General features: G+C 39.4%; 1 protein-coding gene and 1 long non-coding RNA gene across 3 annotated transcripts; one reads left to right on the top strand and one right to left on the bottom strand.

The window, feature by feature from the left end:
- Positions 1-119,361: 119,361 nt before the first annotated feature.
- FRAS1 (Fraser extracellular matrix complex subunit 1) lies at positions 119,362-546,319 on the top strand. 2 transcript variants are annotated; one of them, XM_023253019.2, is made up of 74 exons: positions 119,362-119,499; positions 127,624-127,655; positions 274,270-274,377; positions 282,268-282,360; positions 290,515-290,674; positions 293,255-293,388; positions 303,419-303,502; positions 305,617-305,718; positions 305,959-306,150; positions 310,850-310,939; positions 312,793-312,828; positions 314,442-314,589; positions 316,120-316,263; positions 317,576-317,710; positions 332,929-333,072; positions 337,331-337,471; positions 339,065-339,205; positions 340,572-340,748; positions 355,126-355,266; positions 357,821-357,964; positions 377,327-377,479; positions 377,734-377,880; positions 383,686-383,832; positions 388,402-388,542; positions 389,457-389,597; positions 391,120-391,257; positions 394,447-394,717; positions 398,445-398,529; positions 401,656-401,982; positions 411,896-412,049; positions 418,706-418,884; positions 423,762-423,878; positions 432,316-432,430; positions 434,951-435,088; positions 437,431-437,463; positions 445,955-446,086; positions 447,425-447,550; positions 449,542-449,789; positions 455,474-455,622; positions 456,028-456,190; positions 457,763-457,898; positions 461,463-461,653; positions 462,644-462,797; positions 464,002-464,265; positions 466,479-466,667; positions 468,098-468,217; positions 468,491-468,670; positions 477,155-477,279; positions 477,556-477,696; positions 479,552-479,779; positions 481,781-481,894; positions 483,772-483,922; positions 485,334-485,493; positions 487,754-487,922; positions 490,177-490,423; positions 491,662-492,006; positions 493,573-493,733; positions 494,303-494,450; positions 501,430-501,635; positions 505,690-505,846; positions 507,786-507,986; positions 509,551-509,738; positions 510,919-511,194; positions 513,989-514,221; positions 516,802-516,962; positions 518,890-519,104; positions 521,851-522,001; positions 523,608-523,715; positions 524,698-524,857; positions 528,651-528,767; positions 536,637-536,803; positions 539,656-539,861; positions 541,231-541,377; positions 542,734-546,319. In XM_023253019.2, exons 1-74 carry the CDS (start codon positions 119,424-119,426, stop codon positions 543,325-543,327), a joined length of 12,036 nt encoding a protein of 4,011 aa, XP_023108787.2. In that variant the 5' UTR covers positions 119,362-119,423; the 3' UTR covers positions 543,328-546,319. The 2 variants fall into 2 exon arrangements, with proteins under 2 accessions (XP_023108787.2, XP_044912114.1); XM_045056179.1 differs by lacking the exon at positions 340,572-340,748.
- LOC123385031 lies at positions 527,683-534,327 on the bottom strand. Its single transcript, XR_006596995.1, has 2 exons — positions 534,220-534,327; positions 527,683-528,059 (listed from the first exon to the last, which is right to left on the bottom strand). It is a non-coding gene; the product is annotated as an uncharacterized LOC123385031 (long non-coding RNA).
- Positions 546,320-551,008: the final 4,689 nt, after the last annotated feature.

Here is a 551,008-nt window from a genome sequence, read left to right as displayed (position 1 = left end):
TCAGATCAAACCTGAACAAGGAAATATGGTTGGAAAACTTACTCCCGGCAGGAACGTTCCAGGGTTTAATTAACTGGCCTATGGACAAATTATTCCCTACCCTTCCATTATGCATTTTTCCTTTTGGCTAACTAGAACTAATGTTGAGTGTTTATTATGGTATGTTTCTGGAAAAACAGGATTGTACTAGATAACTCTGAACGTAAATATCTTTCTCTTTTATATTATTATATTCTTAGAGAACAATAAATTAAATCTTATATTTGAAGAAATTAAAAACTTAAAAATTTTTATATTAAGTACTAATACTATTCAAACTTTAGCCTCATTCCAAATTACCTGGTGGGCTCACACTCACAAATTTCTGGGCTCTGCCTAGCAGTTTTGGGTGGACCTTGACCTTTTCACATTTCTAACAAATTCCCAGGTGATGATGATGTTGCTGTTCTATGGACAACACTTTGAGAACCTCTGTTATTTACTAATGGCTCTTTTAATCATGGCTAGATAAAAAAAATCTCTGGCTGTAGTAACAGCAACAGTTTATGTAAAAATTCCACAGGTTAATTCTAATGCACTAGGGTTGAGAATCACTGGTATATGCAGTTAGCTAGGTCATAAAAAATGTAAAATTTGCAATAAAGTTGAGATTTAAAAAAATGTTTTTTAAAATTTACATCCAAATTAGCATATAGTGCAACAATGATTTCAGGAGTAGATTCCTTAATGCCCCTTAAAAGTTGAGATTTTAAAAGATGGGGATGATTAAAAGATAATGTGCCAAATTTAAGAGCCAGGACTAATTTATAGGTTTCTGGTCTATCTCTGTGTGTAAATAATTTAAATTCTGGCTCTCACTCTATGAGAAAACATTTCAAATTCTGGGATCTTTCTTCTGTAATATAAGGACATCCTAAGATGGTCACCACTGTACTTTCTGAAAAAATTTTATGATCTTTTTGAAGGTGCCATTTCACGTTGTTAAAAGTTATGTAACCTAACATTATTAATATAAACACACACGTGAACCTAAATTTAATGGTATTAATAGGATTATCTTGTGAAAGACTAGATGCTTGGCGTGGGATAGGGGCACTTAATTCAGTAGTGTTTTTCCTGTAGCAAGCAGTTACGCAGAATGTCCAGTAGGTGGCGATCATAACCTTTCATACAACTTTTAAATCGCCTTGTGCGTATTGGTAAATACTTGTTTTTTCATTTGAGTATACAGATAAAAAAGCAAAATTACTATATAGACCATTTGGAGCTTTGTTTTATAACGGGTTTTTAATAAATTTTATTCTATTTTGAACATACTATGGCGTTTGCTGTAGTTGTCATTGTAATAGTGCATATTTAGAGTTTTTTTGTTTCTGTTTTACTATAAAATTTTTCAAAAATACAGAAAAATTTACTCACCTATTTACTCACCGCCCAGCTTCAGCAATTATCAGCACTACGCAGTTGTGCTATTTACATCTATCCCTTTCATCTATCCACAACTCCCCAGTTTATCCTTATCCCTGCTAGAGTAATTAAAAGCAAATCCCTTGAGGTGCCTGGGTGGTTCCATTAGTTAAGCATCCAACTTTTGGTTTTGGCTCAGGTCATGATCTCATGGTTCTGAGTTCGAGCCCCACATTGGGCTCTGCACTGACAGTGTGGAGCCTACTTGGGATTCTGTTTGTCTGCCTTTTCCTCACTCACACTCACGTACTTGTGATCTCTCTCAAAAATAAATAAATAAACTTAAAAAAAAATAAAATTCTACATATCCAGAGTCCAACACCTTATCCATTAGGCTAGATGGCTCTCTGAAAAATTCCATATATCATATCTCTTAACCTATAGCGTTTTAAGAATAATCAAGATATAATTATAAGAAGATTTTAGGTCCATTTTTCAGAACCCATTGTTTTTGTGTTCTACTTTGGCCATTTAGGGCATTCAGTTTAGGTGGTTTTTTTTTGTAATTCAGGTTTTTAGTATTATATTTTTCATGTAATAATGGGCAAATTTCTATTTCCATTGCTCTGAGAACTTAGTACATGTACATAGTAACATAATTAGCCACCAAAGGTTGTATGTAACTATCAATACTTCAAAAAATAAGGAAGAAGTTGGTATCTTTACTTACATTTTTGTTTTTGAATCAAAAGATCAAATTAGAAATGTATTATAAGGAATAGGTTGAAATAATATTCAGTTTTCATCTGAAGGATGAAATACTCAGTTTTCATCTGAGGAACAAAAAGTTTTACTGTATTGTTTTATTTAAAAAAAATAGAAGAGCAATAAATAAATTTGGCAAAGCAGAGAAAGGAAAAACAATGAAAAGTTTAAAGAAAACAATGACCCATAATTCTTTAAATAACATTTTGCTGTAGTTCCTTTTTTCCCTTCTACCTATGTGGAAGTCGCCTTTGCTCCTGTAAGAGCATGGCTGTGATCATGAATACAGAGTAGACAGGAGACTTCTTGACTCTGGAGGTTTCCCACATTCCCAGCTCTTCAGTCACTTACTCTTGAGAAAAGGCAACCAAAAGCAATCACTAAGTGTTTGCTACATGAAAGGTCTAACACTTTCTGTATCTCATCATATGTTACATAAATTTTATATTATTTACTAAGTTGGCAATTGCTTTAATGAAAATTAATTTATATGTTTTTCTAAATAGAAAAAACCCAGTGGTTCCCAAAGGGCAATAAGTATATACCATTAGTTGCACAAGAAATGAATTTAATGGTAAGTGAACGACATTTTAAATTAATAGTTAAGTAATCTTTAATGTATCATAGAAAAATATAGCTAACATATAAAGATACCCATGATTTCATGGGTATCATTGCCTAGGATGACATTACAATAGGTGATTATTTGTAAATTCAATTTAAAAACACTAAATCATATAAATATGTTAATTATATAAAATGCTTTCCAGAGTGGCTATCCCAGGGGCACCTGGGTGGCTCAGTCAGGTAAGTGTCTGACTCTGGTTCGGGTCATAATCTTGTGGTTCGTGAGTTTGAGCCCTGCATCAGGCTCACTGCTGTCAGTGCAGAGCCCGCTTCTGGTCCTCTGTCTCCCACTCTCTCTGCCCCTCCCCTGCTCATTCTCTCTTTGTCTCAAAAATAAATAAATATTAAAAAAACAAAAACAAAGTAGCTATCCCATTTTATATTCCCTCCAGCAAGGAATGAAGGTTCCAGTTTCTCCACATCCTTATCAACATTTGGAATTGTCTGTCTTTTTTATTATAGCCATTTCTAGTGAGTTAAAGTAGTCACACATATTTTAATTGAGAAAATGAGTTTTTTGCTGCGAAAGTATTTAGGTATAGTTGATAGTAGTTTTTAAATATGTGCCATTGCAAGATGGAGCTTGGATACTATGAAGCTCCAGAAGTAGAGTTAGAACTAATGTAGGTTTTATAAAGAAGGAAATTCTGGCACAAAGTTAATAAACAAAACTTAGATGCTGTGGATTCTTCTTACTGAGTGTATTTACATTCAGCTGTATCAATAGCATTCTTCAGTTGCTGTCAATGGAAATTGACTGACTTAACCAGAGAAGGAATGTGTTCTAAGGAAATGGGATGATTCACAGAATCTAAGGAAAAGCCAAACAACTGGTATTGGGAAAGATTAGGAAGCAGCTAATGGAATCTAAGTAGCAAGAACCAATGGACAGTTTCTTCCGGTACTGAATCAGCTCTGTTTTCTGACTTTATGTCATTCCACTCAAGATTTAAGTTCTCAAGGGAGAGAGTCTGCTTGGCCTAGTTTAGTTTACACACCTACTCTTTGGTCGAAAGAAAACAGAATTGATCATCTTACCTAAGGTGTGTGCAGTAGGATAGAAGAAATTCCACAGGAGAATACTGAAGTGCTTTTACCAAAAGAAATAGCTGTTGAGTGCTGGGGAGGAAAACCAATAGATGCCCACTACATTAGCTCACTATAGCTTGGATGGATATTTAGGAAGAATTAGTAGCACTGATAGGATTATCAAATCTCTAAGGCCCATTCATTCCTTGAATTTTTATTAAATGTCTCCTATGATTTCTGTGAAATCAATAACTATATTTCTTTGAACTCAAAATATTTATTAATCTGAAAGTATATACAATAGGAAATATTCTTTGAATGCAAAAAAAGTTGCTTATTTATTTTTTGGAGGGGAGAATTGTCAGTTTCATTTTGTTAAACAAATATAAACACATGAACAGATTCCCGTGGTAAAAAGGTTCAATCAGAGCCAAACTTCTGATTTCCCCCACCCAACTTCCATGTGAATCTTCTATACTTTTACAAATTCTGTTCCTACATCTGCCTATTGACATGTGGATAAATATGGATTGTATTGTACTGTATTTAATATTTCACAATTAACTTTTCACTCAATAATATCAAGCATTATTCCATGACTATTATATTTTTTAAGAGGTTTTGTATTTCTCGAATAATATGAATGTACCCCGATATATTTTACCAGGTGTATGGTATTTATGTTAGGTAATGTATATATTACCAGATGTATGGTATTTATGTTAGGTAATGTATATATTACCAGGTATATGGTATCATAGAAAAATATTGCCAGGTATATGGTAATATATACATTACCTAACATAAATACCATACATCTGGTAATATATATCGGGGTACATTCATTACCAGGTGTATGGTAATATATATATTACCTATTGGTTGATATTTAGGTTATTTCACATATATCATTTTGATGAACACATATGTGTGTCTTTTTGCAAGTATGAGTGAGTACTTCTGTAAGTTAGATTGGTAAAATAATAGTGATTAAGATCACAAACCTGGAGTTAAACTATAAGGATTCAAGTTTGAACTGTGCTGTAAACCTGTACATTGTTGTTATTGCCCAGTAATTTTAAGGCAAGTTTCATTGACTTACAACCTTAATTCAGAAATATAAACACCCTTCAATATCACTCATCATCTGGGCAATACAAATCAAAACTACAATGAGATACCACCACACACCTGTCAGAATGGCTAACATTAACAACTCAGGCAACAACAAATGTTGGCAAGGATGCGGAGAAAGAGGATCTCTTTTGCATTGTTGGTGGGAATGCAAGCTGGTGCAGCCACTCTGGAAAACAGTAGGGAGGTTCCTCAAAAAACTAAAAATAGAACTACCCTATGACCCAGCAATTGGGCACTACTAGGTATTTATCCAAGGGATACAGGTATGCTGTTTCAAAGGGACACGTGCACCCTAATGTTTATAGCAGCACTCTCAACAATAGCCAAAGTATGGAAAGAGCCCAAATGTCCATCAATGGATGAATAGATGTGAGTGTGTGTGTGTATATATATATATATATATATATATATATATGTATATATGTATATACATACACATTTACATCCAAGTTAGCACATGGTGCAACAATGATTTCAGGAGTAGATTCCTTAATGCCCTGTGTGTGTGTGTGTGTATACATATATATGTATTTATATACATATATATGTATTTATATACATATATATATAGGATATACACACACACAATGGAGTATTACTTGGCAATCAAAAAGAATGAAATCTTGGAACTACGTGGATGGAACTAGAGGGTATTATGCTAAGCCGAATTAGATAAAGACAAATATATGACTTCACTCATGAAGATTTTAAGGTACAAAACAGATGAACATAAGGGAAGGGAAGCAAAAATAATATAAAAAACATGGAGGGAGACAGAACATAAGAGACTCTTAAGTATGGAGAACAAACAGAGGGTTGCTGGAGGGGTTGTGGGAGGGGGGGTGGGCTAAATGGGCACAGGGCATTAAGGAATCTACTCCTGAAATTATTGTTGCACCGTGTGCTAACTTGGATGTAAATTATAAAAAATAAATTGTAGAAAAAAAATCTAAAAATATATATATAAACACCTTGATGAATTTTCCCAAAGTGAGTATGTACGTAGCACATAGATCAAGAAATAGATAATACCAGCACCCCAGAAACCCCTTCATTCCTTTCTTGGAAACTACTCCTATTCAAGGTGACCAATATGACTTCTAAGACCACATACTTGTTTTACCTATTTTTAAACTTTATGTAAATAGAATAATAATTATCATAAGTATTTTAGGGGGAGGTCTGGGTTCATTCAGTCATTATGTTTAGGAAATTCGTATTATTGTGTGTAGTTGTAATTTTGCTCACATGCTAATTGCTGTAGAATATTCCACTGTATGAATGTATCAGTGTATCATTCAGAATGTATCATTCTACTATTGATAACGTGGATTGTTTACAGTTTAAGGGTATTACAAATAATGCTGATATGAACATTCTTGTACATCTGGTGAAGTCTTAGGGTTACAAATAATGCTGCTTATTAACATTCTTGTCTGTTTCTTTTGGTGAACACATACATGCATTTCTGTTGGATAAATACCTAAGACGTGGATTTACTGGATCATAAGTGAGGTATATGCTCATTTATAGTTGATGATGCTCAACAGCTTTTCAACATAGTACCAATATATACTCCCAACATGTAGGAGTTCCACATCCTGCTCCATATCCTTGCCAATAATTGGTTTATGTTTTTCATTTTAACCATTTTGCTGACTGTGACATTCTTTAATAATATATGAAGAATTTTTAAATTCTGTTAGTAGAGGAAATGGAATTTAGAATATCACTTTCCATAGATTAAAGTTGTAACATGGTGATCTAGAGTTTTACATAATTTATAAAATAAATTTTTCTTAAAAATTAAAAGGTGGAAGAAATCATTTTCCAATTCTAACAAGTTACTGGCTTCCTTGGGAGGGATTATTTTTCTTCGAATTATCCTATATAATGAAGGGTTCTCTGTCAGACTCTAGAACCTGGTTTTGAACATTACCCCCTTCTTAAATCTGAATCCGAATATTCAATAAAATTAGACATATAAAGGGGTGTTTGGGTGGCTTAGTTAAGCATCTGACTCTTGATTTCAGCTCAGGTCATGATCTCATGGTCATTAGATTGAGCCCTGTGATAGGCTCTGGGCTGAGCATAGAACCTCCTTGGGATTCTCTTTTTCCCTTTTCCTCTGCCTTTCCCCCACTTGCATGCGCGTGCGCTCGCTCTCTCTCTCTCTCTCTCTCTCTCTCTCAAAATAAATATACATTTTAAAAAATTAGGCCTATAAAGTTTTACAGGTATTGTTTCTGGTACATTATGCAATGTCAATTACTACTCAACCTAGAATGGGGACTGTAAATTCATGGCTTATGTTATATCATCCCCCATCTCCAACCAGGCAAATTGTGACAGATGGTGTGAATCACAGAATTCATTCCCACTGATTTCTACATGGTCTCAGATTCCGTGCCCCCCCCCTCCCCCAATACGGTGCTCTACAGAGTCACACTGTTGATTAGAAGTTTGGTAGAACATTCAAACACTTTTTTCTTCTTGTGCCTCATGATACAAGGTAATTTGCTGACTCTTAATTTTTTCTCAAATATTGCTATGTTTGTCAGCTCTGTTAGATTAACAGAAATGAGACTCATTCTTAGCTGTAATTTAAATCTATTACTTAATCATAGTGACTGAGGAGCTGGCTTACTTTTAGTATTACTTTTAGATTTTCTTTTTCCTTTCTATTTTAATATTTAATCCCCCCAAATTTTCCCGTTTAGACTAGCAAAATTTCTGAGTGTGTTGCTACAGCTGCATAGGTCAAATTAAGTTCTGCCTAAGTCACTTGCCAGATGAGGTGCAGGAGGGGAGAAACCAAGGAAAGCATGGCAGTTTCCTTAGAGAAGACACTGAAATCAGATTGTGGGAGGCCTATGGCAGCTTCAGTTTGTGGGGCACAGCACCAGAGATATAGATGCTCTGTAGAGAAGCTCCAGGAATCTGCAGAGATGTCAAAAGATCTTTTGCTGTTTGCTAAAGAGCACATACCTAGAATAAAATGCCACAAAATCAGACAAAAAGCTGCTTCTGGGAATCTGTAAATTGAACAATTCCCAGAGCTTACATGTGGGTGAGAGACATTTGAATTTTTGCCACCAGAGTGACAAGACCTCATTAAAAATCTTGGGCATTCAGTAGATACCCCAGAGTCATGCCTTACAATAGGGCTAAGGGCTGTGAGAAAGGCTACTCTAGACCACTACTAGCAAAGCTTAAAAACAACTTCAGAAGGATCAAGTTGATTAGCAAGTAACTGCCTGCCAAAGTCAATACTTGAAATGAATAAAATAAAAAATCTAAAATCTCAAGAACATGGATTTATGATATCTGGTACCCCCCAAAAATTATGACATGCAAATAAGGAGGAACATGCAGAGAAGAAAATCAGTCAATAGAAACATAAATGACAGAGATGAATGAAGTAGCAGATAACATGGAGCTTTAAAGTAACTACTATACATATGTTCAAGTATGTAATGGAAAAAAAACATTATGAGGAGAGAAGTGAAAGATATTAAAAAGAAGCAAAGAGAACTTTAGAGCTACGAAATGCAGTGTCTGGGAAATTCACCTATGGATTATCAACTGATTAGGCACTGTAGAAGACATGAATTGTGAACTTGAAGATACCGAAATAGAAACTATTCAAATTGAGCAACAGAAAAAAAAATTGTAATAGAACAGTTTCTCAGTGACTTGAGGAATATTCCAAGTGGTCTAATGTAGGTGTAATTGGAGTTCCTGAAAAGTGCAGGAGAGAGGAGCCAGAGAAAATATTTGAGGGAAAAATAGGTTAATTTTTTCAAACAAGATGGAAAGAAGAATGCCTAAATCTAAGAAACTCGGCCAATTCCATGCAGGATGATAGAAAGGAAAACTCTTCTAAGGCATTATCTTATTTGAATTGTTGAGAACCAGTGATAAAGTGGAGCTCTTGAAAGCAGTCAGAGAAAAAAAGAAATATTAAATATAGGGGTACCAAGATAAGAATTACTACTGATTTCTTGTCAGGAAATAAGCCAAAACAAGGAATAGAATGATAAGTTTAACATGATTAAAAAAAAAAGATTCATCTAGGATTCTATGTCAAGTGAAAATATCCTTTAAAACTGAGAGTGACATAAAGACATTTTTGGGCAGACAAAAGCAAAGAGTTTATTTCCAGCAAACCTGAATTATGAGAAATGTTAAAAGAAGTTCTTCTAGAGGAAGAAAAATGATACCAGATGCAAACCTAATTTCATATAAATGAAGGAAGAAGGCCAAAAATGGTAAATATGTGGGAAAATATGGAAGATGTTTTGTCATTTTTATCATTAAAAAAATTACCTTTTAAAAACAAATGTAGTAACACTGTATGGTGGGGTTTATAACAGTTTGAAGTATCATATATGAAAATAGTAGTATGAAGGTTGGCAGGGTGTATATACATGTCTTACTTTAGTTGGGTACAATTTTCTCTGTTCATCTGGTGTTTTTTAGCAGATGAAATCATACATAAAATTTAAGTTACATTAAAAATTTTTTGTGCTGTGTTACAACAAATTTGCATTGTCAAAATAAGCATGATAGTAGAACTGACTGTACATTTCAGAGTATGACAAAAGTTTATACCCATATGACCATGATGAAAATAAAAACGCAGAACATTTTCATCACCTCAGAGTTTACTTAGTGCAATTTTTACTAATTCCTGCCTCAGCCTCAAGCAACAGTAATTTTGTGTTCTGTTGCTATAGTTTTGTGTTCTGTCACCGTATTTATGCTTGCTCTAGATTTTCATATAAATGGATCATATGATGTGATGCATATATTTTTGGCTTCTTTTGCTTAGAATAATACTGAAATTCATGTTGCTGTGTGTATCAAATACATTGTTCTTTTTTTATTGCTGAAATGTATTCTCTCGTTTAGATATGCCAAATGTACTCAAAAGATGGGTATTTGTATTGTTCCCCATTTGGGGCTATTCTGAATAAAACTTCTATGAATATTCATGTATAAGCTTATTCTGTGGACATTTGCTTTCATTTCCCTTGGATAAATAATGGAACTGCTAGGTCATATGGTAAGTGACAACTTTCTCAAGAAACAACCAAATAGGTCTACAAAGTGGTCATACCATTTACACTCCCATCAACAATGTTTGAAAGTTAAAATTACTTCATATCCTCAGTTGGATTCTTCATCTGTTTAATTTTAGCTATTCTAGTGGGTGTGTAGTGGTATCTCATTGTGATTTTAATTTGCATTTCTCTGGTGACTAATGATGTTGAGCTTCTTTTCATGTGCTAATTAGACGTTCTCATATCTTCTTTTGTAATTAGAACAAGGTGTCTGTTCAAATGTTTTGCTCTTTAAAAATTGTGTTGTCTTCTCATTGAGTTAGAAGAATAATTTATATAATCTGGTTTCAAGTTCTTTGTCAAATATATATGTTGCAAATATTTTCTTCCAGTTGTGGACTGGCTTTTCATTTTGTTAGCTTTTTCAAAGAATGGAATTTTACAATTTTCATATCTATTTTATTAATATCCTTGTATGCTTAATGCTTTCTGTGTCTTAAGATATCTTTTCCCTTCCCAAAGTTGCAAAAATTTTCTTCTATATTTTGGTCTATTACATTTCTCCTATTAGGTTTATAAGTTTTAGCCTTCACTTTTAGGTTTGTGATTTATTTCAAATAAATTTTTTTTGCATGGTATAATGATTGAGGTGCATTTTTCCATTTAGCTATCCAGTTATTCTAGCACCATTTGTTGAAAAGACCATCTATTCTCCTTTCTTTGGCACCTTGGTCAAAATTAATTAATCATATATGCATAGAGATATTTTTGAACTCTCCATTTTGTTCCACTGATCTATTTACCTGTCCATATACTATTACCACACTATTTTGATAACTGTAATTTATGGTAAGTCTTAAAACCAGATAAAATAAGCACTCTAACTTTATTTAAAAAATTGTTCTGGTTATTTTTAAGTTCATATTCCTATATAAATTTTAGATTCAGCCAAGTTTCTAAGTGTCTCAGTTTTGGGGCATCTGGGTGGCTCAGTCTGTTGAGTGACTAACTCTTTGGCTCACATCATGATCTCATGGTTCATGAGTTCAAGCCCCACGCTGACCTCAGTGCTGATGGCACAGAGCCTGCCTGGGATTCTCCCTCCTCTCTCTTTCTGCCCCTACCCCAATTGCGCTGTCTCCGTGTCTCTCAAAATAAATAAATAAACATTAAAAAAAATTTCTCAATTTCTACAAAATGGGCTGTTGTATTTTGATTGGGATTTCACTGACTTAGCATTTTAATTTAGAGAGAACTAGTACATTAATAATATTGGCTTCTAATCCATGATTGGTATCTCTGTTTATTTAAATTTTTTTTAATGGCAAGAGGAAAGTTGAGGAAGTTCTATTTCTAGTTTGCTGAGAATGTTTTGGAATTGTTATTGTTCATATTAAGTGTTAAATTTTATCAAGTGCTTTCCACACCTATTAGGAAAACCACATGGATTTTCTTTTTTAGTTCACATGGTGATTTATATTGGTTGTTTTTCAAATGTTAGACCAACCTTCTGTCCTGAGATAAATCCCTCTTGGTCATGCTGCGTTATCTTTTTTATATGTTGCTAATTTAGATTTGATATTTTATTAGAAACTTATCCAACTAGGTTCAGGAGAGATATTGATCTTTAATTATTTACTTATTTTTTTATTTTTTGGAAATAGCTTTACTTTAGGTATCAGGTTAATGCTGGTTTCAAAATGAGTTGGGTGGGAAGTACTCATATTTTCTGAAATTTTGGTGAGATAACTATTATGTCTTCCTCAAATATTGGATAAATGTTACTAGTGAATCCATCTGGAACTAGGGTATTTTTAATGGGAACATTTTAAATGACTAATTTCCTTTATTCAAATGATATAGGGCTATTCAATTTTTTTAAATATGTTTTTTTGGTGTCAGCTTTACTTTTTGTTTATTTCTTCTAAACTATCAAATTCATTGCAATAAGTGTATTTAGAATATTTCTTTATTATCCTTTTAACATTGATAGTATCTGTGATGATGCCCCTCTGCCCCTCTTTTCTATACTGGTACTTTGTGTCTTCTTTTTTTTTTCTTGATTCTTCTAAGCTAGAAGTTTGTTATTTTATTGATCCTTTTTAAAAAGCATCGTGAGATTGATTTTTCCCTGTTGTTTATGCAATTCATTTTTAATCGAAAATTTGATAGCATTTTTATTAAGATATATGACATACCATACAGTTCACCCATTTAAAGTGTACACTCAGGGGGTTTGTTTGATATTCAGAGTTGTGCAATCATTACCATCATCACCATCAATTTGAGAAAACAATATAACTCCCCAAAAGAAATTTCCTATCCAGTCACACATCGTTTTCCTAACATAATTTCCCCAGTCTTAGGTAACCACTAAACTTTCTATTTCTAGAAATTTGCCTATTCTGGACATTTCATATAAATGGAATCATATAGTATGTGGTCTTTTGTGACTGGCTTTTTCACTTAGCATAATGTTTTATTTATTTATTTTTGAAAGAGAGAGAGAGAGAGAGAGAGAGAGAGAGAGAGAGAGAGAGAGAGAGAGGAGGGACGGAGAGAGAGAAAATCCCAAGCAGGCTCTGTGCTATCAGCACAGAGTCTGTTGAGGGACTTGATCCCACAGACTACAAGATCATGACCTGAGCTGAAGTCAAGAGTTGGACACTTAACAGACTGAGTTGCCTGGGCACCCCTAGCATAATGTTTTTAAGGTTTATCTGTGCTATACTGTGTATCAGTACTTCATTTATTTTTATTGTTGAGTAATATTCCCTTGTATGGCTACCATCAGTTTCTTTTTATCCATTCATTAGTTAATGGACATTAGGATTGTTTCCATTGTTTGGCTATTACGAACAATAGTACTACTAACATTTGTATACAAGTTTTTATATGGGCATATGTTTTAATTTCTCCTGGATATTAACCTAGCAGTGGAATTGCTGGATCAAATGGTTATTCTGTATTTAGTCTTTGGAGGATATACCAGGCTGTTTTCCAAAGTGGCTACATCATATTATAATCCTACTGGCAGTGTGTGAGCATTCTAAGTTCTCTACATCCTCACCAACACTTCTTATTATCTATTTTTTTTTTTTTAAATAATAGCCATCCTAGTAGGTGTGAATTGGTGTCTCATTATGGTTTTGATATGTATTTTTCAGATAAAGATGTGCTTATTAGACATTTGTATTTCTTCTTTGGAGACATATATTCTAAATCTTTGCTCATTTTTAAACTGGATTATTTGTTATTTTATTGGTTTGTAAGAGGTCTTTATGTATTCTAGGTAGAAGTTTCTTATCAGATAAATGTTTTCCAAATTTCTCTCCCATTCTCTGAGTTGGCTTTTCACTTTCTTGATGGTGTCCTTTGAAGTACAATTTTTTTTTATTTTTGATGATGTCTGATTTGTTTATTTTTGTTATTGTTGTTTGTATTTTTGGTATCTTATCTAAGAACCCCCTTTCTCTCCCCAAGTTCATGAAAGTTAACACCTGTGTTTTCTTATATATGCATTAATAGTTATAGCTCTTACATTTAGGTCTTTGATCCACTTTTAGTTAAATATTTATATGGTGTGAGGTAGTGGGTTCAACTTCATTCGTTTGTGTATGGATATTTGTTTTTTCCACCACCATTTATTGCAAAGACTATTCTTTTCCCCTGCTATTGGTCTTGAAACGCTTGTTGCCAATCAAGTGACTATAAATGTGAAGGTTTATTTCTGGACTTATTTTGGGTCTTTTAAATTGCCATACACATTGTAGAATCAGTTTGTCAATTTTTGCAAAGAGCCAGCTGGAGTGTGTGTGTGTGTGTGTGTGTGTGTGTGTGTGTGTGTGTGAGTGACATGGGGCAATTGAGATATAATTGGCATATAACATTATATTAGTTTTAGATGTACAGCATAATGATTTGATTGTGAAATGATTACCACAACAAGTTTAGTTAACATCCATAACCACACATAGTTCAATTTTTTTCTTGTGATGGGAACTTCTAGGATTTCTCTTAGGAACTTCCAAATATGTAATGTAATGTAATGTAATGTAATGTAATGTAATGTAATGTAATCATGTTAACTGTAGTCACCATGCTATATGTTACATTCCCAAAACTTATTCATCTTCTAATTGGAAGTTTGTACTTTTTTAAAAAAATTTTTTAATGTTTATTTTTGAGAGAAAAAGACAGAGTATGAGCAGGGGGAGGGGCAGAGGGAGGGAGACACAGAATCTGAAGCAGATCAGGCTCCGAGCTGTCAGCACAGAGCCCAATGCAGGGCTCAAACCCACAGACTGTGAGACCATGACCTTAGCCAAAGTCAGACACTCAACCGACTGAGCCACCCAGGTGCCCCAGGAAGTTTGTACTTTTGACCATCTTCACCCATTTCAGCCACCCCACTTATGTAACCACTAATCTGTTCTTGTTATGCTTTTCTTTATGGTTGGTAGTAATGTCTACTCTCTCAATCCTGCTTTTGCTGATTTGATTCTTCTCTTTGCTTGAATAATGTAGTTTAAAGTTTGTCAATTTTATTGATTTTTTTCAAAGAACCAAGTCTTGATTTTATTAGTTGTCTTATTGTTTTTTATTCTCTAGTGATTTATTATCACTTTAATCTGTTATGTCCTTCCTTCTGTTTGCTTTAGATTTAATTTACTCCTCTTTTTCTAGTATCTTAAAGTAGAAGCTTGGGTTATTGACTTGATATCTTTTTTTCTTTTTTATTTTTTTTTATTTTTTTTTTAATTTTTTTCAACATTTATTTATTTTTGGGACAGAGAGAGACACAGCATGAACGGGGGAGGGGCAGAGAGAGAGGGAGACACAGATAGGGAAACAGGCTCCAGGCTCTGAGCCATCAGCCCAGAGCCTGACACGGGGCTCGAACTCACGGACCGCGAGATCATGACCTGGCTGAAGTCGGACGCTTAACCGACTGCGCCACCCAGGCGCCCCCTTTTTTTCTTTTTTAATATAGGCACCTAAAACTATAAATTTTCCTTCAATTATTTATTTTTTTAAACAATGTTTATTTGTTTGTTTATTTATTTATTTTGAGAGAGTGAGAGAGAGAGGGAGAGAGGGAATCCCAAGCAGGCTTCATGCTGTCAGTGTAGAGCTCAACACAGGGCTGGATCTCACAAACTATGAGATTATGACCTGAGCTGAGATCATGATCTCAGCTGAAATCAAGAGTCAGTTGCTTAACCAACTGGGCCACCTAGACATCCCTATAAATTTTCCTTTAAGTGCTGCTCAAACTGCATCCCATAAGTTTTGGTTTGTTGTACTTTTATTTTCATTCATCTCAAAGTATTTTCCAATTTCCCTTGTCATTTCTTCTTTGACTCTTTGGTTATTTAGGATGTTCTATGTGTGCTTGAGAAGAATGTGTATTCTGTTGTTGTTGTAGAGTGTTCTATAAGTTTCCCTTAGTTCTAGCTGATTTAAAATTGTTCAAGTGTGCTACATACCTACCTATTTATTTATTTATCATTGTTATTTTTTAATGTTTATTTACTTTTGAGAGAGAGAGTGGGAGTGGGGGAGGGGCAGAGAGAGAAGGACATGCAGAATTGTAAGCAGACTCCAGGCTCTGAACTGTCAGCACAGAGCCCAACGTGGGGCTTGAACTCACAAACCACAAGATCAAGACCTAAGCTGAAGTCAGACGCTTAACTGACTGAGCCACCCAGGTGCCCCAGGTGTGCTACCTTTTTAAAACAATTTATTAGAGAGAGAGAGAAAGAGAGTGCACAAACAGGGGAGAAGGGCAAAGGGAGATTGAGAGAGAGAAAAGAGAGAATCTTAAGTAGGCTTTGTGCTCTCTGCTGAGCACCGGGCGGGACCTGGGGCTTGACCCCATGACCCTGGGATCATGAACTGAGTCAAAATCAAGAGTCAGATGCTCAACTGACTGAGCCACCCAGGCTCCCTCAGTGTTCTTTCTTTTTATTAGGCAGTATCTTTTCCTTCTTCTCCTCCTCTTGCCCCTTTAACCTCCTTTCCCTCCTTTTTCCGTCGTCAGTGGCATAGTCTGACTCTTGTTTTCCTAACCCCATATTCCCTTTGGGCTCTTTTTTTTTTTTTTTTTTTTTATTGTGGGAATTTGCATAGCGCTATGGTTTTTAGGAGTATTTATGCTGCGTTATAGAAGAAATGACTGCTTAAGACAGGTGCATTTTATTTTATGTAAATTATTCCTCAATGTTGATTTAAACAGAAATTAATAATTCTGGGGAAAATTTATTTAAGGTGGTAAATTATAGTTCCTTAGAGTAACAAATCATTTTATTTTAACAGAAAGCTTTTGTAAACTTACTCCTTATTGGAGATTTTAAAAAATCTGTCACATATTTTCTGATTAGTATTTAAACCCATTTTTCTTATTCCACTAGTCTTGTCACATTAATCCATTTTTTTTAACACAAAGCCTTAATTATTCCTTCCTCTTAAATTGTTTAGTAAATTGCTTCTGCCTATATTATAATTGACAATATCTAACCTTAAAGTTTCAACTGTCAACTATGTCAGGCTAAGAGAACATATTTACCAACAATTGCTTTTTAATCCAAAATACAGTGTCACCTTTCTTTATGCTCATTTAAAAATAAAGGGTTGGTTTCCACTCTTGCTCTTCTCCAATATTACCTGCAAGGTAGAAAGCAATTTTGTGTAGATTAAAAGCCTAAATTAACCGTTAAAAGCAAGTCGACTTGTCTAGTCATCTCAATGGATTCATTGATAATTAAAAGGAATAATAAATCAGAGCCATCATTACATCTCTTTAGTGTAAGAGAAATCCTTTCTCAATGAGAAAGTTAATCATTTAACAAATATGTGTTCCCATGGGAAAATAATGTTTGATCATACCGATGATAACCCTCAATACTTTAAAAGAGTAAAATTCAACACAATGAAATCTTTAGAGTTCCTAGTAAAAGTAAGGCGTGATGTCAGTCTGTTTTAAGGATAGTATTTGATTTTGAAGGCCTTTTTTGAGACTTATAGCCAATTTTTGATATTAAAGTGAGCAAATATCATTGAGCACTTAGTTCTGAGAACTAAAATGATGGAGGTGAGTGAATAATGCCATCAGTGTTTTTCCAAATTTTTATTTTAATAGACCTGTCTTGGATGTTTAATTCTAGACGAAGTTTCTCCTGATTTGGTGATAGCTATAAATAGTGATATGTATAAAAATTAATGAACATTCTCTACAAATACACATCTTGTTAAGATGAACTGTTTTTGTTGATAAGTTTTAGTGTAAATATTCAGTCAAGATGTAAATTAGGGAACCCTCACTCTCTCTCATCAGATGGTCTTCTTCCTTTGTAGCTCTTGTTAACATTTATTTGTGTATTCATTTGTTTAATGTCTATGCCCCATTTCTGCTCTCATGTGTATATATATATATCTTTTACCATTATATATCCAGTACCTAGCACCATGCCTGGCATATAGCATGCACTCTAAAATAATTGTTGAATGACCAGGTAAATAAGATGCCTAGACTTCAAAAGCCTTTCTTAACTCCATTCTGACTTAGGAAATAACTTGAGCAAGTTTCTTATCCTCTTTCTGCATTTTGCCTTCTACAGTTTAGTGAATAATAATGGTAACTTACATATAATACATCACATCTCTGTAATATTCAAAACATTTTTATAGCATTCACTGAGTATTTACTATGTGCCAGGAACACTACTAGGTATGAAGGACACAGCATTGAACCTAAATAAATAAATAAATAAATAAATGAAAGCAAAAATTTGTGCCTTCATGGAGCATTTCTAGTAAAATCTGTTGTTTTGTTTTGGTCCTCACAACCACCATATGTATTATGGCTTAATATGTTTAGTATGTGCAGTGGGTTGGACTGATATTATTGTTAATTTACTAATGCAGCAATAGAGACTTGGTAAAGTTTTTACTCAAGATCAATCAGCTTGTGAATTCAAGCACTAGATAATGTCCAGTGTTTTTCTTCTTCCCTTAACTCCGATGTCATCTATTGTGTAGGAAGCTTTTGAGAAAAAGGAAGATCCAATTTATTCAACATCTTCTGTAAAATATACTGCATAAATACAAAGTGATGGCATGATTCAGGTTTTTTTTAATTGAGGTATAATTAACATCCAACATTAGCTCCAGATGGATAATACAATAACTCAATATTTATATATATTGTGAAATGATCACCCCAATAAGTCCAGTTAACCTCCAGTCATGATTCAGTTTTTAAAGTGGTTTTGAAAACGATGGCATTTCAAGATACCTTAAATCCAAAGAAAATTTAGAATTTAAGTTTGAATTTGTTTAGATATGGCTTGTTATTTAATGTAACACCTGACTCTTATATCTAGACCCTTGATTGTAAGAGTTGGAGTTTCCTATTGTTAAATGTTCTAATACTGTCTATTAGCATGTGAATTTAGACAATGCCCATAGTGGATGACATATTAGTTGCTAAGCAAAGGAAATTACCATGCCATCTGCTGCCTCTTATAAGGTATGTTTACTCAACTCATTTTCTGAATCCATACAGCAAAGCCACCATAAGTAATGTGAATTATAATAGCTTGTATATTTTTTGACTAAATAAGCAGTTTATGAGGAAAAAAACACAATTTTTCCCTCTTTTCAATCTCAGTGGATGCCTTGGAAAACTTTTTTTGTCCTTCAAACTTTGTTTTAATGAGATTATCTTTTATTAGATCATTAGATATCACATATTCAAACTTAAGAATTTTTCTTTGTTATGAATTTACAAATTCTTTAACATTGAAACTAAACTGTAGAAAATCTGGTATTTTATTTGGAGCACTTCAAATTCTAGAAAGCACTAAAATGTCCCTAAATTTCCTGAGGCTTGTATAGAGGAACTTAGGTATGGAAAATATATCTGACAGAAATTCCAAAGTAAATTTTTTGTAAACCTGTGCTAAAGGTCAGACATTTGACATGCTTTTATTTGACCTTTTATCCTACTAAAGGATTAGATTACCATAAAAAAAAAACACTTCTCAAAGTGTGTTCCATAAAGACATTAACAAGTATTATTGGGGAGAAGGAAGGTTTCTATAATCAAATATGAAAATGCTAAAGAGGGTTCTTTACTATCTGACTTCTCAGAATCTCTACTATGTTAATATGTTAGTGTGTATTATAATCTTTAGTAGGTGGTATTTTTTGCATTTTGCCACAGAATGTTTTTTTTCTTAGGAGTGTCTTGTGAGACTAATGCTATTCAAAACACAATTTAGGAAACACTGTCATCTGTCTGTACGTCTGCCTACCTAACTTTTCCAACTGGATATTGAGGACTTATCCAAAAGTGATCTCAGTATCTTTCCCTTAAATCTGCCCCTCCTTCTCCTCTCCTATCTTATTGAAGAGCACTAATATCCACTCAGTTGCCCAAGCCTTATACCTGGATCCATCCTTAAGTCTTGCCGTTTATTTCTCTTTTCTCATTCAACCATCAACATGAACTAATTATCCCAATTCTTTATATCTCTCCTTTTAAAAATGTTTATTTATTTAGACAGAGAATGTGCATGTGCAGGAAAGTGGGGGAAGGGCAGAGAGAGGAGGGAGAGAGAGAATCACAAGCAGACTCCCCACTATCAGTACAGAAACTGTCGTGGGGCTGGATCTCATGAACCATGAGATCATGACCTGAGTTGAAATCAAGAGTTGGATGCTTAACCGCCTGAGCTACCCAGGTGCCCCTGTATCTCTTAAATAAATCCACTTTACTCAAATTGCGTCTAAATGAATTTAAGCCTTCATCATCTTATACAGATTGCTAAAGTAACACTTTAACTCAGCATCATTCAATGTGATGCAACATAATGCAAGACACAAACCCAAATCATGTATGTAATTTAAAAATTTCTGATGGCCATATTAAAAAATATAAGGCAAAATAGGTGAAATTAATTTTCATAATATATTTTTGTTTAGCCCAGTGTATCCAAAGTTTTATCATTTCAACACACAATACGTTTGGTATATGTATAAATTATTGATATTTTACATTGTTATTTTTGTACAAAGTCTTTGAAATCCAGTGTGTGTTTTACACTTTCAGCCATCTCAATTTGTACTAGCCATATCTGAAGAGCTCAATAGCCACATGTGGCTGATGGCTATAGTATGGGGCAGCACAGCTTTTAGGTTGTCTTCCTTTCTGTATATTCTCCCCTTCTTACCCATTCTCCCCATGGCAGACAATGCAGTATATCTGATGGCATCTTTCCATTGTTTAAGATCGTTGGTTGGTTATACATTGCCTTACACTTCAAGACCCGTGATAATAAGCTGTACCTACCGCTTCAGCCTCATTTCATTCTATTCACTCTAAATTCTATGCATATTGATTTATTTGAGGTTGCTCCCCAAAGATATCATGCTTTCTTTCCTCTAGCCTTTGTATATGTTGTGACTTCATTTGGAATAATTCTTCCCCACCACTTTGCCAGGTAAATTACTGTTCAGGTCTCAGCCTAGATTTCACTTCATCCAGGAAATCTTCCCTAAAATGCAAAGTCTGAATTAGGTGCTACTGCTGTGAACTCTCAATATACCATTTACGTGCATAATATTGGTACTTAATGAACTATATTATATCATACTATATATATATATATATACATATATATATATGTATATATATATATATATATATATATATATATATATATATAAAATTAGTTGACTCTAAGAGCTAGACTGTGAACTCCATGAAGGTAGGAACAATGTCTGTTCTTAATTTTTTGATTTAACTAACTAGACCAAAAGCTGCTCGAAGACCAAGCACACGGTATATGCTCATGGTATGATTTTTTTTTAAGTTTATTTATTTATTTTGAGAGAGGAACAGTGCAAGTAGGGGAGAAGTAGAGAGAGGGAGACCAAAAGGATCCCAAGCAAGCTCTGTGCTGCCAGCGCAGAGCCTGATGCAGGGCTCGAACTCACAAAACTGTGAGATCATGACCTGAGCTGAAACTAGCTTAACCGAGTGAGCCACTCAGGCACCCCTCACTATATGATTTTTAAATGAAAGAATGTGACAAATAATGTGACAGCCAAGAGATCTCTGGCCTACAGTCTCTGATGTCATCATTAGTTTCTAATTCCCCATAACTAGAAGTATATTCATTCTGTTTAAGTTTTTATTTAAATTCAGTTAGTTAACATATTGTGTATTAGTTTCACATGAACAAGATAGTGATTCAACACTTCCAAACAACACCCAGTGCTCATCACAGCAAGTCAGCTTCTTAATCCCCATCACCTATTTTATCCATACCCCCAGTCACCTCCCCTCTGGTAACCATCAGTTTGTTCCCTATACTTAAGAGTCTGTTTCTTAGTTTGTCTCCCTGTCTTTCCCCCCCCCCCCCCTTTACCCATTTGTTTTGTTTCTTAAGTTCCACATATGAATGGAATCATATGATATTTGTCTTTTTCTGACTGACTTATTTCACTTAGCATAATACTCTCTAGCTCCATCCATGTCTTGGCAAATGGCAAGATTTCACTCTTTTTATTGACTAATTTATCATTATTTATGTATACCACATCTTTTTTACCCATTCACCAGTTAGTAGACACTTGGGCTATTCCCACCATTTGACTATTGTGAGTAATGAATTGTATTCTTTGGGTAAATACCCAGTAGTGTGATTGTTGGATCATAGAGTAGTTCTATTTTTAACTTTTTGAGACAGCTCCATCCTGTTTTCCAGAATGACTGCACCAGTTTGCACCAACAGTGCATGAGAATACCTTTTTCTCCACATCATCATCAACTCTTTTAATTTCTTGTGCTTTTGATTTTAGCCATTCTGACAGGTGTGAGGTGATATCTCATTGTGGTTTTGGTATGCATTTCCCTGACAATGAATGATGTTGAGCATCTTTTCATGTGTCTCTTGGCCATCTGTACGTCTTCTTTGGAGAAATGTCTGTTCATGTCCTCTGCCCATTTTTATACATTTTTTTAATGTTTATTTTTGAGAAAGACAGAGTGTGAGTGGGGGAGGGGCAGAGAGAGAGGGAGACAGAGTCCGAAGCAGGCTCCAGGCTCTGAGTGGTCAGCACAGAGCCTGACTCAGGGCTTGAACCCACGAACTGTAGGATCATGATGAGCCAAAGTTGGATGCTTAACTGAGTAAGCCACCCAGGTGCCCCTGTCTTCTGTCCATTTTTTGTCTTTTATTTATTTATGTATTTATGTATTTTTTTTAATTTGTAGTTAGCATATAGTGCAACAATGATTTCAGGAGTAGATTCCTTAATGCCCCTTACCCATTTAGCCCATCCCCCCTCCCACAACCCCTCCAGTAACCCTCTGTTTGTTCTCTATATTTAAGAGTCTCTTATGTTTTGTCCCCCTCCCTGTTTTTATATTATTTTTGCTTCCTTTCCCTTATGTTCATCTGTTTTGTATCTTAAAATCCTCATATGAGTGAAGTCATGATATTTGTCTTTCTCTGACTGGCTAATTTCACTCTAGTGCCATCCATGTAATTGCAAATAGCAAGATTTCATTCTTTTTGATTGCTGAGTAACACTCCATTGTATATATATCCCATCTACTTTATCCATTCATCCATTGATGGACATTTGGGCTCTTTCCATACTTTGGTGATTGTCGATAGGGCTGCTATAAACATTGGGGTACATGTACCCCTTTGAAAAAGCACACCTGTATCCCTTGGGTAAATACCTAATAATGCAATTGCTGGGTCATAGGGTAGTTCTACTTTTGATTTTTTGAGGAACCTCCATACTGTTTTCCAGAGTGGCTGCACCAGTTTGCATTCCCACTAGCAGTGCAAAAAAGATCCTTTTTCCACATCTTTGCCAACATCTGTTGTTGCCTGAATTGTTAATGTTAGCCATTCTGACAGGTGTGAGGTGATAACTCATTGTGGTTTTGATTTGTATTTCCCTGATGATGAGTGATGTTGAGCATCTTTTCATGTGTCTGTTAGCCATCTGGATGTCTTTGGAGACGTGTCTATTCATGTTTTTTGCTCATTTCTTCACTGGATTATTTGTTTTTTGGGTGTTGAGTTTGATAAGTTCTTTATAGATTTTGGATACTAACCCTTTATCTGATATGCCATTTGCAAATATCTTGTCCCATCCCATCGGTTGCCTTTTAGTTTTGCTGATTGTTTCCTTTGCTGTGCAGAAGGTTTTATCTTGATGAAGTCCCAATAGTTCATTTTTGCTTTTGTTTCTCTTGCTTCTGGCGACGTGTTGAGTAAGAAGTTGTTGCAAGTTGTATAAATTCTTTATGTATTTTGGATTTTAACCCTTTACCAGATAATGTCACTTGTAAATTTCTTCTCCCATTAATTTAACTTTTAGTTTTGTTGATTGTTTCCTTTGCTGTACAGAAGTTTTTTATTTTGATGTAGTACTAATAGTTTCTTATCGCTTTCATTTCCCTTGTATCAGGAAACCTATCTAGAAAAAAGTTGCTACAGCCAATGTCAGAGAAGCTACTGCCTGTATTCTCTTCTTGGATTTTTATGATCTCCTATCTCACACTTAGGTGTTTAATCCATTTTGAATTTATTTTTGTGTACTGTTTAAGAGAGTGGTTCAGTTTCATTCTTTGGCATGTTGCTGTCCAATTTTTTGGACATAATTTGTGAAAGAGATTGTCTTTTCCCCCATTGGATATTCTTTCCTGCTTTGTTAAAGATTAATTGACCATATAGTTGTGGGTTCATTTCTGGGTTTTCTATTCTATTCCATTGACCTATGTGTCTATTTTTGTGCCAGTACCATACTGTGTGTTTTTTTTTAAGTGTATTTATTTATCTTCAAAGAGAGAGTGCACACAAGTGGGTGGGGGGGGGGGGGGTGAGAGAGAGAGAGAGAGAGAGAGAGAGAGAGAGAGAAAGAATCCCAAGCACTCTGTGTTGCCAGCACTGAGCCTGATGTGGGGCTCAAACTCACAAACCATGAGATTGTGACCTGAGCTGAAATCAAGAGTCAGACACCACTGACTGAGACATCCAGGTGCCTCATGCCAGTACCATACTGTTTTGATCACTACAGCCTTGTAATATAGCTTGAAGTCTGGAATTGTGATGCCTCCAGCCTTGTTTTTCTTTTTCAGCATTGCTTTGTCTATTCGGGGTCTTTTGTGGTTCCATACAAATTTTAGGATTGATTGTTCTAGCTCTGTGAAAAATGCTGGTGGTATTTTGATAGGAATTTCATTAAATCTGTAGAAAGCTTTGGGCATATAAACATTTTAACAATGTTTGTTCTTCCAATCCATGAGTGTGGAATGCTTTTCCATTTCTTTGTGTTGTCTTCCAATTTCTTTCATCAGTGTTTTATAGTTTTTAGAGTACAGCCTAACCTTTTTGGGTAGGTTTATTCCTAGGTATCTGGTATCTATCTTATTGTTCTTGGTGAAATTGTAAACGGAATCAATTCCTTAATTAGTCTTTCTGCTGCTCCATTATTGGTATATACATGCAACAGACTTCTGTACATTGCTTTTGTATCCTATGACTTTACTGAATTTGTTTATCAGTACTAGCCACTTTTTTGTGGAATCTTTTGGATTTTCTATATAGAGTATCATATCATCTGCAAGTGGTGAAATTTGACTTCTTCCTAGCTGCTTTGGATGTCTTTTATTTCTTTTTGTTGTCTGATTTCTGTGGCTAGGAATTCCAGTACTATGTTAAATAACAGTGGTGAGGGGCTCCTGGGTGGTTCAATTGGTTAAGCGTCTGACTTCAACTCAGGTCATGATCTCACGGTTCGTGAGTTCGGGCTCCGCACTGGGTTCTGTGCTGACAGCTTGGAGCCTGGAGCCTGCTTCGGATTCTGTCTCCCTCTCTCTCTACCCCTTGCCTTCTCTCTCTCTCTCTCTCAAAAATAAATAAACATAAAATATTAAAAATAAGTAATTAAATTACATACATACATACATACATACACACATAACAGTGGTGAGAGTGGACATTCCTGTCTTGTTCTTGACCACAGAGGAAAAACTTTCAGTTTTTCCCATTGATGATGATATTAGCTGTCGTTTTTTCATAGATGGCCTTTCTTGTGTTGAAGTATGTTCCCTCTAAACCTACTTTGTTGAGGGTTTTTATCATAAGTGGATGTTATACTTTGTCAAATGGTTTTTGTGCATCTATTGAATGGATCATATTAATGTGATATATCATGTTGATTGATTTGCAAATATTGAACCACCTTTGCATCCCAGGAAAAAAATCTTGCTTGATTGTGGTTAATGACTTAAAAAAAATATTTTAAGTGTATTTTTTACAGAGAGAGCATGAGCAGGTGAGGGGCAGAGAGAAAGGAAGGGAGAGAAAATCCCAAGAAGTCTCTGTGCTGTCAGTGTGGAGCCCGATGCAAGGCTTGAACTCATGAACTGTGAGAACATGACCTGAGCTGATACCCAGAGTTGGATGCTTAACCAACTGAGCCACCAGGTGCCCTGGTTAATGATTTTTTTAAAATACATTGTTGGATTTGGTTTGCTAATTAACTAGCAAATTAATTGAGAGTTTTTGCATCCATGTTAATCAGGGATAGTGGCCTGTAGTTCTTTTTTGTAGTATGGTCTTTATCTGGTTTTGGTATAAGGGTAATGGTGGCCTCATAAGAATGAATTTGGAAATTTCCTTCCTTTTCTATTTTTTGGAATAGTTTGAGAAGAATACATATTAACTCTTCTTTAAATGTTTGATAGAATTCTTCTGTGAAGCTGTCTGGCCCTGGACTTTAGTTTGTTGGGAGATTTTTGATTACTGATTCAATTTCTTTGCTGGTTATTGGCTTATTCAAATTTTCTATTTCTTCCTATTTCAGTTTTGGTAGTTAATATGTTTGTAAGAATTTATCCGTTTCCTCTAGGTTGTCCAATTTGTTGGCATATAGTTTTTCATAATATTCTCTTATAATTGTTTGTATTTCTGTGGTGTTGGTTGTTATTTCTCCTCTCTCATTTGTGATTTTATTTATTTGTGTCCTTTCTCTTTTCGTTTTGATAAGTCTGCCTAGAGTTTTATCAATTTTATTAATTTTTTCAAAGAAACAGTTCCTGGTTTCAATGATCTGTTCTATTATGTTTTAGTTTCTATATCATTTATTTCTGCTCTGACATTTATTATTTTCTTCCTTCTGCTGGCTTTAGACTTTGTTGTTCTTTTTCTAGTTCCTATGGGTGTAAGGTTAGGTTGTTTATTTGAGATTTTTCTTGTTTCTTGAGGTAGACCTGTATTGCTATATATTTCCCTTTTAGGACTGCTCTTGCTGCACCCAAAGGTTTTAGACTGTGTGTTTTCATTTTAATTTGTTTCCATGTAATTTTTTATTTCCTCTTTGATTTCCTGGTTGACCCACCCATTGTTTAGTAGCATGTTGTTTAACCTCCATGTATTTGTGGTCTTTCCAATTTTTTTCTTGTGGTTGACTTCTAGTTTCATAGTGTTGTGGTCAGAAAAGGTTCATGGTATGATTTAAATTTTTTTGTATTTGTTGAGGCCTATTTTGTTGCCTAATATGTGATCTCTTCTGCAGAATGTTCCATTTGCATTAAAAAATAATGTGTATTCTGCTGTTTTAAGATGGAATGTTCTGAATATATCTGTTAAGTCCATCTGGTCCAGTGTGTCATTCAAAGCCATTGTTTCCTTGCTTATTTTCTGTTTAGATGATCTGTCCATTGATGTAAGTGGGGGGTGTTAACGTTCCCTATTGTTATTGTGTTATCAATTAGTTCCTTTATGTTTGTTATTGTTTCATGTATAGGGTGCTTCCATGTTGTTTGCCTGAATATTAACAATTGTTATATCTTGTTTTTGGATTCTCCTCTTTATGATTATATAATGCCCTTCTCTGTCTCTTTTTACAATCTTTCTTTTAAAGTTAGTTTGATGTAAGTATTGCTACTGTGATCTTTTTTTTAAATTTTTTAATTTATTTTTTTAAATTCATATCCAAGTTAGTTATCATATAGTGCAACAGTGATTTCAGGAGGAGATTCCTTAATGCCCCTTGACCATTTAGCCCATACCCCTTCTACAAACCCTCCAGCAACCCTCTGTTTGTTCTCCATACTTAAGAGTCTCTTATGTTTCGTCCTCCTCCCTGTTTTTATATATTTTTGCTTCCCTTCCCTTATGTTCATCTGTTTTGTATCTTAAAGTCTTCATATGAGTGAAGTCATATGATATTTGTCTAATTGCGCTTAGCATAATACCCTCCAGGTCCATCCACATAGTTGCAAATGGCTAGATTTCATTCTTTCTGATTGCCAAATAATACGCCATTGTATTTATGTATGTGCCACATCTTCTTTATCCATTCATCCATTGATGGACATTTGGGCTCTTTCCATACTTTGGCTATTGTTGAGAGTGTTGCTATAAACATGGGGGTGCATGTGTCCCTTCAAACAGCACACCTGTATCCCTTGGATAAACACCTAGTAGTGCAATTGCTGGGTCGTAGGGTAGTTCTATTTTTAATTTTTGAGGAAACTTCATTCTGTTTTCCAGAGTGGCTGAACCAGTTGGCATTCCCACTGGCAGTGCACAAGAGATTCTCTTTCTCTGCATCCTTGCCAACATCTGTTGTTGCCTGAGTTATTAATGTTTGCCATTCTGACAGGTATGAGGTGGTATCTCATAGTGGTTTTGATTTGTATTTCCCTGATGATGAGTGATGTTGAGCATTTTTTCATGTGTTGGTTGGCCATCTGGATGTCTTCTTTGGAGAAGAGTCTATTCATGTCTTTTGCTCATTTCTTCACTGGATTATTTGATTTTAGGGTGTTGAGTTTGATAAGTTCTTTATAGATTTTGGATACTAACTAACCCTTTATCTGATATGTCGTTTGCAAATATCTTCTCCCATTCCATGAGTTGCCTTTTAGTTTTGCTGATTGTTTCCTTCTCTGTGCAGAAGCTTTTTATTTTGATGAGGCCCCAATAGTTCATTTTTGCTTCTGTTTCCCTTGCCTCCAGAGACGTGTTGAAAAAGAAGTTGCTGTGGCCAAGGTCAAAGAGGTTTTTGCCTGCTTTCTCCTCGAGGATTTTGATGACTTCTTGTCTTATGTTTAGGTCTTTCATCCATTTTGAGTTTATTTTCGTGTATGGTGTATGAAAGTGGTCCAGTTTCATTTTTCTGTATGTCACTCTCCAGTTTTCCCAGCACCACTTGTTGAAGAGACTGTCTTTATTCCATCGGATATTCTTTACTGCTTTGTCAGTGATTAGTTGGCCGTACGTTTGTGGGTCCATTTCTGGGTTCTTTATTCTCTTCCATTGATCAGAGTGTCAGTTTTTGTGCCAGTACCATACTGTCTTGATGATTACAGCTTTGTAATACAGCTTGAACTGTGACTGGGACTGTGATGCCTCCAGCTTTGGTTTTCTTTTTCAAGATTGCTTTGGCTATTCGGAGTCTTTTCTGATTCCATACAAATTTTAGGATTGTTTGTTCTTGCTCTTTGAAGAATGCCAGTGTTATTTTGATAGGGATTGCATTGAATATGTAGATTGCTTTGGGTAGTATTGACATTTTAACAATATTTGTTCTTTCTATGCAGGAGCATGGAATATTTTTCCATTTTTTTGTGGCTTCTTCAATTTCTTTCATAAGCTTTCTATAGTTTTCAGTGTATAGATTTTTCACCTCTTTGGTTAGGTTTATTCCTACGTATTTTATGGGTTTTGGTGCAATTGTAAATGGGATCGATTCCTTGATTTCTCTTTCTGTTGCTTCATTCTTGATGTATAGGAATGCAACTGATTTCTGTCCATTGATTTTATATCCTGCCACTTTGCTGAATTCATGGATCAGTTCTAGCAGTTTTTTGGTGGAATATTTTGGGTTTTCCATATAGGGTATCATGTCATTGGTGACGAGTGAAAGTTTGACCTCCTCCAGGATGCCTTTTATTTCTTTGTGTTTTCTGATTGCTGATGCTTAGACTTCCAATAGTATGTTGAATAACAGTGGCGAGAGTGGACATGCTTGTCTTATTCCTGACCTTAGAGGGAAAGCCCTCAGTTTTTCCCCATTGAGGATGATATAAGCATTGGGTTTTTCATATATGGTTTCTATGATCTTGAGGTATGCTCCTTCTATCCCTACTTTCTTGAGGGTTTTTATCAAGAAAGGATGCTATATTTTGTCAAATGCTTTCTCTGCATCTATTGAGAGGATCATGTGGTTCTTGTCCTTTCTTTTATTGAGGTGATGAATCACATTGATTGTGGATATTGAACCAGCCCTTCATCCCAGGTATAAATCCCACTTGGTTGTGGTGAATAATTTTTTTAATGTATTGTTGGATCCGGTTGGCTAATATCTTGTTGAGGATTTTTGCATCCATGTTCATCAGGGAAATTGGTCCATAGTTCTCCTTTTTAGTGGGGTCTGTGTCTGGTTTTGGAATCAGGGTAATGCTGGCTTCATAGAAAGAGTTTGGAAGTTTTCCTTCCATTTCTGTTTTTTGGAACAGCTTCAAGAGAATAGGTGTTAACTCTTCCTTAGATGTTTGGTAGAATTCCCCTCAAAAGCCATCTAGCCCTGGACTCTTGTGTTTTGCGATATTTTTGATTACTAATTGGATTTCTTTACTGGTTATGGGTCTGTTCAAATTTTCTATTTCTTCCTGTTACAGTTTTGGTAGTGTATATGTTTCTAGGAATTTGTCCATTTCTTCCAGATTGCCCATTTTATTGGCATATAATTGCTCATAATATTCTCTTATTATTGTTTTTATTTCTGCTATGCTGGTTGTGATCTCTCCTCTTTCATTCTTGATTTTATTTATTTGGGGCCTTTCCATTGTCTTTTTGATCAAACTAGCTAGGGGTTTATCAATTTTGTTCATTCTTTCAAAGAACCAGCTTCTGGTTTCATTGATCTGTTCTACTGTTTTTTTGGTTTCAATAGCATTAATTTCTGCTCTAATCTTTATTATTTCCTGTCTTCTGCTGGTTTTGGGTTTTATTTGCTGTTCTTTTTCCAGCTCCTTAAGGCATAAGGTTAGGTTGTGTATCTGAGATCTTTCTTCCTTCTTTAGGAAGGTCTGGATTGCTATATACTTTCCTCTTACAATGGCCTTTGCTGTGTCCCAGAGGTTTTGGGTTGTGGTGTTTTCATTTTCATTGGCTTCCATATACTTTTTAATTTCTTCTTTAACTTCTTGGATAGCTCATTCATTCTTTAGTAGGATGTTTTTCAGTCTCCAAGTATGTGTTACCTTCCCAAATTTTTCTTGTGGTTGATTTCGAGTTTCATAGTGTTGTGGTCTGAAAATATGCACAGTATGATATCGATCTTTTTGTACTTACTTAGGGCTGATTTGTGTCCCAGTATGTGATCTATTTTGGAGCGTGTTCCATGTGTGCTGGAGAAGAATATGTATTCCGCTGCTTTAGGATGAAATATTCTGAATATATCTGTTAAATCCATCTGGTCCAGTGTGTCATCCAAAGTCATTGTTTCCTTGTTGATTTTCTGTTTAGATGATCTGTCCATTGTTGTATGTGGGGTGTTGAAGTCCCCTATTATTATGGTATTATTATCAATGAGTTTCTTTGTTTGTGATTAATTGATTTATATATTTGGGGTCTGCCACATTTGGTGCATAAATGTTTACAATTGTTAGGTCTTCTGTGTGGATAGACCCATTGATTATGATATAATTCCCTTCTGCATCTCTTGATACAGTCTTTATTTTAAAGTCTAGATTGTCTGATATAAGTATGGCTACTCTGGCTTTCTTTTGTCGACCATTAGCATGATAGATGGTTCTCCATCCCCTTACTTTCAATCGGAAAGTGTCTTTAGGTCTAAAGTGGTTCTCTTGTAAGCAACATTTAGATGGATCTTGTTTTCGTATCCATTCTGTTACCCTATGTCTTTTGATTGGAGCATTTAGTCCATTGACATTTAGAGTGAGTACTGAAAGGTATGAATTTATTGCCACTATGTTGCTTGTAGAGTTGGAGTTTCTGTGGTATTCTCTGGTCCTTTCTAGTCTTTGTTGCTTTTGTTTTCTCTCTCTCTCTCTCTCTCTCTCTCTCTCTCTCTCTCTCTCTTTTGTCTTTACTGCCCTCAGAGAGTACCCCTTAAAATTTCTTGCAGGGCTGGTTTAGTGGTCAGGAACTCCTTTAATTTTTGTTTGTCTCGGAAACTTTTTATCTCTCCTTCTATTTTGAATGATAGCCTTGCTGGATAAAGAATTCTTGGCTGCATATTTTTCTGATTCAGCACATTGAATATGTCCTGCCACTCCTTTCTGGTCTGGCAAGTTTCTGTAGATAAGTCTGCTGCAAACCTGATCTGTCTTCCCTTGTAGGTTAAGGACTTTTTTTTTTCCCTTGCTACTGTCATGATTCTTTCCTTGCCTGTGTATTTTGTGAATTTGACTATGATATGCCTTGTTTATGGTCGGGTTTTGTTGAATTTAATGGGAGTCCTCTGTGCTTCCTGGATTTTGATGTCTGTGTCTTTCCCCAGGTTAGGAAAGTTTCCGTGTATAATTTGCTCACATAACCCTTCTACCCCTTTTTTTCTCTCTTCATCTTCTGTGACCCCTGTGATTCTGATGATCCTTTTTAATGAGTCACTGATTTCTCTAATTCTTAAATCATGATCTTTTGCCTTAGTCTCCCTCTTTTATGTCTGCTTCATTATTCTCCATAAGTTTGTCCTCTATATCACTGATTTGCTGCTCTGTCTCATCCATCCTTGCCACCGTGTCATCTATTAGAGCTTGCAGCTCAGTTATACCATTTTTTATTTCATCCTGGCTATTTTTTACTTCTTTTATCGCCACAGAAAGGGCTTCTAATCTATTTTCAACACCAGCTAGTATTCTTATTATTGTGATTCTAAATTCTGGTTCAGACATCTTGCTTGTATCTGTGTTGATTAAGTCCCTGGCTTTCATTTTTTCCTGCTACTTATTTTGGGGTGAATTCCTTCGTTTCATCATTTTGAAGGAAGAAAAGGAATTAATAAGGTAAAAAAAATTTATAAAATTAAAAACAACACACACACAAAAATCAAATAAATGATGCTATATCCTAAGTGTGTTTTGGTGTGATTGTTGAAAGGAGCTTGATAGGTTAGAGAAAAAAGGGGAAAGGAAAAAAAAAAGCAAAACATTTGAAAATTTGAGAAAGTGAATAGAATGAAATAGAATAAAATGAAATGTTGGAAGTAATATAGAATTTGAAAAATTTACCAAAAAGTAAAAAATGTAGTAGAAGAAAATTAATATTTTCAATAAAAATTGAAAATAAAAATAATTTTTTCTCTTTCTGTATTCAAGAAAAAGAAAAGAAACGAAAAAGAAAACAAAATTGAATAGATGGGCCAGTGAACAGACTGAAATATGATTGAAATTACATCATTTTCCCCTAGAAGTCAAATTCTGAAGTACTTTATAGACTGTAAACTAAGCAGGCAGGGAGACTTGTGGTGTTCCTGAAGAGTGACATTGGCCCAGTTTGGCGGGGCTTAGTGTAACAGCTCCGTTCTCCACTAGATGGCACTTTTTAGCTTACTGGGGTGGATTGTGTGTTGCTTGTAGGTGTGTATGCACATGTGTGGGAGAGGTGAAAATGGCATCACCCAGCTACCCAGTCTCTAGTCTTAGAACTCTGTTCTTCCTGATAAGCAATTGCTCACCTGTCCTTTTTCTCCAGCTTCCATCCACTCCCTGCTTTTACACTGTCCATGACCAAGTTGTCAGGTTGCCAGGCAGCACCTTCCTCCTGAGTTTTATCTCAAATGCACCTGTATTTCCCAACCCCTCACTTCTGAGGGACTGCAGCTTTGACCTGTTCTGCCCCTCTGCAGGAGGGTCTCACCAAGCAATGGCTGGGTGCTGGCTGCACCCAGGAGCGTTCATGGGACTGTGCTGCTGCCGATGCCCAGAGACTGCAGCTGGGTGCCTGCCCACCCCAGAAAAAGTTCATTCAATTGTGTATCAGCAGCGTTTCAGGGACTATGGTAAGTCACAACACACATTTGGCACCAGGCTTCCCCCTTAACATCCTTATTCCAGCAGCAGTGAATGTGGTTGTTCTCTGGGGTCTGCTGGGACCTTTGGCTATGGGGCAGCCACACAACCTTTACCAAATATCCTCTCAGCAGGGGAACCGTCTCTCCCTGTGTGGCCTGAGGACCCACGGACTTCACTCCCTGCTCCTGGGGATTCGCCCTTCTCACCAGAGTACCGCTAGGTATTGAGCTACAGAGTTTCAGACTCTGTGCTCCCTCTAAGTTTATAGAGTCTTAATGGAATTGAAACTCTCTCCTTTCTCCTTTGTCCCTTTTTTGTTCAGTCCCTATGGCTATTTCCACTTTTCCACTTTGTCTCCAGCTGGTTTTGGTGGGGGGAGTGCTTTTACCATAGTCTCCCCCCATCTCTGACCTCTCTCCGCAAGCAAAAAAGCTCCTTGTCCTCTATATGGCTTCTCTCTCCCCCAGTTCACCTCTCTGTGCCATGTACCTGCTGAGTTCTGTGGTTCAGGTTGTGCAGATTGTTGTGTTAATCCTCAAATCAGTTTTCTAGGTGTGAAGGATGGTTTAGTGTTGATCTGGCTGTATTGCATGGATGCAAAATGCAAAAAAACTTCCATGCTGTTCCGCCATCTTTGCCCCTCCTACTCTGACCTTATAATGTCCATTTGTGTGATAAATGTTTCTCTGCCCCCGCACTTTCAATCTGCAAGTGTCTTTAGATCTAAGATGAGTCTTTTATAGGCAGCATATAGATGGGTCTTGTTTTTTTTTTTTTTTTTCTGTATATATTCTGACAATCTGTGTCTTTTGATTGGAGCATTTAGTCCTTTTACATTCAAAGTAATTATTGATAGATATGTATTTATCGCCATTTTATCACTTGTTTTGTCATTGTTTCTGGAGATTTTCTTTGATCCTTTCTGGTCTTTGTCACTTTTGGTCTATCCTTTGCACATAAAGGGTCCCCTTTAATATTTCTTGCAAGTTTATTGGTCTCGAGCTCATTTAGCTTTTGTTTGTCTGGGAAACTCATCATCTCTCCTTCTTTTCTGAATGATAGCCTTGCTGGATAGAGTATTCCTGGCTGCAAATTTTTCCCATTTAGCATTCTGAATATATCATGCCACTGGCTGGCCAGGTTTCTGTTTAGAAATCTCCAGCTAGCCTCATGGGTTTTCCCTTGTAAGTTAAGGACTTCTTTTGTCTTGTTGCTTTTAAGATTTTTTTCCTTATCACTATATTTTGCAAATTTAATTACAATTTGTCTTGGGTTGGCCTGCTTTTGTTGATTTTGATGGGAGCTCTATGTGTCTCCTGGATCTCGGTATTTGTTTCCTTCCCCTGAGTAGGGAAGTTTTCTCCTATTTTTTCTTGAAATAAATTATTTTCCCCCTTTTCTCTCTCTTCTTCTTCTGGGACTCCGATAATACAAATGTTATTACATTTGATGGAGTCACTGAGTTCTCTAAGTCTTTTATCGGCTTCCATAATTGTTCTTTCTCTCTTTTGTTCAGCTTTATTTTCCACTGTTTTGTCTTATAGGTCACTAATTTGCTCCTACTTCTTCCCACCTACTGTTCATTGCATCAAGCCTATTTCCAATCTCATTTGTTGCATTCTTCATTTCTGATTGATTCTTTTTTAACTCTTTTATCTCTGTGGTGAAGGTGTCCCTGATAGCTTCTATTTTTTCTCAAGCCCAATGAGTATCCTTATGATTGTTGCTTTAAATCCTCCATCAGGCATGTTACTTACATCTGTTTTTTAAATCTCTGGCTGTGACCTTATCTTGTTCTTTTATTTGGGATAAATTCCCCCATCTTGGCATTTTGTCCCTCTTCTCTGTGTTAGAAAAGCTATTTATGTCTCCTGCTCCTAAAAGTAATGGCCTTATAAAGAAGAGGTCATATAGTGTCAGGGCCCAGCACAACAGGTGGTGTCTCTGGAGTGTGCTGTGTGCACTCTGCTGCTGTGTTGTGGCTGCTCTTTCCTTCTGGCCAGTCATCAGCAGAGGCTCTCTTTGTGTCAGTGTTTGGTCCCTGGCCTGAATGTGATGAGTTTTAACTAGATATGCTCTGATCTGCTTGTGAAATGAGACCCGACACCAACTACACCAGAACTGAAGCCCTGCAGAACTCTCTGGTCAGGAGATGTGGTGTGGGCAGGGTTTTTTGCTGGTCTTCTGGCAGAGGAGCCTGCCACACTGGGATTGAGGCAATCTTGGCTTAGAAAGGCAGTCCCAGCAGAGCACAGAGGAGTGGGGCTTGGCGTAAGCAAGTTAGGCAGCCAGTGTCCATGCTTGGATGCTTTCCTCAGGTGGTTGTATGTTTAGCTGAGGGGCAGAAGAGGAAAATGGCACTAGACAGCTCCCTTATTCTTGGAGAGGTATCTCCTGGAATGCTGCCTCCGAGGAACATGCTGTAAGAAAAACAAATATTCTTCCCACTTTGGGCCCAAGTGCTTTTCAGATTGCTGTTTCCTTGCTGTCTGCCTGTGGGTTGTTTGCCTGCCTTCTCTCGAGGAGAAGCACAGTGCCCTCTAGGCTCTATCCCAGCCAAGCACACTGACCTTTAAAACTCCAGGCTTTAAGCCCTGCCTGCTGGTTGCAAGAACTCACAGAATTTAGCCTCTCTCATTTTCTAAGCCAATGACTTTGGGTAAATGTTTTCCTTGGGCATTCCCCTGTGTGATCTTCACGGTCTCATCCTTCTCTGTGGCCACAGCTCTCTCCTTTCTGCAGTAAGTCTGTTTCTCCCCTAAACCATGTCTCTGCACTTCCTACCTTCTTCTTCAGTGTGGCCTATTCTACCCCTTTAGTTGTGGAATTGGTTCTGTCAGTCTTCAGATTGATTTCTCGGGTAGTTAAGATGATTTGGTAGTTATCTCATTGTGTTTGTGAAACAAGACAAGCCCAGGATCATCCTACTCTGCCACTATCTTTCTCCCCTCTCTAGAAGTATATTCATTCTGCAGATATTGCTTTCTCTGCTGTATGTCAAGCCCTGGGCTAGGTATTTCCTGGCATTGTGGGAAACAGCCTGCCTTATAAATCAACAACAATACATATTCCTTTCATGTTATGTGATAGTGTAATAGCCATAAATTAACATGCATCAAAGAAGCATGCTGAGTTAAAATTCTGTGATTACAATAAACAGACCCATTTCTGGTTAACATAACAAATAAGGGGAATTTATTAGAAGGAGGTATGCCACAAAATAGAAGGAAGAACTGAACAACCAAACTTTAGGAAGCTTTAGAAAGGACAAGAAACAAGATAGCTCCAGATTTCTCAGCCTCAGGAACTCACAGATATGGTTATCAATTATGTTTCCATCAGATTACTTAGGTAGGTCTTAGGTGTGTTTCCTCAAGAGTCAAACCCTTGGGAGAACACAAACAAACAAACAAACAACAAACAAACAAACCACTGGGCCACAATTTAAGAAAAGAAAAAGAAAACAAAAGCTGGTCCAGAATCATGTATCTACCTCTCTGGTCAAGATTGGTGAGTAGTCAGGGCACCTGAGTGGTGTAGTCGGCTCAGGTCATCATCTCACTATTCGTGAGTTGTAGCCCCACATCAGGTTCTGCACTGATGGTGTGGAGCCTACTTGAGATTCTATCTCTCCTTCTCTCTGCCCCTCCCCTGCTTGTGCTCTCTCTCTCTCTTTCAAAAAAAATAAATAAATTTTAAAAAATTAAATAAAATCAGTGAGTAGTCCTAGAAGAAGGTGAGGTATTAGGAAAGTATTCTAGGAAGACAAAAACAATATCCACTACAGTTATGAAAATATCTCCCAGGGACTAAGTATCATGGAAGGGGGCACCTAAAGGGCTTAGTCAACTTCTTATTGATTATTATTTTATGATTATTGTATTATTATTATTAAATTATTTGTCTATTTGTCATGTAGAAGATCCAATAATCCAGTAAAATTTCAATCTTTGTATCTGATTCTGTCATATATAATTTTTATTCATTCATTCAAACATAGAGGACCTATCATGCCAGTTACTGCTAAGTGACAGGGTTATAAAGATGAATTAAACATAGTCCCTGCCTTCAAAGAATGGGTCTTGTATGAAAATCATCATGGTTGGGTAGAATGGAGCAATTGCAATAAGCTTCATAGAAGAGATTGGGCTAGGATGAACATTACCCATTGGACAAACAGTGGAGAAGAGTTCTAGAAATCCAACAGAGAGAATGGCAGATGAGCAGTAATGGAAACAGAAGAGAGATATGTGTGCTTAAGAACTACATGTAATTCAGAATTTCAAGGAAATAGTGTGTCCTTATATATGTGTGTTGGGAGGGATGGGGCAGAGAAAATGGTTAGTGATGAGATTGGACTGGCAAGGAGGAGCCAGATCCAGAAGAGCTTTGTATAATAGGACTGGGGATTTAATTTTCATCTTGTATACAGTGGGAATGGATGGAGAGTCTGGAGCATTTTAAAATGAGTATTTGGTGACTGTGTAATCAACAGATTAAATGGAAGAGAAATTAAAGTCAAAGAAACTTGTGAAGTAGTATATTGCAAAATCAAGGAGAATAGTGATAAGACTTAAATATGAGCAATGGCAATTGGGAAAGAAGAGACGGAGGCAGATAAAGAGCATATATAGGAGGTAATGTGCAAGACCTTTTGATAGAGAGGTTTTTTTTTAATTGGTATCTAGTAACAGAAGACTGAATTTAAATGATAAGGCTGTTCATTGGCTCACATAGCTGTGAAATTCAGAGGAAAAAAGGTGTTATCTTAATAGTGTCATTTAAAAAGTTTTTTTGTTTTTGTTTTTTTACTTTACAATTCAGCCTTCTTAGTGTCAGATTATTTCAAGCCTAGTTTCCTTCCTGGTGACAAAATGACTGCAGCAATGACTCAGAATACCACAAGATCCAGAAAGAGAAAGTATGTGGGTGGCCATTTAGAAGGTTTCTTATAAGACAGAGAAAACCAAAAGTTATCTCCCCATTTCTGATCTAATCTCTATGGCCAGAACATTTCAAATTTGCTTAAACTTGTTTATCTGAACCTAATCACTTTAGCAAGGAGTATGAACCAACCTTTGGGAATAGGATCAACTTTCCACAAGCATAGGACTCTAAGGAATGGGATGGATCCCAAAGTGAAAGATTAGACAGGAGAAGATGAATGCTAGGTAAGTCCATTCAGGGAGATTGTTTGCTACTGGGTGGGTACTCTTTCCAGAATATTGATGGTGAGAGGAAGAAGAATAGAGAGAGAGATGTAGGATTGAAGGAAATGATTTTTTTCTTTCTACTTTCCTTCCTTCCTTCCTTCCTTCCTTCCTTCCTTCCTTCCTTCCTTCCTTCCAAGATAATTAAGCATGCTTATAAGCTCATACTTTAATTTGCATCTCATTGGCCAACACTGTGTCACATGGCTATACCAGCTTCAAGGGATGCTGAGAAAAGTAAATACTGGCTATGTAGTACAAGGCAGAAGGAAGAAAGGAAATGGGAACAGCTGCTGAGGTAGCTAAACATAAGAATTTGCTATATTACTTCTTTTGAAGTCTTTTTGTCCCCAACTCCCAAGATTTGGGGAGTGTGTTTTCTTTTTTAAAATTTTAAAAAATATTTCATTTATTCTCGAGAGAAAGAGAGACAGAGCATGAGTGAGGGAGGGGCACAGCAAGAATGGGACACAGAATCCGAAGCAGACTCCAGGCTCTGAGCTGTCAGCACAGAGCCTGATGTGGGGCTCGAACTCACAAGCCGTGAAATCATGACCTGAGCCTAAGTTGGATGCTCAACCGACTGAGCCACCCAGGTGCCCCAAGTGTGTTTTCTTTTTGCGTTTGAGATATTGAAATTACATGACAATGCTGTGAGTCTATTATGAAGGCAAAGTTCAACAATGTAGGGGAAAGGAAATGCATTCCCTTACTTTTTACAAAAATTGCAAAGTGAATGACATGGGAATTGGAAGCACACATTCCAGATTTTATTTTACAAGATAATGCTGAGGCAGGAATTTAGTCTTGGATGGACCTCCAGCTAGCAAGAAGTGAATGGCTCCATGGGATACAGATGGACATTTGAGTCATAGAGCATTAAGTCTTAGCAATCAATGCATGACACAGTAACTCTTTGATCCAGCACAATAAGAAGTGTCAGCTTATAGATGATACTCTTATACCTGTATTGTGGTAGCTGATTCAGATGGCTATGTGATCTCAAATTGCTGAGCCATTTCTTCAACCAGAGACAGTATCAGAAATGAAGATGAATAAAAATTGATCAATAATGTAAAATAGATGATCCAGCCAGAACAGATTGCCTTCTCACTGGCAAGAATGCTGCTCTGTCTGTGGTTCTGCTTTATAAGACAGCCTTCTTGACAGCAGCCCTCAAGTAAGGGAATGATGCAAAAACATCTGTGGATCCCGCCAAGATTTATTGACCTATCATGATTCATTCTTCATCACTCGCTTCCTGATAATAGAAACAAAGTCAGAATGATTGAATGCCTTGAAGGGGTCAGTGTTCGTGGCTCTGGAAATACACACTGCTTTGCTTCCTCATTTATTTCTCATCAGTGGATTTGCTTCAGCAGTTATCCAGCAGCAAGGAGACCATTATTGCATGAAAATGTTCCATGACAGTGACATTCATTCAATTTTCTGAAGCTAAGCATGGGCCCTGGACTTCCTGGATCTTTCTAAAAATGTACGATAAGCAGCTCACATTTGAATAGTGATTAGACATCCCCCCAATTTGGAAAACTCAAACTCATTCATACCTAGCAACAGCAATAGCTAATTTTCCATTCTTCAGGTAAAAAGGCCTGAAAGTATCCAAAGCAATGAAAATTCCCTGAAAATTTCCATTCTTTATACTATTTTATACACTTCAGCATTATCTTCTATCAAACCCTTTCATTAGAACTGCTATGGAGTATCAACACTGAGGTTTGACCTCACCTCTCTGACTCTCTAAAAGTCCAGGTGAAAGGAGTATCTAGTAAATGGGGAGGACCCAAGTATCTTGAGGAAGAGAAAAGGGAGGAGGAAAAGGAAGCAGCTAGATAACCCACAAACTCTAGTTTATCCCTGAAGTAGCTAGCATTGATTATTTCCCTAAGGCAGTTGTAATTAGAAACAGCCCTGCCCATTTCAATCTGTCCTTCTTGGACCAGCATCTTGAATGACGTAGTATTATCCTATTATGCGAACAAAGGCACTGATTTTAATTACATGGAGATTGATGTTTACTGTGAGCTTTTATGAAGAGTAATTATTACATTGAAAAAGATCCAAAGAGTAGCTATTCATCTTTACAAGCTTTGATTTGGGTGTAAATGCATCTGATCTCTAGTGTTTGATAGTGAGAATGAATTTGTGCCTTATGCCACATTTTTTTCGGTTATCAGATTCCTGGTGCATGTGCATTTTTGCCTACCCACAAAAGTTGACTTCAAGGCTTTGTTTAGCTTACTTCCTTCTCAATATATTACTGCTTTTATTGTTCCCTAAGTATGCTTGGGCACATTATCAGAATTTTTGCTTCTATGACTAGACATTGTCTTTCTTAGGGTCAGAAATCCTGTCTTAATCAGTTTGCAGATCTCCCAACAAAACCAATGTTTGGCTTGTAGGAGGCATTTAAGAAAAAGTTGAAGGAAATGAATCTAGCCCAAATAGATGATTTGAGACAAATGAAATAATCTGTTTGTCTGCATCACTCTATCTGAAAAAGAGATACTTTGATTTACATCACAAGTGTACCCATTTTGAGTATCAGTATATGGGGACAGGAGATTAATTGCTCAGAAGATGATTGTTGTATAAAATTCAAGAAAAAAAATCACCCTCTAGTTCTCAGCTGTGATGTGTCTGCATAAAAGCCCACTCTCCTTGTTTTGCTGATGTTGCAAGTACCTGAGCGATTTGCTATTCCCACCCTTCCTGGATCTATATGGTATTAATGCTTTAGATTTCTCATTTCCATTGAATCACTGTTCTTCAGATTTAGAATTTAATTAGGAATCAGAGCAAAGGTCAATCGGTGTCTTCCTCTGTGGGCTGAAAGAGAAAGATGGAAGATGATTACATTTTTTGCCTGGTGCCCATTGCTCATTTTATTTTATTTTCTGATTTATTTTTGAGAAAGGGGGGGAGAGAATGAGGGAGGGGTAGAGAGAGAGAGGGGTACAGAGGATCTGAAGTGGACTATGCACTGACAGCAGCAAGCCCAATGTGGGGCTCGAGCTCACAAGAACCATGAGATCATGAGCTGAGCTGAAGTCACATGTTTAACCAACTGACACACCCACGTGCCCCCAGCCCATTGGTCATTTTAGAGGAGAACTTGAAGCTAACAATGGTATGAGGCCAGGTGTGTGTACCCTTCTGCTGTCCCTGATAGCTGAAGCTACTTCATCAACATTGATTAACATGTTCTGACATGACTTATTTAGAAATCAGTTTAAATAATTAAACACTTCACTTATGGTGGGGGGGGGGTGTTCTATTCTAGAACATACCCCTCAGCTTTACTTCTGGCCAATGGTCAGGGGACCCTGAAGGATTGCTTTACACCCCCATTGGGATTTGGAGTCTTCATTTAAGGGGTCTCAGCCTGCCTTAAATATGCTTTTATCCTTTGACTCAGTAATTCCCTTTTTGGGAATTTAATAGAATGAAATTGTCAGTGATCCATTTGGGTATTCATGTGTAGGTCATTTATTTTAATATGTTTATAATATCAAAAACCTGGAAATAATCAAAGTGGTTAAGTAGGAGATTGATTAAATAATGATACAACCACACCATGGAATTCTGTGAAGCCACTAAAAATCATTTATTTAAAAAGATGGAAAAATGCTTATTATACAATATGAAGTGAAAAATGCAGAATTCAGATGTAGATATACCTCGTTGTATTTTGTAAAACTAAGTAACTAACTATATATTTTTTTCCCAGTTAATTCTCTCTGTATTTTCCTGATTTTCAGGTTTAATTTTTCAATAATAATCAAAAGGCAGTGATTCATGTACAGAAAGTGTGGGAACCTTCTAGGAAGCAGAGACTGTAGAGGTAAGAAGCAGGGTCACAGTACTGGTGTGGGAGAGGGTCACTCTTACCTGGGGATCTCTGAGAAAAAGTCAAACACTCCATCCAAGTCAAATATACACAGACCTCAATATTGCTTCCAGATGATAAACTGTTAACACTTGGTTGATGTTAAGGGAGAGAGCCAGGTCTGACTGTGGTGGAGTGGGCAAGATGGGCAAAGCTTGGATCAGGAGGTAGAACAGCCCACTGTCTATGGAGGGACAGATCTTATAAGTGGTGAGGGAGAAGAAATAAGCCCAGCTAGCAGAGCAAGAATAAGATTTCCTGCCAGACTGGCAGAATACAGAAATGGGAAATACAGGGCTGGGTAGTATTTGGAGATCAAGACACAGCAGAGGGAGCCTTGAAACGTTCAGTCCTCTTTATTAGTCCTCTGCTCAAACTCTCTAGGAGCAACTCAGTTCACTCAAAGTAAAAGCCATAGTCATAAAGTCTAAATTTTAAAAGTGTGCCCTTGGAAATTAGCTTGAGGTATCATATTGCCCTCTTCCTGCATGTTTCTCAGATTTCACAAGTATGACACACTCTTCCAAACCCTCAAAGAACCACACTACTAAACCTGGAAACTTGGAGCTTACAGCAAATTTAACCCAGAAGGGGGGTCACAAGGAGAAACCTTGATCAATATATGCAGGTTGGAAACCAGGTCTGGGAAGCTGTGGGGACTGCAGTGAAACTGAGGATTTGGGTCTGGGGCATAAAATGTCATCATGCCTTTGGCATGATGTAATAGCCTTGGTACAGAGATGGAATCCTCTAGTTCAAACAAAGAGTGTCACCAATGTGTTCAGCTACTCTGAACAAGGAGGTTTAAGTAATAAGACTATGTATGTATGCCTGGATTTCATTAATTTGTATCCCCAAGATCTGAAATTATATCACAATTTTCCTTGCTATTGACTGGTTGGCTGAGTGGATATGCAAGTAATCATTGTGGAAAAGTAGGGTGAGGAGAGAAGGAGATGCCAAAGAGAAGAAAAGAGGGAAAGGCAAATCTCTCAGATAGTGATGTCAGAAGGTGGTTCCTGGAAAGCCCAGGGAACTGGTCAAGATAGTATGTGTCTGTAACCTGACTTATTTCATCAAAGCAGAGTCAAAAATGCTGCTATTAGAGTTTAGAGTGAACATCCTCATCTTGCACCCAGGCGCCTTGGTCTAAATCTAACCCAACTCTTCTGAGGTCAAAGACTGAGTCAGTGAGAGAGCTGAGAATAGAAACCCTATGCATCTGATGCCTGCCTGTGACCTATCTGCTAAGCCACACAGAGCAAGGTGTGTGCACACAAAGCATTTTTTATTATTAGTGATGGGAAACAGGGCTTGCCAAGTTTAGAAACTTCTTTCATACCAGAGGTTCAGCCTTTGCAACTTGAACACGGACACCTACACAAAACATATGTTCCTTTTTCTTCTTGGGAAAAAGGAGTTTTTCAAATAATAAAAGGCTCAAAGATGTTTTCATAGATGTGAATGGTTGTTTTAAACAGCACCTTTTTTCTTATTTAAATGTAAATGAATCTGAAAGGACTGGATTTTAAATGTCATATGCATTTCTAAATCATCGTCTCCTCTACCTGTCTAAGCCAATCCAACGCTGAAAGTCTGTATTCAAAGGTCATCAAAAACACAAACCAAGGTAACCAAACAGGGTTCTTGGTTTCACCTATCTGTTTTTGCTAGGTCTTGACTTTGAGTCAAGTAAAATAAATGCCTTATACAATGGTTGGCCTGGGTATCACCCAAGCCATATGGTTTCCCAGCAAGTAATGATTTTGTGTATCCACAAACTGTTACTACATAAATACTTCTCCATATGAGTGTGGCAAGGAATAAGAGGGCTTTTTGGGGTAGTACTTGGCATTTTTGATCTTGTGCTGTTCAACACGGTAGCTATGAGACACATGTGGCTATTTAAATTTAAATGCAAATTAATGAAAATTAAATGTAATTTAAAATTCAGGATTTTACTCAATACTAGCCACTTTTTAAGTGCTCAGTAGCCAGCCACATGTAGGTATTGGTGATTTATAAGACAACACTGATGTAGAACTTTTCCATCATTTCAGAAAATTCTACTGGGCAAACATGTATGCCCCTCACAGCATAGCAAGAACACTGCAGTTTGTCTACTGACAAGGCAGTTTAATGACAATCTATTATACGCCTACATTCACTTATTCAGCAAAAATTTATTGAGCACCTACTATATTTCCTGGTTTTGCTTGCCAGTGGACCAAGTAGGTACCTGTGGCTTCAGATTTCAAAGAAGGCCCTGAGATAGAAAATAGAAAGACTGGTGGTGGTGTATGAGGGGAGGGAGTCAATTGTTCCTGGCAATGAGAAGTGAGCTTAGGGGATATGACCTAAGACATCAAAAGTATCTGGTACAAAACTTTGTAACTAACTATAAATATTCTGTCTTTATTTTAACATTTACTGCTATTATGACCTAAAATGTTTTTAGCATCCAATAGTAATGCCATCTAAGCATTCATTTGAATGTGGTACAAAGGATAGTGCAAAAAAAAGCCATGAAAATCAGTGTCTTTGGAATAGAAGTTTGATGTGTTAAAATAGGGCCAGACACTCTAAAACACCAGGCCATTAATTTTGGGGAAAGCATGTTATGATATATTAGAGACAACCTTGAGAAAATATAAAGTAAAAATAGGCAACAGTGGTGGTAGATACATGTGCTGTGAGAATTCATCTCGCCCTGGTTTCCACGTTTTCTGATGAGGAAGTGAGAATGGAATTATGCAAGGCTAAGGGATACAATGACTTTCACGTAGGACGGACCTGAACAACTTTCTTCATCTAGGTACATTTCCAGTGAAGACGTCCTATGTATAGACTGGTACCCTAAGCAATTGCCCAGCTAACCCCAGCCTAGAAGGCTCTGTTCACTCTGGCGCATGATAAGAATAAAAAAATCATGGTTTCCTCCATAATGAGAATGTCACCCTCTTGCTTTGGGTAGAAACCATGTGGCTAGGTGGGATCAACTTCTTCCCTATCTCTAGAGTTGAGTTCTCATTAGTCTTCTCTGGATATGTTATTGGCTCAAGCACAGGCTCATTTCCCAGATCTGAAATTACTGTGGTGTATAACTTCCCGGGCCACAGTAATTTTTTTCAGAGGTGTGAAAATCCAGGCAGTGTGAAGCATATGAATTTGATTTTATGGTTGGAAAGAAAGGAAACCCTTCTTTCCCCCAGTGTAAGTAAGAAAAATTTTGGTCCTAGGAGCTGCTGATAGCCCTCTTGCTACCATGGGAAAGCTAGCCCGACTAAAAAACACTGCAAGAAGGGGGACACAGCCAAAGGAATTGCAGAAAATGGGAAGCAATGGCCCTGAAGATATTACAAACCTGTGGCTCAAACTGACCCTGAAGTTTGCTCTCTACTCTTTCTGGTTATGTGAGTCAATAGATTCTCTTATTCTCTAACTCAGTTTAAATTGTGATTGTGCTAAAAAAGCTTCCTGACTGATGACTTAACATTTAGAAATAAATATTCCTTTCCCTTCTATTCCATCAGTTGTGTTTTCTGAGCAATCTGGACTTAAAAACAAAAAGTCATATATGAAGTCAATAGAAGAGTGTGTTATTTTTTTCATGACCCAAGTCAAATGTTCTGGTCTTTTTCCACTCAAACTTCCCTTTGGTGTAACCTTATTATTTTATTATGAATCCCTAATCACTGGTGATTCACTTGTAAATTGATTTACATTGCTTATGAAGAAAACATCGTCTACTACTCAGCTTAATTACTGAATTCTGATTGCTTACATAAATAAACAACTCTCTGCATGTGACAGTCTGGGCTTTGCTGACCTCAGATTGGTCAGATTCACTTGTGGTCCCAGTGGTGGTCAGTGATGTGCATGTGTAGGAGTTCTGATTGTAATAACGCTCTGGCGCAACAAAGTAATGTTGCACAGTTTCATATTTTACAAAGTACATAATTGCTTCCATTTGTCCTAGATATATATCAAACAATGTTTATTTCAACACATTCTGCAAATTGTCTCCCAATAGAAATGGCTAAAAATATGAATGCATTTGTATTTTATAGTTTACACAAAGAAATTTGTGTAAATGAAATGTATATCAGTTTGGACTCTCTCTGCTGCCAGTGATGAAAGACCCAACTTAAATTAGTTTAACAGAGAAGGGGAATTTATTGGCCTATATACTGAAACATCCAGTGTTTTCAGCTGGGGCAGGATTTGAGGTTCAAGCAGTGCTGTTGGAATTCAGCTTCTCTCTGTCTCCACCTCTGAGCTCTACTTTCTTTCCAGGCTGGGCTCCACACAGTGTCCTCTTGGCAACTCTAGAGTCCCTCATATCTGTAAGTCCAACAGAAGGGATAGTCTTCTCCCACAAAATCTCAATGGGAAGTTCCAGAATTTATAGTTGTTGGTATTGATTGGTGGGAACCAATTATTGTGACCCAGGGATACATCACACTGATTGGCTTAGAATAAGTCATATTCTCAACCCCTGCATTCAATGGAAGAGGTTGTTCTGTGGAACCACATTCCCCACATAAGGAGAATCCTGTATATTCTTATCTCAGAAAAGGGGGTATGGGTGACAGGAAATGAAACAACTATAAACCATGAGAAAGTCAGGCCTTATACCATTCTTGTGTTTGGTCTCCAGGGAACTTACAGAGGGCTAGCCAAGGCCTTTACCACTTACTGTGTCTTTTCACATTTGGGTGCCTAGAAAGTAACCAAGTTGCCCTTTGGTGGGGCTTCTTTGCTTTTCTTTCTGCCCTATTCCAGTCCCATCTGAGCACTAATTTCTCTGTGAACTCAATTCTTGTCAGCAAAGTTCATTTGTACAAGGAACTGTTAAATGCATTGGCTTTTTATTTTATTTTTTTAAATATTTTTTTTTTCAACGTTTATTTATTTTTGGGACAGAGAGAGACAGAGCATGAACGGGGGAGGGGCAGAGAGAGAGGGAGACGCAGAATCGGAAACAGGTTCCAGGCTCTGAGCCATCAGCCCAGAGCCCGATGCGGGGCTCGAACTCACTCACGGACCGCGAGATCGTGACCTGGCTGAAGTCGGACGCTTAACCGACTGCACCACCCAGGCGCCCCTGCATTGGCTTTTAAAAAAAAAATTTTTTTTTTTAATTTTTTTTTAACGTTTATTTATTTTTGGGACAGAGAGAGACAGAGCATGAACGGGGGAGGGGCAGAGAGAGGGGGAGACACAGAATCGGAAGCAGGCTCCAGGCTCCGAGCCATCAGCCCAGAGCCCGACGCGGGGCTCGAACTCCCGGACCGCGAGATCGTGACCTGGCTGAAGTCGGACGCTTAACCGACTGCGCCACCCAGGCGCCCCCCCAAAAAAATTTTTTTAAAGCCAATTTCATTAGCCTCACAGTGAATGAATACCAACAATAGCTAGGAACAGAAGGAATATTCTGCTTGATAGGTTCTGAGGCAGCTAACTTATTTTAATAAATAGAAAATAACTAGCCTAAAAAAGTCTGGAGAGTACATTGGAACCATCCATATGATACATAGACCTTGGTTTTATTCCTGAATGTGGTTGAATTTGTTTTGGTGTATTTAGAGGTTTTAGGATGCTTTGGGATGATCTTTCTTGGGACCAGTGTCCTGAAGAAGGGTTGGGTTCATTTTTAGAGGGTAGTAGATATACAAGGGCATTTCCAAATCTGGAAAGTTAAAATTGCCCACCCAGAAATTTGCTGAGCTTTAATTTGGCTGTTACTCAATCTAAAAATAAGGGCTGCTTTAAATAAAATACCAAAATAAATCACTCAAGAGTTAGCCCCATATCTGTTCTTGTCCAGTAGGCTAATTATATCACCTAATCACGTATTTATTCCCCTTTAAAGCTACCATGGTTGCATTTGTTTTTTGCACCTAACCAATGTGTACCCATGCCCCCCCCCCTTTAAGTTATGTAAAGAAGTATACATCCTTCTTTTTGCCTGTTAAGAGAGCGTATTTTGTTAATTTATTTTTATTTTTTTTGGCCAAGGGAGATGTTGCTTAGAGTGAATTCAAGGAGTCCCAAAGAAGAAGCTGTAATAATGTGAGGCAACTGGGAAGTGCTGAGAAAAAGTAATGAACTTGGAGCAAAAAACCTGGAGTTTAAATAAGTCCAACCATTACTGTGTTACCTTGACCAATTTGCCTAACTTCTCTGAACTCCAGTTTCTGAAGAAAACATAGAATAAGTTAAAGGGGATCTAAAGCAACATAGTAATTTGACCTTCCTTAGAACTGGAAAGAGTCAGGTGGCCTTATAAACATTCTCTAAATACTTAAACCATTGTGGGTAGATGGACTCTATTTAAAATTATAACAATAACACCTTTGATTTATGTAATTCTGCCCTAAAAGGACTTGTCTAAAAAAGGAATAATTTATTCTAAGATATTTAAATGACTAGAATAAGTGACATTTATATCTGCCAGTGTTTTATCATAATGTTATGATGATAAGCATCCTAAGAACTGAATAAAAGCCAAGAACCACTGGGATCATAGGTTTTCATAGGTATGAATCCACATCTAATTTGGATTACATCCAGAATTAATGAGCCTTCTTGCCCAGGCTTAACCAGGAGACAGAGAAAAGAATGCGATGGGCTTGGGAGGAGAAAGTATTCAAACGCCAAGTTGAGATGTTTTGCATTCCAGGTCCCAAACTCAGTATTTTAAAATTAGCTTCTTTATTTTAAAGAAAGGGAGGGTTTTTCTGACTCCATTGTATGGTTCTTGCCCCATCTGTTTCTTAACATTTTTCTTTCATATACTGTTACTCATATGAAAGAAGACAATATTTGAAAAGTATTAGTTTTCTAAATGATACTTTTTTTTTTTACCTAATCAGATTTATTGAATTTTTTTTTTAAATTTTTTACCTAGCCAGATTTAATCTAAGTCAATCTAAACTTCAAACCCAAATCAAACAAAAAGGAGGAAAAAAAAAACCTGAAAAATCTTTCTTTCTTTTAGGCTAGCTTTCCTTTCATTAAAAAAGTAAGTTTTGATTTTGTTGGAAACCTTTCCATACTACTTTTTTGGCTATAATTGTCTTCTCTTGATGATTGGGTTAGAATAATAGTTTCAAAGCCTTCTGGAGTGATAACAACCAATGGTGGTTAATTTTGTAACTCTTCCTTCCTCCTTATTTCCTTCCTTATTCTATACTTTGTTTTTTTTTTTAAATGACATCACTTGTACATAATATTATGTAACTTATTTTGTTTTTAAAGTTAATATAATTTATAACTGCTTTATTGAGATATAATTCACATATCGTGCAATTCATTGGTTTTACTATATTCACAGAGTTGTGCAATCATCAACCACTATCTAATTCCAGAACATTCTTATCACCTGCCCCCTAAGAAACTCTACCCATTAACTGTCACTCCCCAAACTCCTCTCTCCCCAGGCCCTGGCTACCGGTAATCTACCTTCTATTTCTATGGATTTGCCTATCTTGACAAATTTATTTATGTTCCATACAAATGGAATCATATAATATGTGGCTTTTTGTGTCTGGCTTCTTTCATTCAGGAGAAAGTTTTTAAGGTTCACGCATGTTGTAACATTTATCAGTATTTCATTTCTTTTTATTGCCTAATAATATTGTGTTATATGGGTATACCACATTTTATTTGTTCATTTATCAGTATATGGACACTTGGGTTGTTTCTACTTTTAGGCTATTATGTTGCTGTGAATATTCGTGTGCAAGTTTTTGTGGGGACATATGTTTTCAATTCTCTTGGGTTATACCTAGGAATGGAATTACTGAGTCATATGGGAACTCTATACTTTTTGAGGAACTGCCAACCTGTTTTCCAAAGTGGCTATGCCATTTTACATTCTCATCAGCTGTCTACAAGGGTCCAATTTCTCCACGTCCTTGCCAAAACTTATTATCTGTCTTTTTTATTATAGTCATCCTAGTAGGTATAAAGCAGTATCTGATTGTGGTTTTGAGTAAATGTGTTTTGATTTGCAAGCATTTTTCAGAATTTTATGATATTCTTTATGACTAATGGACACAGTTGGCATTTGTTGAATGCCTTTCTAAACAATATCTTATCTTATCGGTGTGGTTATTCTCATTCTACAAAGAGACCAAAGTAAGGAAAGTGCTGTTAATGGTTTTAACTACAAGTGGAGACAGTATTTGCACCCAGGGCTGTCTGACACCCATGTGGTTATTATTGTGCAAATTCATTATATGCTGTGGAGACACATTCCAAATCAAGACCTCAAACTCACAGGTGTTGAATTTCTAATTTGGGACACCAAAGCCCAATGACTTAGTTGGTTCACCTGAGAGACTTTAAGGTCTTTGGGAACACCATGTTGGGGTCCTGGTCCTAAATCCCAGAGAAGGATCAGAAGAGCATCAGTTGAGGAGCAATTTGTCTCACTTCTTCTCTCATTGCTCACCCCAGTCAGATTCATCTGAGTCTCTCACTGTTCAGCTGGATGATGTAGCCCTTTGTTCATCAGAGAGACTAAAATTTCTTGTATTGGTGTAAATAATTTCCTGCCTCAAGAGGCAATTGTTTATTTTATCTAGTCAACAGTCCTTTAAGGCCAGAAAATCCTGCATTACGGGAGGAGTAAATCCAATACCCTGGAGAAGGAGAGCCAGAGATCTTTGTAGCCAGAGCTGCCCTCAAGAAACTACCCCTGCTTCTATGACTTCCTCTCTTTCCAATTATCTTGACACATTAACCTTACAAATTCTGTTGCATGACTATTCCTTTAAAAGAATGAGTCCAGGCTGTATGTTTGCCTTTCAATCTATTATTCTACCTACCTGTATATAATTTTTGTTCAAGTAATGTGGGTACATGACTAAGAGTAATAGTTCCTTGCTTTATCCATTTCACCTTTACCCCATTCTCAAGAGTCAACCACTTATAACAAATATCTGGTAATGCTTTTATGTCTCTATATATGATTTTTCTATCATTGATTTATCAGTTTTAGACATTATGTAAATTTGCTTCCTTTATAATAAAAGTGATATGAGATATTCATTCAGTGATACTACTCACCACTTTCCTAGTAACTTTAAGAGATATTACTACACCTTAAGTTTTTAATTTCATCAACTATAGGTATTATCCTTCACTGTCCATCTTGTAAGATAAGCATATAAGTGACTCTATCCTTCCATTTTCGTTCTTCTCCACTCCTTCCTCTTCCTAGCTAACTTCTATACTTTCTCATTTGCATTGTCAAAGTTGATAACAAGTATGGTCTATTCTGTCACCGAAATTTAATCTTCTATATATTGCCTATAGGTTGAGTCTAAAAGCTGAAAAACAATAAAATGTTATCATTGTTTTGGCTATATAAAAATTATGAGTTGATACAGTATTATACTATGATTACATTTTCCCTTGTATAGCTTTTTTCTCCCATTAAGTTTCTAAAACTCCCCTTTTTCTTGAACTATTTATCTTTAGAATAGTCTTGATCATTTCTAGCCTTTACATAATATCACTTGTGGTATTGTGTGTGCCTTTTTCCTGGAGCCTCACCCACCACCACAGGCAAGACCTTCTATCTATCTTGTCCAATTTGAACTGCCTCAAGGCCTGATGCACAGCTGTCATCCTGGGACTTCCCTTCACTTTCTTGATTTGTTCTCATGTTTTACAGGAATACATCCTCAAGAAATTTTTAAAGAAATGGTGTGTAGGAGGTAGATTTTCTAAGCTGTTGCATATCTGAAAATGGATTTATTCTATAGCACATTTGATTAATAGTTTGAGGGGCATAGAGAATTCCAGCTTCAAAATTATGTTTTTCATTAGAATTTAAAAAATATTATTCCACTGTTTTCTGGAAACCTATATTGTCATTGAGAAACCCAATGCTATTCTGAGTCAAACTGCTTTGTAGGTAAGCACTTTTGTTTTTAGGTAATATTTTAGGATCTTGTTTTTATCCTTTGTGTTCATAATTAATCTGCATGGGCATAGGTCTTTTGTCATTCATTGTGCTGGGCAGTTTGGGACCTTCTTAATATGGAGACTATGTCCCTCATCTCTACAAAGTTTTCTTATTTATTTGAAAATGTCTTTATTTCTGTTTTTTTTTTTTTTTTCTGTTCTTTCTTTGAACTCCTATTAATTGACATTGGGTCTTTTGGATTGATCTTATGCAATTTCCTTTTAAAAGAACCTCTATATTTTCTTTAAGATAGACTCTAAAAATTATTTTTTAAAAGTTTATTTATTTATTTTGAGAGAGTGTGAGCAGGGTAGGGGCAGAGAGAGGGGGAGAGAGAGAATCCCAAACAGGCTCTGTGCTGAAAGCCCTGATGCAGGGCTCAATCCCTTGAACTATGAGAGCATGACCTGAGCCAAAACCAAGAGTGGGTCCATATGTGGAATCTGAGAAATTTAACATATGACCATAGGGGAAGGGAAGTAAAAATAAGATACAAACAGAGAAGGAGGCAAACCACAAGAGACTCTTAAATACAGAGAACAAACTGAGGGTTGATGGGGGGCGGGGAGTGGGGAAAATGAGTGATGGGCATTGAGGAGGGAACTTCTTAGGGTGAACACTGGATGTTGTATGTAAGTGCTGAATCACAGGCACCTACTTTTGAAGTTAAGACTACACTGTATGTTAGCTAACTTGACAATAAAACAAAACACACAAAAAAATAAGAGTGGGTCACTTAGCTGACTGAGCCACCCAGACACCCCTAAAAATTCTTCAAGAGAGCTAGAGAGGGGGACTTTTCTGAAAACACACTTAAAAATTAATATCTCTGTTTCTTCTCTAGTTTTATTAAGATATAATCTATATACATAACTATAAGTTTAAGGTGTATAGCATAATAGTTTGACTTACATATATTGTGCAATGATTACCACTATAAGTTTAGTCTCTATCATCTCATACAATAAAAAGGGAAAGCAATAAAATTTTTTTTTTTTGACGAGGACTCTTAGGGCTTACTCTCTTAACCACTTTCATATATATCACACAGCAGCGTTAGCTATAGTCATCATGCTGTATATTATATCCTTAGTACTTATTTATCTTAAAACGGGAAGTTTGTACCTTTTGACTACTTTTTCCTGTTCCTCCTCCCCTCACCCTCCACCTCTGGTAACTACAAGCCTTATCTCTCTCTTTCTCTCTCTTTTTTTTTTAGTTCCACATACAAGTGGAACCATACAGTATTTCTCTTTCTCTGACTTATTTCACTTAGTATAATGCCCTCAAGGTCCATCCGTGTTGTCACAAATGGCAGGATTTCCTTGTTTTTCTATGGCAGGATAATATTCCATTGTATGTGTATACCACAACTTCTTTATCCATTTATTCATCAGTGGACAGTTAGGTGGTTTCTATGTCTTAGCTATTATAAATAATGCTGCTATAAACATGGGAATGCTTCTGTTTCTGGCCCCAAAGCTGCATGCCACCATTTGTTGTACCTGGTATGTCTGTGTGTTGTGCTTCTCTTGTATTTTTCAGATTGTTTTTCTTCTTATTTGTATTCCCTGCCCCATCCCCAGTACTTACATGTACACACACACTCCCTCCCTCTCTCTCTGTAGACTGAGGCTTCTTCCTTCTTCCTTCATCAGTAAACACCTCACTGTCAGATCTCAGCCTTCCAGAAATTGGTCTATTCTACTGTTCACCAATGGAGTCCTTCTTCTTTTTTGTATTAAAATTATTTTTATATTCTGTTTCTCTTATTTTAATAGCATCTCAAGAGAAAGAGGAGATAGATATATATGATTGTTTAACCAAACTGATTCCTTAATAAATCAAGCTCTTCATCAGAACCTGCCTGCCTTTGCTTTTCCCAGATCCTTGTTACTCATTATTATTAACTCCGCTTTCTTTGGATTGCCTGGTTTTCCTCTGTATGATCCATTATCTTGACTCAGTTGCTCAGGTTTGCCATTATTCTTCTTGGTAGGGGGAAATTCCTTGTCAGACTATAAAATGGGTCTGAGAATCACTGTTCAGTGTTTGTGATTAGTGATTATTATACTGAGAACTATAACCCAAGTATAGAAAGATTATTGTTTCCTTATATCCTCTCAGAGAAATGAAAGTGGTAGAACAATTAGCTGTGTGTTTGCGGTGGGGTCCAGGAGAATGAGAAAGGAATGGGAGGGAGAAGTCATGATTTTCATAAAATAAAGCGTCTAGAAGGTTGCTAAAGAAGAGCGACCAACTTTTCTCCATCCTCATAAAGATAGCCAAGAAGAAGTAGTCTTCAGTTGCAATATGATCAGTTTTTAGAAAAACTAGAAAACATTTGAGTGAGAAAGAATTCCTATAGGAAATCATATACTTTTATTTCCTTAGTTATCCTAAAAAAATAAGACAGGAACTCATTTTATTTTCTGCAAGTATTTAAATGTGATCAAATTAGAAGCAGAAGTATGGACTAGAAGACCTATCTAGCTCCTTCTCCTAGGATGATGACGGGAAATAACAGTAATGGTAATCAGTATTGTTTATTGAGTACTGGCAGCATGCCAGCTTCTGGGCTAAGCACTTTACATGCCAATCTCACTTAATTCCTGCAACAGGCCTGTGAAGTAAGAAATATTAACATTTCTACTTCACAGATAGAGAAACCCATTGTCCCAAATCCCTAAAGTAATGGATTCAGATCTGAGTCTGTTTGACCACAAGCTGCTTGCTTTCAATTGCCACATGAATTTGCCTCTTCTAGGATGCCATAATTTACATTTTCAAAAACAATGCCTTTACCTGGGACGACTATGCTCTCATAGTTCTAAATAATATTTATAATTGTTGTTTTTAGGTGATTTGTTCTTTGCCCTGCATTTTATCATCAAATCAGAGTGAGATGATGCCTCTCTATTTCTAAAATTTGAACTAGTTTTCTATTGTCATAAAAATGTGCCATCTCCAAGCTGTCTTTCAAAGTCAGATGACTTTTCAATAGTCATACAGAACACTCTTAGAACTCCATATCTAGTGTGAAGCTTAGCTACTATCCTGAATGGAAGGTTTCAGGAAATGGCTTTCTTGCCCAACCCCAATGTCAACTCTTTTTTTTTTTTTCAACGTTTTTATTTATTTTTGGGACAGAGAGAGACAGAGCATGAACGGGGGAGGGGCAGAGAGAGAGGGAGACACAGAATTGGAAGCAGGCTCCAGGCTCCGAGCCATCAGCCCAGAGCCCGACGCGGGGCTCGAACTCGCGGACCGCGAGATCGTGACCTGGCTAAAGTCGGACGCTTAACCGACTGCGCCACCCAGGTGACCCCCCCAATATCAACTCTTAACAGCCTTGTGGGGTGCTGGAAGATCCTAACCAGAGCAGGTGAGCATTTATTCCTCATAAGGACACTCACTCTTCACAATAGTCTTTTAAAAATGTGGCTGCTTCCACTCTGGAAAACAGTATGGAGGTTCCTCAAAAAATTAAAAATAAACTACCCTATGACCCAGCAATTGCACTACTAGGTATTTATCCAAGTGATACAGGTATGCTGTTTTGAAGGGGCACATCACCCCAATGTTTATAGCAGCACTATCAACAATAGCCAAAGTATGGAAAGAGCCCAAATGTCCATCGATGGATGAATGGATAAAGAAGATGTGGTATATATACAATAGAGTATTACTCGGCAATCAAAAAGAGTGAAATCTTGCCACTTTCAACTATGTGGATGGAACTAGAAGGTATTATGCTAAGTGAAATTAGTCATAGAAAGACAAATATCGTATGACTTCACTCATATGAGGACTTTAAGACACAGAACAGATGAACACAAGGGAAGGGAAGCCAACATAATATAAAAACAGGGAGGGGGACAAAACAGAAGAGACTCTTAAATATGGAGAACAAACAGAGGGTTACTGGAGGGGTTGTGGGAGGGGGGATGGGCTAAATGGGTAAGGGGCATTAAGGAATCTCCTCCTGAAATCACTGTTGCACTATATGCTAACTAACTTGGATGGAAATGAAAAAATAAAATAAAATTTAAAAAGTGGCTGCTTCATATAGGGTAAAAAAAAAATGCTGGGTAAAGAACAACCTTCATCCCATGGAATCTTTAGATAGTTTCGATTTTACTTTACAATCCTCAGCTACATGTTTATTTTTCCTCTTGTTGGCTTTATTGTTCATTAAAGAGTTGTTTGTTCTTTTCCTGTTTATGCTTCTGAGTGAACTGAAAGGTGCCTATTTATTTTTAACCTACTTAAAAGGCACAAGAGCAATAGGAAAAGAAAGGCAGTAAGGAAAGAAGGAAGGCAGGAAGGATGAAGGAAAAAAGAAAGGCCTTTTACCACTGAGGTGAAGGGAAATCCAGTTGCGGCACATCCCTATTATGTCGCAAAGGGTTAATTATACCCTAAATTAAATTCTGACAACGAATACATAATTCATACACTTGCAGTTAGCCTACAAGGTGACTGTTGTTACAAAGAAATTCTTACGTTCTTTCAAGCATTTATATCTGTGTTATAGTTGTTGTTGTTGTTGTTGTTGTTGTTTTTCCTTTTTAGTATTTATGCTAGGGTGACCAAGTAAGAATCCTCCAGTGGCTGCTGGCTAACATGTCACTGCAACAAAATCAAGTAACAATTTTTGTCTATGATCATGCCTTTCCATTCACTTTTCTGTCTATAATTATTGACCACCTCCTTCATCCAGCAGAGGTGATGATGTTAGTCACACAGTAGCTCAGGAAACACGTTGCTCTTAACTTTACTTTATTTCACTATAAAGAACACACCACTGATAGGTTCTATGATGTCATTGTCACATTCTGGACCTTAGGCTGTTAGGTTGCTCTGCACTAGAAAATAGGATGAAACTGATAGGTTCCTATACAAAATAAATAAATAAATAAATAAATAAATAAATAAATAAAAGTTACTCTGTCTATATACAGTCTAAAGTGACGTAAGTGCATTTTGGAAAAAGTACAAAAGCCTAGAAAGTTTGTTGATTGAAATTCAACATAGCAGGGGCGCCTGGGTGGCGTAGTTGGTTAAGCGTCCGACTTCAGCCAGGTCACGATCTCGCGGTCCGTGAGTTAGAGCCCCGCGTCAGGCTCTGGGCTGATGGCTCGGAGCCTGGAGCCTGTTTCTGATTCTGTGTCTCCCTCTCTCTCTGCCCCTCCCCCGTTCATGCTCTGTCTCTCTCTGTCCCAAAAATAAATAAAAAACGTTGAAAAAAAAAATTAAAAAAAAAATAAATTCAACATAGCAGATACCAAAACAGATTTTAAAGTATAGAAATTTGCCAAGTGTAACGTATAGAAAAAAGACAAATTTATGTAACAGGAAAAGAACCCAGCATGTATAAAATTTTAATAAATGAAAAATCAATCAAAAAGGACAAGATTAGGGGTGCCTGGCTGGCTCAGTCAGTAGGTCATGCAGCTCTTGATCTCAGGGTTGTGAGTTTGAGCACCACATTAAAGGTAGAGGTTACTTAAAAGAAAGAAAAAAGGGTAAGATTGCTCATTAAACAGTCTAGGGAGACATGTTTTGAAAAACAATCAGTTTAGATTTTCACCTTACATGATAGATGAAAATTTATTCCAAATGGACTAAATATAAACCATTAATAAGTAGGGAGAAATTGTAAGTGACTGGTCTCAGGAAGGGAATATTTTCTCTTGGCATTACAGCAAAGATAAAAATTATAAACTCTCATCATTTGACTATCTAACAATGTTAAAATTCTGTACATCAAAAACTTAGTTATGAAAAAGGGATAATATCTTTTATATATGATATGTATAAAATATAACTTTACATAATAATACAACTTAAACAAACAGACAAAAACAGCACAAAGACCCCAATAGGAAAAGTGGGCAAAGAACATGAATAATCAATTCACAAAGGAGGAAATTTCAGAGCCTAATAAAGATAAATAAATATTCAATTGCATCTGTAATCAAAGAAATGCAACTAAAATAATGAAATGTCTTTTTTTTTCTTCTATCAAATTAGCAAAGTTTCTATATTGGTTGGGCCCTGTGGGAAGCATATGCCGAGGTGGAGTTAGGAATACAAAGGTTTGTTTGGGAGTAGGGCATCTGAAAGATAAAAGTGGGAGTTTGGGAGTAGGGCATCTGAAAGATAAAAGTGGGAGTTTGGGAGTAGGGCATCTGAAAGATAAAAGTGGGAGGAAGCAGGGTCTGACATTCATGTAGTCTGAATATTCCATCACACTACATGACAATCTATCAAGAAAAATAAGCAATTAGTGCTAATAACATTCAAATGTAAATCCATGTATTCCTCACAATAGCAATATAAGGTGTGTGCTTTCTTTGTCCTTATATTAGAGATGAGGAAACTAAGGCACAGAGAGGGTAAGTAAAATGTCCAAGACAAAGTTGGAACTTGAACTCAGACAACACTGGCTCCAGCATCTTTGGTCTTCAGTCTTATATTATGCTGCCTTTTAAGTATATAGAATATGCAATATCGAGCAGTTTTTAAAATGATGTTAAGAAGGAATTTTAATCATGTGAGAAAATGCTTATGATGTAATAAAATTATTTGGAAGGGGCCAAATTCAAAGTTATATAATGAAATTTCAGTTAACTCTAACATGCATAAAGTAGTGAATGACAATAGAGAAAGTTATTAATAGGGACTGTTTAGTGAGAGGTTAGGTGTAGGGTAACCAGCTCATCCTGTCTTGCCCTGAATTTTCCTGTTTTTTTTTCCCCATGTTCTGGGAATTTCATGAATTCTTGGACAAACTGGGATGACTAATCAACACTAATGATTTTAATTATCTATTTATATGATTTAGGTCCTTGCCTCAAATTCACTAAAATGAACATCTATTAACTGGCTATTCAGGAAAACAACAACAATAAGAAGCTCTTGGGAGAAGAAGAGGAACATGTTTGATGTATTTTGGTTGAGGAGAGATCAGGAATAGGGGAGAAGCATCCATTATTATGATCAAAGAGATTGAGCAGGTAGCAGGAAATGTTAGTTTATTTTCTTATTCATTTAACCCAGTGCTAGGCCCTGGGAATACAGAAATGAAGATGAGTGACAAGTTACTTGCTCTCAGGAGTTAACATTCTAGTAGGTTAAGGCATTCAATAAACAAATGACAATACTCATATGTTGTGGTGAATGTTAGGCACGAAAAACTAGGGTGATGCAGTAGAGAGTAATAGGATGGGGATACTCTAAGAGAGGATGCCTAGAGAAACCTCTGTGGATTGGTGACATTTGATTTGGGACTGAAAAAGAAGTGGCATTATAAACATCATTAATGCAAGTATAAAACTGAATCATAGGAAAGAAAAGATTTCTAGCAACTAATTACTTCCTTGACCTGGGATTGAGACTTATCTCTGGAGATAGAATTCCTTGGCACCATGCTCCCAGTTCACATGAATGTTAACTAAAAGAGTATGTGAGAAATTGGGCAGTTTTGCAAAAATGGAGCTTTTTAAGGGGAAAATGCATGAAATACCAGTTATCAGACACTTTTTCCTTAATATATTCTGAAGCAGTAGCAAAACACCTTGAATCTACAATTTCCCACCAAAATAAGGGCTTTTAATAGTTAGACTATTGCCTGTGTTTAAGTGATCTCATTTAAGCACAATACTGCTTAGAAGGAGTACAAATTTTGAATGAAGAAAATCTAGCAGGGAGCAGTCCAGGATGGTAGTGTAGGAAGATTCTGAATTCACTTCCTCCCATAGACACACAAAATCTACAGCTACATATGGAACAATTTCTTCTGAAAAAGAAATGAAAACTAGATAAACTGCTTCTCCACAACAAAGGATAAAAGGAAGGACCACATCAAGATGCTTAGAAGAGGCAGAGACCCAGTCTGGCCAAAAACCCCACCCTGGGTATGGTAATTCACAATAGGGAAGGATCCACAGGACTGGAACTTATCCCAGAGGGACAAGGGTTTTGTGCCCCACATTAGGCACCTTGGGATCTAGGCCAGAAAGATGAGTCCCCAGAATATATCACTTAGTAAAGCAAGGGACTTACTTCTAGGGGACCCAATGGGTTGTAGGGAACTAAGATTCCCCTTTTATTTATTTGTTTGTTTATTTATTTATTTATTTTTATTTTTATTTTTTTTAGTTTTTTAAATTTACATCCAAATTAGTTAGCATATAGTGCAACAATGATTTCAGGAGTAGATTCCTTAGTGCCCCTTACCCATTTAGCCCATCCCCCCTCCCACAACCCCTCCTGCAACCCTCTGTTTGTTCTCCATATTTATGAGTCTCTTCTGTTTTGTCCCCCTCCCTGTTTTTATATTATTTTTGTTTCCCTTCCCTTATGTTCATCTGTTTTGTCTCTTAAAGTCCTCCTATGAGTGAAGTCATATGATTTTTGTCTTTCTCTGACAGACTAATTTCACTTAGCATAATACCCTCTAGTTCCATCCACGTAGTTGCAAATGGCAAGATTTCATTCTTTTTTTTTTTTTTTCAACGTTTATTTATTTTTGGGACAGAGAGAGACAGAGAATGAACGGGTGAGGGGCAGAGAGAGAGAGGGAGACACACAATCGGAAACAGGCTCCAGGCTCTGAGCCATCAGCCCAGAGCCCGACGTGGGGCTCGAACTCACAGACCGCGAGATCGTGACCTGGCTGAAGTCGGATGCTTAACCGACTGCGCCACCCAGGCGCCCCAGGATTTCATTCTTTTTGATTGCAGAGTAATACTCCATTGTATATATACCACATCTTCTTTATCCATTCCTCCATCCATGGACATTTGGGCTCTTTCCATACTTTGGCTATTGTTGATAGTGCTGCTATAAACATGGGGGTGCATGGGTCCCTTCTAAACAGCACACCTGTATCAATGGATACATGCCTATTAGTGCAATTGCTGGGTTGTAGGGTAGTTCCATTTTTAGTTTTTTGAGAAACCTCCATACTGTTTTCCAGAGTGGCTGCACCAGCTTGCACTGCCACCAACAATGCAAAAGAGATCCTCTATCTCTGCATCTTCGCCAACATCGCTTGTTGCCTGAGTTGTTAATGTTAGCCATTCTGACAGGTGTGAGGTGGTATCTCATTGTGGTTTTGATTTGTATTTCCCTGATGAGTGATGTTGAGCATTTTTTCATGTGTCAGTTAGCCATCTGGATGTCTTCTTTGGAGAAGTGTCTATTCATGTCTTTTGCCCATTTCTTCACTGGATTACTTGTTTTTTGGGTGTTGAGTTTGATAAATTCTTTATAGATTTTGGATACTAACTAACCCTTTATCTGATATGTCGTTTGCAAATATCTTCTCCCATTCTGTCAGTTGCCTTTTAGTTTTGCCTATTGTTTCCTCCTCTGTGCAGAAGAGTTTTATTTTGATGAGGTCCCAGTAGTTCATTTTTGCTTTTGTTTCCCTTGCTTCTGGAGACGTGTTGAGGAAGAATTTGCTGTGGCCAAGATCAAAGAGGTTTTTGCCTGCTTTCTCCTCGAGGATTTTGATGGCTTCCTGTCTTACATTTAGGTCTTTCATCCATTTTGAGTTTATTTTTGTGTATGGTATAAGATAGTGGTCCAGGTTCATTCTTCTGCATGTTGCTGTCCAGTGTTCCTAGCACCACTTGCTGAAGAGACTGTCTTTATTCCATTGGATGTTCTTTCCTGCTTTGTCAAAGATTAGCTGGCCGTACGTTTGTGGGTCCATTTCTGGGTTCTCTATTCTGTTCCATTGATCTGAGTGTCTGTTCTTGTACAGACACTTGTACCATACTGTCTTGATGATTACAGCTTTGTAATACAGCTTGAAGTCCGGGATTGTGATGCCTCCTGCTTTGGTTTTCTTTTTTAAGATTTCTTTGGCTATTTGGGGTCTTTCCTGGTTCCATACAAATTTTAGGATTATTTGTTCTAGCTCTGTGAAGAATGCTGGTGTTATTTTGATAGGGATTGCATTGAATATGTAGATTGTTTTGGGTAGTATCGACATTTTAACAATACTTGTTCTTCCTATCCAGGAGCATGGGATCTTTTTCCATTTTTTTGTGTCTTCTTCAATTTCTTTCATACGCTTTCGATAGTTTTCAGTGTATAGATTTTTCACACTTTGGTTATATTTATTCCTAGGTATTTTATGGGTTTTTTTGTGCAACTGTAAATGGGATCAATTCCTTGATTTCTCTTTCTGTCGCTTCATTGTTGGTGTACAGGAATGCAACCGATTTCTGTGCACTGATTTTATATCCTGCAACGTTGCTGAATTTTTTATATCCTGCAACTTTGCTGAATTCATGAATCAATTCTAGAAGTTTTTTGGTGGAATATTTTGTGTTTTCCATTCAGAGTATCATGTCATCTGTGAAGTGTGAAAGTTTGACCTCCTCCTGGCCTATTTGGATGCTTTTTATTTCTTTGTGTTGTCTGATTGCAGAGGCTAAGACTTCCAATACCAGGTTGAATAACAGTGGCAAGGGTGGACATCCCTGTCTTGTTCCTGACCTTAGGGGGAAAGCTCTCTGTTTTTCCCTATTGAGGATGATATTAGCATTGGGTCATTCATATATGGCTTTTATGATCTCAAGGTATGCTCCTTCTATCCCTACTTTCTTGAGGGTTTTTATCAAGAAAGGATGCTGTATTTTGTCAAATGCTTTCTCCGCATCTATTGAGAGAATCATATGGTTCTTGTCCTTTCTTTTATTGATGTGATGAATCACATTAATTGTTTTGCAGATATTGAACCAGCCCTGCATCCCAGGTATAAATCCCACTTTGTCATGGTGAATACTTTTTTTAATGTATTGTTGGAGCCATTTGGCTAATATCTTGTTGAAAATTAAGATTCCCCTTTTAAAGGGCTCTCATGCAGGCTCACTCTGGAGGTTGGAACTTAGCTCAAAAGCAGCAGTTTGAAAGTGACTAGACTACATGTGAAGGACGTTCATTTGCTAATCTCAAAGCATCAGCTGGATGGGATTCTCCAGAGATGGAGGAACCAGTGGATGCCATTTTTTGTACTCTCTCTCTACCCTACTAGCACAGGTGAATGCAGGTGGATATGGCATTCTCCCACTGCCTTGCTAAGGCCACAGGGGCCGACAAGCACAAACAGCTGCAGCATTCTCCAAAGCAGTGAGTATGTGCAGACAAGGCACCCTGCTATAGTATCACTGAAGCCAGTGGGCATATGCAATCAAGGCATTTTCCCATTGCCTTGCTGAAGTCGGTGAGAGTGCCCCACCCTCTGTTTCTAGCTGCCCTGCTAAAGCTGTATGTGTGTGTGACACAGACTGGAAACACCCCTTAATTTCCCAGGCTTTATGGCTAGGGGGCTTGTGTTTCTGGGCTCCACAGGACTAGAAACACAGCTCTTGGCAGGGTATCACCCTAAGGCACTGGACACATAGTAGATTGAAACACACCCTTGGTCTTTCCATGAGAAAGGTCTATTTACTTGTCTTGGAACTTTAGCCTGAGGGAAAACTTTAGATTTGCCACATATCTAGGCTCTGGAGGTGCTTTCAGGGAATGTAAGCAGGGAAACACCATCCTGTCTACTCCTTGGCTTCACTACAGCTCAACAATACTTCCCAGAAAGAAGTTTACATATTCATTTGGAGCCCTGATTTTTGCAACTGTTGCCCAGGGGACACCTCCAGATTTCCTGGGCTGGAGATCAGCAGGGTTTATAATTGCAGACCCAGAGGACAATGTGTATTTGTGTATTTGTGTATTTGAAAAGCTGCTGCCTGAACATCTGGCTTCCAATCAACCTGAAAGTAGGTGCTAAACAAAATCCCTCCCCTTGGAATATTGACATGTCTTGGCACACCCTCAACAATAGGGACTTATCAAGAATCAATTAACTTGCTGAGATAATCACAAAGATTTGACAGACAACCAAGAACTAGGACAAAGTTGAATAAGTTACACCACTTACACAAGGCATTCCTTCAGCACTGGGAGAAGTAACTGTTTTTGCCTAATATGTAGGAACAAACCCAGAGAGTCAGGCAAAATGAAGAAACAGAGGAGATGTTCCAAATGAAGAATAAGATAAAACCACAGGAAAAAATCTCAATGAAATCGAGATAAGTAATCTACTTGATAAGGAATTTAAAATAATGGTCATATAGATACTCACCAAATTCAGGAGAAGAATGATGAACACAGAGAGAAATTCAAGAAAGTCATTAAAAAAATAATGAGAAAGTACTGATAGAAGTCACAGAACTGAAGAATACAATAACTGAGCTTAACTGCAGACTGGATGAAGCAGAGTAGACCAATGATCTAGAAGATGCTCACCCAGAGCAGAAAAAAAAAAAAAAGAAAAGAAAAGAAAAAGCATTTTAAAAAGTGAAGATAGGTTAAAGGATTTGTAAGACAAAATTAAGCAGAATAACATTCGTAGAAGAAAAAGAGAAAGAAGGGGGCAGACAACTTATTTGAAGAAATAATGGCTGAAAAGTTCCATAAACTAGAGAAAGAAAAAGACAGGCAAATCTAGGAAGCTGAAAGCCTTGCAAGCAAGATGAATCCTAAGAGATCCACACCAATATACATTATAATTAAAATATCAAAAGTTAAAGATAAAGAGTCAAAAACAGTGGGAGAAAAGAATAACTTATTACATTCAAAATAAGCTTTACAAAACTATCAGCAGATTTTTCACAGGAAACTTGGAGGCCAGAAGGGAGGGGCATGATATATTCAAAGTGGTAAAAGAAAAACTTCCAACATTACAAGAAATGCTAAACAGACTTATTTAAGCTGAAAAGATGTGAGAAAACATATGAAAGTAAAAATCTTACTGGTATAGGGAATATGTAGTAAAGATTGTGGAGTAATATTTATAAAGCTAACATGAAGGCCAAAAGACAAGAGTAATAAAACGAACTTAAACTACAACCATAAGTTCAGAATACATAAAATAAAAAGATGTAAAATGTGACAGCAAAAACAAAACATGAGGTGTGGGAGTAAAAATGTAGAGTTTTGGAACAAATTCAAATTTAAGTTGCTTTCAACTTAAAATGGACTGTTATATACATAGGATGTTATATGTGAGCCTCATGGTAGTAACAAAATAAAAACCTTTACACAAGAGAAAATAAGAGAGGAATCTAAATAAGACACTAAAGAAAATAATCAAAGTACAAGAGAAGAGAGAAAGAGAAAAAGAAAGGAACAGAGAGGAACTACAATAGCAGCCAGAAAATAATGAACGAAATAGCAATAAAAACATACTTAGCAATAATTACTTCAAATATACATGGGCTAAGTTTTCCAATCAACACACAGAGTGGCTGAATGGATTAATAACAACAACAGCAGCAGCAACAAAAACCAAAACAACAACAAAAAAACCAGGACTCATTTATATGCTGCCTACAAGAGACTCACTTCAGATGTAATACACAGACAGATTGAAAGGGAAGGGATGGAAAAAGAAATTCCACACAAATGAAATGAAAAGAAAGCTATCACATGTGTAGCTATACTCATATCAGACAAAACAGGCTTTAAAACAATGACTAATAAAAGACAATGAAGGGCATTACATAATGATAAGTGGGTCAATCCAACAAAAAGATATAACATTTGTAAATATACGTGCACTCAACATGTGAGCACCAAAATAAAGCAAATATTAATATGCATGGAGGGAGAAATTGATAGTAATACAATAATAATAGGGGACTTTAACACCCCACTTACATCAATGGGTAGATCATCCAGATACAAAATCAATAACAAAATATTGTCCTTAAATGACATGTAGGCCAAATAGACTTAGTAGGTATGTACAGAACATTCCGTCCAAAATCAGCAGAGTACACGTTCTTTCAAATGCATTGGAAACATTCTCCAGGATAGATCACATGTTAGGCCACAAAACAAGTCCCAATAAATTTAAGAAGACTGAAATCATATCAAGCATCTTTTCTGATCATAATGATATGAAACTTGAAATTAGTTACAAGAAAAAAACTGAAAAAAAATGCAAGTATGTGGAGATTAAACAACATGATACTGAACAACCAATGGGTTGTTGACCAATGAATCAATGAGAGAAATAGAAAAATTACCTAGAACAAATGAAAATGGAAATAAATACAAAAGTCCATGGGATGTAGCAAAAGTGGTTATAAGAGAGAAGTTTATCACAATAGAGTTCTACATGAAGAAACAAGAAAAATCTCAAATAAACATTCTAAAGGATTTATACCTAAAGGAACTACAAAAAGAGCAACAAATGAAATGAAAAATTAGTAGAAGGAAGGAAAAATAAAGATCAGAGTGGAAATAAATGAGATAGAGGCTAAAAAGACAATAGAAAAGATTGATGAAATTAAGAACTGGTTCTTTGGAAAGGTAAACAAAATTGACAAACCTTTTGTGAGACTAAGAAAAAAAAGAAGACTCAAATAAATCAGAAATGTAAGAGAAAAAGTTATAACTGATACCACAGAAATACAAAGGATCATAAGAGACTGGTGTGGATAATTATACACCAACAAATTGGACAATGTAGAAGAAATAAATAAATTTTTAGAATCCTACAGTCTTCTAAGACTGAATCAGAAAGAATAGAAAATCAGAATAGACCATTTACTACTATGGAGACAGAGTCAGTAAACAGCCTCCTAACAAACAGAAGTCTAAGACCATGTGGCTTCACTAGTGAACTCTAACACTCAAAGAAGATTTACTACTTATCCTTCCCAAACACTTCCAAACTCATTTTATGAGGCCAGCACTACCTTGATACTAAAGCCAGACAAGGATCCCACAAAAAAAGAAAATTATAGGCCAAGATTCCTGATGAACATAGATGCAAAAATCTTCAACAAAGTACTAGCAAACCAAATTCAACAAGTCATTAAAAGAATAGTATACCATGATCAATTGGGATTTATTTCAGGGATGCAAGGATGGTTCAACATCCACACATCAATCAGTGTGATACGCCACATTAACAAATGAAAGATAAAAATCATATGATCATCTCAATAGCAGTAAAAAAAAAGAATTTGATAAAATGTATCATCCGTTTATTATTAGTCTCAACAAAGTGGGTATAGAGGGAATGTACCTCAACAGAATAAAAACCATAGTGACAACCTCACAGTTAACATCATACTCAATGGTGAAAAAGCTAAAAGCTTTTTCTCTAAGATCAGAAACAAGACAAGAATGCCCACTCTTCACGCTATTATTCAACATAGTATTAGAAATCCTTGCCACAGTAATTAGGCAAGAAAAAGAAATAAAAGGCATCCAAATTGGAAAGGAAGAAGTAACATTGTCATCATTTGCAGCTAACATGATATTATATATAGAAAACCTTAAAGACTCCACCAAAAAAACATTAGAACTAACAAATGAATTCAGTAAAGTGGCAGGGCACACAATCAATATATATAAATTGTTGTGTTTGTATACACTAACAATGAACTGTCAGAGAAATTACAAAAACAGTCCCAGATGGTAGATACACTTGTGGTGAGCCTAGTATAACATATAGATGTTAAATCACTATGTTGTACACCTGAAACTAATGTAATATTGTGTTTCAACTATACTTTAATTTAAAAAAATTATTCACAATGGCATCAAAAAGAATAAAATACCTAAAGATAAATATTTAACCAAGGAGGTGAAAGACCTGTACACTAAAGACTATACATCACTGATGAAAGAAATTGAAGAAGACACAAATAAATGGAAAGATATTCCATGGTCATGGAATGGAAAAATCAATATTGTTAAAATATCCATATTACCCCAAACAGTATACATATTCAATGCAATCCTTATCAATATTCCAATGACATTTTTTTATAGAAATAGAAAAACAGGGGCACCTGGGTGGCTCAGTTAGTTAAGTGTTCAACTCTTGGTTTTGACCCAGCTCATGGTTTGTGGGTTTGAGCCCCAAGTTGGACTCCACACTAACAGTGTGGAGCCTGCTTGGGATTCTCTCTCTCTCTCTCTCTCTCTCTCTGTCTCTCTCCCCTTCCCCTGCTCATATGCTCCTGCTCTCTCTCTCTCTCTCAAAATAAATAAATAAATTTAAAAAAGTATGACTGACAATCTTAAAATTTGTATGGTACCACAAAGATCTTGAATAGCCAAAGGAATGTTGAGAAAGGAGAACAAATCTGAAGGCATTATGCTTTGTGATTTCAAACTATACTACAAAGCTATAGCAGTCAAAATAGTATGGTATTGGCATAAAAACAGACACACAGATCAATGGAACAGAATAGAGAACCCAGAAATAATCTCACATTTGGTCAATTTATGACAAAGGAGATGAGAATATACAGTAAGGAAAGGACAGTCTCTTTTGTAAATGGTGCTGGGAAAACTGGACATTCACATGAAAAAGAATGAAACTAGACTACTATCTTACATCATACACAAAAGTTAACTCAAAATGGATTAAAGACTTGAATGTAAGACCTAAAACCATAAAACCCCTAGAAGAAAGCATAAGCTCTTCGATATCAGTCTTGCAATGAATTTTTGGTTCTGACTCCAAAAGCAAAGGTGATGAGAGAGCATAAGGCAAGCTGAGGGCAAAGTACAAGCTAGCACCATCCCCCCCACCCCCGGGTGGGATATGTGTGATATTCCTTAGGTACTCCTGGCTGCCCAAGAACAAAGGAAAGGAAAGAAAACAAATGGTTAACAGATGGAGATCACAGTCATTCAGGACAGGAGTCCCCATCAGTTTACAAATATCTTAGTAAATTACAAGAAAAAGGCAATCTTATCAATAGCCTAATCTCCAGAAACCTATAGACTCAGTTTCCTGGAACACCAACATCACCCCTCTACAGTGATATGGGGAACAAAGGCAAGAAGGAAATGGTGGGTATAAATTTCGTTATAACCTGCAGCCCATTGACAAATAGTTGGGGAAAATACAGAGTATAACATTTCTCCGTGAACCCCCTACTGTCTTAATGTTAATGCCCTACTAGAGGAAAAACAACCCTAGCTTGACAATAGCAAGGCCTCAGATATCTTAGGAGTCCTCTTTAGCATATCAAAGTCCTTCTGGAGGCCATTCTTTTGCTTTTACCTCCCCCAACTCCTAAGTATATACCAATCACTCTTCACAAACCCAGTGCAGTTCTTTCTGCTCATGGGTCCTCTCCCTGTGCTTTAACAAAATCACCTTTTTGCACCAAAGACACCCTTAAGAATTCTTTCTTGGCCAGCAGCTCCAAACCCCCTCCCCCATAACTCCAAAAGCTCACCAAAGGCGTAAAACTAAAAACAAACAAGTGGGACTATATCAAACTAAAAAGTTTCTGTATAGCTAAGGAAACCATTAACAAAATGAAAAACAACCTACTGAATGGGAGAAAATATTTGCAAATCACATATCCAATAAGGGGTTAATATTTAAAATGTATAAAGAACTCACAAAACTCAATAGCAAAAACTCAAACAATGCAATTAAAAATTGGGCAGAGGATCTGAATAAACATTTTCCAAAGAAGACATACAGATGGGTAACACATGAAAAGATGTTCAGCATTACTAATCATCAGGGAAATGCAAATCAAAACCACAGTGAGATACCACCTCACAACTGTGAGAATGACTATAAGACAAGAAATAATAACTGTTAGTAAAGATGTGGCAAAAAGGGTATCCTTGTGCACTGTTGGTGGGAATGTAAATTCATTCAGCTGCTATGTAAAACTGTATGAAGTTTCTTCAGAAAGTTTAAAATTTATAAATTTATACAGAGCAAAAACACTAATTCTAAACAATATATGCACCCCTGTGTTCATTGCACCACTATTCACGATAGCCAAGATATGGGAACAATGGAAACAACCTAAGTGTCCATCAATGGATGAATACATAAAGAGATGTGATGTATGCACACACACACACACACACACACACACACACACACAGGAATACTAGTCAGCCATAAAAAGAATGAAATGTTGCCATTTGCAACAACATGGATGGACCCTGAGGGCATTATATTAAGTGAAATAAGACAGAGAAAGACCGATATTATATCATTTCACTTATATTTGGAATCTCTAAAAAATGAAACAAAGGAATAAACAAAACTAAACCAAAATCATAGATACAGAGAACAGAATGGTGGTTGCCATTAGCGAAGGGGTTGTAGAGTGGGTGAAACAGGTGAAGGGTGTCAAGAAGTACAAACTTCCAAGTATAAAATAAATAAGTCATGAGGATGTAATGTACAGCATGGTGACTGTAGTCAGTAATATTGTAGGGCATACTTGAATGTTGCCGAGAGAATACATCTAAAAAGTTAACTTTTTATAGTGACAGATGGTGACTAGACTTATTGTGGTGATCATTTTGCAATGTGTATAAACATTGAGTCATTATGTTGTACACCTGAAACCAAAATAATGTTGTATGTCAATTATACTTTAATAAAAAAATATAAAACCAAAGAGATTTAAATAGTAAAATTTTTAAAAAAAGAAAGAATAGCGCAAGGGGAATTGCCATCTCCTTTTCTTCATTTAGCAAATGTGCAACTCCTTAAAATAAAGACTAAGCATACAGTTTAGTGTTTGGTGTTTGGAGAAAAACCCAAATGCTCCAGTCTTGCCAAAGTTAACAGAGTTCTTCCGGAGTCATCAGGCTAGTAGAAGTTGTCTTCACTGAAACTCTTAAACATTGAGAGCTTGTTTTGTAAAAAGTGATAATAGGTTCACAGGGCCTCCTTGCCTTGTCATCAAGGTAGATGACAACTAGCAGGAGTAATTATTCAATACATTCAGAGAAGGGTCACACAGGAACAGCGAAGGAAATGCTAGGATCAGGAAGGTTTTTTTGTTTTATTTTTTTATTTGTTTGTTTTTAAACTAGAAGAGCTTGATATATTCCTAAGGTCTAGCCAGATGATATATTAAGACAAGTATATTTTAGATTATCATGATTATAATAGAACTAGTCTTAAAAAAGAGTATAGTATTTATTCTTCCACATTTCCTTTTCTATTTCCATTGCTCTCCTTTTTGAAAATACTCTTTAGGAAAAAATTGTTAAAATGCTTATTAAACAATTTTTATGCTTTAAGCTGATTATGGGTTTGGATTTTAAGAAAGGAAATAAGCGGTTGAATGGATTTTTTAAATCCTCAGAAAAATTTCTATGGAGGAGATGCTTTTTTTGGGTAACAGTTTAGGTTGGGTATCAGTGTCTGCTGGTAGGCTTATCGTAACTGAGAACACTGAGCTTTTCTTAAAAAAATTCCTTAGCTGGAATGAATAATTGAAAATGCTGAGCCATGAGAACTTCAAAGATTAATTTCTCCATTAATGGCACAAAGTGATAGAAAGAAACAATCAGGCTAAAGAAGAATAATCAAACGAACCCAACTGGGGCATTTCATCTGATATTCAAAGTTGCTGGGCCAAAACTTTGATCTCCTTCAGTTTTGTTTGAGGGAGTTTTAGGTCATTTTAAACTGCAGAAACCTTCTGTCTTTGTAACTTAGAACTGTGTTCTGATATATGGTTTTTTTTTAATTCCTTCAGGTAATAGGATATGAAGTGCTATTTTGGGGCACTGTGAGCTACAGGGTAGTTATTTAATGATAGTCCCAAAAGGCCTTGGGTATATTTTTAATGTGCTTACTTGATAGCCACAAGTCCATTCAGTTATATTAAACTTGGAGGCAGACCATCTTACTTTGCTAAAGAAAGAACAATGATGCAACAGGAAGTCAGATGGCAAAGATAAGACACCTGCATTCCAAAAGAAACCAAATAAGTCTGAACTACTACAACTTGGGTCTAAGTAGCAGTTGGGGATAGGGTAGATCTAATGGAAGATTTTCTTTTTAGTAACCAATTCTATCAGTAACATATATTCTCCAGATTTATAGCTAAGAATATAGAAGATAAGAATAATTTCAGGTAGATTGTATTCTCTTTATCAGTGAAACATTCATACTGTGTAAGTCTAACTTCTCAAACATCTTCATGAATGGCCATTAGGGTTATTCCACGGTCATGGAAACTTTCTGTTTGAGAGGCTATAAATCGGGTATGATAACTATTGTTGTCATCAATGTTATTGGCAAAATAACACCATATTAGAAAGAGTTATATAGAGTTTCTGCCTGTATTTATTTAGTTACTATTATGTTTGAGGCACTGTTTTGGGCCTGTTTAAAACATCATCTCTATTTCTTTTAACAGTCCTGCAAAGTACTCATTATCAGTCCCATTTAATACCTGAGGAAATAGAGTTTAAGTAACTTGCCCAAGGGGTTACAAATGATTAAGTAGTAGATTCATATTCCAGTAGGAGCTTCTTTGACTCTAACAAGCAAATTCCATCACAATCACCATTTCTCCAATTTTTATATTGCTTTCCCTTCAGAATTAATGGATAGAGTGGTTTTCCTTGCCAATGCCCCTTACTCAGAAGCAAATTCCTTCCTTTCTTTGCTGTAGATTGCATTTATTGAATATACACAAGTTCCTCAGTGCCATGGCTGTGTAACTGGAATGGGTAAGAGAGAAATCATGATGGAGACATCCAAAGCATCTTTACTGTTGTGGAAAATAAATGAAGCACACACTGTACTTAGTACTTGTAACTCTAGTGGGATTAGTTACATGCATGAATCTCATTTGATTTTTTCATGTCTTGGGCTGCAGAAGAACTATTAACAGGGACTAGTGATCTGAATATGTCACAATGATAGCCAGCTCTGACTGGATATTACAAATAAGGCCAATATTATTTATATGCTTATTAGTACACTAGGGCTTAGAACCTATGACTTGACAACAAAATACCGTAATTATTTATTTGATATTTGGTAATTCTTCAGATTAGTGTTCTTAAGTGTCTTGACACTGTGAAGTGTTGTAATTCTCAAACATCCTAAGTAATTTGTAATTAAAATATATAAAATACTGAAATTTGCAGATGGTTTACTTTTGTGTGTGTGAATTAGAGACTATTCAAGTCTTTCTCTTAAATATCATCCTCCTCTACTTTTAGCATTCAAATGTATTTTCTTTTGTATGAAAGAAATGTTTATAAATAGCAGCTGATATGCAGGAAGCTGAACACAACACTGTCTGTTAGCCATTGTGCTGATTTATCTATCTCCTCTTTTGGTACTTTAAAAGTGGCCATGTAAAGGACCTGACACAGTAAGTTCTCGGTAAAGGCATGGAGTGAGGAACAGAGTGGTTAAAAGCATAGATTTTAGAGTTGAAGTCAGCCTTCCAGCACTTATCGATTCTGTAATATCAGAGAAACCCAAGCTTTGGTTTCCTCATTAAGGAAATGGGGCAATAATAGTACCCAACTCGTAGGGTTGTTGTGAGGATTAAATAGGATAATGTAAGTAGAAGTGTTTAGCACAGGGCCTGCTTACCACAAGTGTTTAATTATGTTAGTTGATATTACCTGCTATTCTAAAAGAGTTCTCATTTTTCCCCCTGACTCAGAAAGTAGTTAGACTATAACAAAACAAAATAAGTGGCTATATCTTTGCCTTTGGGGTGAGCTAAGGAAGTCTGGGACGTAAATGGCTATATAACATTTGATTTATTTTATTAACAATGCCATGTTGTTATGAGGGAGGAGGGAAAAGATAGTCAATAAGTAACTCTGGGAGACTTAATAAAAGATTTACTCTTTTCTATCTAGCCTCGTAAACTAGTAAGCACCATTTTTAAGTCTTGTTAATGGCAAAATTACATCCAAGATGAATAATTTGTATGAGGGGAGGCTTTTAATTATTCCTTGCTTGTTGTTGATTAAAAAAAAACCTAATCATTCACATCATGGAAATTAGTGCATTTTGAATTCTTGTAGAATTTATTTATTTTTCTTCTTGTAAGTGACTTGAAAATAGCTTAAGCTATCTGCATATAGAGTTAAGAAGAAAATCCACATAGATGTAGACTGACTTTCAAGGAAGCTGAGTAGGTTTCAGGTTGCACAGTAGGAAGCATGAGGACTAGGGCATGGTCCTGATTCAGAGGGAAACTTCCCCAAAGGGATTGTTAGACATTACCTATTATGATGTGGCAGTCAGCACTATTGTTCTCACTCACTTCCTTGATATGTTGTTTGATAGTATGATAAAGCATTGGTAACATATTTAGGTATCCTCTGTCTTCAACAAGTACCGCACAGGTTTCTCATCTTTGATAATACTCTATAGGTATTTTTTGACTCAGGGTCATATACCTTTATATTAAAGGAGAACAGCAAAGATTTTTGGCATCAGAGATGAAAAGGAGAGTTTCATATTGTGCCCTAAATACTTTTTATGTGCAGTTGTGTCTTCACAGTCTCTTTTGTGCCTACTTCTCGGGTACCTGAACAACTAGCACAACCTTCCCTGTCTGATGTGTTGACTGAATACCTTCTTAATGCCTGTAGTTAGTTATTTTTTCCAGCAGGAGGAGTATGATGATTAAACTGGCATCAGTCTTCCTTAATGCCTTACTAAACACAAAAAGAAGTTTAGCAACAATAAAAAGATGTCAGAAATAGGAAATGATGGAAAAAATTGGAGAAAGCAATTTTTCTTTTATTGATATTAATCTTATTAAGCAAATGAAGTGAATGAGAAAGCCTATTATACAAATTCCATTTCTGGCGAGAAAAGTAGTGTGATTAAGTAAAACAAACACACACACACACAAACAAACACAAAACAAAAACTGAATTTAGACAGGGAAATATGAGTACTGGTCCTAATATTGCAAACCACACACTACATAATTTGGGTTAGTTTTTGAAATTTTTAGAACACAATTTCCTTATGAGTAAAATTAGAGGATTGGGACAAATGTTCTGAAAGTCCTCTTATGATTCTACCATTTGGTGTTCTAAGATAAATAAAAGCCAACATCCCCAGTGAACAATTTTCTAGATTATCATGAACCTATCACTGTTAATCAATGCTATCATATTAAAAATGGTCTAATTCTACCCAGAGGATTTTAATATGAATAGACGTGAAATAGATAGAACATTTCAGACCAGAGAAAGACAACAGTGGATTCTAAGTGATTATAAAAATTTAGATAACTAACTGAAGTAACTCATCAAAAATCAAAAAATAAAAAATAAAAACAACAAAAAACCCAACCAACAAATTTCAAACCTCAAAGAATTATTGACAAAACTTCTTTGAATCATCCAGGAGATTTTGTTTCTGTTAATTTTTAACATTTTGAGTTTTCCTTTATAAAAGATAGTATAGAATTCCACTTCTGGACTTGGTGAGTAACTGCTACCAGACTTTCCTTCCCACTGTACATAGCTAAAAAGTGAACAAAATATTGAAACAGCTGTTGTTAGACATTGGGCAATTGACAGTGCAAGAATATGACCTGATCCCTGAGAGGAGGGAAAGAAAGAAAGAAGCTGAGTCCTACAATCACCCTGATTTTCACTTGGAAGCATTTTATAGACTATGATATAGGGAGGGAGAACCCAAGCAGAGCCTGGTGATCTCACTTAATTGACAGAGTTTGGAGGAAGTGGAGGTGGCTGGTACTTGTGGGGATGAATAGTGGAGAAAAGAAAGTCCCCTTGAATTAGTCAGTAAATACTGAAATGTGCATCTGTGAAATCCTTATGAGTCCAAAAAGAAGAAGGGTGCTATAAACAAAACAATTTCCAAACTTAACATTGGCAGGAGACATTTGAATTCTCATTATCCAGAATGGAGAGACCTTGTTGAATTCCTGGGACATTCATGGAGAATCCAGAGGATCATGAATTAATGGTATAGCTAAACTAGCTCTTGAATAAACGTTACTCTAGACCTATATTAATAAAGTATAAAGACAAGTCTCAAAAAGATCCAGCTGATCTGTATGCAATTTAACTTGTAGTAACTTAAGTAACTTAATTAAATGGTACAACAAATTTCAACACTGGACAAAAAAAATCTAGAAATTAACAATGTAATACTCACAATGTCCAAAATCTAATCAAAGTACTACATATACAAAGAAGCAGTGAAATGTGACCTATAATCAGAAGAAAAATTGGGCACATCGGTGGCTCAGTCAGTTAAGTGTCTAACTCTTGCTTTCAGCTCAGGTCATGATCTCACGGCTTGTGAGTTTGAGTCTGGCATTGGGCTGCACACTGACGGTGTGGAGCCTGCTGGGGATGCTCTCTTTTTCCCTCTCTCTCTGCTCCTCATCCATGCATACACTTGTGCCCTTTCTCTCTCTCTCAAAATAAATAAATAAACTTAAAAAAAAGAGAAGAAAAATCAGTCAATAGTAACAGGACAAGAAGTAATAGAGATGGAATTCACAGACAAGAGCTTTAACATATATGTTATTAACACCCAAGAATTGAGAGGAAAACATGAACATAATGAGGAAAGAACTTTATTAAAGATTGAATGGAAATCAGGAGCAGAAAAATGTAAAATCTGAAATAAAAAATTCATTGGATGAGATTAACAGCAGATGAGGAACTGGAAAAAAAGATCAGGAAACTACTCAAAATACAGTACAGAGAATAAAAAGATGCAACCAATTAAGAGATTCGCTGAACTGCAAAACAAAAACAAGGAATATAACATATACCTAATTATAGTCCCAGAAGTAGGAGGGGATATAAAAATTATTTCAAGAAATACTTATGCCCAATTTCCCAAATTTGAAGTAAACTGGAAACCCACATATCCAATAAACACAAGGAGCTCCCAAAAGGCTAAAAAACAGATAACATCAAAAGATACTACAATCCAATTGCTGAATAATCAATGATAAGATGAAATCTTAAAAACAGAGCAACCCCCCCCACACACACACATTACATACAGAAGGATAAAATAAGATCCATATAGAAGTCTCATCAGAGATAATGCAAGCCAAGAATTTTCGAAAACTGCTAAATGACATCATTTCACAATTCAAGAAACTCTGTAAAAGCCAAATAGAAGATTATATAGATGGAGGGTTGTCTGGATGGCTCAGTTGGTTAAGTGTCTGTCTATTTTGGCTCAGGTTATGATCTCATGGTTTGTGAGTTTGAGCCCTGCAGGGGGCTCCACACTGATAACTCAGAGCCTGCTTGGTATTCCTTCTTCCTCTCTCTATCTGCTCCTCCCCCACTTGCTCTCTCTCTCTCTCTCTCTCTCTCTCTCAAAATAAATAAATAAACTTAAAAAAAAGATTATATATGGAAAATCACATCATAGTTAAATTGCTAGAAACCAATGACAAGAGAGAAAATCTTATAAGCAGTCAGAAGGGGAAACATGATATTCAGAGTAAAATCAATAAGAATGATATCAGACTACACCCAAAACTAATGTAAGAGTATGAGTTAACTATACTTAAATAAAAAAAAGAATGACATCAAATGTTCCCCCAAGAACAGTGGAAACTAGAAGACAAGTAGATGATATCTCCAAAGTAATAAAAGAAAAACTGCCAATCTAGAATTCTATACCCAGTGAAAATATTCTTTAGAAAAATAAGGCAAAAGAGACATATCCAAACAAACAGAACTGAGACATTAGCAGCAGAAATAGCACTGCAATAAACCCTAAAGGAGATTCTTTAATCTGAGGACAAATGATCCTAGCTGGAAGCTCAGATATTCAGGAAGAGAACTGGAAAGAATGGGTAAATATATATTTAGAAACTGTTTATAAAGTGTCTTTAAAATACTATTAGCTGTATAAACCAAGTGTAAAAATGATGTCAAGTTTATAATATGAGACATACCTGGAAAAAATGACAATAGCTCAAGTAGAATCTGTTTATAAAGTAAAAAATAACAATGTAAGGAAGACAGAGTTAATAATTCTTGTTGAAATCTATAAAGTAACAACTACAAATGTATACCAAAAAAATGGGGAAAAAATGCAGAGCAAAAAACAAAACAAAAACCTCCAAAAATCAAGAGTTGATAAAATGGTAGAATAAAAATATTTTTAACCCAAGAGTAGGCAGGAGAGGAAGACTGTAGGAACAAAAAAATGGAAATAAATAAAAAATAAATAAGATGGTATAGCTAAAATCAGCAATATCAGTCATCATATTATTATGTCCAAATGAGGCTTTCACTTGGTATAGTTTTGTTATAAAGATGGAAGCTCAGTGTATGTGGAAAGGAAATGATATCCAGAAAAACCATGGACATTTCTGACTTAAAAACACTGGGCGAGTTGGGAATGGAATAGGGAGCTGGATAGTGAATCAAAATTTTCTTATATTCCATTCCATTCTCTCAATGATTTAGCTACTCTCCAATGTACAACACTTACCTTTTTGACTTTTTGATTTTAGTTCTTCTTGCTTTAGAAAGGAAAATGCGGGGCGCCTGGGTGGCTCAGTCGGTTGGGCGTCCAACTTCAGCTCAGGTCATGATCTCGCGGTCCTTGAGTTTGAGCCCCGCGTCGGGCTCTGGGCTGATGGCTCAGAGCCTGGAGCCTGCTTCCGATTCTGTGTCTCCCTCTCTCTCTGCCCCTCCCCCATTCACGCTCTGTCTCTCTCTGTCTCAAAAATAAATAAACGTTAAAAAAAAATTTTAGAAAGGAAAATGCCAGTTAAGAAAGCATTGATAGCCAGATGATCTTACCTGCTGGTTTTCGTGTCACCTCTTAAATTCTGCTTTTTCTCCCCATCTCTATACCTAGAACCTCAGAATCAAATCCCTCAGAATTCATAACCCTTTGGTAGGGTTATGAAAGAGTTGGTGGAGGAAGTTTAAGGTCCTAGGTCAAAAAGAGATTTATAAAATTCAGAGTGCTTTTGTCTCCCCAACTTCATGCTATATTGTAGTGCATACATTTCTAATTCTTATCAAACTTTCAAAGCTTTATTTGACTGTTTTAATTAATTAACCTTTGACTCCTGTAAGGTTTACTTAAATTTTCACTCAAAAAATATTTTTGTATGTATGTAATGGGCATTGCATACATACTATTGCATTACTATGTATAGTTCCATCATTATATTCTTTGAGATATTGTCTAATTTCCTTCTTCCTGCCACCCTTTGTTTCTGTGCACTGTGAATTGCTTCTCACAGAATCTTGTTTTAACTTGTCCACTGACTAGCCTGGTCAGGGTAAGTCATTTATCCCTCATTTTATCAAACTCATCATTTGTGAAATAGGAACAAAACTTGGCATTATGTTTGTAAGGTGATTTTCTGAAGATGAACTACTGCTTCTGTATCCCTTAGTGTTTTTCCAGTAAGCAGCAGGATGCTGACTTGGAACAGCCTGTGAGTGGGGACAGTGATGTGGGAGAGGTTTAGATTGCAAGTGCACTACCACCTTTTTTTTTTTAATTTTTTAATGTTTATTTATTTTTGAGAGAGAGAGAGAGAGCGAGCGTAGGAGAGGTAGAGAGAAAAGGAGACACAGAATCCGAAGCAGACTCCGAGCTCTGAGCTGTCAGCACAGAGCCCCACATGGGGCTCAAACTCATGAGCTGTGAGATCATGACCTGAGCCAAAGTCAGCCGCCCAACTGACTGAGCCACCCAGGTGCCCCACAAGTGCACTACCACCTTGAAAGAGTAAATTGTTGAGGTCTTTGTTAAGGTAGCCTTGATCAGACTGTCACAAAAAAAAAAGTATCGAGGCATAATTCAGTTCATCCTTATTTGGTCTGTGAATTCATAATACTCATGATATTAAGACCACTTGAGATACAAAATTATTTTCATTCCATTTTGATAATGCGTTTCATCATTTTAAAATAACTTCTAGTTATTTCACTATAAGGGGGTTCCATTTTGTCACTGTGAGCCATGTCTTAAGTCCTATAAATGGTATCATTTCTACATGATGCATTTAAATGTATAAGCTCTTGGGGCTCCTAGGTGGCTCAGTCTGTTAAGCGTCCGACTTTGGCTCAGGTCATGATCTCACGGTTGGTGGGTTTGAGCCCCGCGTCGGGCTCTGTGCTGACAGCCCAGAGCCTGGAGCCTGCTTTTGATTCTGTGTTTCCCTCTCTCTCTGCCCCTCCCTTGCTCACACTCTGTCTCTGTCTCTCAAAAATAAATAAATGTAAATGTATAAGCTCTTCTTCATAGTACATATTGTGCAGTGTATAAAGCACATGATGCTGTGAATCCAGAACAATAGGAATGTTGGTGGTATTGATAGTCTCTGTGGTGAGAGCATGATTGTTTTTATGATCAAGAAGTCTGCATTATGTCTACATTTGCTGATTTGTGTGACCCCAAAACTAAGTCCTTTAAGTTTCAAAAGATAAATCTTGGCTTATATTTCCATATTTAAAACAATTTCACGCACAGATTCAAAATTTAAAAATAAAATTTAAGAGATATGTTTTTGGTCAAAATATATTAAAAAATTTTAAATTGGTTTGTACTGGTTCATAAACTGTGAGATAGTATTAGATGGAGTAGATATACAAGGATAAAACAAATATTTGAGGATTGGTTCTCAAAGCTCTATATCTATTTATCTGCATCTATCTATCTACCTACCTATCTATCTACTCAATCACCCATCCCCAGGCTTAAATATGTAAGTACTTATTATAGCATTAGTTAAAATCAGTATCAAAGATCAAGGAAGAAGGATTAAAACCCCATGGATTCCTTTTTATTTATACTACTGTTTCCCAGGGTATTTATATATTTATACAATTTAGAAATAGTTTTGTAGTTTTGTAGTAGTTTGTAGTTTTGAGGCCTTCATTTTTTTAAAAAAAAACTGCATGAGTCTTTATTTTTTAAAGATTTCACATTGAAGATTCTAAAATTGCATACATTTTAGGTGCCCATATGTTTATTAATAAATAGATGTTATATCTTTTTTCTCTCCTTGATATAGTCATATCTAAGAGAGTTATATTGAAGTCATCCATTATGCTGTGGTTTGTGTTAATCATTCTTATTACTCATACTTTTAGCCTCATACATTTTTATGTTACATTGTTTGATCCACCAAGTTGGATGAATATAATATCCTCTTGGTGAATCATAACTTTTTTTCCAACATAAAATGTTCCTTTGTTCAGTTAACACCTTATCTATGAATTCTATGTTGTATATTTTTATTACCACTAAATATTTTTTTCTTGTTAAAATTCTCCTCATACACCTATTTACTTTCAAACTTTTGGCATCATTTTGTACTAGATATGATTCTTATAAATAGAATATAGATAAGTTTCATCCCTTAAAAGGAAATCTTAATAATTCATGTTTATTGTGATTACTAACATGTTTAGAAATTTTTTTAATTTAAATTCCAGTTAGTTAACATACAGTGTAATATTAGTTTCAGGTGTACAGTATGGTGATTCAGCACTTTCATACCACAACCAGTGCTCATCACAATAAATGCCCTCCTTAATTCCCATCATCTATTTAACTCATTCTCCCACAAACCTCCCCTCTGGTAACCATCAGTTTGTTCTCTATACTTTAGAATCTATTTCCTGGTTTGTCTTTCTGTCTTTTTTCTCCCTTAGTTTATTTGTATTGTTTCTTAAATTCTGCAGATGAGTGAAATCAAATGGTATTTGTCTGTCTCTGACTGACTTATTTCACTTAGTGTAATGCCCTCTAACTCCATTAATGTCATGGCAAATGACAAGATTTCATTCTTTTTTATGGGTAATATTCCATTATAAATATAAAATAAAAATTATATATATATATATATATACCTCACATCTTCTCTTCTTTATCCATTCATCAGTCGATGGACACTTGGGCTATTTCCATAATTTGGCTATTGTAGATAAGGCTGCTATAAATATCAGGATGTGTGTATCCCTTTGAATTAGTATTTTTGTATTCTTTGGGTAAATACCTAGTAGTGCAATTCCAGGATCATAGGGTAGTTCTTTTTCTAACTGTTTGAAGAACCTCTCTCTTTTCCAGAGTGGCTGCACCAGTTTGTATTCCCATCAACAGTGCAAAAGGGTTGACTTTCTCCACATGCTTGCCAGTCTATTGCTTCTTGTGTTGTTGATTTTAGCCATTCTGACATGTGTGAGGTGATATCTATTGTAGTTTTGATTTATATTTCCCTGATGATCATAAAAATCCTAGAGAAGAACCCAGGCAGTAACCCCTTTGACATTGACCATAGCAACTTCTTTCTAGATATGTCACCTGAAGCAAAGGAAACAAAAGCAAGAATAAACTATTGGGACCTCATCAGAATATATCTTCTGCGCAGTGAAGGAAATAATGAACAAAACTAAAAGGCAACCTAAGGAATGGGAGAAAGTATTTGCAAATGGCATATCTGATAATGGTTAGTATCCAAAATACACAAAAACTTCTAAAACTCGACATCCAAAAAAAAAAATTCAATTAAAAAATGGGCAGAAGAGATGAATAGACATTTTTCCAAAGAAGACATACTGATTACTAATATTCTAATTTTATTTTTACCATCTTCCTTTATGCCTTTGATTTATCATGCTCATTGGTTTCTTTTTATTTTTTTTAAGTTTATGTATGTATGTATGTATGTATTTTGAAAAAGAGAGAGAGAGAAAAGGGAAGGGGCAGAGAGAGAGGATCCCAAGCCGACTCTGTTGCCAGCACAGAGCCTGACTTGGGGCTCGAACTCATAAGCCTTCAGATCACGACCTGAGCTGAAACCAGGAGTCAGATGTTCAACTGACTGAGCCATCCAGGTGCTCCTCATTGGTTTCTTTTCATCACATTTCCTAGTATTTACAGATTTGATTGTTTTGTTGTTGTTTATTTATTTTGCCTTTAGTGACTTGGGAAAATGTCATTTGTTGTGGTCTGGGATACTTATAAATTTTGGCTTCCTGGTTCCCCTTCTTTTTGGTTCTCAGGAAACTTTCTCCCTCACTCCATGTGGGACCCTCACTCACTATACCAGCACCTTCACCATCACAGAAATGGGAAGGTCACTCACAGTGGCTAATCAGAGAAACTCCTGTCTGGTCATAAATATTGGGTCAATAATGAGCCCATCCCTGATCAGAATCTTCCCTGGAGTCAAAATTACTACACTGTCTTCTACAAGAAGATACAACTTTAGTATGTTTCTACTCTCATCCTCCTCCACTAAAATCCCTATTTTGCTGAAATCATTTTGAGTTTTAATTATATTTTTGAGGCTTTTCTATTATAGTTATTTTATTTAAATGGTATTTAAACAATACTTTATTAAGCTTTATGTCCAAATCAACATTTTTATATGTATTTATAAGTTTACTAGTTTCTTTGCTTAATACTATTTCTTGTATCTTGTGTCTTCCTTTTTTAAGATAATTTATTTGTAGGAATATGTCTTGGAGTTTTTCAAAAAGATTGTGTGAGCAGTAAAGTTTCTGAATACTTAGTTGAATAAAATTTTTCATTTGTTTTCACATTTCAGTGATGATTGATCTCCTTTGTATGAAATTTTGCATGGAATTTAGTTCAAAATCCCTTTCCTTTAGAACTCTGTAGAAATTATTCCATTGACTTTTTGTATCCCATGACAAAGATGAAAAGTATAAACTCATCTGAGTCTTGATCATTTGGGATTATTTTTATAAATAAATTTATTTCTGGAATTTAGAAATCTTACCTGAATGGTCATAAGTGCTTCCTTTTTCATTATTCCTGTTTCAGATTAAATCTAAAGATTCTGTTGTTCCTTGGCTTAAAGGAACTTCTTTCCTTTCATTATTTCTTTCATTATTTTTCTTTTATTAGTATTTTTTGTTTGTTTAAACTTTTATTAGTATTTTAAAAACTTTTTTTCTCTTTTCAAATTTTTATTTAAATTCTAGTTAGTTAACATACAGTGCAATATTGGTTTCAGGAGTGGATAGAGTTCAGTGATTCATCACTTACACACAACGTCCACTGCTCATCACAAGTGCCCTCCTTAGTACCCATCACCCATCTAGCCCATCTCCCACCCACCTTCCTCAATCAACCCTCAGTTTGTTCTATATCATTGAGAGTCTCTTATGGTTTGTTTCCTCCTCTTTCTTTCTTTTTTCCTCCCTCCCATATGTTATTCTGTTTTGTTTCTTAAAAGTATTTTTTAAAACTTTAAAAATAATTTTTATTTAAAAAAAATTTTTTTAAGGAATCTGTATACTCAACATGAGGCTCAAACTCACAACCCCAAGATCAGGAGTCACACACTCCACTGACTGAACCAGCCAGGTGCCCCTACATAATTTTTAGATAAAAACAATAATTTTTAAATAACATACTTATTGTGTTCAACTACAATAGAACACAGCTTATAATCACTTCGCAGTCATTTTCATCTCCCCATGGTCATGTGGAGATATGTCACCTGTATATCCCTTCAAGGAAGAACTTGTTGCCCAAGTAGCCAACAAACAGTCTTCAGCTTCAGGGTTTGCCTCAATAGCAGAGACAACCTCACTCAAAGTCATGCCTTCCTAAGATGACTTACATTTAATGACTTTTTGAGTTGGGGTATAAGACCCCAGCAGTGTCTTCCCAATGTGATTTATTACCTTCATAAATCAGTATGCTACAAAAGCTCTCATGGCATTGGCCAATGTGTTATCAAGCCCTCATCACAGTTCAACTTCTCCTTCTGTCCTGTTCTGTTTTCTTTCCCTGAGATGATTCCTAAAATATACCCTGACTTCTAAACTTGTCCTAACACTGCTTAAAGAGAACTCAGCTTAGAAGAGTTGGTGGCAGAAATAGCATGAGAAAGCAGGTGATATGGTGGGGATTTAGATATGGATTGTTCTCTGACCAGCTAGCAATAAAGACCTCATCATTGGTGGTGGGTGGAGTACAGATAGTCCCTGGCATAAGGTACAATTATTAAAACTCTTATTGATGATGAATTGCAATGGTATATCCAGTGGAAGGAAATATAATAGATTGCGTGATTTATCAAGCATTTGAAAAGTATAAGGGAAATAGTAACTCTAAAGGCAATGGGATTAGATGGCTCTTGGTGAAAGCCATTGATACCTTAAGTTAATGTTTCTTAAAGCACAATATCTACTGGGAGCTTATGAAAAATACAAATTCTGGGACTCCATTACAGACTTATACAATAAGAAGTTCTGGAGCTAGAGTTCAGTAATGTGAGTTTTGACGAATCTTCCATGTTATTCTGATGCTAAAGCTTTGTAATCATCCTTGTAGAAAAAAAAAAACAGGAAAAGCTGTAAGCTTTAAAAGGCAATTGGAAGCTAAATGTAAAAGCCAGAGGGCCTGCCTTTAAGCTTAGAAAGAAGCTCCTATGTCCTGTAGAGAAAGCTGTGGACCAGGCCTAGGAATAGATAGTGTCTGAGCTCCAGAGAATGTTTAATTCCCAACCATGTTAGGTTTGATGCCAAGGTCAGGGCCTTGTGATGAGAACATCTCTTCAGCAATCTCCCCAAATTTTGAAATCCCAGAACTCTCTTATTTTGCATCAGTAGGTCGTCCCACCATATTAAAAGTTAGCATTTCTCCCTTGCCTGAAGACAATTTAGAGGTGTCTCTCAGGCAAGACAATAGGTAGTTCCTTCAGGATCTATTTCCACATCGTTTCCTGGTCATTAGGTCTATATGTTGAGTGAAGTCATGCATAGCCAGTGATATGCCGGGCCTGAGAAGGGAGGAATTCCCAGGACTATACACCAGGGGAGCTATAGATCTAGACAGGATGTACCTGCAGGAGCTGCTACATTGAGACCAGATCTGAGAGTGCTTGATCAGGCAATGACATAATATTGACTAGTGGAGAGTTTATTGATTTGAGATACAAGATTTATCTGGCAAAGTCCCCTGGAGATGGTATGGACTTGCTACTAGGATGACTTCTAGAAGCATAATAAGTGATGATTTGCAAACTTGAAATGACAGAATTGCATTGGATACAGTGGAGGAAGGAATTAAAAGACCCTAGGAAGTGGTCATGCTGAAGTGGGTATACTATGTGAGGCAACTAGAAGTTCTTTTTCCATAGGTCCACTGAGAAGACACACCACCCACCCAGGCCATAGAGAACATTCTGGTGAGGGGGTACCAGCATCACTAAAAATATTCAGTGGGGCCTCTCTGTAAGCCAGGACTGATGGGAGGAAAGACTATTATAGAACTGGGCTGATGGGAACCCAAAACAATAGAGGCCAGGTGGCAGCACTTAACTGAGAGAAGCCAGGTGGATGTAATTATTATAATGAGCCACAGAGTTGGAATCACAGCCAAGGGGAGCTAACTGACCTGAAGAGGGTTATACACATGGTTAATTGAACAGGTGACACTGGGGGCATAACAAATTAGAGCCAACATAGGTACTACTTGGTTTGTATCATCATAAGAAATCAAGGATGAATGACCAGTTGAGAGCAATAGCAATTATCATAATTAAAACCCATGATATTTTGTTTGAATCCAGATTTGAACCAATTTTCAGAGCTGGACCACATTGACTGAAATGGAGGCTGGATCAACAAGAAGAAGGCCCCTGCAACACCATGAGAGTTATCACGGTAATAATTCTTCCAAGTCCTTCTCCAAAAGGATTTGGCCACTTACTCAACAAAGTACATTCTTGGGAAAGAGGAATTGTTGTGTGCATAGTAATAGTCCCCCACCACCCTCCCCGCCCACCCCCCCACCTCCGCAGGATGTCTAGGTCATAATCCCTGGAACTGTGTCTATGTTATGTTACATGGCAAGGGAGAATTAAGGTTGCAGATGGAATTAAAGTTGCTAATCAGCTCACCTTAAATATGGAAAAGGAAGAGGAGTCAGGGTGTCACAGTGATGCACCATGAGAATGACTTAACCAGCCATTGCTGGGGACCAAAAGCCAGGGGAATATTGACAGCCTTTAGAAGCTGGGAAAGGAAAGGAAAAAATTTCAGAAATTCCTTGATTTTAGCCCAGTGAGACCCATTTTAGATTTCAACCTTGAGAACTGTAAGATAATACATTGCTGTTGTTTAAGCCACCAGGTTTGTGGTAATTTGTTACAGAGCAATAGAAAACAAATATATGCACTAATGCTTGTCCATTTAATTTACACATCTGGCCACTAAAGGAGTCAGATGAATTCTAGAGGATCCCAGGAGACTATTGCAAACTCAACCAAGTAGTAGTCTTGTTTGCAGCTGCTGTGTCAAATGTAAATTTACTAGCAGATTAACATGGCCTCAGGTATATGGAATGAGGGCCCTGAGCTGGCAAATGCATTCTTTTTTATTCCAATCAGAAAAAAAAAAAAAAAAAAAAAACCAAAGAAACAAACAACAAAAACATTCACATGGAAAACAATATATATTTACAGTTTTCCCAGGGCTATGTTAAATCTGCTACCTTCTATCATAATATAGTCTATCATAACATAGTCTGAAGAGATTTGGACCATGTGGATATCCCCCAGAATAACAGACTGATCCACTGCATTGAGGAACTTATGATAATAGAGTCAGAGAAGCAAAAAGTGGCTGGTTTGCTGGAGGCCTTGGCAAGACACCTATGTGTCTGTTGGTGGAAGATAAGCCCTGCAAAAATTCAAGGGTCTATCACATTGGAAAAAATGTCACCACCTAGTAGTCATGAGTATACCAGGACTCAAAATGAAAGACAAATTATTGCATCTTGGACCTTCCACCATGAAGAAGAAACTACAATGCCTGCTAAGCCCCTTGTGGGGCTTTATTCTGCACTGCTCCAACCCATTTACTGGGTAACACAGAAAGCTGCCATCATTGATGGGGTGCAGAGTAAGAAAGGGTTCTGCAGCAGGTCCCTGCTGCTTGGCCCAAATGACCTGGCAGACTCTATTACATTACAGGTATGAGTGATGGGAAATGATGCTGTGTGGCTTTTATGGCAAATCAGACAGAATAAAAATGCAGGCCCTTAGGATTCTGTAGTTAGACTATGATCTCGTGGTAGACAAATGTGTGCCTTATAACTCCTGTTGTGCTACAGGGTTCTGGTAGAGATGGAGTGTATGACACCAAGTGACTATGTATTTGGAACTGGGTTCTGTCAAGATCCACTAAAATGTAAACTAGGGCAATTTCAGTAGGAATCCATTGTGAAAGGAAAGTGGTACATCTGAAATCAAGCATGAACAGAACTAAGGACATAAGCAAGCTGCATGAGCAGGTAGATCCCCATGTCACCTGCTATTGCATCAGTGCCCCTCCCTTAGCCCATCCCTATGGACATCTGGGCTGCTTACAACACAGCAGGGAACTACTGCAGAACATTATTTTGCTCTGCACCCTTCAATGATGGCAACCTTCTATATTACCCAGTAAATGGATTAGAGAAGTATTCCCAGGTGCAGAATATAATGCTTCTACAACCTTACAACTAGACAACAGAAATTTACAGATGTAGCAGGTCATCTTTCAGCTTGGGTACAAGTTGAAAATGGGCAGCAGCTACATTGCAACTTCACTCAGGAGAGGCATTGAAAGATAGTGAGGACAGAATTTCTGGCACTGTACCTGTTATCCACTTTGTGTGAGAGGAGTAGCTTGAGGTTGGAATATATATAAACTCATGGGCAATGGCAACAAAAGGATGTGGATGGGTACATGGGAAGCACGGAGATCTTCGTGTTATATGTAAACAGCCATCAGAGAGCATGTGTCGTGGAAGAGGCATGGAACAACCAAGTAGACAAAATTACTTCGCCATTTGACATCATCTAGTCTTGGTCATTGGCCAACCCAGTGCTTGCACATGGGCACATTCATGGAATGGTCATGGTGGGAGAATTGAAGGTTATGCACGGCTCTAATAAATAGCATGGATTCCCACTTACCAAGGCTGAGTAGGATCCTGCTGCCACTGAATGTCCAAACTGCCAGCCAGAAATATTAATACAAAGCCTCTAATATGGCACTATTTTCAAGGAAACCAGCCAGCCATTGGTGGCAAGTTGACTACATTGAGATATTTCTATCCTGGAAGGGCCAAAGATCTGTTCTAACAGAAAAAACAAACAAACAAACAAGTGTTCTGAGCATGGGTTTGCCTTTCCTGTCTACGAGTTCCAATCAGAATGACTGTCTCTGAGAGCTCATGAAGTATTTGATCCATCAGAGTGGGATCCCTATAGGATAACATTACACTAGACTGGGGGACTCACTTGTCAGAAAAGAAGGGGCAAGAGTATGTCCCTGACTGAGATTTATTCGTCACATCAGAGGCAGCACCATGAAGAAACTTCTAGCCTAATAGTGTTGGTATGGTATACTGCAGGTGCAGTTTAAGCATGGGTAGTACTCTAGGAGGATCAGAACCATCTTCTATGACCCTGTAAAAGGAAGAAATGGATCTAGAAATAAAGGAATGAAAGCAGGAGTAGTCTCATAGTTATTCTCACTGATCCACTGAGGGACTAAAAATCTTGGCCATTTCAACTCAGCATGGAACACCTTTAAAAATCCATACATGAGGTTAGGGGAGACTAGGTTGACACTACCTTGCAGCTCAACTTCTTTTCTATGCAGTCCTGCTTATTCCCTCTCTCTTATACACGTACAGATCCTTAATCAATACCTTACTTGCCAAATTCTGTGTCTGGATCTGTTTCCAGAGAACCCAACTTTTGATAGCACCTAATCTTAGTGTATATCTTTCTAGGTATTTCTCTATATGTACATTTATATATATAAATATACATTTAAAATTTTCTTCACATAAATGGGATCATAGTGTATATGTGATTTTCTATAGTTGGACTTATCTTTTAAAGGCTGGACTTATCTTTTATTGAGGTAAAATTCACACTTTTAAATTACATAAGTTTTGACAAATAATTAAGATATAAGATATTCATATCACTTAAGAAAATTCTTTCATGTTCCTTTGCAATCAATCCTTTATCTCGTTTCTAGTTCCAGATCTGACATCTCTCCCTTCTCTCCTATAGATTTGCTTTTTCAGAATATCATATAAATGGAATCATATAGCATGCAGCCTTTCACATCTGAACTCTTTCAGCATAATGCTTTTGAGATTTATTCACATTGTTGTACCAATAGTTCACTCTTTTTTATTGTTGAATAGTATTCCATTTGTGGATGCACCACAATTATGTTTATCCATCTGTCAGTTGAAGGATATTTGGGTTGTTTCCAAATTGGTGCTATCATTTACAGGGGTCCTATAAACACTTATGTATAGGACTTTGTGTAGAAATACATTTTTAATTCTCTTGACAAACTAGGGGGGTGGGATTCATGGGTCATTCATTAAGAGTATATTTTACTTAAAAAAAAAAAACTGTGAAATATTTCCAAAGTGACAGAAACATTTTACATTCCCACAAGCAATATATGTGAGGGTTCCAGTGACTCTACATTCTTCTCTTAAGCATTTGGTATTTTCAGACTTTAATTTTAGTTATTCTAGTAAGTGTGTAGTGCTATTTCTTTATGGTTAATTTGGATTTCTCTAGTGATGATCTTAAGCATATTTTCATGTACTTATTGACAACCTTATATCATTTTTGGTGAAGTGTTTATTCAAATATTTTCCCACTTTTTATTAGGATGTCTATTTCTTATTACAGAGTTGTAAGATTTCTTTATATATTCCAGATATAATTTCTTGTTCAATTATGTGTTTCGTAAGCATTTTCTTCCAGTCTTTTTTTTTAATAAAATCTTTTTAATGTTTATTTATTTTTGAGAGAGAGAGAGAGAGAGAGAGAGAGAGAGAGAGAGAGAGAGCATGAGTGGGGGAGGGGCAGAGAGAGAGAGACACACACAGAATCTGAAGCAGGCTCCAGACTCCGAGCTGTCAGAACAGCACCTGATGTGGGGTTTGAACCCACAAACTTGTGTGAGATCATGACCTGAGCCAAAGTTGTACACTTAACAGACTGAGCCATTCAGGCACACCTTCCAGTCTGTCTTTTTTAAAAAAGTTTATTTATTTATTTTGAGAGAGAGAGAGAGAGAGAGAGAGAATCCCACGGGCTCCACACTGTCAGCACAGAGCCTGACGTAAGGCTTGAACTCACAAACCATGAGATCGTGACTTGAGACAAAACTAAGAGTTGGATACTTAACCAACTGAGCCACCCAGGCACCCCCAGTCTGTCTTTTTGTTTTCTTTAAAAAAAATTTTTTTTAAATGTTTATTTATTCTTGACACATAACATGAGCGGGGGAGGGTCAGAGATAGAGGGAGACACAGAATCCAAAGCAGGCTCCAGGCTCTGAGCTGTCAGCACAGAGCCCTATGCAGCGCTCAAACTCATCAACCTTGAGATCATGACCTGAGCTGAAGTCGGACACTGAACCGACTGAGCCACCCAGGTGCCCCAGTCTTTTTGTTTTCTTAAACATGGTCTTTCAAAAAGCAGAAGTTTAAATTTGATTATGTCCAATTTATAAATTTAAAAAATGTTTGTGTTTTTTGTGACCTATCTAAAAACACTTTACCTAACTCAGTGACACAAAACGTTTCTCCTGTGGCTTCTCCTAGAAGATTTATAACATTAACTTTTAAGTTTATGTCTATCAGTCATTTCAAAGTTAATTTTTGCAGATGGTCTGAGGTAGGGCTCATTATTCATTATTTTTGCCTATGGATGTCTAATTATTCTAGCATCATTTTTTAGAAAAACGATTCCTTCCCTTTCTTTGTAAACAAAACAAAACAATAAAAAACAACAATAACAAAACAATTGATCATATATGTATAAAGTCTTTCTGAACTTGTTATACTATTTCAATGATTAATATATTTATCCTTATATAAATACTGAATTAGTATTCTCCAAAGAAACAGAAATAATAGGATACATATATAGATACAGATTTATTATAGGAATTAGCTCATATGGTTATGGAAACCAAGAAGTCCTACAACCTGTCCTCTGTAAGCTGGAGAAACAAGAAAGCTGATGGTGTAATTCAGTCTAATGGCCTGAGAACCAACACTAGTGTCTGAGGGCAGGAGAAGATAAATATCTCACCTCAAACAAAGAGAGCAAATTTGTGTTTCCTCTGCCTTTTTGTTCTATTTGAGCCCTCAGAGGATTTGATGATGCCAACCCACATTGGTAAGGATTGACTCAATCTACCAATTCAAATACTAATCTCTTCTGGAAACACTCTTACAGACATATCTGGAAATAATGTTTTACCAGCTATCTGAGCATGCCTTAGCCCAGTCACAGTGACACATAAAATGAACTATCATGAATACCATATCATTACTGTAGCTTTATTGTATTAAGATTTATCCACATTGTTGGATCTATCAATAGTTCATTTTTTTTTGTTAGAACCAAGTGGTAGTGTGATTCTTTAAAATACATTCTTTCTCAAAATTACTTTGCTTGTCAAGATTCTTTGTATTTTCACATAAATTTTAAGGACTTCTGCTTTTGACAAAGATGGAATGACAGGGGTCTGATTTATTCTCATATCTGCAATAACTAGAAAACTAGATAAAATATATGAAACAACACTTTTCAGACATTGGACATCAGGCAATGCAAGACACTGATCGCTGAGATGAGAAACAGATTAGACGAGTCCTATGACTACCTATTTTACAGCCTGGAGAATGTTTGCAGGCCACGGCACTAGGAGGAGGGGACCCAAGCAGAGCCTGTCAGTCTTCTTGAGTTAAGAGAAAAAGTTGAGAGTTTTGGGAGGACCAGCAGCTAGGGTTCCTAGGGAAGATCCAAAAGAGGAGAGAGCTGACAAAGGAGATACAGGGATTTGCAGTGTCCTGTTTTATCCTTCCTCAGCTGGATACTGATAATCTCATGTGTGGGAGGAAAGTGCCTGAGGCTGGAGATAGAATTCCATACCAAAGGAGCAGAGGGGCCTGCTGCCCACACAGGGCCAGAAAGACTTCATGTTCTCTCCAACAAGACTGAACAACTTCATCATTCACAAGACATCAGGCAGAGAATTCAGAAAGCCTTTAGAGACAAATCAAGCATTGACTAAAGGCTGTTTTGATCTCACATAACAAGGTTTAAAAACAAGCCTTGAAAGAATCAAACTGTTTCCAAGTATCTAAATTGTATATAAGAACAAAGGTCAAAAATATTTTTCCAAAACCTCAAGAATCTCCAGCACCCAACAAGGAAAAGATTCACAATGTCTATCATTAAATAATTTAAAAAAGTACCAGATGTGGTAGGCTGAATAATGTCCCCCAAAGATATCTATGTCCTTATCCTGGGGACCTGTGATTGTTACCTCATATTGCAAAAGTGCCTTTGCAAATGTGATTCAGATAAGGATTTTGAAATATAGAGATTATCCTAGATTATCCAGGTGGGCTCTAAATGTAATCACAAGTTTCCTTGAAAGAGAAGTACATAGGGAGATTTTATTGTAGAGACATTAGGCAATGTGATGACTGAAGCAAGATACTACACAACTAGCTTGGAAGATGGCTGAAAAGAGCCATGAGTCAATGAATGCAGCTCTAGAAGCCAGAAAAGACATGGAAACAGGTTCACCCCTTGAGACTTCAGAGTGAACGTGGCCTGGCAGACTCTGCTATTTGGCCCCGTGAAATTTCAGACTTCTGGCCTCTAAAGTATAAGATGATAATTATGTGTTGTTGTAAGCAACCAAGTAGTGGTAATTTGTTATAGTAGCCATAGGAAACTAATACAGATTTTGGTACCAGGGGTAGGGTATTTTTGTAAGAAAAAATACCTGAAAGTGTGGAAGTTTCTTTGGAACTGGGTAATGTGTAGAGGCTGGAAGAATTTTGGTAAGCCTGATGGAAAAAGCATAACTTACTTTGAACAAACTATTAGTAGAAATATGGATGTTAAAGACTGCCATTGAAGGCTAAAAGGAAGTGAGGAGCATGGTAGAGAAGGCCTATATTGTCTTTAGAATATCTAAATTGTCATAACCAACTATTGGTATAAATATGAACATTAAAGGTTGTGTTGAAGGTTTAGAAGGGAGTGAGACACATGGTTTTGGAACCTGAAGGAAAGACGATCTTTGTTCTATGGTGGCAGACAGCTTAGCTGAATTGTGGCCCACAGTTTTGTGGGAACAATACGTGTAAGTTATGAACTTGGATATTAACTGAGGAGATTTCCAAGTAAAATATTGAAGGCGCAGTCTGGTTTATTCTTATTGATTACAGTAAAATGAGAGGGGAAAGAGATAAATTAAGGGAAGAACTATTAAGCAAAAAGAAACCAGGACTTGATGATTTGGGAAGTTCTCAGTCTATCCTGTTTGAAAAAAAAAAATGAAGAAGAAAGTTAATTTGGAGATTCACTGCCAGAAAAGTATGCTCTAAAGAGAAAGCCATGAGTGTGGTTTTTCAATGTTTTGTCTTGCGTTGGAAGAATCGAAAGATCAGTATATTCATTCATGCAGATTGGATTTGAAGTGATTAAGCATGTGACTTGTAGGTCTTCTCAGCCAGCTCAGCAGAAGTCAGGAAAACAGATGTGATTATCCAGGAAATATTAGTGGAGGAGGCTTTTGTTTAATGGCATAAGTTCCTGTGACATACAGAGGAGAAACTCACAAGGTTTTTGAGAATGTTCCATTGGTAGAAATAGCACTAGCTTGGATTGAAAGGGACAGAGACAGGATGAAATGAAAGCAGGTTGTTGGTCTCCAAAATTCTGGAGGTAGGAAACAGGCTGAACAGTTTTGTTTTCAAGAAAAAAGGAAGGATGACTTCAAAGGCAGAGCCATGAGCCACAGAGAACTACTCCCAAGCTTTTATTTGATTGATTGATTGATTGATTGATGACATTTATTGTCAAATTGGTTTCCACACAACACCCAGTGCTCATTCCAACAGGTGATGCCCATCACCCACTTTCTCCTCCCTCCAACCCCCCATCAACCCTCAGTTTATTCTCAGTTTTTAAGAGTCTCTTATGATTTGGCTCCCTCCCTCTCTAACTTTTTTTTTTCCTTCCCCTGCCCCATGGTCTTCTGTTAAGTTTCTCAGGATCCACATAAGAGTGAAAAGTGGCTAAAATGAACAAATCAGGAGACTATAGACGCTGGAGAGGATGTGGAGAAACGGGAACCCTCTTGCACTATTGGTGGGAATGCAAACTGGTGCAGCCACTCTGGAAAACAGTGTGGAGTTTCCTCAAAAAGTTAAAAATAGATCTACACTATGACCAAGCAATAGGAATTTACCCAAGGGACACAGGAGTGCTGATGCACAGGGGCACTTGTACCCCAATGTTTATAGAAGCACTTTCAACAATAGCCAAATTGTGGAAAGAGCCTAAATGTCCATCAACTGATGAATGGATAAAGAAACTGTGGTTTATATACACAATGGAATACTCCGTGGCAAGGAGAAAGAATGAAATGTGGCCTTTTGTACCAACGTCGATGGAACTGGAAAGTGTTATGCTAAGTGAAATAAGTCATACAGAGAAAGACAGATACGATATGTTTACACTATGTATTCCCAAGCTTTTAAACCTAATGAGTTTGCCCAGTTTGATTTTGAAATTGCTTGGGACCAGTGACTCTTCTTTTCTGTCCTTTTCCTCCTCCCCCCTACCTTTTTATAAAGCTTATTTATTTATTTTGAGAGAAAGAGAAAGCATGAGTTGGGGAGTGGCAAAGAGAGAGGGAGAGAGAATCCCAAGCAGGCTTCGCACGATTCAGTGATCGAACTCACAAACCATGAGATCATGACCTGAGCCCAAGTCTAATGCTTAACTGAGTGAGACACTCAGGTGCTCCTTTTTCTCCCCTCTGGAATGGCATACCTATAACTGTTACCCTAACCCTGTACCACCATCATATTTTGTGAACATATGTCTTAGTCTTTTCAGGCTGCCATAATAATATTCCATAGACTTGGTGACTTATAAACAACAGAGATTTATTTCTCACAGTCTGGAAGCTGGGAAGTCTAAGATCAAAGTGCTGGCAAGTTTGGTTTCTGGTGAAAGCCCATTGCCTTGTTCATAGACAGTTACCTTCTTGCTGTGCTCTCACATGGTGAAGGGCAGGGAGGTAAAGAAGCTTTCTTGGGCCTCTTTTATAAGGTCACTAATCTTGTCCATGAGGGATTCACCCTCATTATCTAATGACCTCTGCAAAGCCCCGTCTCCTATGACCATCATCTTGAGGGTTAGGATTCAACATATAAATCTTGGGGGGATACAAACTGTATTCAGACCTAGCAGCATGTAACTAGTTTTCTAGTTTCATAGGTCCACAAATGGAGGGACATTTTGCCCCAGGATGCAACATAGCCAGAATCTCCTCCATTTTGACTTAGATGAAATTTGGGACTTTGGAGCTGATGGTACTTAGATAAGATTTTAGGCCTGTAATGGTTTGAGACTCTTGGAGATGTTGAGATGTGATAGACAAACATCTGATCATCTGTTCTGACTGAAGTAATTAATCTTCCATTTCCTAAGAACCTGAAATGGCCTCCTCTGAGTTAGTTTGCAGGGGAATGCTGATCTTTTTTTAGGACCTACCCTTACTACCTCTCATTGCTGTTGGACCTGTAATCAGACTCAAGACCCATTACATTCCAGTGGGTGAGATACAATGACCTATGAGGAGACACCATATATGCCAAAATAATTACAATATAAACCAGATAAATATTTATGGAAATGGATCCTCTGAGTGCTAGAACAAGATGCCCAGAAATCCCCAAATTCCGATTATTTTCCCTTCCCTGTGCACGGTCTGTCTGCTAAATTACACTAAATTTCTTTGGAAGTCTAGGAGGAGGATTTACCATATACAATTTTGGTAGGCCAGGGGGTCCTTCCTCAAGAGAACACCAATGTCTCTTTATTCAAGGGGCTTTGGGTCTGGAAATTGGTTGAGGGTTCACAATTGTCTGTTGTATGTAGTGATTAAAGTTTTTCATTTAATCTAGAGCTCTTACAAATCAAGAAAGATTTTAGTACACTGCCTAGCTATGTCAATCCTAATGGCACTATGTTTGCGAACACAAAAGATCTAAGCAGGTCTAAGCATTCTGATTACTAATTTGGCGCTGCATCTATTATAGTAACCATAGCTGTCTTATCTTTGATGATTAAGTGCTGTCACTTGCTCCTGACATCCTAGTATCTCATAATCCTCATTGAATTCATAGAGCCCAGCTAGATGACAACTTTCTCCATACTTCCAAAGAAGAGTCACCCCAAAGGTCTTCAAGTATGTGAGGGCTCACTCATCAATGATCTTTAATGTCTTGAAAAGGTAGTTATATTAATCTTCTCTCTTTCTCTAATTTGCAAGATTTAGCCATTTTGTTAATTTTTTTCTACAAAATATATATGCCTTTGATTTATGGTTAGTTTTTGTTTTGTATTCAATTGATTAATGTTTTTATATTTGCTAGTACATTTCTTTGAATTTCTCTGACATAATTTGTCATTTTTTCTTCATTTTAAAGTTAAAATGCTAGCTTTTCTGTTTTCAATCCTTCTTAGGGTTATTTTTTTAATTAAAAATTTTTTAAAAATGTTTATTTATCTTTGAGAGAGAGAAAGAGAGATACAGAGCGTGAGTGAGGGAGGGGCAGAGACAGAGAACGAGACACAGAATTCAAAGTAGTTTCCAGGCTCTGAGCTGTCAGCACACAGCCCGATACGGGGCTTGAACTCACAGACTGTGAGATCATGATCTGAGCCAAAGTCTGACACTTAACTGACTGAGCCACCCAGGTGCCCTTCTTTCTTAGTTTTAATACATTTTTTAAGCTATAACTATTGTTATCTCTTGCTTCAGATACCGTATTGAACTGTATCACATTGGTTTTGATAAGCAATTTTCTTATTAATTTTTTCTTAGTTTGTATCTTTGGTTTTTATAGCCTCTTAAACAAAGAATTATATAAAGAAGTGATTTGATATTATTTAAAAATGTTTTTAAAAACATTTATTTATTTTTGAGAGACAGAGAGAGACAGAACATGAGCTGGGGAGGGACAGAGAGAGAGGGAGACATAGAATCCAAAGCAGGCTCTAGGCTCTGAGCTGTCAGCAGAGACTGACTTGGGGCTCGAACCCATGAACCAGGAGATCATGATCTGAGCTGAAGTTGGATGCTAAACCAACTGAGCCACCCAGGCACCCCTGAAAATTTAAGTACACACATTTATGAATGAAAAAAAAACTATTTTCTTCTTGTTAATTCCTACTTTAATTGTTGTTACAGAATATGTTGTGTATGATTTTTTTTCTTTCTTGAATTTATTGAGATGTTATTTATGGTCCAATACACAGACCATGCTTATAACTATTTCCTGGGTGTCTGAAAAGCAAATGTACCCTCTACTTTTTTGAGCAAAGAATAAGAATCTATTTCTGTCTTGCTCTTCCTACATACATTCTCTTCTCCCTTCCACTTTCAACACCAACTTCAAAATTTTGCTCTGGACTTTTTTATCTTAACCCTCCAAAATTAAAATAGTTCAATGATTTTTCACCATTTTATTTCCCTACTTCCTCTTCCCTTCTCCATTCCAACCTACCCTATCTTCCAATAAATTTTTATTTCAAAACTTCTCATTCTTTAACCCTAACTTCTAGGTATTATTGGAATTTAAATTCTAAACTATTGTTTCCTTTTCCTTGAGTTATGCCTTTTCACTTTTTATAACCCTTATTCAACATTTATGTTTCACAAATTGCATCAAGTTTTAATTTTAACTGCCTTTTTTTTTTTAGTTTTTAAAACCTAGGATTTTCCTCCTCACCATTATTTCTTGTACACTCAATCTTTTACTAACTTGAGACATTTTTCCTGAATTTTTTCTTTGCTTCTTTGTTTCCTAAGAAAAGATTCATAGGTAGTATATTTTGTGATCATATAAAATTTATTCTCTTACTCTTCCATGGGGATGATATCTAGGGTGATAAAAAATTCTTGGATCTTACTTCTTTCCCTGGAAAGCCTGTAAATATTTTTTCTCTGCTTTCTAAAGTTGCAGGTGAGAAATCCATTATGATTTCTTTCTTATCTAAGCTAATTTCTCTCTCTCTCTCTCTCTGTGTTAATGTTTGGAAGTGCTAGACTTTCTTTTTATCTTTGGCATTCACAGTTTTTATCAAATTTTGCCAAAATGTGTGTCACTTAAAATATTAATTATGTCTGGCACATTTTAATCTGAAAAGCATAACCTTTCTTCTGTTGTCTTTCTAAGCTTCTTTTATGCCCTCTTTTTCCCTCATGGATTGCTCTTTTTTGCGCGTGTTTAATCTCTTCTGGATCTTCCATGTCTTTTCACTAACCAACTCCAAATTTTGTATTTTGGGGCTTTGTTTTGATATAGTTCCTTTACTTGACTTTTTATATTTTTAATTTTGTTTCCAGAAATATCTACTCTATTTTGGTATTTCTCTAATAAATTTTAAAATTCAAATATTATGGTTTTGAGGATTTAAAAAATATTTTTGGTTTTCTGTTCCTTCATTTACTTCCATATCGTTTTGTGGGCCACTGGTTTCCATAATAATTTTTTCTTGAATTGTCTTCTCTGTATATATTTATGTGCTTCAATGGGAGATATCCATCCTGTTTTTATTTTTGTGTTTTTTTGGTCCTGGTATCCCTCTTTTACACTATTGAGTCTTATATCTCAGGTTCCTTTGTTGAGCTCAGAATAATCTGAGATCCTTCGTTGCTTTCGCATAACTGTGCCTATGTAAATCAACCTGTTGAAGTCTTCTCAGTAGGTGGCAGACAGGTAGGAGATGAGAGTTAAAAGGACTTTTTTCTAGTGATTCAGCAGTCAGTGGCAACTTGACATACTGTCAACATTCTTTAGTTTGAGTGTATGTGCAGGAATGGAATTGGTTCTTACTCAGCCCCCAAAAGGGGGACAATTTAGCTCAATGGTATAATTCCTTCAGACAGTGGCCTAAAATGGTATACTAGAGGGTTTCCTTGTGTTGGGGGCATCCGTTTATCTCAAACTGAACTATTTAATTCTAGTAGATGATGCAAAGTCAATAAACTTCACTCCAGCTTCCACTAGGGTGATAAGACTCCTTGGTTGCCTGGTCTTTGATCCTTCTAGCTTTATAAATGATGCTTTACAGAAGATGCCCCAACTGGGCAAAACAAAACTATCTCTGTAGGACATTAAATCCTAAGTAGGCCACACTTTCTTCATTTCCTTCCCCACTCCAAAAAGCCCCCTCCACATTAGCTGTTTATCTTATCAGTTGGGAGAGAGAGGGATGTGTGTTCCGTTTCCCATCTTCCCAGCATGAATAACTACAAGAAGTATGAAGAAGCATTAAACTTCTTTCCATGTTTTCTTTATTTCTTATGTCGAGAACTCTTACTTGATAGATATTGGGTCTCCTGGAGACCTATATTATATTTTAGTGGTCAAAGTTTTATAAATGCCCTCAGATTTTATCTTCCAGGCTACTGATTAAAGTCTTCAGCTGTGTGTATTTTATTATTCATAACTTCTGTTAAGTTTTTCTGATTTTGGAAATTACCCTTATTTTCCAAAAACTCTTTTATGTTTTTAACTGATCTTTTTTCATAGCAGCCAGTGCTTATTTTATAGCACTACTGCCCCTTGAAATACTTCTGAGGGTGTGAATTTAATATTTTCAAAAGTTTTTTTGTGTTTCTTGCATGATGCCTTTTTACTCTGGGACCAGTTATTTGCTTGTTCATCTTTACATTTCTATTTCAAGCTGTGGTTCTCTTCTCAAATGTGTTTTGATTTTGCTTGTCTGTTCTTATTTAGGAGTAGGTTGACTAGTATAGGTATTTCATGTATATTTCCTTAGCAACAGTAAACTTCAGTTGCTTCTTCTCTGAATGGGTATATATGTTTGGGGATGCCAGAAGGTGGGTTTGCTAAAGAACTCTATGGATAAATGCACATAGGTAAGATTCTTTCCAATTACATGGGCATTGGGTGGGTAGGCTAGCTGGGGACTAACTGCTGAAGTTAGAAAGGCATTACTCTGGATATAAGTGCTTTATGCCATGAATGATACTATTCATCAGTATTATTTTTCACTGATGTAGGTAGCCACTCATGGAAGCTCCACATTTATATTGAAAATGAAAACCAAAAAGAAAGAAAGAAAGAAAGAAAGAAAGAAAGAAAGAAAGAAAGAAAGAAAGAAAGAAAATGAAAACAACTGAGGTTATTTTGGTGGTGTCTGTAGAGTAGGATCATATAAATAACTCCCCAGTTCAATTCAAAGCTTGTTATAAGTCTTTTAATATACTCAGGTTATAAGAGGATTTATAAATATAGTTGTGGATGAAAACAGTTGCCTTCCTTCTTTTCAAATGAATTTTAGGAAATCAGAGTAAAAAACTTTCCTTTGTATTTTTTTCTGTGGGTGGAGAGCACAAAAATATCATGAGGGTTTTTAGCCATGCTAGATTATATCGGTACATCTATGCATTGACTCTCTATGAAATTAATTGCATTTTTACAGCAATTCTTTCCCTCTACTTATTTAAGTGAGCTCTCTCTCTCTTTTTTAGCAAGCCTTTCTCTGATAATAACACTGTATGTAAATTAACACAGTACATATCTTTACATTTTATAAAAAGCTTTGGGCTTTGTTTCAAGTTAAATTTTCTTTTTTTCCCTTTTTTTAAATTAAATTTTAGTTACTTAACATACAGTGCAATATTGATTTCAGGAGTAGAATTTAGTGATTTATCACTTACATACAACACCTAATGCTCATCACAAGTGCCCTCCTTAGTATCCATCACCCATCTAGCCCATCTCCCACCTACATCCTTCCATCAACCTGAGGGTTGTTCAAACTGAGGTTTGTTCTCTATCATTAAGAATCTCTTGTGGTTTGTTCCCCTTTCTTCTCTTCCCTCCGTCCTATATGTTCATCTCTTTTACTTCTTAAATACTACATATGAGTGAAATCATATGATATTTGTTGTTCTCTGATTGACTTATTTCACTTAACATAATACACTCTAGCTCCATCCACGTCATTGCAAATGGCAAGATTTCATTATTTTTGATGACTGAATAATAGTCCTTTGTGTGTGTGTGTGTGTGTGTGTGTGTATGTGTGTGTGTGTGTGTGTATCCATTCATCAGTTGATGGACATTTGGGCTCTCTCCATAATTTGGCTATTGTTGATAGCACTGCTATAAACAATGGGGTGCAAGTACCCCTTCAAATCTGTATTTCTGTATCCTTTGGGTAAACATCTAATAGTGCAATTGCTGGATCTTAGGGTAGTTCTGTTTTTAGTTTCTTGAGGAACCTCCATACTGTGCTCCAGAGTGACTGCACCAGTTTGCATTCCCACCAACAGTGCGCGAGAGTTCCCCTTTCTCAGCATCCTCAAAACACTTTTGTGTTGTTAATTTTAGCCATTCTGACCTGTGTGCGGTGGTATCCCAGTGTGGTTTTGATTTGTATTTCCCTGATGATCAGTGGTGTTGATCATCTTTTCATGTGTTTGTTAGCCATCTGGATGTCTTCTTTAGAAAAGTGTCTATTCATGTCTTCTATGTTTTTTGGGTGTTGAGTTTGATAAGTTCTTTATAGATTTTTGATACTAATCATTTATCTGATATGTCATTTGCAAATACCTTCTCCCATTATGTAAGCTGTCTTTTAGCTTTGTTGATTGTTTCCTTCACTGTGCAGAAGATTTTTATCTTGATGAAGTCCCAATAGTTAATGTTTGTTTTTGTTTCCCTTGCCTTCAGCAATGTGTCTAGTAAGAAGTTGCTCTGACCAAGGTCAAAGAGGTTTCTACCTGTGTTCTCCTCTAGGATTTTGGTGGTTTTCTTTCTCACATTTAGGTCCTTCATCCATTTTGAATTTATTTTTGTGTATGGTTTAAGAAAGTGGTCCAGTTTCATTCTTCTGCATGTTGCCATCCAGTTTTCCCAACACTGTTGAAGAGACTGTCTTTTTTCCATTGGATATTTTTTCCTGCTTTGTTGAAGATGAGTTGACCATATAGTTGTAATTTGAGGTTTGTTTCATTTATCTCTACTTTGTTGAGGGTTTTTTATCAAGAATGAATGCTGTATTTTGTCAAATGCTTTTTCTGCACCTACTGACAGGATCATATGGTTCTTATCCTTTCTTTTCTTAATGTGATGTATCATGTTGATTGATTTGAGAATATTGTACCAGCCCTGCAGACCAGGAATAAATCCCACTTGATCATGGTGCATAATTCTTTTAATGACTATTGAGTTTTATTTGCTAATATCTTGTTGAGAATTTTTGCATCCATGTTTATCAGGGATATTGACATATAATTCTCCTTTTTAGTGGGGTCTTTGGTTTTGGAATCCTGGTAATGCTGGCTTCATAGAATGAGTTTGGAAGTTTTCCTTCTATTTCTATTTTTTGGGACAGTTTGAGAAAAATAGGTATTAACTCTGCTTTAAATGGCTGGTTGAATTCCCTTGGGAAGCCATCTGGCCCAGGATTCTTGTTTGTTAGAAGATTTTTTATTACTGATTTAATGTCTTTGCTGGTTATGGGTCTGTTCAAATTTTCTATTTCTTCCTGTTTCAGTTTTGATAGTTTGTGAATTTCTAGGAATTTGTTCATTTCTTCTAGATTGCCCAGTTTGTTGGCATATAATTTTGCATGCTATTCTCTTATAATAATTTGTATATCTGTGGTGTTGGTTGTGATCTCTCCTCTTTCATTCATGATTTTATCTATTTGGGTCCTTTCTCTTTTCTTCTTGATAAGTTTGGCTAAAGGTTTATTAATTTGTTAATTCTTTCAAAGAACTAGCTCTTAATTTCGTTGATCTGTTCTACTGGTTATTTTGTTTGTCTCTATATCATTCATTTCTGCCCTAATCTTTATTATTTCCCTTCTGCTAGCTTTAGGTTTATTTGCTCTTCCTTTTCTAGCTCCTTTAGTTTTAAGTTTATGTTGTACATTTGGGACCATTCTTACTTCTTGAGATAGGCCTTAATTGCAATATATGTCCCTCTTAGAGCTTCCTTTGTTGCATCCCAGTGATGTTAGACTATTGTGTTTTCATTTTCATTGCTTCTGTTTATTTTTAAATTTTGTCTTCAATTTCCTGGTTAACCTATTAATTCTTTGGTAGGATATTCTTTAACCTCCGTGTATTTGAGGGATTTCCAAATTTTTTCTTGTGGTTGACTTCAAGTTTCATTGCTCTATGATCTGAAAATAAGCATGGTTATGATCTCTACCTTTTTGTATTTGTTGCAGGCTTATTGTGACCCAGTATGTGATCTATTCTGGAGAATGTTCCATTTGCACTCAAAAAGAACGTGTATTCTGTTGCTTTAAGATGAAATGTTCTGAATATATCTGCTAAGTCCATCTGGTCCAGTGTGTCATTCCCAAAGCCATTGTTTCCTTTTGATTTTCTGCTTAGGTGATCTGTTCATTGTTGTAAGTGGGGTGTTACAGTCCCCTACTATTATTGTATTATTGTCAATGAGTCTATTTATGTTTATGATTAATTGATTTATGTATCTGGGTTCTCTCAAATTGGGGGCATAAATATTTATAATTGTTATGTCTTCTTGATGGATAGACCTCTTAATTATGATATAATGCCCTTCTTCATCTCTTGTTACAGCCTTTGCTGTAAAATCTAGTTTGTCTGAAATAGGTATGGTGATTCTGGCTTTCTTTTGACATCCATTAGCATGATAGATAGTTCTCCAACTCCTCACTTCAATCTGCAGGTGTCTTTAGGTCTAAAATGAAACTCTTGCAGGCAGCATATAGATGGATCTTGTTTTGTTTTGTTTTTATCCACTCTGATACGCCATGTCTTTTGATTAGAGCTTTTAGTCCATTTACATTCAGAGTGATTATTGAAAGGTATGAATTTAGTGCCATTGTCTAACTTGTAGAGTTGGTGTTTCTGGTGATGCTCTCTGGTTCTTTCTTGTCTTTGTTGCTTTTGGTTGCTTTGTTGCTTTTTGTCTCTCTCACTCTCTCTTTTTTCTTCTTCACTCAAAGATTTCCATTTAAAACTTCTTGTAGGGCTGGTTTAGCGCTCACAAACTCCTTTAGTTTTTGTTTGTCTGGGAAATTCTTGATCTCTCCTTCTATTTTTGAATGACAGCCTTGCTGGATAGAATATTCTTGGCTGCATGTATTTCCATTCAGCATGTTGAATATCTCTTGCCACTCCTTTCTGGCCTGCCAAGTTTGTGTGGACAGATCTGCTGTGAATCTGATCTGTCTTCCCTTGTAGGTTTAGGACTTCTTTTCCCTTGCTGCTTTCAGTATTTTTCCTTATCTGTGTATTTTGTGAATTTGACTATGATATGTCCTGGTGATGGCCAGCTTTTGTTGAATTTAATGGGAGTTCTCTGTGTTTCTTGGATTTTGATGTCTGTGACCTTCCCCAGATTAGGGAAGTTTTCAGCTATAATTTGCTCACATAAACTTCCTGCCTCTTTTCTCTCTTCATCTTCTGGGATGCCTATGATATGAATGTTATTATGTTTTAATAAATTGCTGAGTTCCTTGAGTTTTCCTTTAAGATCCTTGACTTTTGTTTCCCTCTTCTTTTCGGCTTCATTATTTTCCATTATTTTATCTTCTATATTGCTATTTTGCTCTCCTGCCTCCATTCTCATTTTTATGGACTTTTGGGTTTGCATCCCAGTTATAGCATTTTTAATTTTGGCTTGACTAGATTTTAGTTCTTTTACCTCTGCAGAAAGGGATTTTCTGATGTCTTCTATGCTTTTTTTAAACCCAGCTAGTGTCCTCATAATCATTGTTTAAAATTCTAGTTCAGACATCTTACTAATATCTGCATTGACTAAATCTCTGGGCATTGTTTCTTCTGATCTTTCTTGTGAGGTAAATTCTTCCATCTTGTCCTTTTGGAGGAAGAAAAAACAATAATAACAGAATGAAATAAAAATTAAAAGATTTAAAAAATACCAAATAAAGGAAGCTAGATCCTAGGTGTGTTAGCTTGTTAAGAGAAGTTTTTTTTTTAACTTGTTTTATTTTTTATTTTTTAAAATTTACATCCAAATTAGTTAGCATATAGTGCAACAATGATTTTAGGAGTAGATTACTTAGTGCCCCTTGCCCATTTAGCCCATTCCTCCTCCCGCAACCCCTCCAGTAACCCTTAGTTTGTTCTCCATATTTATGAGTCTCTTCTGTTTTGTCCCCCTCCCTGTTTTTATATTATTTTTGTTTCCCTTCCCTTATGTTCATCTGTTTTGTCTCTTAAAGTCCTCCTATGAGTGAAGTCATATGATTTTTGTCTTTCTCTGACTAATTTCACTTAGCATAATACCCTCCAGTTCCATCCATGTAGTTGCAAATGGCAAGATTTCATTCTTTTTGATTGTCGAGTAATACTCCATGTATATACACATATATCCCACATCTTCTTTATCCATTCATCCATCGATAGACATTTAGGCTTTTTCTATACTTTGGCTGTTGTTGATAGTGCTGCTATAAACACGAGGGTGCACGTGTCCCTTCAAAACAGCACACTTGTATCCCTTGGATAAATGCGTAGTAGTGCAATTGCTGGGTCGTAGGGTAGTTCTATTTTTAATTTTTCGAGGAACCTCCATACTGTTTTCCAGAGTGGCTGCACCAGCTTGCATTCCCAAAGATAAGTTTGATAGAAAAAAGAGAAAAGAGAAAAGAAGAGAGAAAAAAATTAAAATTAAAAAATTAATAAAATAAAATAAAAAATAAAAAAAATTGTTCTTTCTGTATCCAAGAAAGAAAAGAAAAGAACAACAACAAAAACAAAAGCAACAACAACAAAAATGAGCAACAAACAAGCAAAAAAAAACCCAAATGAAGCCAGATCCAGTTTCCCCTAGATCTGAAACTTTGCAGCAGTCTATGGCCAGTAGACTAAGCTCCTGGAAGGGATTTGGGCTTGGCTTCTAGGGGAGGGGTCTGCTGCCTGATTCTCAGGCCAACTTGCCCTAGTGGAGATGTGACTAAGAGGGCACAGGGGGTGGGGCTTGGTGTAATGGCTCCCTTCTCCACTTGTTGGCGGCTGTTTAGCTCACAAGGGCTGATCTGTGTTGGTGGGTGAATGGTGAAAATGGCTTCACCTGGCTCTCTAGTCTCCAGAGCAGGAACTTCACACCCTCACAGGTGGGAGATCAGTCACTCCTCTTTGATCCCTGCTTCCATCAGCTCCCTGCTGTCCCTTGTCTGTGTCTGAGCTGTCTGCCTACCAGGTAGTGCCTCTCTCCAGAGTTTTATCTCAGGTGCAGCTGTGTTTCAAAACCCCACACTGCAGAGACTCCTGTGGTTTAGACCTGAAGTGTTCTTCTGAAAGGACAGTCTCACTGCGCTTTGGCCAGGGATGGCTTGTCCCAGGAAACAGTTGTGCTATTGCATAGTGGCAGCAGCTCAGAGCTTATGGTAAAGTGCAACACACAGCCAGCGCCAGGGTTTGCTGCCCTCAGCTGGCGTCTTTGTTCCTATATGGGTGAATGTGGTGGTTTGATGGTGCCTTCTGGGTCTTTTGCCCCTGGAGAGGCTGTATCATCTTTACCAAATGCACTCCAAGCAGAGCAATCACTTTTCCCCATATGACACAGGGGATCCTCAGATCACGTTGTCTGCTCCTGGAGTACCACCAGGGGCTGACCTCTGAACTTTCAGACTCTGTGGTATACTGTTTATAAGAAGCTGACAGTATTGAAAACCTCTCCTTTCCTCCCTGTCAATGGCTTTGGGGAACAGTTTTCTTGTGCAGTCCCCTATGTGTGTTTTCACTCTTTCTAGATGCTTTCAAAGGGAGTACTTTCTTGCCTAAACCCAATGTGCTGCTATCTCTCCTCCTCTGTCTTTCTCCTCTCTGTAAAAATAGCTCCCTCCCCTCTGCAGCACCACAGCTCTTCTCTCCCCCAATTCACCTTTCCACACCATGAACCTGCTGTGTTTTCTCCCTCAAATTATGCAGATTGTTCTGCTAATCCTCAGATCGATTTCCTAGGTATTCAAAATGGTTAGATGTTGACCTACCTGTGTTCAAGGGATGAGATAAGCCCAGGGTCCCCTTACTCTTTGCCATTTTAACTCCTCCTGCAAGTTGAATTTTTCTATACTGATGCTATGTTTGATGCATCATTGATCCAGATTCATGCTGATATGCTTTGGTGAGAAGAAGTGTAAGGGTGGAAACTGAAGTTGAGAAGAGAGTACTAATTCAAAGAGATATGAAAATTCTCCCATCTCTGAGGCACTTTCAAATTCCATATACTCTTTGGTTCTAAACAAGATATTAGGAGACACGGGGTCATGGGTCTTCACTGTCTGCTTTCTCACCTTCTTTTTGTCTTCCGCACAGGGGAAATATTTCTCCACTCTATACCTTCCTAAAAATGACAGCAGGTTCAGGACTGCCTGTCTGCCAGGGGACTCCCATGAGAATCTATGGCCAGTTTTCCCCTGTCTTTTCCAAGTTCACAATCATTTTAAGATTGAATCGCTCCAGAGGCACCAAAGCCAGACTTATTGCAGCTCAGTTGTTACTAGATGATTGTAGGATAAGAGAGAAAAACAGCAAAATTAAATGCTAATGGATTAGAATGAGCAAACATAGCAGATTCACATTGATAGTAAAAGTCACAGCTCTTATTATATCATCACTAGAAGTCTTTTCAAAATAACGACACCAAAAAGGTACTTAGTCTTCTTCCATGGATCAAGGAATGAGATCATTACCTTTGCTTCTTGCTTTTCATTCACTATTAGAGAAATATTATTATCATCATCAACATCATCATCATCAGTTTTGATTTATCTGAATAGCCTGCTGAAGTAGACCTCTGGGAGCATTTACATATCCAATTACTACAGGATGATTACTCATAGTCTTAAAACTGCTTTGTACATAAAAATGCCTGACTTAGCCAAAGTTTTTAATAATAATACTCTACATTTGTATAGTGTTCTTAATGTTTCCAAAGATTTTCATATCCATTTTCTTAATTTGAGACCCAAAACAACCAAGGTTGATAAATTAATCCCAAGTATTATTATCTTCTTTCTACAGGTGAGGATTTAGAAGATCTATTAATGACTTATTTGAAGTCAGTCAACCAGTTAGTCTTAGAGGTTAGACTGCATACTAGGTGTTAATTCCTGGGCTCGGTGAGATAATGGTCTCTTTTTCCATGCTTTGTGAAGGCCAGTATCTTTGGATTGCAGTGAAAATCTCAAAGTCTTGAATTTGCTTATGAGAAGGTAGAATATGTTGTTCTTTGTCATTTCTGCCCTGAGGTCTTTAAAAAAACATTGGTAGTGGGGCATAAGGAGCCAGGATACATCAAGAGGCTTGAATTCAGTAATGTTGATTCCTAGTTGTATTGCCTTGGAAAGAATATGCTGAAAACGAGCTGGCTTCAGGAGAATTCTTTGCATTCTGTTGAATTTTCCCTCATAGAGAATATATTTAGTAATTACTACCTCATGGAGTCTTTGTTTTCTTTGTAGGTTCTAGTAGACTGAATGTTTGTATTTCCCAAAAATCCATGGGCATGAGAGTGAATGTGGACCAGTGAAACACAAGAAAAACATTTGCTAGGGGTTCATGAGAAAGTAGATTCTTGCTTTTCTTACATAGCTTTGGTTTAACTCTTTGTAGAATCGGGGGGGGGGGGAGGGGAGCATGTAGCTCTGAGAATTGCTGGAAGGTATTTTGTATTGAAAAGCTGGATCCAAGTGGAAGCAAAACTGACACAGTGGAAGGCAGCATTGGTCAGGAAAGCCTAGGTGATGCTGAAGTAACAACCTCCAAATCTTTGTTGTTAACAAGATAAAGTATATTTCTGACACAACGTGTCCAGTGAGTGTTGGCAGGGGCCTTTGTTCCAAACATTTCTGTTGGGATTTGGGCTTATTGAGAGATTCCATCATCTTATGATGCTACCATCATAGGTTTCAGACGTCAGTGAGGCCAGGGAAGGGAGCATGGCTATATTCACTTTGGGTCAAAAGCAACACAGCCCAATGTCTAAAACAGTGCTATCCATGGGGCGCCTGGGTGGCTCAGTTGGTTGAACGTCCGACTTCGGCTCAGGTCATGATCTCACAGTTCATGAGTTTGAGCCCCATGTCGGGCTCTGTGCTGACAGCTTAGAGCCTGGAGTCTGCTTTGGATTCTGTGTCTCCTTCTCTCTCTGCCCCTAACTCACTCGCATTCTGTCTCTGTCTCTCTCAAAAATAAACATTAAAGAAAAAAAACAATTTTAAAAAAATTAAAAAAAATAAAACTGCTATCCAATAGAAATATAATGGGAACCACATGTGACTCACATGACTAACTTTATTATTATTGTTGCTATTACAAAATTTGGAGGTAATGCTTGTTTGCTATGATTTGTTTGTTTGTTATGTGTTTTTTATCTTGTAAGTTAGGGTATAATTTACACAGTAAATTATAGTAAAATTTACTTTTTTTAGTGTACAGTTCTGTGAGTTTTGTTGTTTTTTTTTTTTTTCAACTTTTATTTATTTTTGGGACAGAGAGAGACAGAGCATGAACGGGCGAGGGGCAGAGAGAGAGGGAGACACAGAATCGGAAACAGGCTCCAGGCTCTGAGCCATCAGCCCAGAGCCCGACGCGGGGCTCGAACTCGCGGACCGCGAGATCGTGACCTGGCTGAAGTCGGACGCTTAACCGACTGCGCCACCCAGGCACCCCAGTTCTGTGAGTTTCAACAAACACATATAGTCACATAATTACTATTACAAGCAAATTTTAGAACACTTCTGTCTCTCCCAAGAATTACCCTGTGCCTTTTGAGTCAATCCCTCCTCCTACCCTTGGCCCCTGGCAACCAGTGATCTATTTTCTGACCCTATGGTTTTGCCTTTCAACAATGCCACATAAATGGAATGATAGAGTATGTAGCTTTTGGATTTGGCTCTTTTCATTTAGCATAATGCATTTGACATTCAAACATGCTGTTGTTTGGAACAAACTGTTCCTTTTTGTTGCTGAATACTATTCCATTGTATGGATTTACTATGGTTTGTTTATTTCCCAGTGGAGGGACATTTAAGTTGTTCCCCAAATGTTTTTGGTGACGAACAAAGCCAATAGAAAACATTATTGTGTGAACATAGGTTTTCATTTCTCTTGGGTAAACATTCACCAGTGGGATGACTCAATAATGTAGTAAGTTCATGTTTAATTTTATAAGAAACTGTCAAACTATTTTCCAAAATGCACAATTTCATGTTAACACCAGCAATACATATGAGAGTTCCAGTTGTTCCACATCATGGCCAGTGCTTGATTTTATCAGTTTTTCAAGTTTACTTTAAAACATTTATTTATTTATTTATTTATTTATTTACACCATTCTAATAGATGCATAGTGGACATAAGAAAACCTAATTTTCTAGTAGCCATATTTTTGAAAGTAAAAAGGAACAGGTAAAGTTAGTTTTAATAATATGTTTAACAGAATATATTCAAAATATTATCATTTCAACATGTAATTAATATAAAAGTTAATGGGATATTTTATATTCTTTAATAATTTTTTTAATGTTTATTTTTGAGAGAGAGAGAGAGCATGAGCAGGAGGCAGAGAGAGAGGGAGACATAGAAACCTAAACAGGCTCCAGGCTCTGAACTGTCAGCATAGAGCCCGACATGGGGCTCGAGCTCACAAACTGTGAGATCATGACCTGAGCTGAAGTTGGACACTTAACCGACTGAGTCACCCAGGTGCCCATACTTTATTTTTTCTAATGTTTATTTATTTATTTTGAGAGAGAGAGAGAGAGAGAGAGCATGAGCAGGGGAGGGACAGAGAGAGAAGGAGAGAGAGAATCCCAACCAGGCTCGATGCTGTCAGTGCAGAGCCCAACAGGGGGCTGGAACTCACAAACCATGAGAACATAACCTGAGCTGAAATCAAGAGTTGGACACCTAACTTACTGAGTCACCCAGGCACCCCAAGATATTTTATATTCTTTATTTGTGTGTTCTAAGTCTTTGCCATCTGATGTATAGAGCTCAGTAGGCACATGTGCATAGTAGCCACTGTATTGGACAGTGTAGGTCTAGATCTAATTACCTGCCTTGCCTAACTGTGAATGGGCTGAGAAAAAATGTGAAATCCCATGTAGCCAGGAAATGTGGGTGAGCACTAGTAATGTCTATCACAAAGGCAGAGTGGAGAGAAAGAAAGAATTCAGCTCCTTTATAACATCATTAAAGTGCTAAGTTGAACCCAATCTAAAGATCTTCTAAGGAAAGCCTTAGTTTCTAATTATGACAGACAGTAAATGCCATGTATAGTTTAAGATAGTTTGAATTAGCTGATTCTGTTATTTGAAAATTCCTCCAACAGTTATATATGAATTTAGTATAGAAGAATGTGAAAATACAGGCAAGCTAAAAAAAGAAATTAAGTCACCTGCAACCTCAGATAATATTTCGGTGTACAACTGACCTTTGAACAACTTAGGGGTAGGGGCACTGACCTCCTGCATAGTCAAAAGTCCACCTATAACTTTTGATTCACCCAAAACTAATAGTCCACATTTGACTGGAAGTCAATTAACACATATTTTGTATGTTGCATGTATTCTATACTGTATTCTGACCATAAAGGAAGCCAGAGAAAAGAAAATATTATTAAGAAAATCATAAGGAAGAGAAAATACATTTATAGCACATACTGTATTTATATTAAAAATTCATGTATATGTGGGCTCACAGAGTTCAAACCTGTATTGTTCGAAGGTCAACTGTATATCTTTTGAGATGTGTGTGTATGGATGTGTATGTATAAATGTATTAAAGTGGACGTGTGTGTATAAATGTATTAAAGTACATGTCTATAAGCAAAAGCATGGGAACATTGTATTATTATCACATAACCTATGTTTTCACCCAATAATATTTTGAAAACATATTTCCATGTCAATAAATATATGTTTAAACTATCATTTTAAATCTCTATATAATATTTTATTTTATGGAAAAGTTACAATCTATTCAGCACATTCTGTATCATATAAGCTGTTCAGAATATTTCATTATTTAAGGGGGGGGCAAGGGTAGAGGTGGTGTGTGTTTTGAAATAGCTTCTAATCTGAAGCAAAAGCAAAGAGCATCTGCAAATCCTGTTTCCTTTCTTTGCATCTCTTCTTTTTATACCTGACCTCCTCTCACTTCTTTCAGTAGAAATAAATGCAAGAGGGAATATACAGCTCAGCAAGGTGACTAGATGATTAGTAAAAAAAAAAAAAAAGTTTCCTACAAAGTTTTCAGTAATGTTTTCTCATTGCCCTGACTACATTGTACTTATTACCAGTACTGATTAGATAGACAAGTATTCTCGGTGTAAACAGAAGATAATTAGTGATACAGAGAACAACAAATGAAGTTTAAAAAATCTAGATGTAAGTATGCAGTAGTAAAGTGCAGGATGAATCAGGTCCAGTCATATAGGACTTTTATGTGTAAAACAAAAGCCAGTGTAGTCTGAGTGGGAAAGAACTTGATTAAATGTGCTGACATGACCGGGTTTCCTCTTTTGGTTGCTGTTGCCATTTGACATTTTCAGTGACCTCTGATGCTTGGCTTTCTGCTGTGTCGTTACTAGAGGCACAGGGGTGATATTAAAACTATTTGACAACGGTGATGCAGGGGTATCAACCAAAAAGAAGAGAACCCAGCCTACCACAATTGCTACAACTGAACCAGTGTACAAGGTTGGGTGGCTGTTTCAAAAGGGGAAGCTAAAACAAGGAAACAAACAAACAAAAAACAAAAACGAAAAAACAAAAAACTTGGGGTTTTAGTTTATTTTATTCCAGGAAAAAATTCTAGATACTAAGCCCTTTTTTGGGGGGCGGGGTTGGTCTTATATGTCCTTCCATTGACATTGCTGGGGAAGCTCTTCTTTCCCACAAAAATAAATGGTAAATAGTGACTCTCTTTCTGTACAGGAATACTTACATTCATAGAAAAGGATTAATATACTGAATACATAAAGAACTCTTACAATTCTACATAGAATCAAAAACCCCACTAACAGAAATATAAGAAGATCATTCAGACACACACAAAGAAATACATAAAAATAAGAAAAGTTGTTTTACTTTACTAATGAGCAAAGAAATGCAGATTTAAAAAAGTACATGTATTTCACTTGGCTAACATCTGTTAAGTGGCTAACATGTCACATGTGGTGCTAGGCATTTTTATTTTATTCGGTGCAAACAGAGGTCCTGTAAGGACTTTTCATGTAATGACTTTTATTGCAATGCCCATTTTTTAGGCAGGGAATCTGAAGTTCAAGGAGGGTAATCTGCTTGAGTTGACATAGTTAATAAGTTGTATTAAGCAAAATATCATTTCTCCTTTTGAGATTTATAAAGATTAAATGACAGGTATCAAAATGAAAACATGCATCCCTTTGACCCAGCACTTTCGCCTCCAAAATTTACCCCAGGGAAATAATTGGGTAAGTGCACAAAGGACTTTTATAAGGACGTTTACTGCTGCATTATTTATAACAGCAAAAAACTGGGAACAATGTAAATGTTCTTAACAGAGGATTGGGTAAATATATAAAGATCTATCCATACAATACAAACCCAAGAAGCTCTTAAAAAGAATGAGATAGATCAATATGATTTGGCTTAGAATGTTGTGGTCTAGCTATACTGTTCAGTGGGAGAAAAAAAGGCAGGTTACAAAATAGCATGTAAATTATGACTCTGTTTTTGTAAAAAGAATTAAGTTCAGTTAAGCAGAGAAAAATGTTTGAATGTGTTTGCTGCAGTTATTCTTGTGCAGGAGTTAGATTATGGCAGAGCCCATCAGTATTTACTTCTATTATTCGCTTATTCTTTTTGGTGTAACTATTTGAAGCAGGAAAAAAAAGCAACAAATATTGTCACATGCTGAAACTGACAAACCAGAACAAAAGCAGTAACACTGCAGGATCACTCCCAGAGCAGGTACGAGAAGAAAGATGTGATAGAAGACTCAATGCATAGGGTGGGGTTGTGCAGAAAGAAGACAGTGAGAAGCAGAGGAAAGGGGGCAGAAGGGAGAAAGGAAAAGGAGAGTAAAGTGGACCAATAGGAGAGTAAAGATAAGTTGGAGAAACAGTAGAGCAGTTGCAACAAAGGTCACGAAAGCCCTAGTGTTAGCAGGGGAGGTTCAACCGGGGCTTTGCTAAGAGGCAAAAGAGTGGAGCTAAGGATAGTTAAGACAGTTAAGAGCAGGGGCTCTGGAGTGGATCAATACAGTTAGTACTCACTAAATATCCATGTTTCCTCCTATGGGTCCGACCTTTTTTGCAGTTAGGTTGGGGTCATGTGACTCATTCTTGCCACTGGGCTCTAAGAGGAAGGGCTAACGCCCTTAGGGATTGCAGTACCTCCTTTATCGCTTTTTTACCCATATGTGGAAGCTACATGCCATGTGTTCCATCATGCGCTAGCAATAAGAAGAAGTCACCTACACCCAGGGCCAGGATGTGATTGAGAAATAAACTTTTGTTGTCTTAAGACACTACAATTCGGGGGTTTGCCTCCTTTTGCAGCTGGCATTGCTTGGTCTAATATGCTTTGCCATTTTTTAGTCATCTGACTCTGGACAGATTACTTAACTCTCTGAACATCAGTATTTCTCCTGTAAATGGAAATAATAATGGTACCTGTCTCATAGGGTTCTTGGAGGATTAAATGTAAAAGTGTACAGTGTTAGGCTATTGTTGTTATTTTTATGTGTGTTAGCTATTATTGTTGTTTTTGCTATCATTTACAGGAGGAATTGATAAATCAGTTCCCTAGATTGGGCAGCACCAAGGCCAGGGAAATGTCAGTAGGTGACAGTAGGGCCAATCCAAGGAGATACTATAGGACATATTGAAGATATAGAACCAGCTGTCTCTGGCTAGTGAATGATCAACTCCTTGCCAGGGGAAGCATTGGTTGTTGGAGTGAAGCACTCATTTGTAGAGGTTAATTTATACAGATAAGCTAGTTACTATTAGTTCCATATCCATAAAAATGCCTACTAAATTTCTATCATAATGAAATAGATTATGCTAATATAATTCTTTTCCTGACGTCTCAATTTAGGTGCCCACAGAAGGTGCTAAATGTGCCTAATATTACTGATTGGTTGACCCTTTCAACCATTTGATCATCTTGGGGTGGGGCTCTAGGGATACCTGCTCTCTCCCTAATCAGGGCTGAGGGGAGGGGGGATAATGTATGTGGGCCAGTGTGGACACCTGTGCACCGCCGGTGGTGGAGAGGGGCAGAGAGGGGGATGTTATATAGGAATACTGCATATGGTGAATTGGGTGTAACTTGGAAATGATATTCTCCCTCCACCTCCTCTCCTTTTTAAAAAGTAGCACAAGTATAATATGTCTTACTGAAACTTCTTTGAGGGCCATGATTGTATGGTCTTTTTTTTTTTTTTTAATCAAATTGATTCTTTTTTTTTTAATTTTTTTTTCAACGTTTTTATTTATTTTTGGGACAGAGAGAGACAGAGCATGAACGGGGGAGGGGCAGAGAGAGAGGGAGACACAGAACCGGAAGCAGGCTCTAGGCTCTGAGCCATCAGCCCAGAGCCCGATGCGGGGCTTGAACTCAAGGACCGCGAGATCGTGACCTGGCTGAAGTCGGACGCTTAACCGACTGCGCCACCCAGGTGCCCCTAATCAAATTGATTCTTGAGAGAACAAACTGTCTAAGTTACTTCCAGTCAGTGGTGGCTATAAAATTTCTATAAGGAGTGTGTTAGGAGTGGTAAGCTGGTTGCCAGAGTGTGTTGGAAGCTGAGTTTTCATAGCACGTTACATGGGATGGAGAGAATGTGAACTTTCTAAATGAAAAAAGAGGAAGGGGTCTTTTTTGGGGGAGGGCAGGTTTTTCTAAATGAAAAAAGAGGAGGGGTCTTTTTTGGGGCCCCACTGCACTTGATGCGGCCACTGCTTTTAGGGACTATTTTACTCAGTCCGTTCTTTCAACAAACGTTTAATAAGCATCTACTACTCTGTGCTTCAGGTACAAAGGTGATAAACATACTCTGTTCCTGAGACCCCGCAACCCAGGAGAGACTGAGGGTGAGATGCAAACCCCCTGGCTCCTCTAAAAACTCAAAAGTCAGTGCCCGGTTTTTAGAGGTTCCCATTTTGCTCTGGCTAAATAGGAATACATACAGGGATGGCAGATATCTGTCAGTTACAACTTACAACTAACTAAGTTATACTTGTTCCAAGTTGTGGCTGAGAGCATTAGCACGTTGGCCCACCTTTAGGATGGTTGTAAAGACTGAAAACAAGTGGGCCCCCCACTGTTTCACAGCCTAGCGTGTGCAACTTGGACAAACTCCCCTTCCACACGTTCACCCAAGTCAGGTCAACTAAAGGAACCAGGACGTGTTTCCTCCGGGTCAGTCAGATCCCAGCCAGCATCTCTCTTGAGGCAACCATTCTCATCTCGTAAAGCGATTAACCCAAGACCAGCTCTTTTTATTTGGTCATATAAAAATTGCTGTCGTCACTCAGTCCTGACTCCACTCTTCAAGTGTGCGCCCCAGTCTGCGTAGCCCAGAGGTTTACTTCCCACTCACTGGCATTTGGGGGCGCAGCTGGAGCCACCTCGCCTAGACCGCCCGGTGTTCCACTGACAGTCTCTCTGCCAGAGGTAAAGGTGCATTCCCGGCCCGGTGGGAGGCCCTGCCTAGGACACACAAGCCAAGACCCTCTCAGGTTGCTGGTAAAACCCACGGTGGGACAACAGGAGGGTCTCAGAACCACCAAGGTGGATCAGGTCCGCCTCACGCACTTAGTCCAGTAGGAGTGGCGGGGTGTGGGGGTGGAGGATAGCGACAGGGCCTTTGAATGCGGGTAAAACCCCCTCCCGGATGGGTCCCTCCTGAATCGAGAGGTGAGGACCCGGTTCGCAGGTTCTCAGTGAGCAAGGACCACCCATCACCGCCTCCCCCTCCCCCTCCCCCTCCCCGCCCTGGTGTGACCACTTTTGATCCCGCCCCAGACAAAGGCAATATGTACTCCAGCAGAACGAATAAGGGGATCAGGTTGCTCTCTCGGCCTCCCCTCACTGCCCCCCTCCTAGATTCTCCCCTTCCCCACGTGACTCTCTGGAATCTCTGCCAAAGCTCCGAGTCCCTGGGTCCATTTTCACACCGAGCAAAGGAGAGAGGAAGGAGGGGAGGGAGACGGAGGGAGGCGGAGCGTGTGTCCTTTAAACGCTGGGATCCAGAGGGGGCCTTATTTTGTGCGTATGCAGGCTCTCTAGTCCGAGTGGCAGCATTGACTTCGGGATCCCTTCCAGCCTCCCTAGCTCTTTCCTCCGTGCATTTAAAATTATGGCGCCTCCTGCACTCCCGTAATCACACCTCAACCCTGCAAACCAGCGCCGGGTGTACAGCGCCGAGGTGGCAGTCCGCGTGGAGCAAGCCGCGCCCCCACAGCCCTCCTCACCCTGGAGAGCGGCGGAGGCGAGAAAGTAGCAGCAGCGCCCCCCGAGGCGCCGCCCCCGTTCTTTTCGAGGAAGCTTTCGAACCGGCTGCTGCAGGGAGCGCGGCCAGAGGCGGCGCCGTGCGGCTGCAGCGCCGCCGAGTCCGGGAGCTGCCCGCAGCGCGGCACAAAGTTTCCAGAGAGCGGCCACCGGGGGCTGAGGTCCGCGGAGCCGGGTGGCCCGGCCTAGGGGTGGGTGGGTCTTTCTGGGCTCCCGGCGACCCCCTCTGCCTACGCAGCGCCGACGTAGAGTGTCAAGCGAACTTTAAAAAGCTGCTCCGGACCAACCTGCGCCGGGATCTCCACGGCCGGGGACCCAGGAGCGGACGCATCGGGTCTGAGAGAAATGCTGGGAGGTCCGATGAGCCTGTGACGGGAACTTTCCGGCGAGTCTACAGCGGAGAACTGCGCTCTGCCTCCTCTTTTATTCTCCAAGCTCAGCCCACGTTGGCGTGCTGCTCCGCGGGAGACCTGAGCGCGCTCTCCGTCCGGGCAGTGGGTGAATTGAATCCCCCGCGCGGCCCGGCGCCTCCGGGCTGCTGAAGAGTGTCACTCGGGGCCAGGGCAGCGCCGCATTTCCCCGGAGGTAGCCGCCCGCCAACCCCCGCTCTCGGTGCGCGCCAGCCCGGGCGCCAGAGCCGGTGTTTGGGGCGAGAGCTGGTTCTTGGATGCTGAAGGCTGGGCTCTTCCAGTGTGGGTGTCGAAGCGGCAATGGGTGCCTTCAAAGTGTGGCTCGGGGTGGCCCTAGCATTGGCGGAATTTGCGGCATTGCCTCATCATTCCGAAGGTGAGAGAGCGGAGCCTTCCCCCCCCTTCCCCCCGTGTGTGTGTGTGTGGGGGGGGGGGAGGTCGTGCCGTTTAAAAAGTCAAGCGTGTTTATGGTATTGGGGGTCGGGTGGAAGTTTCTTTGGGGGTGGTGGGTGGGTGGGAGTGGAACTGGAGTGGGCTTTTTCTGAGAAGATTCCTACTCCTTGATTGTTTTGCATTCAGATCACAAGCCCGTCTCCCGCCTCCCTCTCTGCCCTTAGTGCATTTGGGTGGGTGGGTGGCCAACTGAGGTGGCATCTCCGAGACTGGATTCTCTTTTTTCCCACTTCCCCGCTGCCCCCAACGGAAAGCGACTGCATGAAGCGTAGGCGAGGAGCGAACAATTGCTCTTACCTGGGTAAAAATACCTCCGCTCCCACGAAACAAAAATCCGGCACCTTAAAGCCCTCGCCACTCTCCCTGCCCCCTCGCCCCAGGAAGTGTCCCTGTAAAGTCCAGTAAAGATTTTATAACTAGATAGAGCGCGTTCTGTACGTAGACAATTCAAATGCACTAAGAGAAATCTCCCTAGTACAGAGAGGCACGAGCCTACGAGCCTGCCTGCTTCCCTAGGGGGGAAAAAGTGATTAATAAGAGTTTAGCTTCATTCTCTTACTTCGCCCTCACTCCTGGTTTTCTTCCGGGGCTCCAACCTGTGTGTAGAACTCCGACCTGGGGGAGAGAAAGGAGACGGTGGGAATTGTCGCCATGATAGCAAAGGGAGTCGGGGCTCAGGCAAATAAATGCATCCATAAGTAATTTAAGAGTTCGGGGGTCATGGGATGGCGGGCCCGGGGATGCGAGGCGCTGTGAGTTCGTACCTGCTCCGGGGAGACGGGAAAGTCGTCTAGATAGTGCTTGGAGAGGGGGAAGGGTGCCGGCGGACTGGGAGGAAGACGACTTAATCCACCGCCGCGGGCTCTTGGCTTCCCCTCCCGTCTCCATTCATTATTCATCCAGCTGCGGGAAGGAGAGTTCACCTGCTCCGCCGCAAATCAGACCCGCAGCCGCGGCGGCGGCGGGCGCCGGGCGGGGCGGGGCGCGTTCGCCTGCTGCCGGGTTGGGGCAGTTGAGGGTGCGGAGCCTGGGTGCAGGGCCGGGGGCGGCAGGAGGCCAGGCAGAGGACAAAGCCCTGCCTTGGATCGACCTCTGGCCATCAGAGCAGCTGCCTTTTCCTTGCTAGTTTCTCCGGAGAAAGTGGCGTGGCCTTGGGAGTCCACGCACAGTGATGGGGACTTTATCATGGGTATAGGTACCGCCTGTCCGCACCCTCCCGGAAAGCATGTCAATTACTTTACCCCGGAAAAGCACGTCTGGGGCCTGTGCAAGACTTCAAATAGGGCATACCCTGTAGAAATGTCTTCACTGTACGTGTGCATACTTAAAAAAAATAAAAATTCTAGGGCTTACTTGCAATAATAAATCAGGTGGGAGAGTTAACCCAGGCCACCCAAATCAGAATTTGAGACTTAGAGAAAAATTATGTTTTCACTTGGTGGTGGCAGTTTCTTATTTAGAATCATACCCTAGCAACGCGGAAAACGTGTTCTCTCTCCCTGATAGCTCACCAGGGGGCAGTTGGAATGACGCCGTTTTTTCAGAACCAAATCTCTTGAAATTACAAAAGCCATTATTATTAAGAGCCTGCAGGGTTCGCTCTTTGGAAGACTGGTTGGTACAATGGGCGAAGTTTAAGAATGTCCAAAGTCTTCTGATCCCGGAGGAGGAGGGCAGGGCGCCAGGGGCGCTATTCCTCCAAAGATTCTTTGGAAACTTTGCTTCTTCCTGGTTCACCCCACCTTCAGGGCATTCTAGAATCAGTTCACAAATTGGACTGGTAGATGTCTGAGAGTTTCCATCCGAGTCGTAATGGTACTTATCTAATGATGAATGGATGAAGGTGGACATTTTTTGAGCACGTTACTTGGCTTCCACTGTGCCAAACACTTTGCATACATTATCTTATTTAAGTAATTTAATTAAGTGATATCAGACCCACAGCCAAAAAATCAGCTGTCATCTAATGAGACTTCTGATTTGCTTCTGTCAGGGTTTTCTTTTTCTCTTAAAAATAAGAGCACTGAAGTCAAGGATGGAAAACTTAAGGATCTTACAGATTTCTTCAAGTTTTTATTATTAGCCTTGGCAATGATTAAAAAAACATTTTTTTTAACGTTTACTTTTGAGAGAGAGAGAGAGAGAGAGAGAGAGAGAGAGGCGGAAAGACAAGGAGACACAGAATCCGAAGCAGGCTCCAGGCTCTGAGCTGTCAGCATAAACCCAGAGATAATGATCTGAGCCAAAGTTGGAAGCTTAACCGACTGAGCCACCCAGGCGCCCCCCCCCCCAAATGATTTTTAAAGATGGAAAAGAAGTATTCACATGTGTGCCTCTCGTGGTGTGATGAATGGTTCGATACTTTTGCTGACCAGGCTATGGCAGAATTTATGTTTTCTTCTTAGTGCTCAGAGGGCATCTCAAATATGCTTCTAGTACCCCATTGACTAATTCTACAATTACAGTTGATGAAGGTGAGGTTTGGGTCTTCACATAGCTGTATGCTCACTGAGGGCCTAGGATGGTTCCTAATTAGCCTTACATCTCCACCTCAGCTCCTAGTACACACTAGGTGCTAAAAAAAATATTGGTCAGATGAATGAGTATTGTGTAATCACACTCTTTTGAATTAAGTTTAGACTGGCCTCTATGATAAGTGGCTGTATGACCTTGAGTGAACCACCTAAGTTTTTTGGGCTGTGGCTCTGTCATTTACCAAATGCAGAAGTCAGCTGGCTAGGTGATAGCTGTCAAATGCTTTTGCTAATCATCAAACATAGGAAAAAATATCAACATTTGCTGCCTTCTTTGTGGTCACTTGCAACTTTCTGGTTCTGAATTTTATTTTAGTTATTAAAAGAAAAATGAATTTTATAAGCAAATTATTGGCAGTGTTATTTTATGCTGTCTTATATTGCCAAGCTGACAAATCACTATGATTTGAGAACTTAATTAAATCAAGAAGTCACAGAGAAACTAGCGAACATGGCTGCTTAATGAATCAGACAAGCTTTGCCATGACATGTTTTGGAGAAGTACATTTTGAGTTGTGTTGACCTGTGCAAGTCCTGTGAAGTAATGCTAGATAGAACATGGTGGCTTGGAGATAGGAGAAGATTATTGAATTGGAGGTTGTCAGAATTGACTTCTACTTGTCTGTGTCCCATTCTCCCCATGGGGCTTTAGCCAATCCCACAATCTTCCAGATTCTTCTTGTAAATGCCATTAATAGAATACATTGGAAAAGATAATTTGATAGACAGCATGTTTTATTTATGGATCAGCATATTTGGTTCCACTCTTGGCTAGAGAGTTCCTTTTGTGTAAGATTTAATGCTTAAAACTCAGTGTGAAGACAGAGAAGATATTCACTGGGATAGATAGCCTGTCTCTTCATTCTTTCATTCCACAAATCTTTATTGAGAGCTTATGTGTGCAGTTACTTCTGATAGGGGGAGTCATATTACCTGTCCTGAAGAAGTTTGCATACCCAGAAATTATTAATATTAGTCAAGCAGAAATAGGAGATAGGTGAACATTGGTGTTTGGTGGGTTTCCCACTATTGAATAATTGCACTTTTGCAACTATCTGCTAGTGAAAATAAAGAAGTGTATTGTCATAGGCTCATATTTCCATCGTACTACATTTCTCCTCTAGGGATTGGATTCTGCATATACATTGTTTAGTGAAGCCACAGTCATCTGTATTCACTGTTATGGACTTGAGTGGCAATACCACTCAATTTTATTCAGACACAAGTAGTCATAAATACCCTCCACCACATGGCTCAGGAGAAGGGAGGAGAATACCACATGGCAGAGTTGGAGTTGTGTGCCAAATCTTACAATAGTTCAAAAACAGTTGGCCCATTTTCATTTTAACTACTCTATTAATTGATCTGAATCCTGGTTTACAATAATCAGGACATGAGCTGTCCTGTCGGTCCAGAAAACGATTCTATTTTAACTATTCCACAGTGTACAAGCCATATGCTGAATTACAACACAACATAAAGCTTGAACATTTAAATGCTAACTTGTGGCTGCTTGTTCCTAATGAGTCATATTTTTGTGATACCATACTTTTCAAATCTTTTCATATCTTATGGCCATATATACGACTCTGTCTTTGAACTAATCTATCTGACATTTTGTGACTCTTGGATTTAACTTCTCTAGTTTATTCAGTTTACCAGCTACAGTTTCTGGAGTGAGTGGTTTCTGGATGAGAGTCCTGGTACAACTTATATCTCATATTTTCTCTGAAAACTTTAGATTTTATACATGTATCTCAAAAAGGAGCACATTATAATGTGCAAAAGGGCTTAAACGTAGATATTTACTTGTTTAAATGACTAGGAAGTAACATTTTGCCTGTGTGACCTACAAGACCGGAGTCAGCCACATGGAGGAATGTCTTGGGACCTGGGCTTCCTTCTTGGCACTGTATGTGATCACCCCACAAAACTCTGTGTACTTCCTCATAAGGATTTGGAATTTAAATTACCCAGCATCTCAGTTGTATTCTATGCCGTAAAACCAATGAAGTTCTTGGTCAGAGAATTCCAGCTTCTGTGGTCTCTTATGTTTCTTGTTTTCTCTTGAAGGAGGCTATTTCTTCTACTAGATCCTCACCATCTGTCAGAATTCACCTTGATCTGGAGTTTCCTTTAAAGCTCCAGTAAAGCCATAAATCTAAATCTCAGACAGAGCTGTACTCCTTCAGAAAAAAAAAAAAGTGATGAGTGGAGAGAGTCCCTTTGTTTTCTGTGTTATATGAGTTGATCAGTTAGTGGAAAGGTCTCTGCTCTAGTGCAAAACCAGCAGCTGTATCCAGCACCTCCTGCCAGCAAACCTCCCAACTCTATCTGTTGGTGGGTGTGAGTAGCGTGCTAGTATGGGAGAAATATGCTTGCTTTGGAGGACTGCATCTGGCATTGGGTGGTGATAAATGTTTGATAGGACTGGGCATCACACTGGAATGCTTTATTTTCTCAAGAGAGTAGAAATGAGGTTTTGGAAGCCGCGTTAATGGAGACTCATTTGTACATCTGCCTTCTGGGTAGAGCTGTTCCGTTTTAGGAAAGTCCTCTGAGGGCAAAGCTTATTTCTTTTGGCATTGTACATCATGGAGCAACCCAAATTGAGTTATTTCCTTTTCCTAATGATGGAATTTATCAGCAGTTACACACCGTTTTGACTGGAGTCTCTAGCAGATGTTTGGCTTAGCCAAGTGTGTATGTGATGCCACACTCAATGCTGCTTTATTTTTTTTTTTTTAATTTTTTTGAACGTTTATTTATTTTTGAGACAGAGAGAGACAGAGCATGAACGGGGGAGGGTCAGAGAGAGAGGGAGACACAGAATCAGAAGCAGGCTCCAGGCTCTGAGCCATCAGCCCAGAGCCCGACGCGGGGCTCGAACTCAGGGACCGCGAGATCCTGACCTGAGCCGAAGTCAGACGCTTAACCGACTGAGCCACCCAGGCGCCCCGCTGCTTTATTTTTTAATGTTACAGGGGGTATGTAACATCTATCTGACCTTACAGAAAGGGGTTTTGATATGGGTAGCTGGATATTTCTTCAGATACTTGATTCCTTTTGGAGCTTTGAAAAGATGATTGGCTTTTGGAAGGTAATGCTATGTAGGAGGGCAGTAAAATTATTTGATAGTTTTATTCTAAAGGTTAACTTTTGTTTGTTTATTCTAAAGGTTAAATTTTGTTAAATTGTACTGAAGGGATGATCTTTGTGTTAATAAAATTTTTTAAATGTTTTATTTTAGAGAGAGCGAGAGAGAGAGAGAGGCAGAGTGAGAGCGGGACAGAGGATCCAACGCAGGCTCTGCGCTGACAGCAGAGAGCCCAATGTGGGGTTTGAACTCACGGACCATGAGATCATGACCTGAACTTGTCAGACTCCTAACCAACTAAGCCACCCACTCACCCCTGATCTTTGTGTTTATTTTTTAAACATAAGAAGTAATTAAATATGTCAACTTAAGTAATTTAGAAATTGAATTGTGTTGATATATATTTATTTGAGCTTTATAGGATTATTTTATTTATATACATGTATATGTGATTATTATATACATTTACATATACATATATATCTCTCATGACATACCACGGACTAAAATACTAAGTCTCTCTTTCTTTCTTTCTTTCTTTCTTTCTTTCTTTCTTTCTTTCTTTCTTTCTTTCTTTCTTTCTTTTACTAAGTCTTTATTTATTAAAGAAAAATAAGTGAGTTAAGAACTTTCTCCCAAGGTTTCCTCTCAAGTTATTCTTGTTTGAATGTCAAGGGCACAAAAGTCATTCCAATAAATTTGCCAGTAAAGATCTTTGATTCAGACCTCAAGTGTAAGTAGCCATTTCATTTCTTTAAAGATTGTTCTTAATTCCAGTATTAGTGCATAAGGCAGACTGGTCCTTTCCTGAGTAGTTAGTGTTTCTGAGATTTCATGAATGATCTGTTGGAGGCCAAGCACTGTAGTAAAATACGTCCTTCCCTTTTTGGGCACCAAGTGCAGCCCATTGTCAAACTGTGCTTCTGCCTTGGTGTGTGCATGTTATTCCAATCTGTTTTGTAGCTTCTGTTTCTGAGAGAGTACCTGTTAGCACACTACCCACATGTTTCTAGGTTAAAAGAACACCTGTTGTGCTGTTCAAAGATTGGTTGAAAATGTGTTTGTTTTTTAAAATTAGGATTCCAATTTTATACTGTTTTCAAATATAATACTTGGAAAGATTTATTTTGTGATAGGCTAGTTATTCAGAAAATATAGGCTGTCCCATTCACATTTAGCCTTCTTTTCCATTTAGAAGCAAATCATTCGTTGTTTTTTATTTGGTGCTTAATGAATGGAAAATAGAAAGATGTATCAGTTCATAACCAGCTTATTAGAAAGAAAAATTGAGTGAAAAGAGGGTGAAAAGAGTATTGGAGTTCAAGAGCTCAATGGAAGAGTTCTTTCCAAATAACTACAATCTCCACCACTCTCTTATAAATGTGATAATATCCCTATAGAGGAACCTACTGTATGAAAGGCAAGAAGGAGATAATCAGCCAGATACCTAAGTAGATGCCTACTATGTGAAGAGTTAGGGAAGACAGAGAAGTAGAAGCCATCCCTGTCCCAAGAGGACCTAAACACTATAGCGTGGTAGATGCAACAGTTCTACATCCTTAGCATCCTTGGCAAGGGTACTATAAGGAAGCACACAAGAATGAATTCACAAATGGATGATGCAGACACTGAGTACTGTGAGCGCCAAAGGGAAATAAGCATAACAATCCTGTGGGCTGGAAAACCTCATGAAGGAAATGGGATCAAATTTAAGGAACCTGAATAGACTCAGCGCGTCTCCTACAGAAAACAAAAGTGTCGGGGCGCCTGAGTGTCTGACTTTGTCTCAGGTCATGATCTCACGGTCTGTGGGTTCAAGCCCCACATCAGGCTCTGTGCTGACAGCTCAGAGCCTGGAGCCTGCTTCGGATTCTGTGTCTCCCTCTCTCTGCTCCTCCCCTGCTTGTGCTCTCTTTCTGTCTCTCAAAAATAAATAAATGTTAAAAAAAAATTAAAAAAAAAAACACAAAAGTGAACAAAGGCATTGAGATATGGAAGTGTTATCGCCAGATCCTAAGTTGGCCTCTTGGGTCAGACTGGAGAATTTGTGTAAACAAAGAGTGGCAGAGAAGCCTGGATAAGTAAATTGGGACTAGATTATGGAGACTTTGCTTATTTATTACATAGGAAAAAATATACATTGTATATACATGGCATGCCATTGTAAACACATTTATTTTAAAATTCAAATAATAAGTTTTAATGATGCTTTCCCTCATGCGTGTCCAAGAAGTGTTGTTGTGTTGTATGGGTTTATTTCCCCAGGGGCAGAATGCTCAAGCTTTTAAGATTTTGGAAAAAGCACAATTTGCTGACTATGATGCATGTACATGCAGTTTTAGCCTAAGTCTGCTGGGGCAGTGCCTGTTGGTCTATTTTGCATTCCTTTTAATTCTTGTTTTGTTTTTCCCTACAGGTGCTTGTGTCTATCAGGGTTCCTTGTTGGCGGTAGGTCATTCTTCATATATTTGGTTTATTTCTTTCAAATGTAAAATGCTTGATTGAGGTTGCTGAGTGAGTGAGGTGACCCTATCGTTGTGAAATATGTTTATTTTCCTTCACAGTTTGAGGATTATCCCTCAGCTTGGCACAATCATGCTCAATTACTTAATACCTTTTCCAGAGTGAATTAGTTCCTTTTGAATACTCAGGTATTGGGAAAGGAGTTCAAACACCCAACACAATTTGCATTCCATAGCTGTCCTTTGTGTTCTTTCAATCAGAAAGAAAATTAGATCCCATTCTCTTGTCAGATATGAACTAGGGCACAATTTGTTTATCTTCCCATTGCATTTGCTTCTTCCTTTGAATGCCCCTCCAAATAAAAAAAAAAGTAAAATTATTAAATTGAGTACAATATGGAAGATTCCTGACTGTTGCTGTGAATTGTAACTTTAAGTTTTGGTAAATAGCAAGCAAATTAACATTTTATCTCTGAACTTTTGCCATGTATGGTAGAGTTGATTTTGAATTTAATGTCATGATGACTTGGGGGAAAAGCTGATGTAAGTCTCATGCATTTCTTTTCATTAATAATGTACTATGGTGCATAACAGTGTGTAAAAGCCTTATTGAAAAGACTGTCTACACTCCATCAACTCTAATAAATGGTGTGACAAGTCATTCTTCACCACTTTTTTTATTTTGGTTTAATAAATGCTATAATAAAAACAGAACTGAAATGGTTGGAGAGGGTTTGCTCATTTACATCACAACCTGCTACTGACATGTGTGATATTGGTAAATCATCTTGGATTATCCTTGCGGTGTTGAGATAGATGAGGAATATCTGAAATATCCAACAGTCTAGATAATTGTAGATGTTCACAGTAATATTCTTGGTTCTAAACTTTATATAATATAGTTATTACTCTGGAGATTTATGTTTCTCCCCTTGTATTTTTCTATTAAAGAATCAGGAGAAAGCCATTTTCCCTCTCTTTCTCATCCCTTCCCAGCCTACTTTTCTTTGTGTTTCTTCTTGAATACATTTTGAGAATCATTTTAAAATCAAAGTGCTATGACGTACATCACTGGTTTTGGGGAATTGAGTAGATATTATAGACAAGTCGGTTTTCCACGTTAATACCCAGAAAATTGTTTTGTCGTATGCACTGCTTTATAATTTAAAAAATGTATTTTCATAACTATTGATCTATCCAGTACAATAGATACTGAAATAAGCAGGCCATGTATTATTTTATATTCTCCTCCTCTTTAATGAAGAACCAAGGATGAGAAGAGATTAAGAGATTTGCTAAAAGTAAATTGACCATTAAGGGATTCACTAGAACAAGACAACATGTCTTCTTGCTGTTGTTCCCCTGTATCCAAAGAATAGTGGCTAGCCTATCTTCTATATTTGATATTGCTCTGTGTTAGTATGCATTCAAATATGAAAGCATCATGTACTTGGAGAGGGCAGTGCCATTCAAGTTAAAGGAGAGACTGTCTAGTTAATTTGCACTTAATGGGTGATCTTGCTCTTCTCCGTTCCATGTCCTGGCTCCTTCCAGGGTTTATGGCTGCTTAGGGCTACTATGCTGCACTGTAGTGCACCAGCACACTCCTGATCCCTGCCAGTTGGCTTCTTTACTTACCAAGACTCTGCTACATGTGTTCCTAAACCTCCTCAAGCCTGATGTCCTTATTATTGTAATTATGTGGCTCAGCTAGAAAGACAGTATACTTACTACAATACTAAAGGTTATTATTATTTCTGAAAAAATTTAATGCTTATTTATTTTTGAGAGGGGAGGGTAAGGGCAGAGAGAGAGGAAGACAGAACCTGACACAGGCTCCAGGATCTGAGCTGTCAGCACAGAGCTCGAGTTGGGGCTCGAACTCAAAAACCATGAGATCATGACCTGAGCTGAAGTCACATGCTTAACTGACTCAGCCACCCAGGCACCCCAATAATAAAGATTATTATTAAACAAATATTTATTGAGTGACAGCTGTGAACCTGCTATTCTAGGAGCTGGGAATGCATCAGTGAACAAACAGACAAAATCCTTGCCCTCAGGAAGCTTGAATTCTAATGAGTAAAATATATAGAATGTCAGATAAGTGCTATGGAGAAAAACAAGAGGGGAGTGGGGAGATAGAAAACACTGATGAGGGTGGCTACTGGAAACAGGGTGGCAGGGATGGCTTCACTGAGAAGGTGCCATTTGAACAAAGACCTGAAAGTGGCCATTATAAGAGCTAGTCTCCCTGAAGAATTCCAGAGAAGGGTAATAGCGAGGGTACAATCTGAAGCAGAAGCTGGCTTAGCCATTTGAAGAAGTGCGTGGAGGTCAGAATGGCTGGACTGCATGATCCATGGGCAGGATGGCAGGAGACAAGGTCAGAGAGGTGGGCAGGGGCCTTGTATGGACTTTAGCTTGTCTTCTTGGTAAGGTGTATTGGCGGAGCTATAGCAGAGGAATGACAAAATCTGACTTATAGTTTAATTAAGCTGCTGAATGTGAATGTGAAAAGAAATAACGTTCTTGTTTCTAGGGAAACTATGGTGAATACTTTAAAAAGACTCCATAGAGGTGAGTCACTAAAAATTTGCTGTCAAATTAAGTGTAAGAGAAACAACTATAAAAGATTGGGGAAAAACACAAAAATCCAGAGAAATTCTACATTTGGATTTATTTGCTACCATTTTAAGTTCTATTTCCATTTTAAGGAACTTTAAACTGGAAATGGCGGATGATACATTATGGATGTAGTTAATTGTGTGCATGATTCATTGCTACTCTCTCTCCACCTGATGTGGTCTCGGAGAAAGGCATTGCTCCCACATCAATGAAATTGAATGAATGTACATTTTTGTATTTTGAATTAAAATAAAGAGTTTAAGAGCATTTATATACTATTCTAGGATTTTCTGATTAAACAACTCTTTGGGTGACAGTGTCTTTAGTAAGAGGCCTCACAGTTGGGAGCTGCCTCTGGGGATGGTGGTGTAATGTCCCTGTTCTAAACCCTGTAAATTCTACCCGCACACAGTTTAGAGCTAGGAGTGACTTCAGAGATTGTGTATTCTGAACTCTCCATTTTATAGGTGAGAAAACTGGGGCAAAGGATGTGAAGTTCCTGAACTTAATCCATTTCTCCAGAGAGTAACCAGAAGTGGAGAGTGGGTCTGGTTGAAAGCAACAAAGCATCAGCTTCACCCAGAAGAATTCCAGAAAACCTACCAAGCAAATGAGAACGTGGGTCTAGTACTGGTTGCTAGTTGCTAACTCTCCCACTGATTCCTCTCTAATCTCATCCCCTGTTGCCTGGGAAGCTCTCAGAGATAGTGGAGCATTCATGATGCTTGTCTCCCGACAGACCTCATTCTGATTCTTCCTTCTCCACTACAAACCAGCTTGGTGACCTAGAGAAAATGACAAGATCTTCCTGAATCTCTATCACCTCCTGTGTGAAATGGGGATAGATAAGGCCTCTCCTGAGGGGGTTTTGTAGAGTAAAGAAGACAATGTGGGGAGGACACTCAGATGAAGTGCATTGTATTTTCTTTTCCGCCATAACAAAACTCCTCTTTACCAACCAAGAAGAATAACAAGAAGAAGGGGCAGTTGTTAAGCACCTACTATGTATTTCATACTGTCAACAATCCCAGGAAATAGGTGTTGTCTTTACTTTACAGATAAACTGAGGCTCAGAAGGTCTCAGTCGTTTGTCCAAAAATTATATAGCTAGTCAGTACCAGAAGGAGAGAGCAATCAAACCCGGTTCTGACTCGAGAGCCATTTCACTGAGCAGCCTGCTTTTCTCTGCCAAGCCAGTCTGCCTGTTGTCTCTGCACACAACTAGCTTATTTCACCTTCAGTTCTATACGCCCACCCCCTTGTTGCTGCACCTGCCATGCATTTGTCTCTGCCAGTCACTCTCCTGACCTCCTGCAAAAGCCAGTTGTCCCTGGCTAACCCCTTCCCATCTAACTGAGGCTCTCCTGAACTAACTAGATCCACCACATGATGCGAGAAATGTTTGGAGGGGGTCATTCCAATTTAAAAAATATATATGCTATACTTTACACACACACACTCCCAACAATGTGTTCTGTTTGTCAGTTTTGCTAGCTGTATGGACTTGTGGTGACAATCTGGGGTAATTTGGCTCTAAGCTGCATGTACTGCCCTCAGTTGTGTCTCTTCTCCTTTCTTTAACACTGTCTTCCTTACTCTTCTCTTCTTTCCATCCCTCAGGTCAAAAATTAACATTAAGGGAGTCAAAATACCCAGGAAAGTCCTATACTTTGAGAAGCACTGAGTCATCTATTTTGGGGTGTGTTTCATGTCCCACAACACCCCTGCCCCTGGGCTCTCAGGACTTTCTGTAACATCAGAAAGAGAGAAAGGGAGAGCATGACCTTTTTAAATCAGGAATCTATCAGGAGGAGACTACCTAGTTCCTATGTTTAACTGTGATTGGGGCATTGAGTGTGAGGAGAAAAATAAATTTTTTATTTCAGTGTTTTCACTTATCTTCTGTTGTTTTTAAACTATATTGAGCAAAAAGAAGTTAACTTTCTTTTGGTATCACAACAAGTAAACAATTCTCTTTATTAGATTTTCCCTAGGGGTGGGTAGTTGGACTCTTAACCTCAATTTTTACATCTGTAAAATGGAAATAAACTATTTACTTCACAGGATTGTTGCAAAAGTTAAAGGAGATCAACGTGAAGCACCCAGTTCTGTGCTTGTGACCTAGACCTACAACACTTAGTGAAGGTCAGCTGCTGCTATTGTTGCTGTAAGCGCTTGTGATTGGGAGAGTTGCACAAAACTATCCTTCTCTAGGTCAAAAGTGTTAAAAGTGTTGAAATTTTCCTACTTGGGATACTTTTGCTCACAAATGCTGACAAAGTAGATTATGAGACACTAAATTTTAACACATTTGAAAGAAAGAAAAAAAATTCAGGGACAATTAAAAATGTGGAGGGTTTACTTCACTACTGTATAGTATGACATAGTGGAAAGATCCAGGCTTTGGAGTTTGAATCCTAGTACTGCTATATACCTGCTGTGTGACCTCAGGTCCCATGTTTTATACAGCTGAGTCTCAATTTCATCTTCTATATAATGAGGACTGTATTCCTCATAGGGATGATGTGAGGATTAACTGAGAACATGCTTGTGAAAGAACCCAGAACTGTGCTTGGCAAGAAACTGGCTGCTTACATCATCTAGGTGACCAAAAATGTCAGAGTGGAAATGATGGAGTGGTAGAGGCCAGGGTGTCTTGGTTTGGGCCCTGGCTGTGTAATCACTAGCTATGAAGCACTGAGTAAGTCACTTGAATGAAATAAGCTCTAAGTTTCTAAATTTATAACATGAGAGCATTAGATCCTCTCCAAGATTCCTTAGCTCAGTGCTATCCAATAGAGCTCTCTGTGCTGGTGGAAATGATCCATAGCTACATGGTCTCGTATGGTAGGCATGAACCACATGTAGTTATGGTGTACTCGAGATGTGGCTGGTGACACTAGGGGACTGAATTGAAAATTTTTATTAATGCTAATTAATTAAAAAATTAAAATATAAATAGCCTCACAGAGCTCATGGTCACTGTAATCTACCATGCAGCTGTAGAGCTTTAAAATTCTTAACATACAGCACTTAAGCTTGAATTATAGTCTCATGCGTGGTTCTCACCCCAGGTGAAGCCTCGGGGTACTCTTGTTAGCAGTTGTGAAGAAGGTCACAAGAAATCTGTTGTAGTGCCTGAATTTGCTCTTTGTTTATGTAGTTTAAACAGTTTGAAGGTCATCTTACTTACAACACTACTCTCCCCATTTTGCTTCGTATGTTTTCCTGAATGAAAGGGAGGGGGGTAGTTATAGCTGGGTCTTTGCCTGTGATCAGTTTGCATATCCCATTAAAATTTTTTTTCAGCTTTGTTGAAGAATAATTGACAAATAAAAATTGTATGTATTTCAGATGTACTTCTTGATGATATATGTATATATTGTGAAAAAATCACCGCAAGCTAATTAACTTAGACATCACCTCACTTAGTTACCATTTTCTTTCTTTTTTTGGTGTAAGAACATTTAATATCTACCCTCCTAGCATGAACACTAGGTATTATATATGTGATGAATCACTAAATTCTACTCCTAAAATTAGTATTACACTATATGTAAACTAACTGGAATTTAAATAAAAACTTGAAACAAGCAAAAATATACCCTCCTAGCAAATTTCAAGTGTACAATACAGTATTAACTATAGTCACATTGTTGTGTGTTAGATCTCCAGAATTTGTTCATTTTCTTAACTTGCATAATTGCCCCAGGCCTTGGGAACCACCATTTTCCTGTCCACTCTAAGAGTATGACTATTTTAGATTCTATATACGAATGAGATTGTGCAGTAGTTGACTTTCTGCATGTGACTTATTTCACTCAGCATAATGTTCTCCAGGTCCACCCAGGGTGTTGCAAATGGCAGGATTTCCTACTTTTTAAAGGCTAAATAACATTTCATTGGGTATATACACCACTTTTTCTTTAGCCATTAATCAGTTGATGGATTTTAGGTTGTTTCTATATCTTGGCTATTGTGAATAGTGCTGAAATGAACATGGGACTCTTCAAGATCCTGGTTTTGTGAAATCAGGATTTCACGAAACCACGATGAAATACCACTTCACACCTGTCAGAATGGGTAAAATTAACAGCACAGGAAAACAATAGATGTTGACGAGGATGTGGAGAAAAGGGAACACTTTTGCACTGTTGGTGGGAATGCAAACTGGTGCAGCCATTCTGGAAAACAGTATGGAGATGCCTCAAAAAGTTAAAAATAGAACTATCCTGGGCCACCTGGGTGGCTCAGTCAGTTGCATGTCTGACTTTGGCTCAGGTTATGACCTTGCAGTCCATGAGTTCGAGCCCTGCATCGGGCTCTGTACTGACAACTGAGCCTGGAGCCTGCTTCATACTCTGTGTCTCCCTCTCTCTCTGCCACCCCCTCTCCCCCTCCCCCCTGCTCGCACTTCGTCTCTCTCTGTCAAAAATAAAAATAAACATAAATAAAAAAATTAAAAAGAAATAGAAGTATCCTATGACCCAACAATTGCACTACTAGGTATTTACCCAAAAAATACAAAAATGCTGATTTGAAGGGGCACCTGCACCTGAATGTATATTATAGGAGCATTATCAATAATAGACAAATTATGGATATTATATATAATGGAATTAAAATTATAACATATATTTATAAATATATAAATTATATATAAAATGGAATATTACTCAGCCATAAAGAGAGTGAAATCTTGTCATTTGCAACAATGTGGATGGAGCTAAAGAGTATTATGCTAAGCGACATAAGTCAGTCAGAGAAAGACAAATACCATATGATTACACTCTTATGTGGAATTTAAGAAACAAAATGGATGAACATAGAGGAAGGGGAAAGAAAAGAGAGAGAAGCAAACCATAAGAGACTCTTATCTGTAGAGAACAAACTGAAGGTTGCTGGAGAGGAGGTAGGTGGGGGATGTGTTAAATGGGTAATGGATATAAAGGAGGGCACTTGGGTTGAGCACTGGGTTACCACCCAGTAATCATCATGTAAGTGATGAATCACTAAACTCTACTCTTGAAACCAATACTACATTATATGTTAACTAACTAGAATTTAAATAAAAATTTAGAAAAAAACCAAACCAAACCAAAAAAACCAAACCAAACAAACAAAAAAAAATCCTGATTTCATTTCCTTGGATATATACCCAGAAGTTGGATGGCTGGATCATAAGTTAGTTCTATTTTTAATTTTTTTGAAGGAAGCTCCATATTGTTACATTCTCACCAGCAGTGTGCAAGGGTTCCCTTTTTTCCTCATCCTTGTCAACCCTTGTCTTCTGTCTTTTTGATGATAGCTATCTTAAAAGGTATGAAATAATATCTCATTGAGGTTTCTGATTTGTATCTTTTAAGATTTTTACAAAATATTTTTGGTGTTTTGTCAAAGTCTCATATACTTGGAGTGTTGTCCACTGTGTATACTATGGCAGAGGAACATTGAGAACTTCTGGTCTAATCTGTAGGCCTTGTTTATTAGGGCTAAGAAGGATAAAGGAAGACAATTTGAGCTCTTCGGTGCTAGTCTCCTTTTTAAAAAATCAGTGTGCTATATAGCATTACTTTCTTTTATTTGAAACTCTAACACAAGAGAGACCCCTAGAAATGAAAAGTCTCAAATTTGCATTTGTGCTGGTATTTATCAACATGCTCAAGAGATTTTATGGAGAAGAGAAATAAAATTTGGAAGCATCCCCTATTAAATGCCCAAAGTCCCCCTAAACTTTTAGTGAATCTTGGCCAGGGGCTACTATTAAACATTCTGAACTTTGTAGCAGTCAGGGGGAATACTTGGCATCCTGTGGATACACTCAGAGGGGAAGCAATAAAAGCAGCCATTCCTTAATTTCCCTTAAGAGTACTATTGGGCATTGTAGGATATTGTTGTTTTTTGTTATAGCTTAACAAGAATTCAACATTTTTAAATGCCTCGGGTCCATCTTCATTTATTTTTAAATACTGAGTAATATGCTCTTAAGTGGGAATGCTAGTCTTATTAAAATGTACTTATTCTGGGATAAAAACTTAATTTTCTTTTGCAGAAAACCAGTAGCACATCATCACTGTGCTAGGTGCCACAATAAATTTCCTTTAACTAGAGGTATTCAAGTCAAGACTGGACAGTCACTATCAGAAAGAGAGTGTTGGCTACATCTTGATGACTGCCAATTTGGGGTCTTAGTTGTGTGGACTGAAGGTGTGAGCTGTGTATTTCTGCTTCAGGAAACCCTTCGAGAAGTGAGAGAACTTCCTGGCTCCAGTGTCCAGTGAAGGGTCTCTCCCTGTGTTTTTCTTTAAAGGGAGGGATTTTGTACCCACAGTGCCAGGTGGTACATTGGGGTCTAGGTACCTTGGATGACTCTTCTGCCTTTCTGGGTTTTTATCAACTGTCCTTTGTAATCACATGTGCCAGTTTCCTATTTAGGAACTTATATCTTCTTAAAATATTGTGTGAGAGGAATAATATAAGAGATTTTGTACTTTTATTGATGAATAACCCATATGCATTTTCAGTCTTATTCATATTCTTGTGGTAGGAACAGATGTTTTAAGTTAACGAACACATTTCTTATGCTTTGTTTTGAATTTAGATGATGCAGCTGTATTCATTTGTTCAAACTATGCTATCTGTGATCATGTATCTCAACTTTCTGGTCAGAGCATACACTTTCCCTACCTTTTTTTTTTTTTAAAGTTTGTATCATTTTTGCTCCAAATTGACTTGTAACCTGATATTCATTTTGTTTTCTCTTCTCCATTTGTCTATTTATAACTACAAAATATATACATATACATGTTTGCTTTATACACAATACATTCATATATACAGATGTACATATCCCCTGGGAAAGAGTTGTCACTCATTTATGACACCTTATGGTATATTCTTGTCATAGTTTACTTACTTTTTAAAGCCCTCTGCTTACTAAGGGAAAAGAATATATGTAAATACCAAATGACAATTATGAGTTAAGCCAGCTTATGTTTTTTGGCATTTGAATGGCAAATGTCTAAAGAAAAGTTGGCTCTAAAAATTTCATATGGATGGCATTTGCTTCTGTGAAAGGAAGGGACACTTAAATATAAAAATGGCACAAGATAATTTTGTGAAAATCTGAGCAGTTTTATGTAAAATAAGTGTATTGCTTCTGGTATGCCAGCTAAATTCTTTTTTAGCAATGATGTCTTAGGCTCCTAGAGTTTATAAACTAAATGAAGGGAAGAAGGAAAGGGAAAAGCTTTCACAGTAAAAATGTTTATTGTTATACCCAGGAGGCCCTTGAGTTTGGGCCATGACCTGTGAGTTCTTTCCTGACAGCTCCCAAGATTGGTTATTTATTAAATTTATGTCATTCCTTTCTTCCAAAGGGAAATTGAATGGTGGGGGAGGGGGAGGGAGAGGAGAGCGTCTACTCTGGAGAGTAGATTTTGTAGTTCCTTGAACCTTACATTCCTGAAATGGTTTTGCAATAGTAAGCAAGAGAAAATTATTAACAGAAATAGATACTTATTCTTTGGTGCTCTTACTTTTCTGAGTTTCCCTGTAATCTGGAGGGAAGTTGGTCTAAGGGGGAGACAACAGAAATTAGTGGCGAGGAAGAAAGTTCTCCCTCTCGTATTTGCTGTCGGTATTTGTAATAGTGATCCAGCTGGGTTCCAGATATTTATTTATCAACTTCCATGTGCTAGAAGATATGAGTTATGTCTCTTGGTCATGTAGTACCAGACCTTAGGTTGCCTACTTTCTCCTTTTCTCTATTGGCAAAATCCTAGTTTTTTCCCAGTCCCCACTCCTTCCCCACAAGACTTGTGTAAATCCTAGTTGTAAGCAAATCAGGAAGTATATATTCCCCTGCCAGGATTGGTTTAGGAGTGAGTTTATGACTTACTTGTGGCCAAAAAGATATGCATGGAAGTCTGCTAAGTTTTTGGTGCTTGAAAGAACCCCATAGATAGCATCTCTCTCTCTCTCTCTCTCTCTCTCTCTCTCTCTCTCTGTCTCTCTCTCTCTCTCTCTGCAAGTTCTGAATGAATTGAGAAGTAAAGAAAGAATAAATATAGATGTAAAAAAAAGTCACCTTTTTATTTTTAATCAGTGAGGCTAAGGTGGTTGATATAACTTTGATTTTCTTAGTCAAATGGGCTCACTGATTCTGAACCCCCATATTCCAGCAGACTTATGTATTCACAGGAAGACCTTGACTGAAGCAACTTTCCCATGTAGGAAAGCTGCTCAGGTAAGAATTACTGTTGGGAGAAGCAGAGAACAACCTATGCTCTTGGATGAAAGGTTTGCTCCCTAGAAGAGAAAGAAAGACAAAAGTGAGTTAAATCATGCACAGTTACTCTTTTAAATTTATCAGTCACATAAATCATGCCAACTTCCCAGGGATAAGAAGGCACTAGAATGATATGTTGATGTCCCTTCATGAGAAGGAAACCTCAGGAGAAAGAATTCTCCATCAATGGGAGATTTTGAAAACTTTGTCGTTGAATGTTGGCAGGTGACAATGCGATCTCTGGAGCTGCTGCAACCATCAGGCTACCCAGCTGACACACAGAGGGTGATGGAGAAGAGAGATGGAAAGAGTTTGGTTCCTCAAGGAGTTTGGTTATTGGTCTGCTGATGTAACCAGTACAGGAACTGACCTTCCTGGGGAACTGTTATATGAGCCTAGAAATTCTCTAGGCTTGTTTAAGCCAGTATGAATAGGATTTTATGTTACTGTAGCCAAAGTCATTTTCTCCAATCTCCTCCAATCAAATAGTGAACTCAGTTCTCAGCACTTTGGGATAAGTGTCAGTAAAGGAGCACAGCAGCATGGTTAAAGGTACGAGCTCTAGATTCCAAGTTGAGAGTTTCAGTCTGTGACCTCTCACTGCTCTTTGACTTTGGACAAGCTACTCACCTCATCTGCAAACAGAGATAATAGTTTTGTGTACGTAAATAGAACTGCTGCAAAGATAAATGAGATAATACATGAAAGTACCTGGGATATAGTAATGGTAAGTACATGCTAGCTGTTGAGAATGTTGTTATTCTTGGGAGGAAACCGCTGTTGATCTTGGCCTTAGAATGTGGGTCAGTTTGGAGCAGAAGGAGATGAAGGGAAAGCTCTTAAGATAGAGGATCAGTATGAGTAAAAGCTTGAGTGACAAAGGTTCAGTCTGACTGAAGTGTGAGAAGCAATGGGATGAAACAGAGGAAGGATTTTTAAACTCCAGATCACATAGGGCCTGGAAGAAGGCATTTGAATTACATTCTGTAGGCATTTGGGGACGCTTTGAGATGGAAATCATTTGCTCTTAAATTCTAACTCCGTCACTAGTAACTGATGATTGTATTGCCGGAAGTGAGATATCAGGGCACCATCTTCTGCTGTTTTCCTCCCTCTTCTCATTTTCAGCAGGGTTCTCATGTTGTTGCTCTCCAGAGCTTTGGGGCTTTGGAGAGAACATGAGGGGCTCCATGTAATGGATCATCAGTGCTGAACAAGAAAGATAAGTCTGTAGACACATTCCAACAGTTAGTACTGTTAACGTTCATCATTAGCTCAGCAAAAATGGCTTAATCTGGCGTTATGTCAAGTGACACTCCCTATTAATAGGCATTAATCCACTCCCGTAATATTGCTGCTCATAATGATGCCCCCCGAGGTGGTGGTATAATTGTTTTACTTCCTCTTTAATCTAATTGGCATTTCTCATTTCTTCTTCATAATTTGCAAAGATTAAATTATGTTCCAGATAGTATTGGAATAAAGTACATTTTATTGCATTAATTTTTTATTGGAAACCTGGTTATTTTATATATTGTACCCCAGGTTTTGAAGAGTTATCTTTTTGTTTGCTTTTAGAGTTTTATCAGATTTATCAATTTCTACATTTAAAATCTGTTTTTAATATAACATTGTATATCAACTATACTTCAATAATAAACATTTAAAAAACTTAAATCTGTTTTTTAGGGTTGCCTGGGTGGCCCAGTTAGTTAAGCATCCAACTCTTGATTTTGGCTCAGGTCACGATCTCATGGTTTTGGAACTGAGCCCTGCTTTGGGCTCTTTGCTGAGCATGGAGCCTGCTTAGGATTCTTTCTCTCCCTCTCTCTCTGCTGCTCCCCCACTTGTGCTCTCTCTGTCTCTCTCAAAATAAATAAATAAACTTAAAAAAATAAAAAAATAAAATGTTTTTAGAAGAAAGATCAAGTATGGTATGATATTGTAAGGAATAGTGGGGCCTCTTTGAAAAACATGAACTGCCAGAAAAGATTCTTAATAGTTTGAGGATTTAGGAGGAGAAGAGAGGAAGATTTTATAGGAATGAGATAACACAAGCACATACAAAAAGGAGAAAAACTCATGTTAATGGCTGCTTTGGTTACTGCTTTAGTAGAATGCATTAAGGTGTTGAAGAAAAAAGTCTTTTTTATATTTCTTACTCTGTTTCACTGCTGACTTAGAGGAAAAAACCTCAGTAATAACAGTTAGGAGATAAATGTAAAGCATAATAAAAGAAATACTGTGAGTGTCAAGGTGTATGTATTCCTGTGAGGTGTTTTTATGCAAACCGATTATGGTCAAGGATATTTATTCAGCAAGGGAGATTGTACGTTTAAATTTTTTAAAAAATGTTTAATTTATTTTTGAGACAGAGAGAGACAGAGCATGAGCAGGGAAGGGGCAGAGAGAGAGCAAGACACAGAATTCAAGGGAAGCTCCAGGCTCTGAGCAGTCAGCAGAGAGCCCGACGCGGGGCTTGAACTCACCAACGGCGAGATCATGACCTGAGCTGAAGTCAGATGCTCAACCGACTGAGCCACCCAGGCACCCCTGTATGTTTAAAACTAAGAATTCCATTGTTTCTTGGTACTAGAAATAAATTATTGAATTAAGAAGAAAACTGTTAAAAGGGCCAATAATGGTTTTTTAAATAGTGTTTTTTAAATACCAAACTACAAAACCCAGAATGTCATTCCAACTCTTGACAGTGATAGCTTTCCTTTTTGATTTTTCTAAATGAAAATGGCCAAATCACCTATTTATTATATTAAAAATATTATAAATTTGTTCTAAAAGAGAAGAAATTAGATAAACATAAAATTAAAAAGCAGGAAAAAGCCACTGATGGAGGCTTTTTGCACACCTTAACCACTGTACTTGATATTTGTACCTCCACTGCCTTATGTCAATGGACTGTACTCGATTTTTTGTACATTTGTCTCTCACTGAGGACATTGATTATAGTGTACTCATTTTTATAGCTGTGTAGAGGACACTGCCAGGGGATGAATGAATGAATGAATGAATGAATGAATGAATATCCTTAGTTATATATCCCCTTCCTGAACTGAATAGTTCTGCCCTGTGGTAAGTTTCTTCATGGAATCGTACAAATGTTTTACCTAAATGAAGGCTAAATTGGTTCTCCTTGTACATGTAGTTCCTTTAAAGTTAATGAAACATTTTAGACACTGGTGCTTTAGCATTACAGAGGAGAAAATAATTGCACTTATGATCTATTAAAATAAATACATATAAAGAGATATTTTAATGCTTTCTACTTTGCGCTGAAGTGCCTCAGAAATCACTTTAGCAGGTGTATCTTAAAAACAGGTCTCAAATCACAAGAGGCCAAGGAAATATTTTATGATAATTTCAGATTTACTTATATAAGATTTAAAGTTAACTGAGCCCATAACTATCATAGAAAACCCCAAACTTTCAGTGCCTTCTACCAACCTATTATACCCAAAACATGCAGAAAAGAGCTATTGCAATATTAGACCTTTAAAAAAAAAAAAAACAAAATGCTGAAACATTAAAAAAAGAGGGAAAGTCTCCATTAATCCAAGTAGTCCCACAAACAAGGATAATTACTACTAAATATTAGATGAACTTATTGCAGAACTTCTGTGTGTGTATGTGTGTGTGTGTGTGTGGCAAAAACAGACATCACAATATGTATATTGTTTGGTCACTGTTTTTTAAATATAATACTATATAGTGAATACCTTTCTATGTCAATACACATTGGTCTACATCATGAGGCTATCATGGATAAAGTGTAAGTTGTTTTAGCCATCCCTATTGATTGGTATTCATAGTCCAATATTTTGGTATTGTAAGCAGTGCTGTGATGAACATTCTTGCCCAGTTTTCAACTATTTCCTGAGGATAAGTTATTTCCTTGGGATAAATTTCGATTATTTTCTCAGGTAAATTCTTTAGAAATAAAATTATTGAGCCACATGATACCCATTTTTAAAAAGCATATTTATGTACACATTTAATGCACATTACCAAATTGTCCTTTGGAGAAGTCTTAACCAATTTCCATCCTATTAGCTGGCATTAGTAGGGAATTCTGTTGTAAGGTTAAAACTAACACTTGAATTTTGAATTATTTTTAAAGGGTGATGAAACAGAAGACTGTATTGACAAATTTGATAAAGTTTTAAAAATATCTAATAAGGTAAAACAAAAAAGCCCAATAGAACAGATTTTTCAAAGAATTAGTGTTATAAAGAATTAGTGTACTTAAAAAGAATTCATGCATATATTTAAGAATACTACCAAACTTCAGGAATTAAACTAAGAACAGAGAGTTCACATAAGAGAAAATACAAGTAGCAAACAAATATATTAAGAAGATCATTGTTCATAACCAGATGAGGGTCACTGGGGTGGCTCAGTCAGTTAAGCATCTTGCTTTTGATTTCAGTCCAGGTCGTGATCTCACAGGGATCAAGCCGCGCTTCAGGCTCTATGCTAACAGCGAATCCTTCTCCTCCTTGGGATCCTTGAGAATCTCCCTCCTTGGGATTCTCTGTCTCTTTCTCTCTCTCTCTCTCTGTCTGCCCTTCTCCCAATCACATGCATGTGCTCTCCTTCTATCTCTCAAAATAAATAAATAAACTTAAAAAAAAAATAACCAGATGAAAACTAAACCAATAATGAGATATCACCTTACGCCTATTAGAAAAACAATTTTAAATGATTAAACCCAGTTTTGATGCGATTTCTGGGAATTTGCCCTAAGGAATTAATTTAGAAGAAAGAAAAATTATACATAAAGAAGTGTTCTTTCCAGCCTTATTTATACTATAAATTAAGAAGTTATCTAAATGTCTGTATTAGAGGAGTAGTTAAGTAAATCATCATAGAGGAAGTTGACACAGGACATTATATAGCCATTAAAATAATAGATGTGGAGAGCATCTAGCCATGCAGACACATTTATGAGGCAGTGTTAAGTTAAAGGCAGAGTGTTCAGTTCAAAGTCTGTGATTAATACCCTTTGTTTAAAATGTGCCTTTTTGTGATTAGAGTCTGATAAGGGGGGAAAACCCATTTTATATCAAAAGGAGAGAGAGAGCTTGTAAGTAGAGGATATGGAACCAGAAGTAAGAGAGGGTAGAAGTTATCAGAATGAAGAGACAGTGGATGCAGATAATCAAGAAGGGACAAGATGGCTGGAGTGGGATCAAACCGTAAGTGGCAAGGATAACGTAGACAAGGTTCTTATTCAAAGATAGAAGCAAAGTAGGTGAAGGTATATGAAAAGTATACTATTTGGGACCCTTAGCGTAAGTGGTGGAAGCTCAGCTCAAACTGGCATAAGCAAAGCCTGTAATTTATGGCTCCCTTGACCTGGAAGTCCAAGGGTTTAGCTTCTGATGTAGTTGCATCCAAGTGTTTATATGACATCTCTCTTGGCTGTGCAATACTCTGGGCTGGCATTGTTCTCAGACAGCCTTGTTGTGGTGGCAACATTGGTTTACCTAGCTCAAATAGTGTGTATTCACAAAGAACCTGTTTCTGGGATAAGTCTCCAGTCAAAATTCTAGGAAAAATTCTGATTGATCTGGCTTATGTCGGGGATCTTACCCCCAGGTGTAATCATACCCTCATGAGGAAGAAGAAACCTTATGATTTACCACACCACCAATTAGAGAGGCCATTTCTAACAATGAAAGTATGCTGGCCAAAGAGATAGAACAGATGTTCTCTACAAGGATAAGTAGACATTTGGAGGCAGTGTGGCTTGTTTACTAAGCCTTAAGTGAGTGCCACCGTCTGCTTGGTTGGCCTAATCAACTAGGCTGGAAAAAGCATCATTGGAACCAAGTCTCCTATCTCTTGACTACCCAAATTGTGGTCAACTCTAGACTAAAATCCATATTTACTTGCTTTTATCTTAAGTTGAGGAAAAAAGTTAGTTGGGCCCAATTCACTCTATAATAAACCTTTACTTGTTTGAAAAACATGAACATATTTGATGAACTAGGGCTATGTTGATGTCCTTTTTGGTAATTTGGGGGTGGGTGGTGAAGTAAATGAGGGGTAGGTTAGATGTTAATGCATTTCAAAGTGGGATGTTTTATTGTTTTCTTGAAATGCTTGTTTGGAACATTTCTTGGTACTTAGTTTTTTCATTTATTTTCCTTTGATAAATAACTAGTAAAAAGAGAAAACAGTCTGTAATGGAGACTGAAAATTTATTGACTAGAAAGATGGGGCTCAGAGTGTAGGGGCCAAAATGTTTTCCAGCCCTCTGAAATGAGTCAGTAATTTGATGTACAGTGTCCATTGCAAAGTCATTTTTCTACCATGAGGAAGCTGTGGCATGTTCAGGTGTTTAGGATCTTTAAACTATTACCTGAAAGACTTACCATTTCTAGCCTTTTTGGCATTGGAGTTGCAATGTCTCCTTTTTCTCCTGTTGACTTCTAAAAGTATAGGAAGATAGGGGTTTTGGAATACTGGAAGTAAGTTAAGAAGTTTGATATTTTTCTGTCCTTAATTTAATGCCCTATAGTGGCTGTAAGTTAAGCTTTCCTTTCGCAGTGTAAGGAAGGTTTCTCTGGGATATTTAGCTTACTTGCTTCTATTCATTGAGATCCTCAAAGACTGCTTTCAAGGAGAGAGGATATCAATACTCAGCTTCGTTGTCTTTAATCAAAGATAGGAAGTTAGTGACTCCATGTTTAGATGTGAGGTAAGTTGCATTTCATGCTGGTACTGATATTTGTTAACATGGGTTAAGGAGAGTCCTGATGATTCCAGGCATATAGCTGCTTCTAATTCAGGGCGAGGGGAAACTGGATGAGTTTTGGTAGTTTAGACAAAGAAGCAGAACTGAGGGATGGGTGGGAAAGAGCAGGGTGGAAGGACCCATGTAATTTTTTGTCAGTGTAAGTCCAAAATATTTGAGTATTTATCTAAGAGAATTGTATGGAAACTTTGAGGCTATGTCAGAGAGAAAGAAAAAAGAAACAGAAATGTGAGTTAAAAAGGTTCTTTTTGAAAAGAACTTTGGGGAGATCTTTGGGGCCATGCCATAGCATGAATTTTAATAGCTTACAACTCTTTTTAGAAAACAACTTAATGTTTTGTTTCGTTTCTTACTGTTGATGTTATTTTATCTTATTGTAAGGATTTTTTGTATAGATGTCAGAAGTAGCTTGAGTGTTAGTGTAGAGGTTGTTCTATGTCTCTGCTTTTTGGTACATTCTCTAAATTCTGTATTCCTCCTCTTCCTCCTCTTTCTCCTCCTCCCCCTACTTCTTTTTTCCTTTTTGTTTATGCCCCAGCCTTTCTTCTCGGTATCCCTCTGTACTAACATCTCAGTTTTTACCCCAAGCTGATGATGTAATACAACGTGGAAATAAATTAGGAGCCAGAACTAAGAGCTTTTATTTTCAGTATTTACAATCATCTTAGTGTATTTGATGATTTCTTTTTGTGTGTGTATAGCCATGAAAACTATTCTGCCATTAGTTCTATTTTGAAAACTGCTGTCTTCTGGATCCCTGAGTGGCCCCAAGCATGAATATATGCAACCTATACCACACAAATGGAATGACATCTCACCTTTGGTAACCCAGCTCTTTGGCAAACTCACCTGTTTGGAACACAGCTAAGAAACAGGAACTAACAACAAAGGTCTGTAAAGAGCCAAAATAGATACCGCAGTGTGTATGCCTTGAAGGGCCTGATTGATTTATTCCCTTGGGGCTACAGAAAGCAATCCTGTCGGTACTACTACTGTGGGTTAGAGGAGGAGGTATAATTGCAGTTCAGCAGTGTTGCTTAGAGAAGAGTCTGGCATGCTCAGGCATTTAGGAGAAAGAGTAGGTTTGCAGAGTAAAGATTTGAGTCTTGTTTCCTTTTAATTATATATATATTTAAAATCATTTTTTTCTATCAAGACAGGGTGTCAGTAAAAAGTCAGATCTTTTCTCGGTGGACTGGGTTTTATCTTAATGAGATACATGGTATTGTCCAGAGTTTCAACAAGTAAAGAGGTAGTGATTTATCCGATTTGAGAAATACCGTGTGAAATATGTCCTATGCTCACTTCTGCTTTCTGCTTTTGCCATGAACACATAGTTTAAACTGCACAAATCTGTTGTACAAGCAGATACATGTAAGCATTCCATGAGAAGCATATTGGGATGCATTCATTTTGAGCTCACAAACACTTTACTACCTGAAATTCTTTTATAGTTATGGAATATTTATTTTCAGTTCACTTTTAATCTTCCATTCATGTGGCAAGGCTATGCTTTTGTTTTCCTTTTAAATTTTTCATAGTTACAGTACCTTGTAAATCTGTCCTAGGATGTCTTACTGGGTTAGATCTGAGGCTGGGATATGCAGGCAGGTGGAGTGGGGATATGCCTCCTTAGAATTTGTCCTCCTTCCCTCTGCTGGAAAAACAAAACCTCCCTAACTGACACTGCAAACTTGGGTATGTTAAATTGGTGTGTAACTACATTTTCTGATTTAAATGGGGCCTGGATCCCCATGGGAAAGAGCTTTGACCCTGAAAACAATTGGAATTCAGACATCTGATGTCATGTCTTAAAGACTATGAGGATGGGATGGTATGGGACCACAGATAAGAAAACGAGGCTGTAAAGAGACAATAGGTTTCCGGAGAGGAGTATCTCCACAAATGAGGACAGTGTTTGGCATGGTGGAATGTTCTGGTAGAACTTTCTGCAACAATGAAAATGTTCTATAACTGTGCTGGTACCTGCCACCTACCAATGTTGAACATGAATATTTGAAATGTGCCTAGTGGTGGAAGAGGAAGAACTGGATGATAAATTTTATTTCTTTTTAATTAAATTTAAATAGCTGTATGTGACTAGTAGCTACCATATTGGACAGCACTGGTATAGACTTTATAGCAAAACTAATGACCGAAGAAGGCAGTGATTGAAGGTATAGTTTTGGGCAACACATAAACTCACCCACCCAGCCCTTTTTTCAGAGCAGTTTTGCACCTTGAAAGGAGATGGCTTGGGGGTAAAACTGGAAGAATCATATTACTTGGGATTCAGACTCTCTTAGAAACCTGGGAGATGAATTGGCAAGAGCCTTAGGATTAGGTTTCCCAACCCTCGTGTGGCGGGATCCCTGACTCAGGTGCTCGTGCCAGCTACAGATAGGTGGGTGCCCCAGAATCAGGAGGTAAGCAGCAAGGGAGGTGTTGGCAGCTGCCTCAGGACACTGTAGGCAGGTGGGGCTGGGACAGGTGGATAGAAACTCTAGAAGTCTATGAAGGCTTCATTTTTCATTCCCCTTCCCTTCTTCTTCAAGGAACGCTTATTATTTTCAGGCATTTTCCTTTCTCTGGGTCATACCCTTTAGAAGAGGTAGACCCCCTCCTCAGACCAGTAATGAATTTTCTTTTGCCTACATCAGTGCTCTTCTACTTCTGTTTTTTCCTCAGTTTTCCATGTATCACCCCCAACTAGTTTTGAAGACCAGGTACCTCCTTCCACATTTACAATTTTATATCTAATTGTTTTTATCACAGATGCATGAAGTGCAATGTATGCCTTTTTTACACATAGAGAACAGTGACATTTTAGAATAGAGTTGTTATAGCTCTATTCTGAGAAGTCCGTGTATCCAGCAGAATCTAGGCATTGTAACAATTCCATTCCCACCACCATCCATAAGAAATAAACAAAGTCATCTTTATAGGAAATGCACATTGTTTCCTTTTCTTTTTAAGCTTTCCTTTCTGATCCAATTTACCCACAGAATTTATCCTCGTGTAAATTATTTTTATGCCTGAAAGTCTTTTATTGATCACCCCATTATATTTCTAAGTGACAAAATATGTATATAAATTTAAATGTAAAACATGTGTAATGTTTCCTGTGAACATAAGGCTCTTAAGTGTTAAATAATTTCTTTTGGATTGAGTTATCACAGCTGAGCAAAACAACATAAACAGATTACAATTTTGATGAATATTTGTTAAACATTAGAAAGTACAGTTTCATTGGAAATGCATCACTTGATGAGATGGATGGGACTTTTTTTTTCTTCAGTTGGTTCATTCAGGATGCATATTATTTATTGCTTGATGAGACATGGTTCAACATCAATTCTATTCCTATTTTCACTTGTCTAGATGTAAACTGCGAGATCTTGTTCAAATAAATAGCTGGGAAAGGAAGGAATTTGTTATAGTCTCTTTGAACTTATTCTGAGTTAAAGGCCAAAATCAATTGTGATCTATCATTAAAAATTATTTTTAATGATCAACTGACAATTTGATTATGTCCCTTTTCAATTTTGTTAAAAACAAAGGTTTGGTAACTGCCTGGTTTGGAGAAGGATTAATCGTGAGTCATTAGGGTAATTTATTTCCTCAACACTTGCATTGATATTTTGAAATGCCCCTGTGTTTGGTGATCTGAGATTTTAACACACCGGAGCATTGAACTGTCTAAAAACTCAGGATGGGTGAGGAGTATGTCTTTCTTTTACAGTGTGAGAAGGAGAATAGTGAAAGGCTTAGCTTATTCTTAGGGAAGAAAACATGGATATGGTGATCTGGAAATTATTTTAAATTATCTCTTCTCACTGTGTCCTTGAGAAGACTTTGTTTAGCCCCAGGGGTCCTGTACCCCCAGTTGGAAAGCTCATGATCTAGGCATTTCCATGGTTCTCTTCTGGCCTGGCCTGTGATTGGTTAAGGTGTGGCATAGGGTGCAGTTCTGGGACAGTGACATGGGAGGGCAAGTCTGTTTCAAGATTTTGGGAAGTGGTCCCTTGGGATTCAGAACCAACAGACCCTAGAGCTATGCTTCTTCACTACCCAAGGAATTGTGAGTGTGCACAGACTGGACCGAGTTAATGTTGTGAAAGAGCAATACCATACTTGAACCAAAACACAAGCATAGTACATCTGTGACCATGCAGAGGGCACGAGCCTTAAATCCCAAAGTTAGAAGGAAGCTAATTCACTTGGTGTAGAGAAAATTTTAAATGTACTAGGTAGTTTCTAATACCAAACTATACGCTAGTGTAGACACTTTTGAACACCTCTGGAATTTGAGAGCCGATCGATTATTTAAGACTATGAGGAAGGTATTAGGTGTGGTCTCAAAATTATACCAAGTTCGGAGCTATTTTTTCTATTGAGAAAATTTCCCCCTGATTTTCAGAACTTGACTTACAAATTGCCCTGGTAGATAGTCAGATCTGGTTAAGTGCAAAATTGGGCTTTGAGAGCCAGAGGCCTTTCTAAACTCTTGTCACTTTCTTACTTTATCTTGGAGTTTGACTACTGCTGTTCCCTTGCCCCTCAAACCATTAACTCATCTACGCTGAGGATCATTGAGGCTATAAATCCATACTATTCCTGAAATGCAGCTATGTGTTACGAAAAATGATTTTCTCGTTGTCATTAAGAGAACAAATGCCATGGGAAATTTTTTCTAGAAGTCGACAACTGAAGAAAGGCATTTTTCCTCTAGTTGATATAAAGGCTGTCATTGCATAGAATGGCCTCTCTTATCCTTTTGTGCATTAACTGAACATAATTTTCAAATGTAAAACTTCCAAGAGGAGCATAATTCTGGAAATGGCAAGATTATAATTATGTGCCGCATAAAGGATAAATTTGTAGTTTATAAATCATGGATATTAATATTCAGCAGGAGCCCAATTCACAGTAAAACTTGAAATAACTACATTGTTAAAAATAATTGAATTTGGGTTTTAGAAGAAATTTTAGCAGTTAAAGATTATTTTTGTGGGGAGGGCTTTTGACCATCTGGGGCTTAAATTTGCATTTAGGTGGTGCTATTTTCGATGCTCTTGGCAACAGTGGCATACATTTGAGTTAGCTTAGACTTATTTTTCTCATTCCTACTACCTGCCCCTCTTTCCTCTAATGTGTCACAAATGCTTGCTTATTCAGTTTTTCACACACTTCCGAATCTCTCTTTCTTGCCACTGTCTGGGTTCATGCCACCATTACCTGGCAGCTCTATTCCTGTAGTGGCTTCTAACATGCCCCCTTCTCCCCCCGTCTTGTGCAAACCCATCGCGTGCAGCATCAAGAGAAATCTAGTTGGTAGGCAAGTGCTTATGTGGTTCCTCTGCTTTCAACTTTGTGCTGCCACCTCACTATCTACAGGGATGGAGTTTCTTTTGCTCTGAAGGCCGCGGTTGCTCGGGGTAGGGGGGTGGGGGGGTGGTAGTGAATGGGCCAGAATCTATTTTACTACTGAGCAATGCTGAACTTTTTTCAGTGGGCTTTGATCGGTGCTGATTTTCAAAAGGCCATTCCTTTTTCAAACAGGTATGTTTTTGAAAATTGTAAATGCTTCAATTTTAGGATCCCGAAGCTCGGATGGCTCAAAGGTAAGAACTTCTCTGGTTGGTGCTTATGGAGCTTTAGGTTTTTCTCATTCCTTCACTGGTTTTGTGGTGAGAAGAGTGTAGAATGGTAGAAAAAAAGGGGCTCTGGCGTAGACCTGTGTTCTAATCTCACTTTTCTACTTTCTTTTCTTTTTTTAAAAAAAAATATTTTAATATTTATTTATTTTTGAGAGAGAGAGAGATAGAGCGCAAGCCAGGGAGGGGCAGAGAGAGAGGGAGACACAGAATCCGAAGCAGGCTCCTGGCTCTGATCTATCAGCACAGAGCCCGACATGGGGCTCAAAATCACCAACCATGAGATCATGACCTGAGCCAAAGTCAGACGCTTAAACAACAGAGCCACCCAGGTGCCCCATTTTTAAAAATTTTAAAAATGTTTATTCATTTTTTGAGAGAGAGAGAGAGAGAGAGAGAGAGAGAGAGGAGGGGCAGAGTGGGAGACACAGAAATTGAAGTAGGCTTCAGGCTCTGAGCTGTCAGAACAGAGCCTGACACAGGGCTTGAACTCACAAACTGTGAGATCACGACCTGAGTCGAAGTCGGACGCTTAACTGACTAAGCCACCCAGGCACCCCTCTCCTGCTTTCTTATGAAATAATTTTACGTATGTTATTTAACCTGCACAAACCTCAGGTCCCTCCCTGTTCTGTAGGATGGATTATTGTGAGGACTGGCATGAAGTAGGTACTTCTGTCAATGGCAGTCATTCTGCTCTTTGAGATGTTCAGTGGACCTGAAGGAGATAGATTTCGAGGACCTCACATCGGATGCTTCATAAGGAGTGTGTTATTCCTTGAAGTAAAGCTTGGCACTTCTGTCACTTGTAGATACGTGCATAGATCATGGGTTAAAAGGTATCAGAAGACTTCAGAGTGACTCCTGCAGATTCATAAAAAATCTCTTTCTTTTGTGTACAACCCGGGTGGTCTGTCCTGCCTGCACAGAGTAGAAGCTGCAAATCACAAAAGGGTACTTTATTACGAGTGGTTTTATTTTGAGGAAGAGAAAAGCTCAGCCAGCTTTAACTTTTGCTTTTACTGGAGCTGGGTGTCCACAAAAGATCACAGTGAGGTATGTGTGATTTTGCAGTCAAAGTCACCTTTTGTTTGACAGCATTAGTTTCCCCAGGAAAATTCTGAACCCAAGCCCGTGGTCACATTTCCATCTGGATTCAGGAGCAGTCCAAAGGAGGGAGCCACTCTCAAGCCAGAATAATTAGATATGTATTGAGAAGCATTCAAGATATGGTAAAGTTATTCTAAAATGGAAAAATACCACAGGTACCAGCCTAAAACTCAAATATCTGTGCAGGAGCCATGAAAAAATAAACATTGCAGAAATGGAAGGGAGTTAACTGGGGTTTCTAGAAGTAAGATACAAAATGCTAGGTATAAATCAAAGTGAATCTCTATTTTTGCAGCTGTTAGAACTAAAACATGCTGCTTATATTGAAAAAGAAAAACAGTATTCATACCGCTATGACAACTGATTATATTTAATATCTACTCCTATAAAAAACCTTAAGATTTCGGAAGTGCAGAAGATTAGGTTACCAGGATTAGAATTATTTTTATCTGAATAAGAATAACAGGTATTTAAAGTGTGCACTACCACATCTGATATATCTGGCCAGATGCTCTCCAACTTTTTATTTTTATTTTTATTTTAATAAGGAACCATCTGCTGTAAGTGGAGGTGCCTATTAACTTTTCTAGTAGAAAAAGAAATTAGCATCTGAAGACACAAAGCCAGTGAATTGTGAAAGAACACAGTTATGAAGACAAAATTAAAAAATCCTCTGACACCCCAAGGACCAATTTAAAAGTGTTCTATTTAGGGAAATTCTGTTTGCAAAGCATATATTTTCAGTTATTTCTGTTAAGGTTACTACTAGCAGCAATTTCAGAAGCATGTTTTAATAGATAGTGTATTATGTTGCGTTTAATGAGAATGAGCTCTGAATCACAACTCATCTGTTTATGGAGCTCCCTCCCCTGCTTTATCCCCCACCCTAAGTGGCCATGACCAGTCTGGGATGTCACAACAGGCTACCTGGAAATGACTCTGCAGTTAGAAATTTAACAGTGGTATGAAAGGAATATAGAGCATTACTTATGGGCAGCCAAATAGTTTTTGGCAACTATAAAGGTGAAATTAGGAAAGGATGTGGGGCCCCATCTTTATGTTATCTATATATTTCCAAAGAACTTTGGGTCACACAACAGCTAAAATGAAAGAGGATGTTGGTGGATTTTGGATACTTTTGTAAAAGTGAAAATGATGGCAAATGCTCTAGTTTAAATATTTTGGTGGTTTGAGGTTTGAGATAGCATAGCTTTTCCCTGAGGCAAACTGAATTAAAGTCACGTGTGACATTTTTTTCTCCCCCTATGTTGTCTTAAATATATTTTGAATCTTTAGCTTAAAAAGTTCTAAAATTGGAGTTTTTCTGACTTTTATCTATAATGGCATCTTTAATAACATGGAGTGTTCTAATATGTGCTATGCGATAGGCTCTTCTTTTTTGGTGGAAGTTTTGCTGCGTTAACTTTACATGAAGAAAAAAATGTGTAGTTAATTATTACATAGTCATTGCTTAGCCTACTAATACAAATTGCTTCCAAGTGCTTTAACAGAACGTATTTATATAGTATCAATTGATTACTTGATTCAGTATAAAGTACTAGTTGGGAATATAAACTCTGGAGCCAGATAATCTAAGTTCACATTGGTTTTGTTTGTTTGTTTGTTTGTTTGTTTGTTTAATATTCAATAGCTGTTGGACCTTGGGCAAGTTACATCATTCCTATACCTTGATTTCCTCATCTATATAATGAGGATAATACTACTACTTAATACATAGGGCACTTGTGGGGAAACCAGTGAGTTAATATATTTAGTTTAGTGGATGGTACAGAATAAGCATTCAATAAATTATTTCATAGCCTCCTTGGAGTTAATATATGGACTCAAGAAAAACAGAATTGAATTGAAATATTCTGTAATTTAGTATATTCACTAATTCTTTTTGAAGATATCATTTATTAGTTACATGTTTATTTTTGAGAGACAGAGCATAAGTGGGGGAGGGGCAGAGAGAGAGAGAGAGAGAGAGAGAGAGAGAGAGAGAGAGAGAGAGACATAGAATCCTAAGCAGGCTCCAGGCTCTGAGCTGTCAGCACAGAGCCCAACGTGGGGCTTGAACTCACGAGCCATGAGATCATGACCTGAGCCGAAGGTGAACGCTTAACGAATTGAGGCACCCAGGTGGCCCTTACTTAAATGTTAATATAAGTTTCTTATTCACTAATTGATGTGAAATAAAGTTGCTATTCTTAATTTTCTTTATATTTTCAAAAGAAAAACTTTGCTACCAAATACTGTTCTTTAAAATTTTTTTTTAATGTTTATTTTTAGAGAGAGAGAGAGAGAGCATGGGAGAGCATATGCACGAGTGGGGAAGGGGCAGAGGGAGAGGGAGATACAGAATCAGAAGCAGGCTCCAGGCTCTGAGCTGTCAGCACAGAGCCTGGCAAGAGGCTTGAACCCACAAGTTGCGAGATCATGACCTGAGCCAAAGTCAGACATTTAACCAACTGAGCCACCCAAGTGTACCCCCACTTGCCCCAAATATTGTTCTTAACCTCTTTCTGACATATTTTTGGAAGAACACGTTAACAACACTTTTAGGTAATGCTTCTTTTTATTTGATAGTTTGTTTTCCATCGGCAATGAATAATTTTCACAGTAAAAACATAGTTGCTAGTTTATTTAATGCGTTCACATATCAAAGAGGTCCCTGTATTGATTATTAAGTATATCCTGCTTATAGTCTGTAGTTGATACAAGCCATGAATAATTTATTTACAGGTGCATGTCAGCTGTTGGAAGCAACCATAGATGTGAACAGTTAGTGAAAATGGGAGGCGGGGAGGTACAAGGATGGTAAATACTAATTTATCTAAAAATATTTTATCGATGCTTCTTACTCAACTTGGTTTAATATAGATTCCAGAATCTGGAGTTAGAGGATGTTCTTTAGGGTTTGACTTTAGGCAAGTGACAGCTTCTCTACATCTCAGTTTCCTCATTTTGAAAACGGGCATGATAGTAGCACCTACTTCACAGGGTTGTTATGGGGCCTGTGTAATACTAATATAAAAATAATTGTAACTGAAAATTTACTGTGTACTGCTGTGCTGGGCATTGTGTTAAGTGCTTTACCTGTGTCATCATGTTTAATCTTTTCCAAAGCCCTATTAAGTGGTTACAGTCACCACTTCCATTTTATGGGAGAATAGGGTTGGGGAAGGTAAGGAACTTTTTAAAGACTTCACTGAAAGTAGCAGAGCCAAGACTCAGTCTTGAATCTGCCTGACAGCAAGGTCAGGGTGCTGTGCCTCTATAATCTTCATAAACCTTCAAATGCCTGGGAAAGTTTAGTGGCTCCAATTTAGCGTTTAAAGCATTAGTTGCAGGTACTAGAAAGAATGCATGAATTTCCATAGAGGGGCTTAGCAACCTACTTCTAATCAAGAGCACCATTTAAAAAAAATAACAATTATAACGGGACTGCAGGGCGATTTCTGGATAACAAACTTGAACTTGCCCTGTTTGATCGAGGATCAGTGCTTTTCCACTGATGCCATTGTCCACGTGTGTCCATCTGTGAAGACTTGCAAGAATTTTCCAGTTGTCATATGAAACAATTTTTATTAAAGGTATGTTTTAGATTTAGGAATTTAGCTTTTGTTTTGTTTTTAAATGTGTGCCAACTTCACTTGTGAAGCCAGAAGGAATGAAGTTAATGCCCAGCAATCACAATGCTCTTGCTGTGACCAGCCCCGTCACCAGGAAGCATTTTAAAACTCATGGTCATGAAGCAATGTACTATCTGTAAATAAAGAAATTTTAAAAATCTGTCTAATTGGCCAGAAAGATCTTCATATTGAACGTGAAATTCTGAAAACTTTTCTAAGATAAGAAATTCTGTCCTCAAGTAGTTAGATCCTGCGTGGTTAAGTTATATTCAAACAGTAAAAACCTCATTGTAGGAGGGGAAAAAAGACTATTTCCAGATGGTCTACTAAATTGATAGCTGTAAAAGTTTATTTTTAAATTGTTTATTTGAAAATTGGAGCATATTTTCCCCACAAATAGTTTATAAAAGCTGGTTGGATATATTTAATGCTTGGTGAAGGCTCATTATTATATTATTTTGGTTTAATCTTGAGAGCAGAGGACTGTTATGTGCTGAATTGTGTCCTCCCTAAATTCATATCTTGAAGTTTTAACTCCTGGTCTTTGGAGATGGGGCCTTTAAAGGGTAAGTAAGGTACAATGAGGTTGTGTGAATGGGCCCTAATCCAAAATGACTGGTGTCCTTAGGGGAGGTGAGGACGTAGACACATGGTGGGAAGACCATGCAAGAAGACAGCTATCTGCAAGGCAAGGAGAGAAGCCTCAGAAGAAATCCATCCTGCCAGCACCTCGGTCTCCAGCTTCTTGACTCTAGAATTGAGAGAAAATGAATTTCTGTTGTTTGGACCATGCAGACTGCAAGCTAATACAAGGGCTATGTGGTGTGGGAGGGACAGACCTGGTTTTAGGCTAAAAATGCAAAAAGAGAACTAAAGTTTGCCTTTCATCCTCTTTTACCTTTCGTTCCATCTCTCTCCCTTTCCTGTTGTCTTCTTGCCACTCTAAGTTCCCAGCATAACCCTCTTCTTTAATGAGTTGGGTCGGGATGGTTCTAGATTGTTTCCAGTGTGTTCCTGGCTCCTTATGTCCCAGATAAAGTTAGGAATAAGGAAATATGTAATGGAAATGGCTTTAACACACATAATAAGATGTGAGTGCCTGATGACCCCTTAATTCCCTAAATATGGGTTGTATGGGGACATGGACTTTGCTTAGTGGTCAGCAAATTCCCAGAGCCAACGATAGAGTCTGACATGCGGTAATTACTTTGCTTACTATTATCCTGTTTCAAAAGCTAGAACTGAACCTAAGTGAATCTCTTACTGTGGGAATTGTAGGCAGCATAAGCAAGAAGAGTAAAACATTCCCAGTACAAGGGTATGTGTTCCCTTTTAGCGGTGGTGGTTGTCTGGGGGAGATAGTAATAATACAGCCTTAATTGAGAGCTGCTCATGGGATTGGCCTGTTCTCCTTTTAAAAATGCCCTCTGTCTTTCCAATTCTGTACCCACAAATTAAAAAAAAAATCTCATTGCTTTAGTTCATAAGGGCTTCCCTGGCATTATAAATCAGGTCTCAGCTTTTGGGAAGGGGGAGAGGCATGGGGCAATAGGGGAGGAGACAGGTCGCCTTTGTGCCATTTGTAAGTTGAGGGTGGCCTCAGTATCTTATTTTTACCTCATCACATGTGTATGCAGTACTTGACGGGAATGGCGTGAAATGTGGGAGTAAGAACAAGTAAATTTGGAATGCTTCTATAACTAGCCCTTCCAGACAGAAATAGTGGCTGTGATGGAGGTGTGTTATTAGAGAATGACAGCAGGCTCTGAGCACTCCCCTTGTCCTTGTCCCTGATTCCAGCCCTCTCCTCCACTTGTGGGATCCTTTCGGTCAACCTTTTAAAAGATGGAGGGGAGGGGGCACACGAGGTAGGAGGTAAATAAAAATGTGTTTATTTAATTTATTTACTCAATAAGCACTTATACAGCACTCACTATGTTCCAGGCACTGTTCCAAGTGTTTTATACATATTCATTCATTTAATCTTTACAATAACCCTATGAGTAAACTGGCCTGAGAGGTTTTTGCTTCCGGTCACAGAGTGAGAATGTGGCGCAGTGGAGATTCAGACGTGGGTTGTGTGGTTCCAGAGTATGAGCTCTCATGTGAAAGAACTGGTAACAGTTGGAGGGTGATTGAGGAAAGGGAATTCCAGGTTTGGGAGAGAGATGTTAGATATACATTTGGGTAGAAAAAAGTACATATTTTGTGTGTTTATGTTTATGGATATGTGATATAAGCTTTTAACTGTATTGAATTGACCCCTGATTCATCCAGTTTGTAACACTGTTCCACTGCACTCAAATCAACACTGTGGTCACCTCAGGGGGAGGGAGCTGGGTTTCTTGAAGAACCAGAAAAGAAATATCCTTAGAAGTTAATATTTTCTGGAGGGTGGAGTGGAAAGAGGCAGCCCAGGAAAGAAATTGGTGTTAGAATGGGGAGGGCTGTTTGGTCAGTGACACATCCCTTGATAAGATGTTGATCCTCTCTGTATGTTCTTTGGCAAATGGAGGAGATTTTATCTATCCTGCTTTCAAGGTTGTTGTGAAGATATAACAATAAATAGAGCATAGAACTTAAAATTGGCAAGACTGCAAGATCAATGGATACAGTAGTTTTCATGTAACTCATTTTTTCAAATGAAGGTACAAAAGTCAAACGTAGTCACTCTCTTTCAAGCAAAAGGGACTTACTTGGCTTGCACCCCCTTTGCCTGCCTTTTCTATCCTTGAGGGCATTCCAAGGATTTTTTTAGAACGTAGTTTCAAAGCATAGTTTCAAAACCACTTCTTTGAGTCAACCTCTGTTCTGAATATGAGCAAATTTAGTCCAAGAGACATTTAGTGACTTTCCTGCAGTTGTTTGATATTTCCACTCTCTAAGGGTTTTTTTTTTTTTTAAGTTTATTTATTAATTTTGAGAGAGGGAGAGGGAGAGAGAGAATCCCAAGTAGGCTCCTCACTGTTAGTGCAGAGCCTGACCTGGGACTCAGACTCACAAACTGTGAGATTATGACCTTAGCTGAAATCAAGAGTCAGTTGCTCAACCAACTGAGCCACCCAGGCACACCTCTAAAGGTTTTGTTCCCACGGGAAAACCATCTCCCTGTGAAAACACTCTGAAAAGTTGAAAGATCATATCAAAGTAAGCACTTTTGCCATAATAATACCCACCATTTATTGAGTATTCCCAAAGTTCCTGAACAGGAACAACTTTGCAAGTATGTGACTCATATAGTTTGCACAGGCCCTGCACTCAGAAAGGCCCATGCTCTTGGTTTTGTGCTCTGCTTTGCTAGCTTGAAATTCTTAGTAGTTTTTGAAACAAGCTGCCTGGTGTTTGCATTTTGCATTGGACCCCACAAGCTATGTAGCCCATCCTGGTGCCCGGTGTTTATATGTCTTGTCTCATTTAATACTTAACAACCATCTTCAAGATGTGGATACTGTTATTCCCATTGTACAATTAAGGACATTGATGTGAAGAGAATTTCCTAAAGATCACATGTGTTGTGAAGGGCAGACCGGGAATGTAGTCAAGAAATGTTCGTCTCAAAGCCCACTGTCTTTCCAATTTAGGCTACTGCTGGTCTAAAGACTGGGGAGAATGGAAAAGAAACTAACAGTAAATCCTTGTTTAGGGGTGGGTGGGGGAGGGGTGGGGAATGTAAGAGCTGCTGAAGTGCTTAGCTTGGCCCCTGGGGGCCATTTCTTGTGGATAAATGTCCCTTAGTTTTTACCCTACAGATCTGGTGGCCAACCCAACAAGTGTGATTTTATTTCTTTACAAAAGGAGAAGCTGTGAAACATTTTTGGGAGAACTTGTTTCAGTTCAGGCTATGAATTGGACACAAGTTTTGTTTTGTTTTTTTTTTCCCAACGTTTTTATTTATTTTTGGGACAGAGACAGACAGAGCATGAACGGGGGAGGGGCAGAGAGAGAGGGAGACACAGAATCCGGAAACAGGCTCCAGGCTCTGAGCCATCAGCCCAGAGCCTGACGCGGGGCACGAACTCACGGACCGCGAGATCGTGACCTGGCTGAAGTCGGACGCTTAACCGACTGCGCCACCCAGGCGCCCCTGGACACAAGTTTAGGATTAGAACTCCTTTGTGCTTGCTTTTGCTTCAGCATTCAGTTAATGTTTTTATCTATTTTTTTTTTTTTAACACATAGGTATAAGACAAATTTTGGAATTGTTTTGATGATAGAAGCTGTAGGAGTAGAAAATACAGTTACTTGGCATTCCTGCGTTCATGTCTATAAGAACCTAAAACTATGTTCAGTCTCCTTCTCTCTCTGTAATTTTCAAGCGAGAATATAATTTTTTAAACATGTTTTTCATCCAAAGTGTTAGTGAAATTTTTTTATGGTGACTTTGGGTGGAAAATGACAATTTTCTTTCTAGAGGAAATTCTTGAACAACTGAGAATTCTGGGTCCAATATTCTTGGATGGTATTATGACCTAAATTGTAATAATGTCCTTATATTTGTATAGTGCTTTTAGCCTGTCATGTCTTTTCATGTTTGTTATAGAAAAAAGGATAAAACAGCAGATGCAGGAAAGAAAGAAGGCTGTACTGATATTCTGACAGAACATGAGGAATTCTAAACGAGGGTTCTACAACAAGAGAAAAGCAAGTGTACCCAGAGGTAGGGCGCCACACAGAATTCAGGAGTGCAATTTTTCATTCAGCTCAAGTCCTTGCTCTGCTCTATCTGTTCAGCAATTATTTATTGAATCTCCCAAAATATCAAATAAAACCCTTATAATACTCCAAATTGGACTGCAGTGGTCCTATCAAGACCTAAAATTGCAGATTTATATCAATACCATTTTTTAATGGTACACTTCCAAATGTTTTAACCAATTGAACTTCTTGGATCAAGGTCAGAGATGATGATTTTCAAAAGAAAGAAAAAGGACAAAAACTGGAACAATTTTCTTCCCTCTTCAAACTGTTGAACATGCTTTCTTAAAGACTTCTTGGAAAAGAAGTCATTTCCAAAGGACTCCCAGAAGCACTTATATGGAAGAAACGGAGAACAGAATGTATCCCCATCACTAATCCTCACCTAAGTCCTTGAAAACTCAATTAGTGAAGTTCATGCCCAGAATCTGTCAGACAGGTTGTAACCAGAGAGTGCTAATGGCTCAATTCTTTAGTTATCAAAATGTCACTTCATATTAAATGAATGAACTCTAAGTACCCATATGCTAATTGGATTTATTCCGTACATGTTGGCTGTGATCATTATCACATTGAGTATGAACTTTACAGAACGACTTTACAAATTCCCCCTAATTCTCCAAGTTAGGATGGCATTGGGTACTACCTTCACAAAGGTATTTTAACTTCTAGCTAAAATAGTGTAGTTGAAGTAAAAGTTGAAAGTTGGAGAAAAGGCTGAAAGAAATGGGAAAAAGTTAAAAAAAAAACCCAACAACTCTTTAAAAAAGGTTGTGTAAACCAAATATATAAAGCAGTGAAGGCTGCTATAAAGATTTTATTACCTTGAGATTGAAGTTGCCACATTATTGTAGATTTCTCTCAGTTAGAGACATCTAAATTTATTGCTGTATAAAGAGTGCACTCACCCCCGTGTAGACTTTGAAGAAAGGGGGACAACAGTGTAAAATAGAAAATAGTTTCATCTAGAGTAGAAACAGAAGTTGAACATTGAATAACTCTCCTATTCCTTAAACCAAGTGAAAACATAATATAGATTTGTATCCTGTTTGTACAATAACAAAACACTTGGAAATGGTTCCTTGTGTGTGTGGCTTCATCTTCTACATTTGGAATATACCGGACCCACCCCTACTCATTCTGGAGCACAAGGGGAGGCAGGGGAAACACCTCTCTGCTTCCTAGTGAGCAGCCTTCTCTGCCTTTCCTTTTATGACTCAGAAAGGCAAATTAAAGTACACTGGGCTCAGGGCATACACAAGTGGCCTTAAGGGAGCTCTGAGAAAACCCACTGAAGCCTCAAAACCATGAGGCAACCAGTATTTAGATTTTTAAAGTTATCTCCAGTAGCCATTGACTCTTGGATACAGGGATGGTATTGAAAGAAGACATACAAGAAACAATTTCAATTGTTAAGTGAAACATTTGACATTTTTCCCCTCATATTTTAATATACTGCAAGTTTTTCAGTTTTCTCTTGCTTTCTGAAGGCCATGTTTGGGAGATGACCTTCTACATCTTCATATGTAGATTGCAACTGTTTATCATATATTTTCACCCCTGGGATATGAGAGTATAGTGGAGGAGAGGGTTGGGGGACAGAATAGAGAGATGGGCTCAGTGAGGGATGTACATTTATGAAGAGTAGAATGTTATAGTTCTTTACCTTAGCTTCATACATCAGTAATACTGGGGAGGAGCTAAGCTTTGTGCCCAAAGGGCCAGAGAGCAGCACTTTCCTGTACCTAGCATGTAACAAGATCAGCTAGAATGTAGAAAGTGGCCACCTGTAGAAAGTAGCCTCCCCCCATGCTTGAGGCTCATTTAGCTCAGTGCTCTCGGGTAGAACCTCCTGTTTTGCTATGGAACTGTCTCCGTGTTTGTATTCAGTATTTTACTACAGTTTCTTCCAGAAGTGGTTGCAGCTTAAACACAAGGCAAAACCAAGATGTTTTGGAATAAACCTGAACAGAAGGTTCAGGTTTACCCTTGAGAGGTTGCTGCTAACTGCACATGAGCTAAGCTAGCACCATACTTGCCAGTTGTTTTTGTTTTTTTTTTTTTTTGCCAGTATAATTTCAACTTTTGCTCATAATATGCAAAATTATTTTAAGAATATTTAGTGTAAATTTATTAAGGGCCAGAAATAGTGAAATTGGGAAATATAATCTTGGCAGACATGTGGGAAGAAGGGGATGTGGTGCTGCCCACCAGATTTTTCTTCCCTTGAACTCTTGAGTATGTATACAGTTGATCTTACCTGTATATAATGCCAACCATTAGTTTTTTTAATTTTTAAAATTTTTTGACAGGGAGAACCTGAGTGGGAGAGGGGCAGAGAGAGAGGGGACAGAGGGTCTGAAGCAGGCTCTTCTCTGACAGCAGCGAGCGAGATGCAGGGCTCAAACTCATAAACCACAAGATGACGATCTGAGCTGAAGTTGGATGCTCAACCAACTGAGCCACTCAGATACCCCTTTCTTTATTCATTTAATAAATAGGTCTGTTCTTGCTGCATGATTAAATGATTTACCATATGCATATTTTCTTGCTTTTTTGTTTGTTAATTCATTCTACCATATAAATTTTTAGAAAAAGAGAAGATGAGATATGTTTGTTTATCCATCCAGTTGATTCAGCAGAAATTCACTGCACAGCTGGTATGTTTACCATGCTAGTTACTAGTGGTATAGAGATGAAAGGCCAAATGCTTATCTTCCAGGAACTTCCAGCCATATTAGAGGATCTTTTAACTATGAGGGGAAGAATACTTAATATGTACTTAATAGTATGTTAAAAAAAAACAATTTTTGTTTTGGAGTCATACCTTTATTTTATATTTCATGTCCTGTGACATTTTTCTACTAAGATTAGAGACTGTTTTATATTGTCATATTTTTTTTTTTAATTTTTTTTCAATGTTTATTTATTTTTGGGACAGAGAGAGACAGAGCATGAACGGGGGAGGGGCAGAGAGAGAGGGAGACACAGAATCGGAAACAGGCTCCAGGCTCTGAGCCATCAGCCCAGAGCCTGACGTGGGGCTCGAACTCACGGACCGTGAGATCGTGACCTGGCTGAAGTCGGATGCTTAACCGACTGCGCCACCCAGGCACCCCTTGTCATATTTTGTAATAAAACAGCTATCCCAACTCTCAGATAAGGTGTTCAGCCTAACCTTGCTTTGTATTGCCTTCTTCCATTGGTTCTTGTGATTTAGATTGATAGGATTTATTTGTTTTCTCAGCAGTGGGTTTATTTCCTTCCTAGTTTTCCTTTACTTTAAATCCATTTTGTTTTTTAGAAAACCTGCTGTTCCCCAACTTCTCCTCCTGGCATCAGGTGGCTCCATGTGGATAGCTCCCCCCAGTCTGAAAAAGTCTTTATCTTGCTCTGAAGCCAGAATTCAGCCTTGGTTTGGTTGGCATAATCCTCAGAAGAGTAAATGTTTAATGAGAATAGCTGTCTTCCACGTCTGCTCTGGACTGTTGGTTTTACCTGACGCAGTATGTTTGCGTATGATTACATAACATCCACTCATAACTGTTATTTTGGAAAAGGGGAGAGAGTTGGGCTAGTTGACAGGCATCATGAAATTCTGGAGGTTTCATTCAAAGCTTCTAGTTGTGCTTTTCTGTTCACTCTCTCAACATAACAAAAGGCTCAGTGATGGGAGAGACACTGATGTCCTAAACTAGCTCCTTAGCTGTTCCTCTCAGAGGGCACAGGAAGGAAATGTGGAAAGGTTATGGGGAGGGAGACTCCTTGGTACTCATAAAGATCCATTTGAATTCATTTTTTCTTTCATCTGACTAGAGACAATGAGGGAGAGAATGTATGCCACTCGCCATCGTTTTCAAATAGATTGGTGTTAACATCACAGAGGGAAAAATGCTATTGTTGGAAACAAGATAAAATATGAATCATGATAATGCATAAAATCAGTACATAAATTGTGAAGTGCGAGATGAAGTTCTGTTTTGCGATAATGTAAAATTAATTGAGATCGAGACTTGACACACTGGAAAAAGTAAGAGAGTAATGTGGGATGGGGGGGCAGAGACAGACCTACTGACACATTTACATTCCTAGATGGCCTTGCTCTCAAGTGATAGGAAAGGATTCTCAAGCAGAAAAAATTTCAAGAATGTATGCATTTTAAAAACAAATTAATTAATTAAAAAACAATAAACATTAAACATTAATAAACATTAATGTTAATAAACATTAAAAATGTTGCATTTTAAAAACACAATAAAAACAATTTTTGAAATCTTTAACATTGTGATTTTTCACTATAATGAGAATTTCTTTATAATCTACTTTAGTATGTTGTCTTGCTTTCTGTGTTTTTCACATAATAAAATTAAACTTTTAGTTGAATTAAGCATTCTTCAAAGTAGGAAGGGAAAATGCCTAATTGCATGTGGCTATCATATTTTCAATTCTTGATTTTGATAATATCATATAATAATGTGCAGAAAAGTTATATAGAAAACCGAATAAACACAACTAATTGCTAATCAAAAATACATACTAAAAAGCTGGCTTTTCCTATTGCTTTTTAAAGGAATCTCACAGTTACTTCATGTATGTATTTGTAAATTTAATAGCCTCTGGGATTCATAAATCTGGAGATCATGATCTACAAGTTTGTTTTATTATATATTATACCTCAGCCACATCTGAACTTTTCCATTAGGTGACTCTGTTTCCTGACAGCTATTTTTGGAGGCCTCTGGCTTGTGAATGGGCTTTGAAACATTAACAAGCTGTACAGATAATTAAGATTCAAATCATTAATATTTTGTTCTCCAGAAATGGCTTGTGGAAGTACTATAAAAGTAGTATTAATGTAATTGTCCTTACCAAGTAGATTCTGTGCATGGCTACTTGTTCCTTAGTTAAAAAGCAGTTATGAAATGGCCAAAACAAAACCATCAACTGGCTATACTCAATCAATATTTCCTTCTTTTAATACTTCTATTGTATTTCTAATAGTTTCTCAAAAGCTGTGTCAGTAAGTTCAGGTCAAACTTTTTTTTTTTAAGTTTATTTGTTTATTTTGAGAGAGAGAGAGAGCAAGTGCATGCACACGCACATGCACAAGAGGGGAGGGAGGGAGGGAGGGAGGGAGAGAGAGAGAGAGAGAGAGAGAGAGAATCGCAAGCAGGCTCTGCACTGTCAGTGCAAAGCTCAATGTAGCGGTTGAACTCAGAAACCACGACCTGAGCCGAAACCAAGAGTGGATACTTAACCGACTGAGCCACCCAGGCACCCTGGATCAAACTTTTTAGAATGGTAGTTCCTAAACCTGATGTTGTGTTATAGTCAGTTGTGGTATTCATTAAAAACGCAGGTACCTAACTCCGTTCTGAGGATGCTGATTCAGTGAGACAAGGGTGGAGTCCCGGGTCTTTACTTTAAGCAGGTTTTCCAGGTGATTTGATTCTATGGACCAATATATGGGAAACTCTGATTTTAAGAACATCAGGTAATGGAAGCAAGCAAAACCTCTTGACTGATAGCTGGTGTTGTAACTGGTGGTTCAGATTATGTTCTTCAGAAGCAGCTGATACTACTACATTGAGGAGAGAAGAAGAGGGTCTCCGTTTTCCCTGCTTTGTCTACTGAAGCAAAACAGAATTACAAAATGTGTTTTTTTTTCTGTTCGCTCCTTTTCCTTTTGCCTTAATCAGACCAAAAGGGAAAAAAAAAATTTTTTTGAGTTATAAATGGATATATCTCAAACTCTTAACTATTTACTGCCTGGAACATATTTGAACAAAGTATATTGATGAATTTCTTATATTCTGGTTGTTTGGAGTTGACAGCATGTTTGGTTTCTTTAAAATGTACACTGGGGGCGCCTGCGTGGCTCAGTGGGTTAAGCGTCGGACTTCGGCCCAGGCTACGATCTCACGGTTCGTGGGTTCGAGCCCCATGTTGGGCTATGCGCTGACAGCTCAGAGCCTGGAGCCTGCTTCTGATTCTGTGTCTCCCTCTCTCTCTCCCCCTCCCCCTCCCTCCCTCTCTTTCTCTCTCTCTCTCTCTCTGTCTCAAAAAATGAATAAAAATTTAAAATAAAATGTACACTGATTTCTTTTTCAAAAAATTTTTAATGTTTATTTGTTTTTGAGAGAGAAAGAGACAGAGAGAGAGAGACAGAATCTGAAGCAGGCTCCAGGCTCTGAGCTGTCAGCACAGAGCCCGACACGAGGCTCGAGCTCATGAATGGTGAGATCGTGACCTGAGCCAAAGTCAGACACTTAACTGACTGAGCCAGCCAGGTGCCCCATAAATGTACACTGATTTCTTATGACCAATATATGTGCCAGATATCTTAAATCTGAACCCATTGTTTTCCTTATATATAATAATAAAAAATAGAACAATAAGAAACCTTGTTTATGTGATTTCAAACAACATTACTCTTTCTTCTGGAGTGAGTCATCTTTGCCTGCATCAGTACATGAGACTGTTCCATACATGTATTTATCTCTAAGATGTAATTGAAAATTGTGCAGGAAGTACTGCATATTCTCAATAAGGTGTATTTCTGAGATTATCAAAATATCTTTCTTGCTTCTTTCATTTTCATCAGTTCTCTGGGTAGGAATATTGGTCCTATGGCAAGATGGTATAAGGGGGAGAAGACCCCCATTAGCTATAATTTGTTCTCTGTAGGGGTTCACGCCAGCCAGGTTCTAAGGGAAAAGGGTCATATGTGCAGAGCTTTAGTCTTGGCCAGTCTTGTTCAAGAGGAGGCCATTGGGTACCATGTATGATCACAAGGTTAAAGTCAGGATTACTGGGGTACTGAATTGAGCATACCCTTATGGGTTGCTGACTTTCAGGGTCTGCTCCAGAATAATTCATGACCTATAAGTCTTTGAATCTTAGAATACTTAGGCCCAGTTCCCAGGCTTCTCTGACGTAGTCTCAACTGAATAACAATCTTATATACAAGTCTGGGGTCCGAACCTAGGTTTGGACCAAATCTGCAGCTATGATACAGGTGAGATGGATGGAATGATGGTGATTATGATGTTGGGTTGATGGCCTTTCCTACTTTGTGGGGAATTGAAATGTAGCTTCTTAATCCCAACACAAACCAAGGAAGACAACCAGGAAGACAGCCAGGGACCCTTAGAAAGTATCACCCTTGGATGCTTTGATGTTTTACTTTTCTGGGCCACCAGATTTCTTTGGGAATGCAGTGAAAGTTCAGAAACCTCTCAGCTGGTTTGGCACCAAATTTACCTTCTCTGAAACCTCAGCGATCCAGTGGTACAGCCTGGTGTGACCTTTCTCCTTGGAGCAATAGAGACATATAGACATTTTCATATAATTTCAAGGGTAGATGAAGCCTGGTTAAGATTCCTGCTCAATAGGGTGGAGTAAAGTGAAACAAATTCCTTTGAATAATTTGGGCCAATGCCTCACTGACTGTAGATGCTTAATCTTTGCTGAGGTTTGAATTTCCTAAAGCAAGTCCCTCACATCTTGGGAGCATTTTGGGAGCCTCTGTAAGACTGGGAACACTGGATAGGGTGAGGGCTTTGGCACAGTGCTGGCCTGCATCCCTTCCTTTGATGAGTCTGCAGGGCCCTAGTCAACAAGTAATGTAATCAAGCATGCTCTGCCTTATGTGCCTTTTGGCACACCGTGTGAATGCACTTAATATAGTGCAGGAATTAGCTAGCCTGGCCTGGGAGATTTATCCCCTTGCTGGATAGTAGGCAGGGGGTATTTTATCAGACACTCTGCCACTCTTCAGATTTATTGTATAAACAAAGATTCTTTGGTTATGCTTGAGCTCTGTTTCAGATTGGGCTGTGTATGTTTTACAGTGAAATAGCTATGTTGTGCCTGTTAAAAGCAGTGCAGTAGACTTGGTTCTTTCTTTTTGTATCATAGTGCGTATGGCAGATTTCATTCAGAAACGTCACCTATGGCAGCTGGAATATCAGTAGCTCTTGGATGATGAGCCTTGGGATGTCAAAAATTAAAGATGTCGATGTGGCCTGGACATGCGGTGTCTATCTTAGACTCTAGACTCTAGAATCTAGATCTCTAAAGGACAAGAACTGTATCTGTTTATAACACCTGACTCAGCTGCACAACGAGTATATGATATAGGAAATCCTTGATACTCTTTGAATTGAAAATTCTTGTTTTTATCTATCTGCACTGTGCCAGACCAGCCCACCTTAGCTTCCTCAAATCACATTCTATCTTTTCCTTTATTTTGAATGTAACACATTGTACAGTTTCAGTATCAACACACATTATTAATCATATCACATGTCTAATCATAGGTCATTGAAAAATGGATAAATAAGAGGATAAAAGGGGAAAATATTATTGACATAGTGTACCATTCGCCAACTTGCCTGTGCACATGTGGGGACCTCTAGAATTTATTTTGTATTAGTAAAAGCATTTGTTCCCATTACAAGAAAATCAATGGAACCTTGAAATTATAGCTTGAGGATAATTAAAAGTCACTCAGAATGAACCTCAATTATTCACTCATTCATTAGTTCAGAAAATATTTATTGAGCTCCTAGTCCGTGGCCAGCATTGTCCTAGGTACTATGATATAGTGAAACAGACGCATGCAATGTTGTATTCATGGAACCAAGAGTCTTGATGGAGATATGATTACACAATTGTTAAAGAGAATGGGTAAGGGATGGGCTAGTGTTTCAGGCAGGGGGAACAAGGTACTTGAAGGATTTGAGAGGGAGAGAGAGAGACAGAGAGAGAAAGAAAGAACTAAAAAGGATTTCAGAATGGCCTGAATGTGGAGTCGGGAGGAGGGAAGTGAGGAGACATGAGGTTAGAGATAATCCTGGGCTCACTATTGAAGGGTTGGAAACTCTTTTAAAGGTTTGGAATTTATCTTAAAGCAGTAGGAATTATTGTAGGTTTTTGAGCTATGGAGAGATGTGATGAGATTTGCAGTTTCATAAAGATAACACTGTTATGGCTGTGGCTGGAGAATGGATTGGATGGGGCAAGAGTGAAGGACAGTGGCTTTGACCCAGATAGTAGCCCTGGGGTAGAGAGGAGTAGGGATTTAAGAGCTATTTAGGAAGCAGGGGCACCTGGGTGGCTCAGTTGGTTAAGCGTCTGACTTCGGCTCAGGTCATGATCTCACAGTTTGTGAGTTTGAGCCCCGTGTCAGGCTCTGTGCTGACTGACTGCTCAGAGCCTGTAGCCTGCTTCTAATTCTGTGTCTCCCTCTCTTACTGCCCCTCCCCCACTCATGCTCTGTCTCTCTCTGTCTCTCAAAATTGAATAAAAGTTTAAAAAAGAAAGATATTTAGGAAGCAAAGTCAGTAAGACTGGGTAATTGAAGAGGAATCAATGATGACTTCCAGGTTTCTGGGCTCCGGCTAACTGGGTAAACAGAGCCATGGAAATAGTGAGCACAGGAGGAGTAGCAGGTTTAGAGGAATGATGATGAAGTAAGTTTGTTTGTTTATTTGTATATTTACTTATTTATTTATTTTTAATATATGAAATTTATTGTCAAGTTGGTTTCCATACAACACCCAGTGCTCATCCCAAAAGATGCCCTCTTCAATACCCATCACCTACCCTCCCCTCCCTCCCACCCCCCATCAACCCTCAGTTTGTTCTCAGTTTTTAAGAGTCTCTTATGCTTTGGCTCTCTCCCACTCTAACCTCTTTTTTTTTTTTTCTTCCCCTCCCCCATGGGTTTCTGTTAAATTTCTCAGGATCCACATAAGAGGGAAAACATATGGTATCTGTCTTTCTCTGTATGGCTTATTTCACTTAGCATCACACTCTCCAGTTCCATCCACGTTGCTACAAAGGGCCATATTTCATTCTTTCTCATTGCCACGTAGTACTCCATTGTGTATATAAACCACAATTTCTTTATCCATTCATCAGTTGATGGACATTAGGCTCTTTCCACAATTTGGCAATTGTTGAGAGTGCTGCTATAAACATTGGGGTACAAGTGCCCCTATGCATCAGTACTCCTGTATCCCTTGGGTAAATTCCTAGCAGTGCTACTGCTGGGTCATAGGGTAGGTCTATTTTTAATTTTCTGAGGAACCTCCACACTGCTTTCCAGAGCGGCTGCACCAGTTTGCATTCCCACCAACAGTGCAAGAGGGTTCCCGTTTCTCCACATCCTCTCCAGCATCTATAGTCTCCTGATTTGTTCATTTTGCCACTCTGACTGGCGTGAGGTGATATCTGAGTGTGGTTTTGATTTGTATTTCCCTGATGAGGAGCGATGTTGAGCATCTTTTCATGTGCCTATTGGCCATCCGGATGTCTTCTTTAGAGAAGTGTCTATTCATGTTTTCTGCCCATTTCTTCACTGGATTATTTGTTTTTCGGGTGTGGAGTTTGGTGAGCTCTTTATAGATTTTGTATACTAGCCCTTTGTCCGATATGTCATTTGCAAATATCTTTTCCCATTCCATTGGTTGCCTTTTAGTTTTGTTGATTGTTTCCTTTGCTGTGCAGAAGCTTTTTATCTTCATAAGGTCCCAATAGTTCATTTTTGCTTTTAATTCCCTTGCCTTTGGGGATGTGTCAAGTAAGAAATTGCTGCGGCTGAGGTCAGGGAGGTCTTTTCGTGCTTTCTCCTATAGGGTTTTGATGGTTTCCTGGATGATGAAGTAAGTTTTGAACAAACTCACTCTGAGATATCTGTGAAAAGCCAAGGGAAGATTGTTGATTAGGCAATTTCATTTTAGGGTCTGGAGGGGAGGAGAGATGTCTTGGATGCAGATACTGAATTGAGAGTGTTGTGGTAAATCCAAGGGAAATAAAGAAATAATCTGAGAAATGGTCCATGGCTTCCTGGTATGTCCAAATAAGAGTAACAGTGCAAAGATGTCTCTGGCAACGTGAGTGATGTAATAAATACTCCCAGAATCTAGAGAAGGTCAGTAACATGGATAATTGTAGATGTTTTCAAGCCAGTGTCATCTTTCTAAAATTGACCCCCTCACTTCCACCCATCTGAAACCCTCAGTGGTCCCTCATTGATCTTAGGATGCAGTCCAAATTCCTTAGCTTGATCTCAAAGGCCCTGTCCTAATTTAGTTTCTTCCCAACTCTCAGCTCTTCCCATACCACTCTTTTTTTATCTCTCACTTTCGAGTTTGGGACCTACTTATTGATCCCCCCACCCCGCCAAATGAAGCTGCTTCTTAGTCTGGTGTGCCTGCCCATGGTGGTCCTTTACTGGATTTCTGGCTTGTTCTTCCATACCTTGTGTGACTGGCAACTCCAATGGATGTCTCAAGCAAAGCTCTGGCCAGGTTGTTCTCTTTAGGATGCTTTCCCTGACCCCTGAAGACAGCATTACTCACTCCTTGCTTTACTTCCCTCCCTTGTACACACTCTGTTGCTGCATATACTGCCATATTTTTGTTTTGTTGTTTGTTTTGTTTGTATTTCTGTCACCCCTTCAGACTTTTAGGTTTCGTATTGACAGTGACCATTTCCCCCCCCATTATGTACCCAGTAGTTAGCATAGTGTTTGGCACATACAAGATGCTTAATAAATTATGAACTGGAATCATTACATTAAGGTTCAGGTATACATATAGGGCAGATTGTAGGAATATAGGAACTATCCTGAAAAACAGGATTTTTGAGTGTCTAGTAGCTTCAGTAGCACTGATTACAAACTCAGTGCCATATGCTTATCAGTAGCAACAATGGTATTAATCTGGTCCAGCTAGAGCAGTACTTCTATGCTTTTGGGCTTCATTGTCTCCAGGATCATTTTCATTCAGACCTTCGCTTTATTTCTCATCCTTCTGTCTCCAAAAGTTGAAACTGTCAAAGTTGCAAACAACCCCAAAAGCCTCTTCAACTTAATATTCAGTTATTCATAGACAATTATTGAGTGTCTACCATGGGTCCAGGCACTACTGAGGATATGGGGAAAGACACGGCCCCATCCTCAGGTGGCTTATAGCTTTGGGAGAGTGTTTGATAGAGGTTTTAGTGTTAATAGCCATTATTTCCACTAGCCATTTAAGCTGTAGTACCAAACTGTTGGATCTGCTATTTTCTGATTTCTTTCAGGTATTAACACATGAACTAAAGATGATTTTTTTTCCCCTTAAGATATGCACATTTTTGAAGATTTGCTGCATTCTCATGTGCTTTCATTGTGCCTTGGGTGAAAATGTTTTTTCGGAGGATTAATTTTTTCCAGCATTAAAATTCTGATATTGATATATAATCACATAGGATTTGATACGAAGGTTTACATTTATAGAAAACTTCTCAACTAGATCTCTTTGATCAAACCCGGCCCAGCTATTTTCGACTTTTTGTCTCAGCTCAGCTTTCCTTGAGGATTCCCCACCCCATCCAGACTATTTTTCTCTGTTCCTTTTCCCCTCACCATTCCCGCCCATACCATAGCGTTATTGTACTATTTCTTTTGATACAAAGTGAGGAACACATTTGTGTCTTTATGATGCTAGAGGAAGTATGTAACCTGGTGAGAGGAATGAATATTGCGTTAAAAATGTGTGTGCTAAGTCTTCGTAATAAAAGCAACATCAGCAGAAGCACAGACTGCTCAACATTCCTGAAACTGCAGTTTATACCACTCTGAGAAGATGGTATGTTAGCATTAGAAAGGCGTGTTCACTGCTTCCCAGGCCTGAAATCTGCGGTGCAAGGAACTTTGGAGCATTTGAGCATCATGCCAGGTAGGGACTAGTAGCACAGATTTGATTGAGAAGAAATAAGTTAACTATTGATTACTTATTCAGGCATGTATCCTACAAGAATGGGAGATCTCCAATTATTTTGCCATCCTTAACTAAAGTTTTAAATCAAGAACGATGTAATAATTTCAGTGTGGATTTAAGTAGTTGCTAATAAATAGGTACCTGGGACCGTCTCCATGGGGATAGTTTGTTTTATTACATGAACTCACTAACCAGGCTATTAAAGCTCTGTGTTATTTCACTGTGGCCCCAAACCTAGCCTGTGAAATCCTCTGTTTTCTCTTACTGTGTATGGGTTTGGGTCTGGAAGGCTGGTGCCCTGTCAGTGCTGGCTTGTATTTCTTGGTGGTTTTTCACCAGTTCGGTTACCATTAGGCATCCTTGCACAGATCAGGGCTCCCCTGAAGAGGAGATAGGGAATCAGAAGAGGCAGCCAGTGGCTAATGGACTTTTACTTCAGGTTTGGCTGGGAAAACGACCCCATTGCTATTTCATTTGATATGCGTTTAGTGTTTATACAAGAAATCAGGTCTTCCTTAAAACAAAACAAAACAAAAAGTATCTCTGGCAATATAAGCAATGCACAGCCACTGTTCTGAATTTGGTATTCAGAGCTTTTAGTGCAGCCATGCAGAGCTCTGAGTAGGCACATGGCTAAAGTTTGTGGATTGAATGCACGAATGACCATCTCAGTTTAAATATTGAAGAACTGTAAGCTCCTTTTTGGACTAAGGTAAGGAGACAATGAGAGGAATAGGAGTGTCTGGAGGTGCAGGAGAGAACAATTTTAGATTAATTTCAGTAATTCAGGAGACAGAAAGGGATAGGTAGAGAAGAGATGAAGAGAGAGTTGCCTGGGACAGAGGAAGGAATGTTTCTTCCACTAAAAAACTGAAAAGAAGAACAAATGGCCGTAGGGTCAGGCACTAAGTTTGTCTGGGGAAGATGGGAGAGTGGTTTTACGGGATTAGGATGGTTTGCACATGATGACCAAGGGTTTGTGGAGAGAGTAGTTGAAGTTGGGCAGAGCCACTGAGTGGGTTGGGAGAGTTTCTGGTTTGGCTCACCCAAGGCAGATGCTGGGGAACTGCGAAGAAGGAATAGTTCTGCCAGATACTTATGTGTTTACAAATCCAGATTTGGAACTGTCTGCTGGCCTGATACCTCACTTTGTTCTCTCTGCCTCCTCCATTTCTGACTTCTCAGCCCTTCCTCCATTCGCAAATCAACCTACACCTCTCCAGCTGGACATGTAATCAGTTGCTCTGTGTCTTTAACTTCAGCTCTACCTCCTAACTATGGCTCTTGTCTTTCCATAGCTCAGCAATTTTGCAAATGGATTTCTGGGTAAGAAATCCATGGCAGGACCCAGCCCTCAAAACCATCTCTTCTTCTTTCCTACCTTTGAACAGGCAGCCCTCACTGTTCCAGCATGTGGGTTGGACTTAGACAGAAGGAGCAAACCAAGAACAAATAAAAGGATAAGGGATCTGGTCAAAGGTCCACCTGTGAGGTGAAATCACAAACATGAAGCGGAGGCCCTTGTAAGAGTATTCAATGTTTGCCTAATTGTGTACAGCAGTCCTGAGACCTCAGATTCTGGGTCTGACCCAGGGTTAGTGGCCTGTGGGGAGCTATGTGACAAGATACATGGTTGAAGATGACAAGAATATTGGCAGAAATATCACTGAAGTAACATTCCATGGGATCCACAGTGGGGTTGGAAAGATGGTAGGCTGATAGACTGAGAGCAGAGAGGGTGTCAGATGACCAAGTTTCTGGTAAGTCCCAAGATAGGGGGAGGATGTGGAACTGGGAATTCTCACACCAATTTTTATGTGTTGTAGACTACCCTTCTATCCATCTCAACCCTCTCACCTTTACTGAAGCCATAGGTATAGACTGAGGATTCACAGTCATGTTAGAAGTTTGGATTACATGACCCAAAAGATCTTTTCAAAGCCCATGGTTCTATTGTGTTCTAAATGGAGAAAGAAAGAGAAGAATTAAATGACTTACTTGATCAATGATGACAACAGAAACACAGTATGTCTTTAGCTTTATGTTGGCTTCCTTTCTTATTTTAGTCTTGTTCATCCTGCACATGCATTTTCAATATCTGACCTGGAGAATTCCTGAACTGTGCCTCTGGGAGGGCATGGTGTTCTCTGACATGCTGATGCCACTCTTTAGATTTCTTTCTTTCTTTTTTAATGGTGTATTTTATGATTCCTTTCCTCAGAAGTAGTTATTTCAGTCAAGTTTCCATTATAGGTATTCATGCAATGAGAGCCATTTGACAAGTTCCTTTAGAACATAACTAACAGTACTATTTTTACTTTATGGTAGGCATGTATTGTGGTAGAGTACTTAAGAGCTGCTGGATGCATTAGGAGTATCGCCCTTTCTTTGAGTCTCAGGTTTCTTTATTTCTCTTCTTCTTAGCTACTAATGGTAGAAACTTTGGCCCTAGAGACTTTTTCCTTCATCTGTTTCCTTCATCAACAGATGAAGTTTATTTTCCCATCATTTGTCCCTTCTCATGTCGACAGGATATCACTGTGGCTTCCAAGTGCTGGGCCTGTAATCACATCATTTTTACTTGTAGGATTAGTTTTGGTCTCTCAGAAGTCATTGATCCATTACTTGGCAATGAGAAAAGAAAAGTGGAAAGCCTGAGAAACTCAAAGAAAGTTGCTGCTCTCTTGTTTTTCCCCTGCCAGAATTCCTCCTTCATGACAGAAAACTCTAAAGGTGTTTCTGTGAGCTTCATTCAATGCTCTGCTCCTACCTACCGATTCAGAGCCCCCTGTGACCTAGATCTGTTTGTGACTTATCAATTGTAATATCATATTAAATAAATCAGTTTTCATATTCTCAATATGGTAGTAGGTGTCTTACATGCATTATTTTATTTAATTTTCAAAACCATTGTCTGTGGTAGGTGCTGTTATTATCCCTACTTTATAAATAAAGAATCTGAAGTTGAAAAGTTAAGCCACTTACTGAAAGCCATTTACATAAGTGGTATGGGGTGGAATTTGAGCACTCATGTCTGAAGTCAGAGTTTAAGGAAAATGCTTCTTTTTATTTAATTTTGATAGCCTCAAAGGACACTTGCATGCTGGCAGTATTTAAATGCATAAAATTGTTATACCATAAGTGATGTGAGTGAGCTGACTATATGTTTGAGACATACAGTAACAAACCATATTACAAAAGAAAAACAAAAATGAAAAGTTCCTCCCTTCACTTGCAAATGGAAACAAATTTTGATCCTCTTTGCTTTTGCCTTTCTCAAGTGGCATTTATTTCTAAAACTCTTGCTATTATACTCAATTTTTCTCTTTTATTTTTGCCTCTTTCCATTTCTTTCTGTTTTTCTCTCTTTTCATTTTCCCTTTTTCCTGCTCTTGTATTCCTTCTTTTAAAAAATCTCTCAGTATATCTTCTTAGTAGGAGTCTCAGGTACATGCATGAATTATTTATTGCTACTGCCCTGTGTTTCTACAGTGGATTTGTGGAGAACTTTCTCATGAGGGCACCTTCTGTAATTATTAATGACGGTTACAACCTGTTCTGAGGAGGAAGCTTAGAAACATTTGGGCTGTTTCTTGCAAAATTCTGCATCAGAGGAATGGGGAAAGGCACTCCACGAGATACCAGGGTCCCAGATGGATATACTCATGTCAGGAACCCAAGTCATGTGCAGTAATTTCATCACAAACACAGACTAAAGGTTCTAGAAGAGTTTTTTTTATTTTGGGTATGTTAAGGATAGAAGTTTCTATTTCTGTTTTCTCAGTTGTGTCTAGATCGTATCTCAAGGGCCTGTCCATAGGGTTGGGCAGGCTGTGTACTGCGCAACTCTAGAGGATGCCATTTATATTTCTACACAAATTCATATGGAACCTGGGCTAAGGATATATGGTCAATTCTCATTATTTGCAATAGTTATATTCTATAAAGCCATCATGAACACTGAATTAGCAAATATTGAACAATGGCTCCTAGAGGAAATATAAGTTAGTGCTCCTGTGAGCCTCTGATCACATTTTTATTAACTGATCAATATATGACCTTGGTTTATGTGTATTTCTATTTAAAGACATTTTAGTTAGTATATATTGTTGATTCATTAGCATTGAACTCATGGCCAACAGCACTATAACTCATGCCTTAACAAGGCTCGTGGAACATATGTATTTTCCTGGTAAAGTGTATCACGACCTTCTTGAGATTAGGAATACTAGACAGCACTTCAGCACTACTCTTGGGGTCTACCTTAAATAGCAAAATCACCACCATCAGAAAAACACAAAAATATGAAAAAGAAAACACCCAACACTAAAGAGACTGCAAAAAAGGGAACTTGTTTACAGTATGGGAGCTAGAACAGGATGGTAGAGAGTCACCTTTGACTTTAGCTGGGAATGTGCATTTCAGGTGGCTCAAATTTTTTGCCAATCTCTGCATGTCTTTGAATGACCACAAAGGTGCTGTAACTATTGATTTGGAGGTTACCAATAAATTCTAGCCTGTTGGTAAATTAACAAATGTGGAATCCATAAGTAATGAGGATCAACGACTGTATGTTTTTTAAACTAAGAACTGGAGGAACCCAAGAGAGACTTACGGGAGGTAGGATTATAGCATTTAGAGTTGGAAGCAACTTTAGTTGGCACCCAGCCTAATTTCTCCATTCTTGGATGAGGAAGTGGCTCAAAGACACTATGTGACTTGTTGAAGGCCACACAGCTAATGAATGGCAAACGTTTGAGCTGGAGTGGTAGTTTAGGGGGACCCAAGTCTTGATGTACCACATTGAAGTCTTTCCCCTGTCTGTGTACCATGGTGAGAATCCCACAGGACTTCCTGCTATGTTGAAGGGGAGGGGGCAAGGCGGATGATGTCACAAAACAGGTCTTCCAAATGTGGGCTTCTGTCTCAATCCATCGGAGCAGCTATAACAGAATACCGTAGGCTGCATGGCTTATCAACAACAGATATGTATATCTCATAGTTCTAGAGGCTGGGAAGTCCAAGATCAAGGGCCCGGTAGATTCTGTGTCTGGTGAGACTTGCTTTCCAGTTCCCAGATGAACATCTTCTCATTATAACCTCACCATGGTAGAAGGAGCCTGGCTGCTCTCTGGGGCCTCTTGCATGAGGGCACTAACCCCACTCTTGAGTGATCCACCCTCATGACCTAGTCACCCCCAAATACCCCTACTTCCAAATGCCATCACACTGGGGATTAGGTTTCAACATATGAATTTTGGGAGGATACAACATTCACCCCATTTGTTTAATTCTTCATTTGGGAACTGTTTTTTTTTTTTTTTTTTTTTTTTTTTTTTTTTTTTTTAATATTTACTGTGTGTCAGAGCCATGGTAGGTGCTGGGATACTGGGAGTGAATGATACCTCGCGAGAAGCTTATAACCAGTAGAATGCCTTCACAGGAGGAGTGGACACCAGCACGCACAGGCCTGAGGTCGCTGGCACTGCACCATCTGGAAGAAAAATTCCTTTCCCAGCAAGAAAAGCTAAGGATCTAGACTTAATGTCATTTCTCAATCCTGAGAAGCCTCTCATGTCATCCGCTTGGCAATGGGTTTTCTGGGCCAGACTATTACTTAAATGGCTTTTATAGTCCTTTGGTTCAATTTTTGTTCTCAGCTAAAGAATATATGTGAAGCCTATGACAGAGTCTAGTGCTACCCCCTTTAAGGGGCCACAGTAAAATGCCCAAAGGCCCTTTATAGGCTCTGTTGGTTCTAGAGAATTATTTGGACTAGTAATTCTTATTAAATACTAAGTAAAATAACTTATTTAATTATATGTGTGTATCTGTGTATTTCTGTATGCATATATGTGTGTGTGTGTGTGTGTGTGTGTGTGTGTGTGTGTTCTCAAACATAAAGAATGGAAGAGGAAATGTTTGATTGTATAGCTTTTCTTGTTGAAGATTATAGATATATCTATAATATAAAAATGGGTGCCTGGGTGGCTCAGTCGATTAAGAGTCAGACTTCAGCTCAGGTCATGATCTCATGGCTTGTGGATTCGAGCCTCGTGTCGGGCTCTGTGCTGACAGCTCGGAGCCTGGATCCTGTTTCAGATTCTGTGTCTCCTTCTCCCTCTGCCCCTCCCCTTCTCATGCTGTCTCTTTCTCTCAAAAATAAAAAAAAAATCTGTATCTATATATATTATTGCAATTAACATGTCAGTTATGTTAATTCTGCTTTTATTCCAAGGAGATGACATTCTCATCTACTTAGGATTATTCATTTATGAGTGACTGCCTTAACCTTTCTTAGAAATGGGGATGACTAACAAGGGAAACTACAAGCCCTCTCTGGGGAAGCTGGATTAAGCCCAAGGGAAAATGCCTCACATCTGGTGTGTATCATTTTGGCATGAGCAGGTGTCTCTTCACTCACTCTCTGAAGGAAGGAAGAACTCTAGCATCTGGATGTGAGGTGTGTGTGTGTGGCAGTGTGAGTGGTGCTTGACAGCATGTGCTATGAAGTTAGATTGAACTGGGTTCTAATCTGGTTTCCATGTTATCTTGGGCACATTACTAAGGTTCTCTGCTTCCAAAGTCTTATCAGTGAAATGGTGACAATAACATGAAGCTCTCACCAGATTGTTTTAAGAATTAATATAGGTAATTTTATAAATGCTTAGTGTTGTAGTGCCACATAGGGAAAGCTGGGTAAATAGTATTTTTTGGTAGTAGTAAATGGACAAGTTTGGTTATTATTCGTGGCTGTGTGCACTTACTGTGCACTGGTTTAATCTAAGGTGGGAGATTCCAATTCTGGACTCCCTGATCAGGCACTTACCTTCCTTCTGTAGCTGGTTTTTAGGGTAAGGGGCAATTCTGCTTCCAGTCTTTTTTGCCTGTCGAGAGCCTCATTTCCAGTTTCACTGGAGGCTCTGGTGTCAAACAGCTTGTCACTTATCTCTGCAGCTGCTCTCATTTTGAGTAGCAATAGTGATCATTGCATCTAATAATTCAGATTAGTGATTATTATTTTATTATCACAATAGTGATAATAAAAACCTGATTTTTATTTTGTGCAAATGTGGAGCTTAGCTGTGAAAAGTAAGGATGTCCATAGGGAGCAGTTTTGCTCCAAGGCCAAGAACTGAGTTGTTTTGTTTCTGGAGGGACCTTTGCCAATATCTGGTGAGGAAATGGTCAGAAGATTAGGGAGAAGTAACCCAGGGATCAGCAGTATTACAGATAAGCCCACACACTCATCCAGGATGTGTGTAGAGGAATATACCCAAAAGGTTATGCAATTTCTTTTAGTTGTGTGCTCTTGTTGCCCGTTTTCATAATCGGATTGGTTTTTCAGCCTTGATAAAAAGATCACAACTATTATGCAACAACTTCTTGTCATGTACCACTTTGTGTTTCTGAACAAGTGACTTAATTTCTCTGAGCCTCAGTTTCTCTTGTTATACGATGGGGGGAATATTTTTAGTGCCTATTTCTTGTGGTTGTCCTGAGAATTAAATGAGATAAATGTGTGCACAAGCAAATGAATGTGCAAAAGATATATGGGATCATGGACTTAGCACAGTGCTTGCTTCTTATCAGAGTTAACACTTGATAAATGTTAGTTGACAATGTTTAAGTTGCCATTGAACTGTATTAATAATTAAAAAAAATAAAGCCTGATCTTCCTTAATCTTAAACAACCGAACACTGACTGAGAATCTCTCTTTTCCTGGGATTTATAAACAACTACCTTGTGTGTGTTCACACTTGTGCATGTGCTCACAGGCAGGTCTGCCTATCTCTATAGTTACGTTAGACTGGTCTAGCTCACTGAGAGTTCACAACTTGGGTGAATTTGCCTACATTGGGAAAGTGATAAAGTGTTCTTTGGAGGTAAGTCATTCCTTCCACCTCAGCTGCCAAAATAATATGCTGCCTTCTGCAAACAGTCACTGAAGACGGGGGGGGGGGGGTTCCCTGAGATAGGAAGGGAGCTAGGCAGGTATTGGACCCAAAAGCTGAAAAACAGGGCCTTGGGGTGGATAGCAAGTGTACAGAGGAATAAAGAAAGGACTTAGGGCATAACCAGAAATGAACTCTTAGCAGACTATTGATTAGACAGAGAAAATTTAATGGGGTATATGATAAAATTATTTTCTGAAGTTTTTCTCCTATTTTATATTTGGGATCCCCCTCCCCACAAGTTACAACTTTTTGTATATATTTAGGTATAAAAAAAGAAAGTTTCAGGAGACCTGAAATTAATTGATTTTGTCTTTGTACTTCTTTTTACCCTTCCAACTCCTACTTCCACAAATTTATATGTTTCTCTCTTATAAGTCTTACTTGGATTTTGAGAAACTACCAATATAGCCAACATTCCATAGTGTGATGCTCTATTAGTGGGGAAGAGTCTGGGTTATAGAATATTAAGAATATACTAAGCATTGAATGGTTCATTAGCATAAATAATCTTTTAGCTTTTAAAAAAGATTATGGTTGATAACACTGTATTGAGTAATTGAAATTTACTTAGATTAAAACTGAAATACCCTCACCAAAATATATATATATATATATATATATATACATATATATATATATATATAAATATATGAGGTGATGCATGTACTAATTAACTAGAGAGGAGGAGTCCTTTCATAATGCATACCAAGTCACCATGATGTACACTTAAAATACCTTACAATTTTTGTATGCTAATTACATCTCAATAAGGCTAAAATTAAATAAAAAGATTCTGGGAACATTATTATTAGTATCTGTGTGATGAAATATTAAAAAGGAGGCTGAATTACTCTAAGTGATGCATTCTCTTGCTTCTTGCTTAGCTTACCTAGTTGACAGAAGTTATTATTTAAAGCATTTGTACCTTTGGCTGAGATTCTTATATAGAGATGTTTGTTCAATTGTATTGTTATAAATGGATTTGACCCCCCTTTAATTCATTCATTTTGCATCTAATTTTTTGATTAGAAAAAAAAAATAACTGAGATGAACTTTTCACTTCCTTTTTCATTTTATTTGTACTTTTTATTATGGAAAAGTTCAAACAAATATGAAAGAATACCTTAATGAACATCTGTGTATAATCACCATCTAGCAGTTCATGGCCAATTTATTTAATCTGTACATTCACCTACTTTCTCACATCTTGTAGTGATTTGAAGTAAATCCTGATCATATCACTTCATCAATAAGTATTTAATGTGTATGTGTAAGTGGTAGTGACTCTTTAAAAAATATAACTTAAATAACACACTTCTACCACATTGTTTCTTAATAACCGTAGCTATTTAATCATGTTGAAATTTTTAATTGTTTCTGTTTTCCCTTGGTTTGTTTGTAAAGATCTGTATTAGGGCCAGAGATTGTGATTGGCTGTTTTCCATTTTATTTATTATTTAATACAATATTTTTTCTTTTTTTTATTTTAAGTATAATTTATTGTCAAATTGGTTTCCATTCAACACCCAGCAAGTGCCCTTTTTTTCTTGAAGTTGTGTTTTCATTTTATATATACCATGCAGATGCCCGCAGTGTAAGCTGGATTAGCTTCCTAGCTCTTCTAGGAACTTGTGTGGCCATGAGAAAATTATTTAAGTTCTCTGAGCCTCAGTTTCCGAATTTGCAAAACTATAGTGATGACCTTTAAAGTCATCTACAGTTCTCAGATTTTGCAATGACCTAAACTATTAGTATGGGGGAAAAAAAGGATATTTAAACTTTCTTTTTTCTTTTAAGAGAGAAAATGACTTTTGGAAAGATCACATGTCAGAGTGATAAATAGAATGTTGGGTAATGGGCTAGTATATTCTTTTTGTTTTTCTGGAAGAAATCCTACTTTCATGGAAGTTGATATTTGACTTATTACCTCTAGAGTACAGAAACTATTTTTTTTTACCTTTATTTTAACTGAGCATGGTCCAGACCTAAATTGAAGTGGGTTGTGGGGGGGGGGGGCAAAAACATTTATTTGGGATTTCATTTAAAACACTTCTTAGAAGGGTGCCTGGGTGGCTCAGTCAGTTAAGCATCTGACTCTTGATTTTAGTTGAGGTCCTGATCTCACAGTTTGTGAGACTGAGCCCTGTGTCAAGCTCCACATTAATAGAGTGGAGCCTGCTTGGGATTCTCTCTCTCCCTCTCTCTCTGGCTCTCCCCCGCTTGCACATGCATGCGCTCTCTCTCTCTCTCAAAATAAATAAATATTAAAAGAAAAAGACATGACAAAACATTAAAAAAAACTTGTTAGGGGAATTTCCTTTTTGCAATTGTAGATTCTCTTATCTCAAACCAACCTCCTACTAAAAACATACAGAGAAAGACAGATACCATATGTTTTCACTCTTATGTGGATCCTGACAAACTTAACAGAAACCCATGGGGGAGGGGAAGGGAAAAAAAAAAAAGAGGTTAGAGTGGGAGAGAGCCAAGCATAAGAGACTCTTAAAAACTGAGAACAAACTGAGGGTTGATGGGGGGTGGGAGGGAGGGGAGGGTGGGTGAAGGGTATTGAGGAGGGCACCTTTTGGGATGAGCACTGGGTGTTGTATGGAAACCAATTTGACAATAAATTTCATATATTGAGAAAAATTATTTAGGGGAAAAACTAAAAACAACTAGAAAATATGGACAAATATGAAAAACCTTCTATTTAAAGGCATACAAGGGCTATTAAGATAGTAAGAAATTATAGGACCAAGATCTAGGAGGGGAGGTGTCCAAAAGTGGTGCTTAAGAAGCTAAGAAACCTGGCACAGATTTTAATACAATCATGGGGCTGCTGGAGGATCAAACTGGGAATGATGATGGTAAATATCCCAGACTTTAATTTGAGAACTTGAAAGGCTGCACCCTTGGAGTAAGAGTGAGTAGGAAATAATAGAAATCTTTAGTTGGATTATAATGGTTTGGAATTACTGATGCCTTTACACTATCTGCCTACCAGAAGTAAAATTATTCTTCTCTAGAAGATAGCATCATCCAGAGCTTTCAGTGATCTCTACCACTTTTTAATATAAAATGTTCTGTACTCAAGGAGAAACAGCCAGTCATATACCAAGACAAAATGAAGCTGAAAAATAATTTAAAAGAAGATGATAGAAGAAGACCCACTAGGGTCTCAGATAATAAAATCATCAGACTATCAGACAGTCTTCATAACAACTATGATTAATATGTTCAAGGAATTAAAAGGTAAGGCTGAGGGGTGCCTGACTAGCTCAGTTGGGAGAGCGTGTGATTCTTGATCTTGGGGTCATGAGTTTGAGCCCCACATTGGTGTAGAGATTACTTAAACAATAAATAAATAATTTTCAAAAATAAATAAAAGGTAAGGCTGAAAATTACAGCAGATAACTGCAGCAGATAACAAGAAAACAACAAATAAAATTATATAATTAAGAAAATACAACATCTGAAGTTAAGAACTTAGTGAATGGCTTTAACAGTAGATTTGATACAGTTGAAGTGAAATCGTGAACTGAAAGATATAGCAGGAGAAAATATTCACTCTCAAGCACAGAAAGGCATAAAGAAAGGAAACTACAGAATACAGTGTAAGAGACAATGAGATCTAGTGAAAATATTCAGTATTAATATAATTGGTGTACCAGAAAGAGAAGAGAGATGGAATGGGAAAGCAACATTTGAAGACTAACTAATGAGAGATATCAAATAATCACCTGGAAACCCTAAACTGAATAAAGGACAAGAAGAAATGTTAGTATAAATATTGAGAACCAAGAAAAGAGAAGATCATAAAACAAGCCAGAGAATAAAGACATCTAACTTTGAAAGGAGAAACAAGTTACTAAGATGATTTTTCAATAGAAACAATGAAAGCCAGGAAGCAATGGAAAGATATTGTCAAAGCTGTGAAAGAAAACAATTGTCAATATAGAATTCTATACCTAGCAAAAATGTCCTTCAAACTTAAAAAAAGACACTTACAGACAAACAAAAACTGAGACAATTTATTGTCAGCAGGTTTACATTAAATGAAATTCTAAAAGGTGTTCTTAGGCTGTAAGAAAGTTATCTCACAGAGAAGCTCAGAGATAAAGGAAGGAATGAAGAGCAACACAAAGGGTAGATATGTGAGTAAATCTAAATGATTATTGACTATTCAAAAATAATAAAATAATAATTTAAAAAATATATAATTAAAATATGCAGCAAACATTGTACTTGCTTTAGGAGGGGACTAAATAGAGAAAAATTGTTCTAAAGTTCTTGTATGATCTAGAAAGTAGTAAAAAAACTAATTTAGGGTAGACTTTAATACATCAAGAATACATGTTGTAATCCCTAGAGTATTAGCTAGAAGAATAGTTAAGGAATACGTAACTAACAAGGAAATAAAAGGAGAAATAGAATAATAAAAATTCTTGATAAATCTAAAATAAGAGATAAAGGAACAAATATGAAGCAAATAATGGAAGATTTAAACATAAATATATCTGTAATTCCTTTGAATATAAAATATTAAAGCCTTCCCTCAAAACATAAAGATTATCAGACTGGGAAAACAAACAAAACCTAACTATATGATGTTTACAAGAAACATATCTTAAACATAAAGATTCAGAAACACTGAAAATATAAGTTTAGAAAAGAAAATACCATTCAAACACCAAACAAAAGGAAGCCAGTATAGCTGTGATATCTTAAGGCAAGAAGAATAAGAATGGCATTTGCTAATGATAAAAGGATCAATCCATCAGGAATATATACTTCTTTTAAATGTGTATTTACCTAGTAACATGGCTTCAAAATACATAAAACAAAAATTGACAGAAGTGCAAGAAGAAATAAATAAACCTACAAGAGATTTTAACAAATCGTTTCCAGATATTGATAGATAAGTGGACAGAAAAAATCAGAAATGTAGACTGTTTGAACAAATTAACCAAACTATCCTAATTGACACATAGAATGTTAGAACAATGTACACAATTTCAAAATATATGTTTGTTTCCAGTGAACATTTTACATTTGCCAAAAATGAATATATGCCAGGTATAAAGCAGTCTTAATTAATAAAAAATCTAGAGTACACCTTAGAGCACTGAGAAATCAACTAGAAGTTAATGACAAATCTACTTAGAAAATTCCCAAATATTTTGGAAAAAATCAATATTTTTCTAATAGGTCAAAGAAGAAATCATAAGAGAATTTTGAAACCATTTTGACCAGAATGATAAAAATACTGTATATTACAGCTAAAGCATTAGAAACTTATAACTGTAAAGATATACATAAAAATAAGGGATGCCTGTTGGGAATGCAAACTGGTGCAGCTGCTCTGGAAAACAGTTTGGAGTTTCCTCAAAAAATTAAAAATTGAACTACCCTATGACCCAGTAATTGCACTACTAGGTATTTATCCAAGGGATACAGGTATGCTGCTTCAAAGGGTCACATGCACCCCCCATGTTTATAGCAGCACTATCAACAATAGCCAAAGTATGGAAAGAGCCCAATGTCCATTGATGGATGAATGGATAAAGAAGATGTGGTATACATATACAATGGAGTATTACTTTTCATTCAAAAAGAATGAAATCTTGCCATTTGCAACTATGTGGATGGAACTAGAGGGTATTATGCTAAGTGAAATTAGTCAGAGAAAGACAAATATATGATTTCATTCACATGAGGACTTTAAGATACAAAACAGGTGAACATAAGGGAAAGGAAACAAAAATAATATAAAAACAGGGAGGGGGACAAAAACATAAGAGACTCTTAAATATGGAGAACAAACTGAGAGTTACGGGAGGGGTTGTGAGAGGTGGGATGGGCTAAATGGGTAAAGGGCATTACGGAATCTACTCCTGAAATCGTTGTTGTACTATATGCTAACTAACTTGGATGTAAATTAAAAAATAAATAAATAAAAATTGAAAAAAAAAAAAAGAGATTCCTGGGTGGCTCAGTTGGTAGAGTGTGTGACTCTTGAGATTGTTTAAAAAGATATACATAAAAATAAAATTTTGAAAGAAAGGCTGAAAAATCTCAAGAAGTTGGAGAAAAGAATAATAAATGAAATCTAAAGAAAGTAGAAGAAAATGATTATAGGAAAAGATACTAATGAAATAGAAACAAGCATACAATAAAGAGAACCAACAGAGTCATAACTTAGTGTTTTTGGAAAGACCAGAAAAATTGATAAACTTCTGGTGAAACGGTATTCTATTACTTTGGAGAATTATTACTTCAGCCAAAATATGTATTCCAAAATCAACATTGGTGCTTAACCCCTATCTTTTTTTTTCCCCCTCCTTTCTCCTTCTTCATTTAAAATAATTAGCATATATATAATTTTTTAAAATACTGGTATTTTTGCAGCCTTTGTATATCTTTGCTTAATCAGCTTTAAAAGGAAATTACTTTTTTCATTATAAAATGATATATGTTCATTGAACAAAGTATAAATATTCAAAAATAAGATTTATTGGAAAATGTTAAATCCCAGATAATAGTTTTTTATACATATTCTTTGAAGCTCATTTCTTTGCTCACAGATTCTCATATATTTACAAAAATGGGATCAGTGTGTTCTGTTCTATAATGTTTTCACTTAATATATGTATGATGACTATTTTTCCATATCATTAAATATTTTTTACCGAATAACTTTAATGATCACATGACCTAATTAACTGAAGTGTACCAGTTACCTGTATTTAGATATTTAGGTTGTTGCAATGTTTCTTCTATTTTAAATAGTGCTGTGATAAACATTCTTGTAAATAAATCTTTGTGCAAGTCCCTGATTATTTCCTTTGGGTAAGTACCTGAAAGTGAAATTCCTGAAATGAAAAAAAAAATCGTTTTTAAAGCTTCCAGTTTTTATTGTTCAATTGTCTACCAGAAAAAATTGTGCCAAGTTATAATCTCACCAACACCAACACTGTGTGAGAGTATCCATGTCCAACACTGTCTCCAACATTAGGCATAATCTTTTAATATTAACTTCACCTAATTATATTAACATATCCTGAAAGTGCTGAGTCAGGGTTCCCCAAAGGGTGACTGTAGAGGGCATTGAAGCGAGAGAGCTCAGAAAAATGCCTTACTCTGGGTTGAGAGCTCATGGAAGGGGCAGTGATTGGAATAAGGGTGTTCTTCTTGTTCAGTGATTTGCACAGTTAATTTCTAAGAGGGCTTCAGGGGACACGAGCCATATATAAGCGAGGAGAGGTGTTTTTTATTCTCTACTTTTACTCTAGTTGTTAATATTATTAGATTTATTTTTGTATTATGTTTACATAGATATCACAAAGTCTATGCAGTGGGGTGAAGGGAGGCTTATAGAACCTCAGTGAATTATTAAAAGCCCTGAAGTCATATCATGGGTGCACTCAGGCCTATTTTAGGAGTCAGCAAGGCTTCATGAGCTCAACAATTATAAAGTGCTTTTTTTTGTTTCTTTTTTTTTTTATTTTTTAAAAGTTTTTATTTAAATGCCAGCTAGTTAACATACAATTATAAAGTACTTTGAAGTTTACAAGGCTTTTTATATATTTCTTATTGAAAAAGCTATATAAGAACTACATTAAAAGAGATTTTAAAAAATGCACCTAGAACCCAAACTTCTATAGCACTATTTTTCATTTCTGTGTTTTTTTTTTATCAAAGTAATAATGGGCATAGCATTAAAATTCAAATAGTAAAACAAGACTTGTAGTGAAAAACAGCAGTCTGCTAGACAATTTCTCCTACTTTCCAGAAGCAGCTTTTAAAATTTTTAACTGTCGGGGCGCCTGGGTGGCGCAGTCGGTTAAGCGTCCGACTTCAGCCAGGTCACGATCTCACGGTCCGTGAGTTCGAGCCCCGCGTCGGGCTCTGGGCTGATGGCCCGGAGCCTGGAGCCTGTTTCCGATTCTGTGTCTCCCTCTCTCTCTGCCCCTCCCCCGTTCATGCTCTGTCTCTCTCTGTCCCAAAAATAAATAAACGTTGGAAAAAAAAATTTTTTTTTAACTGTTTCTTTAGACATTTTCTTCCATGTTGCAAAATAGATGCTTATATTGCTATTTCTTGAATTTTAAAGTTATAGACAATATCTATTGATTCCCATAGAAGGTTATAATGTCGTTATCTTTTATATACACATTCTCCATGCATCTGTCTCCTCTTCCTCCACATTGCATAACACCTTCCCCTTTCCCTTTGCATCCTCCCAATATTATCTTGGATGATATTTTCACTATGGAAAATTGCACACAGAAAGTAGTGAGAATGGTAAAGTGAATGCCAGCATGCCCATCGCCTACCTTCAACAATTACTAATTTGCGGTCAAACTTAATTTATCTATATCTACTACTTTCCTGCTCCTTCACAATCCCCGGTAGTGAATAATTTGAAGTAATTCCCAGACATTATATTATTTCACCTATAAATATTTTGGGATTTATACCCGAAGTATAGATGTATTACAGGTTTTTTTTTGTCAAATTAATTTATGATGCTGACTTTATTATGACCATGTAAATATTGATCATGGATTTTGGTTTACACCCTAATTATAGTGAAGCCAAATTTTCCAGCTGCCTTCTTTGAAAAGGTGCAATGGAGATCAGTTTGTTTAGACTGTATATCTGAAACATTTTTTTAGTTTATTATTTTGAGAGAGAGAGAGAGACAGAGAGACAGAGAGAGGGGGAGAGAGAGAGAATCCCCAGTAGGTTCCACTCTGTCACCACAGAACCAGATGTAGGGCTCCATCTCACAAATGTGAGATCGTGACCTGAGCCAGAATCAAGAGTAAAAGCTTAACTGACTGAGCCATTCAGGTGCCCCTGAAACATCTTGATTCTACCTTTAGTCTCACTTAGTAAGTTCGATTATAGAGTTCTAGGTTGTAAATGATTTCCCTCAGAATTTCTAAGGTATTGTTTCATTATCTTGCGTCTTCCAGTGTCACTGAGAAGACATCAGCCATTGTGAGTCCCAACCATTAGTTTGTTTTTACCCCCTTTTGGAATATTTTAGGATCTTCATCTCTGGTGTTCTGAAATTCATGATGTTGTACTATACTTGTACTGTATATACATTTATCCATTGTGCTAAGCATATAGTACATGCTTCCAATAGAGGATCACATGTCCTTCAGTTCTGGAATATATTCTTAAATTATGACTTTGATGAATTCCTTCTCCCCTACATTTTTTGGTCCTTCCTTCAGAATACACAACCATTCTCTCCTCTCCCCTCTTTCCCCTCTCTTTTCCCTTCCCCTCTCTTCTCTCTTTCTCCATCATTTGGTTTTGGATCTTTCTTCAAAGGGAGTCTGGAAGCCAGCATTTCTGGGCAACAAGTGGGGATGGAAGATGGTGGTCTCCCCACTGAATGTACAGACTGTCACTTATCTCTCCCTGTTCAGTAAGATGTTTCACTCAGCTGTGCTTGTTAGTCCCTGGCTCAGAGCATTTCTGGTTCAGCCTCTTCAAATGGTAAATCTTCAGTCTTCCAGCAGGTTGGTGTGTGTGTGTGGGGGGGGTGTCAGCGGTGTCTATCTGATTGTTCTCATTTTCAGCCTTTCCAGGGTTCCGCAACACTGACCATCCCCTAAAGACACTTAAAGCTGAGAAACCCAAACTGTTTGCCTATCTGCTTTCTATCCTTAAAAATTGTGATCTCTATCATCCACGGTTACTGCTTCCTCTTCTCTTTGATAAGCATTTGTGTACTTTTATCTTTTATTTTACTGGGGCTTTAGGAAAAAGTAGAGATAAACACTTATTTCATCCACCATGCTTCACTGGAAGACTTAGCACAATGATTTTTATTTCTGCAGGTACCTTTTTAAAGTAGTTGAGACTCAAAGGGGCAAAATAACAAAAGAAGGAAGGAAGAGGAGGGAGAAAGGAGAGGGTGTGGTTATGTTGAGGGTGTGGCTACTGATATTCGTGCCACAGATTTCTCATAGAGAATAAAACCAGAACTGAGTCAGGGCTTGAGTTTTGTTCCTAGGGTCTCTGGTGGTGTGTGATCATAGGTGGGTCTTCATCTGGAGAATAAGGTACGTTTGCCAAAAAGACATTGGTGAACTTTGGTGCAGTGCAACAAATATTTATTACAAAATGAATTTCCAAAGTCATTTCTCACCTTTTAACAAGAATTAACTTCATCATCTGCTTTATCAAATGGAGGACTAGATTTCTTCTGAAATAAATGGAGAGGAAGATGGAAGTATTTCCAGTTCCATTATGGCTTATTCTGTCCTTCAAATAAGTTTCTGTTCAAACACCAACTAAAATTTGGGTCTCACAAAATATTTCATTTATTAAGTCATTCTCTTACTCATTATTTCTTTCTTTTGATTCCCAGAGCAGAGTAACTTTATTTTTGTAGAACATTGTGACTTAGGGCTTAAGGCAGTGCATGCTTGTTTTCATCATGAATTAAGCTATCTCTGCACAGATTGACTACTACTATGTGGCATTGTTTTGGATCCTTTGTATAAAAAGGTGAACAAGGTAGGATTTTTGTCAGCTTGAAGAGTTTATAGCTTTGTAAAAATCTGGTCTCCATTTTATTTTATTTATTTATTAAAATTTTTTTTTCAACGTTTTTTATTTATTTTTGGGACAGAGAGAGACAGAGCATGAACGGGGGAGGGGCAGAGAGAGAGGGAGACACAGAATCGGAAACAGGCTCCAGGCTCCGAGCCATCAGCCCAGAGCCCGACGCGGGGCTTGAACTCACGGACCGCGAGATCGTGACCTGGCTGAAGTTGGACGCTTAACCGACTGCGCCACCCAGGCGCCCCTGGTCTCCATTTTAAAGAAAGAAATGTATTGTGAGTTGACAAAGTAATTTTGCACGTATAGTGAATGAATAGTTATGTAGCCGAGTTCCTGGCAGGGAGGTTCTATTCTATGATGGTAAATCACATAGATTGCAAATTAGTTAGACTTGGCTCTCATTCCAGCTTTGCCATTATTTCAGGGGTGGGGAATGGGGGTAGACTTGTATCCTCTCTGAGTGTCAGTTTTCCCATCTATAAAGTGGAGAGAATAATACCATTCCCTGTATGTTAGTTTAAATGTGGTAATTTTTGTGAGAAGCCTTAGACCTGGCTTTGAGGAAGAAGTCAATTAATGGTGAGTAAAAGCTTGAAAGATGAGCAGAGAATCTTAGACAAAAATCTTGAGCTTGTGTTCTAGCTCTGCCACTTTCTAGCTCTGCAATGTTTGATAACATAGTCTCAGCTTCAGTTTCCTTATGTTTAAAATCGGGATATGATGTCTATCTTATACAGTTGCTATGGGGATTGTGTTAAACAGGATAAACTCTTGGCCCTATGTAAGTGTTTTGTGTGAGTTTTGTTGTTGTGATGTTTGGGATCCTGGGGTATAGGATTGCATGATGTGACTGTGCCCAAAAAATACTGAGCATCTGTTTGAGCATTTGCCTGCCACACTATTTGGTTAACCTGCCCTTTGTGGTGCTCTCCTGAAAACTTAAAATTGTTCATCATAAGGATTTTCGGGACATATTCTGTGGAGCTAGTCCAATCTGGAGGCAACCTTGGAAATAATTAAAAACTAAAGGCAACTACTTTGTGTAGCATAAAACGTGAAGACAATGTCATTACTTCACTCTAAATCCCAGACCTTTTCTTCTACAAAACATGTGAACAGCTTGTAGAAATTAAATTATTTGGGATTTTTTATTCTCTTCAGAGGAGTGAAGAAATGACTTCTTTTTTCACTGGTGAGTAATCTGCTAATAGAGACTCATAGAGTCATAGACTTTTAGAGCTAAAAAAATAGCTTAGCTACCACCTGGTTAAAATTTTTAATTTTACTGATGAAGAAAGTAAGCTCGAGAAAGGCTTTGTCACTTGTCCAAGACGACAGAGCTATTAACTAGTGAAACCTAAGAAAACAGTAAAATCTCTGCTTAAATTTCAGCGAAAACAATACTGTGTAATAAAATAACTCGATGTAGTATTATAATGAAACTCTTTAAATGGTTTCTAGTCAGTCTCAGCTTAGAATAGAAAAGATGGGATCCTAAAGGGTTTTCTAAACAAGTTTGTTGAAATTATGTAAGAAAATTTTTAAAAAAATTAAATTCATCAATGAATGAGATTTTGTAAGCATTCTTGGGTTTCTAAACTAACACTCCAATTTTCATACGCTACATAGCTATTAATTATGTATTTGTGTTCTTATTCTTCTCCTTGTGTTAAGTTCTCCTTGTGTTAAGAATTCTGGTGACCATCATGGGGTGCCTGGGTGGCTCAGTTGGTTGAGCGCCCGACTTCAGCTCAGGTCATGATTTCCTGGTTTGTGGGTTCGAGCCCCACTTAAAGCTCTGTGCTGAATGCTTGCTCGGAGCCTGGAGCCTGTTTTGGATGCTGTGTCTCCCTCTCTCTCTCTGCCCCTCCCCTGCTCATGCTTTGTTTCTTTCTGTCTCTCAAAGATGAATAAACGTTAAAAAAAAAACAGAATTCTGGTGATCATCACTGCTTATTTGTGAACCCCAGTCACTGATGCCGAATAACTTGACCTGATACTCAGCCTCTCTTGGTTTCATCTTTAATGAAATGCAGCCTTCTTTTCTCACTAATGTTTACTGTGCAAACTGTAGTGATCCTGAACACACAATTTTTCTGGAAGTACCTATAGGAACACGTGCACCAGCAAAATCCATGCGACTTGTGTTCCATCAAATGAAACTAGGCATTTTCATGATTGGCAGCAGAAGGAGCCTGATTCTTCCATGAATAATATCTTATTAGCTTTAAATATCGGCTGGAGAAATCATCTTCTTTTAAAAAAATCTCAGACAAAGAATGTAATTCACACTCTTTGGGGAGAACCATTTTAATATCGCCTTTTTTTTTTTTTTTTTTTTGCATGCCGAAAACAGCTCCAGATTTGAAATTCTATTGCCCTTTTGTCTCTTGGCTTCTCTGTCAGTCTGCTGAGGAGGCACTGACTGGGAACAGCTTGGTCCTGGAAATGGTGGAGTTGGGGCGGTGCCAGTGGAGGGAAAGCCCACAAAAAGTGCCATGTTTTGGTTAATTGACCTAAGGGCCTGAGCATCCTTGGCAGCAGATATGCAGTTGGCTTTAGCATCTGGTTTTGGGTTTGTGTAACTGCTTCCTTCTCCTTAAATTTTGTTCCCAAGGAGCTAGCGTTTCTCAATTTGCTATATCCTCTGGGTATATTAAAAACATACTCATAGTAAAAAATTCAAACAGAACAAAAAGGTTATACAATGCATTGTAGACCCCCTCCAGGCTCAGTCTTCACAGGAAACACCATCTGTTCATTCTTGGGTCTCCTTTTAGACATTTTCCATGTGAACATGGAGTGGGTGTATAGTATACATATAGTTCTCTTCCTTACCTTTTCACTTCATAACAGTATATTTTGGAAATCTTTTTGTATCACCACATATGGTGAAGTCATTCTTGTATATGGTGAGGTAGTTCTCTCTGTTAAGCAGGTTCCATTATTTATTGAGTTTTCTCCTACCTTTTCCTTTCTTTCTCAGAAAACATACCTCAAGGCAAGCATTCAGTGAATCTCTCACTTAAGGCTTGAGGAGGCTCAGTTTTCTAGCCCCAAGAAAGCCAGCTGGTGGCAGCTTGGGAACATTATTAACAGTCAGCATCTGCTCTTCCCTTTGCACCTCTTGTTGTATGAGGGGTGGTGTGTGTTTTGCTTTGCCAAAGTCAAAGCTGCAGTGGTGGCTCCAAGGGCAGCGGAGTGTGGAAAAGTGAGTGGGAAGTTGGGCACATCAGTGGCAAATACTTAGATTGGACATAATGAAGCAGAAAATCAAGGTAGTGTGCTGTCAGAATTTTCAAGGTCAGTAATGCTGCTCACTTTCTTTTCAAGTCAAGTTAGCGCAGGGGCTTATTCCAGGAGTTTTGCGTATTTTCCCAGATAGGAGGCAAGTCTTGGAGCTTATAAAGCCCATCTTGGGAAGAGCATGCAGACTTTCACAGGAAATTGAAATGTCAGTTTTTGCCTGCCTTCAAGAAAGAGTACTACACTTTGGACAAGATAACTAGTTTTCAAACTCCTTTTAGAAGGGGAACCTGTTTTTTTCAAATGAAATCTCATTTACAATTTCCAGTATAGAAAAGAAACAAAGTGGAGCTGCGGGGTGTGGGTTGGGTCTGGTTGGTCTTTCCTCCCTTAATTCCCACAGCCTAGCATCCTACACAACACAGACAGACAGACAGACAGACAAAGTAGATGAGATAAGCATTTAATTTCATCCAAGATGTTATGATTTTATCTTTGTCTTTTTAACAGTATTTAGACACTGTGAAGGTGTCTAATTGTGTATAATTTTGAAGAAGAAACATCTTCTCTTTTTAAAATGGCCTGTTTTGACTTTGCTGGATCCAAGGACATCCTGTTGGTTGAAGATCAGATATATCACTTCAGTTAACTGTTAGTTACTAAAGGAACATTTAGAAGTATCTAGACTGGAGAAACTAGTTTGTAGGGGAGGCCAGTCTTTATAGAAATTCCAAAGCCTGTGAGATTGATTGCTTTCAGTGTTTACTGCAGCCAAATGATTAACTAGGACCTGAAACAGCCCACTGTGATTTATGCTGTGAATGCAGAAAGGATGTTTGCATATGACCATTGGGTTTCTTGCTGAAGCCCTTTAAAAATTGTTTATCTTGGGGACATGCACTGCTTAGAGTTTTTTTATTTCCTTTGGTATTTTACATTGTCTTATGCCAGAGGCCAAGGCTAGCTTTGTAGTATTTACTGAGTTTGGTTTTTCAGGGCTTTCTAGGGGATGCCACTGAGTCTGTAGGAGAAAGTCATGCTTCAAACCATCTACAGTATGTAGTGCCCTGAAATTTTTCACCACTGCAAATGAGGTAGTTTTATGATTGATCAATTTTTTCTAACTAAGGGAACACAATGCTCGCAAACATTAAACACAACAGTGAACAGAATAGATAAAATTCTTACTCTTAGAGGACCTTCATTTTTGTTCGCTTAGTCATTTAAAAATTTGGTGAAAAGCCATTTGTCCCACCTTTTGTAATAGATGTTATTTAAAGAAAGATAATGTGCTTGAGGGTAGTGAAACTTGTTATTTTGGTAGGGAATTTAATTTTCTCTGTACTCAAGGTAGGGCTAATGGAAGATAAAGATCACGGGCTTGTCCCGAGTACAAAAGATAAATAACACAGTTTTTCAAAATGTGCTATTATCTACCTACATGTAGAAGAAGACATTTTCTTAAAAATATACATTCCTCTAGGTGTAATGCAGACTTAAAAGAAAAAGCATTCAGTTGCAACTCTGTTCAATAGGGAACATCAAGAGACCTGAAGAGTTGCTGATAGAGAGATACTTTCCCTGGCTCCCTAGAGCAAGGGATTTCTGAAGTGTTCACATTTCTTACCTTTCTGTTATAACCAGCAGAGTGCTAATAGGGCTTAATAGCTGACCAGAACTTTCAAGAATTCTTACACTTTGTTGGGAAGATATATTAATTTTTAAGTTAGTGTCTTTGCTGTCTTTTCCAAAAATATCTTGGTCTGTAGATGGATGGAATCATATTTGGTCAATTGCTGTTTCAAAAAGGACTGATTATAAGTGATAGCTCAGAAGCTAAATCAATATTTGCATTGTTCTATTTATCCTGTGTCATGTCACACTATAATTTATTGTACTATTGTGTTATATTTTAGAAAAATGAATGTTGGTATTGCCATTAAGAAAGCTTGAAAATTGTTCATAAATTTGAATTGATATCTTTCCTTGTGAATTCATGTGTGCTTGGAATGTTATCCTTTTCATGGTTTCTGGAGAGGCAGCGTGCTGCTCAAGGCACTTTCCCCCTGCCCCTGTTCATGGGAAAGTTTGAGGTGCAGGAATGAGACCAAGTGGGGGTTGGGTTGAGTTTCTTACCTGCTTGCCTTTGTTTAGGGCTCTGGGTTGCTTATTGCAGGCTCCTAGGGAGCGTAAAGGACTTACAGATTTGAAATTGAGTACCTGCTTTAATTCAAGCCTAATTGTCGTTTACAGTTCTATACTCCTATTTTCTCTCCAAGGAGGGACAAGCATTTTGAATTCAAGAAAAGACCTTTCCCTTGCACTTTTTGTGTGTGTGTCCCTCATCACATATAGTTCTTTTCATATAAGCCTAAGTATTTGCTGATTGACTGAGAGTGGCTCAGAGCTAATAACTCACAGATAATAACTGATTCTGTTTTGGAGAATTCATTTATTTGTTTTGCAGATATTTGCTGAAGTCTTACTGTGTGCTAAAGAACTAGTGAGAATAAATAATTACTCCTTTGGTTGGATCTAAATCTGATTCTCAATGGTCCTGAATTGTAGATGACATGACCAGAAAATTGGTCTCATTACTTGTAGACACGTTTCTTTTTTTTTTTTTTTAATGTTTTATTTATTTTTGAGACAGAGAGAGACAGAGCATGAACGGGGGAGGGGCAGAGAGAGAGAGGGAGACACAGAATCGGAAGCAGGCTCCAGGCTCTGAGCCATCAGCCCAGAGCCCGACGCGGGGCTCGAACTCACGGACCGCGAGATCGTGACCTGAGCCGAAGTCGGACGCTCAACCGACTGAGCCACCCAGGCGCCCCACTTGTAGACACGTTTCATTGGCCTATTCACTTTGTTGCCTAAGTATAGCACGGAGCTCTTCTTCCTTTCTATCCTCAATGACCGGGCATGAGCTTGAACCATCATTATTGTTCACCTGGATTGCTACTATAGGTTCACAGCTCTCTTTATTTCATTGGTGTGCTTGCCTCACTCATACCCATCTTCTAGATTCTTCCGCACTGATGCTATAACAATCTTGGTGACCTGAACACTGTTCATATCTCTAAAAGGTTTTGTCCCTGACACACAGACCTTTTGCTAGTGTACCAGCCTTAATTTTAACTATGCCTTCCGCTCCACATTTTGTGTTCTAGAAATGTCCCATCATCATCAGTATCTACTAGACTGAGAGTTCTGTGACGGTAGGGTACATGTCTGTATGCACCTCTTTGAATCTCTGAGATCCAGAATGGTGCCCAGAATGTAGTGGGAGTCCATAAGTTTTTGTGGAATTGAATTCACACACTCTTTAAAACTAATAAGATTTCAGTTTGTTAGCAAGCCAAATTACATTGCCTTCTGTCTAATCCCTTAAATTCTTATTTGATGGATTCTGCATTGTTTGTCAAAGCACTTTGTGAAATGGAAAATAGATGGCTCTTTCCTCCTACTGCTCAACAAAACTCAGAAATATATTTAGAATGTTTAGAATTTGATGAGTGCTAAAGACTGTCTGTGTGTTTCATCAGGTTGTCCTCCTCCTCATCTGATATGAGGAGGTAGTATTAATTTCTAACGTAATACAAAGGAGGAGTAAAGTAATGCAGGAGACCGTTTCACACTGTGTTCCTCAAAGAATCTTTTGCTTTTTGGTTATCTTGGGAACATGAAATAATTTAACAGATTTCTCAATATTCCTTGAATCTGATTTACGTTTCATAATTTTTCCCTTTTCAAGTTGTAAACCAATTTTCCTTGTAATATTGATTCTAGCATTTATTCAGCGATGTTCAACCAAAGTTTGTGGGGTTCAGTGTTATTTTAAGATCTCTGCTCAACTAAATCAAATCCTTTGCTTAAGAAATCTCTGCAAATTCTTCAGAGTCTTTTTTTTTTTTAGTGTAAATTTATCTATTCTAACAAATTTGGATTGCATATTATTTCCTATGATCTTTCTTCATAATCACTTTTTATTTATGGGATTTTTTTTCTTATCCTTATTTCATTAGACCAAGAGGCTGCATAACTATATGTACAGCTAATATATGGCCTGCCCTTTATATTCAGAGATGAGCCCACTCACCACTGGGATTGGTATCTTGAGTTGTGCTTCATGGAAACACAGGGACACAATTTCTCTTGATCTCCTCATCCTCTTAGAACTAATGGTGTACACTTTAGAGGATTGGTTTTGTCTGTGTGTAAAGATTGATATACTTTGAACAAAAATTCAGGCTTAGCAGAATTAAATAAATTGCTCAATAACTCTGATCTATTTCCCAAAATCTACTTAAAATGTTTTTTGTTTTTTGTTTGTCATGGGATTTTTATATATGTTCTTAAAAGGGAAAAGAACATTATAAAGAACTCACATGTACTGGTCACTCAGCCTTAAAAGTTAGCAACATTCACCTATTTTAGGGCCTAGCCTTTAGCACCACTGCACTTGCTCCACACCTAACACAGGTTCTAAAGAAATTCAGTTGATTTTGGGAAGATCAGAAAGTATCACATTTCTTTGTAGGCCCATTTTAATTGTATTTATGTAATTATTCCCATAACCATTTTAAATCATGCTCATTATTATTTAAAAAAAAACACAAAAAAACTAAGAAAATCCATTTTTAATCCCTGGAGGGGGAAAATTGCAAAAACAAGCAAATTGTAAATCTTAGCAGATGGGTAATTAAAAACAAACAAAGCAGAATTATCCTGAGAGTTTTATCACGGTTCCAAGTGTTAAGAATGTGTACTTTATTTGGGAGATTAACTCTACCCCGTCCTTGAATATCTAGCAGCAGATAATTGATTTTGTCTGGAGTTTTCTCCACTCTGTGGTCTGATGTGCTTCCTTCTACTATCTTCCTGTCCCAGGGAGGCACAGAGGTAATGGAGTAGCATGAGTGACCCTGTGTAACAGAGTGTCCTTTAATGATCTCGGTTAATTTAGGACAAGGCACCATTTTTCTGTTGTCTTCATACAGACCATAAAAAAATGATTCAGGTAGCTTCGTTAAACTATAAAATCCTTGAGGTCGTAGATTGTTCATCTTGTATCCCCAGAACCTGGGACAGGGCCTGACTTCCAGTATGTTTTTGGTACGCATTGGTTGACTCGAGCAGAACCAAACTAAGATTAGATATGCAATTGGTTAAGAACCTACATGTGAGATGCTTTATTTTTAAAACTGGATTGATACACTCTGAACGAAAAATTTTTTGGCATGTATTTAATGTATGAAAAAGATTATGGGTTTTTTTTTGAGAACAAATTGAAAAATGAAAAAAAATTAAACTAATCAAATATTGCTCTGAGCACAAGAATAAAGTAAATGGAATAAATTGTGCTGAAATGGGAAGGAAAGAAAACAAAATCTAACGGAGGGAGAAATCATAGTTAGAAAGCAAAGTTATTTTGCAAAACTATTATTTCTGTCATGACCTTTTCTTCAAGTTAACTGATGATACAGTCACTTGCTTTCTCTAATATAGAAACACATGGCATTCTAGGAGTTTATTTATAACCCACTGTGAAGAGCAAGTAGAGAAGAAGAATGCTCAATTATGCATTCTAAACACCATGCTTCGTGTGGTCAGGACGAATTGTTATTCTGCTTGTACCATGGTATCTTTTACATCTCAGCAAACATACCTGGCTTACTTTCCCCTACTTCCTCCTCTCTTTTTTCTCTGTTCAGGAAATCAATTTGGTTGGGTTTCTTGTGTAGGGCAAAACCCATGGATTTGTACAGAGCTGGTGAGCAGGCCATCAATGGGATCTCTGTTAGCTCATTTTTCATCAGGGAGATACATTTCTTTCTCAAAGCTGTGATCTAGGAGAGTTGCCAAGCAGCTAGAGTTTAAAAAAAAAATCCACAAAAAAACAGCAAACAACGTAATTCTTTCATGTGATGGCTTCTCCCTTTGTGCTCATTATGCTGTTGCTGGCTGACCAGTTCTAAAATAGAGTCCACGGTTCCTTTGCCTTCAGCTCTTTCTGGGTTTTTGGAATCTTAGTCAAAGCTTAATTCCAAATCGTTGTCCACTGACAGCATTCAAAGGGTGGAAGTGGAGGACTGTCTTAAATTGAAAAATGATGGAAATTCATGAACAATTTCTCAAGTTCACTCTTGTGAGCTTAGCACGTGTAAAATATTTACAATGCTTTTATGTCCATAACTGAACTTTTGTATTCTTTGAACCCAAATCCCTCATCTTTTTTGATATCACTGTCTATCTCTTTGGCAGGATCTATAGTGGTGGCTTAAAACTCCAATATATTTTTCTTTTCTTTCTGGATCCTCAGATGAACCAGTAATGGAACAAACCAACTGACATAATTTGCTTCCATCTGCTTAGTTTCATGAATGCCTCTTTAGTAACCAGAGCCAGCTCTCCTGACCAGAAGAAACAACGATGCCCACCCACTGAGTGTGGGCCATTTTTTTTTTATTGTGAGTACTTGAATTTGCCTTATGTGTAAGATTCTCTAAAGAAGCAGTTGTTTTTCCATTACCTAAACAAGACACTGTCCCTAGGTGGCTTCGGAAGTCTGAAAAATGACCTCCGTTTCGAGGAGACCTTTCTGATGATTGAATTGAATGGACTGATTCTAAATGTTACACCATTAGTGACAAATATCTAACAATTGCTTTTGGGGCCTGGGACAAATTCGCATTTAGCTCAGCTGTTTTCCCATCAGGTTACCACTGTGATTCCTCTTTCCCACTGCTCCCACACAAGAAGGATGGTGTGGAAAGCCCACCACCGGTTTCCAGCCGGGCTGTGTTCATCTCTTTCTAGTGTCATCTCTCCTCTGCTGCAACTGTAGGGTCAGGACAGCCATTCTCTCCCTTTTCCAAACTCTGAGTCACAGAAGCACTTTCTTTATTGGACTTTCCAACTACTCTCTGCACTTTGGTTGCTCTCTGGAAGTTTCTTCTTTAAGCTCTGCTGAGAGAGCTTTACGCTTTAAGCTCTTAAAAGAGTGAGCACCAACTATGGTGCTCAAGCAGCATTCGAAGACTTAAATTCCCATATGTACATTGTAATGAACAAGCAAAACATTTCTATTTCACCTTGAAGATATATTGCATGTTACATTTTTAGGCTTGCTGAAATTAATAATATTGTTCAAGACAAGTGGCATTTGGATTCCTTTGCTTGCAGTTCTTTGTGGCAAAACTAAGTTTTTGTTTACTATCCTGTACCTCACATGACCTCTTTTCCCAAGGTAGGCTGGTTGTTGGATTCTCTTGTCCATTTAGCTATGCCATTACTGTTTCATTTTTAGAAATCTCTTAGTGGAGAATGGCTGTTATGTTGATGTGGTGTTAAAGTTATGATCACTGTGTTTTGGCCTTGCACATTCAGTAATGATGAAGAGTAGAGACAGTGATTGGGATTAGTAGACATTGTCTGGGATAGTTTGTGTATAGTTTTGTTTTGTTTTTTTTAGTCTTTATTTTTGAGAGGGAGAGAGAACATGAGCAGGAGAGGAGCAGAGAGAGAAGGAGACACAGAATTCGAAGCAGGCTCCAGGCTCTGAGCTGTCAGCACAGAGCCGGACGCAGGGCTTGAACTCACAGAGTGTGAGATCACGACCTGAGCCGAAGCCTGATGCCCAACTGACTGAGCCACCCAGGTGCTCCAGTTTATCTGCAGTTCTTTTTTTTTTTTTTTTAATTTTTTTTTCAACGTTTTTTATTTATTTTTGGGACAGAGAGAGACAGAGCATGAACGGGGGAGGGGCAGAGAGAGAGGGAGACACAGAATCGGAAACAGGCTCCAGGCTCCCAGCCATCAGCCCAGAGCCTGACGCGGGGCTCGAACTCACAGACCGCGAGATCGTGACCTGGCTGAAGTCGGACGCTTAACCGACTGCGCCACCCAGGCGCCCCTATCTGCAGTTCTTAAGCCAGACAGTAGCAGGAGCTCTTTGACATCTAGGACAGTGCTTCTTAATCACATATGGTAGAAGTTGGTCAGCAGTGAAGCGTGTCACACACAGTTGATGTATTGTGATGGGGTGAAACTTACCAGTATGAGATATTTACAAGCTCTCTGGGTCTGTACTTTCAATGAAAGAAAGCACAAAACTCAGTGGATAAATTTTTTGAGAGAAAAACAATCAAGTTGGAATATAAACTAACTCCTTTGGGCTTCATTGAGGGGAACTTGATGTCACAAGAATATGAAAGGTGGACCTTAAAAGTTCAGAGAGAGATGACCTAGAAAGGCAGATAGGAAAGGTGCGATGGTGTGGATAATCGAGAGTTTTTTTGGAGTGGGATAGTGAGTGGTTCCTGTGAGTTGCATGTTGTTTGAGGATGATGTAAGACAGGGCTTTTGTGTTGCTATGGACTCTACTCTGGAACTCCTTTAAATGATCATAGGCAATTTAAGAGAAAATGAAAATTCTTGTTTGGGCTGTACGTTTTAATTGTGACATTGCTCTGGACCGTGTGGATCATGGCTTTATAAGTTTGCGGGAGTAATGATTAATTTTCTAAATTTTTGGTATGATTTACTTTTAAAAATAATTTAGAACCAATTCACAACTATTCCTATATTATTACTCTCATTCATAATGGTTTAAAGTGCTCCCCCCAATGGGAAAGAAAGGATGCACTAGGGATTGCGCATAATCTCCAACATATCTTAGCTTTTCTGCAACTCAAAGTAGGCATCTATTACTATTAATCAGTGTGGCGATTATCATTTATTTATAGTGCTTGTGATTTGTGATATTATAGGTTTTAATTTACCCATGGGTAAATTTTTAATAAGGAAGATGGCAAGGATAGATGAAGAAAGCCTGAATAATGTGTCTGTATCTCCACTGAACACAAAAAAGAAATATGTTTTAAATGTTTTCCTTAGTAAGAATACCACGGTCATAAACTGAAGGACTGTAGGTCAACTATGTCAAATGTAGCCCACAAACATGTTTTATTTGTCTCTCATGGTGTTTAAAAATTTGGGGGCCCATTGCCAAAATATCAGATATGGAGATTTCATAGGAAAATTTGACTTTCTAACTTCTTGTAAACATTTGGAAGGTTTGAGATCATTGGGCACATATTCCCATGGTGACCATCATCTGGATATGTTTAGAAGCCTTGCTCATAAGGTGGGACATAGACTTTTTTTGCTGTTGTCCCCACAATGCTGTTTTCTTAGGCCCTGGCTGCCCCTTTGGTTTCTAACTGAAAGTGATCATTACATCAAAGGTAGACAAAGTGATGAAGTTTTTAAAAGTTTGTAATAATCCTATTAATATTAATAATGCTAAGTGATTGTAAATTTTGTGTAATTATAATGTAAAACAAAAAAATGTAGGATTTATTTCTTTTAATTGGAATATTTTATTTTCTGTTTTTATATAGCATCATTTCTGATATCTTTCAGTGGCTCATTTTGTTACCCAGATGTAAGCACCAACCACTTAAAGGTTTAAAGATGTCTTATAAAAGAAAGGAAAGAAATATGATTATTCTAGTGAAAAGAAATAATTACATTTTTTCTTTTTCGTGAGAATCTTTTCTGGATCTCTAATCCATAAATTATATTAGTAAGTGAGCTGGTATATGTAAATAAACTGTGCTTTGTTGTTTTACATTACTACCCAGCGTGGGCTTTAGATTAAGACGATCTGGGTTTGAATTCTGACCGTGTCACGTACAAGTTGTGTGACCTGGAAGAGTCAGAACTTCTCCATGCCTTGGTTTCCTCACCTGTCATATTGAAATCATTGTAGCACCTACCTTAGAGGATTGTTTTGATGTTTAACTGAATAATCTAGACAGGGCAGGTGGCACAGAATAAGAACTCAATAAATATTACCTATTATCATTACTTCTAGATAGAGCCGTCAGTGTTATCTTATTTATTATATTACAACTTTTTTTTTTGGCTGAAAAAGGTCTTGTGCAATATTGGGGGCATGTTGGGCATGTCTACCTCATCTGTCAAGAGTAAGGTGGCAATACTCTGCCTTGGAAAATGCTTTTGTACTAAATCTCAATTTTTAAAATTTTATCTAGTGCCATAGACCTTCACCTGTAAAATGAGGAGGATTTTCTTTGCTGTCTACTTTGTATGGTGAAACAGGGTAAACTTCTATAAAGATAACTGAGGCTACTGGTAGAAAGATGCAGAAAAGACTTTGTCTTCTATAAATGAATTTGATGATGATGGATTTAGTCATCCATTCTCCAATTCCCAATTCCATTCATTTTCTCAGCTTTGGTAATTGAATACAGAAAAGCATAAGTATCAGGTTGTGGCCAAAAGATAATATGCAAAAAACTAATTCATTGACATGTAGATGTACTTTGTCCTTAAAGTGTCTCTTGTCTTGTAAATTTAACATTATTTTTCTAGACTTTGACTTCTCTTTAGAAGGAGGAGAACTAGGTTTTACTCCCATGCCTAAAAGGGGAATAAAAGGAATTCCTAAAAGGATTCCTAAAAGGAATCCACAAGAAAAATGTTTTTGAATCAGCATACATGGGATATAACAGTAACTTGGGAGATGCTGTGCATCGACAGAAATTTATGATCATGTCCTCCCATCTTGTTCATTCTCCCAGAAAAATTTTGTTTTAAGTGGGAAGAGATAAAAATGGTACCAAAGAACTATTTCTTGGATTCACAATTGCTGTTTTCTTGAAGCACAGGAATCCTACATTACTGTGCACCCACTGTCCTTTTGGAGAAAACAGAAAGTAGTATTTCACTGTTGTAAATGAAGATTGAGTGTGATGGGTTACATTTGGGGAAAATGTCCTCCTAAATGATTGCAAAAACACAAATCTATCTCAGCTGTAGGGTTTTCAGTGTAGAAGATCTTGTAAATTCTGTCTGGCTGCTATTGTCATTGTTGTTACATTTATTCCATTTCTGTCACTGCCTTTTAGGTGAATGCTTTGCTTTTATCTGATAACTTTGGAAAACCCAAGTTATTTCTCCCAAGGCTATCAGGCAGAAGAGTCTTTCAGGAGCTGGTTGATTCTGAAGTATAAAGCGGCTTTTCCTGAAGGCAAGGTGTATTGTTAGACATGGTTTGAGTTTCTTGCTGTGTAAGTGTAAGCTGTCATGTATCAGGGAAAACAATTAAACGGAATTATCTAAGAAAAGAAAGTTCCGAGATGTATTCTAGTTGTTTTTATAGCTAACTGCTAGAAAAAACAAATTGTAGGATGAGCTCTTCTTCTTCTCTCTAACCTTTCCGAGGGCTGAGCATGTGGGAGAAGAGTTCCCAGTACTTGAAGTGGTATTAAGCAAGAAGCAACAGGCAGATAACACACAAATGTCACCATTTCACTTCCTGCTTGTCTCTAGAAAAATGCATCCAAATCTCAGGTGATAGAAAAGATAGTAAAGACACCAGTCTAATAATGGAGACTCTTGGAACATTGCTCAACTCTTACAAAAAGTATTTTATTCACATTTTCCCTTTCTGTTTTTGTTCGTCTTTTTATGAGTACATTTTTGTGCATAGACTCTTACTTATATAGATGTACATTTTCACACAATTTCTCATTCTTTGAGAATTTTGTCTTTTTCTCCCTATAGTTACAAAAAATCTATATAGTATTCCTCACTATTTACAAAAAAAAACTATTTTAATTAAATTTTAGGATAAAAGATTTCATGTATTTCAGGGACCAGTTAATTGAGTTACCTAATTATTCCAAGAGCAGGTAATATTTACAATTGTTTTGTTAGCAGAGATCTTAACATAGGTAATGGTTTTTAAGCTGTGGGCACTTTCTGAAGGTTGTTTGGCACTCAGAATATGTGAAAACTACTCTTTTGCTTCCTGCCCCTGCCAAGGGAATGGTATTTTGAATTATGATAAATGAAAGTGAGGTTTCTGTTCTCACCCACAAATCTTTGTAATTCCTACTGGGGCTGCTCTATAGTGCCGTGGTTTCTTATTGCTTCTTTGGGAAAATTGGTCCCAAGTCACAATGCGACATATGACTTCCTCCTTAGCTCTGATACTGACAAAAATAATACTTCCCTTTTCCCTTTGTACTTGGACTGTTGGAAGAGGATTTTTGCCCCACCTCGCTCCTTCCACCCCAACCTGGATGGTGTGAAGAGTTCTAATTTGGGGAGCCTGGGTGGCTCAGTCGGTTGAGCGTCCGACTTCGGCTCAGGTCATGATCTCGCGGTCTGTGAGTTCGAGCCCCGCGTCGGGCTCTGTGCTGACAGCTCAGAGCCAGAAGCCTGTTTCGGATTCTGTGTCTCCCTCTCTCTGACCCTGCCCCGTTCATGCTCTGTCTCTCTCTGTCTCAAAAATAAATAGACGTTAAAAAAATTTTTAAAAAGAGTTCTAATTCGTTTTCCTCCTTTTAGTGCAGGAACATGAAAGGAGTTACGTGTGGTCACATCTGACAAAGATGGCAGCAGGAGGGTGGGGATTGCACTGGCCACTTGACTGGAATAAGAATTGAGTTCCAAGAAGCTGGAAATAGATAAGAAAGCAAGAGGGCCTAGAGGGCCAATTCAAGTCAGAGTTCCTAAGGACCAATGTTAAATCAATGCCCTGTGGTAGGATGATACAGAGCATAGCTTGGTTTTAGGCAAAAATGAGGTCCAAGGTTGGGGGGCAGAAACACTTTTGTATGGCACAATCAGAGAGGGTGGAGCAGTACGTGATGCTTGAAACACTATAAAAGGAATATTTTTAGAGGGATGTGTTTGTAATTCTAGAGTCATAATGCTTCAGAGCAATACAACGTTTGCATCAGTACAGATTAAAGAAGATAGCATAAGGAATGGAAACTGCAGCTATGATCAATTCATAAAATTAATTCTTTTTTAAATCTCATGAAATGTTAAGAAAGATGTAAGAAGAGATTTAGAAGGGTTTTGATTTTATTGAAATACTAGTGTAAATTTAGTACTTATGTAAAACACTAAAATTGTCCTAAAGGGAAAGAAATCTTACCTGAGATAATGCCTTATATAAATGTAAGTTATTTCCGTATAACAGCTTTTCTACAGAAGGAATCCAAAAGCTATTTAAAATGTCAATTTTTATTATGAGCAAGTCATGTATTTTAATGAAGTTGTGTTTAAATATGGGTACAACATAGTTAATATCTTTTCCTTTTAAAAAGGTTTACAATATTTTTCTTATTTTTTTAATTCTTTATTTTCCACATGGGTCTTTTAAAAAGTAACATCTTATTTTCCTGCTTTGTCAGCCTAAAGCCACTCTAAAATTTTTTTCTCAAAACTCCTGTCTTTTTTAAATCTATTCCCAAAGTTCTGCTCAGGATTCGTTTAGTTATTCATTCATTCAAGTCCAATGGTAGGCCATGGGAATCTACCAATAAAAAAAGTCAAGGTTACTATCCTTCTAGAATTCAGTCCTTTAAGTCAGAATACATATTAAAAAGACAAATTCTAGGGTAATTCTCTTGATACTCTAGAAATTGATGAGCATTGGGGTGTCTGGGTGGCTCAGTGGGCTAAGCGTCCGACTTCGGCTCAGGTCATAATCTCACATTTTGGGAGTTTGAGCCCCGCGTTGGACTCTGTGCTGACAGCTCAGAGCCTGGGGCCTGCTTCGGATTCTGTGCCTCCTTCTCTCTGCCGCTCCCCCACTCGTGTATCTCTCTCTGTCTTAAAAATAAATAAACATTTAAAAAATTAAAAAAAAATCGATGAGCATTAATCATGCTGGAATCCTGATCTTTCTGCCTCCTGCTTTCTTTGAAGAATGGCTAATGTCCAGGTAAACCTCAGAGCTTTCTGGGCTAATGGTATGATAAAGCTGACCTGGTAGCCTTTCTTTAGACAAAACAAAAATTTATAAAATACTTTCATCGATGTCCCTGGCATATGGTAGAACATCTTGCCTTTGTATAGTATTTTACTGTTAACAGTATGTTTTAAAGTATCTCATCTTATGAAAAGGTCCAGCAGTCCTACATGTGGCATTGTTTAGTGTCTGGCTCTTCTACCCTGATGTTTATGTTGACTTGAGAGACTTCAAAGATCTTGGAGGTGAAGTAAAATGATTTCGTGGAAAGTTCATCAAACTACTAAATTAGAAGACCTGAGTTGTAAACCTAGCTTTATTAGTGTCTGCTTTTATTACTTTCTTCTTTGAGGCTTCTGTTTACTCATCTGCAAAATGAAGGGCTGTGGTAGATAACAGTTAAGGGTCTGTATTAGGTAGCTATTGTTGTGTAACAGACCACCCCAAAATATTAGTGTCATAAGACAATAAGCATTTATTATTGCCCAGGAGGCATCCATGGGTCATCTGGGCAGTCCTGCTGTTATGGGCCAAGCTTGCTTGATTTGATTGGGCTTGCTCGAGCTGCGGCAGTTGGCTAGTCAGTAGGATAGGGTCTGGCTCCTCTGGAATGGCCCTCGCCCATGGCTGGCTGTTGCCTGAGCAACAAAATGAGTATCATGTATTTCTTATTATCCAGCAGGCTAACCTGGGCTTATTCTCTCTGCCAAAGCATGTGTCCCAAGAGTGTGAGCAGATACACACAAGGCCTCTTGAAGCCTGTTAATTCCACCACATTCTGTTGTGGTGGAAATCTCAAGTCCAGCTCAAATTCAAGAGATGGGGAAATAGACTCGAAAGTCTCATTCAAGGGGCACAGTAACAGCGAGGAGTGAAGAATTATAGCCTGTCTTGCAATTAATTGACTTACAGGCCCCTTTGAGCTCTAACTTTTTGTTAAACCTGTGAGGGAGCTAATTGGTTATTTAAATACCTACTACTGTGTGTAGGCACTGAAGGAAATGCAGAAGAAAAAAATAACACTTGACTGTGTCGAAGGCACTTTGTATTTTATAAAACCATTTTCACTTTTCCAGAGAAACATAATGTAAAAGATACCCTTGAGGATCTGGCAATGTGGTTAAGCAAATAAGGCTCATATATTAAAACAGAAAACATTCCAAGACTATTTTTCTTTTGGATGGAGACTTGTAAGAGTTCCAGGACACAGAAAGGAAATGTGGGCTAGAATTGTCTACTAAGCCTCAGAAGATGAGGTATCGGTGGTTAGATCAAGACTAATCAGACTTCCTTCCTTTTGATCACCCTTTATATTTATACACACAAAGAGAGGAAAAGGTGTTTTAATGAAGCAAGGGAAACCAACAGTTGGCTGATGAATAATTAATCACAAAACTTATTTCCTACTAGTTGAAGGAAAAAAGTGATATCTTGACCATAGATTTTTAGTAAATAAAAACTATTCTCACAAGAAGTTTAATTTTCTGGAATGCCAGGGTGGCTTAGTCAGTTAAGCGTCCAACTTCAGCTCAGGTCATGATCTCAAGGTTTGTGTGTTTGAGCCCCACACTGGGCTCTCTGCTGTCAGCGCAGAACTCCCTTCAGATCCTTAGTCTCCATCTCTCTCTGCCCTTTCCCCACTCTCTGTCTCAAAAAGAAATAAACATCAAAAAATATTTTAAAAAAGAATGTTTAATTTTCTCCATACTCAGAGTATGTTTAGATAGTGGTTCCTTTGAATAAAGCAAATGGCATTAATTTCAATCACTGTAGAGGTCACTAGGTGTTCACTAAAACACATTTCTTCTTCCTACATCTCCCAGCCTGTTGTGCAGGTAGGTGTATCATTTGATTAAGTTCTGTCTCATGGGATGTGGATAGAAAAACATGTGCCACTTCTTGGCTTGTTGATAAAGTCTCCACCAGGTGACTCTTCATACTTTTCTGCCTCTCCGGGTTGGCCACATCTAGGGTGACTTTGGAAGCCATAGGTCGATGTCGTTAAGAACTTTTGCCAGCCTGTGTTCCTAAATGATTGCCTGGAGCAGAATCCCTCTTTCAAATGGGAATAACTACCCTGGGCTATTAACTGAGCAAGACATGAAATTCTTTTCTGTTTCGTGCAATGCATAGTGGGTCTATTTGTTTAATCAGTACAGTCTGCTCCAAGTAAATAATATACTAACTTGTAAAATCAAGGTAGCTAGAGAATAAGGGGTTTTCTAGATTTACTTTTCTGTCCATAGACATTAATCTTCATACAAAATTGAGTTCAGTAACACTTACTGACATTCTTCCATCTACAAAGGGCTGAGTTCATTGTGGAAGCCAGAGCTGAATAAGACTATTATTATGCTTCAGGGAGTGCACTCCTGGGGTAGATACAGGTAAACAGATGATTATGAGACAATGTAATAAACCTATTTTGTGGTATAGGCTAAATTAATGTATCATAGAGACTCCCCTATTTAATGACTCAAATAGGATAGAAAATTCTTTTTTTTTTTTTTTTTTTTTTTTTTCTGTAATAGTTCAGAATAAGGTAGGCAATACAGGGTGGGTGGGCAGCTCTGCTCTAGAGAGTTATAACAGCAATACTGATAAGAACAATTACTATTTACCATTGATCATAATAGTCATTATTATTATAGACAACATTAACTGGCATTTACTATGTGTCAAGCTCTTTTCCAAGTCTTTAGGTGTAATAACTCCTTTAATTATTGCAAATGCATTACATTCTGTGTATTTCCCCATTTTACAGATAAAGAAACCAAGGCACACATTGCTTAAGCAATTTACCCAAGTTCATTGAAGTAGGAAGTGACTTAACCTGGCTTTGAACCAGGCATTCTGAGCCTATGTGGTTAATCACTGTGCTATAGTTGGATAAGCAAGTTGATTGATGCAGTGGACAGTCATTGTAATATGGGAACATCCACCAATCTTGGGGGACGTTTGATTAATACTTTAAAAATATTCTTTCAGCACTGATAAACTTAGGTTGTAGTGGTGTACTTGATGCCTGTGATTACACTGCATTATGTTTCTTATGCGTTTTATGTTTTGGATGTATCATGATTCTTTGAGGCACTCTTAGAAGAGTTTTTGTGGGTTTCTGTTTTCTTATATAGTCAATAAAGGTTATACGAGTTAAAGAAACTTAGTGATGACTGTTTGCGTGTATTATCTTCCCAAGCTGACTTTTTATGGATCTCCAACTTATTCAGAATGTATTATCTTGCCCTTTGCCCACACTAACTGCTTGATAAGTGGCTTTTTGATGAGCAAATATAGAATAACACATGATATAGAGTTTCTCTCTCCAACTCGCATCCGGCGTGTACTGTACATGCCTTCTCTTTGCCCTCTGCATTTTCCCTGCAGTGCTCACTCAGACAGATGGCAATGTCTGAATGTTCCTTTCCCTCAGCTACTCCTTAAAGAAGGCTAGATTTACCAGGGAAGGCGAAAATTGTTTTTGCGTAGCATCTTTGCTTTTTGTCCGTGTAATATTCACACAAGATGGTGTGGCAAATATAAACCTAATCTGAAACCTCAAATTGTCTTTTCCTTGAGTAGACATGGTCAAAATGCTCAACGGGACATTTTTATTACTGTCCACTACAGGTTTTCATTTTGTCAGAGTGCTGGACTTTTTTGTGTGTAAGACTCACACTATATGAGCTTTCTTGTAGGAGTAATTTTAATTTTTTTAATGTTTATTTATTTTTGAGAGAGAGAGAGAGAGTATGAGTAGGGGAGGGGCAGAGAGAGAGAGGGAGACACAGAATACAAAGCAGGCTCCAGGATCTGAGCTGTCAGCAAAGAGCCCGACGCAGAGCTCGAACTCACGAACCGTGAGATCATGATCTGAGCCAAAGCTGGACGCTTAACCAACTGAGTGTGGGAGTAATTTTAGCTTCCCTTAAAATATTGCCACTGCTGTCCTACTTTTTTCATTTACTGGTGATCATTTTCTCTTGTCCGGGGTGGTAGATAAGAGAATTTCCTGAACGTCCCATCTGTCACATGCTGAATTTCTCTGGTGACCAAGGCAGCTCTTGATAAAGAGGCTGGGCAAGTGCTAAAGGATTCTTGGAGATGCTTCCTCTCTGGGGTCAGTGAGTCTGGTTAATTCTGAGCCTTGTTAGATTTTGTGAGGGTGCTTTGTGTGTAAGATGTCTGGCAAGACAGAATAAAAGAAGGAACCGGGCAGTGTCAATTTACTAAAGTTGGCATCTCTTCATTGGAAAATTTAGATGTAAATTATGATCCAGGTTGGAACTGTTGCACGTGCTGCAAGAAGGGTTTTGAAAGTCCGACAGGTCTAGCAAGGGAGTTGTGAACCGCAGGCTGCCCTTTTATTCCTTGAGTACAATTGACTTGAGCCATTCAGGAATGAATTAAGTAATTTTTTTCAATCATCGTGCATTCATCTTCTTTGCCCAAACAATGTTACTGAGGTCAGGAAGCCAGTGGGGAGCTGGGAATTTCAATTTCCCTGACTGGGTCTATTTTTCACTAGCCGCATTATCTTTGGCAAATTGTTTTACCTCTGCTCTTTCTCCCCACAACAAAGCTAATTATAGCTCATGGAATTCATAGGCTGGTGCGGGGGATGTTAATGTACCATATTGGAGTTTGAATCTCTACTCTGCCACTTATCTAGTGTCACCTTGGTCCCATTGCTTAGTCTCTCAACTTCAGATGCCACCTCTCCAATACAGACAGTAATGTTTGCTTCACAGGATTGTTAAAAGAATTAAAAAAAGGCTATGCCTGGACATCACCTAGCACAATGTCTAGCATATGGTAGGTACCAATTTAATTCTGGTCATTACATTTAATTATTATTATTATTAGCTGTTGTCAATTTCTCAACTTGGATGAGATGCTGGCAAAATATCAACAGAGGTGCAAGGGATGTTCTTTTATGAAAAGATCATGCCTATTGCTATGTAAAGGCACTATTTTTCAGTGCAGTAGCAATTACTGTATTAATATTAAAAAGTTTTTCTTCAGAGACTTATTTTCACAAATGAAAGAGAGTAGCTTCAGACACCATCTGAGCTGGGAGTCAGCATGGCATTGTGGAAACAGCACGAGATGAAGGAGTTGCACAGATCTCGCCATGATTCTGGCACTACCATTTACTAGCTGTGACCTTGGAAAAGTTAATTAACTTCTCTAAGCTCTAGTTTACTTGTTCCTAAAATGGTAATGAAATGATAATGTTAATTTAAACAAGACTCCTTTTGAGGATTACAGCTAACATATATATAGAGTTCGTAAAGTCTCGTGTATACCATGTGATTGGTAAATAGGATACAGCAAAATGTGGCCATGTGCTTTCTTAAGGAGCTTCCAAGATCCCCCAATTGTGTTGTCTGTTACTCTGTTTTTATTTTTTTATTTTATTTTATTTTTCAACATTTATTTATATTTGGGACAGAGAGAGACAGAGCATCAACGGGGGAGGGTCAGAGAGAGGGAGACACAGAATCGGAAACAGGCTCCAGGCTCTGAGCCATCAGCCCAGAGCCCGACGCGGGGCTCGAACCCACGGACCGCGAGATCGTGACCTGGCTGAAGTCGGACGCTTAACCGACTGCGCCACCCAGGCGCCCCTGTTACTCGGTTTTTAAAGCATCCCATTCTCTTACTTCATAGTGCTTGGTCACAATGTGTATTTTTCCATTTATTTTTTTATTTGCTTCCTGTCTTTCTGTTCCTCCACAGCTGAGGGCTGGGTCTGTCTGTTTGTTCACCATTAGATAGCTGGCACAATGGAGTTCCTGCTCAATAAATCTCTGTTAAATGGCTAGGTGAAAGGATAGTCAGCAGCCAACAGCGATATTTCTCCTCGGTAAGCACACATCATTTATTTGTCACTTCATTTCATATTGCCTTGTAACATCACCTGTTGTCTTGTTAATTAGCTCTTGTAAAATTGCTAATTATTTCATATATTTTCTGATAGGTTGTAAACCACTTAAGTGCTGGAGCCGTAGATTTGATCTGCATTCCCCACAGATAGTACAGTCCTTTGCACAGTAATTATTTGTTGAATAAATGAACCAGAAAAGGAAAGAAAAATTCACTCTGGGGATTTCACCAGAGATTAAACTTTTGGGAAATGTTACAAGGTCAGTTTGCATTCAGCTCTCTTTCTCTATTGTTCCTGTCTATTGTAATAGTGATGACTGATGTTCAGAGAGTTAAGAACAGTCATAGTGATCAATTCTGACACTGTCCTAACCATTTTTATATACTCAGGTCTGTGACTTTTCACCCCACAGTGTCCCTCCCCTGGGGTCACAGTGCATCATCAGTTGAGATCACTTTGCTTTTGAGTTTTTCTTTCAGGTCACCTCTTTCCCTCTGTCATGTTGAACTGCTTTTGTCCTCCTTTCGTCTTCCATACCCCAGTCCACTCTCCTTTCAGTTCTCCTTTTCATTTTTAACATTTGCCTTTACTTTCCTGTCTACCAGCCTTAGTACCATTCAAGTTCACAGTGAACCTGCTACCACTTTAGCAATTGAGAATCTTGCTGTGGGCCTTTACTTGCTTACTGTCAGCTTGAACCTGCGTGGCCCTCTCTCTGCTTTGATGTAGCACCTTGAAAACCATGAAATTGAATTCCAGTTGGACCCTCACTGTTGGTAAACTACATTTTATTAATTTAAAAACATTTCTACGCAACTACAATTCCACATCTTTTGTGCTTTCTATTTAACTCTCCTGTCTCACCTCTCCCCGGGAAATTAAGTAATTTGCCCAAGGCCACAGAGCTGGTAATTGTTAAAAGTGGGGTTTGAATCCAAGCATTCTGGTACCATTTAATCACTATTCTCTACTGCCTTTTAATGTGTTGTATACATGCCTGTGTAACCCATGCAAAATATATATGATGTTTTAATGATTTTCTTTTATGTAAATGTAAATACCATGCTTAGAATTCTGCACCTGGCTCTTTTTCAGTCAACAAAATATTTTGGAGTTGAAGTTATTTTTGCCCTCCCCTACCCTTTTGCCACATTCAATGCTTTGCCAGATTCCACAGGGTCTCCCTTTGTAGTTTTTCTTACCACCATTTACATGCTCAGGGCTACCGCCTTGTTCAACATGGCTAGCTAGGCCTTTTTGCCTAGAATATTGATATCACCTTCTGACTAGAAAAAAAAAAAAAAGCATACAGCTGTGAAACTACTGCCTCCTGTCTGCCCCTGGCTGCTCTCCCCAGCACATCACCACAGCCTTTTGAGCTTCCCCAACTTCTATCCTGCTCCTTCTCTTCTATGCATTCCTATGACTCTTTCCTACCAAATCAAATATAGGATCTTCAGACTGACCCTTAGAGACCTCTCTGATGCAGTCCACCCCATCTTTCCAGTTTTGTGTCTACTTAACCCTGCAAAGTTATGCATGCTTTCCCATGGCCATTCCTTCTCTCGTACTATTTCTTGAGTCAAGAGTAGCCTCCTTTTTTCTTTCCTATTAAATACCTACCCTTCAAGGCACATCTATGAATGCTGCCTCCTCCAGCACTGAAGGTGGGCCTTGACTGAAGGTATGGCCTCCTCATTTAGGTGCTGTAGTGTTCCTTCTCTCCTCCTCTCCCCTCTAACTCACCTTCCCACCGCATTTCACACCTCATTGTTTTCCCCTGTTGTATCTCCGTCTGCTTGCTTGCATGAGGCCATTCCAGACTGCATACTCCTTGCCCTTCTGTTTACAGTTTTTATCTCTTGGCTAAGTGCATTGATAGCAAGAGTCCTACTTGTAGTTATTGGTTTTAATTGAATAGAGTCATTAAAGAAAAGTTGTTATATTTAATATCACTCCTTCTAAAATGCCTGTTTCCACTAATTTATTAGTCTGAGAACATTAGTCTATTGAGATTCTCTTGTGAAATTCTTGACTGCAAAGCTCTTTGGTATTATAATAACTTTGTATGGTGACAGATAGTAATTAGACTTATTGTAGGGAATCATTTCATAATGTATAAAAATATTGAGTCACTACGATGTAAACTTAAAAGTAATGGGATATTGTATGTTGATTATACTTCAATTAAAAAATAAAAAGAAAAGCTCTTTGGGGTCCTTTTGTATTTTTAAGTTGTGCCTTTTCCTCAGAGAGTAGTCATTTGGGATTCAATTTAGAGATGCCCATTTGACAAAAATAATGTCTTTGTGGTCTCTGTTGGTTCCGGTGTTTTTATCCACGGGACTCAACAAAGAGAAGCGTATTGTAAAATGTTAACTTAGAAGATGGGTGCAAATCTCAGTCTGCAGTTTAGGAGTGCCAGGCACTGACTTCATGTTCTATAATTCTGACCAACTTCTGATGAGTCTCCATGCTGTCAGGTGGGTAGAATAACAATACCCGAAGTCCTTCTGTTGTGTCCCTTTGCTGTCCCGGGCTTTGTCACAATCTGAGGTCTGATGCATTGCTATTCTCTCTAGGTCTGCAAGGAGATCATCTATCTCTGTCTTGAGTCCAAACCAGTTGCCAGAAGATGTCTCCTCCCCCCTTCTTACTGACTCTCAAGCTTGTTGGGTTTAGGAATCTTCTGCTGTTTCTGCTCCACCCTTGAAGCATGGGCATCTGTCCTGGGACTGTCTGTGGTCCCCTCTGCCTACGGAACCATGAACTTGAAGCCATTTCACTCTAGAGGAGTCCTGGCACCTCACAGAAGGGCTGCAAGGAAGTGAGGTCCAGACTCTCTTTGGTCTCAGGACTTCTTCCTCTCTTTTAGTCTCTTTGCTTTGACATCGGCCATCCTTTAAAATCACTGGAGAGCCCCCACATTTCTATCCTGAAGAGCTATCACGTCTTTTGAACACAGGAAGCATCTTAGAATTGAAACTGAAAAGTAATATAGCTCTTGCAATTATACCTTTAGTAGGCTATTTTTGCTATAGTTGCATACCTCATTACTATTCATTCTTACTCAAGCCATATCTTTATATAAAGGGCAGAGAGCTGTGATTGTGCTTACTCATTAGTGATGAGAAGCAACAAATTCTAGTGGGGGCTACTATTAGATTTTTAAAGACCATTCTCACTTCTTACTGGGAGGCTATGGAAAAAGTGCTCCTTACTCAAAACATTGCTATGGAGAGCCACCATGGATAAAAATGACAGGCTGGTGGAAGTAATAAAAACATTTCTATTTTCATAGAAATAATACACTGCTATTATCAATGTGCTTAATAATTCTTACTACTGTTTATCATTGGTTACTGTGTACATTCAGCTTCATTGTACGGATGGTGTAACTGGGTGCTACGTGACTAACTCTTGATTACCATGTCCCTCAGCATCTGCTGTGTCTACCATGTTTCAGCAGAGCACACAACTACATCTGTGAGATCAGAATAGCAGCCTCTTTTATTTTTAGGACCAATCTCTGATGCTTAGCTTCTCTGAATGAGCTTCTTGTGTCCCAGGAGCTCTCTGTAAATTGAATTTTACTGCGTTCACTGCTTCTACTTGGAAATATGTTGGCTCATGTTCTCAACTACAAGAAATCATGGTCCACTTAGGTCACATAAAATACCTTATTGTTAATTTAGGGCTTGGCAAACATACTTATCTCAATGCATCTCTTCCATATATGGTATGATTGTGAGACCTGCTTACGAAGGTTTGACTACCATTTGAATGTACAAGAGATTATGTGTCTGAAGAGAAGATAATGAGAAGACAGCTTGATGGATAGTAATGCTCTGTGCCAATGAGGGCAGTAAGCATAGGCCTGATGCCCTCCTTACCCCGCCCCACAAGGCCCTTTGTTTTCCTGTAACCAGGAGTGGTTATCTGTCTTGAATGTAACTAATACAGAAGGGAGGGAAAAGATAGAGGGGGTGTAGTCACTCAGCTGTCTCAAAAACGCTGAGCATACCAGTTGTCTAACAATTAAGATAAGCCAAGTATTTGGCTGACTAGTACTGGTCGTCTTCAGGCATTAAAGTAGCTTGGAGTATAATTTGTCTTGGGGATAAAATGACAGGATTATAAATCTTTAACCAGGCTCTCTTAAATCCGGTAAGTTGGAAAGCTGAATTAGGTCAGAAGTCTCAGGCAAGAGAACACAGTCTTGAGCCATTTGCTCGAAGTGGGAATATCTGTGTAGGAATTGTTGTCCGGATGGATATTTTCATTCAGAGAACAAAACATTAACCCTAAGTGTAAATCACTGAATTTTCTCCTAGCTGCATACGAATCATGCATTACATTTATGCACAGGCTGCAGTATTATTGAAGCAGAAAGACATTACTGTATTCAGTAATATGCTCTGAAGATTTTCATTATTGGATCTCAGCAGGCTTGGTTCTATGCAGAAAGATGAAGTAGGTGAAATCAGCCTTTGCTACTTCCTGCCAGTGCAGGCGGCTTTTCTCCACTGGTCCTGACCTGACATGTCAGCAGGCTCCTGGCCCCTTATCCCACTGCCTGGGAACTACTTTTGTGGGAAGAGGCAGGATCTCGCATTGGACACTTCTAGGACTAATACTCTTGGCTCCCATTAACTAAGCTCTTACTGTGTGCCTGCCACTGGATGAAGTGCTCTATATGCATTCTGTGTCTAGTGTTTGTACCATTGGTGGTGAGCACTTCCCCGTACATTGTTCAACCCTTGGATTCTTGCTTTCCCACGTTCTGCCTTCCTTGTATTACACCATTTTGTCCTTTCTCCTCTGACATCCCTCACATGAATCAGGTAACACATTTTCACAAATTCAAGCTCTTAGAACCTTCAAGGGGAAAACTAAGCCTCTATGATTATGCTAATATTTAACCTTCATTAAACACTAACTGTATGTCAGGTCCTCTGCTGAGTATCCTATCTCATTTAATCTTCATAATAACCTCTCAAAGTAGGAATAATCATCTCTGTTTTATAAACAAACAAACAGAAAACTGAGGCTGAAGTGGTTAAGTAGTGTCTCTAAGGTCATTGGTTGGCTAGTAAGTGCTAGAACTGGGATTTGAGCTTGAGGCTGTCTGCCCTTTTACCTGCTCTGCTCTTTTAGTAGTGAGCTAATGAGGGGGAAGAAGGGAGACAGAGAGAGAGAGAGAGAGAGAGAGGATTTGGTCCCCATTGCATCCTCTCTCCAAATACACACTGCTTTCTTTCTTTGGTTTCTTTTAGTATTACAATACTGTAATATTTGCTTCACAAAGGAATTTTTTGGACAAATAGGAACTAAGAAGAAATGGCAGATTGGAAATTGGACATATCAAACTAGGAAGGCAGGTCCCTGTAGCCTAAGCCTTAAGTCGTCCGAACTTGATGCTTGAAAAGATGGAGGCATTTTTGATATCAATCAAAAAATAATGCCATCTTACTTTTCAAGCCACATGGCTTCTTGCTTGAATCTGATCAGAGGGAATGAAGATTATTTTCCTCTGAATTAACAAAAAAACCTTTTTTCCTCTCAGTTCATTTTTAAAAAAGAAAGCCGTATTTTCTCATAGATTGACTATGATCTGCTGCTGGGTGCCACTGCTGTCGCTCCCATGGTTAGACCAGAGAGACTCAGGCCGACTCGTGGGTAGTGCAGGGGTGTTGGCACCTTCCCTCATGCTCCCTGGGAAGGAGGGACATACTTGTTCTGTCACAGGACCCTTCCTTCAGTGTGTGAGTCTTGACTGGTGTCCGGCTGTGTCAGTCAGGGTTTCAGCAGGAAACAGACTACACATCTAAATTAATATGTGGAGAGATTAAGGGACCTTTTGTCAAAAGTGAAAGCAGAACATTTCATAAGGAAATCATGAGGATGGTGCAGTCCCTCAGGGCTAGTTATAGCAGAAAGCCCACATTAATCCTTTGTCTGAAAGGGCCAGGGAGGGAGCTGTGTTTGGAACCTGAGACAGAGCTAGTGTGTGGAGAGTGTTGCCTTTGAGAGCAGAGAGCTGTGGTCTTCAGATGAGGGATATGGCCAGACATTGGTGCACAGCAGGGAGGAAGGCAAGGGAATAAATTACCTCACTCTCTACCCTTCTAATCTTCTAATCTTCTGCTGGGCCTCACTTTTAGCCAAATTCTACTGGAAGCCAGGGGACACAGGAGTCTACCTGTGTGGTTTGTCTAGGCCACCTGCTTTAGCTGAGAATAGGGTTACATGGAAGACATCTTGTGCACAAGCTCTTAATCATGTAACAGAATTATACCCCTGAGAGATGCTAGGTTACTCTCTCTTGGTGGGTGTCATCTCACAAGTCAGTAAGATTAAGACATCAGTCACTTAGATATTAGTGGATTATGTGTCAAATGCTACACTGGTCATCAGAGAAACTTTTAGGTTGATTCCAACCAATTTAAGTGTAACAACTATAGTTTGGCTGTACCCTGGTTCAGAAACAAGTAATTTTTTTCTTTTGAAGGTATCTTCCTCTTATATGTGAGATACCAAATGTTTATGTATCAACGTTTATGAAAATTGGTAATTTAAGAAAAAGGATTATAACTAGGAAGGCCTAGAGAATTATAAAATCTTGGTCTTGGAGAAGAATATCCTTTTTTTTTCCTTCCAGTTAGATCAGGAGTCTTTTATTCATTAAAAAAGTTGTTTTTAAATGTTTATTTTTTGAGAGAGAGAGAGAGAGAGAGAGAGAGAGAGAATGAATGAATGAATGGGGGAGGGGCAGAGAGAGACAGAGGCACAGGATCCGAAGCAGGTTCAGGTTCCAGTTGTCAGCACAGAGCCCAACATGGGGCTTGAAGCCATGAACTGAGATTATGACCTGAGCCAAAATCAGAGGCTTAACCAATTGAGCCACCCAGGTGCCCGAGGAGTCCTTTCTAAAGTGCCCTCTATGACCATCAGTAGGAGGAGCTAAAACTCAGCCCATTCCCTTTGCTATCAGACATAATTATTAGAAAGAGCTTCCTTACACTGGGCAGAAATGAACTAACTGTTCCTTTCACTAGCTGTTTTAATTTTTCCTTCCAGAACTACATAGCTTAAATCTCATCATCCTTGAAATACGTGAAGACAGCCGTCATTTCTCCCTGACACCTCATTTCTAGGCTATGCATTCCCAGTTTCTGCAGCCTGTCCTCATATGATACAATTTAATTCAACAGGCATTTATTGAGCCTCCAGCAATATGTAAAGCACTTGGTTCAGGTTCTGGGAGGGTGCACCTACTAAGCTTACAGTGTAGTGGGAAGAAGAATATAAATACTTACCAAATACAAGACAGAATGAAATGTATTGAATAAAAATTTAACTCACATACTTTTAAGCTTTCACCCAAGTTATTCGTAAAATGTTAACTAGGATAGGAAAATGAGAAGGGCCCTTCAGCAGGTCAGTAAAGTGCCCTCTCCAGAATGAGACCAATCAGTTAACTCACATTGATGGTATTATCATTCAGCTTGCTATTATATCTGGTCATCTTCTTCTTTACCCCATTAAGTCACAAGGGACCTTTATCAAGCTTTGCTGAAACCAAAATTTATTATGTCTGTTCTAACAATTGTCAAATGGGGGGGGGGGCTGCACACCTCCATAGTGGGAGTAGGTCAGAACCTCAAAGGAAGGGGGAGGCAAAGAGTGATATGACATTTTTTATACTCATCAATAGAGGAGACCTGGTTTAAAATAAAAATTAAGGAAAAAGAAATTTATGTGCCTAAATGTTAAAAATTGTTGAAACTAAGTGGTGGTACATGGGTATTTATATTATTCTACGTACTTTTCAGTGTATTTGAGGTATTTTAAAATTTAAAAAAAGAAGACATAAGCATTGCCAATAGTGAAACCTTAAAAGTTGACTATGGCCATAGCAGATCATGAGCCACCAGAGACAAGAGTCACCAGGTGACTGAGGATACTGGTTTATGCTTAGTATTCTCTTGCTGTACTTGTTTAGTTTCATTGTTAAAAGAGTTCTTTGAGTGAAAGCAAAAACAAGCAGCCATTCAAAGGCAAGCTCAATTGGGAGCGTCTGGGTCTTGAATCCCCACTGTGGGTTGTGTGCCTCAGGAGCGGCTCTCCCGGAATGACTGTACTTAAGATCCAGCCTTCTCCCTATCCTTTCTATCTCCTTCCTTTGGAGTGTCTCCCCAAATTTTTAACCTTTGCCCCCATGTAGATGGGTATTAGATCAAGCATGGCTTATTACTTCCTATGTAAAAGATACCCATTGTCCTTGCGCCTCAATTTCTTCATCAGTAAAACGGCAATAATGATACCTAGGATTTGCATTAGTTTCTAAGGCTGTCATAACAAATTTTCGCAACTGGGTGGCTTACGACTATAAAAATGTATTCTCTTACATTTCTGGAGACCAGAAGTCTGAAATCAAGGTATTGGCATGGCCACACTCCCTCTGAAGGTTCTCCTGGAGTCTTCCTTGCCTCTTCCAGCTTCTAGGCACCAGGTATTTTTGGTTTGTGGCAGCATTACTTTAATCTCTGCCTCCATCTTCCTGTGGCCGACTTCTCTCTGTGTGTCTGTGTGTCCTCACCTATTCTTACAAGGACAGCAGTCGTTGAATTTAGGTTCCACCCTAATTCAGTATGACCTCATCTTAATGAAACTGATTATATCTGCCAACACCCTATTTCCAAGAACCTCACACTCTGAGGCTCCAGGTTCATATGAGTTTTGGGGGAATTATTTGGGGGCTTAAATAAGATACTCTATGTGGAGTACCTACATAGGCTGTGGTACACAGTAGGTACTCACTAAAAGATAGTTCCCATCCCTTAATAACTGCTGATACACGAATGTGTGAGAGGTGTAAAGGTTGCGGTGTTGACTATACATTTCCTTGGGAATTTCCCGGAATTTGATCTTCAAGCCACTTTTCTTCTACCTCACTTTTCCCATCTACTAAATGAGGCCAACCATTTATCTGCAGAGTGCGTGGAAGTATAGAGAATGGCAGAGTGTTCTTTTTTTTTAAATTCTTGCTCTGCTCTTCTAGTTGTGAACATAGCAAGGGAAAACTTCTTGAGAATGTAACTTAGAATCAGGACACAGAGCAGAGGTGGGAAAATACAGTTGTTCGCACTGTCTGAAATTGTATCATCAGTTCAGGCTGCCTTGGGTTATTTACGTTCTTCTCATTCTTTCAGCCTTGGGGGCCTTTTCTTGACATCTGGCTCTCCCTAGAAAAAGCACCTGTGGTGGCCTCTTCTTTTTAATATCAAGTGCCAGCAGGTAGTGAGGCGTGTTATGCTGAAACATTGCTCACAGTCTCCTCAGGCTTCGGATGAAAGAAAGTGGAATTTCCCTGAATGAGTGGGAAGTGTTTCATTAAAAATCTTAGTTGCCTAAAACTGTCTATAATGTGGAGCTTTGAAAAGCTCTTCTTGCCCTGCTCCTGAAAATATATTTCAAATGACATCTCTATACACTTTGAATGTGTTGTGTGTACAGAAATCCAAAGAAGATAAATAAAGGAGAGATTCCAGATATTTGTTTAATCCAAATAACCTATTTCAAGGAATTTGCTGATGCTATTAAGAGACACCTTTCATATGTCTCTAGGCATTTAAGGTGCCTGACTGGCAGCCTCTTGTGAGACAAACGGATATAACTGTCATCACTGGCGGTCCTGTAAACAGTAGCTGCTCCAGGGAGACATGGGGACTTAGGTGGCCAGTGCCAGGATGCAGTGCAATTGGCAGGTCCATGGATAGAAGTGGCTGAAAAGATTTCATTAACAAACACTCTCACAAATATAAAGCTCGCTCTTTGACTACTGTTGATACCATTACATTTATATTAACTTGTTCAACCAACTGATATTTGTCAAGGGCTTACTATGTGCTATGCACTTAGGAATATAGAAATAAAAGTCAAGTCCTACTCTTAAGAGGTTCTCAGTCTAGTGGAGGAAATACATAGGCAAACATTCATTCATTCAGCAACTAATTGAATGTAGATAGTGTCTCAGGCACTGAGTGTCTTGGGTGTGTTGAACAAGATAGATATTTCTTAATATTATGAAATGTTCCATATAGTGGGGGAGACACACATTTAATAACAATACAAATGACCATAGAGTCATGTTCACACCAATGGCTATAAAGTAAAAGGTCAGGGTGCTGTGAAAATGTATGAATGACGAGACCACCAGGTCGTTGTTTTCCAATTAAGTGCTGCGTGAAGGTGTGTATAGGGAGCATACAGGAGTGGGACTTGACCCAGATGGAGGCAGGTTAAGGAAGAGTTCCTAAGGGAGGCAGCATTGGATCTGGGAAGATGAATAAGAGGTAACCTGGCAAATCAGAAGGGTAGACCCTCTCCCAGGTCTCTGCCTTTTTCCTCCGGGTAGATGACGATACTTTTCAGCAAAACAGAATTCAGGAAGAGAGGAGGTTTAGGAGAGTGACAAAAATTTGATTTGGGTCACCTTGAATCTGAGATACTTGCAGACATCTAAATTAAAATGCCTAGCAAGCAGAGAACCATATGGGTCTGATGCTTAGTGTGGAGATGACTTGGGACTCACCAGCAGTAATTAAAAGCTTGGAAATGGATGAGAAGGGAGAAACACAGGGACTCAGACTGGGAGAGGTGCACAGAAGAGAAGGAGCTGGAAAAGGACACTTAGGAAGAGCAGCTGTAGACAGGAGGGAAACCAGGAGAGAGTAGTGCCACAGAAGTCATGGAGGTAGAGGCAGAGGCCAGTAGTGTCAAGAGTTGTGGAGGAGTCAAGCCAGATGTGGACTTTTTTAGTCACTTGTTTGGCACAGGGAGGCCATTCACATCTTCCATAGGTGCCATTTCATGGGCTGATGAGAGCAGTAGATTGAATGATGTTGTGTGGACATGGGTACAGACCTCACAGTTTCTGAGCCTTTCTAGTGTTTCCCCAAGGGTGTTTCTTTTTTCTGCCTTGGGAGCAAAGCCTGAAACTTCAAGAACAAAGCTGTTATCATAGAAGATGAACAGTCACCAGGGTGAGGGAGAGTAGGCCCTATTGGTCTCCATGCAGGAGTGGTTTTGGCTCCCCCAAAGTGTTCCACATTCAGATGAGTTGTCCATCTTCCAGCAAGATGGGTCAGGAGTGTGGTCACCATGCCCAGAGAACACATTGCATTGTTTCCCTGTTGGTATTTGACTGGCTTTGCCTATGTTCTGTTTTGAACCCTGTAAACAGTGACCTACCTCATCTTAGTCTACTGGCAAATTGTCTCTTTAGTCTTTCTGCAAAAGTGTGTTTTCTACCAATTGGGTTGAAATAGTTCAGGCTTCTGTGTGTAGTCTTTAGTTCTGGGCATGGGGTTATGGGAGAGCATTATTACTTACTATCTTTCTTTCTGCCTTTTTTTTTATTTTTCTTTTTTTCTGTTTTCACTCTCCTGTGGTGTTTTACATTATACCCATGCAGAGGTCTAGAAAGTGGTCAGTGCATTACATTTTTCAAATGCATCAATTAATTAAAAAGTAAAAACAAACCAACAGAATCTGGAGATTGTGAGACCAAAGAGGTAGTGTGGGGAAAGCAAACTAGTGTTTGTTTAGTGTGTAGTAGGATGTAGGATGTCTCTTGTCAGTCAGATTGGATTGTGCCCCTTGACTAGTGATGGTAGCACCAGCTGGGAGCTTGTTAGAAATTCAGGTTCTCGGCCTTACTGCAAGCCGGCTAACTCAGAATCTGCATCTCAGTTGATGTGTGCTCACAGTAGAGTTTGAGAAGAACTGCCCTAGGCACTTTATAAACTATCACATTTAATTCTCATAGCAAACCTGTGAAGTACAGATAGTTATCCCATGTGTCAGTTGGGGGTGATTGGAGAAACAGAACCAGTGAGAGATAATATTAAGAGATTTTTTCCAATGGATTGCCTTCATGATTGTGAGGCTGGCTAAACAAGTCTGTATTCATAGAACAGGCAGTCAGGAAGGGAAGATCATAGGCAGCCTAGAACCCTCGGGCTTAGGCTGAAGCTGTTGTCCATAGGCAGTCAGGAAGGGAAGATTCAGAGAAGGGAGAGCACTTGTATACCTCACTGTTATTTGGAGTCTCATTGGCCAGGAAGAGCACAGACCTTTTAAGGGCCCACCTGATTAGGTCAGGCCCACTGAGCATGATGTCCCTAGCTTAGTGTCAGCTGATTAGGGACTGGAAATACATCTGCACAATCCCCTGACAGCAGCACCTAGAATAATGTTTGATTATGTAACTGGAAAAAGTCTGTGTAGGCTACAAATGGCTTTGCCTTCCCTTCCGTCCTTGTAGTTCAGCCTCACTAAATTGACATCAAAAGCCATCGCATCTTCATTTTCAGCAAACAGAGTTCAAGTGATTTATCTTGGATCATACGGCTGGGAAATGGTGACCTGGCATTCAATCCCAGGACTGTCTTATCATGTTGCTTCAAAAAGAATTATCACTTTTGAAAATATGTTGACCAGATCAGTACTTGTAGTGTTAACCCTGCATATCAATTCAGTAACAATTATTTACAGAGCTCTTGGTGCATCTTGTGTAGGTCTTTGGTAGGTTCTGTGTCAGGAAGTGTGGCATTTAGCAGAGTGCAAGTAAAGGGAAACACAGTAACTGATTGCAGTAGTTTGTAGTATGTAACTGTTTTACCAGTTGGAGCTTTGTTAAAGTACACTTGGTTTATCCAGATTATTGCCTTGCAGAATCTTATGGAATGTCTATGGGCCAGGGTTTATAAGTTGCAACTTGGTTGTTAGCTTTTTCAAATAAATTTGCAGACGTTGTTAGTGTCCCTGTGTTCCTGTTTTGGTTTGTTTGTTTTTCCACCTCAGAGGTCTGTTTTTTGTTTTGTTTTGTTTTTTACCTTAGGGTATTAGTTTTGGAGGAGACTTGTATGTGAGGTATAGTGTTTTTTGTTTGTTCGGTTTTGGTGTTTTGTTTTGTTTTGTTTTGTTTTCCTTCAAGTAAAGTTATTTGCTTTTCTTGATTGTTAGAAAATGTGCTCCAACAAGTTACGACCAGGTGCTGTGCATTGCTGACTGGTTGATTGTCATACAGTTCTAATTTTAGAACATGTGCTATTTTGCGTAGCATTTAAAAATATCTACACTCGAAGCAGATCAGGGCTAACAAAATCTCTGAACCATAGGCTGTTAAAGAAGTGCAATCCTTCCACTTCTTGAAAATCATCAACCCTTGATTTGGACTCTTCTCTCTTTTGTGATTTCCATGTCTTCATTCTCGGATTCCCTTGTTCTATCCTGATGAGACCCACATTTCAAGTCAAGGCTTAACTGGGCATTTTCTAATCAAAATATTTTTGTCGTTCCCTTTGAGGCTGTCCTCTTTGCTGACCCCGTCCTGTAAACCTGCTGATCCTAGTTGCTCTAAAAGGGTCTTAACCCCAAAAGTGAACTTTCTATAGCTGCCTATAGGAAAAGGTAGTATGTATAAGACATGTAGATCTTCAGTAACTTTGGAAACTTGGGGTTTTCAAAGTAATTAGGTGACGAAATTAGTAACCTATGCTGCAACTTGCAGAAGATTCAAATATATATTTAATTTAACCTTTCCTAAAAAACAGCTTTGATGAATGTCTGATTTTATGGAGTGGTGAGAAACAACTGTTTGACAGACTGCTTGGGAAATTAAGATTTCGCTTGTACTTTTTTCCCCCTCTTCTAGAAACCTTGATATAAGCCTGGGCCAGAGAATACTAAATGGTGATCAGTTATCAGGGATATCTATTATAAATGCCATCTGTTCAAGGCTTCACATATATTTAATGGCATTTTGCTAAAGTGCTCTATTTATCATAAAACCTGTCACTTGTGAACTATGTGGCAGTCTATATTAATTTGAAGCCGGTGTACTAAGTTTGAATCACATGAAGCTTATTAGCATTTGCCAGGTCAGGACCCACTTGGGTTCTTGCCATGTCTCTTTATACATATGTAGGTTTAAAAGATAAACTTCCTTTTTTTCGATCCAAGCTTAGCTTCCAGACCACAGCAGCAATATGCAAAGTGACACAAATTACTATACAAACCGTGTTGCCATCCTATTCTTTGGTGATTTTCCTATACAACATATCAAAATTGTGTTCTGATTAATTACTTTTCTTGTGACAACTAAATATATAAATAACAAGAAGATCTTAGTTTGGTGGCAGTCTCTCAGGGGTATAGAATTTTTATCTGTGTATTTTATGCCAACTTGTATTACAATAATGTATGTAACTTAGCTTCTCTCCAAGTCCTTGAACCTAAAATCTGGTCTATTTATTTCAGTTTTTGCCAGAGCACTTAATAAACATTTTTTTTTATTTTTAAAATTTAAATGTAATTTCGTGGGGCTCGAACCCATGAACCGTGAGATCATGACCTGAGCTGAAGTCGGACGCCCAACTGACTGAGCCACGCAGACGCCCCTTAGTAAATATTTTTGAATGAATGAATGCACAAATGAAGATATTGGTGCATTTGAAAGAGAAACTGTGGTCAACTCTATAAACAGATTTGGAGTGGAAAGCTGGAAGGATACATTCTTTTTTTTTTTCAACGTTTATTTATTTTGAGAGAGAGAGAGAGAGAGAGAGAGAGAGAGAGAGAGAGAGAGAGAGAGCATGAGCAGGGGAAGGGAAGGGAGATAAAGAGAATCCCAAGCAGGCTCCACACTGTCAGCACAGAACCTGATGTGGGGCTCTGTCTTGCAAACTGTGAGATCATGACCTGAGCTGATACCAAGAGTCGGATGCTTAACTGACTGAGCCACCCAGGCGTCTCCCCTAGTAGGACACATTCTTGAATTCAGCTTCCTTCCTTTCTTCCTTCCTTCCTTTGCAAACAGAGCTACAAAACTACTTGTATGTTTTTCACTGTGTTCCTCTACTGGAGATATGAATCTGCTAACCGAGTGTGATGTTTTAGAAGAGACATATATGAAGTGGTGAGAGGGGAGGGAGCCCCTAGTCTTGTTATCCTCATCATCTGGTCAGCAAGGGGTGACATCACACACATACTTGCCTTTGCTTTGCCACTGGGAAGGATGATGGTTCTTAAACCTCATTTATAAAGGTGAGGGGCAGTTATAGGCAGAAAACTGAGCTGACATTTGCTCTTTGGAGAAGGAATTAATCAAATTTTGTCTCTAGAGTTTGCAGGTGTCCCATCTTCTGTCCAAGCATTTCTTAAGGAGAGCTCAAGGGACTAACCTTGTGGAACTAAAACTAGGGTTTAAAGGCAGTGCCTAGGGGCGCCTGGGTGGCGCAGTCGGTTAAGCGTCCGACTTCAGCCAGGTCACGATCTCGCGGTCCGTGAGTTCGAGCCCCGCGTCAGGCTCTGGGCTGATGGCTCGGAGCCTGGAGCCTGTTTCCGATTCTGTGTCTCCCTCTCTCTCTGCCCCTCCCCCGTTCATGCTCTGTCTCTCTCTGTCCCAAAAATAAATAAAAACGTTGATAAAGGCAGTGCCTATGTTCAGTTTTACACCACTGTTTCTGTATGTTGGATTTAATGGGAAGGTGCCATTGTCTATATAATTAAGTAGGACCTTAAGAACCTGGTACTAAATTTTGAATTTGCCAAATGCATGGAACATGTGATTAATGAGAGGTAGAAATTTTCAGATTGGGGTCTTACCTATGCTGTCCTTTGCCTCCCAGATGAGAGGGAAGGAACTTTTTTTCACTTCCCTTCTATGGAAACAAATACTCTTTAGCCATAGTAATGTGCATTTATATAAGCTTGATTTCTTCCTCTATGGAGAAAAGGAACGTGTATAAGCCAGAGTTCCACCACAGAAACAGAGCAAATAGGGGTATGTCTATGTGTGTGTGTGTGTGTGTGTGTGTGTGTGTGTGTGTGTGTATGTATACACATATGTGCACATATAAAAATAAAAATACATACATACATTTATTTATTTTTGTAAGGAACTGGCTTAAATGAGTGTGAGTTCTGACTAGGCCATTGGACTCTATAGTTTGCCATGGAATTTATTTTTCTTTAAGAAAATCTCAGCTCTACTTTTAAGGACTTTCAACTATTTAGATCAGATCCATCAAGATTATCAAGCATGATCTTCTTTACTTAAATTCAGCTGATTATAGATGTTCACCACTTTTCCGAAATACCTTCACAGTGACATCTAAGTTTGTATTTGAATGAATGAATGACTGGGGGCTACATCCTAGGCAAGTTGACATGTAAAACTGACCATCACAGAAGGATTTTGCGTATTGGATTTCTAGGCTACATATCGATTCTGTACCATGGGATTTTATGCATTGCTCCAGTGAAGGGTCATTGACATTATGGTCATGAGTTCAGTCCCTGTAGGAACAGTTGGCATTTCTGCCCCCTGCCTTCATGCTACAAGTAGCCATAAAAAGGCAGCAATGTGAATGGACAGTCATAAAAGCACCATCACAATTGGAAAATAGCTCAAAGCATGTGCCCTACAGATGTGGTTTTATTTCCAGCTTTTAACTAATTAGTTCTGTCCAGGTGAAGAGGCATTGTGGCATTACTGCTGAGTTGCAGGTGAGTCACAGAGAGGGATCCAGGACTTACCCATGCTGAAGGGCACAGTAAGTCACTGGGGCTTGCCTTGGGATATCCATCATCTGCTTTCAGTTCTGTTGTATTTAGATATAAGCTTTTCTTCTCTTGATCTATCTGACCCAGATGCATTATATCCTGTCTTATTAAAATGCATAATTGTGGACAATATTTTCATTTTCACTGAACTTAGATTTGACCTTTCAAAACTAAAGGATGAAATGTAAGCTCTTCATTTATGTTGGGAATCAGTGGACAAGGCAGTGCATCCCTCTTGGTTTTCTTTAGTCCATACTGGATGGCCTTAATCATTTCCTTTCATATTCCCATGACAGGCTTTCATTCTCTTGATCACTTTGCTTACACTTCTCTGAATCTTCTTGCATTGTTCTTGGCATACAGAGGTTGGAAATATGCTCTCAGTTCTCCAGGTTCAGAACACGGTGTGACGAGAAGGTAAGGATGTGGTTTTTTTGCTTTCTCCTTCTGCTCTAAAGTTGGTGTGCCTCAGGTGCTTTCCCAGACCTACCTCTCCAGCTCTGGGCTCATCCCAGGTTCTCATTCAGCTCTGTGGCTTCAGGTACGCCATATCTTCATGCACTTGCAAAGGCTTCACTCCAGCCCCAATCTCCTGTGGCAGATGTGGCAGAGGGAGATGGCAGATCTCTCTTTGACTTTTCCATTTGCATGACTAATGGATTGTCCTATTTCACAAATTCAAAAGAGAATCATTGACTCCACACCTCCTTCCCAACCTATTTCTTCTACTTTCCCCCATCTGATACAACTTTTAGCTTAAGCCAAAAGTCTCCCTGAAATAGGCTTCCTAAAGACTCCCTAAAGTAGACCTTAAGTTAGCTTCATTACCTCAATCCTATTCTAAAGGTCCACCATGTTTTCCTAAGTGGATGCACTAGCCTTCTAACCTGTTTTTACTGTTTCTACTGTTGCCCACCTACCTCCTTTCTTGGCCACAGGAAACCTCAGATGACTGTGGTGTAGTCAGATCAGACCTCTTCCTTGTTTAACATGCTTGAAGCCCTTGTGCTGCAGTTCATCTAAATGAAAAGTCTGCCATGGTCACATCTTCCAGACTTCTTCTCAGACCTCACCTTGTACTGTTGGCCTATGGCTTATTATAGCCCAGCCACTCTGATGTCCTTTCTTCACATGGTCTCTGATTACTCCTACTAGTCCAAGCGTTTGCCTTGTCTATTCTTTGTCCTTGAACATTCTATAGAAACCTCATGTGACTGGCTCCTTCCCCTTCAGGTCTGAATGTAAAATCATTTCTTTAGTGGGGCGCCTGGGTGGCTCAGTCGTTTAGGCGTCCGACTTCAGCTCAGGTCGTGATCTCATGGTCCGTGGGTTCGAGCCCCACGTCGGGCTCTGTGCTGACAGCTCAGAGCCTGGAGCCTGTTTCGGATTCTGTGTCTCCCTCTCTCTCTGCCCCTCCACCATTCATGCTCTGTCTCTCTGTCTCTCTCTCTCTCTCTCAAAAATAAACATTAAAAAAAATTAAAAAAAAATCATTTCTTTAGAGAGCCATTTCTTGTCCATATTCTCCAAGTTGGTCACCCCTCTCAACTCCCTTCATCACTTGCTGGTTATTTTTTACTTAGTTGTTGTTTATTTATTGTTTATCATAATCTACTAGAATGTGCTGTTGTGACAGGAGGGTTCTTAACCCTTCCCTACCAACCTCCTTTTCTTCCTTTTGTCCGTCCTTCCATCCTTTCTTCCTTCCCAGAGCACAAGGTGGTGCCTGGAAAAGAGTATTTGTCTACAGATATTATTTTTTTAAGTTTATTTATTTATTTTGAGAGAGAGAGCACAAGTAGGGGAGAAGAAGAGAGGGAGACAGAGAGAATCCCAAGCAGGCTCTGTGCTGTCAGCGCAGAGCCCAACGCAGGGCTCGAACCCATGAACTGCAAGATCATAACCTGAGCCAAAGTTGAACACGGAACTGACTGAGTCACATAGGTGCCCCTCTAACAGATATTATTTTAATGATTGAATCAATATTTTTTATTCTTGTGTTTTGGTTTGTAGCAATGTACTAGGTCGACAGCTTCAGGAGGTGTTATGGACTATGCAGTAAGCCCCAAGCTGACTGTTTTTGGAGAAAGGGCCTTTACAGAAATAATTCAGGTTGAATGAGGTTGTAAGAGTAGCTCAGATCTGATGGGATTAGGACCCTTATAAGAAGAAAAAGGAGAAAGACCAGAGAGCTTTCTCTCTGCACGTGCACACATGCACCAAGGAGAGGAAGTGGAAGCACACAGCCCTCTGTAAGCCAAGAAGAAAGCTTTTGCCAGAAGCCAAGTCAGCCGTCAACTTGATCTTGGACTTCCCAGACTCCAGAACTGTGAGAAATAAATTTCTGTTATTTAAGCTGCTCAGTTTGTGGTATTTTGTTATGGCAGCCTGAGCAGACTAACACAAAGGGCAATCCACAGCAACTGTCATGTTGCTTTTGTAGGTCTTAACACATGTCATCTTTCACATATAATTTGGGTTGAATTTTCCTAAATGTACTAAATTACAGTCTCCCTCATTATTTCTTATCTACTCATTGTCTGCCTCATCACTTAGCTTCTGAGATCTGTTAGTCAGGCATTTTATTACTCAGGGGAATTATTGTTATCTGATGAATTATAAAATTGATAAAAATGTTAAAATATGTTAAAGTAACATTTAAAAATGTTACAAGAAAATAGTTCCCACTACTGGATCTTGGGGAATCTGTGCATTATTTTCATCTAGGAAAAGACTCATTTATTCTTACTTTTTTTTTTTTTTTTTTTTTTTTTTACATCTCCAGGCCAACTCCTTACAATAAACAATCATGTCTTATTGATCATAGTATCTCTAGTATCCAGGGCAGTAAAACATCTATTTTAAAACTGTATCATCTCAAAAAGTTTATTGAATGAATAATGAAAGTTTTCTGAACCCATGATTTGTTCTTAGTCTTCAGTGTAAAACCTTGTTGGAAGTCTTTAGAAAGATTAAATAATTATATACTTTAGAATAATCAGTATGTACTCTTATTATACCTTTAATTTTCATCCTTCATCTTGGTGTTCAAAGGTAAAACTCTGAGCTAAATTTAGAGGATTTTCTTTTCTTCCCAAATTGGTTTCTTCAACTGTAACTTAACGGTGTCTGTGAGCATATATTCTGTAGTATTACTGGCAGTGATTGCATATTGCTTTCACTCCAACATTTTATATATTCTCTGTTCCTCAGAAGTGGTAGAGAAGAACAAGATATATATAGATTTTGGAATAATGATCTCTTTATTATATAAGGGACTTGGGAGACTCTAATTCTTAGGGCTTGAATGAGATTTTTTTCCCCCCTGTAGAACTTAAATGAAAATCATGGTAATCTGTAAGTGTTGTTCTTTATAGACCTTTTGAACTAAAGTAAAAACTGAGCAAAAATTTGCAATGAAGGAGGGTATGAGGAACAATGAGTGGGGTGGGATGTGGCTGGGACACAGTGAGGCAGAAATGGGGTTGAGATTCCAGGGGTATCTCAGGGGATATTTCAGGTGAAGGTCAGCAGTAGTTTGCAAAAATTCCCCTTGTCCTTTTGCTTCTACAGGCAACTTATTGTTTTTACCTCAATAACCATTGAGGTTATTGGCGAACTATCCCTCCTTCTTTGCCACTCTTCCTGCAAAGTTGGTCTGGGCTCTTGAAATCATATCCTGGCTCCCTTCTTAATATTTGTGTGATCTTGAGCAAGTTATTGAATTTCTCTATGTCTCAGTGAAATGAAGAAACATCTGTGAAATGGGACAAATAGTTCAAAGAACTATCATGGGGATTAAAAGACTTGCATATAATGAGACCATAATAATTAGTAGTTGTTTCTATCATCGTAGTCCTCCTTCTTGTCATCATTATTGTCATTGCCGCCATCTTTATTTCTCCCGTGGAGCCTAGTGCATCAATATTTTACTAATTGAATACATATTTAAAATGATATATGGCATTGTGAAAGAATTTTAAAGTGGAAAAGCTCAGAAGTCAGGCAACTTGTTGAAATAGAAAATGTAGCTTATAGAGACATATAGAGAAGGTTGGACAAGGAAGGACTGAAACAAGGGAAGGGTTGAGATTGAAGAGTGGATGATGAGCAGGACTGTGTAGCAGGCACATCTTTCAGCTACTTCCACTGAGGGTTGATTGGGTGGTAGTTACATGAGAGCTCAGACTCACACTAATGGTGCCCCACCTTAACCTCCAGACAACTTCTTTTTCCTTTCTATCTCATGATCTTCTGATCTTTTTGGACCACTGAGGTCAGCTTGGCCCCAGGCATATGCAGCCCACAAGTTGGGGGGGGGGCAGTTAATATATCCTAACAGCCTTCACACAATAAATGAAGCCTCCAGCCTTTCAGATGAACCTTCTGGGAGGCATTCTCTTTGCCTCTAGAGGTCCCACTGGCATACAGCCCCAGCTGACAGTGATTTTTAAAACACACCTTCACAGTGGCTTTTCCTCTGTTCTGTCTCACTCTCTCCTCCTACTCACTCATGGTTTTGGGGTCCTCTTCCAAATGAATACCTTTTCCCTGAGTCCTTGACCTTGTCTCTGACTCTGCTTTGGGAAGAGTCCAAATAAAGAAGCTTTTTTTTTTTTTTTTTTTTTTTTTTTTAATTTTAGAAAGAGACAGAGAAAGACAGGCAGAGAGAGAAACAGAGAATCTTAAGCTGTCTCCACGTTCAGCACAGAACCTCATGTGGGGCTTAATTCCACAACCCTGGGATCATGACATGAGCTGAAATCAAGAGTTGGACACTCAACTGCCTGAGTCACCCAGGTGCCCCTAAACAAAGAAGAAAATTAAAGAAAGTGTGGGAAATTGATAGGCCGGCATTCATTTGGGATGTTTTGCCATTCTCTGTGGTACATAGCTCGCTGCTAAAGTATCTTAGTAATAGTGCATTATCTTAATTTCTTTCAGCTATATTGAAACTTTCTTGAGGACAAGGACAGTTTTTTAAAATGTATTTTATGTACCCCACCTTCTGTCATTTGGTGGTAGGCATTATTTGTTGATGGATTGGTTTTCTAGTTGAATCTTGAAATTCCTCTTGAGACTGTCACTCAGAATAATCTAGTTTACCATTGGGGAATCAGTGGCAAATGACAAACGAGTTTTATTAGTTTAGGGATTTTAGTTTTTAAGAGCAGTGGCTCATGAGATTTTCCTAGCTGAAAAACAACCTTGGCTGTTGTGAGTAATTATCTCTCCAGAGATGGTTACCTCTGTAGACTGCCCCTTAGCTTGATGCAGGGTAATGGTGCAGTTACTTGACTCTCTGTTTTTGATCTGCTTGTATGAGAAAGAAATGAATTCTTTGGGGAGGATACTACTGTAGTACATTTGTCTACAGAGCATGAAAGCAATTTTTCCAAATTAATGGTAATTAATAAATCAGTAAAATGTTCAAAATAAAATAAAACCAATCAGTATTTTGAAACATTTAGTACTTGTAAAATGCTGGGTTATGTTCTTTGGCTTTGACTCATACTCCCTTACAAAGATCCATGAGAAGAACTCGTGCACTGGCATGGTATCCAGACTTCCACATCCGAGAGAATTATGATAACATTGATTTGATTAGGAAAAGAAAGAGTGGTACACCTGAACCTGATGTAACATTGTGTGCCAACTATACTTCAATTAAAAGAAAGAAAGAGGAGAGGAGAGGTTTGGAGAGGAGAGGAGAGGAGGAAAGGAAGGGAAGGGAAGGGAAGGGAAGGGAAGGGAAGGGAAGGGAAGGGAAGGGAAGAGTTCATTGGGATCAGTGATATGCCATGTGTACCTAGGCCTGTGAAGTTCCAACAGAAACTATTTTGATGATTTAATACATGTAGAGTGCTTAGAAATGTGCTTGACACGTGATGAGTACTCAGTTTACATTATCCCTGATGATGGTGTATGAATAAAACCACAAAAATCATAGGGGAAGAGCGCCAGCATCTTCAATGTGTACTTTCCCTTGTCGTTTGGGATTTTAGGGTAGAGGGTAAATTTTAGGGTAGAGTTCACCCAAAGAGAACTCCTGTAGGGCTAAGTCGATTTGGGTGCTGTAAGAGAATACTATAGACTGGATGGTTTATAAAGAACAGAAATGTATTTCTCACTGTTCTGAGGAACCAAGCAGTCCCAAGATTGAGGTGCCAGCAGATTCAGTGTCTGGTGAGGGCCTGCTTCCTGGTTCACAAATAGCCATCTTTTCTCTTGTGTCCTCTCATGGCAGAAGTGGTGAAGTAGCTCTCTGGGGTCTCTTTTAAAAGCACTAATCCTATTCATGAGGGCTTCAACCTTGGGACCTAATTACCTCCCAGAGGTGCCATCCCATACTGAGGGGTTAGTTTCAACATATGAATTTGGGGGAGACACAAACATTAAGTCTGTAGCACTGCATTTGTTAAATGTACCTCCTTTACAGGAATGTAGGTAGTAAGAACCCCTTCACCTCCCACACCCCCAGTTGCCTGTGAAGAAGTTGAAAGCAGGTCTTATGGCTGATGTAATGGAAATTTGACTTGGGATAAGACAAAACTGTCATCAGTAGGTTCCTAGCCCTTGTCAGAACCTTATGTTTGCTGTGTCTGTTACTATTCTAAATAGATGTCAAGTTAACCAAAAGGAGCAGAACTCTTTTCTTGGACACAGCATGTGTTCCATCACAAATAATTCACTATAAGCTTCTGGGAGACATGAGTCTGTGCCTCATATTTTCACACACACAAGATATGGAGCTACTGACAGATAAGGCCACACCCCTGTCATGTTATTGCTGACATATTTCTCCTCAAATGGCACTGCTGATTATTATAAAAGCAGGTTTGAATGGAGAAAGAATATGCTGGCAGTTGAAAGAAATTAGAGAATAACTTTTAACACATACTTGGAGGCCCTCTTTCAACTTTTTCCCTGTGTTATTGTGAAGCAGATAAAGGCATTGCTGCAATACTGATGTGATCCATCTATTCAAGAAAGTAATATATCCAAGTTTGTTATGGCCCTTGAATTACATTTTTTTTCAGACAAGGAGCTGCCAAAGAAGTCAGTGAGGCATCAGTTTGATGAAACCTCTTCTAGCAAATTGCCATTTCTAATTATTCAGGGTATCATATCTTTCATCACTCACAGTGGCTACTTCGAAGGGAGATGTCTCCTCTTATGGAGGCAGTGATGGGAATGTTGTAACTTGCCATTTCCAGCATGCCTTGAATTTATCTTTGTCTTGTTTGTCCCTGAGTCTGGAAGGCCAGTGAAAATCTTCTCTCTTCTTCCCTTACTGCTTTGTTTTCAACCATTCCTTTCTTTCAAACATAATGCATGTTAGTAACTATTTGAACTTCTGTTCATCTTTTTCCCATCTCAGATTTATTCTTACTGTATTTGCACAGAGCACATATTTCATCCTGGTTTTTATTTAGTTGTTTGTCTATATGTCTGCCTCTTCTCCTTCGAGTCAGAAACCATGTCTTATCTTTTTCTTCTTTTTGGTGTTGGTGGGAAGACTGGAGCTTTTCACAAAGTAGACACTCAAGAACTGTTACTTTACTAAAATGTTTATTGAGTAAATGTTAAAGTATTATAGGTATCTTATTAAGTATCAGTGTTAAAAGTATGAAATTAATGACAAATTAGGGGCTAGGTAGAGCAACAAAATAGTAGTTAATTGGAATCAGAGAATTTTTAAAAGTATATGTAATTTTAGAAGAATTTGAGACTTTAGTCCAACCTCTTTGTTTCACGGGTACAGAATCTTGACTTGTTTTCGATGAGAAGTCCATGAGCCATGAGCTCCAATCTTGTAGTGCTTTGCCTAGAGAGCTACAGAATTGGCCTATGAAAGATCTGTTGTCAAATTAATTCTGAGAGTGTTATAAGGGCTCTGAGCTCTAACCCCTATGCACCCCTCTCCATGTGTGTGCAAGAATTCTAAAGTTAAGGCTCAGCCAATTGCTTCTGAAAATCTGTAATATGAAGAACAAAATCAAGTTAACTTTGTAGTCTAATCGCCTGCTTATTTTAGCTGACTACAAAACCAGGATTTAAACTGTCACTAATGAGAAACAAAGGAGGTATCAAAAATACAAAGAGCATTGAGGGCCTTCTGGAAAACTGTCAGAACCTCTCTTCTCAGAAGTTTCACTGTGAGTGTAGGGAGAAGAAATAAAAATAAACATTATCAATAGTCTTTCATATGTCGGGCCCTATCACATTTATTAGGTCCAACAATATTTTAAACCAGTGGGTTTCAACCAGCAGTGACTTTGCTCTTCCCACCCCAGGGGACATTTGTCAATGTCTGGAAGTAATTTTGATTGTCGCTACTGGGGTGTTGCAGTTGGCATCTGGTGGGTAGAGGCCATGGATGCTGCCAGACATCTTACTATGCACAGGACAACTCTCACTAAAAACAGTTTTACAGCTCCAAATGTCAACAGTGTCATGGTAGAACAACTCTGTAAACTAAGTGTTGTATTATCCTCATATTTCCAGATGAGAAAATAGAGACTCGAGTGGATTGGGCCTATAGACTGAGATTTCTCAACAAGCAAGACTTGGCACCTTCACACCCACTCTGGATGGAGCAGTGACTCCTAAACATAGGTTTACATAAGCATCAACAGGAAACTTGCTAAGAATTCAGCTTTATGGATCTGACCTTAGAGATTTTGTTTTGTTAGATTTGGTGTAGAACATGAAATTTGCATATGCTAACAGGTGGGCCCTCAGATGCACATTTGGAGAAATACTGCCCCAGACAAAGGTGCATCACTATTTGGGCAATGCTGCTTTTACTGTCCCTGTGGCTGGGAACTAGTGATTAGACTGCTTTTGCTTTGTTCTGGCTTCTCATCTCTTTAACATCACACTTTCTTCTTCTTTGACTGTGCCTTGGGTAGTGATGGGGGCTTTCTGAGTTGTGCCTGTGACTATTCCAGGGTAAGACTGTACCCAGGGAAGATCCTGAGCCAATTGAGGAGTTGCAGGCAGATTCATTTTCTTTCATCAGGGGCATATTATTTCTTCATTCTAGGCTACTATTCTTTTAGATTAATGATGGTGTTTGATACTTTGGGTATTGGAAATAACATAGAGCTGTTTTATAACACTGATTTCAGGGAGGAATGACTAAAGATTCCTTTAGGGTCCGTCAGACTGGTTTGACTTATTTAACAAACATTAATTGAGTGCTTCCTCTATGGCAGCTCAGAATTTTACCAGTTGATTGATAGGCAATAGTATGTGGTAAAACAGGGTCAGTGTTGCTGGCCATTTGGAATGGGGAAAGCTTATAGTGGATCAGTGAGTGACTTAGAGGTGACTAAGGAATAAAGAAGTTGGAGGTGTTTTTCTTAAGATATAGTACAGTGTATTCTCATCATTCATGGATTCCATATTTGCGAATTCACCTCCTTGCTGAAATTTATTTGTAACTCCCAAATCAAGACTCAAGGTACTTTCATGGTTATTCATGGACATGAGCAGAGAGGTGAAGAATTTGAGTCACTTGACAAGCATGTTCGTAGCTGAGGGCAGAGAAGGAGACACTCTGCTTTCCTGTTTCACTTTTTGTACTGTAAACAAGTACAATTTTTGTGGTCTATTTAGTGTCATGTTTTCTGGAATCTTGTGCTTTTTGGTGGTGATTTTGCTGTTTGAAATGGCCTTCAAGCATAGCATTGAAGTGCTATCTCATTCTCCTAAGGAGGAAGGATATGCCTTAGGGAGAAAATACAGGTGTTATAGATACGCTCCCTTCAGGTATGAGTTACAGTGCTGTTGGTTGTGTGTTCAGTGTTAGTGAGTCAGCAATATGTATTAAATAAGGTGTCTTTAAATAGAAACACATAAAAGAAAGTTATATATTGACTGTATTGATGAAAAGTTTCACCAAAGGCTTGCAGGAGCCCTACCTTGTATTTTCCCTAGGAGCAATGATTTAATGGGCTATTCAGTGTTTGTGGAGGCTCTATAGAACATAACTACCACGAATAATGGGAATCCATGAGTCTGGATTACCTGAACAGACATGCAGTGGAGTACTATGCAGCCATGTTTCAGAGCTGTTGGGGAGAGGCTTTCATTTTGCCTGAGACAAAATAAGTGATTTTTTTTTTAAGTCAGCATGGCTCATCTCCATTCATACAGAAATTGCGATTGTCTATTAAGAAACTGCTCACTAAAGGAATGAAGTACATTAAAATAAAGCTATTGCCTTTAAGGGCCTAATCATCAGTAAAGTTGAAGGATCATTCAGCTTATTTTCAAGAACCGTTCTGAGTGTCTGGACTGATTTCTGGGATTATTATCATGCAGTTTTATAAATATTGCCCTGGCTTTTAGCACTGATTTTTAAAAAGTTATTTTCATACACAGTCCATAGAGTGCTCTGTGTAAAGAAGGCCCTTTGAATTGACTACTTACTTGGATTGTGTTTTCTTTAAAAGTTATAAAAAAAAAGTTCTGCCTGATTTAGAGTTTCGGAGTGAATACAGATTGATGTGTGTTGAGCTCTGTATTTTTCATCAAATTTCTGTATTTTCACCCTTTTCTGTATTTGAGGATCAGTGACAGGTACCAGTTTTCTGTAGAGCATATGTGTTGGGGAGACCCTGCCAATGAGGCTCCCCCCATTCACAATGGAACTTCAGTTGAACTTGAAGACTTCTTTTTCTCTGAGTCACTCCCTGCCCCTCCTCTGCCTAAGATGGATCCCAGGGAAGGAAAAGAAAAAGGGAAGTTTGGGCCCTTGGGCCTTCAGTCCACTGTATACAAACTTCCAAATGTAATCCATCAGGGGAAGGCTTCATGTTGTAAAAATGATGATCACAAATGTACTACCTGCGAGAGGGTGAGTTATAGATCCCAAGTTGTTCACATCCTAAGCTCCTGCTATGCCATAAAACCCTTATATGGCAAAGGGGACTTTGCAAATGTGATTAAGTTAGGGATTTTGAGATGGGAGATAGATTATCTTGGAATCTCCAGGTGGGCCCAATCATGTAATCAGTAGGGTCCTTGCAGGAGGGAGGCACAGGGAGGTACAACTATAGAGGAGGCAAGGTGGTGATGGGTGGCGGTACTGAAACAATGGCTGGAACAGTGTGCTTTGGAGGTGGAGGAAGGGGCCATAAGCCAAGGAACACAGGTGGCTCCCAGAAAATGAAAAAGGCTAGGACACAGATTCCCCCATCGGAGCCTGAAGATAGAATCAGCCCTGCCAACAGCTAGACTTCAGCTCACGAAAGTGATTCCAGATTTCTGATCTCCAGAACTGTGAAAGATCAATTTGTGGCATTGTGAGCGACTACATTGTGGTAATTTTTTCCAGCAGCTGTAGGAAGCTAATATACTACTTCAAGAGCATCTTTATGATGCTATTTTTATAACATTTCCTTTTAGAAAGGTAAGTTCACATAATACTTATGGGAGCACACCTCTTGTATAAATGTTCCCTCACATTTAATCTTTTGTTTATCAAAATAACTAAACAAGTGTATTTCAGCATGTTAAGGGGAGTGTCTGGGAGGAATCGTAAAATCATGGGGGTCCAGGGAAAGTTTAGTCCAATTGTTTTACAAATGAGTGAACTAGGGCTGGAGTCCAGGTCTCTTGACATCCAGTCTGAGGGGAGTAGAGGATGAAGCAAGGGACCTGCTGCCCCTCTTTCTGGCCCCTGGGAATGTCCTGCCTCCTATTGAAAATGGTGCAACCGTGTCATTTGCTGCCATGTGTGGCTGTGACATCGCTGAGAACTTTGAGCCTAGGGTCAGCTCAGACTTTGTTAAGGATCAGAAGAAGCGTGAAGAAACAGGCACCAGTTGGAATAAAGTTATTAAAAATTTTTGTTTATTTTAATGTTTAATGATTATTGTTTATTTTTGAGAGAGAGAGAGAGAGAGAGAGAGAGAGAGAGAGAGAGAGGGAGAGGCTCAGAGCATGAGCGGGGGAACGTCAGAGAGAGAGGGAGACACAGAATCTGAAACAGGATCCAGGCTCTGAGCTGTCAGCATAGAGCCCGATGTGGGGCTCGAACCCACGAATGTGAGATTATGACCTGAGCCGAAGTCGGATGCTTAACTGACTGAGCCACCCAGGCGCCATTGGAATAAAGTTATTTTAAAAAATTAACTCAAATGTATAGTTACCACTAAGACTGCAATATACACTCTGATGTTTTAAGCCTTTCATTAAGAAATGAAAGGAATTTTCTCAAAACCCATCCATTAAGCCTTGAAATCCAATCCTTGTTCTCAAGTGCAAAGTCTGGAAATGGAATGGAATGCCAGAAATTACCTCGATTCAAACTTTTCCTTCTCTTTTGTTGTGTTCTTTTGGAAACTAACCCAGGGACAACAAGAATGCAGCCGAAATGAAATTGTCAAAATGACTATAATACTCCCCAATCTATACCTAATTAAAGCCTTTGTTCACCTTTTGGACTGTCTCAGATAGGTAAAGGTTCATAGGAAATGTTTAGGGCTATAGAGTTAGGGAAGCTTTTAAAGTTGGTTTTTTTTTTTTTCTTGTAAATGGGAGAAATATAATCTTGATACCTCTGCATATTTCAAAAACATGTAGAAAAACTAGCCTGAAGTTTGTTAGGTTTTTAAAGGGGAAGAGGAAGATACAGTAATGTTAGACACTTGCTTCTGGTTACTTCTATAATCCTGGCAATAGTCTATGAAGTAAGTGTTATTTTATCTTACTTCTCAAGAAACTAGTTCAGTGAACTAAACTAATTAGCAAATCTATAGTGAGAAGTTTGAAAAGGATTCAGGTCTCATGACTCCTGATTGAGAGACCAGGCTGTTACAATTTTCCCTAGCTGGTGGTATTTCCTCTACATTCAAGGGCATATGAAGGGTACATGAATGTGTGGGGCAAATGCAGTGTCAAGCCTTCCCAATTTAGGTTTCTTTAGATATGTTTTAAGTGATGAAAATTTTTATTTGTAGAACTATTTTTTTAAAAACATAATTATTTATTCATTAATTTTTTAAAAATGTTTATTTATCTTTGAGAGAGAGAGAGAAAGAGAGAGAGGGAGATAGCACAAGTGGGGGAGGGGCAGAGAAAGAGGGAGACACAGAATCTGAAACAGGCTCCAGGCTCTGAGCTGTCAGCACAGAGCCCCATGCAGGGCTCGAACTCTGAACCAGAGATCAAGACCTGAGCCGAAGTTAGACACTTAACTGACTCCACCCAAGCGTCCCATTGCTTATTTATTTATATTAAACTTTTCTGCATTTATAATTTATTACAAAAGTAATACATGCTTATGGTAACAAGTCTTCAAGGTGAACAAGGTGTAGAAGTATGGATATTCTTTCATGACTTTCTCAGCTTCATACAATGTATAAGTGTCCTTTTAAGGAAAAGCATTGCCTGGTTTAGGTCCTACTAAACAAAGAAAAATGAAGTATAATTTGAATACCTGTTATTCACATGTATATCATTGCCTGCAAAGTACTTCTTGGACTTTGTTCTGTTCAGTTGTTAAAACATTTACCTGCAGTTTTTTAAAAATCCTTAACCTACTCTGAGATACCTCAAATTCAAATGCAGTCACTAATGAATGAATGAGATTTTGCTGTATTAGGAGTTTTCTCCTGCACACAGTGTATGTGTAACTCTACTCGCCTGAGTACATATACCCTCGGAGCAGCTAAATGTCAGAGTCCCTGAGTAAAAAGCTCCATGCACTCTTGGGAAGCCATCTCATGGTGACATCGTGGGCCTGTGGGCCCACAAACACCTGTTGAAATAAGCAGTAAACGGCTTACTAGTAATCATCTTATGTAATACCCAACTTCCTAGGTGGTTCATGGCTTGTGTCTCTGGATTTTGGTTTTCAGGAAGCCTCTTGGAATTACCCTTAGCTTTCTAAGAGTTCCCAGTTCTTTCTTACCCTCTCTTCCCTATTTATTCTTTCTCTGAAACTATAGGGAACAAGTCTACCCTTGCTCCAACATTCCTGATTCTGATCCAGCTTGTTCCTTACCTTATCACGCACTGATCACTCCTGCAGAAGGCTGTCAGGGGTCTACTGATGACCACAAAACACCTGCCTATTTAGGGCCACAGAGATCTAACTGTGTAGTAGACACAGTATGTTGATTGGATAGTTTCCATGTGCCCCTCCAGAACTACTGCTCCCTCTGTTCTACAGTGTTGGAGGTGGCTTGCGTTAATAGACTCTTTCCCCTTTGGCTTCCAGTTAGGTGTAGGCAATGGGAGGCACTGGCAGGAAATGCAGGGCTGCAGGAGAGTGGGGTGGGGTACGTACTCCCCCAGCTCCTACCCTGTGAGTTGTCTGTGGTTGGTTGAGTTCCTCTGCTTCTGAAGGCTACAGCTCTTCTGGGTTCTCTGCCATGTCCCTTCAGGCCTAGTGGTGGTAATGGCTTCCTGGCTCTCTGCTGTTGCCTGGGGTTCCCTATACTCTGTCTACACTGTTGTCAATAGTACTCTATCTTATCTTTTCCTCAGTGCCCTTGTTCGAGTGAGCCATCTGTTTTCAGCTAGGACCAGAGTCTCTGGCCTTTTTTCCCTGTCTCTCTCCCCTCTCTCGCCCATGAGTGGCTTCTCTTTTCCCTTTACATGTTAACGCCTTTATCACCACACCGCCTTCTCCAGTCCCTAGGGTTTGGGTAACTATCTGTGATCAGTAATTTCTACCTTAGTAGGAAATTATCTCAGAAAGCAGTGTCAGAACCAGAAAGCATTTGAGAATCATGTGGTCTAGTGACTTTTTATTCAAAATTTAAAAAAAAATAGGGCCAGAGAAGATAGATGTCTTGCCTGAGGTCCACTGCATACTACCTAGAGGTTAGTCCCTCATTCTTTCCTCTGTACCATATGGAGACTGGGGATAAATGTCCTAAATCGGAGGTGTCTTCAGAAATGCAGGCCAAAAGATGCCACCTTCTGAAATTGAAACCAGTAAGACCCAACATTAAATAGGTAGAATCATCCCTTTGCAGAAATAAAACACATTCTAAGAGGAGATACTGGTTTTGAAAATGTATTGCAGACAAGTCAAGAATGTTTCAAGTCTTCAGCTAGAAGACTTAGGGAGTTTCCCAAGAAATTAACATAAGCTTTAATCCAGTAGATTTTACATACACAAAGGGATGCATCATCACAGAAGGGTTGTTTGACTAGAGGGGTTGGAGAAGACTCGATAAAGGTTCAAAGTTGTGGCCACCCTCTGATTACTTTTTCCTCAGGTTTGTGCATTTCTGTGGGTCTGAGGACAGAACCTTAACCTGTCAGGATCCCTCTGGATACTTGTTTGTTATTGTGAGGGTCATAGCAGGACTCATTGAAACTGACCTTTGAAAATAACTGCTCTTAATTAAGAAGAGTATTTGATTCTGAGTAAATTCAAGGAGGCTAATTTCATTTGTGTTCTTTATTGCTGGCCTACCTTCCAACCGAGCTGACCAAAAGCCTGTGTTTTCCAGAACAGCTCATTAACTCCGCACCCTTTCTTTCCCTATGCCCTAGTTCCCAGTACTTCTCTGGCTCCTGTTTGAGGTTCACATAGCAGAGTTACCCAAGTTCTTTACATCCTTTCCCTGGCCTCTGCTGAGCTCACCCACCTCATCTCTTGCTATTCCTGGCCTTGACCTTTTATGTAGTAGGTAGTAGACCCCACACCCATGTCGCTTCCTGTCTCTCTCTGTGTTCCCACACTTTCCTCTTCCTAGAACTGCCTATTCTGCCTCCTTTGCACCCCCAGCCTTCACATTTAACTGCTTCTAAGACTCAATCCAGGTATCACCACTTCCCAGAAGCCTCTGCTCCTCTAGGCTGGCTGAGGACCCTGGTGTCTGGTTCCCATTCTAAGTCGTGCATATCTCTGTCATAGCACTCATCATCTTGCATGTAAGTTACCCATTCTGATCAGTTTTGTGTTTAAACTTACTGTTTATTCTCCCACTGAGCTCCTTCAGACCTCCATCTAGGAGGCTTTGGAGCCTCAGCAACTAGTACAGGGCCTGGCTCATAGTAAGTAGGCACTCATCCTGGAAAAAGGCATTCTGATTTGTAAGATACAAGTTATATTTTGCGGCTTGCCTGACTTCTGTAGAGTCTCTCAGCTTTGCCTTCTTCCACCCAAAGATCTTCATATGTCAGGAACACTTGCCTGCCCTGGGAAATCAGGGCCATAGGGATGGTTCATGTGCCATTGTCTGTCCTTGCCAATGAAAAGGATGATACACTTATAGGAAATAGTTTTGTCTTATGTGAATTATTACATTCACAGTCATGGCAGAGCAAGGGGATTATAAGTGTTGGAACTCTTGGCAGAAGCCAATGGTTGTTTATAAAATCATTGTGTCTGTTAGGTGGCAGTGTCTTAGGAAAAGCAATAAGCTGCTTTCCTCCTGGGAAAGCAGAGAGTCTGTGGGCATCCCATGTTCACATCCTCTGAGGACCACAGCTTCAGATGCACACAGCAATTTCCTCTTACCATGATGGAAGTGTCCTCTTCCCAAAGTATGTATGGTGGTGGGCAATATGACCTCTCTGTAGGGTATGATGGAACTTGTTGGCAAAGAAGAGGGCAGCTGTGGATGTTTAGGTGCTTGCATTATAGTGAGAAGTTTCATCTAGAAAGTAATTGCCTGGTACAGCAAATTGATGTGTATAGGAGTCAGAATAGATTTCAGGAAGGGATGGGTTATACATTGGGAAGGGGCATGAAGGAAACTCTTCCCTGAGACCTGGGGCTGTGCCTCTGATCTGGAGCTATGGGCTATGCATGTGGGCTGTCTCCCAAGATCAAGAGACAGCTTGAGTCAGAGGAGCTTGAGGAAGGGCAAGGATGGCAAATAAAGGAAGAATGTCCAAACAGATCATCTGAAGGAAGGAATTGCCCTGTCCTAAGGGAACCAGGCAATGAGCATGCAAGGATGTTGAAATTTGGGAAGAAGACTTGACTTTTTCTTCCTTCAAAGTGATGTGGGGCAAGCCTGGTAGTATTTATAAGACCAGGGATGGTCAAATCCCTATAACCATACTTATTTATTCCTTATTTGCATGCCTTTCACTACATGCCATTTTCCATGATCATGAGGTCAAAAATGTGGTGTCTTAATTTAGAATTCCAGTCCTGGGATCAACATGTAATAGATACTTGGATTAGTTAGAATATAGATACTACTTGTTTTGACACAGCAAATAACAGTAGCTCTTTGGCTAAGGTTAGTTTCTCTGAGAAATAGACTGCAATGGAAATCAGTGTGTAGGTGTTTTATTGGAGAGTACCCTTGGACAAAACATATATGAGAATGAGGAAAGCAATACTGAGCAGAGAGAAGTTGCACTGTGATGCAGTTATCAATAGAGACCAGCTGATCTTAAGGGGAGCTCTGGCGTTGGGATGGCTCTTCTGAATTGGTCATGCATCTAGGCAAGGAGACCTGGGGTTGCAACTCCTTACAGACCAGTAACTGCATGCAGGCTACCTTCAGTGGGGGAATATTATGGAGGGAGGCTCCCTGTAGCTAAGACCAATTTCCAGCCAATACTTCTGGCAGCTGGAGAAATAATTGCTTCCAACCTGAAGGTTGAGGTCTGAGTGGCCTACCAGGGCTAGAGTTTGGTATAGTTTGGGGGACCCATCCTGTTGATCTTTGTTACAAAGGCTTACCCCTACATTTGTGTTCCAAGGGAAATGGGCATAATAGGACATGTTTCTCTTTCTTTTGTTCATTTGGATATGACTTCTAAGTTATATACCTCATTCCATTGACTTGCCACTGGCTAAAACATTGTTGGATGAACACACCTAGCTATAAAAGATGTGGGGATGTTATTTCTTTTTTCCCCTGAGGCTTTATACCCCAGGGTATAATTGACAAGATTGTATGTATTTAAAGTGTACAGTGTGGTAATTTGATATGCACATACACTGTGAAATGATTATCACAGTCAAGTTAATAAACACATCCATTACTTTACACAGTTACCAATTTTGTGTGTTTATATAGTGGGAATGCTAAAATCTACTCTCTTAGCAAATATCAAGTATACAATACAACTATAGCCTCCATGCTGTGCATTAGATCCCCAGAACATATTCATCTTATAACTGAAGTTTGTAATTTTTTTTTACCAGCATCTCCCTTTAGGACAGTTATATATATTTTTGTTTGTTTGTTTGTTTTCTGTAAGGTATGAATGAAAGAAACCAAAATGATGAAAAGTGATTATTTTGGGTCTTTTATTCATGTCTTATTTCCCAAGTTTTCCAGACTAAGCATGTACAGCTTGCATAATCAGCATAAATATTATTAAAATGTGTAACAGATATAGTTGATTACTGGAAGAATATGAACTTTTAAAGGGTGAAACTTTAACTGATTTCTGTATCAAATATGAAAACCACAGAGAGGAAGAAGGCAGTAGACAGTTGCCCCAGATGGCTTTAAATAATTATTTATTGAATTCATTAACTCAGCAAACACTTCTTGAGCATTCTTCTTAACCGGGAAAAATTTCCTTCTATTGCTTTTGCTCAGTTTTTATTGATTGTCACCTTGGTGACCTCCCAAGATTGGAAGTTAATCAACCACAAAGTGGATGCTTTTTCAAGTTAGAAACACTCATGTGCATAATTCTTGGGAATCAAATGTGCATGGACAACTTTAATAGATGTTGGATTCATTATTTATGGTTACCACTGGATTTAGAACAAAGCTGGAGTGCAAGTGGGGCATGGACTCTTGGGTTCAGCTCAGGTCATGATTTCACGGTTCATGAGTTCAAGCCCTGCATCAGTCTGTGTGCTGACAGTGCAGCGCCTGCTTGGGATTCTGTCTCTCTCCCTCTGTTTGCCCCTACTTCCCCCCTCCCTTCCTCTCTAAATAAATAAATAAATAAATAAATAAATAAATAAATAAATATCTTTTTTTTTTTTTTTTTTTTAGTTGGAGCATGAGACAATAAGGTTTCTGCATCTTCAGGAAAGTAGTTGGCTATGGGGATTTGGTGGGGGGAGCTGAATTCCCTGCCATGGCTCCCCTAGTATATTTGGTTGTTATAGCTGAAAAAGGCAGAGGCTAGAAGTCTCCTTTCTTATTTCTTGGTCCTTTTCCCAGCCTGTGCACTTGTGTTCTGTAACTCATTGGGGAAAAGGCACCATAACATTCTACCAGCAATAAATTTTCCTGCTTAATTTTATAGTATCTTGATGGGTTAGGAATAATCTAAATTCTGTGTCTGTCTTAAAGTCATCCACAGTCTATCATAAATTGTTCTGCCACATGCACATTTAAAAAATAAATTTTATGACAGAAATTTTCAAGTAAACACAGAATTAGAGGGAATAATATAATGAACCCCATGCAACCTTTATCTAGTTTCAAGAATTATTAATATTTTGGCAATCTTGTTTCACCTGCCTTCCCCATTTTTTTTTTTTTTTTTTTTGCTGGAGAATTTGAAAGCAAGTCCTTTATTGTGTCTGAACATCCACAGACATCTTGATAAAAGTAGCACCCTTCACGGATACCTCCCAGACTCCTTGAGGGCTGCCTGTGAAGAGTGTTTTTGATTTTACAGCAGAAATTTTCCTCAAGCCAGTAAGTCGCTTGTGCCAAGACCAATTAATTTACTCATTTGTAACTGAGAGAAATAGCATTTGCTGTATGCAAGTGAGTTGTGGAACCCTTACCTGGCTTTTGCTTGCTGTTTATTTTAATTTGTTTGTCCTCACACAGCATTACTAGCTAGTCATGTTTTAACAGCCTTGGATGAACTGAGGGGCCTTTGTCACAGAATTAGGGGACAGAAAGACAGCTTTCTTTGCACAAAGGCTGTCCTATTAGACCTTATGATCCAGGTATAATGTCTGTGTTCCTTGAGATGCCATCTTCCTCTAAAGCAGTTAGTCACTAGCCGATGTGGAAGCCTGCCTTTCTGGTGCAGAAAGAACTGAGGTTTGGAGCCCATCTGATGGCTGTCTCAGCTCTTCTGTTTAACTTCACTATGGTCTATAAAATTTTTTAATAGCAGTAAAATATGCATGGCATAAAATTTACCATCTTAACCATTTAAGTGTACAAGTTCAGTAGTGTTAAGCATATTCACATTGTTGTGCAACCAATCCACAAAACTCTTTTCATCTTGGAAAACTGAAACTCTGTACCCATTAAACAATAACTCCCCATTTCCTATTACCTCCATGCCCTGGCAGCCACCATTCTACTTTCGGTCTCTATGAATTTGACTACCCTAGGTACCTCATATAAATGGAATTACACAGTCTTTGTCTTTTGTGACTGGCCTATTTCACTTAGCATAGCGTCCTCAAGGTTCATCCATGTTGTAGCATGTGTCAGAATTGCTTCCTTTTTTAAGGCTCAGTGATATTTCACTGTATGTATAGAGGTGTATACATAAACATTTACCATATGTTTATGGTGTATCCATAAACATTTTGTTTATCCATCATCCATTGATGGACACTTGGGTTGCTTCCACCTTTTAGCTATTGTGAATAATGCTGCTATGAACATGTGTGTGTATAAAACGTTCTTTGGTGAAAAGTTCTTTTCTTCTGGAATATGTTGCTTCCTTGTATTTTTGGTGTCCACCATTGGTTGAGCACTATCCTTCCCCAAGGTTATTGTAGGACCTATAATACCATATCTTACTTCTTTCAAATCCAAGGCCCTTTTTCTCCTTGACTTGCTGTTTGCCATTGGTATGCCCACCTGTTGGTACAATACTTGGGACACAGTATAGATTATTTTTTTAAACAAGTGAATGAATGAATGAAACAAAATTAAATAGAAGAGAAACAAGCTATTTTATCCCATAAAATGGTTGGGACCCCAAGCCTGTCTAGATATGTCTTCCAAATGTCTCTCTTTCAAACATCTGGCCCTTGTTCCTTTTTAAATTAACTTAGTATAGGGGCACCTGGGTGGCTCAATAGGTTAAGCACCCAACTCTTGGTTTTGGCTCATGTCATGATCTCATAGTTCATGAGTTCAGGTCTCACATTGGACTCCGTGCTAACAGTGTGGAGCCTGGTTGGGATTTTCTCTCTCCCTCTCTCTCTCTGCCCTTCCCCTGTTCATGCTCACGTGTGCTCTCTCTCTGTTAAAATAAATAAATAACATTAAAATAAATAAATAAATAAATAAATAAATACTTAAAAAACTTAAAAATTTTTTTTTTCAACGTTTATTTATTTTTGGGACAGAGAGAGACAGAGCATGAACGGGGGTGGGGCAGAGAGAGAGGAAGACACAGAATCGGAAACAGGCTCCAGGCTCTGAGCCATCAGCCCAGAGCCTGACGCGGGGCTCGAACTCACGGACCGCGAGATCATGACCTGGCTGAAGTCGGACGCTTAACCGACTGCGCCACCCAGGCGCCCCTAAAAAACTTTTAACTCAGTTTAATTGAGCTATCATTCTACATTTTTAGACAAAACACACTAACATAATCAATACCTCTTTTCCTGCTTTTCTTCCCATGATTTGAACACGAGGCTTGTATATATTTATTATAAATGAGTAAATCTGAGAGTGAATGCATGCATGAAGGAATTATTTAATGAATGCACTAACTAAGAATTTATTTTTTGGTGAGTGGTGTATTTCTTAGAGACCTTTATTATGATGGGAGAGAGAAAGGAAAGGAAGGAGGAATGGGAGGGACATCAGTTATTTTCTCATTCCACAAATAACCACAGTTCTGGGTACTGGGAGTTCAGTAGTAAACAAAACAGGCATGGTTCAGGTTCTCAGGGCCTTACCTTTCAGGGAGTGAAACAGACAAACAGAATGATTTCCAGTTGTTATCAAGCCATGAAAGGAAACAGGAAGCCATGCTAGAGAAGAATTGGAGCCTACTGGGAAGGGCAATCAGGAGGACATGGATGAAGAGGTGAAACGGAGTGAGAAGGAGGCTGGTCAGGAGAAGAAGGCGGCGGGTGGGCAGAAGGGGGGGGTGTACTGAGGCAAGCAATCACCTGGCCGGAGGAAAGCATTTTCAAAGAGTCCATCTGACTAATGTGGAGAGGGGAGCAGAGAGGAGTGAGGCTAGAACAGGGGCCTGGCAGGCCATGGTAAAGAATTTAGACTTTTGTTAAGATCATTGAAAATCCATTGACATATTTGAGTTTGAGAAATATATGCTCTAATTTGTGTTTTAAGAAGCATACTCTGGGTGCTGTGGGGAAAATTGTTGGAGGGTGTGTCTGGAAGAGGAGTACCCTGTCAGGTCTATGAGAGCCACAGCCCAGATGAGAGATGAGGGTGGCCTGGAGTGGAGGTGACCCTGGAGGCAGGGAGATGGGGAAAGACTGAAGATTCAGTTTGGGGAGGAGAGATTGCCTTCCTCATCTCCTGTGTTTCCTCAGCTTGTCCCTATGTTTATTTTGTTACCTTTAAGGGCAGTTCCTCAAGGTCAGCTGAATCTGTTGCTTCTATTATCACTGCCATTTTGATGAGTGATTTCACCTGGTACTGTATCAGATTCTCAGCACTAGTTCACTGGACAATAGTTATTGCAAGCTCCTATCCTCTCTCACTTATGAACTTAATTAAAAGATCTCTCTGTCTTACACACACACATCAAAAACATAAATTTTTGTAAGCATCACTGAATGAAATATGATTATTCCGTCCATGATGGTCACTTCCCTTTGACTCCTAAGCTTTGTTTTCAGGAATACACACAGAGACAAGGAAAGGAACAGTCTTCGAAGGATCTGTATTATTTATTTATTTATTTATTTATTTATTTATTTATTTATAATGTTTATTTATTTTTGAGAGGGAGAGTGAGACAGAGCGTGAGTAGGGGAGGGCCATAGAGAGCAAGACACAGAATCGAAGGCAGACTCCAGGCTCCAAGCTGTCAGCACAGAGCCTGAGCCTGATGCGGGCTCAAACCATGAACTGTGTGAGAACATGACCTGAGCTGAAGTCGGATGCCCAACCGACTGAGCCACCCAGGTGCCCCAAGGATCTGTGTTTAAATTGTAGCACACTATGCTTCCCCAAAACTCACTTTTTGTTCATAGCGTGTGGTGAATTTTGGTATATCTGGAAATATGTTACATTTGCTATGATTTGTTCAAGCTATTCTGGAGAAGAGTAGACTACAATTTTTCCTAGTATAGCATAGTTCATTATCTGAATATTGCAGCACACTAAGCCAGGAGTGGACAGTTGCAAGAGTGAAGGGGATTATGTGGGGACTGATAGCCAAGTGCATATTGTTTGCCTTATGATACCTGGTTGAAACTTGGGTTCTTATTTAACTCTTAGATCTTGTCTAAGAATCTTTGGACCCCATCATTTTGACCCTGCTCTTAAAATTCTGGAGGGTTAGCCCCAGAATCAATCAAACCACTCTTCCTAGAGATTTTGAAATATATGATGGTCCTGAACCCCTCTGAGCCCAGAGCAACCCACTTGCTACCCATGTCTTGTAGGAAGGAAGGGGAAACCATTTGGCTGTTGGGATTGAAGAAAAGGTGATACCTATGGTTTGCTTGCCTCAAAATATTCTGAACTGTGCCTACTCTGTGATTTTTCAAACATAAAACATGAAATTTCTTAGGATATGGTCATTAAAATGATTTCTTTTTTCTTTCAATTCACAAAGTAGGATTCGTAAATTACAAAAGACATATTCCTTTCTGTCCTTACGGAAGAAACATTGTCTATTTCAGGATTCATTTTCTCTAATATGGGATTTCAGCTCCAGCTATAGTTCAGGGGGTGCTTGTCTGGTAATTGCATTCTTTTGCTGATTTTTCTCTTTCTCATCTTGAAGATGATTTTATTTTTTCATGCTATAAAGCAAATGTTATTTAATGTCCTTATTAGGGAAGGACAATTAACATATCCATGAATTGTTGTCCTATTTATACATCTGTTATCAGTGAATTACTTGTTTGTTTAAGAATGAAGTTCTACCTCATTTAAGACCATTTTTGCCTATTAGCAAATGAATTCTATTTGAATTTTCATGAGTGTGTTTTAGTTCATACCAAAGAGCAATTGTTTTAGGAAATCAGAACACTGAAAATTTTTTAAACAAGTAAAAGATGTACTATCTGCTTATAAATAGTGGAAGTTGAAACACAAATAATATATTTCCTAATTGGTTTTTTTTTAGACCTAACAACAATTGATCATGGGTAGGGTTGATATTAGCCAATTTGGACAATAATATATACTACTAAACGAAAATGTATTTTAAAAAGCTTTTAAATTTTTTTTTTCAACGTTTATTTATTTTTGGGACAGAGAGAGACAGAGCATGAACGGGGGAGGGGCAGAGAGAGAGGGAGACACAGAATCGGAAACAGGCTCCAGGCTCTGAGCCATCAGCCCAGAGCCCGACGCGGGGCTCGAACTCACGGACCGCGAGATCGTGACCTGGCTGATGTCGGACGCTTAACTGACTGCGCCACCCAGGCGCCCCTTAAACAGCTTTCAAAAGAGCCACCTGCCAGGTCAAATTGATTAAGCATCTAAGTATCATGTTGGATTTAAAACATATTTGTGTGAGATATCTGTTTAATCCTTGAGGTCTAATAATAAACTTTGTAGAGAAGGTTGCGCTTTCTCCAGAGTTTACTTGAGGTGTCAGGATAAGTAATTGCCTTGCTGCTACAAATTTGGAATTTAACATTTTGTTGGGCCTATTTTTTCTGCCACTCCATAGATAATAAATTTCATGAAGGGATCTTTCCATTGGCAGAAGTTAGTTCCTTTTGTTTTCTCTGCAGAAAATGAGTTGCTTTGCTTTGTGATAGGCAGGTATCCAAGCATTAATACTTTTCTTTTCAGTCTAGAATCAGGTAATGACGGCCCATCATTCTTACTGACAGCAGGGATGACAATCTTGCTCGTCCCATATCTTCTAGTACAGCTCAAGGACAGGAACAGTGGCTAGAATTTTATCAGCAGGCTCAAGAGTCAAGGGACAGAAGTGATGTGGGTTGGAGTAGGTGATTAACTCTTTTGAGATTCCTCTCATTTTATCAACTCCAAATTGACCAGAGGTGCTATTGTACTATAGAAGCTTGAATGCCATCCCTCACTTATCCCTCTGGAATGATACAAACACAATCTGTTTTGTTGATCAATTCTTTTCCTCTCTCTGTCTCTCTCTGTTTCTCTCTCTTTTGATGCAGTAGATCAGGTGTTGGGCAGCTATAGCTTGCAGGACAAATCCAGCCTGTGGCTGGCAAGCTAAAAGTGGGTTTTATATTTTTAAGTGGTTGAAAAACCAGAAGAAAAATATTTCATGAAAACGATGTGTCAGTGCTCGCAAATAAAATTTTACTTAAATATGACCTGCTGATTCACTTACATATTGTCTGTGGATATTTTTCTACCACATTGAAAAATTGAATTGAGTAGTTAGGACAGATACTGATTGGACCACAAAATTTAAGTTGAGACAAGTCTAGGCACTTCTCAAAAAATATAACTGTTAGGGGTGCCTGGCTGGCTCAGTCATTTAGGCATCTGACTTCAGCTCAGGTCATGACCTCACGGCTAGTAGGTTTGAGCCCCATATCCAACTCTGTGCTGACAGCTCAGAGCCTGGAGCCTACTTTGAATTCTATATGTATGTCTTTCTCTCTGTTCCTCCCCCACTCATGCTCTCTGTCTCTCAAAATAAATAAATAAACATTTTTAAAAAAGAAGAAAGAAATACATTTTTTACTATGTATATAGCTACGATCCTGTTGTTAACTGTAGTGGTGATTTTCCTGTATTGTGGACAAGATATTTTTTTCAGGAGCCAAATGGAGAAAATTTTTAGCATATTTCTCATGTTCAGTGTGGTCTAATTGAATTAAGGGAAGAGTCAGAGCCATAAGACCTCAGAGACCGGTCAGACAGGAAATCATCTAATCCAGAGGTCATCTAATCCAGAGGTATGGGATTAATCCATTCATTGATTTGTTAAAAATTTTTTTAAATTAATTTTTTAAATTTACATCCAAGTTAGTTAGCATATAGTGCAACAATGATTTCAGGAGTAGATTCCTTAATGCACCTTACCCATTTAGCCCATCCCCCCCTCCCACAATCCTTCCAGTAACCCTCTGTTTGTTCTCCATATTTAAGAGTCTCTTATGTTTTGTTCCCTTCCCTGTTTTTATATTACTTTTGCTTCTCTTCCCTTATGTTCATCAGTTTTGCATCTTAAAGTCCTCATATGAGTGAAGTCATATGATTTTTGTCTTTCTCTGACTAATTTCGCTTAGCATAATACCCTCTAGTTCCATCCATGTAGTTGCAAATGGCAAGATTTCATTCTTTTTGATTGCTGAGTAATAGTCCATTGTATATATATACCACATCTTCTTTATCCATTCATCCATTGATGGGCATTTGGGCTCTTTCCATACTTTGGCTATTGTTGATAGTGCTGCTATAAACATGGGGGTGCATGTGCCCCTTCCAAACGGCATACCTGTATCCCTTGGATAAATACTTAGTAGTGCAATTGCTGGGTTGTAGGGTAGATCTATTTTTAATTTTTTGAGGAACCTGCATACTGTTTTCCAGAGTGGCTGCACCAGTTTGCATTCCTACCAGCAATGCAAAAGAGATCCTCTCTCTCCGCATCCTCGCCAACATCTGTTGTTGCCTGAGTTGTTAATGTTCGCCTTTCTGACAGGTGTGAGGTGGTATCTCATTGTGGTTTTGATTTGTATTTCCCTGATGATGAGTGATGTTGAGCATTTTTTCATGTGTCAGTTGGCCATCTGGATGTCTTCTTTGGAGAAGTGTCTATTCATGTCTTTGGCCTATTTCTTCACTGGATTATTTGTTTTTTGGGTGTTGAGTTAGTACCCAAAATCTATAAAGAACTTATCAAACTCAGCATCGAAAATGCATCCATTAATTTTACTTGCTTCCTCTTTTACCAGTCATTTTATTTGGGAGCTTATCTCAACTTGGCAGGTATGCAAACTTTCAGAAGTTTCAAGAATACTAGTAACACTTTTTTCTTTTTCTTTTTTTTTAAAAGGAATTAGCACATGTTTATTATAAAAAATAATATGTGACCAGCTATCTACTTTTTAAACCAAAAAAAGGTGGGAATATAAAATTTATCATAAAGATTAAAAATGCCATTTTTTTTTAGTGGTCTCTAGTGGTGTTTTAAGACTTTTTTTTGCCTTCTTTGCAACAAATCCTTGTATGTACACAAAGTTAATGTGATAGTAAACAACTTCTGGGCTGTTTAATTGATATTTGAAGTAAAATTACCTGAGGGTATTTTTGTATATGTATTAGAAACCTTAAAAATTTGCATATGTTCTGTCTTTACTTAGGTGGATCAGCTAAATAACATGCTATTTAATGACTTTGTAACAGTTGTTCTTACTCATTCTCATTCTTTACATTTGCCTGGCTTAGGTCTTCTCACCTTTAGAATAGTGTCTGGGTTGAACCACTCAGCCTACATTGAACATGGGCTTCAAGGACGTGTCGTTCTACCGAGTTGCGAGACCCTAAGCTACCAAGAAGAGGGTGGCAAACCCTGATTTGCAAGTGAATGCTTCCTCTTTCCCACAGTTGACATTCAGCTTTGGGACAAGATCACAAAACCCCTTCAGTCCATATTAAATGTCAATCACAGGGCCCCAAATGGATAAAGGCTGAAATAGTGTATTTTGGATGAAGCCCAAGAAACAAATTATAATGTTCTGTCTTTTAAAGAACCATTTCCCCAAGGGCACTGGGAATTTTAGGTTTGTCCACAATGTGACCAGACAGAACTCTCCCAGGCTGTTTACAAGGGCTGTGATTAGGCTCCTCTAAGCTCTGGAAGAATATAGGAGAACGGGGCAGCATGTGGAAACTTGCCGGGTTCAGTGTGGACTATTACTGGGCGTGAGGCCCTGGTTGATTCTGTTCAGCTCTGGAAGAGTTACTGCAGTTTTCCAGCCAGAACTTCAGAGAACTCCAGTGGAATCTATTAGAACCCCTCTGTGGGATCCACCTAGGATCCTGGCACTGGTCAGCACATTCTAATGGTTCAGTTACTCAAAGTCACTGCTGCACCCTCCCATTGTCCCTGCTGTCCACTGTATGGTTCCTTGTTTCCTGTGTGCATTTCATCGGTGAGACTGTGAACCCTTACCACCCACCCTGAAACTCATTGTCTTCTATTCCTTTCACAGCCCCTGAGCACTAGCGGGACTTTGCATTCATTTCAGTAATTTCTCTTAAATGTGGACTGTGTGGTAGGACGGGAGAGGCTAGTTCTCAGGAGTATGTGTGCTTTTGTTGTATGTATATATACTGTGCAATGTTATTAAGTCCCAACCAGACCTTACAGGGGCAGTGATTGAATTCTCTTGCCATTAGTAGAACAGACAGTAGGTGGGATGAGTGTTAAGCTTAAATATCTCCGGTGCACCACTTGAACCATGCGTCCCACCTGTGGGTTGTTTGCAGCTGGCCCTTTTGTTGCGGTGGGTCCCCTAATTCTCTTTTCAGTCCCTTTCATCTCTTCATTGTTCTCTAAGGCACAGCTCTGTAAACCACACAGAGGTCTTTCAACTTCTCTTGCTTTTTGTTTGATGCAGCCAATTGACTGGTACTGTCAGCTAATTGGAGTGGAAATGTAAAATGAAAGCTGTATTATTCAGCTGCCAAGTCTCCTCAGTTGGCAGGGAGTGGGTGATGCTGGTAATTGTACCAGAAGTGTAATTGCTCTGGGTTCTGCCTCTGGATTTCACAGTGAACCCTGGGAGGGTCTTCCTTGGAGACACCTGATCCCTGCTTCTCTTCAGTGGCTTCCTGGCAAACAGTGAGGTTTGAGGCAAATCTAATCAAGCATTCTTATGTTGTTAGAGAATACAACCACTGTGTATTTTGCTGACTGCAGGAGTGGATTGCTTGGTCTAAGTACTTAGTCAATATGTCATTCCCATCAGAACTGGCAGTTAATTTCCTCTTGGTTTGGGATGGGGGTGGAATCCATGTTCCCAGAGGTGAAGATGCTAACCCCATATGCCAGTCGTGGCCTGTGCCAGAGTGTTCTTGGGAACAGTAGCTGATGCAGAACAGAAGCCCATTTGTAAACTGGTTATGAATGAGGAAAGGTTTACATGTCTGGAAAGAGTTGAATAGCTTAATGGAAAAATAAGAAAAGTAGAATGTGGTTGATTAGTTTGGCATTAAAGTTAATCATATCAGTGGTTTTGGCCAAACCGAGCTTGCTTGCTTTTTTTTTTTCCTTTTTTTTTTCTTTTCCCATTTTAATTCCTGAATCGAGTGACAATGGTGAACAATATTTTAGGGTAGACTGTGTGGGCTGTAGCATGTGGGATCATATGGCATGGGTAACTTCTGCTCCTCCCCACTATTTAACCCTGAGCCTGTGGCATGCAATAGTAGTTTTTCCACTTACCCTACTTGGACAGAGCTTCAGAATCCTCCTCAACACAGCATTTTAAGTGTTTTTTTTGTAGAGCTGGCATCTGTGAGAAAACCTGTCTACCATCTCTGACTTAGAACTTTGGAAGACTTTCCACTACTCACCCAGGACATGGAAATAGCAGCAGCTATGTAATTATTGTACTCTTCTCGTTTGCCAAGATTAAGAAGGTTGATTTGAGCAGTGTTGTCTGGTACAGTTTTGTTACCATATCATTATTACTTTATTATGCCATGTGGCGTTATAGAAAGCTTCCTCAAACATTTCTAGAGGAGAAGCTGTTTTTGTTTCCTTCGAAGTTTAAGATCTTGAGTAAGATATTGAGAGTAAGGTTGCTGAGGCAGAGCTGGTTACCCTTGTTGGTCCCAGATTCCTTCCTGTGCAGAAATCCTTGCCAGTTGCACTGTGGTGGGGTGGAGGTGGTGACAGCAGCCAAAGTCAATTAGGTCAGTTGATCAGTTATACAGAAACCTGTTGAGAGCTGTCCTCTCCAGAACTATCATCTTTTAGTTGAAAGAGCATAGTTCTTGATACTAAGCAGCCCTGCCTTCAAATTCTGGCTTTCCCAGTTATATGATAAGTCACCAATTTTTTTTTTTTTAAGCTTTGGTTTCTTTTCTTTTCTTTTTTTTTTTTTTTTTTTTTTTGGAAAACAGAAGCAATAATTAAGTAATTCACAAGGTTTTTGCAAGGATTAAATGTCACATGTAAATACATATTTGTGTGTGATATGAATATTATAGGTGTACATATGCATGTATATACACCTGTAATATACACATATATGCATATATAAGACACATACATATGTAATTTATGTATATAATAGTTGCTTAGTAAAAAGTAGCCATGAGTATTGCATGGACATATAACTTGTGTAAAGACATTTTAAAATGGACATTATAAAATGGGGTTGGAAAGTTGAGTGTTTGATTAAAAAAAATGCATTATCTATATGGTATCTTATTTTGAAAAGTAAGCTTTGTAACTTGCATATCAGGAGTGGTTGTATATTGATGAACATGGTCATGAAATGCACACATGAGAAAAAAATCAAGCAGATGATGAACTGCTTTATGACTTCTGTACAAAGATGTACAGTGATGATCCCTCTGACAAACAGAGGTCATACAGAGATTTATTTGGAGTACAGGAAGGGTCTAAGGATAGAGAACTGGAAGCCTCTGCTCTACCCAGAGCACTGTGCTGAGGAATCTAAAATGTGTTATGTAATTTAGCCTCCTAATATTCCTCTTGAGTAGGTTTTATTATCTTTATATTTTTTTTATATAAAAGGAAACTGAAGCTTAGTCAGGAAATTATCTTGTTTAAGGTTCTGTAACTATTAAGTCAAGGAGCTAGATTCTACCCCCCAGATGTATGACTCCAGAATTCATTTCTAGATTATGGACACTGAGCTCTAGCCTCTGAATTTATGGAGGAAGAATCTTGTCTAGTGTGCCCAGCTTGCTGAAGGCAGGTTCTAACTCCTAGTCCAGTGCTCTTTTTCCATACTAGGTTCTCTCTTCAATTATTCTTTTCCTTTGTTCCCTAATTATTTTCAAAATCTTGCTTCTTCTACTGTATTTCAAGTTCAAGTGCATATGTAAGGAACAGGGTTGTATTCTTCAGTATCCAGTTTATATTTTTTTGTAATTCCCAGTTGCTTAGCACAGTGACAGATCCTCAAATTCTTGGTGACTTGAATGGTTGAAGAATTTAGTCTCTGAAATTCCATCTTGGATGGGGCAGAGGTATAAATGTATACAAATATGAATATACTTATATACATATACAAATTATGTGTACAAATATGTATATACTTATATACATATACAAATTGGGTTTTTTATCTTTGAGATGTTCAACTGGTACTTTGCAAGAATGGCTCTCAATGTTATTGGATCCATTTCACTGTTTTTATCCAGTCTGACAATCTTTTAATTTTCATTTTCATAATTACTGATATTTGAAGGTTTATATTTACTATCTTACTATTTGTTTTCTGTTTGTTCTCCTGTTTTGTGTTTCTTTTTTCTCTTTTCTTCTTTTGGATCAATACAAAAAATTCATTTCCCCATATGTTAGCTTCTTTAGTTATACATGCTTTTACTATTTCTTTTAGTGGTAATCCTAGAGATTACATGTATTAATTATTTATCTCTTCCCAACTAGTACTAGGACCTTGAAACACTTTAAACTTATTTACTTTTCTGCAGTCTTAGATGTTATTGTCATCCATTTTATATTACCTGCATTTTAAATTCCACAAAATATTATTTTTGTTTAACGCAGTTATTTTTAATATTTACCCACACATTTGCCCTTTCCATTACTCTCAGTTTCTTCCTACAATACTGTGTTTCCATCTATAATAATGTTCTGTTTTCCTGAAGAACTTCCTTTACTTTTTTATGTTTGGGTCTGCAGGTGACAAATTCTCATAAGTTTTATTAATTTAAAATGTTTTTATTTCACTTTTATTTTTTGAAGGCTATTTTTGCTGGGTATAGAATCCTAAATTGATTATTGTTTTTATTTATCACTTCAAAGATTTTTTTTCTGACTTCCATCATTTTTTTTGTGGAGAAGTTGACTATCAGGTTTAGTGTTCATCTTTGAAGATAATTCTCCACCCCTCTATAGACTTTAAGATTTTTCTCTGTGGAAACAACGTAAGTGACAGTCAGTGGATGAATGGATAAAAAAAATGTGAAACACACACATACACAGGAATATTATTCAGCCTTAAAAACAGGGAAATCCTATCATTTGTGACAACACAGATGAACTTGGAGGGCATCATGCTAAGTGAAATAAGCCAGACTGAGAAAGACAAATACAATATGATATCACTTATAGATGGAATGTCAAAAAAAAAAAAAAAAAAGTCAAGAGCCACTTGGCTGGCTCAATCAAAAGAACATGTAACTCGATCTTGGAATTGTGAATTCAAGTCTCATGCTGGGTGTGGAGATTACTTAAATAAATAAAACTTTGAAAAATGATGAAAATAAAAAGTAAAAAAAAAATAGACTCCTATAACAGAAAATAGAAATTGGTTGCTAGGGGCTGGGGATGTGGGGAGGAATAGAGAGGAAAAACAGATTTTATTCTTTACTGTTAGTTTTCAGTAGTCTTACTCCAATGTGCTTAAGGTATTATTTTCTTTATATTTATTCTGCTTGATAGTCTTATCACTTCTTGAATCTTAATGTTTTTCTTTGTTTTGGAAATTTTTTGGCTGTTATTTTTTCAAAAATTTATTTTTGCCCATTTTCTGTCATCTCTTCCTCACATGCCTATATATTAAACCTTACAGTATGTTCCATGTGTCTCCCATGCTCTTTTCTAATACTTTTTGTTTTTTGTCCCTCAGTTTGGATATTTTCTAATGAGCTATCTCCTCACTTAACTAATATTCTTTTAAGTTATGTTCAGCATGCAGTTAAAAAAATTAATCTCATTTGTTTGTATTTTCCTGTCCTTGAATTTCCAATTAATTATGGTTGGGGATACTGGTTATCTGATAAAACATTCATAGTTTCTAAAAAATTTCCAATACAATTTTTTTTGTCTTCTGTTATTTTCATAAAGTTCTAAACAAAATACAGTACAGTCTTCCCTTGAGTTACATGATAGTTAAGTTTTTGGATAATTCGGTACATATTATTACCACTCAATAAGTTTTTTTGTGTTTATATGTGAAACAGAGTTAGGATAATAACCAGGTAATTATAAACAGATTTTTCACTGACATGAATGTTTGGAAGGATATTCAAATGTCATCTGGAAATGGGACAGTTTTTCTTTGTGCAAGAGTGTCTTGCATGACATGAAATCTAGAATTTATGATCCGTATCCATTAAATGCCAGTAGCACCCCAACCTTCAGTCTTCAAAACAAATTTTCAAATGCCTCTTAGGGCAGCGTAGACCCTGTTTAATAGCTTGCTTTACATTAAATAGTGAGGTTGCCGGTAATGAAGTCTTTGAGTCAGGGCCTTGTTCAGGGCTGAAAACAGGCATATTAGGATGTGGCTTTTCCTGGTTGAATGTGAGTGTCAGTACAGCTCCCAGCCATTTATTGGATGGCCAATTTAACTAGGTCAACTGCTAAGAGCCTGGCTACAGGAAAAAAGAGGGGTTGAGGACATGCAGCAGAACTTCAAATGATACGTGCAGTGTTGGCATGCTGGAACATGGCAGTATCAGGCAGGTGAGCCTGGCATTCAGTCAGAAATAGAGGGGCCATTTCAGAGTAAAGGTCTGGACTGAGACCTAAGTCTAGAAGGCAGGATTTCAGATAGTGCATATTGAAAATGGCCATTGCAGGAACAAGACTTTTATTGGGCAGCATGGGGAGTGAAGTGCTATTGTCTATATATTTGGCTTTTCAGCAATTACATCACAAAATGGCTAGTGATTATCCAAATATGAGAATGTCCATCCATCCATCCATTCATCCATCCATCCATTAACTCAGTCAAAAACATTGTAAGTGCCTATTATGTTTTAGTCACTATGGGAACACAAAGCTATATATATATAAAGAAATTGTCTCTACTCTTGGGAAGGGAGGGAGACAAATGAACAACAAATGATAAAACAAATGATAATGATCTAGTGGGAGAGGAAGACAAAATAAATAATATTAATACGAGATATAATGGAATAGCAGTAATTTAATTTCATGTGCAAATATTTTGAATGCTTATTTGTTTCTTTCATTTTCCTTAGGAGTGTGAAATGAAATGTGTAAGAGCTGAATTGTTAGAGGGAAAAATGTGATTATAAGCTTAAGCTATACCAGGGTCTCCCTAGTATCTGACTTACTTAAAGTGGAAATATGAGGCAGACTTTTTATTCATTATAGAACTTTTTCTGCAGGTAACATCTCTAGAAATTTATGAGGGTTATTTTGTCATTGGATGTTCTTGGGTTGTCCTTTCACTGTAACAGAATTGTGTTAGAATAAATAGAAAGCTGTGTGCAAAAAATAGAAGAGTTACAGAGCTAAGCCTGTGTTTCCATTGCTTCAGAATTTGGAATATGAAGTACATTTACTGGGCATTTAATTTTATTCTACATTTTGAAGAGATTCTTTTTTTTTTTTTTTTTGGTGTACTCTTCTAGGAGTGTAGTTTCCACAGCACTCTCTAGTGGAATATTTTGTAAACATTTAAGCTATGGGAAAGTTAACTCCTCCTTATCTTGGAAACTGGAGATTCCAGGAGGATTTTCTCAAGCTCTAAATGTTACAACTACTCTCTGTAGCAGAAAATACCATCATCAACTGGTTAAGGTTGTGACAGGTGACCAAACTCATATCTAACATTTACTAAGTGCTTCCTATGTATCAGTCACTGTGCTAACATGTATATTAATTTAGGGGCACCTTGGTGGCTCAGTCAGTTAAGTGTCTGACTCTTGATTTCGGCTCAGGTCATTATCTCATGGTTCATGGGATCAATCCCCATGTCAGGCTCTGAGCTGACAACACAAAGTCTGCTTTGGGATTCTCTCTTTTCTTCTCTCTCTGCCCCACCCCCAACTCTCTCTCTCTCTCTCTCTCTCTCTCTCTCTCTCTCTCTCTCTCTCAAAATAAATAAATAAACTTTAAAAAAAGTATATTAATTTATTTTATCTTTACTATCACTCTTTTGGTTCTGTCTTATCTGTATTATATGTTAGGAAACGGACACTCAGAAAAGCTAAGAGATTTGTCCCAAGATCCCACAGCTAGGGAGCAACTGAGTTGGTATTTGAACCCACGTTTACCCACTCTACTATCCTGATATTGCTGCTTGAGTTAACGTGGTGTATGACCTTGTGTTCACAGACCAAGGCTGTGGGTACAGAAGTGGGTATGGTTGGAAAAATAAAAGCTTCAGAATCTAATAGACACTGGTTCAAATATAGGTACCATCACTTATAAGCTTTGGTAATATTACCTAACTCCTATGAACCTTGGTTTCCTCATCTGTAAAGTGGGGATGATGATATCTATCTCACAATATTTTAGGGAGAAATATAAAAGATCTGAATGTGTCTCAGAGTCTGGAATCCAGAAAGTGCCACTTTTCTCCTTCTTTTCTGGGCAAAACAGACCTGGGAGGAATAAGTCTTGCATTGTGAAAGTAGGGGAAGTTTTGGGAACATGGGGCAGGGAAATATTACCTTAGTCAAGGAGGCAGGGAGGTCCTCCCTGAGGAAGTAATATTTCAACTGAGACCTGGAGGACATGATGATGGAAGTTAGATTAAAAGGGGGTAGGAGTATGCTTTGCAGGCATGGGGAATATTTTAGGCAGATAAGTCACTTAACCCCACAGTCCTTTCCTCTGAAGATTTGCAGCACTGCCCTGTTGTGCCTCATTTTGGCTTGTAGAGTGAGAGATGGAAGTAAGTGTGATTTGAACTGGTAAGACTGCTATACAATAGAAGGCATTCTATTGTTATTGATATTATATGACAATAGTAGAGCATGGAAGAAAAGGGTGGGTTTGAATCCAGATCTATTCATGACTTATGTGCTGTGGACAATTCCTTCAGTCTTTTGACACCCTATTCCCTCCTTTATAAAATATATGGTAGTGATACTTTGTTCACAAGTTGCTGGGAGGACCAATAGGCTAGCGTGTGTATGGGGGACTCACGGAAATACTGGCACATGGCAGGAACTTGTTCCCTTTCCTTCCCCTGCCCCTGCCTGTGCTACCACACTACCCTAAGGAAACATATGTACAGGAACTTGATGTTAACTTGGCATGCTGTTCAGTGACTCTTGTCAGCCAGTTGAACAAAGACATTTTCAGTTATGTGTAGCAGCTGTCTTTTCATCTGTGATTCATGCTGTTGTTTCTGTATCCAAACTGATTTTCTTATAGCTGGTGCCTTTGAGTTTATCATTTTAAGACAGCTGGAGGAAGACATCAGGTACAAGCTAGTCTCTCCAGGATGCAGTAATGGGAAACTACTTAGGTCCTTGGTGTGGAAAACAACAAACTCCATACGGGGGCCTTATATGAAGCAAGCTTTTGAAATAGGTCTCAGACAGGAAGTGGTCTGCCATTTTCTCTCTCATTTGGCATTTGCTCCTCCTGAAAGAAGAGAATTTAATGTAAAGATAAGGACTCCTATCTTTCCTTAACAATATGTGTCTTCTGCTTCTTTTTATTTGAGGCTGGATAAGGAGCTTTACATGAACTTTAAAATGAGACTGAATGAAAAAGGTATTGTTTATCTAAGCTGTCTGAGGAAGGGCACTTGGGGAGAAGAATTGAACTCTAAAATAACCTTATGAAAGTTATTGATTCGTTTCTTTATGGTTCCTTGACAAACAAGAACATTATTTCCGTGCCTGAACTGGAGCTGGGTCAACGAAACTTTTTTTATGGATTATCTTTTCTGAAAACTAGACTTGTCAGAAAATAAACCTCCAGAAATGAAGATATGAGACCCAGTTGAATATTGTGGCCTTCTCTTGAGTTGAAGGACAAGTAGGAAACACAATTAATTTTTAAAAATCTTACTGAGTGCAAGAAGGTTTGGGAATAACTCAAGAAGTTTAGATAAATGGCTCCCTGTTAAATATGTGATAGGTAGTTTGATTTAACTCCACCTCCCACATGCCAGTTCAATGCCCAGATCCTATTTACCTATGGTTGGCAGAAAAAGGAATACAACATATTTGTTGTTGTTGTTCTTCTACCTTATATTTTAAAGGTGATTTTAAAAGATCATGTAAGTTTCATCTACTATGTGCAGATACTGTTCTAGACATTAGGGACACAGAAGTGAACAAAAAAAACAAAATTCCTGATCTTTTAGGGTTATGTTCTAGTGGGAAAAGGAAAGACCATTAGTAAACAACTGTATAATATGATGTTAAGTGGTGACTACGAGGAAGAAAACCAAGTAAAGGAATGGATAGGTGCAATATACTATCTGAGGAGGTGGTATTTGAGCAGCCACTTGAATGAAATGAAAGAATAAGTCATGGTGATGTTTGGGGGGAAAGAGCACCCCAAACAGAGAGAGTGGCACATTCTAAGGCCCTGAGCTGGGAACATACTTGGTAGTTTCAGGAATAGCAAAGAAAACCAGTATAGCTAGAGCCAGGTAAAAAAGGTTTCAGAGAGAGGGTAGAAAATGAAATCAGGGAGAGAAATAAGTTACCACTTGAACTTTTTAAGGAGGAGAAAAGCATGATCTGGTGCCATCAAGTTATGACAATCCTATCCTGAACCATCTTCATTCAAGATCCCCACTTTGGAGCCTGGTTTGCTCCAAGTTACAAGCTATCTTGTTCCCCAAAAGGTTCTTGGAGAGACTGTTAGCACCCACTTCCTCCAATGTGATTCCAACAGCTTTCATTTGTCAGTCCCAAACTTGTACCCTCACCATGCAATCTCCAGCTAGGTCTTCCCATTTGACTCAAGGAAGCTTTGGGTCTCCCAAGGGCTAAACATAAGGACAGAAGAATCAGTAATTCTTGATGCCAAGAAGATTTATCAAAATAGGAAAAGAAACTCATAATAGCGAGAGTGTTGTACCTTCTTCCAGAATATGAGTGTATAGGGACCTGATGCCCAAGCCGCCTATAGCTATCCTACCACCCAGAGAAGCCAGGGGTCCTGGTCCATGTCTCCCCACCTGAGAGTTTCTCATCAGCTCTGTATCCCAGCATTGAGTCACCTAAAGATGGCTTTGAGAAGCTGAGGTTTTTGTGAAACTATTTTATTTAAAGAAATATTTTATTGAATAAATGGGAAATATACATGCCTATTATACTGGTCAAGCTTTTCTAGAAAATTTTAATATGCTAAAAAAATCACATAAATTATATATTTTTGTTACTGAAAAGAATAGAAACTGTAGATAGGATAAAGGGGAAAAAACCCAAAAAGTTACCTACAGTCCATACTGGAGAATGACCATCCTTCACTTACTACCTTATATAATTCCATATTTTGTTTCCATGCACATAAGTATATTTTTATTATAAAAATGACATTATATTCTACATATTATTTTGTAACTTGAAAGCACAGCTTTGGGTGAGCTTTATTTCTTTTTTCTCATTTTTGGTCTAAGAAACCAAGGGAATTTAAAATGAGACAAATTAATAATTAAAATAGGGTTATTATACTATTCAAATTGAAGAAAATTTATGTTGACAGTTGATATAACTTCTCTTACAGAATACTGTAAATAATTTCCCCCCAGAAATTTTAGTACTGATGAGGGATATATTCACTGTATATGTTTAGCATGAATCAAATGTTCAATAAATACTTAACCAAGTGAAATAATTTATTTTTCTTGAATTACCTGGCTATCACTTTAAGATATTTGTAGATGGAGACACCGTATTATCTATAAGAGAATTTGAATCATATATTATTAAAATATTATAAACTGATTAACAGATTATATTTCGATTGCTTTTTAGGTTTGTCATAAATAATACCTTAATCTATATTCTAGGGAAAAACTATTTTAAGACTTCTTTTGCAGAGTGTGTTAGATTGCAAGAAAGGATTATAAAGCAACAGAATTGCAACAGTAACATGGAAAATCTGTAAAACTTACTTTACAATGTTATTTCTTTGGACTTTATAGCTTTATCCAAAGTTTTAGCTATTGAGGAACTCTCCTATCCCTACCTTCATAAAGCAATTTTATGGAACCGTAGAAATTGATTCGTAAAGTTTTAGACCTGAAAAATATATGGCTATCTATCCAGGCATTGGTAAAGTGCTCATTTTATTTTAAATTAGCCATAAATTACTTACTCTATTAGGACATCAATATAAGGAAGTTTTTGATAAGTCCGATGGCCAGATAAAGAAAAATTTTTTCAAACATGGTTTGATTCCAGTGAAGTAATAGCCATCAACATTATGGGGATTTTGTAGTGCTGTCACTTAAACATTGTTTTATCAAGATCTTGCATTCTAACTGGGATATCTCAATTTTCAGGGAGAGATGCTTTCTTGAGGGTTAGCAAGTACTCAGGATTGTTCATTAACTAATTCATCCAGCACTCGGGAACCATGCTTGGTGAAGGGGATATATAGAGGAATAAAATAAGATCTCCTTTTTTTTTTTTTTTAATTTTTTTTTCAACGTTTTATTTATTTTTGGGACAGAGAGAGACAGAGCATGAACGGGCGAGGGGCAGAGAGAGAGAGGGAGACACAGAATCGGAAACAGGCTCCAGGCTCTGAGCCATCAGCCCAGAGCCCGACGCGGGGCTCGAACTCCCGGACCGCGAGATCGTGACCTGGCTGAAGTCGGACGCTTAACCGACTGCGCCACCCAGGCGCCCCAAGATCTCCTTCTTTAAAGAGTGATAGTCTGATAGGAAGACAGATTCATAAACACATTCAGGAAGGCCTCTTGGGCCCAGATAAATTTAACTTTGAATTAACATAAGGAACAAATTATGCTTCTATGAGTGAAAGTAAAATATGATTCCATGTTTTTAGAGGATCCTACTTAAAGTTCAGTAAGCCAACTGCAGTGACTGAGAGCTGCTAACAAGTATAATGGACTGTTTCGGAGTCTGGGGCCTCTGAGACAATAATTGACATGCAGAGAAGAAGTTGACCCCTGGCGTAAGAATGCCAGGCCTAGAGAGAGTGAAGGTGACTGTGCCTTAGAGCCGTACTGAGCTGAAGGGAGTCCATGGAGGTGGTAATGCCATCCCATATCTGCATGAAAGGAAGACATGGATTCCTGGTTATGTCAGCTCAGCGACACAGGGACTTTTCCAATTTCCTAAGTAGTCTTGAAAATCAATGTGTGGATTCATTTTTCCCTTCTCCTGCAATGTCCTGAATCCTTTTAGTCCTAGGGTCCTAATTAAATAATAATTTCACTCTGCTTTACCTGTGTGGCCTGATGTGGGAAGATGGGGAAGTCAGGTACTTATGGGACTGTTTTCACTCTGAGAAAAGAAAATGTTTAGGAGATGTTTGCTAAATGATCATGACATCTTAGGAAGCATTTGGATTAAAAATATATTACATTTAATAGGCCCTCAGTAAATTCTAGGCACTGTTCAGATCTCTTTAAATACATCATCCCATTTGATCCTTTCAACAACCTATGAGTTAAGTACTTTATCATTACTACTTTACAGATAAGAAATTCTAGGCACAGACACCTTAACTTGATAACAGACTCACTGTTCTTTTTGGTTTTTTAATGTTTATTTATTTATTTTGAGAGAGAGAGAGAGAGAGATTGAGAGAGAGAGAGAGAGAGAGAGAGAGAGAACCCCAAGCAAGCTCCATGCCATCAGCACAGAGCCTGATATGGGGCTCGAATTCACAAACTTTGAGACCTTGACCTGAGCCAAAATCAAGAGTCAGTGGGTGAACCAACTGAGCCACCCAGGCGGCCCAATGACAGACTCACTGTTGTGAATGGTGACACCAGGATTCAAATCCAGGCAGCTTGGCTCCTGACCCTGAGTATTTAGATCTCTTAGAGTTTTGTGAATTTGAGCAAATTACTCAACCTCTCATGTCTTGTTTCCTCATTCGTAAAGTGGGAATAGTCCTAATAATAGTGCCAGCACTACAGAGTTGTCACACATGTCAGTGCTTTTCAGAGAAGTGTGCACTTACTTCCCTCTCTGCTGGGCCCAGCCCTCTAGAATGATGGCAGAGGTCAGAAAAGCAAACTAGGCCACCCACCTCCAGTACCACAAATGCCTCCTCTATCAGTGCTTCTTGCTCCCAAAGTCATGCATAAGTCAGCATAAGATAATAGCCAATAAATGGTGGCCATTGGCTTTGTGAAGTTGTCATTTTTATTTAATCTATACCTTGAAACTGATATTGCATTCTCGAAATCAGCAAGGGACATATATTGCATCGTTTACATTACAGGGAATGAAACCGGTTTTTCCTTGCCTACTTGTCATTGCTCTTTCGCTTAAGAGGAGACTGTGGTTGGCACAGTATTGTCAATTTCAGAGGCATGTGCTATAACAATAAAAAAAAAAAAACAAAGAAAGAAATTCAGAGGTATTCCAAATCAGGTTCTAGTACTCATTTGCTTTGGCTCACAGTTTTTGTGAATTAGCCACTGGGAATGTTACCTTACCTCAGATATATTTTGTGTTTCTTAAATGACTTTGGGTTTGAAGCACATTTTCTAAGACCATTTCTCGGTGTGAAAGAATGACCTCATTTGTGCTTGGGAATGTTGTGCACCTCCATGTAAATCTGTACTAGCACTGGTATGGCAGACATGGTCTTCCAGAGAAACAGAGCCAAAAGGAGACATATGTGTATCTTTAAATATATATATATGGGTTTGGGTTTTTTTTTCCATGGAATTGGCTCATGCAGTTGTGAGGACTGACAAGTCCAAAATCTGTAGGGCAGGCCAGAAGGCTGGAAATTAAGGCAAGATTTGAAGTTGCAGTCACGAGTCTGAAATTTTGAAATTTGTAGGGCAGACTGGTAGCCTGGAAACTCAGGCAGAATTCCATGTTTTACTGTTGAGGTTGAATTCCTTCCTCTCCAAGAAACGTCAATTTTTGCTCTAAAGACCTTCAACTGATTGGATGAGGCTTATCATGTTATTGAAGGTAATCTCCTTTACTGAATCAACTGAGTATAAATGTTAATTACATCTACAGAATATCTTAGCAACATGTAGGCGGTGTCTGACCAAACAAGACACCACAGCCTAACCAAGTTGACGTGTAACATTAACTATCCTACTTGGTCTCCGCTTTTTTGTGGGGAAGTCCCAGCTCATCCCGGTTCAAGTCAAAGGCCCTCATGTTCATAATCCATAATAATTTGTGAGAATCTTATGGATTGTGCTCATATGCATGCTTCTTTTGTACCCCAGTATGTTTAGTGTACATCTGGGCATACAATAGTTACTCAATATGTTGGTTGATCTGCTTCAAAAATACTGAACTACTTACCCAGGTCCTTGTGCTGTGAGCATTAGAATATGCAGTATGCAAGAGACAGAAAGTGAAGTCTAAGGTGCTGATATTATCTACTGGCAAATCCTGCTTTTAGGATGCTGGTTACTCCCAGTCCAAGTGTCATTTTCCTTTAAACATGCTCCGATGGTTTCTGTTAGTTAACAACAAAGAGAAACTTCAAGTCAGGGAGCAGCGTGTCCTCCTGAGGTTTCAGGCCAATCGATGTTTTTTACTCTGGGTATCGACAGCTCTCTGCCGCATGCCCTTGTTTTTGGCTACGTGGGCTGACTGTGGTGAAATGGATTATACTGCTTTTATTGCCTCTCGGGGTTTAATCAGTGCCCAGCAAGCACTGTGTGTGCCTGTGACTTTCTGTTGCTTTTTAATTGTTTAGGCTGTGGGGCTGTTGATGGTGCTGCTTCGCTGTGCTCATACCTTGACTGATCAGTTTTTAACTGAAAGCTTATGCTTCCTTGCAGGATGCCACAACTTGGAAGCCTGATTCATGCCAGAACTGCCGTTGCCATGGCAACATCGTTATCTGCAAACCTGCTGTTTGCAGAAACCCTCAGTGTGCCTTTGAAAAGGTATGTCATCCTAATTGTATCCTAAATGAACAGGTGAAGTCAGAGAAGGTTAGGGTTTCTGCATCTTTTCAGTCGTTTGTTTCTGACATCTATCCCAATCTCTAACTGGAAGCCTTACGAAATTCAGAAGAGAATTTTAACATCACATCTAAGAATATCTTAATTTCTGTTTATTGAGAATTTACTCTGGACCAGGCACTCAGTGAAAGGTTTACAAACGTTATCCCATTTAATATCATGTGAGGCAAGTATCTTTATCCCCACTTTACAGATGAGGATATGAAGCCTGGAGATTTCAAGCAACCTAACCATGATTATGCAGTTAATCATCTGCTGCCCAGAGAATTCCCTGGGGCTGACTAGTGCCAAAGCTGTTGATAATCACCACAACATTTATAAACCATTGAATGGACTGAAAGTCATCATTGACTTCTTGAAGATGATTTTCCAAAAATACTATTTGTTCTCCCACCAACATTATTGTGCTGCCATTGAGCTCACTAAGACCTTTGACTTGAGAAATCTCCTGGTTGACCAAGTATATGAGAGATATTTCCTCCTTTCCCCTTTGTTAAAAATTTTCAGTTTTTTTCTGACACGTCTATTCTGTTAGAATATTTTTTCCAGGTGCTGACTCTTTTCTTTTTAAAGCGAATCTATTAAAAAAAAGCTTAAGCTTCAAATTTGAACATTTGAAACTTTGTGGAGAAGACTAAATTTTTTTCTTTAAAAAGCATTCTGTCAATTTCACAGGTACAGTTTATTTTTCTCTTTCTCTCCCCCCCTCCCATAATAATGAATCTTGAGACTTTATGCCATCTAGCGCTAATATGTTTCTGTTTGTTTCTAACGTTGGAGGGAAGGTTCTTTCTACCTTTCAGCGTAGCCCTCAATTCCTTCATGGGTTTATTTCTGAGAAGCTGGGTGTACATCCAGTGTTGGTAAATTTAATAATCTTTTGTTGTAAATATGGGGCTTTCTATTTTATGGAGCCAATACTCCTAAAAGATCTCTACTTTGCTGCTTAGCATGTTAATGTCAGAATCTGAGCTGGTCATATAAAGGCCATGAAGATACACCCTCTTCCGCTGCACGTGAACAGCTGTGGTATCCTGTAAGAAGCCTGGAATGAAATGTTGGAAGATATTGATCATATTGCTGAAAATTAAATGTGTTCTGTACCAGGGCTCAGCAGATGAAATCTGGCCTGCCATTTGTTTTTGTATGACCTATAACAAAAGAACACTTTTTACATTTTTAAAAGGTTGGTAAAAGATAAACAACAATATTTCATGGTATAAAAATTATATGGACTTAAATTTTAATGTCCATAAACAAAATTTTGTTGAAACACAGGCATACTCATTTGTTTATGTGTTATCTATGGCTGCTTTTATAGCACAAGGACAAAGTTGTGTAGTTGTGACATAGACCAAATGTGGCCCTCAAAGGCTAAAATATTTATTATCTGGCCCTTTACAGAAAATAAGTTTCTGACTTCTGTTCTATACCAAACATGATGTTGTCCCTTCCCAATTTGCTTTTCTAATTTTTCTCATCTCAGTAAATGTCAACTCCTTTCTCCCAGTTGCTCAGGCCAGAACACTTAGCATCATCCTTGACCTCCCCACCACCTCCTACATCTCACATCCAGTGCATTAGCAACTCCCCAGCTTTCTTCATAAAACCGTAGATCCCAAATGTAATTTCCCTGCTCTTAGCTCTGGTTCTACCTATTATCATTTTTTTGTCTGTATTCTCACTCTAGCCTCATGTTTCACTGTTTCTGGATCTGCCTCTTCACTGTAATCTTGATTTAGCAACCAGCGTTATCCTATTAAAAATTAAGCCGTATCGTGTTGGTTCTCTCCTTAAACTCCTCCAATGGCTTGCAATGGCTTCTTTTCTCACTTAGAGTAACTGCTCACAGTGTCCTGTAAAGTACTACTGTACCGCTTTAATTAATCTACTGTTTTCTTCCTTGCTTACCCTGCTTCAGGCACCAAGCCTGCTTGGTGTCCCTGGATATGTCAGGCACACTTTCGCCATTTGGGCCTTTGTACTGCTTTTCCTGATGAAATTGTTCATTCTCTGGATATATATATATATGTCAATCACTTGATTCTTTACCTCCTTTACCTCCTTTAAGTCTTGCACTAATGTCATTCTATTTAAAATTGCAAATCTCGGGGCACCTGAGTGGCTCAGTTGGTTAAGCATCCAAATCTTGATTTTGGCTCAGGTCATAATCTCTTGGTTTGTGAGTTTGGCCCCATGCTGGGCTCTGTGCTGACAGCATGGAGCCTGCTTGGGATTTTCTGTCCTTCTTTCCCTTCCCCACTCCCTCTCTCTCTTAAATTAATAAATAAATAAAACTTGAAAAACATTGCAAATCTCTACCCCACCACACATTTCCTATTCCTCCTCCGTGCTTTATTTTTCTTCTTGGCACAAATATCTGACATACTATATATTTTACTGATACTTCTTGTTTACTGTCTCTTTTATTCACTGTATATCCTCAGCACCTACAATAACACCTGACACATGGTAGGCACTCAATAAATATTTTTTGACCAATTGGATGAATGAATGAGAGATAAGGCTAGAGAGTTGGTAAGTTCGAGGTTATGGAAAGCCTTGTACTATGCTGTACTATGGAGCTTGGGGTTCTATTTTTAAGATAATAGATTACTAATGAAGATTTCAGACATGTGGGTATAATTTCCAACTTTTAAGAAAGATCTCTTTGGTTTTTCTAAGATAATGCATATTAGAAATGAGGAGATCAATTCAGAGGCCATGAGAATAATCTAGATGAAGGGATGAGCACCTGAATCAGAGCACCAGTAGTGTAGGGCTCAAGAGGAAAGGGCAGGTTCAAGAACATTTAGGGGATAACTAGGCAGAACTAAATGAAGTTAGAAGAGTGAGGGAAAGGAAAAGGAGATATGACTCCCATATTTATGGTTTGATGATTTGTTAGCTTGAGCCACTGACTGATATTGAAAATATGTGATAATGAGGACAAGCATTCTGTCTGGGAGGAAATGATGATTTCACTGTAGGGAACGTTGAGTTTGAAATGTCCATGGAGAAGCCAGGTGGGCATGTCAAAAAGGGAGCCCATATATGAGTCTAAAGCTTAGAGGAGAAGGCAAGGTTGGAAATATTGTGTGGGTATTATTAGCACATAGTCAGTAGTGTAAACCTTTAGATTTAATGAGCTCATATAAAGAGATTTTGTGAAGAAAGAGTGTAAGATCAAGGATGCAATTTGGGGAGCACAGTCATTTACAAGGAGGTGAACATAAGAGAGGGATCTTAGGAAGATTAAAGAGACGTGGTCTAAGAGGTAAGAAGTGGCCAGAGAAGGGAGCAGTATGATGATAGCCAGGAGAGTAGAGAGTTTCCAGAAGGAGTTTGTATCAACAGTGTTGATCACAGGCCACCTTGAAGATGGTGTCAATGGAGTGGTGGGAGAGGAAGCTATATCACAGAAGTTTGAGTGAATAGAAAGTAGGGAAAGGAAGCCAAGTAAAGGCTGCTCTTGCAGGGAGCTTTGCTGAGACTAGAAGGAGAGAAATGGGGCATTAGGCAGACACCAGTCATTTGTGAAGCTTCTTTGAACCTCTCATCCCTAACCATTGAGCCTTCCTGTGTTGCTGCTTTTCTTATAGCTCTTAAGTAGACTGCAAATGCCTATTTACTTGTTTGCTTCCTCCTCCAGACTCTTAGCTTCTTGAGAGCAAAAACCACGTCTTCTTCACGATTGCAGCCCATCGAACAGCACAGTGTACGACGCTTCGTCAATACTTGCAGAATGACCAAACAAGAGAAGGGAGAGGGTTTTGTTTTTGTTTTCATTTTTGATATTAGCATGATACAGACATGATCATGCTAAGGAGGAAAAAGGGTGGTGACCTAGAAGAGAGAGAGAAGCTGATGATATGAGAGATGGGGTAGGGAAGACAGACAGAATGAATGAATTAGAAGGAGTGGTTTTTGGGAAGCAGAGTGTGTGGGATCCAGAGGTTGGGGTAGGGAGGCCAACCTCATTCTCTAAAACTGGAAAGAAAGAGACATGGACAGATACAGATATAGTTAGATTTGTAAGTAAAAAAAGGAACAGGAAACTGAAGTAGTTCATATCTAATCTGACTTTGTGAAGATTTTGAGATTTGGTTGGGAACAGAAAGAGAGTGGATGTTAGGAGCTGTCACTGAGAAGAGAAAGGGACTGACCAAGGTTGAGGTAAAGTATGTGTGTGTGATATTAAAGGCCCATGGAGCAGGACATCAGGAACCTGTGCGGGTACCAAGCTGCATAATGGGATAATTTTCTCATCAATGTTTACTAGCCAGAAATGACAAATTGTGGAATAGATCCTGGATTAAGCTTTTCCATATCAATGGAGAGAAAGAATAAATATACAGTAAGGATTGGGCATTGAGGCTAACATGAATAGGAAAATGAGGCCATTTGGGAGCTGAATGACTTCGAGGGAAAAAAGTGTCATTCTGCTGAAAGACGTGAGATGGTGGGAGTGAGGGTGAGAGAGAGATAAAGTCCCGAAGGTTCAGATTCAGAGAGTTGAAGGTTTCTGTTATAGAATAATTTGGAGTGTAGATAGGTCCCAAGTCAACCATGACCATGTGGGGACTCAAGTGAAGCGGAGAGGAGGATTGTTTGAATTGAAGTAGTTAAGAATGTACAAGGATAGAATGCCAGTTTCATGGACATTGAAGTTGTCCAGAATTATATCTAGACATAGTGTAGAAAAGAAATTGCGACCTCGGAGCCAAGTCTTTAGTGAGTGAGTATGAAAGAGTGATCAGAAAATTGGTGAATGATAGTAATAAAAAGAATGACATAATTGAAGACTGCGAAACTCTAAGGAGTTTCCTTCTGTGTAAAATGAGAAGGTTGGACCAAATGATCCAACCATAAGAAATTTCCTACTCCAGGATCATGTGAGTATATCATAGAGCACTTGGGTTCTTTATTTTAAGTAATGAAATAGATTATGGAGTGATAGAACTACAAGAGTCCTTTGGAATTCATTTAGTCAGACTTTCTCATTTTATAGACAAAGAAACAGACCTGTAGGGGTTTAGTCACTTGCTCAAAGACACAGAGCTAGCAAGTGGTGCAGCCATGACAATACTTTAGGCCCTGACTCATGACCGAATATAATTTCTACTCTACCATGTTGTTTTTAAGTTTTCCTTTGTGTTTCTCAGCAATATGTGTTGTTATTCAAATCTGCTGTGGTATACTTACATTAGTTCACGGCACAGGTTAATGAATCACCATTGTACCCTAAGTTATTATTATTAATAAATAACTTTTGTTACTCTCATCTTTTAAAAATGTTTAAAAGTCCTTTTACAATTTGTTTTACTCATGGATTGACTGGAAATAATCTATTGTCAATGGAAATTCTGATACATGTTTCTTCTTTTTCTGTCGATTTATCTATCTATCTATCCATCCATCCTATCTATACTTAACAGATTCTATATCCAGTTCCTATATCTATCTAGAATAGCTAGCTGGAGAGCTAGCTACCTAGGAATAAGGAGAAAGACAGAGACAGAAAAATATTGAGAAAAAGAGAACAGAAGTATTTAGAACCTTAATTATTTAACCCAGTCCTGTGGGGACCAATCCTCTCCTCAGGATTTCTGGAGAATATATATGTATAGAGGAGGGCAATACCATGCAAAGGAACACCATATTACATGTGGGGTTTCGGCTGCAAACCTCAATGCACCTAATAATACTATTTACCTAATTAAGTTGTGAGAATTCTATATTGTGTATATACAAACATAATACATATGTACACATACATACACACATATATGTATATGTATATGCACATACATGTATATGCTTACAAGAGTACCTGGCTATTCTAAGTACTCAGTTAAGTGTTAGCTATCTTTACCAAATGATCATCATAATTATTGTTGGTTGATTTTTGTAGATCCTATGCAAGTAATCTTGCCCAGAAACCCTAGCAATTTTCACTGATGTCTCTTGAGCATACAGTTACTTCCCACTGTTCCTCAATGCAAACCCTAGGTTTATATGTTCCATGCAGCTCACAGCTCACAGGGCTATGCAAGGTTACATGGTCACGAAGCAAGAACTCTGTCTCTCCTTCTCTAAGCGCCCACATGCAAAATCTTTTGCTCTTCCTTTAGACCCAATCACCTCTTTTATGTTCTACCACAAGTTCAATAGTTAGACTCAAGCTGGGGCCCCCCACTGATGTTCACAAATAAATAATATTATATTATGAAATGAGTTTTGAGGGCCAGTCTGAAAAATAAGTTTTTATAGAAAACAAAACTAATTTGGGTGCATAAAATGGTCCTTGATTTTATCTGCCTTTCTTCCTTGCTCCCTGCTTCCATGTTAGAATATAAACAACACTTGGATTACCTTATTTTCTATCTGTGTGAAATTCTTAATGCAAATTAGGCTAATATGTTTTCTAGTTTACTGTGAAAATCAGACAAGTGTAGTTTCCTTTTGGGTTCAGAGAGCACTGTTTTGAAAAGTCACTAATGTTGCATAGTATGAACAATTTTATAAAACTCCATATTGTATATTTTATCTCTTGTCAAGCAAATAGGAGGCATTTGGTGATCACTGTTGCTAGATAAAATTGTATTTATCTGTCTTGTGGATTAACAGTGGTAAAATCTTAGTCCCATTTCTCACCCACTCTTGTGGATGTAGTTACATAAAATTAGAATTCTCTTGTAGGTACATTTTTTTAAATGGAAGAAACCTCAAATATCAAAGAAACATTAATACACACACATGCATGCATACACACACATACACACACACACACACACACACACACATATTCTACTGGATGAATTCTTTGTAGACTTTTATTCTGTGGACAAGCTGTGATTTCCTGGCTAATGCAGGCTTTCTTACCATTTTTGGTCAAAATCACTCATTGCCCAGTCTGTCACTTCTTTAAGACTTGTTGAAATGCTAAGATTTCTAAGTGGAAAAGCAAGATGAGTCAGAGGATCACTGGGCCCCAAAGACAAACATATGCTCTTTGCTCCACAGTTTTAATAACGCTTGGATAGATGGAGTCTTCACAGTGGCAAATGGATGGTTAGTTAACATGACAACTTCCCAGGAGATCCCGGGATATCACGTGGTAGCCCGTTCCTTTGATAGTATCGCATCTCGATAGGAAACACTATTCGAATTACAGTAGCCCTGAAAAACAATGTAGATCTTTATTGGAGTCCAGGAACTCTAGCTGGCTCTCTGCAGTACACGTGATACCTTCACAACAATGCTGTTTCCTCTCTCAGCTTTGTCAGTCCCCTGCCCCATGTGCCTCGCTACTCTGTTCAGTAAAAGTGAACATCAGAACTTCATCCTCCTCCCCACCCCCCACCGGCTGCAGCAGGCCTCCACAGGTAGCTAGAAGACCTGCCAGTTCTGTGGCCACCCCACCCCCACCCGCATCCCAAGTCTTCTCTCCTCAGCAGAGGGAAACAAACTTTTCAGGGAGATACAGCTCTTCTCTTACCCCAACTTCTTTTCTTGTGTGACACTCAGATGGAACATTTCTAGCGAATAAAATTCTCCACTTCATTACATGTGAAGAGGTGTAGACAATTTTCAAGGAAATTGCTTTCACAGGGGGGTTCGTTTTAACTTTGAGAAAAGATCATCTTGACAGAGAGAATCCTTTTTGTCAGTTTATTTGGTTTATCCCGTCTGTTGTCACCCGTGGAAACTCATGAAATTTAGTGTATCTGAGATGACTTGGGGTCCCATGAGCCACTGTGAGTGTGTTTCCTGCTGCTGTTTTACACTGAGCTGTTTTTAAATGCTCAGGGAGAAGTGCTTCAAATAGCTGCCAACCAGTGCTGCCCTGAGTGTGTGTTGAGGACTTCCGGATCTTGCCATCATGAAAAGAAAATCTATGCGGTAAGTGTTTTCTGACCTATGGTTGATTCTATGCCTGTAGATCATTGACAAGGGAAAGCTGAATGCTGAACTTGTGTTGACAAGAGAGGTTTTTTTCTTTGCCTGGGCTGTGGAGGACCTGAGGCCCATCTGACTTTCCATAGGCATTTGGGTTTCTTGAATAAAATTAAAATGGTTCGACTTATTTCATAGGTCCTACGTAAATATTTGTAGATTGAGTTTGTGTCTATAAAGCGTAGTTCGACAATGTTGATTGAAGAAGTTGTGATGCTGAATAATGAAGTTACCACCTTGTCTCTGTATCACATATATTGTTTCCCTTTGATAATTACAAACAACCCTGAGTGAGTGAATAGGGCAGATCTTATTACTCCTGTATTGTAGATGAAAAAGTTGAATTGTGAAGAGCTTAAGGTACTTGCCCAATGTCTTGTTACTAATAAGTGGTATAACCTGACCTAGAACCTGGGTTTTCTTACTCCTAATTCAAGGCTCTTTCAATTATGGTAAGGTTTCTACACTTCAGCACTATTGACATTTTAGGCTTTGTGGTGGGGCCGAACTATGCCTTGTAGGATATTTAGCAGCATTCCTGATTTTTACCCTCTATATAGACGCTGGAAGCACCCCTAAGTCCTGACAACCAGACGTGTCTGCAGGCATGGACAAATTTCCCCTAAGGGACAAAATGCTCACCTACCCCCATTTAGAACCACAATACTAGAAATCAATCCTAAAGTTCTTTTATTATATTTTGTCATTCCAGATCCTTTAGGATTAATTTATAGACATTAAGTACTGATTAAAAAGTACAATTGCAAGGTTTCTTATAGGACTTATGAAAATGGAATGGGTACAGTTCATCTTTACTTACACCTAAACGTTACCCTGAGGCAGTAGGTGATGTTGAATGTGGTAGAAAGAGGCTCTTTGCTTTTAATCCTCATCTTCCACCTGATACAAACCCCTCCCCAAGTTAATGCCTCTGCCCATTCAGGTTAGTGGGATTTGATATACCCACTCTAGGCTGCTATTCAGAGTGTGTACCTAAAACTCGGTGAGCATAGTGTACTTTCCCCGTGGGACAGGATCATCTCCCTTGAGCCACTGTCTCCTAATTACCTGAGGAAGCCACTCTTTCAGTTCTGCACAATGTGTTGCTGAAAGACACCCAAGCAGGATCTATGCTGGGAATGTCTTCATACCACATATCACCCTTTGCTGCTCAATTCAGTCTGCATTATGTGGAGTGGTGTAAACCTTGCTGCCGAAGGGGACCCCTGTGAAATGGAAAGTGCTGCAGAGCATAATGGTGGTGGAAGTAATGCCAGGTCATAATGATTTGAATAGGTGTGTGGTTCAAGGTCAAAAGCACCGAGCTGAATCTCGCAAATGAAGGAGCACCTAGTATCCAAAATAAGGTCAGGGGACAATCAGACGTCTCGAGTGAGTGAGGATACTAGGGACATGGAAAATCAGAATTCAATAAATCTTTGTAGTTTAATGACATTTATCACTTGTTCTCTTGTGTTATATTTTTGCACATGCACAATCTTCTTATCTTGGTTTAAGATGCTTGGGAACATTGACAGTATTTTCTGCATCTTTGTAGTGATCTTCCTTGCTTCCCACCTAACCAGGCACTTAATGCTAAACTTTTCCCAGAGTGGGTGCTCAGTAAACATCAATGGAGGATTCAAACAATGAACAAATTCCTTCTCCAACTTATCAATCTCCTTGTCCCAATGGCATGCTGGTCATTGACCCACGACCTATGTGGCTGGGTGGTTCTAGGACCACCGATCTGCTGATGGATTCGTTAAGAAATGAAATCCTCTTGTCCTCCAGCTTTCTCTGGAAGAGTTCAGAAAGCCCTCCTTCTTCCCCCCATTCCCCTACCCCATTCTGCTGTATTACATCACATGGAAAGCTCTAAACTGGGTAAGAACATATCCATGTGTCGTTTTCCCATATGCAACTTTCAAAACGTACTCCTCAGAAAATGTTATATTTCTGGTACTTGATGTAAGTGAGAAAAAGCTGAATTTCAGGAACTCTATTTTGAAGGAAAAAAATCTCTAGTGGTCTACTTCTTCAAATAGAGATAGAATAATGATTTTTTTAAGCGGAGACAAAAAAAAATTCCTAATTTTAGTCTTAATAAGGTTGAAATGATCATGTTTCTTGCCTTTCTGCCCTTCCTTCCTCTCACTTTTTTCACTTCCCCTAGATTCTTGCCAAAGCCTTTTTAATATTATTTGTTTTCTTCTGTGGGTTAAATACTTGTCTGGGTTTGCTCCAACTCTCACCTTGTTGCTTGTATCACTAGGTGTTTTCCTGAATCTTAGAGGGTTTGGGGGGTTTTTTGTTTGTTTGTTTGTTTTTGACCCTTTCTGCTTGCTTAGGAAGCAGTCCAGAGCACTCCTTTCTCATGGAACAGCAATAATCTTCTCTTTAGCCTCTGGCTTGCATCCCATAGGGCAGGTCATGGAGATGCTCTCCCTGTAACTACAAAATAGCCCGATATTTTAAGAACTTTAGAATGGTGATCCACGGTGAAAGCTTTCTCCTAAGAGAGGGCTTTACAAGAGTCTGTAGGAAGTGTGGCAGGAGGGGAATTAGTTGAAGTGATACTGTCTCAAGAGAATAGGGTTGAAGCAAAGGAAAGTCAAGGATGGGTCCAGCCCAGGGCAGCACTAGGAGGCCACCCTTTAATGAAACAGCCTCGCCTCACTAGAAGACCACCTTTGTTTGCACGGTAAACAGCTTATTACACAACCAGCCTTCTAACAAGTCAGGACAAGTCCCGACATCTTCCCTGGAGTGAGGAAAACACATGAGCCATTTGGCTGACTCCAGGTTATTTGAGAGTCTTACACGGGCTTATTACAGCCAGCATTTGGGGGACTATTTCATCCATGACCTCCCGAAAGCTATCCCTTCAAATTAGTGTTTGGATCTCTGCCCAGCCTTGCCAACCATTCAGGGAGACAAGCCTGAAATATGTTTTCCTAAAGAGCGTTGGAATGCTTTTCCCTGTTCTTTGCCCCACAAATTAGCTTGTGAAAGGGAGGGAAGAGGACCATTAATCCTCTCTCTTTCCCTTTTTTACTAATTGAATCCCATCATTAGATAATGTCAGGTCTGAGAAGATAGTGTGTGGAGATTCACCGAAAAAGAAAAGTGGTGATGCCCTAGTGCCCACATTCGATTGAATAGAGGAGAGAGGTCTGCTCGCCTTGCCGTCTGTGACGCTAACAGTACTAATTTATGTGTGTGAAGGAAGAAATGAATATTGAATTCCGCAGCCTTGTTCTCTTCAAAGTAGAGGATGTAATTATAATATGCACTGAACATTCCCAGATAGTTAGTATTCTGGATCTATAACTTCATAACAGGAACAAATTATACAAAGAAAAATTATTTTATTGTTCCGTCAGTAAGCCAGGCAAGTACTTTATGACCTTATCTTTCCTTTGGACTTATGTCAACAGCCAGGCCGACTTATTAGTTGGCTATGTAAAAGAATATATTTAAGATGTTGTCTGCAGAATGCACTTTTGTCCCATGTCAAAATCTCATATTTTCAAAAGGTATTAATGAGGTTAAGATGACACAGCTAAAACCAGATCTGGGGGCATTGCTTTGTGTATCTATTATTCCTTGAATTTACAAAGCTCTCTTTGCTGCCACAGTGTTTATAAAAAGTGAGGCTTTTGTAAATGGGTATAGAGAACACTAGGAAATTATATATAAATATATATATATAATTCTATAAGTATAATTATATTATAATTATATTGTATTATATTATAATTATAATGTATATATGTATATATCAGCATGTGCCAAGCCCCTTGATCTCTAATCTGCCTCTGCTCAGGGCGGCATCACTGTTTTAGCTATAGGTGTAGGAGAGGAAAATGGAGTGGACTTATGTGACTTTTTCCCAAGAGAGATGTGGGAGCAGTTTGTCTTCATCACTCTGTGCACTTTGTTATTTTTTTAAATGCTTATTTATTTTAAGAGAGAGCACAAGCAGGGGAGGGGCAGAGAGAGAGGGAGAGAGAATCCCAAGCAGGTTCCACACTGTCAGCCCAGAATCTGACGCAGGGCTCCAACTCAAGAACCATAAGATCATGACCTGAGCTGAAACCAAGAGTTGGTCGCTTAACGGACTGAGCCACTCAGGCGCCCCTCCCCGCCCTCCCTTTTTTAAAAAAAATGTTTATTTATTTTGAGAGAGAGCGAGAGAGAGAGAGAGAGAGAGAGAGAGAGCGCGAGCACACAAGCAGGGGAGGGGCAGAGAGAGGAGAGAGAGAAACTGTGCCCTTTGGATCACCCTAAGGATCTTCTTCTGTGGCTTTGACACCAAGCATTGGAGATTCCCTACCAAGTGTTTGCTGTTATTCCCATAATTTTCAAGCTTATTGTGAAGGGAGAATCCCCTGCCTTGTTTTATGTCTCTTGAGTTAGATAATAGATGCACATCATCAGAGAGCTTGAAGGTACTGAAGAGATTAGCTAACACAACCCTCTCATTTTACAGATGAAAAAATGTGATTGACAGGTTGTTATCGTAATTAATTTTTGTGGTCTCTGTGTGAAAGGTCGTGTGATTGCAAATGTTTAAGAAACAACTGTTAGTGTTTCTTAGTAGCAACAGAACAAGCTCTTATTTTAATGAAGTGAAATGTCAAGATGTTTAGAAGCAATCTTCTGACTTTTAATAGATAAAGAAGTTCACTTCAAGCTGTTTTATATGCAGCCTTCACATTTTAGTTTATTTAAGACATATAAATGATTCATTCGATATTTTAAACAGTAATTTGCCTTCTGACGACAAAAGTAAAAATATGTTTATGGTGAAAATTGGAAAATAAAAAAGTGTATAAGCAGAAAAAACATCATTGGTAATTCTCAAGCTATGAAAATCACTGTCGGTGTTCTCTCAGTTTTTTGGAGAGGAGGTAGCAGGGGAGATGGATAGATAGAGATATATGTTCTTACGTAATTATAATTATACTGTGTGTACAGTTTATGTCTTTTTAAATATAACGTGTTGTGTATAGTTCCCTGGCACACCTTGGAGAACATGATTTCCTATTGTTAGGGATTTGTATAGCTTCTAATTTTCATGATCATATTTCCAACTTTGGTACATAAAGAACAACGAAATGGAATTCCTTATATTTAAACATTTTGTGTATTGTTGATCACTTTCTTCAGATAACTTCTTTTAAGTGAAATTAGTCGGTCAAAGCAGCTAAAGATTTTTTTAATTTGTTTTAATGTTTATTTATTTTTGAGAGAGAGAGATAGAGTGCGAGCAGGGGAGGGGCAGAGAGAGAGGGAGACAGGATCCAAAGCACGCTCCAGGCTCTGAGCTCTAGAAGCTGTCAGCACAGATCCTGATGCGGGGTTCAAACTCACGGAGTGTGAGATCATGTCCTGAGCCGAAGTCGGACGTTTAACCGACCGAGCCACCCAGGCAAAGCATCTAAAGGTTTTGATTATTGAAGCTGTGACATCTGTGATCATTAAAATTCAATTTTAAGTTGTCTGTGTCTAATGAGAAATCCAGTGGGAATATCACGGCTCGTGCCGCCTTTCTTCAGGTGTGATTACCCTGGGTAAGCCCCACCTGGCTGAGTATTCCAGGTGCTGTGGTGAGGGAAGGCTCTGTGAAGGAGAAAATGCCATTCCACTGCTGTTTCACCAACACTACTATGAATTTTAAACTCTTCCCATATCTGATATTAAGAAGTATTATCCAATTTTATTTTAATTAGTATTTCTTTGCAATTTATAGCATTAAATATTCTATAAGCTTGTTTTCTGTTGTTTTTTTTCTTACTGCTTGGAAATGACTTTATATAATAGAGTTTAGTTCTAATTAATATAATTTGCAATTTTTATCAGCTTGTCATTTGCCTTTTGACTTTGTTTATAATGTATTTTTGACAGACTTTTAAAATTTTAATTCATTAGAGGGGCGACTGGGTGGCTCAGTTGGTTAAGCGTCTGACTTCGGCTCACGTCATGATCTCATGGTTCGTGGGTTCGAGCCCTGCATCGGGCTCTGTGCTGATAGCTCAGAGCCTGGATCTTGCTTTGGGTTCTGTGTCTCCCTCTCTCTCTGACCCTCCACTGCTTGTGCACACACACACCCTCTCTTTCTCAAAAATAAATAAACTTAAAAAAATAAAATTTTAACTCATTAGAACCTATCAGTTTTTCTCTTATAGTTTCTGTCTTTGCTTTTATGCTTAGGCTTTTCAAAGTATAAAGGTGACTTGCCCCCTATCTTTTATTAGTTAATAGTTTATTAGCAAGTTGTGGGCTTGCCCACTTATATGCTGTACTAAATTTGAAATTTTATATTTAATTATAGCAGAAATAAAAATTGGTGGTAGAGGACTTGGCCTTGATATTTATGTCCATTTCTATGGTCACAGATGGCACACGGGTGTGAAAAGGAGGAGGAGGGCTGTGAACTCAACACAGTGGAAAGAGGGGAGAGGATTGAGTACCCTCTACCTGCCACCCTTCCTCTCCCTTGCCTGCTCTTTAAAAAACTACCTCATATAATCCTTATAGTAACCCAGTGAAGGGGATGTTGTCATACCATTTCAGTTTTTCAGACCAGAAAGCTGAGATTTAGAAAGATTAAGTCACTCACCCACAGTTCCTAAGGCAGGGAGGGCTGAGCTGGGAGCTTCCAAGGAAACACTTGATGCATCTGACTCAGTGCATACTTGCATTATTGTTCTCTTGTGCTCCAGTAAGTCCATCTAGAAGAAAGTAATCTTCATGACAGTAAGGTGAGGACTCGGTTCCCAAATAATTGAATGACTGTGAGTGCCTATTACTATCATTATAATAATAGCACAGGTTATTAGTAACGTCAGACGTGGCTTGCTTGCAACCTGGCTGTAATTTGCAGAATAAAGGGGTACTGACTTGTTTAGGTAAGACAGAGTTCTTTTGTGTTTGGGAATGCTGAATAACTATTCTGGATGCTAGCTTGAGAAGCAAGGGGACATTTATTTTTTATGCTTCTCAGTCGCACAGTTGTAATCCCCAGATTATATTTAGGTGATTGAGCACCTGGAATGTGTGATGTTTTTAGTAGAAATCTATACATGATTTGTGCTGGATCAGTTATCATCATATGTTGCATTTAATAGAGGCAAAGGAAATCAGTCTCCAAATATTTAAGAAAATGTTATAGGAGGAAAATTTCATTCATTAAACTTATCCCCCCCCTCCCCACACACACACATCTTGTAAAAGGCCACCATTATTCCATTCTGCCATATTTTGACAGCGACTTCCCCAGGCAATCAACATATTTGTAGCTTTTTATATTCAGTGTTCACCACCCCCAATCTGCATCATATCTGAGGGGGGCTCATTTAAATATTTTTGGTACTCAGTAAGTCATAGAACTCGAAACAGGGATCTGTTAGATCGCTGATACAGTGCTAGCTTTGGGAACATCATATCCCAACCTGAAGTGGATTAGCAGCATTCTGTGTATGTAGATGGGCTCAGAGTTGGCTCTGTAGTTTGTGGAAGAGCTGGCTGAAGCAGATGCCTCTTGCTGGCTGTCGTATTTCCCCAGGACCTAAAGATTATTGGAGCAGGAGAGAGGCAGAGGGGGACAGGGAGGAGGAAGGATAGGAAAAGAGGAATATGGGAACTAATCAGGGTTTTAAAAAATAAAGGCAAAAAAAGAGAAAGAAGAAAGAGAGAGAGAAAGAGGAACAGAGTGAGAGCTATTGAAAATAATAGGACCATTATAAAGAATTCAGTAAATATATGTATGTATATGTGTGTATATTTTACTTTAGACTTTATAGAATTTTTTAAATGATTGGGGTTAGGGTACCTTTTATTTTCTTTTTGTGCATTTCTGAAATTTTCAAATATAAATCTTAGGGATACTAAAAAGAAAAGAAAATTCAGGTTTTTAATTGGTCTCTGGCTTGGAACATTATAAATCCTGGTCTTAACCTTGTAAGCCTAGAGCCTTCTTCCATCTCTCCTGAGCACTGTCCTTCATTTGTGTAAGAGGTTTGCTTCTGTCTGGTCAGATGAAAGCTATATTCTGACAATAACCTTGTTATTCTTTTTTCCCCTCACCCCCAGCATGGGACAGAGTGGGCCTCCTCCCCGTGCAGTGTGTGCTCGTGTACGCATGGGGAAGTCCGATGCATGCCCCAGCCATGTCCACCGCTGTTGTGCACACAGCAGGAGCTGGAATTCATCCCCGAAGGGAGCTGCTGCCCAGTCTGTGTGGGCCCTGGGAGTGAGTATGAACTTCTGGAAAGAAACCCTCTTTGCCTTTGAGGTTTACGTGGTGACATCCCAACTTTTTCTTGCTCAGTGTGGCTCAAAGACCCCTAACCCGGTTCTTTACTGGAACCAAGTTGGATCCTTGCACTTGGCAGAAGCAATGTTGCAGAGAGTGAGGCTGGAACTGATCTCCAAGCTCCATTCCAGATTTGGGATTCTGCAAGTTTCTGATTTATTTATTTTGTGCTGGCCAGATGCATCCCTCTGCATACGCAGCTCCCAAGAAGGAAAAAGAGGAGGGACGAGATTCTCTGATATGGTTCCATAAGGGCCAACGTAGCTCCTTCTGCCTCTTGGCAGAGAGAAGAATGAACAAATCACTTCTCCATGTAGCATCACTAGCACTAATTCTGCTGGCTGGTCTTTGAAATGACATAACATCTTTCTCCAAGGCACACAGAGCAAGAAGCCGGTAACTCATTTGTCTCTATGGCACCTTCACTGTGGAGAATATGCCTGCCTACAGACCGAGGCCCCGTTCAGCAAGCCAGGGGCACATTTCCAGGTCCTTTCCTTGGAGTCCGTGCTTGGTTCAAGTCCTCCTTTTATTACAGTTTAGGACTATATGTCGCTCCCATTTTTATAACTAAATAGTGTATACTTCACGACAAATACAAATTATTGTCATTACTGCATTACATCCTCTCCTGGCATATGATTACAAAAAATATTCTTTTATTTAATAATACCTGGAAGCTACACTCTTATTTTTGCCTTTTCCCTTTGAAAAGACCCTGGTTTCTTTCTCATCCCCTGTTACTCCATTCCTGGCAATCCGTTACTCTGGAGAACCATTACAGGGATTAAAAAATATGCTTAGGAAATGATGAAAGTACAATGCTTGCCTCACACATTTCAGATGTCATCCACCAGAAGAGGACTGACAGCTAGCTGCTTTGGGCCAAATAACCCTGCAAGTAAAAATACTTGAACAACAGAGTTTGTGGGTGGTGAGTAGGCTGGCTGAATTTGTGGGATCCTTTCTTATGCTTTAAGAGGCTTTCTTCTTGGCCTCCATGAGAAAGACATATTGGAAGCATTTTGCCTGGAGAGACTGGAGGATCAGCCAGGGCCAACTTCATAATTTGCTAGGTGCAAAATGAAAATACAGGGCCCCTTGTTCAAAAGGCAGTGGGTCTTTCTTCTGTGGTCTTTCTCAACTGTCAAGTTTTTAATTTGCGATTTAATCACCTACTCCTTCAGGCGTGGGGATACTTCCCGGGCGGGTAGAGACCTTACAGGCACCCCAGGGCCACATCCTGCTACTTAGTGCGTAGGGCACATGTACTTCCCTAGCACCCGCATCCAGGTCCCTGCTGTGGGTGCAAGATGGCAGTGTTCACAGTGATGTCGGGGTCCAGGAATGAACAGTCAAGAAAGAATTCTTGAGACATATTTGGTGCAAAAAATGTGGTTTTATTAAAACACAGATTTCTGAATCTGTGGGCAGAAAGAACTGCGCTGGGGTTGTGAGGAGTGACTGATTATATACTTTCATTGGAAGGGGGTTAGGGATAGCATAAGTCTCTAAGGAATTTGGAAGCAAGGTTTCCAGGACTTTGAGGAGCTAGCTGCTGTTAGGATCATTTACTACTGTCTAGTAAAACCTTAGACATGAGGTCCTTCAGATGGATATCAGTGGGCCATATGCTTGGAGGATGATTACTAACATATATCTTGGTTGGGGTGGTAGAGGTAAAGGAAGTTTCTAAAGGGATTTTTATAAGTTTAAGAAGACTTATAGGATCCTGGAGGTCGGGCTAATGTCAGACTAAGGTTGCCTTTTGCCCTTAACAAAGCATTAATATCAAGGCAGCTGAGTTCCTAGAGGAAGGTCACCCTGTCTTAAGTATTTGTCAATGGGCTGCGGAGGAAATTTAATCTTTTCTTACATTTCTTTTGCCTTTGTTCTCCGCATCAACTGAGTGTGATTTTGGAAGCAAGTGGCTGAGAACCCATCTCAGGAAGGCAAGGGGGTAGTGGAATGCAGGACCATGCATGTTGAGGCTCCCCAGCACATGTTACGTTGTCTCACCAGACTTCACTTACAAAACTTAGGAAGTTATTAAGAACTCCATACTGTGACTGCAGAGTTTTTTTTCTTTAAAGTTTGTTTATTTATTTTGAAAGAGAGACACAGAGAGAGAAAGGGAGGGGCAGAAAGAGAGGGACATATATCTATCTCTATCTCTATCTCTATCTCTATCTCTATATATCTAATCTATATCTATCTATATCTATATCATCTATATCATCATCTATATATAATATCAAGCAGGCTCCCCAGGGTGAATCCCAACATGGGGCTCCAACTCACAAACCTTGAGATCCTGACCTGAGCCAAAATCAAGAGTAAGGCACATAACTGACTGAGCCACCCAGGTGCCCCTGACTGCAGAGTTTTAATCCCCAAGTCTGAGCGCCCCCAACCACAGGGCCCTGTGTGACTATACTGGCTACACACCCATGCAGTCAGCCCTGGGATCAGCAAGTACAATCCCCCCAGTAATCCTTATTTTTTCTGACCTTCCAGAACCTTGTTCCTATGAAGGCCGTGTATTCCAGGATGGGGAAGACTGGCCACTGAGTCGGTGTGCTAAATGTGTGTGTAGAAATGGGGTCGCCCAGTGCTTCACAGCTCAGTGTCAACCTCTGTTTTGTAACCAGGTAAGGAAGACAGCCTCTAAATGGATCCTTCATAGACTATTAACTTCACTGTTCAGGAATTTGAGCCTCTTCTGAGTTTGTCAGGCAGGCCTCAAAAGTACTAGGAAAAAGAAGCAAAGGCAGTTTTGTTTTCCTTATACTTTTGGAGATCACCCTTGAGATGTTTCTTTTACTGTTAGAAGCTATAGATAGGTCTAATTATCAGCCATTTAGGCTAATCTTTACGTAATGAAAGTGAGCCTTGAGGGTACCTACAAAGAAGGCGGTTGCAGATGTTGCAAAAATGTCAAGCTAAACATCTGGAAAAGCCAGTAATACGATCAGGTATTGTGTCTCAGTGCATAGGTATAGTCTTGCTTTTAAAGACATATGCATGTCTTTGAACATGACTATCCAGATGTGTACTTTTTAATTCTTATAAGATAATGATTCAAGTTATTCAAATCTTCTCTGGGAAGCTTTAAAAAATGGTGGGATTTTGTTCTTCATTTAAAGTTCATCTGATTTTCAAAACATTAGACTCTTCACACAAATTTAGAAGAGAAAATCAATGGCAAATAAATGTGGTATACATGGTATTTTATAGTTTTTACTCTTCCAGAGGCTCCTATGGATGTTCCTTGGCAGTTGACAGATAACCATGAAAGGAGTTTGCCTCCAGTTGAAAAACAGCTCATTTTTGATCTAAGGAAAAGCTGGAAGCCAACATTCAGTTGATACAGAGCAGTACTTTGTGTCAAATAAAACAAAATCAATAACATGGCATATTGTGACAATTGGGCAATATTTTTAAAGGCAGACAAAAGGCAATTAGACAAGAAATGCTAAATGCCAAATAAAGGGAAAATGTATCTAATTGAAAGACTAGATTGTATTACCCACCCTACCACAACCACCATGCTCATGTCACATCTCCCAATTCATCACAAAGTCTTCTCCCAGTGCTGAGATTACAAATGAGCTTCTCTGTAGAGTTGCACAATATCTCACATTCAGAGGACGCTGTAGTGTTGGGGCATTTTGATTTAGCACTTTCCAGGATTCAGTTCCCTTGTGTATGAAGGGTAATTAAGCGGTTTGCCACCATTGCAATAAGGAAAGTGGGAGGAGGCATGGAGGAAACACCACATTGTGAGCCTTCTGCTTTACATCTTTGAAACCTTAATGGACTGCATGTTAGGGGGATAGATATTGGAATAACTGAAAGTGCTAGTTCCCATTTTTAAAAACATTAAACACAAACTCTAGCTTCAAACACTGCACTCACATATAGTTTGCACTGGTATACATAATTAATTTAAAAAGATGAAATTTGGTACCATACTTTAGAGCTAGCTGATATACAAGCATTCTGGAGGCTTAAAAATAGGTTGATTTTAATCACTCTTGTATCATTAAGTTTGTATTTTTGCCATCACATACTTTAGAAAAACAACTCTCAGATTATTTAGAAATATTTTTCTTGATTTAATATTATTGTTAAATATGAGATTTTCTGATGATATAAAGGGGCATTATAAAATTTAGGCTTTTGATGGTAACATCATCCCCACTGTCTACCTTCTACCATCATCATCGTCATCACCATCACCACAGTTTTGGCATTTATTATGTGCCAGTCATTAATTTTAAGGGCTTTGTAGTTCTCATAAAAACCTGATTAAGTAAGAACCATTATTATCATCCCCTCTTGCTGGTAGATAAAACTGAGATATGGAGAGCTTAAGTGACTTGCTTAAGGTACCACAGTTAGGAAGTAGCAGTGCTTCTAACCTAGTCAATTCTGCATCACAAATTCAACAGGCCACACCCGACTCATATTTTTTTTTAATGTTTATTTATTTTTGAGAGAGAGAGAAAGGGTGAGTGGTAGAGAGGCAGTGAGAGAGGGGGGCAGAGGATCTGAAGTAGGCTCCGTGCTGACAGCAGTGAGCCCAATGCAAGTCTCAAACTCACAAACTGTGAGATCATGGGGCCTGAGCCGAAGATGGATGCTCAACTGACTAAGCCTCCCAGGTGCCCCACCTGACTCATATTTTTAACCATTATACTATATAGCCTTCCAAAATGTTGAGTTATATAACATTTATGTATAGTAATAATCACAATAACAATAGTCACTAACAGACTTGAACATGATTGCAACTATTTTATATGCATTAACTCATTAAGTGTTAAAAACACACAAGTCCATCAGAAAAAGTGTATTTCCAGGTCTTGAGCTCCAGAAAAAACTTGATTTTTAATGTAACAGTTTTTTTTTTCTTTTAAATTGTAAAAGGAATCTGTACTTACTAAGCAAAGTTTGGAAAAGGCAGAAAAGCAGAAAATGATCATCTATATTTCTACCATTCAAAAACACCACATATATTTTGGGGGTAATTCATTCCAATTTTTTTGTAGGCAAATGTGGATATATTTTTTTGTTTCATGGTTGTAATCACATTTTAGAGGCTGGGATAATCCAGAGAACTCCCATTTGATTCAACAAAAAATGACCATCAACAAGGCACATCATAGTCAAATTCACAAAATACAGAGATAAGGAAAGAATTATGAAAGCAGCAAGGGAAAAAAGTCCTTAACCTATAAGGGAAGATAGATCAGATATGCAGCAGACCTATCCACAGAAACTTGGCAGGCCAGAAAGGCGTGGCAGGATATATTCAACATGCTGAATCGGAAAAATATGTGGCCAAGAATTCTTTATCCAGCAAAGTTGTCATTCAAAATAGAAGGAGAGATAAAGAGTTTCCCAGACAAATAAAAGCTAGAGGAGTTCGTGACCACTAAACCAGCCCTGCAAGAAATTTTAAAGGGGACTCTTTGGAGAAAAGAAAAAACAAAACAAAACACCAAAGTAACAAAGACTAGAAAGGACCAGAGAACATCACCAGAAACATCAACTCTACAGGCAACACAATGGCACTAAATTCATATCTTTCTGTACTCACTCTAAATCTAAATGGACTAAATGCTCCAATCAAAAGACATAGGGTATAAGAATGGATGAGAAAACAAGACCATCTATATGCTGCTTACAAGAACTACTTCAAAATTTTTTTAATGTTTGTTTATTTTTGAGAGGAAGAGACACAGAGTATGAGTGGGGGAAGGGCAGAGAGAGAGAGGGAAACACAGAATCCGAAGCAGGCTTCAGGCTCTGAGCTGTCAGCATAGAGCCTGATGAGGGGCTCAAACCACAAATCGTGAGATGATGACCAGGGCCAAAGTCAGACATTTAACTGACTAAGCCACCCAGGTGCCCCACAAGAGACTCATTTTCGACCTAAAGACACCTGAAGATTGAAAGCAAGGAGTTGGAGAACCATCTATCATGCTAATGGTCATCAAAAGAAAGTTGGAGTGGCCATACTTATATCAGAAAAACTAGATTTTAAAATAAAGACTGTAACAAGAGGTGAAGAAGGGCATTATATCATAATTAAGGGGTCTATTCACCAAGAAAATCTAACAATTGTAAACATTTATGAGCCCAATGTGATAGCACCCAAATATATAAATCAATTAATCACAAAGAAACTCATTGATAATAGTACCATAATAGTAGGGGACTTCAACACCCCACTTACAACAATGGACAGATCATCTAAGCAGAAAATCAACAAGGGGACAATGGCTTTGAATGACACACTAGACGAGATGGACTTAACAGATGATATTCAGAACATTTCATTCTAAACCAGCAGAATACACATTCTTCTCAAGTTCACATGGAATATTCTCCATAATAGATCACATACTGGGTCACAAATCAGCCCTCAATGAAAAGATTGAGAAATAAAACCAAAGCTAGAAGCATCACAAGTCCAGACTTCAAGCTATATTACAAAGCTGTAATCATCAAGACAGTATGGCACTGGCACAAAACCAGACACATAGATCAATGGAACAGAACAGAGAACCCAGAAATAGACCCACAAAGGTATGGCCAACTAATCTTTGACAAAGCAGGAAAGAATATCCAATGGAATAAAAACAATCTCTTCAGCAAATGGTGTTGGGAAAACTGGACAGCAACACACAAGAGGAATGAACCTGGACCACTTTCTTACACCATACACAAAAATAAACTCAAAATGGATGAAAGACCTAAATGTAAGACAGGAAGCCATCAAAATCCTTGAGGAGAAAGCAGGCCAAAACCTCTTTGACCTTGGCTGCAGCCACTTCTCACTCAACGTCTCCAGAGGCAAGGGAAACAAAAGCAAAAATGAGCTATTGGGACGTCATCAAGATAAAAAACTTCTGCAAAGCGAAGGAAACAATCAGCAAAACTGAAAGGCAACTGAAGGAATGGGAGAAGACATGTGCAAATGACATATGAGATAAAGAACTTATCAAACTCAACACCCAAAAAACAATCCAGTGAAGAAATGGACAAAAGACATGAATAAACATTTTTCCAAAGAAGACATCCAGATGGCTAACAGACACATGAAAAGATGATCAACATTGCTCATTATCAGGGAAATACAAATCAAAACCACAATGAGCTACTACCTAACACTTGTCAGAATAGCTAACATTAACAACTTAGGCAACAACAGATGTTGGCAAGGATTCAGAGAGAGAGGATCTTTGTTGCACTGCTGGTGGGAATGCAAAGTGCTGCAGCCACTCTTGAAAATAGAATGGAGGTTCCTCAAAAAATTAAAAATAGAACTGCCCTATAACCTAGCAATTGCACTACTAGGTATTTATCCAAAGGATATAGGAGTGATTTGAAGGGGCACATGCACCCCGATGTTTACAGCAGCACTATTGACAATAGCCAAAGTATGGAGAAAGCCCAAATGTCCATTGCCTGATGAATGGATAAAGAAGATGTGGTATGTGTGTGTGTATGTATATATATATATATATATATATATATATATATATATATATGAATATTACTCAGCAAATGGATAAAGAAGATGTGGTATATATAATGGAATATACTCAGCAATATATATAATGCTGATTATATATATAATATATAATGGAATATTACTCAACAATCAAAATGAATGAAATCTTTCCATTTGCAGCAACGTGGATGGAACTATAGTGTATTATACTAAGCAAAATAAGTCAGAGAAAGACAAATATATAATTTCACTCATATGTGGAATTAATAAAACAGATGAACATAGAGGGATGGAAGCAAATATAAGATAAAAACAAGGAGACAAACCATAAGAGATTCTTTAATACAGAGAATAAACTGAGGGTTGCTGCCAGGGTGTTGAGTGGGGAGATGGGCTAACTGGGCGATGGGCATTAAGGAGGGCACTTGTTGGGATGAGCACTGGGTGTCATATGTAAGTGATGAATCACTAAATTCTATTTTTGAAATCATTATTACACTCTATGTTAACTAACTTGGATTTAAATTAAAAAATAAATTAATAACAATAAAAGAGAAGTTGGTGATAATCTCTGACAAAAAGAAATATCATATGTTCAAACAGGGTGTTGTTCCCTTAGGGAGGGATGTAAATTTATACTGAAATTGCTTGCTTTCAACTTTTGTCCAGATGCCTTGTGAACAGAGCTCTGACCCATCCACATTTTTGTAGGTACATTAAAATGGTCTGTTCGATCTGATGAGAGTTGTTTCTGATGATATTACCACCAATTTTTTAAAATACTATAATTTTTCCATTCCCCATGTTGATTAATCTGAGTAGGTTGAACCTCATCTTTGAATCTTCTTTCAAGAAAGGTAGAAGATTGTATGTCTTCTCAGCCACTAAGTGTTTGAAAATTATTATTTAAAAAAAATTTTAATGTTTATTTATTTTTGAGAAAGAGAGAGAGAGACAGAGCACAAACAGGGGAGGGGCAGAGGGGGGGAGGACACAAAATCTGAAGCGGGCTCCAGGCTCTGAGCTATTAGCAGAGCTCAACATGAGGCTCGACCTCATGAACTGCAAGATCATGACCTGAGCCGAAGTCAGATGCTTAACTGACTGAGCCACCCAGGCGCCCCTGAAAATCATTTTCTTATTGCCCACATACATTAGGTATAATTGGAGGGGTCAAAAATTGGGAGCCATTATTAATTTCTTCACATCCCAACTCTGTGGACTCTTTTCCACTGAATCCTGAAATCTAGTGCCCTGGTGGGAAAGTCTGATGTCTGTCTGCTTTCTATTCCATTGTGTTCAGCTAATTTTAGTCTGTTGGATTCTTGCAGGTTGTATCTTTATCTTTATAATCAAAAAAGTTTTTCAGGATATTTCTAGGTGAGGTGTCTTTTCACCTTGTTGCCTAGAATATGGTGAAGCCCTTTCAGTCTGTATTCTAGTTTTTTAAATGCTTTCTCCAGTTATGGTTTTGATTTAATCATATTAATTCCAATTATTCTCATTTCTCCAGAAAGTTATAATGATTCTTGGATTGCTCCCCTCCCCCTTATTATCAATCATGTTCTTTCTTACCATTTTTCACTTTGTGTCTTTCCTCTTCATATGGAGAGAGCTTCTTGAGTTTGTATTTACCACTTCTAGTATTGATTTTAATTTGACTATTTCACTTTAATTTTCTTTTAATTCTTCCTTATTTTTCCTCTCACTGGTTCATCTAGTTTTTTATACTAATGCTTATTCTTTCTTTATTGCTGCTTGCTTCCATTTAATAAAGACTGCATTTTCTTGCATCTTACTGAAGTTGCAAAATTGCCTTTAAGTCCTTTTTTTTTTTTTTTAAGATCTTATAGGTGTAGTTTTCAGAAGTCTACTCTTTCTCTGAATCTTCAGAACATTATTAGTTTTGTTTGCTCTTCAGGGTTTTTCCCAAGTTCCTTGCCTTCTATTTACTTATCCTTGATCAAGAGAAATCTGTCCATACCCACTGCTCGAAAGCTGCAAGGGTAAGTGGCCTGCCCCTGGCTAACTCCCCTTCTTGGATCCATAGCCAGATGCTAAGAAATATGTCTCCTTGTCTGAGGGTTTCCATTTAGTATGTCCCTATTGTACTAAGATTGGATCTTTTTCTACCTCCACTGCTCAGCCCTCTTACATTTTTAAGATGTGAAACAAAAAAACTGTAATCCCCAGTATGCACCGCTGCAAAGGCTCTCTTCCTCCCTCAGTGACCATGTGCTTTTCAGTTGAGGCATTGTCCTATCCTGCTACTTTTTATCACTCTCTCTGCCTCCTCCAACACACATACTTCCCAGTCTCCCCCCCCCTTTTTTTTTACATTATGGGCTCTGATTAGATGTAGCAAGAAAGATGTTGAGGGAGGTGAGGACTGGTATTCTGACTGCTTCCAACAGTTGTGGCCACACACCGGAGGGATGAATCTGGGTTGTGTTTGGTATAAAAGGCAGAGTTAGGCAGACGTGATGGTTCTTATATCTATTTAGGTTTACACAGCAAAGAAAGGCCATAAAATGTCTTATGCTCAATGGGACTTCCTCATAGCAGTGGCAGGGGGTTGGATGTTTTACTTTTTGGTGGTGAAATTTTTATCTCTTTCTCTATCTACAGAGGTATCATAGTGGGAAAATATTTCACCAAGAGCTGTTAGCCATAATACACCATAAAATTTTTATCATAAATATTTTTATTTAAGGAATATGAAAAACCACAATTAAATATATCCTTAATGGTAGTCCTACCCCAAATTGTAATGACAGTAATCATAGTTTTTTTGTATCAATTTCTGTGTTTACTGAAGGTACTATATAAGACCTGGGGTTGGTGAACTTTTTCTGTAAAGAGCCAGATAGTGAATATTTTCAGCTTTGTGTGCCATTCGGTTGAAACAACTACTCAACTCTGCCATTGTAACACAAAGACAGCTATAGATAATATGTAAATGAGTGGACGTGGCTGCATTCCAATAAAAGTTTATGGAAACAGGTGGTAGGCTGGACTTGGTCCATGATCCATAGTTGGCTGGCCCCTGTATAGCCTATGCTTTTGGAAGGACAAATCTACATAGCCCAGGATGAAATGATACAGATAGAAGATAGCAACAAAATGCACTGTTAAAAATCTTTTCCATTTTTCTGACCTATTTTACTGTGCATCTTCTTACTTGCATGTCCAGTCTTGCTTATGAAGCACCAGCCCGGGTGAATTACCACTTCTCGGTCAGATAGTTCTCTTGTAACCTGGGATATCTTCTCTTTAAATGCTTTTCTTTCCTGCCCTTGTTGGTCTGGATTTGTGAATAAAGATTCTGTTTCTGTCAATAAAATATATAATTAAGTATTGCCAGTAAGAATTAGAAAGTTTGATTTTCCTTGTATCAACCTTACTACAGCTAATTCCTTCCCCCATGCTCTTGAGTTGACTCTGCTACTATACTTGGGTCTAGTCCATGTTGGTTAAGATAGACTGATACTAACTCCGTGCTGATTCAAGATTTGTGATCCTGACATTCGTTCCCTATTTACCAAGCATTGTATAAATTCATTTGTTTACTACAATAAAATTACTGAATAGTGTGACATCAAATATACCGTTATTTTACTTTCTCACTAAAATTTCATTAAGCTGAAGAGTTCTGAGGTTCAGAAATGCTTGATGATTTCAGCATCTGTCCCAATTTTCACTACTCTATTAAACATCAATGGTCATAATATTTTTCATGTAGAAGAATAAGGAAATGAAATAACCTAAAGCATCAAAAACAGTTGTCATTTTAATTCCAGTGACTCAGTTGCTTGAAATAAATCCCTATTAGATAGTAATGCATTAATTTAACTGATCATATACAGTTGAGTTAAAGAACTACTGAGGTATGACTGGAACTGTTCAAGAAAAGTTAAAGCTCTTTTGTGCTTCTTGTAAGACAAAGTGAAAGTAACTGTAAGATAAACCAGTTCTTGGTCCTTAAAGTTTAGTATATTGTAACCTTGCCTTTAATTTGTCTACCTTCCTGTCATTCAAAAGGTTGTGGTGATAAATCAAAGTGAGAAGCTGACTCTTTGGGATCAATGACGGAACTGTTCTTGTGAAAATTCTTTGCAGGGCAATGGAGACAAATGGTCTAATATTTGGGGGGTGAGAGTGGTAGAGGTGAGAAGTAGGGAGAGGGCAGGGAGCAGTTCCTTGGGCGTTTAGTCTCTGTCACGCACTTTTTTCTGCCCTTATTCCCAAGTAGCTCACCTACTTTTTTTCTGCCTTTATTCCCAAATATCTAGAGATACGATTGATTTTTTTTTGCATGTAGTGCATATATGTAAATGTGTGGATTCACATAAAGATGCAAAAGAATAGTGAAGTAGCTTATCAATAGAGGGATAACTTCGTTTTGGATTTAGCAATAACTCAGCTGGAGTGTAAATATCCTTAAGTATTGGTATGGTTCTGTGCTGTGAAGTCTTGCTCCAACTGTTATCATTACCAGGTTGGCTGTGTGACCTTGAGCGAGTCACATAATCTCTCTGGTCTTTACTCTTCTTGTTTGTAAAGCAAGGAAAAGAACATTTACTTCTTAGGAAAGAAGACTTAAAATAATGTAAAGCCGGGGCGCCTGGGTGGCTCAGTTGGTTGAGCGTCCGACTTCGGCTCAGGTCATGATCTCGCGATCCATGAGTTCGAGCCCCACGTCAGGCTCTGTGCTGACCGCTCAGAGCCTGGAGCCTGTTTCAGATTCTGTGTCTCCCTGTCTCTCTGACCCTCCCCCGTTCATGCTCTGTCTCTCTCTGTCTCAAAAATAAATAAACGTTAAAAAAAATTAAAAAAAATAATGTAAAGCCTTAAAATAATGCCTGATAAACACTGAGTACAATTATTATTGTTATTATTATTATTTGTGCTTTTGTTTGCTTTTAGAAAAGAGGGTAGGACTTGAGGAATGTGCAAATGTCTTAAGAATCACGCTGACTTTGGAAGTGCAAATTCTTATCAAAGCACCAGGTGACTAATAAATACTAAACGAGAGGAAATTGCTATTTATGGATGCTTGAGGCACATGATTGAGTGGGCTATGAATGAAATTTTCCTACTGTTGTGGGTTTTATTAATGTCTCCTTTTGATGGATTGTTCCTTTTTTGGGTCTAAGGATGAAACTATCATCCGAGTTCCTGGAAAATGTTGCCCACAGTGCTCTTCCCGATCCTGCTCTGCATCTGGCCAAGCATACGAGGTAACCTTTGATGTCCCCACTGTAGGTGTTTTGACATACGTTCTCACACATATGCCCTCCGCCCTTCCAACCACCACACCTCCCCACCCTCTTGTCTGAGTCTTTGCCAAGATTAGTAATTCAGTACATAAACAGCTTTTTTCTTCTCTTTGTGGAAAGCCTTTATGAAAAAATTAAGTTGAAGGGGATTAGAAATATAAAGGAATGTGCTGGCAGGCAGCACCTGGTTCACGAACCTTGGTGAACTTACTGTTCACACGTCTCAAAGGGAAAAAAGAACTATCATTGGTTACTATCAGTTTACACTTAGGTTGCAGGCCCTGGAATGTCTTACCTGCTTTGGTTGGATTGCATGTATTGATATCCAGAGAGAGCTTCTGCCTGCCTTACACTGTGGGGAAGCATGGGGGTGGTAGGGGAGAGTGGCAAGAGAGGTGAGAAGCTAGGGGTGGTGGAAACTGCACACTTGAAAGTACTATTGGAATAATCTAGATAATTGTGCCTAACACATAATAGGTGCCAAATAAAAATGAGTTCAGCAAATTAAATGAGTGAATGGATGTTCTATCTTAGGAGTGCCCTACTGAGCCAAAAGAAGGTTACATTATTCAAAAGCAAAGAACCTATAAAAAATAAAACCGACTACTTCTTTGTTTGCCAGCCACTCTATGGAAGACTAAGTATAAATTGGAATTATGACTCTCAGTACAGAATCTGGAACTGAATATTGGGAATGAGTATCACAAATTCTTGATGGGTCACTTGAAGTCTGAATGAACATAACTAATTGGGAAAGGATTTTTGTATGTACTAGATCTGTGTTGTCCAATACAATAGCCACATATGTGCCAGATTAATGTCTCCTGGAAGAGATGGCCTTTATATCTATTGTGATGTTTTTGGTTGCAAGTAACAGAAATACTCCTCTAAAAGTGGCTAAAATGAAAACATGAAATATCTCATATAACAAGAAATACAGAGATAGGGCAGTAGGGTTGATCAATTCAGGTCTCAGTGATATCTTCAAGGATCTAAGCTCTTAAAAAAATGTTTATTTATTTTTGAGAAAGAGAGAGAGGGAGTGTGAGCAGAGGAGGCACAGAGAGAGAGGGTGAGAGAGGATCCCAAGCAGGCTCCATGCTGAAAGCAGAGAGCCTGATGCGGGGCTCAAACTCACAAACTGCGAGATCGTGACCTGAGTTGAAGTCAGACGCCTAACTGACTGAGCCATCCAGTTACCCCTAAGCTCTTTTCTGATCTGTCCACCCTACCATCCATTGCATGTTGTCATTTGCTTTCTGTCTTGTCCCTTCATGTCCCCAAGATGGCTTCCTCAAATCTAGGCAGCTCATGCGTACACAATCATTACTAAAGGCTGGTGAGGAAAAGGGATGGCTTTTCCTCTTTTATGGGAGAGGAGTCTTTGGCTTCCAATGCTATAGCAAACTTCTTCAGAGGTCTCCTCAGTTAGGATTGGGAAATGCCCTTGCTCTAACTGCAAGGGAAGCTGGGAAAGTGAGTACGTGGCAGTAGGCACTGGGTCTCCTGGCAAAGAAGAGGAGCTAAAGAATGACCACTGATTAGGTAGCAAACAGGGTCTTCTTATGAATCTTGATGCTCCAGAGACTCTTTGGGCCTGGGCCTGGCATAGAGTAGGCCCTCAACACATCTGTGGAATGCATGTAGGTGAATAAAAATGAATGTAAAGTTCCCTTTGGACATTTGTTGACTTTTTTCTTAGAGGCTGTTGCTGCCTAAATGACATCATTCTCAGGAGTACATTCAATGTGACTCAATTAAAAATGGTAATAAAAATTGTGTGTCTTGGGGCGCCTGGGTGGCTCAGTCGGTTAAGCGGCCGGCTTCGGCTCAGGTCATGATCTCGCAGTCCGTGAGTTCGAGCCCCGCGTTGGGCTCTTTGCTGACAGCTCAGAGCCTGAAGTCTGTTTCAGATTCTGTGTCTCCCTCTCTCCGACCCTCCCCTGTTCATGCTCTGTCTATCCCTGTCTTAAAAATAAATAAATGTTAAAAAAAAAATTGTGTGTCTTATGTTCCTTTGTTTCTATTTGATATATGTGACATTTGATTTTCCACTTTGTCCTTTCTTTCCTCAGCATGGTGACCAGTGGAACGAAAATGCCTGTACCACATGTATATGTGACCAGGGTGAGGTCCGGTGCCACAAACAGGCCTGCCCCCCACTAAGATGTGACAAGGTATTTGATGGAGTGTAGCTTGATTTATAAAAATTTATTCTGGGGCATTTAAGAAATGCATTTCTTAGTCCAGTGTGTCTTTTGAGGGAATCGAAAGTTTTATTATGCCTAGAAATATTAGATAAAGATATAAAAGATCTGCTTCCTAGAAAGGAGGGCTGAGGCAGAGAGGAACTTGCCTCAGCTGGGTTAGGTCGGGTGGAGAACATTGCCCTTTATCTGCCATCTTTGTTTCTTCAGGGTCAGAGAAGGGCTCAGCGCCACGGGGAATGCTGTGAGGAATGTGTGTCTCCTGCGGGAAGCTGCTCACACAATGGGATTGTGCGGTACCAGGATGAAATGTGGAAGGGCTCTGCCTGCGAGTTCTGCATGTGTGACCACGGCCAAGTGACCTGCCAGACTGGAGAGTGTGCCAAAGTGGAGTGTGCCCGGGTAAGAAGCAAAGGCATTTCCACTTGGACTGTAACAATTCTCTACAAAGGGATAGCTGGTCCCTCACCTGTTCCTTACTTTTTGGCAGCAAAGGCGACAGCCAGGTTGACCACTCACATTTCACAGAGTCTTCTAGCACAAAGATTCTGTGGTGTAAAATAAATGTCACTATTTGTTCAGACTGGCTTGGAACAGCCCCCTGGAGTTTTTAGTTCTCAATGCATCTGGTCAGATTGGAAGCCCTGAGCCGGAGACGTGAAAGGGAAGGACATGATATGGGACATTAGCCTATCAGTCAGCGCAGCTGGACCTCATGGCTGGGGGCCTGCCCAGCTTGCTATGTTTGTAAAACAGAGGTCTGCAGGTGCTCCCATGGCCCAGCTTCTGTTGCAGGCCCCACTGGCAGCATTTAGCAGAAAGGAGAGCCAGCCCCTACGGGCTGCTTCTGTGGATCAGGAAAGAAAATGAAATGTTTTTGTTTTTGTTTTAAAGAGAGGGAGGGGAACCTCATAAATAATTAACTCAGTTGACCTCTGTTGACTTTTGCTGTCTGCAGAATTTCTAGAAGCTTCTAACAAAGCAGGCTCTGTTTGGACTATAGATGTATATTGTAGGGAAATTGCTTTTTTTTTTTTTTTTTCTTCTTTGAACTCAATTTTGACCCATTGCAAAACAAATTGCTTTTAAAGTTGTGTCCTTCTCCCTCACCGCTCCCATCCGCCCCACCAATTTCCCGCAGGGTTGTGAACTTGAGCAGATGAGGGAAACTCAGAAGATCTGAAGCACTGGACGTCTGTGAAGGCATTTTTCTTTCTAGTTCTTCTCCCCCACATCTCAGCTCCTCTTAGCACTGAGCCTGAGGAGGAACAACCTTTCAAACAGGGCTGTCAATGACAGGGTGATTTTTCATTTTGCCTCTTACTTCTAAGTCTTGGCAGAGCTGAAACATATTTAGGTAAAGAGGGTCTTGCTTTTGCAGATTTATTTCCCCCCACACGCCTTTTCATTTCCTTTCCTTCTTGATGTCAGGGGAGTCAGAATGGTTGGATGAAGATGAGAAAAATCCTACTCAGGGCCCTTTTCTTTCTCCCTCTGACTCAGGCTGAGGCTGGGCTTCCTGGCCTTGGCAGTCTCCCTGAGGATGCAGGGTTATTTTCTAAGGTTTCAATTTGCCTAATAACACCCCAGGGTTTATGGAAAATGTGGGAGAGGTGATTCTGGTGGGGTGGGTTCTGTAGCCACCTATTTCCAGTGAAGTCTGAACAGAGTCTCAATCACAGAAAATAATTTGACCCACTGTCTCTAATGCTAATGCATTTCCAAGTGCCTGCTATCCTCCACGACACCTATCTGTGGCCCCCGTATGCCAGGTCATCTTTGCTGTTTTTAGAAAAAATGGGGAGCGACCACCGAGGTAAGTGCAGAGGGCCTCGACTGCCCTCCAGTCACTCCACAGCACAATCTCATGTCCTCCCAGTTCTCTCACCCCCAGCTCCTCATTTATGAACTGAGGAGTTCCAGTGCCTTTATCCCATTTCTCCAGGTCTTTAGTTAACTAAACTAGTGTCTTCCAGGTGACCTCTGTGTTTCCAAATGTGGTTTAAGGCACTGGGTTCTAAACTGGAACCAGAATGAAATTTTAACCAAAATTGAACCTTACCAGAAATATCCCTTAGCCTTCATTCTGTGCCATGCTTCTGCAAATAGCACTGGTTAATGACCTTGTGAACGCCTGGAGTACAAACTTCCTAACTTCTGCTTAGCTTGGAGATAAAAAGAGGAATAAGACACATTCTAATCTCAAGAGTTCCCAGGCTTTGGGGGAAGTCAGATACATAAACAGAAATCATAATATGCAGTAGCACCAATGATTATGGAAGTATGAATTAAATGCATTAGGAGCATCTGAAGAAAATGACTATCTGCCCGGGGAGTGTGAAAGTAGGCTATTGGTATTTTTATTCAGTTCTACCCCACTTTTAGCCTTATCTAGAATACCAAGGTCATTTGGTTTCTAATCCTAGATACCAAGGATAGATTAAATCTAAGTGTATGTACATCCACAAAGATGCAAAAAAATAAACTTCTAGAAGAAGAGACAGAATTGTGCACCTTCACCACTGTAAGAATTATCACATTGGTTATCAACAGCAGTGTTCTGAGTAGCATGGAAATCAGCACACAGTTTTTCTTTTTTAAAAAAGGAAAGAATCATATGACGTTTGTTTCTGATGTATCCAACCAAATCCCTAGACACTGAAACACAAATAAATCAATAGTAAAATAGCATAGTATGATGATTCTCATTTTTTATACATTTTGGGGTATTTTTGAGCATGAATCCAAGAAGTCAAATTACTTTGTTTTTTAAAGGACTTAGCATTCACATATGAGGCATAAAATGATGGTAGTGTGGGGGAGGTGGGATTGAAGCTTCTAGCAAAATGCACAGAAGAGGGTAGGCATACCATAAGTATGAGGTACCTTTCCGTTCTCCAGTGGAGGAAAATTCCCTTAAAAGAGTGTTTCCTTTTCCAATGGGCAACTGAGTGGAATCACACAGTCTTGCGTCTGGTGGATGGATGTTGGTGTGATTCGGTGGGGAGGGGTTAGCAGATTCCATCCGACCTATGCAGCAGAATCCTCTTAAAAAGAAAAGAATTAGTTTTGTTCCACAAAGCAATTTTTCTCAAAGCAAAAGTCAAATGCTAATTGGAGCCAGCTCCTCACCGCAGTGAACTGACGCAGTTTGGGGCATCCAGGCTTCTTCTATAAATAGCACATCTATTTAGAACTCCCTACCTCACCAAAACTGAATCCTTGTTCCCCAGCAGCAAGGCTTGCTGTTATTTACAGTAGTGTTTGAAGACTCAAAACTGCTACCTTCCTTGCCCTACTGGGATGATGCCGGCTCCATTTTCAGTTTTCTCTGTATGTATGGAGTGGGCACTCAAGAATTGCTCACGTGTTTTGTCTTCAATAGAAGTACACATATTCTGTCTTGTTTTAAAATGTTGTTTTAAGCATCTTAGATTACATGCATATAAACCCTTTTATATGCTTTGACAGCAAATTTCACTGTTTCTGGGTTAGTCTTGCGCTACCAGCTGATTTGTCACGTTTCTGCAAAACCATTTATATGTAAATACGCCTGCTCGCTATAGCATCCACTGCTCTCCCTTGGCCTCTGATGGGCATTACATTTTGATGGACAGTGATCTGTCTATACAACTCCTTTCTTTTTGAAATCAGTTTTGAGGCACTATAAAAAGTTACAATCATTCATGTATTTTTGTATTTCTTTTAAAAATGTGTATTTTCCTTCATTAAAATAATACATATTCATTTCACAAATTGACAACTCAAGAAAAGTAGAAAAGAGACTTTAAAATCCATCAATAATGCTGCATTTCAAAGACAACCACTGCTTTTATTTTATGTATTTTGTAGCACAAAGTGTTTTTAAACATGAAATATCATTGTGATTATTCTGTTTGCTCAATTCTACGTTATTCAATTTTTACATAACATGGTTTCTGCACTTTAAATGTAATGTAGATCCCAAATTAAATAATGTCTTGATTTAAAGAAACATCACCATTCTTTAGACAGTATATATATCTTTAGAAAGTGGAAAGCGCTTTAAAGAATACTCGTTAGCCTATAGATATTAGATGTTAGTATATGCATATGAAAAATTATAAACAAAAATCATGTCTTTAACAGCAGATTCCCTGGAAGGTAGATTGCAGTGGAATTGTACTTTGTAGGTTATAGAATTTATAATTGTTTAATTTTTTAGTAAGCATTTATTATTTTATAATAAAAATAAAAATTATGAAATTATTAATATTGGGAAATTAAAATAGTAAGACTTTGAAAGTTAAACATCTACCTTCTTTGTGTGACCTTTTTTCCTTCCTCTTATAATTAATTTAAAAAATAGTGATTATGTGGATAACAGTTTCAGAACACTGAATAAAAATTAGTTTTCTACTGTTTAATTTATGCCTGAGACTGCATCTGTGCATACAGGGATGTATCTGATTTCGTATTCAAGAAAAAGTGTTGGTTTGATTTGAGCACTCTTAATGAAGCCAAATCACAAGTTCAAACCTTGTATGTTTAAGATAGCCTGATCCTTTTCTGAAATTCATAACTTTCCAATACTACCACAATTAATCTTGGCCATTCTTTTTTTTTTAATGTTTATTTATTTTGAGATTGAGATAGAGATAGAGAGAGAGAGAGAGCATTAGTGCATGAGTGGGGGAGGGGTGGAGAGAAAGGGAGAGAGAGAGAATCCCAAGCACAGAGCCTGATCCAGAGCTCCATCTCACCAATTGTGAGATCATGACTTGAGCTGAAATTAAGAGTTGGATGCCTAACCAACTAAACCACTCAGACGTCGCAATCTTGGCCATTCTTATTCATGGGAGCTCCTGGTCATGGGTGGGAAATGATGGAAGGATCTGTACACATGCATTCCAGAACTGGAATAAAAAAGCACTTGGAGGGGTGAGCTGCATTGCCTAGATTTTCCATAGGAAGACAACAGGGGGAGATGGAGTAAGCAATGGGCCAAAACAAAGGATCTGCTAAGGTTTTTCATTCCAGTCAGGGAATCCAGCTGTTGTGCAATTTAGCACTGCTACCTAGAGATGGTAATTTGATATGTGCCTCTGCAATCCTTCTACAGGGTGAAGAATTAATTCACTTAGATGGAAAATGCTGCCCTGAATGCATTTCAAGGAATGGTTATTGTGTTTATGAAGAAAATGTAGAATTTGTGAGTATCAGACTAATAACTGAAGACTATTAAAAATTAATAATTCAAAATTAGTTTGATGAGGGGCATTACCTTCTCATATCTTTTACCCATTCATTGTTCATCAAATGTGTACACCTACTGTGTGCCAGGTCCTAGAGACACAGAATCAAACAGCTCGAAGAGTCACTGCTCTTGCTGCGGGGAGCTCATGCTCTAGTGTAGGCACATAAGGGACAGACAAAAACCTGCCAGTAGCTGAGAGGAGGGAGGTGCATAAGGTTAGTGTATGATCGGGGAAGTCTCTCATGCAGAAAAATTTGAGCAAAACCTAAGGGGAGTGAGGCAGCAAGCCATGTGGATACCTGGGGAGAGAAAATGTGCTAGGAAGAGTCAGCAAATGAAGACGACTGAAGCAGAAGTGTGCTTGGTGTGTTCAAGAAACAGCAAGAAAGTGACTATGGCTAGAACCAAGAGAATGGGGGAGAAAGGATTTGGTGCCGGAGTCCACGAGGTAGCCTGGATGCCATGGTAAACGTGTGTTTTACTGTGACACAGACAAGAGCTGTAGCAGCTTTGAGCAGCTATGCTGTGATCTGGCTTACTTGTGAAAGGGTTACTTTGGCTGCTTTGTGAGGAAGTGACGGGAGGGGGTGAGGCTGGCAGTAGGTGATCTGGTTGGAAGGTTTTTGCAATAGTCCAGGAGTGGTGATGGTGTTTTGGTCTCAGAAGGAAGGTTCTAGATTTATTTTGCAGGTAGAATGGAAAGGATTTTGATGGATTGGTTGGGGGACGAAATTCCATTTGCTAAGGTTTTATTTCTAAGTCTGTACTTTTAAGAATTATATACCCAAAGAAAAAAAATATTTGTCTTAATCTCTTCAAGTTTGCTCTATTTGTATAGCCTAGATCTTCCACGTGGGATTTTGTAGTGTTGATAAATTGTGTTCTAAAAAATAGGCCAGTTGATCATAAAGACAACTGCTTTATTGACCAATCAGAATAAAATGATAAGAATTGGGATTAAGTACTTTGATTCCTACCTACTTTTTCTTCATGATTTGGGAAAATTGCATCTGTCAACCTATGTATGCTGGAGAGAATACTGTGTGAGGTTAACAGTTTGGGTTCTAAATTCAAATATCTACTTTGCCACATACTAGCTGACTATAACTTTAGACAAGTTACTTAATCCTCATTTGTGAAGAAGGGATAACAATAGTACTTACCTCATGGGGCTATTGAGATAATACCTATGAAACACTTGGAACAGATGCTGGCACGTTAAAAAAAAAAACAAAAACAAAAACAAAAAGCTAAAGAAATGGCATCATTGTTATGCTCTTGGCATTGTTTGTTTCATAGTGGTATTCAATAATTTAGTTCTTGTTTCTTAAGAAGTTAGGAGATTAAAGGCTGCCTATCAATGAAGAATTTCTATTTTCTCAACCATAGTATCAATTTTCCTACCCATTTTTGGAGGTAAATTAAGCCCGGCAGAGTTAAAGAAAAGCAAGTTGCTTTAAATGAGTCGAAATCCCCAGAGTACTGTGGTACCATACAAGATTCAAGAGTTTGCCCCCACAGGCTTAGATTTCTTGACTGTGAAGTCCTTCATGTTGAAGGGAATGGAAGCCATGTGCTCAAGCACAAAAGGAGAATCAGAATTCACAAATATTTCTGAAGCATGTTGTCTTCACCTCATATTGTATGCTTTTCTTGTTTTTGATATATATAGATTTTTTCTATTCATAATAAATGAATGATGTTGCATGATACTTGGGCAAAATGGATAACTCTTAAATGAGAAAATAAATAGATCAGTTTAATGGTGTTTTTAGTGGTATAATAAATACATTTCTCTTTGTTCCTAGATGTCCTCAAATGCAAGTGAAGTTAAACGTATTCCAGTAAGTATAGATTTTTAACTTGTACATGGATATTGGTAGAATTGTTTTAAGCAATGATCTGCATAAACTGTCCTGGGAAACCTTACTGCCATAGTATTTTTTAATAGTCATGTTTGTTGGCACCATGGTCCCAGATTAAGAATCTTAATGATAACTAACACTTTGATTCATTGAACTTTGCTTCTTTATTTACCTTATTTTTTCCCCAATTGATAATACTTCTCTAACTACAAGCTCCTACACATATTTTTCCCTTTCTTGTGATGATTTCCTCTTTCTGATTTTTTCTGGCCTAGAAAATTCAGTTTAACCATCCATGCAATTTCATGTTCTTCAAAGCATGGAGAGCTTTTGGGGTTTGGGAGTGTTAGTTCCCCAAAACAAAACTGATTGTTCATTCTTTTAAGGTTGTTTACAGGAAAACATTGTATGATTCCTTTTTAAGGTAAAGTGCAAGCACATTTGTTCACACAAGCAAGCTTAAAATTTTGAAGGCTACAGAATAAGGGGGCCAGGAATCCAGTCTGCCTTGAAATGGAAGAAAAACACTTCTGCCTTCTCAAGATAATATTCCTGATTTTTCTAACATTGTCATTCATTTTTGCTAACTATAGCCACATTAATTGTTTGGAGTGTTCAACATCAATTGGTTTAATAAATATTTTATCAAATATTTATATTATAATATGCTCTTCTATTCTCTCCTGTTTTACCTCCTTCATCACCCCAAAACATTCTGGTAGGAACCCTTGTCTCTTTCCTATCTTCAGGGTGAGTAGGATAGTGAGCAAAAAAGGAATTGTTCTTTATAATTCACTTTGAATTCTCCATCAAAATATTAATGTTAATTACCATAATTTGCTTGACCAAAAAGAATATTTTAGCGTGAGAAAGACCATAGCACATCTATGGCCCACTAAAAATGGTCATACAAGAGCTGTAATTTTAAGAATATAATGACTCTACTGTTACTCTTACTGGAGTAACTGTAAGGAAACTCAGGGCTTTAACCAGCTTCCCACTGTTATTATAAAGATTGCATGTAATGTACCCACTAATCATAGGCACATAGTAATCCCCTCTCGTGTTTTTTGGTGAGATAGGCTAAGAAACAAGTGTTGTATCCTTCTTACTAACGAGCCCCAGAATGTGTTCTCAGTTTATTTTTCTGCCTGGGTTCTACATTTAAATAAATCAATTATAAACAAAGAAGGAGTAATATTATCCTTTTTAATTTAAAACTCTTTGGGGCACCTGGGTTGCTCAGTTGGTTGAGCGTCGGACTTCAGCTCAGGTCATGATCTCTCAGTTTGTGGGTTCATGCCGTGTCGGGCTCTGTGTTGACAGCGCAGAGCCTGGAGCCTGCTTCAGATTCTGTCTCCCTCTCTCTCTGCCCCTCCCCCACTCATGCTCTTTCTCTCTGTCAAAAATAAATAAAAATTAAAAAAAAAAAAAACAACTCTTCAATGACTGTCCTATTTCAGAGTTAGATTTGCATGGTACTGAACAGGACTTTCATTTTGTCCCTTATGGGAACTGTAAGTTCTCCACCAGCAAACTGTCTTCTGAATCTTTGCAATTCTGATAACATCATTCTTTACTGTTTCATGTAGGAAGGGGAGAAGTGGGAGGATGGCCCTTGCAAAGTGTGTGAGTGCTGGGGCTCTCAGGTAACTTGCTATGAGCCCTCTTGTCCACCATGTCCAGTGGCCACACTAGCCCAAGTGGTGAAGGGACGGTGCTGTCCAGATTGCACATCAGGTGGGTCCATGTCTGATTTATGTCTACTGAGATATTTTCACTGTCAAAAAATTCAGAGATCTTCTTTCTCCCCACTTCGTGGTTTTTTTTTGTTTTGTTTTGTTTTTTGTTTTTTGTTTTTTGTTTTAAGTCACCTACTGGGTTGGTTTGTTGGTTGATTGGTTTCTTGCTAATTTTTCTAACAAATGATATTGCTTTATCTTTGCCCATGTATTTACCAAACTCAACAGATTATGGGTAGGTGATCTTGGGCGAGTCATTGACCCTCTTTAGATCTTAATTTCTTGTTAATAAAATGTGCCTCATCTACCTTGCAAAATTATTATGGATATCAAATAACCTAAAGTTTAGAAACTTTTAAAAGCAAATATATATGTTAGGACTGTTCCATTGTTAAAGATATAAGGGCAATTGCTGAAAGTTTGTTACAGGTGTCCTTTTTTTTTCTTTTTCTGGTGAGCTGTTAAACAGATGGTTCCTTAGGAGTTCTCAAATGGGTTTTTGAAGTTTAAAGACTCATTAATTTCTTCCAAAAGAAAATTTTATCTACTTGTTCTGCAACTCTGCTTTCAAATCACCTGGGGTTGAATTAGTTCCAGTTAATAATTGTTGGCAAGCATTGGAGTTGCTCTGGCTGTGCAGTAATTTGCCTATAAGCTTAGTCTCTCTTGGAGAAGTGGCATTTTCTTCCATTCATATTTCATAATTAATTGTTTTCTTCTGTGGGTTGCAATTTTTCATATTGGCAGTTGCTTTTGTTGCACTCAACTTATTTTGGCTAATCACAGTGTTTCTGTGAAGAGTTTATCATGGGAAAAGCAAAGCAACTTTATGGTTTAATTACGTTACCTTCACCAAAGTGGCTCCCTGGGCTTTCCTAAACAAATATTTAGCATATTATAATGTACTATACTTTGAATATCAGGTCCCTGACAACTTTAAAACCTGAAAGAAGCCCTTTGCTGACAATTGCCATTGAATTCGATGATAATCCCAGTTGTTTTGAATGAGATTTGAATTTTAGAGAAAAAGAATAAAGCTGGCTGTATTTTTTAAACAACTTTTTAAAAATTGTGTTTAGTTTTAACTTTCTATACATGCCAAAGCTTAAGAACATCTAAGAAAACATAAACTATTGAATTCATATATATATTCATATAATATATATATGAATATATATATTATATGAATATAATAATTCATTCATATATTATGGAGCTGATAATTCCTGTTTGTAGAGGCATTCCAGCAGGTAGAAGCATTAATAGGGCTGTCCTGTAACATTTTTAGTGTCTCCAATGTGGAGCTACCAGAGATAGTAATAGTGTTTCAGACAAGGAGAGATTCTTTGAAATCTTGCATTGAAATCATTTTTGCTATTTTGGGGTCTTTTTCATACCTAAGTTCTAGAGTTTTCTGTTCTTCTTCTTCGATATAGCCCCATATACTCTGTAGATTCTTTTTTGGAAAAATGTAAGAGAAATGATATGGTCTTTGTCAAATTCTCCTCTTCTTTGTCCTTGATTGTAGTTCATTGCCACCCAGACTGCTTGACCTGCTCTCAGTCTCCAGACCACTGTGACCTCTGCCAGGACCCCACAAAGTTGCTGCGGAATGGACAGTGTGTGCACAGCTGTGGTCTGGGATTTTACCAGGCTGGTGCTCTCTGCTTAGGTATGGCTCTGGGCAGATAGCCGAGATGTGGACTGAGGCTCACTGTTGTCAAGGAGGGGTGATGCACTCAAGAAATGCATAACTTCGAAAAACCCTTCGAAGGTAGTAATGTCATCCATAGGTTACTTGGCATCTCTACCTGCCAGTGTCTTTCTTCTGACATTTCACAGGTGTTTTCACGCTTACTGGGGGGATAGATGATGTGGAGGTCTGATGTTACTAGGTGGTTGTTATTGGATTTTTCATTTTTTGAAGACTTTCAAAGATAGTAATATCGCCAGAATCTTTCGTGTCATTTATTACAATACTCAGTTAATCCAAGATTGAAGTTTGGAATTGACATAGACATTCGAGATCACTTACTAGAACTTTCTCATTTTGCAAATGGGGAACTTGTGGGCCAGAGAAATTAACTGGCTTGTTCAACATCAAACAGATAATCGGTAATAGAGTTTATCTCCTGTGGGTTATCAAGGAGATCCAAAATGGGTTCATGTGAATTTTCAGAGTTCTTATGCAACTGAGAAGGAGATCTTACCTGGCAGAATTTTGGCTTGTTTGAGGCCACATCATAGTTACTTTTTTCCCTATCTCTAACTCATAGAGCTAATTATCCATTTAAGAGTATATAGGTTTATACCCTGGGTGGGAGATTCAACCTCTCTGTGCCTCAGTATTCTTACCTATAAAGTGGGGTAGTACTAGCTAGTACCTTCCTCAGAAGTTTTTTGCGAGAATTAAGTGTTAAGTGTTAATATACATGAAGTGCCTAGAATAGTTTCTAGGATATTTTCAAGCCTCAAGAAAGGTAATTATTTACTTCCCCCTACTTTCTTTCCTGACTCCTAATCTTTAGACTTTTTGAAAGTCATTTATACCTCTCCCATGGGTTGTGGAAGGAGAAACAAGGGATATTCTTGTGAAATGGTTAAGTGAGAAATGTATCGAGGGTTATTGGATAAGAAGAGCACAGACTCAGGAGCCAAACTTCCTGACTTCAAATGCCAGCTTCATGTCACCCTGGGCAAGTTACTTAACCTCTAGTAGCTTGTTCCTCACGTGAAAAATTGGGGTTAACCACCCTATAGGGTTGTTGTAAAGATTAAATGCACCCATACATATAAAGCACTTCGTGCATTGCCTGGCGTGAAGTGTGTGTTATATAACTGAAGACTGTAGAGTAATTTTCCTTCCTTTCTTGTTCTCAGTACAGAGCCTCAGGATTGGGCTATGTAAGAACTGGCACAGGGGTGGTGTCTTTGAGCTAATCAGGGCTTCCCTTTTTCTTTCTCCCACCCCTGTCTGGAGCCAGCCTGCCAGCCTCAGTGCTCCACGTGTACCAGTGGGCTGGAATGTTCGTCCTGCCAGCCTCCTCTGCTGATGCAGCATGGCCAGTGTGTGCCCACCTGCGGGGACGGCTTCTACCAAGATCGCCACTCCTGCTCAGGTAATCACTGGCTGGGCCACCAAGAAAGCCACCCCCACCCCCAAGTGATCCGGGGCCACGGGGAGCTGTGAGCAGCTTTTCAAGTATGAGAAGAAACTGAGAGAGAATCCTGATGGGCCCAGAACAGTTGATGAGAGATGACACATGTTGTTTTTATAACCTTATTAGTGCTTTGGTGATGTGTGCATGTGGTGAGATTTCTCTAAGTCCTTCTGCACACACCTTGGGGCACTGGAACAGTTCTTTATTCAGTTCAGGGTTGTCATTATATTGTAAGTGTGATTCCTTCATAGTGTAAATACACAGGGCTTAAATGAAAATGAAGAGAGAAATATATCTATATATTTTCAAAACTTTATTTCTACCTGAAGAGAGAGGGAGAAACAGAAATAAGAAAGTGACGTCATAAGTAACAAACATGGACATGCAAAATAGATGATGGCATTTCCATTTACTCTTACTTTAGTGTCTGCATGCTTTGGTAGCTTTATGTGTCTAAATTAAGAGCTAGTTGATATTCTTAATATTATAATAGTCTCTGGAGGTTGGAGTGGTCTTAGTGTAATTTAATTTGTTGCTTATACTGGACCATGTTTTTAACAGTGATTATAATCATGAGTATAAGTAAAGAAGTAAATGTATAAAGAATTTTGTTAAATGTAGGAATAAGAAACAAATAAATAAATGCAGGAATGGGAAAAGGGGTAATGGTGGAAGCAAAGACAAAGGGCAGGGTCCTAGCTGGTCTGCAGGAGGAGACAGAATCAGATGTGCTCAGAACCTAAGGCAGGGTGTGCAGTGGTGGGCAAACCTGAACAGGCAGACAGGCCAGAGGGAGAAGCTTGGGCGTCCTACCAAGGAGCTCTGGGAGCCAGGCTCTGCAGCTGAGCAGGAGAGGGGCAGAGATGTGATGAGACTGAAAGGTGGGCTGGTCTTAGGGTCGGCTGATATTCTTCCCTCATTTATGCCCTCGGTTAGATTTTCAGGAAGATCATTTGGAGAGAATATAGTGAAAGAGAGTAAGTGCATGGTATTCACCAGCTGTGTGGGCTGAATGAGCTCTATGGCATGGGAAGATGCTCTGTGGAAAGTCTGATGGCCTCCTTCATTCCAGGTTGAGGGCAGAAGCAGCATCCACGGGATAATAGAAACCATCTTGAAGGGAAACACTGGTACTATTAATGTCATACTGATGTGAGGATGGTGGGGCTGATCCTGGAGCCAGTCCCATTACAAAACAGAAGGCACACTAGCTTCTGAGTCTGGCTTGGAGGCTTTTTGCAACCTGTAAAAATATCTTCTGTATCCCCAACATCAAGGGCTGGACAAAGTGTTCAACGTTTGTTGAACAAGTGTTTGATGAATGAAGACACATATTATCCTTTGGTGATCCTTGAAAGACCAGTGTTTCAATAGGAGCCTCAGCCATAAGAGATAAAAGACCTCTTAATGTTTCTTACTTATCATGTGCTATTTACCTGTTATTTTAGAACAGGCTCAAAGTGGGCACATCCAAATGCCTTTGTAGGTGTGTAATGGTTGGGCAATTTAGGAAAACTGCTGAAATTTCAATTTGATGAAGTTAATGAATGTATTCTCTACTCCTTTCTTCTATCCCATCAAAGAGACCTCCTACTAGCACTCCTGTGACAGATTTGCCTTTAAAAGGGAATTAATTCCCCTTAGATTTTATTCTTCCCTCCATAACACCTCAACCCCCTGCCACACATCCCACATACATATTTACTTTTTTCTTTCTCTTTTTTTGAGGGGCCGTTTTCCTTTCTCCCATGCTCACTGTTTTAATTGGTGATGTTCATGCTGTTATAGGGCACTTTGAAATGAGTAATGTTTCATTTGATTACTGGTTTACGTAGCTGACTGCTTCCACATTCCATCCACATACCCATACGCAAATGCCTCTGGTAGAAAGTTGCTGGGAAAATTTGTTCATGCTCCCTCCAGGGAATTAAACCAATTTGCTTTAGTTCAGCCTGGTTGCATTTTTATGCATAAAATGAGAAGAAAGAGGAGAGCAAGAAGAGAGAGAGAGTGTGTACGTGAGAGTGATCTTAAAAATTAAAGCAAAACTAGTGATCAATTTCCATATACTGTTTCAATGCTGAGATGGCCCAAATAAGCTTTCTCATTATTGGAATTTTTTGCAACATTTGTGCTTGTGCTATTTTTGGTGGCTTCTCATCATTGACCTTGGAAGTTGGTCAGTCAACCAGTCCTCTTCTAGCATGTGCTAAACTTTTCAAAAAGAAGCCTGCTATTTTATGGTAACAACAGGTTCTTCTGGATTGATTCCTCTTGGCAGGGTCATTTATATTATGACCAGCATAATTTGCCACTTTATTGACCCATCAAAACCAAAAGAGAGTGAACACTGTGCTGAGGAAACTAATTACCAGAAATTACCCGATTAATATTCATGCTCACTCTGTTGAATATAAGGCAGAGAGAAAAATATGGGGCAGAGCCAAGTGGCACAGAAGCACATAGCTCTCCAACAGAAGAGTAGGAGCAGGTAAACCAGGAGAAAGAGTAGGAGCAGGTAAACTAGGAGAGGGGTGAGAGAAGACACTGAGTCCTGCCAGAGAGTCGCATCCTCAGGGCCCTTGTCATTTCCCCTTTTCCCTTCGGTTTTGTGGTATACGCACACACATACACAGGTGCAGATGAATGTGTTCCTATGCGTGCATATATTCATATCATTATTACATTCTCGTGCTTGATTAAACTGAATGCTACTGTAGTTATAGACTACATTAGGTACTCCTATACCAGTCACTGCTTCATTTCTAAATGAAACTCCAAACTGTTGGAGTTTGATCACTTCCCCTTCAGGCTCAGCACCACCCAGTTTTTATGCCAGTCTAAGTTGGAGACAGGCAGTATATACGTTGCCTCTTCTCTGTAGCAGGCAGGGCAAAAGAGTAATCACCCTCTTAGGGACCAGAACACACTTTTAAGACCTGGCTTTCGGGCTTAGACTTTCTTTGCCACCAGTTGGATCTGGTCCAACAGGCCTGTTGTCCACTCTGTCCCTGTCCTCTCGACCCTGTGGGCATCAAGTCCTAGGACTGGGCTTCTAATTTGCTTCTTTCTACCTTGTCTTGTTATGACCCATTTCCAGGAATCAATAGCCTGTGTCTTAGTCATCCCAGCCTGATGGTCAGTTTTGACTCAGATGTGGATGGTCCTTGCTCCTCCCACCCACTGCATGACCTTGCACCTTTCCTGCATGACCCTTTGGGTACCACTTATGGATTTATTGTATTCTCTCTACCAGAGTTGTGGTTCCATTGCTTCGTCTTAGAAACCCTGTTATGAAATCTAAATGTGGATCTAGACTCACCTCACTATGCCCTGAAAACATTCTTCCTTACCTGTCTTACCCCTCTTTTCAGTCAACCTCTGTTCTGCCCTGGTGGAACCATTGAACTGTTGCACACACAAATCCTAGGTAAGGGAACCCATAAGAAAAAAAAGTTAAAAACAATCAAACTAACACACATCATGCAAGATTAGTTAAAAATAAGCAGCTCATAAGACTATAACTTTGAGTAAAGAGAGTAGAATTCAACCCATTTTTATTCTTCAATGTTTATTTTGAGAAAGAGAGAGCGAGAGAGAGCACGTGAGCAAGAGCATGAGTAGGGGAGGGACAGAGAGAGAGGGAGACAGAGAATCCTAAGCAGGCTCGTGCTGTCAGTGCAGAGCCCAATATGGGGCTTGAACTCACCAACTGTGAGATCACAAACTGAGCCAAAATCAAGAGTCAGACGCTTAACTGCTGAGCCACCCAGGTGCCCATTTTTATATGTATGTCAGCGTTTGATATGTCCAGTGCAAACCTCCAGTATTCACAAAGACCTGAGGATGGAGTTGTGTGTACCCTGTGGCAAGTGTTCCCTTCATTGGCAGACCCAGACATGGGAGGGACTGTGACACAGTGCTTAAGACTGTAGGCTTGGAAGCCAAACTATCTGGACTCCAGTCTTGGCTCTGTCACTACAAACAGTGCATTTTTTAACCCCATGCTTCAGCTGCCTATGGGTAAAGTAGGGACAATAATGTCAGCCATATAGCATGAGTATAAGGATTAAATGAATGAATTCACATATGTCATTTAGGATGGTGCCTGGCACTTAGTAAGCCCTCCATATGAGTTAGAAGACTTATATTTCTGCTTTTCATTGTCCTTCCCTGTTCCATTTCTCTCGCTCCTCCATTCATTCTCCTTTGACCACCATTGGAAGTCCTGAGGATATGAAGTGAAATAAGATGCTATCATATTTTCCTATTGAGAGCTTGCAATCAAGGCTGGGTTGGCTGCTGCTAACAGAGATGTGAAAGAAAAAATAATCATATAAACATACAAATCTATGCAGTTTATTCTACATCTGATTGCTGTGTAGTCTCAGGTTTTTAAACTTAAAGAACCAAGCCATTGACCATTTTACAGGTTTGTATGAGGGAGGATCATTTTGATTCTTAACTCTGCCACTTACTGCTATATGGCTTTGTACGGGTCATTTAACTGCTTGAGCCTCAATTTCCCCGACTGTAAAATGGGGATAATATCATCTACTTTACACTGTTATGATGAACATTAGAAAAGATGTTTGAAAATAGAAGTATATTATGCTTGGCACATTGTATGTGGGCAACAAAAGGCAGCTATTGTCATTGAATCTCTTTGTTTATTTTTCAATTTATGAGAATGAAAACCAAATAGCTTGCATTAAGAAACAGAGTTTTGTGCCGTTTGTGTCTGATTTAAAATAAAATCCACTTTTCTATGTTATGGAGAAATAACTGTATTCTCACAAGTTAAAATCCTTTTATTTTTTTAAAATGCTCAGATTAAATGTTGAGAGTCTGGAATTTTTTTTTCTTAGCCAAAATTATGGTATAATTAGAGGGAAAACTTAGGATAACTAAGCTTGTAAAATTTACATATAGGATGCTGGCCTAGCTGAGTTTTAAAAGCTGTAGTTTGAACAGAGGAACTTCTCAAGTTAATTATTTGTTGGAATTTTGTTTGACCAGAGCAGCCCAACCATTTGTGGAAATGAAGCATTGACCCTTGGAGCCAGGGCCAAAGCAGTGAAGACTTAATGGGTCTTGGCATTATGTTCCAGCATGTGGCTTAGCTCAGCCTAGTTGTACCTGGGGCAGAGCTCTTGGCAAAGGCATTTATGAAACTGCTGTTCTGAAATCCTCAAGAAGACAAGGATTCCTTTACCCCCTTGTTCTGTAGGGATGGTCACTGTGCAGCTATCATCCTCTGTGGCCCCTCCAACACCCCCCTAGAATTGGAGGGTCATCAGTCGCTCTTTCATTGCCAGATCACACATTCAGTTTGGGGGCCCAGCACATCCTACCACACTCTGCCTCCGCTCATTCTGTTCTGCTCTTTAAATTGTATGCGTTGCTCAAGACTCTTCTGATATTCTATAGCAATTACGGTCTCTCACTTAATTGCTGAGTGTCTTGTAAGGGGGACTTATTGCTTCAAGTGATATTCTTGTCTCTTCCATTCTGTTCGTGCAAGGAATATTTGTTGAGTCTCTTTCATGTACCTGGGAACTGGGATATAGAGTGAATGGGCAGAAATCTGCCCTGGGGTTAAGGAACTTACTTTCTTGCAATGGGAGAAGAGTCAGTAAATAAGTATACAGATAATTTCAGATAGTTACTAGTCAATGAATTCATTACTATCAGTGCTATAAAGGCAGTTTTAAAAGGCATATTATAGAAAGTGACTGTTGAGGCAGGGAATGGTTTTATGCTTCTGAATTCCCCACAGTGCCAAGTGCATATAAGGCCCTCTGGAATAATCCTGTCAGCGATTCTTGGCTAGGTGTAGCCTGGGGAAAATTCCAGAATCTGTATTTTTCCCACCTCTGTTTGTCTTATCTTTATCTCCCTCCACTTCAACTTAGTGGAGCGCTTTATCGGTGTGGGAAGGGTTACTCTTTAAAAAACAAAAAACAAACAAAAAACCCACCTATCATTGGAAATTAAGTAGTATCCACAGAGTGTTTTAAGCCTTTCAGAACAGAGCACAACAGGATTGCCCTCCTAGAATGTATACTTCTTGAGTAAACTAGACCCAGTGAAACAGGTGACAATGGTAGTCCAAGGCCTCTCCCTCTTTGGACATTCATGTAAAGGTTAAGTAGAGAGAAGGAAAAAGCAGCTGGCGGTGTTGTGCCTGCGACCTTTGCTGTAGCAGGAGACTAGCTATATTTGGCATTTGCCTGTGCTGCTTACAGACCCTTGCTGCGTATGCCAAAAGACAAATGACAGACAGAAGTATCACATACCAGCAGAGAAAGCCCGCCACAAATGCAAGGGAGTTTATCTTCCAGACAGAGTCCATTCTTCCTGACAAATCTGAACCCCCAAATATTTTAGCTATGGATTGCAAACTAGTGACAAGACTTCTGGCTTTCTGCCCAGGTCCAAGGGTTCTCAGTTATTTTAACTAGGCTATATGGCATACATGGCATACATTCTTTCTCTCTTTTTCCTATTCCCCACCCCAACTCTCTCCCTGCACAACCTTCCCCTCCCTTTTTAGGCTGCCCACAGAGCAAACAGCACCTCCATGTTATCACTGTTGAGATCTGAGCAGGCTATGCTAGTGCAGCCAGGAAGTCTGAGAATTCTCCCCATCAAAAGCTTGGTTTTGGTTGGTGGTCCCTCTGGCTTTTCAATTTCTGTAGATAAATAGAATCAAGGTATCAGTGGAGAAATCAATAGCCATTTAATTAATGGGGGCTGAAAAAAAAAACAACCCAGGGAGTCCTAGCAGCTGTGGGTTGCCAATGGTCACAGTGGATAAGTGGAATCTGAGAGCTCCATTTGGCTCAAGCTGGGCCAAGGTGGTCACTGCATTTGAAAGCTCTTGTGGTGTTCTTGTGTTGTAGATTTAGAAGTACAGGTAGGGGGGCAGGAGATAGAAAAGATAACTTTAAGAACATTTCTTATGAGCTGAATGTCTGCCATTATCCTTGACTTATGTACCAATGCAAAGCTGGCCTGCATGTAAAATCTCTCTTCGTGTGTACCTGACAAAGCCTCTGCCCACTGGGAAGTCAACCCTTTGGTCCAAGTTCTACGGAAGACCTTGCTGAAAATTGAAATATGTTACCCAAGATGAGTAAATCATTCAGCTATATCACAAATGTGGTTAATAGATTAATTAGCTATTTACCCAGCATGTGCCTTAAGGAAAAGGACTACAGGCTTATTTTTTTCCTCCCCTTTCAGTAAATTTTTCCCCTAAATACGAAATGAATTCATGTTTATTACAAAAAATAATTTGATGAAGTCAGTAAAATTCAAGGCACAATAAAAAATCAGCGAAAATCCCTGACTCAAACTGTCCCAAATTACTACTGTCAGTATTTTGGTGAATGTCTTCCCAATTTATGAGAGTGAGTGTGTGTGTGTGTGTGTGTGTGTGTGTGTGTGTGTGTGTGTGTTATGTACACAGATATACACACATTTATTTATTTTTCAAAGGTAAAATCACACTCTACATATAGTTTTATTGCCTGTTTTCCCCCATGTTATTTATTATCCTTCTACAAAATCTTTTTAAAGCTGTTTTATAACTTTCCATCTGGGGCTATGCAAGAATTCATTTAGCCAGTCCTCTGTGGTGTGATGTTTGTTCCTAATTTTTCCATTATCATAAATAACCATGATGTAAACATTAAAATAATTTTTTTAATGTTTACTTATTTTTGAGAGAGAGACAGAGCATGAGTGGGGAAGGGGCAGAGAGAGAAGGGGACACACAATCTGAAGCAGGCTCCAGGCTCTGAGCTGTCAGCATAGAGCCCGGCGTGGGGCTCAGACTCAGGAACCATGAGATCATGACCTGAGCTGAAGTTGGACGCTTAACCAACCAGGCACCCCACGATGTAAACAGTTGTTTTTTTTTAATATGAAATTTATTGTCACATTCGTTTCCATGCAACACCCAGTGCTCATCCCAACAGGTGCCCTCCTCAATGCCCATCACCCACTTTCCCCTCCCTCCCACCCCCCATCAACCTTCAGTTTATTCTCAGTTTTTAAGAGTCTCGTATGGTTTGGCTTCCTCCCGATGTAAACAGTTTTAATAGAAAATTGTGGAAAATATATTGGATTAGGCTAAGTTCTTCAATTTCTGGGTCCAAGTTATATATGTACTGTTGCAACCTTTGACACTTTAATATGTGACTGTCTTTTGAAAAAGTTATAACTTGTACTCCTGCTAGACACAAATGAGTGCCTACTTCCTACCACCCTTGTGAGCGTTAGGTGTTACAATTCTTCTTGTTTGTCAGGTTGATTGGCACAAAATGGAAGCTTGTTTAATTTCTTTCTTTTACTTATTCTTGGGATTCACATGAAGATGGTTGACTTAATCATACTTATGTGTTCATTTCCATCATTAGCCTGGGCCAGCTATTTCTCTTGCTTATCTATCTATGCCCATCTGTCTGCCCATCCTTTTTGCTCCTGTAACCTATTTCCATTTCTCCTCCCCCCAACCCCCCACTTAAGGAACTATTCTAATGCAATTTCATATGTATTGTGTGTGTGTGTGTGCTCTTTTTGTTTTGTATGCACCTATTTTAAATATTCATAAATAGGGGTGCCTGGGTGACTCAGTCAGTTAAGCATCTGACTTCAGCTTAGGTCATGATTTCACAGTTCATGGGTTCGAGCCCCACGTTGGGCTCTGTGCTGACAGCTCAGAGTCTGGAGCCTGCTTCAGATTCTGTGTATCCCTCTCTCTCTGCCCCTCCCCAACTAGTGCTCTGTCTCTGTCTCTCAAAAAATAAAATAAAAACGTTAAAAAAAATAATAAAGAGAACTCTTTTAAATATTCATAAATATTGGTAAGTAGATATTTCATTCTTTTCCTTTTTTTTAATTTTAAAGACTATTTATTTTTTAGAGCAGTTTTAAGTTCACAGCAAAATAAAAGGGGAGGCACAGAGATTTCCCAGTTACTCCCTGCTCTCACACACACATAGCCTCCCCTGTTATCACCATCCTCCAGCAGACTGGTATATTTGTTACCTTGATGAATCATTCTCCCCATTCCCCCCCCCCCCTTTTTTTTCTTTCTAAGCACTGTTTCTAAGATGTATACAGATCACTGTGTGTACATTTAATTGATTGCATATAGTTGCTGCTCTCTTGTTTACTTTGCATATCTCTGGCTATTTCTGAGGCAAAAGATTTTTTTCATGTATTTGTATTTTTTCTGTTATGAGCTCCCTCAAGTACATAGGACTTTTTGGAATGTACGGAGACCAAATATTCCCATTTCAGGGTATAAGGTTTTTTGTTGGCACAAGGAGGAAGGTTGGGGACAGAGACCCAGACTGGAGGGGAGAGGAGATTGTAGTAAAAGGATCAAAAATGATGATTACGCCTATGAACTTCCTTTCCTCTTAAATTTGTCTGGCATTTACGCTTCTTAGACAAGTAGCCTTGGCCTCCTGTGGGGCTGTACCAGGGGGTAGGGAGAGTAGTCTGCCCAGCACTTGGACTTCCCCTCAAGCACTCACCAAGCTATTCCAAAGGGCTTTTGTTAATGTGTTGTAGAGATTGCAAAGGAATAACTTTGGAGTATGAGTCCTCTGGAAAAGGCTGGAACCCCTTCTTGTAACTGCTGGAATGATCTCTGACAGTTCTGTTCACTTCCTTTCTAAGTGAACCTGCCTTTCCTGTAGTCTTTTCTGTCCTTTCCTCTCCTGTCTCCTGCTGCACTTTCATTTGTTCCCTTTATAATTACTTTGCTTTTGACACCCGTTAAAGCCACAGGTACTGGGGCGCCTGGGTGGCGCAGTCGGTTAAGCGTCCGACTTCAGCCAGGTCACGATCTCGCGGTCCGTGAGTTCGAGCCCCGCGTCGGGCTCTGGGCTGATGGCTCGGAGCCTGGAGCCTGTTTCCGATTCTGTGTCTCCCTCTCTCTCTGCCCCCTCCCCGTTCACGCTCTGTCTCTCTCTGTCCCCCAAAAAATAAATAAACGTTGAAAAAAAATAAAAAAAAAAAAGCCACAGGTGCTAGGTCTCCCAGGGTATGTTACTCACTGCATCACCTGCCATGTTCTCTGTGTTCTCAAATGTGTCATCTCGCCAGCTCCCTGTGAGTTAGGTGCAACGAAGCTTATTCCCACTTTGCAGATTAGGAAAGCAAGGAATGGGGAAATTGATTGTAAGATACAACAAGAGCTTCCTATTGGAAATTTACCCACTATCTCCTGATAATACTTTAGCACTTGGCAAGTACTTCCCAGTCATTTGTGTGATAAGAATGAAAGCTAGCAGTTGCTACAAAATGGATCGGGGACGAAATGAAGGAATTTGACTTGTGGGTGGCATAGCTGCTTGTGCCTGCCGTTTGAGCTGCTTCTGTGTAGTTGTGAGTGAGAACCCCTTTGGTGGTTTGGAGATCTGAACTCAGCCTCAGTGGTAAACCTCAAAGGGTCTGCTGATCAAGTGTGCCAGTTCCCTGGGAATGGCAGAGGAACTTATTCCAAAAGGCCATGGGGAAGGTGAGGGACCAAAGCTCCTTTTCATTCCTGAGGGGCATTTTGAACTGAAGGCTGAGTCCACTCGTGTCTGGATCCACTGCCTGAGGTCTGGGAGAGCTTTCCGGAAGATGAGAAGTGGCCCACAGGAAGTGCTTTTTATGCTTTCCTGGAAAAGGGCTGCATTGTCTGCTTAGAGAAGCACACGTTAAAATTTCTTTACAGCAATCTTCTATTTCAAAATTACCAAGTCACAAAAAGAAGTTTCTTATTTTTAGAGTAGGATTTCAATATAGAATTGCCAAAAGAAAAGTAATTCGTTCCTTTTCATTTCGAAATGGATTGCTCAGCAAGCCAGCACATGTCTTGCTATGCTCCAGAAAAGTCCGGGGCTTTCCTAAATAAATTATCTACTGCATTTGAGATAAGTAGATGGTTTTCTCTCATTAGCCGCCTTTTTAAATTTATTGCCACATTTTCACAATATCAATTCAAAAACCCTGGGTGATCGGACATGTATCACTAAGAGAAATTATGGTAAAAAGTCAGGGAGTGACCTTCTATTTTTCATAATAACCGAAGTGTAATAAAAGCCACATGTAAAATAAGCCTGGAAGAAGAGATTATCTGCAGTAACATATGTTCAGTGTTAGAAATTAGAAATCAATTGCAAAACACAGTAGGAGTATGTCATTTTAAGGAATGATAGCTCAAAAAAAAAAAAAAAGAAAAGAAAGAAAAGAAAAAGAAAAAGAAAGAAAGAAAAAGAAAAAGGAAATGACAGTTCATTTTAGTCCTGTATTGAAGAAATAAAAATCCCTTCTGCTGTCTTGACTAACCATGGAACATGCCTTTTGTTTGCTATGGAAAAAGAGATGGCCTGGCCTCATATTTGGTACTCTGTATAGATGTGGCATAAATAGTTGTCATCATAAGTAGATCTGTAACCCAATATTTATTAGGTAGATTTACAGCCTCAAGACTATCTACCTTCAGTTATCATATGTTCAGACTATGACCTCATGGTTAGTTGTTTCCATGTAGAAGGTAACTAACTGATAGGATGAATCCCTCATAACCAGTAAAAAAAAAAAAAAAAAAAAAAAAAAGACTGCTGGGTATCCATTTAACATACATTTAATGAATACTCACTTTGTACAAGTTATCAATCTGGACACTGGAGGTTTAAGATGATTCAAACCTGGCCCCTGTTTTGGAGGCTACTACATTTCATTGAAAGGCATTGCTTTGTAAACAAATGATCAGGACAATAGGATAAATACCATAGAGAATGTACAACATTCTGCAGGAACACAGAGGAAGGAAGTGACTGTTTGGACAAGTTCAATAAAGCTTCACAGAAGTAATGACAGCTTAGGCCTCTCAAGTGTAAGCTGTGTTATAAGGACTATGGAAGGAGATGGAGGCATTGCCAACTGGGTGAATCCTGTGTAGGGCATCCAGAAACCACAGACAGGCGTACGGCATGCTTAGGGTACCCTGCTCCATAGATCTAGCTTGCTCAAGGGACATAGCAGAAGACAGGGCTGAAATGCTAAGTACAGCTCAGTTTGTGACAGGTTTAAGTGCCATCCCTAAGCCTGTAGCCTCTATCCTGCTCATCCTTTGTCCCTATTCTGATTTTCAACACTAGGGATAATGTTAAAAATGTGTAACAAGTAGTATGGCACAGATCAGATTGGTCAGAAGTCAGGGTGGGGGGGGGTACCTGAGACCCTCTCCTATGTCAGAACCTTTCAGGTCCTGAAGCACGTGTCTTTCAGGATTCCCAGGAATGGAACCAGACTATCAGGGAGGGACCAGGATGATAGCCATTTACCAACCAGGTTGGAAGTATTTTTTACGATTTTAAAAGCCCGTGCAGCTAAGGGTCTACACTGCGATCAGCCGATTCCTGAAGAGAACTAGGGGGTTGTACTTTAATTTCTCATCTCCTCTGCACCCCCTGGACAAAAATGATTTCATGCCTCAAGAATGTCTTGAGTTAATTACTCTCTCCTCTCCCCACTGCAGAGCAAACTCTCTAAGAAGAAAAATTGATTAAAACTTTTACAGATGAAGTCCAAGGTCTTTACCCGGCGTGCCTGACATTTGTGATCTGGTCCCTGTTGTCTTTTTAGTCTTTAGTTCTCATCATCCTCTCAGGCACTTTCTCCCTGGTGCAGTTTGCATAATGCTACCAATGAGCTCAAGTGATGGGGTGGTTTAAATGTTTCCTCTAGCAGACTTCTGACCGATGGCTAGCTGGGAAGGCCCCCCAGGCTAGCACAACCTTGCATGTGGTAGATGCTTCTGTTGAATATCGATAGATTAGCCTGACATACCTTCTTAGGAGTGAAATTGGGTTTTTTATTTGCTTTTTTGTGTTTTTGTTTTTGTTGTTGTTGTTGTTGTTTATTTTTAAGTAGTGTCTTTGAATCAACAATAAGGCAGAGGCACAAACAGTGATTGGCACTTCAGATGATGAGTAGAGTCATTAATTGAAGGGTAGCTGAATAAATGAATGACAGATTTCATGTATGTTCAGGGTAGAACTTGTTACTGGGAGCTTTGTATCCACATCTTTAGTTATAATGTAGTTTTAGTAGCTTATCCTAATATTGGCAGTGTTCCCATGTAACATTTATAAAATATAAATGAGATGTTAACTATAAGTGAAGTACCAAATGTAGAGTACCAAGCAGTGTGCTCAGCACAGAGTTAAATTAAATGGAAATGGATTTTGCCCTCATGAAGCTTACAGTCTAGCAAGGGAACCAGGTAATAAAGTAAACTTTCTTCCATCTCTGCTTTTCATCTGCTGTTGTCATCTCTTGCCTGGACCAGAGCAATGGCTTCCACACTGGTCTCTCTGCCTGTAGGCAAGTCCTTACACCCTCTCTACGTGGCACCCAGAGAGAGCTTTAAAAATCGGGGTTTGTGTCTATCTTGTTTAATCCCATTCATGACTTCACATTACAATTAGGGTAAAATCCTGATTTCTTTCCATGATCTCCAAGGTCAAGTTTGATTGGGCCTCTTCCTATCCTTCCAGCCATGAATCAGTCCACTGTGCCCCACCATTCCTCACTGTGATCCTCTGTGCCCTGCTGGTCTCACTGTGTCCACTAGCTTCAGCCACAGGGGCAGCCTTCTATTCCTTGCACCCCTAAACTCCTTCCTTTCTCAAAGGCTTTGTTGGTGCAAACCTAGAGCTGTCCACTTCCCATCTTTCAGATCCACCTAAAGTTGGTCCCTTCTACCCTTACCACTGTTATTCTTTATTGAAGAGTCCTTCTTGGAATTTAACAGAATTTGTAATTATCTCTAAATTTGTTGGGGGGGGTGGGGGAAAGTTGTCTGAAATTAAGACTTTCCTGTGCAGTTGAAAGCTGAGAGGAGAGGATTGGATCTTGAGATTCTCAATGCAGGCACCCTTTTCGGATTCTAAAGGGATACCTAATTAAATTACTTAGGTGTATAGTTCCCAAGTCTCTTTCAATCAGCAAAAGAATTCTCTCTACCAATTTTGGTCAGAATGAATACCTCTGCAAATAGATTGTGCTCCACTGTGAAGCAAACATTTTGAAAACCAGGGTGCATTAACAGAAGCATGTGTTGGGCTTAACCATACAGACAGTGAACCAAATTTGAATATATCCAGTCATTTAGAATAGGCCTCTCTTTGCAGACATGCTAAGGTGAGAAGTAAGCCTAATAGTAATAAAAAAAAAAAATCAAATTCTAAAAGAGGAGGACATTTAAAAAAAATATTTATTTATTTATTTATTTCGAGAGAGAAAGAGAGAGAGAGAGCAGGGGAGGGGCAGAGATAGAGGGAGAGAGAGGATCCCAAACATGGGGCTTGATCCCACAAACCATGACATCATGACCTGAGCTGAAATCAAGAGTCAGATGCTGATGTTTAAACAACTGAGCCACCCAGGCACCCTGAGAAGGACATTTTTGAGTGTTAAAGGAAAAACTCTGGTTTAGGAACAATGTATGGTTAGAAAGTTAACTTGTAAGAGAAAGACTCTCAAGATATATGCCGAGAGCAGAAGCTGGTGGGGCAAACCAGAGACTAAGGGGACTAGAAGAGTAATGAGGAAGGACAGAAGGAAAGGGTTGAGGTAGGACAGAGAGAGAGAGAAGAGAGGGATGGAAAGAGGGAGAGAGCAGTAAAAATCCAGAAGTACCAGGTCTTTCAAGGTTTAATCAAGGACAAAAGTACATGGCATTCGTCCTTGCTGATTCTTGATGGTGTTGAACGTAGGAGTAGTGATCCTGTCAACGGTTCATCGTATGGTTACAAAAGGCAAGGTGGCAAGGTGATAGAGGGCCATCTGATTTCATTAGACAGACCATCTTTGTCTTGAAAATTATGATTTCCTTCCCTGTGATTCTCATTACTCAAAAGCCTCTGATTTCCTGTTCCAAGTATCTTAGCAGTCATTTATGGAAGTTGCACTTCTGGCCAACAGAAATAGGTATTGTGGGGGGTGTTTTTTTTTTTTCTCCTGGGATATACATATGTGCATTGCGATTTAGGAATGAAGGCACCAACATCCTCCTTATAAATTCTAAAATCTTTGAAAGAAAAATTGCAACCAGCCCTTTCCGCTATAGACTGTTCACTGATTTTGCTGTTTGCCTGCAGTCTGCCATGAGTCCTGTTCTGCCTGCTGGGGTCCGACAGAGAAGCACTGCTTGGGCTGCAGAGACCCCCTCCAAGTGCTGAGGGAGGGCAGCTGTGACAGCAGCTGTGGCCTTGGGTTCTACAACAAGCAGGGGATCTGCAGTGGTAAGTGCCTGGCTTTGCATGCCAGAGCATCTTTTTTTTTGCTTGTTTTTCTTCCAGCATCCCTCATTTTATTCTAATTAGAATGTTTCTTTTACTCAACCAATATGAAAATGGCTGGTAACATTGGCAGTGTTTTAGTAGTTTACAAAACACTTTTTTTCTGAACTGATAGGATCACCTTTAACACCCCCACTCCTCAACAGCTTGTTAGGTTAGGGTGTTCATTCTAGCCTCATCCTCTGAGACTCAGGCTGCTTGCTCCAGACTCTCAGCTGTAGGGAGAGGAGCAAGGCTTCCTTCCTCCAATTTTGAAACTCCTCCATAGCGCCAGACAGCCTTCCACATATGCATGTAAATAAAGACACTCTTAGACCAGCCAAAGGCAGACCCACCTCTGTGTTGGTGCCCCTGACTTAGCTGAAGCAGTTACTGTGTATTCTACCTTTAATGCCCATGGCATGACAGTAAGAGTTAACGTTTAATGCCCACGGCATGACAGTAAGAGTTAACCTAGTGTTTCCTTCCAAGTGCTTTACAAACATTACCCACTGGGGCGCCTGGGTGGCTCAATTGGTTGGTTGAGCATCCAACTTTGGCTCGGGTCATGATCTCACCACTCGTAGGTTCCAGCCCTGCATCCAGCTCTGGGATGACAGCTCAGAGCCTGGAGTCTGCTTCGAATTCTGTGTCCCTTTCTTGCTCTGCCCCTCCCTTGCTTGTGCTCTGTCTCTCTCTCTCTCAAGAATAAATAAAACATTAAAAAATTAAAAAAAATAAAACATTACCCACTGAGAGGCAGAAAGTATGGGGGGAAGAGCATGACCTTGGGCAGGTTACATAATCTCTCCATGTGTCAGTTTCCCTTTTGTAGAATGGAGGTAATAGTGGCAGCTGTGGTAGACAGAGTAATGGCCCTCAAAGATGTCTATATCCTAATAGCCAGAACTTGTCAATATGGCTGCCTTAAATGGCAGAAGGGATTCTGTAGGTGTGATTAAGTTAAGGATCTTGAGATGGGAGAGCTGATCCTGGATTATCTGGGTGAGCCAGTTAACCGTAAGGGTCTTTCTAGGAGGGAGGCAGAAGGGTGGAAGTCTGAAAAGGAGATCTGAGACAGAAGCAGGAGTCGGGGCGATGCCAAGACGGGGCAGTGGGTATGCAGGCAGCCTCTAGACTTGGGGAGGAGACAAGGCAATGGATCTGCCCCTAGGGCTTCCAGCAGGAATGCAGTCCTGCTGATGCCTTGGCTTTAGGACTTCTGACCTCTAAAGCTGTAAGATAATAAATTTGTGTTGACTTAAGCCACTGAGTTTGTGGTAATTTGTCACAGCAGCAGCAGGAAACTAACACACACCCGGCTCAGAAGGCTATTGGAAGGACTGAGTTGATATAGACAGGCATTTAGCACAGTGCCTGGCACAGATTATTGCTGTGTTTGGTGTCTGTTCCTCACAACAGTTTCAGGAGATGGTTATTATTACCATCCTCATGGTCCAGAGGAGACAGAGAGGTTAAGAAACTCCCTTAAGGTCACATATCACTAATAAGGGGCAGAGTTGGGATTCAAGCCTAGGTCTTCTAGCTTTAGATTTTACTTGCCTCCCAACTGCTCTACTGGCTATAATGAGATACCTCCCTCTGCACCTCCCCTATTTTTCCCTACCTTCTCCTTCTCATTATTGTCTCTGGCTATCCTCTTCTTCCCCTTTCTCCCTGTCTTCCTGTCAGTCTTTAGATCAGCCGCTGCCCTGTGGACATTGCCAAGTCCACAGGTAGGCACCTGATAGTGAATGAAAGGTTTGAATTGAGTTTACTGTGATGGTCATACCTACAGGAAGGCTGTGATGCGTTTTTTTTTTTTTTTTTAACAAAGTCCCACTAAATCAATAAAAATGTACAGCCCATAAAACTTTCTTGAGTTATTGTCCTCGTTTTGTTTACTGAGCAGGGCAACAGCAAAAATGAGATGATCTTTGGGATTTGACAAATCCACTTGTCTTAGGAAAGAGAGATAGCCCCTGGCAGCTGCTTGCTTAAAGCTGTGCAGAGATCCATCAGCATCACTGGTGTGAAAAATCTCACTTGATGTGAACGAGTCACAGGTGGCTTTTGTGTAGCTTCAGGAGAGAACAAGGAAAGAAGGGCCAGGCTGCCGTTAGCCTGAGCATTTTAATCTTTTTCTGCCAGCATCACTTTCCTGCTCAATTAATCCAGATGCATTCTCTAAAGGTCAGCACATGTCAAATTTGCACAAATCCAAAGGCATTTAGCTTGTAAGTCCCCAAGGAAGCTGGCTACTGTCACTGATGAGGGGTGGTGACACTGACCTGCTACTGAGACGATATTATCTGGATTGAGAAAGCAACTTTTGCTGGGGAAACAGGTATTTAGAAGGAAGGCTTGAAAAAAAAGGAGGGATTAGTGTGAGCCTTGAGGTGGTGAGAAGTGGAAATCTACTTTGGCTAAGAAGTTGGATGAAGAAAGCCAGACCTCCTTACTGAGAGAACAAATTAAAAAAGAAGACTACTGAACAGGTGGCTTAGGGAGGGAATACACATCTGGAATGCTATCTGTATACATTTTGAAACAAAGCATCAGAAAAAAAAAAAAAGCCTTCCAGATAGGAGGATGGACCATTGCTGACATTAGTCAGCCAACCAGTCAATTAATCAACAGGTAATTACTGAATGCCTGCCATTTGCTTAGCATGATGCAAGACTTTGTGATACCATTGACATTGACCAACAGGCCTTTTGATAAAGACTGGAGTTTATACTTTTCATAAAATTCTTAGAGTTCTCTAAGTTTGTGTCAAATGCCTTCAGAAGTGTTTGTATAAATATTTTCCCAAACATCAGTGAACCAAGTCACTGATTGGTATCGGAATGTTAATTAAAACGTCTGATGCTGATAATGCTGACTTGTTTCCAGTTCAGTTCAGTGCTATTCAAGATAAAGGCCAGCCAGTGTTGGTTTAATAATTTATAACCAAGCAGCACATATCTGTAGAAATCTCAAAGTCAAGTGCTGAGAAAAATCCAGCACAACCTGTCATAAACGGTGGTATGCCCTGGCTGAAAGAATTTATAGCAACCAAGTTCATTGGTGGTTCATGCTTTGAGTTTTACAAATGTTAGATATAAAGGGTGGGGAAATTCAAAGGACAAAAACCTCCTCATTCTTTAGTCTTTTAAGTACTTATGCTATTACGAAGGGCTTTTCTGACTCTAGCTAACATAATAAATCAAAGTAAGTTCAGAGGTTTCTGTTAGCCATTCTGTCTCTCTTCCTTCCTCTTCTCCTTTGTCTCTCTTTCCTTCCTTTTATATTCATTTCCCTTCCTCATCAAGGCAACTATTTTAATTTTTTTTATCTCTTTGTTTTTATGGTGTCATGTAAAATGGATATTCTCTTGAGTATATATACCTTTTTTTTCCTCCTTAAATGATCTTGTGTCATGAAGTTCAGGTTATCTTTTTTTTCCACTCAGTATTATGGTTTATGAGTCAGCCGTGTTGCTATCTCATCTAGCCCTTTGCTTCTCACTGCTTGGTCTGCGTCCCCCATAGCTCACCCATCCACTGTCCATGAGGGACTCCCCACCTCCCTCCATCCCCATGCTGTCACTAGAGAGCACCAGTGAAAAGCCTCAAACCTTCCCTTTTATGAACCTGTGTGGAAGGTTCCTGGGGATGGGTAATCTGGGAGCAGAATTGTTTGTTTCTTATCTCTGCATATTCTTTATTAGACTAAGTAGTACCAGGTAGCTTACCAGCTTCTATACTCTTAAGTGTGAAGGTTGTCTCATCTCCACATCCTTGCTACTGTTTGGCATTATTATCAAGCTTCAGATTTGTTTTTTCTTCTGGTTAATAGATATACTGGGACATCCCATTTTAATTTGCATTTTTCTGATTATTAATGAGTTTGAGAGTATCTTCAACTCCAATTGGACTGGGATCCCCACCCCCAAGGCCATTTTGACTTTAAGTCCTATATTAAATTGGATATCCTGGTAGGTGTACCTGCCAGCTATGTTATGGTTAGTTCAATGAATAATTATCTGGTTCTACTTCAACTATGAAAACAGAAAGTACAGAGTACTTTGAAATGTTGGAGTCAAGGAAACAGAACTCAGATGAGCAGCCAGAGAATGTGATTTCCATGTTAATACCAATTATGGACATTGTAAAGAATAGACTTCTCTGCTCCCTTTGCTCACTGTTGACTTTCTCTGGTGGGTTTTCCTCCCCCTTAGCTTGTGACCAATCCTGTAAGAGTTGTGGTCCCAATAGTCCCAGATGTCTTACCTGTCCCGAGAAGACAGTGTTGCATGATGGGAAATGCATTGCTGAATGCCCTGGTGGGTACTATGCTGAGGCCACTGGCAGCTGCAAAGGTAAGACATGGGTAATCATTATCATCATCAAAAAATATTTAATGCATTTGACAATAATTGCTGCTCATTTGGGAATTTGTGTGTATGATGGGAAAATGTTGAATTAAAAGGAATGCTTTTTCATTATGGAACCTGTGTGTATTTGGTGTGGGAGTGGGTGATGCGGGTGGTACTGGAGGACTTGAGTGATTAAGTAAAGTACTTATGCATACCAATCACCTATTAGAGATCATTTGGTCCTTTTCAATGACGAGAACATCTTTAAGATATTCATATAGTCTTTGTGTACTTATAAACCTTCACTAACTTAGGTTGTAGGTATGACAGAATCCTATCTTAGATGGCATTTACAAATACATGTATTGGCAACTATGACACGCCACAGAAAATAAAATAAAAAACGAAGTTTGATGTCTTGTAAAGCTGACATCTGTATCTATTGAAAATTTGATTTTATATGCTATATGTATTATTTCTTTCAGATTCGCACAAATTTAACTACGAAACATTTCTATTTTAGACTTTATAAGTTTCTACTTATATATGCTTGACTTGTGTCTTTCCTTGCAGGCAACTCTGGGAACTTATTGCTGCCTGGGACACCTTGATTGCCCCTCTCCTCCCAAACAAACATAAATATTTTCACTTCTACCTATAGTGTGGGTTAGTGGCAGAATATTGAGATCTGTCCCACAACCTTGACTTATCAACCTCCCTCCTGTCTGACAACCTCTTTACTCACCCAGTGTTTATTCCTTTTCCACAACATCCTGCTCCCAAGGGTCTCATCCACTTCCACACTCCCCTTTCCCGGCTCCTGCCCATTGTTCTCTGGAGTCTTTTAGTATCTCAATCCTGTCCCTTAGGACAGGCCATGGTAATATCTGTAAATTAGAGTTAGAGATGTCCCACTGTTACCACCCAGGACCACAGTAGCAAAGATGCATGCCTGACATTGTCACATGTAATGGTCAGATTGTTTAATATAATTCTTACTTAAAACCTTGTAATGTCAGAAGTGTCTTAAATGACCAGTTAGTCCCACCTCACTGTGCATGTGCCAAGAAACCTAGGCCTGGAGAGACTCTGACTTGGCTAAGGACATAGATGAGTTAGTGGACAAGTCAGCCAAAATTCCAGTGCTTCTAGCACTCAGACGTGTAAACTTTCCACCCTTCCCTATTCGGGTTCAGGGTTTTAGGTTCAGATAGACCTAGGGCTAAATCCCAGCTCTTCTGCTAATTAGCTCTGTGATCTTCGGTAAATTTTTTAACTTCCCAAGACTTCAGTTTTCTTGTCTGCAAACCCTCAAAATTGCTATGAAGTTAAATGCAGCAATGTGCATAAAACATTTAACACAAACACTAAATAAAAGGTAGCTAATAAATAATAGAACATGGATGGATAAAGGGGCATTGTGGGCAGTTCTTGTAATGTAACCCTCTCTTCATACATCTCTCCCCTTGATTTGGTGTGACAGCTGAAAGGGATTAAGAGTGACCCAGGAGGGGCTTCCTCCCACATAAGGAGCCCAGGCAAGAAGGAGGCTCTTTAGTCCTGGGTCCCATGGTTCTCTCTCGCTCTCTTCCTCAGTTTGTCATCATTCATGTGCCAACTGCTCCGGACCCACGGCCTCTCACTGCACAGCCTGCATCCAGCCCCAGGCTCTGCGCCAAGGCCGCTGCCTGTCCAGCTGTGGAGAAGGCTTCTACCCTGACCACGGGGTCTGCAGAGGTACTGTTGGTGTCATTTTCACTCTTAGGAGACTTTCCCATCATAAGGACAAAGATTTAAGTTACTTTTCAGTGCACTTTTCCCTATAATGTATCTTACATGGCTATGCATACGTTATATGCTTTTCTTTTTCATTGCCAAGGGATACTCTGAAAAACTCCCATGGGAATATTTGTGATGACACCCAAAAGTTCATGATTTTTCAGGCCATCCTTGAGAGGACTGTCATTTCCCTTACTGTACGTTAAGATGAAACCAAACTCTTCCTCCTTTTTCCTGTTCTCTTAGAATTGCTAATGTTTTGGGGTGGTTTTTTTTTTGTTGTTGTTGTTGTTTTAATTTTTTTTGCCTTCAGTTTGTTTTTCCCTGAAGAATTTTTTTTGTTAATGATATAGCCGAGCAAACTGAGTTAGTAGCAATGCCTCTGGCTGAGTGAAATGGAAACTCTTTAATAGCTGTTTGCCAAAAAGGCTTTGGGCTCATTGGGAGGGTGGGGTCATTGCCTTTTGAAACTATAACACTGGGAGCAAACACTTTAATTAAGTGAAATTAATGTATGTTTGCTTATATGGTAGGGCAGCTTGGAAAAGAGTTTGAGAATAGTTACCCAAAAAATGTATTTAAAATAGGGTAACTATAATAAATATTCTGCAAAAGAAAATTTAGAAAATCTTTTAAAGAACTCTTCTAGAATTAATTGTATCAAAGTTTAGTATATTAAAGAGCACTTGTAAAGAGTTGATTATATCAAAATGTGGGCATGAAATAGTTCCAGTACTCTATCTGGCTCTGATTTCAACCTGTAGCCGAAGAAAATAAGAAACTATGATGGATTGTCAAATTCTTGTTACTCCTCCAAAGGGGACTGACTCTTCCTGGTCTAGAAAAGCAGCCTTTCCTCACATAAGTTCCAAGAAAAATCTGTTGCCTGGACACCTGTACGATGGGTGATGGATGACACGGTAGACAATAACGTAACAACCATTTTTGCAAAAAATACAGTAATGGCCTTTGTGTGGGTGCCTGTTAAAATCTTCAATAAAAACTGAGGCCATGATATTAAAACATCATTCAGTGAATGTGTATCTGGAGAACCAAGCCAATATTGTCCAGTTTGCTGTTTTTTTCATACTCTAACTTGACAGCCTTTGCAAACCCGAGAGATGTGACCAGTTAACATTACCCTCACTGTGCCTCTCATGAATATTATCACTCTGTGCTGTGTATAGAACACTAGAAGGTAATTTTCTGATAAGATGTATCAGGTGAACTCTTCTAAGTAGTTTAGATTTAATTAGGGACTCCCCTTGGTTGCAGCATATATGTGACCCTTGGATTGTTTTCTGCATTTTATTCTTAATGGCAGCCTGTCATTCCTCTTGCCTCACTTGTGTGGGTCCAGAGCCCTCTCACTGTGCCCAGTGTAAGAAGCCTGATGAAGGACTGCAAGTTGAGCAGCTGTCTGGGGCGAACATCACCTCTGGCGTGTGCCTGTCCCAATGTAGAGCCCAGTTTTACTTGGAGAACACTGGACTTTGTGAAGGTGAGGAAGCATGATTTGAGGAAATGTTAGGTAGCTTCTGGGCTTTGCTCTGGAGAGATCCTAGGAGGTGGGACCAAAGCCAGAAGCCCTTCGTGAAAACAAAGAACTGTTCCAGGATACTTGTGGATGGAGAAGACCGACATGCAAAGGAGACCCCACTCGTTCTCCTTCCCTTGGTGAATAATAGATGATCTTAAAGAGCTGGTTCCATTTACCCCACTGTCCCTAAAGTTACATTCTAAAAAGTTCCAGACAGGAATTATTTCAGAGACAGTATGAGTAGCTAAGAAAGGCCCAGTGCTCATGGTAGAATTCCATTTATTATTTCTTCTAATTTGCTACTCTGAATATGAATTGGCCCCTTCAGGGTAAAATCTGGACTTCTGTCAAAATTTAGAAGTGACTCCCACCATTGCCTTAGCATAGCATCTACAGAGAATTGATGCCATCTTGAATAATTTGACTCAATAGCTGGATCATCTATGAGTGGTTGAGCAGATGAAGGGGAGAGATGTGTAATTTTGGGGGGAGGTAGGGGAGGCCCCTCTCTGCTCTTACACAAAGTTGCCTTGCTGTTGGATATATTTGACTCTCGAGCTACTTGAAAAAATCAATACTCATATTTTTCATTGTGAGCATAATGTATGTTCATTAAAAGAAACTTTGAATGTAGAAAGATAACCTGCCCACCATCTACCACTTGGGTAATTACTTTCACCATTTTGCTGTAATATAGCCAAATCTTTTCCTGTGCATAAGTTTGAGTTTTTATTTTTACCACATAACTGTTAAGCATGCTGCAGATCCAATTTTGTATCCTACAATATCCAATTTTACATTGGAAGGTACTCTCACATGGAAATGATGGATTTCAAGGTTAAGTTAAAAGATTTTAACACAGTGAGTCCTATGGAATGGTAGGAAGTATGTAGATTTGGAACACAGAGACCCCAGGCCAGACATTTAAGCTCTCTGAGCCTTTGCATTCACAGCATTAGAATAGGGATAACTATCTTTCACAGACCTTTTGCCAAGATCAAAGGAGGTTAGGAGTGTGAAAGTTCTTGGCAAATTGTAAAGCCCCATGCTCAACTGTAATAAATCTCAGTCCAAATACTCAGGTACTCAAGAACATTATAGAGGTAATACCCTGCTCCCTGGGATGCACCAGGCTTCAGGGAAGTTACACAGTGCCCAGAAATTAGGGAAAGGGTCTTTACTCTCTAAATACACTGATTCCTACCCACGTATGCATTGCCTAAACTCTCTGTGGTCGTTTAAACTCTCATGGTTCTGTTTCCACAACCACTTCTGAAATACAGGAATCTTTATCACTAAGAGTCCCGGTGCCTTCCCAAGGCACACACCATACAGCCTTCCCCTCTGATCCTGGGAGAAATAAAGAAGAAATCTTCCCAGGCTACTCAGCATAGTTAGCCTCTTCCTATAATTTTGGACACTATATTAAAAGTGAAAAATAGGGAATTTGAAGAGGGATCAGAAAAGAGAAACAAAAATTAACATTTGTAAAGTTAAGTCGTAAATAAATATTGGAGTGACCAAGGTTATTCAGCCAGAATATAATGCTACTGTTGATTTGGTACACACCATGAACCACATGCTAAGTGAAGTGCCTTACTTGTTGTTCACATAGCTTTGGTACCTTATAGGGTAGGGGGACAACTGTATTAGAGGAGAAGAAATGGAGGCTTCCAGAAGTTAAGGCTATAGCTTGTTCAAAGTCATGTAGCCAGCATAGAGGAGAGTCCAGTGGATTCTAAGTCAGCCTGACTCCAGTATCTATGCCCTAAACCTGGGGGCTACTGTGTTATGGTTGCTGAAGAGGCAAAAGCACAGCATAGTAAAATGCTGCAGGATTTAAGGAAGCATCCTTGACAAAGGAGCGTTTTCTGGGAATCCCTTTATACAGACACCTTTTTAAAAGGATTACAGTCTAATCCTTGTAGAGTGGTTTAATTGTGGCCCCATGTGAAAGGTCTAGATTAACCTCTATAGTCCCTTGTACCCCGTGATTTTATGCCAGTTAACGTAATATTATTAGGTATCACACATATAGCTATCTACTCACATTTATTACCAAATCCTTGCGCAATCTCTGCTAGGTAGATTGTTGTACTCAATTTATAAGTGATGGGAATGTGGCAGAAAAAGGTTAATTGAGTTGCCCAAGATCCCATTGGGAAACTTGAGTGCAACCACCAATTGTTTCCAACCCTATCTGAGTATTAAGTGTGTTGACTGATGTGTTTCCTGTCACTCATCTCATATCTTTGGAAACCTTTTTGCCTCCTCCCAGTCTGTTCCATTGTCGATTCTGCCAAAGTGTTGTCTATGAAGTCAGGCTTGAGAGCCCTATGAGATTGCACTGGGCTCTCCTTCTCACACATACCCAGAAATGCCCTTGCTTCTGTGCAGAACATTTCAAAGGGTTGGAGTTTTTTTGTGGCTGTACCATTGAGAGTTTATTTTGCAGCACTTTTGATCTCAAGTGCCTTTCTATAAAGAAGAGAAAAACAACTATTTTCTGGAACTCTCCCTCTTCCTCTCTCTGAGACTGCAGTACAGAGTGATTAGAATATTACTGCAGCTAATGAAAGCGAGAAGCAGATGCATTGTAGGAAGAAGCAATTTACTTAGAGTCTGAAGTGGTGTCAGAAGTTATCGTGAAAGTTTCTACTCAGAGCTACATGACAAACCCAGGAATTATCTTGTGGAAGATGAAACAAAACTACTCGAGATATTTGACTAACATCCAAGACTATGATTGAAGGACGAAAAAATACAAAATTAACAAACAGTGACCAAAGAGAACCTTGTTGATGAGTAGCTCAAGGGCAGTCTGTTTTTATTCATTCCTTTTACGGATTTCTATTGAGTGGGCCCTGGGTGGCAGGCATTGTCTGGGCACTGGAGGTACACTCAAGAATGAGTCCGACAAAATCCCTACTGTTGTGGAATTTATATTCTAGTGAGAGAAACAGATAATAATGAAATGAATAACAACAGTAGCAACAAAACCCATGTCAGGTACTTGAGTAGTGGTCTGTGCTGTGAAGCCCACAGTGGGATAAGAGAGGGGGAGAAAGAGGTGGGCTGATGTGCGCTCCAAAACAGAAATACTTTGGTGAGCTGGGGACGGCCACCTGCATGTGTTTGTCCTGTGATTTTGGCTTATGCTCAAAAATGAACTTGGGTACTTTAGAAGATGGAGCTTTGACGTTAATGCTTTTTTTTTTCCATATAGCCTCTGTGTTTGCAAAATGTGGCTACAATTGCTGGTACAAAAGACCGTCTGTTACTAATTGTGAAAGACAATGTGGAGGCATTTTCAGTAGTCAGCCCAAACTGTGCATGTTTGTTGAATATTAACATTTAGTATTAACATTTAGTACTTAGTATTAACTCAAAGAAGGATTTCAGTAATGTTATCCAGAGTTCATTTCACCTATTTAACTGATTCTGTCAGCATTGACAGATTCTAGTTCATTAAACAAACAAACAAACAAACAAACAAAACAGGAAATACCCATCAGCTCCTTTGCACAAATAAAATAATAAAAACTCAATTCCTCCAAAACTTTCAAAGATCAAAAAACTATACTTTTTTTTTTCTTTTCAAATTTTTATTTAAATTCTAGCTACTTAACATACAGTGCAGTGTTGGTTTCAGGAGTAGAATTCAGTGATTCATCACTTACATATAATACCCAGTGCTCATCACAATCTAGTGCCTCCTTAGTTTCCATCACCCATCCTAGCCCATCTCCCACCCACCTCCCTCTGTCAACCCTCAGTTTGTTCTCTATCTTTCAGAGTCTCTTATGGTTTATTTCCCTCTCTCTTCCCCCCACACCCCCCATAGGTTCATCTGTTTTGTTTCTTAAATTCCACATAAAAGTGAAATAATATTATCCCTTAATTTTTTATTCATCTATCCCAATTGGTTTTCCAGGCCTCCGTGAGTTCATGAATCCATATGAAGTCCCCTGGGTAGAGGTGGGTAGAAGGTTGCTACGTTGTACAATTCCAGGAGTGCCATTCTTATGGTAATTCCCAAGACGGATACCTCCTGGGGGCATTTAGTGACTGTGCAGCCCATGGTGGATGGACAGGACAAAGGACCTGGAGCTCTTGTCACTGGGAGGCTTTTCCTCTTTCCTACGAATGTTCCTAGGATCAGGCAGATCTCTAAATTCCGTTTCAGATTTTCCTTCCATTTTTGTTGAGGTGTTTTGTTTTTGTTTTTTCTTTCTTTTAAAGGGTTCAGCTATTTTGAAACCTTAGCTTTTAGTTGCAGTCTGTCTAGATCAGAGCTTTTCATAAGAATCTGTTGGGAATCTTGTGAAAATGTGGATTCAGATTTAGTAGATCTGGGATAAGGCTAATGCTCCTGGTCCAGGGACTATAGTTGAGTAAGCAAGCCTCTTAAGAAGGGCAAGTATATCATTTTATCATTGGTATCCTTCTTTCTAACTAAAGCAGTTTAATTTTTTTTTTAATTTTTATTTATTTGTGAGAGAGAGAGAGAGAGACAGAGTGTGAGCGGGGGAGGGGCAGAGAGAAGGAGACACAGAATCTGAAGCAGGCTCCAGGCTGTCAGCACAGAGCCTGACAAGGGCTCAAGCTCACAAACCGTGAGATCATGACCTGAGCCAAAGTCAGCCGCTTAACCAACTGAGCCACCCATGCGCCCCTTGCCTGGGATATTTTAAAATGCTATTTGCTGTTTATCTTAAGTTGAGATTTAACTAGGTATCTTTTATTTTATCTGTAAATCCTACTTATAACCCTTCAATCTTGAGATAACCTCTTTTAATCTTTTGGCATATTTTCTTACAGTTATTTATACGCATACTTGTGTGTATATATACACACACACACACACACACACCACTTCATGGCTTATAAGTTCCTTACAACCAATTATTTTATTAGAAATTTTGTGAGTTTACATTTACTCCCATTTTATAGACGAAGAAAGGAAGACTTAGAAGGAATTAACTAACGAATGATTTAGCAATGGAGGATCCTAGGCTTTAATACAGGCCATGGTTGCTCAGGAAGTATTCCCTTCCGAGCCTGTATCCTTTGTTCTTCATTTCACACTAGAGCCTTACAATTTAATTTCAGGCCAGGCCATCTCAATTAATGATGCAGCTCTATCACCATGTCAACAGCTTGGCAATGGTGACCAGGACCGGAGCCGAACATAGTCAGGGTGATTAGATTAGCCATGTAATTGCCCCAATTCTGTGGCAAATGAATGATGGATTCTTTCAGTTCCCACACAATTCAGCAAGAGGGTCCAAGATGATCTGATTTTGAGAGAATTGCAAGTTTTTAAAAGTGAACTCTGTACTGCAATAATGAATTTTACTTACATGTCTTCTGATGTAGTATGTCGGTGGGCACACTGCTTTAACAAGGAATGGAGAGGTAGTAACCATCCCAGTGGCCCCCATTCCTGCATTGGCATCCTTCTCATTCTACTTAGAATAATCATGGAGCTCTAGTCAGGTTAAACATAAGAGAAATTTTATTTTATTTTATTTTATTTTATTTTATTTTATTTAAAAAATTTTTTAACATTTATTCATTTTTGAGAGACAGAGAAAGACAGAGTGTGAGTGGGGGAGGGACAGAGAGAGAGGGAGACACAGAATCCGAAGAGGCTCCAGGCTCTGAGATGTCAGCACAGAGCCCGACATGGTGCTCGAATTCATGGACCGCGAGATCATGACATGAACTGAAGTCAGACACTTAACTGACTGAGCCACCCAGGTGCCCCAGGGAAGTTTTAGCAACCAAATCTTTCCAGGTCTTCTTTTTCAGTCTTGAAGATAGTATTGTCTCCTTAGGCTGGGTCTTACTGCAGGAAGCACATGTCAATACAGTTTTGGTATCAATTTAAAAATTTTTTTTTCCTCTAGTTTTATTGAGATGTAATTGACATAGAACATTTTGTTAGTTTAAGATGTAAAGCATCATGATTCAATATATGTATATACTGGGAAAGGATCACCACTTAGCAACTTTCAAATATACAATATTGTTAACTGTAGCCACCATCCTGCACATTATATCTCCAGAACTTATTTATCTTATATCTGGAAGTTTACACCCATTTCCTTCCTGGCAACGACCAGTTTGTTCTCTGTACCTTTATTGTTCAGCCAGCCCTAGCCGTTGAGTGTTTTTCAAACCCTTTGTGGTTGTCTATGCCATTTTCTTTGTTCTTAGTGGCCTCTAGGAGTTGAGGGTGTGCTACGTAAGATTTGTTAGTGTCCCAAAGGGGAGGATCTCAGTTAGCAGCCAAGATGATGGCTGATCAACACTAGAGCCTCAAGTAGCAGCTTTTAAATCATGCAAATATACCTCTTCGAAGGGAACACTGGGGGATGGGTATTTCAGTCTGCTTCCTCTGCATTGAGCCATGGGGTGATAGCCAGCCAGTTAAGAACTGTTTCTTTGTTTGCTATAGTCCCATTGAACCAGTGAACTCTAATGTCACTTACCACCAGAGCCAGGTTGTCAAGGGGGTGCCAAGCATGTGCATAAGGGCCTTCTAGGAAGACACAAATGACCTGGAAGGAGGCAGAGGTAAAGCACAAATATGGTGTCCACCTCCCAGGTCTACTAGGAGTCTCGCAGTCAGTAGGCCTCTATGCATGTGTTAAATTAGAAGCCTGACCCTTAGCCAACAATTTTTAAGGTATGCAAATAGGTCTCTTTCTGGGAAAGACAGGGAGAATGGGCTTTTCTGACTTCCAGTCTCTGTACTGAGCCCTGGGGGGATAACTGCCACCAATTTTTGTGGGCGCATTAAGAAATACTTCTTTACTTGCTATATAGTCTTATGGGTTTTGTGGATTCAAGCCTGTTTGGCTTTCAGAGCTAGGGTTTTGGGGACCCATCCCATAAGCGGACTCTTAAAAGCTGGGGCATCACATGTTGACTCTAAACCCTTCATTCCTCAGGGAGAAACTGGGAGTTCCTTCCTGATTGTATGGTGCTGTGCAGGGGGGTGGGGTTTATGGCAAGAGTGTCCCAGCCTTTCCTGCCTGTTTCCATACAGGTTTTTCTCATTTGCCTGATATTTAGGAGTCCCTCAACTAGTTTCTGAATTTCTTTCAGAGGGAGTTGTTCCAGGTGTCACTGTAGATTTGGTGTGAGTTGGAAGTGAGTTCAGGAGCCTCCCATGTCACCATCTTGGACTGGAACACCATTTTTTTTTCTTTTTAAATAGGAAATTCACCAATTATTTTGGTCAGTTAATTAACATGCTTTAGGTGAATCGGAAGAAAAAGTACATTATTTGTATTTTGATCTATTTAGTTGTTGCTAAGTTTCACCAAAGCCCTTAAGGCAAAGAGCTTTAATTAAAGAAATAAATGGGCAGGAGTCTGCCTGCTCCGCTTAAGAGTATGTTATTATTTATGAAGTTGGGATTCCCTTGTACTAATTGAATAAAATACATGGCATCTATATTAAGCAACACTCTTTAATGTAGTCCCCAGAGTGCTGACATAAGCTGTATAAATGCATGTCTTCTGGTAATGTTCAATCTTTTTCACTTTCCCCTTCTAGTTTTTATAGCATGGGTGTGCTCGACTTTGGGGATAGAAAGATGAAAAAGATATAGACCATGCCTTAAGGACCACATGATCAAGTAAGGGAGAACGACATCTGAACAAGGAATTAAAAGAACGTGATACACATTCTGTTGTAGGGCTAAGGGCAGGCTGCCCTAAGATGGGCCACTTTAGCATAAAGACTGTTTTCAGTTAAAAAGCAATCAAAACCCAGCAGATTCAGGAAAATCTCTTTACCTTCCCCACGCCTGCCTAAAAAGAATTTAGATAGAGGACCTGCTCCAGGAAGAGAGCTATGACCATAGATAACTACATTATGATATAAATTGGGTATGATACACAGGGAAGAACCTAGCAAGATCTATTTGATCAAAGTCCTTGTATGTCCCATTGTTTCTGAGTGGCCCAGCAAACATTGGTTTACCTAACATTTACTGTCTGTAATCTTCCTGAGGATTGTATGTCTTCTCTTTGAGCTCTCAGACCCCTAACCCCTCTCCTTAGTTGAAGATAACATATATACTTCATTTTGCATGTCTTTGGAATTCCAGTGTCTGTATGGATTTTCCGTACATAAATTTGATTTTCTCTTGTTATTCTGTCTTATGTCAGTTTGATTCTTAGGCCAGCTAGAAGGACCTTGAGGGGACAGGAAATTTCTTGCTCCCCAACTGTAATGGCAGTAGGCACAAGTTCACAAGTAGCCCGCCCTTGGCCCCTACAACAGCGTGTACCATGTTCTTTTAATTGCTTGTTCAGATGTCAGTCTCCCTTACTTGATCATGCTTTTCTTAAGGCATGATCTATATCTTTTTCATCTTTCTATCCCCAAAAGAGCATAGAGGAGACTGACTCTGTCTGGGAGAGAGAAAGTATGAGAAAAGATTTGCAGAGAGAAAACTACATCATCAGCCTGTTGAAGAATTAATAGTTCACCAGGGAAGAAGGTGGGAAAGGGCATTCCAGGTCAAGGAAACAGCAGGTGCAAAGGCATGACATATTTGGAGAAGTACGATGCATTTGGTATTCCCGCAGTATAAAGCCGAAAGTGGAGACATAGGGATGAGTCACATCATGAAGTGCTTTATGTGCTACGCTAAGGAGTTTAGAATTGACACTCTGGGTACTGGAGAACTTTTAAAATATCTTAAATAGGGGAATAATCTGGTCAGTTTGCATTTTATAAAAATCAATCCCTTACTTGTGCAACAAGTAAATGCGGAGAAACAATGGGACTGGTTAGGAAGCTGCTGCACTAATCCACATCATGAATGATATTGAAGGTCTGCACCAAAGGGTCATGGGGATGGTTAAGCTGAGATAGATTTGACATATTTATGATGTTTGACAGAGTCTTGGATGGGTTGTAGTGATGGAAAAGTAAAAGTCTAAGGTTTTCAGCATGGGTGTTTTGGTGTATGGTGGGACTGCCAAGTGAGGCAGGGAATAAAAAAGAAAGACAATGTGGTGGGTTGGTTGTAGAATTGGGGGTGGATAATAGCTGCAATTTTGGGCAGAAGGAATGTGATGCCATAATTTGCATTAAGTCTATATGGGCTGAGCTTGGAAGTGGATGATGAGTAGTATTTTGGAAATAAGGAATATGAGACACCAGTGAAGCACCAAGTTAGAGATATCCCTTAGGCAGATTTATATAATTGGAGTTCAAAGTAAAGGCCAGAGATGTGCACATAAATTTGGGACTCACCAGCATGGAGGTCATCATTAAAGCCATGAATAAGTTTTCTTAGAGTGAGAAGAAGGGCAGAGGTTGCCGTTTTGGGAAGCTCCAGTATCCTGACGTAAACAGAGAAAGGCTGAGGGCAAATGATCAGAGAGATGGGAGAATTAGAAGAATGTGTTGCCAGTGTTTCCATCTACCTATCCACCCACTGGCTCACCTACCTACCCACCCATTCAATCAGCAGGAATTCATTGATTGGGAACTTACGACACGCCAGGGACAGGGACTATGATCAGTACTACAGTACTACTATGATCAGAGATGGAAAAAATATGATGTTTACTCTTAAGTGGTTCTTAATCTAGTGGAAGAGTGGGGAGGAATGGAGGGATAAGTTAAATCAGCTCATTTTAAAAAAGGGAAGAAGAAAGAAAGAGAAGAAAGAAGAGGATGGTGAGGGAAAGGAGGAGATTGATTTTATTTGACTTAATTCATTTCAGTTTTCATCCCTTGTCACAGGACTCCTACTGTATTTCCTAGAGGATTTTTGATATTTACATCATAATTCAAGAGAAGTCTACCTCAAAAATTGTTTTTGACATGAAAAGCCAGGAAATTTTATATGATATAAAATTAGGGATGCTGAACCACTTTTTATATCACTGAAAAGAAAAAAAGTAGTATGTTTGTTGTTTGAAATTTAAATAGGGGATAGGGTAGAATAGAATAAGAGAGTAGAATATAACAGAACAAAAATTGATATGTTTTAATTGTTTTAGGTAATATTTTTCTGGAGTCCGGTTCAGTGGACTTTACAATCATCTAAGGACAGTTTTAATGCCAACACTTTTAGTGCTTAAGCTGCTCAGTTATGCTTTTTCAGAAATATACTTAGCCATCAACTGGAAAGTCACTCTCTAAAAATGTAGTAGTACGTGGGGAAATTATTCATAGAACTTCTTTCAAATCTTTTCCATATATGCCCTATAATGGAGTTAGTCTTCCTTGAAGGATCTTAGACTTCAAACCAAAACTCCTGCTATGAAAGCAGATTCCATAGAATGATAGAGCCTCATTAAAGTCACTGAAAGAGTATAGACATTTCCGAAACTGGTGCAGAATTGAAATTTTGTGAGATTGTTTTAAAGGTACAAATGCCTGTACTTACAGAAACAGAGCATTGTAAAGGAAAAAAAAAATCCTTTGACAGGGTGGCCACCCAGTATGTCCTTTTCCCTCTGTGTCCCTTGGCAACTAACAGGCTCATTATCCATTTGGTTATTAAACATGTCCAATGACCCCAGCTCTAACGTTTGATGTGGTGATATTTAAATTTCTAAAATCTAGTGGGTGACAAAGGGACTTTCTTGTGGAATTCTTGGCCCATCAATCTTTCAACTTATTTGTCCTCTTTGCTTTCCTGTTTTATGAATTCAAAAATAACCTTTACTTACATTGAGCCAGGTTATCACATTGACTTTGTGACCAAATGGAATGAAATAAAATATGTTGTGTGCTCACAGGCATTAATTCATATTCCCTAGTTTTCAGTTCCACAATGATATGCTTTGATTTCCTATTTATTAGGGAGGTATAAGAAGAAGAGCTAGGGATCTTAGCAATCTTGTAAAGTCTAATATAAACATATTGGTATTGTCGTAGGTATATTTAAATATGTGGAAGTATGTTGCTTCCCCAAATCATCCTGGAAAGCTTTATGTTGACAGTATAATCTAGCTGATTTTTGAAATATTGCCACCTGACTTTTGATTGCATGCCGCTTCGTTCATTTGTGTTAAACGTGTCTTGCATAATGGGCTAATGTGTACCCTTCCTTTTAATATTTGCTTACCTATTCTTTTTTTTGTTTTTTGAAAAGGAAATATTTTCTCAGTGATTTTGAAAATATTGGGGGAAAAATTCTTACTGTGATTTGTGCTAATAGAGTTGTTTACAAGGCAATATAAGAAAGGAAATTATTTTAAAAATTGGAGCTCTAGCTCTGTTTTTCATATTGTAATAAATACTGTTGAATAGGTATAAAGTTCTGCAGTATACCCAGAGATGAGAGTCAAATATTTATTAACCAGTAAGTCAAGGTACTGCCGAATCCAAATAGATATTGGTCTTAGTTCAGGAGCAGGGTCCTGGAAGCCTCCTGGTGGAGGTGTTAAACCTTTTAGGTGTTGGTTTATAGATAGGGCAGGATATTAGCATGGGGTCAAGGCTGCAGGGAGTACTAGAAGACTTAGAACAGCAGTGTATGTCAGCCATGTATCGGCAGTTTAATATTTAACAACCAGTACTGCTGGACCAGGACATCCTAGCTTATATTAGCCTTGCATACATTACAAAACGTATGTTGCATTTTTATAGCGGGTTGGTAGAAATGGAGACTTCATTGGTGTAAAATCACATTTGGTTCTTCCAAGCTGCTGGTCTCTGTCTGGGTATTTGATAGAAGGAGCAGAGAGGCCAAAGAGGAGACTCAGAGTGGTGTCCCTGCAATTGTGGATCTTGTCCACCGGATGGACAGCGGCAGGTGGCCTGAAATCATCCACATGGCTAAGAATCAGGTCTTTGTCTTACTCACCATTATATCCCCAGCACCTAGACCTATTTGAGACTCAATAACAAATGAATGATTAGAGGTGAATGACTAGCTGTTTCATAATAGAGGTTTTATTATTATTCAGGTGTGATGAGGCCAACAGATCAGGAGATAATTGCCATTGAAAAGAATGTGTTACTCACAGTTTCTAAGAGGAGGGAGCCCACAGGGGCCACACCCAGAAGCACCAGAGTTGGTCAAGAGGCAGAAGAGTGAGGGGAAAATGTAAGCAAGAACCTTTATTGTGGTTTCTGTGGGAAAGTACAAGTGAGACAGAGTAAGCAGTTTAGGATTGGCTAATTTGAATAACTTCAGTGGGCTTTGGGGTGTAGGGAATGTCTCCAACGGGCAAGAGGATAGTGGCCCCAGTGTGAGTGATAGGGGAGGTGATGGTGTGTGGATTTGGGACTGGCTAGTTAGCATATGAAAGGCATTCTACCATGATAGTCATTTACTATCTCTAGGAATTGACTAGCCCTGGGAAGGTAGTCTCTCCAGGATTTGCAGGACCCCAGATGTCAAAGTATCAGAAAGTAAAAAAGCATGATTAATACACTGGCCACCCTTGGAACTTCATGCAAATATCGCCTTTATAATTTTTCTTTTCACGGAACATGTCCACTGTTGTTTTGGTTTTTGGTGTTTTTAAAATTTCTATTTAAATTCTAGTTAGTTAGCATATACTGTAATATTGTTGTCAGGAGTAGAATTTAGTGATTCATCACTTCCATACAACACCCAGTGCTCAACACAAGTGCCCTCCTTAATACCCATCACCCATTTAGCCCATCCCCCAACCCACCTCCCTCTATCAACCCTCAGTTTGTTCTCGGTCGTTAAGAGTCTCAAATGGTTTGTTTCCCTCTTTCTTTTCCCCCCTTCCCATATGTTCATCTGTTTTGTTTCTTAAATTCCACATATGAGTGAAATCATATACTCTAGCTCCATCCGCATCATTGTAAATGATAAGACTTCATTCCTTTTGATAGCTGAGTAATATTCCATTGTGTATGTGTGTGCGTACATACCACATCTTCTTTATCCATTCATCAGTTGATGGATATTTGGGCTCTTTCCATAGTTTGGCTATTGTTGATAATGCTGTTATAAACATTGGGGTGCATGTACTCCTTCGAATCAGTATTTTTATCTTTTGAGTCAATACCTAGTAGTACAGTTTCTGGATTGTGAGGTAGTTCTGTTTTTAACTTTTTGAGAAATCTCTATACTGTTTTCCAGAGTGGCTGCACCAGTTTGTATTCCCACCAACAGTGTAGGAGGGTTCCCCTTTCTCCACATTCTTGCCAACACCTGTTGTTTCCTGTGTTGTTAATTTTAGGCTAACAGGTGTGAGGTGGTATCTCATTGTGGTTTAGATTTGTATTTCCCTGAGGATGAGTGATGTTGAGCATCTTTTCATGTGTCTGTCAGCCAGAACATATGGATGTCTTCTCTGGAAAAGTGTCTATTCATGTCTTCTGCCCATTTCCTCACTGGATTATTTGTTTTTTTGGGTGTTGAGTTTGATAAGTTCCTTATAGAACCCTTTTGTTCTTAAAGGTCTGATGTAGGCAAGCAGAGATGTCTTCTTTCTTCTTTGCTTCTACATTTCTTTTTATACCTATGTATAAAATAAAAAGTAGGTATACCTATGTATACCTACTTGCAACATAGCACTCAATGATAATAATTACAGCTAAGATGTATTAAGTCCTTACTATATACTAAGCACTATCCTAAGAACTTTACATGCATCAAACCCAATTAGTGTCCACAACACCCCCTGCAGTATGTGCAGTTTATATTCTCATTTTATACATGAGGAAGTAGGAGCCTTGAGAAGTTATATAAATTAGTCAAGGTCACATAGAATTGTGATGTGATGCTCTTACTCTCTCTACTATACTTTGCCTCCCATTAATTGCATTCTAGTTCCTTGCTTGTGTGTCTGTTGATGCAGCTAGTTTGAGCAGCTCAAAATGTTGGACAGTTCTCACCTGTGTATGTTCAGTCTCCATCAAAGTAAGCACCATATAAATTTTTGTGAATGAGTAAGTAAAGCTTCCATCACTGTTTGCTATAATTTGAGCAGCCTGATAAGCAGCCCATTGTTTAATGATGGAGGAGGAACTGTCCTGAGGGAAGGAGACCTGTTTTATGGCTTTCTGGTCTTTCTTTGACATTCTCTGAGAATGGAACTTGGGAAGAAAAGAAATGTATGCCTCTGCAAATGGTTATTTCTGTTCCGTGGCATTTGTGCCTTACTTAATCTGGGTCCCACAGATGCTTGCTTTGCAGGATATGGCCTTTAGAAAGAAGTATGTGAGATGTGTACTCTGTCCTTGGGAAAAACTAAGTGAATGTGCAGAACTTATTCCAACCCAGGAACGTTAACAGGAGAAACAGAGCTCCCGAATTTGTCATACGGCAGCTTTCTTGATTGTCTCCTCTGCTTTATCTCTCTTCCAGCTTGTCACCAATCCTGTTTCAGGTGTGCAGGGAAAAACCCACTTAACTGCACAGCCTGCTGGCCTTCTCAAGTGCTGTTGGATGGGCAGTGTCTCTCCCAGTGCCCAGATGGATATTTTAACCAGGAAGGCGGTTGCACAGGTGAGTATGTAACATGCTGGGGCATGTTCCCTATGCCATGGTTATGTCTCTGTATTGCAGCCAGACTCTGCCATTGAAACTTTTGTCATACCAGGACACTAGGTTTGAGCTGTACATCCTTATCTTGGACTTGTTAGGAGTAAAGGTATAGAGTGAGGGGAACAAATGAAGTTCTATTCTTCCAATAAGGGAAATACAGATGAAGTAAAAAATTGGAGTCAGCTTTGCCCTATGCACACAGGGAGGGGTAGATTTGATGGTGTTGATCATGAAGCTACTACATCCAGGTTCTAATGCGGCTCTTTAGGACCAGGCATTTGGGTCTAACTCTAGAGTTCTCAGCTCCACTTCCCCTGGCTACAGCCTAAGAGAGTAGAGATGAAAGCAAGATATTTATTTTCTTCTTTGGTGTGTCGGTCCAATAAGTTTTTAACAACACCTTTATATTTCAGTGACAGAGATTCTAGAAATTACTGGTTGAGATTAGTTCAGGGTTTTATTGGAATTGACAAAATACTAAAATTTAAGCACCTTATTGTAGCACTGTGTTTTCTTGTATCTATGGAAGAAAAGACAAAACACATCCTATCATGATTACCATTTTGTTTCTAAAATTAGACTGTTGAGACCTGCTTATATGCTTGTTATAAAATTGTATCACATGTATTTCTAGAGTCAGAAAGCATATAATAAGTGCACAAAATATTTTTAAATGTTTATTTATTTATTTTGAGAGACAGAGAGTGAGAACATGTGCTCATGAGCAGGGGAGGGGCAGAGAGAGAGGGAAATAAAGAGAATCACAAGCAGGCTCTACACTGTCAGCACAGAGCCTTACACAGGGCTCAATCTCACAACTGTGAGATTATGACCTGAGCTGAAATCAAGAATCAGACACTTAACTGACTGAGCCAGGCGCCCCAGTGCACAAAATATTTTTAAAATAAGTTAATGCTTGCCAGGTTCATCTAGCCTCAAACTCCAAAGAGGAAATCCAATGTAAATGCAAATCTAGACTGAGGATCAGTATTATATTTCTTCTGGAATTTTCTTTTTTCAAATACCTTTCTAATCTCTCTAGGCCCTAGATGGGTTTGCTCTACTTTAAACACTCTATCGGGCTCAGTGGGAATGTTCCTGGTTTCTCGTCATGGGGGTTGTCCTTGAAAACTGTTGTCTGTCTTCTTGTGCCCTCACCCTGGTCCCACTGGCTGTCCTGTGTGTGAAATTGTTGGGGGGTCAAGTCTGAGTAGCTCTAACTCTCCTCCGTCTATGCCTCTGCCCGCTTGCAGCCAGCAGATGGACGGTGCCCCGAGTTGGCAGGGCACCCGGGTGGCGGGAAATCTGGCGGGGAGGAAGAACTGGGAGGTAGAAATCATTCTGAGAATGCGAGTATCTTTAGGACAAGCATTTTCCAAGTTAAGAGCCTCAGGAATGTAGGAGGGATGACGAGTGATGATAGCTCACGCTAGCCTTCTAATCAGCAGCTCACTTTCTTACTTGCTTGCCTTATTTATTTATCTGTTTGTTTTATATATAACTCCTTATCTTCCCTTGGCCTCTCACCATGAGAAGTGAGAGGTGGTTGACTATACACGAAATCTGTGCCTGCGCTTTCCACCAGCTCTGTGCCAGAAGGGAAATCTTTGTCATCGGTTCCCGCAAGCGCTGCCCAGCTCTGGTCCCTCACCTCTGCTCCTCTTGGAATCAGACACGCTTAGACCTCCTCGTCCTTGGCAGAGAAATCCTTAAATCCCCTGCTGCCTGCCTTGGCAGCATCAATGCGACTGCAGCTGCAGCCTTCTTTGACTCCTCCTCGCCCTTATCTTTACCGCCTACACCTCCTGCGACTTACTTGTTTCCAGGGCAGTCCCCCTGAGTAATTTGAGCTTTCCCTGGGAGAAAACATAGCTTTGACATGGTTTTGTCTAAGGAATTGAACTTCAAACCTGGCTCACGATAACCTCCAGGAAGAGGGCTTTCTGTTTTTTTGTATTTTAATTAAGCGTTGCTGCTAACAGGAGGCATCCAAATTGTGGCCTGAAGGGAGAGCGTGGCTGGCATCTGACTCTAGTTAGAAATATTGCTGTCCCTTGCTGTGTATGGCTCCCCTTTGCCTGCCAGGAATTTCTGAGAAGCAAAATGTCACCCTCCTTTCCCTGTCTAGCTCTTTGAATCACGCAAGGTATTTTAACGAGAAGGAGGGCGTCTTGCCACTCGCTCACCTGTCTGCTTTGTGACCTTGATCTGAATGAGCTTCCTTACTTCTATAGATTGGGGCTATTCCTGCTGGGGCTTCTGGAATGTGCAGCCAATTACTCCAGTTTTGATGGTTCTAGATTCCACCTTCTGTCCTTGGACAGCATTTTCATTGGCAGCAGAAACGTCATCTTTTGGTCGGGTCTAACGGTATGCCAGGCTTGCTTAGGAATCTTCGAAAGATGATTAGTGTCTAAAGTCTGCTCTTGCTGTAATTTGTGGAAGTGCATTAATGTTTCATGTGTTTACATGGTGAGTGGCTCATTCCAATCCTGGCTCTCATTTCTCTCCCCAGAATGCCACCCCACCTGCAGGCAGTGCCACGGCCCATTGGACTCTGACTGTATCTCCTGTCACCCTCATGTCACTCTTGCTGGTGGGAGCTGCAGGACCAGCTGTAAAGAAGAACAATTCCTCAACCTGGTGGGGTACTGCACTGGTGAGTGAGAGCTCTTTCAGAGTCCTGGAAATCACAAGCCAAAGACTGAGGTTCTCCATACCAGGCTGAAGAAGCCTGTCTTGTATCTGGGGGAGCCTGGGTGGCTCAGTAGGTTAAGCAGCCCACATTGATCTCAGCTCAGGTCTTGATCTCAGGGTCGTGAGTTCAAGCCCTGTGTTGGGCTCCATCCTGGGCGTGGAGGCTACTTAAAAAAAAAAAAAAAAAAGGTCTCTTCATATTTGTCCTTTGTCATCAGATGAAGAGCTATTTTTTGGGAGGCGTTTGTCTCATGTCTGGGAACTTACTTCACTGCTTCCTATCAGACATTTAGTAAATATTTGTAGATTTAAATGGAATCTTCTAATAACACTCTTGAAACTGCTGAAAAAACTTGGAACCTTATATTCATGAAGATCGAAGTGATGATAATAGCACCTTATGTGGTGCACTTCAGCTTAAGATAGCAACACATTTCTTCAGTCACTCTGAAGATTCTCCCTCTTGTCTACATTATCTTCTGCCTCTTGCTGTGGAGAACTTTTGCCATCAACCCTAGGCACAAAAATTTAGGGAGATTAACCTAAAAGTAAATCAGTTGTCTCAGGAGATAGGATTTTTTTTTCCTCCTCATTTTAGAACTCAGGTTTCAAAAAAGGTCTATATTAGGAAAGTAGCCTGGAATTTGGGTAATGATGAAGAAGCCATACTGTGTTTAGGGTTCATGCATTCATTCATACGACAGATATCTTTGAGTGTCTACTCATGGCCAGATGCTCAGAATACAGAAAAGAAAAGAAAAAAAAAAAAAAAAGGAAAGGTGAATGAGACAATGCCCTCAAAGAGCTTATGGTCTAGAGAGAAGAATGTATAGACTAGTGGGTTATTACATATTTCTTGACCCATTTCTCCAAATTGTAGGAGAAACTTAAAGAGATTTGCCTGCAACAGCTTTTGTCACATCTCTGACTGGCTTGATTGGGAGGCATTCTGAGATGCTGCTGGGAAAGGTGAAAAGGCTAAGATCTGGTTGGATATATGCTGCTGAGGTTGATCTGTCTGTAGGACTTGTCTTTGGGCAGTGATATGAGGTGTGGCCAATTATCTAGATCATAGTATGGAGCAAACACATTCAGTCTGGTACAGCATTAATGCCTCAGTTGTCCATTTTGGGGGGGGGCACAGCAAATTAATGACAACCCTCCAAGTGTGGCTGGTAGTGCCATGGTCCTGGGTGATCCATCCCTTTTTGCAGATGACCTTAGTTGATAGCTAGACATTGGGGTCCAGAATTTATATACTAGGAAGACTAAACTGTCAACAGCAGGGCTACAGCCAAAAGATGCTGGTATTCAGGGAAAAACATAATTGTAAAGACTGCAAACATTTTAGGGGCAATGAAAAGTGGAAGCTCGGAGAGTCCAGGCTTGAGACTCATGAGATACCCCACAGCTGCAGAGTGTGAGCCTCTTACCAGTACTGCCAGCTATAGGCACGGCTGACTTGGGAAGTCGGCAGGTAGGAAACATTAGTGCCTACCCTTGAAGAAGAATCTAGGGATGGCAGGGGCTGACTGTTTGTTATAGTTTGTGAGCTTGAGTTCAGCAACCGCTTCTTACTTTAGGATACAAAGGAGCAGTTACTATGAGAACTAAGGGGTTCTCCTGGTTTCAGTACATTAGTAAGTATTTACATAGAACCCACAAAGTGCTGAGTTGCCATTTGAGGGGACACGGATATCTTGCACGCTACTTAAGGAGATGAACCAAAAACACAACTGGCAGTTAACAATCGTACAAAGAATCTTATGGATAATAGCACCAACAGGCAATATGGGTTATAGGAGTTCAGAGGCATAAAAGATGCGAAAAGCATTGTAGAGAAGGGAGAACCTAAATTCTTCCTGAGTCATAGCTAGGATTTGGTTAGACAGAGGGAAGGTAGGCAGGATTTCTGGGTATGGTTCCATAGGAGACGGGCCAGAAGGTAGAACATGTGGGCCGTTTGTGGCCAGTGAGTGGTCCCACCTGGCTGAAGAGCAAGGTTTGTATTAAGGCACATTAGATGAAATGATTGGAAAATTTAAGTTGGAACCAGAGTCTAGAGAATGCAGAGTTCTAGGCCAGAAAGTTTGAACTGAATCTTGTGGGTAATAGAGTCGTGAGAGTTTGGGAGAAGACTGTGCCTTGGCTAAGGTTGTGCTCTGGGCAGGACACCTATAAGCTGTGGAAGGTGAACTAGAGCAAGGAGAGATTATAGTCAGAGAGAGGAGTTAGAAGGGTGGACCTTCATGATGACTTTTCTATTTCCAACCTATTCTGTATGTGGACCCTAAAAATTTTATGCTGGGACATATTTTATAAGTAAATGTTTATGTAAGGAAATTGGAAAAATTTAATTTTTAATGAGTTCTGTTCTCTCCAATGTCCAGAGCCCTCTTTGATAATAAATTAGGTGATTAGGAGTCACATTAATTTTTTAAGGCTAATAGGGGACCATTAGAATAAAGAATCATGGGACTAGGTTAAATGACTCTGGAAATCCTCAGCCCTAGAAGAACAGTCCCCACTAAAATAGGTTGCACGGGACAAACCTTGTCTGTCCTAGGAATTGGGTATAGTAAGTGAAAGTTTTTCAGTAAGGTAACCATTGTGTGGTGCTTAGAAATCCTTTGTTGAATAGATACTGGTGTGTCAGTGCTTGTTACAGAATAATTTGACCAGTAATTTCAATTGTTGATCTTTTCAAGGAGTGCACTGACCCCAAAGTTTGCTTTTTCAAGAAATATATATCCTTTCCATAAGTCTTCACACTTCTCTCTGTAGCACCGTAATGAATTCCTTCATTTACAGCTTAATCAAACATTTTTTAGACATACACTCCATGCCAGGCACCGTGCTGGGCCCTGGGGATGCCCACATGAATAAGATACGGTGCTTGTATTCAGGAAGAGTACAGCAGAGTGAACGAAGGACATATGTTTGAATATGATGTTGCTATGGAGAGGAGGCAAATCTGTGGGGCAGGACCCTAACCCACACTGGGTGTGGGGGAAGGTGGGTAGTAAAGGCTTTCCAGAGCACACCATAACTGAGATGATTTTGAAAGATGAGTGAGAATTAGAGGGGTTTGGAGATTTGGAGGGGAGAACATTCCAGAAAATGGGCCAAAGACTATGATCTGTTCGGGCACCAACAAAGAATTAAGCAGAATGTCAGCCCTGAGTGTGGGAGTCATGGTACCTGAAGCAGAAGGAAACAGGGCCAGTCACGAAGGCCTCGTATGTTATGTTTAAGGAGAATATACTTTGTCATCAAGGCTGTGGGGGTCTCTTGGAGGTTTCTAGGGAGGGGAAGGTCGTGGTTGCATTTCTGTGAAGAGAAAGATCCACCAAAGATTGTGTAGAAGACAAGACTGGGGCAAAAGGATCTTAAGAGGTAGTTGTAAGAAGTCAGATCAGAGAGGAAGCCCTTTAATGAGAAAATTGCTGAGGGGATGAAGAGAAGGGGGTTTGGCTTCACTAAGAATTAATTATATATTAGGTCGACCTGTGTGAGATTGCTGGTTTTTGTGCACAAATGATCAAATAGTGGCAAGTTTATATGGTTCAGCCTAATAGAAGCAATCGAGAAGTCAGCAATGTCTCAGCCCTGGAGACTAAGGGAGAGGGAATTTGGGGGATGATTTTCAAGGTTTCTGGGCAAATAAATTTGAGGAGAGGGAGTACCATTTACTAATGGCAGGAAATGGAAGGCAAGGGGTTTGAACTGGACAAATTGAATTTGGGGTGATCATTGGATATCTAGGAGTAGCTGTCCATGAGGAGGTGGAAGGTTTAAATGAACACCCATTTCTTTCTGAAGCCACTAGGAGCTCAACTGCTGTTTTTATTTTACCCTGAACCTAAATTCCTAGAACAGTTTTTTTTAACTCAAGTGTGGCTTTAGTCAGGTCATAGTTTACCTCTGGAACATTTCAAGGACTTTTATCTAAACTCAGGAAGGTGTTAGGGAGAGCCCTGTGATGATAGACAAAGCAGAAGATAATCCTCCCCATGCAGTGCCATCAGTGAAATGCATGTTACCATCATTGGGAAATTCTAGCCCCTGGAGAAGAACCCTCTCTGTTCCCTTTATCATGTATGAGCTTGGCAGGGTGGTAGGATTTACTCACAGGATTTATTCTCTATCTGAGCTGTACCTAAGATCATCATCAGAGACCTCTTAATTGCACTTAGCTGTTTAAGAAAGAAAATTACATCTAATCTATCACACAGACAAGAATAAACACATCCTGGGAACAGGTCCAAAACCTCAATGTGTTATCACATATGGAGATGTCATATGTGTGGGTTTTTTTGTTTTTTTTTTCCTCCTCCAAGCTTATCAAAGCAAATATACAGTTTGTGAGATTTAGGCCAGGGCTGAAGGTTTTCAACAAAGATAAATGAACTGAGGTGAGAGGCAAGAGTGGACAAATTGCAGCAGGCATGGTTCAGTGCTATGGAAACAGGCTTTTTCATCATAGATTTTTGTTGTTGTTTACATTTTGCCCACATGTAAACAACATTCTCCCAAATTTCAAAGCTTGAGGTGCCTTCTCCACTTGTCTTTCTCAGCTAAAACCTTTTCCCCTGTTCATAGAAGATGGTGAAAATTAAAAAGAAAACATGAGGGGAAAATATCCAGATACAGAAGCATTAAAAAAAATGCTGTGGGTTTTGTGGAATGCCCGATGGGATGGCTGTACTTTTGAGTTCTTACCTGGAAGAGGAGATAATACTGAGAATAATATGTAGAGGGGGAGACCTGGAAAATTATAAACAGCTGATTTGTTAGGGTTGTACAATTCTGGGGGATTGAATTTTGTTTGTTTAGGCAGTAATGACAGAATGTAAGCAAAAGAAGACAATTGTCAGTAAAGAAATATTATTCTGAGCATTTTCATATTGTACCCCATGGGACTCAAGTTTTAAACAATGGTTAATAGGTATTGCATGCAAAAAAAGACTTCTGGCTAAGTGAATTTGGGAAACTCTCAGTTAAATAAAGTGAAGCACTATTCTTTATTGCAGAATTTCTTAGAACCTTAAAAAAGCAGATGTGCATTGTGAATTTCTAAAATGAAGGAGACTGGGCACCATTTCTCACACATTTCATTGCAGACCCCTCCCCTTTATTTGTTATAGCCTCTCAGAGCTGATGAGTGTTTTGCAGAACAGTCTTTGGGAAGTCCTGCAATGATTTTAACACATTTGACAATTTATTGGCACTCCCTAAAGGTAAAGTGAAATAATGAACCAATACTCAGATTATGGATTTCCTTTCCCTCCTTTCTTCCCTCCCTCCCTCCTTCCTTCCTTCCTTCCTTCCTCCCTTCCTTCCTTCCTTCTTCCTTCCTTCCTTTCTTCCTTCCTTCCTTCCTTCCTTCCTTCCTTCCTTCCTTCCTCCCTCCCTCCCTCCCTCCCTCCCTCCCTTCCATCCTTCCTTCCTTCCTTCCTTCCTTCCTTCCTTCCTTCCTTCCTTCCTTCGTTCCTCCTTCTGTCCTCTGGGCAAGCAGAAGGTCACCAAGAGGGCTCAGGTTTGCCACTCTCTTGCTTGTTGAAGAGCACCAAAGAGCAATCAATAATCATCTTCCAGTGTTAGGTCTGAGAAGTATTTGCTCTCTGAACCTGACTGAAGCCATTTGTGGACTGATTAGAAGCCCTGTTAACATCTTTCTTCCAAATCATAAAAAGAAAAACTTTTTGAGTCCCTCCATGATTTCCCCCATTTATTGTCATCATTTCTGAAAGATGGGAGCCCTAAAAAATGGTGAAAATGTTAAAATGCACAAATTAAAGGAGCAACAAATGCCTGTTTTAGAATAAGCTGATACAACTCCAACATTGAGCAATGAAAACCCAAGTTCAAGTGGAACATAATTAAGGAGCTGGGAAGAAGCCCTGTGTGAGCCAGTGTGCCGGCTCTCTGCCCCCGTGCACCATGGCTTGAAGCCAGAGGTGAGAGCCAGTTCTTGTTTGACACCAGCTTCTGCATGTGGGGCAGGTGCATTAGCACTGCCCTACATCTTGCTGTAACTGCTCCTGCAACTACAAACTGAAAGGAAGGTGAGAGAAACACACTATAAACATGAAGCAGTTACTACCTTATTTTGATCATCAAAATCCTGCCCATCTATTCCCCATGATTCCATCCTTTCTAGGACCAGCTTCCTCTTGGCATGACCCACGTTAATTCCTGGTGGGCTGATTGTTTCTACCAGTTACCTAGTACTTGGCATTGACTAGCTCACATTTCCTGTGAGTGATCTTTTCGTGGTATCTAATAATAGGTGACTGTTCTGAGGGCTTCTTATGTGACATGCATTGTGCTAATTGCTTTGAATGCATTTTGCCATTTAATGTTAACAATGATCCTCCAAAGTAATACTAATGTTACATTTGAAGAAACCGAAACACAGAAAGGTAAGTAATTTGTTCAAAATGACAAAAGTAGGAAGACAGGGCCAAGATTTGAACTTAGTGTGATTCCAAAATCTACATGTTTAACCATTTTGTTGTACTCTACGGTGCTAAATATAGTTTTACAACAATAGGGACTCAAGAACAATTTTTTGATTAGTGGATTAAAAGGTGGATTAACAGGGACTGGCGTAACAGGATGCGATGGAGAGCATTGTTGGGGAATGTTCCAAGAACTTCCTTGTCTGTTTCAAATGCTAAGGAAGCTGTTTTAGACTGCCACGTACTCTTATTGTATATATTCTTATAAATACATACACTTTAAAGAAAAACATTGATGCACATTGAAATTTAATAATTTATATCATTCTGCATTTACGTTATTTTTTTTAATATTTATTTACTCATTTTTGGAAAGCACAAGTTGGGGAGGGTCAGAGAGAGGGGGACAGAGGATCTGAAGTGGGCTCTGAGCTGACAAGCTCACAGTAGCAACCCCAGTGTGAGGCATGAACTGTGAAATCATGACCTGAGATGAATTTGGACACTCAACCGAATGAGCTACTCAGGTGCCCCGCATTCTGCATTTGCTTTAAATGTTTATTTATTTTTGAGAGATTGCAATAGTGCAAGAGAAAGAGAGAGATGGGGGACAGAGGGTCTAAAGCTGGCTCTGTGCTGACAGCAGAGAGCCCAGTGCGGGGCTCAAACTCACGAACCAAGATATCATGACCTGAGCTGACTGAGCCACCCAGGCGCCCCTCACTTTAATCTTTTTCAGTGGATATGTTGCATGTATTTATAGTTGTAGTCAGCACCTATGTATTTCTTTGTTCATTTCTCTTAAATATCACTTTAATTTATGTATTTCCTTGTGTTGGCAAATATTGGAAGAATCCACATTATCATCATTTGTAATGGCTAACTGGTGTTCCATTATGTTTGTTTTCCTTAATTTGAGTGGCCATTTCCTATCGTGGAGCTGGGCAGTAACCAGCAGGAGGTGGATTTACCACCTGGCCCATCAGGGGTTAAGTATGAGATGCAGGGATTCAGCTGGGACTAGGTCTGTTTCTCAAGTTATTGTTAATAGTAACATTGGTGTGTTTCTGGAGTTTTATACTTTTCAAAACATCTTCTCATTTATCTTTTCATTTGATCGTCCAGGAAACCTTGCTGTAGAGGTGGGAATTCTTATTCTGTGGGAATTCTCAGTGCAGTGATGGACTGGCACATAGATGGTGATCAAGAAATGCTGTGTAAATACATGACTCGAATCTGGTGCCCTAATGATTACGATAATCCCTTCTAATGCTTCACATGGTAATTATGTCAAGGGTCTTTCTTCTTAGTGTGACCCATTTTTTGCTTCTTATCTCTTTCTTGTTCGCCTTCCACTTCATTCCATCTGGTCCAATTCTTCTATCTCTATATTTTTTCAATTTTCTAGTATCTTTTTTTTTTTCTTTAAACACTTGCTGCTTTATTTTCCTTATCTTCTTCTTTGGCAATTCACTTTCTTTTCTTATTCCTCATCTTGTCAGCCTATCTCCTATTGCTTGAACTATGAATTGCATATCCAGTCTCTCTCCAGAACTTTCAGTGATTGTCTCTCCCTTGTTCTCCCAATTTGTGTTTTATTTAAGAGACCACCCTGTCTGTTGAAGGATGATTGAATATTTCAAGGTGTTTCTCCTCTTTACTTTTCCTTCCAGAAAAAAAAAAAAAAAAAAAAAGAACATGACCTATGCTTAAATTGGGGCCTTCCTAAATTAAAAAAAAAAAAAAAAAAAAAAAAAGGAAGAACTTGTATATTCTCCTTCATGTGACTTCTACTAAATAATATCTTACCTGGCTTTAGTAATAACAGAAAGACCTTACTTAAAAACCTTCTACTTGGCAGGGCTCCCGATGAAATCAGGACTGCTGTTGTCTTCATAAGAACTGCAGGCCACAGTCTTGCTCAAAGAACACAACTGAATTTAGACCCACAGGTCATCCTGTCAGTACTAAAGATAGCACGATTGCTAAGGCTGCACTTAGCCATGTTTCTTATACACGTGTAAATCTCTGTGGTTTACATGCTATAGGCAAAAACAGTGATTTAGATGTAGGCGTGACCATCAGTACCAGTGTCAGTTCTGACTGGGCCTACAGCAGATAAAGAATAGTGGCCAATGGGGGCGCCTGGGTGCCTCAGTCGGTTGAGTGCCAACTTCAGCCCAGGTCACAATCTCACAGTCCGTGAGTTCGAACCCTGCGTTGGGCTCTGTGTGGACAGCTCAGAGCCTGGAGCCTGCTTCAGATCCTGTGTCTCCCTCTCTCTCTGCCCTTCCCCCGCTCACACTCTGTCTCTGTCTCTCTCTCTCAAAATAAATAAATAGAATAGAATAAAATAAAATAAAATAAAATAAAATAAAATAAAATAAACATTAAAAAAATTTAAGTGGGGTGCCTGGGTGGCTCAGGCGTCTGACTTAAGCTCATGAGTTCGAGCCCCATGTCAGGCTCTGTGCTGACAGCTCAGAGCTTGGAGCCTGCTTTGGATTCTGTGTCTACCTCTCTCTCTATCCTTCCCCCACCCCCTCTCTCTCTTTCTCTCTCTTTTAAAAACTAGATAAACTTAAAAAAATTTTTTTTTAATTTAAAAATAGTGGCCAACATTTTTCAGCATTTACTACGTGCCAGCTCCTCACGTGTATTATCTCATTTAATCCTGACTGCAAACCTTCGAGGTCAGTCCTATGATTGGTAGCATCTCCATTTTATAGCCCAGGAGACTAAGACTAGGGACATTAGCCAATTTAGTCAGTGTTTCACAGCCAGGAAGTAGTAGAGCTGGGCATTGAAGTGGGGCCACATCAGAGGGCGCACAGCTGAGCACATGTCACCAGCCTCTGTCCAGTAAGACCTTCTCTGCTTCTCAGCAACTGTACTATTTGGAGCTCCCTTTGGTGTTTTGTCATCCTGCCCACCCTGGCCTTTTCTTGCGCACTGTCCCCACTTTCCCTCAACTCCAATCTCACTCAGATCAGTTTACATCTCTGCTTTCTTTCTCATTCAAAAGAATAACATGATCTGATAAAAACAACAACAAAAACTCTCCCTCACGTTTCTCCTCAAGTGTCTCTGCATCTTCTTTTAGATACTTCTTTTTCCTTACTTTCTCCGAGAAAGGAGTCCCCCTCACCCTGGCTCCTTCATCTGTGGCCTGGAGCCTGTCTGTGCATCACCCTTGTGAAGTGGTCTTTCGAGGCAGTTATTTCCTCTTCTTGTTACTCATTTCCCCCCCTCCTTCTCTCCCTCCCCTCGTCCCCCAGCCCCTTTCCTCTGGGACCGCAGCATCCCTCCCAGCCTCAATCCAGTCCTCATTTTTGTTTTCTCCTCGGAGCCCATGTTTAGTGCACACGTGATAGCCATTTCCAGGCCCTCAGTTTTACATGTCTACCTCCTGGACAGCTACTGCACAGGAGCACCATACTCAAAAGCTCCAAAGGAAACTACCCGTCTTCATCTCCCTTAATCTACCAGGTCCATTTCTTCCATCTGCTGAATTTCCTGTCCACCCACTACTGATTTTTCAATCAGGGTAATTCGAAAGCAGTTGAGTTACCCTGCTTCCCCCCTGCCCTATTGCACATTCCAATCACTGCCGCATCTCACCAAGTTCAAGTCCTTCCTATTCTCTTTGGATAAAATATTCTCTGGTCCCCCTTAAATATATGTTGCATTTCAGGTGTGGCTTTCCTAAAGTAGACCCTGTCGTGAGCATCTCAAGGGAAGATGCAGCATCTGACTCAATGCTCTGTCTCCTGAGGTAACTTCCACAGTGCCTCACACCCAACTCACATTCCATAAATGTTCATTGAAGTGAACGTTTTCTTGTTGGGGAGGTAAACCAAGAGCAAAGCATGAGCTTTTGGAAGGCTAGGTAGGAGGCATCATCATACACGGAGGAGTGGTTCTCATGACCCCTTGTTGGCAGCAAGAACTGGCACCAGAACTGAGCAGAGAGCTGTGCTCCGTCCATCTGGCACTGCCTCTCGCTGCTACAAAAAGAACACAGGGTTTGTAAGAGCTCACTCACGGGTGGGCTAGGACAAAGCAATCTGTGGGGAAAGAGAGGGTGCTTTTTTCCCTTCCGCCATCTGTATGTTATTTTGTGGATTTCTTCTGTACTATCTCACAAGTAGTACCTCGTCAATTTTAAAGGTGGCATCTGAATTCCAATTCTATACGCACTTTAAGGGCCCCGAGTTCTGGCAAGAAATCATTTCTGTTTCGCCTGATGAGGAACAGCCACAAGTGCTGATTATTTTAACCGCTTCCAAACGCATTTAATGTGGTTGCATTAAGAACCTAATCGACTGACAGGACATTATTAAAAACTCACTGTGTGTCTAAATTTGTCTTTATAGGTCATTATTTATCAGCTAAGGAGTCACTGCCCCATAAAACCAACATCCAAAGCCATTGCTTTGACAGTATGCATTTACTTTAATATCTTCAAGCTTTTTTGACTTCGCTCCAAAGACGTGAAATAAGTCATTTCACTGCCGTGTGCTTCCATCCATCATGATTGTGGGTAATCCTCACTGATCCTCGAAGCAGAGCCTTTGTGATTTGAAGAAAGCATCACACAGTGATGACCACATGTAATTTCCCTACAGCTGCAGGGTGACATATTAGAGGATATTGCAGCTGCTGAGTCAAAGTTTTTTTTTGTATATTTAAATTTTTAGCATGTCTGCCTGCTGTGCATATTTAGGGAACAAATGGAATCCTCCACTTGCTTAAAAACAAGAAATGTATGTATTTCAGCCCGAGCTAATACTCCCTTTCCAGTCTCCCTTGTAATGTGTTCATTAATTTGTTTGTTTAAAGTGCTAATTCATTGGGTTCGTTAGCAAGCAGGCACACATACAAACAGCTGGAATTTCATCTGCCCTGCCCTGTACCACATGCTTATTCTACACCAGTAATCTGAAACAGGCTACGCATAAATGTATCCCGCGTCTCTCTTCTTTCTTTGTCACCCTTAATGAGTCATATTTAAAGACTCTTCACTGTAATTGAAATCGTGACAAATAAAGATTTACTTACTGAGTAGCATTGCTAGGACCTGGAGAGACGGCCTCCGGAATAGGAGCTGCTTTTAAGCAATTAATGGATACACACTCACCATTTAGACATATTTGAGGTTAGCCTCCTTTTTTGATTACAGACAGCAAGGTCAGATGCAAATGCCTTACTTCACAGATGGGGCTTTAAGGATGGGACGTTAATCCTTGCAGAGGTTGCTAGATTGGTGGGTTGGAAACTCCATTCCCCTATTATAGTAACTGCAGCCCTGGTTCAAATTAAGCTGTGACAGTATAAACTTCCTCTAGTGAATCCTGTGAAATTGTTCCAAATGTCACCTGCAGGGAGAGAAATGGGCAGGAAAGGTGGGGTGAGGAGGATTATAGGGGAACTCACTCTGGTTTGTTGGCCTGAGAATACGGCTGCCATTTTGAGGACACAATTTCTGACACTAGTTGTGTTCCTACAGTGTGGGTCCAGCAAGGATCTGAGTTAGGATTTGTCAGATGGTCACCACCTACCAGGAAGAAAGCAAGAGTTGCCTCTAGCTTAATTCTTAGAAAATATGCCTATAGATTTTCCTACGCGTGAAGTGACGGGTGTCAGAGTGGTTTCCCGGGACACATGGTCATCTGCTGCAGTGCCTGGATATGGGGCTCACACCACCTCTTAATTATGTTTACAGTGTATAATTAATACATTTGGCTGGCTGTGGGGACATTTATCTTTTCATTATCTCAAATTCAACCAACAAGGCAGTTGTAAATTGTCACACACATAGAGCCAAGTGGCGCCCTTTTCCTCTTGGCCTGAAGTGGATTTTGAAAACCAGGATGAGCCTTTTTCATGAGCCTCCAAATCCCCTACAACCTATTAGTATTTTAACTCCAATAATCTTTTTTTTTTCTTTCATTCAACAAATAGGTAGGGACTACCCGCTAGGTACTACTGATTTGGCCAAATTCTACTTTGTTTTAATTTTTGAAGGTATTTTAGAAGCTGACATTTTGCAGAAAGGTCTTCCCGGGGCATGCCTGAGAGACAAACCACTAGTATGTTGGTCTTCCTTCTCAAAAGGAATCCAAGATCTTCATTCCTGGTCAAGATAGCTTTCATGTACTTATGTTATAGTATTTTTTATATTCTTATTATGCCTAGTCCAGCACAAGCCTCATGAGAACAGTTCAACAGTGGAATGTTATTAACAGAGAAAGTCTTCTAGATGTAATGGAGGGGAGGAGGTGAAAGAACAGCAGGGACCCTGGTCCCTCCCCCCAGAAAGGTTCATATTGAGAGTTGCTGTATGCCTGAGTTTTCTTAGATTGTTGGTTCTTTGCTATGGTTCTCATGTCTTCTCTCAACACTAGTTACCTTCTATATAACAATTTCTCATTTAAATCTGTAATAAAAAACACAGAGACCTCTGTAAATAGACTGGTAATGAATACACACACACACGCACACGCACATGCACATGCACGTGGTATTCTAAAACTGGTACAGCCAGGTCCTAAGTGGTTCTTTTGTATGTTCTTCAAGATCCAGCCATATTGAACTTTTCTCAGTTCCTTGAAGGCATCCTGTTCTGTCGGGCTGCTGGGTTTTGGCCTAAGTTTTTCCTCTTCTTGGGACTGTTTCTCATCCTGTCCAGCTTACCCTCACTAGGGGTTCATGGCTCCACCTTCTCCAGGAGGCCTTCCCATCTCCTGGACTGGATCAGGACCCCTATTATAGATTTATATGGCACCCTGGTACTTAGCCTGTTAGCATTTTACAAAATGTTTGTAACAGTCTTCTGGCAGTCCTGCCTCTCAGTGTTTGCCATACACTCTATCATTGCTCATCCCACGGTGCCATCATCTCTACTGCCCTCCGACGCAGGTCTCAATTTGGAGAAAAACCCTCCTTAAGGCAAGAAGCACAGTCCAAGTCCACTTTACTGTTGGATTCTTGAATATTCCACTTGGCTGCCTCCAACCTATTCTGTGGGAGTGGAAGGCAAGGGTAAAGTGAATGGTCTTTCTGCCTCTGCCCCTTCTTCCTCTCCAGATTGAAGCATTTTTCTGGGCTTGGGTACAGAAGTGAAGAATGCAGGGGTTGTATTGGTGGTGGAGGGCCTGGGTCTGTTAGCTCCAATGCACTTCAAAGTTTTGTTTTTTTCTTCCATCTTTCATCTGTTCCCTGGACTCTGGGAATTTGGTATCTTTGTAGATTTGATTCTGATAACTTTCTCTGGGAGTACATGATGGTCCATGCTTCCTGGTTCAATGGGGATAGTTACTTGCAGTGAATGAGAAAAGAACTCATTGGTTGATGTATCAAATTATTGTTTGATTACACATATTTCACACTCAACTATAATTATATATCCAGGGTTGTTTTTTTCCCCACCATAATGAAAGCTCCATGCCTACAGTAGGCATTTAAACATTTTTATTGTTTGAAAGATTTTTTAATGCTCAGACTCACTTATAATAAAAGAAATATAAATGAAACCAATGATGTAATAGCAGTTTTCACCAACCAGATTAAACAAGATTGCCTTACTATTTTTCAGTTCCTTAGTGCAGGCAGAGTTATGATGGAACAGTCTTATGAGTGGCTCTTGGAAATGTAATATGATACAAACTCCTGGAATGGAATTTGTAATACCTATTAAGAATTTTACATGTTTTTCATGCCTGTAGTGGTTAAAAGTACATGCTCTAGAGTGAGTGTGAAGATGACATGTGTGAGCAAATCAACCTCTGAGTCTCCATTTCCTCATCTTTAAAATGGGGATAATAATACCACCTACTTTATTTTTGCAAATGAGATTATGCATTTATAATAATTAATATAGTACTCGATATATATTCAGAGCTCCATAAATATAAGCTGCAATAATAATATGAATTGCATCCTTGACAACGTCTTTGGGGAACTAATCTAAAATGCACAAAGGTCTTATCTGGGCCTTCATTATGAAAGTGGACAAATGGGAAGTAAATGTTCAAGTACAGTTGACGCTTGAACAACAGAGGTTTGAACTCTGCGGGTCCACTTATATGTGGATTTTTTGTTGTTGTATAAATACAGTACAGAATTGTGAATATGTTTTTTCTTATGATTTTCTTTCTTTTCTTTTCTTTTTGAGAGAGAGCGAGTGGAGGAGAAGCAGAGAGAGGGGAACAGAGGGTCAGAAGCAGGCTCTGTGCTGACAATAGAGAGCCTGATGCGGGGCTTGAACCCACAAACCATGAGATCGTGACCGGAGCTGCAGGCAGATGCTTAACCTACTGAGCCACCCAGGCTCTCCATTTCTTATGATTTCTTAACATTTTCTTTTCTCTAGGTTACTTTATTGTAAAAATACAGTATGTAATGCATATAACATGCAGAATATTTGTTAATTGATTAACTTATTACAGTCACGTATTTAAGGCTTCCAGTCAATAGTAGGCTATTAGTAGTTAAGTTTTTGGGGAGTTGAAAGTTGTACACAGGTTTTTGACTGTGCAGAGGTCAGCACCCCTAACCCTTGGTTTTTCAAGGATCAACTATATAAGAAAAATGGTAAATTTCCTGTTTATTTGTTTAAAACTGGGATATTATGCAGTCCCTAAAATGATGTTTATAAAGAGTTCCTAATGATATGTAGAAATGCTGATGGTATTGAGTTAAAAAAAGATATTAAATGACAACATTTAATATAATCTCATCTATGTAAAGAGATATGTATGTAAAATTAATACAGAAAAAGAACTAAGATAAAAATGTCAATGTTAGTAGTTATTTACTCTGAGAGTGCTACTTAGGGTGGTTTTTGTTTACTTATACTTAGTAAAAGTGTTTTTCATATTTTCTGCCATGGCTCACTTAGTATTCAAAAAATAAAACCTCAAGCTTCTTGTTTGAACCACATTCAGCCCCTCTTCTGGGCAGAAGATCTCAGTGGCTCCCAGGCCTGAGCCTGAAGCTTGCTTACAGGTGGTACCCAGTGGGACTGGCCACTTGTAGCCTATCATGCCCGAGCTCTGTGGTCTGTTCTCAGGAACTATACTTATTGGATTGTAAATCAAAACACAGGTATTAATTCTCACGCCCTTTTTGCCCTGGTTTCTGGCTTCTTTCTCTGCACATCATTACTCATTTTGAGCTCTCCCAAAGAAGTCTCTCCTATAAAGAGATTTTGACTTCAAGCCTTTCAAGACAGAAGTATTTCCCAGGTTTTAGGAGTTTATTTTTCTTTTCTGGTTGGTTTAATAAAAGCCAGATTGGACTGACTTTAGAGCAGGATTTCAGGGCATATTTAAGTGGCCTTCTGATAGGGCTTGTAAGTGAGAGAGTTGGGATGGGAGGTTTGCATGAATATATTAACATGGGATCACTTAGTTTGTTGTTTTGGAATGAATCTATTTATAGGAGTGGGTGTTCAGTATGACTTTTTAAACCATGGATGAATGAATAAGGGATGCATACAGGTTGTAAACAAAAAGAGGGAGTCCAACTTCCAGATTGGGATACTTTCTCATGTGTAAGGAAAACTTTAAACTTCCTTGCATTAATGCAATGCTTTGGGCAACCTGCATTTGATTGTTTTATATTTTCAGGTGCCATTTATTGATTTCTCTTTGCCTCTGGGTACTCACACCAGAATGCAATGTGATATGTCTGGCAATTGATCTGATGCTTTCTTGAGGCTTAACATGGAGCTATGAACAGAGGCAGAGGCCTTGAGTGATTTTGGAGTCTCAGACTCTTGAGCCCTTTCCACTGGCTTCTAGTAGCTGTATACCAAATATGATGCAAACAGCCATGTGTAGTTTAGGACCTTCAGAGAGTGAGACTTGATTAGGGGATGGCAGATGTTGAGTGTGGTGAGGAATCCCTACATTTATCAGGCAGTCAGAGGCAGAGAACAAGGACCTGGCCATGAGGAGCACCAGGATAAAGCATATGAAAGCAGAACAGGGGTCAAAGAGAAGGGTGGCCGGGAGTGTCCTGTGTTACAGAGATCTCCGGTGGGTTAGAAATTAAAGGAAGCTGTTAGATTTGGTTATAAGAGGGGGTGAGAGACATTTTCAAGGCAATACCACAGCACTTTCGCGGAGGCTAAAGCAGATCCTGGGGAGCTGAGGAGTTAGGGAGGCAGGGAATTTGGGTGGGGAAGGGAAGGCAAGAAACGGCAGCATGGTTGTGGAGAAAAACTTTGGAGGGGTAGGTAATGCAGAGGCTGTTCAGAGGTTGAGGTCAAGGAGAGTGAAGAGAGGTGGGATAAAAGATGGAATAATGCTGAAATAATGTTCTAATGTTGAAAATTGGATCAAGGATGTGGGTGGAGGAATTAGCCATTTTATCCTCTGAGAAGACAAGAAATGAAATAAAAATGGGTAAAGAAAGATGTTTGGAGGCTGACAGGAAGGACTCGAAGGTGCTCCTGCTTGATGGGCTGAATGAAGTAGAAGATAAGAGAATCTGGGAGGAGGTGGGAGGAGGTGGGCAGGGTTGGGGTGGTGCCTGGAGCCGGGAGCAAGGGTTTACAAGCAGCTGCTGTGAGAGTGGGAAGGAGCATCCACAGTCTAGTTGTAGCTTCCTTGAGAAGTAATTAATGCACATTACACTCATTTCAAGAGCTTCTAGAGATCCCCACGATCAGACAAATTCATAAATATTTATTTATTGTACCCACAAAGTACTCCAGAGATCTTCTTACTTTCTCTTCAAAGCGTCCTTGGTGATTATTCTTTTTCATTCCTTTAATTGCACACCAGAGAAAGCCTCAGTTAGATGCAACTAGTTTTTAGACCACTGAACACCTGCAGATCTTGTTGATGCATGCCTGAGCCCAGAACTCTCGGTAAGTGCTGGCTTGAAAGAGGAAGAGGCCGTGACTTTTCAAATAATGGAGCCTTGAATTAGTAATGTTGCTCGGGTTTCTCCGGTTTCCAACCCTAGCAAGGGCACCTGCTCATTCAGGTCATTGTCAAACACGGTCACCTCCATTTGTTCCAGTAACTTTTGAAGCTTTTTGAATCCCCCCTTTTGCTCCTGGCACTGTGAGGAGGGCACAAGAGAAAGAGAACATTGTATGGAAACCATACACTGAATCAGGGGGAAGTAGCCTCGTATTTCTCTCAGTACAGTCATTGCTTCCTTTACAATTTACCAAAGGTCTATAATGAGGATTAATTTGGCTTTTAGGGATTGAAAATTGTTCCTAATAAGGGGAAAAGGCTGCCTGTAATTTGAAACTCCCAAAGTTCAGAGAAGGGTCAGGGGCTGTTAGTCTACATGCCCAGAAAAGTCAGCATTTTGGGGAGGACGCTTTGGGCTCAACTTCTGGAGTGGCTGTGCAGGTCCCCAAATGGCTTCTTGTGGCAATGAGTGGGTGCAGGTGTGGGGCTGAGATCTATTTCTCCTGCGGGGAACCCATCTCACCTGGTCAGCAATTAAGTCTCACTGAAGGTATTGAGAAAAAGACCTGTTTAAACAGATTTCAGGGGGCAGGTTATCTGCAGTGATTGACAGTGATTTTTTTATGTTTGTTTATTTATTTAGAGAGAGAGAGAGAGTTGTGTGCTCATGTGTGGGGGAGGGGCAGAGACAGAGAGAGAGAGAGAGAGAGAGAGAGAGAGAGAGAGAGAGAATCCCAAGGAGGCTTCATGCTGTCAGGGCAGAGACCGACATGGGGCTCGATCTCACAAACCAGGAGATTATGACCTGAGTAGAAATCAAGAGTTGGACGCTCAACTGACTGAGCACTCAGGCGACCCATCATTGACAAGGATTTTTTAATCTAAACATTGCTTGAGATCACAATCTCTATCGACAAGACCCTGAGCTGAACAAGACATCAGGTCCCTGAGTAGTGCCTTAGCAAGTGCAGACAGTGCTTTGAATCCTTCAGGGATAGATGGAGAAGCCTGTGGTTAGAAGTCTAACCTTCCATTTCCTAGGCCTTTACTCTTCTTTCACTTTGGTGGGTAATTCAGGATTTGTGGATTTTCTTCCACCTTTGGGATGGAGGATGGCAAACAGGACTTGAAGGGTGATTCCACCTAAAATGAGGCAGAGGACGTGTTCACCAATAACGGGAGCTGAACGCAACCAGATTCTTTAATTAAAGGATGACTATTTTATAGGCGAGAAGAGAGACCGTGCTGGCCATGCCAGGTGCTTTGTCTTAGAACCTTAATCACAACTCGTACAGCAGGGCTTCTGTGAATTATGTATCGGGTCATGAAAACAACTTTTCAACTCGCAGCTCTTCCTTGTAACTTTTCCTCTATTTGAAGACTCAAGTTTTCCACCAACCCAACCCAGTTTTCTACTAACCCCAGCCCCTCCATATCAACACCTGAGACAGGTATACAGACTCTGGGAGGCCAATCCCTGAGAAGGCAGCTTGTGGAGGGAGCTGTGCCCAGCTCAGGAGCACTGTAAAGGGGCGGGGGCGGAGCACGCTGGGCCAGAGTTCTCAGCACCCTTGGGGGAAATGTTGATGATATTGATGGTACTATTCCTGTTAGTCTGACAGTTCTCTCTGTACTCCTAGCAAGGATCTATCATATGCCGCCCCAGTACTTGAAGGTCGTTGAGTTGAAAAGGGATGACAAGTGAATAGCTGTGCTGGGCCTGGCCATTTGCTAAAAACCTCAAACACACAATTTGTACAGGTCCCAAGCGTCTACTTTCCTGATGTATGCTGCCTTCGAGCTCTTTTCCTGCTTTCCGTGCTGCGGCGGGGGTAATTGCGATCCCTTCTGCCCTTGGGTGTGGTGATGAGACCTCGTGCTCATGCTGTCCATGCCTTCTGTGTGCTCCCCTGCCCTCTCCAGACTGCCATCCTCTGTGCCAGCACTGTGCAGCCGACCTCCACAACACCGGGAGCATCTGCCTGAGCTGCCAGAATGCCCGGTACCTGCTGCTGGGGGACCACTGTGTTCCTGATTGCCCTTTTGGATTCTACTCAGAGAGAGGAGCTTGTAAAAGTGAGTAAGTGCTGGATACAGGAGCTGGTGGTGCCTCACGAGTTTCTCTTTGGGGCAGTAGTGGAGAAGATTTGAACCGAGAGAGAGAGAGAGAGAGAGAGAGAAAGGCGGGAAGCATGCTGTGAGACAGTAAACCAGACCAGCTAACATGCTAACATTCTCAGTTGGGGCTTTTACTAACGCCTCTCAGGCTGCTGCTTTGGAAAGGAGTTTGACTTCATAGATTCTCTTTGTGTCTCTTTTATTCTCTGCAGAATGTCACTCCTCCTGCAGGACCTGCCAGGGCGCAGGACCCTTCTCCTGCACCTCCTGTGACGCCAACCTCGTGCTGTCCCACCTTGGGACCTGCAGCACCGCCTGCTTCCCCGGGCACTATCTCGATGATGGCCGTGCTTGTCAGCGTAGGTTTTTTTTTTTTTTTAGCATTTAACATTTATTTATTTTTGGGACAGAGAGAGACAGAGCATGAACGGGGGAGGGGCAGAGAGAGAGGGAGACACAGAATGGGAAACAGGCTCCAGGCTCTGAGCCATCAGCCCAGAGCCCGACGCGGGGCTCGAACTCACGGACTGCGAGATCGTGACCTGGCTGAAGTCGGACGCTTAACCGACTGCGCCACCCAGGCGCCCCATCAGCGTAGGTTTTTAAAAATGAAATTTCTCTCCTTTCCTGCTCTTCTGGAGTCACTGCAGGAAATATTAAGTTCTTGCGTCCATATTCCCACTTGATAGCCTTTACTTTTTTAAAAAGACAGTTAATCTACAAAGGTGTATGGATGCCATTAGCAGGCTATAATTCAGACATTGGCCTAACCAGGAGGTGCTGGGCTAGGGATCTCCTCTGCGAGGACCAGCTGTGTGATCTGAGGCCACTCATTTAGCTTCTCTGTTCTCTAGTTACCTCATTTTTTTTTTTTATTTTTTTTTTCAACGTTTATTTATTTTTTGCGACAGAGAGAGACAGAGCATGAACGGGGGAGGGGCAGAGAGAGAGGGAGACACAGAATCGGAAACAGGCTCCAGGCTCCAAGCCATCAGCCCAGAGCCTGACGCGGGGCTCGAACTCACGGACCGCGAGATCGTGACCTGGCTGAAGTCGGACGCTTAACCGACTGCGCCACCCAGGCGCCCCCCTCATTTTTAAAATAGTATTGGTCTATTTTATCCTTGTGGTTTCTCTCGGCAATTCAATTCCAAGATCCTGAGCAGAGAGTGGAACTCACTCTGGTACACAATCAGTGACCAGTGACCTAAGCACTTGTCTGGATTTAATTTGTTTTCTGTATATATTTGTTGAATATTGACAATGCACAAGGCTTGACATGCCACAAAGCATTTGGTTTCTGCTCAAACAGTAGTTATTTTGTCTCGCATGAGAGTTACTTGTATAGATGTCTTATTTCTCAAGTAAGTCAAAATATGATTAATTACTTGTGTCAGGCACAAACAAAGAGTTAGGATAAATGAGGGAAAGGGCAAATTGGAGTAGAAAAGAAATCAGGAAATCCTTCACAGAAGAAGGAACATTTTTTGTGATATGCTGAGGCGGCTTACTTTATTTCAATCACTAAAGTGTCATTTGCAAAAAAATTTTGTTATACTTTTTCCTTTTGAAAATGACAGCCAACAAATACAGAGTTGGTATTTCAATTTTATGTCCTAGAAGTACCATACTGAGGGAATTATAGACTGGTGGTTAGGAAGGTGGGCTCTGGAGTCATGTGACTAAAGTTCAAGGCCTACCTACCACTTACTAGCTTTGTGCCCTTGAGCAGGTGAATTAACTTCTAGGCCTCAGTTTCTTTTTCTGTCAAAGGGGGATTATAATGGTACCGACATCTAATGGTACCTTGCACTTGGCATGGATCTTAGCAGGGAACAAGCTTTCTGTATAGATTAGCTATTGTTGTCATTGTCTTCGTCATCCTCCTCCTCCTCCTCCTCCTCCAGAATGAGAGGCAAAATCAAGCAGTTTAAGATATTTATATTTTATAGACAGAAAGATAGTTACTACTATTAGTTTACTGAGATGGTTGCAAGGATTTGCATTTGAAATGAATTTATGTGGGACTCACCATTTTGCATCATCTGTTGAGGGACCAGAGATAAACACCCTTTTCAGACTCATGAAAAATTTCTTTGCTTTTATAACAAAAACTTTGCTCAGTATATATCAACTGTCTACCAGTATCTACAGATTCTCTAACACAAGAGACACGAATGAAATACTTGCATGTTCTGTTCAAGAGCAAGAGACTGTTGGTGGAGAAATGGTGACTGAGATTGATGAGGCTCTTCACAGCAGTGGAATCACAGAAATAAAAGTTCAAAAGAAAAAAATAGAATCTTTGGATGACAAAAAAAAAAAAAAAAAAAAAAGACCATTGCATCAAAATGTTTCTGAGAAGCTTTTTCCTTGGTGCAAGGTGATTTCTGCACAAATACATTTTCTGTGCTACCATGTAAATAGGATTTCATAGACTATTTCAGTTAAATCAAGAACCTCCCAGCTTTAGTCCTTTGCTAAAGCTTAAAGTTCATTCTTTCAAAGATTGAATGAAGCATGCCCTTAAGTTGGGATATTTGAGTTTCTAGCATGTAAAAAAAAATCAACAGTGTTCCCGTCTAATGCTCATCATTGTAGACAATTATAGGCCTGACAATTTTAGAAATTGTGCAGTGAAGGGCTTTTAAGGAAATATAACCGGTATTAAGGGGAGGCATTAATAGAAGAAAGTAAGAGCTGGAGAACTGTCTGGATTTTGGTTATAGAAATGTTTAGAAATTATATACTGAGTTCTATATTCAAGGATAACCAGTTGAGGCAGGACCTTTAAAAAAAAGATGATAAATGAGGCTCTCAGTACTTGAAACTGTAGCACTTTAGAGGTGAGGAGGAGAACTCCAGGGTGGCCAGAGGCAACCTTGCACCCACTGCAGAGATTCTGTGTCACTCCCCCTCACAGACTTCTACCGATGAGGAAGGACACCAGGTCCATTGCAGGGGGTGATAGTTGTTTCATTGTCCGACTGTTCTTTCTCATCGGCCCTCCAATGCTCCCCTCTGGAGCGGTATAGAATAAGTCCCCTTCCCCATTCACCTTATTGCCTTCCAAAGTTTGAAATTAACTGTCATTTCCCACTTGCACTTTGCTGCTCTGGCAAAACTGGAGCCAACAGAGTATTGGAGCAGCAGTGGATGACCCTCTCTCAGAGCTGAGGTAGAAAGCAAGCCTGTTTAACAAGTAGGGTGGACTTCCTGAGCTGTGAGGTCCCTTCCTCCTTGATGAGTGATGGTTAAAGTACATTTCTGCTTCCCTCACTGGTCCACCTACCACCATCTTCACTGTCCTCTTGGCACTTTCTGGGGTCCCGGACCTCAGAGAGCAGCACCAGGGACTCCAGATGTGACCACACCAACATGACTAATACCATGTGTGGTCTGAATATCCGAAGATGGAGAAAATGCTCCTTACCCACATTCTTTTGGAGACGGAAGCTGAAAACCCAAGGGGCTTTCGTATTGCAGAACTGCTCTGAGTAGGACAAGGTCATTTGTGCATTGCCTTGGTAAGAGATGAGGGGTTCAGTGAAAGAGGAAGAAAGGTTCAGATAGACATGGTGGAAGCTCCCTGATCCTCGGTGTGATATTGCTGCATCCCTCCAAATCTCCATATAGTCTTCTAGCATTTCAAAACGCACAAATCCATTTCTTTTGGAAGCCAGTATGAAGGCCTGCATAGAAGGATTCAAGAATAAGAAGATATATCCGCGCTTGAGGAAGTAAATCACAAGACGCTCTCAGCTATCAGGACAGGGCATTGTCCTGTAACTCTAAGCTGGGGAAGTGGCATTTGGGCTTCATTTTGCAGCTCTATGCCAAGCAGGGGGGTCCAGCTAACCTTTAGGTCATATCAAGGCTCTGCAGTTTAAGATTGAGTTGGTTTCTTTAGTCACCATATCATACCTTTAATAAGCTTTTAATCAACTAAAATTCTTAGATAATTTTTTATAGGAACTACTGTCTAAACAGGCCTCCTGTTTCCTTTATTTGTGCAATTGGTTAAAGGCAATAAATGTAGGACCTACAGTTTTGCTTATTTCATCTGATTCCTTTTAGTTTATTGCTTTAACTAGCTAAAACTGAGTTTGAGTTGTTCTGGCAAAATGTGACTATTAGGCGTATGTGGCATATTTAAATATCATTAGCATTTCTTTGTTTTTATTAAAGTTATTAATAAAAATATTGATCGAGTAAAAAATTAAGACTTCATCATAATATTCTACTAAAGACATTTTACTAATTGCAAAGATTTACTGATAACTTTTTGAGTATGTATTTCAACTGTCTTCAAATCCACCTAAAACTACTAGTCCTCCCTTAATTTTTGTATTCACAGGCTTATCATTGAGATTTTTGTCAAACCGTTTGCCAAAATTAAGATACATCATGTGTAAAAATTCTACCCAAATTAAAAAAAAAAGAAATGGCAGTTTAATTTCATATAAGTTTCCAAAAATTAAAATATTTGTTTCTAATTATTCTCAAACCATCTGTTTGAAAATCCAGTCTAGAATTTTTCTAGGACCTTTAATTACCAATATACATATTCTAATGAGTATTTTATATCAATGACATTTCTCATATGTGAAACAAGAGGACTTCTTTTTTATTTTTACCAGGAGGTAATCTTCCTGCACTGTGCCACACACTTTGATATTCTCTAGATCTAAAACTCACATGATCATTCTCTAGATTTTTCCTCTGACAGGTACTTAGACAAAATTTCAGAATGAGGCTGAGATACTAATGCTTGCATATATATAATTAACAATATCTGGCTTCTTTCATTTATGTGCATATGTTTATCGAACACCCACAATATGAGGGATGACTAGGTACTGGGCACTATTGGAAGGAACAAAACAAACCTGGTCTTTGCTTTCATGAAGCTTATAGCTTAAAGGATGCAGAAGATAAATAATCACTTAAATGAAAATTATTATGTATGGCATGAATGAAATGTCTGGGGTGCTATAAGAGCAGTGACAGGGAGACTTGCTTTAGATCAGAGAGTCAAGGAAGGCCTTCTTGAAGATGTCACTGAAGAATGCATAAGGGTTAAAGACAAGAGACTTAGAGATTATATTGAGAGGATTCAAGTGTGTGTATTAAGATATCTAGGTAGAAAGAATGGAGGCAATAATGGAGAAGCAATATTTGCAGAAATGATGGCTGGAAACTTTCCAGGTTTGAAGAAAGATATGAGTTTATAGATGAAAGTGCCCTCTGAAACCTGAGCAGTATAGATTTAAAAAAAAAAAATCGCTCTTATGGGGACATGGACAATAGAATGCAAGGGGGTCAAACTTAGTAAGGGGAAACTGCAAGGGGAAAATGCAAGGGGGTCAAACTTAGTAAGGGGAAACTGCTATGACAGTTGTCTGGTAGGAGATAGTGATGGCTTAGATGTATTGGTACATGGGGATATGGAGAAAAACAAAAAGTTCTGAGAATCACATAGAAAACTTTGAATAAATAGGATTCAATGAGTGAGTGGATTAGGAATGAGAGAAAGGGGGGTGTCAGGATAGCCTCCAAGGTTTATAGCATGGACAACTGAGGAGATGGAGAAATGCCAGTTGTTAAGTTAGGGAAGATGGAAGCATGACCACATTTGGGGATCATCCCTGAATGCTTGAATTCAGTAGCTGCTGAGAATTACAAATGGGTGAATCAGTAAGCCAGGCCTCCTTGAAGTCCTTTGTGACTTAAAATATGGGATTTCCTGAGCTTCCCAATAAAGTTGATACCTAATTTTTATCTTGGCATCGTTCAAAAATCTGAGTCCACATCATGAACTACAGGGGGCTTGATTCCTTAAGAAGTAAGGTTTAAACACCTCTCGACTATTATTCCAGAGATCCTGGAGTAAATATAAGTTCTGTGGCTACATCACAGTGCAAGTTGGATGTGGGATTTCAATTCTTGGGTTTATAATTTATCTTCTCTGGGTTTATAATTTATCTTCTCTGGAAAATAAGAACATTTTCTTTTCTGTTGATCACAGGGGAGGGTTATGAGCCATAATTAAAGAACAGGTTGGAGCAGTGCTTTGCTCCTTTGTAACATCTGTCTAGGTTTGATCAGTGCTTCAGTATTTGCAATTGTAATGATCTGGTCATTTTCTTTCCCTATCTGCTCAGCATGCAGCACACATTGTAGAAGCTGTGATTCACAGGCTGGCTGTACCTCCTGCCAAGATCCAAACAAGGTCCTGCTCTTTGGGGAATGTCAGTATGAGAGCTGTGCCCCACAGTACTATCTTGACTTCTCCACCAAGATATGCAGAGGTAAAGCTCTTCCTGAACTATGCATTGATTCTTTTACTCAGTGAGCTCCCTTTACTGTAAATGTCTGCTCCCCCACACTGGGAAAATACTGTCATATGTTTAGACTTTCTCTGGTGATAGCAAGAAGTCACCATGTATTATGAATGTATGTAATTTTTTCTTTGTATGTAATTTATTTTTTGTTTTTTAAAGCTTATTTATTTTGAGAGAGAGAGCATGATCAGGGAAGGGGCAGAGAGCAAGGGGGAGAGAGACAATCCTAAGCAGGTTCTGCACCATCAGTGCAGAGCCAGATGTGGGGCTCGAACTCACAAACCATGAGATCATGACCTGAGATTAAGACTTGGCCGCTTAACTGACTACACCACCTAGTCACCCCTGTATGTAATTTATTAATCAAGAAAATATTTTTTAATGTTTGTTTATTTTTTTAATTTTTTTTAACATTTATTTATTTTTGAGAGACAGAGAGAGACAGAGCATGAGCGGGGGAGGGGCAGAGAGTGAGGAAGACACAGAACCCGAAGCAGGCTCCAGGCTTCAAGCTGTCAGCACAGAGCCTGACATGGGGCTCGAACTCACAAACCATGAGATTATGTCGGACGCTTAACTGGCTGAGCAACCCAGGCGCCCCTGTTTATTTTTTAATGTTTATTTGTTTTTGAAAGAGAGAGAGAGAGACAGAGCCTGAGCAGGGGAGGGGCAGAGAGAGAGAGACACACACAGAATCTGTAGTAGGATGTTCGTTAGTCTCCAAGTATTTGTTGTTTTTCCAATTTTTTCTTGTAGTTGATTTCGAGTTTCATAGCATTGTGATCTAAAAATATGCATGGTATGATCTCAACCTTTTTTGTACTTATTGAGGGCTGTTTTGTGTCCCAGTATGTGATCTAGGAGAATATTCCATGTGCACTCAAGAAGAATGTGTATTCTGCTGCTTAAGGATCAAATGTTCTGAATATATCTGTTAAGTCCATCTGGTCCAGCGTGTCATTCAAAGCCATTGGTTTCCTTGTTGATTTTCTGTTTAGATGATCTGCCAATTGCTGTAAGTAGGGTGTTGAAGTCCCCTACTATTATGGTATTATTATCAATGAGTTTCTGTATGTGATTAATTCATTTATATATTTGGGCGCTATCATGTTGGGGGCATAGATGTTTACAATTGTTAGGTCTTCTTGGTGGATAGACCCCTTAATTATGATATAATGTCCTTCTTCATCTCTTGTTACAGTCTTTATTTTAAAATCTAGGTTGTCTGATATAAGTATGGCCACTCCAGTTTTCTTTTGGTGGCCATTAGCATGATAGATGGTTCTCCATCCAGGAGACACAGAATCTGAAGCAGACTCTAGGCTCTGAACTGTCAGCATAGAGCCTGATGTGGGGCTCAAACTCATGAACTGCAAGATCCTGACCTGAGCTGAAGTCAGACGCTTAACGGACTGAGCCACCCAGGTGGCCCTAATGTTTATTTATTTTTGAGAGAGAGAGAGAGAGAGCGGGGGGAGGCAGAGAGTGAGGAAGACACAGAATCCGAAGCTGGCTCTAGTCTCTGAGCTATCCACACAGAGCCTGACACAGGGCTCAAACTCATGAACAGTGAGATCATGACCTGAGCCATAGTTGGAACCTTAACCGACTGAGCATCTAGGTGCAAGAAAATATTTTTGAGCACCTACTGTGTGCCAACTATTGTGCAGAGTTTTGGTAATTAGACCAAAGGTGGCACACTGGAAACCCTCAGGTTGTAGTTGGTCTAAGACAGGGTTATTTTTGGTCCACCTAATGTTCTAGTGTTTTAAATTTTTTAACTAATGCATTTTATATTTTATGTAATTTTTAAATTTTTATTTTAGAGAGCACGAGTGGGGGAGGGGCAAAGAGAGACTGAGAATCCCAAGCAGGTTCCACACCCAGTGCAGAGCCCAACATGAGGCTCAGTCCCACAACCTGTGAGATCATGACCTGAACCGAAATCAAGAGTCGGTTGCTGAACTGACTGAGCCACCCAGGCGCCCCTCATTAATGCGTTTTAACATGTAGAAGAATCGCATACAAAGATTGAGATTTCCTGTCTCTTTTGAAAAAGCCAGATGATCTGGCCACCCTGGGTGTGTGTTTCCATAATGCAACAGTTGGTCACAGATGAGTAGGTCTTGTCCTGTTGCATCTTCAGATCACCACAGTCTCCAACCCTCCCTATCCTGTCACACCAGGCCTGGTTCATAGATTTACATGACCTTCCTGGGACCTGGAGCCACTTGCATTTACAACTCTAGATTGCTAGACTCTATGCTTAATGAAGACAAGGGTTGTATCTTATTTGTTCATCTCTGTCTAACAGACTGAAATGAGTAAAGGCATAGTCCTGTGCTCGAGGAGTTTATAAGGGGGCAGTTTCAAAAACCGAGTACCCTTTTCCTTGTTCTGTCAGTAGTTAGAATTCTTGGGGCTTTTGCTCTTTGAATGGCAGTGGTCAGCAAGGAGAAGAACAGAGGTAAAGGCTGGATTTTCCTTCTATTCTGTTTCCCTTCCCCATTCGTCCATTCTACATGTCTCCCATCTCTTAGCTGGGGCTCAGGTAGAGAGGCCAAACATCTATCACATATGCTGGTGTGTTTTAAAGCTTTGCAAAATTGCACACTCTCTATTCCAAGGAATTCTCTTTGTAGTCAACTTAGGTGGTCTCTGGTGCTCAAGACCACAGTAGCTTTTCTGGTTTTTCCCTTCTAAACAGTGGTTGTCAGTAAGTGGTGAAAAACAAGATTATCACGAATCCTCCATGTGGTAAATGATTTCATAACTTTGCTGGCAATTTTCAAGGCTCTGCTTTAGTCATTTTCCCTCAGGACTGATTCAGCCAAATAAATGAGCGGGATTAACTTTAGAAATCTTGGAAGCACGTGCACTGTCTTACACATTTATCTGCTTCTTTGGGCCTTAGAAATGTTGCATCAAGAAAGAGAGAAAGGTGACTAATGAGAAGTTTCCTCAGTTCTCAGCTGGGAGGGGTGGTGGAGTGAGGATGTCCTGAGTGGAGAATGCTCTCCAAGAAAAACAGTTCAGCAGCAAACATTTATTAAGCTGTTACTCTGTGCCAGGCACTGTGCTAACTCCTTTGCATTCATTCTTTCATTTACTCTGTGCAATAGCCTTATGAAATAGGTACTATTCTTGCCTCTGTCTTACAGATAGGGAAACTGAGGCTCAAATAACTTAAGGAAGATGTGTAAGACATGTGGATGAACAGTATCTAAGCCATGGCTTAAATGGAGACTTGTGTGTCTTCAAAACCCAAGTACTTAACCTATCTTGTCCCATCTTCCATGCATGAAGGACTTAGTTTGCCAGCTAGAACTCTGGCTCTCAGGCATGAGTTTTCTAGCTGCATCAGAGTTGCCTGGGCCTTTAAAAACCACAACAACTATGGGGCACTTGGGTGGTTCAGTCAGTTAAGCATCCAACTTTGGCTCAAGTCATGACCTCACAGTTCGTGAGTTCACGCCCCTCATTGGGCTCTGTGCTGACAGCGCTGAGCCTGGAGCCTGCTTCAGATTCTGTGTCTCCCTCTGTCTCTGCCCCTCCCCTGCTCATTCTCTCTCTCTCTCTCTCTCTCTCTCTCTCTCTCTCTCTCTCTCTCTCAAAAATAATAAATAAACATTTAAAAAACCCACAGCAACTATAACAACAACTATAATAATCATAAGAACAAAAACAATAGTGGCCCCAACATGTTTTCTTTTGCCTCAGTTCTTGAGACTAACTGAATAGTTCTGATGTTGGGCCTGATAATCTGTATTTCTAACAATCATTCTGGATCCCATGGGTGCAATTCCAAGGTTGGAACCCATGAGCACATTAACTCCTTGAAGTCAGAGTCTACCCACTTTTTCTACCCATCTTTTAGTGCTCTGCATTCCACAGGTGCTTACTGAACAAAGAACATGTTAATGAGTCAGCTCTACTGCTAGGGAGATCTTCTGTGATTTCTGTAAGCCTCTTCTTTCTGGACTGTTCCTTTGTGCCCCATTTAATTCTAACATCAGTGGTTCTCTCTGTTGGGTGGGTCAACACCTGATTTTTGAGAGGCAGGAAGCCAGGCAGCCAGCGTCAGTGGAGGCAGCAGATGCATTCTTAGCTGAGTCTCTGACATCACTTCACCTATTGAGCATTTGGAGGAGGTCTGGATTAGGTTTGCAGAGACAGATTGCCCACTCCCTGTAGCTGGCTTTGCATGAAGACACTATGGCACAGGAATAAAGAACTCTGGGGCTATGGAATAAGATTAAGTTGATCTGGCTCCTTGGCAGCCCTACTGACAAGCAGCCTGTGCACAAGCATGGAGTGATCCTTGTACATGCCCGTGTCCAACATAATTAGGAAATACTAAACCTCAGAGAGGCGTTCCGGCTACTACAAGCAGAAACCTCGTTAGGGCTCACTTATCTGACATCTTTCATGTTGTCCTCACTTTACCCTTGCGGCTGCCAGCAGCGTCCTCATAAATTAGTCGCTGGGACTGAGGGTGGACAGACGAAGGTGATCTAACGTGGGCTTCCTTCCTAGAGTGTGATTGGAGTTGCAACGCGTGCTCTGGGCCTCTGAGGACCGACTGCCTACAGTGCATGGATGGCTACGTTCTCCAGGACGGGGCCTGCGTGGAGCAGTGCTCACCATCCTTCTACAGGGACATGGGCCTCTGCAAGAGTAAGTGTCTGGAGCCCCTGCTCTGTGCTGAAGCCAGGGTTCAGCCTCCTCTGGTTTTTACTGTTCTGACAAGCAGTCTGTGGCTAGTTTCCTTTCTGGCTTTGTATTTAATTTCTGGTTTCTTTCCTAAGAGTTTTTCTCTGTTATAGTCAAAATGCCCCCTCTCTCCTTCCCCCATGTCCAGACACGATATTTGCTAAAATTTGAGGTCAGTATGGGAATCTTGGGGGTATATGGCCACGCAAACAGGTATAAGGTGTGGATTTCCTGAAACATTGAACAGTCCTGTCCTCTAGATGCAGAGGTGTGTGTACTCTGGTCATTTGAGCACATGGAAGGCCTGTGCTCACACGTCAGCCCCCTGAAGCCCTGAATGTACCAGATGTCTCACCACCACCTTCCTCTGAACCCCACCCCCTTGGGTCTTGATTTAACACCACAAAACCTTCTGACTCTGAACAACTCTGCAAAGTGCACAGACAGTACTACTGGGATCATTCTTGGGAGACTCTGATAATTGACTGGGTGAGTCAGGAAAGATGGACACTTCAGGCAAGAAAGCCATGGACTAGTTAATAATGATAATGGCTAATATGTGTAGTTTCTAAGTTTGCCCAGTGTTTTCTGTTATTTACTTCGGTCTTTGCCCAGCGAGCTGGGTAGGACGATATGTCCACTCCCATTTAATGGGAGAGAGCATCGAGGCTCAGAGAATGTAATCTCTGATCCTAAATCATCCCCCTGGTAAGTAGAGCAGTAACAACCAGAAGCCTGGTTCCTGACTCCTCATCTTCTGCTTCGTCCAACACATTGGGTCATCTAACTGTTTGGCATCTAATGCTGCCTCCCCACAAGAGCCAGGAGCCCCTTGGAAAGCCATTCACAATTCTGTTGATTTGACTTTTGTCCTTCAGGGTGTAGCAATCACTGTCTCCAATGCCAAGGTCCCCACGAGTGCACTCGCTGTGAAGAGCCATTTTTCCTGTTAGAAGCCCAGTGTGTCCAGGAATGTGAGAAGGGGTACTTTGCAGATCACGCCAATCGCCAATGCGCAGGTAACTTGGAGACTGTGCTGAGTTCTCTGGAGAAAAGCGAGGGCCGCAAGTAAATCAGGTGCGCTGATTCTCAGGTAACCAAGGACAATTTGAATTAAAAGCAGAATGAAAACCCAGGGAGCTCGGCCTAAGTAATTGATGGCTTCCCCTGCACATCTGCCAATTGCTGGTTAAATCGAATATAGAAGTGCAGGCCAATAATTCTCTTGCACAAATCAATATTGTCCCTAAAGGTCTTTATGGAAATGAAGTCAATATTTTATGGAATATAAGGCTTATATTGAACTAAGGTGAGGTATCCACTAACAGTGGATTACCCCTGTTGATATGGGCACAGAATCTTCAGTGTATAGACTGAATTACCGCTGACCTTGGTATTGGCACAATACCCTTGAAGAAGAGGGTTTGTGAGGACGATTTAGTGAGACACACTGAACCTTTTGATCACACTAACGTTAAACCCAAAGAGAGTTTCCTCAGTTTGTTTTCATCATTTCCTTTAAAACTTGGTACCATATACCCCACTTTGAAGAATATCTGGCCTGTAAGAATGATGCCATTCCCCTGGCATGGCATTTTACCTTTCACCAGATTCCTCTGTCTGCATGAGCTTGTTTAATACCCACAATGACTTGGTGGTGAAATATGGCAGACACTATGAATCCTGTTTTATAAGCAAAAAAAAAAAAAAAAAAAAAAGAACAGAGAGAGAGAGAGAGAGAGAGAATGGCTTAAGCAAGAGAGAGAATGGCCAAGCAACATAAAATCAGTTATTAAACCCAAGTTTTCTGATGCCAGTCCAGGGCCCTTTACACTATACTATACCACCTCTCTATAATAAAATCTCCACTAAGGAAGCAGAAAAACTTGGGAGTAAACACTCGATTTGTAGTTTATTGACTTGACCCAAGGAAATAATCCTATGGTCCTTTAAAGAGCTTATTTTCCCCATGCATTTAAAATAGTAATAACAATAACAATAACAACAGCAACAACAACAATAATAATAATAGAATAGTAGTGGTATTAGTAGTATAGCTGAGTCCTAGGCACACAAAAGTCTAGTCTCTTCACATAATAAAACATGTAATCCTCCCAACAGTTATTTGCATTAGGTGTTATTTCTATCCCATTTTTAAGACAAGAAAATCACACCACAGATAGTTAAAGGAACTTGCCCGAAGTGGACAGCCGGTAAGTGGTAGAGGAGGAATGGAACCCAGCGAGGGCCTATGCTCTTAGGCACCATAAACCACCTCCCTTACAAGTCAATATGGTCAATTTTGTAAACAATCCACTTATGTGCAACATTTTCACATCACAGTGCATAAAGTGAAAGTGATGATCTGTGTTCACTTTCCTTCAGAGGGTAGATGGGTTCCTTGTGAGATTCTAGAGGAGATTCCTTTTTGCTGTAGTTGGGAGTCATGTGCTATCACTCTTTATTTCTCTGTCACTGGTGGCCCTAGCTGAGTGTCTGTGCCTTTCACGTGCCTCACTTAGTGTGTCCTTTCCTTGACAGCCTGCCCTCGAGCATGCTTACAGTGCAGCGGCAGGGACCGGTGTCACCTCTGTGACCATGGGTTCTTTTTGAAGAGTGGCCTTTGTGTTTCCAACTGCATTCCTGGCTTCTCTGCCCACTCTAATGAAACGTGCACTGGTAAGTGCTTCCCATCTGATGGTCTGGTGTATTAACCTGTCATTTCTCTATGCAAAGGCTGAGTCTGCAGATACAGTTGGCTCATGTGATACAAAATACAGGATTCTCATTCTGGGAATGCTAAGAAATAAGGGACTATCTATAGGACATAGGCATTGTGGAAACGCAATTTCTAAGATCTTTGGGAAAAAGAAATAGTGTGTGCCATGAAAGTACCAACTATCAGATCAGAAATTTGGCAGAAAACTGTGACACAGTGGGGTTCCTGGGTGGCTCAGTCAGTTAAGTGTCCGACTCTCGGTTTTGGCTCAGGTCATGATCTCAGAGTTTTGTGTGTTCCAGCTCCACGTTGGGCTCTGTGCTGGCAGTGCAGAGCCTGCTTGGGATTCCCTCTCTCCCTCTGTCTCTGCCCCTCCCCTGCTCACACTGTCTCTGTCTCTCTCAAATAAATAAACTTAAAAAAACAAAGAAGAAGGTGATATTAAAGGAGTGGAGCTAGTTTTATCCAACACATCAATGGATACTTCACCTTACAACAAAAGAGAAGCAAATTTACATTTAGTCTTAAATTGGAGCCCCAAAGTTTTATAGATAAATGAAGTTTAAGGATTATATAATAGTTGAACATTCCTCAGCTTTTGAGTGTCCTTTATCAATAACATGAGGCATATTTTAATACCCGTAGTCAATCATATTTTCCGTCTCTAAATTTCTGACCTCTGAAGATACTAAGACTTCCCATGGGAAAAAGATATATTTGGCTTATTTTATTGGGACCTTTCTGGAAACCCCAAGTACTTGAGAGTCAGCCTACTCCTCTTGGGATATGGTACAAGTCAGCTTGTGAAAACAAATTCCACTTTCATTAGAGTAATCTTACAGTAGAAGTAGTTCCCTTGAAACTTGCCATTCCCAAACTGTCCTGTCTGACCTACTTGCAGAAGGAAACACTAATAATTAAAGTCCAGGCAAAACAGCTTGCAGGAGACAGGATGCAATTATCATCATGATTGGATATTCATCCATCAGATGTTTCCTATGGACAAAGATGGGAAAATTTTATTTTATTTTATATTATTTTATTTTACTTATTTTTTAAATATAATTTATTGTCCATCAATGGAAGAATGGATAAAGATGGGACATTTTTAAAACAAAGTGTATATACTTTACATGAATTCTGAATATAAGCCACTTATAATCATACTTCATTATAGATTAACTGGTACTGTTCTAGCAAATGGTATCAGACACTTACTTCTTTTCTTACCCTTAATGGGTCTGAAGGCCAGATGGGATGGATGAATTAGGTTAAACTTTGGCTCTCAAACCTAGAAGTCCATTAGGATTGCCTGGGGAGCTTGTAAAATCACTAAGGTTCCCACCCCAGAACATTTAAGTCAGAATCTCTGATGGTGGAGCTCAAGTATTGGTACTGTTTTAAAAGATCCCTGTATGATTCTTTATTGTTATTATTGACATATAATTCACATACCATAGAATTCACCTTTTAAAGTACACAGTTCAGAGGTGTACTGAAATGGTGTTCATTACACCATTATGTAATGCCAGGACATTTTATTCATCCTAAAAAGAAATCCAGTAACTGTTAGCAGTCTCTGTCTAGCGCTCCCTTGCCCCAGTTCTTGGCAGCCTTTGATCTACTTTCTGTCTCTGTGGGTTTAACTATTCTAGACATTTCACATAAATGGAATTGTACAATATGTGGCTTTTTACGTGTGGCTTTTTTCACTTGGCAATAATATTTTCAAGGTTCCTCTATATTGGAAGATGTGTCAGTACATCATCCCTTTTTGTTGTTTAATAATATTCCATTGTATGGATATACCACATTTATTTATTCAGTCACCAATTGATGGACATTTGGGTTCTTTGCACTTTTGGGCTATTATGTATAACACTGCTATGAACATTCAGGTACAAGTTTTTATGTGACATATGTGTTCAGTTCTCTTGGGTATATGCCTACGAGTAGAATTACTGGTGAGGAACTACCAAACTGAACCATTTTACATTCCTACCAGCAACATATGAGATTTTCAATTCATCCACATCCTCAGGAACACTTTTTATTGTCCTTTATAGTGGGTATGAAGTGGTATCACATTGTGGCTTTGATTTGCATTTTCCTGACGACTAATGAATGACATTGAGCACCTTTTCATGTGCTTATTGGCCTTTTGTATATCTGCTTTTGAAAAATGGCGATTCAAATTCTTTGCCTATTTTTAAGCTGGGTTACTTGTCTTTTATTGAGTTGTAAGATGTATATATTTCAGATACATGTCTGTTTTCAGATATATAATTTGCAAACATTTTCTCCCATTCTAGCAATTGACTTGTTTACTTCCTTACTGGTGTCCTTTGAAGCACTTTGGTCCAATTTATCTTTTTTTTTCTTTTGTCACTTGTACTTTTTGTGTCATATCTAAGAAAGCATTGCCTAATTTAAGCTCACAAAGATTTTCTCCTATATTTTTTAGAAGTTTATGTTTAACATTGAGATTTTATGTTATTTTCATATGTATCCTGGGGTGAGAACCACTGGATTAGAAGGAGGCTTATGGTCTACGATAGCCTAGAGTCTCATTTCTGAATGAACATTACAAATCTATTTATTAAAAAATAAAAAAAACCGGGGCGCCTGGGTGGCGCAGTCGGTTAAGCGTCCGACTTCAGCCAGGTCACGATCTCGCGGTCTGTGAGTTTGAGCCCCGCGTCGGGCTCTGGGCTGATGGCTCAGAGCCTGGAGCCTGTTTCCTATTCTGTGTTTCCCTCTCTCTCTGCCCCTCGCCTGTTCATGCTCTGTCTCTCTCTGTCCCAAAAATAAATAAACATTGAAAAAAAAATTAAAAAAAAAAATAAAAAAACCTTGGGGTACCTGGGTGACTCAGTCGGTTGGACGTCCAGCTTCAGCTCAGGTCATGATCTCATGGTTCATGAGTTTGAGCCCCACATTGGGCTGTGTGCTAACAGCTCAGAGTCCAGAGCCTGCTTCAGATTCTGTGTCTCCCTCTCTCTCTCTCTGCCCCTCCCCTGCTCAAACTCTCTCTCTCTCTCTCTCTCTCTCTCTTAAAAATAAACAGTAGAGGAAAAATTTTAAAAATAAATAAATAACTTTATCAGTGAATGTACCAAGTCTGACCTTTGGGTTCATATGTTTTCCAGGCAAAATACACACACCTAGTCTTCATGTGAATGGCTCTCTCACCCTTGCAATTGGTTCCATGAAGCCACTGGATTTTCCCCTTCTGAATGTCCAAGATCAGGATGGCAGGGTGGAAGACCTCCAGTTCCATGTTGTGAGCACTCCCACCAATGGTCAGCTAGTGCTCTCAAGGAACGGAAAAGAGGTTCAGCTCGACAAGGCTGGCCATTTTAGCTGGAAAGATGTGAATGAGAAAAAAGTGCGTTTTGTGCACAGCAAAGAAAAACCCAGGTGACTCAGTGTTCTGTTGTTTTCCTCCTGCATCCTTTCCATCGGTGCTCTGCGCCCCGCCCCCGCTTCTCAATAGCTATCCCCTCTCTTCTGGGGAAGATCGATACTCCACAAATGCCATCGCTTTCAGCTGCCTGTCATCATTTCACTGTAATTGCTCAGAGAGTGTGCTTCTGTTAGAGGCGTTTTCATTTTATCACATAATTATGGGTAATTCTCTGATGTGACAGGAAAGTTCCTAGTACAATTACCCAGTTTTTTGGCCCAGCAGAAACAAAACTGGTTATCTACCCAGATTGCTACAGCTGCTTCTTCAACATTAAGGTAATATACTGGGAGTGAGGAGTGACTAGAAGATGGAGCACATACTTTTAAAAGTGTTATATGGTTCCTAGAATTTCAGAGTTGGAAGGAAGCTAAGAGTCACAACTTTTTATTATCCACTTTATGGGATTAATTGTGGTTAATTTTTAAGCCTGATCTAGTTTTCCTCTGATTCCTAGCACACTTCTGGCTGTCTTCCTCACCCCAGCTGACATATGCTTCAGGAATGCAATTGAATGTTAACATTAACCCAAGAAAATAGAGTCATATAATTAGCAGAGTAAATCTGCTAAACAGAAATCAGAGAATGCACCCCAAAGATTAGCCTCGTGGATTATCCTTCATCCTGCTCTGCTTCATTAGTGCAGATAATTCAGAGTAGACTGTATATGTTAAAAATGGACCGAAATATTCACAGTGAATATTTTCTACTGTCAACACTAGAGATTTTTTTTTATTATTATTATTTTAAGGTTTTGGTTAGGAGATAGGTGGGGAGAAAAGCAAATGGCCCTTTATTCCATTTCAAAGCCAGAACCTCAGAAGACCATCTCAAAGGAATAAGAATAACTAATATTTACTGAGTGCTGACTTTGACGCAGGCATTGTGTTAAACACTTCGTGTGAACTATGTATATTTATGTTCCCAGTCTACAGATAGGGAAACAGTCCTTGAGAGTATAATCAAAGCCAAGTCTCCAATCAACAGCTGGTTCCCCGACTCCACAACCCATGCCTTTAGCCACTGATTTCTGTCTCCCTAATAATACTAGGAATAATGGGCACACTTCCATCTGCAAGGGGCAAATGATCATTGTATAGAGAAGTACTGCTACAAGGGTGGGGCTTCAGACTCAGGTATCTGATGCCATAGACTCACTCTTTAGATTTATACACCATGTCCTGCATTCATTTTGCTTTAAGTGTAGTTCTTAATTGTTTGCATCACACACACACAGAGGCACACACGTGTGCACACGCGCACACACACAACGTCCATACCTGTAGTGTTTTGCCTTTGAATGTCTTGTGAAAAGTGAGTAAAGTTCATAAAGCTCCCCAGACAACCAAAGTCAACCCTTATGTCTATTCCACCTCTTCAATCTATCATCACGTGTTTTCTTCCAGAGTCAGCTCTGCAGCCCTAAGTGGGACAAAGAATGGCAACAATTTTTCAGGGAATTGTTGCAGCACTGTTTTTATTCTTGGTGTACCCATTTTAGCATTGGATTTTCTTCATCTAAAAATTTAAACGAGGGGCGCCTGGGTGGCGCAGTCGGTTAGGCGTCCGACTTCAGCCGGGTCACGATCTCGCGGTCCGTGAGTTCGAGCCCCGCGTCAGGCTCTGGGCTGATGGCTCGGAGCCTGGAGCCTGTTTCCGATTCTGTGTCTCCCTCTCTCTCTGCCCCTCCCCCGTTCATGCTCTGTCTCTCTCTGTCCCAAAAATAAATAAACGTTGGAAAAAAAAAAAAAAGAAAAGCAAAAAGAAAAAAAAATTTAAACGAAAGAATGAGAGAATAGCAAAACAAGATTGGTAGTAATTCATGAAAAAAAGGATATTCTATAAGTTGTGGAGTGATACAAAAACAAAAGGGGCAACTTGCCACATAGGTTTATGATTTTGTTTTTTTCCTCATGAAAATCTGACCATGATTCTTTAGGACTGGATTCCTTTGGGGTCAGAATGCTCCTGTGGAGTACAAGACAACCTGCAAATATGGCCATAGTGGCCATGGCAAGTTGGCATTCTGGGATCCTAAGCAGTTATTGGGACCTCAGTGCTACCAAAAAGTCATTTTTCCCCAGTACATTGGGAGTAACCACACCTGCCTCCTTCTTTCTGTTGCTTCCATCATTTGCTTTCTCTGGAAGTTTGGAGCTGGGAGTGAAGAGAGACAGGATTTAAATGGGATGGAACTTCAAGGGGAGGATGAAACAGGAGGGAAGGCAAGATTTACTTCTTTAAAAACAAATCAGGTTTATTGAGATATAATTTGGGTTCAACAAAATTCCCCATCTTAAAGTGTACTGTTCTAGGAGTATCAACTAATGCATATATTCTTACAGTCTCAGGACTACAACTGCAATCAAGATATAAACAGTTTCGTCACCCCCTCCCCCTGAAAATCTCCATTTTGCTGCTACTCCCTTCCTGCCAGTCCCTTGCGACCACTAGTCTGTTTGTTACTCTTACAGTTTTGCCTTTTCTGAAATGTCATGTGAATGGAGTCATACAGTATGTTTCTGGTTTTTGCCATAATGCTTTTGAGATCCATCCACATTATTTCATGTTTCAGTAGTTAATTTCAAAAATACCTCTTGAAGAACCTTTAAAATAATGGTCCCTATAGTCAACCAGAATTCAAAACCGCCCATAGTGCATTAATCACATATCTTACCAGCCTCCCATGAGTTCTGTGCTTGGTTTGGCTTTGAAAGTGGGTAACTCCTACCTTCCCTACCAGTTGTCTCTGAAACTGCTGGAACAACACTCTTACAGGAAGTAAAAACCACAGCAAAGAATCAACCTTATTTTGTTTCATTAATTAGTACTGTTTCGTTGCAGGTAATGAAAGTTAGCTTGAACTAGATTCAGCAAAAATGTAAGGCTTGTTATAACACTGCAGGCATGGCTCAGCTCTTTAACACAACAAGGGCAACTGGGCTTCCAGGGTGAGCCTAGAAGCTAGAACCGGGAATGGAAAGCAGGACTCAATTCTTCCTCTTGTCTCTGTGGCTCTTTGCTCCAAGACTTAATGTATCTCCTTCCTACAGGCAGGCTTGGTAGACAATGGCTTCTGCATAGTCAAATGGGAGCTCTCAGGCCAGTTGCAAATTTCCAGAGAATAATCAGCCATCTTTACCTAGTCCAGTCCACATTGAATGTGTATGTGTGTGGCTGGAGTGGGGGAGGCAGGTAGATAGAGTCATGTAATACAAAACATTGCAAAATCCTTCACTCACATGATTTGAGAACAGGTTGGAGAAAGGGTCTGCAGGGAAGAGGGAATCATTGAGAGCTAATCAGGGACTATGATAAGTTCCTTTGCATTCTCCAATTTAACCATTAGCCATCACTATATTACTAGCCTGTCTTGGGCTAACAACCGATTTTTCAACTATGTATATATTTATTTTAGAGAAATCTAAAATAAAAAGTTTATGTAATTGTTATATTGAGATCAAGGAATACCCAGTATTTATACCCACCCACCCAGTTTTACCTGTATGGCCCTGTATTCATCTTCATCTGGTTATTTTTATTTACAGGATGAATATTATATCACTGTAGTGGTTTGATCCTAATTCTTACATGCACATAACCTGAAAATATTTTTATTCTTTGTTTTGCTAGAGACTAATGACTGCATTTTCTCATTCCTTTCTTGGGCACTTCTTTTAGGAAAGGTTACTTTTCCCTGAAAATTAGTGACCAGCAGTTCTTCTCTGAGCCACAGCTGATCAACATACAAGCATTTTCAACACAGGTAATAACAATGCCACACAATTAATAATTGCATGTGCCTACTAATTCTGATGCACGAATCAAGGCTAAATCAAGTTTTAGCAAATATGAGCTAAATCAGTCTTGTTTCACTTTTCCCATGAAAAAACACTGGAGTAACTCTTAGTACTTGTGGGTAAGAACAACAGCAACAACAACTAACTGCTAATACATTCGATAGAACCCTTTGTAGTGTTTTTCATTTAATCATAACAGCCCTGTGAGGTGTTGTTATCCCCAGTTTACCGATAGGAATCTAAAGTCACAGGGAGGTTAAGTAACTTGTCTATGGGAATATAGCTAACAAAGAGCCAAGATTTGTACCCAGAAAATCTGGCTCCAGACCACTACTTTATAGTGCCTTACGTTACTATACTGAATCTGATCTCAGCCCCTCAAAATAATTTGAAACCGTTCCAGTTGTTAAGACTTTCTTAATCTTAGGTAAATGAGTTTGTTTTGCCTAAATATTTCTGTCTCAGAGATATAAAATTATGTTCAGCCACTTTTGCCTTTCATATAGCTGGATTGCGTTTTAGTCAGTTTGCAGTAGGTACAGCATCTTATTAAGGATCTACTTAAATGAGGTGCCAGTGTGGTCATCAGCCAAACAGAAGTCTTGAAGAAATCATGGTAGATGCTATAAAACTCAGTGTGATGGCTCTTCTGTTCTCCTCACTCATCTTTGTCAACTTGCAGTTATGTGTCCAGAATACACGTAGTGGTAGATGCTCTGAGTAACTGAGCTTGAGGGATTGAACAGCTGAAATGGGCAGAGAGTAGGTAGATAGATACAGTCTTAAGCTGTGAACTGCAAGCTAGTATGATATCAGCATGGGGAACCAAGACTACTGCAATATCCAGATCTCAGTAGAGTGTTAGTCGTGATTCAAGGAAGGACATGAGATCATTGTTTTCAAACTGACATATATATATATATATACATATATATATATATATATATATATATATATATATATATATAATTTCAGTGTGTGTGTGTGTATGTGTGTATTTTTAATTTTGGGTGCAAAAATGAAAAGACCATGGATTGTGGATGATAATAGACATAACCCACAAGTGGCTCCCAAATGGTGTTCATAGGCCAGCTCAGCATTTCTTGATAGCATTCTTACTTCATAGGTGACAGTTGAGGAATGATTAGAAATTGATCCAAAGTTAAATTGACCTCACTGCTGGGCTAAGAGTATGAATTTTGTTTTAATTAAAACCAAAACATGTGATCTCTAAATATGGACCAGAGGGCCACATTAGGACTGTCTGACTTAGATGTTTCTCAGTACTTAAGCTCAGAAGTTTTGTTCTTTTTATTTGTGTTAATATAGTTGCTTCTAATTAGGTGAATTAGAGACGTAGGGTAGGTATTGGCAAGTGACTTTCCCATCTGAGATGGTGGGTCCCACAGTTCCGATTTTTGTCTTCTCCAAATCAGGTGAGTAGATAGTAAACAGCATTTTTAAATTTTATTTATTATATGAGAAACTTTTTTCATTTTAACTTTTTTAGATGGAATTTTAGAAATGAGGTTTAGCTTATTTTTGTTCCTTTACATTCCTGTGATATTTCAATATGGTCTTGAGCCTCCCTGAGATTTTCTCATGTAAGTTAATTTGATCTTTTCCATTTATGGATGTTGACATCACCTTTTGACCTCGCCTTTTTCAGAACCCAAGGGGCCATTCATTCCCATGTATGTAAAATCACAACTTCTGCATTCTCACTGGGGATATCTGAGGAGTAGCTGTCATCTAGCTTCCTACTATGTGATTATTATAATGACATCTTAGTTAGACATTACTTTAATAGATATTAAAGTTTCCAGGAGGCCAGGAGGGGTAGTTTTAAAAGGAAGCCATTTGGATTAAAGAAGGCAATGTGCTGAGAATAGTCCTAGATGGTTCAACTTCAAACAATATAAAAAACTAAGATCATGTTTTCTTTGGCTTCTGGCCTCCATTTTTGTTTTGTTTTGTTTTGTTATTTCTTTCTGTTGTGGTTCATTAACTTTTATCTTTATGAAAGGATATTTTATTTGCTTACTCAAGTTGGTGAGGGGAAACCTGATAATCCTAAGAAAAACATATTAAAATTTGCCATGTGAATTAACCAGGTGGTTGCTTTACTGAGACTGTGATCTTATCAGGCTTTATAAGCTGAGTTGGGGTGGGCCCTTCAAGATATGGATGAGATAGCATTAAAAAGTACTGTATGTGGATGGAACTAGAGTGTATTATGCTAAGTGAAATTAGTCAGAGAAAGACAAATATCATATGACTTCACTCATATGAAGACTTTAAGACATAGAACAGATGAACACAAGGGAAGGGAAGCAACAATAATATAAAAACAGGGAGGGGGACAAAACATAAGAGACCCTTAAATAAGGAGAACAAACAGGGTTACTTGGAGGGGTTGTGGGAGCAGGGATGGGCTAAATGGGTAAGGGGCATTAAGGAATCTACTCCTGAAATCATTGTTGCACTATATGCTGACTAATTTGGATGTAAATTAAAAAAATAAAAATGAAAAAATGAAAACCAAAAAACAAAACAACTACTGGCCAGGGCCAGAAATTGCATGAACTCAGAATCAGAAGTACCGTACCCAAAGTCAGCATACTGCGGTGTGGCCCAGAGTAAAGTGCTCAACTCCCAACACAGGTGCAAAAATTCCATATCTCTTACTATTCTCTTTTGGAAGCAGACAACTGGTTGGGTTCCCTGACTCTGGGCTGATCTCAGCTATAATGCAGGGGATATAGTGTGAATCAAGATAGCAGAGACTTCAAAGATTTGTAAGCAAGCAGCTCACCTTGATTGCCTCTGGTGAATACTATGGCCTTGAAATGGCTTTGAGAAGCCTCTAGAACCAGAAGTGTGAAGTGATCTCACTTGCTCTGATTACTATGACTGACCACACCTCTGACAAATACTTTGACTATGCAACAGTGTGGCACTTTGCTGGAGCATCAAGAGTTCCTTTAAAAGCATAGAATTATCAATTCGGTTGTGCAAAGCTGCGTCTAATCCACAGGATTGTCCTCTCTTTTCCCGCTAAATGACTTCTCCTCCTTCCCTTCAACTCCTAGGCCCCCTACGTGCTGAGAAATGAGGCCCTCCATATTAACAGAGGAGAGAGAGGAACCATCACTACCCAGCTGCTTGACATCCGAGATGACGACAACCCACAGGATGTGGTGGTCGAAGTGCTTGATCCTCCACTTCATGGCCAATTGCTCCAAACACTTCAGTCCCCTGCAACCCCAGTCTATCAATTCCGGCTGGATGAACTCTCCAGGGGCCTTCTCCACTATGCTCATGATGGCTCTGACAGCATATCTGATGTTGCAGTCTTGCAGGCCAATGATGGACATTCCTTCCAAAATATACTCTTCCACGTGAAGACTGTGCCCAAGGTAGGTGCCATTCCTAGAGCAGCAATTTTCTTGCACCTAGATGCGAAGTTTTGTTGATATTATTTTGCAGTATTCATGTTTTGCAGTTAAGATATGGATAGTTATCTATTCAAACATTTATTAACCATCTATTATGGAAATACTCAGGACATTCTAAGATTAATAGAACACGTTACCCAATCTCGAAGAGCACTATCTATTTTGTTGGGAGCACCCTTCTCTACACAAGGGCGACTTTTGTACCTTTATGTTGACTTGCTGCCATAAAAAATGCCTTGTTGTCCACTGATCCTTTCGTCTCCTGCCTAATCATAAGAATCAAGTACACCCCTGTTTTTGTCTGCCCTTCTATAGCAGCTCATGCTATGTGAAGCTCATAGTCAGGTTATCATAATGAATCCAAAAGGACGAGTGCAGCCATTCTATTAAGCCAACTGAAGTAGGATGAGGGAACTCTTTCTTTTAGTAATCATAGGAATCCTTGTCGGTCTGAGTCATTCCCATGACACCTCCATATGTTTTTGCCATATCCGCAAACATCTTTTCTTTCAGTTTATTTATTTTGAGAGAGAGAGCATGAGTAGGGGAGGGCGAGATAGAGAGAGAAAGAGAGAGAGAGAATCCCAAGCAGGCCCCATGCTGTCCAGTGTAGAATCTGAGGCAGGGCTCAAACCCATGAACTGTGAAATTGTGACCTGAGCCAAAGTCCTGAGTTGGACACTTAACCAACTGAACCACCCAGGTGCCCCCCACTAACACCTTTTCTGTTATTTACTTAATATTTTTCTTTGTATCCACTTTTTTTGTGTGTGGCTTCTTTGTAACAAATAATGAATATGAGATTATGGGCTTAATGTATAATTATACTTTTTTCTAAAATATGAAAATTAATACCTAAAAATTTTTAAAAATATTCATCCATGTAGTGCATAGAATGTTCCAGGATACTATTAATGGGATGACTACCATGTTTTGGGAAATACTGAGCTAATCCATGCTAGATCCAAAAGACTTATTGCAAAACATTTTCAAAACCATTTATTACTTGATGATATTTCACTAGGAGCTATTTTTTGCATTATAGCAAAATTGGCTCTTTCTCATGGTGGTAGATAGAAAGACTTATCATTTTTATTGAACTTTTCATTCCAAATATCAGTTGCCACTGAAGTGTCATTAATGATTAGCTGGAGAAATTGATTTGCTGAAGACAGCTTAGAAATGACTTGTCACTTTCTTACCAACGATCACTCAAAATTTGCGATGGATCCTTGTGAAGGTGAACAGCTGAATGTAACCTAGTCTCTGGCTAGTTTCTTAGGCTGTTGTCTCATGATTTGCAGCTGCTGAAAACAGCGATGGTGGCATGAGATAGATGGGAGCAAGTGAAGGCTGATTATGAGATAGAGTTGGCAGGTAGCCACCTTGTAGCTAATCCTAATTATCACCCTCTTGCAATCGCCTTGGGAGATGAGGTTTAGTTCTGAAGAGATGAAGTCTAGACAGAATCAGAAAGTTTCTTTTCTTCTTCCTTGGTTTTCTTCCAAAGATTGTTATGGGATTTCAGCGCAACATTAGCAGCCGCCTTTCCTAGAGTGCTTTCAGTCTCCACGTTTGGAGCTCGGTTCAGTGTATGGCACTGTCATTTTGTATGCTATAGCCCAAGGTTGAAGGGTATTTCTAGGATTTTAGCTGCTTTGACTACAAAAACAAAACAAAGAAAATAAAATTTTAATTTATAAATAAGGCATAAGCACAGATCTCGAGTATCCTTGTAGTGCTTATAACTTGGGATCCGTGTTGGTATTTACAGGGTCTGTCCCTCCTCCTTCCTCCTGCCATCACTCTATCTCCTACAGTGTTGTGCTTGCCTGTCCATCAGATGAAGTAATGGCTTCTGAGCCAATGAACTGGGATAATGAAACCAGTGACCAGAACGTCAGCATCTATCAAGATGTACTAATAAGTTTGACACTGTAATACTGATATTTTACAAATACATCCTATATTTCCTCTCAGGAGTTCAAATTATTTCTTCATATCTATTCTACTGATCTTTACAATATCTTAGTGAAGGAGGTTAGAATAGAGGCCATGTGACCTTATTCCTTCTAAAGGAAATTCTATGGGTGGGAGGTATTTTTGTTTGTTTTGCTTTTAACCTTTATTGGGCACTAATGCTTGATATAAATTATTTCATTTGATGTTCACAGTCACTCTGGGGTACTTGTACAATTATTATCTCTAATTTTCCAGAAAAGGAAACTGGAAAAAAAAAGTTTAAAAACATTTTTCAAAGTTTAAAAATGTTTATTTTTCATTAAAGTGTTTAGTGCCAGGGCGCCTGGGTGGTTCAGTTACTTAAGTGGCCGACTTTGGCTCAGGTCATGATCTTCCATGAGTTCGAAACCTGCCTCAGGCTCTGTGATGACAACTCGGAGCCTGGAGCCTGCTTCAGATTCTGTGTCACCCTCTCTCTCTGACCCTCCCCTGCTCCCACTCTTTCTATCAACAATAAATAAACATTAAAATATATATATATATATGTGTGTGTGTGTGTGTGTGTGTGTGTGTGTGTGTGTGTGTATATATATATATATATATATATATATATATATATATATATATATATACATATTTAATGCCAGAGCCGCGATTTCAACTCAAGTGTGTTCTGGCTCATCACATTTAACCCACGTGGCTTTTTTCATTCTAGTCCATATTTTTCAACGTTTTAGACATATATATTCTGATCCCCCTAATGGACAGAATGGAGACAGCAATTTTTTTCATTTTCACAATGTCCTATCCAAGCAGTCTGGGCACTAAGCCTTCTGGAATCTTCCCTCTGCACTCACTACATCTTGTTACAAGTGAAGCTATTTATAATCATAAGTCTACTGGAGCCCAAGAAGAAAAAAATTGCCTCAGCTATTAATGGCTTCCAATAGATATATAGTCAGACATGATTGATTTCATTCTGATAGCCATTTCTGAAGATGGGCATCCAAGTCCTTACCCTGTGGCAGCCTGCATATTAAATTTGGAGATAGGCCAATTACTGGCTGATGTCTAGCCGGTGGCTTAAGTGGAGTGGCTAAGTGGTTTAGGTGTAATTCCTGGTGAATGGATGTACAAATTAATCCCAGTGTTGTTCAGTAGAAAACTTAACCTGGTAATACGGATGGAAAGAGAGGGAGGGATAGAAAAAGCGAACTTTGTGGGAGCAGGAACTATTTCCGTTTTCCTCTCTTGAGCCAGGCACCTTGTAAGAGTTTAGTACATTTTTAAAAATTTTTCTTAATGTTTTTTATTTCTGAGAGAGAGATACAGAGTGTAAGCGGAGGAGGGACAGAGAGAGAGGGAGACACAGAATCCGAAGCAGGCTCCAGGCTCTGAGCTGTCAGCACAAAGCCTAATGCGGGGCTTGAACTTGCAGACCGCAAGGTCATGACCTGAGCTGAAGTTGGATGCCCAACCGACTGAGCCACCCAGGTGCCCCGAGTTTAGTACATTTTTGTTGGATGGATAGATAGGTGGGGGGATGCAACAGCTTGAGTGAGGCTGGTTCTCATGTTCCTACCTTTGAATCCATCTCTTGTGTCAGATGTGAAGCCTTCAGGGCACCTCTGCTGATGTCAGGTGGCCTATCTGGGACTAAGGGTAGGAGCTATCAGTTCCACTCCTGGTTCTCCAGTTCTACATCACTTCTTCCAAACTTTTATCCTTGGCCTGGCAGTGAGGAAATTTGACTGCTACCCTCCAGGCTTGTGGTGAGTCACTGAGGAGAAAATAGACTCAGGACTGATGTTGAAACATGCTCTCTTGGGGGTAGGAGGCAAAATAAATCAAAGAGATTAGAAGGTAATAAAGAATGCTCTGCTGAACAGGCTCTCATTAATTGGGCGGATTACCAAACCTGAGCCTGCTAGAGATATGATTTTAAAGCAATTTGGTGTCTAATAAGGGCTAAAATGTGAGCAGGGAAAAGTCATGCTTTTTGGTGGTTTTCTCTCCACTGTTGGGCTTTAAAGAAATTACCCTCTTTTTCGTTAATGAAGACATCTCTGGAAAATCATGCCTCTTTTTCCACTTTGGCAATAAGTCTGATGATCTTTGTGACCTCGTTTGTTGACTTTGAGCAATTTATTTTCTGCAACTGGGTAGTGCTTTGATGTTAAAAGCCCCAAGTATCATGCTAGGAACTAGATGGAAAATTTTGTTGCTAAGAGTCCTCTTGGGCTGTTTGAACTTGGTAAGGCCAGTGTGCAGCGAAAAGCCCTGTTGTGCTTTCCCTCAGTTTTCTTAAAACTTGTCCCCCCAGTTGTTGTTTTGCAGAGATACCATTTGATAATAAGGGTGCTTGTGACAATTATAAATATGGCAGGAAAATGTTAATTTTTTTTTTCCAACGTTTATTTATTTTTTGGGGACAGAGAGAGACAGAGCATGAACGGGGGAGGGGCAGAGAGAGAGGGAGACACAGAATCGGAAACAGGCTCCAGGCTCTGAGCCATCAGCCCAGAGCCCGACGCGGGGCTTGAACTCACGGACCGCGAGATCATTACCTGGTTGAAGTCGGACGCTTAACCGACTGCGCCACCCAGGCGCCCCAATGTTAATTTTTTTAATAAGAGTCTGTCTAATGCATCAACAACTAAATCTCTACCATGTGTCAGGGTTTCACCTTTAATGGACTTGTTTAACTTGTTGATTTTGGCATCTTGGAAGATGCATCGCTCAGAGTATATGCTCAAAAAATGGTTGTTGATTACAAAATTTTGTTTATAAAGTAGTTGAAATCTACATGGAGAAGAGGTTCTATATTCTTGACCTGAAGGAACAGAGCTTCTGAGGAGCATGCATACACTGGCAAACACAAAAACAGTCCAATTATCTTTCCATCCCTTACCTGGTAAATAGCATTTAAGATTCACCTTCTATGCACCATCCTATGTGATCCTTCCCTAAAATCCGCAATGTCCTATAAGACTGCATTCTAAAAGCTATGACATAAATGAGTCGTTGCAAATTAAGGCATATTTTTACAGATAAATTGATGTTAGGATTGCTGTTATATCCAATTGTTGTCATTTTCTATTTGATTAAGTTTAAAAATCTTTTAGTTTGAATAGTTTGGCCTGGGGTTGGGGTACACTATCATTTGAGATCATCATTTATGTCCCAACATTTATTTTAGGGAGGTAAGTTTTCATTTTATTTGTGAGATTTTCCTCCTAATGATAGAAGCTTAGGCCCTTACTTCTGGTTTACAACATTAATATTTTTATTTGTGATACAATATATAATGGCTAAACTTTATTGCCAGCATTTCTGTATGCCCATTGTTCTATGAAATGAATCAGAAGAACTATTTAATTTAAAGTACTCTTTTGATCATGCCCCCATAATCCCTGTTTGGGATTTCATTGCTTTCTAATATGGTACCCTGAAGGGCATATAAAACTTCACTAGGCAGGAGATTATTCAACTCATGTTATGGCTAATTTCTTCAGTTCACAGGGATATATGCATCATTGTTCAGAAAAAAAAACAACAACAACTACAAGTAGATAAAGAAATTGCAAAATGTCAGAATCATTTGGGAAATGAGGTTAAAATTTGGCTTTTCTGGACACTTTAACTGTAGAAAAGATGGTGTATAGCCTTCTATTCATCTCTTCTTGAATCGTCCCTGGACTCTCTCCCAGAAGAAAGAAAATGATAAAACCATCTTCATCAAAATATGAGTGGGAAGAATTACACTTCTTTCCCTTAGACAGTTGTCTGTTTCTTCTTAAGTATTGTAAACAAATAATTCAGAAACAGAGGCATTTATATTATCTGGTGATAAATATAAATATTGTAAAAGGCCTGTCTGTGGGGTTTCAGGAGAACCACTCTGGCTCCATCACTGTATCTATCCTGGGCTGTGCTTCTCCTGATTTAGCATGACTCCACATCCCCTGGGGATTGTGTTTAAATACAAGTGGAAATTCATCAAACTAAAAAGCTACACAGCAAAGCAAACAATCAAAAGAATGAAAAGGCAGCCTGCTGAAGGGGAGAGTGTTTGAAACCATATATCTGATAGGGATTAATATCTAAAATATTTAAGGAACTCTAACAACTCAATAGCATCATAATCCTCCTCCTCCTCCTCCTCCTCCAATTAAAAAGTGGGCTAAGGGGGCGCTTGGGTGGCTCAGTACATTGAGCATCTGACTTCGGCTCATGTCATGATCTCACAGTTTGTGAGTTCAGGCCCCATATAGAGCTCTCTGTTGTCAGTACACAGCCTGCATCAGATCCTCTGACCCTTTCTCTCTCTGCCCCTCCCCCACTCATGCACACTATCTCTCTCTCTCTCTCTCTCTCAAAAATAAATAAACATTTTTTTAAAAGTGGGCTAAGGATCTGCATAGACCTTTCTCAAAGGAAGACATACAATGGCCAAAGGTACATGAAAAGGTGCTCAACATCACTCATCATCAGGGAAATGCAAATCAAAACCACAATGATGGGTGCCTGGGTGGCTCAGTCAGTTAAGCGTCCAACTCCTGATTTCGGCTCAGGTCATGATCTCACAGTTCGTGAGACTGATCCCTGTGTGGGGCTCTGCACTGACAGCATGGAACCTGCTTGGGCTTCTCTCTTTCTCTCTCTCTCTGCCCCTCCCTTGCTTGCATGCATTTTCTCCCTCTCTCTTAATAAATAAACATTGAAAAAAATAACAATGAGATATCACCTCACACCTGTTAGAATGGCTAAAATAAAAAAGACAAAAGATAACAAGAGTTGGTGAGAGTATGGGGAAAAGGGAACCCATATAATCTCTTGGTGGGAATGTAAGTTGGTACGGCCATTTTGGAAAGCAGTATGGAAGTTCCTCAGAAATTAAAAACAGAACTATCATATGGATCCAGCAATCTCACTTCTGGGTATATATCCAAAGGAAATGAAATCTTTATCTCAAAGAGATATATGTACTCACATATTTATTGCAACATTATTCACAAAAGCCAAGATGTGGAAACAACCTAAGTGTCTGTTGATAAATGGATAAAGAAAATGTGGTCTATATACACAATGGAATATTATAAACCCTTATGGAAGAAGGAAGTCCTGCCATTTGTGACAGCATGGTTGAGCTTGAAGAACACTATGTTAAGTAAAATAAGCCAGACACAAAGATAAATTCTGCATGATCTTACTTATATTTGGAATCTAAAAAAGTCCAACTCATAAAAGCAGAGTAGAATGGTGATGGCCAGGGGTAGAAGAAATGGGGAGGTATTAGTCAAGGGGTATAGAGGTTCAGTTACAAGGGATGCATAAGTTCTGGAGATCTAATGTATAGCATGATGGCTATACTTAATATTGTATCGTATACTTAAAATGTGCTTGAAATTTGTTTTTACCACACACACACACACACACACACACACACACACACACACGGGTTTAGTTATGTGAGGTGATAGATTTCTTAATTAGTTTGATTGTTATAATCATTTCACAATGTATATGTATATCAAAACATCATGTTGTGTACCTTAACTATATCAACTTTTATTTATCAAGTAATACACTTCAATGAAGCTGAAGAAAAAAAGTAAAATGAAGTTCTAATTCAGAATGAGGTGAGGCTTGAGATTCTAAACTTGTAGTAAGTTTCCAGATGTTGCTGGTGTCTGAATACTGACTTACAAGGAATACTGTCTCCTAATAATTTATACTCACACGGGAATTACAGGGAATTGTATCGGTGAAGTTTAGCCAAGATAGAAATGTAGTGGGAGAGACACCTGGGGACAAGTCACAGTACTTACTTGCTTGGAATATGAAAAACCCCATTGCCTCATCAGTCCAAGAATGTGGTTGCTGGTGTATGACTGATCTCTGTAACCATGATCAAACTTGACGAGGCTGCTGCTATTAGAAAGATTGCTAGCAATTAAGACACCTGAGTCTAAGTATATTATATTATATTATATGAAACACTGCTGGAGTTAATAGGGACTTTTCTCCTAGAATTCCAGGGGAAGGGAATTCTTGGCACATTTTGGTGTTTTTGTAAATAATATGCTATATCAATTGTGAAGGGAGAAAGTTTTTGGGAGTTTGCTCCTGAGCACCAATCACAATAGAAAGTACCTTTGCTGCTGTTTTCCTGGGCACTGTTTGACTCAGTTCCCTGGTGAGTGTGGTGAAAATAGCTATGACCGCCTCCTGTGGGGGGCAAATACTGTTGTGTCAGGTGACTGCAAAAAAAATAGATGTTGTCTTCTGCTTTTAGTATTCCCCTTCTGGGAGTGGTGTTTGCTCTGTTTATTGGCATATTTGAAAGCTATAGCAATAATTTATAAAAATATCCCCTTTAAGTGCTTGATTTTAGAATATCAGATTTACTGATTTTTAAAGTATGAAAACAAACTGCAAACTGAACACAGGCAGCCTCACTAATCTCATTCTGTGCTAAAATGTCAATTATGAGGCTTTGGAAGAGGTGCACACCTTGCAAATCAGGAATGGCAGCACTTTTTAATGACATTAGCTTTAGCAATTAAAATGGTTGCCTTCTCAGGAGTGCTAAATAGGTGATTTCTTCCAGTCAGCGATTCCCAACTGTTGTTTCTAAGGCTTCACTTTCAATCAGTCATCAAGGCCTGTCAATTCGGCCTCTAGTGTTTCTGGAAACTGTTTCTAACTCCCCATTCCCACTGCAATGACTTTTTCATCTTCTCTCACCTGAGCCATTACAAGAATTTGTTAAATGGTTTCTACAGCCCCAGACGCATCCCAGTTCTAGCCCTTTCCATCTCTTGCTGATGAAAGCTTTCTAAACCCCAGACGTGCTCATCCCCTTTCCTTCCCTGAAGACACATGTTGACTTTACAGGGCCTACCAGATAAATGGAGACTTTTAGCACAGCATCTACCTTCTACCTACACAACCTTAAGAGAGTGTCCCTTTTTATTCACCTGCTCCCCTGGTTCCAAAAACTCTTCTTTCCCAGACACCTGGATATTTTGTGAAGCATGCAGTGCATTGTCTCATGTCTTTGCCTCAGCTGGGCCCTCTGCATAGAATTCATTTTACCTCTTCTCTCTTAGAAGACCTGTCTTTTGGTCATTTGAGAATTAAATGATATATCCATAGGAAAGCCTTCCTGAGCATTCTTTTCTCAAACAGGAAACCTCCTTTTTCCCTTATTCTCCCACAGCACCCTGTGCATCATTTGTGATGCATCCTGATTATTTATCTGTGGGGAGATCACTAGATTGTAAGTTCTGAAACTGAAGTCTTGTTTCAGCCATTCTTACCTATCTCAGGCCTCTGGCAAAAGAGCCAGCATATAATAGGTGCTTAGTGAGTACTCCTTGAATGTGGGTGGATGGGGAGGATAGAAGGACAGTTACTTGGACAAAAGAGCCCCTGGGGGGCTCAGTCACTTAAGCGTTCTGCTCTTGGTTTTGGTTCAGGTCATGATCTACAGTTCATGAGTTTAGGCCTCACATCGGGCTCCATGCTGGTGGTGCGGCATCTGCTTGGGATTCTCTGTCTCCTTCTCTCTTTGCCCCTCCCCCACTCATGCTGTCTCTGTCTCTCCCAAATAGATAAACTTAAAAATAAAAAAGAAAGAAAGGAATGGAGATACTTAGTCTTCCTGAATAAAATAAGTTCTTTGCTTATAAGTTAAAAGAAAAAGCAAGATATGTACACACGTACATACACATGCATGTATCTACACGTAATACACATACATAGTTCGTAATGTGACTTCAAAGCTATGAATCTCTCTTATTAAATGATCACTAGCAGCAATGGTACATTTCGACTTATGTTTTTAAGGGCTGATGTTTTCTTTTATTTTGCTTGGACCTAATTCTGTACTCTTTCCTTATTCTAGAATGATGGAGGTCTTCGGCTCGTGGCTAATTCAATGGTGTGGGTTCCAGAAGGTGGGATGCTGCAGATTACCAATAGAATCTTACAGGCGGAAGCTCCAGGTGCCAGTGCCTCAGAAATCATCTACAAAATTACACAGGACCACCCCCAATTTGGTAACTTTTTTCCTTTGCCATGATTTCATCATTGTATCCAGTAGTCTTGGACTTGCTTTTGTACAATGCCACACAGCAAGGTTGTGAGTCCAATGAAATTGACTTTCTAATACCTCACACATCTCATTTAAACAGAATAGTCAATGGGGCACCTGGGTAGCTCAGTCGGTTGAGCATCCAACTTCAGCTCAGGTCATTATCTCACGGTCTGTGAGCTCAAGCCCTGCGTCAGGCTCTGTGCTGACAGCTCAAAGCCTGGAGCCTGCTTCGGATTCTGTATCTTCCTTGCTCTCTGCCCCTCCCCCACTCATGCTCTGTCTCTGTCCCTCTCTCTCTTAAAAAGAAGTAAACATTAAAAAAAAATTTAAACAGAACAGTCAAAATAACTCATACACACATTATCAGGTAGTACACTAATATAAACATATTAGTGTATATGAAATCCAAAATTTAAGTCTTAAAACAACTTAAAATACAGAGAAAGTAGCTTGCTAAAATATAGTTTATATAAGCATGTATAGCTAATTATGTCAGTTTAATTTTGAAGCTCAGGCTCTTAAACTCCACCTTATGTCCCTTCTAGAACATCACCAGATTTCTTGTTGAGACTTAAAAAAAAAAAAAAGCTTTACATAAAAACATTTCTAAAGATCTCCATTGTTACTTCCACTTCCAGAAAGATAGTGCAATATGACAACCTGAAAATTTTCTCGTCCTCCTCCTCCTCATCATCTAGAAATGCTGGAAACAAGATAAGAATTATAGGGCAGTGGTACCTGGATGCCTCAGGTCAGTTGAGTGTTCCTACTCTTGATTTCAGCTCAGATCATGATCTCACACGTTCATGAGATTGAGCCCAGCGTTGGACTCTGTGCTGTCCGGGATTCTCTCTCTCTCTCTCTCTCTCTCTCTCTCTCTCTCTCTGCCCCTCCCCACTCATGTTCCCCACATACATACTCTTTCTCTCTCTCTCAAAATAAATAAACATTAAAAAAAAAAGAATTATAGGGCACTGCCTGATCTTCCAAGAATAGAAAGAAGTCTCCAAGTCACAAACAGAGAAGGAGCTTAAACCAGTCTAGGCATGAGCTCATGGAATAGCTTCCCTCAGAGTGGTTGTTTGTGTTCCAGGAACCCAGGGGCTTGAGATATAATGCTCGTGCAAAGACAGAAAGTTAAGATCCTGCATAAAACTTGGACTCTGCAAAGACTTTGACTTAGAGAGACAGAAGAGAAAACAAGCACACCAGCACAGAGAGATGTTAAAGAAACCTATCTGTGTTTCCCAGGGCTCAGAGTGAAGTAAAAAAGTCTGCAGAGAAAGAACTCCAGGCCTGTTTCTCCTGATGATCCTGAGTTAAGTTACACTGCACGTTGTCTGAGAAACCCAAAACTGAGATGTTATATGAATATTAATCTCAGGCCAATGATACTTCTTGGGTTCCTTACAGAAACTGGTAGAAACTGCTATGGAATGTCCACCCTCAACTCCAGGTCACAAGATTCTCACAGCCTAAACCACTGAAGATTAGCTCAGAACTCAAAATTACAGAACAGATGAGGAAATAATCCATAATATCATAAGAAAAATGAACAAAATGATCAAAACTCCAAGGATTTCATAAAGGAGCAATCATAAAAATTGTGAAACAAGGGGTACCTGGGTGCCTAAGTTCGTTAAACATGCGGCTTTTGGTTTCAGCTCAAGTCATAATCCCATGCTTCGTGGGTTTGAGCCCCTCATCTGACTCTGTGCTGACAGTGCCGAGCCTGCTTGGGATTCTTTCTCTTCCTTTCTCTCTGCCCCACCCCTTGCATTCTCTCTTCCTTTCCCTCAAAAAAAATAAATACACTTAAAAAAACAAACTATGAAACAAGCATATTTAAAATGATTTAAAGATACTAAAGAGGAATCAAAACTTTAATAATCACATACCATAAAAATAAAAGGCAGGTAGATATTTTTTAAATGTTTGTTTGTTTGTTTGTTTGTTTATTTTTGAGAGAGAGAAAGTGAGTGCTAGAGGGGAAGAGGGGGACAGAGGATCTGAAGCTGATAGCAGTGAGCCCAGTGCAGGGCTTGAACCCAAGAGCCATGAGGTCATGACCTGAGCAGAAGTCGGATGCTTAACTGACTGAGCCACCTAGGCACCTCATAGGCAGGTAGATTTTTTAAAAGAACTAAATAGATAACCTGAAAATGAAGATGAAAATGATATTCATTAAAAGTAAACACGTTCTTGGCATGTTAAATAGCAGAGGAATAATAATCTCTTTTTCCTCTGGGTCCCTGGATTTTAAAAATTATATATTTTCTGTAGTGGGGAGAAAAATTAACTTTTGTGCATTTCAAAAGTAATTCCAAAGTCAACAAAGACATTGAAAAACACGATTCAACCAAGAATTGATATGATTATGAAATAGTTGTTCTAGCTGGAGTACCTTTTATTATATATAGTTGTATAACCTTGAGGAAGGCAAGTGAATGCCTTTGAGCCTTAGGTTTCTTTAAAAGGTTAGGCTAGATAATTTTTTATCTTTTTATTTTAAAATAATTTTAGACTTACTGAAAATTTGCAAAAATAGTACAAAGAGCCCTTGAATACCCTTAATCTAGCTTTCTTCAATGTTAACATCTTATGGAACAATAGAACAATTAACAAAACCAGAAAGCCAACATGGATACAATGCTATTAATTAATCCACAGACCTTATTCAACCTTGTGTTCTTTTACCCACTGATTTTAAGCTTGATAATGTTTAAGTCCTTTTCATCTCTAAAAATCTTTGACTCGTTTGATGTATTAAATTCTTTACCTTTATCTTGATCATTAAAAGCCAAAAAATTTAATTTCCTAGAGACAGTCCAATATTCCAATAGTCTCTTTAAGTATTAAACAGAACAATGCTGAATTAAATTTCAGCTTGATAAATGCCATGTAGGCTTGACTGTGACCCTTTCCTACTATAACTCTCTTAATTAACTTCTTCCTATGAACATAATCCTCTTTCTGCGTGTCCAGAGCCCCCTATTAGTAATAATCAAATCACATTAACGTTAGCAACCACTCAAGAGTGAAAAAGGTGGTGGGAACTGGAAACCCACTCAACACCAATCTGCTTACATCCGTCTGTCGCAGTGGTATGAATTTGTGGAGCCCCTACCCTCTTGCCACCCCAGCTCTTATATACTCCCTCATCACTTTAGAATGTTCCAGATGAGCTTTAGACTTTTTGTGGAGACCTGACCATGCAACTGAACCAAATGTAAATTGCTTGTGTAGTAAATGCATACAGAACCCAAGTTCCACCACTTGCAGCAGACTCATCACTGTTCTCAAATGTTAGTTTAGACAAGTTGATTAATACTTGTACCTTTAGCTACTTCACAAGCTTGAAAGTGAATTTAATGAGATGGCTTTTCTAATGTTTATTTATTTATTTTGAGAGAGAGACAGAGAGTGCATGCAAGCATGAATGTGAATGGGGGCGGGGCAGAGAGTGGAGACAGAGAATCCCAAGCAGGCTCCACACTGTCAGTGCAGAGCCCAACTTCGACCTCAAAATCACAAACCACATGAGATCATGACCTGAGTTGAAATCAAGAGTTGGATGCTTAACTGACTGAGCCACCCAGGTGCCCCATAATGAGATGGTTTTAATGAAGTAACTTGAGGATCATTTGAGGGAAAATCCGACTTAATCCAACACATTGCCAACTCTAAATTATTTATCATCAGGTAAGAAAGCTTTAATACAAATTGTCTCAATCCCAAAATAATTCATGGGATTTTCAATAATTCAATGAGATTCTAATTCTTAATACCTATCAAAATTTCCCTTCAAAATTCTTGATTAAACTATAGGCTTCAGTATTAAGGAAATCCCAAGTACAGAATATCTTGTTTTTTAAACCACACTGTTTTATAAACCTGGATTTTCATATATTTAAGGTCATCTCCTTGTTTTTGTCATAATAAATGTGGAGATGACGTGCTACACAACAGCTCTCACCTCACTGGGGTGAACCTCACAAAATACTGATATTTGTTCCTCACTGCTCTTGGGCTTGTCACAAAGACACCTTGTATTCAACAGACCCAGTGTTAAACTTCCCTCCAACCTGCTCATCCATCGGTGGCATTGCTGCCCTTCCTGTCACATCTCTCCCCATCTCTCATCTTCACAATACAATGTCAAGTTCTGTTGCTTCCACTTACTTAGTGACTCTTGTATCTGTTTATTTCTTTCCAATCTTACTTCTGTTGCCTTAGTTCAGGACCATATCAGTCATCTGGATTTTTCAGTCCTCTCATAATTGATCAAGCTGTCTGTGTAAATGTTAATTACTATTTTACCATTTTTATAAAATAAAATCCGGCCTCTTTAATAGGACTTTCACAGGCTCCCTGTATTCTGATCGTATATGTTCTGTGTTCTAAATCAGTTTGTGCCATTCACCTACAGAAACCTCACAGTGGCTCCCAGTTGCTTAAGGAGGCTGGTCTCAGGGGCAGGAATGGCATCTTGCTCATCTTTGAATCCCCATCCCTGAAGGGTCTAGTGTGATAGCTAGCACCTAACAGGTACTCGATGACTATTAACTGAATTGAAATTAATAGAACAGGTGATTCCTGTTAATCTGCACAACATGGCAGTTTTTTTTTTTAATCTGAAAAATAGGCTTATTTCATTAGGACTTGTTAGAAAAATTCTGCTTAGTTTTTCTATTATAAAGAAAAATTGCTAGGATATTCGCATTTGAATATTTTATGTTTCTCTACTCTCTACATTTTCATTGTAGAAATTTACTTTCAGAATATTTTGCAACTGTCTTACATTCATAAACAGTATACATTCTGGAAAAGCATGTTTATTGATATCATCTTATGAACAGAGGTTGAACCGGGGAGAGATGGCTAATGGAATTTGTGACTTAGGTACAAATGAGAAACAGTACCAAAAAGAAACTAGAATGAGTTGATTCTACACATGATTTTATAAAGAAGACTATTGATGTTTTTCTCTTACTTTAGAATTTCAATCACCATCCAGGATATTATGCTCACTTTAAACTTCAATTTAGTGCATATAAATATTAGAAGGAATATTTCCTTCACGTAAGAAAATTCCTCTCCTGTAACCAAAGTGTGATTTCAGTTGTTCCATATGTCTAGCATACTTAGTGTACTAAGATCTGGGTATCTTGCTAGAGAAGCTTCTGGTCTCCTTCTGCCTCCCTCTCCCCGCTCCTCTTCTACTTCTCTTACCAACTGAGTGGTAGAGAGTCTTCTTTCAGATTTTTTATTAGATGCATTTTCATGAAAACATGGCTTCTGTTTTCAGCATTTCATCTATTCTTCTGTTTGGTCTTCACTCGAGGGCATATCATCCTTGTGAAACTTTAATTGTTTCTATAGCACCTCTGTATTTGCAATCTCCCTCTAAGGAGATAGTAGCTCCAGGTGAAAAACAAGCAATAGAAACAGATTGGTGGTGGTGGTGTCTAGATTTAGGTTTCCTTCAATTTTAATGAAGTCTAAAGAATTATGGAGGAGGAAATGAGATAGTTATTTAGGAGGATAGATATTGGACTGTGAACACAACATGATCATGACTGGTAAGAGTTTCACAGCCAAGAATATGAGCTTCAGATTCAAATCTCAGCTCCAACATGTACAATTTGTGAATTTGAACAAGTTACTGAACTTCTCTAAGCCAAAAGAACTTCCTTTAAATGGAGATAATAATAGCATCTTCCAAAGGATCAAATAACATAAGGATGATTAACATTCTTTTTAAGTATCTATGAAGTATGTACTATTATTTTCATTTTACCAATAGGAACAGAGAGGCTTATAAAGGCCTAATAAAGCTCATGCAGCGGGACATGGGGCTGGATTTGAACCATCACATAATGTGCTTCCTGCAGTGCATGCCATATGCATCCCAGTGTCAGTTATTCTTATTTTCATTGTACAGAATTCTCAAGTATAATTTTTTCTGGGGGGTGCTTGGGTGGCTCAGTTGGTTGAGCATCCAACTCTTGATTTTGGCTCAGATCAGGATCTCAGGATTTATGGGATCAAGCCATCCATCAAGCTCCTCAATGAGCGTGGAGATTCTCTCTCTCTCTCTCTCTCTCCCTCTGCCCCTTTCCCCACCCATGCTCTCCTTTCTCTCTTAAATAAATAATAATAATTAATAATAATAATAATAATAATTCTGAATTTTTTCAAATTTCCCATTGTGTTTACATCAAAAACCTCCTGGTTAAAAAGCATTTCCTGCTACATAGAAAGTTGTAGGTAGGAATGAATCCATCCAATGCCCTGTATTTGAATATTTGTTTGCTGTATTCATGATTTCATGTTAATTCATCATAATTTAATTGATATAAGTCAGTAACTTGATGCGTGAATTGCCCTTGAATGACTTCTAGCTTTTTTTTAGCTGAGAGAGTGGGAATTCTGTGTGTGAAGGTGAATTCAAAGATGTCTATTGAATTCTGTGTTAACCTCCTTTCCTTCACCTTAGATAAAAATACAGAAGTACATAATTTCTGTTGAAAAAAAATTGTAGTAGAAAAGGAGATGAGAACTCTGACTGACTTTTACTTTTACGGGAGATCCTCACTAACGATGTGGCTTTCCTAGGAGAGATGGTCCTTCTGGTTGATATGCCTGCAGACAGCCCCGCAGAGGAAGGGCAGCACCTGCCTGATGGGAGAACAGCGACCCCCACCAGCACCTTCACCCAACAGGACATCAATGAAGGCATTGTGTGGTACAGGCACTCGGGAGTCCCAGCCCAGAGTGACTCCTTCCGCTTTCAGGTACCCTCTACTGCTGACTTTTCTGATGTCAGGATGGTCTGAGGAAAATCATCACCATTATTTTTATTTTATTTTATTTTATTTTATTTTATTTTATTATTTTATTTTATTTATTTAATTTATTTTTCATCACCATTATTTTAAATAATCAGGTCATTTACTATGTTGCCTGGAAATCACATTTGGGGGAAGAACAAATGTAATTCGTAGCACTGAGAGATTTTTTTAATCTGCTGATTCAGTCTTAGACTATCTCTACAGACTCATTCCACAGCAAAGAGTTTATAATAGATAATGGCTGAAGTGTTTAGAAAAAAAAATGTTTTCAAAATATTAAAATGCCATATGGAGGAAAAAATATTTCTTTTTTCAAATGTTTTTGGAACATTTACCATCTTATGATAAGAGCATAGACTTAGCAGCCAAACCCAGTGGGTTCATATTTCAGTTTTACCTTGCACTAGCTAAACAACTTTGGGAAGATTACTTTGGCAAAATCCTTGTGTTTCATTTTTATCATCTGTAAAATAGAACTATATGAGGATTTAATGAGTTAGTACATACACGTACAATACTGCCTATCACTATGTGTGGGTTCGTGGCTATCATTGGTAAAGATTGGTCACATACCAGTGCTGTAGACTAAATGTTTGTGTCCCCCTGAGATTCATATGTTGAAATCCTACCCCCTCCCCATTCAATGGTATATGGGTATGAGACCTTTGGTAGGTGATTAGGATTAGATGAAGTCATGAGAGCTGTGCTCTCATGAATGGGATTAGTACTCTTATGGGAGTCACAAGATAGCCTGCTCCCCTTCCGTGCTCTCCACCATGGGTATGCAATAAGTTGGTGGTCTGCAACCCAGAACCCCACCATGCTGGCCCCCTGATCCAGACTTCTAGTCTCCAGAACTGCAAGAAATAAATTCCTTTTGTTTATAAGCCACTCAGTTTATGGTGTTTTTGTTATAGTAGCCTGAGCAAACTAAGACAAACAGACCGTAAAGAGGCTGTCAATAAATTAAAGAACAAGAAATTATCCTGGGCACGTTGTCTGGCAATTATCAAATATAATTAGAAATTAATAATAAAGAGGTAAACAAAATTCAAACCATTTAGAATTTTTTTTTTTTTAACGTTTATTTATTTTTGGGACAGAGAGAGACAGAGCATGAACGGGGGAGGGGCAGAGAGAGAGGGAGACACAGAATCGGAAACAGGCTCCAGGCTCCGAGCCATCAGCCCAGAGCCTGACGCGGGGCTCGAACTCCCGGACCGCGAGATCGTGACCTGGCTGAAAGAATTTTTAAAAGTCTCCTAAATAATTACAAGTTCTAAAAAGATGAGGAGGAAATAACTTATCCAAACTTAAATGATGTGGACAAAATAATACTCAGAAGAAAATTGATGGCCTTAAGCTCTTATTATTGAGCAAAAAGCATGAAAATAAATAGGCTAAATGAAGGTAGTGAACCACAAGGGAAACCTAAGGAAGGAATTCATAGAGATAAGCAGAGGAATTGATTCAGTATAAAATGTAAGAATTGATAATGAATACAAAACCTGAATCTTTGGAAAGACCAATAGAATTAGACAAACCTATGTCAAGGGCAATTTGGAAATAAAGAATTGAATAAAACTGCAAAGGAATGAGAAACTTTGAGAAAGAGTGTTTAAACATAGGTACAGAAAGGAATTTGGGAAAGTGTCAGAGAAAATATAAAGAAGCACTCGTGGTAGTGATCAGCCAAAGCAGAGTCACAGTCCCTCTGAGTTTAAGACTTTTCCTTTGTCTAGGAATCCAGTTGGGGATAAACTGCCACAATAGCTTACCTTGTTAAAGTTACCATCCATTCTCCTCCTGATGCCTGGTGCACACATCTTTATTGCCTAATTTATATTGTGTAAAAGATGTGCTTTTCCAGGGAGCAGATTGAAAGAAACTTGGAAACCATTAGAATGAGATTATAGCGAGCACACTGAAGGTCCAATGGGTGAGCAAGCCTCATGTGCCCTTTGCCCAAGTTAACGTTTTCATTTTTAGCACCAGGGAACTCTGCAGTCCTCAAAAAATGATATTCGATTGCTTTTCCAACTTGGTTACTAAATGGGTATAAAAAAGCAAGAGTTACTCTTTTTTTTTTTTTTTTAAACAAACTCACTGGACTTTAAGACATCCAGTTGAACATTATTACTCAGAAAGTGGTTCCCTTTGGAAAGTCTTCACACATTTTACTCATGATGTGTTTAGAACTCCTACTTGAGATCTTCTTCAAAATCTATGGGATTTTCTTTAGAATATCCCCAGTAGTGACAGTATATCATCCTTTGGAAGTTGATTTTAAAAAATAACCAAAGAGCCAAAAGTCAGTCAGAGTCATGTCTGGTAAGAAGAGTAGTAATTATTTTTTGTTAAAACAGGGAGCAATTATGAAGTAACAAGCTCAGTTTTCTTACATGATTTGTGAACTCCCTCTGAAGGCATTCCAAAAAGTGCATTTTCAACACTGACAGCATCTTTATTGCAAGCGTGAAACAACTCTCTGAGATTATGTTCTCCTGGATATAAAAAAGTTGGGTGTGCTTTTAAAGTCTCATTGTTTTATAGGCTTACCTCATATTTTGATTTGAAATGACACAGACACTGTAGCTATGTACTGAAACAAAAGGCTGAAACTTCTCTCATTCATCATTTTAGTGTCCCTAAAAGAATTAAACTAAAAAAGATGCTGTTCTAATGATTCTTCTCTTTCTTCCCTTCTTTTTTCTTTCTTTAAAGCAGAAAATGCAATACAATGAGTTGCATGGATTTAATTCCATTTTAATGTTGATGTGCTGTCATGAGCCATCAAGGCATGCCATCTGTTACTTTGCACGTAAAACTTGGGATTTATGTAATGCAAGTGGCATTTAAAAATAGAGCATGGCATAGTGAAAAGAAAGCACGCACATTTGCGTCATTTGGGGCATGGGAAGGGACTCTGGTTTTGGTGTATTCAGAGCACGTTGAAACAGCCTTAGGGGATGTGGTATGAAAAGACCAACATATTTCATACCAATATCTTTACTAAGGAAGCTAGAATTGATTCCCTTGCCTGGTAATGTGTCCACATTTCACTACCTGCACAGTGTTCCATTCTTTTTCTTCAAGAGATAAAGTATTTTCCCCTCTTCTAAGTTTTGAAAGCTTCCAAATTGAGTCATCTTGGTCAGTAGGAAGATCATGAACCTTCCAACCTGTTTGAATACTGACCCTTATTGACTTTATGACTGTGATATCTTGCTTAACTTATTTGACCTTCCATTTCCTCATCTTAAAATAGGAGATAATATCAACTTTGTAAGTGGTAAGAGAACTTTTGAAAAGTAGGTAGTATAGTGCTGAGCCCATGGGAGATGCTCAGCAAATTATAGCTGTTTCATTAATATTACTTGTAATGACACACTATAAGGTATATTCTTGAAAACATGTAGATATTCTGAAACTTGTTCTCCAGGCATCTGATGTGATCAAGATACCGAGAAGACGGTTTTTCTGTTGGGCACAACTTCAGAAGACATAAAGAAAGGACTGCCATTCCTGCCTTTTTCCTTAGAATTGACAGAACCCTGCCCCCTCTCATCTGGAATTAATGCAACTACACGTGGCCATACAGGCCTTAGCAACTCTGTGACAAGCCTAAAGTGGAACAGAAAACAGAGAGAGGGAGTTTAAGGGGGCAGCTTAGAAGCACTGGGGGAGGGGAGGAGCTAGCTGAGTAAGCAAAGCATAATTTTTTTAGCATTTTTGAAACAAGAAAACGTTGATTTTGTGACCACTATTCTAAATTTTTTTTAATGTTTATTTATTTTTGAGAGAGACAGAGACAGAATGTGAGTGAGTTAGGGGCAGAGAAAGAAGGAGACACAGAATCCGAAGCAGGCTCCAGGCTCTGAGCTGTCAGCACACAGCTCGACGCAGGGCTCCAACTCACGAGCCGTGAAATCGTGACCTGAGCCGAAGTCGCATGCTCAACCAACTGAGCCACCCAGGCGCCCCATTTTGTGACTACTATTCTAATTGTATTGTTACTAATTACACCTTATGATGATGAAGCTGAGATTTATCATTTCTAATCCAGGTGTACATATCTGTGCTGGGAAAAAATTGAAGAAGTAGAATAAAAAGTCCCATATAGAACATGTGTTAAATATGCTCGTAATGAGACATGTAGCTATCAAAAATTATGTTTTCAAGAATGAGTAATGATGTAACAAAACATCATAGTATTATGTTAGATTAAAAGTTGGAGGGGCGCCTGGGTGGCTCAGTCAGTTAAGCATCCGACTTCAGCTCAGGTCATGATCTCACAGTGCATGAACTCGAGCCCTGCATCGGGCTCTGTGCTGACAGCTCAGATTCTGTGTCTCCCTCTCTCTTTGCCCCTCCCCTGCTCATGCTCTGCCTCTCTCTGTCTCAAAAATAAATAAAAACATTTAAAAAATCTTTTTTAATTTTAATAAAATATAAAAATAAAATAAAATAAAATTTAGAGAGCACATAATCGCATATAAAGTTTCACATACACATAGAAAATATATTAACCTGAAATGCATCAATAGGTTAAGAACTACTCTTTCTACTTAGTGACGTTCTAGATTTTTTTTTTATTTCTCATTTGGATTTCCCTGCATTTTTAGAACTGCCTAAAATGATTACATTTTTTGTAATCAGGAAAACATTAATATTAAAATATGAAGAGCAAAATGTAAATGAAAATGCAAGAGCACATAGAATTTAAAGACAGATGGTTTAAAGGAGGAAAAACAAACATGCACAAACATACTCTGCCCAACAGAGGACAAGAGGCTCACCAGCATGACATTTCTTTTCAGGTGTCCAGTGCCACAGAAGCCCACACGCATCTGGAGAGCCGCATATTCAACATCGCGATCTTACCACAGACACCTGACGCACCTAAACTCTCTCTGGGAGCATCTCTCCATATGACCGTGAGTTGGGTGGGACGGCCTGTGGTTTCCATTTGGAGGAGGCATGCTGATGGGTTTGAAGGAGTGTCCTGCTTTTGTATCTGGCAAATGCCTGGCTCAGAACGCAGACACTGGGGCCAACAATAACCAGCCCTGATGTCACATTTCTCATTGACTTGAAAAAGAAACTTAAAATTCCAGAGCGAAAGAAAGGTTACATGGAATCCACCTCAACCCCCCATCCATTGCTTCTGTCCTTTTTACAGCATCCAGATGGTCACAGTAGTTGGAAGGAGTTTCAGGGTAGTATAGATTTAATCAATACCGTTTGGGTGTAATTGTTCAGTCAGTTATGTCTCCATCTAGTTGGAGAAACTGCCACTCTATATTTTAGAAGCCCTATTAGAAGTCTTTTTGTTTTTGTTTTTGTTTTTTTATCATAAAAGTTTCCTGGAGAAGGTGATGTCTTTGCTGAATCCAAACAAATAAGTAGCAGTTATCTAAGTGAAAGTTTGGGGGGCAGGTTGGGAGGAATGGAGAGGTGATGGTAAAGAACACTTCCAGATTTAAGAATAGCACATGCAAAGACATAGCGGTGAAAGACAGTATGATGGTTGGGTAAACTGCAAATAGTTCAGTAAGACCCGAGAAATTAGGGAGGCAGAGGAGGAGTAGTGAGGATGTGGAGGTTCGTGAGCTAGATCGCAGGAGATCTCGTGTGCCGTGTAGGAAGGAGTGTGGGCATGTGGAAAAGTTTGAAGCAAGGTGACAGCTAAATTAGTACATGAAGCTTAGTTCAGACAATTAGTAACTCCACTGTAACCCTATATCCAGTGGATATGTAATGCCAGAACCCCTGTTCTAGACAGAGCCACAAGCATATAAGACCTTATAAATTAATCATTAAGGATTCACATTTTAGTTAGCACCCACATAATTACACCCCAAAGCAGTGTATCAGCCCTGAGCCACAACAAAGAGAGCAGCTATAGTTTTAGAAATTATGGGTCTGGGGCATGACAGAGACATAAAGGGGGAAACAGAATGTTTTTAATGAATAGCTGGTATCGGCATTTCCACCATAAACCATAATTTAAAGAAATCATAATTCAGCAGCACTATAAAGTCTATAATTCATCATTCTGACTGAAGGAACTTGGATCGGAATTTTCTCTAAAGTGTAAAGAAAAATGTGCATATGCATTGCTTGCCAAATGCTAATGCACTGTTGTTTGGAGTTTAGAGGGAAAAAATGGGCCAGGAGCCAATGGAGATGGCGCCATTCCCACTATGTTGTTGTGGACTCTAGAGACTTCTCAAGTTACTTAACCTTTAGGGTCTCAGGTTGCATGTTTGTAAATTAGATCTGCCCTGTGTAATTTAGGATATCACAAAGGTGAGTTTACTGTAAAATGTGATTAGCTCACTCTTTATCCCTGAAAACATACAGTTTGAAATTCTTATGATATTAATGAGAGCCATTACTATAGGATATACTTATAATCTGTGATAAAAAGACATTTTCTATTCAGTGACTTAGACTCATCTAAGCACACAAGTTTTGTACATATTTGTAAATACACTATGAATATATATATATATATATATATATATGCTAAATAAATATATGGTATATTCATATATGTGTTTAAGGGTAGGAGTCCACCTCTCCAATCAATCAATCATTCAAATAAGCACTTTTGGGCCCCTAAGTTATCCCAAGTGCTGTGGAACATATTGGAGGTTCAGTGTGGAAATTAGAGTCTAAAACACGCAAGTAAGTAAGCAATGAGAATATAGCGATAAATGCCATGATGTGATATGCAAGCAGAGTCACAATATGGAAGCAAATAAGGAGACACCTAGTTCGGTAAGGCATGGGGGAGGTCATCGAAGCTTCCTCTTGGAGGTGAACTGAGTTGGTTGAAGTGTAAATTATGTCTAGAGCATGGTCTCAACTTCAGCCTGCATTGGGATCACCTATACAGTTTGTTAAATCACAGATTGCTGGAGCCCACCCCAGAGTTTTCTGGTTCAGTAGGTCTAGTACAGGGCTGAGACTTTGTATTTACAACAAGTTTCCGGGTGATACTGTTGCTTCTGCTCTGCTCACCCTACTTGAAACCCCATTTATCTAGACTGCAAATATGGGGAAATTCATTTGAGGCAGATGAGCAGCAGGTGAAAAAAGTTGGAGAAACAGGAGAACATGACATGTTTGAGGAATTACAGAGAGTTCAGTTGGCCAGAGCATAAATCTCTAGGTGAAAAAGAAACAAGAAATGAGAGTCAGATCATAGAGGATCTTACAGATAAGATGAAGAGTTTCCATTTTGTTCTGAGAGGCTGTTGGGGCAAGTAGGATGTTGAAGAATTCATAGCAGAGAGGGGGCATGATCAGATTTTCAATTTAGGAAGATCATTCTGGCTATAGGGTAAAGAACACCCACCTGGGGTCCAAACAGAGAACAAATCGGTCAAGAAATAAGCTGTTGCAGTCATCTAGAACATGAAGGGTTAGTGGCATGTACCACGTGCAGTGGCGATGAACATTCACAGTTAGTGAGATCTCAAAGAGACACTGGCACACCCATGTACACTGCAGCATTATTCCTAATGGCTCAGAGGCAGAAGCATCCTAAATGCCCTCCAGCAGATAAATGCATAGAGAAAATGTGGTATACACAACAATGGAATATTATTCAATCTTAAAGAAGGAAATGCTGCAATATGTATGAACCTTAAGGACATTATCCAAAGTGAAATAAGCCAGTCACAAAAGGACAAATACTATACGATTCTACTTATATGAGCTATCTAAAGTAGTAAAACTTCTTGAGACAGAAAGTGGAATGGTAGTTGCCCCTGCAGAGGTGGGAGGGGGTAGAGGTAGGGAGAGGGAAAAGAGGAGTTGTTTTTGTTCAGTGGATATAGAGTTTCAGTTTTGTAAGATGAAAAAGTTCTAGAAATCTGTTCCACAATGATACATATGTAGTTAACACTACTATACTGTGCACCTAAAGTGGTTAAGATGGTAAAAAAAAATAGAGATTAAAAGATATTTAGAGACATAGTGGTTAATTAGATATAGGAAGAGAGCAAAACAGCCCAGTTGCTGAATATGTAAAGATGCCATTCATAAAGATTAGGAATGTATGGGGACTTCAGGGCAAGGGGGAGAGGTGGAAGATATGATGAGTTCAGTTTGGGATGTGCTTATAAAATGTGTGCCTATTAAGGGCTGGCAGAAGATATTCTCGGTGGGAGATAAACCTCTGAGAATCATTAATGGTGAGTAGTGGTTTAATCCTTGGGCCTGAGATTCCCCAGGGAGATTATATAGAGTAAAAAGCAACATTAACAAATACCTGCCTAAATGGAAATTTGTTCTGTGGCCTTTCTATAATGCTCTGCTTCATCAAATATAAGATCCTTAGAATTTTGTTTGTGATGTTCCACCAGATGTATGTGCATACATACATATATAAGATGTATACATATATGTATAATATTATAAGATATATATGTGTATGTGTATGTATGTATGTTTATATATGTATATACATACATACATACACATACACACATGCATATATATATATATATATACATGTGAGATATGTATATTTGGGATATATATCATATTTGGGCAGGGAGATCTGTAAACACGCATATTTACCAATAATAGCATAGCACAGTGTGAGATTCAGCAAATAAGTTAATAGATTTATAGCAGTTCAGTCTTCCAACTAATCATCCACTACTTGACTTAGAAGATCTTTAAGGGCAAAATCTTTGACTAATTAATCTTGGTATCTTCCCCAGCATCTAGCACAATGGCTTATAGAAAGTAGCTGCTTAGTAAATATTTGTTGACTAAATGAATCATTTTCAGACCTATTTTCACATAGCTAATAACTCCCTAAACTATATCACTTTCAAATTCAAATAATTTAATCATATGTGTATGCCCATGCATACACACACTTTGAACATCCTATTTCCAATTCCTCTCTTAAGGGGGAAGAAAATTCTTTTATCTCTTAATGTGAAAGACAGAATATTTTTTACTTCCTTTTTTCAAATGGTTGTGGTACTCAGAGTTGGGTTTCCCAAGGTCACAACCTAAGAAAAAGGCCTCGAACAAGTCTTTCTAGTTCCATTTGTTTCCAGTGATTGCTGTCACAAGAGGTCTCTTAAAACCACTCTTATTGGGGTTAGCAAGGATTCAGTTGGAACAGCTGATCCCTTGTCGTGTAGACTCAAGTCTAGGCATGCTGTATTTGTTTTCTGGCTGCGGGCTTATGTGTCCGTGCTTTTTCTTGAGACCCTTCAAACACTAATAAAATCATTATCTGCAATTTCTAGAAATGTTTCTTTATCCTTGGAATTCCTACTGTGCTTTATCTGAGCCTTTCAACCTACTTAGCAGTTGTACAGTGGAGCTATTTATGAACTTCCCTCCCTAAAAACCAGAAATCCTTAAGGAAAGAATCTATATCTGATTCATCTTACATCTCCCACAGTTCTTTGCTCGGTACCTTCCCATATTAGGTTCTTACTAAATATTTGCCACATGAATATGTGAATGAATTAATTTTGTCCAAACTAAACTATGTGAGAAGATGGCTTCTTGCAAAACCTCCATTTTACTCATCTCATCCTCTTAATTTCTCAGGCCAGCCATGGGCATTGCTGCTTTGGTTTTATGACAGTCAACATGGGAAAGTGGTCTTGCTTTTAATGGAGGCTGAAATGGTAATGTTGTTTATAAATCCTGACTAGGGATTTTTAAAGATTTAAGTCACATATACTTTGCTAAGACTTACATGTTAAAATGTTTTGCCCCTCTAATTATTTAGATGACATTACAAGACCATGGAAAATATTTTTTTAATTAAGTTGTTATAAAAATATTTTCATTATTTTATTTCTTAGCTTAATCTTTTCCTAATGATATTTTTCATCCACTCAACAAATTGTTATCAAGCACTTCCATGTGCCATGTGCTAGGTGCTTGGGATCTGTCCATGAACGAACAAAAATCCACGTTCTCATGGAGTTTCCATTCTCTTGGCAGGTCAGGAGAGAATAGACAATAAGTAATAAACAAAATAATAAGTAACTCATATGTTGTATGTTAGTGAAAGTATTATGGTAAAACAAAAAATAGATCTAGGTCGAGGGATCAGAAATGTGGTGGGAACAGGAGAAACCCAGGTTGCAGTTCTAAATGAGGTGAGCTTTATTAGGACAATGATGTTTAAAGAAAGACTTGCAGGAGGTGAGGGAGATAGCCCAGCAGACACCTGAGGGAAAGGCATTCCAGGCCCAGGGAACCATGTGTTTAGAGACATCCAGTTGGGAATGTGCTTAGATGTTCAAGGAACAGCAAGGTAGCCAGCATGGCTGGAGCAGAGTGAGTGAAAATGACAGTCATCTGGTCAAACTCACAGATGTGTCAAGTGTGTGTGTTGGGGGCAGCAGAGAGAGGGGCAGAGGGAGGAGTTGGGGCAGACCTTACAAGGTCCTCACAGGCCATTGTAGGGACTTTGCTTTTTTTTAGAGCAAAATGGAGAGCCATTACTGGGTGTTGGGCAGCAAGGGTCTAATCTTCCCTGGCTGACTGTTGTGTTGAAATACACTGTAGGTGGGGCAAGAGAGCAGTTGGGAGGCTGTCCTGGTGATGATCCAGGTGAGAAATTGTGGCTCCCAACAGGGTGCTGGCAGTGGCAGTGGGGAGAAGCAATTGGATTCTAGATATATTCAGATGCAATATGGGTATTATGAAAACCATTATTCTGTAATCTTCTTTTGTTGACAGATATCTTAATAAAAATGTGCCTTCTGTAATGATTTCCATAAAATTTAATCTTTCATTTCTTACTATGTTTAATTGATAAATATTGAACATTCCAAATAGCCAATATTAAAATTGATTATACTTTGATATATCTCAGACTCAATATTGCTTTCTTCAGAAAATCAAATTCTTGGGGCGCCTGGGTGGCGCAGTCGGTTAAGCGTCCGACTTCAGCCAGGTCACAATCTCGCGGTCCGTGAGTTCGAGCCCCGCGTCAGGCTCTGGGCTGATGGCTCGGAGCCTGGAGCCTGTTTCCGATTCTGTGTCTCCCTCTCTCTCTGCCCCTCCCCCGTTCATGCTCTGTCTCTCTCTGTCCCAAAAATAAATAAACGTTGAAAAAAAAAATTAAAAAAAAAAAAGAAAATCAAATTCTTCCTTTTTCTACCTAGTTCCTATTTCTATTAGTAGGGAAATAGTAACAATAAATTCCATAATAAGTTATCTGTCATCTTGGCTGGAATATATTTCCCTTTAGCCATGCTCCTATTCCGTTCCCTCTTCTTACTGTTTTATTTTAGGGACATCTAGATTTTCAAAAATATCTCCTACTACTCTGAGAACATTCAGTTATCCTGATGGTTTTGAGATTAAAAGGTGGCAAATAGTACTGAACAATGTGCTGAGTCTACACTTCTGTGCCCATGTTGCTGCGCCCACACATGTATACATTTATGGGTGTGTGCACACAGGCATGGGCTGTAAACACCTTACATGGGGCATATATTTTTAATTTGTTGTCCTTACTTGTTTTATTTTAGGGTGAGAGACCAGCTGCTATTTGTAATTCTTATTTTCCTTGCTCATTACATTCCAGACCTGAGCAGTGGCCTGAAATATGACTCTTTACTCTAGGAGGGTTGTCTTAACCTGCAAAGCTGCCTCTCCCCAGGACATGCGTGCCTTCAGGACACTTACAAAGCAACTGCAACCTTCAATCTTTTCACGGTTAAAAGGAAGACTACCACGCCCTCCTCCATGAGAATTACTGAGCCCTACTTAATCCTTTCCTAAATGGGGAAATTCCTTCTTTAAGAAGCAGAGCTTCAAAGAGCAGGAGAGCATGTCAAACTCTAACCCTTCAGGGGTCAGTTAGGAAGAGCCTGCAATGAGCCGGATATTTTTGTTCTGTTTTGTTAACAGCATATGTGACCCAGGCAAGGGGCCCATGCTCACACACTTTTCCCTTTTCTCATCTCCACTCTTGTGTTTTTGCTGCTGTCCCCCACTCACTGTTATACCTGGCCATGAGATTCAAAATCTCTTTCTTTTCCCTTTTTTCTTTTTTTGAGCATTGTCACTATTGATGGGTTATGGCTGTACACAGGTGAATGGACAGTAAAAAATATGTACACATTGGCCTTTTGATTAATTTTGCTCGACCCCTTTATTGGGTATTGAGAAATACCCCAAAAGCAATAGCTAGTTCTTTTGAATAGTACAATGGAGACAAAGAAAACATTGACTATTTTTATGTGCTTTAATAGATAATTGTTAAATCTCTGAATTCAAATAATGAGACTCCTTTGGTGTCTGAGGTGAGTTCATCTTTGGGCCTTTGAAGCTACCACTGTTGGAAGGAAGGAAGGAAGGAAGGAAGGAAGGAAGGAAGGAAGGAAGGAAAGGGAAGGGAAAGGAAAGGAAAGGAAAGGAAAGGAAAGGAAAGGAAAGGAAAGGAAAGGAAAGGAAAGGAAAGGAGAGGGAGGGAGAGTGGGAGGGAGAAAAGGGAAGAAGAAGGAAGGAAGGAAGGAAGGAAGGAAGGAAGGAAGGAAGGAAGGAAGGAAGGATGTTTGGGTCACAGTTCCCATTAGCAAAGCTGGGGGGGATTAGGGAGGGCTTCTTACCAGATACAACCTTAGCTCATTAAATTAGAGGAGCAAAGATGTAGTGACCCAGCTGTGAAGAGCAGAATAGCAGAGTAGCCAGTTGTGATGGCTCATTTTCTTTTTTTTTTTCTTTTGTTTATTTTGAGAGAGAGAGAGAGAGAGAGAGAGAGAGAGAGAGAGAGAGAATGAGAATGTGTGTGTGCATGCACACACAGAGGAGAGGCATAGAGAAAGGGAGAGAGAATCCCAAGTAGACTCTGTGCTGTCAGTGCAAAGCCCAAACGTGGGGTTGATCTCACGAACCATGAGATCATGACTTGAACCAAAATCAAGAGTCAAATGCTTAATGGACTGAGCCACCCAGGTGTCCCCATTTTCAAATATGTACCACTATGAGTTCCAAAACTAGGGAAAAGTGATCATATTGAGACTCCTACAGCATGCACCGACACAAACCTGGCAGAGTGCAGGGGAGAGGACAGTTGGGGTACAAGAGAACCAGAAGAAGGTTCTATAACCCTGGGAGGTTCTTAACGCCAAGACAGATCTGCAGTGTAAGATACCACATCCTTCTTCTGAACTTTCAGAGAAAATTTTGCTGTGTGTGATTAATTTAAAAGCCCAAAATGAGGTCCTTTGTTTTGTTTTGTTTGTTTGTTTGTTTGTTTGTTTTGCTTTTTCCTTTTGCTTTTTTAATAAGGTTTTTTTTTCCCCCTCTGGCTTTTGTTTTCATCACACCATCTGTTCTTCTTCCTCCTTAAACTTTGTTTAGGCTCGGGAAGATGGCCTGACTGTGATTCAGCCTCATTCCCTCTCTTTTGTAAACTCTGAGAGACCAAGCGGAAAGATTATATATAATATCACTTTACCTCTGCATCCAAATCAAGGTAAGATGTACAGTAAATGATCTTTTGAGTGATGCTGTTGTTATCTAATTGTTGACTTATCTTCCAAGCTCTGAAGTTTTGTCTGCATATACTTGTTGAGGATTTAAGGAGTGACAGTTATTCATACCTTTGCTCCCCTGTTCTGAATTTAAGACCAATTGAGAGAGAGACACTGTGGTCAGACAGATGGGGATGAATGTGTCAGCATTGGTATGACAGAGTTGTGCTGGAGAACATGGTGTGCATATAATCTCAGTCACTGGGTTGAGTGTGCCCTCTCATGTACAGGCAGAACTGGACAGACAAGCACTGTCTGTAGGGACAGATCCTGCCCCAGTGAAGTTATGATAGGTGAACAGACCAGAATGAGCATGTGCTCAGGACAAGGAGCTCTGCCAGAAAGCACAGAAGGGGCTGAACCATACATAGTCCATTCCTTTCCCATTTGGGTAAGCTACTCTTCACCCATGGGGAAAAATGAAAATGTGGAACTATAGTCAGAGGAAAGGTAGGCCCCTGCCATCTGTCTTCATCCTTTAGATTTCTTACTTTTGGGCTTAACTAATGAGCCTGTCCCTAACAGAAGTGTGGCTGTCCCTCATGGAGAGGAGATTAGCTTCTGTTAAGGCAAATTCTGCCTTCCCAAGACCAACCACTGCCCTAGATGAAAGTCTTTTCACATCATCAAATCCCCCAGGAGAAATAAAAAATTAAATTTTATTACCCTTTTGACAAAATCCAGAGAAATTAAACTCTTAAAAGTCATCCTTCACTGTTTTTAAAACCTGCTAAGTCACAGCAAGAGCTGTTCTCCCTACATTGCCAGGGTAGAAGGCACAGTTCTCTCCATCCAGCAGCCGGGGCTGTCTTCTGGAGAATGGCATGGGTCTCTCAGACCCTCATAACTTGAGTTAGTTCAACACCAACTCTCACATGTGTCCTTCTTTGAAAGTGTTGATAGGACATGAAAGGTGATCATAGCAGCATTATTTTTATACCTGCGAAATTTAGAAATGATAGGAAAATTTTTTAGCCCCTAAAGCATTATCACAAGCAGAATAATAATTGCAAATCCAATTCTTAGAATAGTCATGATCCATGTTACTGTTGCCAAAGATTATCACAGAAACTGAGGTATTTCTGAAGAAAAGGCATAAATTGAGAAAGTTCTCATTATAGCCTAACCAGGAGACCAGTCTATGTCATTTTCTCAGCAACCTTGACCTTTGAACTTAAACTCAATTAAGAGAATCTTGTAATTATGGTACAATGTCTATGACTTGTGGAGAATTACCTAGTCTGAGTTATATTAGGGGCAGTAATTTACATCTTACTATTGTTTATAGTCAATGAATCCTAGTCAAGAATCTATTTGGGTTTCACCCATGAGAAGATGTTCAGCATCACTAAGCATCAGGGAAATGCAAACCAAAACCACAATGAGATATCACCTCACACAAGTCAGGATAGCTAGTATCAAAAAGGTAAGACATTACAAGTATTGGCGAGGATATGGAGAAAAGAGAAGCCTTGGGCACTGTTGGTGGGAATGTAAATTGGTGCAGTCACCAATTTACACTGGTGGTTTCTCAAAAAAATTAAATATGTCCTGATCATATAGAACTACTATATGCAATAATTGCATTTCTGGGTGTTTACCCAAGGAAAACAAAAACTCTAATTCAAAAAGATATATGCACCCTTATAATTATTGCACCATTATTTATAATAGCTAAGATAGAGACACAACCTTGGTGTCCATCAATAGGTGAATAAAGAAGATGTGAGATATACACACACACACACACACACACACACACACACACACACTGGGATGTTATGTTACTCAACCATAGAAGAATGAAATCTTACCATTCATCACAACATGGATGGACCTAGAGGGTATCATACTAAGTGAAATAAGTCAGACAGAGAAAGACAAATACCATATGCTCTTTATTTATGTGTGAATCTAAAAAATAAAACAAATGAACAAACAAACACAAACAGACTCATAAATACAAAGAATAAACTGGTAGTTTCCAGAGGGCAGGTAGGTAGGGTGATGGGAAAAATAGGTAAAGGGGATTAAGAGGCACAAACTTCCAGTTACAAAATAAATAAGTCACAGGATGAAAACAACAGCATAGGGAATATAGTCAATAATATTGTAATAACTTTGTATAGTGATAGATGGTAACTATACTTAATTGTGGGGAGCATTTCATAATGTCTATAATTGCCAAATCACTAAGTTGTACACTGAAACTAATATCATATTGTATGTCAATTATACTTCAGTTAAACATTTTTTAAAAGATGCTATTAAAGTCTATTTGGGTTTTAGATTCACTCTTTCCCTGAATGCTTGGAGAATGGTATGATAAGAGAAACTAGAGAGCAATTGTTCTTGAAGTATAAAAGACTCCCATCAGTGGGAAAGGCAGCTTTATGGCTCTGGTCATTCAGTCAAGCATCAGAATTACTGTTCATGCTCACTCTGAGTCTCTTCCTCCTCAGGGATCATCGAACACAGGGACCAGCCTCACTCTCCAATCCGGTATTTCACACAAGAAGATATTAACCAGGGAAAAATCATGTACCGTCCTCCCCCTGCAGCTCCTCATCTCCAGGAAATCATGGCCTTCTCCTTCGCTGGTAATGCCTTCCTCTCTATTTTGAGGCACCCAAACTGCTCTTTGTGGATCTTCATGGCAGGTTCTCCCTAACTCTTCCTGTTGTCCTTCTGGACAGTTTAGTGACACTGCTTTATAGCTGTTCAAAATAGCTTGAGACTTGTAGACCAATATGTAGTTGGGGCTCAGTTTGTCATTATTTTTCTTATTCATGCATGCAGGGATGCTTTCAGTGAATCTTTATTTGTACCTCCTATGTGTCAATCACATACAGTGAAGTCTTGGAGATATAGTGGTGAGCAAAAAGAGACATGAATCCTGTTCTTGCTGAGTTTTGGGACCTATGTTTGGAGACAGAATTTGAGAAATAATCCCAGTAATGAATGTTTAATTGTAGACTAAGAGAAGAGCTCTGGATAGAAAGAAAAAATGTTCAGTGGTGGAATTAGAAGTGACAAGACTGACCTATACTGAGGGTTCAATGGAGGCTGACTCAGGGAGGCATTGACAGTAGAGGGACGTGTGGATGCTAATTAGCCTAAATGTGCATGTTGGGATATTGGGAGAACACTTCCAAAGGAAGGCCATACACTCCATGTGAAGAGGCCCTAGGGAGGGAGAGAATGTGGCATTCTGGGGCTTAAAAAAAAAAAAAGGTCAATGTGTTTGGAACAGCAGAACAGGGATGAGTCTGGAGGAAGAGATAGAGGCCAGACCTTAGAGGCCCTATAAGCCTTGGGATCTTTATCCCAAGAACAATAGGAACACAATGGAGGTTTGTTTTTTTTTTTAATTTTTTTTTTAACGTTTATTTATTTTTGAGACAGAGAGAGACAGAGCATGAACGGGGGAGGGTCACAGAGAGAGGGAGACACAGAATCTGAAACAGGCTCCAGGCTCTGAGCTGTCAGCACAGAGCCCGATGCGGGGCTCGAACCCACCAACCGCGAGATCGTGACCTGAGCCGAAGTCGGACGCTTAACCGACCAAGCCACCCAGGCGCCCCCACAATGGAGGTTTTAAGATCTGGGGAGATAGCTTTTTATAAGGAACTCTTTGACTACAGTGATGTGAGTGGATTGGAGGAGGCCACAGGTGGATGGGCTGTGGGTAAGAGGAATCTAGGGAGAAGCATCCCCTACTACCTCAGAGAAAGTCCCATGCAGGAATGGAGAATGCAGTCAACATTTGGGGCTGGGATTTGATAGAAGCCACCTTTTTTAAAGGAAGAGAAAACTGAATGAAAGAATAGCTGAATTTCTAATTTGAGCCATTTTGTGCCCTACCACCTAGTCATGATAGTTAATCTTTGCTATCCCTCATCTGTCCCCTTGACCCAGTAATCAAAGCTGCTGAGTAGAATGCAGGAGTTTTGTAAATACTTCTGTATTGTATAGAATCTGGAATGATTCTAAAAATCTTGAATGCTGTTTCCTTATGATCTTTAAGATGTATGTGCCACATAACATGATTAATATGGAATATTATTTTTATATAGTAGCTTTATTCATACAGAACAGCTGGTGATTTCCTATGGTAAGTTGAACATGGGTTAAATAATTTTAGAGTTACATTTTAAATCATGGCAAACATTTAAAATAATATTTTCCATTATTTATGTTAAATGCAATTGTCCAGAAAATGACTAACTCTTCAATTATATTGAAAATATTTAAGCGTGAGCATAGACCTCTTCTCTAGGGAATATCCCCAGTGTTTAGTAACTGGATAACTAATAGCCCATTAAAATGTTCATGGTTCTCTAACTTGACAAGACCTACTTTACAAAGAAACTCAAAATATCCTGGGAGTAGGGGGAAAGAAAACATGTCAACCATGGTTGAAGTTATTTCCATACCTATTATACTTGCCTAAGTTCCTAAAGCCTTTTTAGTGAGAACAGAGTCCTGTCCTATATAATCTATGGGATAAATGCCATGAGATAAATCTCTCACATCATTACAATGTGTAAATCAATGTCCCTGGCGTCACTCAATTCTACGATGGAATTGACCCACCAAAGAGCCTTGTCAGTGATATACGACATCACCCACATTCACTGATTTGTAGGATTTTATGTACTGATAAAATGGGATCTGAATGAATGGATTATAAATCACTCTAACTACTGGGATATAAAATTATTCTACTCTACAATTCTTTTTGTTACTTAAAATTAGTGATGGCACCATTAAATTCAACATAATATTAACAAAAGACCTGGTGATCTTTCCTTAAACCATAATAATTTAGATTAAAACATCCTTTCCTTTTCTAACCTCTGCCCCATATTTTGTACCTTCTCCATCTATTTCTGATCCCAAAATACTTAGTACACTGATTTTCTCTTTTCTGTTCTTTCAGGTCTCCCTGAATCGGTGAAATTTCACTTCACAGGTGAAGATTTTAATAGCAATTTTATTAGAAAATGGAATTTTCCTTTCCTTATTAGTCCTTTCTTTTTGTTCCCTTCATTATTACTTGCATTATTTTCTAAGAACTCCTTAAAAGTTATATAAGACAAGTTTTTCTGAAATGATCACATGACTAAATAGTAATAGTGTAACTTTGTATTCATAGAAAAAATAATTCATCAAATATCCGAAAGATTAGTGTTGTTCAAGCCCCATTTCAACCAATCCCAATATCTATTAAAGAGAGGTAATAGTGGTTAAGAGGTTAGCCTCTGGATTCAGAGGCTGCCCTGAGGGTCAGCCCACTCTGGGAAAGTTTCTTAACCTCTCTATGCCTGAATGCCTCACTCATCAGTGGGGATAATAACTAATAATTGCATATATGTAAAGCTCCCAGAACAATGGTTGGCACAGTCATTCCTCTGTGACACTCAGCTAATGGGCAGTAGTTGTCTACAGTCTTGAATTGAGCCTTTCATTGAATGCCTTGCTACTGGAGGGAAATGAAAGCTGTGTGTAGAAGACCCCAGCATTCCAGCTTTAGTTCACAATGCAGTAGAAGCTGAGTGCCAATAAGCAGAAGCACAGTCAGACCTGGCATCTGTGAGGAGCAACACAGGGACAAGCTTTCTTGTTTAGGTCTGGTGTGAGGATGGTTGGCTGTAATCCTGAAATTGCTGTTTAGGTGGGTTTGACTATTCCATTGGAATCAACCATCCATATGTCTGTCCTATTATATTTCATGTAGGATAAATTTTGGTTAGAGAGAAAGTCATCTCCCTCAAACTCCCAGACTTTCTTTCCTTTTTTGGGGGTTAAAAATCACACGTGTTGTGATTTTTACTTGTTGTAAATTTCATTGTTGTATCATTTTTTTTTTTATTTGAGATTGAATTGACATAAGACACATAACAAATTGATATATAATATATTAGTTTCAGGTGTACAGCAGAATGATTCAGTATTTGTATATATTGCAAAGTGATCACAACAGTACATCTGGTTAACATCAGTCACCATAAATAGTTACAAATTATTTTTTCTTGTTAGTATAACTTTTACATTTACTGTCTTTGAAACTTTCAAATATGCTATACTGAATTATTAACTATAGTTGCCATGCTGTACATTACATGCCCATGACTTTTTTTTATAACTAGAAGTTGGTCCCTTTTGGCTCCCTTCACTCATTTCATACCCTGCCCCCACCCCACCTCTGACAACCAGCAATTCGTCCTCTAGCTATGAGCTTGGGTTTTTTTGTTTTTTGTTTATTTGCTGGTTTGTTTATTTTAGATCCCACAAATCAGTGAGATCATATGGTGGTTGTCTTTCTCTGTCTGACCTATTTCATTTAGCATAATGCCCTTAAGGTCTGTCCATGTCATTGCAAATGGCAAGAGTTTCTCCTTTTTTATGACTGAATAATATTTCATTGCATATATATACTACCTTTTCTTTATCCATTTGTTAAATGGACACTTAGGCTGCTTCCATGTCATGGCTATTGTTAATAGTGCTGCAATAATCATGGGGTGCATATCTCTTTTCAAGTTAGTGTTTTCATTTTCTTTGGATAAATACTCAGAAATGGATTGCTGGATAATGAGGTATTTCTCTTTTAATTTTTTGTGGAAACTTCAAACTATTTTCCATAGAGCGTGTACTAGTTTATATTCCCATCCACAGTGCACAAGGGTTCTCTTTTCTCCACATCCTAGCCCACACTGTTATTTCTTGCCCTTTGGATAATAGTCATTCTAACATATGTGAGGTGCTATCTCATTGTGGTTGTGGTTTGCATTTCCCTGATGATTAGTGATGATGAGCATTTTTTCATGTACCTGTTGGCCATCTCTATGTCTTTAGAAAAATGACTATTCAGGTATTCTGCCTATTTTTTAATTGGATTGTTTGGGTTTGGGGCTATTGAGTTTTATGAGTTCTTTATATATTTTGGATGTTAACCCCTTATCAGATACATAATTTGCAAGTATCTTCTCCCATTTGGTACTTTACCTTTTCATTTTGTTGATGGTTTTCTTTGCTGTGCAGAAACTTTTTAGTGTGATGTAGTCCCACTTGTTTATGTTTGCTTTTGGTGCCTTTGCTTTTGGTTTCAAATCCCAAAAAATCATCACCAAGGCCAACATCAAAGAGCTTCCACCTTTGTTTTCTTCCAAGAGTTTTATAGTTTCAGGTCTTACATGCAAGTATTTAATCCATATTGAGTTATTTTGTGTGTGGGGTATAAGATAATGGTAGAGTTTCCTCCATTTGCATGTGGCTGTCCAATTTTCCCAACACAATTTATTGAAGAGACTGTCCTTTTCATTGTATATTTGTGGCTCCTTTGTCATAAATTAATTGACTGTATATATGTAGGTTTATTTCTGGGCTCTCTATTCTATACTGTTGATCTCTGTTGATTCTGTTGATCTATTTTTGTGCCAATGTTATGCTGTTTTAATTACTGTGGCATTGTAATACAATTCGGAATGAGAGAGCATGATGCCTTCAGCTTTGTTTTTCTTTCTCAAGATTGCTTTGTCTTTTTGGGGTCTTTTATAGTTTCATACAAAATTAGAATAATTGGTCCTATTTCTGTGGAAAATGCCTTTGGAAATTTGATGGGATTGCTTAGAATCTGTAGATTGCTTTGAGTATTATGGACCTTTGACAATATTAGTTCTTCTAATCCATGAGCATGAAATATCCTTACATTTATTATGTCTTCTCCAGTTTCTTTCATCAGTATCTTATAGTTCAGAGCACAGATACTTCACCTACTTGGTTAAATTTATTCCTAGGTATTGCATTCTTTTTGATGTAGTTATAAATGGGATTATTTTCTGAACATCTCTGATAACTTATTATTAGGATATAGAAATGCAACAGATTTTAGCATATTGATTTTGTATCATATAACTTTACTAAATTTGTTTATTAGTTCTAATAGTTTTTTGGTGGCATCTAGGTTTTTCTATATATAATGTGCCATCTGCAAATAGTGACAGTTTTTCTTCTTCCTTTCCAATTTAGATGCCTTTTATTTCTTTTTCAACTATTTTGTCATTTGTTGATGTGAATCCAGTATCAGCTCATTTCCAGTGATAAGCTTCTAGATAGTTCATACAGTCATTAATAATATACAACAGATTATATAGTATTTTACATTTTACAAAACAATTTTCAGTACAAGTTGTCTAATTTAATCCTTATAACAATACTATTTTTAGCATTTTAAAGTATTATGTTTAGCATTTTAAAGCTGGGAAAACTACAGGTCAATAGAGTAAGTAATCGCCCAGATTTCCAGTCCTGGTAAACAGTAGAGCAAAGATTTTAATACATGTTTCTGACACTGAGCATGAGATATTTAATTTAGTCTGGGCTGCATGTGTGTTGGTCATGAAAAACAAGTATTGTAATAGTGTGCCTATTTGGTTTCCAAACCTCAACTTTTACCTGAAAGCTTAATTAGGTGAAGGGGTAAACTATTAACTTCTCTGGGACTTGAAGTTAAATGATCCTTGAACTTATCATACAGAGTAGAGGAAATAGATGTTGGGGTGACCTTAAATTAATTTATCTTGTTTCTGCCTGAGGCTTTTTCTTCTATATGTATATATGTATCTTTTATATACATATATATGTATATATAACATATATATATACATATATATATGGTTGAGTAATTTTTTTTAAATGATTTTAAAATTTTAATTTTTTTTAGAGCAGTTTCAGGTTTACAAAAAAATGAGAGTAAGGTACAGAGATTTCCCTTACTCACCCTGCCCCGACACATGCATAGCATAGCTTCTCCCATTGTCAATATCACTCATCAGAACAGTAGATTTTTTACTAAGGATGAACCTACACTAATGTATTATAATCAACCAAAATCTATAGTTTGGGTTCATTCTTGGCGTTGTACATTCTTTGGGTTTTGGCCAGTGAATAATGACATTTATCCATTATTATAATGGATTATTATAATGTCATATAGAGTATTTTCACTACCCTAAGAATCCTCTATGCTCTTCCTATTCATCTCCCTTCCCTACTTTCCTCCTTTAGCAACCACTGTTCTTTTCATTGTCTTCCATAGTTTTGTCTTTTCCAGAATGTCATATAGTGAGAATCCTATATAATGTGGTATTTTCTCTGTATGACTTATTTCACTTAGCATAACACTCTCCAGTTCCATCCACATTGCTACAAAAGGCCATATTTCATTCTTTCTCATTGCCAAGTAGTATTCCATTGTGTATATAAACCAAAATTTCTTTATCCTTTCATCAGTTGATGGACATTTAGGCTCTTTCCATAATTTGGCTATTGTTGAAAGTGCTGCTATAAACATTGGGGTACAAGTGCCCCTATGCATCAACACTCCAGATACCATATGTTTTCACTCTTATGTGGATCCTGAAAAACTTAACAGAAGACCATGGGGGAGGGGCAGGAAAAAAAAAGTTAGAGAGGGAGGGAGCCAAAACATAAGACACTCTTAAAAACTGAGAACAAACTGAGGTTTGATGGGGGGTGGGAGGGTGGGGAGGGTGGATGATGAGTATTGAGAAGGGCACCTGTTGGGATGAACACTGGGTGTTGTATGGAAACCAATTTGACAACAAATTTCATATAAAAAAAAATAATAAAACCATGTGGAGAGTTAGGACAAAAAAATGTGGTATTTTCAGATTGGCTAATGTCACTTAGCAATATACATTTAAGGTTCCTCCATGTCTTTGCGTGGCTTAGTAGCTCATTTCTTTTTGGTGCTGAATAACATTCCATTGTTTAGAAGTACCACAATTTATTTATCCATTCATCCACTAAAGGACATTTTGGTTGCTTCCAAGTTTTAGCAATTATAAATACATCTGCATCTGGGTGCAGGCTTTGGACCTAAGTTTTCAACTGCTTTGGGTAAATACCAAAGAGTGCAGGTGCTGTGTCATATGATAAGAATATATTTAGTTTTGTTTAAAAAAAAAAAAAAAGCCAAACTGTCTTCCAAAATGGCTGTACCATTTTGCATTCCCACCAGCAATGTATAAGAGTTCTTTTTGACCCACATCTTTGTCAGCATTTGGTATTGGTATTTTGGCCATTTTAATTGGTATGTAATGGCATCTTATTATTGTTTTAATTTGCATGTCTCTGCTGACATATGATGAGGAGCATCTTTTCATGTGATTTGCCATCTATGTATCTTCTTTGGTGAGGTGTCTGTTAAGGTCTTTGGCCCATTTTTTAATCGGGCTGTTTGTTTTCTTGTTGGGTTTTATGAGTTCTTTGTACATTTTGAATAACAATCCTTTATCAGATGGGTCTTTTGCACATTTTTTATTCAATTTGTGACTTGTCCTTTCATACACTTGACATTGTTCACAGAGCAGAAGTTTTTAATTTTAATGAAGTCCAGCTTATCCATGATTTCTTTCAAGGATCATATGTTTTGTGTTGTATCTAAAGAGGCATCACCCAAGGTCATTTCTAAGTTATCTCCTATATTGTCTTCTAGGAGCCTTATAGTATTACTGCAGTCTACATTTAGCTCCATGATCCATTTGAGTTAATTGTTGTGAAGGGTGTAAGAGGTTCCCTTTTTTTTTTAAGGAGAAAAACTTTTGGAAACTGGTAGGAAGGAAGCTATCTCCTTTAGGAGAGTTTTGTGAGAGAAAATTTTAAATTAGGCACATAATGAACTAAGGTGGCAACAAGCCCAAGCCCTGTTATTAACCCGTAGAATGAAGGAGAATAGCTCATTTGGTTAATCAACTAAGATGAGAAGGAGGGGTGCCTGGGTGGCGCAGTCAGTTAAGCGTCCGACTTCAGCCAGGTCACGATCTCGCGGTCCGTGAGTTCGAGCCCCGCGTCAGGCTCTGGGCTGATGGCTCAGAGCCTGGAGCCTGTTTCCGATTCTGTGTCTCCCTCTCTCTCTGCCCCTCCCCCGCTCATGCTCTGTCTCTCTCTGTCCCAAAAATAAATAAACGTTGAAAAAAAAAAAATTTTTTTTTTAAATTAAAAAAAAAAAGATGAGAAAGAAAGTTGATATTCCTGACCTGGCTGCTTCAAAATAAGCATACGTGCTCTGTAGAGCCGCCCTAAGCAAGGAAAATACACAAGGCAAATGGTTCCTGCAGGAGGCATCTGACCTTAAGAGGCAATTTGACTGTTTCTCAGAGAAATCAGAAATGTTGCTCAAAGGGACACCTAGACTTGTAATTACTAACATTTTTATTATAAGTTCTTATATTTGCTTACAACATTCTGAATCCTCTTGATATATTTTCTAGTTGTAAAATATGTGCCAGAAAATAGCTTTCTTCCATTTACTTACAGAGAAAAGGATATACCTTGGTCACACTGACAGCTGTGTGATATTACCAAGGCTCTTAAGTTTCAGGGCCCCTTCCCTCTTCTGTAAAAGTGAGGATGTGGAAGGCTCCCTGAGGTTCCCTCCCAACTTAAAAATGGAGTCAGTGTATGGGACACCTGGATGGCTCTGTCAATTGTGTCTGACTCTTGATTTCAACTCAGGTCATGACCCCAGAGTCATGGAATCAAGCCCCATGTCAGACTCTTCACTGGGCATGGAGCCTGGTTAAGATTCTCTGTCTCTCCCTCTGCCCTTCCTTCCCACTTGAACGCTCTCTCTCTAAAAAAAAAAAAATGATATCAACATAAAACAATTTTAAAAAGTAAAATTATATCTTATAACTATGATTTTTATTTAACATAGGTTTTTTTTTAATTTTTTTTTTCAACGTTTATTTATTTTTGGGACAGAGAGAGACAGAGCATGAACGGGGGAGGGGCAGAGAGAGAGGGAGACACAGAATCTGAAACAGGCTCCAGGCTCTGAGCCATCAGCCCAGAGCCTGACGCGGGGCTCGAACTCACGGACCGCGAGATCGTGACCCGGCTGAAATCGGACGCTCATCCGACTGCGCCACCCAGGCGCCCCTAACATAGGTGTTCTTAACTTAGATTCCAGGGACCTCAGAGAATCAGAACCCACTGAGATTTATGGAATAGTTCATTATGTTTGTCCCCAAACTCTCCAAAGTTAAGAATTATTTGTCCCTATCTTTGATGATCCAGAGAGGAGATTGAGCATAAACAAAGAAGCAGGGGCAATAATTGTGACACTTAACTGAATGACCAGGACCATAAAACCTTCATGTCACAAGGGTAATGTCTCCTGGCCTTCAGTAGGGCTATTTCTGGACTGCTCTGTACCTTATAAAATCCAGCCATATCTTTTAGATCTGTTCTCAAGGAAAAGACAAATCTAAAACCCAAATGTCATTAGTAGGAGGTCCTGAGCAATGCTTTACTTTGCTTAAGTAGACGTCAGATTCCTACAGACTTGTTACTAAGTCTAGAAGAAAGGGAAGAAGGAAACCAACCCATATGAAAGCATATTACACATTTAAAATAGTCAACAGTACAGTTTCCTTACTAGCCACTACAGATAAACACATTGGTGAACTGAGCACACATATTCTTCCAAACCTGGCTTTTAGAGAAGAGAAGGTATTTTTTATTTTTTATTTTTTAATGTTTATTTATTTTTGTGGGGAGGGGAGGAGCAGAGAGAGAAAGGGAGACAGAGAATCCAAAGCAGGCTCCTCAATAACAGCAGAGAGCTCCATGCAGGGCTCCAACTCACAAATTGTGAGATCTTGACCTGAGCTGAACTCGAACTCTTAACCACATGAGCCACCCAGGCACCCCACAAGGGTGTCGTAAGGTAAGAAAGGGGAAAGAAGAGTCAAGGGCCAGGCACCTCTGCCTTTGTGTACTTCAGGTGATCAGTGTTTACTTGGATGTCAGATAATCCAAGGAAATAAAATATTGAAGTCATTGTTCTGTTTGCAAAAGTATCTTCCATTTACTGCATTGTGTATAACGTTCAGATAAAAAAAACCGGGTCTGCTTGCTTCCAAACAAATGCCATTAGAGAAACTTGTATGGGTATTTTCTATCTTTTTCAAAAAGTTCTTTTCTAAGGAGACATAGGCATGTCTTTTCTAAATGAGATCACTCGAAAGAAAATATTTTTCTGAAATAGGAGAAGGAGTCAAAAAATAATTCCATAAATAAAAGAAATAAGTCTTTACCAGCATCATCTAAGAGTGCAGATTTTGTGTTACTTTCCTTTCCCCTAGTGTTTACCAATATCACCTTGTTGTGAAATTTGCTTCTTAGAATGACTTGTTATTATGGTCCTTTAGCCTTTTCATTATCCAGTAGAAAAAGCTTTGTTAGAATAGCCCACAGTATCTTACTTGCTTGCTTACTTTTTCCATTTGTAAGCATCTCTGTAAGGTGTTAAGGTAATCTAAAAAATCTTCTGGCTACCTGTTTGTGGAAGCAGCCTGATGGTGACCAGACTACAAGTTGATGTGTGTGTGTGTGTGTGTGTGTGTGTGTGTGTGTGTGTGTGTCCTTTCCAGTTTCAGATGGCGATCACACAAGTCCGGAGATGGTCCTCACCATTCACTTGCTTCCCACTGATCAGCACCCGCCTGTGTTCCAGGTCAGAGCTCCACTGCTTGAGGTCAGCCCAGGAGGCAGCTCTTCTATAGGTAAGAACTGAACCTGAAAGAAACATGCCTTTGGAAATGGAACCATAATTCAGCCACAGTCCCTGTTTAAACCTCTTGATGCTTGCCAAAAAGTAGTGACCTCCTCTTCCAAAAGGTGCATGCATTCTCACCTGTTTCCTTCCCTCCGCCCATTTCCATGCAAATAGAAGCAGCACAGAGAAAAGGAAATAAACCCTTCAGAGGTCAATGTTCAGTGATGGAATACAACACAGAATTCATTTTCTGGACTCCAGGAGTTCGATTTGTTGCCATCACTAAAGTACAAAGTTAACAAAGGAGAGTAAAGAGCAGAAAAGAGGGGGGCAGTTTCAGTGACTGCTCCTGTTTTGTTTGGAAAGTAAAGAGAAACAGAGACGACAGATCATAATAACCTTCAGAAGTTGTGAGGACTTGGCCCTGTTATTTTGGATGTGATTTTATTTACCTATTAGTGTACCTACTTTTTAGGATTTTCTTTATTCTTTCACTAAGTACATTTTAAAAGCAAACAGTGGATGTTGTGGTTTTGTTAGCTGTTCTCTACAGATCCTCATCCAGTTTCTACCCATGAGTATTGGCCTGAAATTAATTATCATCCAATTTCTAAACAAGCCGACTGTCACTTCTACCCTACTCTTTCTCACTTCTGTCATGGCCATAGCAGCTGATGTTAAAACAATTTTGTTCTTGTGTAGGTTCAGAAAAAGAAGGGAATAAATAGTGAGAAGCAAAAACAGTTTCTAGGAACATTTTCTGTAAGAAAACCTACCCCCGCAGGTCAGGACTGAACTAATGTTGGTTTCCATGCCCTCATTTGTATAGATGATGAAAAGTGTTCTTAATTGAGAACTACCTACTTATAAATTAACTTTTAAAAGTAAGTTAACTATTTGCAATTTGAGAATTGACTGTATTATCAATTTTCGCTCTTTTGTGGTTGATTGGAGTTAAACACTGCCTTCTGATGACCATCAGATTGTCTACAACATGGCTTCCAGCCTGCCCTGTGGCTGTAATGTATGCAGGGCATACAGTTAAAAAATTTTTTTTGAATGTGTATTATTTTTGAGAGAGAGAAAGAGAAAGAGAAAGAGAAAGGAAGAAAGAGAGAGAGAACGGGGGAGCGGCAGAGAGGGGAGACACAGAATCCAAAGCAGGCTCCAGGCTCCAAGCTGTCAGCACATAGCCCAACACAGGGCTTGAACCCACGAGCTGTGAGATCATGACCTGAGCTGAAGTTGGACACATAAGTAGCTGAGCCACCCAGGCACCCCAGGGCATAGAGTTTTTTTTTAACGTACCCACAACCTGTCGCTATGATTTGTCTCCTGACTGCAGGACTTCAGCTGGTAGTAAGAGATACCAAGATAGCACCTGAAGAATTCTTCTTTGAGCTCCGGAAACCTCCAGAGCATGGCGTGCTCCTTAAGTACACAGCCAAGTTCAAAGGGCCCATGGCCACAGGTAGCTGCTTACTCTGTCATTGACTGCTTGGAGAATTTCTTGCTCTATAGTCAGTTTTATGTGTCTCAGACAAGAAGGAAAGCCACTCTGTGGGACAAACTATGAGGAGACACTGGAAAAGGAAAAACTTTTAGCTTTTAGCCCATTGGCTGAAATATTTGGGACTTCTTTCTCTGTGCCATCACCCACACCCCAAACTATGAAGCTGTTTCCTCAAGTTGTTGGTGAAATTAGTTGAATTGGTCGATTTACCTGGAGTAAATACATTTAGAACAACCTCATAGGAAGTGTCAGCTGCCACTTTCCTATGGTTTGTTCATGAAGATGAATTTGTCTTCCTTAGTTTGGTATGTTAATCTTCACAATATTTTTAGCACTGAAACTCTGATAATGTAAACTACACGTATCCTCATCCATAGAAAAGGAAACACATTTTTTGAGTATTGTCTTTGTGATGTAACACTATGGTAGGTGATGTGACCAGCTTTCCAAAATAATATTTCTTACACTCTCCAATTATAAAAAATAAGACATGTTGATTGTTTAGAAAACAGAGAGAAGCACAAGGAACACAACTAATCTAATTTTTAATAGTCAGCCCATATATTCAAAGTGAGTATTATCCCTTTCAAAGTAATCACTTTGGAATGCTATATGCTTATTTTAACAATCTGTACTTTCTCAAAACCTTTATATAATTCCTAATAGGTATGTAATCATGCATTCTTTTGAATATCCCTGCAGAGAGAGGGGGGCAAGTCTCTGACCTTGAAGATAGATAGCATTTGAAGAACAACCAATCAGCATTTGGGAGTCACAAAAGCGGATTTTTAAAAAATTTACTGAACACAAGAAATGTCATCAGAATAAATTTCTAGCATCCTAAGGGAACTACTTTAAGAGCATTAACAGTCAGAGCCCAGCTTCTTTAACAGTATATTTAGCTTATATTTGTATAATTAATATATAAGATACAAAGATACATATAAAATATTAGTTTTATTACTTTTTTTTAAGGCTCAATACCACTAGCACCAGTAAATCACAATAACACAATGTTAAAAGAGAAGGCTTGGAAGACAAATACAGAAAATGAATAAATTCTTTAGTCTCATTCATAATACCAATTATTACAGCCAATAATCTATCAGGAAATAGAATTGCAAATAACATCCAAGAATACCAATTCCTCATTTGTACTCTCTAGAATCCTTGGGGTCCATGGCACTAAGGGGCATTTCTCATAAAGGATTCCATGACCAAACAATTTTGAAATGCTTTAATACTTATATATCGAAGATTCTAAAATTCTAGTAAATCCTGCAGTTCAAAAATTTTTAGTTTTAAATTTTGTTTAAACCTATTTTCCCCAAAGTTATATGACCTTGAAACTTATTTCACACAATGCCTATAAAATCTATCACAAATTAGTACTCTAGACTTAGAAAGTTTGGATTTCTTACTTTAAGTAGGTTTTTCAATTTTCAGATATTTTTTATTTTAGAAAAACTTTATACTCCCAACTAAAATAAAGACCTCTACAGATTCATCGAACATAATTTATTTTCATACCTTTCTCAAAAGAATTTTAGTGTCAAGATTAGATTCTAGAAATGTTATCATAAAGAATGGAGGCTTGACCTTTAATTCGCTAGAACTAAGAATGATGCCTGAATCTTACAGAAACAGATTTGGGCTCAATATGGTTAAGAACTTACAAAAATTAGAGCCCTCTCCAGTAGAATTAGCTACCTTGTAAAACAGTGAGCCTCCCACCTTGAGAAGTGTTGAAGGGCAGGCTAAATAACCCCTTTTCAAGAGTGGTATAAAAGGAATCCTATATTGGGTGGGTGGTTGGACTAATTAACTTACAACTCCCAGAGTTTATGATCCTATATGTACTTTGAAATCCTGAGAACAAAGGTGTTATATACATGAAAAGTGTTATTCCCAGAAGTAATTGGTTTTGCACTTTGTTTTATTCTCAAAAGGTGACACTTTCACATATGAGGACATTGAGAAAAATGCTCTGCAGTATCTACACGATGGCTCCTCCGCCCGGGAAGACAGCATGGAGATCTCAGTCACAGATGGCACCTCGGTGACAACCGTGGAAGTAAGAGTGGAGGTGTCACTGTCAGAGGACCCAGGGCCTCAGCTGGCTGCCGGCGCCTCTCTGAGCATTACAGTTGCTAGTAAAAGCACGGCCGTAATCACCAGGTCACATCTTGCTTATGTTGTAAGTTCTTGCCCTGCTCTTGTTCACTGCACCCCATCCCTGGGCCTGACTAGAAAATAAGGCTATGGCTGAATATTTGGGACATCAGGAATATGGCCAGATAAGGAAGTTTTTTCTCAACTTTCCCAATAGTTCTGCTCTTAGAAGGAGTTACAGTGTTTACTCTGGCTGCTCCTAGTGTCTCATGAACACACAAAGGAACGAGCAAAACTTTGATGAAAACACAATGAGATTGTGTAGGGATGGGTGATTGCCAACAAGGAACATTGCTGGTGTCAGAAAAACCCAAGTTCCCATTTTTTTTGAAGCCCCATCCATAATATTTTGAGTGGGAATTTTCAGGAAGGAGCGTTTTAGAAGAACTTGTCTGATTAATGACTAATAACTTATGATATTTCATGGCCCACTGAGAAGAAGCCCACTTTTCACCAGCTTTTGTCTCAGAGCCAGCTCTAGACAGAATGCTGGCACACCCCTTTGGCAGTGCGTCTCTGCCAGATTCCCTAGGCAAGATTACTGACTCACCCCCATCCCATGCCCCAGAGGAAGCAGTGTGTTTCGGGGACCAAGGTTTAGGTTTAGGGACTCTGCATTTTTTCCCCATCTGGCATTAATTTGCTAAGTGATCCTGGTTAATTAAACTCTTCTTCTTTCTTTGATTCCACCTCTGGAGCTAAGGATAATAAGGATAATTAATTTTATTTTTCAGTTGTGTGCATTGTAAACATACATGAATTATCCATGTAAACATAATGAATAGTTTTGGCAAATACCTTGAAAATAAGGATGATTATCTGAATGGTAATCATTCTCAGTATTGAATTTTTCCTTACCAATGTTAAAATTCCAACCAATGACCTGTCCCCCGCCTTTTTAAATACTATATAGTTTTAAGTAATCCTTTTCTGGGCTAAATAGTCTAGCTCTAAAATCTAGTCCTGAATAGTAGCATGTAAGATAAAGCCTTAGCCTGGGAACAATTGCTTCAATTGCTTTAGCACAGATTTAGCCCTGAAATTGTCTTTTCTTAAATTATGGGAAACTGCATTCCACCCTGATTCTTCTCATGGGTCCAGTAGAGCTTCAGAACAGCTTTGATTTTGTTTTTTTCTTAATTGACAGGTGATTTTTACCATAGGTTATGGTCTTTTGAATCTTATGAAACTCATGAATTCATAAAAATGTATGAATATAGATTTAATCAATAGATCACCAAGGCTTGAAAAATGTTTGACAGGCCAAAATAGCTCTCCAGGAGCAGTTCCTGCCCATTAACTGTGTCTTATAAGCTGCATATCAAAACGCAAGCCCATTGGCAACTGAACATGTATTTTTCAGAAATTGATTGAATGTGAATTTACCCACTAGAGCAGAAAGACTCCAAAAGGACTATTCTAGCTTGCTGAAAGTATAGCATATTTTAAGGACTTAGCTAAGTTATATACTAACTTTTTCTCTGAGGGTTGTAGAAGAATTTTGTGCTTGGTGTCATGGGGGGAAATTTTTGCAGATATGCATAGTTAGTGAGTTTGCAGTGAACATGCAAAAAGGTTAGAAAAGACATCTGAAATGCTGGTCATAAATGGAGTAGAATATAAAAGGATAGGAGCAGACAAGCCTCTTAATTAGAGTATCATTAATGGCAAGAGATGTCAAGAGAGACAAAAGGCAGAAATGGGATTCTGTGTGATTTGCTTCTTAATGGCGGTTTCCTGTACAGTTTGCTACACACTGCAGGTAAGCAAGTAGTGAAAGGGTGTTTTGTAGTTACAACAGATGAGTTTTAATCCAGGCTTACCACTTACTAGCATAGTAACCCTTGGCAAGTTACTTAGCTTTCTAGGGCTAGTTTTCTCATCTGTAATGTGGGCAGGATGATATGAGATTAATCTTAAAAAGCTAATAGCATTTCTAGGCACCAGCCAAAAATATAATAATTAAAAATAGGATACCATCTATAATAACATTGCATAACACATATCTAAGAATAAATGTAAAAAAAGATGTATAATTTCTAGGGAAAATTGATACTATGTACAACTAAAAGAAAATCCAAAAGAATCTCTTAGCAAAGTTTTAGAAATAAAAGGAGAATTTACCAAGGGGTCGAAGAGAAGCTCAACAAAGCAATAGCATTGCTATACATAAGCAAAAAATAGCCACTAAATGTAACTTAAAAAATGATTACCACTTATAATAGCATTATAAAATCATGTCTTTTGGACTAAATCTAACAAAAATTAGATAGTACTTCTACAGAAAAAAAATTGTAACAACTTAATCGACAAACATTTTTTTTTTAAACACTCAATAGGGGCGCCTGGGTGGCTCAGTCGGTTGAGCGTCTGACTTCGGCTCAGGTCATGATCTCACAGCTCGTGAGTTCGAGCCCCGCTTTGGGCTCTGTGCTGACAGCTCAGAGCCTGGAGCCTGCTTCGGATTCTGTGTCTCCCTCTCTCTCTGCCCCTAATCCACTTGCATTCTGTCTTTGTCTCTCTCAAAAATAAAATAAAACATTAAAAGCACTCAATAAATGATGGGGCATGCCATACTCCTGAATCACAGGATTTAATATCTAAAAGATAGCAATTTTCCTGCAAAGTGATCCTGCCTTTCAACTGAGTTTCAATCAAAAGCCCAGTGGACTTTTTATGGATCTTGATAAGCTGATTCTACAATAAAGAACGAAGGACCAAAATTCTGAAACAGAATGCTAGGAGGGCAGGGGCTTGCCCTATCAAATATCAGAATTTATGATAAACCTGCACTATTTAAAGCAGTGTAGTAGCACAAGAATGTACGAGAGAGTCCAGAAACAGACCTACAAATGAGACTGTAATATAAAACGGGTATAGTAAGCCAGATCAGTGGAAACAGGAGGAACTACTTAAAATATAGATCTGCACAAAATGGTTGTTCCTGTGGGTAAAAAAAGAACTTGTAGTGCTCCCTCACACTGTACACAGCGATTAGTAACTTCAAGCAAATCAAGCAATTCTTTGTAGGATATAGGTAAATATTTTTAGATATTGGGAAAGGGAAGAATTTTTAAACTAGAAACAAAAAGTCCTAACTATGAAGAAAAGATTAATAAATTTGACTATGTTAAAATTAAATTTATGTTTCCCTAAACATACCAGAAATACACAAAACAGACAAGTTACAAATTGGAAGAAAGTACTGGCAATATATATAACCAAAAAGAGCAAAGAAAATATATCAAATGTCTACAGATTGAGAAGAAAAAGATAACCCAGATAAGATGAACAAGAGACATTAATAGGAATTTCAGAAGAGGAACCCATAGGGCCAATAAATATAAAAAGATATCATCACTTTTTTATGCATCAAGAAAAGCCAAAAAGACTATATACCATATCATACCAATTCAACTGGAAGAAATCTAAAATTTTAAATGTTGTAGAGGAAATGAACCTATAGAAGTTTCTTTGCTGATGGAAAAGTAAACTTGGAGAAGCCACTTTGGGAAAGAATTTGGCATAGTCTTGTGAGGATGAGTGGTCATATACACTAACCATTCCACTCCTAGATTCCTATCCAAGAGAAACTTTCATATGTACACCAAAAGATATGCCCAAGAATACTCAAAGTGATACTATTTGTAATAGCAAAAATATTGAAACAAGACAAATGCCCATCAACAGGATAATAGAACCTGTGGTATACTTACTCCTTAGAATATTACACAACACTCGAAACAGATGAACTATTGCTACATACAACAATATCGATGGGTCTCAGCAGTCCACTACTGAGTAAGAAGTCCCACAAGGGGAAAGTCTTTTCATAAGTTTTTTAAAAACAACTAAAAATACTTTGTAGTAATATATCAAATCATATCAAGAAATTCAAGGAAATGAGAAGCAAAATCCAGGGTGATGGTAGCCCAATGACAAGATAAAGGAGGAACACATACATGAATGTTAATTAGCAGTGTTCTAGTCCTTGTGTTGACTGGTGGGTCAATAGATGTAAAAATAATAAAAAGAAAATGAAAAATGAACTAATACAAAAGGGTTAGGAAGGTAGGAAAATTATGTGAGAATAAAGTCTACATTCTTATCAATTTTTTTTTGCATCCATGATACCTTAGATAGGCCAAAGTAGTCATTTTCCTTAATTATTAAAAATAATTAATATTTTCTTAAATTATGATAGCATTTTCAGAAGAAAAAAAATATCTAGCCAATTTCACACTTTTTCAAACCCACCGGTCACTTGAGATGTGAAACATTAAAATAAATGTGCCTGACATGAAATAAGCATTTCTTTGCCAAATTTACCAGTGTGGAATTTCAAAGCTATTCATTTTAATCAAGAGCCAGGAGTTCTGTCCTTGTAGTTTATCACCATCTCCGAAGACAGTACTTTGGAACTCTTAGCTGTCTTTTAAAAATTCTCTCTCAGAGGGTACCCATAATAATATTAGGAGGCAGTCTTTTGGAAGTCTGCATGTTGTATTTAATAACCCATGTGGAATAGTAGAGAAAGTTTTGAAGTATAAATTTAGGGGAAATTTTCTGAAGGTTTGCAGCTTCAATGAATTTGAGTTTCCTTCCTTACTGGTGTCAGGTGATGTGAGGAAATATGGAAAGTTCTGTGACCTTGCATTGAGGCTCTGACCTGTCAACTTAAAAAGGCCTTCAGGGGCATAAACAAGAACTGACTAAAACCCCCTGCCCCAGATCACCAGATATCCTGAGCACATTCCTGATCCATACTTCAAATAACTATAACACAGCAATGGAAATTTGCATTTAAAAGTACACTTTGCCATGCAATATATATATTTTTTGTTGCTGTGGTAAAGTGCAAAGAGCCCCCATGTTCACAGCCAACTACTCTAAAAGATGAATGACTCAGAGAAACTCTCCAAGAAGATGTTGCCTGCCTCTTAGATATTTCCACAATATTCTTGAAGAAAGAAGAAATTGTTCATTGAGATGTACAACTATTGTCCACTTGGAAACACAGAAAGCCAATTTTATTTCTCAATAAACAATGCAGAAGGAAAGGGAAATCGTGTTTGTTAAGATTGGTCATCTTGGGGGTTGAGTATCTGTAGGTTCCATCCTGGTAGAATGAAATCTGTAAGATTTCCTAAATTCTTCTGTTAAACTGAACTTTTTACATGTTAAATATTACTTAAAGTGAGTCATTGACTAAGCAAAATAACTTCCCTTCTTTCTGTTTCACAGAATTATATTTATCATTGTATTATATGTTATAATAGAATTTTAACTCTGACTAAAAAGCAAACTGTCCTTTGAAACTCTTAAAAGAAGCCTACAACCATGTTTATAGAGAGATGACTTTCTATCTCTGACCATGTTTTGTTTTTCACTAGATGCTTGTAATAGCAATGAAACCCCATGTGGCCCTTATAATAACAATAGGGCATCTCTTTGTTTTATGCCACATACCTAAAGTGCATTTCCCCATTATTATCATAAGCTAGTCTTGAAAGAAGACATTATCAAAGAGGCATTTTATGAGGAATAGATACTAGGATTTTCAAGCACTTCAAAGTGGTGTTGCTTTATCACAAAGGGAAAGAGACTTTTCCAATTGGCAGAGAAGGAAGCACATGTGATTTTTAACTACTGGAAGTATTTATTCCTATAAATGTGTGTTCACGTCTTGCCTCATATTTGCCTGATTAGGATGATTCTTCCCCTGACCCAGAGATCTGGATTCAGTTAAGTTCTCTGCCCATGTATGGTGCCCTCTTAAGAATGTCAGGACCTGAAGTGGAAGAGCTCTCGGAGGTTTCCAATTTCACGATGGAAGACATCAACAACAAGAAAATTAGGTATATAACCACTTTGTATTACTTGACAGAATTTTTAAAAATTGTATTAAAACATTTAAGCAACTAACCCATAGCTCCCTTGAAAGATTATATTGCTTCATTTTTTTTAATGTTTATTTATTTTTGAGAGAAAGAGAGAGAGAGAGAGAGAGGGAGGGGGAGGGACAGAGAGAGAGGGAGACACAGAATCTGAAGCAAGGTCCGGGCTCTGAGCTGTCAGCACAGAGCCTGACGAGGGGCTCGAACTCATGGACTAAGAGGTAATGACCTGAGCTGAAGTTGGGCGCTTAACCAACTGAGTCACCCAGGCACCCCTATATTGTTCCAGTTTTAAACAAAGATGCAATCATCTTACCTGGCTTGTCATGTAGCTCATTCATTTGATTCTTGTCCTTACCTCTGTAGGTATTCAGCTGTGTATGAGACTGATGGTAATCTGGTTACTGATAGCTTCCATTTCTCTGTCTCTGATATGGACCACAACCATCTAGACAATCAGATGTTTACCATCACTATCACTCCTGTTGAGAATCCACCTCCAGTCATTGCTTTCGCTGACCTTATCACGGTAAACAATTCTCAGATCAATGAACAATGAGTGTTATAGAGAACTGGAATCTGTGCTGATGTAAATACAGGATTTCTACCTGAACTGGCTGCCAAGTTCTTCCCCCAAAGTATCTAGCCAATGCTGTCAAGATATGCAGTTTTTAATCATGAGTTTTTTCAAAAAGTATGAAAAAATTATATGCAGAAGGTCAAATAATTATGTTTGTATTATTTAGTCAAAATATTTATGTGCTAGGCATAAATGCTAGACATGTGTAATATTTTGTATATTATGCTAGATGTGTGAAGTAGTGGGAGTGAAATTATAAATGTAATATATCTTTTAGGAGTTAAGCATCTAATGTCTGTAAGAACTAAAATATGGGGATATGGACAATGTCCCCAAGTCACTTCTTAAGTCAATATTAATCACTGTAAATATTATTTACAGTTCCTTGGGTGTGGGGGGGGGGGGCGGGGATGGAGGCCATATGACATATCCCAATCATGAGGTCGCCCAGACCCGAGTTCAAGTGCTGGTTCTGTTACTTACTAGCTGAGTGACCCCGGTCTAATTAATTACATATTTCTTAGCTTCCATTTCCTCATCTTTAAAATATAACTACTCCTGTTATATAGAGGATTGCTCTGATGGTTAACAGAATAACATATAAAAGCCCCCAGTACATAACAACACATGGTAGGGATTCCATAAGAGTTAATTCAGTTTCCTTGGCCTGCTCTGTGTACATACCATAATGCCAAAAATGCAGGAATTTTTCTGGTTTTGTCAAGTAAATGATACTCATAAAACTGAGTTGTTTTTAAATGGCTTTGATATTCCATACCTTGGGGAACCCATGTGGACCTTCTCCATTCCCAGCGTCAGGGTGACCTTCTACTTTGTATCTTGTAGATCTCCCTACATGAGGCCAAGAATTATTCAAAGTGAAATGGCTCAGTCATGTCCAGGAGGCTAGCAAAAAACACCAGGGACAGGTTGCAGAGTTAGCATACAAAACAGGGCCCTAAAAGAAAAAGTTAGTTCAAGCAGCTGCTTTTACTTATACTGATTTATTTGCCTCTTTAACATTAAGATCAGCCCTTGCTTTCAGGTATGGTGAGGCCTTTCTTCCTGCACACCTACCAACATATCCTGTAAGGGGAGAAGTGGGACTTTTATCCTGGGTGGGAGCACCTGTGGGACAGTCGCCCTCACAGTATCTGAGGGAGAACAGGATGGATCATTCTCTAGCTGCGGGCTTTTGAATGTTGATAGGGAAGAAAGGCAGCCATCCTGCTGTGCCGAGGTGGGTGATTGGAATGGGCTAGAGCTGCTTTATAACCAGATCCATCACTGAAGGAAGCACAACTTTGAAGGGAGACACAGAAGTCATAGTGTCTGAGTGTAGCTTTGAGAGGCCTGGCTCCAGCATCATGCACATTCTTCATCTCGTCTGTAGAGATTCTGCCTCCTCAAAGAAGTGGAATTGATGCTGGAAGGTCACCCCAGGCAGCACTTTTCAATTCAGTTCTTTTTACTGCAGTTCTGTGCAACCGCCCAAGGACTGTACAATATTTTCTTTCTTAGGTGGACGAGGGAGGGAGAGCCCCACTCTCATTTCACCATTTCTTTGCTGCCGACGATCAGGATAACCTCCAGGGAGACGCCATCATTAAACTAAGTGCTCTGCCCAAATATGGCTGCATTGAGAACACGGGAACAGGTACCAGCAGTAGTTTTGCTGTAGAATTGTTCTGGACCTAGAAAGAAGGGACGGTGGAAGGAGGTAACTGACTTTAGCTAAACCTGGAGGTGAAGGACTAACAGAGGAATGGATCCATTTCAAGGAAATGGGAAGAAGGAAGCTTTCATTCACTCAGAAATTTACTGAGCATTTTCTGTGTGCCAGGCACTTTTTAAGTACTAGGGGTATATCAGTAAACAAAACAGTTAGAAACCCCTCCCTTCATGTTGCCTTAGATCCTGGTAGGGGGAGACAGATACGAAGCCTCACCAATGAGAAGATTGTGTAAGATGCTAGGAGGTAAGTCAGGCTATGACAAAAAAATAGACCAGGGTGGAAGATCTGTAGTGTGTGCAACGGGGATGGAGAGACACTCAGAACTGAGTGTCAAGGAAATTCCTGTCTTTTCATTGTGAGGTGGCTGCCGTTTAGCTGAACCATAGTTTATGTCCCAGCTCCTTTTAAAGATATGACATGAATTGAAATGCATGCTTGTCTATCTGTGACCCTCTCCTCAACATCCCTCCCCCTCCACCATCTGCCCTGGACCCACCGCCCTTGATGGTTATCACAAGGAAGGAGAGGCAAGCAGGCGTGTGCTGTCCACAGGCCCTCTGAGACCCAGGTGACTGGCAGTTGAGACAGCTCCTGGCAGGTTACTGTGTTTCTGCCTCTGCAATGAGATTCCTGAATGCCAGCGCTTGGCTCTAATTGGTGTGCAGCTAGCAGCTCCCACGGAGAGGCCTTTCACTGAAGGTGTCTGTGGCCAGCATGTTGCCTGGGATCTGAGCCTGGTTACCAGAAATCCCTTTAGCAGTGGCCGTGTTTTCCTGTAGAAAATCTCAGGTCCTTTCCCCATCTTGCCTTTCATTGTATGTACATAGTTTGTTTATCCCTCAATTTGATTTATCTCAACAAATGTATGTGCTAGATACAAAGGATGTAAAGATGAGTCATAGCCCCTGCCTTGAGAGGAAGACAGATATGAAGACTGATGAATCACAATAAATAAAATGCTGGGACAGGGAGAGGGGCAAACTCTGAGAAGGTACATAGGGCAAAACGATTAATTTTGCCTGAGATGGCAGAAAAGGCTGAGGAAGTGACATGTGCACTAGAACTTGAAGGGTTCGTGGGAGTCTCACTGTGGGCAGAGGGAAGAGCATGGGCAAAGGTGGGAAATCATGAAACGGTAGTTGCCCCTTTGCACTTCTCTTCTCTCCGGGTGGTTTCTTATTAAGCCTTCCTAACAGTTTTACGTTAACCTGGAATGCATGCAGAGGAGTATGTCACTGATCTAGAAGTTAAATTTCTGGCAAGCCTCAGCTCTCTAAAAAGTGATTCTCAAACCTTACTGTGTATAAGACTCACCTGGAGGGCTCGTGAAAACAGTTTCCCGAGCAGTAAGCTCAGAGTTCCTTTTTGCAGAGGCTGGTGAGGCCCTTGCATTTGCATTTCTCCCCAGCTCATAGGTGATGCCACTGCTGTTGACCCAGGAAGATGCCTGGAGAATCACTGCTCTACATTAGTATGAGCCTGGAAGTAAGGAAAAGATGGTGGGGGGTGGGGAGTGAGAGGTACAAATAATTATCCCAAGACAATTTAAGGACTCCAGCCTTTGCTCCATGGGTGTTCAGAACTGAGCCTGTTTTGTATATATGAAACTAGCTCCCTAGATTCAGAATCCAACAGATCAGCCTAATGCCTTTTTAAAAATATTAGAAGCAATTTTAACTTCTTACCGACAAGACAGGAAGAAACAATAATTATATTGTTAGGTATAAAATCCTACAGCATGGGCTCTACATTCATTTAGTACCAACACAAACAGAACAGTACCCACCTTCGTTGCCTCTAGGGCACACAAGACTGTGTTCCAGCACAAGGCAGTAATAGATGCTGATAATGATAGCCTGCATGCATTGAGAACTGTTTAATTTGTGCATAGTATATTCTGCTTAAGAAGGCAAGGAAGCAAAATGAGAATGATTTTACGTGAAAAAACAGAAGATGCAATTAAAAAAATTTTTTTTTAAAGTAAGCTCCATGCCCAACATGGGACTCAAACCCACGCTGATATCAAGAGTGAGATGTTGTACCAACTGAGCCAGCCAAGTGCCCCTAGAAGGTGCAGTTCTAAAACTTGGAAGGATTGGTGCTTAAAGCTTCACTGACAGATTCACTTGTTGAACAGCATGTTTTCCAATGACAGAAAAGAAGTCATTACTCTATTTGAGTATATATTTAGGCATCATTTAGTTTGCTTAGGCTCTTTGACCCAAATAAAGAAGCCTTTATTTTATTTGTAATGATCAATGTAAATGGAAAATAAAAATTTGAAGGAATTACATACAGCACTTCCTTCTGGAAACACTGAACTGTATGTCCTAGGGATTATCAGGTCACTGGTCACTTAGACTCTCCTATGTTATGCTTCTGATGTCAAGAAGAATTAAACTGATGGGTAAAATCTAAGAAAATTCATGTCATTGAAGAAGAAACAAATGTCCTGAGCTCTTCAAACAAATTACAAATAAAACATTTTCATTCCTAGTCTTTCTGTTGGGAGGTTAACAAAAAAAAAAAAAAAATGATACTATCTATAATTCAGGAAGTCAGTGGCCTTTTGATTTATGACCTGATCTTTGCAAAGGGCCATGGAAGAGAGAAAAAGAAAGCCTTGTTGTTTTGAGATCTTCTATATACACTTTTCTTTGTTGATATGTATCCAGGGAATGTTTGAAGACACAGGGATTTCTTTTCTTTTTCTCCTCTCTTTAGAAGAAAATGTGGTAACAGTTTAAAATCAACCAATTAGAGAGACTCACACCAAAAAAGAGACAAGTCATCTGTCATGTAGACAGTGCTTACTCTCCCTCTTGCCCTTTTCCAGTGTTTGGTTGGGGTTGGTATGAAAAGAAGAGTTAACCAGAACTTGCTCTATCTCTGGAGCTCTGAATGATACTTGAGAATCTCAGTCGCTGAATGGCACCTAAGCTCTGAATGGTCCCCGAGCATCACAGTAGCCCTGGTGTACCATCCCAGGGTCTAAGCTCTGGCCCAAGGGGAGGTTTCTTAGATAAAAAGGTATACAGTTAGCCTTTTTTTATATAGAGAAGGAGGCTTCCTCTTGCAGGATGTTCTAGGCATAGTGGTTTTGAAATTGACTAAGGCTTAAGGTAGAACCTTTGCTATTGTATCGTTACTTGCCCCAGGATTTACTTTATCACAGATTTCTAACAAAACAACCTGATTCTTGCTATATAAAATAACAACATTCTGAGTGCTTTCATGCATATTATCTCATTTGATTCCCTGTGGAAACAGCAGGGCAAATATAACCATGTATAGATGAGGAATAGGAGGGAAACAGGGATCAAACCCCAAGTCTTATATTGCTAGTCTTGTGCCCTTTCCATTCTCCATTTTTATCCTCTAATGAACTTTCATCTTTTGTTGATAATAGTGTCATGTTTTCTAGTTCAGCCTAGTAATCAGGAATTGAGGGATCAAGGTAAAAGTTCTCTCTTGATGTTGATGCAGGTGATCGTTTTGGCCCTGGAACCACCAGTGACCTGGAGGCATCATTCCCTATTCAAGATGTCCTGGAAAACTACATTTACTACTTTCAAAGTGTTCATGAAAGCATTGAGCCAACCCATGACATTTTTAGTTTTTATGTAAGTGATGGAAACAGTCGTTCAGAGGTCCACAGCATCAATATCACCATTGAGGTAAAGACTTTGAAGTTGGAAAAGTTGGACCTTTGATGACAATATCCCATGATTAGATAGCTCTATATGAACTGAAAAGCAAAAAAGATTCCATTTGACCTTCAGTTTTAGAGGTCAATTTAAAAATATAACCCTGACCTTTAGGAAACTTGTAGAAATAAGGCTGGCATTTGGGGATGGTCTGACTTGGAAATCTGAATTTTCACTTCAGGGTAAAATGTATTCATTCTGTGTAAGAGCAGTTTATGAGGGTCATACAAGAGAAACCCTGGCAATCTCATATTTAGACAAAAACTAACATATGCCTATTTTTCCCTGAAATTATTATATGTAGTTCTAGATACATATTTGCCTTTTCTTATATTTTAATGCATTTATTCGTTAAATTGTAACATCAAAGAAATGTGTCCTTTGATGCTGTATTTATTCTCGTTTGAGCAATTACATAGCTTGCTCTACCAGCCCGGGGAGAGAGAAAGATAAAAGATAAAACTCAGCATGGAATACCCTCTGCCTTGGGAAAATATCCTCAATACCCTACCCTTCAGGAATCGTAAAGCGGGGCTGGCACAGGGTCAGGGAGACTCTGAGAGACTCACACTTTTAAATATGATGGCCTCCTACAGTACTGTGGTATTTTGGGGCTTTCCAAGACAGTTCTGATTTCAAAGAATGTGTTATTTTGTCCCCCAAATATGCTTGCACTTCTCCAACCACATGTCCATGAAAACCATGATCATTGTACCTGTGGAAAACATCCAAGGCGATTTCTGTAGAACGTCAGTTTCTTTTCAAGGAGACATTTTGCTTGTGTGGTTTGCTGTCTTTCCCAACTAACCATTTTGATGGGGAATTAAAGATTGTGACACATGACATGCTATTTCAATAGTGAAAGTTGGTGTGAACATGTTACTTTCTCTGAATAAGATACATTTTCTTTCTTCTTAAACCAATTTCTGTGTGAGACCTGATATTTTATACTTTAATCAGAGGAAGAATGATGAGCCTCCCAGGATGACCTTGCGGCCCCTTGGTGTGCAGCTCAGCTCGGGAGTGGTGATAAGCAATTCTTCTTTGAGCCTGCAAGATCTGGACACTCCGGATAATGAGCTGGTTTTCGTATTGACAAAAAAGCCTGACCACGGTAGGACACAACTGCTATGGCGAGCTTCTTAATTGAGATGCCCAACAGGTTGTTAGAATAAACATGTAGATTTCTGTTGGTTATTCCTCCACCTCACCTGTACGTAGTCCATTCTTTGCATCAAAGTATAATCAGATTCACAGCTAGCCAATATTCTTGGGGTCACAGTTGACACCAGTTGCTCTAAAAGCCTGAATCCTAGGTAATTGGTGTATCTGAAATTCAATTTCAGCTCTTTTCCTGCTTGCCTGTATAACCTCAGGCAAAATAGGTTTAGAGTCCTCTTGTCAGAGTAGGGCTTCATTGCTTGTTAATCCTGGGCCATCTCATGCAAGGAACAGCATGGCCACCTTGATATTAATTGCACAAGGTATGCACTTCAGGTTAGAGGTGTGCTAGGTGTCTTTTTGAGCTTGGTCCTTTTGCAAAGAAAGCACTTTTCCTGATTAAACCAGAGGTAAAAACCACCATGGGAATCTTTTACCTACTTGTTTTCTAAGTGCCATCCCTCTGGTACTAGCTAAAGCTCTGGAACTTTCATCTCCCACGTGGTATCCTAGTGTATCATAACACTCTTGGTCTTTTAAAGATGCAGTTGTTGCTGTTGATGGAAGGTTAATAGAAGAGTCTGTTGGTCATTGCATTTTATCGTCCCTTCCTTCACTTTCACTTTCTTTAATGAAGCACTTTAACTGTCCCATTGTGATACACATGACCCTTGAAGACAGAAAAAGATGCCTCCACCCAAAGATGCTTGTGTCTTTCTGAATTTAAATGGAATTGAAAACACAGTCCCTTCTCCCATCCCAGATGCCCCAGAAGGAAAGCAGCAAGTGACGAGTGCTATTTTCACTTTGTAGAAGGGAAAAATAAGGTTTAAATAGTGGCGTGAGTTTGAATTCATGGAGGGAGACTTGACTTCTAAGCCACTGTATTACCACATCCATTGTGTCTCCTTAAGAGATTTTTAAACAGGAAAAGGAGGATTTTATCGTATTTATTTGTAGATGAGGCCACAGGGCAGCAGCCTGTGCTTAAATAGAAAATTCTGAGTTGTTGGTCATTTATGTGCATGTGACACCAAGAGCCTCTGAGGTGCTTTACATCTTACCCAGGCTCATACTAGTTGACAAAGCCAAGCCAAGTTTTGGCGCCATATGTATTCTACCACTTTTTCTTTGTTTTTCTTTACTTTTTTCCTCAGGTCGTCTGCTCTGGAGGCAAACTGCTTCTGAGCCTCTGAAGAACGGGAGAGTTTTAGCTCAGGGCTCCTCCTTCACCTACCAGGACATCCTGGCTGGACTGGTCGGGTACATGCCTGGTGGTCCCGGTGTGGCAGTGGATGAGTTCCGGTTCTCCCTCACGGATGGCCTCCACACGGACACAGGGAGGATGGAGATATACATAGAGCTGCCTACAAGCAGCGCCCCCCACTTGGCTGTAAACCGAGTCCTTCAACTCTCAGCAGGTACCACAGGAATGGAAGAGAGTGGCTGTGGTCCCTCTGTCCTTATTTCTTCCTTGTCAGTGTGCACGTTTGTTCTGTGGGAGGATAGTGAAGTAGGCATTCAGAACTCAGGGAGACTGGAGGTGGGGAGAACTATTCTTTTAAGGACACTAAGAGTTATGATTGACTAATGTAGATCTCTTAAATTCTTTGGACCAGATACCTTTGTCTTTGAATTCAAGAAAAGATTAAGAAGAACTTATAGTACTTCCAAGACCCTCAGAAACCTTAATTTATCCAGCTACTCATAGGACCAGGTTTCTTAGAACAGGGCCACTGCCCAACCAATCCCACAGAAAAAAAACAAAACAGCAATAACAACAAAAAAACTCAAGCAGAATTCTCAAGATACTCATTTAAAAAAAAAAAATAAGTGGGTGGGGAGGCATGGGGGGCAATTGGGGAAATTATCATACACCAAAAGAGATTATGAAAATAATTGAGAATCATTAGATATAGTATCCTAGGGTCTAACTTCACAATTTTGCCTGCACATAAGCTGCACTGAAGGACCTGGGACATGTGTCAGTCTCAAAGTCAGTTGCAGTAGGGGGTTGCTGAATTAGAGAGTGGGCCTTTTGCCCACAAAACATCTGCATCACCCTGGGGTCCTGGTTTTTTTTTTTCCTACTCCTCATATATGTATATAATGTCTATTTAATTTTGAGAGAATGCAAGATGGGGAGGGGCAGAGAGACAGGGCAGAGCATCCGAAGCGGGCTCTGCACTGACAGCAGAGAGCCCAGTGTGGGTCTTGAACTCATGAACCGCCAGATTATGACCTGAGCCTCAGTTGGGCTCTCAACCAAATGAGCCACCCAGGTGCCCCACATGTATTTTGTAGTGAAAACTATATGGCATAATGGTATTTGAAACTCTGGAGATTCCCAAAAGTCCCAATTATTAGGTCTGAGATTTAACTTTACCCTACTTATAAGCTAGTGAGTTAGCCTGTTACCGTTTCGTGACTGCTGATAGAACACTTGAGGCTCCTCGGTCAGAGACAAAGTGCTTTGTTACTCACAGCATAACCGGAAGCATTGCCATCGGTAAGTCTGCACTCTGCACTTGTCTCCCTCTGCACTCCAAGTCTGGTGGAGGTGACGCAGAAGGCCCAGATGGGTGCCTTCACATGCAATGGATGCATTATAGAAGAGGAGCATGGAGCCTGGCATCCCCCCACCCCCACCTTGTAGTGACAGTAAGAAAGCCTGATCTTTGTCCCAGAGGAGGATGCCACTTCATCCCTCAGGGCCACTTGCTGAGAATGGCCTGAGGAAAGAATGGTTAGGCCTTGCACTGTTGGCATTACCCAGCGAGAACACACAGGATGCTCAGGGCCCAGCCAGACACCAGGATGTGTTACGCAAGAATGACTAAGATCTGCATACCAGAATTTACTGTTTTTAATGTGAGAAAATGGCTGGACAGGAAAGCAAGGGGCAAGTGCCTTGCCTCCATCCCCAACACCTGCACGGCCTTACAAGGCCCAGCACTCGGGTCTCCCTATTTGTAATCCTTGTAAACATGGATTTTAACTATTTGGTCTGAGATGGCAACAAGATATATTTGTAAGCTTATGTGAAGCTGTCTCTCATGATTTGGTGATCCTGAAGACAATAAATACGTTAGGACACCTGGGTGGCTAGTTGGCTAAGCATCAGACTCTTGATTTTGGCTCAGATCATGATCTCACAGTTCATGAGTTTGAGCCCTGCATCGGGCTCCATACTGATAGTGCAGCGCCTGCTTGGGATTCTCTCTCTTTCTCTCTCTGTGTGCCCCTCCACTGCTCACTCTCTGTCTCTCTCTCTCTCAAAATAAATACATAAGCACTAAAAAGAAAAAAAAAAAAGACAGCAAATAAGTTAGGTCCAAACAGGTTTCATCATAGATCTGGGAGTTACGACATAGATTGAAGGAGGGGTAACTGATAGGTCACAGGAGTAGAGAGAGCATAGGGAGAGTGATGATTAACAAACTGGAGGTGGGGACTGTTTCACTTAGGGAAATTAAAATGTATGCATCTGTAGACGAAGAAGGGCAAGCAAGCACCTGGTACATAAACCAAGGCAATATGTGATAATTTAGTCTCTAGCCTCCCCAAATCACTTGACATACTATATTCTAAGGCAATGATGGGCAGTGACCTAACCTCTCCCATTCTCTCCCAGGGTCTGTGGCACGCATCACAGAACAGCACTTGAGAGTGACAGATACTGACTCGGATGACCGTCAGGTGATGTACATCATGAAGGAAGATCCTGGGGCAGGGCGCCTGCAGATGGTAAAGCATGACAACCGAGAGCAAATCTCTGTTAAAGGCCCCATCCGGAGTTTCACCCAGGCTGACATTACCCAAGGTCAGCTACCTCACTTCTGCCTGTACAGACTTCTACAGAGCCACCCACAGTAGTAAAATGGGAGTTCAATGCCTGGTAGCTTATGGCAGCAAACTGCACTCTTTGTTTTGAATAAGAGCTGAGTTATAGTTCCATTTATGCTTTCTTGTCTCCTCAATTTTTTGTTTAAAAAAAAAACTATCCTTCTTGGCTAAAATGTATTCATGCTTTGACATAGCATTGATGAAATTTGGGGCGATTATGGAGGGAAAAAAAAATCACTTTGACTTGCTATGATGCTCAAAAGTGTGCGTGAGAGGGAGAAAGGAAAAAGAAGTGAATTGGGATGGATTAAGGTGAAAATTATGCCTGCCTTAGGTGAACAATTTATATCTCTTTTTTAGCTCCCCAAAGAGCACAAGTTAATGAACTAAGCAAAATGGAAGGGCATAAATCGGAGCTGCCTGGGGGAGATTACATAGCTCATCCCTCCTCCAGGAAATGCTGATGTAATGTAAAAGCATAAGTGTTAAATGCTACGTAGTTACTGTACAATTCTTCCAGGGGTAAAAGAAAAAAAAAAAGTTATGTAATGGGGGAGAAAAGTAACCCAAATCCAAAGTCATGTGATGATGTGCAATTCCATTTAGAGGTGGAAATATGTCCTCAGGAGAGGAACTAACGGTCTTGTCCATGCATTAACACTCAAAATGGGTAGCAGCTAAATTCTCACTGGACCTGTCTGTACTTTGCCAAAGGGAGTGGAATAGACGAAGGGATAGTAATATCTTAGTTATCCTTGCCTCAGTGTCTCCTTTTTAAAAATGAGACCAGGCACCTCTCCCCAGATGTTTGGTTCTATTTACATTGCTAGGTACTTAGCAGTGAGACTGTCCCTGAACAAAAATGTAAGATGTTGAGCTTGTCCCTTTTGATCCTTTTGACTTCGATGTAGAGTTTATCTGTTAACTCTTTGGTTGGTTATATCCAGTGTTGTTTCAAAAATGACTTAAAGCTGCACTGGGAAATGGGATTGATGAGCTCTGGGAGGAATACGGGCTGGGGCTCCGTGTCCCTTGCCCTGTGACATGGGTGTATAACCAATGATGAGGGTGCTGTTGCTGCACATATTCCATGTGGGCAATTTTGTTAATCTGGTTACTCATGAGACTTCCTTAGAATCTTTCACAAAAGCTGAGCCTCAACCATAAAGCAGTCCTACTTGGGATGATTTTATTATGAGAGTGTTTTTTATTACGAGGAAGTCAATAGTGGGAGGGGAAAGGGAGGAACTGAAAACTTTAGATTAAAATGTCTACAGCAATATCAAAGTGAGGAAGGTGTTAATTGATTCGCTGGTGTGAATACCAATCAGATTCCCACCTCATGCTTCAGAAATAAGGGCAGAAAGCACTAATAGCGAATCTTTATTTTCTTGTCCTTTTTTACAGGCCAGGTAGAATACAGTCATGGGAAAGGAGAATCTGGTGGGAGCTTTGCTTTTAAATTTGATGTGGTCGATGGAGAAGGCAACACATTGATCGGCCAGTCATTTTCCATCAGTGTTTTGGGTAAGGGGGCATTGGGTTTCAAAAAATATTCCAGCAGTTCTGGGGTTATATAGTCTACACTGTGCTTACCTTGAGGCCGGAGCCTTTCCTTTACCCAGCCCACATGGGAATCTGGAATACTGTCCCCTCTATTGTGTGAAGCTGATCCTTGGTGCACTCCCTGAGGGACAGGCCTAAGGATTATTCTGATTTTACTCCTGGGCACTAGGCCCAGAATTGAAGAAAGGAAGCTGAAAGGATCCTCTTTCAAATTACTACTTCTGATATTTTCAGAAGACAACTCCCCACCAGTCGTCACCACCAACAAAGGGCTGGTCTTGGATGAGAACTCGGTGAAGAAGATCACCACTCTGCAGCTCTCTGCCACGGACCAGGAGAGTAAGCCTGCAGAATTGATCTATAGAATCACTAGAAAACCTGAACTGGGCCATCTAGAGCATGCAGCGTCACCCGGTAAGCCTATCGCCTCTTGCTTCATCAAACCAAAAGTTGGGATTTAGTAAGCGTTGGGGGTAAGCCATGTATGCCTAGAATCTGCCGTTGTTAGTATTTACTTTTTGCATTACGAATTTTGACCATTATATACTGCCTTGCATTACATTTGGCATGCAATAGATACTCAATAATTTCTTGCTGAAACCTGAATGAATGATTGCAATTTTATGTAAGCAATCTTGTCTCCATAACTAGATTGTCAACTCCTTGAGGGCAAACACTGCACCCTGTTCTTCTAAAGTCTGAGCACCAGGCACAGTGTGATGCACTGTGCTTAATCCAGGAAATGTAATTCAGGAAAGGAACGCCTGGATGGCTCAGTCAGTTAAGCGTCTGACTCTGGCTGAGGTCGCGAACTCGCGGTTCATGACTTTGAGCCCCATCTCAGGGTCTGTGCTGACAGCTTGGAGTCTGGAGCCTGCTTCGAATTCTGTGTCTCCCTCTCTTTCTTCCCCTCCCCTGCTCATGCTCTGTCCTTCTCTCTCTCTCTCTCTCTCACTCAAATATAAATAAACATTAAAAAAAATGTTAAGGTAATTCAGGAAATAGCAAGTGAGCATGTGTATAGAGCAAGATTCTAGTTTAGCTGCTGCTGAGGAGAGAAAAATAGATATAGGAGATCCCAGCCTCACTCTCTGAGAAAACGGTATAGGACATTGCATCCTCACCCTCCAGTGTGCTCTATTGGATGAGATAAGAAACCTCTGCACATAACCATATATAAGAGAAGAATATGGCAGGTATTTTAAGAGTTGTATAAACCTGGTGTCATAGAAGCTCAAAAATGGGAGAGGCTAAGGGCACCTGGGTGGCTCAGTCAGTTAAGCATCTGACTCTTGCTTTTGGCTCAGGTTATGGTCTCAGGATTCATGGATTCAAGCCCCACATCAGGCTCTGCACTGACAGTGTGGAGCCTGCTTGGGATTCTCTCTCTTTCCCTCTCTCTTTGCCATTCCCCTGTTCAGTCTGTCTCAAAAGTGAGTAAATAAATGTTTAAAAAAATGGGAGAGGCTACATTGGGTAGGAAGGTGCACAGAGATGGCATTTAAAAGAGTCCTTAGAAGGTAGACTTTGGGCAAACAGAAATTGTGTTATTTTCAGAGATGGGAATGGCATGGGGGTACATTCCAAAAATGATGAGTGGCCCAGTTTAGCTAAAGCATATACTCTGAAAACAGGAGTAGGTGCAGCTCTTGGGCAGAGTGAGATTTTATGCAGGGTCCTCAAAGCTGGGATAAGTAATCCCTATTAAATTCAATAGGCGATGGAGAGTTACTACAGAATTCTGAGCAGGTTAGGAAAGCGAAATTCATCTAATGTCTAACAGATGAGTGAAAGAAAGAAAAAGAAGGCAGTGATAGTGGGTTGGAAGTTTCACATTTGGGCTCAATAGTCGGTAGTGAGGTTTCATCCAGACGGGCAGCAGTGGGTATAGGAAGGTGGGAATGATGTAAGCGATAATACCTGGCACCCAGTAAATATTCAATAGACAGTAGTTGGTGGAAGGAAGGGAGGGAGGTAGAGAGGGAAGGAAGAAGGAATTTCAGAGTGGAAACCTATAGAAATTGGCTGAATGGATGTGAGGCACTGAAGATGCTTGCTGAACAATGTAAAGGCAGAGGTGTCTTTCTTTCGTACATCATAGAGGCAGTGATCATTTGCAGGAGATTTAGAGCTTCACTGGTTTCCTTTGGATTTTAAGTTACAGAGCCTTCATTCTTTCAACCAGGGGAATGACAAAACAGAGGATGTACTCACTGTGATTCTACTCACTCTCTAATACAGGAAGTCAGAGCATAAGCAAACAAGCAAGCAAATGCATCCTATAACAATGGTTATGACTATTAGAAGGAGAAATAAGAATGTTCCAGGGTGCAGGGAGAAAGGGGGTAAGGGAAGAAGGACTCCCTAACATAAGATGACACTTGAGAAGAGGTCTGAGGAGAGTGAGGGAGCCAGCCATGCTGATGTTGTAAGGAAAAGGCTTTCAAGACAGAGGGGTCAGTGAGTATAAACACCTTGAGTTGGGATCAGCGTGGCACATCCAGTTCCAAAGGCAGCAAGACCAGTGTGGCTGGGGCAGGGTGAATGAGAGGAAGAATGAGAGGGAGACCCATGGTGAGAGATGGAGGGTAGTGTGTCAGAGGATGGGAGGGGAAGGCACACCGTGGTGATAGGGATGGTGGAGGGGAAAGTGTTGAGTCTTTGGTGGGAGGGCATAGGGGAAGATGGGGAGATTGGCAAAAATCCCTAATGCAGGGGTGCCTGGGTGGTTCAGTCAGTTAAGTGTCCGACTTCAGCTCAAGTCATGATCTCACAGTTCGTGGGTTTGAGCCCCGCATCAGGCTCTGTGCTGACAGCTCAGAGCCTGGAGCCTACTTTTGGATTCTGTGTCTCCCTTTCTCTACCTCTCGCCTGCTCATTCATTCTCTCTCTCTCTCTCACTCTCTCTCTCTCTCTCTCTGTCCCTCTCTTTCTCTCTCTCAAAAATAAATAAACATTCAAAAAAAATCCCTAATGCAAATGGAAGCAAATGGCCTACCCTTTTGTCCCAAAGTTCCTGGGGGAAGAATGCACATCAGCACTCCTAAGACCTTGGCTGCAGGAGATATTTGATAACTAATTCATGAGCTAATTGCTTCTGCCAGAATTCTGTCAGGTTGCTGATTGTATCTCTCCAAAGATGAAAGGGCAGACTCTTGGCTGTTGTGTTAGGCAGCTGCATCCACACTGTACAGAGCTTGAAAAGCACTGAGCCTTATGCAAGGCACTGTGAGCTGCCTTCCTGATGGTAAACCCCAGCCCCCGCTCTTCTCTGACCCTGGGCTGTATCAAGAGTTCAGCGTGAGGCTGCTTCAGTGACTCCTTTTCTGGTTTTACAGTCTCAGCCTTCCCTGGGCTTAAATTCTGGTTGCCAAGACCAATCCAGTGCTGCTTAGAGAAAGGCTCTTAATGATCATACTTCTCCCTTGGGAAAGTACCCTCCGCAAAAGGAGGGAGGGCTCCCTTTCCCCAGGACACTTCTTTCACCTCCCTTTTCCACCAGGCTTGGCTTCCTAACCCACTTGACTCGCACTCCCTCCAGTTTTTCTCCATCCACCTGTTTCTAGAAACTGTCAGTGGACTAGATATGAGGATCCAGCCCCCTCCCCTTTACCCTTAGGGTCCCCTCCCCATTGCTAATGGAACAGAGCTTCCCTGCCCCTTCCCACATCTCCAATCCCATTCTGAGTCATTTCTGTAGCATTTAGACAGAATTCTCACATTCCCTGTCTGCCCTAAGAGAGAATATTTTTATGAATTTGATACTTTAGATGTAAAAGGTGTCCCTTCAGAGGAAATGCATGTTGATATCTTACATTCCTCTCTTAAGGCAGCTGGCTCAGTTTCGAGAAAAGCCTCTGCACCTTGCCTTTTTGCCTCAGTAGGTGCGGATGGATCTACCAGGAGCTGGGGTGGGCTGGCCTGTGCTTTGCGAGAAGCAAGCTCCTAGGCCAGTGTCTTGTGGTGCAGGCACTGAGCTATTTTGGGACTGATGCCTCTCGGAATTATCAGTTTCCATCAGTACCTGCAGATATCCTTTCACTGGTTAACTATGCAGTGGACTTATTCTCATACTGTCTGTCTTGGTCAGTGAGTTGTTCTTTTTGGATAGACAGGACAGGTGTGGAGATCCTATTTTTGTCCCCTGAGATCTAGGGAGCCACAAGCCTGTACAGACTGTGTAGAAGACAGACATGGGCCTGCCCATGTGTGCCCTTTGCAAGGTTGAGGGGCCATCCCCTCATGTCAGGGACCCTAAAGATCCTTGTTTTCCTGTGAAATCAGAGTAAGGAGTTATTAGGATAGAAGCTAAGTCTCTGGAACAAAAAGACTCTAAATTGCGGTGCCTTCCACAAGAAATTCATTTTCTCTCACAGAAAAATCCGGAGGCAGTAGTCCAGATGGCCTAAAGTGGCTCCATGATCCTCAATATGAGGCTTCCATCTCTTTCTGAGGTGACCACTGTAATTGTTGCCATTCCCCAGCCAGCAGTAAGAGGCAAAGGCCAGGGGAGCCCACATCCATTTCTATTTTAGGAATATTACCGAAAGAACACACATCAATTTTGATCACATCCCAGTGGCCAGAGAGTAGTCAGACAAAGCTGTGAGATGGCTGGGAAATGTAGACCCTAACTGAGCATCCAATTGCTTAGCCAACAGGGAGGATTTGTACTTTTCAAGTCAGGGAGGAGTACAGCAGTCTCCAGCATAGCACTGGTTCTCACCTTCACCAAACACTGACTGAGTAGCTGCTGCAGGAGGAAATTTGTTTTGGAGGTGGGAGACGTGTAAACAAACCTGTGCAAATGCGTTTCAGTAGCTGTGACAGCAACATTACGGGACAGTGAGAGCCAACGCACAGCGAATTCCACCTAAGAGAGGTGTGGTAGTGAGTCAGGAAAGACTTCCCAGAGATGATGCTTTAGCAAAGGTATTCAGTGGTTTCCGCTTTCTCTCACCCTCTTTCAGTATCCTGACACCAACCAAAATAGGATGCACCCATGGCTTTAGTTTGGGTTCTCCCCGAGAGCAGAGGTATGTTAGTGCACTTAAGACTGCCGTCACAAAGTACCACAGACTGGGCGACTTAACAAAGTCTCACGATCTGGAGCTGGAGGTCTGAGATCATGCTGTCAGCAGGGTTGATTCCCTCCGACGGCTGTGAGGGAGAATCTGGCCCAGTCCTGTCTCCTCAGCTTATAGAGATGGCCGTCTTTGTGCTCCCAGGGCATGCTCCTTGTATGGGTATGTCTGTGACAAACTTTCCCCTCTTATAAGCACATTAATCAGATTGGATTAGGGCCACTCTAATGATGGTATTGTAACTCCTTCCATCTGCAATGATCCTATTTACAAAAAAGGTCACATTGTGAGGTACTGAGGGTTAGGACTTCATATGAATTGGGGGGCGAGCGGTGGTAAGGAAAGGGATACAATTCATTCCGTGACCGGAGGCTCTGAAGTAGAGAAGCTGAGAGTCCCTCGCAGCCTGAGTCTGAGGTAGGACACACGCAGTGTCACAGAGCTATCCACAGCTCTGCAGAAAGCAGGAAGGCTGAGGCAAAGGGAAGGCAATTTCTTCAAAGATACTTTATTCCCACGCTGCTTCCCTGACCTGGACTGGACTTTCTCTAATGTGCTGGCCCTCCAGGGGAATTGGAAAAACTGACAGGGTTAATGTGGGTCTCTGTAATACTGCCAGATACATAGTTTAGCCAGCGGGTTGGTAGCTGAAAACACCTTCGATGGGATTAAATGCCTTCAAGATATTTCAAACAGTAACTACCTGCTGTGACAGCCAGTAGGGACAATATGTTATTGGAAACACCATCTTGATGGGGAGTAGCTTAGGTCTTCCAATGCCCAATTAACAAAGGCCGGAATTTTTTCTTACATGTATAAAGATTGAAAATCTGTGCTCAGTAGGACCTCTTAGATAGGAATTAGAGTGGATGAACTGAATTCATTCACCAACCATGCTTTGAGTACCTGTTGTGTGCCAGGCACTATTGTAGGTGCCCAATAGTGAAGAAACAACGAAAATCCTCGTCCTCTTGAAGCTTATGTTCTAGATGCAGCGCGTTACCCTCTGGCACTAGGTTAGGGATATCGGACAAGACAAATGTTATAGCCAAGAAAGTATTCTAGAAAAAATGAATCAATTAAAAATATTACAATGGTGATATTACAGAGGTAGATTCCCGAGTGGCTTTCGTGATTTTTCACTATTTTTCTGTGTTTTTCACATTCTCTCTAATAGGCTTGTATTACTTTTATATTGGAAAAAAAATTAAAGGATAAGGGTAAAATTCAAAAGGCTCCTCACCTAGCCTGAAAAGGTTAGGTGAGTTGTACAAAAAGTACTCCTAGCGAGCATAAACTTTAAAGTTGGACAACCTTGAGCTCCAGCCCCAGCACTGCCCTCCTATTAGCTCTGTGACCTTGGATAGATCACATTGTTTTTCTAATTTTATTCGTGTCATAATCTAGAAAAATGGACGTAATATGCCAACCTTGACCTCCCAGAATTGTTACAAGATACAACTCAATATACATAAGCAAGTGTGAAACAGTGTTCTACACATGGAGTAGGTGCTCAGTGTTTGCTAGGTCGACTTGGGAAAGGCTCATTAAGATCAAGCCTAGAGCTGTCATATACTGCTAGTGGAAATATAAAATTACCATTTAGTTTGGCAGTCTCCTAAAAAGTTAAGCATGCACCTAACATTCCCACCATTCCACTCTTAGAGATTTACCCAAGAAGAATAAAAACTTAAGCCCATACCAAGACTTGTGCACAAATGATCATAACAGCTTTATTTGCAATAGCACAAAACTAGAAATAACCTAAATGTCCATCAACAGGTCAATGGAGAAACAAACTGTAATAAATCCATACAATAGAATACCAGTCATCAATAAAAAAGAACAAACTATTAGTACATGCTGCAATATGGATGAATCTCAAAACAATAATGCCCAGTGAAAAAAAGCAGGCATAAAATAATACATAGCTTATGATTCTAATTATGAAAAAATTAGAGAAAACCCAACTAATCTACAGTTACAGAAAACAATTGATTTGTTTCTTTGGGATAGGGTAAGGCATGAGAACGGGAAGAACGGAGGGATTATACAATGTCAGTTGAGAAACTTTTGGGGTGATGGAAATGTTCACTATTTTGATTGAGATGATAGTTTCATGGATGTGCCCAAGCGTACTTTAAATATGTGTAATTTATTATATGTCAATTTCCTCTCAGTAAGAAATGTTAAAAAAGGGAAAGATCAATTCCAAACCTTTCTTTCCAAGAAGAAGAAAAAATCTATCACCTTTCTTCATCACTCTTAGACTATAAAAGACTCATATAAAGGGAACAGTGAATTAGGTGACCAGTTGATTGCGAGAATCCATACAAGAATTTCCCCATGAGCTGTGAGGATGGATTCACAGCAGGGAAAAAGATTTAAATTTCTCAGTGCAGCCAGTCTGAAGTTATTAAATTTTTAAAGAATGGTATGGATTTCTGTCCAGAGCCACAAGACAAAGCGATAAGACAGGAGGCTATATTTTTTGCCTGTCAAGAGCTGATGTAGCAAGCACAGAAATATAAAATTCCTCATCAGAAAAATAATGCCCCAGTATCCAGGAGACTGTTGTATCTAGGTAACAAATTTCAAATGATAAAGAGAGTTGTAAATGTATAAACCATGTGGGTTGATTTTTTTTTTTAAAGATAAAGCAGTGATATTGATGCCACAGTTACATGTAAAACAGTCAAAGTAGAATCTCTTTGGGTTTTTTTGCTAAAACGACAAACTGGTTTCCCCAGGATTAACAATGACAAATAACAAATTCCAGGAAACAGCAAATGAATTTCAGGACCAAACCAAAAGACCAGATTCAATGGATTAATACCCCATCACCCAGAAACAGAAAGAGGGAATTTGTGCTGAGGGACTAAAACTACATTTGATATGGGTTCGTTTCAGTCTTGGCTGACACCAGAGGATGAACCACGGAAGCCCAAAGCCCTAAGATAGGAGCAAGAAGTCTGGGCTGTTTTGATAAAATATTGTCGGACATTTAAAAACATAAGATGTTATTCATTTGTGGGATATGGATGTTATCTAAAATCACTTTAGGTTTTTTTGTTTTGTTTTGAGTTTTAAAATGACTGAAAAAAAATGTAACGTGTTTTCTCTATATCATGTTCTTAAAGGATACTGGCTTTTTAGGTCATTTTAGAGTTGAGATGGAATTATTGCTCAAACCCCAAAGTCATACAGTATGTTTTGTAACTGCCAGCCTGGCTAAAGTGGTATGTGAGAAGCTAGAATCGTACACCGGAGAGTTGAAAGGGACCTTGAAGAATATCCAATGAAATCTTGGATGCCAGGCTCACTAATCACAGAAAAAAGGCTATGTGTAGCCAAGCCCTGTGACTCCAGTGTTCAAAAGCTAAGTCATGACACAATATTAAAAATTAGGGCAGGTTTTCAGAAAGGACTCTGAGGCTATAGGGGAATATAAAACCTAAGAGAGAGGAGTTTGGAGACTAAGGCAATGGCTCTACCTTTCACAGATTTGACCTGCGTACATGAACCCCTAGAGAAAGGAGAGGAACAATTATTGAGCACCTGCTGTTGGCTTGGCACATAGTAGAAACTAAATAATTAAGTTAACATGTGCTCCCACAGAACGTGTGCTGTTGTATATATATATACACACACACACAAACAACTCTAACACAGCGTCTCAGAGAGAAGCATATAAATGCTATGAGAGAGAAATACAAAGGACTCTGTATGATGAGAGTATGGCATTTCTCTAGTATTAGAAGTATGGCTAGCATTTTGACATCCTTTCTCTGGTTCTCTCTTCCCCTTTTGCTAGGTATCCAGATTAATTCCTTTACTCAAGCTGACTTGACTTCACGAAACATTCAATATATCCACTCCAGTAAGACCGAGAAACATTCAGATGCCTTCAGCTTCACACTCTCAGATGGAGTCAGCGAGGTAGGCAAGGCACTCTATTCCCTCAGTGAATGGGTACTGATTCTGCACAGTCTTCCTTGATGCAAAGCAACTATGCAAGCCTCACCTTCCCCTACTCTCACCCAAGGCAAGTGGTGGCTTCTGACAGCCCTGGGGCTCTCGCCAAAGGGAAATCACCCTGGATTCCAAATCAGTCAGCATGCCGGGAATGGGTGAAAGGAAAAGTAGAAAAAGCACTACCTTCTCCATGGGTGGGTGCTGAGGACAGTTGTCCCACCTGCACTTTCTGCCATCTAGGTGACGCAGACTTTCCATATCACCATACGCCCCGTGGATGATTCACTTCCTGTTGTACAGAATTCGGGGATGCGGGTACAGGAGGGTGTGAGGAAGACCATCACAGAGTTTGAGCTCAAGGCAGTGGATGCCGACACAGAGGTAAGAGCACTCCACTTGGTTCTCTGGTTGAATGAGAGGCTGATCTGTTGCTTTGTGACTATGCATCCTGAGAGTAGGGCAGAAGGGTAAGGTTCATGCAGGCATCCTTAAAGGGTTAAAACCTAGAAGATACTGTGGCCTTCTGGAAAATAGAAACTAATAATATTTGAGATCAAATTGGTTTTAAACACTTTCTCGAATCCAAAATAACATTCTCTCTCTCCCCTGATTACATGTAATAATCCTTTAACATGCTGATTTTTTAAATCATGATTCATAGAAAATTAGATTGATGGCATTTTACCCATTTTTTTTATTTTTTCTCATTAGAGTGAACAAGTGTTTTGGATACCTATTCATTTTTCCTATCATTTTACCTGCTTCATTCAGACTTCTCTGAATGACAACTGATTATTAAAATTTGAGCATCCTTACAGAACTAGGCTTTATTCAGTAAAACAGAGCACATAGAGACTAAACTCTAAATCTCATGATGCTTTCAAGTTAAAGTATCTAACATTCTGGCATGATTCAGCTCTCCCATAGAAGAGTACCATAGCATTTGTTCATTAGTTCTGTGTGTCTTTCCCTGTGCCAGTCCTCAGTCGTTCATTTATTCTCAAAAACATTGATTACCTAGTAAGTGCCAGGCTTTGCTCTAGATGCTAAATAGAGGGCTGTGAACAAAACAAAGTTCCAGGCTTAGGGAGTTTCAGCGTTAGGTTAAGGGAACAGACAAGAAAGAACGTATAAACATCATGTCAGATAGGATAGGTGCTATGAATAAAAATGAAGCAAGACAAAGGAGATCAAGATTGAAGGGTGTGTTATCTTAGACAGAGTGGCCAGGGGAGTCTTCTCTGAGGAGCTGATATTTGAGCAGAGATATCATGAAGTGGAAGAACAAGGTATGCAGTTGTCCGAAAGAGTCACTCTCTGGGAAGAAGAACCAGAAGTGCAAAGGGCCTGCAGTCAAGGTGCTTGGAACCTTTGAGTTACAACAAAGAAGCCAAGAAGCCAGAACCCAGTAAGCAAGCAGGAGAAAAGAGGAATGGGGCCAGAGAGGAAGCCCGGCACTAGGCCACAGAGGGCCTCATTGGCCCAAGTCAGGCCTTTGCATTTATTCTAAGTTGGTGGGAAATCATTGGAAAGTCTTGAACAGAGTTTTCTACATCTTTCTTTTTTCTTCTATGTGACACCCTAGAAGCCACAACTAGACAGGGGAAATTAGCTTATGTTCTGTCGCATATGGGATTCTGTACATGGGAGTTTTGGGAAAGTGGAGAAAAGGTTAGGAAGGAAATGAATGGTTTGAAAAGTCTAGTTCCTATCATCCTGGCAGAGGTTAAAAATTCAGGCTTTTGAGGTGCCTGGGTGGCTCAGTTGGTTAAGCAGACAACTTCGGCTCAGATCATGATTTCACAGTCTGTGGGTTCGAGCCCTGCATTAGGCTCCATGCTGACAGCTCAGAGCCTGGAGCTGCTTTGGATTCTGTGTCTCCCTCTCTCTCTGCCCCTCCCCTGCTTGCTCACTCACTCTCTCTCTCTCTCTCTCAAAAATGAATAAACATTAAAAAAAATTTTTTAAGAAATTCAGGTTTTCCCCTTTGACCCTTAAAAGACAAATCTAAAAGTCTTCTTCTGACACCAGAAGGCGCCAGAACATAAGTTCAATTGTAGTAACCGATATAGTTTCTCTCCTTAGTTTTATTTTTGGCACCTGTAAGGCAAATGCAATCCTTATTTTATAAACATCTTTAGGTGTGGGTATCCTTGACCACCTGCTGGCCATCACTCACAAATCCGGTTTCTGCTACAAACTTCTTTTCTCCCCTGGCTTTGTATGCCCTCAACAGGCCGAGTCTGTCACGTTCGCCATTGTGCAGCCTCCACGCCACGGCACCATCGAGCGGACCACCAATGGGCAGCATTTCTGGCACACCTCCACCTTCACCATGGAAGACATCTACCAGAACCGGGTCAGCTACAGCCATGATGGCAGCAACTCCCTCAGAGACCACTTCACCTTCACTGTGGCTGATGGGACAAACCCCTTCTTTATCATTGAGGAAGGAGGAAAAGAGGTAAGGGGCAAAGACAGTGGGGAGGGAGACACGGCAAAGTGTGCCCAAGTTTGTCCAGAGGCAGAACATGGCATTTTTAGGCCAAGAATAGCAATGTTCTTATTGTCACTAATTGGCCTTGGGCAAATCACTTAACTTCTGTAAGCTTCAGCTTTTTACCCGTGAAATGGGTACAATTTCAGTTAGTCTAAGGCTCAAAGGAGGTAATCCACAGAAAGTGTATAATATTGTTGGCAAATATCATGCACAAGAAAGGGTGATATTGTTATTATGACTGTCATTATTTCCCTTTTCCTTTTTCCCACCCATTGACTCCTTTCATCCAGTTTTTCAATAATCTCATATGATTCTAGATTGTCTTTTTCTTTTCTGTGCCTCCTCTGTCAGCCAGAGTTTCTCAATCTCCTAAAGAATAACCTGGTTAAGAGTGTGGCTTTTAATCAGTGTCGAGAAGACACTGATTAAAATTCTAGCTCTCTCACTTACTAGCTGAAATGTCTTTGTAAGTCATTTACCCTTCCTAAGCCTCAGCTTCCCTGTCCTTAAAATGGGGATGATATCTGCCTTTATGATATATGTAAAGCACTTAACGCAGTGCCTTACACAGGAAGCATAGGAAACATTCAATAAACTGTGGCTATAGTATCATCATCATTGTCATCATTTTAGGACCAGCTCATGGAACAGGTTAACAGTGTTTTTCTCTTAAGGTCCTAAAGTTGTCAAACTTTTTCTCTAAGAGAATTTCTCCATTCTCCACTACCTTCCCTTCCTTTATTCCTCAGCCAGATTTCCAGCAGTATCATAACCCCTGGGAATAATTGCAACTCTGATAGAAGGTGGGCCCGAGGACACGGCTGCATGTCAGGCATCTGTGTCTGACTCCGCAGAAGCAGTTCTACTGAGCAGCATGATCACACCCGACTGTATTTCAGGATAACAAAAGGGTCAACTTCTCAGTCCTGCGGAGTCCTTTCCTACTCTGATGATGCATGGGCATGATTCCTTTCCTGGAAGAAGGATCCCCCTGCATCCCTTAGAGACAGCCTGTGTGAAGGTCATTCTCAGCTGGCCCAGGTGCTGGTGAGACACCTCTTGGGATTGCCTGCCATTTCAGTGTCTGCACTGCGTCACCGTCTGGCAGATCATCACTTTTATTTTCTCTCTTCTAAACCGTAGCTGCTCCCCAACTTAATTTGACTTTGAGAAGAGAAAAAGATTTCAGGATGAATCAGCAAGAGGCTACCTCTCTGATAAACACAAAAGGTCATAGTAGTCTCCAGAGGGACTGTATTATTTTTGAAATGGAAATTATTTAGGACGGTTGCAGAAGATTGAAAAGCCAGTGGCTTGCTGCCCTGTGTGCTGGTGTGCCTTATTTTCTAAGGAACAGTGAGGTTCTGAGAGCAGACCACGTATGTGCAGTGTGTGTGTGTGGACATGTATCTTGTGTGACAGTGAAATTATAGACCAGTTTCTTTTCACTATTCCCACAAACGCTTTTATTCTTGATTTCCTTAGCCCCTTTCCCCCTATGGACAGTTCTCCCTCAAAAATAAGGAAAGAAAGGAAGAGAATATCGTCCCATGAAACGTCTTTTCACATCTGGCAGAATCACACCTGGGGACTTTGACATTAACCTGTTAATGATGAGTTTAGTCCACCTCTTATGAAAATGTTAACAAGAGTCATCAAAAGGAAAAGAGTGCAATACTGAACACAGCTAAGGAATGCATGGGTGTGGGAAAGTCAACTTCCTTAGCAGGTAGAATTGCAGGAAAGTGCCACTTTCCTTGCTTTCCTTGTCATATTGTCCCCACTTTCTCAGCCATCATTCTTCTCTGTGCCTCATGCCAAGGGGGGCAAGCAGTAGGAAACTGGCTCAGTCACCCATGCTAAAGTGCCATCAGATTTCAGGGGTTGCAACTCTGTAGGTCCCAGACCTGACATATTTCAAATGTCTGTGAATCATGACTTTTTTTCTTTTGGCTTCCCCCACAGGTTATGACAGCAGCACCTCAGCAGTTCCAAGTAGACATCCTCCCAGTAGATGATGGCACCCCTAGAATTGTTACCAACCTGGGGCTCCAGTGGCTGGAGTACATGGATGGCAAGGTAAGGCCTTTCCATCTGCCACATTCACATGAACCAACTTGGGCTATGTCCTTATTCAGGGCAACTTGGGGATAGAAGTCCGGTTCCACTCATGTTTATCCTTCCCTAAGGGAGCTGATTTTTCTAAGATTGGCAAGCTCCATGAGTTTCATTAAGATTGTATATAGTCTGGGGCGCCTGAGTGGCTCAGTCGGTTAAGCGGCCAACTTTGGCTCAGGTCATGATCTCGAGGTCCGTGAGTTCGAGCCCCACGTCAGGCTCTGTGCTGACAGCTCAGAGCCTGGAGCCTGTTTCAGATTCTGTGTCTCCCTCTCTCTGACCCTCCCCCGTTCATGCTCTGTCTCTCTCTGTCTCAAAAATAAATAAACGTTAAAAAAAAAATTAAAAAAAAAAAGATTGTATATAGTCTAAGATGTTCTTACAAAGTGACTCCCCAAAATATAGAAGCTCGAACAAGATAGACATTTATTTTCTTTTTTTTCTCACATAAAGAGTGGAAGTAAGTGGGCAGTCTAAGGTTCTACGTGACCGTTCAGAGATGCTGATTCCTTCTGTCTTATTGTTCTGCATCGCTGGGTTGTTGCTGTTAACAACATAGCCAAAACTCTTAAACTATTCATTGACATTCCAGCCCATAGGAAGAGGAAAATAGAGAAGTAGAGGGCAAGGAACTTCATTTTAAACAAGTGATACAGAAATTAAATACATCACTTGCACTCATATTATTTTGGCAAGAAATTGGTCATATGGCTCCATCTGTTGCATAAGTGGCTGGGAAATAGTCTCTAGCTGGCTCAGCTAAAAGTTTGTTAACTAGAAGAAGGGGAGGATGGGTTTCAGGAAGCACTGATGAGAAGAAAGTGAATATTTTGTAGCTGAGTATCCTCAAAGGACTTCTAGTTTAGAAATTCCTTTCTCCTCCTAAATCCCAATTTGGTCTTTTTAAGATATGCCACGATTCTTACCTGGTTACATATCAAGCATTAAATCCATATGCACTGAGTCCTTTCTTTTGTGTGTGGTATCCCCTCCAGGATGTGGATTTTCTCATCTCCATGGAGCTAATTGGTTGGCTGTATATGTAGCTGCTGTGCTATAGTTTTCTATTGAACTGGTTGGGATTTTTTCAAATTAGTACAAACTCCTCTCATCCCCTATGTCATTTTTTCCCCCATATTCAGAACCATCCCATTCTCTTCTCAACACTCTCCAATTGGTTTTCTACTTCCTGCTTTTATCCTACTGCAATAACTCTTATCAAGTCACCAATGACCTTTATTTTGCCAAATCCAAAGGTCACTTACATGTCTTTACTCAATTAGACCTACAATATTTAATACGTTGAATACCCCCTTTTTTCTCCCAAACCTTTGCTCTTACTAAATATTTGTTGAATGGATGAATGAGAGAATTAAAGTTTAGCCAGTGTATTTGGGCAATATTTGGGTATTTATCTTACTCAATTTCAAGCATTATGATTGACTCCTATAAGGTATAAAGTGGCCGTCTTCCCTGTATATTATCATTGTTTCAAAGTTCCAACCTTTCCCACCATCTCAAATCTCTCCTCCAGTCCAGATGGAATTAATCTCTCCACTCCCAAAAAGTGTACAGTACTCTTTTTGTATCTCCTATTATGGCTCTTGCCACAAGAGTTACCTTGCTCATGAACCTTTCTTTCCCAATAAAGTGGGAACACCTCAAGGACAGAGGCTGGGATGGTTGCTGTCCTCATACCTCTTCAAACCTGACAGAGTTTTCCATGCAGTAAATGTGCTCAGTAAATCATTGTTGAACTGAATTAATTCTGAGTCAGAGGGTCTTGGTCTGGCTTTATTCCCACCTCAGGAATTAAATGTAATGGGTTTCTATTCCAGGCAACCAACCTGATCACCAAGAAGGAACTGCTGACCATGGACCCGGACACAGAGGACCTGCAGCTTGTCTATGAGATAACAGCGGGCCCCAAGCATGGCTACGTGGAGAGCAGGCTCCAGCCTGGCAGAACTACTGTTACTTTCACGCAGGGTGGGGACTCAGGGACCCACGAGATGGGATAAATCTGTTCTAACTCTCCCCACCGCCCTGATCTTTTCTCACAACCACTTCCAGCTACTTATCCCCATGTAACTTATTTGTAAACAAACAGATCTTTTAGTGTCTAACCATCCAGCTTTGGAATTTTACTTTTCCTGATTTCCTTTTCCTATTACTCTGAATTATGGCAAAAACAATTTTTTTTTTTCTTTTTGTCCTTACCGTGCTTCCTCAGCTTCCAAATGCTTTAGGTTTTGGCAAGATTTAGTAGAAAGATGACATATTGATTGGTTTTCTTCTTCTTTTTTTTAAATTGAAGCATAGTCGACACACAATGTTACCTGAGTTTCAGGGGTACAACATACTTGGTTTTCTTTAAAAACAACCACTATACTTTATGAAATATCTGTGATCCTGTATGGTTTATTTTTGTCCTCAAAGGATTATGGATTGTCTTTTAAGTCTTCAGCAAAGAAATTAAAATCAACATGGGTAGGTTGCTCAACAGAAATATTTTCCTATTTTGAAATTTTTTTTTAACGTTTATTTATTTTTGAGACAAAGAGAGACAGAGCATGAACAGGGGAGGGGCAGAGAGAGAGGGAGACACAGAATCTGAAACAGGCTCCAGGCTCTGAACTGTCAGCACAGAGCCCAATGCGGGGCTCGAACTCATGGACCGTGAGATCATGACCTGAGCCGAAGTCGGACGCTTAACCGACCAAGCCACCCAGGCGCCCCTGTATTTTCCTATTTTGAATCACATCAAGGACCATTCTGTATTTTAGTTTCTTATAAGTATGTCAGACTCTTCTAGACTTCTTTTGAGGATGGACCTTACTTCAAGCAGTTGTTGCAAAAACTTACACCTTACAACTCAGGCACCATGTTTCCCTTTTCTTCCTGTTCTCAATCTTGTGTTCTTTCCCAGAAGAGAGCATGTTTTCTGTGCCTTATGTATGAGCTGTTTTAATACACCCCAGCTTTTCTTAATAGCACGTACCTTCTAAAGAACCTTATTTAGGAAGAAGTAGGGGTAAGTATGAACATGTATATACAGAGGATGGAATCAAAGACTTTTCTTCGTCAGCTCTCAGATTTGCCTTTAACATTCCAGAGAGATTCATTAAAGTCCTTTTTTGCCAAGACCCTGGGATTCTCATTTTACAACAACATAAGGTACTCTCTGTACCTAAGTACCCTCTTTTGTCACACAGAGCTATAGGATTTTATTTTAAAATCTGGAAGACACATTTATTTTTAAGACTACTATCCCTTTTTGTTCTTAGGACATTAATTTCTGTCTGCAGCCCATTAGAAGAATAAACTGGGTATGTTAGTGTCGAATCTACAAGACTGCCTTTACATCCCCAGTTAATTCACCATGTGTTTCTTCTCACAGAGGATGTGAACTTGGGATTGATCCGTTATGTGTTGCACGAGGAGAAGATCCATGAGATGATGGATAGTTTTCAGTTTCTGGTGAAAGACAGTAAACCCAATGTGGTCAGCGACAATGTGTTCCATGTTCAATGGTCCCTCATCAGCTTTAAATATACCAGGTACAAGGGTTATTGGTGTTCATTCTTTTTTTTTCATTCTTGAGAAATATATCAGGCAAACAGAGGAAATCAGATTGAAGTACCAGGGGATAAATTCTAGTTATCTGATAATGTTGGTGGTGGGTATAACAATAATAAAAATAACATCACCAATTTTTTTTAATACTGTTTGTATCAGGCACTTGACATACATCATCTTGTTTACTACTTGCGGTTGTAAGGTGAGTGCTATTGTTATCCCCGCAAGAACAAGGCAATGGAGACAGAAAGAGGTTAACTAGTTTACCCAAAGTCTCATAGCTAAAAAGTGGTAAAACCAGGGTTAAAGTCCAGTGATCTTAACCATTGTGCTTTACTGCATCTCCTACAATTATTTTTGCTTCTGTCTTCAAGTTTTAGAATACAGTTGAACTGATAAGAAACAAAATACACATTCAAGTTCTGAAAGTAATCACTGGCTCATAATAACAACATCTTTGCCTTCCCCCTACATTCTCTCTGTTCTTGGGCTTGTATTCTCCCCCTAGTTCCTTTGGTGATCATAGAATTCTATATCTTTTGGAACAAATTCATAGCCTAATATAGGTAACTCTTTTAAGGTGCTTTTATAGCCTGTTGGGTGGTTGAGAGGCAAGTAGGCACCAATTTTGGTAAAGATAGGCAAGCACAGTGTTGATTTTTAGAGGTCAGATTATAACTAGGGTTATAATTTTGTGGGGGAGATAATTCTTTAAATTTTTTTTTACTGTTTATTTTTGAGAGAGAGAGAGACAGAGTGCAAGCAGGGGAGGGGCAGGAGGTAATTCTTTTGATCTACATTTCAGAGACTCACTACTCTAAGAAATCAGTTTCATGATAATTCAGATGAAAGTTGGAATGGGGGTTAGGGGATAACCTACAAACCTGACTTCATGTGCCCAGTCCTGGGCTGTTCCAGTCTTAGTCACACATACTTAGAAAACTTAGTGGAACATTATAATCAACTTTTTATATGTAAGTTCTGCTGTTATTTTTCTCTTGTTTGTATCTCCTTAAAAATTAAATAAATGGTCTAAACCTGATCACTTTTTCTGGACAAGCCTCCAACTTTTAATGGGCTGAATAGTACAGAGTGTTCCAAACCTGGAAATGAGGACTGACCTGTCAGGGGCATTTTGCCTACAACCCTCACAGCAACAAGACATAAGTAGGCTCTGGGCAAGGCAAATGAACCTGTGATCATCATCCTCAGGGATGAAAACCAAGGCCCAGCTCAGGCCCCACTCACTTATGGCTTTTCTAAACCTAGATAATTATTATGAATTAATGACACATGGATAGTTTGCCTTCTACTTTGCAAAAGCAATACAAATTCATAGCAGCAAGCTAAGTTAACCCTGTATCTTAAACTGTTTGGGCTGTTATAACAGAATACCATAGATTGGGTGGCTTACAAACAACAGAAATTTATTTCTCACAGTTCTGGGGGCTGGGAAATCCTAGATCAAGGTGCTGACAGATTCGGTGACTACTGAGGATCCTCTTCCTGGTTCATAGACGATTGCCTTCTCCATGTGTCCTTACGTACTGGAAGGACCAGGGAGCTCTGTTGGACTTCTTTTATAAGGGGAGCAGTCCCATTCATGAGGGCTCCACCATCATGACTAATCACCTCCCAAACATGATCACATTGTCGTTAGGATTTCAACATATGAATTTGGGGAGACATGTTCAGTCTATAGAACCTTGTCACTCCCCAGTGTCACAAAGCTCCATTTGTCTTAACACCTTTGTTATATAGGCCTGATTCTCTGCCACCACCCTGGCTCCTTTGCACACTTCCTGGAGATCTGGTCCAGTCAGTTTCCACCCGAGCTAAGTCATTAATTGTCTTCCAAGCAGCTTTCTTTCCTAAGAACCCACTGAACTATTCTAGTTACTCTACCACACGAGGGAGAGATTGTTTGTCATTCCTCTGCGTTTTGAAGTACAACGTGCATAGCTCCTATGTGCTGCTCATTTTCTGAATGACTTTCAACTCCCTCTGAGAACAGGGCAGATACCATTCTGCATCCACAGCCTTCTTGGTCACTTGGTGCTGTGACTATTCCAGGTGAACACGTTTCCTCAATTTATAACCTGGCTTCCTAAAGAAACTAAACTTCCTATTCTATGAACTACCTGACACCAGTAACCAACCAGGAGAGACAGACATTAAACAAGTGGATTCTTCACAGCCCCAGCTCACAATTTCAGAGACCACCTTTTTGTGTGCTTCCAGCTACAACGTGAGTGAGAAAGCGGGGTCTGTCAGCGTCACAGTGCAAAGGACTGGGAACCTGAACCAGTATGCCATCGTCCTGTGTCGCACCGAGCAAGGGACCGCCAGCCCCAGCTCCGGAGTCAGCTTCCAGCCAGGACAGCAGGACTATGTGGAATATGCTGGCCAGGTAGGATGAGCGAGGAGGCCTCTGATTCCTGACCGCCAGCTGGCACCACCAGGGCAGCACTGTGGTCATTGGCAAGTGAGGTGCCTTCCCCCTAATTTTTACCCCTCTTCCCTTTCCATTGGTGCCCTTCCTCAAGTGATTTTCCTGTGTTCCCTTCCCACAGGGCCTAGTTCCTCCCAGTTAATCTACTCTCCATGTAAGTTTTAACTAAGTTGTCTAGCTTCTCAGTCTTTACATTTTGCTTCATGACCACAAAAAGTCTCCATTGTGTTCTGTGTGAGACTTTTGGCATCCAAACCCTTCCTCTCCCCTCACCTTCTCTACCTGAGAAGGAAAGAGAGAGTACAGGAAGATGGTTGAGAAGCCCTTGGAATAGCCTGGGTGAGAGATAATGGGAGCTTGAGTTTCAGTTATGGAGTAAAAGTGGAGACAAGTGGGTGGATTGAACAGATGAGTAAGAATTGATAGAATTTCACAGTGGCTTAGATAGTGGGCAGAAGTGGGAGATGGATGGTGATGCCCCTTGCTGGGAGGGCACACTGTCAGAGGAGCAGGTTTGGCAAGGACTGGTCTTGGCTGTGCTTCTTCGGACAGGCCGAGTGTGAGGTGCCTGAGATTGTGAGAGGACCGAGAGGACAACAGTCGTGGTGGTAGTGGTGGTGATGGTGATGGTGGTGGTGGCAGCAGTTGGCAGGGGGTGCAGAGAGCAGCTGGGGCAGAGGTGCCTGAGCAAGTCTCTACCACAGTGGTGGTAACTAGAGCCAGGGTGGGGATGAGGCAAAGAGCGGAGAGAGTAAACACAAAAGAGAGAGGAAGAGGACTTAAACAGTGAAGTCCTTTATGGCAGGATGCCCCGTGTTTACCATCTTTTACATATGGGACAATAGCTGGCACTTACTAGGTATTTCTTCAATGCTTTTGCAAAGTAGTTTCACCATTCTTAATGACATCGTAAATCTCTGTAAAGAGGAATGGGCTCTCTCTTTGAGGCATTTCAGCTGGGCTGAGGTCAATTTAAATGAGGAATGAGAAAAGAACAAGGAATCTTTTAGAAAAATAATAAGAACATTTATTTGTGTTTGTCAAGGAAAGACAAAAGGCAGTGGGTTCTAGAGCTAAATAGAGATCTAGGGGTGTGTCTAGTGGGTTCTAGAGCTAAATAGAGATCTATGGAGTGTTTTGAAATGTGGAGCTTAGTAAAACTTAATTTGATTAGTTGATTAGATATGGAATAGTAATTTTCTGCTGATGAAAATTATGTGTTTTTCAGATTTGTGTGTCCCTAGAGATTGATGACTATTTTACATATTTTAGCTATCTCAGTTTATACAAAGTACAGCCTGGGCCTATTCCCTAACCTTTTAGTTTTGAATAAATCCATAACCCTGGTTCCATTTCAAGGTTTTATCTTTATCTTTTTTTTAAGACAAAGTAAAAACAGAATAAATCCCTATAAGTTCATGATTGTGTGAATATAAAATAATTTCTCTGTCTTGCATCAGGCTAAATTCATATACATTATAGACCTATCCTATCTTAATGACAAAGGATTTAGTTAAATATAATGTTAAAATTTAGTCTGGCTTGTTCATAATGTAACTTTCTCTGGATTCAAACTCCATTATCCAGTACACTGAGATTCTATGTCAATTTTGATTGTGTAAAAACAGTATAACCATGGTAATAAGGATAATATCTCGCATTTGTTCAGTGCTTTAAAATATACTTCAAACTTTCATTATACATTGTGTCTTTTAGTCCTTCCAGTAAATATGTGAAATAAGTGTGTGAAATTATTATTTAGCTGATGAGGAATCCAATATTTGTAAAAATTCATAGACTATCCCAACTTGAGACCCCCAAAACTTCACACTCCAAGTTCAAAGATCTTTCCAGGTAAACTTGCCACAAATAGAAGGGGACATGCGTAATCAAATCACTCTTGCTCCAAGTGAATTAATAAAATAAGATATGAATAGTTACCAACCTGTTTTTCTACAGTCACCAGATAGTAGGAGGTATCTTTGCGTTCCATGTCCCTATACAGTAAATCAGCTCCAATGTATAGATGAAGAATATGAAGACATAGCTAAGTGTTCCAGGTGATACATCAAGAAGTTGGGGTAGAAGAACCAGCTATTTCATTCAGTGCTCTGCCCACTAAGCTTGGGTCCCTTTTCCCAGGATGATCTAGGGGAGCATAGCAGGGGAATCTGAAGCACAATGTAACTCCTTGCTGTTTCCTTTTTGACAGGTGCAGTTTGATGAGCGAGAGGATACCAAGTCCTGCACCATTATCATCAATGATGATGATGTGTTTGAAAATGTTGAGAGTTTCACCGTGGAGCTCAGCATGCCAGCATATGCCCTATTAGGGGAGTTCACCCAGGCGAAGGTCATTATCAATGACACTGAGGATGAACCCACATTAGAGTTTGATAAGAAGACCTACCGGGTCAACGAGAGCGCTGGTTTTCTGTTTGCGCCTATTGAAAGAAAAGGTCTGTTGGTGCCAAAGGTGACAACAAGCTATAATAATAGCTAACATTTTTTTGCATCCTTTTTATGTGCCAAGTGCTTATGTACTGTATTAACTTCTGTGTGTAAGTGCTTTACATGTTTAATTCCCAGAACAACTCTAATAGTGATCCTACCTGTAGTGAGTACTATCAGAAGGCTCCTCTTCTTAGTTCAAGTTGTTAGTGCTCCCATTTATTCTTTAATGGGATTAGAAGACTGGTTATATTTGGCCTTGCAAATTATTCATGAACTTAGAATTCTTAATCAATCACCCGATCTATAAATATTTAGTAGCTTTGGTCAAGCAGGGAAGTTTGTAAGAAATGGCTTCTCATCTTAGTCTTGGAAGACAGAAAATATGTTTAAAGATTTTCCTTTGTGACTGTCACAGATAGAGCTCAGATGAGAGATAAACTGTGTGTGAGAAATAAAGGGCAATGCTTGAGGGATTGAAAACAAAACAAAGATCATATGCATTTATGATCATGCAATATTGAGACTTTAAAACTCATGGAAATGAAATCCCCCACTCAAAACCAGAACATGACTATAAGTGATGAGGTCAGATTTTTTTATTGAATCTGCTGACTGGGTATTAGTGTAACAAACACTGTAGATAATGCAAACCCTTGGTGATGCCGCTTGGAAAACAAGTAAGCCCCATTGATTGCTCTGGGCCAGCAAGCCAGACCCAAAACAGGCTGTCTTCCAGGGACGTGGCAGCACTAATAAGCAAAGTCATTTGTACAGAGAGGCAGGTTTTATTTTGTTTTGTTTTTCTTTTTTTAAACAAGCCAATTTCTCCCTGAGAATTAAAGTACAGAAGTTTATTCAGAAAGGCGGTGAACTGTGCTCAGATCACTACCTTCGGGACACAATTACTTTGCTACTTAAAGTACCAAATATGTCTCTTATCTTTCTACCCGCTGTGGTCTTAGATGGTGGGCAATGAGTCTTGTGAATTAACAGAGCACAAAATTCACGGAATAGGAAATCCATTTTAAGTTGTTTGGCGAAGTATCTGGGGTATATTAAATCCTCAAGTGGTTTATACCACAGGCTTAAGAAACTGCAGTGCAGGAAGGTTTCATGTCAGAGTTTGAACAGAAATAGTGATGGAATGTGTCAGAGGGAACCAAGCTTACCAAACTATCAGCAATTTTAGAATTTGAGAAGTGCTCATTCAAATGCTTTGGTTTTCTTACCATTTGTATTTCAGGGGATTCAAGCAGCATCGTATCTGCAATTTGCTACACAATCCCTAAGTCAGCTATGGGAAGTAGCCTCTATGCTCTAGAATCGGGCTCTGATTTTAAATCTAGAGGGATGTCTGCTGACAGTCGTGTGATATTCGGGCCTGGTGTCACCATGTCCACCTGTGATGTCATGCTCATTGATGACAGTGAGTATGAAGAGGAAGAAGAGTTTGAGATTGCCCTGGCAGATGCTTCTGACAATGCCCGCATCGGAAGGGTAGCGTCGGCCAAGGTGCTCATTAGTGGTCCCAATGATGCCTCCACTGTGTCCCTGGGCAACACGGCTTTCACTGTCAGCGAGGATGCAGGTAATAGAGAGCATCTCTGGGGTTCCATTACCCATTTCCTTATCTCTTTCTTGAACAATTTCTGCTTAGTTTTGAGAATGTTCTTAAGGCATTTGAGAATGCCGTTCCTCAGTGACACCCTTGTCGGTCTGAGACATGTAATACTACGCATTAAGACCAAGAAACGAAGGTAGTGAAGGATAGAGAATCCCTTCCACTTTTCTTGCGCTGGTTACTGATGACAGGGAGGGATCTGGCATAGGGCTTCATTGGCTGATCTCTGTGGTCCGGAGGGAGGGCATGGTACTAAGCACTTCGGCTTATGAAGGCAAGAATGTGATCTGGTGGAGATGGGAGTAAGTTATTTAGCATACTGCTAGCTGCCAGAACAAATAAATTCCAAAGTTTCAGTGTCTTAACAAGTGAAACTTTCTCCTTCATATAATACCCCTAAGCAATCAGTGGGCGTATTTCTTCCACCCAGGCACCTTTCCCTCTTTTGGCGCCACAAGGGTCTCAAAGTCTTCTGCATGCTGCTAGCAGACATATTACCAGAAGGGGCAGCAGCTGTGCTGAGCATCCACTGATCTGAGCCACCTGGTCAAGGCCATTCACTTCTTTGAAGGTGATATTCTGAGGGATAGTGGGAACTCATATTTTTGAGCACTTACTGAATGCCAGGCACCATGCCATCTTCATTCCATACATTCTCATTTAATCTTCTGTAGAAAAGAGAACATTAAATAGAAGAGCAAATGGCAGCTCAGAGAGGTGAAATAAAGCTTCAGAGATCAGTAATGAATATGGCAGAGCTGTGATTAGAACGTAGACGTTTCCTGTACCATGTTTTCTTTCCTATATGCCAAATACTCAGCCATGACTACTTGTCAACCTCACAGCTTATTGGCCAGAAAATATGATTTGATGGGATTTTCATGTAGCTTTTCTCTAACCTCGATTGTGAAAATAGCTAAAAATCTACCTGTGCATCGTTAGGACACTATGAAGTGTGATGTTACAGTGGACCACAAGATGAGCTTCATTCCTAAGATAAACAATAGCACATATGGTTTAAGTAATGATGTGTGCACCACTCAGATAAAATAGGGAAATCAACCCAGTTAGGAACATTTAATTAGAAACATTCAGCTTCAGGCCCCATAGAGTCCCCTAGCTGGTTCTTTCTTAATTGACTATTTTCCAACTCATCCCTGAGGCCCTACTCTCTGAGTTTCTTCTCCCAAAATAGGCTTCAGATGTTTTTTGATGGACCCTCTCCACTTTGTTTTTCTTGTGTGAACAGTCTCTTTCATGAAGCCACAAAACACTTTTCCCTAGGGGCTGTCTCTCCAGTACCACCTCCATGAGGCTCTCCTCCATGTCTTCCCTTGATCTTAGTGTCAGTAAAACCATGGCTGGTGACACTTCTCAGCCTTCCTCAGAGGGAGCACAGGGGCATCACTGAAGTTGGATTAGACAAGCTTACAGGATAAAGCTGCTCCTACTGTGAGGGAGAACAGAGGGGTTCCGAAAACCCACTGACTTCTGCCCTAAGACTGACCACTGACACCTCTGGGTCTCCACTAGGTACAGTGAAAATTCCAGTTATCCGTCATGGGACTGACCTTTCTACCTTCACATCTGTCTGGTGTGCAACACGGCCCTCAGACCCAGCTTCTGCTACTCCAGGAGTTGACTATGTTCCCAGCTCTAGGAAGGTGGAGTTTGGGCCAGGTGTCACTGAACAGGTGAGCACAGAGCAGTCCAGGACCAGATAGATCTGTTAACGTTGTCTCTATTCTGCCGTCCAAACTCTCTGGAGGACTCTAAACCCCACTTACAATATTACTGTCTTCCCTTTATTCACAAACACAAACATGCAAACAAGAGAGCGAATGCAGAGCGATCTTCTATAAACTCTCCAAGTGACATTGTCAGCATCTAATATCCAGCACCACAGATAAAGGATAGGAACTACACTTGTTTGGTGATAATATCTAGAGACAAAACACCTAAGAGTTTTTAATAAAGAGATTATAATTTTATGAATTAAAAAACCTTACTATAAGACCACCAGAGAAAGCAAGTTATCACCTTTGTCCGACTCTCCCAAAGGCAGATGGGTGTTGTGTGTTGGACATTCTATAAGGTTTGCTTTGATTTTTCTTCTTTTTATATTTATGTTATTTTTAAAAATGAGATATAACTGACATATAACCTATTAATTTCAGGTGGACGGCATAATGATTCAGTGTTTGTGTATATTACAAAATTATCACCACAGTAAGTCTAGTTAACATCATGATTTTTCTTCTAGTATTGCACCTTGACTATCTTGGATGACACTCAGTATCCAGTAATTGAAGGACTGGAGACATTTGTGGTTTTTCTCAGCTCAGCACAAGGGGCCGAACTGACCAAACCCTTCCAGGCTGTCATTGCAATTAATGACACATTCCAGGATGGTAAGATATTGGAGATGCCAGGTGGTGGCTCAGACTACATTTCTATTTTTCCTTATCTTCCAAGTATATGACATTAGAACTCATCCACATTTCATTCAAGAAATAAATCGTGTGTGTGTGTGTGTGTGTGTGTGTGTGTGTGTGTGTGTGAGCACATGTATACACACTCTTTTACATAGAATTATGGAGGAGAAATAAACATTCATGTTTCTAGTACTGTGCTAGGCACAAAAAGATGTATAAGACTTGGGCCTTGTCCTCAAGAAGCTTAGTGTCTAGTTGGGGGAATCATACCCTTAAACAGAAAAATTAGAATATTTTATATAAATGACCTACTAATGCTATAAATCCAGTACTATGGGAACAGAGGGGACTGAACAGCAAATATGTGTAGAAGAATCACAGATATCACAAAGGACATGATGTTTAAACAGTCTTAGGGTGTATTAGGGGTTTATCTAATGGGTAATAACATAAAGTTTTGTCAAATGGACAGATATAGTGTATATAAGGTATAAAAATTTGAAAGACGGATACTTGGAAAGCAGTGAGATGCTTACTTTTGCTTTAAGCCTGGCTGGAGATGAATGAAATGAAATGAAGGAAATGAAATGGAAAGACAGGTTGGAGTCCAGTTCAAAAAAGTCTTATGTTGCAGCCTAAGGAATTTGTAAGCAGAGAGGAGTGCTTCTAAGTGGAGGAGTGGTGTGGTTTTTTTTTGGAGGAAACTGACACTGGCAGTCCTGTGGATGATGTACAAGAATGAATAGACACAAGTATATGAATAAAATATCAGTCTCCACTGAAGAGCTAACCTAAGTAACAGAATAATGACCAAGAAAGGACAGTTATTTCTTGGGAAGCATTGATGAAATTTAGAATCATCAGATGCTAGGGGTATCTGGGTGGCTAAGTTGGTTAAGTGGCCGATTTTGACTCAGATCACGATCTCATGGCTCATGGACTCTGTGCTGACAGCTCAGAGCCGGGAGCCTGCTTCAGATTCTGTGTCTCCCTCTGTCTCTGCCCCTCCTCCACTGGTGTGCACGTGCATTCTCTCTTTCTCTCACTCAAAAATAAATAAATAAACATTAAAAAAAAATTGTCAGATGCCAGAGTTGGAAAAGAAGATCTGGTCAAACTTTCTACCTAACTCAGGAGGATCCTCATTAGCATCTCCGTAGTTGATGCTAGAGCCCATAATTAAACTCTTTCAGTGAGTGAAAAGTCACCGAAAAAGGAACAGAAAGCCAGCAGGGTGATACTTAATGCTTTCAGTTATTTTTAAATAATTTATTTATTTATATAGTTTAAAAAATGACAATAAAGGTATACTATGAAAATTAAGTCTACCTTCTACCCCTGTCTCCCAACCCTCTGGTTGTTCTCCTTAGAGACAACCATTTTAACCAGTTTTTTTTGTTGTTTTGTTGTTGTTGTTGTTGTTGTTGTGTGTACCTTCAAGAGAAATATCTATAAAACATATGCATACATATAATACATACAATATGTATATAATGAAAATGTCCAAAATTATATCTTATTTTGTACCTAGGTTTGTTGAGATCTAACTTACATAAATTAAAATTTACCCTCTTTAGTGTATCGTTCTATGCATTTTGACAGATGCACACAGTGGCGTGGCCACCACCACAATCAAAATGTGGAACAGTTTCAATACCCTATAGAATTATCTCATACCCCTTTGCAGCCAACCTCTTCCCCATCTTGAGCCCTGGCAACCACTGATGGTTTCTCACCTATACAGTTTTGCCATTTCCAGAATGTCATATAATTGGAATCATGTAATATAGCATCTTGTGTCTGGTTTCTTTCATTGGAATATTGCCTTTGAAAACCATCCATGTTGTTACATATATAAGTAGTTCATTTCCTTCATTGTGGAGTAGTTTCCAAATATATAGATGTACTACAATTTGTTCAGCCATTCACCTGTTTATCCAATCACCTGTTTATCCAGTCACCTGTTTATCCAGTCATCTGTTGAATGACAATTGAGTTGTTTCCAGGTTTTGGCAGTTATGACTGGAATGACTATAAAAGTTTGCATATAGCTTTTTGTGTGACTATACATTTTTATTTCTCTGGAGTAAGTACTTAGGAGTGGGGTTGTTTGATTGTATGTTAAGAAACTGCCACCCTGTTTTCCAAAATGCTTATGACTATTTTGCATTACCACCAACACTGTATGAAAATTCTGGTTGCTCCACACCCTCGCCAGCATCTGGTGTTTTTAGGTTTCTGCGAGTTCTTTTTAGTTATCCTAGTAGATGGATAATGGTGTCTCATGGTTTTGAAAGTCATTTCCCTAATGACACTGAGATCTTTTCAGGTGTTTACGTGCCATCTATATATCTTCTTTAGCAAAGTATTATTCAAGTATTTTCCCCATTTTTAATTGAGTTGTTTTTCCCCCTGTTATTACATTCTTATAAATTCTGGACAAACATTTGTGTTTTGCAAATATTTTCTCCCAATCTGTTGCTTGTTTTTTGTTCTTTCAAAAGGCAATAGTTTTTCATTTTGAAATAGTCCCATTGACCAATAATTTTATTATGGATTATGCTTTTAATATTGTATCTAAGAAATCTTTGCTTGACCCAGGGTTACAAAGATTTTTTTTTCCTGGGTTTTCTTCTGGAATTTTTTTAGTTTTAAGTTTTACATTTAGGGTTGTGATTCATAAAATAGTAACTTCATAACTATGAACAAGATTATAACAATTATACTATTTTAAAATTTTTTTTCAATGTTTATTTATTTTTGGTACAGAGAGAGACAGAGCATGAACGGGGGAGGGGCAGAGAGAGAGGGAGACACAGAATCGGAAACAGGCTCCAGGCTCCGAGCCATCAGCCCAGAGCCCGACGCGGGGCTCGAACTCACGGACCGCGAGATCGTGACCTGGCTGAAGTCGGACGCTTAACCGACTGCGCCACCCAGGCGCCCCAATATACTATTTTATATTTCATGTTACCTGAGAATTTACAGAGTGATGTACTAGAGTTTTCTCATTTGCTCATAATCTCATGGTTTTATACTTGTTTCCATTTTATAGATAAGGAGACTAGAATCAAGGGAGTAAACACCCAAAATCTCATACAAAGAGGGACCAAGTTTTTGGCTTCAAGTTCATACTTTTTGCGCTATACGAATTAGTCCTATTTGGTGCAATAGTAGAATCTGTGGGATATGTTTTTTTTTTCTTCATTCACTAAAAAGAAGAAGGACATTCAGTTATCCTTTTTGTTCTTGAAAAGGCTTCTAATGCTTTTACATGAAAGGTATTTAATTTCCTTCTGATGGAGTGGAAAGGGAATGCAGAATCAGAAGACCTAAAATGTAATTCCAGCCCTACCACTTTTTTAAATTTTTGGCCTTAGATTAGCAACATAAGGTTACTGAGCCTAATTTTGTTAATCTATAAATAATGAAAATACCTACCTAATAAGGTTATTATAAGGATTAAATTAGAAAGTATGTGAAAATATCTACCATTGTACCTGGCACATAGTAGATTTTATTACATGTTAATTTCTTTTCTTCCTGACACATCTGTAATTTATCATACTTGCCAGTGGGACTCCAGTAACACATACAAGACTCATTGCCCTAGATCAACGGAAAACATTTCCATTTGGATTTTTCTTCATGCTTTATTGATGAACATTAGGGTTGCAAACTTAGAAAATGCTTATGTTAAAATATTTCTCATCTTTCAGGCAGGCTACAACAAACTATATTTAGTCAAGAATTTATCCCAGAAAAAGAAATCCCCAAAGCTATTTCAGTAACCCATTGTAGTGTTCAGTGGTTATATCTATTGGCGATCCTTCTTCCTAGGAATTGCTAACTTTTGTTGTTTCCTCCATGTGCACATTAAGGTAGAAAGATCTTACCTTCTCTCTAATCTTTATAAGCTCTTCAATTTATGAAACAGGTTGAATAATTTGCCTAGGGTCACATGGAGAGGAGGTGATAGGGCCAGAGTTAAAACCTAGGTCTGTTCTATCCAAGTCCAGTCTTCTGATTTTATACCCTACCATGGTAACTTTTTCACATTGCAGTTTTAGATGCTTGATGTCACTCAGTATTCTTATAATGTCAACTTTCAGCCTTCCAAAGTGATCTTCGGTCTTTCATCTTTTTCCACAGGGTGATCTTGGGGTCATAAATCATCTAAGTAGCTCATCTCAGAACATTTTCCTATTTTCACTTTCTTCTTCTGCTCTGGCACCTGGAGTTAGACTTTAGTATGGACCAGAGGAATGCTGAGCAAGACATGTAAGGCCTTGTAGCTGCAATCTTATCACACCCCTGTGTATGCACAATATCCTACCTACTCTAACTCAAGAGAATAGGAAGCAGGATTTCTCCTAAATCTCCAATCTAAGCATTGCCCATAAAGAGGCCCTCAAATTTCAGGATGTGACATTTGCACCTACTTTGTGAGTTACTAAGAAGATTATTGAATAATAGCATTTAGCGCATATTTTGCAGTCTAAGACTGGTGCCCAGCACTGTATGGATTACAGCAGAGCAGGGAGCAGAGTCCCACAGTTTATTTCAGGACACAAGACTGTAACACCAGTAATGAGATAACTACAGACTAGGCTGTGTACGATGCATGTGCTGACAGTAAATGCACTATACCTAGTGCAAGCCTGTGAACCTCCACGAGGAATCACCATTTCATGGATCACCATTTTATGGTGTGGAAGGAGAAGGAATCTGCATTCAGGCATAAATGAGAATAGTGCTCCTACTTCCTGAGAACAGTGTTGCTGCTTATAGTTGGGGTGTTAAGAAGATTCCACATGTATGGAAGCCCTTAACATAGTGCCTGACTTGGGCTGGGCCTTTCCTTTGTATGCCATAACCCGTGTAAACAAATCTATTGCCCAACCCACCTTATTGTCTTTCCATTGTCTCTTGCCTCAGTCTCCAACCAGACTAGGGGCTCCCATAAAGGCAGAGACCATTCCTGGCAGGCCGGTGATTGTGAGAAATATTCACCTACTTCCCTTCTCTTTCTCTCTCTCTCTCCTTTTTCCAGATAGGGGAAGGAGTGAATTCAGTTTAATATCTTGTTAAGGAGGGAAAAAAAGGAGTCTTTTACAGCTCAAGGAGAATTTTGGGTTAATGAATACATGACAAAACCCAAACATTACCATGAGAGACTGAACTCTCATCTGGCTTGATGCCTGTTGGGCATGCAAAAAAAATCAATCCAAAGCTTTAGATAATCTGTCATGGGCAGAAAAGCTTTCTTGCTTGTGTTGCTTTTTACCTGCCAACAAGTTTCCTTCTTGTCCTTCTATGCTAGGTCATCTTTGCCACTCACCTTTTAACAGCACAGACTGTTTTATTGGATGACAGAACCCTAAATGGTTAATATTTGGGTCCTAATGCCAAAGTTGTTACTTTTCCGTTAGGTGAACTGTTCTTTTAAGAAGTATCTTCTGGGTTTTTCTTTGGTAGTAAGTGGCAACTGTTAGGTTTAGCTTAAGTAAGGAGTTTGCTTTGTTTTTGCTAGTGCCAACTGTTCTGAGCAGTGGGCAAGTTAGAGGCAAACAGAGCTCTTTACATATTGACTTGCAGAATGCTGGGTCCTCACCTCTCGGTTCCTTCCTTTCAGGTGTGGCAAGGCATATGCAAGACACAGCAAGGAAATAGCAGTCTACAGTTTTAGGGTCAGCTTCTGCCACAGGGGACTCTGACATGTGACTGGAGGGACTACCTCTCTGTATTGTTCATTAAGAAATAAATAGCCAGCAATCAACAAGATGTGAGTCTCAGAACAGGACATGTCTTAACGTGGAGCATTATTGTAGTCATTGTAGAAAGTAAGGAGAGAAAAAAATGGTTCTTCTTATTGAGAAACTTGGAGTTGGGGGCAATACAAATCATAATGTAATAATTCCTACCAAATTTGAATGCCTGTGATGCGCCAGATACTCTGTTGAGCACCATGCATACATTATTTCATTAAATTTGGTCCTTCCAACAATTCTATAAGTTGGATAGTAATATTTCCAATTTATATATATTAAAAAAAAACTCATAAAATCTAAGTAAATTACTCTATATCGTACAGCTAATAGGTAGCAGGACTGGGGTGGAAATTCAGGCCTGTTTACGGTAGAGCCCATGTTTTTAACCACAATTTCGCCCTGGTCCTTTCCTAAGTCAAATGAGACCATAAAAGTGAGCTATAAAAGAAAAGGTGGTTTTATAGCAGTAATCACAGACTGGGGCCCCACTGGCCAAATTCAGCATGTGGATGTCTTTTGTTTGGTCCAAAGAGGTTGGCCTATATGGAATTTCTTTTTACTATTGTAACTGATTGCTTTTTTAAAAAAGTTTAGGAGATACAACATACAAATCCAGATTTCTGGCTTCATCTGAAAGTAAGATATCTGCAAACAAAAGACTGGAGCTGAGGGGTGACCCCCTTTAAAAAGGCCTGAACTTTCCTCTTTACCAATGTCCCCACTCTTCCCTACTGTTTCCCTGTCCCAGGGCCGATGTGAGTGGCCATTTATCATGAGGCTTGCGCTGTTCCTTTCCTTTTTGTAGCCTCAGAAGGAAAACAAACCTTTTGCATACTCAAGTCTCAATCCAAAAGTTTTCTTATACCTGGCTCATTTCTTTACTTGCATTACTCATCTGCATTTGAGATGGGGGCTGCACCCTGCATCTGAGAGAAAACAGATGCAGAATTGACTGATTCTATTTCATTGGAAGCACACTCAACAGTGGAAGCAGTTCCCTTGTCTTGAGAGCAACCATGCCTTGAAATTGGCTTACCGTCTCTGATTTGCCAGCCTATGATGGCCGTTCATAGACCTTTCCTGCCAAGTGGCTGCTGAGGGATACTGAGGGCTGCTGAGAGCTATGGCCACCTTCCCTTTGCCTCCTACTAATGATGCCTCCATCTTTCCTTCTGCTCCCCCAGTACCCAGCATGCAGTTTGCCAAGGATTTGCTCCTGGTGAAGGAGAAGGAGGGTGTCCTGCAGGTGCCCATCATTCGGAGTGGAGACCTGAGTTATGAGTCCTCAGTGAGGTGCTATACCCAGAGCCATTCTGCTCAGGTCATGGAGGACTTTGAGGAGAGAAGAAATGCAGACTCTTCACGGATTACATTTCTGAAAGGGGAGAAAGTAAGTGGATTCATGATAGCTGAAAGATCAGATTCTCTTTTTCCTTGATGCCTTTATTTGTCCATAATGAAGTCAGTTTGACAAATTCTGATCATCCTATGAATTCTTCTACTAGTTGATACCTTTTGTAATACTATCATCTGTCCTATGTGGCTGTCTTCTTTGTATCCTACTTACAACCAAATAAATACATATATCATTGGTTGAACTAGGAATTTAAATGATATATAACAGTTTTGGAATTTGGCAAAATCAAATGAATGAGGTCCCTTGGAATTTGCAACTACATGAGATGAACACACCACCAATGTTATCTAGAGGAGGAAGAGACAGTTCTTTAATATCTGGGCCCCTGTCTCAGGGCAACATACATTCTGGTATAGAACCAATAGTATAGGACCAAATAAGCAGACATTGAGCATATTCAAGGCAGTGGAGTGTTCTTTTCTTAGCAATGTATATGCACATGGGCATAGAAACTCCTGAGAAACTCCCGTCAGTAAATATGGCTGCATTAGAATCAGGGGAACCTGGATGGCTCAGTGGGTGGGCTCTATGCTGACAGCCTGCTTGGGATTCTCTCTTTCCTTCTCTCTCTACCCTCCCCCACTTGTGCTCACTGTCTCTGTCTCTCCCAAAATAAATAAAATAAACTTAAAAAAAAAAAAAGAATCAAAGCCTGCAATCTCAGTATATGTCAAAGTGTATATTGAATGAGAATCACATTTCCCCATTTTTGGATATCAATTTCAAATGATTGAGTCATTTGTTCCCTCTCATTAGTCATCTCAAGGCCCATCTCTTATTTTGTTTATTTATTTTATGCCTATTCTCCAGCCACATTCCATTCTCCACCTCAGAACTCATCAATCTGTTGTGTTTAATGTGTACCTCTTAATTTATATTTGTTCTTTAAAAATTCTTATTTTATATGCATAATTTTTAATTTATAAAACTGCTACTATGTTGTATCCTTTTCAAACTTTTACTGTGTTTACTCAGTAATATGTTTTAATATATGTCCACATCACTTATGTACACATCTAACCTGTTGCTGAGCTAGTGAATAATATTTCGTAATGTGCATTTAGTACATTTTAACCATCCCTTCTCAACAATAGACTGTGAGGAACCTCACAGATAGCACCCAGCCACCTCCTAACACTCAGCTACCACAAATAATGCTGCAATGCATATCCTCATACATGTCCACTTATAGCCCTGAGTAGCAATTCCTTTGGATATACACTCAGCAGCAAAATTGCTGGGCCATAGGCCATGTATGTGCTTAATTTGAAAAAATAGGGTCAGGATACCTTCCAGAAAGTCACTATCAGTAGCATGAAGGTTGCTGTAATCCTACAACCTCTCCAACACCTAGCATTACTCATCTTTTTAACTTTTTGCTAATCTAACATGTATAAAGTTAAGTGTCATTTTAATTTGCATTCCTCCAGTTACTACCAATTTATATGCTTGGTAGCTTCTTGGGTTTCCTCTTATGTAAATATGTTTGTGCTTTGTTCCTTATTATTGTATTGCTGTCTTTTTCTTACTGATTTGCAGTCTTTGTTATATATTATAAACATTAATTCCTTGCCAGTTGTAGACATTTTAAATATTGTAAACATATTTTTCCATTCTGTCACTTATCTATTACCTTTGATCACAGTGTTCTTAGTTGAACATAAGTCTTCAATTTTGGTATAGTCAAACATACCAAATTTTTGCCTTATGGTTAGTCTTTTTGAAGTTTAGTGTTACATGATCTTACCCATCCCAAGTCACTGCAGATTCTTCCTCTGTTCATCTTTACTAGCAAAAAAACAAAAAACAAAAAAACTGATATCTTCCTTCTCTGAGACTCTTGGTATTTTATAGATTCATGACTCATAGAAACCTGTCTTAGTTATATTTGGGGGGTGGGGGGATTTTACTGGTGGCAGGTTGAAACATGTGTTTAAACACACACACAAATACTGCAGATACAATCTTCAGCTTTGAGTCTACATGTCTGTATTTGTTTTAAGTTCAAAAGAGAATTCTCTGCCTATCCAAGAGACGGTTTATAATTTAATAAAATTATTAAGAAAATACAGTCTAATCATCTATATGTTACCCACATGACAATCTATCATTATTCATAAGCACACTTTGGAATCTTCATTTTCTCTGGCTTGCTAAGCAATTTGTCTCTGAAACTTGTCCTTCATGATAATGCCCTTTTTAAAAAGATATCCTAAAGAGTCACTACTAAATGTATGCTTTCTATCAAGAAGAAAAGGAACTTCTTCAGGGGCTTAACATCAGTTTAGCAAGCTACCTATAAATGTTCACAGGATGTTCTTCCATTTAGTGTGACCTCAGAAGTATGAGAGTGAAACTTCTTTTTACCCACAGATCCTTTGCAATACAGCAGTGGAGTGGATTTAATATAGTTCAAGTAAAAGTAATCCCACTTCATATCACATGACTCTACTATTGAAGCTACTGCTTCATCTAAAATGTTTTGGCATTATTTTCTGTTTTCTTAAGAATACATTCCTCAATAGAGTATATTCAGTGTGGGAAACACTTGATTTCTTTCTGTCAAACAAGGGTTTTTTTTTCTTTTTTTTTTAATTAAATATAATTTATTGTCCAATTTGTTTCCATACAACACCCAGTGCTCATCCCAACAGTTGCCCTCCTCAGTGCCCATCACCCACTTTCCCCTCTCCCTCCCACCCCTCATAAACCTTCAGTTTGTTCTCAGTATTTAAGAGTCTCTTATGGCTTGCCTCCCTCCCTCTCTGTAACTTCCCCCCCCCTTCCTCTCCCCCATAGTCTTCTGTTAAGTTTCTCAGGATCCACACAAGAGTGAAAACATATGGTATCTGTCTTTCTCTGCCTGATTTATTTCAGTCAGCATAATACCCTCCAGTTCCATCCACATTGCTGCAAATGGCCAGATTTGATTCTTTCTCATTGCCAAGTAGTATTCCATTGTATATATAAACCACATCTTCTTTATCCATTCATCAGTTGATGGAAATTTAGGCTCTTTCCCTAATTTGGCTATTGTTGAAAGTGCTGCTATAAACATTGGGGTACATGTGCCCCTATGCATTAGCACTCCTGTATCCCTTGGGTAAATTCCTAGCAGTGCTATTGCTGGGTCATAGGATAGTTCTATTTTTAATTTTTTGATGAACCTCCACACTATTTTCCAGAGCAGATGCACCAGTTTGCATTCCTACCAACAGTGCAGGGATTTAGATTGTATTCTCAGACTTTCAGAACTAAACAGTTTTCAGATGAGATACCATTTGGCAACCCATTTGAGAGTTCTGCAGCATTGAAAGGTATCTTCAACCTAACAAGAAGCCTTTCTGAGTTCCTTATAAAACTATTCCGGGGACGCCTGGGTGGCTTAGTCGGTTGAGCGTCCGACTTTGGCTCAAGTCATGATCTCACCGTTGATGACTTCAAGCCCCACATTGGGCTCTGTGCTGACAGCTTGGACAGAGCCTGGAGCCTGCTTCAGATTCTGTGTCTCCCTCTCTCTGTGCCCCTCTCCCACTCGTGCTCTGTCTCTCTCTGTCTCAAAAATAAATATAAACATTAAAAAAAGTAAAATAAAAAACTGTTCTGTTTTTGCCAAGGGAAAGGACCATTGTTTTGCTCTCCAGGAAGCCTAATACATATGGTAAACCCCCATTATCAGAAATATACCTTTCATAACACGTACATACTCATTGGTTTGCTCTGCACAAATTTCCTTCAGGTGCATTGGAGTGGGTTGTTTTATTGATCTTGTTTTTCATAACTCATGACTGATCATTCAGAGTAGTTTGGAATGTTTTAATACAAAGCTCCACATGTAGGTATGTCCCAGTCAGGCATGAACTATTAGATTTAAACATTCTATTTTACAAATGAAATGGTTTGGATCCTTTTGAATTTGTGTTGGCTCTTTGATGCTGCAAAGAAGAAAAATCATTTTCTAGGAAAACCAAGCAAGCTACTGATTTTTTACTGCAAATTGTAATCTATCTTATGACATTGGCTCTAGATGAAGAACTGTACCGTCTCTATCCATGATGACTCCATGTTTGAGCCTGAGGAACAATTCAGGGTTTATCTCAGCCACCCTCTTGGAAACCACTGGAGTGGAGCCAGAGTTGGGAAGAATAACATGGCCACCATCACCATATCCAATGATGAAGATGGTAATAGAAGATATCATCTTTACTTATTCTTTGGTTGATAGAACATGAACTGATGTTTTACTAATAATGTAATTATAGGTGTTTTTTGAAAATGAAAGTGCTATAAAAGTGCCTACTGATAACAATTTCAGAGTATTTATATACACTGTTGGCACCAAGTGATCATCCTCTACAGAGTTCCACTAAGTTTATAGGTATTTTTAATCTCATTATTTCCTACCACATTGCCAAGAGATAAGAGATGAGTATGGTTACAAGCTAGGACAGAGATGCTATGGCAGACAGAGAATAAAAACTATTTAAGTCGTTGCAGTTCAGGAGCAAGGTTGGATATACAGTCAGAATCAGTTGAATCCAATGAACTAATTTAAATGCTGCCACCTTCCCAGAAAAAATCTAATTTCTCAGCTTTCTTCTAATTGATTTGGCCTATTAACCTAAAAAATCTTAAATTCTTTAGTCAGGTGTCAGCCAAGAATGACCCAGGCACTAGGGAAAACAAAACGAAATCTGTTTCAAATTGGGACATAATTGTTTTATTCAAATAGATATTTTAATGAGTGAATGTATAATAATATTACAAATAGTAATAGCTGTTTTTATTGAATATTTACTGCACATCAAAAACCATGCTAAGCATATTATTTTATCTTATTTCATTTTATCCTGACAGTAAGGTAGATGTTATTATCCCTCTATTATAAGTGAAGAAATTGAATATCAGCAAATTTATATAATTTATGCTCTTAGTTACACAGCTATAAGCAGCAAAACTGGTTGTAAACCTTATTTTGTCAGATTCTAGAATCTACATGAGAGTCAGTGAGACTCTCAGGGTTTCTGATATAAAATTGGGGACTAACTTGGACATTGGGTAAAATAAGAAAAGCCAGGTTTGAAGTTGAATTGGGCCTTCACCCAGCAAGACCCGGATTCAGATCCTGAAGTGAGCCTCTCCTGGTCACACAGAAACCTAGTGATTGAGTCTCAAGAGGTAATAAGTAACACTCCTAAGTTTCAAAGGGCATTTATTAAAACTACAAAGTTTCAAATGAAGCTTATTTTCTACAATTAAGAAGAATTAACTTTCTGAGAGAGAAAGAAGGGAAAGAACAGAGACTCTAGAAATTTTTCCAAAATATTATAGCATATTAGAAATGGTATAAAATTTGTAATTGTTCTCAATTATCCCATTTTTTATCTCACTATATCCACCACTACCACCTCACCCTTCCCCTTAAGAATATAATGGAAAAGAAGGCACAATTTGAAATTTTTTTTAAAACCAACATATTAATCATTTCATAGCAATGAGAATCGCACCTCAAACCAGAGTGTTAGGAAGTCTTGGGTTCTTCATTAAAACTACTCTTTCTTAACTAAATAACCTAGGAGAAGTTAGGAAAAGTTAAGGGTGAGAGACATAAGGGCCCTGGGAGGAACGACCCAGAAGATCAGAGATGGGAGATGGACTTGGGAAGTTTAGGTTGTGTGTAAATGAGATAAATTATAAAACTTAGAAATTCATATCTCATAAATGAAAAAGTTGATTCATGCCATTGGTTGGTATTTACCAAGGGTTTACTCTCTCTCAGTCCCTTGATAAAGTGTGTGAATTTAAAAACATTTTGTGAGTTGTGATACCCAGATGGAAACTTGGACATGATGCATTTCAAAGTGCTTAAAAATATTTCCCCCACTATACTGTTTTTAATAAGAAACCTGTGAGAAGTCCTGCAGAATCACAAATAAATTCCTTTACCAAACCTTTGCTGAGAAGTAAAAACTGATTGATTTTTATGACTGTAAGCCATTGTGCCTTTGTACTATTTACTAATGTGGAAAACTCCCTCTTGTCTTTATAAGATGTTTTCATGGGGGTGGGAATCCTTTGTGCTTTTCTAACTGGCTCTTGTTTTTCTTAATCCTGTTTCCTTAGCCCCTACCATTGAGTTTGAAGAAGCTGCATATCAAGTCCGTGAACCCTCAGGGCCAGATGCCATAGCCGTCCTGAACATCAAGGTGATCCGAAGAGGGGATCAGAACAGGACATCCAAGATCCGCTGTAGCACACGCGATGGGTCGGCCCAGTCTGGGGTGGATTATTACCCCAAGAGTCGAGTCTTGAAGTTCAGTCCCGGTAATTGAATGCCAATCCCAGTCTGTGAGTTTTACGTAATAGAGAGGCAAATATCTTGTATTTGAAGAAAGGGATGAGCAGAAAAATAAAAGAGGAAAACAGTAGTGCTGATTAATCATGAAGTATTTATTAAGCACACATTTGATATTATAGGAATCTTTTTTAAAAAATGGCATTTTTCTGAAAAAGAAAAAAGGAGATCCCTTACTCCAGAACATCCTTGGCATTTTGGCTCATTTAAAAGGATTTTGTTGTTATTGTTAGCCTATGATTTGGTTGAGTAACAGCTGCAGTTGATTTTAAAAGAATAAACATGACTACCATGATCCAACAAATATTGATGCAAACCGGTGTGCTGGGACCTTCAGAGATTACTAAAATCCAGAAGGCACAGTCTCTGTGCTCCAGTGGTTTAACATCTGCTAAGAGACAGGATACCCTGTTATGAGATTTCTAAAAAAGGTTTATTGTATAGAGAGAACCATGGAAATGAGTCAGGGAAGAGAGAGAGAGATGGGATTCAGGTCACAGCTGGCTGTTTAACTATCTGATATAGTTGGAGATGGAGAAGGAGTTGAATTATATGCTAGATTTTGTCACAGAACTTTCTGGAGCAACATAAGGTAAAAAGACTGGTGCAGATCCTAGAGCCATTTGCAATGTAGCCAGAAGTGGGCAACAGTGGTAGATGTCCTTTTCAGAGATGTCTTGGCCAGTGGGGGGAAGAAGTGACTCCCTCAGAAATGAAGGGGGAGGAGTCTCTGATGTCTCTCATTCCACTGGAGTTTTTTAAGGGCTTTTCGCTTTATCCCATGTACATCTGGTTAGTGTTTGCTGGAAACGTAGATGCCCTTCCTCCACCTCCATACAAGGACTATTCTTCCACGTGTCTTTACTTTTTCCTTTTCTGCATAAGGATCTAGTAGAAAGATAGGTCTTGGGAATAACCTAACCCAGGAGTTTATAGGAGAGGAAGAAGGGAGCCTTAACTACAACCAGGGAGATTTGCACCCTCAGAGAATCAGTTTATAGGAAAGGAAGGGAGTTTCTAAGGCTCTCACCCTCCTCGTTCCAGGCTGCCAAACCTTTATGTTATCGTCTTTGTGGGGATGGCCTAGTAGGAAGCCTTTGAGGTACTGCTTCTCAGGACAGCTTTGAAGGATGTCTTGTGTGCAAGCCCTCACTGCCATGCAGGATCCCGTGCCTAAGTGTAAAGGGGAAAGAAAAATTAAGCAAAAAATCCTCATAACCAGGGTGGAGTGTATTTTGGATCATAGATTTTTATTACTACCAGCTAGTGTCAGACAGGGGCCATTAATTCTCATATGGCATTGAATAGTAAATCTTCAATACTGAGCCTCTACCACAGGTGGAATTTGGTCTATAAAATAGATTTCTCACTTGAGATGGGAATAAAGTGATTAGCAGCCACTGTATTTATAGAAAACCTCTAAAAGGAAAGGGCATTGTTTAACAGGAAGTCTCAGCAGTGCCAACCTGCACTGTCTTAGTGAGGTCACCTAATGAGAACCTTTGCTCTCTTTTTGTTCTGTGCTTGGTGAAGGTGTGGATCATATCTTTTTCAAAGTCGAGATCCTGTCCAATGAAGACCGGGAATGGCATGAATCTTTCTCCCTAGTCCTTGGCCCAGATGACCCAGTGGAAGCAGTTCTTGGTGATGTGACCACTGCCACAGTGACAATTCTAGACCAGGAAGCAGCAGGGAGTCTCATATTGCCAGCGCCACCCATTGTGAGTTGCTTGACCTAAAGGGATCACTACTTGTATGTCCTAGTGACTAGTAGCTGAGAACTTGGCAGAAATAGGACTTCTGGTGCTATACTTCTTCATTTTTCTAACACAGTAGTTCTCAACCAGGAGCCGTCTTGTTCCTTCCTTCCCAAACCCCTTCCCTGCACCACCACCTCCACGGGACATTTGGCAATGTCTGATGACGCTTTTGGTTGCCACAACTGTCAATGGATGTCACACTAGGCGCTATTCGCATCTAATGGGTAGGAGCTAGGAATGCTGCTGTACATCCTGCAATGCCCAGGACAGCCCCAACAACAAAGAAGTATTTGGCATAAATGTCAGTAGTGCCAAGGATGAGAAACCCTGTTCTGACAGAAGAGTGAGACCAAAACATGTTGATACCTTAGTGTGATAAACACAGGAAGTGCAATACAATTGATCTTCTCACGTCTTTGGTGGGACCTAGAAGAGTGGAGGAAAAAAATAATGCTACCCCATATCTATTACCCTACATACTTGCCACACACATAGAGGTAAGTATTTGCAAAAGTGCAGTACCCGGCTTCCCATGTTGGGGTGTATGCAATGAACGCAACGACTTTACAATTAGGAGGAAAATGCCCGGAGGTTGCCAAGGGAAACTTAACCCATAATAATGAGGCAGTCAGAATAAGTCTTCTAGCCTCCCCTAGCTAGTCTTCTATAGTAGAAGGATCATTCCAAAATGTGTCTCTTATTCAACCATGGAAGAAATACACTCCCTTTATTTACTTTTGTTTTGCCAGATATACTACTGTGTATCATTAACAATTTAATGCAACTTAATTTATTGTATTTTTTAATGCAACTTTAAACTAGTAACTGTTACTCATGATATAGCTTTAGTGACAGTGTGCATGAAAATAAAAGTATTTTCCACATGAGTGATAGAGCTCTGATTCAGGAATAAGATTAACAAGATACTAAAGATTTTTAGCTCAGGCAAAAGGAAGATCTTCTTCACCACTGATATGTAGTATCTTTTAGGGATGCCTGGCGAAGCACTGTGAAAACTTCCGTTATATTTTAAAGAATCCCTAGCGGTTAAGGGATCTTGTGGATCTCTAGGGAGGGGACCCCTAGCTCTCTGAGCATCCCAACACCCAGCCCAGGCTGAAGCTTTGTTGCTCCTTTTCAGGTTGTTACACTTGCCGACTATGACCACGTAGAAGAGGTTACCAAGGAAGGAGTCAAGAAATCCCCCTCCCCAGGCTACCCACTGGTTTGTGTCACCCCCTGTGACTCTCATTTCCCCAAGTATGCCGTCATGAAGGAACGCTGCAGCGAGGCTGGCATCAACCAATCATCTGTGCAGTTCAGCTGGGAAGTGGCCACCCCCACTGATGGCAATGGGGCTCGCTCTCCCTTTGAGACCATCACTGACAACACACCATTTACCAGTGTCAACCACATGGTAGGTCTAGGGGTCTGGGCCTGGTTGCATAGGGAGAAAACTAGTGTCTCTCTTTGTCACTACAACTTTATCAAATTCCTTAAGGTCCTTGCATGGCATTTGGAATGAAATAAACGAATGAGCAGGTACACAGTATATACCCAGGTCTTTTAATTCTTTTTTTTTTTTTAACGTTTATTTATTTTTGAGACAGAGAGAGACAGAGCATGAATGGGGGAGGGTCAGAGAGAGAGGGAGACACAGAATCCGAAACAGGCTCCAGGCTCTGAGCTGTCAGCACAGAGCCCGATGCGGGGCTTGAACTCACGGACCGTGAGATCGTGACCTGAGCTGAAGCCTGTTCTCAACCGAGTGAGCCATCCAGGCGCCCCCCCCCTCCCCGCCAGGTCTTTTAATTCTTATCTATAAGAAGAGGTAATATGGTATAATGGAAAGAGAACCAAGCCAGTAATCAGACAACCTGTTTACTATTCTTGATTCTGCCTGCTTTTAACTATGTGATGTTAGGAGGTTGCTTAACCTCCCCGAGTCTCCGTTTCCTGATCTGCAAAATAGTACTTCTTCCACTTAGCGACTTGACAAGGTCACTGACGAATCGGTTGTAAAAGTGATCCATAAATGGTAAAGTAAGTCAAAGATTCTAGGTAGGTACAGTTAATGATTACTTTTTTCCACATGTCTTCAATCGTTCAATAAGTAGTAGGATAGAAACTCCTTAAGGACCTGGACCAAGGGTCCTACCACATTTTTATAGCCCAACATGCTCAGCACATTGATAGTGCTAGTAGAGACGGCACCATTATTAAAGAAGAGAATGTTTCCGAGGGATCAGCATTTTGCAAAATTGTAGGAGGACACACAAAGAAGTTCACTATGCAGTTGCTGTCCTCAAGGAGGTGGGACCCCAGACCCACCATCAGAGAGCAATGAACAGTGAGTAAGGGTTTGCCCAACCTTAAGAAACAGCGCACTGCAGTGACAGCTCCTCACTCCAGTGACGTCATTCTCCCCAGAGACAGAACTGGAAGCAGTGGAGATACTCAGCATAGTACCTGGCACATAGTAAGCCCTCAACGATTTTTGATTAAAATTAATGCACTTCATAATTTTGGAGATCAGAGCTTTCTTTCAGACTGAACTCCTCTAGATTTTTTTCCTATTCAGCTCTCAGTTTCTTCTCACTTCAGTAAGTGCTTCATGTACATGGGATAATAGTGGAGGAAAGGCATAGATGAATGGGGGGCCCTGGACAAAGCAGTCACTCATGTCCACTGTTTTCACATAGCTTATTCAGAAAGGCCAATAGGTCAGGATGCCTGGGTGGCTCCGTCGGTTGAGCATCCGACTTCAGCTCAGGTCATGATCCGGCAGTTGGTGAGTTCGAGCCCCACATCAGGCTCTGTGCTGACAGCTCAGGGCCTGGAACCTGCTTCAGATTCTGTGTTTCCTCCTCTCTCTGCCCCTCCCATGCTCATACTCTGTCTCTCTCTGTCTCTCAATAATAATAAATAAACGTTAAAAAAAAATTTTTTTTAAAGGCCAATAGATCAATTCTTTTGCAACATAACCTAGTTAAACTACCTGATAAATTTTAAAAATTTAAATGGCAAGACTTAATAGCTTATTGTTTTATTAAGTATCTAATTCTCTTTTCAAAACACCATGAAGGCAGTTTGGTCTGATTTGAGCCAAATATACATTTTTAACAGGTACCAAGTTTATAATTTTACTTTATGTTTCAGTTTTTCTTCTTGCAATGACTTGGTGACTAATACTTTTACCCCAGTTTCCTTTGCTTTATCTTTGTTTCTTCAATTATTTATTTAATACCATTGTATTGTGTGCATTTTTGTAAGATGCCTCAAATCCCTTCTGAACTAAGTCCATGTGTAAATAAATAAATAAGGCGTTGGCAGCTAATTAGAAAAATTTTAATGGAAAAATCCTCTTTAATTTTTAATGGACTTCAGTGAAAATTGTTTTCATAGGTAGAATTTATAAGTTTGTATGATTGCTTTGTGGGAGGTCTATGGCACACAGAACTACTAATTAACTTTTCTTGTTATATACCTCCCTGTGTGTATGCACACATTACCTAAAGAGTTGTGGTGACCCACGTTGCCTCTGCAGAGATTGAGTTAAGCATTCTTATGGCTTCTCTGTGTCTGGGAACATGAAAGAATCTGTTGAAAGACCTCCAAAGGCCAGTAGGTTTCAGAGGACAAGTTCTCAATTTCCACCCTGCAGGTTATTGTAACCTTTGCAATGTGTGTGGTCATTAGGTGGGGCTGGGGGAGGGACCAGCAGTAGGAAAGAAAGAAAAATAAGAATTCCTGGGAAGGAAGCATCCCTCCTCTGTATCCTGACACCATGCCCTCAGCAAAAGTGACTTCGAGACCAACCAGTCTTAATGGAAAGGTTGAAAATCAGCTGAGTGGTCCTTATGCTGAACCTAATATATAAAGAGACCAATACTATCACCGGTAACCAGTCATCTCTGGCCTCTTGCTCCACATCTATCTACTTAACACTGTCTGACATACTGCCTTAGGCTACAAGTACTTACTGCTCTGTCCCTAGTGACTGGCTCCTGGGAGAAAGTCACCAGTTTTGTGGCAAATGAATGAACAGATAAATAGATGAGTGGATAGTCGGATGGATAGACAGATAATGGGTGGTCTTCACAGATAACCCTGTACCAGAAACTGGTGATGTCATATCATCCAGAAGATACAGTGGAAGGAGCTGTTTAAGGAGTAAACACATGTCTGATGTACTTTTTGCTTCCCGGTAGGTCCTGGATAGCATTTACTTCAGCCGGAGGTTCCATGTGCGCTGTGTGGCAAAGGCTGTGGACAAGGTGGGCCATGTGGGGACCCCCTTAAGGAGCAACATTGTTACCATTGGAACAGACAGTGCAATCTGCCACACCCCAGTGGTAGCTGGGACAGCCAGAGGCTTCCAGGCTCAGTCCTTCATCGCAACCTTGAAATACTTGGACGTCAAGCACAAGGAACATCCGAACAGGTCAGGCAGGTGGTGCCTTCCACAATGAGAGGGCTATCCTTTTATGTGTTTTCTGGGTGAGACAGATGAATGAGTGATGTTCTGCAAAATAAGAATAGTGGAGGGGCGCCCAGATGGCTCAGCCGATTAAGTGTCCAACTTCGGCTCAGGTCATGATCTCGCTGTTTGTGAGTTTGAGCCCCACATGGCACTGTCTGCTGTCAGCACAGAGCCTGCTTCAGGCTCTGTCCCTCTCTCTCTCTCTCTCTCTCTCTCTCTCTCTCTCTCTCTCTGTCTCTCAAAAATGAATAAAAACATTTTTAAAAAATATATTAAAAAAAGAAGAGTGGTGATAAAAGCTTCAGAAAAAATTCTTCAGAGGCTCCTGAAAACTGGCCCCTTGCCTGTCTTCTTAGCCTCATGTCCCTCACCTTGCCATCCTCACCTGCCAGTCCACCCACAGAGAACCAAACTGAAACCAAATTGCCAGGGCTTCCAACCAGCAATTCTCCCAGCCCCCTTCCACTCAATGTAGTTAAATCCTACGGTCCTCCTCCACCTACCTCATGACATCCTTTGCAAGAACCATCATCTTCCCCAATTTAATTTGGAAGCTCCCCCTTAGAGCTCCACTGGCACCCATGCCATCCATACCTCTTTCAGAGCATTATCACCCTTCATTCTCTGTCTGTCCCCACAGTAGACAGAGAGGGCACAGACCTTCTTTTTTTTTTTTTTTTTTTTTTTTTTGGTCCCTTCTGGCTGGGACAGTGCTTCTTGGTGCCTAAGAGACTCTTGCTAAATATCTAGTGAACAGAGTAATAATACTGTGTAAACTGAAAGTCACTGGGCACGTGTGCTTTTATGTTTTCCTGTGCTACCATGAGTTTGATGGAAATGGATACTTTCAGTTTTGCCTAGCAAAAAAAGAATTCATGCATATTATACATATTCATTAAACTTTGTGATATTTATGTATGTGCCTTTATGAGCAACTAAGTTCAGAGAAAGGGGTTCATTTGCATGGAGAAAAAAACAGATTTAAATATGGAGCCAAGAATATGCAAATTCTTTCTTTTTTTCCAACCGAATAAGATTTACTTTTGTTGAAAAGCAGTAGCAGGAGTGCCCAGGGCACTACTGACCCCTTCCCAGCAAAAGAGACATCATGTTCATATTGCAAGGTACCGATTCCTCTTAAAAATGTCTCTTGGGTTTTTGTTCCAAGAGACAAGCTGTAAAAAGTCAAAGGCACCCTCAATCAACATGCTGAAAATTTAAACTTGTACAATGAAAATAACGCAGCCCATAACTACAGTTCTGTTCTTTCACAGTCTTAACCAATATTTATTAAGCTCGTGTTTTAGTTAGGATTTTATACTACGTGCTCTGGAGAAACAAAAGATGTGAAGGAAATGATCCTTGTCCTCACTGTGGGGAGGCAAGATAAACAGAGTCCGAAAGCATACAAGACATAGCAGCCAATATGAATAAGTTACAGACTTCCTGGTGCAAAGGCACCTATGTGCTGAGAAGTGATGAGGAGAGGGGTGCCTGGGTGCCTCAGTCAGTTAACAGCTCAGGTCATGATCTCATGGTTTGTGACTTCAAGCCCCACATCAGGCTCTTTGCGCTGACAGTGTGGAGCCTGCCTGGGATTCAACCTCTTCCCCTCTCTGTCTGCCCCTCTCTCAAAGTAAATAAATAAACTTTAAAAAAGGAAAAATGTAGATGAGGGGAGAGCACACTGCAAACAGAGGCCAGTTAGGGCCGCCCTTGTTGCTGGAACTTGAAGGGAGAGAGGGGAGAAAAGTCTCTTTTGGCTGGGGGGGACAGTAGCAGTAGTGGGGTATAACTATTTCTAAGATATTTTCCTGGGTAGGGATATCTACCTTAGAGTATAAAGAGCTCAGTGAGGTCTTTTGGCACAAATACTTTAAAAAATATAAGTGTCCCGGACACTCACTGTGACAGAGAAGGGGAACAGCACCTCTATCAGTCATTCTGCTGTAGCACACAAGGAAACAAAGCTTCCATTTATTTTTTTCTAATTTTTTTAATGTTTTATTTATTTTTGAGACAGAGAGAGACAGACCATGAACGGGGGAGGGTCAGACAGAGGGAGACACAGAATCTGAAACGGGCTCCAGGCTCTGAGCGGTCAGCACAGAGCCCGACGCGGGGCTCGAACTCACGGACCGTGAGATCATGACCTGAGCCCAAGTCGGAGGCTTAACCGACCAAGCCACCCAGGCGCCCCCAAAGCTTCCATTTAAAGCAAAAGGAAGCTTTAAAGTCATTTGTGGTTGTGATATTATCTTTTCTTGTATATATAAAAAAGCAAAACAAAACAAAAAAACACCTGTGATTCTTGATTGCTATCAGTCCTGAGTCTGGAGGATTTCTGGATGGGGGGGCTGGGGCAGGGGTGGAGAACAACCCCACACATATATCATACCCTCGTGTTCCTACACGGAAAGCTTCAAGAAAAAAAAGGGTAAATTCACTGGTGAAGACAGATTGAGTTATGAGAAAGAAATGTACCATATTAACTGCTTATAGCATGCACCTAAACACTACCTCCGCCCTTTTTTCCCTTAGAATCCACATTTCCGTGCAGATCCCGCACCAGGATGGAATGCTGCCCCTTATCTCCACCATGCCGCTGCACAACTTGCATTTTCTATTATCTGAGTCCATCTACAGACACCAGCACGTCTGCTCCAATCTCGTCACCACCCGTGACCTGAGAGGCATCTCAGGTGGGGGCTTTCCCATTCCAGCCCAGCACAGTGGCCCTTAGGGATAGAGCGAGGCAAACTCTGCTTTCGTGTCTCCCAGTCCTCAAAGTGTTTATGTCTAGTGGATTTCCTTCCTAGCAGGCAACCAAACATAGGCAGCTCAGACAGTGAAGTGAATAGGGAAAAACAAGGACTTTGGAACCAAGCTGATTTAGGTTTGAATCCCTAATTCTACTACCTATACAACTAAACAGAAATAGCAGAACTTCCCCCAACCACTGTTTGCTTATCTATGACATGAGGAAAACAATTGCTACCAATCAGGGTAAGGATTTAATCTGTTGATGGTTTTTAAAGCACCTGCCATGGTAAATGTTCGTTCTTTCCCTGCCCCACTGTTGAGCATGTTTGGATCTGTGCCCTGAAATCCCCTTATTGCAGCATCTTTAGAAAGCTAAAGTGCAGATGTCACATGTTATAGGATGGGCTCCCGGAGCAGGAGCTGAGATGGAATGTGGGGGTGCAAGATGTTCATTGGGGATCAGCATCTGTGAAGAGGAAGGAGAGGACGCAGAATTGGGCAGAGGGAGAAGTCAGACTGCAGTGCAGCCCTCCAGAAGCCCCCACCGCTTCAGGAACTCTTCCTACTTCCAGCCCCAGCTGACAGCCCTCTCTGAGGCACCTCAGTCACTGGATGCCAGAGCCCCCGCAAGGGTGGCCGCAGGAGCCGCTGTGCCACTGATGCAAACCTGAAGGAGCTGACAGCCCGGGTGGCACATTCCGGTGTCTACCATAGCAGACATTTTACTCTACAAAGGATCCTGTCCATTTCCATTTACCTTAGCGAGTGCGCATTAAATGCGTGTTTCCTCCCTTGACAACCGATGAATCATTTACCAGTATTTTAGAAGATAGAGAAGCATTCATATGCTCTTTCATATTCATTAAGCATCACTTTAGGTAGTGATGGTCTTAACACGGTAGAAATTAGTTGAGTATAAATTATTCGCAAGTCACTGAGCTACACATGAAAGTCTAACCGGTTCACATGTGCAGCCACTGAAAGAAACATACACTGTTTATAGGCTGAAAGTTTGTACCTCTTCCCACTTAAACACAATTAAATTCAACACATGATAATTGAGATCCTACTCCTTTCAGGGCAGAGGACCAGGTGCTGGTGTCAAACATCCTAAGACGTTTCAGACATTCTAAGACTCTTTCAGAATATTATATTTGCTTTTAGTACTATAAAAAATTTGAATCTTGATATTCTAAAATCGTATCTGTGTTTAGCTCTCTACTGCATAAAGGTCTTCCTTAATTTAGAACACTTTGGTTGCTTGGCAGCATTTGATCCAATAATTTTTGCCCGTAGCAGGAAGGTTTAGTCAAGCATCATTAGCGAGCTATTTACTCATTAGCACAGAATTAAGATTTTTTTTTCCTAAGAGTTCAGAAACCATAGCAGGGGAGGAGGTAGTCAGATGTTTGTCTGTTGGCTTTACATAAAAGCTATTTTTAAAAAATCAGTCTTAAAAAATAACAATTCATCAACAAATCATCCGTGTAGTAAATCTGTTTCTTCAAGGGTTGATTGCAAAGCTTCAGTATGTATTCTTTTCCAAGACACACAGGACCACTGAGCTCTGGCTCCATTTATGATACCCTTTGCTCATCTTTTCTTCTGGGGTTCATGCAGTCTCTTAGAGGAGTCTATGAACTCAGTCACAGGTAACCCCCTAGCAACAGGTACTCTAGCTCCCCTCCCCTTCTCATGCAGTGTGTATTGGGAACCCTGGGTTGCTCCATTAATGGTCTCTGATGGAAGGTAAGCTATCTCAGTCTCTCAAGGACACATCCCTTCTCCCCACCCAGCTCCTGGGCAGCCAACTAGGGGCATGTCAACAGACTGACTTCTTGTTCCTTGTTCCTCCCTCCCCCACAGAGGCAGGGTTCCTGGACGATAAGGTCTATGACAGCACAGCCCTGGGGCCTGGCTATGACCGCCCCTTCCAATTTGACCCCAGCGTCCGGGAGCCCAAGACCATCCAGCTCTACAAACACCTGAACCTGAAGAGCTGCGTCTGGACCTTTGATGCCTATTATGACATGACTGAGTTAATTGATGTCTGTGGGGGGTCTGTAACTGCCGACTTCCAGGTGGGTCCTCCAGGGGCTTATCCAAAGGCTGCAAGCACCTGGGTGCCATATGAAATTTTGTTTCTTCCTGAAGCACTTCTGTTAGCATGTTGCATCTGGTGCCCAGCCCCAGAACTGGGATAACCAAAGGAGTCTTTAGAAGTCCCTCAAATGAGACCTTAGCAGCACGATGGCTAGAGAGAACCCTCGAAAGTCTTCTAAATCAATTAACTGGAAAATTAATGTGGAAAATGTTAAAATGAATGTGGAAAAACATTACTGTCTGGCACAGCCACTTATATAAAAATCTAATATTTGCTTCTCTAGATATATATATAATATATAATATATAATATATAATATATATATCCATCCCCCTGGGTATATTTTGGAAGCCAAAAGGATTGACATTTCATGGTAAGGTTATTACGAAGTAGATGTTTTCTTTTCCGCATATGGGGAAATAAGTCAAAGTAAGGTGTACCTTTCCAGAAGACAGGGAAAACATAATGCTTTTTAAGCATTATGGAGAGAGAATTGTGTATAACACTTTGATTTCATTCCTAGTCCAAATCTGTGTGAAATTTACAACCCTTGAAAAAATGGACACATTCTTAATCGTTGTGGAACATTAGTGACAAAAGAAAATTTTAGCAAGAAGCCATAGTCATAGGGGCAGTTATATCAAAGAAATGCATCCTCATGGGAAATATGAATCTAAAGCATATTCTACCTAATTATCAGCAGTTATCTCAATGAACTAAAAATCAACGTTTGTTCTTCATTTCAAATCGGTTTAACCACACTGAAAGAGGGACTTCTGGAGGCACTGAGAGTAATCATTTTGAGGACGTGCCTTTGATTAAAATTTGGTTTATTTTGCACTATCTCTGTTTGGTTAGCTCTCATTTTATATACACTACTGCCCTCTACTGAGTGGAAAATTAAAGCATTCTTAAGTTATCTGTTTCTGCAGTTACATGACCTATATTCACCTTCGAAATGCAAAACTAAGTGATTGGTTCCTCCTGACCTCTCAAAAATTAGTATTCTATGTTCTCCGTGTTTTTACTTTAATCATATTTTTGTATATTTTTGTTCAGAATATGCCTAAAAATCTCAAAGGCTAAGATTTCTTGTTATAAATGCCCCACTTCTTGAACCAACACAGAATATATGCACAGAAGTACTTCATTGCAGTCCGTTTCTTTAAAAATAGTTAAAACAGCTGGTGTATGGTAGAAAGAATGTAGACCAAGTCCTAGTTATAACCAAGCCCTAGTTCATCTATTTTCTTGTCGTAACTTCTCTGAATCTCATCTGAAATTGTAACCGATCATCTCAACAGGGGAAAGAACTTAGCACATTGCAGGTATATAGTAAATATTTGTCAAGGTTTGGATTTTTTTTTCAAGGATTAGTAAGTAATGTCATGAGGGATAAAGGATAGAAAACAGAAACAGAGAGGGAAAATTAATTTTTTCAATCAGCTAAAGAATTATTGAGGTTCTAATATCAATAATTTTAGCAAAGCCTGTAATTAAAGGGACAGAATATGGTGTGAGGTCCAGATAAAGTCTAGAAATTTCCTGAAGAAAACAGATTAAGCCATTTCAAAAGATAATTTTTTATGGAATTAGCAGTCTTTTGAAAAACTTGTAATCAAATTTTAAATCCCTGACAACATTGAATATGAAAAAATATTCTAGAAAAATAAAATTTTTGTGTCCCAAAGATTGATAAAACACTTGGCTCTTTTCCTAAATTGCCCATGGAAACACTTTACATTGTGCTTGAAAACAAAAGAAAAATCTAAGTTCCGTAGGGGATTATAGGATTCCACCAATGATAAAAATAAAATTTTTTCAAACTAAGCTTTTTTGTTATAAAAGAAATATGTGTTTATGGAGGAAAATATAAAATGAATAAACCAACTCTCCCATTCATACACACGTACATGCAGTTAGCTTCTCCATGAAAGCTTCCGTTTATATTTTATCTTTCCATCCAGTTTTTGTTCACTGCATAGTTAAATAAAAATGTTTGAGCCAAGTTAATAGCAGTAACAGGAATTCCCTTAGAAGAAATATTCTCTTGGAAGTATGATGCGTTGCCTTTTCAAAAGTATTTCCGTGAGGTATTGTAGGAGATGGGAAATTGCCCAAACATACACAGCTCTGAACTGTGTGTTGGGAAGTTTCCTAGATATGATATCCAAATCCCATGACCTCATTTCCTGTTGCCAGAGATGTGAATAGACTTGGGCATCTTCCCAATTAAGGCTGATTCAGGCTCTCCTATAGGCCACTGGAAAATGTGGTCAGTGAGGGACCATGTACTGATCCGTTGGGAATAACTGTGTGCCTTTAAAATCTTGTCCAAGGCAACTGAACAGTGGAGGCACATCTCCTTCTCAGTCTTCAGAAATGTTTTTGTTCAAGTATCACCCCCTCAGAAAAGCCCTCCTGGATCACCCTATAGAAAGAAGCATCCTGGACACTTCCTATCCCTTTCTTTATTTTTAAAATTTATGTATGTCTACTAGACTATAGGTTCCATAACGGCAGTGATTTGGGCTTTTTCCACTGCTGAGGAAGAAGCTTGGTCTGGCACCTACGTGCCTAGCACGGTTGTGGGTACTTGGTTATAATTACTGACTGCAGAAGTAACTAAATGAGTGAGGTAAAAATTGAACTGAGATGTAACCATATGCCTTTTCATCCCAGGGAGGAAATAACCCTCCGTGTGCACACCTTTTGCTTGGCAGGTGAGAGACTCTGCTCAGTCGTTCCTGACCGTGCACGTGCCTCTCTATGTGTCCTACATCTATGTAACAGCCCCCAGGGGCTGGGCTTCTTTGGAGCACCACACTGAGATGGAGTTTTCCTTCTTCTATGACACTGTTCTCTGGAGAACAGGTATACCCATTTACATCCTAACTACTCCTGCCTTATGCTTAAGTAAGACTAAAAGAAAATAATGAGTAGTTCCTTTTAATAAGAGCTCCATTCTTCATCCCGTTGTCCTATATACAGTCCAAGTGGGCTGCTACTCTAGACCAAATGAATAAATGAGCCAGGTTGTTCTTCATATATTTTTCCATTTCAATGCATCTGATTCGAAGACGCTTTTGCTCCTTAAATGCCTTGAATTACACCATTTTTAACTAGGAGCAAATGAACATGGTTATACTCCAGAAGGACACCTCTAAACCCCTAATGGACCGTATAGGACCCATCTGTCACCTGCCATCCTCTACTCTGGGTGTGAATTGAGTTTTTCATCCCTGCAGGCCCTCTAGTATCAGCATTCATGGACATGGTTATTTTCAGGAACCACAGCCCCTCAGCTAAGAGTTCACACCTTACCCTTATCTTCCCCAAGCCACCTTTTCCTGCTGCTATCACACGATACCCCAAAATTATCTCCCCTTCTGCTGCTCCCGTTCTCCCTCACCTCATCTCTACAGGTGATTTACTCGATCTGGCACAGAGATACTAACCAGCTACAGGGGTTTTCTGTAGATAGGACCTCATCTCTAGTAATGGAAAGTACAGTCCTTTCTTCTGTTCAGTGCTTTCAATTCAAATCATTTGTCTTATATTTCTCATAGGAAAATAACTTCAGGAAGTTTTCACACTCTGGGTCAAATCATTTCTTGAGATTTGGGGTTCTTTTTAAATGTTATTTTCCCCATCCTTTGGTCACCCTTTTGTTTTGATTCATACTGAACTCATTGGACATCATGATTGTAGTTACTCTTATTAAAGCCACAGTTCACTCATGTCATACCATATATGGCTGGCCTTCTACATGCTAATCTTTAATCCTCCATGGATTTAATATTAAATGTAGCCACCAGGACATGGTTTATGGTTCTGTCGAGTCATGAAATGTGTCCTTGTAAGAGCGCCTTGGTGGCTCAGTTGGTTAAACAACTGACTCTTGATCTCTGCTCAGCTCATGATCTCATGGTTCCTGAGTTTGAGTCCCATTTCTGGCTCTGTGCTGACAGCGCGGAGCCTGCTTGGGATTCTGTCTCTCCCTCTCTCTGTGCCTTCCCTGCTCATACACTCTTTCTCTCTCTCTCAAAATAAATACATAAACTTAAAACAAAAAAAAAGGTGTCCCCATAAGGAAAAGCAAACAGTATGAAGCAGATGCACTATAACCGCATGCTGCTGTCAAGTTGATAGAAGCTTAAAGGCCAGTTGTTTTGAGCCATGGGCTGGGGCCCTGACTCCGGTCCAGGTGGCATTTTCAGGTATGAAGAGACTATGTCAAAGAGAATGGAACTATAACAACAACAACAACAACAACAGTGGAATGAACTGTCATACAGTTTTAATTGGCAAATGTGTCTAAATAGATTCTACGTTGCTATGAATATGTACATTTTTCTTACATTCAAATGACTGTGCAGCTCTTACTTAGAGGTGTCTCTGGGACAACTCACATATAGGATACTATGTGCGAGATCTCCATGCCCTAACTTGGATGTTTTATGTATGATTGCCTGCCTAGGAATCCAGACAGACAGCGTGCTCTCTGCAAGGCTTCAGATAATAAGAATCTATATCCGAGAAGATGGCCGTCTCGTCATTGAATTCAAGACCCATGCCAAATTCAGAGGTAACATCAGTGCAGGTTTTCCAATTTTTTATTAAGAAACATTACAAACACAGACAAAAGGTAAAGGAATAGAACAATGAAAAACCAAGTCAACAATTGTTAATGTTTTGCTATGTGTGTATGCACCCATACCCATATTTATGTACCACATTTGAAAACAAGCTGCAGACTTCTTGTCAAGTTACTCTAGATACTTTAGAAGCCTCTCCTGAGAACAAAGACGTTCTCTTACACATCACAAGAGTATCACTACATCAAGATATTTAAGATTGATCCAATAATAGCTAGTCTATATTCGTATTTCCTTTCTTGTCCTACAAGTGTCTTTTCCATTTGTTTTCATATTGTTTTGTATTTATTTTATATCTGTTTATATAAAGGGAAAGTGGATCCAATCAATATCCACATACATTCTAGTTGTTATATTTTTTCAGTCTCTCAATCTACAAGTCTCTCTACTTTTATTTATTCATGACAATAGATGACTACAGTTTGAAGGAGTAGAAGTGTCCTGCTGAATAACCTTTATGATGTTTAAAATTGTTTGCTTTCACCGAGGACTTGAGTGGCTTCAAGTGTAGTTTTTTAAAATCTGAATTTGATATTTCTATTTATAAACTACCAGGACCTTTCTGCCTCTAAGAAACATGTACTTTGGAATTGAAAGCTAAGTTTATTTGACATACATTGTCCCATAAAGACCCCTATTATTATGAATATACTTTGCACCATTTCTACAAGGTACATTTGTGTTGTTTATAAATATATATGACCATAATGACCATCATGAGTAGGATGATAGACTGGGGTGAGATGCCATGCTGTCCAGCCAGAGTGAAATACATTCTAAAGGGTTAGAAGGTAGGTATAACTGTCATTGTTTGATAAAAGTATATTCATTCAGTACTAAAGCTTTAGTAGGGGATTCACCTCAAGTACTATAAAACTCACAAATAAGTATGTGTGTCTCCCCTTGAAATAGGACAGTTTGTGATGGAGCATCACACCCTACCTGATGTGAAATCATTCATACTGACTCCAGACCATCTAGGAGGAATTGAATTTGACCTGCAGCTACTATGGAGTGCTCAGACTTTTGATTCTCCATATCAACTCTGGAGAGCTACAAGCTCTTATAACAGGTGAATACAGGATGGGGGTGTTCAAGGGTAGATCTAAAATGGTCTCAGTCTCTTTCAGGAGCTTGGGAAATAGGGCTTCCCCCCACACCAAAGGTTGGATTTCTATTATAAGGTGGGGGGGGGATAGAAATAACCCTCCAACATGGGCCATCTGGATGACTCAGTTGGTTAAGTGTCTGACTTCAGCTCAGGTCATGATCTCACGGTTTATGAATTTGAACCTCCCATTGGGCTCTGTGCTGACAGCACAGAGCCTGGAGTCTGCTTCAGATTCTGTGTCTCCCTCTCTCTCTGCCCTTCCCCACTTGCACTCTGTCCCCCCCCCCCTCTCAAAAATAAACAAACATTAAAAAAATTTTTTTAAAGAAATAACCCTCCAAAAATAGAAAGAAACAAATTAAATCAGATCAGCTTCTGCTATAAACCAGGAAGTGGTTACCCTTATTACAAGGACAAGACCAAGAAGGCTGCATATAATTTCTACTCACATCCTATAGCTAGAATTTAATTACATGACACATCTGCCTGCAAGAGAAGCTGGGAAATTAAAATCATAGTATAATAAAGAAATTTCAGTCACCACAGCCCGTTCAAAATCCAGGATCTCTGACTATCAAGTCTAGATGTCACCCTTATGTCCAGTGTTCTATAAAATAAATAATAAGATTTATCTCTCTCCCACACCCAAGATAGAGGTGGAATAGGAATTGGTTAAATACAGCAAAATATCTCTTTTGTAAAGGGGAAGAATAGGAGAAACATAATTAAAACTATTATAAAAAACTATCCATAAAAAAGATAATGAGGCAACTGGGAGTCTGTCGTGAATATTATTATCCTTATTTTATAGATCATGAAATTAAGATCTATAAACAAGATGAAATTCTTGTTCCATCTTTATAGTTAAGAAGTGGCAGACTATCTTAAGAATCATTTTCAAAAAGATGTCATTAATTGTGAAATTTTGGTCTTCTATCAGGTATTTTTTTAAATAATGTTTCCTTTGAAATCAATATATAATAATCTTCAAAGGCTGTGCTTCCCCCAAGCTCATGAGATTATGCACACACTTTGTCCTAATTTATAGACATGGAAACTGTCCTCTTTAAATCCTCTGCTAACTCCCCACTGCCTACTGGATGAAGTCCAAATTCTTTATTCAGAGCCCACACCCTCCCTTCTGCCTCATCTCAAACCCAACCTCCCAACCACATTAAATATCTCATCAACCCCTGAACCCACCAACCCAACTACACTTCCATTCCCTCTGCCCTTCCTACTCTTTCCCTCTTGCAGACCTTGAACTCTTCTGAGCCCCAGCTCAAATACTCTCAAATACTGACCCCTCTGTGGCATCTTTGCCGACTCTCCATCCAGTGCTAGATGATCCTCCTCCCGTTCCCTCTTTGTTCCATTTTCTACCATAACACAGTTCATTATATTAAATGCTCTAAGTAGAATCCTGTTTTCCACTAGCTGGTGAGCTCCCCAAGGGTAAAGGCATACCTGATTGATCTTGAATCCCCAGAGCTACAGGTTTTACCACATGGTAGGTCCTGAATAAACATCCTTTAAGAGTTTAAGTTTGAGGTAAGGAGACAAAAATATTTGGATAAATGGCAAAGTATGGAACACCATCCAGCATTCGGTGCAATGTGCACTGTAAGAGGTAAGGAACACTGAGACTATAGCGGTTCAGGGAGGGTTAGGGAGCTGTACAAATCTTCCTGGAGGAGGGTCACAGCTCGTGCTCCATGTTGCAATATGAGTAATGTCTAATTTTTTGAAAGGAGAGGAGAGGAACTTTAGAATTAAAGACCTGCATCTAGGGCTGTGTTTGGTATATACACAGGGATGGTGAGGAAACAGACCTAAATCATATTTAGGGATGGGAAAAGTAGGACTGTGGGTTTGGGAGGCCATGAAATCCTGCATTCATTTGTTCAACAAATATTTATTGAGCATTTGCTGTGTTTTGCAGAAGGGTCTAGGCACCTCGATACATCAGTGAACAATTTAAAGATCCTTGCACACAGCACTTAGAGTAAAGTAAAAAGACATAAAAAGGTCAATAAATAAGTATAGTAGAGCATGTCAGAAGGTGAGGAGTACTATGGAAAAATAAAAGATTTAGAGCAGGGTAAGGGGAATCAGGATGGGGAAGGAGACACTGTAATTTTAATTAAGATCTTCAAAGTAGCCCTCATCAAGAATGTACACTTGAACAAATACGTAAAGGAGATGAGGGAATTCGCTATGCAGATTATCAGGGAAAGAAGTTCCTGAGTTGACAGCATTTCTAGCATCTTGGGGAATAGCAAGGAGGCCGGTGTGGCTGGACTGGAGTGAGAAAGGAGAAGGCTGATAGGCAGTAAGGTCAAAAATGTAAGGGGATGGGGTAGGGCCACCATGTGGAGCCTTGTAGACCAGTGCATGGATTTTGACTTTTACCCCAGTGCATTGGGAGCCACAGCAGGGTTTGAGCAGAGGGGCAACATGATCTGTCCTGTCTGAAAGCAAGGGTCAGGCATGGTCAGTTCTGCCTAAGCATTTCTATTAATTATGGGTTACTATTCACATTATACATGTCAATTTTCATGCAATTCAAATATGGTGTATAAAGTCTAAGCTTGGAGGAAGATAGGGATCACGTAGGAAAACTGCAGACACATAGACTGTCAGACAGGAAGGGGCTTAGAAACCAAGCCCTGTAAGTTTGTGTGGCATGTGAAAAGTCATACAGTCATTCAGAGGCAATGCCAAGCCAGGTTTAGACTGTCTCACAGTTTGTAGCTTGTGCCATTCCACTACAATGACCCAGGATGTGTCACAAAACTCCTGTTTATTTATTTCTTTGCTATCAGTTTATGAATAAATAGGTGAATACACAAGAAATGGTCAAAAAACAAACACAGCAAACGCGTAACTGTCACAGATCGCTCCCAGTAGTTAGAATTAAGGATCCTAGCCCTGCACTCTTCATTCAGGGGATGGCAGCCTCCCAAGACTCCTTGAAGAATCTTCCTGAAGTCTCTGGCTGCCTGGCTGTCTTCCAGACAACCTGCCAGGGCTGGGGCTGCTACTCCATGACAAGTGAAGGAAATGAAGTAGGTGAGGGTACAAACGCTCCATGGTCTTGGTGTCATAACCTTCAGAATTCTGTGATCCACCACATATAGGGAAAATGGCAGCCCTCGGTCTCCTGTGGGAAGAGAGATTTTTCTTCAGCTTTACAAAGGGCTGAGCCTCTAGAGTTTGGGAGAGGAGCCTGGAAACTGAGTGCTGCGCTAATGGGGGCGGGGGCATTCTCTGGAGAGGGGTGTCCTTTAACCCTGAGGCATTTGTCACCACTTCTGTCAGAGCAGCAGCTGCCGTGTTCACATCTTAATAAGTAACATCTTTAGCAGTTGAGCATGTGTTGAACAGGGTGTCCGTCAACTAGAAGTGCCAAACAGAAATTGTCAAACAAGTTTCGTGGAAATCTGAAGGAAGTGGCCGGTTCTGTTTTATCTTCACTGGGCCTTTTAGGTTTTTACAAACAATACGCCTTTCTCAGCTTTTCTCAGGAAAAGGACTTGAATAGGATAAAGGAAAATAGCACCATTTAACACCTCTGGATAATACCCTGATCGTTAAAACAATCCCTGACGGATTTTTGAAAATTGTGTTTGCAGGCTCGTAAAGGTTGTGGATGCCGGGCACAAATGCCATCTGAAAAGTCAGTGTGTTTCTGGGTAAGTAAATGATCTATAAAATGTCCCCTCTAACCACAGTCTGCTCTGTGTGTTTCCAGGAAGGACTACTCGGGGGAGTACACCATCCACCTGATTCCATGCACTGTGCAGCCCACCCAGCCATGGATTGATCCAGGGGAGAAGCCTTTGGCCTGCACTGCACATGCCCCAGAAAGGTAGGGAAATGCAGGAGATCTTCACTGTTTGTAAATCCACCTCCTCGCTAAAATGTATTTGTATCTGCAAAGTCCGTTCTCGCGGTGCCTTCACGGTCATTCATGGACATGCAGAGTGGCAAATTGTTGAGTCACTGGACACGCACATTCCCGGCTCAGGTCAAGCAAGGCCTTCTTGTTGCAGCTTTTGTACTAGAAACAAGTGTCCTTTCCGTGGCTACATAGTGCCACGGTTTTCAAATTTGTGTGCTTTTTCTTGGTGATTTCACAGTTTATAATGGCTCCCAAGAGTAGTGCTGAAGTGCTATGTGGTGTTTCTAAGTACAGGTAGGCTGTGATGTGCCTCGGGGAAAGTCGGATAGGCTTCACTGGGCATAGGTTTGTCAGTTCCACGTTAACAAATGAGCAACATATTAAGTAAGGTATTCTAAGCAGAAACATGCATAAAACAGTGTTTGGTATTGGTCGGTCAATCAAAATGTTGTGACCAGAGGCTGCAGGGACTCTACCCTCTATTTCCCCTAAGAGCAGTGATTCAGTATTCACTAATTCAGTGTTCACTGTGACTTTATAGAACATACTTACCACAAATAACAAGAATCAACTATACATCAGCCTGTACTCACCTCAGACCTGAGACTGTCTGCATTGTGCCATGTATTCATTCATTCAACCAGTATTAACTCGGCTTTTATCATGTGCTTGGCTCTCTGGTCCAGCCTGGAGATTATAGCAGAGGACTAAAAGTAACCTCTGCTCTCAGACAGTGGATAGTCGAGTGCCATTTTCCCAGCAGTAGAGCAAAGTGAAGAGAAAACATTTCTGAGAGATGATGCTGAAGACAGGATCTGACATTATCATAAAGAGAAGATAATTTGGAATGTGACGTTCAGATGAAGAAACTGAGATTTGGGCATTGGATTTGGTGATTCAGAAGTCGTTGATGATCTTGACAAAGGGCAGGGTCAGTGGAGTGAGGGGTTAAAGTCTGGTTGGAGTGGGCTTAAGAGATGGTGACAAGAAAGTAGAGACAACAGGGGTAAACTGTGTCTAAGGTGTTTTATTATAAAGGACATCAGCAGAAAGGGACAGTAGCTAGAAACAAAGTCAAAGGAGGTCTTAGTTGTGTTTTAGAGTAGAAAATATTTCAGGATATTTGTATTCTGGTGGAAGTAACCCAGGTGGTCTATTAGGTGAAATTTAATGTTGCAGCAGAACAAGGGAAAATCTGCAGAGCCAAACCCTTGAATAGGGTGGGGATAGGTCCGGGATGAGAGGGGAAGGGCTGGCCTTTGCTAAAAGCACAGAATGTTTACTCACAGAGAGAGGAAGGCATGCAGGTGTGTGTGGATATAGGCGAGGGGAAAATTGGTAGAATGGGAGGGCAGGGATGAAAAAGTGGAATCTGATTAAATCCATTTTCTCCATAAAATGAGAAACCAAGCATGGGATGGAAGTGAGGAACACTGAGGTTTGAGAAGAGAGGAGGAAGTGAGGCAGCCATCTTAGAGAGTAGGAAACTGTGCTGTCTATACAGATGGCAGCAGATCAGGCTGTGCTGAGAGCCTGTTGAGTGTTTGTTAAATTGCCATATTATTGACAATAAGATAAACTGCATATTTATGGTACGTCCAACTGATAAATTTTTACAACACCCATGAAACCATCAGAACTAAGATAGTGAATATATCCATTTCCTTCGAAGTTTCCTCATGCCCCTTGGTCATCCCTCCCGCCCCAGCCCAGCCCAGCCCACCCCTTTGTCCAGGCATCCACTGATCTGCTTTCTGTCACTACAGATTAGTTTGCATTTTCTAGAAATTTATATAAATGGCATCATACAGTATGCATTCTTCTTCTCTGGCTTTTTTCACACAGTGCGATTATTTTCATGCATTCCTGTTGTGTATTATCAGTGGTTTGTTCCTGTAATTGCTGAATTGTAGTCCATGGTGTGGATATACTACAATTTGTTTATCAGCTCATCAGTTGGTGGGCATTTGGGGTGTTTCCAGTTGATGGCTATGATAAATAAAGCTGCTATGAATGTATATACACAGACCTTTACATGGACATATGCTTTCAGTTTTCTTGTGTAAATACTTAGGAATGGAATGGCTGGATCATATGGGGAATATATGCTTAACTTTTTTTTGGAATTTTTAAAAAAATGTTTATTTATTTTTGAGAGAGAAAGCATAAGTGGGGGAGGGGCAGAGAGCAAGGGAGACACAAATTCTGAAGCAGGCTCCAGGCTCCAAGATGTCAGCACAGAGCCTGATGTGGGGTTTGAACCCACCAACTGTGAGATCATGACCTGAGCCAAAGTCAGCAGCTTAACCGACTGAGCCACCCAGGCGCCCCCTGCATGCTTAACTTTTTAAGAAACTGCCAAACTGTTTTCTGAAGTGTTTGTAATATGTAACATTGTGTGTACATTTCTACCATGAGTGTGTCAGTGTTCCAGTTTCTCAGTATGCTGGAAAAAGTGGTGAGGGAGGTTCTATGTGACCGGAGAATGAATAAACAGGAGTAGTAGCAGGGGTGAGCTGGGAAGTTAGGAGGTGGTAGTTAGAGAGTGAGGTGCTGGACAATGAGATTCTTGGAGGTGGTGCATAGTAGGACCATGAAGCATAGGTGGCTGTGGTTGGGGGGGAGAACAAGCTCTTTGAGGTGAAGATATTAAGGAACTGAGGGGTTAAGGCATTAGATGATTCATCCATGTGGATGTTGAAATCATCAAGATTAATGGTAGGAACACCACAGTCAGCTAAATGGGGGAGGGAAAGTGACCAGGAAAATAGTGGTTGGCTGAAATAAGGAAGAACGAGGGCAAATAATCTGGTAAGATATACTGGAGATTTCTATTCATGTATTAAAATTTTTAAATTATGGATATTATCTTATTTATTTATTTATTTATTCATTTATTTAATGTTTATTTATTTTGAGAGAAAGAGCACAAGTGGGGGAGGGGCACAGAGGAGGTGGGGGACAGAGGACCTGAAGCAGGTTCTGCACTGACAGTGGCAAGGCTGATGGGGGGCTCGAACTCATGAACCATGAAATCATGACCTGTGTCGAAGTCAGACACTTAACCAACTGAGCTGCCCAGGTGCCCAAATAGGAATATTATTTTAGATAGTCAGAAGACCATATATAGTATACATATAATACCTCAAGAAACAGAATATTACCTAAAATGAATTGCAATTACAATAAATGAGTATCTCTTAGGCTGTGCTACTCATGATGAAATGAGTACTAACAACTACCAGTGATATGAAAGATCATGTATGGAGTGCAGACTATGCAGGAGACTCTGTACTAGGCTCTGAAGAGTTAATTCTTACCACAGTGGCCCCCCAGAAAATTGGCACTGTTCTTTCCATTTTATAACCCGTGAAAGTTGGAGTAAAGAAAAAAAAGAAATAGAACATTACCAGTACCTTTTATTTTTTTTAAGTTTATTTATTTATTTTGAGAGAGAGAGAGAGAGAGAGAGAGAGAGTGTGAGCATGAGTGGGGGAGTGGCAGAGAGAGAGCGAGACAGAGGATCTTAAGCAGGTTCTATGCTGTGAGCATGGAGCCCAACATGGGCCTCAAAGCCATGAAACATGAGATCATGACCTGAGCCAAAACTAATAGTTGGATGCTCAACTGACAGAGCCCCCCAGGTGCCCCACCAGTACCTTTTAAATACCCTTAGTGCCCTTTCCACTTGCTCTCTCTTCCACCTTTTGGCCAAGATAACCACTAAACTGATGTTTGTATTCATCATTCCTTGTTTTGGTTTATGGTTTACCTCCTTTTTACTTCTGCATGGTTTTGCATGTGTTTTTTTGAGCGATATAAAAATGTCATACTGCACAAATTCTCTCTGCAACTTTTCTTTTTTGCTCAGTGAATCATTTCCTGTTTCATAAGTATATCAACATTTGTGTTGATTCATGTAGCTGTAGTGTGGTTTTCACTGCCTTAAGGTATTCATTGTGGGAATATTCCACAATTTATTTGACCATTCTATTTGACTTACAATTCCATATTCTATTAGGAGGAATACTCTATTTGTCTCTGAGTATACATGTGTAAGAAGAGTTTCTCCAGGGTAGGTCCTGGATTTTTTTTTTTTTTTTTAAGAGGAGAGAGGTTTGAAAATGGCAAAAGGCAGCAAAGAAAGCACCAACCCATTTCCATCCACTGGTGTGTGTGGGTGTGGGAGGCCACAGAGGGAAGAGTGTTGTTGAGTCAGTATTCTAAGGCTTCAGAGTTGGAAATCTTTGCCTTGCATCAGGGAGATCGTTACTTGTGGGGTCCTTGTTATTCCCAGGGTGACTTTCCATAGGGCATAACCTGGCTTTTGATCACCTCTGTGGCTCCATACGGATGCAGTAGAACCATAACACAACAAATAATCAAGACTGACTCAGGGAATTCAGACCTAATTCAAAAGAATTGTGTCTCACGTGATGCCTGTTTTTGTGAGGTCTGTAATACCTTCTAACCTTATAAATCCTCATCATCTTCATCATCTCAAATCCATCATTTGTTCTATTTAATCAGTCAATATTTATGGAGGGTCTTAGGTGTCAGGCGCTATGTGGAGTCTGGTAATACCCAGTATTAACAGGAAAAACCTGTTTCCCTGAGTCAGCTAAATGAGCTGCCGTGCAACTAATGGTGACATCAAAGTTGTTGAAGCAGGGTCAGCCCTGGCTTGTGTGGGTTGCCTCCACACTCCAAGTTCCTCCTATACCCCAACTCTCTCAAACCTACCCACTGGAGCACTTTCCATTAAAAGTAAGGAATGCTCAGATGGACTCTCTTGGAAGCATAAAGGTTGAAATTATCAGTCATGCATCATTCTTTAACAAATGTATGTGTCAGAAGCTTGGCTTCCATTGAAGATATGACAACGAGCAGATAGATATGGGCTGTGACGCTAGTGGAACCTGTAATGGGTGAGGTGGACTTTGATCAGATGTACATTTAAAGTCACATTTAAATAAAATATCAAACCATGATAAGTACTTGGAAAGAAAAGTGCACAGTGTGATGAGAACAAATGATAAGGGGTCTGACCAAGCCTGGAAGGGAGGAGAAAGAGCGTGAGCTTCCTAGAGACAGGGGTGTTTGAGTTGAGATCTGGAGGATAACTAGGAGTTAATTTGGCAAAGAAAGGCAGACAGAGGAGGAGTGTTCCAGCAGAATGTGCAGCAAGATCAAAGTCAGGAAACTAAATGCATTATCACTAATCTCAGGTGGACCCTCAGGGCTTCCCAGCAGGAAACAACGGTCCCCTAACCAATGGCTTCACTCTCCCATTCTTCTCAACTATTTTACTCCTTCTCCTTCCCACTCAGATTGCTGTATCTCCCCAGTCCTCACCCTCAGCTGATTATTTTGTGTCCTATTTCATGGAGGAAACAGAAGAAACCAGAAGAGAACTCACCCAAGCTCCTACTGCCCTATCTGCTGACCTGCATCTGCACATGCACACCCGTCGGAATGCAGGAACAGCCCTGGCTCCTGCTCACAGCCAGCGGCTCCACTTGTGCACTGGAACCCAAATCCTCTCTACTTTATAAAGAGGATCTTATAAAGGAGCAGTTCTCTCTATGAATCATTCCAATCAGCATTGAAAACGTAACTTTTCCCATCTCTAAAAAATAGAAGTCCCTTCTTGACCCCGTTTCACCCTCCCCACCCATTTTTCTCCTTCCTTGTACGTTAAGCTGTCCCTTGAAAGTCGCCTAGATTCACAATTTCCGGTTTGTCCCCTTCCATTATCTCTGGAGCCTGCTGCAGTGAGGCTTCTGCTCTCATCCCTTAGCCCAGCTTGATCTTATCAAGGTCACCAGTGACTGTGTCTTACTAGAACCAGGGGTTAAGTCTTATCTTGATTTTTGTGATGGCTTCACAACATTTAGCAGTTGTTCAGTCTCCTCCTTGAGACGCTTTCTTCGCCCAGCTGGACTGTCGTGCTCTGTAGGTTTTCCTTCTACCCCACTGGCTTTTCCTCACCATCTGCTCTGCTGGTTCCTTCTCTTTTCTATTGTTCTTGAATTTGAGTGCCCTAAGTGTCATGTCTGACCTGTCTCTTCTCTGTTTTCTTCTTTTTTTTTTTCTTTCCAAGATTTTATTTTAATTCAAGTGAGTTAGCATGTAGTGTAGTATTGGTCTCAGGAGTAGAGTTCAGTGATTCATCACTTACGTACAACCAAGTGCTTATCACAAGTGCCCTCCTTAATAACCCTCACCCATTTGGCCCATCCCCCACCTATTTCCCCTTCAGCAACCCTCAGTTTGTTTTCTATAGTTAAGAGTCTCTTAGAGTTTGCCTCTCTCTGTTTTTATCTTATTTTTCCTTCCCTTCCTCTATGTTCATCTATTATTCTTCTTAAATTCCACATATGAGTGAAATTGTACGTTCTCTGACTTATTTTGCTTATCATAATACTCTCTAGCTCCATCCACATTGCTGCAAATGGCAAAATTTCATTCTTTTGATGGCTGTGTAATATTCCATCGTGTATATACATCTTCTTTATCCATTGATCAATCGATGGACATTTGGGCTTTTTCTATAATTTGGCTATTGTTGATAGTGCTGCTAAAAACATTGGGGTGCATGTGCCCCTTGAAGTCAGTATTTTTGTATCCTTTGGCTAAATACCTCATAGTGCAGTTGCTGAGTCATAGGGTAGTTCTATCTTTAACTTTCTGAGGAATCACTCTACTCCCCCTCTCGGTTTTCATGTGGTGGTTTCATTCATTCATTCATTCTTAAGGTTTTAAATGCAAAGGAGCACCTTCAGCCCAGGGCTTACCTCTCACATCCAGACTTGTGCATCAGATTGACTGCTCAGCATCTCCACCTGGCTCTCTCATAGGCCTCCCAAGTTGAACATGCCTGTTGCTTAATCCCTTATCTTTCTCCACCAAATCTAGTCCTCCCACAGTTTTCCCATCTCAGGTAAGGGTACTTCTAACCTCCTAGTTGTCCTCTCACTGAGGCCTTCCATGCCCTCCACATTTAAAAGTCCCAGCTGAACTTCTTCCTAGCGTTCCTTTTCTCTGCCTAGTGTTTCTCTTCATCACCTGCTTCCTTCTAATGTACTATATGTTTTTGAACTTACTTTATTAACTGTCTTCCTATTGGAATGTAACATCCCCGAGGGCATATATTTTTCTACTTTGTTCACAGATGGATTCCCATTAGTAGAACAATGTCTATCTTATAATAAAAGCACAGTGAACATTTGTTGAACAGTGAGTCCCGAGGCAGTGAAAATTTGGAGTAGAGAACACATCAAGAGACCTAAAGAAAGCCAGTCTGGCTGGAGGAGCCCTTACCTGCCAAAGGCTGAGAAGAAAAGAGCAGATTTAAAAGACCAAGAAAGAAGGCCAGGGAGGTTAAAGTAAGGAGTGAGGCAAGAGAGTATTGTCTAGAAATGTCTTAAAGAGTGGGACAAAGGATAAATAAGTTTGGATCTAATTGAAAAAGTCAAAGTCTCAGAGTATGAAGATCTGGGACAGAGAAGTCTAAGCAGAGCACCATGGCAGTGAGTCCTTTAGCAATCAAAGAGCAACCTTGGGGACCTTCAGAATGAAAGCGCCAGGAAAAGCAGAGAGTACAAAAGAGTTCTAAAGATGAATTAGATTATTTCTGCTCAAAAGAGCAGATTAACCTCATAATGACCCAAACTAATAAAGTTCCTCTCCAACACACATCTCTTTATTCAGTGATCATTTAGCACCTGCAACAAAGCTCTGTTCACAAACCTAAGAAGGGTAGGAAGGGAGGGCAGCTCGAAGTTTACAAAGTTGACCCTGCTCTCAAGGAGCTCTTGTTTCTCCCACATTTAGATTCCTGATCCCCATTGCATTCCAGCAGACCAACCGCCCTGTACCAGTTGTGTACTCGCTCAATACTGAATTTCAGCTCTGCAATAATGAGAAGGTATTCCTAATGGATCCCAATACATCTGATATGTCACTGGCAGAAATGGATTATAAAGGGGCCTTCTCAAAAGGTAAGTTGTTTCCTTCACCTACAAAAAGAGACTCTGATCAGACTTGAGATGCTTTAGGACAGGTCTCTGCTCATTAGCTTCCAGGCAACTCTCCCGTGAAGATTCCCCTGGGCTTGGTTTTAGGGCAGCCAAGGTTTAACCAAGGAACAGACCCACATCCTTCTTTCATGCTGTTTCAAAATAAGATTACATATGTGGTGCTATAATGATTGGCAGGGTGGTAGAATTGTGGAAAACACTGGTCTGAGTGGTAAGAAGACTGGAATTCCCAGCCTGATTCTAACACACTGTCTTGACTTTGGGTAAGTCTATCTCTCAATTACTCAGAGAAAGTATGTAGCATGACCCCTACTACGTACCAGCCTCAAGGTGTAAATGTCTACGTCCTCTCCATCATGCTTTCTCTACTGGAAATGATTCCTGTGCTCCCTCCTCACCTCAAATGTGGTTTTCTTGATGTTTCAAAAGGTTGGCTCCTTCTTCTCTTCTCTACTTAAATATGAACCTCCTCAAAGAGGCCTTCCCTGACCACACCTGACAACTGAGCGTAGGCCTCCATAGTTTTCACTTTCACGGAACGTTATTCATTTTTGATAGTACTTCTCACAATTTTTAATATTCTATATACATATCACATATTTCTTTACTTATTTGTTGCCTATTTCTACCCCTAGACTGTGAGTTCCGTGATAATAGAGGTTGTGATCAAATATCAAATGTGCACACCATACCATCAGTGCCTAGGTGCTCAATAAACATTGATTGATTGAATAAAAGAATTAGTCAATTATCTGCCTTTCTTCTCTCAATTACCCCTTCTGCCTTTTTCTTACTTTTAATCTTCTCCTCATATCTGAGTTTTTTCTCTCACCCTATAAACACACTCAAGTTCTGCCTGTAAGAGAGAAAAAAGCATCCCTCAACCCTAACTCCCCTTCAAAGTTAAGGCTGTTTTCTCCTTTTCTTTTCTCTGAGAAACTTCTTCAAAGAGTGAACACTCACTGTCTCTATGGCCCTTCTTCTCTGTCCATCTGTTGCAAGCTGGGTTTGTCCTACCACAGCTCAGACATCTCTTTTGTCAATGACACCAAATTAGTGGGTTTTCACACCTTTCCCTGTTGGGTTTCCTTTGCACCACCCTCCCTGACATCATCTTGCTTCTCTGACCACTTCTCACTCTCCCGCCCTGGGTCTTCATCCTCTGCCATATCCATGTTGCTGTCCCCAGGTCCCATGCTTGGTTCCTTCTGGCATCACTCCAGTGCTACCTCTGACCATCCCTATGGCTGGGCCCATCGCTTTGCTTTGAACTTCCTATCTACTACTTCACAGCCATTCCTTAAGAGTCGACCTTATCCCTGATCTCTCCTGAACTTCATTTCCACATTTCCACATGGGGCTCTGCAACTACCAAAGTGCTTCAAATGAATGTCTTTCAGATGCCTGGAAGTGTCTAGAACTGGACTTATCTTCCTCCAGACATATTCCTGCCACATCCACTGCCACAGTGATTGCATCATACTCCAGGTGCCCAGGGCCAAAACCTCAGGATTGTCCTCCTGTCTATCATTAAGATCAGTGGAATCTGACTCCAAGACATTTCTTGAGTTTATCCCCTTGATTCACAGCTATATTATAGATACCTATCTCTCACAGAGCCCCCTTCCCAATCTCTGTGACTCTAGACCCTTTGTCTTTCCTCCATTCTCCATGTTTCTGAAGCCCCAGTGTGTTGATATTACACCCATGCTTAAAATCTTTCAGTGTTCCCTATTTCTTACACACCAAAGTCCAGCCTCCCCAGCATCCTTAGCCTATCATCCCAGGAGTGTCTCCTGCTAGAACCTGTGAACAGCCTCCTCTCTAGTCACACTGACCTACTCAGTGCCACATAGCAAATGCTCTGGACAAGCATTTGGAGTCAGACTGATTTGTGCTCAATTTCTTACCCCTCCCCCCTTGTCACAGATACAAAATCTTGGACAAAGTATTTAAAATGTGGATAATAACTGGACCTATTTCTTGGGCTCTTGGGAGGAATAAATAAGATAGTATAGATAAAGAATGTGGTGCCATAGCAGGCAGTAAGGAGACAGGAACTTTACTAGGACTCATGCCCTTCCAGCATTCAGTATTTTGTGCATGGACTTTCTTTTGCCTCAAACGCTCTCCCCAGTCTCCTACTTCAAATGTGCTGTCTGGCAAATGCCTACTCATGTTTTAGGATACTCATGTTTGTTTCCTCTTTAAATCTTTCTACACCTCTCCCCAGGCAGATTTCTGTGCTCGGCTATATGCTCACATAACATTATGTTCCTTCCTTTATTGTGGTTCATAACAGTACAGTATTGTGGTGGCTAATAACGTGGGTTTTAGAACCAAAATACCTTCACTTTGAATCCTACCATCACACTTACTAGCTTTGTGACCTTCAACAAGTCCCTTAACCACTCAGTGCTGCAACTTTCTCATCTCTAAAGTTGTGAGCACTACGTGAGTTCTCATATGGGAAGAACTTAGTACAAGACCTAGCAAATCGTATGAGTCTGATAAATGTTAGCTACTTTTAGCAATTGGTTAGGGTTTATTTCTGTCCTCTCACCTGTATCTCACTCACCTTTATTTCCCCTGTGCCTAACAGTCCTTGATACACTTTACATGCTTACTTAATGTTTGTTGAATGAAAGAAGCTGTAAATGAATGAATATTTCAGGGGCACTTGGAAACATAGAGCTCTTCATAGAGATGTACTTTTGACTCTGAGGGAGTGTGTTAAATCCTTTCTACCCTTGGCATTTCTTTCTCTTTACTCTTAAAGTCTGACCTAATTAATGCCTCTCAAATCTTTCCAGGGCAAATCCTTTATGGCCGAGTACTTTGGAATCCAGAACAAAACCTTAATTCTGCTTACAAACTCCAGCTGGAAAAAGTCTATCTTTGTACCGGCAAGGATGGCTATGTGCCTTTCTTCGATCCCACGGGGACAATCTACAATGAGGGGCCGCAGTATGGATGCATTCAGCCCAACAAACACCTAAAACACAGATTTCTGCTGTTGGTATGCTAACTATTTGTGTTCAACAGCTGACACTCGAGTTGATTTCCTCAGCTATGAATTCTGCCTAAGCAGATAGAACCCCACTCTCGATGGTATTCTCTCTATACATATTATTGTTGTTTATCTCTGATCAGCTAAATGCTAGTACATATTACCAAATGTGATGGTTATGGCAGGTAACAAGACGGGCTTTTATTAATGTCACAAGAAAAGGAAAGTCAAGGCCAGTGTTTCTCAAAGTACAGACCAGAGACTTCTGAATATCCCTGATTCTCTTTCAGGGAATCCACAAGGTCAAAACTACTTTCATAATATGATGATGGCTGCTTTTCTTCACACTAATTCCCTCATGAATATAGAGAGTATGAAAGGTTTATTGATATGGTTTCAAATTCCACATTATAACTAATATTTTAAAAATACTAATTACCAAGTTTGATTTGGTATGAAAACAGAATATCCACAATTATCTGAAAAAGGTATGAAAATATTCCTCCCTTTTCCAACTACATATCTGTGTGAGGCCAAATTTTCTTCATATACTTCAACCAAAGTAACATATTACAGCTGATTCACTATAGAAGTTTTGAGAATCTAGTTCTTTTCCAGAGATTTGCAAAAATGTAAAACAATGCCAGGTCTCTTTTGAGGAGATGGTGGTGACTATAGGTATTTTCCCTTAAAAAAATGTTATTTATGTTAATATGCAATGGGTTTTTCATTGCCACTTTAAAATGAATTAGTAAGTATTTTCTAATTTTTCAGTGTTAATTTTAATAGAGTAAACATTGATAGATACAAACCATGTGAACAAAAGACTTTAGTGTCCTTGGTTTGTTTGTTTTTTTAAGTTTATTTATCTATTTTTGAGAAAAGGGGAGAGAGCGAGGGAGAGAGCAAGAACGCATAAGTGGGAGAAGAGCCAAGAAAGAGGAGAGAGAGAGAATTCCAAGCAGGCTCTGTGCCACCAGTACAGAGCCTGTTGCAGGACTCAAACTCATGAAACACAAGATCATGACCTGAGCCCAAATCAAGAGTCAGACCCTCACCCAACTGAGTTGCTCAGGTACCCATTGGTATCCTTGAGTTTTAAGTGTGTGAGGGGTCCTGAGACCAAATGGTTTAAGAATTATTTGTTTAGATTATCCCACTCTTTGACCTTTGAGATCTGAGTAGCCACCAAGTGTCCTTCCTTGAAGAGGGCAGTGGTTGACTTAAGGAAAGGGCTTCTGTAGCACATGCCCTCCTGACCCAACCCAAGGCAGGAGTGGAGAGTACTTTTCTCCTCCCAGTGACTGCCACCTGCCAGTTCAGTGATTCTATCTTTTTATCTTTTTAAACCTTGCGTTTCTTTTTTCTGAAATTCTAGGACCGCAATCAGCCCGAGGTCACTGATAAGTACTTCCATGATGTGCCCTTTGAGGCCCACTTTGCTTCCGAGTTGCCTGATTTCCATGTGGTCAGTAGCATGCCGGGTGTGGATGGATTTACTCTGAAAGTGGATGCACTCTATAAGGTGAGTGTGCTGAGAAACGTAGAAGCATAGGACCAAGGCCACTGTAAAAGTTGTGAAAAGGAAGATGCTATTATCTCTGGGCTGTTAGCCTCTTTATAGTGTTCTTGATGGTGGGTCTTTTTTATTGGTGTTAAGCTTATCATTCACCCCAAACCTATCCCAATAGACCTATTTTCACCACCTATCCCAATAGACCACAGCAATAATAAATTCTTTAATTTGCATGTTGTCACTTGTCAGTGTATGCATCAGGGGTGCATATGGTACTCCAGTTTTTCCTAAATTCTTCTCTATCGTCTTTTTGGCTGTATGCCACACCAGCTGATCTTCACAGGCGTGTGGAAAGTGTTTAACAAAATTATACATACAGTATAGCGATTTAGAATGGCAAGAAATACTAGTATTTGATAAGCAAAAATACTCTCAATCCCAGTAATAAACATGAACTTACAAGATAAAATTCCACTTTTTCCTATCTCTAAATAGTAGTAATCTATGACCTTGGATTTCAGAACTATTGCCACTCTTTAGAAGTTAGTTCAAAACCATGGAGGCTTTCAATGGGGACAGATGATATGGCAGTAAAATACACGGTGGCTTAACCGTTCAGGGGATGATCCAGGAAGTGTTCAGATTTAGGAAATTTTTGTCATGTATCTGCATATTTTGCACAGAGTAGGTGTTTAGCAGATATTTGTTGAACGACTCTATCTTAACTAAAGTTCATCAATAAATAGTCAGTTAGCATAACAAGCTATTGAAGTTCACTGGGAATGAATATGGCTCTTAATACTATTACTTCACTGCAATCAGTAAAGACTAACAAATCATAAGTATTTAGCTAAAAAGGCCATAAAAAATAAATGCTTAGGGCTGTTCCATACACAGGGTAACAGAAGGGAATGTGAATAGCTGGCCCACGATCACCCTAAATTGGGAACAAAATGGAACCTGTAATATTTGGTTCAATTCTTGATTAGTAGACGCCAATCATTGCTAATGCTTTTCTTGAAACCATTTATCAAGGCTTGTGACGGCAATTGTCTTTCCATATCCTTTCTTTTTTTTAATTTTGTTTATTTGTTTGTTTATTTATTTATTGGGAGAGAGAGCACACATGAGTTGGGGAGGGGCAGAGAGAGAGAGAATCCCAAGCAGGCTCTGCACCATCAGTGCAAACCCCATTGAGGGGCTCTAACTCACAAACCATGAGATCATGACTTGAGCCGAAACCCAAAGTTGGATGTTTAAGGGGCTGAGCCACCCAGGCGCCCCTTTCCATTTTCTTTGTGAAGAAGTGGTCTGTGGGCAGCAGTGACATGTTCAGTTTGTGTCTCTGTTTCCCTCCTCCTGCAGGTGGAAGCAGGACACCAGTGGTATCTCCAGGTGATCTACATCATTGGCCCTGACACCATGGCAGGACCCCGGGTCCAGCGCTCTCTCACAGCCCCTCTGAGGCGCAACCGGAGGGACCTGGTGGACCCTAGTGGCCGTCTGACCCTTGACGATTCCCTCATCTATGACAATGAAGGGGACCAAGTCAAGAATGGCACCAACATGAAGTCCCTGAATCTTGAGATGCACGAGCCGGTTATAGCTGCTTCTCTTTCCCAAACTGGGGCATCTATCGGCAGTGCCCTGGCCGCTATCATGCTTCTACTTCTGGTGTTTCTAGTGGCTTGTTTCATCACCAGGAAATGCCAGAAGCAGAGAAAGAAACTGCCCACAGAGGACACTTTGGAGGAATACCCTCTGAACACCAAAGTGGATGTGTCTAAGAGGAGCTCGGACAGGGTGGAGAAGAACGTGAACAGACACTACTGCACCGTGCGGAATGTCAACCTACTGAGTGAAACTGAGGGGGCTTATGCACTCAAAGGTGCTAAAGTAAAAAAATTGAATCTGGAAGTCAGAGTTCACAACAATTTGCAAGATGGAACAGAAGTGTAATGGGGGAGACCAATGTGTATTTTTTTTTTCTAAAATCATTTTTATAAAATGGGGGAGGGGGGAGGGGAAATACTGGTATTTTTATAATCTTGCAGATTAAAAAGGGAAAATTATAGCTTTGACTGGCGGGAGGCATACATCACATGCATCAACTCACAACTGAGCTACCTCATTAAACAAAGAACCACGAGACCCCAGAGTTTTGGAGCAGCCTTCTTTTGGTGGCAGCTTTTAATAGTGTCAGCGGCTACAGACTGCTCCTTCCATAAGGCTGGTCTTAGAAAGCAAGTATCTCCGTATGGGGCAGGGTGTAGACTATTCACCTAGCTGATGGAATTCAGCAGACTGGGAAATGTATGGTGGCAGATCTCCAGAGGGGCAGGGAGCAGGATGTTCAGGGCCATTGGTTTCCTCCCCCACCTCCAGCTTTCTTCTACTTGGGCTTTTCCTGGGCCTGTGGACAGCAGAGTTTGGATTGCTGACACTCAGATTCCATTCAAAATTCTGCTAATCAGCACAACCTATATATTTGCTCATTGTGTCTGCTTGACAGCTTGCACTCCATGGCCTCTAACTGTCCTTTGCAAGTTCAGAGCCTTTTCATCTGGGGGTTTCAAGGTTCTCTAGATGAGGCTCTTTTCCGCAACTTGCGGGGAGAAACCTCAGGACTTCCCCTTCCCCACCCTCCCCCCAACCTGTTAGATATCTGGCACAGCAGAACCCCCCAGAAGGGCAGACTGAAACCCTGGGGGAAGAGGGAGACTGACAAGCACCTGAAACATATTAGTGATGGACTGTACCGAGGCCCAGGGGTGCATCCCTGTGCCCACCTGGTTTACACTGCACCAAGGACATGTGAAGACATCCTGTCTGACAAAGAACGCTGCAAAACAAGATAAAAAACAAGGGGTTCCTTTTGGTAGCTCAGGCATTTATTTTACCATATCAGCACATGACAAAGCCATAAACACATGGCTTTAAAATGATTTAGTGTTCAAATAGCAGCTTAATGATTTTGTATGAAGTGTGCACATGGCTTGCTTTTGTGTTTCTTGTTCGTTTTTGCCTTACTGGCAAAAACATAAGCATGCATGTCATGTTGTTTTGAAATGAAGGCACAGTTTCATTACTGAGGAGGAAAAGACATGTTCTCTTCCTGATGCATGGCACACCATAATCACTGAGCAAATAATAGAGCATTCATGTTGCATAGTATTTGTATTAGAATGACCCAAGCCCTTTGAGGACATTCCAAACTGCAAACGCTTTGGTTCTAAAAGGTTCTAAAAGAAAGACCGAGCCATGAAAGGTTTTAAGCATCTCTACCAGACTCAAGCTCTTGAGTAAAGGACCTTGTAACCTGTGCCTTTGGTTCTTCAGCAGTGCCTTGCACAAAACAAGCACTCCAGAAATATCTGTTGCTAAACAAATGAATGGTGTCATGGGTGAATGGTAGAGGAATAAATTCGGGAAGGGGAAGTGAGAGATGATGGTGGCAATTTCACAAGGGAAGGTAAAGAAAAAAAACACCCCGAAACTGTCTTTTCTGCTTGGAAAAGTAAATCTTTGTGATTGTAAAGTAATCTCATTGGGACAAAGAAGCATCACTTGACATAGGCATGAATCTAGCAGTGGTCTTAAGGAGGATTGAATAGAAAAATCATAATAATGTATTAGCGGAAGATGAAACTGAATCAGCCTCCAGAGCAGAGCAGGCTTTTAGAGGAAAGCCTGACTTAGCTTTCTGAGGTGAGTGAAGTTTTCAGGAGAGGATGGATTGAGGTGAGCCCAGAGCCTAAACCTCCTGACTGGTCACGTGCTGGTTGAGACCAGCTTGGGCAGTTTGGGGCAGAACTTCTGTATCAGCCTCGTGAACATCCAGAGTTGGCGTCTCATGGCTGGAGGGCTCATCAGCCAGGGTGGAATCATCTCCAGAGCAACCTAGACGGTTAATGCTAATTCTGCAAGGACAGGAAGCCTATCGTTTGTGGAACAACTTTTGACTTGGCCTGTTATTTATCGTTCCTAGTTGCCAGAATGCTTACACATGAAAGCAGCACCATTTCATTTGCTCAAATATTCTTCTTGCACATCCCTTCCACTATTGCTAAGTAGGAGACACGCATGGGAAGAATGCAGACGTGTGGCAGTGCGAAGCTAATGTGGGAAAAAATGGGCACTGAGACCTCCAAGTGCTCTGAGCCTCCATGTTTGTGGTCTGGAGTGATCAGGACAACATCCTGTGAGGACCTTGGGATGGTGAACTCCCTGTGTGAGAGGAAAGCCTTGGACCATTCCTGCCTCCCTTCCTTCCTGCACTTTCCCCCACTACAGACCCTTTTTCTGAATGCTGATACTTCTCTAGTGGATGCACACTTATTAAATAGAAAGTGTTAAGAGATGTGAAGCTGGGATTTCCTCCTTTGATACAGCTTTTCCTTTTGTTTATGTTTTATATTTCACAATAGGAATCAGATAATTTGGTGACTGATGTGGGATTATATTTCTGTCCAAGCCCTCTTGTCGATTTCTCTTACTCGCTCACTAATGTGTGTGTTTTACTAATCCTTTATACCATGCCTTTAGGCGAGAAGGAACAAAAACCCTCAGGGGTGGCTCTTTGCTTTCTCATGCTGGCTGTGAAGGCTGAAAGAAAGAAGAGTCGGCACCTTTTTTCTGTCCTTTTATCGACCCCCGGAGGCCCTGGAGCCTCCTGCGGACTCCTATTCTTGGGTGTGGAAGTGGTGTTGCAATGTGTTTGCATGGTCATATGATATTCAGTCTCAGTGTCATGTAGCTGTTCATTATTCTTGGATACGACACACATGCTCAGACTGAGTGAAACATTTGTGGTGCTGTCAACCTGATTTCTTGACTCAAATGATTTTTGTATTTCTAATACCAACTTGTGTGTTATGAATTTCTGATTTCTCCAGTAGCATATGCCACTATATAAATTTGTATTAATAAATGACAGTCTGGTTGCATTGTTTTTGCCATGGTCTTTTTAGATTATTCATCTCATTAGCATAAGACATCGCTTTTGAGATGGCAAAATCATCCCAAAGTTTGAGGCAAAGTTTTTTGGAGAACACCTGCCTGAAGGGGTTGAATCTGAGACACATATTAACCGTGCTAAGAGCAAGATGAAGAATAAACTACACAGCCCAGATCATCATAGCTCATCTTGTGCCATCAGTTGAGACCTCAGTACCAAAAGGAATAATTAAACTCTCCAAGTGCTAGACAATAAGATGATTATTTACACAGAACTTATTACCCTCAACCCCTCTTAGGATACTTGATAGAGTGTGAAAATGGCTGTGTCCTTTTATGCACGCCCCCAAATTTGTTAAGTGCCCCTAACTCACCCTGGAGATGACCAAGGCTCAAATAAATTGATCGGCATGGGAAGGGAAAATGGCAGAGTCAGAAACCAAGGGAGCCCAGACAGTCTGGGCTTCCTACAAGCCTGTGCATTTGTGTGCCTGTCCCCTCTGGGAAGATGCTTTATATAAAAAACAAAAAATACTGCCAATGACGATGACCAACAGGACCTCATTGGCACTTTTTCAGGCACATTTGCTAACTCAGCAAGACTTGAGAGAGCATGTTTTCATAAAAATCTCAGAAAAGGAGGGCGCAACCTTAGATTTCCTTAGATAGTGCTGGGACTTAATATAAAGTTCACTTCCTCACGGTTTCCAGTGATTGTCCCTTGCCTGACAGCAGGCTCTAAGTCCTGGAGCACATTTCTCTCGGGCCCCAGGAGAAGCTGTATGAGGAACCAACCTATTAATCATTAGGACTGGCTAGGAAAATGCTTCCCGAGACCTCAAATTTCATAGACATAAACTTTAGAAAACTTGGGGGTAAGTGGCAGAAATTGAGTTCTTATTTAGATTTTGCAATACCTTTTGGAGAAACCAAAGAAGTTAAACCCTAAAACAATAAAACTTAGCCCTACATTAACACCACCTGTTACTCATTTCCTTCTGGATGTAAACCGCCCTATTGCTTCCTGGTTGTGTGGCACACGGCCCATGCATGGTACTGAAGCCCTTTGAGCCTGTCTCTGTATTTGCAAAATAGAACTAATCACGCCAAATCTAAATTGGTTAGTAAGCATGAAATAAGACCATGTATGCAAAGGCATTACTCATTGTCTGTCATAAATAATAGGTTCTCAATAAATATCCACTTCCTGCCACTATGCTAATCCCAGAATTTCACAGGATGAGGTGTACTAATAGTTCATTGTGGCGACCTCTGAACGGGAGTCAGGAATCACAACACAGAATGGAAGGCCGTATCCTCTGTCTTAGAAGAAAACTCATCACCACTCTGGATTTGTAGTCGGGTGTGCTCCACGTGCACGTCTGTTTCTCTGCTTTTTCCATTACAGCTCCTCTTCCATTTGAGGCAGGATGTCCTCTTAAACCAGTGGCCCTCAAGCCCTCCGCTGCATCAGAATCACCCAGAGGGCTTATTTAGAAAGTAGGTCTGGGATAGGTCTGAGGGAATTTGCACTTACACCAGGTTCCCACGTTCCCGTCCAGAGAACCCCTGCTCTAGTCTCTTCAGCTCACACACATCCTCCAAACCCGAGACCTTCCTGAGCCCCAGCAGCCCCTATGTTGGTTAAAGGATATCATGTATTATCCTACTTGAAAGACTAGGAAAAATAAATTCTGACCTTTTAAGTGACTATAAATAACCCAGACCAAAGTTTGCTGGCATCTAAATGACAACTGAGGGGCGCCTGGGTGGCGCAGTCGGTTAAGCGTCCGACTTCAGCCAGGTCACAATCTCGCGGTCCGTGAGTTCGAGCCCCGCGTCAGGCTCTGGGCTGATGGCTCGGAGCCTGGAGCCTGTTTCCGATTCTGTGTCTCTCTCTCTCTGCCCCTCCCCCGTTCATGCTCTGTCTCTGTCCCAAAAATAAATAAATGTTGAAAAAAAAATTAAAAAAAAAAAATGACAACTGATTAGTTCTAATCCTTGTCTTCAAGTTAGTATTTCCACTAAAACCTTTCTCAGGATAACAGCAATGGTGGTAAGACAACCTTATGCTAGGATTGAGAAGTACGGGGCACACTAATTTCAAATTAAAAAGGAAGTAAGAATTCTTTCAAATGATCATGTTAAAATCATTCAAACTGCATTGCCAACTTTCCTGACTGCCCCAAACTTTTAGTGTCTCTTCTTCTAGTGCTACAAGTCCTTTCCCCAGAACTTAGCATTATATATAAAAACCATAAAGCATTGTGAATTTCTGACTTCAGCTTCACAGGAGCTTGTCTTGACCTCAGATTATAAACCCATTGATATCTGAACTATGTCTCATTATTTCCTTTTAATCTACCATAGCACTTAACACGGTGTCTTATAGGTAGTGTGCAGTCAATAAATATTACCAATGAATTTTAATTGAAATAAATCCACACCTCTCTTTTGATCAAAAAGTGACACATTAATTAAGAAAAACAAGATACAAAACTATAAAAATAGACTGCCTTTGTGTAATAAAGGGAAGAAATAAGAACAGGCATTTGTTTTGCTTGATTTTACTTAAACAATGGAAGGATAGACAAGAACCTAACGAAAGAAAGTGTTTATCTGAAGGGACCATCAGGGACTGAAGGGTCAGGGTGGGTGGGAGAGGGTAAGAGCCAAGACTTTGATGTACATCTTTTTAGAATAAAAACATTTTTTTAAACCATGTAACCATTGTTTTAAAGTTTATTTATTTTTGAGAGAGAGAGAAAGAGTGTGCACACACATGCATGGGAGGGGGAGAGAGGGGGCCAGAGGATCCGAAGCAGGCTCTGCCAGACAGCAGTGAGCCCATGTGGGGCTCGGACTCACAAACCGCGAGATCATGACCTGAGTCAAAGTTGGACACTCAATCGACGGAGCAACCCAGGCGCCCCTAAACCTTGTAACCATCTTAAGAAAGGCTTATTAAGAGAGGAAGTTGAACTACTCCTTTTCTCTTTTAAGTTTTCTTAGCAACGACCATATTTATTCAATTACTGTTCAGCTCTGATAGGAGGATCTAACTGCACCACTTGGGGGATAGAAACAAACAACATCCAGTGTAGGTCACGCCCACAGGAGTGCTGTATTTGTTTCGTACAGCTGCTATGATGTCTTACTACAAATTTAGTGGCTTAAAATACCACAAGTTTATTTTCTTACAGTTCTGGAGATCGAAAGTCCAAAATGGGTCTCACTAGGCTAAAATCAAAGTGTTGGCAAGCTGCATCCCATGTAGAGGCTCCTAGGGAGAATCCATTTTCTTGCCTCACCAGTTTCCAGAGGCCACCTGCATTCCTTGGATCATCACCCCCTTCCATCTTCAAAGCCAGCAATGACCAAGTTGAGCCTTTCTCACTGAGCCATCTCTCTGCTCAGACTCTGCTTCCCTCTTCCCCATATGAGGACCCTTGTGATTACATTTGGCCCACCTAGACATTCCAGGATAATCTGTTTATATTCAGGTCAACTGATTAGCAACCTTAATTCTATCTGCAAACATAATTCTCCCTTACCATGTAACATAACATATTTTAAAGTTTCCAGGGATTATTTGGGTCCATTATTTTGCCTACCATATATGTCCATCATAATTTGGTACAGAATTTTGAACCATAAAAGTCAGAATACCCAAACCATCTGCCCCTCTCCTGCTGCTGCATGTCAACCAATATTTTTCACAGGGGCTCTTTTGTTGAATAACTTACTTCCAGAAATGGAAGGGACCCTTAAAGGGCATTTAATCTATATTTCTTTCCCTGTCTACTGAGCTAACAAGGGGTCATGAATAATGGCAGTTTCTGTTGCTAGAGAATGTGACTATAACTGTAGAGCTTTTGAACATAAAAGAAGAATAGTTTCACCTAGATTACCTGCTAGTCCTTTCTCCTCCCCCTCATTCCCAAGGGAGATCCTGGGGTCAACTTGTTGGCATTATGTGTAGATTTATCATTGTAGTGATTAAGATAAGCTTTGGAGCATGTTGACTGGGTTTGAATTGAATTGAAAAGTACATGATTTACAGGCTATGTGACCTTGGCCCAGGATTTTACACTGCACAGTTTATGGAACTCTTAGAAATAATACATAATAGGACCTACCTCATTTGGTTGGGGTGAAAGTTAAATAAAATAATGTGCACAACACATTTAGAACAGTGCCTGGCATATAACTGGTGCTTTAAAAAAGTTCGCTAAATTGTGGATTATTTTGTCGTTCCAAATACCAAAATAATATTTGATGGTTTATTGGTTGAGCTTGTTTTTCTAGGAAAGCCTTATTTCCTTGCCTAACACTCTCCTGGGATCTTGAGACCCTCCATATTTCTACCTGTCCCCAGGAACTGAATATTGGGTGTAGGAGCTTCTCTAGTTGTCCTTGTTCCATTTGACAAAGCTTGGCCGTGTTGGAAGCTCCCAACCTCTCCTCAACACCTCTCTGTACCCTGCTAAGATGGGCTAGGTTACTGTTCAGAATTATCCCCTGCCCACCCCATCCATCCCACCCAATAGAATTGGCCATCTTATTTGTCCAATAGGTTGTTAGAAGTCATGATACAAGCAAGGGCTTCAGAAGTGTCTGTGCCGTTGAGTGTGTCCTCTTGTATTCTGACATGGCCAAAAGACCTTCCTCCAGGAAGTTGTTC

Source organism: Felis catus, chromosome B1 (assembly GCF_018350175.1).
Source record: "Felis catus isolate Fca126 chromosome B1, F.catus_Fca126_mat1.0, whole genome shotgun sequence".
NCBI lineage: Eukaryota > Metazoa > Chordata > Mammalia > Carnivora > Felidae > Felis > Felis catus.
The sequence above is the reverse complement of the archived record's forward strand: the minus strand, read 5'-3'. Positions and strand labels throughout refer to the sequence as shown.

Coding starts and splice junctions, on each gene's coding strand:
- FRAS1 (XM_023253019.2), top strand. CDS start 119,424: ATGGGTGCCTTCAAAGTGTGGCTCGGGGTGGCCCTAGCATTGGCGGAA. Junction 446,087..447,424: donor AGGAGGCAGCTCTTCTATAG/GTAAGAACTGAA, acceptor TCCTGACTGCAG/GACTTCAGCTGGTAGTAAGA. Junction 514,222..516,801: donor CACAAGGAACATCCGAACAG/GTCAGGCAGGTG, acceptor TTTTTCCCTTAG/AATCCACATTTCCGTGCAGA.